The sequence below is a fragment of the Polychytrium aggregatum genome, assembly GCF_025602895.1.
Source record: "Polychytrium aggregatum strain JEL109 chromosome Unknown BJ171scaffold_21, whole genome shotgun sequence".
Lineage (NCBI taxonomy): Eukaryota > Fungi > Chytridiomycota > Chytridiomycetes > Polychytriales > Polychytrium > Polychytrium aggregatum.
The window spans coordinates 257,776-738,034 of record NW_026516223.1 but is presented as its reverse complement, the minus strand read 5'-3'; the positions used below and the strand labels follow the sequence as shown (position 1 = coordinate 738,034).

General features: G+C 58.2%; 129 protein-coding genes across 129 annotated transcripts; 64 read left to right on the top strand and 65 right to left on the bottom strand.

Annotated features, from left to right (window-relative positions):
* Window positions 1-28,869: 28,869 nt before the first annotated feature.
* On the bottom strand, window positions 28,870-30,476 carry BJ171DRAFT_507723 (uncharacterized protein; the record flags this gene model as incomplete). The annotated part of the gene is made up of 2 exons (XM_053111247.1): window positions 28,870-30,361; window positions 30,397-30,476. The coding sequence occupies 2 exons, from the start codon at window positions 30,474-30,476 to the stop codon at window positions 28,870-28,872; spliced, it is 1,572 nt and encodes a 523-aa protein (XP_052966209.1).
* A 7,641-nt stretch (window positions 30,477-38,117) lies between these two features.
* Window positions 38,118-42,386, top strand: BJ171DRAFT_582504 (male sterility protein-domain-containing protein; the record flags this gene model as incomplete). The annotated part of the gene is made up of 11 exons (XM_053114193.1): window positions 38,118-38,389; window positions 38,547-38,606; window positions 38,688-38,860; window positions 39,015-39,027; window positions 39,202-39,280; window positions 39,354-39,503; window positions 39,572-39,748; window positions 39,819-40,147; window positions 40,245-41,593; window positions 41,694-41,886; window positions 42,038-42,386. The coding sequence occupies 11 exons, from the start codon at window positions 38,118-38,120 to the stop codon at window positions 42,384-42,386; spliced, it is 3,144 nt and encodes a 1,047-aa protein (XP_052966208.1).
* A 441-nt stretch (window positions 42,387-42,827) lies between these two features.
* BJ171DRAFT_582503 (uncharacterized protein) lies at window positions 42,828-44,897 on the top strand (the record flags this gene model as incomplete). The annotated part of the gene is made up of 1 exon (XM_053114192.1): window positions 42,828-44,897. One exon carries the CDS (start codon window positions 42,828-42,830, stop codon window positions 44,895-44,897), a length of 2,070 nt encoding a protein of 689 aa, XP_052966207.1.
* Window positions 44,898-44,999: 102 nt separating this feature from the next.
* BJ171DRAFT_129184 (uncharacterized protein) lies at window positions 45,000-46,704 on the bottom strand. The gene is made up of 5 exons (XM_053105631.1): window positions 46,094-46,704; window positions 45,908-45,995; window positions 45,673-45,773; window positions 45,442-45,522; window positions 45,000-45,369 (listed from the first exon to the last, which is right to left on the bottom strand). The coding sequence occupies exons 1-5, from the start codon at window positions 46,475-46,477 to the stop codon at window positions 45,103-45,105; spliced, it is 921 nt and encodes a 306-aa protein (XP_052966206.1). The 5' UTR covers window positions 46,478-46,704; the 3' UTR covers window positions 45,000-45,102.
* Window positions 46,705-48,946: 2,242 nt separating this feature from the next.
* BJ171DRAFT_622178 (uncharacterized protein) lies at window positions 48,947-51,450 on the top strand (the record flags this gene model as incomplete). Its single annotated transcript, XM_053115445.1, has 2 exons — window positions 48,947-49,635; window positions 49,767-51,450. The coding sequence occupies 2 exons, from the start codon at window positions 48,947-48,949 to the stop codon at window positions 51,262-51,264; spliced, it is 2,187 nt and encodes a 728-aa protein (XP_052966205.1). The 3' UTR covers window positions 51,265-51,450.
* A 158-nt stretch (window positions 51,451-51,608) lies between these two features.
* On the bottom strand, window positions 51,609-56,432 carry BJ171DRAFT_568567 (uncharacterized protein; the record flags this gene model as incomplete). Its single annotated transcript, XM_053113524.1, has 8 exons — window positions 51,609-52,038; window positions 52,172-52,972; window positions 53,066-53,161; window positions 53,392-53,600; window positions 53,829-53,919; window positions 54,157-55,594; window positions 55,790-55,868; window positions 56,024-56,432. 8 exons carry the CDS (start codon window positions 56,430-56,432, stop codon window positions 51,895-51,897), a joined length of 3,267 nt encoding a protein of 1,088 aa, XP_052966204.1. The 3' UTR covers window positions 51,609-51,894.
* Window positions 56,433-57,149: 717 nt separating this feature from the next.
* Window positions 57,150-61,746, top strand: BJ171DRAFT_599650 (RNA12 protein-domain-containing protein). The gene is made up of 11 exons (XM_053114947.1): window positions 57,150-57,852; window positions 58,034-58,117; window positions 58,268-58,456; window positions 58,627-58,680; window positions 58,852-59,134; window positions 59,313-59,388; window positions 59,502-59,665; window positions 59,772-60,185; window positions 60,319-60,513; window positions 60,725-60,970; window positions 61,141-61,746. The coding sequence occupies exons 1-11, from the start codon at window positions 57,247-57,249 to the stop codon at window positions 61,494-61,496; spliced, it is 2,667 nt and encodes an 888-aa protein (XP_052966203.1). The 5' UTR covers window positions 57,150-57,246; the 3' UTR covers window positions 61,497-61,746.
* A 789-nt stretch (window positions 61,747-62,535) lies between these two features.
* On the top strand, window positions 62,536-64,667 carry BJ171DRAFT_129044 (uncharacterized protein). Its single transcript, XM_053105630.1, has 3 exons — window positions 62,536-62,549; window positions 62,792-64,136; window positions 64,430-64,667. The coding sequence occupies exons 2-3, from the start codon at window positions 62,907-62,909 to the stop codon at window positions 64,538-64,540; spliced, it is 1,341 nt and encodes a 446-aa protein (XP_052966202.1). The 5' UTR covers window positions 62,536-62,549; window positions 62,792-62,906; the 3' UTR covers window positions 64,541-64,667.
* A 439-nt stretch (window positions 64,668-65,106) lies between these two features.
* On the bottom strand, window positions 65,107-66,960 carry BJ171DRAFT_507682 (uncharacterized protein). The gene has a single exon (XM_053111246.1). The coding sequence runs from the start codon at window positions 66,689-66,691 to the stop codon at window positions 65,171-65,173; it is 1,521 nt and encodes a 506-aa protein (XP_052966201.1). The 5' UTR covers window positions 66,692-66,960; the 3' UTR covers window positions 65,107-65,170.
* A 1,401-nt stretch (window positions 66,961-68,361) lies between these two features.
* Window positions 68,362-73,614, top strand: BJ171DRAFT_129012 (uncharacterized protein). The gene is made up of 6 exons (XM_053105629.1): window positions 68,362-68,878; window positions 69,562-70,390; window positions 70,546-70,873; window positions 71,192-71,276; window positions 71,360-71,413; window positions 71,557-73,614. Exons 1-6 carry the CDS (start codon window positions 68,545-68,547, stop codon window positions 73,524-73,526), a joined length of 3,600 nt encoding a protein of 1,199 aa, XP_052966200.1. The 5' UTR covers window positions 68,362-68,544; the 3' UTR covers window positions 73,527-73,614.
* Window positions 73,615-79,717: 6,103 nt separating this feature from the next.
* On the top strand, window positions 79,718-81,517 carry BJ171DRAFT_582495 (uncharacterized protein; the record flags this gene model as incomplete). Its single annotated transcript, XM_053114191.1, has 2 exons — window positions 79,718-80,047; window positions 80,786-81,517. 2 exons carry the CDS (start codon window positions 79,718-79,720, stop codon window positions 81,515-81,517), a joined length of 1,062 nt encoding a protein of 353 aa, XP_052966199.1.
* BJ171DRAFT_128994 (uncharacterized protein) lies at window positions 81,454-82,395 on the top strand. The gene has a single exon (XM_053105628.1). It carries the CDS (start codon window positions 81,583-81,585, stop codon window positions 82,228-82,230), a length of 648 nt encoding a protein of 215 aa, XP_052966198.1. The 5' UTR covers window positions 81,454-81,582; the 3' UTR covers window positions 82,231-82,395.
* Window positions 82,396-83,753: 1,358 nt separating this feature from the next.
* BJ171DRAFT_507670 (uncharacterized protein) lies at window positions 83,754-84,945 on the bottom strand (the record flags this gene model as incomplete). Its single annotated transcript, XM_053111245.1, is given in 2 exon segments — window positions 83,754-83,874; window positions 83,890-84,945. A coding segment is annotated over 1 exon segment (696 nt), but the record flags the coding sequence as incomplete, so codon positions are not given.
* On the bottom strand, window positions 84,647-86,602 carry BJ171DRAFT_582494 (uncharacterized protein; the record flags this gene model as incomplete). The annotated part of the gene is made up of 2 exons (XM_053114190.1): window positions 84,647-85,965; window positions 86,290-86,602. 2 exons carry the CDS (start codon window positions 86,600-86,602, stop codon window positions 84,647-84,649), a joined length of 1,632 nt encoding a protein of 543 aa, XP_052966196.1.
* A 3,004-nt stretch (window positions 86,603-89,606) lies between these two features.
* Window positions 89,607-92,380, bottom strand: BJ171DRAFT_582493 (uncharacterized protein; the record flags this gene model as incomplete). Its single annotated transcript, XM_053114189.1, has 5 exons — window positions 89,607-89,896; window positions 90,043-90,265; window positions 90,545-90,673; window positions 91,232-91,416; window positions 92,248-92,380. The coding sequence occupies 5 exons, from the start codon at window positions 92,378-92,380 to the stop codon at window positions 89,607-89,609; spliced, it is 960 nt and encodes a 319-aa protein (XP_052966195.1).
* A 5,121-nt stretch (window positions 92,381-97,501) lies between these two features.
* On the top strand, window positions 97,502-99,447 carry BJ171DRAFT_622145 (uncharacterized protein; the record flags this gene model as incomplete). The annotated part of the gene is made up of 2 exons (XM_053115444.1): window positions 97,502-99,205; window positions 99,244-99,447. 2 exons carry the CDS (start codon window positions 97,502-97,504, stop codon window positions 99,445-99,447), a joined length of 1,908 nt encoding a protein of 635 aa, XP_052966194.1.
* A 9,627-nt stretch (window positions 99,448-109,074) lies between these two features.
* On the top strand, window positions 109,075-111,056 carry BJ171DRAFT_128938 (uncharacterized protein). The gene is made up of 4 exons (XM_053105627.1): window positions 109,075-109,256; window positions 109,538-109,936; window positions 110,044-110,478; window positions 110,635-111,056. Exons 1-4 carry the CDS (start codon window positions 109,208-109,210, stop codon window positions 110,838-110,840), a joined length of 1,089 nt encoding a protein of 362 aa, XP_052966193.1. The 5' UTR covers window positions 109,075-109,207; the 3' UTR covers window positions 110,841-111,056.
* Window positions 111,057-111,715: 659 nt separating this feature from the next.
* On the bottom strand, window positions 111,716-116,870 carry BJ171DRAFT_507656 (PLC-like phosphodiesterase). Its single transcript, XM_053111244.1, has 13 exons — window positions 116,531-116,870; window positions 115,955-116,098; window positions 115,623-115,864; window positions 115,199-115,369; window positions 114,624-114,921; window positions 114,337-114,391; window positions 113,926-114,160; window positions 113,285-113,744; window positions 112,770-113,128; window positions 112,526-112,661; window positions 112,320-112,386; window positions 112,052-112,134; window positions 111,716-111,955 (listed from the first exon to the last, which is right to left on the bottom strand). Exons 1-13 carry the CDS (start codon window positions 116,829-116,831, stop codon window positions 111,843-111,845), a joined length of 2,664 nt encoding a protein of 887 aa, XP_052966192.1. The 5' UTR covers window positions 116,832-116,870; the 3' UTR covers window positions 111,716-111,842.
* Window positions 116,871-117,193: 323 nt separating this feature from the next.
* BJ171DRAFT_507655 (uncharacterized protein) lies at window positions 117,194-119,499 on the bottom strand. The gene is made up of 7 exons (XM_053111243.1): window positions 119,418-119,499; window positions 118,955-119,302; window positions 118,594-118,761; window positions 118,226-118,521; window positions 117,721-118,120; window positions 117,555-117,631; window positions 117,194-117,428 (listed from the first exon to the last, which is right to left on the bottom strand). The coding sequence occupies exons 1-7, from the start codon at window positions 119,488-119,490 to the stop codon at window positions 117,261-117,263; spliced, it is 1,530 nt and encodes a 509-aa protein (XP_052966191.1). The 5' UTR covers window positions 119,491-119,499; the 3' UTR covers window positions 117,194-117,260.
* A 3,801-nt stretch (window positions 119,500-123,300) lies between these two features.
* BJ171DRAFT_424691 (transmembrane amino acid transporter protein-domain-containing protein) lies at window positions 123,301-125,806 on the bottom strand (the record flags this gene model as incomplete). The annotated part of the gene is made up of 3 exons (XM_053107682.1): window positions 123,301-123,573; window positions 123,856-124,548; window positions 124,829-125,806. The coding sequence occupies 3 exons, from the start codon at window positions 125,804-125,806 to the stop codon at window positions 123,301-123,303; spliced, it is 1,944 nt and encodes a 647-aa protein (XP_052966190.1).
* A 1,036-nt stretch (window positions 125,807-126,842) lies between these two features.
* Window positions 126,843-138,827, top strand: BJ171DRAFT_128821 (armadillo-type protein). Its single transcript, XM_053105626.1, has 29 exons — window positions 126,843-126,982; window positions 127,173-127,218; window positions 127,496-127,625; window positions 127,880-128,002; window positions 128,166-128,246; window positions 128,365-128,693; window positions 128,836-129,040; window positions 129,176-129,278; window positions 129,436-129,635; window positions 129,746-129,846; window positions 129,992-130,061; window positions 130,175-130,375; window positions 130,490-130,727; window positions 130,901-131,348; window positions 131,578-131,811; window positions 132,220-132,837; window positions 132,967-133,073; window positions 133,354-133,426; window positions 133,636-134,579; window positions 134,715-135,018; window positions 135,204-135,539; window positions 135,728-136,742; window positions 136,888-137,135; window positions 137,246-137,368; window positions 137,472-137,702; window positions 137,895-138,171; window positions 138,265-138,345; window positions 138,501-138,592; window positions 138,713-138,827. The coding sequence occupies exons 1-29, from the start codon at window positions 126,915-126,917 to the stop codon at window positions 138,740-138,742; spliced, it is 7,056 nt and encodes a 2,351-aa protein (XP_052966189.1). The 5' UTR covers window positions 126,843-126,914; the 3' UTR covers window positions 138,743-138,827.
* Window positions 138,828-139,343: 516 nt separating this feature from the next.
* Window positions 139,344-141,724, bottom strand: BJ171DRAFT_424583 (pyridoxal phosphate-dependent transferase; the record flags this gene model as incomplete). Its single annotated transcript, XM_053107677.1, has 4 exons — window positions 139,344-140,606; window positions 140,718-140,879; window positions 140,928-141,045; window positions 141,228-141,724. 4 exons carry the CDS (start codon window positions 141,722-141,724, stop codon window positions 139,344-139,346), a joined length of 2,040 nt encoding a protein of 679 aa, XP_052966188.1.
* Window positions 141,725-143,040: 1,316 nt separating this feature from the next.
* BJ171DRAFT_507645 (uncharacterized protein) lies at window positions 143,041-145,609 on the bottom strand. The gene is made up of 7 exons (XM_053111242.1): window positions 145,222-145,609; window positions 144,908-144,960; window positions 144,728-144,798; window positions 144,494-144,566; window positions 144,002-144,236; window positions 143,638-143,646; window positions 143,041-143,333 (listed from the first exon to the last, which is right to left on the bottom strand). Exons 1-7 carry the CDS (start codon window positions 145,472-145,474, stop codon window positions 143,146-143,148), a joined length of 882 nt encoding a protein of 293 aa, XP_052966187.1. The 5' UTR covers window positions 145,475-145,609; the 3' UTR covers window positions 143,041-143,145.
* Window positions 145,580-146,796, top strand: BJ171DRAFT_599635 (mitochondrial large subunit ribosomal protein-domain-containing protein). Its single transcript, XM_053114946.1, has 2 exons — window positions 145,580-145,981; window positions 146,299-146,796. Exons 1-2 carry the CDS (start codon window positions 145,685-145,687, stop codon window positions 146,428-146,430), a joined length of 429 nt encoding a protein of 142 aa, XP_052966186.1. The 5' UTR covers window positions 145,580-145,684; the 3' UTR covers window positions 146,431-146,796.
* A 205-nt stretch (window positions 146,797-147,001) lies between these two features.
* On the top strand, window positions 147,002-153,850 carry BJ171DRAFT_622103 (Sec8 exocyst complex component-specific domain-containing protein; the record flags this gene model as incomplete). The annotated part of the gene is made up of 26 exons (XM_053115443.1): window positions 147,002-147,265; window positions 147,585-147,702; window positions 147,784-147,846; window positions 148,031-148,169; window positions 148,296-148,464; window positions 148,582-148,666; window positions 148,895-148,945; window positions 149,060-149,091; window positions 149,186-149,355; window positions 149,507-149,720; window positions 149,865-149,898; window positions 150,018-150,058; window positions 150,198-150,311; window positions 150,401-150,693; window positions 150,822-150,937; window positions 151,038-151,096; window positions 151,203-151,341; window positions 151,469-151,587; window positions 151,690-151,728; window positions 151,841-151,948; window positions 152,119-152,226; window positions 152,322-152,413; window positions 152,506-152,620; window positions 152,779-152,897; window positions 153,030-153,237; window positions 153,361-153,850. 26 exons carry the CDS (start codon window positions 147,002-147,004, stop codon window positions 153,526-153,528), a joined length of 3,177 nt encoding a protein of 1,058 aa, XP_052966185.1. The 3' UTR covers window positions 153,529-153,850.
* BJ171DRAFT_128753 (De-etiolated protein 1 Det1-domain-containing protein) lies at window positions 153,851-157,368 on the bottom strand. Its single transcript, XM_053105625.1, has 11 exons — window positions 157,126-157,368; window positions 156,720-156,908; window positions 156,373-156,501; window positions 156,090-156,218; window positions 155,660-156,013; window positions 155,474-155,553; window positions 155,101-155,224; window positions 154,727-154,986; window positions 154,492-154,617; window positions 154,260-154,385; window positions 153,851-154,147 (listed from the first exon to the last, which is right to left on the bottom strand). Exons 1-11 carry the CDS (start codon window positions 157,321-157,323, stop codon window positions 154,045-154,047), a joined length of 1,818 nt encoding a protein of 605 aa, XP_052966184.1. The 5' UTR covers window positions 157,324-157,368; the 3' UTR covers window positions 153,851-154,044.
* A 238-nt stretch (window positions 157,369-157,606) lies between these two features.
* Window positions 157,607-158,666, top strand: BJ171DRAFT_599632 (uncharacterized protein). Its single transcript, XM_053114945.1, has 5 exons — window positions 157,607-157,761; window positions 157,899-157,963; window positions 158,077-158,177; window positions 158,264-158,360; window positions 158,572-158,666. The coding sequence occupies exons 1-5, from the start codon at window positions 157,669-157,671 to the stop codon at window positions 158,636-158,638; spliced, it is 423 nt and encodes a 140-aa protein (XP_052966183.1). The 5' UTR covers window positions 157,607-157,668; the 3' UTR covers window positions 158,639-158,666.
* BJ171DRAFT_622089 (uncharacterized protein) lies at window positions 158,493-162,839 on the bottom strand (the record flags this gene model as incomplete). The annotated part of the gene is made up of 8 exons (XM_053115442.1): window positions 158,493-159,673; window positions 159,776-159,958; window positions 160,103-160,858; window positions 160,961-161,180; window positions 161,338-161,439; window positions 161,598-161,688; window positions 161,866-162,352; window positions 162,572-162,839. The coding sequence occupies 8 exons, from the start codon at window positions 162,837-162,839 to the stop codon at window positions 158,826-158,828; spliced, it is 2,955 nt and encodes a 984-aa protein (XP_052966182.1). The 3' UTR covers window positions 158,493-158,825.
* A 726-nt stretch (window positions 162,840-163,565) lies between these two features.
* On the top strand, window positions 163,566-166,034 carry BJ171DRAFT_128721 (uncharacterized protein). Its single transcript, XM_053105624.1, has 5 exons — window positions 163,566-163,688; window positions 163,923-164,069; window positions 164,291-164,404; window positions 164,525-164,590; window positions 164,751-166,034. The coding sequence occupies exons 1-5, from the start codon at window positions 163,670-163,672 to the stop codon at window positions 165,902-165,904; spliced, it is 1,500 nt and encodes a 499-aa protein (XP_052966181.1). The 5' UTR covers window positions 163,566-163,669; the 3' UTR covers window positions 165,905-166,034.
* Window positions 166,034-166,850, top strand: BJ171DRAFT_128713 (uncharacterized protein). The gene has a single exon (XM_053105623.1). It carries the CDS (start codon window positions 166,164-166,166, stop codon window positions 166,653-166,655), a length of 492 nt encoding a protein of 163 aa, XP_052966180.1. The 5' UTR covers window positions 166,034-166,163; the 3' UTR covers window positions 166,656-166,850.
* BJ171DRAFT_507633 (Rhodanese-like domain-containing protein) lies at window positions 166,478-168,788 on the bottom strand. Its single transcript, XM_053111241.1, has 5 exons — window positions 168,676-168,788; window positions 168,106-168,129; window positions 167,727-167,869; window positions 167,394-167,469; window positions 166,478-167,163 (listed from the first exon to the last, which is right to left on the bottom strand). Exons 1-5 carry the CDS (start codon window positions 168,724-168,726, stop codon window positions 166,960-166,962), a joined length of 498 nt encoding a protein of 165 aa, XP_052966179.1. The 5' UTR covers window positions 168,727-168,788; the 3' UTR covers window positions 166,478-166,959.
* Window positions 168,789-169,325: 537 nt separating this feature from the next.
* Window positions 169,326-171,964, bottom strand: BJ171DRAFT_475424 (Cupredoxin; the record flags this gene model as incomplete). Its single annotated transcript, XM_053108782.1, has 4 exons — window positions 169,326-169,394; window positions 169,965-171,052; window positions 171,220-171,502; window positions 171,710-171,964. 4 exons carry the CDS (start codon window positions 171,962-171,964, stop codon window positions 169,326-169,328), a joined length of 1,695 nt encoding a protein of 564 aa, XP_052966178.1.
* A 2,277-nt stretch (window positions 171,965-174,241) lies between these two features.
* Window positions 174,242-175,959, bottom strand: BJ171DRAFT_558784 (WD40-repeat-containing domain protein; the record flags this gene model as incomplete). Its single annotated transcript, XM_053113172.1, has 5 exons — window positions 174,242-174,587; window positions 174,761-175,031; window positions 175,273-175,424; window positions 175,739-175,854; window positions 175,954-175,959. 5 exons carry the CDS (start codon window positions 175,957-175,959, stop codon window positions 174,242-174,244), a joined length of 891 nt encoding a protein of 296 aa, XP_052966177.1.
* An 820-nt stretch (window positions 175,960-176,779) lies between these two features.
* BJ171DRAFT_599627 (uncharacterized protein) lies at window positions 176,780-178,037 on the top strand. The gene is made up of 2 exons (XM_053114944.1): window positions 176,780-177,518; window positions 177,699-178,037. The coding sequence occupies exons 1-2, from the start codon at window positions 176,855-176,857 to the stop codon at window positions 177,785-177,787; spliced, it is 753 nt and encodes a 250-aa protein (XP_052966176.1). The 5' UTR covers window positions 176,780-176,854; the 3' UTR covers window positions 177,788-178,037.
* A 94-nt stretch (window positions 178,038-178,131) lies between these two features.
* Window positions 178,132-179,754, bottom strand: BJ171DRAFT_424751 (pyridoxal-dependent decarboxylase; the record flags this gene model as incomplete). The annotated part of the gene is made up of 3 exons (XM_053107685.1): window positions 178,132-179,085; window positions 179,209-179,285; window positions 179,511-179,754. The coding sequence occupies 3 exons, from the start codon at window positions 179,752-179,754 to the stop codon at window positions 178,132-178,134; spliced, it is 1,275 nt and encodes a 424-aa protein (XP_052966175.1).
* Window positions 179,755-182,552: 2,798 nt separating this feature from the next.
* BJ171DRAFT_507625 (leucine-rich repeat-containing protein 51) lies at window positions 182,553-184,000 on the top strand. The gene is made up of 5 exons (XM_053111240.1): window positions 182,553-182,786; window positions 182,870-182,913; window positions 182,996-183,142; window positions 183,224-183,801; window positions 183,983-184,000. Exons 1-4 carry the CDS (start codon window positions 182,771-182,773, stop codon window positions 183,512-183,514), a joined length of 498 nt encoding a protein of 165 aa, XP_052966174.1. The 5' UTR covers window positions 182,553-182,770; the 3' UTR covers window positions 183,515-183,801; window positions 183,983-184,000.
* A 26-nt stretch (window positions 184,001-184,026) lies between these two features.
* Window positions 184,027-186,279, top strand: BJ171DRAFT_582472 (uncharacterized protein; the record flags this gene model as incomplete). The annotated part of the gene is made up of 9 exons (XM_053114188.1): window positions 184,027-184,047; window positions 184,262-184,384; window positions 184,519-184,732; window positions 184,968-185,099; window positions 185,316-185,339; window positions 185,457-185,524; window positions 185,640-185,748; window positions 185,890-185,944; window positions 186,129-186,279. The coding sequence occupies 9 exons, from the start codon at window positions 184,027-184,029 to the stop codon at window positions 186,277-186,279; spliced, it is 897 nt and encodes a 298-aa protein (XP_052966173.1).
* Window positions 186,280-186,486: 207 nt separating this feature from the next.
* Window positions 186,487-188,140, bottom strand: BJ171DRAFT_424633 (S-adenosyl-L-methionine-dependent methyltransferase; the record flags this gene model as incomplete). Its single annotated transcript, XM_053107679.1, has 5 exons — window positions 186,487-186,623; window positions 186,739-186,914; window positions 187,147-187,283; window positions 187,434-187,534; window positions 187,915-188,140. The coding sequence occupies 5 exons, from the start codon at window positions 188,138-188,140 to the stop codon at window positions 186,487-186,489; spliced, it is 777 nt and encodes a 258-aa protein (XP_052966172.1).
* A 1,411-nt stretch (window positions 188,141-189,551) lies between these two features.
* Window positions 189,552-190,648, top strand: BJ171DRAFT_128605 (ribosomal L18ae/LX protein domain-containing protein). Its single transcript, XM_053105622.1, has 2 exons — window positions 189,552-190,066; window positions 190,159-190,648. Exons 1-2 carry the CDS (start codon window positions 189,878-189,880, stop codon window positions 190,498-190,500), a joined length of 531 nt encoding a protein of 176 aa, XP_052966171.1. The 5' UTR covers window positions 189,552-189,877; the 3' UTR covers window positions 190,501-190,648.
* A 419-nt stretch (window positions 190,649-191,067) lies between these two features.
* On the bottom strand, window positions 191,068-193,856 carry BJ171DRAFT_599621 (uncharacterized protein; the record flags this gene model as incomplete). The annotated part of the gene is made up of 9 exons (XM_053114943.1): window positions 191,068-191,425; window positions 191,613-191,731; window positions 191,854-192,010; window positions 192,103-192,470; window positions 192,619-192,779; window positions 192,974-193,182; window positions 193,287-193,404; window positions 193,518-193,681; window positions 193,807-193,856. 9 exons carry the CDS (start codon window positions 193,854-193,856, stop codon window positions 191,110-191,112), a joined length of 1,662 nt encoding a protein of 553 aa, XP_052966170.1. The 3' UTR covers window positions 191,068-191,109.
* Window positions 193,857-199,858: 6,002 nt separating this feature from the next.
* BJ171DRAFT_582467 (uncharacterized protein) lies at window positions 199,859-200,376 on the bottom strand (the record flags this gene model as incomplete). The annotated part of the gene is made up of 3 exons (XM_053114187.1): window positions 199,859-199,889; window positions 199,984-200,110; window positions 200,307-200,376. The coding sequence occupies 3 exons, from the start codon at window positions 200,374-200,376 to the stop codon at window positions 199,859-199,861; spliced, it is 228 nt and encodes a 75-aa protein (XP_052966169.1).
* A 14-nt stretch (window positions 200,377-200,390) lies between these two features.
* Window positions 200,391-201,568, bottom strand: BJ171DRAFT_128586 (uncharacterized protein). The gene is made up of 2 exons (XM_053105621.1): window positions 201,197-201,568; window positions 200,391-201,109 (listed from the first exon to the last, which is right to left on the bottom strand). The coding sequence occupies exons 1-2, from the start codon at window positions 201,480-201,482 to the stop codon at window positions 200,763-200,765; spliced, it is 633 nt and encodes a 210-aa protein (XP_052966168.1). The 5' UTR covers window positions 201,483-201,568; the 3' UTR covers window positions 200,391-200,762.
* Window positions 201,494-203,975, top strand: BJ171DRAFT_558779 (S-adenosyl-L-methionine-dependent methyltransferase; the record flags this gene model as incomplete). Its single annotated transcript, XM_053113171.1, has 2 exons — window positions 201,494-201,511; window positions 202,944-203,975. 2 exons carry the CDS (start codon window positions 201,494-201,496, stop codon window positions 203,973-203,975), a joined length of 1,050 nt encoding a protein of 349 aa, XP_052966167.1.
* Window positions 203,976-204,851: 876 nt separating this feature from the next.
* BJ171DRAFT_507597 (S-adenosyl-L-methionine-dependent methyltransferase) lies at window positions 204,852-206,282 on the top strand. Its single transcript, XM_053111239.1, has 2 exons — window positions 204,852-204,936; window positions 205,135-206,282. The coding sequence occupies exon 2, from the start codon at window positions 205,183-205,185 to the stop codon at window positions 206,275-206,277; it is 1,095 nt and encodes a 364-aa protein (XP_052966166.1). The 5' UTR covers window positions 204,852-204,936; window positions 205,135-205,182; the 3' UTR covers window positions 206,278-206,282.
* Window positions 206,283-207,006: 724 nt separating this feature from the next.
* BJ171DRAFT_459820 (uncharacterized protein) lies at window positions 207,007-208,229 on the bottom strand (the record flags this gene model as incomplete). The annotated part of the gene is made up of 2 exons (XM_053108426.1): window positions 207,812-208,229; window positions 207,007-207,367 (listed from the first exon to the last, which is right to left on the bottom strand). The coding sequence occupies exons 1-2, from the start codon at window positions 208,072-208,074 to the stop codon at window positions 207,007-207,009; spliced, it is 624 nt and encodes a 207-aa protein (XP_052966165.1). The 5' UTR covers window positions 208,075-208,229.
* An 810-nt stretch (window positions 208,230-209,039) lies between these two features.
* On the bottom strand, window positions 209,040-211,457 carry BJ171DRAFT_507594 (uncharacterized protein). Its single transcript, XM_053111238.1, has 3 exons — window positions 210,404-211,457; window positions 209,795-210,098; window positions 209,040-209,555 (listed from the first exon to the last, which is right to left on the bottom strand). The coding sequence occupies exons 1-3, from the start codon at window positions 211,147-211,149 to the stop codon at window positions 209,451-209,453; spliced, it is 1,155 nt and encodes a 384-aa protein (XP_052966164.1). The 5' UTR covers window positions 211,150-211,457; the 3' UTR covers window positions 209,040-209,450.
* Window positions 211,458-211,661: 204 nt separating this feature from the next.
* On the bottom strand, window positions 211,662-213,044 carry BJ171DRAFT_507593 (uncharacterized protein; the record flags this gene model as incomplete). The annotated part of the gene is made up of 1 exon (XM_053111237.1): window positions 211,662-213,044. A coding segment is annotated over exon 1 (783 nt), but the record flags the coding sequence as incomplete, so codon positions are not given.
* A 229-nt stretch (window positions 213,045-213,273) lies between these two features.
* BJ171DRAFT_568533 (uncharacterized protein) lies at window positions 213,274-214,184 on the bottom strand (the record flags this gene model as incomplete). Its single annotated transcript, XM_053113523.1, has 1 exon — window positions 213,274-214,184. A coding segment is annotated over exon 1 (840 nt), but the record flags the coding sequence as incomplete, so codon positions are not given.
* A 1,411-nt stretch (window positions 214,185-215,595) lies between these two features.
* BJ171DRAFT_507591 (uncharacterized protein) lies at window positions 215,596-217,742 on the top strand. Its single transcript, XM_053111236.1, has 4 exons — window positions 215,596-216,081; window positions 216,321-216,453; window positions 216,649-217,242; window positions 217,447-217,742. The coding sequence occupies exons 1-4, from the start codon at window positions 215,863-215,865 to the stop codon at window positions 217,692-217,694; spliced, it is 1,194 nt and encodes a 397-aa protein (XP_052966161.1). The 5' UTR covers window positions 215,596-215,862; the 3' UTR covers window positions 217,695-217,742.
* Window positions 217,743-218,844: 1,102 nt separating this feature from the next.
* On the top strand, window positions 218,845-221,791 carry BJ171DRAFT_507585 (putative alanine racemase-domain-containing protein). The gene is made up of 10 exons (XM_053111235.1): window positions 218,845-218,970; window positions 219,099-219,172; window positions 219,257-219,445; window positions 219,592-219,780; window positions 219,882-219,976; window positions 220,093-220,208; window positions 220,309-220,429; window positions 220,549-220,969; window positions 221,171-221,314; window positions 221,471-221,791. Exons 1-10 carry the CDS (start codon window positions 218,904-218,906, stop codon window positions 221,684-221,686), a joined length of 1,632 nt encoding a protein of 543 aa, XP_052966160.1. The 5' UTR covers window positions 218,845-218,903; the 3' UTR covers window positions 221,687-221,791.
* Window positions 221,792-221,916: 125 nt separating this feature from the next.
* Window positions 221,917-224,685, top strand: BJ171DRAFT_507582 (P-loop containing nucleoside triphosphate hydrolase protein). The gene is made up of 8 exons (XM_053111234.1): window positions 221,917-222,328; window positions 222,491-222,551; window positions 222,739-222,868; window positions 223,155-223,372; window positions 223,580-223,750; window positions 223,855-224,061; window positions 224,185-224,271; window positions 224,423-224,685. The coding sequence occupies exons 1-8, from the start codon at window positions 222,123-222,125 to the stop codon at window positions 224,441-224,443; spliced, it is 1,101 nt and encodes a 366-aa protein (XP_052966159.1). The 5' UTR covers window positions 221,917-222,122; the 3' UTR covers window positions 224,444-224,685.
* On the bottom strand, window positions 224,686-228,580 carry BJ171DRAFT_507581 (uncharacterized protein). The gene is made up of 8 exons (XM_053111233.1): window positions 228,018-228,580; window positions 227,253-227,860; window positions 226,528-227,193; window positions 226,237-226,396; window positions 226,023-226,124; window positions 225,764-225,905; window positions 225,485-225,605; window positions 224,686-225,409 (listed from the first exon to the last, which is right to left on the bottom strand). Exons 1-8 carry the CDS (start codon window positions 228,504-228,506, stop codon window positions 224,752-224,754), a joined length of 2,946 nt encoding a protein of 981 aa, XP_052966158.1. The 5' UTR covers window positions 228,507-228,580; the 3' UTR covers window positions 224,686-224,751.
* A 115-nt stretch (window positions 228,581-228,695) lies between these two features.
* On the top strand, window positions 228,696-229,713 carry BJ171DRAFT_128455 (uncharacterized protein). The gene has a single exon (XM_053105620.1). The coding sequence runs from the start codon at window positions 228,762-228,764 to the stop codon at window positions 229,431-229,433; it is 672 nt and encodes a 223-aa protein (XP_052966157.1). The 5' UTR covers window positions 228,696-228,761; the 3' UTR covers window positions 229,434-229,713.
* A 336-nt stretch (window positions 229,714-230,049) lies between these two features.
* Window positions 230,050-234,189, bottom strand: BJ171DRAFT_128451 (uncharacterized protein). Its single transcript, XM_053105619.1, has 11 exons — window positions 233,716-234,189; window positions 233,360-233,566; window positions 233,204-233,223; window positions 233,023-233,089; window positions 232,336-232,925; window positions 232,113-232,163; window positions 231,516-231,971; window positions 231,138-231,357; window positions 230,906-230,995; window positions 230,665-230,775; window positions 230,050-230,476 (listed from the first exon to the last, which is right to left on the bottom strand). Exons 1-11 carry the CDS (start codon window positions 233,917-233,919, stop codon window positions 230,183-230,185), a joined length of 2,310 nt encoding a protein of 769 aa, XP_052966156.1. The 5' UTR covers window positions 233,920-234,189; the 3' UTR covers window positions 230,050-230,182.
* A 1,603-nt stretch (window positions 234,190-235,792) lies between these two features.
* On the top strand, window positions 235,793-239,085 carry BJ171DRAFT_582453 (uncharacterized protein; the record flags this gene model as incomplete). Its single annotated transcript, XM_053114186.1, has 8 exons — window positions 235,793-236,208; window positions 236,347-236,872; window positions 237,039-237,176; window positions 237,265-237,329; window positions 237,437-237,468; window positions 237,595-237,854; window positions 238,060-238,321; window positions 238,451-239,085. The coding sequence occupies 8 exons, from the start codon at window positions 235,793-235,795 to the stop codon at window positions 239,083-239,085; spliced, it is 2,334 nt and encodes a 777-aa protein (XP_052966155.1).
* Window positions 239,086-240,761: 1,676 nt separating this feature from the next.
* On the bottom strand, window positions 240,762-243,817 carry BJ171DRAFT_507573 (major facilitator superfamily domain-containing protein). Its single transcript, XM_053111232.1, has 7 exons — window positions 243,581-243,817; window positions 243,255-243,384; window positions 242,932-243,167; window positions 242,283-242,779; window positions 241,998-242,132; window positions 241,670-241,851; window positions 240,762-241,494 (listed from the first exon to the last, which is right to left on the bottom strand). Exons 1-7 carry the CDS (start codon window positions 243,721-243,723, stop codon window positions 241,168-241,170), a joined length of 1,650 nt encoding a protein of 549 aa, XP_052966154.1. The 5' UTR covers window positions 243,724-243,817; the 3' UTR covers window positions 240,762-241,167.
* A 673-nt stretch (window positions 243,818-244,490) lies between these two features.
* Window positions 244,491-248,343, bottom strand: BJ171DRAFT_507572 (uncharacterized protein). The gene is made up of 12 exons (XM_053111231.1): window positions 248,177-248,343; window positions 247,763-247,957; window positions 247,480-247,550; window positions 247,088-247,250; window positions 246,853-246,977; window positions 246,604-246,684; window positions 246,216-246,423; window positions 246,017-246,089; window positions 245,724-245,844; window positions 245,363-245,519; window positions 244,864-245,188; window positions 244,491-244,733 (listed from the first exon to the last, which is right to left on the bottom strand). Exons 1-12 carry the CDS (start codon window positions 248,225-248,227, stop codon window positions 244,657-244,659), a joined length of 1,647 nt encoding a protein of 548 aa, XP_052966153.1. The 5' UTR covers window positions 248,228-248,343; the 3' UTR covers window positions 244,491-244,656.
* Window positions 248,344-248,361: 18 nt separating this feature from the next.
* BJ171DRAFT_507570 (5, 10-methenyltetrahydrofolate synthetase-like protein) lies at window positions 248,362-250,193 on the bottom strand. Its single transcript, XM_053111230.1, has 8 exons — window positions 250,030-250,193; window positions 249,711-249,836; window positions 249,565-249,605; window positions 249,318-249,414; window positions 249,206-249,244; window positions 249,021-249,066; window positions 248,780-248,850; window positions 248,362-248,681 (listed from the first exon to the last, which is right to left on the bottom strand). The coding sequence occupies exons 1-8, from the start codon at window positions 250,118-250,120 to the stop codon at window positions 248,572-248,574; spliced, it is 621 nt and encodes a 206-aa protein (XP_052966152.1). The 5' UTR covers window positions 250,121-250,193; the 3' UTR covers window positions 248,362-248,571.
* A 175-nt stretch (window positions 250,194-250,368) lies between these two features.
* Window positions 250,369-252,574, bottom strand: BJ171DRAFT_599606 (Septin-domain-containing protein). The gene is made up of 2 exons (XM_053114942.1): window positions 251,806-252,574; window positions 250,369-251,556 (listed from the first exon to the last, which is right to left on the bottom strand). The coding sequence occupies exons 1-2, from the start codon at window positions 252,409-252,411 to the stop codon at window positions 250,819-250,821; spliced, it is 1,344 nt and encodes a 447-aa protein (XP_052966151.1). The 5' UTR covers window positions 252,412-252,574; the 3' UTR covers window positions 250,369-250,818.
* A 435-nt stretch (window positions 252,575-253,009) lies between these two features.
* BJ171DRAFT_507568 (DNA polymerase alpha/epsilon subunit B-domain-containing protein) lies at window positions 253,010-255,449 on the bottom strand. Its single transcript, XM_053111229.1, has one exon. It carries the CDS (start codon window positions 255,294-255,296, stop codon window positions 253,164-253,166), a length of 2,133 nt encoding a protein of 710 aa, XP_052966150.1. The 5' UTR covers window positions 255,297-255,449; the 3' UTR covers window positions 253,010-253,163.
* Window positions 255,450-257,124: 1,675 nt separating this feature from the next.
* Window positions 257,125-257,824, top strand: BJ171DRAFT_424725 (uncharacterized protein; the record flags this gene model as incomplete). Its single annotated transcript, XM_053107684.1, has 3 exons — window positions 257,125-257,313; window positions 257,447-257,541; window positions 257,674-257,824. The coding sequence occupies 3 exons, from the start codon at window positions 257,125-257,127 to the stop codon at window positions 257,822-257,824; spliced, it is 435 nt and encodes a 144-aa protein (XP_052966149.1).
* Window positions 257,825-258,123: 299 nt separating this feature from the next.
* On the bottom strand, window positions 258,124-260,624 carry BJ171DRAFT_128259 (uncharacterized protein). The gene is made up of 9 exons (XM_053105618.1): window positions 260,375-260,624; window positions 260,033-260,229; window positions 259,818-259,869; window positions 259,532-259,648; window positions 259,198-259,399; window positions 258,892-259,028; window positions 258,654-258,796; window positions 258,454-258,532; window positions 258,124-258,333 (listed from the first exon to the last, which is right to left on the bottom strand). Exons 1-9 carry the CDS (start codon window positions 260,523-260,525, stop codon window positions 258,230-258,232), a joined length of 1,182 nt encoding a protein of 393 aa, XP_052966148.1. The 5' UTR covers window positions 260,526-260,624; the 3' UTR covers window positions 258,124-258,229.
* A 44-nt stretch (window positions 260,625-260,668) lies between these two features.
* Window positions 260,669-262,174, top strand: BJ171DRAFT_568522 (Golgin subfamily A member 7/ERF4). The gene is made up of 4 exons (XM_053113522.1): window positions 260,669-261,142; window positions 261,398-261,472; window positions 261,630-261,656; window positions 261,840-262,174. Exons 1-4 carry the CDS (start codon window positions 260,900-260,902, stop codon window positions 261,861-261,863), a joined length of 369 nt encoding a protein of 122 aa, XP_052966147.1. The 5' UTR covers window positions 260,669-260,899; the 3' UTR covers window positions 261,864-262,174.
* Window positions 262,175-262,639: 465 nt separating this feature from the next.
* Window positions 262,640-263,847, top strand: BJ171DRAFT_507558 (mitochondrial ribosomal protein L31-domain-containing protein). The gene is made up of 3 exons (XM_053111228.1): window positions 262,640-262,820; window positions 263,304-263,418; window positions 263,637-263,847. Exons 1-3 carry the CDS (start codon window positions 262,771-262,773, stop codon window positions 263,817-263,819), a joined length of 348 nt encoding a protein of 115 aa, XP_052966146.1. The 5' UTR covers window positions 262,640-262,770; the 3' UTR covers window positions 263,820-263,847.
* A 39-nt stretch (window positions 263,848-263,886) lies between these two features.
* On the bottom strand, window positions 263,887-265,523 carry BJ171DRAFT_568521 (Ctr copper transporter family-domain-containing protein). The gene is made up of 2 exons (XM_053113521.1): window positions 264,926-265,523; window positions 263,887-264,656 (listed from the first exon to the last, which is right to left on the bottom strand). The coding sequence occupies exons 1-2, from the start codon at window positions 265,410-265,412 to the stop codon at window positions 263,944-263,946; spliced, it is 1,200 nt and encodes a 399-aa protein (XP_052966145.1). The 5' UTR covers window positions 265,413-265,523; the 3' UTR covers window positions 263,887-263,943.
* Window positions 265,524-266,032: 509 nt separating this feature from the next.
* BJ171DRAFT_507554 (uncharacterized protein) lies at window positions 266,033-267,412 on the top strand. The gene is made up of 2 exons (XM_053111227.1): window positions 266,033-266,636; window positions 266,969-267,412. The coding sequence occupies exons 1-2, from the start codon at window positions 266,139-266,141 to the stop codon at window positions 267,152-267,154; spliced, it is 684 nt and encodes a 227-aa protein (XP_052966144.1). The 5' UTR covers window positions 266,033-266,138; the 3' UTR covers window positions 267,155-267,412.
* A 229-nt stretch (window positions 267,413-267,641) lies between these two features.
* Window positions 267,642-270,484, top strand: BJ171DRAFT_442885 (Thiolase, N-terminal domain-containing protein). The gene is made up of 9 exons (XM_053108106.1): window positions 267,642-267,756; window positions 267,920-267,936; window positions 268,084-268,228; window positions 268,479-268,707; window positions 268,931-269,088; window positions 269,226-269,397; window positions 269,582-269,889; window positions 270,063-270,172; window positions 270,309-270,484. The coding sequence occupies exons 1-9, from the start codon at window positions 267,726-267,728 to the stop codon at window positions 270,336-270,338; spliced, it is 1,200 nt and encodes a 399-aa protein (XP_052966143.1). The 5' UTR covers window positions 267,642-267,725; the 3' UTR covers window positions 270,339-270,484.
* A 37-nt stretch (window positions 270,485-270,521) lies between these two features.
* BJ171DRAFT_128200 (uncharacterized protein) lies at window positions 270,522-272,578 on the bottom strand. Its single transcript, XM_053105617.1, has 2 exons — window positions 272,429-272,578; window positions 270,522-272,143 (listed from the first exon to the last, which is right to left on the bottom strand). Exons 1-2 carry the CDS (start codon window positions 272,480-272,482, stop codon window positions 270,854-270,856), a joined length of 1,344 nt encoding a protein of 447 aa, XP_052966142.1. The 5' UTR covers window positions 272,483-272,578; the 3' UTR covers window positions 270,522-270,853.
* Window positions 272,579-272,855: 277 nt separating this feature from the next.
* Window positions 272,856-273,458, bottom strand: BJ171DRAFT_582441 (uncharacterized protein; the record flags this gene model as incomplete). Its single annotated transcript, XM_053114185.1, has 3 exons — window positions 272,856-272,959; window positions 273,068-273,109; window positions 273,278-273,458. 3 exons carry the CDS (start codon window positions 273,456-273,458, stop codon window positions 272,856-272,858), a joined length of 327 nt encoding a protein of 108 aa, XP_052966141.1.
* A 678-nt stretch (window positions 273,459-274,136) lies between these two features.
* BJ171DRAFT_128176 (uncharacterized protein) lies at window positions 274,137-275,496 on the top strand. Its single transcript, XM_053105616.1, has 2 exons — window positions 274,137-274,773; window positions 275,034-275,496. Exons 1-2 carry the CDS (start codon window positions 274,242-274,244, stop codon window positions 275,444-275,446), a joined length of 945 nt encoding a protein of 314 aa, XP_052966140.1. The 5' UTR covers window positions 274,137-274,241; the 3' UTR covers window positions 275,447-275,496.
* Window positions 275,497-277,909: 2,413 nt separating this feature from the next.
* Window positions 277,910-281,664, top strand: BJ171DRAFT_507547 (uncharacterized protein). Its single transcript, XM_053111225.1, has 8 exons — window positions 277,910-278,283; window positions 278,370-278,413; window positions 278,668-279,183; window positions 279,515-279,804; window positions 279,954-280,023; window positions 280,200-280,329; window positions 280,543-280,685; window positions 280,776-281,664. Exons 1-8 carry the CDS (start codon window positions 278,055-278,057, stop codon window positions 281,592-281,594), a joined length of 2,241 nt encoding a protein of 746 aa, XP_052966139.1. The 5' UTR covers window positions 277,910-278,054; the 3' UTR covers window positions 281,595-281,664.
* Window positions 281,665-281,880: 216 nt separating this feature from the next.
* On the top strand, window positions 281,881-283,217 carry BJ171DRAFT_128144 (uncharacterized protein). Its single transcript, XM_053105615.1, has 5 exons — window positions 281,881-282,132; window positions 282,365-282,454; window positions 282,772-282,815; window positions 282,931-282,962; window positions 283,129-283,217. The coding sequence occupies exons 1-5, from the start codon at window positions 282,015-282,017 to the stop codon at window positions 283,178-283,180; spliced, it is 336 nt and encodes a 111-aa protein (XP_052966138.1). The 5' UTR covers window positions 281,881-282,014; the 3' UTR covers window positions 283,181-283,217.
* Window positions 283,218-284,767: 1,550 nt separating this feature from the next.
* On the bottom strand, window positions 284,768-286,878 carry BJ171DRAFT_507544 (cell cycle checkpoint protein rad1). The gene is made up of 7 exons (XM_053111224.1): window positions 286,743-286,878; window positions 286,269-286,606; window positions 285,974-286,091; window positions 285,640-285,827; window positions 285,447-285,543; window positions 285,233-285,280; window positions 284,768-285,116 (listed from the first exon to the last, which is right to left on the bottom strand). Exons 1-7 carry the CDS (start codon window positions 286,851-286,853, stop codon window positions 285,069-285,071), a joined length of 948 nt encoding a protein of 315 aa, XP_052966137.1. The 5' UTR covers window positions 286,854-286,878; the 3' UTR covers window positions 284,768-285,068.
* Window positions 286,879-287,344: 466 nt separating this feature from the next.
* BJ171DRAFT_507543 (uncharacterized protein) lies at window positions 287,345-291,201 on the bottom strand. The gene is made up of 10 exons (XM_053111223.1): window positions 291,105-291,201; window positions 290,757-290,972; window positions 290,511-290,636; window positions 290,137-290,316; window positions 289,795-289,861; window positions 289,487-289,713; window positions 289,305-289,386; window positions 289,011-289,196; window positions 288,622-288,825; window positions 287,345-288,518 (listed from the first exon to the last, which is right to left on the bottom strand). The coding sequence occupies exons 1-10, from the start codon at window positions 291,135-291,137 to the stop codon at window positions 287,428-287,430; spliced, it is 2,412 nt and encodes an 803-aa protein (XP_052966136.1). The 5' UTR covers window positions 291,138-291,201; the 3' UTR covers window positions 287,345-287,427.
* A 5,347-nt stretch (window positions 291,202-296,548) lies between these two features.
* BJ171DRAFT_128109 (uncharacterized protein) lies at window positions 296,549-299,044 on the bottom strand. The gene is made up of 8 exons (XM_053105614.1): window positions 298,939-299,044; window positions 298,401-298,742; window positions 298,104-298,241; window positions 297,871-297,937; window positions 297,575-297,771; window positions 297,397-297,478; window positions 297,023-297,217; window positions 296,549-296,898 (listed from the first exon to the last, which is right to left on the bottom strand). Exons 1-8 carry the CDS (start codon window positions 298,990-298,992, stop codon window positions 296,654-296,656), a joined length of 1,320 nt encoding a protein of 439 aa, XP_052966135.1. The 5' UTR covers window positions 298,993-299,044; the 3' UTR covers window positions 296,549-296,653.
* Window positions 299,045-299,625: 581 nt separating this feature from the next.
* BJ171DRAFT_128033 (uncharacterized protein) lies at window positions 299,626-304,807 on the top strand. The gene is made up of 11 exons (XM_053105612.1): window positions 299,626-299,807; window positions 300,015-301,108; window positions 301,224-301,335; window positions 301,434-301,488; window positions 301,563-301,787; window positions 301,950-301,978; window positions 302,129-302,145; window positions 302,243-302,286; window positions 302,406-302,479; window positions 302,585-302,713; window positions 302,908-304,807. The coding sequence occupies exons 1-11, from the start codon at window positions 299,772-299,774 to the stop codon at window positions 304,663-304,665; spliced, it is 3,573 nt and encodes a 1,190-aa protein (XP_052966134.1). The 5' UTR covers window positions 299,626-299,771; the 3' UTR covers window positions 304,666-304,807.
* On the top strand, window positions 304,808-306,640 carry BJ171DRAFT_128038 (cyclin-dependent kinase regulatory subunit-domain-containing protein). Its single transcript, XM_053105613.1, has 6 exons — window positions 304,808-305,428; window positions 305,635-305,696; window positions 305,843-305,859; window positions 306,059-306,076; window positions 306,258-306,335; window positions 306,458-306,640. Exons 1-6 carry the CDS (start codon window positions 304,949-304,951, stop codon window positions 306,511-306,513), a joined length of 711 nt encoding a protein of 236 aa, XP_052966133.1. The 5' UTR covers window positions 304,808-304,948; the 3' UTR covers window positions 306,514-306,640.
* Window positions 306,641-307,658: 1,018 nt separating this feature from the next.
* BJ171DRAFT_507489 (mps one binder kinase activator-like 1 protein) lies at window positions 307,659-309,498 on the bottom strand. The gene is made up of 2 exons (XM_053111222.1): window positions 309,401-309,498; window positions 307,659-308,773 (listed from the first exon to the last, which is right to left on the bottom strand). Exons 1-2 carry the CDS (start codon window positions 309,416-309,418, stop codon window positions 308,141-308,143), a joined length of 651 nt encoding a protein of 216 aa, XP_052966132.1. The 5' UTR covers window positions 309,419-309,498; the 3' UTR covers window positions 307,659-308,140.
* Window positions 309,499-309,606: 108 nt separating this feature from the next.
* Window positions 309,607-310,875, top strand: BJ171DRAFT_568510 (uncharacterized protein). The gene is made up of 2 exons (XM_053113520.1): window positions 309,607-310,246; window positions 310,456-310,875. Exons 1-2 carry the CDS (start codon window positions 309,794-309,796, stop codon window positions 310,762-310,764), a joined length of 762 nt encoding a protein of 253 aa, XP_052966131.1. The 5' UTR covers window positions 309,607-309,793; the 3' UTR covers window positions 310,765-310,875.
* Window positions 310,876-311,388: 513 nt separating this feature from the next.
* Window positions 311,389-315,331, top strand: BJ171DRAFT_507486 (uncharacterized protein). The gene is made up of 7 exons (XM_053111221.1): window positions 311,389-312,052; window positions 312,327-312,594; window positions 312,745-312,985; window positions 313,329-313,502; window positions 313,665-313,741; window positions 313,933-314,282; window positions 314,426-315,331. Exons 1-7 carry the CDS (start codon window positions 311,845-311,847, stop codon window positions 315,205-315,207), a joined length of 2,100 nt encoding a protein of 699 aa, XP_052966130.1. The 5' UTR covers window positions 311,389-311,844; the 3' UTR covers window positions 315,208-315,331.
* A 1,449-nt stretch (window positions 315,332-316,780) lies between these two features.
* BJ171DRAFT_128001 (uncharacterized protein) lies at window positions 316,781-320,022 on the top strand. Its single transcript, XM_053105611.1, has 9 exons — window positions 316,781-316,802; window positions 316,910-317,332; window positions 317,593-317,808; window positions 317,943-318,261; window positions 318,345-318,526; window positions 318,703-318,851; window positions 318,984-319,126; window positions 319,251-319,353; window positions 319,496-320,022. The coding sequence occupies exons 2-9, from the start codon at window positions 317,260-317,262 to the stop codon at window positions 319,886-319,888; spliced, it is 1,578 nt and encodes a 525-aa protein (XP_052966129.1). The 5' UTR covers window positions 316,781-316,802; window positions 316,910-317,259; the 3' UTR covers window positions 319,889-320,022.
* A 731-nt stretch (window positions 320,023-320,753) lies between these two features.
* Window positions 320,754-326,842, bottom strand: BJ171DRAFT_507479 (Metalloenzyme, LuxS/M16 peptidase-like protein). Its single transcript, XM_053111220.1, has 20 exons — window positions 326,545-326,842; window positions 326,405-326,412; window positions 326,244-326,255; window positions 326,034-326,060; window positions 325,796-325,899; window positions 325,577-325,650; window positions 325,238-325,456; window positions 325,011-325,123; window positions 324,816-324,905; window positions 324,637-324,709; window positions 324,461-324,553; window positions 324,036-324,312; window positions 323,645-323,846; window positions 323,414-323,523; window positions 323,169-323,313; window positions 322,800-323,031; window positions 322,509-322,600; window positions 322,313-322,415; window positions 321,790-322,091; window positions 320,754-321,544 (listed from the first exon to the last, which is right to left on the bottom strand). The coding sequence occupies exons 1-20, from the start codon at window positions 326,789-326,791 to the stop codon at window positions 321,113-321,115; spliced, it is 2,955 nt and encodes a 984-aa protein (XP_052966128.1). The 5' UTR covers window positions 326,792-326,842; the 3' UTR covers window positions 320,754-321,112.
* Window positions 326,843-329,311: 2,469 nt separating this feature from the next.
* Window positions 329,312-330,885, top strand: BJ171DRAFT_582424 (uncharacterized protein; the record flags this gene model as incomplete). Its single annotated transcript, XM_053114184.1, has 6 exons — window positions 329,312-329,462; window positions 329,618-329,655; window positions 329,807-329,872; window positions 329,981-330,091; window positions 330,235-330,476; window positions 330,579-330,885. 6 exons carry the CDS (start codon window positions 329,312-329,314, stop codon window positions 330,883-330,885), a joined length of 915 nt encoding a protein of 304 aa, XP_052966127.1.
* Window positions 330,886-332,815: 1,930 nt separating this feature from the next.
* BJ171DRAFT_475384 (uncharacterized protein) lies at window positions 332,816-337,032 on the bottom strand (the record flags this gene model as incomplete). Its single annotated transcript, XM_053108781.1, has 14 exons — window positions 332,816-333,215; window positions 333,321-333,583; window positions 333,657-333,865; window positions 334,136-334,224; window positions 334,286-334,373; window positions 334,415-334,732; window positions 334,932-335,160; window positions 335,200-335,227; window positions 335,418-335,638; window positions 335,713-335,781; window positions 335,872-335,930; window positions 336,146-336,388; window positions 336,507-336,670; window positions 336,785-337,032. The coding sequence occupies 14 exons, from the start codon at window positions 337,030-337,032 to the stop codon at window positions 332,816-332,818; spliced, it is 2,628 nt and encodes an 875-aa protein (XP_052966126.1).
* A 971-nt stretch (window positions 337,033-338,003) lies between these two features.
* On the top strand, window positions 338,004-346,568 carry BJ171DRAFT_507471 (golgi-body localization protein domain-containing protein). Its single transcript, XM_053111219.1, has 7 exons — window positions 338,004-341,152; window positions 341,350-343,235; window positions 343,349-343,482; window positions 343,604-343,694; window positions 343,812-345,826; window positions 345,959-346,073; window positions 346,241-346,568. The coding sequence occupies exons 1-7, from the start codon at window positions 338,103-338,105 to the stop codon at window positions 346,468-346,470; spliced, it is 7,521 nt and encodes a 2,506-aa protein (XP_052966125.1). The 5' UTR covers window positions 338,004-338,102; the 3' UTR covers window positions 346,471-346,568.
* BJ171DRAFT_507469 (ribosomal protein L22/L17) lies at window positions 346,569-347,519 on the bottom strand. The gene has a single exon (XM_053111218.1). It carries the CDS (start codon window positions 347,425-347,427, stop codon window positions 346,681-346,683), a length of 747 nt encoding a protein of 248 aa, XP_052966124.1. The 5' UTR covers window positions 347,428-347,519; the 3' UTR covers window positions 346,569-346,680.
* A 186-nt stretch (window positions 347,520-347,705) lies between these two features.
* Window positions 347,706-351,968, top strand: BJ171DRAFT_127792 (uncharacterized protein). Its single transcript, XM_053105610.1, has 6 exons — window positions 347,706-348,229; window positions 348,460-348,591; window positions 348,827-349,001; window positions 349,192-349,257; window positions 349,413-351,095; window positions 351,298-351,968. The coding sequence occupies exons 1-6, from the start codon at window positions 347,927-347,929 to the stop codon at window positions 351,756-351,758; spliced, it is 2,820 nt and encodes a 939-aa protein (XP_052966123.1). The 5' UTR covers window positions 347,706-347,926; the 3' UTR covers window positions 351,759-351,968.
* Window positions 351,969-352,400: 432 nt separating this feature from the next.
* BJ171DRAFT_424635 (uncharacterized protein) lies at window positions 352,401-355,921 on the bottom strand (the record flags this gene model as incomplete). Its single annotated transcript, XM_053107680.1, has 7 exons — window positions 352,401-352,582; window positions 352,808-352,939; window positions 353,120-353,403; window positions 353,644-354,449; window positions 354,534-354,804; window positions 354,883-355,109; window positions 355,460-355,921. The coding sequence occupies 7 exons, from the start codon at window positions 355,919-355,921 to the stop codon at window positions 352,401-352,403; spliced, it is 2,364 nt and encodes a 787-aa protein (XP_052966122.1).
* Window positions 355,922-356,870: 949 nt separating this feature from the next.
* Window positions 356,871-358,190, bottom strand: BJ171DRAFT_507465 (uncharacterized protein). Its single transcript, XM_053111217.1, has 3 exons — window positions 357,863-358,190; window positions 357,632-357,698; window positions 356,871-357,527 (listed from the first exon to the last, which is right to left on the bottom strand). Exons 1-3 carry the CDS (start codon window positions 358,058-358,060, stop codon window positions 357,070-357,072), a joined length of 723 nt encoding a protein of 240 aa, XP_052966121.1. The 5' UTR covers window positions 358,061-358,190; the 3' UTR covers window positions 356,871-357,069.
* A 979-nt stretch (window positions 358,191-359,169) lies between these two features.
* Window positions 359,170-363,239, bottom strand: BJ171DRAFT_127767 (uncharacterized protein). Its single transcript, XM_053105609.1, has 7 exons — window positions 362,379-363,239; window positions 362,130-362,210; window positions 361,867-361,988; window positions 361,491-361,717; window positions 360,776-361,315; window positions 360,227-360,652; window positions 359,170-360,078 (listed from the first exon to the last, which is right to left on the bottom strand). Exons 1-7 carry the CDS (start codon window positions 363,122-363,124, stop codon window positions 359,380-359,382), a joined length of 2,841 nt encoding a protein of 946 aa, XP_052966120.1. The 5' UTR covers window positions 363,125-363,239; the 3' UTR covers window positions 359,170-359,379.
* A 3,678-nt stretch (window positions 363,240-366,917) lies between these two features.
* BJ171DRAFT_582415 (uncharacterized protein) lies at window positions 366,918-370,021 on the top strand (the record flags this gene model as incomplete). Its single annotated transcript, XM_053114183.1, has 10 exons — window positions 366,918-366,956; window positions 367,126-367,132; window positions 367,399-367,428; window positions 367,533-367,634; window positions 367,767-367,874; window positions 368,047-368,108; window positions 368,266-368,612; window positions 368,901-369,121; window positions 369,296-369,373; window positions 369,516-370,021. The coding sequence occupies 10 exons, from the start codon at window positions 366,918-366,920 to the stop codon at window positions 370,019-370,021; spliced, it is 1,500 nt and encodes a 499-aa protein (XP_052966119.1).
* A 447-nt stretch (window positions 370,022-370,468) lies between these two features.
* BJ171DRAFT_582414 (uncharacterized protein) lies at window positions 370,469-379,573 on the bottom strand (the record flags this gene model as incomplete). Its single annotated transcript, XM_053114182.1, has 20 exons — window positions 370,469-370,610; window positions 370,762-371,544; window positions 371,768-372,638; window positions 372,770-372,935; window positions 373,084-373,242; window positions 373,360-374,663; window positions 374,736-374,895; window positions 375,017-375,578; window positions 375,794-375,991; window positions 376,101-376,209; window positions 376,324-376,403; window positions 376,487-376,586; window positions 376,659-377,016; window positions 377,106-377,225; window positions 377,313-377,323; window positions 377,459-377,796; window positions 377,914-378,098; window positions 378,217-378,277; window positions 378,375-378,706; window positions 378,812-379,573. 20 exons carry the CDS (start codon window positions 379,571-379,573, stop codon window positions 370,469-370,471), a joined length of 6,801 nt encoding a protein of 2,266 aa, XP_052966118.1.
* A 441-nt stretch (window positions 379,574-380,014) lies between these two features.
* Window positions 380,015-380,725, top strand: BJ171DRAFT_424568 (cyclin-dependent kinase regulatory subunit-domain-containing protein; the record flags this gene model as incomplete). The annotated part of the gene is made up of 2 exons (XM_053107676.1): window positions 380,015-380,253; window positions 380,497-380,725. The coding sequence occupies 2 exons, from the start codon at window positions 380,015-380,017 to the stop codon at window positions 380,723-380,725; spliced, it is 468 nt and encodes a 155-aa protein (XP_052966117.1).
* Window positions 380,638-382,946, top strand: BJ171DRAFT_127671 (uncharacterized protein). Its single transcript, XM_053105608.1, has 3 exons — window position 380,638; window positions 380,896-382,088; window positions 382,215-382,946. Exons 2-3 carry the CDS (start codon window positions 381,011-381,013, stop codon window positions 382,691-382,693), a joined length of 1,557 nt encoding a protein of 518 aa, XP_052966116.1. The 5' UTR covers window position 380,638; window positions 380,896-381,010; the 3' UTR covers window positions 382,694-382,946.
* Window positions 382,947-383,513: 567 nt separating this feature from the next.
* Window positions 383,514-384,385, top strand: BJ171DRAFT_558772 (uncharacterized protein; the record flags this gene model as incomplete). The annotated part of the gene is made up of 4 exons (XM_053113170.1): window positions 383,514-383,622; window positions 383,743-383,850; window positions 383,966-384,075; window positions 384,194-384,385. The coding sequence occupies 4 exons, from the start codon at window positions 383,514-383,516 to the stop codon at window positions 384,383-384,385; spliced, it is 519 nt and encodes a 172-aa protein (XP_052966115.1).
* A 1,001-nt stretch (window positions 384,386-385,386) lies between these two features.
* Window positions 385,387-387,182, top strand: BJ171DRAFT_599573 (uncharacterized protein). Its single transcript, XM_053114941.1, has 2 exons — window positions 385,387-385,558; window positions 385,680-387,182. The coding sequence occupies exons 1-2, from the start codon at window positions 385,519-385,521 to the stop codon at window positions 387,044-387,046; spliced, it is 1,407 nt and encodes a 468-aa protein (XP_052966114.1). The 5' UTR covers window positions 385,387-385,518; the 3' UTR covers window positions 387,047-387,182.
* A 1,128-nt stretch (window positions 387,183-388,310) lies between these two features.
* BJ171DRAFT_475372 (uncharacterized protein) lies at window positions 388,311-389,833 on the bottom strand (the record flags this gene model as incomplete). Its single annotated transcript, XM_053108780.1, has 4 exons — window positions 388,311-388,779; window positions 388,944-389,036; window positions 389,226-389,370; window positions 389,611-389,833. The coding sequence occupies 4 exons, from the start codon at window positions 389,831-389,833 to the stop codon at window positions 388,311-388,313; spliced, it is 930 nt and encodes a 309-aa protein (XP_052966113.1).
* Window positions 389,834-390,102: 269 nt separating this feature from the next.
* Window positions 390,103-392,261, top strand: BJ171DRAFT_507447 (Rhodanese domain protein). Its single transcript, XM_053111216.1, has 6 exons — window positions 390,103-390,447; window positions 390,616-390,709; window positions 390,924-391,108; window positions 391,258-391,382; window positions 391,566-391,753; window positions 391,904-392,261. Exons 1-6 carry the CDS (start codon window positions 390,109-390,111, stop codon window positions 392,032-392,034), a joined length of 1,062 nt encoding a protein of 353 aa, XP_052966112.1. The 5' UTR covers window positions 390,103-390,108; the 3' UTR covers window positions 392,035-392,261.
* A 3,841-nt stretch (window positions 392,262-396,102) lies between these two features.
* On the top strand, window positions 396,103-400,073 carry BJ171DRAFT_582407 (uncharacterized protein; the record flags this gene model as incomplete). The annotated part of the gene is made up of 6 exons (XM_053114181.1): window positions 396,103-396,169; window positions 396,335-396,639; window positions 396,909-397,859; window positions 398,063-398,151; window positions 398,290-398,923; window positions 399,069-400,073. 6 exons carry the CDS (start codon window positions 396,103-396,105, stop codon window positions 400,071-400,073), a joined length of 3,051 nt encoding a protein of 1,016 aa, XP_052966111.1.
* Window positions 400,074-400,969: 896 nt separating this feature from the next.
* Window positions 400,970-403,079, top strand: BJ171DRAFT_568492 (uncharacterized protein). The gene is made up of 2 exons (XM_053113519.1): window positions 400,970-401,600; window positions 401,846-403,079. The coding sequence occupies exons 1-2, from the start codon at window positions 401,149-401,151 to the stop codon at window positions 402,834-402,836; spliced, it is 1,443 nt and encodes a 480-aa protein (XP_052966110.1). The 5' UTR covers window positions 400,970-401,148; the 3' UTR covers window positions 402,837-403,079.
* A 1,046-nt stretch (window positions 403,080-404,125) lies between these two features.
* BJ171DRAFT_621974 (uncharacterized protein) lies at window positions 404,126-405,397 on the top strand (the record flags this gene model as incomplete). Its single annotated transcript, XM_053115441.1, has 3 exons — window positions 404,126-404,440; window positions 404,616-405,081; window positions 405,159-405,397. 3 exons carry the CDS (start codon window positions 404,126-404,128, stop codon window positions 405,395-405,397), a joined length of 1,020 nt encoding a protein of 339 aa, XP_052966109.1.
* A 1,589-nt stretch (window positions 405,398-406,986) lies between these two features.
* BJ171DRAFT_475367 (uncharacterized protein) lies at window positions 406,987-408,588 on the top strand (the record flags this gene model as incomplete). Its single annotated transcript, XM_053108779.1, has 1 exon — window positions 406,987-408,588. The coding sequence occupies one exon, from the start codon at window positions 406,987-406,989 to the stop codon at window positions 408,586-408,588; it is 1,602 nt and encodes a 533-aa protein (XP_052966108.1).
* A 1,592-nt stretch (window positions 408,589-410,180) lies between these two features.
* Window positions 410,181-413,053, top strand: BJ171DRAFT_127526 (uncharacterized protein). The gene is made up of 7 exons (XM_053105607.1): window positions 410,181-410,294; window positions 410,483-410,692; window positions 410,866-411,075; window positions 411,320-411,655; window positions 411,896-412,077; window positions 412,253-412,638; window positions 412,816-413,053. Exons 1-7 carry the CDS (start codon window positions 410,214-410,216, stop codon window positions 412,896-412,898), a joined length of 1,488 nt encoding a protein of 495 aa, XP_052966107.1. The 5' UTR covers window positions 410,181-410,213; the 3' UTR covers window positions 412,899-413,053.
* Window positions 413,054-413,649: 596 nt separating this feature from the next.
* BJ171DRAFT_127522 (S-adenosyl-L-methionine-dependent methyltransferase) lies at window positions 413,650-415,658 on the bottom strand. Its single transcript, XM_053105606.1, has 4 exons — window positions 415,079-415,658; window positions 414,902-414,932; window positions 414,694-414,750; window positions 413,650-414,477 (listed from the first exon to the last, which is right to left on the bottom strand). Exons 1-4 carry the CDS (start codon window positions 415,436-415,438, stop codon window positions 413,741-413,743), a joined length of 1,185 nt encoding a protein of 394 aa, XP_052966106.1. The 5' UTR covers window positions 415,439-415,658; the 3' UTR covers window positions 413,650-413,740.
* Window positions 415,659-416,547: 889 nt separating this feature from the next.
* Window positions 416,548-417,059, top strand: BJ171DRAFT_582401 (uncharacterized protein; the record flags this gene model as incomplete). Its single annotated transcript, XM_053114180.1, has 2 exons — window positions 416,548-416,821; window positions 416,923-417,059. 2 exons carry the CDS (start codon window positions 416,548-416,550, stop codon window positions 417,057-417,059), a joined length of 411 nt encoding a protein of 136 aa, XP_052966105.1.
* Window positions 417,060-417,175: 116 nt separating this feature from the next.
* Window positions 417,176-418,708, bottom strand: BJ171DRAFT_507405 (uncharacterized protein). The gene has a single exon (XM_053111215.1). It carries the CDS (start codon window positions 418,391-418,393, stop codon window positions 417,509-417,511), a length of 885 nt encoding a protein of 294 aa, XP_052966104.1. The 5' UTR covers window positions 418,394-418,708; the 3' UTR covers window positions 417,176-417,508.
* Window positions 418,709-420,266: 1,558 nt separating this feature from the next.
* BJ171DRAFT_507403 (uncharacterized protein) lies at window positions 420,267-422,427 on the bottom strand. The gene is made up of 3 exons (XM_053111214.1): window positions 421,830-422,427; window positions 421,197-421,534; window positions 420,267-421,090 (listed from the first exon to the last, which is right to left on the bottom strand). Exons 1-3 carry the CDS (start codon window positions 422,121-422,123, stop codon window positions 420,619-420,621), a joined length of 1,104 nt encoding a protein of 367 aa, XP_052966103.1. The 5' UTR covers window positions 422,124-422,427; the 3' UTR covers window positions 420,267-420,618.
* A 1,495-nt stretch (window positions 422,428-423,922) lies between these two features.
* Window positions 423,923-424,787, top strand: BJ171DRAFT_475362 (uncharacterized protein; the record flags this gene model as incomplete). Its single annotated transcript, XM_053108778.1, has 2 exons — window positions 423,923-424,297; window positions 424,416-424,787. 2 exons carry the CDS (start codon window positions 423,923-423,925, stop codon window positions 424,785-424,787), a joined length of 747 nt encoding a protein of 248 aa, XP_052966102.1.
* Window positions 424,788-426,285: 1,498 nt separating this feature from the next.
* On the top strand, window positions 426,286-428,479 carry BJ171DRAFT_442864 (ATP-NAD kinase-like domain-containing protein). The gene is made up of 3 exons (XM_053108105.1): window positions 426,286-426,614; window positions 426,832-427,879; window positions 428,057-428,479. Exons 1-3 carry the CDS (start codon window positions 426,430-426,432, stop codon window positions 428,423-428,425), a joined length of 1,602 nt encoding a protein of 533 aa, XP_052966101.1. The 5' UTR covers window positions 426,286-426,429; the 3' UTR covers window positions 428,426-428,479.
* A 119-nt stretch (window positions 428,480-428,598) lies between these two features.
* Window positions 428,599-431,364, top strand: BJ171DRAFT_127411 (cytochrome P450). The gene is made up of 7 exons (XM_053105605.1): window positions 428,599-429,038; window positions 429,214-429,256; window positions 429,377-429,519; window positions 429,678-430,139; window positions 430,269-430,376; window positions 430,528-430,614; window positions 430,843-431,364. Exons 1-7 carry the CDS (start codon window positions 428,685-428,687, stop codon window positions 431,197-431,199), a joined length of 1,554 nt encoding a protein of 517 aa, XP_052966100.1. The 5' UTR covers window positions 428,599-428,684; the 3' UTR covers window positions 431,200-431,364.
* A 38-nt stretch (window positions 431,365-431,402) lies between these two features.
* Window positions 431,403-431,947, bottom strand: BJ171DRAFT_558769 (peptidase S24/S26A/S26B/S26C; the record flags this gene model as incomplete). Its single annotated transcript, XM_053113169.1, has 2 exons — window positions 431,403-431,597; window positions 431,801-431,947. The coding sequence occupies 2 exons, from the start codon at window positions 431,945-431,947 to the stop codon at window positions 431,403-431,405; spliced, it is 342 nt and encodes a 113-aa protein (XP_052966099.1).
* A 913-nt stretch (window positions 431,948-432,860) lies between these two features.
* Window positions 432,861-434,654, bottom strand: BJ171DRAFT_568485 (uncharacterized protein). The gene is made up of 2 exons (XM_053113518.1): window positions 433,998-434,654; window positions 432,861-433,811 (listed from the first exon to the last, which is right to left on the bottom strand). The coding sequence occupies exons 1-2, from the start codon at window positions 434,591-434,593 to the stop codon at window positions 433,163-433,165; spliced, it is 1,245 nt and encodes a 414-aa protein (XP_052966098.1). The 5' UTR covers window positions 434,594-434,654; the 3' UTR covers window positions 432,861-433,162.
* Window positions 434,655-434,662: 8 nt separating this feature from the next.
* Window positions 434,663-435,915, bottom strand: BJ171DRAFT_507395 (uncharacterized protein). The gene has a single exon (XM_053111213.1). It carries the CDS (start codon window positions 435,774-435,776, stop codon window positions 435,105-435,107), a length of 672 nt encoding a protein of 223 aa, XP_052966097.1. The 5' UTR covers window positions 435,777-435,915; the 3' UTR covers window positions 434,663-435,104.
* A 60-nt stretch (window positions 435,916-435,975) lies between these two features.
* Window positions 435,976-438,772, bottom strand: BJ171DRAFT_507394 (uncharacterized protein). The gene is made up of 3 exons (XM_053111212.1): window positions 437,726-438,772; window positions 437,497-437,641; window positions 435,976-437,293 (listed from the first exon to the last, which is right to left on the bottom strand). The coding sequence occupies exons 1-3, from the start codon at window positions 438,627-438,629 to the stop codon at window positions 436,156-436,158; spliced, it is 2,187 nt and encodes a 728-aa protein (XP_052966096.1). The 5' UTR covers window positions 438,630-438,772; the 3' UTR covers window positions 435,976-436,155.
* Window positions 438,773-439,766: 994 nt separating this feature from the next.
* On the bottom strand, window positions 439,767-441,587 carry BJ171DRAFT_507392 (uncharacterized protein). The gene has a single exon (XM_053111211.1). It carries the CDS (start codon window positions 441,189-441,191, stop codon window positions 440,112-440,114), a length of 1,080 nt encoding a protein of 359 aa, XP_052966095.1. The 5' UTR covers window positions 441,192-441,587; the 3' UTR covers window positions 439,767-440,111.
* A 994-nt stretch (window positions 441,588-442,581) lies between these two features.
* On the bottom strand, window positions 442,582-443,714 carry BJ171DRAFT_507389 (gamma-secretase aspartyl protease complex, presenilin enhancer-2 subunit). The gene is made up of 2 exons (XM_053111210.1): window positions 443,454-443,714; window positions 442,582-443,137 (listed from the first exon to the last, which is right to left on the bottom strand). Exons 1-2 carry the CDS (start codon window positions 443,614-443,616, stop codon window positions 443,001-443,003), a joined length of 300 nt encoding a protein of 99 aa, XP_052966094.1. The 5' UTR covers window positions 443,617-443,714; the 3' UTR covers window positions 442,582-443,000.
* A 1,561-nt stretch (window positions 443,715-445,275) lies between these two features.
* On the top strand, window positions 445,276-447,398 carry BJ171DRAFT_127366 (uncharacterized protein). The gene is made up of 2 exons (XM_053105604.1): window positions 445,276-446,298; window positions 446,579-447,398. The coding sequence occupies exons 1-2, from the start codon at window positions 445,466-445,468 to the stop codon at window positions 447,306-447,308; spliced, it is 1,563 nt and encodes a 520-aa protein (XP_052966093.1). The 5' UTR covers window positions 445,276-445,465; the 3' UTR covers window positions 447,309-447,398.
* Window positions 447,399-448,107: 709 nt separating this feature from the next.
* BJ171DRAFT_582389 (putative methyltransferase-domain-containing protein) lies at window positions 448,108-449,350 on the bottom strand (the record flags this gene model as incomplete). The annotated part of the gene is made up of 2 exons (XM_053114179.1): window positions 448,108-448,849; window positions 449,103-449,350. 2 exons carry the CDS (start codon window positions 449,348-449,350, stop codon window positions 448,108-448,110), a joined length of 990 nt encoding a protein of 329 aa, XP_052966092.1.
* A 387-nt stretch (window positions 449,351-449,737) lies between these two features.
* Window positions 449,738-452,233, top strand: BJ171DRAFT_507386 (NADH-cytochrome b5 reductase 1). The gene is made up of 10 exons (XM_053111209.1): window positions 449,738-450,029; window positions 450,276-450,366; window positions 450,559-450,613; window positions 450,718-450,819; window positions 451,002-451,124; window positions 451,239-451,254; window positions 451,353-451,525; window positions 451,634-451,747; window positions 451,882-451,926; window positions 452,063-452,233. The coding sequence occupies exons 1-10, from the start codon at window positions 449,882-449,884 to the stop codon at window positions 452,105-452,107; spliced, it is 912 nt and encodes a 303-aa protein (XP_052966091.1). The 5' UTR covers window positions 449,738-449,881; the 3' UTR covers window positions 452,108-452,233.
* Window positions 452,234-452,492: 259 nt separating this feature from the next.
* BJ171DRAFT_582387 (ribosomal protein S2, flavodoxin-like domain-containing protein) lies at window positions 452,493-453,528 on the bottom strand (the record flags this gene model as incomplete). The annotated part of the gene is made up of 3 exons (XM_053114178.1): window positions 452,493-453,209; window positions 453,304-453,321; window positions 453,463-453,528. 3 exons carry the CDS (start codon window positions 453,526-453,528, stop codon window positions 452,493-452,495), a joined length of 801 nt encoding a protein of 266 aa, XP_052966090.1.
* An 853-nt stretch (window positions 453,529-454,381) lies between these two features.
* BJ171DRAFT_582386 (uncharacterized protein) lies at window positions 454,382-454,909 on the top strand (the record flags this gene model as incomplete). The annotated part of the gene is made up of 3 exons (XM_053114177.1): window positions 454,382-454,483; window positions 454,617-454,634; window positions 454,802-454,909. 3 exons carry the CDS (start codon window positions 454,382-454,384, stop codon window positions 454,907-454,909), a joined length of 228 nt encoding a protein of 75 aa, XP_052966089.1.
* Window positions 454,910-455,084: 175 nt separating this feature from the next.
* BJ171DRAFT_127337 (uncharacterized protein) lies at window positions 455,085-456,259 on the bottom strand. Its single transcript, XM_053105603.1, has 5 exons — window positions 456,097-456,259; window positions 455,864-455,976; window positions 455,664-455,783; window positions 455,464-455,579; window positions 455,085-455,278 (listed from the first exon to the last, which is right to left on the bottom strand). The coding sequence occupies exons 1-5, from the start codon at window positions 456,147-456,149 to the stop codon at window positions 455,213-455,215; spliced, it is 468 nt and encodes a 155-aa protein (XP_052966088.1). The 5' UTR covers window positions 456,150-456,259; the 3' UTR covers window positions 455,085-455,212.
* An 852-nt stretch (window positions 456,260-457,111) lies between these two features.
* On the top strand, window positions 457,112-458,564 carry BJ171DRAFT_442844 (uncharacterized protein). Its single transcript, XM_053108104.1, has 6 exons — window positions 457,112-457,319; window positions 457,632-457,659; window positions 457,852-457,933; window positions 458,032-458,072; window positions 458,189-458,213; window positions 458,394-458,564. Exons 1-6 carry the CDS (start codon window positions 457,156-457,158, stop codon window positions 458,435-458,437), a joined length of 384 nt encoding a protein of 127 aa, XP_052966087.1. The 5' UTR covers window positions 457,112-457,155; the 3' UTR covers window positions 458,438-458,564.
* A 129-nt stretch (window positions 458,565-458,693) lies between these two features.
* On the bottom strand, window positions 458,694-460,446 carry BJ171DRAFT_507378 (uncharacterized protein). The gene is made up of 6 exons (XM_053111208.1): window positions 460,010-460,446; window positions 459,776-459,908; window positions 459,626-459,694; window positions 459,271-459,525; window positions 458,992-459,198; window positions 458,694-458,919 (listed from the first exon to the last, which is right to left on the bottom strand). Exons 1-6 carry the CDS (start codon window positions 460,294-460,296, stop codon window positions 458,704-458,706), a joined length of 1,167 nt encoding a protein of 388 aa, XP_052966086.1. The 5' UTR covers window positions 460,297-460,446; the 3' UTR covers window positions 458,694-458,703.
* A 198-nt stretch (window positions 460,447-460,644) lies between these two features.
* BJ171DRAFT_507376 (uncharacterized protein) lies at window positions 460,645-461,788 on the top strand (the record flags this gene model as incomplete). The annotated part of the gene is made up of 1 exon (XM_053111207.1): window positions 460,645-461,788. A coding segment is annotated over exon 1 (743 nt), but the record flags the coding sequence as incomplete, so codon positions are not given.
* Window positions 461,789-462,906: 1,118 nt separating this feature from the next.
* On the top strand, window positions 462,907-465,444 carry BJ171DRAFT_424643 (transmembrane amino acid transporter protein-domain-containing protein; the record flags this gene model as incomplete). The annotated part of the gene is made up of 6 exons (XM_053107681.1): window positions 462,907-462,953; window positions 463,074-463,471; window positions 463,696-463,955; window positions 464,087-464,244; window positions 464,802-464,882; window positions 465,015-465,444. Coding segments are annotated over 6 exons (1,374 nt in total), but the record flags the coding sequence as incomplete, so codon positions are not given.
* A 419-nt stretch (window positions 465,445-465,863) lies between these two features.
* On the bottom strand, window positions 465,864-472,450 carry BJ171DRAFT_621913 (uncharacterized protein; the record flags this gene model as incomplete). Its single annotated transcript, XM_053115440.1, has 10 exons — window positions 465,864-467,986; window positions 468,134-468,411; window positions 468,534-469,034; window positions 469,190-469,873; window positions 469,962-470,166; window positions 470,313-470,504; window positions 470,616-471,036; window positions 471,213-471,398; window positions 471,506-471,637; window positions 471,905-472,450. The coding sequence occupies 10 exons, from the start codon at window positions 472,448-472,450 to the stop codon at window positions 465,993-465,995; spliced, it is 5,139 nt and encodes a 1,712-aa protein (XP_052966083.1). The 3' UTR covers window positions 465,864-465,992.
* A 1,977-nt stretch (window positions 472,451-474,427) lies between these two features.
* Window positions 474,428-475,334, bottom strand: BJ171DRAFT_127278 (uncharacterized protein). The gene has a single exon (XM_053105602.1). The coding sequence runs from the start codon at window positions 475,134-475,136 to the stop codon at window positions 474,633-474,635; it is 504 nt and encodes a 167-aa protein (XP_052966082.1). The 5' UTR covers window positions 475,137-475,334; the 3' UTR covers window positions 474,428-474,632.
* Window positions 475,335-475,532: 198 nt separating this feature from the next.
* On the bottom strand, window positions 475,533-477,637 carry BJ171DRAFT_558765 (uncharacterized protein; the record flags this gene model as incomplete). Its single annotated transcript, XM_053113168.1, has 6 exons — window positions 475,533-475,579; window positions 475,649-476,433; window positions 476,621-476,816; window positions 476,975-477,163; window positions 477,317-477,452; window positions 477,542-477,637. 6 exons carry the CDS (start codon window positions 477,635-477,637, stop codon window positions 475,533-475,535), a joined length of 1,449 nt encoding a protein of 482 aa, XP_052966081.1.
* Window positions 477,638-480,259: the final 2,622 nt, after the last annotated feature.

Here is a 480,259-nt window from a genome sequence, read left to right as displayed (position 1 = left end):
GGATTTGGGGCAGACAGTGCATCCACGATGACGCATGCATGACTGGTGCATTGGCAATCGACTTGTCATGAACGGTGGATGAACCAATGGTCTTCGCCAGGGTTGAGACTCGGCGATGGATCATGGCATCTCATGCACTTGTCTCATGGATGATGAGTCTGATGGGGCATCCCACATGCCATTCCGACCTCACACTCGATCATCGGGTTCGTATCTCCCCAAACCGACTCAGATTGGGGTATCCGAGGGCGTATCTGCCGTGGGAAAGCTGCGTCTGGGGTGTCATGGGATGTGAATTGCATCATCCATGCATCGTGGATGCGTAAGGTTTGGCCATGGATGGGGAGGGTATTGGTCATCGTCGATGCTGATTCGTGCGATATCGGTGCGCAGACTGTGACGTTGATCACGATGGTCGATCACGATGGCAGATAAGTCTGGTTGGGGCGATTCCCACGATCGTTGACGCTGGCGGCGATGCAGACTGGGAAACGATAAATACGGCAGCGAGGAAGACCAGCTTGACTGACATCGCCAATGCGAGTTTCGGATCGCCAACGCGGGATCGGATCGTGAAACACAGGTTCATCGCACATCGAGTTCTCTGCTCCTGCCGCACCTATCCTGCTCCTGCTGCACCTGTCCTGCTCTTGCTGCACCTGTCCTGCTCTTGCTGCACCTGTCCTGCTCTTGCTGCACCTGTCCTGCTCCTGCTGCACCTGTATTGCTCTTGCTGCACCGTGTGGCCTGCACCACACTGCTTTCACCTCTGTGTTTGTTCCAGCTCTGCCCCTCCAGTTCCCCGCCCTCGCTCCCACACTCCCTGTCCCCTTCCCCACTGCTGAGCGATGTCCAAGGACAGACCCCAGCAGTCCCTTCTCCCGGCCTCGACCATCGCTGTCGGCAGCTTGATCTTCAAGCGCAAGGAGCGACCCGTGGCCACCCCTTCCTCCCCCGCCAAGCGTCGCCTGTCCTTGCCCGACGCAATGACCATGCTCCCCAGGCCGGAGCATGACGAGCGTCTCCCCGAGTCCGAGTTCCCGTCCGTGTCCGTGCCCGAGTCCAGGCTCCCGGCCCCGCCCGAGTTCAGGTTCCCGGCCGAACCCGACTTTTCGTTCCCGCCCTTGGACCGCGCTGCCGCCCGTGCCGCCGTCGACATTGATGAACTGGAGGACATCAATGTCGAAGAAGACCTCAGCCCGGACCAAGAGCCTGACGCTGAGCCCTCGTCCTCCTGTGCCGACCAAGACCACCCTGCCGAGTCCCTGGCTCCCGTGTCCTCCTCCGCCGCTCCCCACCAAGACCACTGTGCCATGGACATTGTTGTCCAGCCCAGTGCCGACGTCGTCTCGGTTCCTTGGCGCGACGAGTTCTGGCGCAAGTGGCACGCCTCGTCCGACGTCGATGATCAGAAGGCTGCAACCCAGATCATCGACGTCACCAAGATGAACAACCAGCTGTGGATGGCCGTGACCGCCAAGCTGCAGTGCACTGTCCTGTGCCGCAAGTGCAAGCTCGCCTCGGCCGATCCCTGGATCGTCGTCAAGCACGGCAAGGACGAGCTCCAGCTCAAGTGTCCCCAGGCCCTCGAGGACGGACCCTGCCCCGGCCAGATGTCGGCCTTCCAGTTCTGGGCCCACATGAGCCGCACCACCAAGGAGTCCCGCAAGCTGTTTGTGGATGCGTTCTCGGACAAGTTCAAGGAGAACTTCCACACCAAGTGCGGCCTCAAGACCATGGACAAGCAGCGCGCCGTCCCCCGTGGTGCCTCTGAAGGCGCCCCTCGAGCAGCCCCTGCTTCCACTGCTGACCCCGTCGATCCAGCTCGTCGAGCTGTTGATGCTGTTGGCACTGCGTCCCCTGTCCCCAAGGCCAGGCCCGTCCTTCCGCCCCGACCCGTCGTCAAGGCCAAGACCCCTCCTCCGTCCCAGGCTCCCGTCCCTGCGATGAAACCCGAGGAGGCCCTCGCTATCCTCAAGCGAGAGGCTGACCGGGTGCAGTCCATCCTGTTCGAGGCACTCGTGGCCGACAACATGGATGCTGCCACCAAGGCCATGGTCCAGAAGATCGCCAAGTCCAATGTGGCAATCAGCCGTGCCACGGAGCAGCTCCGCAAGTCTGTTGCCAACAAGACTGCCACCCCCAAGACCCAGTCCCCCGGTTCCAAGACCCAGTCCTCCGGCTCCCTCCCTGGCTCTGCCCCTGTTTCCGCCCCGTCTCCCTCGTACAAGGCCGCTCTCTTGAAGAACGTTCGGGAGGCCGAGAGCCGTGTCGGCCGCATGTCCGAGGCCAGCCAGCTCGACGAATGGAAGAGGATGCTGACCACCGGCCGAATGCCAGGCTCCTCCAAGCCGATCCAGCCCAACCAGCACCGCCAGCCAGTCCTTGTCCCCGGGACGGTCGCCAACTCTGAGCTCCGGAACGACAAGTTCAGGGAGGCCGTCACCAACATGGACTGGCTGTACGTCGAGGGCATCCGCTGTGGCGACCTCGGCAGTGTCCGCCGCAACCTCAAGCGATGCGGCATCGACACCAGGGAGTTGGCCGAGATCAACTTCCCTGAGGCCACGGTCATGGAGGTCCTTGTCCGCGACAAATCCAACAAGGCCGACCTTGGTGCCCGTCTGGAGTCGCTGTCGTCCACACATGGCAGGGTCAGGGTCGTACCGGCCTACGACGTCATCCATGGTCTCAAGCACCATGGACTGGCCCTGTCCCGATCCGATGCCATCAAGAACTTTATGGCAAAGTCCCTCCGCCAGGCAGCCAAGGCCAAGACCGCCCCTGTCCGCCGCTGCATCCAGATGCGCATCCCCGAGGAGTACCGCGACGAGTACGACTCGCTCCTCAAGAAGGCCCTATCCGGCAAGGAGGTCAAGCGGGCGGACATCACCGCCGTCCCCAAGGTCCCTGGTTCTGCCGCTGCCGCTGCCTCGTCGTCTGCCTCTGCCTGCCGCTACCGCTGCCCCTGCCGTTGTCGTTGCTGTCGCTGCTGCTGCTGCCCCCGCCGCTGGTGCCTCGTCAAAGCCCAGCAAGCCTCACCCCGCCTACAGAGTCCCGCTGTCCGTCATGGACACTGACTCTGAAGGAGAGGGCCCCCGGGCCAGCAGCAGCGCTGCACGACTCCAATGAATCCACACCCCTCGCAGGGAGGCGGCAGGGCCCAGACATCCCTGACCGTCGCTTCCTTCAATGTCTGTGGCATCAACGTCAACGACGTTGAACTCAAGAACCTCATCGACACCAACGACATCGACTTTGTCGGTCCAAGAAACCCTCGCCGACCTCGAACCCCGCAGCCCTCTCTGTGGGCTATGCCGTCAAGGTCCCTGGTCCCCGTTGCCGCGCCGGTGAGGCATCGCCATCCTCTACAACCCGGCCAGGATCGACCCCGCACGACTTCACCAACATTGAAGTCACGACAAGGGCGACGCCATGTGGGTGACATACAAACACGTTATCCACATCGGCAACTTCTACCTGTCCCCGAGCCTCAAGCTGGACGACTACCGCGAGGCCCTCCAGTCGATCCACACCAAGGCCGCCCTCCCCGACGCCCAGGTCATTGTGGTGGGTGACTTCAATGCCCACCTCAGTGCCCTGAGCGGACTGCCCACGCCGCTCCGTGGCAGGAGAAGATCCTCGAGGACACTGTCTCCCGCGCCGGTCTCCGCGTTGTGCCTCCAGCTGTGATCCCGACCCACACCCGGCAGCGGGGTCCCAGCTGGACAACGATCGACTACATCTTTGTGTCGCATCGCCAGGCCAACAACGACCCGCTGCTGCAGGTCGACACTGCCGGTGCCTTCCGTGGCCAGTCCGACCACTTCCCCATCTGGGCGACTCTGCGGGTACAGCCAAAGTACTACCCAAAGGTCGACCAATGGCAGTGGAAGATCGCCCAGCTCGAGGATCCCTGCCGTCCGCGCCCAGTACTCTTGGCGCTGCTGGACGAGCGCGAACGCGGTCTGCAGCGCATCATGGCTGCACTCCGGCCAATCTCAAGGGGATCGGTCATTCCGATCTCGGAGAGTGCGGCCCAGGACTGCATCGACGCGCTGGTCCATCCTGATCGCCCTGATCACCACCGCTGCCGACTCCTACCATCGGCAAGGCCTTCCATCAAGACCGTCTGGAAGGACCCGGCCCTGATTCCCGAGATGCGGCAGCTTCGCGAGAGGCGCCGCGATCTCATCTACCAGCTCAAGTTGCCCGGGCTCTCCCTCCGCGTCGCCGAGGACAAGCGCGCCGAACTCGCGCTGTCCGCAAACAAGAAAAGAACCTCATCGTCCAGTCCCGCCGAGCAGCCGATGACCCTGGCCATGAACAAGCTGCACTCCCTCAACGCTTCCGAGGTCGCCAAGTCCCTGGCCGCCATGAAGAAGCGCAAGGAGCTCGACGACGCCTTCCACTTTGACAACTCGGACGACGGCCCTCGAGCGACTTGTGGTCCACTACGGCAAGGTCTCCTCGCACTCCCAGGACACCCCGGTGCCGCCTTTGACCGGACCGTCGGCCCAAGACCCCTGGACACTGTTCCGCGCCTGCTCCCCGAGGACCGCTCCATTCCCCGATTGTCGTCGGACGAGGTGGCCGATGCCATCGTCAAGTCCCCCAAGCGCAAGTCTTCCGGCCCGGACAAGATCAAGGCCGAGATGCTGCACCCTGTCGCTCCCGTGGTCGCTCCCCTGGCTCCGGGCCATCCTGCTGGCCGCCCTCAAGGCCTCCGTCGTCCCGACCGAGTGGAACACTGTCCTGATCCACCGGTCTACAAGAACAAGGGTTCGATCCTCGATCCGGCCATGTACCGGCCCATCGGGTTGACCCAGGTCCTCCGCAAGATCGCCGAGCGAGTCCTGCTGCCGTTCCTCACCCGCGAGATCGGCATCATGGACATTGCCCAGGGAGGCTTCCGCCCGGACCGAGGCACCCTCGACAGGTGTACTCGCTCGACGCTCTTGTCCGCATGAACAAGATCCGCGAACGACGAGTACAGCCTGGTCTTCCTCGACATCAAGGCCGCCTACGACACTGTCTGGCGGGAGCGCCTCTGGGACAAGATCGCCACCCGAGGTGCTGGTCCGGTCGCCGTCGGGGTCCTCAGGGCCATGTTCGACCGCACTCTTGTCCGCGTCGCCAGCAAGGCCGCACGTCGCAGCCTGTGTGGCTGCAGAAGGGTCTCATCCAAGGCTCGGTCCTGAGTCCCCTTCTGTTCAGTGCCCACATTGACGACCTGCCTGGACTGCTCCGAGCCGAGGACGGACTTGTGCTTGCCTCGAGTCGCCACCACCGTCTCCGGTCAACTCGCTCTGGTTTGCCGATGACGGTGTCCTCATCTGTCCGGCTGGCCGCACCCAGGCCATGCTGGATATCTGCGAACGCCACAGCATCGACAACCGGTACCGCTTCTCGCCTCCCAAGTGCGAGGTGCTGTACTCGGCCTGCAACGTCGACCAGCTCCATCCCGCCAAGCTGTACGGCACCGAGCTGCCCAAGGTCCTCCAGTTCCGCTACCTCGGTGTCATGGTCGACATTGACGGATTCCGCCCGGACCTCCAGTTCGACAAGCTCCTCCGCAAGGTCCACATGGTCACCGACACCGTGGTTGGACTCGGCATCACCCTCGGCAAGGTCTCGGCCAAGACCATCACCCAGGTCTACAAGACCTTTGTGCGGCCGACCCTCGAATACGGGATGGCCATGGACATCCCCGACCCAGCTCTGCGCGACCGCCTCGACGACGCCCAGATGACGGCCCTCCGCACCATGTTCCGCGTCGGCCCCGGCACTCCCGTCGGTGCCATGCACCTCAACTGCGGCCTTCCCAAGATGTCGGTCCGTGTCAAGATGCTGGCCCTGCAGAACTGGGCCCGCTGGGACGACCAAGTCTCTGACGGCGACAAGATGCTGTCGATGATCCTGCGCAACAAGATCATTGCGCCCTACCACCCCGACCAGTTCCTCGGCCAAGGAGTCCGAGCCGATCCGCACTGGGCCATGGTGGTCCGCCGACAAGAGGCCGACCACTCCCTCACGGCCACGGAGATCTACCGAGGCAAGACCCGACACCAGCCGCCGCCGCCCGGACCGCCCCGACCCCAGCCCGTCCCGATCAAGACCCTCATCTTCGAGGACCACATGAAGAACGGCTTCGACCGCTCCAAGCAGCTCACCGCCGCCTGCACCCCGTCGACCAAGATGTCGGGACTCTGGGAGGCTCGCGGGTACCAAGGATCCATGATCATGCTCATGTTCATGGTCCGATGGCGACTCGGTTGCTCTCCCAGGCCACTTCAGATTTGGCTACCGCAAGTGCAAGAACCTGGCTCGACACGGATCCGGGATCGACTTGACCAGGACCCACGCACAGCAGTGTGTGGATCCGCATCAAGTCCTGGTCCGCAAGGTCGCAGCCCTCAAGACGGCCCACCCGACTTGGGTGGAAAGTGGTATAGCCGGAGTGGGACCAGTGGACAAGCTGCTGGACCTGCTCAGTTTCGATCGCACTCCCCCTCGCAGTCGCACCCCTCCCGCACTTGGATCACTTGCTGCTCATGTACCCGCTCCCCGCACTGCCTTCCGAGCATTCGCACTTGGTGCACACCCAGCACCACCACCCACTCCCACACCCAGTGTAGTCCCACCCTTGCAGTCTCTCCCTGCACCCTCATCACAGCGTAGTATAGTGTCAGCACTTGTCATTCCTCCACCCCGACCCCCCCTCGATCCTGCTGTTCCCTTGTGGGAACTGCTCGAAAATGTGTTCACCCGCTTGGTCTCAGACCTTGTGGGCAGCTGAGGCAGCACTAGGCTGCAACAGGAGTAAATAGGCTTGCCTGTGTACTCAACGTGCCGGGGTACCAACCTGTTGGACCTGATGGCTTGTCTTCTTGAATAAAGTTGACTATAGTAACAAAAAAAAAAAAACGCCGAGTTCACCTACAACAACACCTCTCAAGCAACCCTCGGCTGCTCTCCCTTCTTCGCCTACACCGGCTACCACCCTCGTTTTTCCGTCGCCCTTCCCCGCACCACCAAGAATGCCTCCGTCGCCGACGATCAAGCCCGAGCCATTCACTCCCTCCACGATGAACTCAAGTTCAACATCGCCCTTGCCCAGGACTCCCAAGCCAAGTTCTACGACCCCGGCCACTCCCCTTCCCCTCCGTTCAAGGTTGGAGACCGAGTCTGGCTCTCCGCCAAGAACATCAAGACCCAGCGACCCACGGCCAAGCTCGACCACACCAAGCTTGGGCCGTTCAAGATCGTCGCTCAAGTCGGTTCCCGCGCTTTCAAGTTGGACTTGCCCTCGTCCATGCGCATTCATCCTGTCTTCCACGTCTCCCTGCTCGAGCCCGCCGCCGACGACAAGATCCCAGGTCGAACGATCCCGCCCCCTCCACCCATCCAAGTCGACGGCCACGACGAATGGGAAGTCGAACAGATCCTGGACTCCAGGCTGTTCCGAGGTAAGCTCCAGTATCTTGTGCACTGGCGTGGCTACACGGTGATGGACTGCACCTGGGAGCCCGCCAGCAATCTTGCACATTGTCCGGAGCCTGTCACTGCCTACCACTCCTCTCATCCCTCGAAGCCTGGCCCTCTCGGAGCTCGGGCCTTGAGAGGGGGGTAGTGTCATGAACACCCTCTGCCTTGGCCCTCTTCCTTCCTTTACCCTTGCCCTTTCCTTTCTGTTTGCCTGCCTTAGTGCTTTCCCTTCCTTCTGTTTGTTTGTTTCCCGCGCTGTGCTGCCTTGTTGTCTTACTGCCAGCACGCGCGCTGTCTGTGTTCCGTTCCCGCTTCCTTGCTGTTGGTCATGGGTTACGCCCACGACGCCGCCTCGACGCCGCCTGACGCCTTGGCGCCGCCATGCCGCCGCCACTGACGCCCGCTGACTCACGGATCCCGAGTCACGGCCGCCACCTGCTTCGCTCGCTGCTTCGCCCTCCCCGCCGCTGCTTCGCTCCTGCCCCCTCGCTCTGCAGCGTCGATCCTTGGCGCTCGCATAAATAGCCCTCCGACCAGCCTCTGTCTTTTGCCTTCGTCTTGCCACTTTGTATTTTTAGTATCCTAAGCCTTGGATCTAGAATAAAACTTTGGCTTCACACTTGACACTCTGTGTCCCAGTCCAGTCCCCGCTCCTCTCCCTACGTTCGAGTCTTGCATTAGGACTCTTGCGCACTTCCCTGCTTGCCCCGTTGTCCAGTCTTGACACATCCGCACCTTCCGCAGCCACGCCCGCCGACCGCAGGCACCAGCTCACCGCCTGCGGACCGCGAGAGGAGGGTCGATAAATAGGATGCCCTTGAGCTTAACAAATAAACTCCAGGCAGACAACGCCAGTAAAACCAGTCCCAGCCCGATCCCAGTTCAGTCCCAGCCCAGGTCCAGTCCCAGCCCAGTTCCCATCCCCGTTACAGTTTGTCTGCCTCCTCTCATCATGAACCCCGAAGGCCACCCCGATGGAAACGCCGACAACATGAATCAAGTCCTCGCGGCATACAACCACCTTCGCGATCAATTCACCCAGCTGCAGGCCCACATGGCCGCTCTGCAACAGGCCCAAGCTGCAGCCAATAACCTTGCCCAGTTCCAGGCGCATGCCGTCCACAACGACCGAGAACCTAGAGTCGCTGACCCCGCCTTCTTTTCGGGCCGCCGTTCGGAATCTAGAAGCTTCGTCAATCAACTCCGACTTGTGTTTTCCATGCAAGCCCAACGATACAATACCGACCGAATTCAGGTCATGTATGCCGCCAGCTTCCTTAGGGAGACTGCCGCCGCATGGTTTGCTCCGATCCTGGAGAGAAACGACCCAACTGTCCTCGAGAACTTTGAAGAGTTCATTAGGAGATTCAACGCCTCCTTCGGAGACCCGGACCGTACCAAATCCGCGGAGAGGGCGATCGATGCCCTCGTCCAAAGGGGACGCTCCGCTGCAGCATATATTGCGGAGTTTCGCCGCCTCGCCGTAGACACCAACTGGAACGAGGCCGCCCTGCGTCACGCCCTCCGTCGTGGACTCAACTCAGAAGTTAAGGACGAGTTGGCCAAGTCCAGGGAGCCCGACGAGTTCGAGGAATGGGTAAACCATATTATCAGCATTGATGCCCGACTCTTTGAACGCCGAAGGGAGCAACGCACCGAACGTCGCCCCTCGCACCCCGAACCCAGACAGCTTCACAGGGCCGCCCCCACCTCACACCATGCGTCTCAGATAACACCGATGGAGGTGGATGCCCTCCGAGGACAAGAACCATCGGGTCATGCCAGCCAAGTTAAGCTTACGCAAGAAGAGCGCGACAGGCGCCGTAAGCTTGGCCTCTGTATGTATTGCTCTGCAAAGGGGCACTATGCCAAGAACTGCCCCGAGAAGCAGGGTTTTCGCTGAGTCCGACGGTTGCTACAGGAGTACCGTCGGACCCACCTCACCTAGAACCTCCTGACCCTCCGTGTCTCTCAAGCGGACACATTAGTAGTCTTACCAATAACGGGGCACCACTCAGCCTCGAAACCCAAGCCTTGTGTTGCTATGGGAGCACTAGCTTCCAAATGGTTGCTTTCATCGACTCCGGGTCACAATTGAATTGTATAGACATTGACGTAGCTGCCAAACACCGACTTCCCCTTCGTCGCCTCGAGCATCCAATCCAAGGTTACGCCGTGGATGGGAAGCTCCTCGCTTCAGGCCACATCACAGATGAGACCGAGCCGCTCGCAATGACCATCAATGGTCACCGTGAGGTGATCAGCTTCAAGTTGATTCAATCCCCGTATCACGAACTCATCCTGGGATACCCCTGGCTGAAAACCCACGAGCCTAATATCAGCTGGGCTACGCGGGATATACGCTTTGACTCCCCTCACTGCCAATCCCATTGCGGTGGACAGCGGAGCACGATACCTGATCTGCACCTGTCCGATAACCAACCAGCGGTGAGAGCTGTCAGCGCTCGGACCTTCAAGAGAGATATGTCCCAAGGAGAAACATACATCATCAGTTCCTTGGATGTCACCACCCCCCATGAAACGATTGTATTACCAGACAAGTACAGCGAGTACCAAGACGTGTTCAGCCCAACCCAAGCCAAGATACTTCCCTCACATCGGTCATGGGATCACAAACTGGAGCTCGCTGACCCAAACACGTTACCAGCACGAGGTACGCCGTACCCACTGACAGAGACCGAGATGAGCGCACTACGTAACTATATCAAGGAAAATCTCGAATGCGGTTTCATCCAACGCAGCACCTCCCCCGTCGTGGCCCCGATTCTATTTGTCAAGAAGAAGTCAGGAGAACTGAGGTTGTGCGTTGATTATCGCCGGCTGAATAAGCTCTGCAAGAAGCAGCACTACCCCTTGCCGAACATCAAGGAAATGTTCCGCAAAGTACGACGAGCCCGTGTCTTCACCAAGTTGGATCTAAGAGGCGCATATAACCTCATCAGGATCCATGAAGGCCATGAGTGGCTCACAAGCTTTGCGTGCCCTCTGGGTCAGTTTGAGTATAAAGTCATGCCCTTCGGGTTGCAAGGCGCACCCGCAACATTCCAATCGTTCATGGACCATGTCATGAGGGATCTGGATCACTGCGTGGCAGTATATCTCGATGACATCCTCGTCTTTTCAGAAGACCCAGCTGAGCATGACCACCATGTGCGACTTGTCCTCGAGCAGCTGAGAAGCCACAATCTCTTTTGTAAATTGGAAAAGTGCCAATTCAGCGCCGAAGAGATCGAGTTCCTTGGCCACATAATCGGCACACAAGGAGTGAAGATGGACCCTCGAAAGGTCCAGGCAGTCCTCGATTGGGAGCCACCCCGATCCGTCAAACAGTTGCAGATGTTCCTTGGCCTGGCCAACTATTACAGAACATTCATATCCGACTTCAGTAAGATCACCGTGCCTCTCCATGCCCTGACCGGCAAGCAGGAGCAGTTTCAATGGACCGAGGTGGCCCATCAAGCCTTTGACAAACTCAAGCAGGCCTTCACCTCCGCTCCGGTTCTTCAACATCCAGATCCGCAAAAACCCTTCATTGTTGAAACGGACGCCAGTGACTTCGCAATCGGTGCGGTACTTTGCCAAACCGATTCCGACGGGGTTCATCACCCTACATGTTTCATGTCACGCAAGCTAACGGCCCCTGAAATCAACTATGAGGTGTATGACAAGGAATTGCTTTCTATCGTCTCGGCCCTCAAGGAATGGCGCCAGTATTTAGCCGGCTCCAAGGACAAGGTCATCATCCACAGCGATCACAAGAACTTAACCTACTTCTCAACGAGCCGTGTACTGAACCGCAGACAAGCACGTTGGGCAATGTTCTTGTCCGAATTTGACTTTGAGATCGTCTACAAGCCAGGACGAGATATGGTCGTACCAGACGCCCTTTCCAGAAAACCCCAACACGAGCTCACGCCTGAGGATCCAGCCTCGATCCAACAGCGGCAAATACTCCTCCAACCCGAACAGTTTCGAATTGCAGCAATTGCAGACACTCCATTGACACCGTTCGAAGAAAGAGTTAAGTCCGCCCTCAAGGATGACTCCTATGCCCAGGAAGTAATGTCGGGGATGGACAAGCCCCAGTACCGGGTGTACGATATCGAAAGAGGTTTACTCTACCGCGAGGGCCTCCTCTACGTCCCCACGCTGCAGCTCCAGCTCGAGATATTGAAAGAGGCACACGACTCAAAGACAGCCGGGCATTTTGGGAGGGAGAAAACAATTGAGCTCATCGGAAGGAACTACTGGTTCCCGAAACTTTTCAAGATCACCAGCAACTACATAAAGTCGTGCGAGGTCTGTTGCCGCGCCAAGCCGACACGACACCTCCCATACGGCACCTTGAGACCATTGCCCATTCCAGACAGGCCCTGGGAGTCCGTCTCCATGGACTTTATTGTTGAGCTGCCCAAGTCAGAAGGCTTTGACGCCATTGCAGTATTTGTAGACAGACTAACCAAGATGGCGCACTTCCGACCATGCCACACAACGATAACGGCAGAACAAACAGCAAAGCTCTTTGTCGACACTATATTCCGGCTCCACGGAACTCCAAAGACGATCATATCGGACCGCGGTCCACAATTCAAGTCCACATTCTGGAAGCGATTCCATGAACTCTTGGACACTTCAATCAGCCTGTCCAGCGCATATCATCCAGAATCCGATGGACAGACCGAACGGATCAACGCAGTTCTCGAGACGTTCTTACGATGTTACTGTGGGTATCAACAAGACGATTGGGTGCAACTCCTGCCACTAGCCGAATTTGCATACAACAACTCGATTCATGCTAGCACGAAGATGACGCCGTTTTACGCCAATTACGGGCTCCACCCCATCTGCGACTTCAAGACGTCAACACAAGCAACTGTCCCCGCCGCCGAGGAACGAGTTCAGAACATGAAGCAGCAATTGGATACATTGAAACACGAACTCAAGAAGGCACAAGCACGACAAAAGGAATACGCTGATCAGCATCGCAAGGCCATTACAATTGCAATCGGTTCCAAGGTCTGGCTCTCTCGGAAGAACATCAAGACCCAACGACCATGCGATAAGCTTGACTGGAAGCGACTCGGGCCTTTCGAGATTGAAGCCAAAATCAACGATGTCGCATTCAAGCTTAAGCTCCCCAAGAGCATGAGCAAGATACATCCAGTATTCCACACGTCCTTGTTGGAACCCGTAACTGACAACGAAATTCCAGGCCGACATACACCACCTCCTCCGCCAATCAACGTCGAAGGACATGAGGAATTTGAGGTCGAGGAGATACTCGATTCACGCAAGCGAGGCAAAGGTATCGAGTACTTGGTACGCTGGAAAGGTTACGGCCACGAAGAGGATTCATGGGAACCTGAACGAAACTGCATAAGCGCACCGCTAATCGTACATCAGTTCCACAAGAAGTACCCGAACAAACCCCGAGGCAGCAACGAGAGCCAGAGAACCAACAAGGCCGCTAAGAGGTGACTTTAAAGAAGGGGTGATGTGACAGAGCGCAGCAAGGCCGCCGATGACTCTGCCAACTCCGCTCCGCAGCCTCGTCCGCAGGCATCCGCACCTTCCGCAGCCACGCCCGCCGACCGCAGGCACCAGCTCACCGCCTGCGGACCGCGAGAGGAGGGTCGATAAATAGGATGCCCTTGAGCTTAACAAATAAACTCCAGGCAGACAACGCCAGTAAAACCAGTCCCAGCCCGATCCCAGTTCAGTCCCAGCCCAGGTCCATGTTAGGGATAGCTCCTGCTTGTTCTCCACTTTGACTGCACACTTGGCTATTCTTTTGCCTTTCTGTTTGTTTGTGTGTAGCCTTGCAGTTCCCCTCCGATTTTCCGCCTTTTGCCTGTCTTTTCCGCTCCTTCCGCACTTCCGTTTTCCCGCGCTGCTCCGCTTCCTTTGTCTTCTTCGCACGCGCCGGTTTGTTTGTGCACGCGCCTTGCTGCGATTGGTTGCAATTCGGCTGCCGGTCATGTGTCCCCCCACCGGTGACTCATGACCTGCCTGACCGCCCCGATCTCTTGTTCATCTCGCATGCATTTGCCCCAACCTTATACTTGACCAATCCGCTTCTTGGACGTTGAGTCACATTGCTTCGCCTTTGCACGTTTCTCCTGCCAGGTGCTTCGCTTTTGCTTGCGCCTCTCTCGCTTTGGTTCTCTGCCTGTCTCGGTGGTCCTTCTCGGCCCTCGTTCGTGCATCGCCCCCTTCGCCCTGCTCGATCGCCCACTTTTCCCTCCCTTGGCCGCCCTTCGCTGCCAAGTCCGGACTTGTCTATAAATAGCCTGACCCCCGCGATGTGTAGTCGAACCTTAGCGTTCAAAATAGGACTAAATAAAGTGCCTTCTACTTTATTCTCTGAGTGTTCCTCACGTCTCATTTCGAGACAAGTCTTATCTTGAACGGATCTTTGCTTCCCTCGCTCCCTCTCCGAGTCCACTTCGGACTCTACCCTTGCTTTCCCTGAGCTCACTTCGAGCTCACTTCTTCTTTTGCCGTTGAGTCCCCTTTGGACTCTAACATCATTTTGAACGCTCCCTCTTGGCTTCCCGGCCTTTCTTCTTCTTTCGCCTCTCTTTCCCTCGTCGATCCGATGGCTGAGCCTGCTGCACCCCCGGCAGATCTCAATGCGTACCTGGCGCGCATGGAGGAGCGTATGAACGCCCTCATGACCCAGAACGCTGCTCTCCATCGTCAGATCCAAGATCTGCAAGCTCCCGCCGCCGCTCCCCGCCAGGTCTACCAGGTGAACAAGCCCAAGGAGTTCCTAGGTTCCCGCGACGAGACGACGGCCTTCCTCGCCCAGTGCCACCTCGTCTTCCTCGCCGATCCTGCCTTCTTTGCGCCCGAGCGCCAGAAGGTCCTTTATGCCACCTCCTTCCTCCGCGGCGAAGCTTTCAAATGGTACGAGGCCGCCTTTTATATGGCCAACCGCTTCCCGGCTTCCTTCGCGGATTTTGAAGTTGCCCTCAAGTCGACCTTCGGTGAGGACACGGCCTCCTCGCAAGATAAGGCCTTGAACGACCTCAAACGCTTGGTCCAGCTCAAGTCCTGCCAAGCCTTCGCCACCCGCTTCGTCCAGCTCGCCGCCCGCGTCCAGACTGACGAACCCACCAAGATGCACTTCTTCAAGGAGGGTTTGAAGTCTGAGGTCAAGTTCCACCTCATCGGTCTCCGCCCCGCTCCCGCTTCCTTGCCCGAGTTGATCAAGGCAGCGGTCGAGTACGACGATGCCCTCCATCGTCTCAAGGTCTCCTCCCGTTCCCAACCTCCTCCTCCTTCTTCTCGCTCTGCTCCCCATCACCACCATTCTCCCGCGCATGTTTCTTCTTCCTCCTCTTCTGCACCCACTCCCATGGACCTTGACTCTGTCTCGGTCCGCCCTGCTAAGCTCTCCGACGTCGAGAAAAAGCGACGTCGTGAGCAGGGTCTCTGCTTGTACTGCGGGGAAAAGTCTTGTCCCGGCAGTCGCGATGTTCAGCAGTGCCCGGTTCTGGTCAAACGGAACTCGGGAAATGCTCACAGCCGAGCAGCACCTCGCAAGTAAGCGAGGTGGTCTGTTCGGCGATACGAACATCTTCCCCCTCTGACTCGTCACTATCGGACGATAAGCTTCTCCTTCCGGCCACTCTTATCGTCATGAGTCTTTCTGGCCCGGTCTCCATCTCCCTTTCTGTTTTTATTGATGATGGATGTTCCGCTCTTGCCCTCATTGATCCTGCCTTTGCCGATCTCCATAAACTCTCTCTTATCCCTCTTTCTACTCCTTACTCCGTTTCCCTTGCTGATGGTTCTTCGGCCGGTTTCATTCGTTTCCAAACCGCGCCTTTGACTCTGACCATTGGTTCCCACACCGAGTCGATTTCTTTTCTTGTGACTCGACTCTCCACCACTCCCATCACTCTTGGTCTTCCCTGGATGCGCTTGCATAATCCAGTTGTTAATTGGAAGTCCCTCTCCCTTTCATTCTCCGATCCCTCTTGCCTTGCTGATGGACACATCCTCGCGGATGTCTCTGCTTCTTCCTTGGACACTCCGTCCGCTTCCGGCTCCTCGCCTCCCCCTTCGGGCACTTCGCCTTTGACTCCTCCTCCCTCCGGTCCTTCCCTTACACCGGTTCCCTCCTTTGGCACTTCGCCTTCCCTTTCTTCCCGCCTTGACTCTGCTTCGCTTTCTGAAGAGCCAACGGCTTTATCTTCACCCGACATTGAGCTCGTTAATGCGGCGAGTCTTCTCCGTCTTGCACGGGAAGACAAGCTCGACATTTTCGCTGCCCAAATGGATATCCGTCCTCCTTCGCCGGAGACGTATCCTACGGTGTCGATAAGGTCCGTGCTCACGACGAAGGTGTATGCCGAGTCTGGCACCCCTGTTGACTCTCGAGGCGTCCCACTCAAATACAATGAGTTTGGCGACGTTTTCAGCCTCAAGTCTGACCCTCCTTCTTCCTTGCCTCCTCATCGTCCGTATGACTTGTCCATTGAGTTTGTACGGACCGAGGATGGAAAGGAACCTCGTTTGCCAAAGCCGGGGAAAGTCTATCCTTTGTCCCCGGCCGAGGAATCTGCTCTTTCGGAGTATCTGACCAACGCCCTCGCACGTGGTTGGATCTCCAAATCCTCTTCTCCCGTTGGTGCTCCCTGCTTCTTCGTGAAGAAGCCCAATGGTGGTCTTCGCCTTTGCGTCGACTACCGAGGCCTCAATGCCATCACGAAGAAGAACCGTCACCCACTTCCCCTCTTCCAGGATCTTCTGGATAAACTTTCTTCTGCCCGCGTCTTCTCACACCTCGACCTTCCTGATGCTTACCACTTGGTTCGTGTCAAGAAGGGCGATGAGTGGAAGACTGCTTTTGTTTGCAAATCTGGCTCATTTGAGTACAATGTTATCCCCTTTGGTCTTTCGAATGCCCCCGCTGCTTTTCAGTTTTTTATGAACGACATCTTCTCGGACCTCCTTGGTGTCTGTGTTGTCATTTATCTTGACGACATCCTGATCTTCTCAAAAGATCCCCAGGAGCATGAGGAGCATGTTAAGCTTGTTCTCTCTCGCCTTCGTGAACACTCCCTTAAGGTCAATCCGGCCAAGTGTTCTTTTGACCTTTCTGAAGTTGACTTTCTCGGCATGATCATTTCTGCCGATGGCATCAAAATGGACCCTGCCAAGGTCGAGGCCGTTTCCCTTTGGCCTGTTCCCTCTTCTGCTCGCGATATCCAAGTCTTTATTGGTTTCGCAAACTTTTACCGCCGCTTCGTCAAGGACTTTTCCGCACTTGCTCGTCCTTTGACTTCCCTCACTACCAAATCCTCCACCTTCTCTTGGTCTCCCGAGGCCCAAGAGGCTTTTGATTCTCTTAAACTTTCCTTCACTTCCGCACCTATTCTTCGATACTTTGATTTCTCTAAACCCGCTGTCATCGAGCCCGATGCTTCTGACTTTGCTTTGGGTGCCGTCCTTTCTCAGTTTGACCCTGACGGCGCTCTTCACCCCGTTGCTTTTCACTCTCGGCAATTCCGTCCCGCCGAGGTGAATTATGACACTCACGACAAAGAGCTCCTCGCCATTGTCGATTCCTTTACCGCCTGGCGTCATTACTTGATGGCTGCCGACCCTGATATTCCCACTCTTGTTTTCTCTGATCATCAGAACCTTACCCGGTTCACTGCCGCTTCTCAACTTTCTCGCCGCCAGTTCCGGTGGGCCCAATTCCTTTCTGACTTTGCTTTTCGCATTTACCACCGCCCTGGTCGTCTCAACACCAAAGCCGATGCTCTCAGTCGCCGTTCTGACTTTGAGATAAAGCCTGGTGACTCCCTCCACTCCACCAACTTCCTTCAGCTGTTCGAGTCTATTTCTCTCGACAGCATCACTGTTATCGGCTCGAATCCCGACTTTCTTTCCGAGATTCGAGCTGCCACCCTTTCTTGTTCCCTCCTTTCTGACTTTAACGCCAAACGTCTTGATGGCGATTACTCCTTCCGTGACGGTCTCCTTTACTTTAAAGACCTGATCGTTGTCCCTTCCCCCGAGCTCCAGCTCAAAGTGTTTGAGCAACGTCACTGCTCCGCTGCCGCTGGTCACTTTGGTCTTGCCAAGACCGTTGAGCTCGTCTCCCGGGACTTTCACTGGCCCCGGCTTCGTAAGTCTGTGCGTCGCTTCATTGCTAATTGTGAAGCGTGCCAGCGAGCCAAGCCGTCCCGTCACTCCCCTTATGGTTTACTTCATCCTCTCCCCGTTCCTTCCGAACGTTGGTGGGACCTGTCGATGGACTTCATCACGGATCTCCCACCTTCGAACGGTTTTGACTCGATCTTCGTGGTTAAGGACCGCCTGTCCAAACAAGCACACTTTGTGCCCACCACGAAGACGGTTACAGGCGAGCAAACCGCCGAACTCTTCCTCTCCCACATCTTCCGCTTGCATGGTTGTCCCCGGTCTATTGTTTCGGACCGAGGAACTCAGTTTACTTCGGCCTTCTGGAGGCGCTTCAATGAGCTTCTGAAGACGAAGATTTCCCTTTCTTCTGCCTTCCACCCCGAGACCGACGGTTCGACCGAGGTTCTCAACCAGGTCATCGAGCAGTATTTGCGTATCCATTGCAATTACCTGCAAGACGACTGGACCCTTCACCTTCCCCTTGCCGAGTTCACTTACAACAACTCGGAAAACACCTCCACTGGCATGACTCCCTTCTTTGCAGTCCATGGCCATCACCCCATTTTCGATCCCTCTATCATTCGTGATCCCTCTGTTGTGCCCTCTGCCGAAGAACGTGTCGACCGACTTCAGACCGTTCTCGAGGATCTCAAGGCCAACCTCCGGGTTGCCCAAGAGTCCTACACTGTGCAGGCCAACAAATCCCGTCTCCCCACTCCCGACATCTCCGTTGGCGACCTCGTTTTTCTGGATCGTCGCCACATTCGCACCCTTCGTCCCTCCAACAAGCTTGACCAGAAAAAGCTTGGCCCCTTTAAAGTTCTTCGCCGCATCAACCCCGTTGCCTTTGAGCTTAAACTCCCTTCCACACTTAAAGTTCACCCCGTTTTCCATGTATCCCTCCTTGAACCCCGAACGAAGGACATTGTTCCCGAGTTCACCCAACCAGAACCACCTCCCATTCTTGTTAACTCCCAGGAAGAGTTTGAGGTCGAGACTGTTCTCGATTCTCGGCTCTTCCGTGGTCGCTTACAGTACTTGGTTCAGTGGAAGGGCTATTCCGAGACTGACCGGTCTTGGGAGCCCGCTGCCAATGTTTCCCACGCCACTGATCTTGTTGCTGACTTCCACCTTCGCTATCCCTCAAAGCCGAAGGCGACGTCCGGAGTTCGTCGCTAAGGAAGGGGATGATGTTAGGGATAGCTCCTGCTTGTTCTCCACTTTGACTGCACACTTGGCTATTCTTTTGCCTTTCTGTTTGTTTGTGTGTAGCCTTGCAGTTCCCCTCCGATTTTCCGCCTTTTGCCTGTCTTTTCCGCTCCTTCCGCACTTCCGTTTTCCCGCGCTGCTCCGCTTCCTTTGTCTTCTTCGCACGCGCCGGTTTGTTTGTGCACGCGCCTTGCTGCGATTGGTTGCAATTCGGCTGCCGGTCATGTGTCCCCCCACCGGTGACTCATGACCTGCCTGACCGCCCCGATCTCTTGTTCATCTCGCATGCATTTGCCCCAACCTTATACTTGACCAATCCGCTTCTTGGACGTTGAGTCACATTGCTTCGCCTTTGCACGTTTCTCCTGCCAGGTGCTTCGCTTTTGCTTGCGCCTCTCTCGCTTTGGTTCTCTGCCTGTCTCGGTGGTCCTTCTCGGCCCTCGTTCGTGCATCGCCCCCTTCGCCCTGCTCGATCGCCCACTTTTCCCTCCCTTGGCCGCCCTTCGCTGCCAAGTCCGGACTTGTCTATAAATAGCCTGACCCCCGCGATGTGTAGTCGAACCTTAGCGTTCAAAATAGGACTAAATAAAGTGCCTTCTACTTTATTCTCTGAGTGTTCCTCACGTCTCATTTCGAGACAAGTCTTATCTTGAACGGATCTTTGCTTCCCTCGCTCCCTCTCCGAGTCCACTTCGGACTCTACCCTTGCTTTCCCTGAGCTCACTTCGAGCTCACTTCTTCTTTTGCCGTTGAGTCCCCTTTGGACTCTAACAGTCCAGTCCCAGCCCAGTTCCCATCCCCGTTACACTCCCGAACCGAGACCGAAACCGGGCCAGGGAGACGAATAGACATCCGGTCCCCGGCCCTGAACCGAGAGTGGTTCCCACGCCCTCCCAAGGACGAAGTACTGACCCGATCCCAGAGTCCGACGATGACTTGGGTCTGGGTCAGACCCCAGGATACGAGATAAATCCCGAGTACCCCTCCCACAGACAAACTCACACTCCTTTGAGGGCAAGTCAAGACCCAACACCGCACAGCAAACCCTGAAGTGGGTTCGAGTTGATACTAGAGAGGGACTTGGAGAAACCAGCCCCTGACATCCCGGAGCGGGACTTGGAGACATGCGACTCCCTCTGGGAGTTATTAGAAGAAGTGTTCACCCGCATGGCTCGCCGTGTGGGCTGGAGAGTCGGCGAAGGCCGCAACAGGGGTGTATGAGCGAGCTTGGCCACCCACTGCCGGGTATCCTGCGATACTGATGACATGTTGAATATTCCTGAATATACAACTATCAAAACAAAAAAAAAAAAAAAAAACGACCCTAACCACCACCCGAGGACGAGCCGTCCAGGTCAACTCACTGTGGTTTGCCGACGATGGGGTGCTCATCTGCCGCCCCAACCAGACCCAGCGCCTCCTCGACATCTGCGAGGCCCACAGCATCGAGAATCGATACCAGTTCTCGCCCCCGAAGTGCGAGGTGATGTTCACCGAACAGCACCCAGAGAAGGATGCCAAGGTGCACCTATACGGCAAGGAGCTGCCAGTCGCCAAGGAGTTCCGGTATCTCGGAGCCATCGTCGACATCAACGGCTTCAGGATGGACCGCCAGATCCAGAACCTCACCCACAAGGCTAGAGGTGCCGCCGACAAGCTGGTGAAGCACGGAATGAGTCTGGGCCGATACTCGGCCAAGACAGTGACGAGGGTGTTCAAGACCTTCGTTCGGCCCATGCTCGAGTATGGACTGACCCTCGAAGTGCTCACGAAGCAGCAAGCCGTGATACTCAGACGAGCACAGATGCACTGTCTGACCCGACTCTTCAGACTGGTGCGGAACACATCCTATGGAACGATGCACCTTGGATGCGGTCTCATCACCCTGCCCAACCGCCTCAAGCAGCTGGCCCTCCAGAACCGAGCCGTCTGGGAAGACCGTCTGGACCACAACGACAAGATGGTCTCGATGGTGTTGAGATATTCCCGCATCCAGCCCAACCTGATGGATGCATCCCTCGGCTCCCAGTTCTACCTCGACGAGTACTGGCGGCAGCTGATCGTGCTGAAAGAGCAGTGCCAGCCGGACTACCCGATGAAGGAGCTGTTCAGGAATGGCTACTACCAGCTCCCAGGGCCACCAGTCAAGCTGCAGATTCACATCGAGGACGCGCAAGGCTTCGACAGGTCAAAGGAACTGACCTCGGCCCGCACCGTGACGACGACCATATCGGGACTGTGGGCCGAGCGAGGGCCCAAGAGAGATCGATACTATCACAACATGATGGTAAGATGGACCCTCGGTGCCTTCCCCGGACACCCGTATGGCCACTATCGGCTGTGCATCTCCTGCACGAAGAGCCGAGGAGAGTTTGTCGCGATGTGCCGGACCCACACCCAGAGCTGCGTCGGAAGAGGCGGCTCGTGGCAACGGATAGTGGACGAGCTCAAGCTGCGGCACCCCGAGTGGCAAGAAAGCGGCCACGAAAAGGTCGGTCCGATCGATAAGCTCCTGGACCTGACGAACGTAGTGGGTTACTACGAGCTGGATGGCATGAGAAGGTTCAACTGGCAAGACCCGGATGTCCATCTCCTGTGGCGAACACTCCGAAGAGTGTTCAAGACGCTGATCATCGCCAAGGCGGGGTGGAAACCCCCCAGGCGATAGGCGGCATGGTCGAAGCAGAGCGAGAGATGAGGGCATATAGCTTTCATCGAACGCAAACTGCCCATTAGGCCAATTTGGACTCGATTTTTCAATCTCTCTTTTTCTTTTTCTTTTTCTTTCCCCCATGTACTGCTAGGGCCGACCAGGTCTTGATAGCTTTTAAGTGAAATATAAAAAAAAAAAAAAACCAACTACACCAAAAACACCGAATATACCGAATACACAAAATACACCAACTACACCGAATACACCGAATACACCCCACCCCTCGTCTACCCCCTCTTCCCTTAGGTAAGCCAACTATACCGTTTTCCACATATCCGTCATCTCTCAAAAACGGTATAGTTACCGATATACCCCTATACTCGGTGGTATACCCCGTCTTCTGTTAGGTTACGCCAACCCTACCGTCCTCTGCGCCCCCTCCCCTCGTCTACCCCCCCTTCCGCTAGGTTAACCAGCTATACCGTTTCCGTCGTCTACCCCTTCCTCAAAAACGGTATAGTTACCGATATACCCCTATACTACTAAATCACACCGTTGCTGCGATACAGCGTCGCCCACTGGATCACACACTTTGTGTGGTGTGTGGATGGAGTGGCCGAGTCGAGTCCGGTGTGGCAGTCGACCGAGATGGTCGATGTGGCAGCGGTGCTCACTCGGTTCGTCAAGACGCATGTGTTCTTCTGGCTCGAGTGTGGGTCGCTCACACATGTGGTCAAGCCGATCATCGAGCAACTGGCTGTGCTGCGAGGAGTGATCGCCAAGGCACCCAGCACCATCGTCGACGACACCACGAAGGAACTGGTCAAGGACACGTATCGATTCATCCGCGAGTTTGCCGATCCGATCATCAAGAGTGCACCACAGGTGTACAACTCGGGGTATGCATTCACACCGAAGGAGACGGCGATCTACAAGACATATGCCGACCAACTCGAGGACAAGATCCCGTTCCTGGTCACTTGCGGTCCAGCACCGACCTGGGATCCGTGTGTGATGACACTCACTGGTCACTCGAGCCATGTGAACTCTGGCAATCTCACCCGATGGCAAGTTGATTGTCTCTGGTTCATGGGACAAGACCATCAAGTTATGGGATTCCACTACTGGGCAAATGATGCACACCCTCGAAGGACACACGGGCAGCGTGAACTCCGTGGCAATCTCATCCGATAGCAAGTGGATTGTCTCTGGCTCCATGGACTACACCATCAAGGTGTGGGATGCCGCCACAGGCCAGGTGAAGTATACTTATAACGCGCAATTCGGAGTGACTTCCGTGGCGATCTCACCGAATTGTCAATGGATTGTCTCTGCCTCTCACGATGTATCGATCAAAGTATGGGATACCATTTCGGGACAACTGAAGCACTCCATTGAAGGTCTCCAACGAGAAGTTCGCTCGATATCCATCTCGTCCGATGGCAAGTGGATTGTCTCTGGCTCTAATGATCTGACCATCAGAATATGGGATATCCTCACTGGCGAGCTCATGCGCAGTATCACGGAGCACCAAGATTTTGTGAACTCCGTTGCAATCTCGTCCGATGGCAAGTGGATTGCCTCTGGCTCTTGGGACAAAACCATCAGAGTGTGCGATGCCACCACTGGCGAATTATGCCACACTCTCGAGGGTCACAAAGATGCTGTACGCTCGGTTGTGTTCTCGCCTGATGGCAAGTGGATCGTCTCTGGCTCGAGCGACAAGACCATCAAGGTATGGAATTTCATCATGGAGCGAGTCAATCGCCCCCTCAAAGGGCACACAGATGATGTGAACTCCGTGGCGATCTCACACGATGGCCAGTGGATTATCTCTGGTTCATGGGACAAGACCATCAAGGTTTGGGATACCATTACGGGCCAGCTGAAACACACCCTCGAAGGGCACAAAGGGACAGTAAACTCCGTTGCAATCTCATCCGATGGAAGGTTGATTGCTTCTGGCTCAATCGACAAGACCATCAAGGTGTGGGATGCGACCACGGGCGAAGAACATTACACACTCAAGGGACACAAAAGGATCGTCGTATCTGTGGAAATACCGCCTGAGGGTAATTCAATTTTGTCTCGGGATGAGAAGGGTATTCGATATCTCTGGATTTATCGTGAAGGGCAGTATATTCGGACCGACGATATCCCAGCCAAATGCTCGGCGGTATCAAGCCCCCTGTTTTCAGTCGGCTGGATCCAAATTGATATTGGAAGCGAATCCCAGTGGATCCGCCATGGCATTCATCCTGTCAAAATTCCATTCTCCCTATTCCGTAATTTGAACAAAACTTTATTCACCAAAGCTGAAGGAGCCATTATGATCAACTCTTGGCCATGTATAATTCTGGTGGGTCTAACTATCAATCGAAATCCCTTTATTCGGCTCATCTAACCCACCTACTTGAACAGCCAATTCACCTCAACACTCCAAAGATTGGAACCGAAGTCACGCCTGTTTGAATTCATGATAACAACATCCATACCCGCATCCCCAGCGCACTGGTTATAGAGACAAAGTCAGGCAGCTCACCGATACGCATCACAACAATGGAAATAGGCTTCAAAGGGGTGTTTGCGAGGCTACACCATGCCCTCGCCAAGGATGTCCTCTGTGCTCGCATTCTTCAACAGAATGTTACGAGCCCCATTGATGTCGCGATCTATCAACAACCCACACTCCCTGCAATGATACACCTTGGCTGCTCCCAAGTCCCGGTTGATGTACCCGTACCGAGTGCATGTCTTGCTCGTGTACTCGTCCCGTGTCCTGGGCTTGGCTTTCGCCCGGACGGACAAGTGGCTCCGAGACCACGATGTAGAACTTGCCGGTCCTGGTCCGCATGATGCGAGTCTCGCAGAGGAAGGGAAGCTGCAGTCGGCGATCCTCGATGGTCCCGTCGGCACGGAGGCGGGGAAGGAAGCTCCTCTCCATCCGACTGTGCTTGAGTGGCCTCGTGACACTCTTCATGCTTCTGGACAGCATGGGGTCGCCATCAGCATCCACAGGCTGTGGAAGGGGCGGACGCAGAAGCTGCACAGGAGTGTCTTGTGCACCAGGAGGAGCGACACCGAGGAACTCACGGATGTTGACTCGGTTCCAGAAGCTGGAGGTGGACTGAGTGGGGCCCAGAGTCGCTTCCTCATGTGGCAGGACTCGGAGGTGGATCGCTTCTTGCTGAGATAGCGGAGGCGGAAATGCTTGACCTTCTCACCACGGGCCTTCATAGCCGCACACTTGGCGAGATTGGAAGCCAGGCTCTCGACAAACTCGTTGATGATTCCGTCGAGGAAGTCGTAGGCGTACTTCTCGGTGGTGATCCAGTGCTTGTCGGAGAAGACCCGGGTGCCGGCATTGACATAGCGCTGACGGAGCTGGGTCAGGACCATGTGGCAGAAGGAGAGGCACTTGCCAGGATGCGGGACCGGAATGGCGTCGACCAAGGCTTTCCACTGGTCCTTGTCAGACTTGGATAGACCGGGATGGGCCAGCTTGAGAGCGTCCAGGTAGGGAGTGTACGCCTCGGTCATCTGGGACCATAGTGTCTGTCGAAGAGTAAGCACCGAGGAGATGCTTGGTAGGAACATGGTGTACCCTGGTAAACACCCATTTGGAGACGATTACAATCCTTGTGATGCAATACGATTGCCTGTGCTACTTTTGTTGCTGATACCAGTCCGCTGAAGCGGCAGGTATGCGGAAGCAATGGGTGGGAAGTGACATTCGTTTGTTTTTTTTTTCTTTCTTTATTGTGCGCCGCCGTGGCGGCGCACTAGCCATCAGGACCCCGTGGTCCCCGGCATCTCGCTCTTCATGGAGTACATCGAGTGTTTAAATGTCCCACTCAGGAATGTCGCCGGGCCTGGCTTGCCATCCAGCGAGTCTCCACATCAGGGTATGGAAGATCTGTTCCAGATCAGTCCACAGACCGTTGAAGGCCTGTCCCACGATGGGTTCTTCGTTTTCCAGCTTGCCAACCTCTCCCAGCATATCCAGCAATTTATCAATAGGCCCGACACCTTCGGTCTCGGGCTCGGTCCATCCAGTGAAAATATCCTTATAGCCCTGTACCAGGGCGTCCAAGGCGTCTTCCTCATCCACACACGTCTGTGCGTGGGATCTGCTCAGTTCGATTCGGCCTTCGCCGTTGCGTTTGCACTTTTTGCAGAGGCGGTACTTGCCGTGTGGGTGCCCGGGGAATGCCCCCAGTCTCCACCACACCATTACTACGTGTAGTCTTCGTGGGATGCTTGGTCCAAGTTGGGTCCAGACTCCCGACATCTTTGTTCTTGGTGTGCACGCAGCCGTCAGCTGCTGTCCTCGCTTGAACGATGTGTGGGCATCGTGGGTCAGCATGAGTGTTTTGACCGACAGAATCTGTGTGCGATCCGTGGTCGAGTCGTCGTCCTTGGCAAAGGCCATGGACATCGAGAACGTGGCGTTCTTCTCCTTGCGGGTGCAGGTCAGGTTCCATTGGATGCTTTCGTAGAAGGGCTTGCCAAGGTATGGCTGGTCCTTCATCGCCGTGGATCGGATAAAGCGGGTGATGAGGGCGATCATCTTGTCGTCGTGTGTGGCGACGTCTTCCCATCGTGCTCGGCATTGGATGCCGAGGACCTTTGCTCTTGTCGCCATCGTGGGTAATCCGCAATTGAGGTGCAGTGCTCCGTGTGAAGTCGTGCGAGCGGTGCGGAACAGTAAGTTCAGGCAGAAGGTTTGTGTCCGGTGGAGCCGCTTCTGTTCGTTCTTTGGGATGGCGTCGAGGGCGAGGCCGTATTCCATCATCGGCCGCAGGAACGTGCGGTATGCAATCGTTAGGGTCTTAGCCGTGAGGTTCCCAAGGGTCAGGCCCATCTTGGCCATGTTGGATGCTGCTTCTCTTGTCCTGGTCACCATTCGGTCGACTTGTTTGTCGATGCGGAATCCATTGACGTCGATCATGGCGCCGAGGTACTTGAAGATCTTGGTCTCAGGGAGGTTTTGGTCATAGAGGCGCAAACCCGTTTGTTTGTCGGTGCAGTGGTCTGAGAAGATGACCTCGCACTTTGGGGGTGAGAACCTGTATCGGTTTCTCCGGCTGTGGGCCTCGCACAGATTGAGGAGTGGTTGTGCTTGTCCAGGTTTGCAGATCAGGACACCGTCATCGGCGAACCACAGTGAGTTCACTTTGATGGTGGCCCCGTTGCGTCCCTGGAGGGGAGTGCCTCCCATATCTCGGAGACGTCTTGGTAGATCGTCGATGAAGGCGCTGAACATGAGTGGGCTCAGCACCGATCCTTGGATCAGTCCTTTCTGGAGCCATACTGGCTTGGATCTTCTGCCCTTGCTGACCATTTGGATGGATACCCGGTCAAACATGGCTTTGAGGAAGCCGAGGGCGATGCCGTTCATTCTTCGCTGCTTGAACTTGGTCCAAAGTCTCTCGCGCCATACTGTGTCATAGGCGGCTTTGATGTCGAGGAAGATCAGAGAGTACTCCTCACCGTTCATCTTGTGGTGCTTGATCAGGGTGTCCAGGGCGACGATCTGATCAAGGGATCCTCGTCTGGCTCGGAATCCGCCTTGGGCGACGTCCATGTCTCCTGCCTGTTCTGCCAGGAAGGGGAGCATGATCCTTTCCACGATCTTCCTGCAGGTCTGAGTGAGGCCGATAGGGCGATACATGGCCGGGTCCAGGGTCGATCCCTTCTGCTTGTACACTGGGTGGATCAGCACGCTGTTCCATTCGCTTGGCACCACACTGGCCTTGAGCGCCGCCATGATGATCAGGCGGAGCCACTCGGCTATCACTGGTGCGACTGGTATGAGCATTTCGCTCTTGATCTTGTCGGACCCCGCTGCCTTGCGACATGGTGCCTTCTCGATGGTCTCTTGGATGTGCTCCAGCGATACTTCTGGGAGCCGGTTGTCGGGCGGCAGGAGGGTCGCCTCCGTGCTCAGGGGTGGCGGGGTTATACTTCTGTGGTACTCCGTCCCGCTGTCCTGCGAGGCAGAGGATACCTTGCCAAAGTGCACCACGAGTTTCTCGAGAGTCGGATCCGAGTTGTCAAAGAGATGTGATCCCTCTCTCCCCTTCCTCGTGCGCATCGCTCCGATGGTCTTGGTCATCTCGGAGCACTTCTGGGTGTCCATGGTGGCCATGGATTCCTTCCATGACCGTATGCCGTTCTTGCGCTTGAGCTGGGTGATGGCCTTTCTCGTGGACCGGAGCTGACGACGCAGGTCGTCCAGCTCTTCCGTGTCGTACTCGGGGGTCTGGGCGAGCATTCTGCTCAGGCATCGCCGTTCTCGTTCCAGGCGTCGGATTTCGGGCCCCTGTGTGCCCTCGATCCGACCAGGGCTGATGCTGGCGCTTCCGATGGTCTCGCTGGCGATCAGGTCGATCGTGGTCTTGAAGATGCTCCACGCGTCGTCCATGGACTTCTGGGCTGCGGCTTCGCTGATGGCAATCTGGCTGCCCTGTTGAATGGGCGTGAGAGCCTGTTCCATCAGCTCGGTGCATCCGAGTTTGGCGGCGTTGAATGCGCGTATGTACTTTCCCTTGACTTTGGGGTATCGAATCATGCCGATCCGCCATCTCCAACAGTCCGTTTTGGTATATCGCTCGGGTTCAATGTTGATCTTGGTCCAGATCGGTTTGTGGTCTGATTCACCGTATCCTCGCTTCGAGTCCACCTGGAGGACGGGCGGGGGTCGGGCCAGGTTCCTGGATACCAGGATGTAGTCTATTGTGGAGACTTGGTTGCCGTTCGTCCATGTGTGCGTTGGGACGGCTATGGGGGCGACGACTCGCATGTTGGCTGTTCGTATTGTGTCTTCCATAATGATAGCTGGTCTCTTCCGCCGTTTCTGCTGAGGGTTCAGCATGCTGAGGCGGGTGTTAAAGTCGCCCATGACAATGACCTGGGCGTGGGGTTTGCGACATTGTTCCTTGATGGACTGCATCGCTCGCTTGAACTTGACTGTGTCCAGTCCCGGAGGCAGGTAGAAGCATCCGATGTATGTTCGGCTGCCGTACCTGATCCAGGTGAACAGGCCGTCCGGGTCTATCCCTTCGACGTTTAGATCGTTGGGATCGATGGTTTTGCTGTTGTATAGGATGGCGATGCCGCCACCCTTTCGGTCTGTTCGACGGTGTTCGACGACCGTCAGCTGCTTCCACGGGTTGGTCGCTCCGGGGTAGAGGAGCGTTTCCTGGGTGGCCAGGATGTCGACCTTGAGGTCTTCTATGAGGTTCTTGACAGCGGTTTGCCTCGCATGGAGGCCACGGACGTTGAAGGATGCGACGGTCAGCTCTGTCCGTAGAGCGCCGCCTCCTGTTGGGTTCTCACTTATCATTGGGGGTGATGGTTTCTGCGTCGCTGACGTCACCATTCTCGTTGTTTTCGTCTGCACCACTCAGATCCATGAGTTCCGCGCAGTCGTTTGGGGTTTGGGGCCTATCCAGTTGGGTGGCCTCGATGCGGATGTCGCGGCGGTTGACCGTCTCTCCGTCAAGGATGGATCTGGCCAAGCGGTCAAACTCCTGGCGGTATGCCAGTGGGATCTGCATCTGGAGGCTCCTCTTGACCGTGAAGTCTTTGGTCCTCTTAACGCGGTTGAGGGACTGCAGCATGTGTGTCTTGAGCTGCTCTTTCTCATTCTCCTTAGTTTGGGACTTTTGGAGCTTCTTCTTGATGGGATCGTAGCCGGTCAGGAGACTCAGCTTCTTTCCCTTGTCGGTGGGGAGGTTGAGGATTTTGGAGAGGATCTCCTCCTTCTTTGCAGCGTCACGGATCAGGATCTCGATGACGTTATTCTCCGGGAACGAGATATCGGCGATCTCGCGGCTGGGGATGCCGATGCTCTGGAACGTCTTTCTGACGAGTCCGTAGGGGAGTCGCTGGATCCCTTTGACGTAGACCCACTCCATTCGGTTCACCTTCTCGCGGAGGGGCTCGTTGGTGATGCTGCTGTTGTTGATGTGGCCCGAGATCCAGGCCGGTCGCTTGGTGGCGCTGGGGACGATCTTCAACTCTCTGTTGGGGACTCGTCCGGTGGTGAGGATACGGCCACACTCGGCCATCTTCTCGTTTCCAGAGAGGCTCTGGACGTGCTCTGTGGCCTTGGCGATGTTGGCCTTGAGAGCCTCGCTGTAGCTCATCATGGGCGGTTTGGACGCCGAGTCCTTCTTCTGGGTAGCCCTTTGGGGGGCTTTTTGTGCCTGTTCGGCTTTGATCTTCTCGATGACGTCTTCAACCGATTTGAGGGTGTCTTGGATGATCTCGATAGCGCCGGTAGACAGCTTGGCTTTGTCGGCGCTCCTGGCGAGCTTGGTTTGGAGGGCCTTGAGGGTTTCAAGGGCCGACAGATCTTCGTCGTCGCTTTCGCCGCAGCTGTCGCTCATGCTGCTGGTAAGGTCAATCTCGGGAGCGCCTGGTGTCAAGTCAGGCCTGATCCGTGCATAGGCAGCGGCGCACTTTCTGTTGAACCCCTCGATGATGGCTTGATCTGTGCTGTGGAGGAGCTCTTCCGCCCTGGCGGCGGTGCCTCTGGACATAGCGGCCCAGGCGTGGAAGCGGGTCATCTTGAAGTGTCCGTACTTCTCTTCGCATCCTCTGCTGCAGATGCGGTGGCCTTTCTCGTCGATTGTTGACGGTGCACCGCAGTACACGCACTCGGGGGTGACGAGGAGGTGTCGGGTGGCCCAGAAGAAGAGCTCTGCAGGGACTTGTTCGAGGGGGATCTGCTCGAGCACCTCTCTCTGTTCTTCTTCATTTCTGCTTGTCCAAAGAGCAGCAGCGATGGTTCCTATGTCGATCTGGCCTTGGGGAGGGGGGCTGGAGGGGGAGAGGGAGATTGGGGGGGCCGGAACTTGACAGAGGTGTTCGCTATGCGTCCTCGTTTGAGCTGGATTACAGTTGGCTTGGTGTTCTTGGAGGTCCTGCCTGCCATCTCTGGCTTTGAGCTTAGCGGTGTGGTTTATCTGTTGGTGTGTGTATTCTCTCTCGCTCAGAATCCCGCAAAATCGAGATCAGGTGAGAGTAGTGACATTCGTTGAGAAAGGCAGATATCTTTGCTGAAGGCCTGCTTGATACCCTCGGTCAGCATGTTGCGATGAGGAAATGAAGGCTTGGAGGCGAACTGGTGGTGCTCGGTGCAACAAGCTGGAGCCAGGGTGTCGCAGTCGATGTGGAACTGGATGGAATGGCTGTTACATCTTGCCTTGGCGAGAATGCAGGACTCGACACGATGTTCGATTCCATGATCGATTTCATGTATGTGGCAGTGTATGTGGCAGTACTTATACAACAACGACTCCAGCCAGCAAACCATCGGATCGAGCCAGGTTTGTGTGTGTGTTCGATGGCCAGTGTTTGGTTTGCTTCGACACAAATTCCCTCACTGTCTCCTGTCCAGCTCCGTCACCACTTGTCTCCATCCAGTCTCCGTCAACATGGCCAGCATGAACGAGCCTGCTTCAACTACAGCATCTGCCACCCACCAAACCCAAGCTGTGGCCAGATCGACCTCGTCAATGCCCAATATCAACCAGCTCTCACTCGAACACAACCCAGATATCTTCACCATCATCTGCTGCAACGACAGCTTCCAACTTGCCCTCGATCACAACACCATCAAGACCCTCCTTCGAGTGTGCAAGCGAGCCCGTCCTCTCCTGAGCTCCAAGCTGCCTCGATTCAACACCTGGTGCCAGAAGGCAGGACTGTGTCATCCAGACGGACAGCTGAAGTTCGGGCTCACACCGATCGACAAGATTACCCTCTCGCTACATTGCAAGGATGCAGTCACAACCGACCGATCTTGGCTCAAAGATCAAGCCGAGCAGGGCAATGCTGCGGCCTCGTATTTTTCGGCACGAATCCTTCAAGTCGACCTCGCTATCGATCAGTCTGCAGACAAATCAGAGGCCATCCGCCAGCAGATCTTCCATCTTTTGGAGAGTGCCGCCGAAGCCCAACATCCGATGGCACAGTTTCGCCTGGCCGAGTGCTATCGCAACCAAGTCGGAATCGGCCAAGACCACACCAAGGCCGTCGAGCTGTATCGCAGTCTTGCAGATGGCGGAATGCCTCAGGCTCAAATCGCCCTCGGAAGTTGCTACGAGAGCGGCGAAGGTGTCGAACAAGACTACGACACAGCCATCGAGTGGTATACCAAAGCTGAAAACCAGGGCAGCGAAGATGGCCGGCTCCATGTCGTGTTCCTCCGTGGCTGGCTTTCGCTCATCGGCCACGGTGTCGAACAGAACGACGAAGTTGCCTTTAACCACTGGCAGGAGGTCAGCACCCAATCCACCGATCCAGTCATCAAACCCATCGCCACCCACATGATCGGATGGATGCACTACCTTGGCCGGGGTATCCAGCAGGACATGCTGAAGGGTGTCAAGGTCATTCGCGATAATCGATCAAATGCATTCCCGCTTGGGGAAGCCGAGTGTCTGGCATCCTCCCACTGGGGTGCCACATCCGACTCACCCGTAGCCTGCAAGTTCTTCCAGCTGTGCCAGCTGGGATCGGATCGTGACTGGCTATGCAGACATCTGATGGCCGTGTGCCTGTTTTGTGGATTCGGAGCCACACTAGACAGAACAAAGGCAGCAGGAATCCTCGAGCAGCTCGCCAACGAACGCCACAGCGACAGCCAGTTCTGGATCGGAGATTGCTACTATAACGGCGGGGGAGTGTCAGAAGACGAGCCGAAGGGATTCGAGTGGTTCAGCAAGTCGGCCAACCAAGATAACTCGTATGGACAGTTGATGGTTGGTCGCTGCTACTTCGGGGGATACGGAGTGCCCCAGGACCACACCAATGCAGCAGAGTGGTGGCGCAAGTCGGCCGAACAGGGCAATCGATACGCACAATATTGGCTCGGCAACCGCTACAAGAATGGCGAAGGTGTCCCCGAGAACATCGACACCGCCGTCTTCTGGTATCGCAAGTCCGCCGAACAGGATTACCAACTTGCCATCGACAGTCTCAAGTATCTCGGCAAGTGGCCCTGATTCCCGAGTTCCTCCGAGCCCCACTCCCAAACAACCAAGCTGCAGCGCTGAACATTGAAGCAGAACAGCCAAGCAAACCGCACTGCCATCATCCGTCCCAGCCACCAGTGTCCCACAGTATATTCGACAGTAAATACATCTATTACATCGACTAAACAAAGCAGTGCTGTCCCATATCCATCACTGATGTTGATCGACTGAGAACAATATAGAATGACTCGACAACAGCAACTCGACCACCACACTCGATCCTCGTTCTGGAACTGCAACTGTTGGAAAGAACGAGAACAATCCAGACCACCCCGTCGCTACATAATACCAGAGAAAGCGGGCAGAAAACCACCAGCTCTCCACTCCTCCAAGAGCTTCCATTTCTGACTCCAGGCGTCTCCAACGGGCTCTGGCACTGGGTGTGGGCTTTGCCAACCAGGACATTTTACAATCGTCATTGCGGCGATGTCAAGTTTTGTCGAACTCATCCATCCAGTGACAGTTTGGAATCTGCAGCTCCGACTTCCATGTCCAGACTTGTGCTGATGTATGCCTGTGGCATTACTTCCTCAGGCTCCTACTGTCGTTCGTGGCGTATCCGAGGGATTGGCGTCCACGACAGACATTCAGTTGCGATGTCATCCAACACCGCCACGACATCCAGCCAGATCGCTGGTCTGTTGTTGAGGATTCGTTCGCGTTTGGCTCGCCATTTGCTCAGTTTTTCCTGGTCGATGGTGGCTGGTCTTGCGGGCACTCGAGCCAGCTTGGGGAGTGCGTCGATTGCAAGGTCGATGTACGTGATGCCTTCGGGGATCCTCGCAGGGTGTACATACTGCTCGAGGCGGTTCTTGGCTCGGACACATTCCGACGCATGTTTCCTGTTCACGGGGACTTTGGGACCATTGGGTCCGGGCTTTCTGCACGCTCCGTCAGGTTTGGGAGGGAAGCCTCCGGCCCGCCAGAGGAACATTCTTCGGGCTTGAGCGACTGATATCGCTGGTATCCTTGCGGTCAGGATAGGGTCTCCATCCCATTTGTAGGTGCCTGCGATCGACATCACCTTGCTTGGGTTTCTTTCCTTTTCGTATAAGCGCATAATCATGGCCTTCTTGATGGGAACGCCTGTCCCTGTCCCCTTCTCGAATAGGGCCGGTCTTGAATGCTCTGGGGAGGTTCTGTGCTGCTGTTCCAGCTCTTTTCAGGTGGCGTTTCCGGTCAGCTTGGAGAGGATCCTTTTGTTTGCATCCCTTGCTGGGAGCTCCGCAATGTGTCTGAGCACCTGCGACGTGAGGAAGCCTGGGTCGCCCCTGCGATCGTACCAGCGGCCGAAGCATTTGATCGTCAGTACTTGTTTCCGAGTTGACATGGAGTATATCCCCGTGACCGCCTGTATCGCCGGCCCGGATATGTTGTGGCGGATGTTGAGGGCGGATCGAAGTGTCTCCATCATGCATCGTTGCAGATCGTTCATCGTGGGTCCGCTCAGATTGATGATGGCAAGGCCGTATTCCAGACGCGGTCGGACAAAGGTCTTGTATATCTTGACTATCAGTCCGGGGTAGATGGATTTGCTGAATATCCCGTGCTTTCTGAGCTCCTTGGTTTGAAGCTGGGCCTTGTGTTTGAGCTTGCTTGCATGGGCTTCCACGTCAATGCCTTCGGGGCCGAATTGCACCCCAAGGTATTTGAAGGTGGAGCGGACAAACTCGAGCGGTGTGTTGTTGAGGATGACAGGTGCCGGGTTGGCCTCTGCCGTTGTGACTTCGCATTTGGCTGGTGCGAACATGTAATGATGTTCCGCCGCATGCGCTTCGGATATCCTGATGAGGCTCTGCAGGTCTGCGTGATCTTTTGCAATCAACGCCATATCATCGGCGTACATGACGTTGTTGATGATAAGATCTCCTATTCGTGGCGAGGCGATCGCCCGGAGACGTTGTGAGAGGTCGTCCATGAAGAGGCTGTAAAGGGTGGGAGAGAGGACCGATCCTTGCAGCAGTCCAGTCTCAAGCCAGTATGGCTTGGAGCTGGTGCCGCTCACCAGGACGGTGGTGCTCACGTCGTCAAAGAGAGCACGGAGGATGCGGACCGTGTGCGCGGGGACGTTCCGGTTCTCGAGCTTGGGCCAAAGCAGCTGACGATCGACCGAGTCGTAAGCGGCCTTGATGTCCATAAAGGCAATCCACGGAGTGTTTCCGTCGTTCATCATCATTTTAACAATGGTGTCGAGTGCAAAGACCTGGTCCAGGGTCCCTCTGTTGTTGCGGAAGCCTCCTTGGGAGATGTCGATGGCGCCCATCTCCTGCTGCAGTCGGCTGTGAATGATTCGTTCAAAGACCTTTCGGACGACCTGCAGAAGCGATATTGGCCTGTAGGTCTTGATGTCGGCTTCTTCGCCCTTCTTCTTCCAGATCGGGTGGTTGGTGGCGACATTCCACTCTCGAGGAACGACGCCGGTCCATAGGCACCAGCTGAAAAGCTGACACAGCCATTCGGAGACGTGATCTGTGACCGGGTGCAGGAGCTCGGCGCTGATCCCGTCCGAGCCGGGTGCCTTGCGCTTGCCCGTGTGCTTTATGGCAGACCGTACTTCATTTGCGGTGATTTCGTGGGCACTGGTTCGGCTGAGCAACACCTCTCGTGGTAACGGGGTGTTGTTTTTCTCTTGGACACCGTGGCGACTGGAGACATTACCAAAGTGCGTTCGGTATCGCTCCATGCTCTCCTGATCGTTTGGGAGGATCGACTGGTTGAAATAGCCACTCCTGATCTTGTTCCTCTTGCTGATTTCTTTGAGCAGATCGGTGTCTGATTTGGTCGAGAGGGACTGCGCCCAGGAGTTGTAAAAGTCTTGCTTTTGTATCCGGATCCGTTGTTTCAGGACGCTGTTCCAGTGCCTGTAGTCGGCCATGGCCCGCAGCTGCAGCCTTGAGGCTTGCGGCAGCTGGTTGATCAGTCGATATGCCGCGTTCCGTCTTCTCTTGGCATCCGCCATTTCCGGGGTCCAGAAGCCGTTTTGTGGGACCGGGCCGTTTTTCTTGCGTTTGCAATCACGATGCTGGCAACCGTTGTGATGTGGTTTTGGATGATATTCCACCCTGACTCGACGAGGGCCACGGCTGCTTCGTACGCCATTGGTCCATCTTCTTGCGGCAGCCGGTTTCCCAGCCGAGTGATCTGCTCGACGACTGTCGGGTGGTGTTCTTGTATGGCCTCCGTGTACTGCTCGAGCACTTCCGGGTCCTCGAGCTTTTTTGTCCGCCACACGAGGATTGGTGGCCGTTTGGGCTGCTTCGCAACATCCCACTCGAGCTCCATTGCAACCACACGGTGGTCGGAGTTGCACGTATCGTTGAAGTGGACCAATGCCGACTTGATCTGGTTGATAAGGGCCGTGGACGCAAAGAACAAGTCGAGGACCGAGTTTTGCGTGTTTCGTCCCCTTGCGACGTGGGTCCAGTGTTGGCCATAGGGATTGGATGAGTCGACAAACTTCAAATGGCCTTCGTTGATGGCGCTCAAGAGTGGTCTGAGTCGGCCGTTGTATATTTCTGTATCCCTGGTCATTCTTCCCATGTGGGTGTTGAAGTCGCCCACGATCACCAAAGGGATGGGGGCGTCCGTCTTGGTGGTGTTGTTTTTGATCACCGAGACTGCTTCTCTGAACTTTCGCAGTTCAGTGGCGTTGGCCGAGAGTGCAGGTCTGAGGTAGAAGGAGCCAAAGACAATGCCTCTGAAACTGAACCAGATGCTCGTGTGATGAGGTCCAACGCGGAAGTTGCTAAAGTCTTCGAGGTTGGTGGTTTTCGGGTTCCGAATGAGGGCGATTCCGCCTTTGCCTCTTGCGAGGCCGTCGACAGAGACATACGGCTCTCGGGTTTCGAAAACTATGAGGTTCTTGTAAGGTCTGATGGATTGCTGTGGTTTGAGCCACGTTTCTTGCACCGTTATAAAATCGAGGTCTTTGGTTTTAACAATGTCCATAACCTCCTGAATGGAGGTTTCAAGTCCGCAGACATTCAGAGTCGCGAACCTAATAGTAGGCGTAGGTTGGGGCTGCATCATTTGCGCAGGGGGGTGTTCCCTTCGCGTCCGCCTTTTTCTTGGCGGCCTGACTTGTTATGGGCAAGCCCTCTTGCCTTGGCGGTGATCTGCTCAGCGATGGCTGGATCGTCAATCTTCCGCTGGTACAAGGTCGCCGTGAGGAGGTCGTTGGATTCCGCACAGATCCTGGCGGCGCGTTCGACAAAGCTCTTGATTTGGAGCTTCTTGGACTCCTTCTCGGCCTCGGTGAAGTTTGCTACGTCCATGTGTGCGACTTCAGAGAACTTCATGTCCGTAATGTGCTTTAGGAATTCGTCCCTAATGCTCTTGTCCCTGAGAACGAACTCACAGACGCTGTTGTTCACAAAGCTGATATTGCAGAATCTGGTTGGTGGCGAATCCCTTCTCCTTGAAGGCTTGTCTGATCGGTGCGGTAACTTCCTCGAGGAATGCCTTTGACATAGACCCAGGCGGCGCTGTCCATTCGGTCTTTCATGGGCCCTTCCTCGACAGGGACCGCAGCTCTGATCATTCGGAACGGAGTGGCGGTCTTGGGCACCAGCCACTTGCCGTCGGTGGAGTCACGGCCACGGAGGATGGCGCCGATCGCCTCGTTCTTCTTGGCTGCATCGGTCTGCTGATGGACCTTTTCGAGGGCCGCCAGCTTGCGCGCATCAATGGTCTTGTTGTCGGGCTGCTTCTTGGCACCCCGCTGGGCAGCTGCCGCATAGGACATGGGGGCTGGGCGTTCCAGGATGGCCCGGGATGCATGGTCCCAGGCCTGGTCGATATTGGTGTGGGTAGGAGTGGAGCAGGCAAAAGGGAGAGAGATGGAGGGAGGACCAGATGGTGTCTTGGATCGCTGCCTCGGGCGACTTTGTTCGTTGGTCAACAGGCATCTTGGTAGGTTTCTGTTGTTCTGGGCTTTGCCGACCATCGCTGGCAGTGGGCCCAGTCGGCAGGGTGCAGCTTATTCTCTGGTGTGCTCTCTCCCTGATGATCCCGCGGATATCGAGATCAGGCTGGAGCTTCAATGTCGCCGAGATATCTAACTTCATGCCTCCAGGTAGCTCCTTGCTGGACAGACACACACAGATATCTCGCTTAAAGTTGCTTCGTCAGCCTGAATCATCCATGGTGACCCCAGGGTGTTGGTTGTCTCCCCAGCGCCCCCGACGAACAAACCGTACAGCACCGGGTGTTTCGATTGTGAGGGGAGGCGTCCTTGTGTCGTGAGGCAAGGGTTGACAGTCCGCCCCATGGGCTCTTTGAGCGACAACGGTGGATGAGGCCTGTCCCCTTTCCCCTCGCCGTCCTCTTCCCCTCGCCTCTTCAAATTCAAGACTCGACCCTTTCCCCCATTCCATCCTCCCCTTCCCTCGCTGATATGCTTGGAGCGTTCTCCTGCTGCCTCGGAGGGCTTGGAGCTTCATCGCGTGACCAAGTTGAGTCGCAATCCCCTATCTCCCATCCACCTGTCTCGGCAATCTCCCCGCCCGGAACTTGCCCAGCCAAAGTTCACCGCTTCGATGGATCCTCTTGGTCCTTGGCTCCACCCCATCGAGTTCCTCGTCAACACTGCTCGCGACGAGCCCAATGCTCTTCTCATCAACACATATGAGAGCTGGCGTGTCCGGTTCGACTACAGCTACCTCGATGTGTGGAAGCGAGCGTGCTCGATTGCACAGGGGCTCAAGACCCTCCCTGACTGGAATCAAGTGGACCCCGAAGTCATCGGGATCTACTGCGAGGCCGAGGCCAACTGGGTGTTCTGTTCGCTTGCAGTGTGGATCCTCGGAAAGTGAGCGCTGTGTCTGTTGTTCTCCAGCGTCATGACCTGCTTGTGTTCTTGGTTCGGTCAATCGAGCATTGTTCGTTGTTAGGCTGTATCCCCTGCGATCCATCGTCTGTCAGCTGCGATACTGATACAACCCTAACTCACCCCTCGCATCGTTCAGGAAGACGCTTTGCTTTGGTTTGAATCTCCCTCCGGCTGCTCGCAAAGCCCTCTGCGAGAGGTAGGTTACCACCAACCCGGCCCCAATCGCAAACGGAATGCCGCTCCAATATCACAACCAGCGCTAATTCTGTCCGTACAGACATTCAATCAAATACATCCTGCACCACCACACCAAGCCTGGACGCACAGAGGGTGCGATCCTAATCGATGCTGCCACGTTCCCAGTCCTCAGCGACGCTCCAGCCCCTTCCCTCGAGAGCTGCGTCCAGCTTGATGAGTTTGTGACCTATGCGTGCACGTCCGGAACCACAGGTACGATGGCCGCTCTTGAAAGCGCAACGTACCCGTGAGGTTGGGGATCAGGAAGAATGGATAGACCGTTTGAGTTGTGGTTGGTGCTCGTCATCATGGCTGCAAATCGAGGATCCAGGTTTGACTTGATCCTGATACTCTGTTTCGCTTGCAGGAGTTCCAAAGTCGTAAGTACTGCCACCGTTGCCACGAACCTGGTTGGGATGCACAAAGTCCATGCCCATGTATCATTCGCTCTCGGTGTCTGACTCTGCTCTCGGTGTCTGACTCTGCTCTCGGTGTCTGACTCTGCTCTCGGTGTCTGACTCTGCTCTCGGTGTCTGACTCTGCTCTCGATCCAGCTTCAAATATTCCCACAAGGCCGTCACCGTCGTGCGAGCCGCTCTTGGTATCGCTTACATCGAGACCGGGCTTTGTCAGGTGCGATACCCCTGGCACGATGCGGAACACAGCACAACTCGCCACGATATACTAATTCACGCCCATACCCCAGCTACCATCGTTTGTCGCTACCTTGGCCACCTTTCTCGCAACCTTGAGTTTGAAGGGCTCGGTTTGGATTCCAGAGCCCACACCCAATACCGTAGACAAGGCCAAGAGCATCATCAAGATGCTGGACGACGGGTTGAAGAATATCTACTTGGTAAGTGGACAACTGGAAGGGCCAAGCCACCGCTCGACAGCAACTAATGGCGGCTTTGTGATGATCAGACTCCCTCTTTCATGAAAACAGTCATCGGGGTCGCACTTTCTGTGACTTCGGACGCCAGGTGGGAGGAGGCAAAGAAGATCGGACTTGGCTCCGAGCTCATCCCGCCCAGCGTGCTCAAGATGACTCGGCGTGCATTCCCAAATGCCGAGATCGTGTCGAGTTATGGATCTAGCGAGGTACTGTGGCTTCGGTGCGCTAATCGCGATGCGCGATGCCACAGACACTGACGTGCTGATTGCCTCCCAGACCGGTATCCTCCAGGCATTTTGCTACACCTCACTCCAGCCACACGACGAGGTTCCAGAGAAACTCATCTACAAGCTGCCGCATCCCCAAGTCCGATGCCTCCTCTTTGACGAGGAGGGCAACGCCGTCGACCCAGGCGTCTCAAAGAGTGGTATCCTTGTCTTTGCCGTCCACAAGGACCACCCTGTCAAGAACCACTTCAACTTTGTCACGGCCAACACCAATGACAAGATCGCTTCGTTTGGTTTCCTCGACGATGGCTCGCCTCGTGTCTGCACCATGGACTGGGTCGAGATGGTGAGCGAGAAGACCTTCACTGTCGTCGGAAGGTGAGGTCGACGGCGTTCTGCAGGCTTGATCCCAGAGTAAACGTCGCCTCGTCTCTCGAGTCCCCATCACTCACTCCGCACCCTTCGTGCCAACCAGATTCGATCAAAAGATCAAGGTCAACGGCGTCTACGTCGACCTCAACGCCATCGAGGAGCTTGTCTACGAACACCTCGGAAAGCAGTTCAAAGACTGTGTCTTCATCCAAACCTCCGAGAAGAAGGTCGTGATGCTCTACGTCCGCCAGAAGGATGCGCCCCTCCAACAGTCATCCGCATTGGTGATCCAATGGGTTGAGGACCTCCTCACCGTCAAAAACATGTCCAAGTTCCCGATCCACAACTGCTTTGAAGTTCAAGAGTTCCCCTTCAACGACTCGGGCAAGCGCGACCTCAAGAAGCTCAAGCACATCGCAGAGAATGTCGATCAGTACAGCCATGCCGTCGAGTACCCCTTGGTCCCTCGCGACGACTCTATCCAGTCACGAATCGCCCTCAAAATCTCGCAGCTCGGCAGCGAGATTCTCGACAATCCTGCTCTCGACGGCCGGGACTACTACATAGCTGGTGTCGGATTCGACTCGCTGAGCGTCACCCGTCTGGCCTTGGCGATAAAGGATGAAATCCATGTTGAGATTTCGCCCATGATTCTGTTCTCTAATGGCATGACCCCCAGCGACATCTCGCACATCGCCTTAGACATCATCCACAACAAGCCGTTCCTGCCCCCGACCGTCGACCTGGCTCAGGAGGCCGCCAAGCTCGATGATGCGAGCGTGACAGCCGATGGTCTGGATCCATTCATTTTCCGAGAGCCCCGAGATGTCCGTGGAGTGGTCGTCACCGGCGCCACGGGGTTTCTCGGAACATTCCTAAAGTTCAACGTAGCCAACAGGTTCCCCAATGCCACGATCTACTGTGTCATCAGAGCCGACGATGAGCAGCACGCCCACCGCCGCAACTTTGAAAAGTCAAGCATGTTCGTGATTGCCTCCAGGAACAATGGCAACCCGTGGTACGATATCGAGGATCGATTTGTATCCATTTGTGGTGACCTGTCGCTGGATAAATGGGGGCTTACCGACGAGCGATGGAGCGACATTTGCGAAAAGTCAGATGTCATCATCCACTGCGGCGCAGAGGTTCATTGGATGTTCGACTACGAGCGACTCAAGGGCCCGAACGTCCTCGGCACGGCCACAGCGTTGCGACTTGCCACCACCCACCATTTGAAAGCACTGCACTACATCTCGACCATCGGCACGGTCCCGATGGCCAAGAATGCCGACGAACCACTCGTCGAGAAGATCCACTCCACATGGAACATCCCGGGCGGCTACGCACAGACCAAGTGGGTCGCCGAGCAGCTGATCAACAAGGCTCGATCGAGGGGAGTGCCTGCAACGATCATCCGACCAGCCATCATTGCTGGCGATAGCACATTCGGAGGTGAGCAGCGCACCAACCCAATGATGTCGGAACACTCCTTGCATTCTCAGTCTGTCTCACCCGCATCTGCATTTGCTCACACTCACTTTGACATCTGCAGTGTGCAACGCCGACGACTACCTCTGGCGATATGTCAAAACTTGCATCCATATCGGCATCGCTCCCGTGCACGGGTCGCCGATAACCATCGCCATGGATCCAGTCGATCGCGTGGCTGCAATCATTGCCGAGATTGCCGGCTCGGAGAAGGCTCTGTCCAAGTTTGTGTTCCATGTCAGCGATCCGGAGCACAGGTACATAGCGATGGATGAGCTGCAGGCTATGGCTGGGCGAAGGCATACGCCGAGAATGCCAACACATGAGTCGAATGGCAGAGGTCAGAGGCAGGGGCAGCACGCACATGTCGTCATGACACTGATACCATTCACCCGTCTCGTACCTCAGCGTCATCGGCGAAAAGCGGCTCTTTGACATGGTCAATGCATACGGCTGGCCGATCCTGTTCGAGTCTCGTGAGCAGTTCCGAAATCTCCTCAGCGCCGAGCCCCTGCTCAAGACCAGCGTGGTGTTCCCGCTCATGCACTTGATGATGAGCATGGCCATCAAGATCGACAACACAAACACCAAATCGATCTATCCTGCCGCGCCTCCCCCTGTCGAGCTCATCGTTGGCAAGTGTCTGCTCAACCTCCATCGCTGCCACTATTTCCCAGAGCCCAAGCACCCCGCCGTCGAGCTCGAGGATGAGTATCCCGAAGTGAGCATTTTCACTCGCACGGGTCGCACGGCCTGACCCACTTCCACGGCTCCAGCGGGATCCCTGTTGGCCGGTGCATCCGATAACGCCTCGCCTGACATTCAACTGCATGGATGCATGCTTCTCGAGAAGCACACACACAGCAGAGTCTGAATACATCCACTGCACGAGGCTCATCCACTGCACGCGACCAGTGTGCTCTGTATGCGCAGCATGGGCTCGTGCGCCAGGACCGCGATTTTTGCTGCATGGGGACTGGTCCACAGGGTTCCGGTGACCCGAAGAACAAGCTGCGTTGCCTTCCATCGGGCGCCATCGCGGCGGCTTCCTCGATCCCGCCCTGCCTGCGCTATTCCCTCGCTTCTCCTGCTTCCGTCGCTTCTCCTCTGCTCGATCTCATTCCTCTGGCCGGGCTCAACAACGGCGGCACCAACCCCAGGCATATTCCTTCGATTCCAATCCGCAAGTACAAACGCCATGATCAATCCAAGTATCCCTCCACAGGAGATGGGCCTGCATCCCTCCCTGGATTTTGTCGAGGCCGTCCAGCAGATCCCCGACTTTCCCGCCATTCGCACCACCGAGAACGACACGCCCGAAATCATGTCCTTCAAGCAGCTCTGGGACCTCTGCTGGGCCGTCGCCAAATACCTGAAGGACCAGCCCGGCTGGCACCAGTCCGGCGACAACGTCGGCATCTACGTCGACACCGATAGCAACTGGCCCGTCGCCGCGTACTCACTCTGGCTCCTTGGCAAGGTTCCAGTCACCTTTGGCCCGGGCTGGACCCGCTCCGTCCGCGAAACCGTCTGCGAGCGCCTCGGTATCAATTTTGTCCTCCACGGAGCCGTCCACCCTGGAGATATCACTGGGGTAGCCCTCGTCGACCTGCCCAGCGTCCGAGCGGCCATCTCGGTGGTCCCTGTCCCAGCCGATCGATCGCTCTGCCCCGAGCATATTCCCGAGGTCACCGCCGTTTGCCACACCTCCGGCTCGACGGGTGTCCCAAAGTCCGTTAATATCTCCACCACTCGCGCCCCGCGCCGCATGTCTTTGCTGAATGGCAACGAGCTCAAGTCCTGTGCCATAGTGGCCTCGCCCTCGTTCGGAACGAGCACCGCAATGGTTGTCGCCATGACGCGAAATCTCTCCACCATTTGGCTCTCCAAGCCAACTGCTGACAGCTCGACCCGAACGGCCCGCGTTGCCGAGATGCTCAGAAACGGCGCGGCTCTGACGTTGAGCTCGCCGTCATACCTCCGCCTCCTCCTATCGTACGCTCAAGCGCACGGAGAGGTCTGGTCCAGCGTCGAGACGTACTACATTGCCGGCGAGCTCATTACGCCTGCGCTCATCACAGCTGCCAAGAACGTCATGCCCAACGCCGAGTTTCGCTGCCTGTACTCCTCCACCGAGTGCGCCACGCTCGGTGCCTTCAATACCATGATCATCCCGTCCTCCGCACCGGCCCCAGAGTCGATTGTGTATCATGTCGACAATCCGCTCTGCAAGCTTGCGCTCCTCGACGAAGACGGCAACGAACTTCCGGCGGATGCCAAGAAGGGCATCCTGTGCTTTGCGGTCTCGCCGGATCATCGCTGCCGCAACACCGCCGAGTTCAAGGCAGTGACTGCCGACACTTCCAAGTTGGCGTCGTTCAACTTTCTGCAGGACGGCAGGCCGAGGGTCTGCACTTCCGACGTGGCGGAGATCATCGACGACCGTCATTTTACCGTCATCGGCAGAACCGGCCGCACGCTCAAGATCAACCTGTACTTTGCTGATCTCGATGTGCTTGAGGAGAAGATCTTACTGGGCATGAATGCGTTTTTCAAGGACAGCTTCGTGACCTCGACTTCAAGCACCCACATCGTCCTTCTGTATGCGCTCAAGCCCGAATATGTCGGGCAAATGACGGGCAAGCAAGTTCTCGACGAGACCTTCAAGGTGCTGGCTGCAAACGAATTTTCTAATGTCACTATCCACAACGTCATTGAGCTTCCCGAGATGCCTTACAACGATGCTGGCAAGAAGGACCGCAAGACTCTCAACAAAGTCGCTGCCCAAGCCGAGAGCGAGGGCCGGTTTGTGGAATATCCGTTGCTTGATATGGAGAGTGAGCCGGTTGCCTGGAAGGTTTCGATCGTCGCGGCTGAGCTTCTGGACGCACCCCGTCTCAGTGGCCGCGATTTTTACTTTGCCAGCTGCGGCTTCAATCTCGTTCAGGTGGACCAGCTTTCCGAGCACATCCAGTCTGAGTTTGGCGTGCATTTCCAGCCTGGCTTGCTCCTGTCGAACGGCATGTCGCCGAGACAGATTGCCGAGGCCGTTGCTGCCGAGAAACCGGCCGTTGCCAACGGGGATGGGCCCGCTTCTGCCGCCAATGTGACCAACTCGACCCTGACCGCTGCGACCAATGGCCCATCCGCCGACATTGAAGTCTCCGCCGCCTCCGCTCCTGTCAGCAAGGCCACGCACGTTGCATTTGCTCCTCGAACAGCGCCTGCTGGAAGGGGTGCCGACGGCATCAAGTGCACGATTCAATGATCGATCCGAGACTGGAAGCACTTGCCATCGGCGTATGGATACCGGGTCTAAGTTGATGATGTTCATGGCCGCACCATGACTTTGTTTGAAGCCATTTTCCAGCCTGTTTACTCCGGTTGTCTGTGTGATCCGGTTGCATGTATCGTCTCCGGCCCATTGCTCGAGCAGACCTCATTGGCAATAAAGCGCACCGCCACTCAGGGCTTTATCCTCTGGCACCGCTCCAGGGAAGCATCAATATTGCCCCGACAAAGACCCCACCACCGGCATAACCAAACGATGAAAAGTGTCTCCAGAATGCGACCGACGGTGGAGAGTAGATATAGAGGTATCCCGGGCACCCGTTCAGCCGGTTCCCGATGGTGTCGGTCAACACCGTGGCCACGGCGTTCATCAGGATGAGCCCAGCCCACTGCCAGGGCTCGGGTTTGAAAAACTCACACACATTGTGCTCGACATTGCACTCGAATGCCTGTTGCAGAGTCGCCTCGCAGTCAGCGAATGTGGTGGTTGTCGCTGTCGATCTCGGCCATGCTGCACTCACCGTATAGTATATTGAATAGTTGGTCACATTCATAAAGACCAGATGCATGATGCAGTAGTAATCCGAGACGATCTTGGTTCCCTGTCGAGAAGCGTGTGAGCTCTACCAGGCACGGCGATCCCGGTTTGGTGATGCTGCTGGAGTTTGGTCGTCTGGATACCCAGATAGTCAACGGCACCAGATCCTCATCGCCCACACCCTCCTCGCCATCCACACTACACCACGCCATACCATATACATGGCGCGCATGACAGACTCCTCGCCGATAGAGCGCGGGAGAAACCGTTTGAACGGGCGCATCAGGACCAGATTGACGTTTGTTCTTGCGAGCACTACATGACACAATCGACGACATGCGCTCTTAGTACTAGCATTCACTGCCTGTCGCCGGCGAGAGCCAGTGCCGCAATTTGCTCCGCTGCCGCGAGTGCCCGTTCATGGCCCCGAATCGCTGCGAGGGGCTTACCGTCGAGGATGACGGTCAGCGTCATGTTCATGACAAATGCGAACGGCGAGTCGTTCATCGAGGCAATCAGCAAAATGAACGACAGCCCCTGCACAGTGATGATTGCAAATCAATGTCAGTTCGCCATCGGCCGTTTACTCGCCATGCGGTAGCAGATAAACCACTGCAGAGGACAACCTACACCACCTGTGTTTGGGCAGCCATGAAGGCATACAGAACGGCAATGTTGTGTGGCTTCCAAAAGTACCGATGGTCGAGGACGACATGCTTGTGCTCTCGCAGCTGATCGACAGTCGGATCGCAGCCGTGCAAGAGCTGGAACTGCAGGCGCGGATCGGTCACTTTGCTGAGATGGGCATCGAGAGCCTCCCAAGTCTTTTCGTAGGCAACAAAGATGATGGCCTCACACAGGGCCACAATCACAGGAGCACCGATGAGGCCAAGCGACGCCAGAGTGTCGGAATCAGAGCTGTGCGCATAGCTCATAAAGTTGCCGTATCCGAGCCCATAGACCAGAACGATAATGATAAAACACATAAAGTATCCGGTAAAGAGCGGCTGGAGTATCATGAAGCCAGTGTAGAAGGGAACGCGATGCAGATAGACGTTCAAAACCAGGAGAAACTGCACGATGAACGAAAACAGAAACAGAGTAAAGAACGACTGGAGGAGGGATGTTCGAAAAGGAATCCACAGGGTCACAACGACGACAACGGCGATCGAGGGGATGGCGAATAGCAAAGGTGTTCCGAGCTTGTGGTAGACGGCCTTGAACGAGCTCAATGTGAAGGCGTTGCTGTGCGAGAGCCGGTGTCAGTGGATTCGGATGCAACTCGGTACCTTTGACGACTGTCACGATCATTGAAGCCATGGTGCCGAAGCCACGGACTCATCTATATATGACCTACCCCGTCAGGCCGATGTAAACGGGTATGAGGCTGAGGATGTAGATCATGCTCTCGCTGAGCGAACACGCTTGGTCCAGGGTGCACTTGGGTATGCCATTGCGAAAGAAGCTCGGGACCACGGCAAAGAGCGCAAAGAACATGAGAGCGGCCAGGAAGGGCAAAAGGCATCTCCAGATCTGTCGCAGATCCGATCGACGAAAGCGAATCTCGGTCAGGGTCTTCCAACGCGGACCAGATCCCATGTGGACTTGCTCTCCCTTGCCGGCCAGGTCCTGCAGCGAGTAGGCTGATTTGAGGTCGGCCAGCTGTTTGATGCCATCAAGGGTCATCGCGCTCGACGACGCCGACAGTTTGTGGTTGGTTTGTACAGGCGGCTTCATTCAGGGCAGTCGATGCTTTGGCAGGATGAATCGTCCACTGTAAGTTGGGTAGCAGCAGAAGCGATGCTGGTGAGCACGTTTCAGTTGAGCTGGAGCAGAGACGACTACAGGCCCACGCGGAGAGTGGATGGTGCAGAGTCCACCTCGAAGCTTGATGCTGCCGACGGGCTGCGGCCGGAAAACGACAGCGGCTATAAGCGCCCGATATCTGCGGGTCTTGCCATGGTCGACATATATGATGGTGTATCGTCACCAGTGCGCTGTCGCATTCGACGCAATCCTGACATCGCCCTGCCTGTGATTGTGTCGACACGTTTCCAGGGGTCTATAGTGGAGCCGGGTCCATATGGGTGCCGAGACAGAACTATCCATCGACTCGTGTGAAATCATCAGTGCACCCTGACAAAGGCGAGACCCCGCTTTGAGGGCCGGAACCTGCGTTTTGTGCTGCAACTCTATCTTTCCCCCAATCACGCCACAAACAGGATGTCGTCAGCATGCGTGGTTGCGTGAGGGGCTTCAGCCGCAATAGTCCTATTGATTTCGTCTGGTGCTTGGGACGTCGTGAGCTGAGCTAATGTCGCGATATCGCCGAATATTGCGTTTGGAGATGCAAATCGATCGACGACGGTACCCTTCGCTTCGTACGGACCGGAATCGGTGCACATGTCTCCATGTCTGAGAGACGCTTCGTCCTCGCAGCAACCACGTACATGGCAACGGCAGGGTGTGGTACTTGGAACGTGCGTGATACTTTGCTGCGTCGTGGGATCCAGTGGCGGCTCGCATGGCCCCAGCGACTCGATGGAGTGGCCGGCATAACTTGTGGCAATATGTGATGGAGGCGTTTCCGCGACATCTCGAATCCGAGAGGGATGCAGCGATTGGGAGGGCGTTGGTCGCAACATGCCCGGCTTCATCGAGGGGGGGGGCAACCATTCATTGTTGGCGAGCTTCGGGTTCATGATCGCTGCCGTGGGATCACAGTTCCGCTCATTTCCGCACGATGTGGATTTCTCCTGGCCTGGCGTGACGCGACGTTTCGCTCTGCGATGCACAGAGGGCAGCGTGACTCGCTCGGCGGGAATCAGCCACAAGAAGAAAAGCAAGGCGTCGCGCAACAGGGCACCAGCCAACCAAAACAGAAGCCAGGCCGGACCGATGTAAGCAGCCATGTTCCGGCGACGAAGATGTGCCGATGGGGCACGGCAGCCACGAACACGGCAGCCAAGGGCAAGCAGAGGGCATTGCGGACAGACGGCGCTCCGACCGCCACTGCAACACACCAGCCCGCGGTCGCTGCAATCCCTCGGCACTCAGAGAGCACGGCCAACTGGGCAGCCGAGCCAATGTTACATGCCGTTGCACAGTGTTGCACAGCCGCGAGCAGACGCGCACCGACGCGCGCGCAATATCCCTGCCGCGCGGCGCGCCCCTTCCTTGGGCCGTCCCCTCCGCCACCACCGCCGGCGGCCCTGACGTCCATTCCCGTCGTGGTGCCCTGAAAGCCGTCGTTGTCTTGTCTTGTCTTGTTCAGCCTGTGCTGGTCTTGTTTTGGTCTGGTTTGGTCTGGTTTGGTCTGGTCTGGACTGGTCTGGTTTTGTTTCATCTGTCGCAACTCCCGATCCATCCACTCCTGCTCCGAGTTTGCTGCACTTTTCCAGCGTCTTTCCCGTCTGTTCCAGCTCCGATCTGCTCGTCTCCTCCATCTCGCCTCCATCTGCCCACAGCCAGCACTCCTGCAAGCAGCCATGTCCTCGCAAGCCGATCAGTCGTCGGTTCCTCCCTCTGCCTCCGCAACTGAACCTCCTACGCAGCCGACCGCCGGTCCTCCTCCCCCTCCTCCTCCTCCTCCGCCGCCGCCTCCACCTCCATCCGAAACCACTTCGCAGCAGCCACAGCCTCCTGCTCCAACCGACTCGTCTGCCTCCACGACCGACCCTGCCAGCTCCTCGACAGACCAGTCCTCCGCAACCGGCAGTTTGCCTCTTCTGAGCTCGTCCATCACTGCCCTCACGCAGCAGACTGCCTCTGCAACATCGTCGCTGCCCGCCATTGCGGGAGCCTCGGCTGCGACATCGGCCCCTGCGCCCGCCCCTGCTGCAGCTTCCGGCCCGTTACCCATTCCTGTCATCATCGGTGCAGGCGTTGGCGGCCTTGCTGCTCTCATCCTGGCCATCGCCGGTGTGGTCTTCCTCATTCGCCGAAGACGGCAGTCCAAGCGCACCATCGACTATGAAATGAAAGTGTCCTCTCCTGGCGCCCCCGGCACCTCCACTTTCTACCAAAACCTGCAGGACAGCGACAGCCCCTTCGCTGCCGAGTCCTCGAAAATGCCGGGACCCGCCATCGGCCAGGACAGAGATGGCGGCTACGACCACACAAAGTCCATGATCATCGACAACTATGCGTCTTATGAGAACCCGAACGACTCGCCCAGGTGCGTTGTCTCGCTCGGCCAGAGACAATGCGTCCTCCCCCATCTCATACCACGTCACTTGCTTGCTCTTTGTCTGCAGAGTTGTTCTCGTTCGCCAATCTCACTGCTCTGCTTCTCTCCTTCGACACCAGCGCCCCGAACCCCATCGGCCCGACTGTCAACAGGGCTGGAAAGTCCACCGAGCGGTCCGGGCCCCAGGGCGGCAGCACGGACATGAAGACACGATTCCACCGTCCCATGAATGCCGCCGAGTCGGCTGCACCAGAGCTCTCTCCAGTCCGATCGCAGCAACAGCAACAGCAACAGCAACAGCAACAGCAACAGCAACAGCAACAGCAACAGCAACAGCAACAGCAACAGCAACAGCAACAGCAACAGCAACAGCAACAGCAACAGCAACAGCAGCAGCAACAGCAACAGCAACAGCAACAGCAACAGCAGCAGCAGTCCCAACGCACTGACCAGTCTTACACTGGCGCCTCTCTCACAGGCGGCATCCAGCACGAGAGCATGTATGCCCAACCCCAGGCCCAGGGCTCGTATCCCGGGCGCCTTGGGGTCGAGTCTCTGTACAGCCTCTACTCGGACCCGTTTGTGGGTTCAGAGCCTGCTGCCGGCTATGGCCAAGATCTGGCTCGCGACTCGTTTGCACCTCGGGGTACTCCAGCCCAGAACCAGCAGCAGCAATTCCAGCAACAGCAACAATTCCAGCAACAACAACAATTCCAGCAACAACAATTCCAGCAACAACAACAATTCCAGCAGCAGCAACAGTTGCATGAACAACATCAGTACGGTATTTCACCCACCGCACCAAACATGCCTGGCAGCGCTTTAGGTCGCAACCCTACCGCCAAGATTCTCCGGGCCGGACCTGCCCAGCCCGCCGCTGAAGCCCGAGACTCGTATAATCCGCTCCAGTACCGCAGCGGCCGCTCTACGGGCTCGCCTGCCCTCCAAGGCCTCGCCGACATGCAGCCCCGGACGCCAACGAGCCCCATTCGCCCTTCGCCGTCCCATGGCTCGCATGCCGATTCCGAGCATTTCGAAGCCTTTGGGGTTCCCAATCGACCACAGGCCCTCTTCCGACAGCAGAGCTCTGGCGGCGCTGCTGTCAACTCCCGTGTCAGAGACCATTTGCCAGAAACCTCGCAGGACGGACAGCGCGGCCAGAACATGTCTCCCTCGAGCCCGATGCGCACACGTTCGCGATCGGAGACGCTTTCGGAGGCAAGTGCCCCTGGCGTCGTAGCTGGAGACTACTCGCATGAAGCCTTGCCCTCGCCGGCATTGTTCGGACCGCGTGCGCCGCTGCAGAGCAGTGCCTCAACCTCGGTGTCGCCGCCTTCGCCCTATGTCGGCTCGGCGAGCTCCAAGGCCCGCAAGCAAGCAATCGGAAGCCCTCGTCCATCGCTGCGCCCAGCCCCGCCCCCGCCCCCAGCTCCGAGCATCAACCGCGAGCAGCAGCAGCTCCAGCAAGCCGTCGAGTCGCGCCAGCGAGCCCTGAGTCACCAATTCCCCTCCAGCATCCGCTCCGCTGATCAACAGCAATCCAGCGACCCTCCCAACATCTATGTGGCCCAGAATCGCAACCGCTTCCAAGCCGAGTGGGCCGACGATGATGCCTAATCCGATGAAGGGATCAAATGCCCCCGCCTTTCTCGGACTGCAAATCTGCGACCGGCCTCTGAATCTCATGACTCCTATGCCTGGCCACCTTAACTAGAGCGCCCAGAGCAAACTCCCTCCAGGCCTGTCTAGAGCAGGCACAGTCCAAGTGCCTTGTGTCCTTTGCCACTACAAGTTTCACTCTTCTTCGCTGTCCATCTTCCTGTTGTGCCTGCGTTCTATTTCCTTCCGCCTCGCTGCCTCGTTGTCCACGCTCTGTACGATCGTTCCGCTTTGCTATATCATGGGGCATTCGCAATCCTATGCAATCGCCCACGGCCTTGCCTCAATATAGCAAGATGTCAGTCCCATTCCGTTTACTCTCTCCGATCCCATGCTACATCTTCAGCGTTCATTGCCAGCATCCGCATTCTGCCAGCACAGGAACAGCGCAAGCATCGCTATTCATCAAACAGGGTGGCTTTCACCACGATCGACCACACGTGTTCATGAGAAGGACAGCGTCAGCCCATCGCCACTCAAATATGCACGGCTTCCTGAGCCTTTCGGGCGCCTCTTCCCACCTCCTTGAAAGAAAGTCGCATCACGACCAGCCCTCCATCTCGTCCATCTGGACCGATTGCCGCACGTCTATCCAAATGTGCTTTTGATCTTGCGCTTGAGGCTCTGGATCTCCTTCTCGACCGTGTCCAGCCGATTCTCGATCTCTTCGCGCTTCCGTCGCATCGCACCCGATCCGCCGGTTGGCGGGATTTTGCTGAGATCTTGGGTCAGCTGCAAGAATGAAATCGCGTTGCATCCTCGGTCAGTGTAAATCCTTTGCCGGAGGTAGATTCCTCAGCAACTCGATGAGCTCGCTCGTATTCCATTCGTCCTCCCGCAGTGCAATGCAGGCGAGCATGCGTACCTTTTGCTGTTGTGTGGTCATCGCCGTACAGGCCAGGTGGATCCAACCAGCACAGAGTCGGATTGTATCATCGCCATCATCGCCATCGTCATTAGTGGATGTGCTCCATGTGATTGCCCTTGTTCCTGCTACTGCCCTTGGAATAGCGGATCCAGGTGCCGCCGCCATCGACACAGACACCTCGAGCACAGCAAATGCTCCTTCCCATAATCGTCTCACCTTCTCGAGCACAAGCTCTTCATAGTGTCGCTGCATGTCTGCCTTGGACCGGGTGAGCTCGTCGGCATTGCCTGAGCCTGTCGAGTGTTGGCTCTCGTTTTGACCCGTCGCCACACCGTCAACCGAACCGACGGTATGATACTGCCCGTTGGTGGTGTATCCTCGCTGGCTTTTGTATCCTTCGCCGCTTGGGCCGCCGGCATGTCGCACCTGTGATTGATACACCGCCGGTGGCTCCACAGACGCCGACCACGCCGATCGCATCGCAGGCAGACCCGCATGGTCGTCCACCAGAAATCGACGTGCACTCAAAGACATGGGCTCGTACGGCTCCATTGTCTCCAGCTCGTATCGGCTCATCTTTTGATCAAAGGCGGCACGGTCGTTTTGCGATATCGCCACGCTGCTCCCAATCGAATTGGAGAAGGACGGAGCCGCTGCCGACGACGGGGCAAAGTCGCCTTGTCGCAAGCGGTCGGTGCTCAGCGAGGGTCGGTGCTTGCCGCTGAATCCGGACGAAGTCCCCGGGTCGGACGATATGCCTTCTTGGTCAAGTCTGCGCTTGTATTCTTCGCACAGTGCCTGCACATTTGAGACGGACCAGTCGAGATCGGGCGACGCGGGTGAACACCATGACGGCGGTGCGTGCTCTGCATCCAACTGCACCGGACTTACCTTGAGGCTCTCGTTGTCAAAGAGCAGCTGCTCCGCCCGCATGCGGTAATACCCATTCGTATCGGAGTTGTCTGTTGCCACCTCGTATTGGTAGCGCTACAAAGGAGAATGGGATGCGTTCTGCTGTGAGTCGGGGCAGCAACTCGCTTGATTCAGCCGTCAGCCTCATGCAAATCAATCGAGCGACAAGCAGTCATTCAACGGTCGAAGCTTGACCGCCAAGAGCAACTCCCGATTGAGCGCAAGTCGCAGCAAAGCTGCATCTTTGGTGCGGACACTTGCTGCCCCACATATCCACGGCATTGCTGCAGTATCAGTGGCCCTACCCTGAGCTCGACCCTCAGGTGCTCGTTTTCTTCCTTCAGCTGCTGGTTCGAGTCGCTCAGCAGTTTAAACTTGCGATTGAAGGCTGCAAAGTCCGATTCGTTCCGAGTTGTCTTGGACTTTTCTGCTTGCAGCAGAGAGAATAGTTCCAGGCGCTCCTGCTTTAGTTTTGTGATAGCCTCCATGAGTCGCTGGCAGTGCATGTTGGCATCTGGCGTTTCCGGGCAATAGATGTTTAGTGCGTGTGAGTGCGTGTGAGTGAGCGAGGTGGGCATCGACAGCACTTCCCGGAGGTACACTTGATATCCGCTACCAGCGGCAGTCGCTTACGCCAGTACCCGTGCTATCCAAGATTCTGACGATTGCACCGCTCGTCCCCAAGCAAGTGCAGCAAACCACAATGGATCTCGGTAGGCATGCCCGAGACCAAGGAACTAACCTTGCTCGCGGAACTGAGCTTCGGATAGCTGGCCCTTAAAGTCCTCGATCTCTTGCTGGGAAAGCTGATAGAGCGTCTCCAGGTTGCTCAGCTGCATAGGGATCGAGGCAGCCATGTTAGCACCGACTGCGGCAGAAGCACCTTGCCACCAGTCAAGGACGGGGCCGCTGTGGCAGAATGGAGTCGCTCCACCCCGCCTGTCGCCACCACATTCCCCTGGCCGTCATCCACATCGTCACTCTTCCACCACGACGCAGGAGATCCGATAGAATCGCTTGCCAAACAACGCCCCTGTGCGTCCGTCGATACTTTTGGTGCGATCGCTTACATCTTTTCGCAGTGTTCCGATTGTCGTTCGGTGCGCTTCGTCAATCTCAATCTTCACGATCTCAATGTGCTGGGCCACTCGTTCGTCCACGTCCATGCGCGAGCGGTCATGCAGCATGCCAATCTCGCTGGAGAGGCCCGCCTGGACGCTCTGGGCTTCTTCCAGCCGGCGATTCAGCTGCTCGATGGTATCGTGGCTCCGCTCGAGCTTATTCCTCAGCTCATCTGCCTCGCGCACGGCGTAGTCGGCCTTGTCGGAGGCAGCCTCGTATGATCCTCGCGCAGCAGCCAGGTCAGAGCTTAGCTGAAGGACCTTGCCCTCGAGCTCCAGGATGGTTGAGCGGAGCTGCTCGACTGCTTCGGGGTCGTCTGAAGGCACCAGAGGCGGCGACAGCGCAGCTACCGGGGGCGGCTGGCTCAAATCGGTCTCGCGAGACAGGATCGACTGTTGAGAATGCCCATGCTCCAGCTCCATGACATCCATGGAGCGGTCTCGGTGTGTCGGCATCGACGCAGGCGGCGACGGGATGGACTGATCCAGAGGCCGGAGTGGACCCGAGTTGGACACCTTGCTGCGGACCGAGCGCTGTGTCGGCGGGGGAGGTGCATCGACGCCAGAGACAGAGCTTGCAGCGACACTGGCTGCATCGTGTGCCTTGTGCTGATACAAATGTCCGTACGGTGGCTCGAACGAGTGTGAGCTCGATGACGGGTTTAAGGGTGCTGGGTCTGTGCCAGCGAGCGTCACCGAGACAGCGCTGGGGCTCTGAGCAATCGTGGGTGCTTGCGTTTTCGGCCGGCTGAGCGACGTGCGAGTTCCAAAGAGCGAAAAGGGCTTGTGGTCTGATGGAGCCGGGTCGGGGCCCTGGTTGCTGGGCTGGGAAAGATGGGCTTCGGGCTTGAGATGCAGAGAGAGACGTTTCCGGCCCGTGCTCTGACGGCGGTTGAGGGCTTCGCCTGCCGAGCGAAGAGGCTCGCGGGACCGAACGAGATCGTCTTGCCGAGGAGCATTCTGCGCCGATGCAGATGCAGCATCAGCAGACGTCTCTGCAAGATCCACGCTGGGTCGCTGGAGCGGCAGCCTCGAGCCCAACGGTGGGTTGTGGGAGCGGGGAGACTCGCGAGCGGCCTCGCTCTCGGCCGAAGATGCCTTTGGAGACGCAGACTTGTTTGTCCGGGCCGAGTTGAGCACCCGGGCAAATGTCTTGGAGAGCTTGCTGATCTTGGGGTTTGGAGTTACTGGTGCCGGTGCTGGTGCCGGTGCTGGCTCAGGCATTGGTGCTGGTTTCTTCTCGGGCGAAAAGACGGAGCGCTTTGGGATGATGGGCGATGACTCGGAGGAGCTGGCGGGCACATCGCCGGGGATCGATGAGAGGATGGTCATGTTGCTGGAGGACTTGAGACATGACGGAGCCGACTCGGGCGACAGCGACACATGGCTGCGAGCCGAGTTGCAGGGACGGCAGAACGCAGATCCAGAGAAGGTGCATGGCGGTGAGCTCTGTGCGGGGGGCAAGCGACAGGAGAGAGACCGCCGATGTGACAGCAGAGGATCGACAAGTGGCCTCCCAAAGCGATCCCGAGGCCGACGCTGATGTCTCCATGGGTCGAGGCCACCGAGCAAAAGAACCTACCTCCGTGGAAGGTCGTCGTCGTCGTCGCTGCTCAAGCGAGCCTCGCCAAACCTCCGTGTCAGCGCTTGGATGCCCCGATCTGGTCGTGGTGTTGGAAGAGACAGCATGGCAGCCGGAAGCCGGCAAAGGACGGATGGATCGGAACCAGTGTCGACATTGCAGAGACGATGCACATATCAGAAGGACGGAGCCGACCCATTGCCGAAACAAGACCCACAATGAAGATGCACCCACAGAGACCCCCCAGCATCCGGGGAATGAAAGGTGCACTCGCCATGCGTCGGTGGCGGCAGCAGCAACGGTAGCAATTTGAGGCATCGATATGCGGGTGGATGTGGCAGCCGGCCAGGTGGCCGATGCCCAGAGCGGCAGTGCCCGTACCAGGGTCCAGGCCTTCGTCGTCGTCGTCGTCGCTGAAGAGCTTTGGATGGTCTCGAGAGTGGTCCTCCGACTTGCGGTGGGCCGAGAGGAAGACCAGCGGCGAGGCCTTGGCAGTCCTGAGGAACGAGGCCGAGGTCTTTGACTTGAGCACCGGCGGGTTCGGCTTCTGGCCCCGCTGCTGCATCGGCTGCATCTGCTGCTGCGAAGCTGCAGGATGCGAGTGGCTGTGGACTGATGCCGATGACTTTTTCTTTCGCAGCATCACTGGGGGGGGGAGGCGAGGAGTCGAGACAGAGGGACCGGCAAAGGGTAGTGTCGGTGGGTTGAAGAGGACGAAGGTGCCGGGAGAGCCAACGGGCAAAGGACTCGCCGTTGCGGGACAGGCGACGAGCGGGGATCAGACAGGCGATCCCAGCCTTTGAATGGGGGCCGGCGCGCAACCGAGGTGCTGGACGGACGGCCGCGGGGCGGACGAGGGACCCGCCGCTGGAGGCCGAAGGGGCCGGATGGGATTGGACCGGGCAGCGGCCTGGACGATTGGGGCGGCAGAGCTGGACAGCAATGCTTGGGCGACCATGGGCGGATTAGAACAGGTGGGTGGATCATCATGAGTGGATTAGAATAGTCGTAAGTTGATTGATATGCTCGGACTCATCATATTCGGATTGTCGTTACGAGCTGGATTAAAGAGCTGCGACAGTCCAAAGAACACATCGCCCGAGCAACGACATCGGTGCATTCATCGCCCCGTTCGTCCCCCTTGCCCGACTGCCCGCATCGCTGCACTGCGATGCATCCGTCGGAATGCCCACTCCCATGCTTGCGATGTCGTCGATTCATGTTCGGCCACGAGTCCACAGCCGTCTCGCTCGCGCCGAGACCGCCTCTCGCCGCCTCTCGCCGCTTCTCGTCCTCGCGCTGTCGCCATCCGCTTTCTGCGCCCAAAAATCGCAGGCCCTTTTTCTGCACCCTCCCTGGCCTTCTGTCCATCTACTCGCTCGCCGCCCCGCCTGCAGACATCCCCGGCGAGAGCAGCCCGCTCGCGATCTTGTTCTGCCCTTTCTCGCTGCCACATCATGGCCTCAAAGGCGAGTGCCCTGGCCCGAATGGTCTGGGGGCGACCGCTGCTCCATGCGCCCCGTCCTCCCGCCTTCCCTCGCGCTGTTCCTCCAGCCTTTCCTCAGCCTCGCCTGCTCCTGAGAGCCTTGGCGACCTCTGCCGCCGAACCCCTGGCTCCTGAACCGGCTGCCGAAACCACTACAAAGAGGGAGGAGCTCAAGGTCCTCGACATCGAGACCCTGGCGCACTCGTCCGTCCCTCCCACGGTCCCCGAGAGCCCAGACGCCCCCACCACGGTCTCGGGCCGGGTGTGGTTCGAGAACGTCTTTCCCATCAAGGTCTCGATCTGGGACCCCCGATACTTCTTTGTCCAGCAGTACGCCAACGACCTCCGTCTCCGCGCCAAGGCCCAGCTGCTGCCCCCCTTGGACCAGTTCCCTCATGAGTTCATCTACAAAAAGACCATTCCCAACGTCAAGGAGGGCGGCTTGTATCTGCTGTTTGACTACAAGGGTCAAGGCGCAAAGGTCGAAGATGCCTACGAGGTCATCAAGGCGCACGCAAGCAAGGTCGGCTACCGCACCTGGTACAACTGGACTCCCGTCAAATCTTTCCGTGTCAAGGTATGGCCTTCTTAGCCACATCGACTGGATCGTCCGTGGCGACTGGAGGGGGCATCGAGCAGCGATCTCTGGATCCATGTCGCCGCTGCATGACCCTGTCAGCCCCAGTACAGAGCATTCTCAGTCTCATCCAATCGCTGCCTTGTCCATTCTGACACTCCGTTATTGCCTGACAACGCAGGGTGAGCCCTTTATGGAGGATATGGTCGGACACCTGCCCACCAGCACCTTGAAAGTCGAATTCCTCGGAAACAATCTCACCGCGGTAATATCCTGAACAATTATATTCTGCCCCCCCTCCCTCTCTCTCTGCACTTCGGACTGCGGCGAACAATGAGAAGAGCCCAGTATTGGCACACAAATCTGACTCTCGTCCACCCGCTCCGCTCCTCTGTCATCCGGCTCGCGGCCACAGGAAACCCTTTACCGCGAGTTCAGACCGTACGGAAAAATCAACTCGATCGAGCTCCAGCCCTCGACGGACAAGGAGCTTCCTCGATATGCCCTGGTCAACTTTGCACGAACCCGCTCGGCCACCAGCGCTCGCAACTGCATCCATGGAGAAGTCATCGATGGCACTCGTCTGCAGATTAACTACGAAACGGTACGTCTGACGACCGAGGGTCTTGCCAAGGGTCCTTGCTGATAGCCGCGAATCGCAATCGTCAATGACGATGCGATCACCTGTGGCACTCCTTCAACCAGTGGCCGTCAATGGCATATCGCCGACCTCGCGAGAACTGACCACTGTGTGCTGTATCGTGTCCCCTTCAGCCTCGAAGTCGTCGTGCCTTTTGGAGCTGGCTGACTGGCAACTATCGTGTCTCGGTATGTGTCGCTGGAACTCCCATCAAGCACACTGCGGCTGTAGAATAGATCCCACGCGTAGCAGGCGCACTGTGGATCACTCGAAAACATGCCATGCCATGCCATGCCGCGACTGCCCGGCCAAGGCCAAGGCCGATTCGGCGATACTTACCCCACTGCACTTTTGCCCAGATTCCCGTCATTCTCGCCAGTGTCATTGCTCTCTCCTACCTGATTTTCGACCCCATCCGGATCTTCTGCATCACCAACAAGCTCACCAACCGCTTCAACATTCAAGGCTATCTCATCGAGGTTGCTGAGTGGTGGAAGGTCACCGGCAGCGCGCTGCTCTCGAAGCTGACCTTCCTGGGTTTTGTCATGAAGTCCAAGCTGGCCGCGTCCGAGTCGGCAGAGTCATGGAAAGAGCGCCAGGCCGAGGAGAAGCGACTCAAGAGCTTTTTGAAGGAGGAGCCCGGTAAGCAAGCCATTTGAGCTGTCAAGGCAGCATGCCGCCCAACGTCGAGAACGTGTCGACGGCTTTGCCGTGACCACGATCGGCTGTGTTGTGCACCGGATACCGAACCTCGGTCGCTAGATTGCGAGTCCGGAATCTGACGACAGAGTTTCCGTTGTGGCTCCGCTTAATGTATCAGACAACTTTATCCTGCTCACTGGACCTCGTGGCAGCGGCAAATCCGAGCTCGCCCTCAAGGTGGTCAAGGACGCCAAGTCAGTATCCTCGCCGTGCCGCTTGAAGTGCGAGCGGGTGGATGGATGCGTGAGTGAGTGCCTGCTGGCTGCACAGCGGTAGCTCAATCTCACCACTTACTGCCCTCTCCCAGGCACAAGATTGTAATCAAGTGCGAGGACTTTATGGGAAAGCCCGAACATGTGCTGCTCAATGAGCTTGCCAGCCAGATGGGCTACTTCCCTGTCTTTGGTTTCATGAGCACCATCTCTTCTTTGATCGACACCGTCATGACCGCCGGCTTTGGATCCAAGACAGGTTCGGCTCAGTGCTCCATCCCAGTCAGCCACAACGGACAAACCCTGGCATGACCGGCAGAGCTCTGACTTTGTGTGTTCCACTGCCATCACCCAATCTCCTCCAGGCATCTCTGGCACCTCGATCGAGTCCCAGGTCCGCAACATCTTCGACACCGCCACCATGGCCATCACCGCCCTCACCCACCGGCAGCTCCATCTGCACTCTCAGTCGATGGAGCAGGAGCAGAAGCGCCGCGACTCTCTATTGCTTGCCGAAGAATCCAAGAAGAATGAAACCGGCGAGAAGCCCGTCGACGTTCGCGAGCCCGAGTCTCGTCCCGATGGAGTGTACAAGGCCCCCCACCACGAGATGGAGTATCCCGTCATCGTCATTGACGGGTTCTTGCACAAGGACCAGGCCAAGCAGCACTACGTGAGCGAGCTCATCATTGAGTGGGCCACCTTCTTGATCGAGTATCGCCTGGCGCATGTTATCTTTGTGACCAACAACGTCGAGGTCCAGAAGAAGCTCACCAAAGGCAAGGATGGGGCGGGCGCGGGCGAGATTCCTCGCTTCGATGCACTCGGCTCTGGGTTGCGAGCGTGCAAGCGTGCAAGCGTGCAGTGCTGTCTTCACGCAGTTCTGACACCGACTTTGGTTCTGCAACTTAGCCCTGCCCCAGCGCTCCCTCGATGTCGTCCGTCTCGTCGATGCCTCGAGCGAGAGCGCCATGGCCTTTGTCAAGAAGCGCCTTGGCCTGATTTTCACGCCCACAGACTTGCAGACCTGCGTCGAATCGCTGGGCGGCCGCCTCAAGGACCTTGAGCTGTTCATCCAAAAGATCCACGCTGGCGCTACGCCAACTGGTACGGTGCTGGCCCGAGATACGGGAGGAGCTTTGTGGTTCGCTTGGTGCATGAGGGCGGTGATGGACCAACAGACGGCTTGTGTCGGGCTCCGTGTATCTTTCACACCCGGCACTCACTCCATGTTTGATTGTTTTCTTCTCTCCGTGCCGGGTCTCTCCGTGCCGGGCCTGCCACGCAATCCCTGAAACGGCGACATCCCCATCGACAGCGGCCTTCAACGACATTGTCATGAAATCTGTCGCTGAGGTCCGCCGAATCGGCACTGGCGAGGAAGACGAAAACCGATCGCTGCTGCCCTGGACCCCTGTGCAGTTCTGGAAGATCGTCCAGGTTCTGAGCAAGGTCGAGGAGGCGCCGTTCGACGACCTGCGATTCCATCCTCTGTTCAAGGGAGATGATCGCGCGCTGCGCGGAATGGAGCGTGCCGGCCTGATTTCAATCGGCCTGCAGAACGGTGAGTGCTGCTGGCAGCGATTGCGATCGCGGATGTGTGCGGGGCAGTATGCGTGTTCAAGGTCTGCAGACCTGCGACGAGATTCAATAGCCCGGTCAGTCATTGAGGCACAGTGTGCAAACTGGCGAGAAACGAATCCCTGACCCCGCCGGCTTGACTCTCGCATGCAGGACGGCCATTCGTCCTCAAGCCCGGCAAGCCCGTCTACCGCAACGCTTTCAGCCACCTGCTCAACGACACCAAGTTTGCTGCCACGATGGGCATCCTGACCCACAAGGCCCTGCAGGCTGACGAAGAAGCCAAGATCAACAAGTATCTGGCCGAGATGAACACCATCACCAACATCATCACCGGCGGAGGAGCCAACCCCGATGGCCGGGGCCTTGTGAGCCGAGAGGCCAAGGGCGATCTGACCAAGCGACTCGAGTTCCTGGCGACGCTGGTGGCCGAGTCGCAGGCCAAGATTGCCGAGTGGTACTTGGAGGAGCAGCGCTGCAAGAAGGTCGTCAAGCTGAAAGAGCAGTAAGGCACTCGCCCGACTCGAGTGATCGCCGACTGACTCGACTGCCGACCCGATGCAATTGCCGACCGCTGTGGTCCGTTCTACTGCCGGCCCAGCCAATCTCGCCTTTTGCTTTTTGTCATGGCGGTATGGGGCGCTGTCCCGCATCCTCGAGCAGCACCCAGCGCCGCCTTTGACCTTTCGTTTGTCTTGCCCCGTGCAGACCAGACAGACCAGACCGCCCCTGGCAATAAAAATGATTTCTCTGTGTGAATGACTGGTGGAACACATGTATGCTCGAGTCGTTGTCGATCAAGCTTGATTGATTGTCCCGCCGTGGAACAAACAGACCCAAGCCCGAACCAACTTTCCCCCGACTTCCTGGCCCAGCCGCTCCACGCCACGGATTTCGGCAATCCGGGCTCATGTCTCATGTCCCGGTGCAGCCAAGTCAATACCTCTGCTCGCTGGAACAATACTCCCTCATGCCCCCGCCGCACCTCCTGCAGCATTCCATCGGCTCGCCCCGCAGCCTTGCCCTCATCCCCAACCACCGCTTCCATCTCAGCCGTCTCCGTTCCTGCAGGCCGCTGGCGCTGGGCACCGAGTCGCTCTGGCGCTGTCGGCCCTTGTTGCTCTGCCCGCCATTTCGCCCTCCCATCCCCAGACGGCTCGCCCATCGCCCATCGCCCATCGCCCATCGCCCATCGCCCATCGCCCATCGCCCATCGCCCATCGCCCATCGCTCGAGCCCATCGCTCGAGCCCTCTTCTCCTCGCATCGCCAAGACACTTTCCTTCCCTCCGTCGTCCTCCCGAAATCCCTCGCTCTCCGCGACCCGATCCGTGCTGCTCGAATCTGTCCAGCGCTGCAAGACACCCGCACGACCAGCCCAACGCACGCTCCAATCCCGCTGCCCGCCTGCCCGTCCCATCCACCGCCATTCCACAGCGAGCCTCTGGATCCTTCTTCGGCCGCCCCGTTTCTCCTCGGCCGTTCCCGACCGGCCTTTCCGCTCTTGTTCTCAACCCGCCATCGCATCTCCCCTCCGTCGACGTCTCTGCACATCGCGAGCAGGTAGGCTGCTTTCTTTTGCACCAGCACCATCAGCGTTGTTCGCACCAACACCACTGGCGTTGCCTCTCGAAGTCCCCCATCTTCGCGATAGAGAAGCGAGCCCGGCCCGAATAGCTGCATGCATTGCGTTCCCGGATCAAGCCGAGTCATGCATCCGAGTGGGCTGCACTCGCCACCTTTCGCAACTGACACCGATGCTCGCTCTCTTTCGTATTGCTGGCCCTGCGCTGCTCGCCCGACAGAATACACCAAACTCTGCAGATACGACCCTCTTTCCCCATCCCGGCTTTCGTCTGTCGTCGAGCAACCACGACCCGTCGCGGCCATTAATTTCATCGACATCTCCTATCCACAACCATGATACCCGCATCTGCTGCCGAACCAGAGGCTCCCGCGATGGCCGCCCACCCCCAGCCTATCTCAGAATCAGAATCGCCTGAGTCCTCCTCCTCCGCAGCCGCGAACCCTGAATCGTCCGGCGCCAAGGACCCATCAGCACCAGCGCAATGCCGATCAACCTCGAATGCGCCTCCGCCTCCGCCGTTGCCACCAAAGGATCTGGTGGAATCATCGACGAATGCTCAAACCGCAGCGCCCGTATGGCCACCGGCACCAGCAGCATCGGTGCCGGCAACGCAGGCCACCCTGCCTGCTCTCGACAATGAGCCCGTGGCTGCAAGTCTGTTCCCCGAGGTCCCCTCGGCCTCGCTTGTGCCGGGCGCATCTTCTACCATCTCTGTGCCGGCAGCGACATTGCCATCCTCGGGACTGGCGACGTCGCCGTGGATGGCGGCCTCTGCGTCGGGATCGACGGTGACGCCGGCAACCGTTGCCCCTGGTGCCGGCGGGCCCGAGCCAAGACACCACCCGTCGCTATTCTTCAGCCCGACAACCAGGCTCGCAAGCGACTCTCATCGCGAGACGGCGTCGGTGGCAGCCTCGTCCGAGAGCCGATATCCAGTGCCGCCGCCGCGCTTGACCCACACCCAGCTCCCTCCAGGCTACGTCCAGCCGGTCATGTCCCGCCGGGCCTCGACTTGGTCGTCCATCTCGTCGGTTGGACAAAAGTTCATCACCACCATTCCCCCGGGGAGCCCCGTCACGCCCGGGCCGGTGCTCGACAACACCGTCGACCGCGAGTCATCCAATGTCCCGTTCCTCTTTCCCGCCCTCGGCCAGCCCATGGTGTACTCGCAGCTCCCGCGTGAGGTCATGCCCCAGTCGCAAGGCGCGGGCATCACCGGCCGCAAGGCGTCGACAGCCTCGAGGGTCTCCAAGCTTGAGGCGCACCACTTTTCGCTGCTCGAGCAGCCGGATCCGGCCAACTCGTCGACCTCAACCATCCTCCACACCCACGACGACTCGTGTGGGTCGCTCAAGATTGATCCATCGTCGCTGGCACCCGGCAATCTGATCATCTATCCGCTGGTCGCGTGCGATGACACTGTCATGATCATCGAGAAGCCCGACGATCGACTCTTCCAGAGGAACATCCCGATGCTGCTCTTTCTGTTTGGCTTCTTTGCGCCGCCGCTGCTGTGGGCAATTGGCTCCTTCTGGGTCCGCTACAAGGAAAGACATCTGAAGGCACGTATTCCTGGCTGTCGCGATTGGATTGAATTGGATCGGGTTGGATCGGATGCGATTCGATTAGATTCGATTGCACCTGATGAGATTGGTGGCAAGGCGGGCAGTGCAGGCATGGCGAATAGTTGCGTGCACCAGCTACAGTCGGCGCGACCTTCTCGAGTCGGATGGGCCGTCCTGCTCTGGATGCCTCGGCTAATCGACGGAGGCAGCAGACGGACTCGAAGACGAGCGATTCCCGCTAATGTGCCGCTGCCGGAACCACACGGCATCATTTCGCTCCCTCTCGACAGGTCTGGGGCTATGCCAACATGACCATGTTCACCTTCACAGCGGTCTTGTCCTTGTCGATCATTATCTGGGGAATTGCGGGCAACTGGACCTTCCAAACCAATATTCACTAGCAACTTCGCCTCACCGGCCCGCCATCCCCTCGCTCCTCATGAGCCCAAGCTGCTCCCCTGCTCGACCATGTCCTTTCCAATCCGGGCCTTCCTCATCCATCCCATCTCATCTCTCCCATCCCATCTCATCTCTCCCATCCCATCTCATCTCTCCCACCACATCCCCTTGCTTGATCTGCACGAGCGACTCTGACTGCTGCGATCCACCGACGACGACGTTGTTCTGTAGAGCTAGACTCATAGCGCCGGCCGGATGCCGCCCATCCCGCTGCCGTCTCCCCGTCCTTTGCCTCCTTGCTATCCTGTCGATAAATCATCGATACACCATTTTGTCCTGCATTGGTGTGCGTATATCGCAATCATCGTCACCATCACCGCTATCATCTGTGGTGTGTGCTTGCTGTTCAGGTGGCCAAGCGCACTCGGAGCGTGCCAGTTGTGCAAGAGCCGCATTCTGGGCGGGAGTACTCTCCCTCAACACCTCACCCGATGGATATCCAGAGGACTTGCAAGTTAACCCTGGCAATGTCCCGCTTCGTTTCGGACGTGCTATAAGACACATATATTTGACAGATTTGAACATAGAAAGTGAAGAGAGGGGGGGGGAATCCAATGTTGACTCAAGCGGTATTACTTGGGAGAAGGGTACAGGGCGTATGATGGAGGCCGGTACGCCGGCAGATCATCGACGGGATTGGGCTGACTCTGGACAAAGTTTGGCTGGCTGGTATTTGGGCTCATTTGGTGCGAGTAGACAGCAAAGGGCTGCGGTGCTCCGGCTGGGGAGTCTGCCATGCGAGAAGTGCTTGATCCGGCAGAACCGTCGGGGCGGTAGATGGTCAGCGCGGCCTTCTCAGAGCGGGGCCCGAGAGGTTGTTGTGCATGACCAGGGTGGACGGGCGAGGGGCCGTAGCCAGCAGGTCCGGCCGGAGTCTCGGCAGCGACCGGCGGTGGAATGTATCGCACCGAAGCCGGGTTACCGCTCGGGGACTGAGTCGGTGCTGACTGAGTCGGGACCGGTCCACTCGTAAAGGCATAGGACATGCTGTGGGAGCTAGCCAGCGCTGCCGGATCGTAGTTTGACCCAAAGGCGCTGTCCTTGGCGATGCGACCCATCTGCAATGGCTGCGGCTGGGGCGGCTGTCTCTCGAATGCGCCGGCGGGGGCGTTGGACGCAGGCGGATAGGCCGTCGATTGCGGTGGATAGGTTGTCGACTGAGGTGGATAGGTTTTCGATTGCGGTGGATAGGCTGCAGGACGAGCGGCACCTGCAGCAGCGCCGGGGCCAGCAGCAGTGGTTGACAGTGGGTAATCGGCAATGTGGTATGCAGACGAATCGGGTACAGATCGGATGGGCGAGGACTTTGCCAGGTCGTTCATAGCAATCTTGTTGTGGGGCAGATCCCCTGCGGCGGCCGCGGAGCCACCAGGCTGGTCGACTTGGACTCGGTATCCCGAGCCTCGGATGCCCCGTTGCGTCGTAAACGGGTTGCGAGCTTGTGGATTCGGCACTCGGTACCGAAACCACCACAGCCCAAAGAGGGCAAAGAACACAACGGCCGCGCCGATGGAGCCGACGATGGCGATGATGAGGGTCATATTGGACGACGAGCCCGGCTGTGTCAGCGGATCGTCGGCGCCCGGCGAGGGGGTGGGTGCAATCGGGCCAGGAGTGGCCGAGGACCAGCTGGTGGGAACCGAGGTCAGGCCGTTGATGGGATCGAGGATGGTGACCGTCATTGGCGCGAACATCGAGCCACCACCGACGCATCCTATGCCACTGTTCCCTATGACTTGACAGGGATTGTGTATGATGGTGAGATTGGCAGTCCCGGCTGTCGGCGGAAGGGGAAAGCAGCTGACGGTGTAGTTGCAGCTCGTGCTCGTTTGATTGCAAGGGGCATTGAGGGTGATGAGTGGCTTTGTGTTCGTTAGACTTGTGCAGTTCAGCACGATATTATTCGAAGCGCCTTGCATTGTGACCTCAAAGAGAAACATATCCACAAGCGAGCCGATGACATTCTCCACGATAATCGAGGTATTGGTGCCGACGATCCAATAGTCCGGGGTGTGGGCGATGACTGCAGCGTCGGTCTGCGGGGAGCACACGAGGGCATAGAAGGCGACGAGAAGCCAAGACGAGAGCTTCATGGTGGGCAAACAGCGGCGCTGGACTGGGAGAGCAGGCGGAAGCGGTGGGTCTCCAAGAAGGACGAGACGACCAAGACAACAGGGGCCAGACAGGCAGTCGCAAGCAGGTGAAATCAGCCGCCGCGAAAGGGGCAAGAAAAAATGTAAAACTCGGGGCGGACGGCCAGGCCGAGCTGGGCCGAGCCGAGGCGGCGGGCTCTATTTGAAGCAGGAGCGAGGGTGGAGGGAGGGGATATCTCCTGTCTCGCAGCGGCGAGCATGGTCCAAGGAGACGCGAACTTCATTTGAGCCGGGGTACGGCCAGGGTTGGGTGCGCGACCAGAGGCGGTGCTGAGCCTGACGGGGCGTGGATGGTATCAGCAGGACGAACGGCATTCAGACAGCAGCGCAAATGCGCCGCCTCGGTGGCTGAAGGAAAGCGCTCCTTGAATCGCATCTGGCGGTGCGCCGCTCGGGTTGAGCAAATGCACAGGCCGGGGGCAGCAAGCAGTTCCGGCTGTGGCCGAGAGCGGCCATGGCCAGGGGGAGGGGGCGAGTGGGTAACTGTTGATGTAAGGGTGGTGCTGTTGTTGTCTGGGTGCTGTTGTTGTTGTCTGGGTGGTGCTGTTGTTATTGTCAGGGTGATGCTGGTGTGCTGGTGCAGCGGCGACATTGCACAAGCAGCCAGAGTCAAATGGGCGCACGAAGGGCCTCTCCTGCCCACAGCAGGGATATCAGGCGAAAGCAGCGAGTCGCCTCCGGGCCAAGTCGGGCCAGCATGTCGGCAGATAAGGGGGTATTGAGATTGATGGGGAGGATTGCAGAACGATATGGAGGAGGAGCAGAGACTTGCGGGCGACTTGACACTGTGCAACAGAGCGCCGATGCCGATTGGCTGTGCCTCGAGTCGCGCTGTCGGACCACTCAGCACGCAGTCCGCGACGCGCCTGGCTGCCTTGTGGCCATCGCACACAGTGCGCAGCGAGCACGTGTTTGTCATTGTCTGCCACACACACACACACACACACACACACACACACAGCCCCAGCCCCAGCCCCAGCCCTGCGAGCAGCACGTGGGCACGCCGGGCCAAAAGTGCTTCCGTCCGCAACCAAAAGTACTTCTTCTGCCGGCCGCTCCGAAACCACTTCTCTTTCGCCCTTCCCTTGGCCCTTTTGCCGACCTCTGCAACGGCGTTCTGTCCTGCACACTTGCACTCGCATTCTACCCCGAGTCTCCGCTTCTGCTTCTGCTCCTGTTCCGGTGCTCTCTCTTGCTCCTTCAGTTGCCCGTCTTTGCCGATCGGCGCTTCCCGGCCCCACAGCCACATTCCCGTCCACCATCAGACTCTCTTGCGTCTCTGCCCATCACCACAACTTGCGGATCGTCCTCTGTGTGCACCCCCCCCCACCCTTGGTCTGCAAGCCCACGTCGTCGCTGTACTCCCAGCCTGTCGAGAGCCGCATCTTGACCGTCCGTCTCTGCTCGCCTCGGCAACTTGCCTTCTGGCTCCTCTGGTTCGTAGTCGCTTGAGCTGCACACCTTTTGCTCAGTGGTCGCCAAGCTCCACGAAATACACTGCCCAGGTGCCACTGCCTCAAGTCAGTCGCTCCGCTCGCCCTCTACTTTGGTGTCCCCTGGCGGTTCCTTTCGGCGTCGCCTCATCCGTCCTTCTTTCCGTCCGTTTTGCATGCGATCTTCTCGTGTCCCCTCCATCCGATCCACTGCCTGTTCTTTGCCATCCCATCTGCTTCCTCTTTCCTGGCTGCCCCTCGTACCCCGCCGCCGCCGCCGCCGTCTCCAACTCTCTCGCCATCCGATCTCCGCTTTTGGGCTACATCTCCCCTTCTAACACTATCCGCCCTCTTGCAGTCATGTCGGAGGCCCCTCCGCTTCGCAAAGAGCACTTTGAGGCTCCCTCTGCCCACGGCGAACCCTCTTCCCTGCACCCAAGCCCCAACCCAAAGGCCGCCTCAGGCACCTCCACAAAGTCGCCTCCGCCGTCCAGATCCGGCTCCAGCGCCTCTCTGCCGTCGCTGAAATCCATGATGGGCCACTCCGGAACCCACTCGCAGTTTTCCCAGTCCAACAAGCTGCCCCCTATCCACCACGGCTCTCCACACCCGCCGTCGGCGCCACAGCCAGCCAGTCTGCCTGCGAACGGCGATGGTCCAGATCGCAGCATCCATCTGGATCGTCGGCATCGAGGTGAGTTTCGAGCTGTATCCGGCTCTGGGAGGACTAGCTGTCTTTCTTCAATCGCTCGCCCTTCAGACCCTCTTTCACACCCCTCCCGGGATGAGGCCATGCCTTGGGTGGTTCGGCCTGAAGCTCTGCATCCCGGTCTGCTCTCTATCGTCATGGACCGGCCTTGGCCTCGGTGTTTGGCCTGGCTTTGTCCTCGGGGCAGCCGGCCCTCGCCCGTTCTCGACCCCCCCCCTGTTCGACAGCGACCAGCGGGTGTGGGCGGCCGACCAAAGCTGCGGCCATGGGTTGTCGGAGGGAACGCAGCAGAACGCTCCTGGCGAGGCCGCTTGGCCAGACTCGTTCGCCTGCTCGCTGGCCCGTCCAGGCCCGCCCATCCCGGGCATTTTCCCCTGCACTCCCAAACCAATTCTTCTCCTCCCAAACCAATTCTTCTCCTCCCGAACCGATTCTGGCCCGTTAAACCGACTCCCCAACCCGATCGTTCTGTTTGCCGCCCTGATTCCCAAACGACTCGTCCTCGCGCACCTACCCTCCCTTTTGCACCCGTATTCTTGCCCGACACTCTGATATTCCTCGCCCACCCTGCACATCTCTCGCATCCATTCCGTCGCGCTCCCCGCCTCCTGCAGGCTTCCATTCACTCGCACTCACATTTGCGTCCTGCTGCTTTCTTATCTATCCAGACGATCCCAGTTCAAATCCCAACCAACCCCCAACACTGGCTCCCCGGATATCGCCCTCGACTTCTCCCCCATATCCCGTCCCGCTACCGTCTAGCGGCCGAAATTCCTCGGAAGAGTCTACGGCCACCATCCCCGACACCTCAAAGCCGTCCTCCCAGCCTATCGCGCTCTATTCACCCGTGCCGAGTCCGGCAATGTCCTCGCATCCGCCGCCAAAGCCCACCCACGCCCAAGCACCCCACTATTCGCCGTACGGCTACTCGCATCTGCAGCCAAAGTCGCCCCACATCGCCCCCGACAAGGCCGTATCGAGCCCTCAGCCTTTCTACGGCGGGCACCCCGAGCCTTACTCGCACGCCCTCCCTCCTCCGCACCACCAGGATCCATCCAAGACTCCCGGCTATCCCACCCCGACGCACGCGGCTCCGTCAGAGTCTTCATCACGATTACCGTCCGATCCAAATCAACGGCATCATTCCAAACACCACCATCACCATCATCCATCGCATCGTCGTGATCCAAACTACCCCTCCACCTCCAATTCAAACCAGATCCCGATCGCCCCGCAGCATCCCGTCACGCCTCAGCATTTGATCAACTCATGGGCTCGCCCGCCGCAATCGCCACATCCGCACCCGCACCCGCACCCACCACCGATCGCTCCTTCACCCACGATCGGCCCCTCCAAGGCCGCCGTCACAAAGACACCGATTCTGGGGCCTTCGCCTGGCAACTCGACTCCAACTAACTACAACGGAAGGTGGTCGATCGTCGAGTGCCCGCAAATCGTCAAGGGTACTGAATGCTCGCTCGCCAAGCAGGAGATTGAGTAAGCGATTGTCGCATGATCATTTTTATACCACCTCGACTGCACGCATCTGGCGGCTCGTATCTATCCAATGGCATGTACTAATCTATTCCCCGTCTTTTTCATCTCTCCCGATGTCGTCTCGACTGCTGTGCGCTCTCTCCCGCACAACCCAGACACGAGCACGTCGAATTCAAATGTCCGCTCTGCGACATCACCATCATTTGCATGTCCATCACCGTGTCGTCCGAAGATTGCCGCAGCAAGCTCATCGACCTGGACCAGTGCCAGCAGACCGATCTGAACTATCGCTGCGAGGTCATTCACCATCTGCTCAAGGATCACACCGAGCGCGATCGCTTCGTCTGTCCCATCCCAGAGCCAGGCAGCAAAAAGTGTACCGAGCGACTCAGTGGCGAGAACGGCGTGCGCGAGCACCTGAGAAGTCGGATACACAAGAGTCTGTGCGCCCCGCTGTTCAAGTGCAATATCGGAGGATGCAGAGTAAGCAATGCCTGCGTCTCGCTCGGTGTAGCCCACCATCGCACGCGTGGATCTGCGATCGTTGCCCGAGAGGATGCTATCAGTTGGCGTGACAGCGCCGTCGCTCTTTGCTCGGTGGCTGGTTCTCCGCTGTTGGATCAAGCAGTTTCCATGCCGTCGCCTGGTCGTATGCTTATGATCGAGTGATACATGGCAACCCATCTGTGCCGGTCTACTCTGCCGATGCACCCTCATTCACGCCCTAACTTTTTTTTTTTCCAATTTGGTCGCCTCCGCCCCCCTCGTATCAATTCGTCGGTCGGTGCTGCCACGGAGTAGTCGCAAAATTCCTCCACAGGTTACTCGGGGCATCGTTGGGACAACTTTCGCGACCACCTCAAGAACAAACACAAGATCGAGTTTCGTAAGTCCCTGATCGAGCACCCGGTCGAGCGAGTAGCCTGGTCCCTTGTCAGAAGCTGATATGTGTCTGTTGGAAATGTGCAGCTCGCAAACGCTCCCTGGACAACGACGATGCCGTGTTCTCGCGGCCCGGTGAAGGTGAGTGATCATGCTACTCGAGAGCAAGCAAAGCATGCAGTGTAAGGCATGGTAGAACGAGACACGGTGTATGATGGGACAGCGAGATATAGTGAGACATAGTGAGACATAGCGAGACACAGCTGACCTGCTTTCGAATGCAGTCTATGGCCGCAAGCGAATCAACATGGGCGATGGCACGGGGCAACCCAGTGAATGGGAGGACTCCCCCCTTACCCTGCGCCCAGGTCTTGAGTCGCCCATGTATTCGCGCACACCGAACAACCCGAACGTGCGCGACATGGGCAACCCGCAGGATCTTCTTGGCTCGCCGTACGTCGGCGCCCGTTCGATCAAGTCGCCCTATGTCCACTCAATGCCGCCCACATCTCACGGCCGATCCTTCCCCACTGTCGAGCTCCCGCCCTCGATCTTGCAGACCACCAGTCCCGGTATGAGACCCAAGTCCACGCCAACGAGCGGGATGATGCCCAGTACACCCAGTGGCCTGCAGCCCTACAGCCCCAGTCTCTATCCCACACGGCCTCCAAGCGTTGCAAGCCCCAAGGTGAATGGCATTGGTGCACAGCACCTGGGCCTCGTCTACTCCCCCGTTGTGCAGCCCGAGTTTGAGAGCTACCACTCACCCGGGCTGCGCCCCGCCAACATCCCACAACCCGCTGCCCACCACCTCTCGCACATGCCGAGTGGCGGACCCGACGGAATGACAAGCATGCCGCTTCGAACCACCGCGATGAGCATTTCTACCAGCTCTGTATCCCTGCCGCTGTATGGGCCCGGGGTCGTGGCGACTGGACCGGTCTATGCGGCCGCACCCAGAGCCAAGTGCGCGGCTTGCAGCCGTAGCGTTGATCCGTTTCAGCGCGACCAGTGCACGTTTGTGGACTCGCTTGTGTACTGCATACCTTGTTTTCAGCAACGGCATGGCCGCTGGAAAACGAGCCAGGATCTTCCGTGCTACCGCTGCCGAATCTGCCGCGAAGTTGCCGAGCTCCCTGCCGATGGAGAGCTTTCTGTGTCGCAGCCCAAGACCCTGTCGCAACCGCGCCCACAATCCCAGAGCGAATTTCAGCCACAGTCTCAGTCACAGTCTCAGTCACAGTCTCAGTCACAATCTCAGTCACAATCTCAGTCGCAGCCCGATCCGCCGTTGCAGTCACAGGCTGATGCCCCGGCACAGTCCCAGTCGTCGACCAGGCCTCTCGAGCCCACACCGGAACAGGATGGCAAAGCACTGCGGGAAGTCTCAATCAAAGCAGAAAAAGAGTCCGAGCCAGCACACCGCTCTGCAGCGCCGAGTCGCTCCTCAACCCCCGAAACGCCCCTTGATTCTGCTCCAGCAACGTCATCGCGCTCGCCAAACACTCTGCCCTCGCCCATTCTGCCCACCAACGGTCGCCCGGCCCCAGCCACGCAGTTTTTGTGCGTGACCTGCAACGACGTGACCGAGTTTGAGTACGTGGGGCTGCGTTCACAGGTGGCCCCGGATCTGCTCAAGCGCCTGGGTCGCTACAATCCGTTTGTTTATCGATGCGAAGGATGCCGCGACCTTTGGATCTGGAGGCAACTCGATCCGCTGCTCCTCTCTGCTCTCGGCGAGGACAGGCAAGCGGGTGCGGCTCGCAGCGCCTTGACCCATGCGACCGATCGCAAGCTCGCAGACTTTGAGGCCTGGGCCAAATCGATAGGACAAGCCATGGTGATGGAGCAATGGTGTCAGCGCTGCAGCCGCATTCAGTCCTGGGAAAAGGTTGGCCGGCGCGGACAGGAAGACGGCGAAATCTGTGGCGATGTCGAAACCCGAGTGACACGCAACGGCTCGGGCAATACTGCCAAAGCATCGAGGAGTACGCCTGCGCCGTCGTCAGCTGCCTTTGCGTCCCGCTCGCCTTCTGAAGCCGCAGCGGCGCCGGACGACCAGGGCCGCATGGATTGCGACCCGGCAGCCGCGTCGCCTCCAGTCACCGTCCACTTTGAGAATGGATCTAGCGATGTCTCGCTGCCGAGTCAAGAGCCCCGGCCGGAACAGCCCCGAACGACGCAATGGCTCATCTGGAACTACGACCGCTCGGATGGCCTGCAAGTGGGCTTTACGAGCGTGACCAAGTTATAGGACCGGTGTGCGGGTGGAAGTACTCTCCCCCTCTCCTCCCCAACTCGAAATTGTGGCCGCTGACCCTCCCCACGTTTGGTCCAGCCAAGGATTCTCCGCGATGGCGCCTGCTTCTGTCCGCGCCCCGTCCTTGGGAGGCATGGAAGCAGCTCTTGCAACATAGCTCGACCAGTTGATGCCTTGCCGTGCACACCTGACAGCGCACCCTCGTCGCCCATCGCCAAACAGCCGCACTCAGCCCGTGAACGCATCCGCCGCATCGCATTGCATCGCATCGCATCGCATTGCAACCCGCAAATCCCTCAAACAACACCAGTGTCAGCACCAGTACTCGCGCCTCAAACGACCTTGCAATAATCAACTACTTTCCGCCCCCCCCCCTCCCGACTTTGGTTTCCGATCGAGCAGAGTACAGCGGGAGGATCTCCTGGTCCAGCCTGGGCTGCCGTCTGTTGGGCTCTTTGCACTGGGAGGAAATCCGCCACCACCGCCGATCAGAAAGTCTGCATCCAACTATTACGATCACTCTTGTTCTTGCCTGCGCTTCGTTCAGATATGCAACTCCTGGGCGGTTCGCTCGCTTGCTTGGCGCCATTCAGAACTAAACGCGTGAGCGACGCCTTGAGATTTTAAGCAATACAGAAAGAAAACCGGGTCACCCTGGTTTTGTGACCATTGATCAAATATTTTGCCTCAAAACATCGCGCGCTGGCCATGACCATTCTGCAGTGTGGTGCTTCGCCCTCATCCATAGCCTGAGAAAGGTTGGCTCCATATTCAGCGTGTCCAAGTGTGCATGTCGATTGTGGAGACCGGAGAGCGACCGGCGGTCTTCGCTCGGAGGTGATCTGTTGAATTGCATGCGCCTCCATTGGACGTAAGCCGTCACATACTACGCTGACAAATGGGATCGTGAGGATTTCTCGTTTTTTTCTCAATAAAATGTAGCAATACAACTCGTCGCCGATGCAACCGACCCACGTTTCCTTTCACCATTGAGGCCTGCCAGGCCAGGCTCGGCTGAGTCAGGCACGAGGAGAAAGAAAAAAAGGCATCGTGGCAGGGGAAGAGGAGGCAGAGCAGGACTGTTCCGGCGACCGGCGTCGCTGGTTGATCCCGATCCGCTGTCTCTCTCCGTGGTTTTCCCGGCGAGCCGAAAGGAAATGAACGCAAGCAGAGCAGGCATGGGGGGCTTGGCGAAAGATGCCTGGTCGTCGCTGGGGCCATGGGGTCGCACGAGATTGCACAGCGGGAGGGAAGGAAATGAAGGGGGACCACAATCCGCTCCCCCCCCTCCTCCCTTGTCCTTGCGGCCTGGACAGGGGGCTGGTCGGGATGATCCGGGCTGGCCGGGGCTGTGTCGGACTGGCTGGCTGAGGAGGATGAATGCTCTCGTCGTGCAGGACAGGAGACAGGCCGCCCAAAGGGGTGAGACGGCCTGGCTGAGCTGGATGCGACCGGAAACAGGCGCACAGCCAAGCAGAGACCTCGACAGGACTGAGCCAGAGGACAGCAGAGGCACGCGGATGCCCTTTGCTTTGCCTCCATCGCCCCCTGGCCCACGCACCGCTTCGTCCTCCGGTTTTTGCACGAGCCTTGGCACCTGCGGGCAGGGCCTGAGGTCGCTTGTGACTTGCGCTGCCTCCCAGGCGGATTGCTGGCCTGTGCTCGTCTGCAGACCCGCTGGAAGTGTGGATTGCCGTCTCATGCTTGGATGGCGTGGCTGCGGCGGTGGCCTCATGACGAGCCAGGTGCCGACGGCTCATGAACCTTGCCTGCGAGCGACACCAGCGCGATATGCGACGGGGATACCCGGACGGCCGAGCCGAAGGCGCAACATGGGAAATCGCTCCGCTGCTGGCCGATCGGTCTGGCGAGCAGGCGACGAGCGGCAAGGAGCCAACCCGGTCGAGAGTGCGGCAGAGCGAGATCCGCCCCCAGCACTGAGCACCTCGATGCAAGAAGCATCGCCCCGATTGGTGTCGTGCCAGAGACAAGAGGCAAGCCAGGGGGGGGACGGGTGCGCATTCGCAGGAAGCTGGACAGGGACAGGCGGGCGACCACGAAACAGACGCCGCAACCGTCCAAGCACCCGAGCGAGGACATTAGTGAGTTGGGCTGGTGAAAAGTGCAGGATCGCAGCAAGCACAGCGGCCGGGACAGATCCCGCCTTGGGCTTGCCAGCAAGGGCTGTGGAGACAATGCCTTGAAGCAACCGAGCAAATTTGACGACCGCATCGGTGCATGATCGTGTCTGGTTGGTCCATATGCCCAGGAGACGGCGTGTCGGGCCAGGGCCACACTCTCCTCACAGCGCCTGGCACAGCGATATGGGTCCGCGGACACGGCGTTCTGCACAGACCCGAGATTTCTCCAGCTGTGTGGGTGTGGGATGGGCTGTGGGTGGTGAATCGCAGATGGTGGATCATGAGTGGATGTAAGGCAATCTGGCAAGAGAGGAGCCACCTCGGGTCATAGACTTCCCCCGAGGCCGGCATCACCCGCCACAACAAGACGCACCAGTCCGTGGCAGGCACAACGAGGCAGAGCGAGGCACAACGAGGTAGAGCGAGGCAAAGAGAGGCAACCCCAATCGGTACCGACAACGTGGAGCCAGTGGAGCACAGCTGACCGGCGTGGTGTTCATTTGAATTGGTTCAGCGACAAGGGCACCTCAAATGCAACCGCCTCTGAGGAAGCACAGAACCGATTGGGTTTGGCCCATGGGTGCGGTTGGCACGGCAGACAAGAGGCCGCGTGCAGCGGCTGGGGAGGGAGTGGGAAGATTTGCGAGGATGGGACCGATGGGACGGAGATGTGATGGGATGGGATGGGCATTGGATGGGGATGCGGGAACAGGACGAGAATGCGGGATTTGCGGTTGTGCAATTACGGACGGCTGTGATGTTGCAATGCTGTGATGTTGTGATATTGTTTGGTGGAGCCTTCCTGGCGATGCCAGACAGACAAGCAGGCACTTCCTCCATGGCCATACTCTCGCGGGTGATACCCACCGCCACGACCGCAATGCCACCACTGCCAACCGTCACGACACCGTCACGACACCACCACACCTCCCATGCCGCCCAACTCTATCGCCAGGCCGCATCGCCGATCCAATCGAGATGCCAAAGCGCGACGGCAATTAGCAGCGCAGGCCGCCCCCCCCCCAACCCGGAGAAACTATGACCCACGGATTGGATCCACACACACACCCCCCGGCCCAGCCAATAAACCTCGCGCACCGCATGTGCATCGCCCACGCAGCCGCACCACACAAGCTCCCTGCGGGCCGTGTGTGGGGATACCCGCCCTGCCACGTCATTATGACTGGGCAACCGCGGCTGTGGCCGGGCGACGGACAAGGCCCGGTCCGTAAACGAGCGTCATGGCCAGGCGACAGATCCACGGGCAACGGGGCCAGCGCTATGTTGCAATGCCGGAGGCAGATGACTCGCCGTCGACAGAAATTACCCGTTTCCAGCCAGCGACACCGCGAGGGATCGCCGTTGGCCGCTGGCGATTTGCAGCATCGTCGTGGTCGGCAGCCGGACGATTGTCATGCCGTCGGCAGGCCGTCGGCTCGGCACCGGGACAAGGGCGGAGCATTGCTCCGGCCAATAATTGCCTCGAGCGTGTGTGGATCGACAGCCAAATGAACCGACGCGGGCCAGCACCAGAGCAGCGATTGCGGTGGTGGGGGAGAGACTCGCGGACAGCGGCTGATGCACCGACAGGCCGCCCAGCCAGGGCTCGCGGACGGGTCTGCGGGTCTGTGGGTCTGCGCTTGGGCCGATGGTGCCTCAGCAGCCAAGGAGAGACGACGACGGGCTTGCCTGCCCTTGAGCAAGCCGCAATCTGCGTGTCGGGGCTCTGCCTAATCTCGCCAGACATTTGCAAGGTTCGATTTCGGATTCACCCACGTCTGACGCACCAATGTCCAATGTATCCGCTCCAGGCGCGCTGGCATGGGCCAGACTCGGCGGAACACTGTCGCGAGCGGTTGCGTGCAGACACTGTCACGATGCAGGCCACAGCGAGCCACCACAGCCAAGCGCTCCACCCGATTCCATGGCCGATGCAACAACGGAGGTCGCAACACGCGAGATGGTCTCGAACAGGATGTGGCAGGGGGGGGGAATAATGACAGGAGGATGCCGCCATGACCAACAGCGGTCGTGGTGGGGAACGACGACGGTCCTGTTATGGGTCTTTGCCATGATCCTCCTGCCACAGCGGCACCGAGGCGACTCAACTGCAATCACTGGCCGGAAGAACGCAGACGCAATGATTGCTGGGGGGGGGAGGAGAGCAGCAGCACACCACAATCACCACCATGACAAATGGGCTGCAACGCGGCGGGCCAGTCACCGCGGCTCTCCGCCTCAGCTCACGGCCACGGGGCCGGAGGCGGCCGTGGCGATCCGCACGCGATTGGTGGGGGGTGGCTCGCAGCGGGACAAGGCAAATACCGTCGGCAAGCCGCGGAGCGAGGGTGGCTGGGCGCGCCGGGGACGCAATGTAACGCGAACAAGGGGCACACAAGGCGGGGCCTCGCCACTGGACCAGCGTGGCCGCTGCTGACTTTTTGGCTGCAGCCCGCGGCGCTGATTGGCCAGCCCGGCGAACCACTCGCCGGGGTCCGTGAATCTGAAGGCCTTGTCGGCGCGGCGGCCTTGCGTCGGCGTGGGACACAGGCGGCCCGCCTCCCGCTCGGCAGGAGAGCCGAGGACAGCCGTGTTTGGGCGTCGGGCAGCCTGGTCCAGCCACTGGACCGCTCTGCTGGGTGCTGGTTCGAGCACTGGCCCAGGCACTGGCTCAAGCACTGGCTCGAGCACTGGCCCGAGCGGTCGAAGCACTGGTCTGGGCAGAGGCGTCAGCATCGCTGCTGGTCTGGGGACAGCGCCGATACCCCGCGATAGGATGTCGTGTTGGGAAAGTGCAATCTCTGGGCAGAGACAGAGGGACACCGTGGGAAGCCAGCCCGCACATCCCCCGCATGCTTCGCTCGCTCGTTCGCGGCGTGGGAGATGTCGCGGAGGACGTCGGCAGCAAGACCAGCCGACCGACTCTGGAGGGTGGCTCAGACGAGGCCCACCGACCTGTTTGCGGTCTCGCTGCCCACGGGGCATTGACTGCGATTACTCGGGACTGCTCGGGGGGGTGTTTGCAGAGCAGGCCATTGCTGAGCATGCATCTGCGTCGCGGGCCGGATAACACTTTCATGACCGACCGGACTGACAGCCGATGCAAGGACGTTTGTCTGCCATGTCCATGCCCCGAGACAGGTCCGATCGACACTTGGCGATGTGGACTGCCGGGCGATGCCCGAGATGTGCATTCTCAAAGTTCAAAGGCCGCGAGTCGACTGAGGTCGATAGTGTGATTGCATCTACGGACAGCAGCACCACCTGATGATGGCAATATCACAACCCGACACCACCACCACCACCACCCATCCACCGTCCAGCTCGCTGCCCATGTCCAAGAGCGAGCCGCATCGACCGCCGCCCCGCCAGCGTCCTCTGCAAACAAACCGCCTTCTTGCCCGCACGCCTGGCCGACAAAGGGGCCAATGCCCGTTTGTGCGTGTGTCTGGCAGTGGACTGCCGACGCCCCTCGGCAGACAGGTCGCTGAGCACACGGCCCCATTCGCTCGGCCGGCCCTGCCCTGAAACCGGCTCTGGGACGCCTGTCGCTGCTTTTGCTGCCGCTGCTTTTGCTGTCGCTGCTTTTGCTGTCGCTGCTTTTGCTGTCGCTGTCGCAGCTGTCAATGTCCGCCCCAGGCCTTTAAATATCCGCCCATCGCCCGCGTCGCCGGTCGTCTCCCGCCTGCTGCTCTGCTTCTCCTCCCCGATTCTCATCCGATTCTCATCCGATTCCCATCCGGTCTCCTCCCGCCTCCGTCGCCGGCCTCCGTCCCTTGCCTCCCGTCTGCATCCTCGTCTTTCCCTCTGGCTTGTTGCCGCCCCACGTCGCTCTCGCTTTCCTCGCCCTTTGGCTTCCCTCTCGCCCGGTTGCTTCTTTCGCGCCTCCCGGGCCCTTCTCTCCCTTGTCCAGCCTTTTCTTCGCCCCCCCCGGTCGAAACCTCCCCAACTCCAACTGCCGCTGCTGCTCTATCCGAGCTCTCTACTCCTTCCGGCCCCTCCTCTGCCTTTCCTCATCCACACACACCCCCTCCATCCCCTGTCATGGCCCGTATCCCTTGGGAACGCAAAATCCAAATCGTCCAGGAGGCGTACAGCATTCTCCGTAATGTAAAGCCCACCGCCCGCAAGTTCAAGGTGCAGCCCCAGCATATCCGCCGCTGGAAGCATCAGATCGAGACCCGAGATATTCTGGGTCGCCCTGTTTCCTCGGCCCCTCGCAAGTCGTCGTCGTCGTTGTCTCGCTCCAGACGCTCCGTCGCTGCCACCACAAAGACTACCCTGGTCGCCAACATCCCTGGCTTGTCCATGGGCGGTGCCTCCAGCATCACGACCACGGAATCGCCTCATCTGCCCATGTACGAGCTCGCCCAGGTATGAATACGCCCCACGCAGACATCTGCCTTGCCTCCTGTCGTTGGAACCCCTCCCCCCCCAGTCCTCTCTTCCATCGGCCATGGTCCACATCTCCCTTCCATCTCGCCTTTCATCGGCCATGGTCCCACATTCCTGTTTCCTCGACCGCATCCATATCCCCACACCTTCTGTCCATGCCCTCGTGTCTGCTCCTGCCCACATTGCCCCGTCTACCACTTCGGCCCCCTCGGGTGCATCTCGGGTCCACCTGCTCGCATGCCTTGCCTTGCCTTGCCTTGCTTGCTTTGCTTTGCTTGCTTTGCCAGTCTCCGGTTGCCGCCTGCGAATGTATGGCCTCCCGGCGTGATTCGCAAGGATGGAGATCCTGGCAAGGATGGAGCATTCCAGCGTGCCCCATCATTCTTGTCCCCATGAACACACACATCCCTTGTCTCTGGCCCCCATGTTTGTCATGCCCCTTTCCAGCTGCTCGCGTGCGACATCTGATGACTCTTGCCGGCTGCTGATGCATCGGCTGCCTGTCACTTGTCGGCTTCGCCTGCTGCGGGTTGTTGGATCCCCCCTCCTCATGCAACCCCATCCATCCATTTATTCATCCATCCATTCTCCACTTGCGCCGTCGTTTTGGATGCTCCCTGGCTGTGGTATCCGCCCTCGTTGCTGGCCATCCCGAACTCGCCCGCTCGGCTGTGCGTGATTCTCATCATCCCGTTGCTTTCTTTCGCCTCGCTCCAGCCCGCCTTCACACAGCACTCGTTGCTCTCGGGCCAGGCCTTCCTTCCCTCCCAGTTCAACCCGGTGACCCTCAACATTGCCATCCCGTCGCCCGAACTCAGTCCCATCCACACGCCCATGTCGCTCATCGGCGATGCCAGCCAAGAGTTTTTCCATCCCCAGGCTCACCATCCGGCTTCGCGCGAACAGTCTCGGTTCCTTCCCGCCTGGTCGCCCTCGTCCGTCGGCTCCGTCCCCGCCTTCATCACCAACCCCGCCGCCTCGGTCTTGTCTTCGATCCCACAGCCCGGAACCACCCCCGTTGTCCCTTACCATGCCATGCCCTTTGCCAGAGCCACCTCGGTCTCGTACGTCTCGTCGCCATCCTTCCAGCTCACCCTGCCCATCGACGATCCCCAAGGCTTTGATTCCTCCGTGCCGTCCCTTGGCCCCGGCTACGACCAAATGTCTCCCTACGACCCAATCCAAACCTTCCCGTCTCCCGCTGCCTCCCGCGAACTGTACGACCAGCCTCCCGCCCTCATGCCGCTCAACAACCATGTCATCTGCCGTGGACCCATACCCTCGCGCTTCTACACTGCTGCCTTACAAGCCCAATCCTCCCAGGACTACCGCATGATGCCCCAGTACCCCAACGCCAGCGTTTCTCCAACCATCCAATATGCCCCAGCGGGCGGCTACCCGGCCGAGCTGCACGACGATGGTGTCTCGACGTTCCGCCCAAGCCAGTAACGGTCAATTGGCACTCGACGCCGGTCGATCCGTTCTGATGTCCCTTCTGTCTCTTGGTTTTGATAATGTCACCTTGGTATCTCCCACGCGATGCAGCTATCCCATACCTCTACTCTGCTTACACCAGGACTCGTTTCCTTTTACCCTTTACCAATCGGGCTTTTGCCATCGTTTGTGCTATCCCCCTCCCTTTTGTGCCCATTTATATCCGCCGCCTAGCTCATGGTCCCTTCCTCCTTGCTTTTCCTCTGGTCTCCAAAACGCTTTCCTTGCCCTGTTTCTCTCAATCAACCACACCCTGTCTCACTGCTTCTTCTCTTTCCCCGCGCCTAATCAACCCACCAAGCTACCGAATCCACGACGCTCTTTCTTTGCCGCTCTCCTGCTTCCTCCTCCTCTGCTTCCTCCTCCTCTGCTCCCCCTTGTATCCTCCGTACCGCTCTTGTACATACCCATGCGTACATCCTCACAACTGCAACCGCAACTGCAGCTGCAACAGCCATCACCACTCTCCCTCTATCTCCCTCAACGAGGATGGCAAGAAAGCGAAAACAAAACGACGCAAAGCCGTCTGGAATGTTAATAGTACTTTTTTTTTATTTTTTTTGGAACTGGGGACAGTAGCACCAATTATTACTCGAGCTCTCCCCTCCCCCACCCATTATTGGCACTCCTCACATCTCTCTCCCCACCCAAATGTATATTTGCAGTGAAACGCCTGTGATTTTTCCTCGATTTTGTTGGGACGTGTCTTCCTCTTCACGCACCCTCCCCCCCCTGCATCTATCGTTACTCATTCTGACCCGATAACACCCTCGGGCTGTACACTACTGACATCCCTTTTGCTCGTCATCGGGTCGCCCGAAGCAATGTCTCTCGGGCAGGGAAGTGCTTTCCCGGTCTCGGCGCTGGGTGCGTTGACTTCTCCCTATATCTCTCTCCCAGGCCTCCAGGCTCTCTCTCTCTCTCTCTCTACTTTCTGGTGGTACTGGGAAGACGGTCCCACCGACATCTCGTCGCAGGGCTGCTGTCTGTCTGTCTGTCTATCTGACTTTCAGTTCTTCTTCGTTGTCTCTCTTCCTATTTTTGCTGGACTCTCGTGCACCAGCGATATCAATACATGCTTTATTTCGTTTTTTACTTTTCCTTCCTCGTCCCGGATGGCCCGGGGGGAGGGCAACATCTGTCCCATCACAAGGAGAGAGTGGGCAGAAGATGATGACACTGGCTGGCTGCATCCTCCTCGGCCCGTGCAGCCAGCAGAGTTGTTGGATGACATGCGTCCCAGTCTCCTCCACATCTGCATCTGCATGCTGTATCATCTGCATCATCTGCATCATCTGCATCATCTGCATTCGCTCCACTGCCGCTGGCCCCCGCCCCGATCCTGCCGCACTCACCAGCCCCGATCTGCTCGCGGCCTGTTGGTTTGCCCCGGCCCCGATTTGTCTTGTCCGCGCCGGTGGCAATATTCACCCTTCCACGCTGCCATGGTCAGTCCCGTCGGCGTCAGCGCCTGCGATGACGATGACAAAAACGGACGACGACGACGACGACGACGACGACGACGACGGGAAAGAGAGCCGGGTGCGAAAGGATGATGGGCGAGGGCAGGGACCACGACACCAGTGCGCTGAAACCATGACACCAGTACGCTGAAACCAGTCTCTCCTCTCTCCCCGGATAAACTCTGGCTGGGTGCCAGACGAATCGCAAGGCGAGCCGGTCGGGTGACGAAATGCAATTTGACCGAAACAAGGCCAGGCAACACCATCGACTGCGGAATCGATCCAGCCGATCCAGCCGATAGAGCCGATCCAGCCGATAGAGCCGATCCAGCCGATAGAGCCGATCCAGCCGACGCATTGGGCGGTGGCATTGGAGGGAAGGAGACCGGATGAGAGACGAGGATGGGAAATCAGGGTGGGGCCGCTTCCCCATCGGTGTCCACTGGAAACGAAGCAAAGGAGAGGAGAAAGGCCAGCCCAGATGAGCAATCGCTTGGACACCTGCCCGAGCCGGCCGGTGGCTGCGAGGCAGTGAGCGAGACAACGAGCCCTGCACCACACCAGGCCGAGCCGGATCAGGCCAGGCCAGGCCGAGTTGAGCCGAGCCGGATGAATGGCATATCTGCGATTCGAAGACGGTCCGGCGACTTCACGCGGCAGCACACGCATGTGGCCGGTGGTGAGTCCCTCTGGATGAGCACATTGTCATTCGTTGGCCTCGGCTGGACTGTTCTGGATGCCCCACTTTTATTTGATTGACATCTCGGGGACTCAACTGAATGTCCCCAGTTCAATTTTACAGAATGTATGACGAATCGAGCGACGAGATCAGGCAGGTCGGATCGGATCGGATCGGATTGGGTTAGGTTGGGTTGGGTTGGGTTGGGTTGGGTTGGGTTGGGTTAGGTTGGATCAGGGATGGTGAGGCAAGGCGAGTCAATGGAGAAGCAGCGCTGGGTGGGTTGCTGCTTTGCTGGGCTTTGAAAGCTGCCATCGAGCGGCAGATGGAATCAAGCCAGAATCGGAGGGAGATGCGAGCGTGAGGGTGAGAAACAGGCGGTGCATGATGGCACGTCTGGATACGATGGGTTGCGGACAAAAGGACGGAAAAGTACATGGCAATAATGCAGGCTTCAAATAGTGCAGAATGAAATGTGCTGACAGAGAAAACGATGCAAGGTACAATAGTGCAGACAGATGCAATAGTGTGAAAGTAATGTGAAAATGCAATGATACGAAATAACAATAGTACACAGCGATATCTGCACAGGAGGCAGAGGAGGCGAGCGGCAAGAGAGCCAGTAAAAATACACGGATGCGTATGTGGATAAGGCAAGGAGGGAAGCGTATTGGCAGGACACGATGCCCTAGGCACAGAAAATATGCGGTACTTGATGCAATGGGCGGACGGATGGATAGATAGATGGATGGATGGACCCTGGTAGAGGGCGTCGTGAATATGGAGGTACTGCTCCAGTGCAGAGCGGGGGGGGGATGAAGCGAAGGAGTGAAATGCAAGGGACTGGGTCAGGGAGAGACCGGCCAAAGCGGAGACTCTGCGGGTCGAAAAGTTCATGGTAACCGAGCCCGAGCGCACGAGTTGCACCTTGCGGTTGTCATCTCAAATGCGCTCGACCAAGCCGGTGGAATAGCAGCCAGAGCCCTGGATGATGGTCTCGGCAAAGCCTCGGCCGTTTGTGTTGTCGAGCGGCATGGAGTAGGTAGGAATCAGGCCTCCGGGGAGACCGATGGCCATCGGCGTGTAGATAGCACCGATCGACATGGGTCCAGGAACCACCCCCGGGAAGATCCGATGCTCGAGTCCGTCGGCGGGGCTGAGGATGGCCAAGTCGCTGTATCGAGCACTCATCGAGATGGGCACCGCGCGGTTGTGGATGGCTGTCGGAGGAGGCATGGCAGCGTCGACTTGGACGGGACCGAGCACAGACCGTCTGCGGAGCTGCGACATGGGCTTGGGCTCGACACAAGTCGGCGGGCAGAGTTGGATCGCCGGGCTGATGGGGCTCGGAGCCCAGGGCGAGGAAGGGCAGCCATAGGCGTTTGGGTACACTGACTCGGTCGAGCTGATGGGAGACACCATGCTGGCCATCAGCCGGGGCTGGAACATGCCCGAAGCCGACACCAGTTCGGTGCCTCGGGCAATAAAGTCTTCGCAGACGCTGGGCGGGTACGGGCTGCAGCCATCGACGAAAGCCGCTCGGCCAGCCGCCAGACCAGTATCGACCCGGGGTCTTCGTGTGGGAGTTACCAAAACGTCACCGTGGTGCTCGCTGGAAGTGGACTGAGCAAAATCTTCGACGGCAGAGTCCAAGCCAACATAGAACGAGTGGTTTGTATCTGAGATGTAACCGCAGCCAGAGTCGGCAGGTCCACCCCGAGACTCGTAGTCAGGCGGAATGGCGGGATCGTACGCACACACCAGCGATGAAGGGAAGGTAATGTAGCCGGACGAGGGATCCTGCAGCGCTCCATGGCTGAGCGCATCAATGGAATGGATGGCTTGGTCCATATCGAGGTAGTAGGCTCGGGTGGGATCTTGATCGGCGCCAAGGTTCATTAAGGGGTCTGGCGTCATGGCAATCAAGTCGTTTTTGACGCCGACGAAGAGGTTCGAGCAAACGAACTGGTCGCTGTCCTGCGAAGACACAGCCTCCATGTCGAACAGCGGAGACGGCGAGAGTGTTGACGAGGACGACAATACGGACGAGCTTGTCTGACTGCGTCGCAGGGCAGCTCGCTTGCTCTGGGATGCTTGGCAGGACTGGCCTTCCTTGCGAGCACGGCGGTTGGAGAGCGTGATGATTTCACGGTCGGCCAGCATGTACAGATGCCGCAGGATCTTCTCCTTGAGGCCGCCGCGGAAATGGGGATGGCACTCCTGCACATACAGCACAATGTCGGCGGTTTGGGGTGGTTGGTCTGTGGGCCGCAAGAGTCAGGGCAGAGCTGGATGAGACAGGGTACGGACACTCATGCTGTCGAATGTGCGGACATGCACTGAAAAACAAGGACGATTATGCTGATCGGCCGGTGGATTGGATTGGATTGGATTGGATTGCAGGGGGGCGTTGCTTCGGATAAATGGGGACAGGGGGAGGGAAGGGGCGGCGCCATGGGCCGTGCGGATTGCAAGGGATATGCAGTTGCACCCTGCGGAGGGTATGATTGACCCAAGTGCTGTGATCTTCTGACCAAGACCAAGGCCAAGGACCCTGATTCTGATCCTCGGCCAAGCTTACTCACCGGCATGGCTGGCCTTGAAGCTGTCGATAAAGTCTTGGATCCCCTTGTCGACTTCGGGGTACTTGGGTCGCCGGCCACGGTGGATGGTCAGGTTCTCCTCCTTGTTTTCCTCAAGGCGCTTGATAATGTCTTGGCGCTGCTCATGCCATCGGCGGATGTGTGGAGCCGGGATGCCGAACCGGCGGGCGGTAGGCTTGATGTTTCGAGGCTTGCTGTAGGCCTCGGTGACGATCTTGAGCTTTTCTCTGAGGTTGTAGCGCACGACACTGAAGCGCTTGGCGCGGGGCTTTGCGGGTTCTGAGGGAACGGGCATGATGGCAGCGATGGTGGTAGTGATGGTGGTAGTGATGGTGGTAGTGATGGTGGTAGTGGTGGTGGTGGTGGTGGTGGAATACAAGGATGAGATTGGACAATTAAGGAAGATTACAACAGAAGTTGACGATAAGTCGATGAGGGGGGGGTGTCTCGGTGAATGAGATCACGGTTCAGGCTGAAACAGGGTCAAGCGTTAAAGGACCCACAGGGCTGGAGATGTTGCGACTCGAAGAGTAGAGGAGCGCGGGAGAAGGAAGGAGCCGGTGCTGTTTTGTTGAACCGACTGGGGTCTGGAAACCGCTTGGCGAAGAATGCTGCCAGAGAACAAAAACACGGCTTGGACGATGCAAGTACCGCAGGGTGGGAGGCAGCGGCAAAACCGGGGGGTTAAGGACGAACACTCGACAACTACTCGGCAAATACTCGACAAATACTCGTAAACACTCGTTAAACACTCGTTAAACCCCCGAGGGAAGAGAGAAGACGACGGACAGAGCAGATGGCGGAAGGGGGAGGGGATGGGAAGAGAGCCAAAGGCCGCCTTTGAGATCAGCGGGTTTTGGAGCCGAGACAGACGGGTGGGAGACGGAGCGTCTTGAGCACCGAGACCGGCGAGGGACCGGGAGGGGGGAATAAAAAGGCAGCGGGGGCCGTTGGGGCCGTTGGGGCCGCTCGATAGGGCGGAGGACGGAGGGGAGTCAGCCGGCGGAACCTCCGCCCTGATCTCGGGATTGCAGCTCGATGGCAACGAGTGGTGAGCCTGCAACCCCGCCCAGCGGGGCGGCGGATGGGCCGTTGGAGATCCAACCACGGCCGGCGGAGGCAGTCGGAGATGGGGGCGGCGAGGGCGGTCCGACAATGGAGCCGAGCGTTGCTGAGTGCGGTTGAGTGCGGTTGAGCGTTGCTGAGTCTGGTTGAGTGCGATGGAGTGTGGTTCAGTTCAATTGGACCTCCACAGTTCTGCTGGAATCCACACAGAGTGCTCTATCGATGCGATCGCACTCGACTGTGGCAGTATGCCTTCCCGCATCCTCGGGCTGTTTCGGTCGGGTGCTTGTGGATCGACCGGCCATTGTTGTGTCGGGTGATTCTGCCAAGCACAATCACAAGCCCAGGCAGGATCGGTTGGCAGGAACCAGCGCAGCTCATGACCGGCCAGCATGACCAGCGAGCGGACAGCCTGCAGGAGTGGTTCGAGACGGGTTTCATGGAGCAATGCCCACCGTCCGTCCTTCGGCTCTGCCGCCATGTCGCCCACTCCATTCAGACACCCGCATCCTTTGTCGTTGGAAACAGGCATGGCCCGGTCGGATCAGCACGCTGGCCAAGCTCTCTGGCCTCGGCTGGTCCAGATCGCCGCGCTGCGATCGGGTTGAGCGGATTTCGGACAGCCGGACGAAACAGCCTCTTCCTGCGCATCGATACTCCAGCCCGGCTGGCCAGCCAAGCAAAACACTCCCAGATCGCCTGCCTCCCCTCCTCCCACTTTGCCCGATCGTGGGATAGGACAATGAAGGCCCAGCGACTCAGCCTGGCACACTGCTTCGGACGAGGCCGGACGGAAACAGCACCCGGCTGGAGCGAGCTGAGCAGAGTGAGTGCTGCAAAGGCGGTGCTGTTTGGCAAGTCCGGCAAGCCTGGCAAGGCGATCTGCCACGATGCACTGTCCGGACCGGACATCGGCATCGGCGAGTGCAGCGGGCTCGTCTGCATGCCGCCTCGCCAGCAGCTCCGGAGTTGCATATGAGGATTGCTTGCCAGCCAAGGACACACCGCAAGACTCAACCCGCAGGACTCAACATGCAAACCAATCGGATACTGCAGGACGCAGTCGGATACCACAAAAGTCAATCGGGTGTGCTCGATGTGTGTGCAGGGGGGGGGGTCAGATGTCCGATACCGCATCCGATACGGCATCCAATACGGCATCCGTTGCAACTTTCCCGCGCTTCCGCTCCAGGAAGTCGGTGACAGCTGTGGATGGTGCGATGGGCAGAGACCCCCTTCCCCGAGGCCATATTGCCGCGGCTTGCCTGGCGTCCACGAATCTCCCAGAGGGAGAGGGCTGGGCCATGAGAAAGTGTGGGGTTGCGCAGAGGAGGGAGACGGGTGTGACCTTGACTACTCCCCACACACTGCAATGTCTGATATCCTGTCTCCCTTTCATAGCGTGCCTCGCAAGCAAGTTCACAGGCACGGTATGTTGCTACCTGGGTATCTGGTCCGATCCGACTGATCCGACTGGTCGGGCTGGTCGGGCTGGTCGGGCTGCTCTGGTTCCCATGGCTGTCGTCCGGCTCTTGAGCACATGGCCCATCCTGCCTCGGCTGGTCGTCGATGTTAGTCTTGCATACCCCCCCCCAGTATATCGAGCGCTCCGCCGCGCAGGGCATCACATGGGTGTCCACGAGGTCTATTCGGTCATATTTCGATGTGGATCGGAAGCTGGGAAAGAGCAGCAAGACCAGGTTCCCACGCGGTCCGCCATCGCACCACAGTCCCGCAATCTCGCTCGCGATCAGGATGATGCTTGGAGGCGGAAGCGGGTGGGTGGACAGGTACCCATTTGCTGTGGAATGGACCTCGTGGTGTCCGATATGGCGCTAGCGGCTCCGGACTCGACCGCTTGCGGAGCAATACTGTCCGAACGCCATTCCAACGAGATTGAGGAGTCGGAAACGCAAGCGGGCTGGCGAGCATGAGCTGGTTCATCCGCGAGTCGGGCAGACACGCCTGTCGACAAGATTAGGCTGTGGACCCGACAGAGCTGGAGGGTGATGTCAGGAGTGATGTGCGATGAATCAAGACCACAGCCCGCCCAGCCTCCGGACGACAGCATTGTGCTCGTCCGAAGAGTGGATTGCGGGCGAGCACGAGAGAGGGACTTGGGAGTCGTCGCAGAGGGAAGCAGAGATGGATGTCTGCCGGACTGCTCCTCCAGAGGCGGAGCTCGGCAAAGATGAAAATACAAAGCCGAGCGGGATCTTGGGTATTGTCTTGTATCAGAAGGAATGCGTTTTGAAACCTCGGCTCGCGGGTACCCGGTCGGGCTGAACGTAGGTGCGAATGATTTGATGTCGGAAGATGAAGCTGTAGACCCAGCTGCTGACCGCCCAGAACAAGACCAGAAACGATATGTACTGGATCCAGCCACTCTTGAGGGTTTCGGCCAGCTTGGGCCGGTAGGTGACTGCTTGCTCCGGGAAGTGGATGCGGGTGTGGATTTGAAAATTGGATGATTGAGCGCGAGGAGCCTGCCACAGCTCAGTCAAAGGCGCAAGCGTTGTCCGCACTAGAAATGGGCAGCACAAGAGCGGTAAGCACACCTGTGATCTTGGCCGTGGTGGTTGTCACTCTCATGGAGTCGAGCCAGATTCACAGCACCGTTCTCAGAGCCCCCACGCCGTTCCCAAGCCCATCGACTGTCGTCCAACCCACCATCGCGCTGGTTGTATCGCTCCAGGACTGCACGCCATTCCCAAGTCGAGCGTGAGTCTGTAAAGTTCCAGATCGGGTCGGCATTCATGTCCCAGAGGCGCCCGTCGCGCACTCGGTCTCGTTGCACCAGTTGCAGATCGGCCTCGACATCCACAGACGAGCCCGGTGTGGTCGTCATGAGATCGTGCAGAGCCAGCGCGCTCATCTTGAAGCGAATGACATCCTGGGTATTCAAAGTTGGGTCGAGTGCGATGGGCAAGGGTGGTATCGATCGAGTTAGTTCTGTAATGCGATATGAGCAGCCAGTGGCTTGTCTCTTGCCGGAATTGGGTTTGGTTATCTTGTCCGAGGCCGCGGAGACTTGCAACTATCGCTCTCACATCTCACAGTCCTGCCAGGAGCCACAACGTCCCGGTTTACATCCTCGAAAGCATAGCCCACATCTACGTCGTGACTGGGGACGCAGGCCTCTTCCAGGAGACTACTTCACACAGCAACTTACGTAAAGGACATACTGCATCTCCAAGCCCAGTCGTACGTGGTAAATGTCCTCGTTGTCACGCAGCGGAATGGTCAACCACAGGTCAAAGTAGTCCACGATGCCGTCCCGATTGACATCCGTATCTCGGAACTAGATTGCGAGCCGATACGACGAGGGAGGATGGACCGTGAGATTAGCACGGGCATGGGAGTGTGTCCATCGTTGCGCAGAAAGCGTAGGCATGGGGGAAGAGCAAAGAGGCGCGAAAGTCTTTCGCTGGCACTCTTTTCTCTTGCACTTTGGCTCAATGGACCAGCATTCAACCTTCTGGGGGTGGGCTGGACACGGGTGTGCGAGTCGTTACTGCCACTGGTAGTCTGCCATCCCCCCCCATCCGGCCAAAGCGCCTGGCAGATCGGACCTTTGTGTCGATCGTGACTCAGGAAGCCAAAAATGATGAACACGGCCATCTCGGTGGCGTGAGCCCGAGAAGGGGGAGTGTCAGGCTTGGGCCGGGCTGGAGAGCCCACGAAGGACAAGCCGACCGGCAGGCCGGCGAGCAGGCAGACAGGCGAGCAGGCAGACCAATCAGCCGCACAGCTATCATGCGCATGGCTGGCAACGAAGCAAATATCCGGGCGGACAAGGAGGCCAGCCGAGCAGCATGCTCGGTGGAGGAGAGAGACGAAAGAGATGGTGCAATGTTACCTTGATGGTGGGCACGCGGGTGTGGTCGTTGTAATGGACGTTGTAGGCCTCGCTGGATGCCCAATAGATCGAGAGCGGCAGGATGCTTGAGGCAGCGCGCACGTTGCCCTCCAGTAACAGGACCATGTTGCCCGTGAATCCGACCTTGGGCTGCTCAAAGGAGGTCGCCAGCTTGAGCCAGAAGGCTGGTGAAAGAGCTCCGTTGAGTTTGGATTGGATTGGATTGGATTGGATTGGATTGGATTGGATTGGATTGGATTGGGTTGGAGTGGGTTGGAGTGCATCGGAGTGGATTACATGGCATTGAGTGGCATTGAGTGGCATTGAGTGGCATTGAGTGGCATTGAGTGGCATTGAGTGGCATTGAGTGGCATTGAGTGGCATTGAGTGGCATTGCATGATCCCGGGGCGTTGTTGGGCGCCACGACGAGTGCCAAAGCAGGCGCGGCGTGCATGGGCGTTCGGCGCCATGGCCATACAGACGAGCGGGGTGCCATAGAGGAGCCAGTTTGTGCCGGTGTGTGTTGCGGTGCCATCGTCATTGGAGGCGAGCAGGGTGGTATTGAGTTGGCCCGTTCATAGAATGACCGCCAGCGCCATCCAGTTGTGTCGGCCGGGGGATGCGCCAAACCACACGGGCACCGATCCGGCCCCAAATGTAGGTCCCCGACGCCGGTCGCAGATGCAAGCCCCAATTCAGATACGAGCCGGGGATGGCCCGACGAGACCAATGGGGAGGGTTGACCGCAGAGGAACAGCCGTTATCGACGGCGAGGATCAGTCGGGCACGCGGCAGGGCGGCATGGGAAGACCCCGAGACCGGAGAGACAAGAGAGCGGAAAGGGGTGAGCACGATGCACGAGGCCGACGCGAGCGGCAAGGGAGAAAGGACAGCCGTCGCAAGGATGTCGAATCGCGAGCACACCGCAGCCGAGCGACGACAACGCCGCTGTCGATGTCATTGGTTAATCGCTCTCCCCACGAATACTCGGTGCTTGTGTTGAGACAGGACGTACATCCCGAGGCATAGGCGAGGACAAACGGCAGAACGAGCCCGGCGGCGGCCGTGAGCGCGAGCGAGAGCGAGGCCCACGAGAACAGCGGGGCATAGTGCCGCTTGAGGAACGGCTCGGCGTAGAGCGTGAGCATGCGATGGTGGTGGTGGTGGTGGTGGTGGTGGAGATACGAGACTGCGACGCCAATCGACCAAGAGTCAGGATCGCGGCAGCAGCAGAAGGCCGACGACAGCAGAAGTGAGAACGACGAGTCGGCCGGGAGGAGCGGGGCCTGCGAGCGGGAATGGGAGGATGGGGGAGGAGGAAAGACCAAAGGCGATAAGGGGTAACCAATGGCAGACCAGGCGAGGGGAGCGCGGGCAAGGGTCGAGCGGCTCACGGCCATGGGCCCGCGGGTGGCTGGCGGGACGCGGCGAGCACGGGAGCGCGCGCGGCGTGTGGCGGGGCGTGACCGCACGGCTGTCTGCGGCCAGGTCTGTGCTGCGATTGCTGCCAGTGTCGCCGACGAAGCCACGGGGCCATCCACCAGCATCGCACACCTTGGCGAGGCAGTTGCAACAAGCGCAATCCTGCTGAGACGAAAGAGCCTGGTTCGGGAGAGACAAGCGATGCGGGATCGATGGAGCAGAGTCGACAGGACAGCCAGGCGGACTGCGATGGACCGCGATGGACTGCGATGGACTGCGATGGACTGCAATGGATCCGACAGCGTTCGACACTACTCGCTTCTGCCACTCTGCACTGGCCAACAGCACTCGCTGCACACCGCTTACACTGCTTACACCGCTTACACTGGGAATGCCCTGGCAGTCGTGACTCTCCAGCGGCACCCAGGACAAGCCCTCGCCCACGGGTCTGTCCGCCTGTTTTGTTTATCGGGCCCACGGGGCTGGGCGTGGTCTGGTGCGAACGCCTTGCTGTCCTCGGGTGCACGAACCGCCGCTGGGTCAGCAGCAAAGCCTTTGTGCCCTGCTCATGCTGACCCTGGCTCCGTGCCCGGCCCCACCAGACGCGCCGGCCCTGGTCGCCAGAGCCCGTGGCCCGGGGTCTGGGCAGCCCCCACGCCAGCCGGACAAATTGGCCGCAGTGGACCGAGCGACCACCCTCACACACGCTTGGCTCGGCCCTGTCCTGCGTCGTCTTGCCCTGCGTCGTCTTGCGTGGATGCAAGTCCCTGGTCTTGTCGTCGCAGCATGTTGCCGTGTCCTGTCCTTGCGCTGGATCGCGCAACCAAAATACTGCAGATCAAAATTTGCCTCGTCTGCCTCTCCTCGCATCGTCCCGGGCACTTGAATGTCTGTCGCCCCCTCTCCCGCGTCCGCCGAGCCAAATGGATCGCCTGGCGCAGACCGGCGACAGTACCCTTCCTTCCAAGTAACCCACCCTCCGCGTTCGCACGCCCGCCGAGCACCACGGCCTCCTCGGCACTGCTCCAGGTCCACCGCAGATCGGCCCACCGTCGCCTTCTGGATCTGGCCTTGGTTGACCCCGCCGAATCGGACTTTGAGCCGCCACCAGGACACCAGTACTATTGGAAGTGCGAAACCCCCACCCTGACCGTGCCCGCTCGTGCGCTACCAGATCTTTTTTTTTTTCGTCTTTGACAAGCCAAACTTCCTCCCATCATCCGCTCGCTCGCTCCCCATTCTGTTGCCCACCTCCTTTGCTTCCGTGCCCTTTCTCCCCCGCCGCCGCCGCCGCCGCAATGGCAGTCATCGGGCTCATTGTCACCATCCTCGCCGCTGGCCGAGGCAGGAAGGTACTCTCTCCACCCCTCCCGATGGAGTCCACCAACGTGCTACCCTGTCACCGGCAACTGCGCGGTCCTTTCTGTCCACCTCGACAGAGCCGCTGCCGGACGCTGGTCGGATGATCTGATAAACCACTCAAAGCCATCCCGAGCCGACTCTGGCGGTGGCATCATGAGGTCGATGGTGGAGACATTAGTCGCACCGACGTGTCCATGTGTCGCTCTTGTCTCTGCCATCCACCACAGACGGGTCGCTTGCTTTGCCCGTGCGCTCTGTGCCGGTTCCCCCTCTATGGTGGCCTGAACTCGCCGTCTCTGTCCATCTCGCGGTTGTCGCCGTCGAATACACCACTTGCCTGCCTCGAGCTGCGTCTTCATGGACGTGGCTGTCCAAGTGTCGCCATTGCCGCTTGATCTATCGGCCACTTCATCCACCCCATTCGAGCATTCCTCACATTCATCCATTCCTCCTCATACTCCCTCGTCATCTCTGTCTACCCATCGGGATGCGTGCCGATATCGATGGATATCGATGGATACCGATGGATACCGATTCGGGTATCGCTCTCTGTTGTCCGTTGTCTGCCTATCCGTTCCTTTCGTTTCCTTTCCTTTCCTTTCTTCCCAGCTGCCTGTCCCATCGATGTCGGCGTTGGTGCTGTCACCATGGCAGCCATGTCCTCTGAAAGCCACTCATTCGAGAGGCCTCTGTCTCCGCTCCCCTATTACAAACCCAACTCCACCTTCATTCCTGTCTCCGCTCTCCGCTTTCCGCCCTCCGAACTTGCAATCTTGTCTTTGACTCTAGTGTCGTCCCTGCTGCGGCTTGCGTTTCCATTTCCATGCTAAACTCCCATGCAGCCCCGCGACCGTGTCCGCCTGCAATTGACTTTGACCAGTGTCCATGGCATTGGCTGCTCAGTGCTTTGCCCGGCTACTGTTGGCCCGGCTGCGATTCGCTCGGCTGCCGTTCGCCGACTTGGATGGCAGGGCGTGCAAACCATGGCCAAAGCCGGCATGTCCCCGCCTCATCTCAGCGGCAACGTTCGCCACAAGATGCAGTCAGATTGCACCATATCCAAATCTCGCCGCGCTGTCCTTTCGCCCCACCCTACTTCGGGCCTTATCGCAAACTGAGGGCGGAGCCTGCTTTCCCACAGATTTTCCCGCCCACGGCGCGAAAGGCGAGGGGGGGGGGAGGCCATCGATCCCACCCGCCATCAGTAACATCACGGCTGAACTTTGGCGCTCGGTCAGATTGGTATCGATCCTCTGGCCGAGCTGCTTGCCATAGACAACCCGTGCGACGACAGGACACACCGTGACCATCTTGTCGGCCTCCACCACCACCGTCTGCTCGCTCAAGTGATCTGCTTGTGCCGAGACATTTGGACACCACTCTTGGACACCACTCTTGGACACCACTCCGCCCCTATGGTATCCGCTGGGCAGATTGTCGTGGGCGACTAAGCGGCTGTCGGGAGGAGTTTTCCCATGAAATTGCAACCAAGTTGCTGGCGTGGTTTTCGGATCTGGAGAGTGCGGTGTGGTGCCTGGGCTGCCCGCTCTCCCTCCATCGGCCACCTGTGCCCAGCCAGGCTCGACCACCGAGTGGCTTTCCTCATCGACACAAGGGTGACACCGGCTCAGTTGCTCGACCTGTCAAGACGGACAGGGCCGCACAAGTCGAAAGAAAAAGAGCCGCGTGCTGGACAAACAGGGCTGCAGTCCCGAGCCTGCCGCAGAGCCACCACAACTACTCCCGCCACTACTACTTTCTCCGTCCTTCTCCCCACCCCTCTCTTTCTTGCTTCCTCCTCCCCCCCCCAAAACCTCTTTAGTGGATCAGAAATTACACGTTGCTGTCGGACCAGCGAGTGTATCGGCCGCTGAAGCTCGTCGAGACTGGGATGAGGGATGGATAAGTCCGGGATACTCGGTCGGCACCTGGAGGAGGAGGAAGAGGAGGAAGGATGGGCTGCCCTTGTGACTTTGGCTCTTGGGCAGTGCAATCGTTGCAATGGGCCATCTGGCTCTGACAGAGTGTGCGCTGGTCGCCTGGTTGCGGACAAGGACCTCGGCGAGCCTCCGGGTGCGGACAGAGCGGGATTCTACCTTCTTTCTCGGGGCAGATTTGGAGGCGGGTGCGTGGGATGCCAATGCAAGCGCGAGCGGGGAGTGCCGGCAAGCAGTACAGCGACCACGAAGGACAGCGGCCGCAAAGGATGGCGAGCCCACGAAGGACGAGATTCAAGCCCGACACCAATCTCAAAGGAGCAAAAGCGCGACGGCTGGCAATGCACATTGGGCGGCGGATGATGCATGCTCTTGGGCTCCTTCGACGAGCCGAGCATGGGTTGGGTTAGCCAGCCTCGTCTGAAGGGCGAATCACTTAAAGCTGAGTGAGGGTGGTGGGCATATGCCCATCGCAGGGCAAGCCTCGACACACGGCCGCCGCAGGGACTCGAGACCCTGTCTGCCCGCCTGTCCAAGGCCTGTCCAAGGCCTGTCCAAGGGCCTGCACGGCGAAAATGCGCGGCGCCCCAGCGAGATGTCGTGGGGAAGCACCATGGCGAATGCCCACCATCGTTGTTGTTACCGCCGCCGTCGCCGTTACCGATTTCACCTGCTTGGCCATCAACACTGGCCTTTGCCTTCGGAATCGGGAGGCGCAAAGGATCAGAGTTTGTTTGCGTCTCGGGATCGATTGCAAGGTGAGACGACGGTGGTCGCGGCATCGGCTGAGTGGTGGGCCGGTTGGAGACCAATCGGATATCCAAGGTGCCTGCTGGGAAGTGGCATTGCTGGTGCGAGGCCAACGGCACCGAAGCCGACCATGGCAAACTGGCTCCCCAGGCGAGATGGGCACGGTCGCCGATGCAAGCTTTGTCGCTGCCTGATCGTCTGGACAGCACAGGCTTTGTCCCAAGATCCGTTGATCTTGTCAAGTGAGGGCAGCGGCCTCGCCCATTGAGCCGCGCCCTTGTGCAGGGCCTGCTCGCTTGCCCTGGTCTGCAACCCCCCCCCCCGCCGATATTGGGCCTTGATGCCCTGGGCAGCACTCAATTCACTTCGTGGTGGAGCGCACTTCTCGCGGGCTGCTATGGCACTGGGCTTCGGCTGCATCCGCCTCCTGACCCCCTCCGCGGGCACTGTTGCAGTGCACGGTCTCCGGCTGGCTCCCAGGCCCGGCGGGTCCCTTCGCTCCCCCCCCCGTCTGTTCGCTACGATGTCGATCGCACGGCCGCCCCAGCCACTGGATGTGCCCTGTACACAGATATAAACCCGCCCTCCCGCTCGCCTCACCCCCACCGGCTATTGGATGTTCCAGGCTTTGGCTCGACTTTTCTGGGAGGCGCCCTCGTAATTGGCATCCTCCGTAATTAACGTGTCTCCTGAATATCACATCATACTCCTCCCCCTTCTCCTCCCTCGCCTCCCACTCGCCTCCTGTCCCGCCGCTCCACCCTCGACCGCTCCATCCGCAAGCCCGCGTCGTTCGCCATGCCAAAGACCTTTGCAGAGAAGCGTGTGATTGTGAACGAGGCCTATGCCGTCCCTCGCAATATCAAGGCCACGGCAAGAAAGTATAGTGTCCAGCCTCAGCACATCCGGCGCTGGGCCAAACAGCTCCAACGCCGCCAGCTCGATCATCTGGCTGCCTTCTCGTCGCCCGCCGGACTGGCCCGCACGGCCTCGCCCTCGACCCTGTCCGAGTTGTCGTTTGCCAATCTCGCAAGCGCCCCGGGTCTGTCGGCCTCCGAACCACTCCACCGTCGCCCGAGTCTCCTTGCCTCTGCAGCCGAACCCGACACTCGGGTCGCTGCGGCTGGCATCCCTGGCATCCCTGGCATCCCTGGCATTGCCGTCATCTCAGGCATCGCGGCCATCTCAGGCTCCACAGGCTCCACAGGCTCCACAGGCATCCCGAGTGTTGCTGGTATCGCAGATGTCGCTGGTGTCGCTCGCATCCAAGACACCACAGGCATCCCGGCGATTGCTGCAGACATTCCTGGTCCTGGCCCTGGTCACTTTGCCCACCTCCCCGAGACCTCCCGGCTCTCGCTCCACACCCATCTCACTGGCCATGTCTCCTCATCCGACCACCCCCAGCACTACTCATCCGACCACACCCAACACTACTCGGCCAGCCATACCCAACACTACCCGAGCCACACTCCCAGCCTCCCGAGCTACTCGAGCTACTCTGGCTACTCGAGCTACTCCGGCCATTCCTCCATCCATCTGCCTGACGACATTGTGACCCACTCCCCCGCTCACGCTCCAGACTACTCCACCACCCACACCCCACACCATTCAATGGCCCATGTCTCGAGTTACTCTGTCGCCCATGTCGCCACCCATGCTGCCACCCATGTCGCCGACCACCCTCCCTCGCACATACCCCATCACGTTGCCGGCTCCCACCACTTCCCCGAGTCCTACATCCTCGACCACTGTCGCCCCCACGACGCCGTGCGCATTCCAAATGTCCACCGCATCATCCAAGCCGGATGTGCCTCGCCGATGCGCAACTCGTCGCGATACGATGCCTCGATCGAGCACCCGGTGTCGCTGCTGTCAGATGCAAGACCACACGGCCAACCGGGACCACCCGAACTGCCCGAGCCACCCGGCCAACTGGCACCTCCGAGTCTCCCGCACCTGTCGGTCTCGCCTGTGTATGAAACCAAGCTGGCGATCGAGGACCTGCAAGCATTTGGCGGATCGCTCTCGACGACCATCCCGGATCCGCTTGCAGGAACACTGCCGACAGCAGTCTCGACGACACTCTCGACGACATTCTCGGGGACTCACCCGCTCTACTACAAGGGCCAGGGTCACGGCAGTGTGGTGAAAGACGAAACAGTGACAAGCGGACCAATGGGCTCGTCAGTGCCGTTCCTCCCAGGTACTTCATCGGCCACTCGCCCGATTCCCATGTCTCAGGTCAGCACCTTCCCCATTCACCTCGATCAATCCGAGAGCTGGCTCCGTTCGCAACCGCACAACCCATCCGAGTCGTCCTTCCCTGCCGAGCTCTGCGCGCCACCCTCGCGCCCGTCAGGATCTGTGCGATCGTCACCGTACCCTCAAGCATCAGCCTTCCCACCAAGTGCCCGACGCGAGTCGCGATCGATCAACTCGCTCATGATCGAATCCCATGCCCCAAGACGACGCTGCAGTCACTATGAGATCCTGAACTCGGTGTGTGATGGTCCCCTCGCACTGGACAGCTCCTCCAGCCTCCCGGCTTCCTCGAGACAGCCCTCAATGTCCGCCCAGTCCAGCTTTACCTCGCCCGATGCCTCGGTCGTTTCCGCCGTCACCAGTCTCCCGGCCCCGATGTCACTCCCAAGTCTGGCGAGTCTGCGCGGCCCATCAGGCTCCCAGACCCTCGGCTACTTCATCCCGATGAGCTCCGTCCGGTTAAACACCCACGATTTTGAAGCCACGCGACCGTCGTCATGCGATCCATCCCTCTATTCGCTTGCCCATTCTGTCCAGCCCAGCCCCGGCATCCTGGCCGATTCCCGTTCTCTCTCCGTGGCCTCGCCACACTATTCGTTCTCGACCCCGGCGATGGCAACCGCCCCAGTCGATGGAACATCGCCACCCATCGAGGTCTGTCCGACAGACATTACCTTTGCAGCCCCTCTGGATGTCTCCCCTCTCTACCCGTATCCTCAGAGCACTGCGTCTCCTCCAAAGTACTATCGTCCATCCCCATCGCGTTCCCCCAGTTTCCCAACGACCTCTTCTGGAATGAATGCAATCTCGATGCACCCACAGGGAGACCAGCAAAACCCTTACATCCCTTATCTTCCTTGATCGTTTCAATGGAACAGTCCGATGAGGGGTGGCATTCTCCCTTGCCCTCGCCCTGACGGAAGCCTTCTTTGAACTTCCATCGTTGCTTCGTTCCCGGTCCACCCAACCCTTGGACTCGCATTGCCCTTCGCTCAAGATTAGTACGCTTCTTCCTCCACCTCAGCCTCCGCCTCCGTGATTGACAGACCGACGACGGTTTTCACCAGTTGCCCCTCGCATTGACCCATCCTGTGACAAACCTCTGTTTCTGCATATTTTGCATCTAGCTCTTGCACATCACCAACCCTCCATCGTACCCGCAGCTCCCCTCTGCTGATTCCAGGCAGCGGTCTTTTCGCCCTTCTTTTGTTCTCGCCTTCCTTTCTTTTGACTTGGTCCCATCAATCCATGCCCTTGCCTGTTGTTTCATCAATCTTCCTTTTGATATCTCCATCCACATGTTTCATTTCTTTCTCTTGCGACTGTTCTTCGCACCCCCCCCTCTCATATCGTTATCCCCACACCTTCCCCCCAAAATCTTTTACATCTTGTTCAAATCTCAATGCCTTTCATTTCTTCTTTGAAAATTTGCATTTCTCGCACGTTGCGCTGCTTTCACAGACTCGATTCGGCTTCTGACATCCCCACTCTAACGCTCCTCTCGATATCCTCGTCCCTCCCTCACTGCCTCGATTTCCTAACGATCGAGCGACCTTGCTCTCTCTCCTCAATACCAAGGAATGTTTGCCCTTGCCGTTTTTTTTTCCATTGTTTCTTCCTTTATTGAAACTTCCTCCTTTCCCCCCGTGCCCTCCATATACCTTCGTCGTCGTGCTTGTGGATATTGGTGACTGTTATATCAATTTCACTACTGTGGTCATTTTTTCTGCTATTTTCATTTGGGTTTCTGTGTTCTGCTTGGATATAGCTTACTCTGGCTCGACTGCCCGGCTTTCTCTTGCTCCGTTGCGCCGCAGGTAGTCCCCCAGCCTCTTCGATCTGATCCTTGCCCTCGCCCTTACTTTCAACTTCGCCCTCACCTCCATTTTACCCTCACACTCCACCTTCGACTCTACTGTCACCAGCCCAGAAGGTTGTCGGCCTGCATTACGCTGGCGCTCCCCGTTGGTCAATCCCACCAGCACCGACCGTTTTCGTCCTCCACCATTGCTACTTCAACCAACGTGTTCAATATACCAGCGACTTCGACCCCCAATATCGGTGGCCTTGGCGTGTGTCGTGGAGGGTGCGGGAGCAGAATCGCTTCTTTCCTCTTCTCCCTCCCTCCCTAGTTTCCGCCATCCACCCAGTTTCCCCCGAAATCCCCATCCGACATCCACCCGGCCTCTCTGGGTCCTAGCGAATCAGGCGACTTGGCTTGTCTCCCATGACGGGGTCCCATTCTGGATCCCCTCGTAGTCGGCAGCATGACCAGCCGGGCAAATCCATGTCGGAATCATGTCGTGGAGTTCGCGCGGGCAACAACAACAACAACAACAAAAACGTCTGCAGTCGGATGGGTTCCCATGGCATAGCACGGCATAGCATGGCAAAGCAGCGAGTTCGACTGAAACACTAGTGTGTGGCCTGGAGGGAAGCTGGAATGAGACAGGGAGGACTGGGTACAGGTCGGAGCCAGCGCCAGCAGGGACGAGTAGGCGGTGGAGCGATGGTCAAGAGCTCAAGTCATCGTCCTCCAGCTTAGCCCGCTGGCCAAGATCAGGGACGAGCGGAGCAGCGATGCCGGATGGTCAGTTGGACTGAGCCGGTGTCAGGGCCTGGATCGACGGCGGGAAAATTTGAGAGTCGACGATGGCGGGCTCGAGGTTGGAGGAGATGAAGACAGCGATGACCTTGGCCGGGTGGGGGCGGGTGGGATTTTGGGCAACTGGGTGGGCAAAGCGGCTCGACCGCAGGGAACCAGGCCCAAGCCCGATCCCGAGTCTGATCCTCTGATCATCTGATCCTCTGATCCTCTGATCCGCCAATCCTGCTCCGAATCTGGTCTCCCTCCTTTGCCCCGGCCTGGTCTCCTTCGCTGCTCTGGTCCACAACGGCCGGCTCTTTCTCCCCCCCCTCCACCTCGCTGGTTTTTGCCGCTCTTATCTTGCCACGATGCACATCTTTGCTGGAGGACGGAGGGGGGCAGTGTCCTGGTCATGGCGCAAATGCTGCTGGTCAGGAGGGGAAAACAGAGGGAGATGGACGGCCCATTCCCCCCGGGGACTGCCAGGTTGGTCTCCAGCGTCAATAACGGCAACGACGTCGTCCGCTAGCCGAGTCGCTCAGCCGAGCAAGGACCATAGAGGGGGGCCAGCTTTGATCCGATCCCGCCCGATAGAGGATGCCGATAGCAGGCTGGACGAGACTGAGGAAGCGGTCGATGGCCCTGGGCCGCAGACTTGCCCACGACGAAGGGGGCATCGCCTCAGGAGCGATCTGCGCCGAGACCAAGTTTCCGAGAGAGCCAATGCAGTTGCTCCAGGCTCGTCCTCCCTTTGACCTCTACCATGCTCGCTGCGTCTCACGAGTCTACATGAGTCTTCGCGTGCTGTTGATTATCGCCGCGGCGGCCAGGGACTGTTGTTGGAGGAAGGCAGCAATGCGGCCTGGTCTTTGCTGGCCGGAGTCGACGACCCGTCAAGATGATGCTGCACACTGGCTCGGGCCGCTATCGCTCGGTTAGCTGTGGCATTGCCGCGAAGCCGACAGTCATTGATGTTCAGAGCAGCTCAATCCAAGTTGGACAATGTCGCCGCCGTGGCATTCGGATGCAACAGAGGACCAACATGAATCAAGTTTCGCCCCGATGCCTGCTCAGCACCCAACTTGCCCGATCGCTGCCGGCCGCCTGCAACTTGATCATCTGTATTTCCGGCTGTCTGGATCCAGTTGTCCAAGATCCGGTGTCCAGGGCCAGCCCGATCGCATGTCCTGCCCTGGAGGACCTGAGGGATGCCTCTTCCGTCGAGGACATTGGCCATGTTGGCGCCGCCGCTGTTGCAGCCAGCCTCGTTCATCCAGCGGCAATCAAATCGGGTCCTGTTGCAAGCAGGTGCGACATTGTCCCTCATGAACTCGAAAGATGACCCCTCCACCGAGTTGTATCCGCGCAGGTACGTTCCAGAACAGGCAATGAGATGCCACCGCAGCGCCTGATCAATCGCCGGAAGGGATCTATCAGAGGGGGGGGGTCAGAGAGCATCGAGGATAGATCTCGATGCATGGCGGCTGCTTTCGAGGAGCAGTCTCCAGGAGCAACGGGATCATTCGTGAGATCGCTTCGTGAGATCGCTTCGTGAGATCAGGCGACAGTGGCGGTGGAACGAGACAGAGCAAGCTCCATTCTTCGCAGGGTGCCCCATTGCCAACGCCGGACCAAGGAGTCTCCTGGACTCGGCTGCGATCCATCTCCGGGTTCGATCTTTGGATTCGATCTTTGGATTCCATCTTCGGATCCCATCGAACGTTTGATTGCTGAGGGGCGACATGTGAGTCTGGATCAGCTAAGGGATCTCGCATATCCAAAGCCCGATCGATTTGCTCACAGGACCAGTAGCATCGATATCGCCGGCAACAAAGGGCCGCACAAGATCAAGAGCAGAAGCAGCCAGCCGGCAATCACAGCGATGGGAGCATCTTTCATTTGGCGCATCGGACGGGCTGGCATCGCTGTTCGCAGGAGGAAGGGGCTAGTGGCAAGACAACCCACTCGCAGCCGACCAGAGAGGCGAGTCGCCGGTAGCTTGTGCTTGATGGATGACTGCCGACTACTGACGACCAAGCCCGATGCGGGAGATGCTCTGGGGATACCGACGGGCTGCCCTGGACCCACCTGGCGGGAGATGCTGAGATCGGCCGACTGTCAGCGACAGATGCGACATGACGAGAACGACCCCCCCCCAACGCGGACGCACGGGCAGCCACATTCTTGAGAGTCAACCCAGCATATACAAGAACAACAGTCGAGATAAGCTCCGCCATGGGACCAGCATCCGTCGATACCGAGCGCCCACGGCGGAGGACAGAAGCACCGGGATGTACCAGCGACCGCCATTTGGCCAAGCCAAGGTGGGTTCTGCGGCAGCGGGCACAGACGAGCGGCAGCAGATTGAGCTGAGCAGAAGGAGCTGAGCAGAAGGAGCTGAGCTCCAAACACTGGCCGCGGAGGTTGTCCTCCGCCACTCGCAAAAGGCACATTCGGAGATCGATGGCGGGCGGTGCTGAGTCGGATCGAGGGACAATCCCAGCCAGGGTATGAACAAAGCGTTGCGGAGGCAAGCCGGCGGCGCTGTCGATCCTGGCAAATGGCCAGAGAGAGCAGAGGAGTTGAGGGTCGTTCCGGCACTGTGCATCCGTGGGAGGCGACGACAGCATCGATGCCGCAGACCTCCAAGGAGAGTGGCGGGGCGACACCAGTCGGATCTGTGCGGAAATGCATTCCTATGCAGACGTTTGGGACGCACTCGCCGACGGTCCCGGGAACAGAGCAATGCCCCCGATGCAATTCAACCCCCAGGTCGCTGTGGACGCCAGAACAACCGCAGTCCCAGCAGCGATCCGATCCGATCCGATCCAGTCGAGATCCGATGTCTGCAGCGATCACTTTCTCCGGGCAGCGCTGGCGTCATTGCTGATCGGTCATCACTCTGGTCGCGTTGAACGATCGCTCTGAACAATCGCTCTGAACAGTCGCTCTGAACAATCGTTCGCCTCGCATTCGCACCTTGCGTTGCCCGCCTCGATGCTCGATGCTCCGTCTGGTCGTTCTCGTTTCGTGCCTCCACTTCCCCCGCCCTTGTGCTGCCCTGTGCGGCCCTGTGCGGCCCTGTGCTTGTGCTCGCATCAAAAGACGGCCTCGACAATTGGTTTGCGCTTGCCAACGTGAGTGGATCCTCTTGGACAGAAGGCTCGCCATTGCCTGCTCGGCTGCCATCTCCAACGGAGCAGGCTGTTCGGGCCCACCAGCGTCCCCAGACCACGCCCCTTCTCCGCTCGCAGTGCCTCGCAGTGCCTCGCAATGCCTCGCAACAACAAATGCTGCCCCATGATACTCGCGAGCGCTCTGTGGTGGTGCCCTTGAGTGCTATCGGAGTAATTGCGAGCTTGGACCGGACTGAGACCGGCCTGGTCGCAATCGCAGACCTCGTTGGGGACCTCGTCGCAGACCAGTCCGACTCCATCCGCTCGCCCATCCATCTGGACAAAGAACCTGCTGTGCGGGCCTGCCGCCGGCTGGGACACTGTGGCACACCTCCGGACCAACGACATCCTCCGTCCGTGGCTCGCCTCCTGCGTTCCCGCCAGGCACCTCTTGCTCCGCCCTGTGGTCGCACCTGTGGCGACTTGCCTCGACTCCTGGTGCTCGTCGTTCCCGCGCGCCCCTGGCCGCCGATCTCGTTATAAACCCTGGCCTGGTCACTCATGCCTCCCCTGCTCCCCAGCGACTCTGAGGGTCTTCCGCCTCTTTGGTCTCGTCTTCCGCCCTGTCTCTGCTTCCCGTTATTGCAAGTCCTCCGCCCACGATCGCCAGAGCAAATTTGAATGACTCCATATTTGAGTGATATCTGCACAGCGTTTCGATTATCAGTATGCCCAAATCCCTCGCCGAGAAGCGTGTGATTGTGAACGAGGCCTATGCCGTCCCTCGCAATATCAAGGCCACGGCAAGAAAGTATAGTGTCCAGCCTCAGCACATCCGGCGCTGGGCCAAACAGCTCCAACGCCGCCAGCTCGATCATCTGGCTGCCTTCTCGTCGCCCGCCGGACTGGCCCGCACGGCCTCGCCCTCGACCCTGTCCGAGTTGTCGTTTGCCAATCTCGCAAGCGCCCCGGGTCTGTCGGCCTCCGAACCACTCCACCGTCGCCCGAGTCTCCTTGCCTCTGCAGCCGAACCCGACACTCGGGTCGCTGCGGCTGGCATCCCTGGCATCCCTGGCATCCCTGGCATTGCCGTCATCTCAGGCATCGCGGCCATCTCAGGCTCCACAGGCTCCACAGGCTCCACAGGCATCCCGAGTGTTGCTGGTATCGCAGATGTCGCTGGTGTCGCTCGCATCCAAGACACCACAGGCATCCCGGCGATTGCTGCAGACATTCCTGGTCCTGGCCCTGGTCACTTTGCCCACCTCCCCGAGACCTCCCGGCTCTCGCTCCACACCCATCTCACTGGCCATGTCTCCTCATCCGACCACCCCCAGCACTACTCATCCGACCACACCCAACACTACTCGGCCAGCCATACCCAACACTACCCGAGCCACACTCCCAGCCTCCCGAGCTACTCGAGCTACTCTGGCTACTCGAGCTACTCCGGCCATTCCTCCATCCATCTGCCTGACGACATTGTGACCCACTCCCCCGCTCACGCTCCAGACTACTCCACCACCCACACCCCACACCATTCAATGGCCCATGTCTCGAGTTACTCTGTCGCCCATGTCGCCACCCATGCTGCCACCCATGTCGCCGACCACCCTCCCTCGCACATACCCCATCACGTTGCCGGCTCCCACCACTTCCCCGAGTCCTACATCCTCGACCACTGTCGCCCCCACGACGCCGTGCGCATTCCAAATGTCCACCGCATCATCCAAGCCGGATGTGCCTCGCCGATGCGCAACTCGTCGCGATACGATGCCTCGATCGAGCACCCGGTGTCGCTGCTGTCAGATGCAAGACCACACGGCCAACCGGGACCACCCGAACTGCCCGAGCCACCCGGCCAACTGGCACCTCCGAGTCTCCCGCACCTGTCGGTCTCGCCTGTGTATGAAACCAAGCTGGCGATCGAGGACCTGCAAGCATTTGGCGGATCGCTCTCGACGACCATCCCGGATCCGCTTGCAGGAACACTGCCGACAGCAGTCTCGACGACACTCTCGACGACATTCTCGGGGACTCACCCGCTCTACTACAAGGGCCAGGGTCACGGCAGTGTGGTGAAAGACGAAACAGTGACAAGCGGACCAATGGGCTCATCAGCGCCGTTCCTCCCAGGTACTTCATCGGTCACTCGCCCGATTCCCACCGCCGGCAGCCCAGATCCACCGCCAATGAGTCCTCTCAGCTTCGGAGCCACTCATGGGTATTCACATGATACCACGGCCGGTTACCCTCGACAACTCTTTGTAAAACATCAGTCCATAACCCATCAGGGCTTTGAACCAATCTTGAATGTTGCAGGCAATGGCACGATCGTTGATCTGAGATCGCGCACTCATCCCACCAGAATCCACTCGCCATTGCCGGTTGGGCCTCTGCACGATCCACGTCGCCCCATCATGCCGGGCCCAGCCAGCTCCTGCAGCTCCTGTTCAAATCTCCAGTTGCCACGATACTTCGTCCTTGACCAACGCGGCTACCCTAGCCTTGAACCTCGTCCAGCCTCGCAACCACCGAGTCGATATCCCAGCCCAAATGCAGCATGGTCGATGAGGTACTCGCCGGTGCACCAGTTGGATTCTTCAGAGTCAACCCCGACGCTTTCCCCAGAATCGCAGACGCTGTCGGCACCCTTGAGCAGCTTCAGACCAAGATTTGGACCCTTTCTCAGCCCCGACGACATCTCCATCCATCGGCTTGTTCCCGACGCTAGCCAAGATAAACCGATCTAGTCGCCTCGACCAATCTATGGACTGGGCAGATCTATCGCCTGGATCTATCGCCTGGATCTATCGCCTGGATCTATCGCCTGGATCTATCGCCTGGATTGACCCACTGACTGCATTTCTTTGACCCATCGCTGCCTCCCTCCTGCAAATAGCAGGATTCAAGTTTGTTCGCGGCCGCTCGGCCTGCTGCTGTATCGCCGATACCTTGTCGCTATCTCTTTCCCCAGGCGATCCTCTCCTGTGATCGCCTGTCTGACCCCTCTCGTAATACCCACTCGCTGCTCTTCAGAGCTCCCACGAGTGCACGAGCGGGACATCACATGTGGCTGTTGCAACTGACTGAACTCTACCCCCCTGTGATTGTGATGATCCAACACTGCGTCATTGGCCTGGTTATTCTGTCTCCTGTAATTTCGTTATGAAATAGCGGGCCCTGTTGATTGATCTGACTCCTCGGCGCGATTTGGCCGGGGAGAAGCTGCGATCAGTGTTGATCAATGCGGTCTCATTGAAATGCGGTCTTGGTGGATAGCCTCAGTCCCGCATGTCCGTGAGTGATGATCGGCTGCGATGGTGTCGGTGTGGGGTATCGCTTCAAAATGGAGATGGTGCCCGAAACGACGGGGCCTGGGGCTCATCGAGTCACAGTCGCATTTCACCGCCGTGCTTGCGTGCTATCCCTGCGTTCGTCCGCTGTTGCCCTCCCCATGTGTCCGGACTGGGCCCAGGGAGAAGCCCCGCCCGTGGCTTCGTCGCAATCTCCGCCATACACCCACATGCCTGGCCCAGTCACCAGATGTCGTGCGAGCCCGGCGGGGGCGTTGTGCACTGCACCCAGCGGACAGGCCGCTGCCTCACCTTGCGCAAGGGCGGTCCTGTGGCTGGGCTGGCTGATCAGCGGCCGGCTTGTGGGAGCAGCTCCACCGTCCTCTGGAGGGTGACCAGGGACTGCAGCCAGGCTGAGGCGTGGGAACGGAGGCGACCGCCTGATCGCAACGGGAGAGCAAAACAGCAGACGACCCCCCCCAGACAAGCGGAGCAAGCCTCTGCCGGTCAGTTCCTTCAGGCCCTGGCTCGGATCGGAGGAAAGAAGACGCTCGACCGTCGGCGATAGGCGGGGTCGGGGTTGGCGATACACAGGTCGACCACCCGCCTCGAGCAACCATCTGGGATCCGGACTCGCTTTCAGCAATGCGGCTTCCGCCGGCCGTCGACATGACCAGTGCTGATGCTGATGCTGATGCTGATGCTCGTCGGCCAGGCAAACCGTCAAGGACAGTGAGCCCCTTGAGTCTTTGGGCCCAGGGGCTGGTGTTTGCGCCTGCTGCGCACGCTTGTGCGCCACAGCCAGCCACAAGAACCGGCACGGCGGGTGACGCATCACTGCGGACTGTTGCGCTTTGCTGGCAACTGCCCCAAAGCTGTTCCAGACAACTGCCCTGTGTCGACAGAAAGCTGCAGGAAACTGCACAGCGCCGCGACACCGCGATGCGCGCCGAGCCGCGTCTGTGTCGTGTACAGCATTTCCATCGGCGCCCTTGTTGTCAAGCGCCGTGTGACCCTGAGCGCGCTCGGTTTTCGCGTCGCGCCACCGGGCTTTCGTTGCAGCGCGGCCTGCCCATCGGCCTTCCCCTTTTCTCCTCGGTCTTCCAGCCCGATGGGTTGTCGTCTCCCTGCTTGCCATCGCCTCGAAAGCAAGAGCCAAGGCTGGCCTCGTACCGTTTGCGTCTACTCCTTTTTCTTCTTCTGCTTCTGCTTCTCGACCCTGCATCGATAGATAGAACCCATGTCCTGCATCGACCTGGGCGTCTCCACATACTGCGCGGCTTTTGCTGGTAAGGCTGGCGGTTGGCATCGGGTGCTGTCGCTCGCTTCTGCCTCGGCACCAGCATCCGTCTGTCTCGAGCCCGTGTCTGCTCATGCCCGACTGCCTCTGCGGCGTATCGCGCAGGCTGCACAGCGGGCATCGTCGGCCCCGGTTGGCACATCCGAGGCGTAAACTCCCCCCCCCTTGTGCTTGGCTTGTGTTGTTGGATATTCGACCACCCTTCGGCTGGTCCACTTCTCTGAGGCTCTGTCACAAGCGCTCACCGCCCTCGCTCCTTCTGCGTATTAGGCAACTATGTCCTGTTCAACACGCCAACAGGCCAGTACATCGATAGCCTCATCAACAGCAGCATCAGTGGCGGATACGCTGCTCAGATGCAGCAGGGCTGTCCTGGCTTCAACCCCAATGCCGTGCGATACCACATCACCCAGCTCTGCGGATACATGGTCTTCAACAACGGCGCAAGCTGCACGGAAAATGCCAACAAGCCGGCGACGGCACATCAGATGTGCTCTTCCACCGAAGCAGCTTACCTGAGCTCCTTCCTCGCCCAGACCCAGACCACCGGCTGCAACGCCAACAGCACCAACATCCAAACCGAGCTGGCATCCAACAACCAGCTGCAGGCCGCCCTTGCTGATTCGGCGGGCTGCATCACCAGCACCAGCTTTGACTCGGCCAACTGCGGTAGGCTGTCGTCGTCACGCCTTTCAGCCATCGCCGATCTGCTTGACTCTGCTTTCAGGCGTGTCCTTGGGCAATTGGCTCACCAGCAGACTCTGTTCATCGACTAGGCTTTGGCGATCAGACCAGTGCTACGGCGTTTTGCCTTTCCAACCCGACACAGTCCTGCTGTGCTTCTCTCCAGGCCAATACTACTGCTACAGTCACAAAAACTAGTGCGTCGGCTCCCATTGCCACCAGATCGACCGGCCCATTGACTCTATTGCCCCAACCCACCACCTCCGCACCCTCTGATGGCAACTCGTCGTCAAGCGTACCTCTGCCCGTAATCATCGGAGCTGCGGCCGGAGGTGTTGTGCTGCTGGTTGCCCTGATCATCGGAGTGATCTTGGTCCGCCGACGAAAGACCCGCAACCTCGAGAGCGAGCCCCATCAGTTTGCCACCGCAGCAGCGTTCAGCGAAAACGGCACAGGCATCACCGTGAATGAAACCATGGAGTCTGTGTACAACTACGTCCCCAACCTCTCGGACGAAATCTACATTTGTAAGTTGAATGGCCAGGCGATTCACCGGTTGCATTCTGGGCTATGGGTGCTCGTATTCGGCAGTGCACCCGCGACCATCGACTGTGCTTCGTCTTAGCTGATGCACTTGTTTCCAAAATAACCAACACTCTCTTACCCCTCCCCCGTTCTCTCAGATGTTGGCGACTCTGTGCTCGTCAAGAACAAGTTCGACGACGGCTGGGCCTTTGGCTACAACCTCTCAACCAAGCAAGAGGGCACCTTCCCGCTTGCTTGCTTGGCTCCTTTGAATGACCAGGGACGAATCAGCACGCAGCAGGAGATCAGACAACCCATCCGTCAGCGTGGCTCCTCGCTGTATGCCCCCAGCAGTGGTGTCTAGTCACTATGCCTGCTGCTAAGTATCCGAGCGCGGCTATCAACCCCATGATGTTTTCCTGTCATCATGAACATTGACATCGACATGGATTCCTGGATCCTATGGCTTCTTTTTTTTTTTCCTTTCCTTCTCTTTCGTACATCTGGGTTTCGTGGTGCTTCTTCTTTTCGTCTGTATATGCTCCTGCTTCGGATGTCTCCCTTTCCATTCCTTGCTGATCTGTGCGTGCGGTCAGGGTGTGCCACTGCCCACACGACCCGCACCCTCGACCCGTTGCCTTCGTTCTTTGATTGTTCCTCCCTTTCCCCGACTCCATTGCTCTGCCGTCGTCCCCTTTCGTCCGATTAGGGTGGCTCCTGTTCCTGCTCACAACAGCGTTTGGCTGGCCGACGTACTGTTCGCGCTGCTCATACCGACAAGTGAGCGCCACCAGATCATGGCACTGTTGTATCTTGACCCCTCCCCTTCACAGCGTGTCCACCAAATGAATGGGATACCTTGTTGGCATATCCCCTGGCCTGGTTCGTGTGACTGGTGACGGTGGCGGCGATGGCGAGTCGACGGAGAGAACCCGACGAAGGCGTCCGTCTCGTCCGCGGGTCATGCAGATGGCTCCGAGCGAAGCTCGACTCCCTGGATTCTGGAGTTACCACGGTCGCATTTGCCTCAGCATGCGATGTTTCGCGCACACAACCAGCGCCTCGCCCTTGATGACGCTTATGCGGATCCCCCTGAATAAAGTGTATGTTGCGCAGAGGCGTCCTCGATTCAGATCCAGAAACGCATCACGCAAGTGATCCACAAGTGGGTCATCTGGTCACTGAATGCCAGCGATGGCTCTCAGTGCAGCGCTGTGGAAATCGAGGGTGTTGTGTTTGGCCATGATTGCGATGAGTGGGTGTGTATTCAGGTTACAGAAAAAGCCCTGTCATGGCTCAAAACGGGAGTGTCCCATTTCATTTTGGAAACGCTGTATCACGCGATCGCATCTCGAAGTGACGGTTGCTACGGTGCCTGCGACGGGTTTGCTGGCGCCGATTCAAATGCCACCCGGACGAATAGGGTCGAGAACGGCACCAGCTCCCCTTTCCAGTCGTAAAGCGGGACATGGCGGTAGCCTGGTGGGCGATAATGCGGGCTGTTAGCGCGATCGACATCCCCCCACCAGCAGCAGTGTGCGATTGTGCAAGAGCTGATTGTTCCGGACAGCATACCGAGGGCATGGTTGGGCAGATGGATCACATATGAGCCAACCAAATCCGTTGACAGCTTGGCATCCCCGTGGACAACTTGGTATCTGCAGGATAGAGCAATACCATCAGCAAAGGCCAATCCGGGCGAGACTTCCGAAATACAATGCAAAAATGATGGTATCGTCCTCATGGGGCTCCGGCGATCGATCTGCAATATATAGCCTCGCGAAACGGACTGCAGGGCATCCGCCGGCCAGCATCTGCACATCCAGAAGTCAACATGGCCTACTTTAGAAACACCATTGCTGGATCGTCTATGTAGAACTGGAATTTTTCGTTCCAGAAGGGATTGAAACCTAGAGAGTGCAGTTGACAAGCATGTGCGTCGATGAGCTCTGGAGAGTCCAGGTCGACAAGAGATGGAGAGTCCCACTTTGTGACAGCATGCTGGGAGGTGCAGTGTGCGCTTGCAGGGATTGACGGTGCCAGGCTCACCGTTACGAGCTATGCGGCTGGTTCGATGCTTCAGCGTAAGGTGGTCGCCGCCAATGACCTCGACTTCAACAAATGGATCGATAACCAGATCCGGAATGTCGCCTTTCGGCTTGGGCAGCTGCTGTGCACTGATTACCTGGCGGTGCAGAGTCGGGTGTCAGAATCCAGTAGCGCATTGCGTGCTATCACGGCTGGATATGCACAGATAGCTATAACAACTCAGCGACTGGCCGCGGCCGCTCACCCTGATTGTCCATAAGCCTGGTCCGGGACTGCTTCGAGCCCTGCCAGATTCGGCTTCCGCAGGTGGCCGTCGCAGGGCTTCCGGCTTGAGCACATAGCCACATCGCCCGTTCCCCAGAAACAGGGCTGTGTTGAGCTGCAGTGCGCGATCCAGGGTTTGAAAGTTCAGGGCCACCATGGAACAGCCACACGCCCAGTGTGGCATTGGGTCGTGATTTGACGACGTCACTCGGATGGCTGAGGGGTATACGCGGGTAATGAACTGCTTATTGTGCTCGATGTACTCTGCCCGCTGCTTGTTGACGAGCGCAAGCGACCTCCGCTCCGAGAACGAGCATACATAGTCACACCGCATGACGGCTTTTGGTCGAGAACAATGTTTCAGCCCAGGCGTTAGATTCCATCGGGGAGGGCCGCCTCCCAGCTCAACAAACAGATCACCTGCAAATGTGTATGTATGTGGTGTCGCCAATGTGAACTGCAGGCCGGGTCTCGCTACAGCCGCGCGCTGCTTACCCTGCGCATGGCTAAAGCTCGAGAAGCCAACCTTTTTGCAAAACGTGATGCGCTCGAGCTCCTTGGCAAGAATGACCTTTTTCCACAGCTTGGGACTACTCTTGCGCTTGGTCACCGTCATTTCGTCGCCGCCGCTCGCCGTTCTCCGGGGTCGTGCCGCAAAATCCGAAAACACAGAATCATCTTGTGGACGCTCGTGGTCCCCAGAGCGATGGGCCGATAGAGCATCTTCTACGCTTGGCGGCGGTAGCGGCGGTGGCGGCGGCAGATTGCCATAGGACGGAATACTGCCCAGGCTGATTTTTCTCAGTATCGACGGACGCCGCGAGGGCGACATGGGCAAGGCGTCACTCAGGGGAGAGGTGGATAGAGCACCAGGCTCGACTTCACCACTGCCGCCACCGCCATCGTCATCGTCAGTTCCTTCGATCGCGTCTTCTGTGATCTGTGTGATCTTGCACTGATAAAAGGTAGCCGCCACCCCCCCCCCGTGTTCGAGATCAGAAGCATACTCTGTCAGTGGAGTTCCTTGATGCATCGGTGGTGACAATCTTGTCAAGTGTGACGGGATGACACCTGCACCATCCGATGGCCTGATTCCTTGTCGCTCCGAGTATCCTCCGTCGTCCGCCCGGACATACCTTCACAAGCACTCGTCCCGTGAGATCCATTGGAGACGGCAGACGTTCGCATTCGTCGCCAGCCATGGCCGGAAGCAGAGTGGATCCAAACGACTCGTTCATGATCAGCGCCATGACACGTTGTTGCTCGAGTCCGCAGTGGTTTTCGATCGAGAGAACAAGCGGGTATGGCGAGAAGCGGAATGCATATTTAGCTATCGCTTCGATAGCATCTTTGAACAGGATCCGGGTTGTGCTGCAACCAAAACCAGGGAGCGATGCCAAAGTGGGAAAGATAAGTGAGCGTTCGAGTGAGATGCTTCCGCGACGGAAATGAGCTCCGCTGTCTGTTGGCCATACGGCCAGCCAGCGCATTCGCTCCAAGGATGTCGCTCGATTGGCCCGATCGAATCATGCGTGATGGGTACTCACAGGGTCCGTCCGTGGTAAACCAAAGGAGCGCCATTTGGTCCGTCCCAGCAGTCCACTTGAATCGAGAGATAATCAGGGTCAGCTGCAAAGTAGCTGCTTGACTGCAACTTTCAAGCCACCAGCTAGGAATTTGCTCTGCAGGCGCATGGCTTGCATCCCCATACGGTTCGATGCTGTGAGCCATCAAGTCCGGCGCCGGTACATCCCAGAATGCGCCGACAGGTAAGTGTGGTGGCACCCGACAGCGAAATAGTCACATCCGTGACTTTCAATTTGTGTTCTCTTACGTTCGACGCAACGACACCCGCTTTGCAGTGCGCGGATGTACCCCTCAACCGAGCTTTCACCGGCGAACTGGTCGCCAAGCAAATATGTGTTGTGTGAGGTGTTGATGAAGTAGTCGTTCAGCGGAAGGGACATATCCTGGTAGACGGACATGTGCGGTTTCTTGAATATTGAATTGTTTGCAGACATCAAAAAGGTGGTGAAGTGGTTGAGATCCATCAAGCGCTGTCCGTTCGAGAGGATCGGCTCTGGCGTGTACTTCTCAAAGTAGTCCAAGCACTGCTCCTCGGACCACAGGCACTGGAGATGAGTCCCGATCGCATGGTGGTATTTGAGGAGCAATGCCGATGTGCGAGGTCAGCAATCTGTTTTCAGAACTGAGTGCCTCGAGTAGATCTGTGCTAAGATTCCAGCCAAGCCCACATCAGACCCCGCACACTAGAACTAGGATGCTCGGCCATCGAGTCGACTGAGCTCAACGCAGAGTGCATGCGCCCATGTCCATGCGGGAGCGTTGTCGGTGCAGACAACGGTGCTGGGTAGAGAAAGAGAGGGAGAGGGAGGCTGCAATACTTACATGCTGAATCTCCAATACAAACTTCTGGAATTCACTCAAAGTGATCCCATATGGGCATTCCTTGCTGAGCGACGCAAACAGCTCCGCGATTTCGGGGCGAAAGCGCAAAACCTGATAGAGTCGCGAAAAGACACTAAAGTCTATATATCCTTCTTTTCGGATGTCTGCGTTCTATGAAGTTTGGGTATTCGGCAGGAGTGATGAGCATGTAAGCTGAAAGCGCCAAGAGTGTGCCGAGATCACTTCAAACTGCACACCATACGGCGCCGGGCTAACGTCGAGCTGCCTCGCAGGTAGGTGCGGCTGAGAGTCGTTAACATCACTCAGATGTGCCGAGGGATGCAACAGGCCATGCATCAAGCTGGACTTGCTCACAGCCTTCCTGCCCGACATGTGCTTTCTCAACGCATCGATATCCAGCTACCTTGAATATACTCTTCAGCTCTGACTTGGAGAGATAAATATTCAGGCGCTTCATTAACGACATCACTTCGTCCAAGTTCAGCTTCTGCTGGTTCTTGATGTCGATTTCTTTCCAAATCTTGCCCAGCCAGAGAGCAATGTTGGTATGGATCATGGCTGGATCGCCTTCGGATAGATCGGTTTGTGCCTGCAACATATGCAGCCCCGAGACCCAACAGGAGCACAGCTCCTTCGAAGGAGCCACTGGCCATTTGAGGGTTAGTGACAAGGGCACTCCGTGGATCCTTCGCTGGCTCGGCACTCGAGGCTATTTCGTTCACAGACTCAACTCACCCAGATTGAGCATCTTGTACTCGCCCGAAGGGGCGACGTAGATGATACTGAATGCCCGCTCCTCAAATTCAGGCCGTTTGCCTCGCAGTTCAAATGCTTTTGTGTTCTGACCAAGCCGAATTTCGCGAATAGAGTGCAGGTCCACTGAGGGCAAAACGGGGTGGTTAGAGCACTGTTGCGACGGAGCAATCGGCGGAAACTTGCGGTCGAAAACCACCCAAACGAACACCGCCTCGGCGGGACAACACCGAGTGGAGAGGGGCCAGGTTCCTTCCAACCCATTCGCTCGGGCCGGAGGATCCCAGGCAGACAGACATGCAGCTTGGCCACGAAACATCGTGAGCGAGTCCCGGGCTCACTGACTGGGTAGACCGTGAGCAGCACAATCGCCTTCCGCATCGGCATCGCCAAGGGGTACGAATGGATCCACTGTCATACAGCTCTATCCATATCTGCAAAGGCGTCTCGGCAATCCAAGCGTAGATGCAATGGCCAAGTCGGCGGTTCCATTGCCAGAGCAACAGGTGGATCGGGCACAACACAGCCCAGCTCAGCAACGTCGGTAGCCGGACCCACCAGTCGAAAGCTGGAGCTTCTTTTTCTTGGACTCCCACGAGATCTGCAGCGGCATCAAATCCAGCTTGATCATGCGCTCCTCCGGCTTGGACTTGAGCTTGTTGGGGTATTTCATCATCCGAGTCCCCTCGGTCAGGCTTTTGAGGCTCGAAGCATCCCGCAGAGCAGCCGAGCGGTCACCTGGACCCAGAATGTCGCCAGCTGGATACTCATCTCGAGCAGGAGACGTCATCATCACGGCATGCGCTGCAGGGAGGGTACGACAGTCAACAGGGTGGTCGAGGGAAGGCTCGATCGGCATCCGCGGGCTGGTCGGCTCGCGGCGGGGCTCTGGTTTCCGGGAGGGACCGCACGTGCTGGCGGCGGTTGGCTGGCCACGGAGCGGCTGCTCTCCTGCTCGCCAACCACACAACAACCACTCAAGCAAATCGAAGCACTGACTCGATCGCATGAGCCCACGATCAAATCTGGCCCGGCGAATGAGCCCACAGAGACTATGCCGTGCATGCAATGAAATAGGTCACCTCCGAGTGAAGACCACTGGTCGCTCTCCGGTCTCCACAATCGACCTGCACACTGGTCTCGGAGTGCCAGCGGTGAGTGGTGCTCTTGGACACACTGGCGAATGACCATGGCCAGCGCGCGATGGTATTGGGAAACAAATTCTTCGGTCAATGACCAAAAACCAAGGTGTCCCATTTTTTATTGGATTGACTGTAACAGGTTAAATCTACCACGCCGCGGTTGTGATCATGTTGGATACTCGCGGCCACAACTCGGGGACGAGGGCGCAAGACGACCCATCGCCAATTATCTCACTCCATTCCTCCAAAAGCCTTTCACTCTCCAGCCGACGATGGTCCCTCTGTCGGATGGCCGCTGAGATGTCCATCAGGAACTGTTGCAGCCCAGCGGCGTCAAGTCCAACCAATCGGGGTTGCTTGGTCAGTATCAACTCATCCAGATTGTGCTGATACTCACTGGCAGCTCAGTCAGCGCAGTGCATTCGTATCCCGCCACTTGCCTGAACGTCTGCCGGTCTATTCGAGCTTGACGTGTCGCAGATGAGCTTCTCGATGCGCAGACCTCGGATAGGATCATCTAGAGACAGTCATCGGGGTCAGTCGCCTTTACATCCTCGCATGCGTTCTCATGCAGTCAGCCGAGGCATCGATATAGAGCCACTTTACCGCATTCAAGTGAGACCAAAATGGCTTCACCAAGCAAGCGCATGGCTCGGCAGCCAGCTTGATCGCCTCGGACATCGCGCTTCAGCTGCTTGTCGTACTCGGCTGCCTCAAGCAATACGTCGGCTGCCAGCCACTTGGATTCGCCTGACAGATGCAGCTTCGCAAGAGCATCAAATGCGTCCTGAGCGTCACGGCTCTGGGACCCTTCAAGCTTGGAGCACAGAACCCAGCGATATAATGATGCTGCCAGCTCGATCCGGCCCGTGAGGCTGCAATACTCTGCTGCCTCTGTGGCCACCATTTCAAACTTCTGCACAAGTTTGGTCGATCCGGATGCCAGCGCAGGGGCAATGTGCTGCTCAAACGTGGTTCCGAGATCCTGCGCGTTGATTGCCAGTGTCTGGGAGCCCACATACGGTTAGCGGAAGTACCCTGTCTGCTCTGAAAATCCCGAGCAACAATTCGCCCACGAAGGTCATAGCCTTCCAGGTGGTGTGCTACCTACATCCAACTTGGTGTACGGCAAGCCAAATCGCGCTAGGGCATCCATGTAAAATTGTGTCGATGCCTTCTCCAGTTCTTTTGAAGCTGAGGCAAATCGAGCTATTCTGGCTAACGCCAGCCGAGCCAGGAAGAGCGTCTCGCAGACTTGTGCTTTTGTCAGAGACGCTGCCCCGCCTGTCGGCTTCGATGCTGTTGGCGATGATGGCTCGGGGCTTTGGTCGAGGTCTTCAAGGACGGGAATGATCTTCACCAAACACTCGGACACCAGTACCAGATCGAACCCGTTCTTGAACAATTCTGCGTGGGGACCGAGAACGTCTCAGCAACTTTCCATCTCGACGAGCCGCGGATATATGCCGGTGCCCGTACCATAGCATGTAGCCCAGAGGACAGTTGCCGCCATCGATGGATTGGAGGCCTGTATTTTTTCGAGCTGCTTCATTCGCGCGGCGTACTCGGGTGGAAATTCGATCCGCGGCGAGGATGCGGGAGCAATGGTGGCCGACTTTTGCGAGCTTCCGGTCAAGAACTGTAAGGCTGTGGGTACGAATGGCAATGCATGAGCCTGGCCTGGCCGAGGTTCTACTGCGGGCAAGAGCGACGCCGCTCCAAAGGCAAATGGTGCGTGTAAAGAGTGCAAATGCGATTGCCGACATCTTTAAAAAATTCTCTCTCGGAGAGCTTGCACCCGAGTGCCTCTGCTGATCGTATTTGCAGCGCATGTCCGCACCTTCGCTGTTGCTCGCCACAGTTCGCTCGGCATTGGCTCGCTCAGCGCTTGTGTGCTGCTCGCTTGTCAAATGCGCCGACCACGACGAAGATGTGGCCAGCGTCTTTTTGCAGAGCGAGCAAAAGAATGGGGGGCCTTTGACAAGGCTGGGATCGAAAGTCTTCTTTGGAGATGGTTGCGCTGGTGTCGTCGGTGACAAATCGATCGTACTGGAGTATGCCTGAGCGGATTTGATCGCTCGGCGAGATGGGCTGTCGGCCGGTGTTGCAACTCCTACGCTGCTCCGAGGCGCAGCGGGGGCCCGACCGCCGGGAAACCTCATAGCGTCTATATGCACCGGCGAAAAAACTGGTTGTCGTCGAGTCATCAGGGACTGGCAGAGTCAACGGCATCGAGGCTGAGCGCAATCTGGACAGCATAGCTCAGGCCCGCACCAAGAATAATTGGCGGCTGCATTACTCACGTTCCAGAGGAAACGGCAGCACGCCGTCACGACGACAGCCAGCGACAGACGCCGGAGCAAACCCGTTGATCATGGTTCTGGTCTGATCATTCCACAAGAGAGACCAGAGGCCACGAGCAAGCAATGGACAGCGGTTGCAGAAGGAGGCGATCACGGGCGCGCACGTGCCCTACTGGAACACTGGGTCGTGGTTTGTGAAAACTGTATTCGTATGAATAGAAACGAAGAGACATTTGCATAGATTCGACAGTATGGGAGGAGTACAGGCCGATGGGTGACAACAGTCTATCTAGTGCGAGCTATGACGGTTGTAAGGGTTGTAGGGGTTGTAGGGACCAGCAGAAGGAGAGCTGGAGGCGGAGCAAGCAGCGGTGACTGTAGTGGTCTGGGTCACGGTGATGGTGATGGGGACAAAAGTTGCCGAGGGGCAAGAGCTGAGGGAGGTGGCGGAGGTGGCGGTAGGAGTGACGGTGGGAGTGTCGGTGGGAGTAGTGTAAGCACTGGTGGTGGGAGTCACAGAAGGAGTCACAGTGGGAGTGTTGTAAGCGCTGGTGGTGGGAGTCACAGAAGGAGTGACAGTGGGAGTGACGGTGCCAGTGGGAAGCTGAGACGAGACAGCGCTGGTGGTGGAAGTGACGGTAGGAGTGACGGTGGGAGTGTCGGTGGGAGTAGTGTAAGCACTGGTGGTGGGAGTCACAGAAGGAGTGACAGTGGGAGTGTTGTAAGCGCTGGTGGTGGGAGTGACGGAGGGAGTGACAGTGGGAGTGATGGTGCCAGTGGGAAGCTGAGACGAGACAGCGCTGGTGGTGGAAGTGACGGTAGGAGTGACGGTGGGAGTGTCGGTGGGAGTGTTGTAAGCGCTGGTGGTGGGAGTCACAGAAGGAGTGACAGTGGGAGTGTTGTAAGCGCTGGTGGTGGGAGTCACAGAAGGAGTCACAGTGGGAGTGACGGTGCCAGTGGGAAGCTGAGACGAGACAGCGCTGGTGGTGGAAGTGACGGTAGGAGTGACGGTGGGAGTGTCGGTGGGAGTAGTGTAAGCAATGGTGGTGGGAGTGACGGAGGGAGTGACAGTGGGAGTGACGGTGCCAGTGGGGAGCTGAGACGAGACAGCGCTGGTGGTGGAAGTGACGGTAGGAGTGACGGTGGGAGTGTCGGTGGGAGTAGTGTAAGCGCTGGTGGTGGGAGTCACAGAAGGAGTGACAGTGGGAGTGACGGTGCCAGTGGGAAGCTGGGACGAGACAGCGCTGGTGGTGGAAGTGACGGTAGGAGTGACGGTGGGAGTGTCGGTGGGAGTGTTGTAAGCGCTGGTGGTGGGAGTCACGGAAGGAGTGACAGTGGGAGTGACGGTGCCAGTGGGAAGCTGGGACGAGACAGCGCTGGTGGTGGAGGTGATAGGGAAGGCAGAGGGAAGGGTGTAAACGTTGGAGGCCGTTGTCGCTGGCAAAGACGTGGAGTAAATCACGGTAGAAGTATATGAGGGAAACGCGGAGGAAGCCGGAGTGCTGTATACGGTCGGCTTAGCCGATGAATAGACCGGCGGAGAGTTGGTCACAGTGTGTGGGTGTCTGGACTCATGCTTGGTGGAGTACGGGTTGGGTTGATGCTTGGTGGTGTATGGGTTGGGTTCGTGCTTGGTGGTGTATGGGTTGGGTTGATGCTTGGTGGTGTAAGGGTTGGGTTCGTGCTTGGTGGTGTATGGGTTGGGTTCGTGCTTGGTGGTGTACGGGTTGGGTTGATGCTTGGTGGTGTAAGGGTTGGGTTCGTGCTTGGTGGTGTATGGGTTGGGTTCGTGCTTGGTGGTGTAAGGGTTGGGTTGATGCTTGGTGGTGTAAGGGTTGGGTTCGTGCTTGGTGGTGTACGGGTTGGGTTGATGCTTGGTGGTGTAAGGGTTGGGTTCGTGCTTGGTGGTGTATGGGTTGCCATGGATGCTGACGTCGGCACTGTATTTCATTTCAATGTATCAGCGAGTTTCATGCGTCAAGATTGCATCTGCACATCGACCAAAGCAGTGCTAGAGTTTGGTCTTACCAGCTAGTGTAGCATTCATCCTTGCCTTGTCCAGTGGTCCAGCTCCAGCGGATGACAGCATCAGTGGTGTCGACATCAGGGATATTGACCTCAAGGGATGCATCGGCCATGCTGCTTTCACCGCAATTGTCCCTGGATCCAATGAGCTAAAGCAGCAATCTAGTCAGCAACAGCCTTTAAGGACAACTCCAGTTCCATCGACCAAGTGGTGGTGGAAAAGATGGTCGAGCGAGTGAACTTCCGGACTTTAACGAACCTGCCAGTTGTTTTGGCCAGCGTGAAGATCGATATAGACCTCGCAGCGACCAGACTTGGGGGCTGTGACGGTATAATGGATGTTTTGCTTGCCTGGCTTCAGCGAAGTTCGGGGAGGGCCATAGCGGGTGGTGCTGCAAATGTCCGGGTTCGTGGAGTATCCAGAGCCGTGACCGCTATAACCACTGCCGCCGCTGTTACCGTTTCCACCTGAAACAGGGGCGAGTCGCAGATGTCAGGAGCTGTGCAGGGGCTGGTGAGGCGCTACCCGCGCCACGCTTGAAGGCAAGAGGGGGCGATACAAACCAGGAAGAGTGCGGGTGTAGGGGTAGTTCAAGTATCCAGTGGCTGACACAGGCTCGAGGAGAGCTGCGGAAAGAACCGAAAGGAAGAGGGCGGCGGCGGAGAGCTTCATGATGGAGTGCAATGCTGGGGAAAGTTGGTGTGGAGAGCCTGAGATGCAAGACAAGATCGAGTGCGCTGCTGGTGGGTTGGAGAGGAGGAGGCACTGGCCGCCCCTTTTTATCCATGCGTCGTTCGCGTGTCTCTGGCATGTCTCTGGTCCGCAGCACAGCACCTATGGCTATGTTTGTTTGTTTGTCCAGCATCGCTTGCACTGCTTGCACTGCTCCGCGGCATTCATGGCTCATGGGTAGGGATCGCGCCTTGTCCTGGCCCGAGGGAGCACCACTCAACCTATTCCTGACGCACCCAGAGGGTTTTGTTTGAGGGCCGACAGCCGTATGTATGCGTGCGCTGCCGGATATAGGCTCGGTGCTTTTGTTCTGAGTCTTTGCCGCAACGGTCATCGGATGTCGGTCGGAAGCTTGTGGAGGGGGCACTTGCCTTTCGAGAAAAAAAAGGACACACAAAGGGCCTCGCCACCACAATCTGTGGCCGCCGCGAGCGGTGCAAGGCATGTCTGCGGCGCAACTGGGAGACTGGCACACATGGCGCCCCCCAGCTCGGGCTGGATAAACAATACGCTGGCGCCAGCGCCATAAGGCAAGTCACCGGTGGATGCCCTCGACACGAGCGGTACCGTTTGTCGACATGGCCGTGGTGTTTGGTTTGGACAGGGTTGTGTCGCAAAGAGAACCCTCGCCCTTCTTGCTTGTCCAGCACAGCACCCGGCCCACAGGCAACCACAGCCAGCCCTAGTGGCAATCAAAATCAAGGCGCAACCAACAAACAAACGCCGCGTCCTGAAGGGAGGGGCACCGCAGCAATTCAGTGCGTGTGACAAATGAAGGGACGGGGCAAAATATTGCCCGACCGCGCGTGTCCCCGGCAGGACAATGAGGGCATTGTCGGGGCCAGGTCTGCTCAGGCATTCACGCGCCGCATCTCCCGCGCTGGCTTGTCGGCCGTCTGCCGCACCACTCACCCAGGTTCATCTTCCGCCACATGTTTGCCCCGTCTGGCAGCCTCGCGCAGTGACTGCACATTGCCCGCTACCCTGTCGTCCTGAGGAGCTGGCTCCCTCGGCATTTGAAGCCTACCCAGGCGTGAGCCTACCTGTGCTGGGCAGCCAGACACTTTGCAGATTGCTTGAATATATCGAGTGTATTGGTGGATTAGTGGGACGTTGATGATCCCCTCAAAGCAGACCATACGATCCTCCACTGGGACTGCATCGGTCGATTGGAACATCGGGCTCCTCAGCCACCCATTGCTGCAGAGTCACAAAGGTGGTGTAGACCATTGCCACAAGTCCCATGATCGCAATCAGGTAGTCCTTGAGCTTGACGAGCGGGTGACGAGCGATGTGCGCATGGAAGAGCGCCGGGTAAATGAACGACAGGGGGATACAGGTGAAGTTGCCGACGAGGGACACGACGCGATCGAGTTGATTGCTGCCGAGCCAAGCGACCTGTCGAGAGCAAGGCAAAAGAAAGGCGGTGGATGAGCGCGAGCGACAAGCGAGTCGGCTGTGGGGAAACATCATATGACACCGTCGCGGGTCCTGGCGTGTCGGCAATTGCCTCGCCTCAGTGGGCGCCGGTGCACAGCTGCCTCATCAGTTGAGGTGTCAATTTTCAGATCAGCACCAGCAGCATCGGCAAAGTGCATGCGATGAAGAAGAGGGAGCCATTGTCCACCAAACAGAGCAGTCGTCTGCCGCACAAAAATCGACTCAGGGACCATCGCTTACCAGACCAAGCAGGGACACCATTGCGGCACGATACCAGTTTTTCATCCACTTGACCGATGGGTCGAGTTTGCCATCAAGCTCACCGAAAATCCCGTGCTCGGAGATGCGGATTGCGGGATAGACAGTCAGCGGGAACGACAGACATATAGCCAGGGCGTAGAAGAGCTGGAGGGACTCGACTACGACCGAGCCTTTGGGGAGGTTCAAAAAGACCACCGTCTCGACCTTTTCGCCGAACGTCAGGTATCCAGTGGCTCCGACGGAAATGAAGATTGCACCAATGGTGACGATGCATGCAGTCATGACCCAGCTAAAGCGCTCCGGCCGCTTCATGCTGTCGGCAATTGGCAGAATCAGGCAGATGCCCTCGAAGGCAAACATTGCCGTTCCAATGAACAGTGAGAAGGAGTTGAGGTTGAACCAGACCAAGTCGCGAGCGGGGCCGCGAGTGCTGAGCACGGTGACGTCGTAGTAGAGAATGTAGGCCAGGCCCAGCAAGATAAAGACATCGGCCACGATGGAGGTGTACGAGAAGTGCTTGATGCGACGGACCCACGACAACGGGATGTAGATCAAGATTTGGAGTACAATAAAAACCCAGTCCGGGAGAATCCAGCGGCAGTCGGTGATGTTCATGGTGAAATCCCGGAGGTTCTTGGCGACAAAGATGTAGTAGGCACAGCAGAATCCCATCTGGATGCACGGCGAGGTAATGCAGACTGTCAGCACACCGATTGCGGCTCGCGTGCGATGCACTGGGAGTGACTACAAGATCCAACAGCCTGGGCGATTGCATTTTCTACTCGCCAAAGGCATTCGCGCAACATGCATCATATCAAAACAGAGCGGCTCGTGCATAGACAGGGTCGATATCATGCGGTGTCGCTTATTTAGCACGCACAACAACAGAATGTGGTCGCTCGGAAGCTGGAATCGTAACAAACTATTGCATACAGATCGGCTGGAGCCATACCTGGGCGACGGCGATAGATGCCAGAACAGTTCGCTTCATGTGGATGCCGTAGACGGCCTCACCAATGTCGCCAAAGGAGCCGCCAAGCGTTTTGCTGCATTCAACGAGAAGGAGCATGCAGTGGAGGGTCAGCCAGCCCATCACAACCATCAGGATGATCGAAAATCCCATGCCTCCGTTCGAAAATGCCTTGGGCAAGAAGAGAACTCCGGTTCCAACAAAGGCTTTCATCAGCAAGAAAAACGCCTTCTTTGCGCTGGTGCCCTGCATTGTCTTGAGGGATGGAGTCGACCGGCGCACCAGTGGCGTGGCTTCATCCGGCTCTTGCGATGACGTTTCGGGATCGCTTCCACGCTCGTACGGGAGTCCTTCGGCGGCGCTAGAAAAGGCGTCGGGTTGAGCAGCGCCCGCCAGCCGATCGCGACTCTCCTGCTGGATGGCGTGCTGCTCTTCGGCATCGGGGTGCACGTCGCCGCCATAGTACGTGAAGATGGCAAGGAAGTCGAAAAAGTTGTGGGTGATGATGGGCTGGCTTGTGCCGGCGTTGCTAGCTTGCTGTCGAATAAAGAACCGTCTAAAGCCGCCGGGTCCGGAGAGATCCGATGCCCTGAGGTTGCTGATCTCGGACGGGTCGACCGACGACGATTCCTGGTGGGTTATCTGGCGGAAATCGGGCTCAGAGTTTCGACGTCTCGGTTGCTGAGCCTGCTGTTCCTGTCGCTCATGCCACTGGTAGATGTCGCGGGTGGTGTCGCCTGTGGATGAAATATCGACGCCAAGATTGGCATTAATGGTTATGATATACAACGACACAGGTGCAGGTTGAGTGAGCGGGGGATTCAGAAGTTGGGAGGTCCTTGAGCACGCATTGGAGGCTCGTGGATAGGCAGCGCCAGACGGTGAGCGAATAATACAAGGGTAGCTGGCATTGCCGTACCGAGTATCCAGAGTATTCCGGAGAGGGAAATGGAATCTCATGGGACTTACCTCCGAGGAGTGAATGAGAGACCGAGCCGAATGAGGCCTTCTTGGAGACCGAATGGGTAGCATTACGGGATGAGGGTCGGATGAGCGATCCTTGGGATGAGGAGTACGAAGCGCCAGCCTCCGACGGGTCGGGAATGCTGTCTCTGTCCGGCTCATCATCGCCAGGCTCGCGAATAAGGTATTCTCGCACGACACGAGAGAGCTGCTCCTGGTTGGAAGCCGATGTGCCCAGGAGCGCCGATGAGGCATTGCCGCCAAAGGAGCGAGGCGTAGAGAAAGCAGGGTCGGCCGCCGAAGCCGAGCGCGCAGACGACGATATCGGACGGGACGAGCCCGGAAGGGTGGAGATAACCAACGGAGAGCTCGCTCTGGGTGGATTTTCTTTCTTTGAACTCATGTTGGAGGCGGACCAAGAGCAGATTGCGGGCTGGACAGCGGAAAGCGAGCTGACGACAGAAGGTCAAACGGAAAGCGCTGGTTGATGGGTGGATAGAAAGGCGGCGGGCGAGAATATGAAGGACAGATGGACTGGGTTGGGCTGGGTTGGACTGGGTTGGGTTGGGCTGGACTGGCTTGGCTTGGAGATGCGAGCCGAGCCGATCGGGATGCGGGTCAAGCCGGATGGCTGTGCTGCGCCGACCGGAAACCCAGGGCGCCTTGACCGGGTGGCTGGACTGGCTGGACTGGCTGGACTGGCTGGACTGGCTGGACTGGCTGGACTGGCTGGACTGGCTGGACTGGCTGGACTGGCTGGACTGGCTGGACTGGCTCGACTGGCTGGACTGGCTCGACTGGCTGGACTGGCTGGACTGGCTGGACTGGCTGGACTGGCTCGACTGGCTGGACTGGCTCGACTGGCTGGACTGGCTGGACTGGCTGGACTGGCTCGACTGGCTGGACTGGCTGGACTGGCTGGACTGGCTGGACTGGCTGGACTGGCTGGACTGGCTGGACTGGCTGGACTGGCTCGACTGGCTCGAGTCGCCCGCCACCCCTGCTTCCTTTTCGCTTGCGTCCTCTTTGGCTTCCTGGATCCCAAGCTGCCTTTGTCCACCAGCCACCACCAGCATCGAATACTGCCAGCGCAACAGCCCTTTCCATGAGTACGACGCCCTTGCTCTCTTCAGAGCCTGTTCTCCAGCGCATCTTTTCCGATCTCAGGATCAGGTACCGTGCGCACCCCGCCCTGCTCATACCCTCGCCGGCGCTCTGCTGTCTGGCGGCTCTGGGATGCTGATGAGCACCGCCGACGACGGTGTCTGGAGCCGGCATCCTCACACCAAGCATCTCCTCCGAGAACCGAAACGTCGACCCACATCAGTACATTGAACCTTTGCCCTCGTTCGCGCCCATCCAGAAATGATGATCAGCAGGAAAAGGCCGCTCTGGAGCTCCGTGAACATGTAGGCGTCTCCGCAGCCCGTTCCGGCTTGCCAAGCTGCAGGATGTCCCCATGGTTGCAGGATCCCATGATTCCTTGATTACTTGGCTCCGAGGCGCTCTCGGACTCTTGGGCCCTCGGATCGTTGGCCTCGATACCTTGCCTCCGCGAGTCCACAGGCTCCGCGACAGATGCAGTTGCAGGGGCAGGACCTGCGTGCCGAGTTCGCTTTGCTGTGCCGTCGGGGTTGCTGACGCTTCCGTCCGTCTGATGCGGACGCTGCCTTCCTTGCGCTGTAGGTTATTACGGTCTCGAGGGAGTTTTCTGGCGAGCCGTTCACAAAGTTCCTGATCGATGTGAACAAACGCATTTGGGAGCTCATCCATAGCTCCGACGTCAACGACAAACTTGGAGGCATCCTTGCCATCGGTATGTACGAACGGGTACCGGCTCATCTCATCGTTGTGACTGAGCCGATGAGCGTCGCCTGTGGCAGCGCACATTGAATCTGGGTGCTCAATCCAGGAGAGATTGGCAAACTGCACCTGTTGGGCCGTCCGACGGGTGTGGATCGAAGGCTCTCAGTCAGTCGAGCTGAATGCACTGACGCTTGATTGCCCTGCGCCATCTGACAACACTCGCCGGTCGACTCATTTGCCTGCCAAAATGATACCTGTGCAAAGACCTCCTCATCGACGTCGATGTCGAGGAGAACACAAAGAAGATTACTCGCTTCGCCAACTACATCCGCGCCGTACTTCCCGGCACCGAGAAGAAAGTGACCTACCGCGCCGCCCAAGCCTTGGGTATGTGCTCTCCTGTGGGCCTCCGGGTTGACAGTTACCCTTGGTCCACTCGCTGGATCTTGATGGTCAGCTCGACTTTGTTGCCTGTGTTGTGATATGGGTTGCACCACTCCGCGCGTTTATGCACATGCTCACAAGCACACCCGTTCTCCAAAACACTTAGGCAAGCTGGTCCTTCTTGGGGGAGGTTTGATTGCCGACTTGGTCGAGTTTGAAGTCAAGCGTGCGCTCGAATGGCTGCAGGGTATGCTGACGCTCTGGCCTTGTCCGAGCTGTGTCTGCCCAAACAACGCACCGCTGTCTTTTTGCACAGCCATATTCGTATTCACCCATTGACTGTCGTTGTTCTCTGTCGTCGACAGCTGATCGCAACGAGCAGCGCCGCCATGCAGCTGCTGTCGTGCTCAAAGAGCTCGCCATCAATGTGCCGACACTGCTCTACGCCTATGTGCCGCAGATCTTGGATCTTGTGTGGATCGTACTGCGAGACCCCAAGGTGGCGCTACGAGAGGCTGGCATTGAGACCCTGAATGCCTGTCTGAAAATGGTCGAATATCGCGAGAGCCAACTTCGTCGTCAGTGGTACCGCAAGATTTTTGACGAGGCCCAGAAGGGGATGAAGCACAACACTACTGAGGCCATCCACGGCTCGCTTCTGACCTTCAAGGAGCTCCTTATTCATACTGGGAAGGTGCGCGTCTACCCTACTGGCACGAGCGCCGGTGACAAATGCAGTAGCACTGCCTATCTCGACTATGATGCTCTACTCATACCCCTCTTCATTCTACTCTTATGTCGTTGTCTCGGTTACCGATGCTTGTGCTGCGCCTTAGTCGATGGATAGTAGCTACGATGAAATGTGTGAAACCATTCTCAAGTACAAGACCCATCGAGATATCTTGATCCGGAAAACCGTCATCCAGCTGATTCCCGCCATGGCCGCCTTTGACCCTAAGGGCTTTAGCACAAAGTATCTCAAGGAATCCATGGGATTTCTGGTCAGCCGAACCAAAAGAGACAAGGACAACTATGCTTTTGGTGGGGTTCTTGTCTCAACTGATGCCCTGAGCTAGCACAGATGCCGCTGTTGCAGCAGCGACCTGGAGGAAGGGGGGCCTGTGGAAGCCAGCTCGATTGCATGCACTTATCCCTGCACCCGGATGTGTCGTTCAGCCTTCGTCGCCATCGGGCAGGTTTCGATCGAGGTCAAGTCCGAGATCACTCCGTATCTTGGCGTGATTTTCGCCGACATTATGGATGGTCTTCCTGCGAAGGGGTAAGGCTCGACGCACTCCGACACTATGCAAAGCTTAAGCAAAGCCGACTCCTGCGCATACCTCGCGTATTTTATGCTCTATGCGACAACGCTGCCTGCACTGTGGTCGGCAGAGAAAAATAACCCGACTGCTTGTCAATCTCGATCATCTTCCAAGACGACCGTCCTCGCCAGCCAACGAAGCTGCTGTGTTTGACTGTATCGGCATGCTGGCTCGGGGAGTCGGTCCGGCTATGGAGCCGTTTTACAGCCAGAATCTGCTTGATATGATGTTTGGCGCGGGCCTGAGCGAGCCTTTGCGAGGCGCCTTGGTCGAGGTTTCGGAGGCCGTCCCCAGTCTGAACCGAATCATCCAAGGTATGCCGTATATTCTGGCAGCACCACGGTTGTAGCTTCGGCACCGTGATGCAGACACCCTCCACGGCCTCGTCTCTACTAACGCCGTGGGTTTGTCGGCTGCTCTCCAGAGAAACTCCTCAGCGCCATCTCGATTATCTTGTGCGAGAAGACATACCAGCATCCGGGCGCACCCTTCAAGAGATCCCTGAATGCTGGCATATCCGCCTTGGTATGCGATGTGCATCAGCCTTTACGCATCCTTTATTTGCAGCGTCGACATCAAAGCAGGATCACTGCGCTGCATCCCTCTTGCCCTTGTCCTGGATCGCGTTATGCTGGCTGACTCATCTCTGTGTTCCCGGCCAAATATCCAGCACATGGAAGTTCCAGACAACGAAAGCCTGCTCTTGGCGCTGAGCACCCTCAGCAACTTCCAATTCACTGGTATGCCCTACTCTATTGATCCTCTGTTTGTGTACCTGTTCTCAATCTGCACTGCGCCCGATGGCGCCGCATCACCCATTGTCCTTGCAATCTCATCCCGCCTGGCACTTTAGACTATCTACTGAAGGATATGATCAAGACCATTGCCGAAACCTACCTTGATCACGAGAACCCCGATATCCGTCGATCTGCCGCTGTGACGTGCATCTATCTGCTCGTGCGAGATCCTTGCTGTTACCAAACCAGCAATGCCTCAATGCAGATTGTCAACGATGTGCTCGCCCGGCTCTTGGTCGTGGGCATCACCGATCCGGGTGAGTCACCGTTCCAGCAGCCAAGTGGGATGTCTCACCCTACCTTCACCTCGATTGATCCCGCCCTTGCCGGATGGATGGGTGTACTGACTCTGCTTATTTGGCGCGATACAGAGCCAACCATCCGACTGGCGGTGCTCTCAAACCTGAACGAACAGGTTGACCTCCATCTCGCTCAGGCTGCCCACATCCGCGCCTTGTTCATCGCCTTCAATGATGAGACTTTCGAGATTCGTAACATTGCCATCAGCATCATCGGCCGGCTGTCCGTCATCAACCCGGCGCATGTGATGCCATCGCTGCGCAAGTCGCTTATCCACCTTCTCACCGAACTGGAGTTTTCGAATGTGCCGTAAGTTGAATCGACGCTGCCAACTGAATCTCAGTGTGTGGCCTGGGAGCATCAACGGGTGTCCGCCTGTCTAGATTCTGCCGATGATCCCTCATGTTTTCGCGTGTCTGGATGGCCCAATATCTGACTCGTATTGTTTGTTATCATGGACTCTTTACTCGCCTCCTGCATAGCCGTCACAAGGAGGAAAGCGCCCGCTTGCTCAGCCAGTTGATCTCGGTCGCCAGACATTTGATCAAGCCTTATGTGGAGCCTATTCTGAAGGTTCTGCTGTTACGCGCCAGAGACCCCAATCCTGGTGTGGTCTCGCATGTGCTTTTGGCGATCGGAGAGTTGTCGCAAGTGGGTTGTGAGGCGCTCATCTCCCACATGGATGAGTTGATCCCCGTCATCATCGAGACGCTGCAGGATCAGAGCAGCCCCGCCAAGCGCGAGGCTGCGCTGCTGACCCTCGGCCAGCTCGCCAGCAGCACTGGTTTCGTTGTTGATCCCTACCTCAAGTACCCGTCGCTGCTCGACATTATGATCTCCATTCTCAAATCCGAGCAGAACCCAGCGATTCGCCGCGAGGCTGTTAAAGCTATGGGCGTCATCGGCGCATTAGATCCCTATCGCCACAAGGTCTGCATTGGGTTGTCGCAGGTGGTCCTCCGGGGCTCCATTCGCGCCTAAGGGGGATATGTATATGTATATGTATATGTATATGTATATGTATATGTATATGTATATGTATATGTATATGTATATGTATATGTATATGTATATGTATATGTATATGAGATCGGGGAGTCGTGTCATTTTACACACTGCGACACCAGAAAATGCTTACCGCTCTCTATCGTCCCTGTAGATAACGTCCTCTGGCACTGGCGATGCCTCAAGCAGCAACACCGCTGGCGCCGACATTCTCTTGCCTCCGGGCTTGGGTCAGACCTCGGAGGAATACTATCCTGTTGTTGTCATTAATTCGCTCATGAAGATCCTCCGCGACTCGTCACTAGCGACTTATCACACGGCTGTGATTCAAGCAGTCATGTACATGTTCAAGACCCTTGGGCTCAAATGCGTGCCATTCCTTCCTCAGGTGAGAGCAACATGCCGTAATTCAGGCAGAATTGCATGCTTGGTCAACGCCAGCACCGTCTTTCGAATGGATGTGCCACGGGCAAGCTGCGTATGCGAGTTGCTCAGTGACCGTGATGCCGAGCCTCTACCCCCCCCCTCCCACCTAAATCGCTGCACGAGCATCTCAGATTGCGCATTTGGTGCTCGTCAGCGGTCTCGCTCATTCCTCACGCAGCACACGGTTTACCTTGACTTTCTCTTTGAACCTACGTGCTTCGTGTCACTTTTTTTGGGGGGGAGGGGACGAAGAGCTGCCTGCCTTGTGCTGTCGATGTCGTGTCGGATCGTTGCCCCTCGATGCTCAACCCTGTGGATCGCTCTCATACCGACGATATCTGTTCTCATTCCCCACTGCCGAATCGCACAGATTATTCCCACTTTCCTGGCGATGATGAAGAGCAGCCCAACGGCCATGCTGGACTTCCATTTCCAGCAGCTCGGTCTGTTGGTGACAATCGTCAAGCAGCATATACGCAGCTATCTCCCGGATATATTTGCTGTCATTCAAGAGTTCTGGAACCCAAAGTCGACTATCCAAATCACCATCATCTCGGTGATCGAGGCTGTGGCCCTGGCCATGGATGCCGAGTTCAAGGTTTACTTGCGCATGTTCCTGCCTCGGATCCTGGACATATTTGAGTCGGATGAAACAGAGCGCAAGCAGCCCACTCAGAAGGCACTGCACGCCTTGATTGTCTTTGGCTCGCACCTCGAAGAGTATCTGCACTTGGTGGCACCTGTGATGGTCAAGCTGATCGAGCGCCGCGAAACGATTCTGTCCGTCCGCAAGGCTGCTATCCAGACCGTTGGGCAGCTCTGCAAGCAGACTGGATTTGCAGAGCAGGCCAGTCGGCTCATGCACGCCCTGATCCGTGTCCTGGCCAGCCAGAACGCTGAGCTGCGAGGTGCGGTAATGGATACTCTTGCGAACATGGTCTGCGCGCTCAAGAGCGGATTCGTCATTTTTGTGCCAATGGTTGACCGGGTATGTCATCTCTGGCGGCTGTCGCGCAAGTCGGCTTCTCTGAGACCCATAGGCAGCTCAAGCAATGTTACATCGATGCCACGGGGTGCCTCGGGGATCTAACCACATGGGCTTGCATTTTGGTATCAGGCGCTTGCGCGATACGGCATCCAGCATCAGCGATATGTTCTTCTTGTCGACAAAATCACTGCCAACGAACCCATCCCCGAAGAGCTGCTGAAGGAAAGCAATCCAATGTGAGTATCGCTGTCGCCTTTGTCCCAGCACGATCGAACATGTCTAGATGGATGGCACCTGGTGCGCAGCTTACGGCCGCAGAAGTCGTAATCTGGGTAGCATTTCCTGTCGCAATTGTCGCAATTGTCGCAATTGTCGCATTTGTCGCATTTGTCGCATTTGTCGCATTTGTCGCATTTGTCGCATTTGTCGCATTTGTCGCATTTGTCGCACTTCCTGTCGCCCTTCCTGTCGCCCTTACCCGGCCATCTCGACAACCCCTCTAATGCCTCCCGACAGCTACATCTCGGATGACTCACCTCAGGAATCGATCGCCAAGAAGCTTCCTCTGAACCAAGAGAATCTCCGCAAGGTAATTGGGCTCCTGGCTACGTTTGAGGGGGCACTATCGGTCTATGGGCCCGGGATCAGCGCCTGTACCTGCGACATTCGGCATATTGGCAGTCGCCGGCGGCGTCGGCAGAGCAGTCTGAGCCGGAGACGGGATCCGTCCGCACAGCATGCCACCGTTCCAAGTGGCCGCCAACCGCATCTGACTGGACTGTTACATCGTTAATCTAGGCATGGGAGGCGTCGCAGCGCTCCTCCAAAGATGACTGGATCGAGTGGACGCGCCGCTTCAGTGTGGAGCTCTTGCGAGAGTCGCCCTCGCACTCTCTGCGATCATGTGCCGATCTTGCTGGCCAGTACTACCCGCTGGCTCGCGAGCTCTTCAATGCGGCATTTGTCTCCTGTTGGAACGAGCTGGAGGACACGGTCCAAGATGAGCTGGTGCGCGCGCTGGAAACGGCCCTGACGTCCTCGACAATTCCGCCCGAAATTCTTCAGTCCCTGCTCAATCTGGCCGAGTTCATGGAGCACGATGACAAGGCCCTCCCGATCGACGTGCGCACCCTCGGTGGCTATGCAGCCAAGTGCCACGCCTATGCCAAGGCTCTGCATTACAAGGAGCTCGAATACGTTTCAGAGCACTATCCAAACACCATCGAGGCGCTCATCAGCATCAACAACCAGCTTCAGCTGCCCGACTCGGCCACAGGCATGCTGGTAGTGGCCCGATCGACCCATACCAATCTCAAGGAGTCATGGTATGAAAAGCTCCAGAGATGGGAGGACGGCTTGCAAGCATACAACAGCAAGCTCGCCTCCGACCCGCACAACGCGGACTATCTCCTGGGTCGCATGCGCTGTCTGCACAACCTCGGCGAGTGGGAAACGCTTGCACAAGCTGCCCAGCAGAGCTGGGAATCCAGCTCAGTCGAAAGCCAGAAAGCCATCGCCCCTCTCGGTGCCGCAGCCGCATGGGGTATGCAGCAGTGGGACTCTATGGGCGTCTACATCAATGCCATGAAGGATGACTCTCCCGACAAGACCTTCTTCATGGCCATCCTGGCGCTCCACCGAGATAACTACGTCGTGGCTGTCGAATTCATCAACAAGACGCGCGAGCTTCTCGACACTGAGCTGACTGCGCTCGTTGCCGAAAGCTACAATCGAGCATATCCGTACGTATGGAGATCGGCTGCTTGATGCGGCGTGTATTATTGGAAGCCGTCTTGTGCTCAGCACTGTCCTTGGGCCGATGCACTTTGGGGCCCGGAGACCCATCGATTGGTGATTAACGCGCATAGTGGCTTTAGGGTGGTAGTCCGGAACCAAATGCTCGTTGAGCTCGAGGAAATCATCCAGTATAAGCAGACACAGGACATCAATCGCAAGACGACCATCCGCCAGATGTGGCGCGATCGCCTCAAGGGATGCCAGAGGAACGTGGATGTCTGGCAGCGGATCCTCAAGGTGCGCGCCTTGGTCGTTTCGCCCAAGACTGACATGGAAATGTGGATCAAGTTTGCCAACCTTTGCCGCAAGAACGGCAAGTTCAACCTGGCCCAGAAAACCCTCTATAGTCTCTTTGAGGTCGAGCCGACCGAACTCAGCAAGCTGGTAAGCCACTCTGACATCGCGGCTGGCTGTTGCTCACGGATAGTCAAAGCAGGGGCGTCTGCGCTGACTTTGCCAAGCCACTCCATTGGGACGACTGCACACCCTACATTGGATCGACCCTTGTCTGCACCAGCGCTGGTTGGTCCCTTCGCTAACCTGTGGCGGTCTCATGCTCATTCTGCCAGGATACGCTGCGCAATCCGTCACCAGTCGTCTATGCGGCCCTCAAGCTCATGTGGGCCAAAGGCCAGCGCGAGCATGCGCATGGAACCATGAAGATCTTTGTGAAAGGCATTCTGGACCGCCTCGGCGTGTCTACCCTTCCGGAGATCCTCTCGCACGTCGAGTCCAGCAAGAACGACCCGCACAAGGCTGCGGTGACCAAGTTGCTTGCGCGCTGCTATCTCAAACTCGGTACATGGCAGGCTGCGCTGAACGAAGACCGTCTGTCTGAGGCCATCATCCCCGACATCCTCAAGTCGCACATGGCCGCAACGTCGTTCGACAAGAACTCGTACAAGGTAAGACGACGCTAAGGCTCGACCATATGCCGCCGAGCACCACAGATTGTGCCGGATTGTGCCGGATTGTGCCAGATTGTACCAGATTGTGCCAGCGTAGCGAACGGCACTGCTTTCTGCTCTAACAGGCCCTGCTCTCCTCGTCCCTCCGCCTTTCCTGGCCCATGTCTTCCGGATGACTGTCATAGGCTTGGCACGCTTGGGCTTTGGCCAACTTTGACGTGCTCTCGTACTACGAGAAGCTCTCGGAAAACACCAACACTCAGTATCTGGTTGCTTGTGTGCTGCCCGCCATCCAAGGCTTTGTTCGCTCGATTGCGCTCTCCAAGTCAAACTCGCTCCAGGACATTTTGCGTCTCCTGACTCTGTGGTTCAAATACGGATACGTCCAGGACGTCAACATGGCCATTGCCGATGGCTTCAATGATGTCGGCATCGACACGTGGCTCCAAGTCATTCCCCAGCTGATCGCTCGCATCCACTTTCCGTTTGCCAATGTCCGCAAGCTTGTCCACCAGCTGCTGACCGAGATCGGGCGAGTCCATCCACAGGCACTGGTTTATTCGCTCACAGTTGCCTCCAAGTCTATGGTCTCTGCACGGACCCAAGCGGCTACGACCATCATGGACAAGATGCGAACGCACAGCCCCGGCATTGTCGACCACGCGCTCCTTGTTAGCAAGGAGCTGATCCGAGTCGCCATTCTCTGGCACGAGCTATGGCACGAAGGCCTTGAGGACGCCTCGCGACAGTGGTTCGGGGAGCGCAACGTCGAGGCCATGTTCCAGACCCTCGAACCGCTCCACCAGATGCTCGAGGCCGGCCCAGAGACCCTGCGCGAGATCTCCTTCATCCAGGCCTTTGGGCGAGATCTGCAAGAGGCCCATGACTGGTGCCGACGCTTCCGACGCAGCAACAACCCCAACGATCTCAACCAAGCCTGGGAGGTGTATTCGCACGTCTTCCGCCGTATCAACAAGCAGCTTCCTCAGTTGACCAACCTGGAGTTGCAGTATGTGGCTCCGAAGTTGCTGGCAGCCCGGGACCTCGAGCTGGCGGTTCCCGGCACATACAAGAGTGGCGAGCCGGTGGTCAAGATTGGGTCGTTCTCGCCGACCCTCACTGTGATCATGTCCAAGCAGCGACCTCGCCGCTTGACGATCCGTGGCAGCGACGGAAAAGACTACCAGTTCCTGCTGAAAGGTGAGCCCTTGTCATCGACTCGATAAACACTCTCGCTCGCGCGAATGCAGTTTTGTATGTCCACAGCTGCCTGCCACGCCCGCCAGATGCAGGCCAGGTCCTTCAAGAGCGGCCGCAATGACCAACGAGCCTTTGCTCTCTTTAGGACACGAGGATCTGCGCCAGGACGAGCGTGTGATGCAGCTGTTTGGCCTCGTCAACAACCTGCTGACGGCCGATGCCGAAACCATGAAGCGACACCTCAACATCCAGGGCTTCTCTGTTGTCCCACTCTCGCCCAACTCGGGCCTCATTGGCTGGGTACCCTTCTGCGATACTCTCCACTCGCTCATCCGCGACTATCGCGAAAGCCGCAAGATCCTGCTCAACATTGAGCATCGACTAATTCTTCAGGTACGTTGCATGGACTGCATGCGATCACCATTGGGCAGAGGCATCGCCGACGGACGAGCTGGCCCGTCGGTCGGAGAGCGCTAACCATGGCTGTGGCACATTCATGCCAGATGGCTCCCGAGTTCGATCACCTCACGAAACTGCAGAAAGTCGAGGTGTTCGACTACGCCCTTGAAAACACCACTGGCCAGGATCTAGCAAAGGTGTTGTGGCTTAAGAGCAAGACCTCTGAGGTGAGAACACAACCAGAGGCTTAGGGTCGAGTAAACGACTGGCAGCGCAGCTCGGAGCGGATTATGCCGCGTGGCTGACAACGATACCGCTGCTCAATCTCAGATCTGGCTCGATCGCCGAACGACATACACCCGCTCGCTTGCGGTCATGTCCATGGTCGGATACATCCTTGGCTTGGGCGACCGACATCCCTCCAACCTTATGCTGGATCGATTCACTGGCAAAGTGATTCACATCGACTTTGGCGACTGCTTCGAGGTCGCGATGCAGCGCGACAAGTTCCCTGAGAAGATTCCCTTCCGACTGACTCGAATGCTGATCCAGGCCATGGAGGTAAGCATCGGCAGCGATGAGGGAGACGCAAATCGCAAGTGGTCGAGTTGGACCGGAGCGCGTGAGCCACGGGCCGCAACACGACAGAAGCGAGGTAGAGGAGACTTTTCTATGCCGACACTCACATCCATTCGACATGTAAGTGTGTACTCACAACGACCGCTTCACGAACCCGCCTCCTCCATATGGCAGGTTTGCGGAATCGAGGGCAACTTCCGAATTACTTGCGAAAACGTTATGCGCGTGCTCCGCGAGCACAAGGACTCGCTAATGGCTGTGCTGGAGGCCTTTGTGTACGATCCCCTCATCAACTGGAGATTGAACAACAACGCCAGTCCCCGAGTAGACAGCACCCGAGGCATTGTTGGCCCGGGTGAGGGCGAAGAACAGAGTGACGATCTGCGCCGCAATATCCCCGCTCGTCGGCCCCGATCCCACACTGATGGGGACCAGCAGCAGCCGCCGCAAGGTAAGAGTCTCGTCCGGGTCTGCCATCCACCGAGAGATGCTCCGAGTAGATCTGGAAGGCGCACGCGGCTGACGTTTGCATCTCACACGACAGCAACCGACGACAACCCGCAACGCGAGCCCGTCAATGCCAAAGCCATGGCGGTTATCAACCGCGTGACCGACAAGCTCACCGGTAAGTTGGCGGCGATGAGCGAGCGATGGAAGGATAGATGTCGTGTATTGGGTGCCAGCCGCTGCGGACGGATGGGAGAGGGGGCCGGATCCTGCCAGGGTTTTGACTCTCGAACTGACCCCGCGCATATGATACCTTTATTTCAACAACAACAGGCCGAGATTTCAAGCCTACGCAAACCCTTGATGTTCGCGACCAGGTCCAGCAACTGATCGAGGAGGCCACCTCCTCCGAGAACCTGTGCCAGGTACGGACGCGAAGCTGGGCCTGGAATGGGTGTCTGAAGGGGAACAATGTGCAAATGTGCTCTGGTGTCAACGTTGGTGGCTCTGTTCGTCGGCTGACATATATGCTCTCTCGTCACCAGTGCTTCATCGGCTGGTGCGCCTTCTGGTGAAGGAAAGAAAGCATGGATGGATCGATGGGTGGATGGATTGAAATCGGGAAGCCACAAAGGAAGGGAGGAGGGTGCGCTCCTTGAATAGCCATCCCCACGAGAAAGGAGCACTAAAACATGCCGAGAAGAACGATGGCACATCCAGTGGAGCGAGCTGCGTGAGGCAGGGTCAATGAATGCCCAAGACCAAAGATATGCGGCGGACAGTTCTCAGGAATACACACAGCACCCATTTTGACGGGACGCCCAGTCCTGAGCCCAGTTGGTGACTTTCTGGACGTGAATACACACCCATCCACCGCCCGTCATGACCGGAAACACTCGCGCGGTTGGAATCGAGCGACGCCCGCATATCCACTGGGCTTCAGACTCGTGGCGGTCGCAGTGACAATGAGTGCTGCTCTGTTCTTGTTTTGGAGAAACGGGCCGTATACACATGAGACACGATCGAATGTACATAACGAAGCGGGTTGAGATGGAAATGGAAACTGCGTGATAAATGATGGGCGGGTGGTGGTGCAGAGTTGAGGGGGAAGTGAGGAAGCCTGAAAGGAGAGAGGGAGGGGGCCAGTTACTGCGACCCTCGTCCCTTGCGTCCGTCTCATATGAACGGCACCAGGCGTCCGTCGGCCGAACGGCCGAGTGACGCAATGTATGCGGCGGCGTCTTTGCCATCGGCATACCATAGATTCTGTGATGAGGCCCGCTTGTTCATAGGAACTGGCTGCAAGCGCTCACTTTGTTTGAGACCCTCAGCGTCGACGACGCCTCGCTCGAACCAGAACGACAGCATCTCGATCGTGGCCTCGCGGGTGAACATGTCGTGGCTCATGGGAATGGTGGCGGATGAGGCCTTTTGCAGCAGCAGAGCCTTGTTGACAATGGTGGCCTCCATGGGCGAAGGGTCCTTGAGGCGGGGCGTCCAGTTGCCGGACGAAGGATCGTGGTCATAGAGCGGGAGCAGCTTGTAGCCATGGGTGGCAATCCAATCGATGCCTCGGAGGATGTAATCGATCTCCTCTTCGGTGTGGGTGTGGCTCAAGTTGAAGCGCACGAATCCGGGCTTGATGGATTCGAGGTGGTCCGTGAGGAAGGTGCGGCGGAGGAACTCTTCTTCGGATCTGGTCATGTTGGTTAGCTCGATGTAATATGGCGCCGCGCAGCTGCATCCGCTGCGAGTCTGAATGCCAAAGAGATCCGTCAGCAGTCGGCTGACGAAGTGGTGGTGGAGCATCTTGTCGCCGTCCGCGATGGGCGACCGGACCAGGAGCGAGAAGATTGGCAGACGGTTCTCGGACGAGTCCTGTGGACCCAGGATCAGGATGTTTGGGTTGCTTTGCAGGGACTTGAGGCCACGCCTGCAGAGCTCAAACTGCCGCTCCAGGATGAACTGGGGAGTGAGCATGGACTTGATGAAGAAGGTGAAGCCAGCTCGAATGGCGCCGATGATGTCGGGGGTGCCGGCCTCTTCTCGGGTCTCGAGGTCACGGACATAGGTCTGGGTCGAGGCGTTGACCCAGAGGACCGAACCGCCGCCCGGAATGCTCGGGGGAGCATTGTCCTCATATCCACGGCACAGGGAGCGACGCACCAGCAGGACACCGGGGGTGTTGGGCCCGCCGATGAACTTGTGGGGACTGATCATGACACCATCGAGGAACTTGGAAGCGGGAACGTCGGGTGGACAGAGCTGGATGTTGGCATAGGGACCGGCGCAGGCGTAGTCGAAAAAGACATGGCCATGGTAGTCGTGGACGATATGGGCGATTTCGTGAACAGGCTGGACGACACCGACGATGTTGGAGGCAGCCGAGAAGGAGCCAATGATGAGCCTGGAGGCCGAGGATGTGCCGCTGGTGTGTACCTACGGAGCGAGCAGAGCAAACGAAGGGATGAGCGGGCTGGTCAGTCAGAGAGTGTGCATTCGTATGAGGCAGTGAGCACCTTGCAACCCCCAGGGAAACAGTCAACGTACCTTGAGTGTGGCCTCGAGGGCGTCGAGAGAAATGAAGCCCGTGGCGATATCGGTGGGGATGGCAACGACCTGGGCGCCCATCTCTCTCCACACGAGGATGTTGGAGTGGTGCTCGGCAGTCGAGATGAGCACCAAGGGCCTGAGCGGGTCGGAGGCTCTTCCCTCCAGATTCCCAACGGCACAGGTCGAAACGGGTTTCAGGCGGTTGACAGCCTCAGGGACACCGATCAGTTGGGCGAGGCGGTGGATCGAGCCGGTTGCTCCCGAGCCCACAAAGATGCATGCAAACTTGGCCGAGTCTGCCCAGCAGGACTCCTTGATGATGGTCCTGCGGAAACGCGATGGAATGGATATGAGCACGGCAACACGGATGCGGCACCATGCTCGCCATCGTGGCGCTGGACGACCAGCGGCATCGCCGAACCAGAGGCACCACTTATACTCGAGCGTGCCAACGGAGATGGCATAGACGCAGGTCAGGCCCCGATGCAGTGGCGAAAAGAAACCCACCTTGCGTCCTCGCGCAGCTCGGTCATGAGCCGGCCCAGCAGTCCAGTCTCGGTGTGGGTGTTGGCATAGTAGGGCATGATGTGGTCACGGATGACGCTCTCGATGCAGCCCAGGGGGCGGCCCGAGGCAATGAAATCGGCATAGACAAGCGGGCGGTGACCAAAGGGAGTGATCACGGACTTTGCGAGAATCATGTCCGAGTGGATGAAGGCCGCGAGTTTGTGGGGATCAGCCTTGACGTTCTCCGGAAGAGCCAGCAAGGTGTCGAAGGTGGCGGCGGCATTCGAGGTCAGGTGCGAACAGCCAAGCCTGCGATTCTGCCGAGAGCCCGTGGCGGACGTGTCCTTGACAGTGGCATCGGGCACTGGGCAGCTGGACGAGGTTGAGCCCGAGAAGCTCACAGACTTGAAGATGCGTGGAGCGAGGAGTTCGCTGTGCTTCGGGGCTGGCACGGCGAGGTGGTCGCCATCAACCGCCTCTTTCTGCTGGCGGGCCATGGCCTGGACCACGCGCTTGAAGTGGTCGCCGGAATGGGCCGAGGCAAGGGAAGTCGTGCTGATGGACTGGGCGGGAGGTGCGGCGCTATAAACCGACGCCGATGAGGCGCCGCTGGTCTTGGGAACAATCTTGCGGTAGAGCTTCTTGCAGCTCTCGGTGAAACTTGGCTTGTCGTGCGAGGGGTGCATGGGTGCGAACGAACGCAAGTAAACTTGGGGGGATAGGAGCCAGAGAGGAAGGAATGCCGGGCGGCTGGCAGCAGAGACGGGCGTGGGAAGGAAGGCAGATGGGAGACGAGAGAGGACGAGCAGGCGGGCGGGGCTAAATAGTCCTGCGATACCCCACCCTCGCTGCGGATTGGCCGGCCGACCCCACACTCTGAGTCACACAGGCGGTCGCACAGGATCGGACGCGGCGCGTTTTGGGGCAACGGACAAGCGCAAGCAAGGGGCGGTGACATGTGGGGCGGATCAGTGGGACGACACACGAGCGCCGCCGGGCTGTGGACGAGCGATGCAGCAAAAGGATTGCAGTGGAGAAGGACAGCGACTTGGAGATGCCGAGGGGGGCATTGAGCAGCAGGACCGAGAGAGAGAGATCGCCGTCGAGCGATCGCCTCCTGGAGGCCAAAGAGCGCACCGGTCCAGCAGGCCACAACCAATCTCGACCAACGGCTGCTTGGCTGTTGGGCGAAATGGACTCGACGGCGACAAGACAAGGGCCCCGTGATGCGCACTTGGGCCCACGCTGCTCCTGAAGGCCGGCACTCGCTTCCGCAAGGCGGCTGGCAGCGGCCCATATCGGGATTCCATGGGCCACCCTGCGCAGGATCGCACCAGGACGCAAACAAACGCACCGTCGCAAGGAAGTGGAGGCCGAGTCGGCGGCGATGGTCGGCCTCGTCTCCGTTGCTTCGGATGCAAGACATGTCCCGATCGAGAGGGGCAGGGCATTTGCTGGGCCAGCCGCGCCGGTCTGGCCATCATGACCGGAACGACAGCCGCACCCGACGGTGGCATCGTGAACGTGCGTGCGGTCGACGGCGCTGTGCTGCTTTTGTCTGCGTGGTCGTCCTGCGGCTTGATCCGATCACCCCTCAAACTCACGCGCCCGTCTTTCCCTCCACCGACCGCCATCCATCCACTATCCACCGACCACCATCCACCGCCTTGCCATACTCGTACGCCGCGCCGTCCTGGCCGATCCAATTCACAAACCCTATCCGACCGCCGTTGCTTCGCCATCGCCCATTTCACACACATCACTGACCCATTCCAGACGACACATATATATATCTATACACCCGTATCCGCGCTTCCAGAGTCGCCGCCTCGATGCAGCCCAAAAGTATATTTACATCAACAGCAGCGTGGCTTGGTCAAGCAGGTGGATACCCACATCCGCCGCGCTGTCCCATGGCTCAATGGTCGGGCTGCTCCTCGCTGGATCCCTCGATTGGCAAGTTGAGGGGGATGCTCAGGGGATCCGCCGCCGACTTCTCCGGCCGGGCATTCGTGCGCTTCAGCGGCTTGGTCTCCACCCGTCCGCCGGCCATCTGGTAGTCCGAGATCTTCTGGGTGTAGATTGCCAGCTCGTTGTTGTAGGTGTCTGCGATTCCGACGCCGTCGCGGACAGATCGATTCGATCGGACCGTTGAGTTGTTTGGGCACATTCAGTTGATTGAACAGATTGAGTTGATTCGACCAAGTGGATCAGCAGAATAGGAGCGCGAGTTGGACCGCCGATTAGTGAGGCTGCACGGTTGGACATTGATGACACCAAACGACTCCATCGGGTTGACACCACCGGCCCGGTACGCAGGCTAGCACCGTTGTCGGTGGATATTCTCAGCGACTGCGATTCTGGCCCATCTGTTCTCCTGCTCCTCTATCCACAGCTCGAATCAACCTACCGATGTACTCTGAGCGCAGGCATTCCAAGTCAGTCCCGGATGATGTAGTTGCGGACATGATGTTGAATGGTATGCAAAATCAAGTCGAGACCACGGCCCGAGCAAGGGACATTGGGATGAGTCGCTGCCGCATGTCCTGCATTCGCATATCCACCAACCATCGCCTCGATCCTCGGTGGGGCGAGCCGAAGCTGCAACTTGGATATGGCAACGACCCGTGCAAACATTGCATCCTGCCCTTCACTCAGCATCAACGTCCTCAATATCAATCTCCTGTGGCGGTCCCTCCAAAAGCAGTCATTCTTATGCAGTGCATGCGGATGGGCATCCGAGCGGTGCGGTGCTTGCCAAGGGATGCACTTACTCTGACGTTCGTGATCGCTGAGAGTCTTCCACCGAGGCGAGAGCATCTTGGTTGTCTCGGGCCACGATACTTCACGCTGGAGCTCCTCGCGAAGTCTTGGTCGCTGGGCCTGGCACCACATCAGAAAAGCGTTTGCCGGACGCTTAGGCGCCTTAGGATCGGGCTTGACCTTCTTGGGCGCTGGGCCGCTCTTCTTGCGAGCCGGAGTGGCCGCCTGCTTTTGCTGAGCCTCGCGCTGTGTATCGATGTGCTGCAAGTCAGTGACTGCTCCCACCTATCCATCAGCACACTCTAGCATCAGTGCTGTCTGGTTTGTCCGCTTGGTCGCTGACAGCAGGTTTATCAATGGTCGGCTCGACAATTGCCCGGCTCATTGTATTCCGGCTGATCAATATTCGGCGGATCGCTGTCGACAGCAACTTGGACGTCTCTGCAGCCTTCTACACCGGACACTGTCTGCCACGACACATCCAGTATCGACGGCTTGCTCACCTCCGAGTCCGAGTTCGAGGTGCCGTCTGACCGCGATGCACCTTTGTTCCGATCCAGCTTATCGTACAGGTATCTATCGTTGGTTCATATGCCATAAGCGACCGCCGTCATCTGGTATGTTTCGAGTCCAGTGGCCAAGACACCAGGACAACTGCCCCATGTCGGACCCAAGTGCCATGCGGAGCGGCTCCTGATGACACGGCATGTCGGCTGGCTCAGCCGTTTCGACGATACCTTTTCTCAAACCGAAGCTTCTGGATGTTCTGCTTGGCCTTTTCCAGTCTCAGCAGCATGTGCTCGTTCCGCTTTCGATCGAGAGGGCGCGAGTTGCAGTCGTCAGCTCATACGATGGATCCTGTACTCGAGTGGCCTGCTGGATCGATGGACACTGGAGTACTTGATAGGCGCACATACCTCCTCAAGTTCGCCGACTTTCCGCTTCAGCATCTTGTACTTGCGTAACTTGTCTGCAGCAACAGAGACTCGAATGAGTGGCGAACGACCAGCTACAAGTGCAGTGCGATCGAGCCGGGTGCGGATACGACATCATCGCCCTTCCGATTCAGCAATCTTCATCGAGCCAGCCGGTCTGCCGTGCATCCTGATGCATTGTCGGGCATGTCGCCGCCGCCGCCGCCGCCGTCTCTCCGGCTCGATGGTCAGCCAGCACAGAGCCTTCACGGCGAGAGACATGGCCCGGCGGCAGGGCTGGTGGATGTGAGGCCCACCTTCGTCCATCAGGCCGGTGTTGACGCCCTCGAATGCGAGCTCGTTCTTGGGGTCGCTCATCATTGCTGCTCCAGATGGGGTCTGCGCCGGGCTCGGCCTCCGCTTTGCGTTTTTTTGGAATCCAGCCTCCCCCTCTCCCGCCGCCCTGTCTGGTCGATCCTCTTGTCGGGCTGTTGGCTGCTGTTTGCTGGCTCGGGAGCAACGCGGCCGATCGCAGCGGCTGGTTCGGCCGCGAATTCGAACCGCATTCATTGCGCACCGCTTTTTTTCTGCGTTTTCTCTGGTCCTTCGCCGTTGCGCATCTGCCCCAGACCCCGATCGACCGATCGACAGAGCCCCCCAACCCGGCCGACCGACCGACCGACCGACCGACCGACCGACTGTCCGATCGAGCCGAACACACATCCCGCCTCCCGACGATCCTGCTCTCGCCCAGCCCATATTCGTCCAGCCTCCAGCACCATGTCCTTTGCTCAGATTGCCCGCTCGTCACGACTGCCATCGGCATTCGCAGCCAAGTCAAATCCAGTCTCGATCCAGCAGCGGTTCATCACCCTGATCGACAAGCGAAAGAAGCCCAACGTCACCAAGACTATCGACGTCGTCCTGCCGAGCACCACCGAAGCGATCCCGAAGGAACAGCTGGCCTACAATGTCAAGCGCACCACCGTGGCCGGATGGCTGCCGGTCTATTCGGACTTTCGCAACAACCGCTCGCGGCACCTGACGCTGATCCGCAGAATCGAAGGCGATATTGAGGTACGGGCCGCATCCACCGTGCAAATCCAACCTGCATCCTGCGATCGAGCAGTCGGAACCCAGGACAGACAGACTCGGCGCCTGGCTCGGCGGACATGTATATGGCGATCGGGCTTGAGGCTACCATGCGGAACAAACCACAGGCTTGCTCCGCTGCGTATGCGCCCTCCGTCTGCTTGCCTGTCCTTCGCACAAGCCGTGCCCAGTCCTGCAAGCGGTTCAATTGAGCGATTGGTCAGTCTATTCCCGCGATTGAGGCCCTCTCGCTGACTCTCCCGCGGTCTCTCTCCTCTCCGACTCTGCCCGTGCTTCTGCAGCGGCTTGCAAAGGATCTGGAACAGATCATCCCTCCCCAGAACATTGTCGTCAACCCGCTCACCCATAGCATTCGGCTGAAAGGCAACTATGTCAACCAAATCCGGGACTGGCTGACTGCTCGGGGCTTTTGAATATCCTTCGAAAGCATCACTGGCATCGCGAAAGAGTCCTCCATCGCGGCAGTGCGAACGGCTGCGGTCTGTTCTTGGAGAAGCATCTTGTCTGATGTCCTCGACGTCCCCTCCCCCATCTTCACAGTGCTTGGCGCCCCGTCGCCCCAACAGAGAGAGTGCTTGATTGGGTTGACCACGATGAAATTGTCGGGCCTCTTGGCCTTCTCGCCCGGAGCTGGCGTGCAGAGGAGTGTCTCCTCATCGACACCCGGCTTGGCTTGCCTTGGCTTGGGTTGACTCGGCCCCCCCCCCTCCATTCCTTCCATTCGCATATTCGCTCGCACTTCCTCCAAACCAATATATAGCAATTGTTCACGCTCCCGGCTCTTCGCGCTTTCAAGTACTGCCCGGTTTACCTGCAATTTGATTTGCGCTTTGCCTGCCTCCTCTCGGAACCGTCTGGCACTCACCGTCCACCACCATCGCACCCATAATCATTTGTGCCTCCATCCGCACCACTCAAACTTCTTCATCTCCTTCAGCCAGCAAAACCTCCGCAACCGTCGAAACAGACCCAACACCCACACCCATGTTCGGCGGCAATCGACCTAGTGGAAAGATCGCAAACTCTCGCAGCCCAAACCTCGACGTGCGAGGCTCGCAGGGCGTCAGGGGAGAGCGATTCCGAAGCAACTCGAGCGGGCCGGCGAGTGCGATCGCGTTGTCCTATGGCAGCGACTTGATGGATCGCGAGTCCGACGGTGACGATGAGCAAAACAACACCCTACCGCCCATCGTTAAAGGCGTCATGAGTGAAATCGAAATGTCGTGGAGCTTCATGACGGAAGACGACGTGGGTATCATCTCGGCAGCGACAGGAAGGGGATTGTCTCTGGGCAGGGCACAGGCGCCATGAAGCACATCCTGCTCTTGCAGGCCGCCAACTGCATCGCGTCGGCCGTGCTGCATGCTGTTTTGGCAGGGCGATGATCGCATCGTGTGCGGTAAATCGCGACGGGTTCCGAGGCCAATTTCACCATTCCTTTCATCGCCCATCCTTGTGTCTGCAACCCGATCCGTGTGCTGAGGCAGGAGGCGGAAGGGCTGCTTTATAACTGCCATCCATGTTCATTGCTGACCGTTTCTCACGACATCTTGCTGGGCGTCGTCAGTTCAACCCAGTGCCCCACTCACTGTCGCTGCTGGACTCGAGCACCCTGGGCAAGAACTACAAGGCCTTCACCGAGATCTACGGCAAGCTAGAGTCAGCCATGGACGTGCTCGTGAACGGTAAGTCCAGCCCTGGCCATCGGCTACCCAGCCAACCCAGTGATGCTCACGGCCGTTTATCTGACCAACGGGCTCTGACAGACTATCACCAAGCCTTCAACTCGGCCATCCAGGCCTTCAGCGGAGTTGTAGACCATATCTCAGGTGGGTGCCACATTGTCGACGGGTCAATGGTGCCTCGTATCGTCTGTTCGCCATAACTTGAGCAAGCGACACAGACTGCCGTGCCGATACTCTGGCCGTTATCGCAGCGATCCCGTCTCGGACCTTCTCGATTTCAATACAAATGGTATCTTGTATCTCCTCCCCTTCACTGCCACAACCACAGACTCGCAGCGACGAACCAGGCTTGTCCGACAGAATCTGGAGCAGTGTCGCGAGCTACTCCAGTGCAAGCGCTTCGATCTGCTCCACCTCTTTTTGAAGAGCCTCCAATACAAGGAGATGTCCCGGCTCCTGGATGTCATGTACGAATCCTCTTCTTGATAGCCCAAATAAGCTGTAAACAGCACGTTTACTTGTCCTGCCTCCCAAGCCCAACACACACCAAGTTCATCATGACTCTAACTGCGTGCTCCCGCGCTTGACCACAGCGACGACCTCCAAAAGACGCCATCGGTGATCGAGAGTCTCATATCGCGCAAGTTATACCTCGCCGCCGTCCGCACGCTCATGGCGGCCCTCAAGACCGCCAACGGAACTGAGTGTCGGGAGATTGGTGGCTTGGAACAAACCCGAGAGAACCTCATCGAAATCCAAAGCGTGCGTATCACCATGCGACAGTAACCGCCGGCTCCATTGTTCCAGCCTTGCGGTGAGACTCGTGCGTCCTTACTCATCACCCACGTGTCGTACCATCAAACGATCAATCCTCTTCAGAAAATCCACGAAACACTCATCGAGGAGCTGCATAACCATCTCTATCTCAAGAGTCCCTTCAGCCTCGAGCGCTTGGGGAAACAGGGTCTGTATCTACTGCATCGCCGAGCGATATCCACGAAGATCGATGGCGGAAAGTATGAAGCGTCATCAACTGACAGATTTCCCCGTCTCCTGACACTTGCTACGATGATACAAATGTCATTTATCCATTCGACACTCGACACTCGACACTCGACACTCGACACTCGACACTCGACACTCGACACTCGACACTCGACACTCGGCACTGGTGCTTGGGTCTGAATGAAAGGTTCCAACGATAACCTGGCTGTCAAGGAGAGCAGAAAATTTGCCAGCAAAGGTACAGAGAGAATGTACTTCAGCCTGGACACTTGGATAAGCACTTGTTGCACAGAGCTAGATCTACCAGATGCTTATTTCATACGACCACCATCCAAAACTCTGGGAAACCCAGCCTCGGATGACCAAGGGGATGAAACGTCTGCGGTGAGCATACCAAACCGAAATCGAAGGGGCTCCGGTAATAAGGGAATGGTGCACTGGGACAGCAGCTAACATCCACTGATGCTCTCGGTGGCAGGATGACGATTCGGTTGATCCAGAAACCGATTCAAACATTTACATGGCGTCCTTGATCGAGGGACTCTTCCATCTCGGGAAGCTTGCAGATTCGAGTGACATGATCAAGGAGCGTATGTCCATCGAGTTGTACTATCTGGTCGAGAGGACCTTGCAAGAAACGAGTCAGCAGTAAGTCGCCGTGGGCTCTGCAGCACACCTTTTCCAGTCCTCTGTTTGAAAGGACAGTGTTTTCTGTGACGTCGGCGTTTGGAATGCACCATTGGGCTGAACCAGGATTTAGTCCGGCCGCCGATACTCATCTGATTGTGTCATTCGGCAGGGCCACCCAGACAGCCTTCAAGTCAGGCTCGTCCAGAGCTGCCCCTGGCCTCGAAACCACCACTTCCTCGCTGATGCTGCCCGATTTGTTCGGCAGTCCGTCCAAGGAGGAGTCTGGGCTGTTGGTTGAGTTTTTGAGCGACCTGTACAAGAAACTGCAGTGTGTCCTCGAGGGTCACGCCTTTGTGGTTTCGGTGGTGCAGCAGATCTCAAAGGTGATGATCAAGCCTTGACCATGCTTCCTTGCTCAAGTTGTTGTGAGTGGATGACGTCTTGGAAGAACGGATCGGCGAGAGGCTATACACTCGTTCGCGATGCTGACTTTTTGCTTGACCCGCCTCTCTCGGCTGCAATTGCAGGAGAACCCACAGTCAGGGAATCTGAGCGACCAGTGTAAGTGACGAGGCCAGAGGACCATCACCACAGGGTGCTTCTTCGGCCATTGTTGCGATGGGTTCCAACAAACTGAGCCACCATTGGCGATGTGATTTTTGTGCTCGGGTCAAATGTAGGGTACATGATGAAGGATGTTGTGGTAGCCGTCGAGAGCGAGGTAGGCAACATGAGACGGCTCAAGTACCTCGGCGACACTTTCAGATTGAACTACTTGAGCAGCCCAGTCGCATGAGCCTTGGCCTCTCGCTGCATGGTCTGGCATCGTCGGCCATGCCTAACTGACTGCTGCTTCTTAGGTCAAGACCCTTATCTCGGACTACATCACCACGTCCAAGCGTGTGGCTGTCGAGAGCAACGATCTCAACCAAATCCTGCGAGAGCGGCGCCCGAAGAAGCAGGGAGTGAGCAAGGTATTGTTCCAGCCAAGTGCCTTTGTGCTCCACTCGAGTGCGCGACGTGCCTAACAACCCATCATCCTGCCATTTGCTATGGTCGCCAGAATCTATACCATCTTGCTGGCCTGGTTCCGTCAGATGATATCTTGGCGCTATATCACAAAATGGAGGCCCAGTCCCAAAACACCTCTGGCGGTCTCGATACAAACTTTGGCGTCGACACCAGCGAGCACGACCAGATGACGGCCCTTGGCATTGGCATAGTCGACAAATACGCCCATGTCATTGCCACAGGTCATCGGATGCTCGTCCACCAGCCGGATGCATACAACATCCTGGCCGTATTTGGACCCACGTGCGAGTTCATCATCAACGTCGAGGGCTCGCCCAAGCTCAGGTGCATATGCCTGTTTGCCTTGAAATGACAGCGCGCTCTGCTACGTGTTTTGCACTTCTCTGTGTGCGTCATGCGCACGCTCACACAACAACTGATTGCCATTCCCTCACATCTTGGATCGGCGAAAGCGTGTTCAAATGCAAGTTTTCGGGATTCATACCGTTTATGGACGACTTTATCATGGAAGACTTTATGCCGCAGATCGAACAGCGTGTGTTGGACTATTACAATCAATACGTCAACGGTAGGCAGATCCTCTGAGTTCCTGTGTCATCAAGATAGTCTCCTCATTGATCCAGCCAGGCAGCACTCGCCATTGACTCGCCAGATCACTGCGGCCACAGGATCGGATGCCTTCCAGACAGAGTATTGTTGCGAGCTCTCCGGCTACCCGTTGCTCAAGGTGAGTCCCTGTAGCCCAACATTCTTATGACTTGAATGAGCCAACGCTGTTGAATCGCGAGAGCCTAATCCATCAATGCGGCTGCTGCTGCTGGCACTGCTACCAGAGCGGAATCGCCTTGGTGGTGCTGATCCACGAGATGTGTCGCAGTCTCCTTGAGCTGCCAGTACACCAGGACGAGTTTGTGAAGATGATAGAGATTTTGATTATTCGATATTACGAAAAGTGCTGCGGGCGCTTCCGTGGTAGGCACTACTTCGCCATATCTGAGCTTGGCTGGAGCCGTTAGCTCGCACGTGCGGTTGCAAGTGCAGATGCGGCAATCATCTCTGTCGCTGCTGGTGGTTTGCTGACACTCTGTGCGCATCGCAGGAATCATGTCGCAGGACGGCGTCGCCTTGGACCGCCCAACCGAGATTCTGACTGCCAACTGGGCACAGCATGAGGACCTGGTGCATATTCTCATTCAAAACACATATTTCTTGAAAGGGGTACGTATCTCTCTCAATCACCAGCACGCTTTCGCCTGCCGCGTGCCGAATTATGAGAGCCCATCCGGACCTGACCAGCCCACCCGCACCATATCGACTCAGCCCGTCAACAAAGATGTCAACGAAAAGCTTGGACAAATGGTACGATGTCACGGCCCAAGGCTCCAGTCTCGGTGTCATCCTGGCCACCGCGATCGAGCAGAATATTTGCACCCTTCGTTCACTAACAGTCACTTGACGAATGATACAACAGGAAATCATCCTGGAGCAGCAGCTCAAGTCCGAACGGTCGCTGTACCAACCAGAGCTGATCTTTGATCTCAGAAAGATTCAGTCGATCGCCCATCTTCATCACAGCACGGTATGGGGCGGTGGACCATGCACAACTCAGCCGCGAGGGTTGCGATGATTGGTCATCGACTCGACTCTGCAGCGCCTTTCTATTGTGTGATCGCGCTCCTTCCTAGCCACGGCATCGATCGTGCCCTCGCGTGAGTCGCCTGCGATCGACTAACCAATCGTCATATCCAGGAATGGCTTCTGTCACAGATCATTCAACTGCGTATCCGAAGCGAGGCTGTCCCCCAGCCATCGCCTCTCGCGAAGGATAGTTTGGCCAGTCAAGAGGATTTGGGAGAGGTACCTGTGGCAATATGAAATGAGCGGGCTTCATAAAGGGCACGACTAACGATACATGCTGTGCGCTTGTTTGTTTGCTTCGTCGGCCCCATCAGGATTCCATCAACTGGTCGCTCGACAGTCTCCCTGCTATGATCGTGGAGGAAGAGAGATCAACCATCTTGCCTCTGACGCCCGACATGATCACGTTAGTGGTGCCCCATTGCCCTTTCTTTGCATGCTCCACGACCACGCACGGGTGCACATTAAAACTCACCTGCATTGACTCGGCCGCCCCAGTCGCACAAACGATATACTCGATAGCTTCCAGAACCTCTCGGAGGTGTCTCTGTTCTCGCTGAGGATCGAAGTGCGGCTCCACTGCATGTACTATCTCGACCTTGCCTTCCGAGAGGTGAGCACCGCAGCCGATACAGTTAACGGCGCATTTACTGGGTGCTGGTCGAGCCAGGCATTTGTCACCTGGAGAGAGACAGTATCTAAGGCAGCTGAGATGAGGTAATTCACCTCCGTGCTCATCCGTCATGACAACGAATACCACACACTCTCTAGGGAAGCTATGTGCTGGACAGCCCACCAGCCGGACCTGACGGCTACATCGGAATGCTAAACAACGACATGGCCCTGATGGAGGAGTGCCTCCTCTCGACGTTGATGCCCCGACGGATGAAGTATGCCTGTCCGCAGCCGTGCACTCGTTGCAGTATCGAGCACTGGTTGCGCAGAGCGCAGGATCTCCTACTCACAGCCTCCCTCCCTCCCTCCTTCCCTTCCTTCGCTCGATCGCAACCTGTGTGGGCCAGATTCGTCTTTGACGGCATTGCTGCCTTGATCACGCACTTGCTCTGCAACAGCGTTCGTTACATCCGCCGCATCAACGACTATGGCGCCGACAAGTTGATCAAAAATTATCGATCGCTCCAGCAAAACATCAACAACATAAGCTCGGTCGAGGAGAAGAGCCTTGACCGTGCCGGCCACTACTTCAAGCTTCTCCAGATGAGCCCAGAGGTATGTGGCCTATGCGCAATGTCTGCTGGACGAGAGACTGCACTCATGCTGGTTGATCACGGGCACGTCCGTTGGGCACTGTTCATGTCGGTTGACTCGGTACATTGCCCTTGACGCTATCAGGAGCTTATCGAGTCACTCAAGGATGCTCCGTTCAAATTCTCGTTCGACGAATACCGAGTGATCATCGATCTCAAGTATGCCGATGGCTTGGTGGACGAGACCTTGCCCGAGAGGAAAACGTACAACGAAGTGCTCGCCAAGCTCAAGGCCTGGTTTGTCAAGCACTGATGCGCGCAGACCATGAACTGCAGCGACCTCAGACTTAGGCTCTGATCTCAGGCTTTGGCTCGGAGCTGTAGCAAAGGCACGGCGTTGATAGATGGACATTCCGCAAGGCATCAAGCGCGGCGGCGCCATGAACCGATTTCCATCGGGGAAGTCTGATCTGAGCAGGAACGATCGCGCTGGCGCTGACCTAGATTGAGCCAGCGGCCGGTAATCGCGGCACAGATTCGAGAACGGCACAAGAAAGAGGTGTCTGATTTTGATTTCAAAAAGAAGCGCATTACATGCAGAGTCTATCGGATGCGCAATGCGCCATTTGTTTTGTTGTCAGTTTTGTTTTTTGTCGCCGTGGCTGTTTCGACGCGATTTGGGGATGCGGTGCAGGTGAGGGACGTGATGTGTGCAGTGGAGACGTGATTTTGCAGGCAGCCATTGACTTGAGCAGGACGCTGCCCGATGTGGCTCGATTCGGCGGCCAGGAAGCTCGGCAAGTACAGCGACAGCTGGCTTGCCCTGCGCTCAGGCACGCAGATGCACACTAACAACCGGTGGCTGTCCGGCGCACTGAACGATAGCGAAAAACAGCGGATCTGTAGGATGGAACACATAGGATACATATCGTCTGCGCAACAACGAGACGCCAGTGAGTTGCAATCGCAGCCGAGCAGCACGGACACCAAGCCATATCACTCTGTGGAACCATGCAGAGCGGTGGACGGGCCATGGACACCCACTTTGAGTTGCGCGGCGGAGGAGCATATCCATGCGGATTGGATTGGATGTCGAGATCAAACTTGTACTTGAGCGACCCCGTTTCCCGATCGTAAAACTTGATTGGAATGTCCACACACTGGCGTATCCTATCAGCAACGAGACGAGTAAATACACCCAGCGCTAGTCCGTGAGACCTCAGTAGGGCAGCAGCTTCGCTTCAGCACAGCTGGCGAGGGGCGTGCAAATGCTCACTTTTCGGTGTTGGTGATGGCCTTCTCATCGTAGCTGAAAATGGAGTGGTCAAAGTACGGACTCGGCGTAGTGCACTGTGCAGTAACAGGAAGCGCCTGGAGGACCCGTCGATTTGCTTGGATCATTCTGGCGGGCACAGATGTGGGTTAGCAGACAGATCGTCTCCGTGGATGCTCCAGCGGTACGGCACCACAATCATCATGGGAGTGCCGCCCAACGGCGCTGCGATACTTACCCGCCGTTGCGCGCCTTGCGGATCGAGTGGATTTGCTTCCGCAGCGCATCGCGTGCGTACTCGTTGTTGGAGGGGTTGGTTATGAACGAGTGGGGAGTGGTCCGCAGCGGCAGCGCCGACGATGACGATTGAAGGCAGTTCCATTTCTCATACATCGAGAGCAGCTCCTCCGAGTTGCTTTCATACACGCCGATGATATGGGTCGTCTCGAGGGAGTAGATGGCAAAAAAAGAGGTATGGAATGACGCCGAGTCTGAACTCTATCGTCAGCCAAGCCGATAGCGATTCCATCGTGGTGAATTGGCGAGGTCCGAGTCTGAAGGAGTGCTGGCGAGGGCGGCGCAATCGTGTAGCATCATGCGATCTGGCCTTACCCGACCGGTGACGTGCTCCAGGCTTCCAAACTTGATCAAAATGTGTCTGTCATCGAGGAACTGCATCCTCCACATGGCGAGAGATGCAAAGTGCTGGAAGGACATGTAGTAGTGGCGCATTATGCTGCGTCCACAATGATACACACAGCCACGGAGATTCAGCACGATTTGCGATTATGTTCTGGTCGCGTCGCACTCATTGCTCCCGCTGCTATCATTGCTATCATTGCTATCATTGCTATCATTGCTATCATTGGCATGATCGCTCGTGAGCTACTCTTTCGACCAACTTGCGCCACAGTCGCTAGGTGGCCGGCGGCGCACCACCGTTTGTCCCAGCATGACCCATGTCAGCACAGCAATCGACACCCACCGAGGGCTCTTGGAGGACACGGCCCGCCGGAACAAATACGCCATCAGTCGGTGCTTGATTCCGCTCAAAGGCATATGGCTCTGTTCACGAACGAGGTCAGTCAAGTTACAGCATTCCATGTTCCCACAGGGCACGAGCACTTTCCCCGCATTTGTTTCTCGCTAGCCGCCAATACGTATGACTCACCGACTCGCCGTCCGAGATCTGCGGATCCATGGCTGCAAAAGTCTGGCTCCAAATGCGACTGAGGATATTGAAGCGAGACGGATCTGAAGCCGACGATACAGGGACTTGATGCAGGTTGGGGTCAAATGCATCGCCGTGATAGCGTCCTCCCCGCGAGAACTGGACCGGAGGCGGCTGCGTCACGGGCGAGGAGCCACCCGAATCCAGCAGGTAGTCCAGGCTATGTGCGCTCTCGCTCTCGTACTGCTTGCGCTGGAATTTTTCCTCGGCATCCCAGTGTTTTTGGAGATGCAGCTCGTCGTCCTCGGAGTTCAGCCAGCCAATCGTCCGGACATCGATGAACTTGCCCGATGGCTGGAGGGAGAGACGTCAGCGACGGCTAAGGCTGCATGGATATGCTGTCAACCAAACGATATCACCGGACGCCTACCGTTATGTGCACGATATAAATGGACTGATGTGGGACCGATACAATGCCCAAGAGATTCCCGTTGAGATGTACACCCGAATGGTTCTGCAGATAGATGTGGTCATCCTTATAGATACGGCGATCGGTAATCTGGAGTGCAAGCAAAAGCAGGCAAGTCAGCGACCGACAGATAAAGCATCGAGGCGTGCTTTCAGGTTGCTTTGGTGATGCTGGGAGCCCAAAGGAACACAGCCATCCGCCATCGATATCCACGATTCAGTCCTGCATCGGCACGATCTACTACCTCGCCTGTTTTGATGCAGATGATCCAGAAGGTGACATTGTCAAGGGCTTGCATTCCGCGCATGGAGTTTGGGAATCGCCGCTGGCGGTCGTGGATGGTATTGCTCGACACCGTTGAGGCGACAATCATCTGCAGCCCGGCCCAGGCCAGACCGAACCAACCCAGCCCAGCCCGGCGCCGTCCCAAAAGGCCGGACCCCAGTTGCCAGATGCAATCAGACAAGGGCCGTTAGTTTGAGGGATCGCAGGCCTCCTCGGCTGGATAAGTGGACGAGGCCCAGCCCAGCCCCAGTTTGGGATACTCGTCGTATATCGTGCACTGAATGAATCTGGAAGCAGGAGTCTTACGTATTTGTGATCTGCAGAGAACAGACAGAACTCCTTGCAGATCGACTCGGGCCCGTTGGTGAGATGCACTTCGTATTCGAGCGAAAAGAGGGTGTCGAAGACGTTGCGGGCATCGACGGTGAGGCTGTTGACGCTCGGGCCGAGGTATTTGTATACCTGTACAGAGCACCGGGTATAGAAAACGAGATGCTTGTGGGCGGAAACGGTCGACCCGGCGATTGCGCATTGGTGTTAAAGGCACTGGTGATGGTGATGGTGCCCGGCATCGTCCGGACGTGGGATGCAGCGCCATCCTGACAGGGACAGGGCTGCCCGGAGCGATTGCATTCGGGCACGCAGAGAACGACAAGCAGATCGACAGGGACGCAGGGCGAGTCAGCGCAGCATCGAGGCTGGGTCAGCCCACCTGTCCGTCGGGTGTGAATTTCCGAAAGTGGCCCTGGGGATAGACGATGTTGTGCAGGGTGTGGTTCGGCACGATCGACAGATAGGCCTTGCGCTCCCGATGCAGATGGGTACCGGGGCGCTGCCCACCAAGCTCTCGCTCTCGCAGCAGCCGGGAGATGTTGGGGCTCGGCGAGTCCATCCGAGTAGTCCGTTCCATGTCTGCTCGATGCTGGGCAAGTTGGGTTTGTGCCGCACCTGGCTGGCCGGCCGACAGAAAGGGAGCGGTGGAACTTGCGAGCGCTGCATTGGCCAGCCACAGCGCGGCCTGCGGATCGAGTGCGCACTCGAATGCACGGCGCCCCGGCTTGATCCGGAAAGCGCGCCGCAGCCGCACGTGCCGGTCCATGAGCGCCTTGTGCTGTGCTGCCCATGGACCTGCGGGTGTCGCCTTGCTGGATCGCCCTGCCCTCCCCCGGTGCGTCCCCTTCGCCCCGTTCCCTCTGGCTTTTACCGCCTCTGAAACCCAGACACCTGAACGCTCTCCCGCTGCGGTTGTGCGGAAATGGGATACACCACATCGGACATCATCATCCCGGCGCGATTTCTGACACTCGCCACCAATCTGATGACCTCCATCGTCGTCTTCCAGACCAAGGTGCGACTGAAACGACGAGGCTCGCGTTGTTCGTATCGCTCGCCCCCAGTGTCGCCCTTGAGCTGCCATGCATTTGGTTGCGCTGGCTCGCCTGTGCACTGCAACTCAAGTCCATTCGACGCGTGCTCTCTCGGCAGGACGGAAATATCCTGTCGGCACTTCCGCTCAACGACAGCTCGCTCTATGGCAGCTTTAACCAGTCGTGAGTGCATTCGGTTGCTTCGCACTATGGGTGTAGTGCTTCCCATCATCGAACGCATGTGCTTCATACCAGCAATGTTGCCACCATTCCACCCTGACCGGCTCTCCTGGCAGTTTGACGACGGCAATTGTGCTGTCGTGGATCTGTTTCGCCATCCAGCTCGGGGGGCTCTTTTCAGGACTCACCATGTTTCGACGGCGATCCAACCTTGTCCGTGAGTTTCTCTGCACCGATTTGCTCACAGCCGCGAGCCTCTCGAGTCACTTCGCGGGATCGCTGACCAGTGCCATGGCCATATAGATGTGCTGGCGAGCACCTTTTGCACTGTCTTTCTGTCCTATTTTGTCACCGAAGCTTGGCACTACATGGTGTACTGGTACATTTTTGCCATTTTTATGTGAGTATACGCTTGCCTGAGCTGGCTGCCCGACCGCGGCATATCCTCTTGATATGGCGGCTCGCTGCTGCTGGACTCTCTCCAGTTCGAGAACCGAACGGCATCGTACGCTGAGGCTACGCTCGGTCCTATCTCTGACACCCGTTTTCATCCCATGTCGTCCCAAACGGTTGACAATTCCCGGACTCGGGATCTTGACCACCGCTCCCAGGTTATTTCCGACCCTGATGGAGCTGGCACTCATAGGACGGATTCTGCTCCTGAAACTCGACAACTAATCTGTAAATGCGACAGTATGAGAAACACGAGGCTTATAATTCTTGACGCAGCTGATGCGGCGGCTCTTGTGGCAGCTTTTGATCTATGTGGTACTCGAAGACAGGGCTAGCGGCGGCTCAAAACCGTGCGCTAGAGCGAGAAATCTGTGTTGTATGGCGTCTGAATCAAACTCCTTCCCAGAAACCTTCAAAATCCATCCTCGTCCTCGCCAAACGATATTTCATCGTTTGAGTAATCGAGATCGTCGCTTTGATTGCTGTTGTTCTCGTCATCAGTATTGCCAGCACCAAAGTTCTCAGAGTAGTCTGACTCTGGCTCGGCTTTGGGCGACTTCTTGGGTTGTTCAACCCAGCTAGAGACAGTCTCCGGAGCGGCAACGGATCGATGAGCCGCGGGATCATGTGAATCAATCTTCGGAATACTGTCCTTGTGGATTTCGTCGACAGCGGTGAGGAAGGTGGGCTTGGGCAAGGATGGAGCCGTCTTCGAATTGGCTTCCTGATGCTGTTGTCCGTCTGTACCGCCACTGTCGGCTGCCTTGACAGCACCTCGGCCAGCGACGAGCAGATCTGGGGTGCATGTTACCTTGCGCGGTGTGGATGTGGGTCCCTCATCCAGCGGCAGATCCTCCACGTCCTCCTCGGCAAAGTCGTCGTCCTCAACGCTCGCGTCATCATCGTAAATGAGCGAGCTCAGCGTGGATTGAACATGGGATTTGTCGGATATGCTGCTTTCAGTGGCACCAGTGGTCTTGGTTGGATCCAGGAGACTGCCGGGACGAAGCTGAGGAAGCTGGTGAGGGAGTGCCTGAGGAAGCTGGTGAGGGAGTGCCTGAGGAAGTGCCTGAGGGAGTGCTTGTGGAAGCCCGTGCCGAGAAACAGGCAGAAGATCCTTGACGTGCTTATCGATTGGATCAGACTCAGCCCCACTTCTTTCTTCTCGAACATTCAGGGCGCCGGAATCTTTCAATGCCGCAGCATTGACGAACGTATCTATCTCGGCCCCAGTTTTGGCTTGGCTCCGACCCTCGGGAGCTGTGGTAGATGTGGCAACGGGAGGAACGTTGTCGACGGGATTCCTATCCACAGAAGCACTGCTCGTTTGTGGAGCGGAACGATGACCATCGCCACGCTCACGGTCGTCGTCACTGCCATCATGGTACCGCATGTCGGAGATGGAATCCGAGATCAACTCGTCGATCTCATCGTGTATACCAACAACCGAGTCGTGGTCTACTTTTGCATCTGAATTGTGGGCCGATGCGAGGGATATTGGCTTGAGCGAAGGGAGTGCACCAAGAAGCGAAGACTTTGCTCCACCTAGCGATGGAAGCACCCCCAAAAGCGGCTTTGCGGGATTCTTCGCAGGGGACGCTTCTACTGGCGCAATGGAGTCATTTATGTTGCTGGATTCAGCTTGCCCTTGCTTTGATGTGGTCTCCAGTCCCGTTTGCCCCTCTCTACTGTGGGATTTCGTCTGTGGATTGGTTGTTCGCTCAGCCTGCGCAGACATTAGAGACACTCCGTCAGGCATCGAGGGCATCGAGGGCATCGGGATTTCACCGAGTTTTGGTGATATCGAAGGAGCCTTGGCAAGTGTGGCGTGCGATACCACATCTCTGGAATCTGGAGTGGCAGTCGTCTTTGCTGGCTCGGGCGACGCGCTGATGTTCAGGGTTTGCAGAGTGGTGTTTGGACTGGGGTCATTTGTGTGCAAGTGCTCGGGGCGGACGGAGCCAAGCGTTGTCTCGGATACATGAGTCTTGATGGACTCGACTTTGGTGCTGAAGAACTCATCCTCGTCCTCGTCACCGCCGAGGCCATTTTCAAAATCCTCGTCGATATCCTCCTCGATCAGTTCACCAGCTTGCTCCTTGACTGGCTGCTGAACGGACTGCGCCTGGATGGATGTCATTGCTTTTGGAGCTGGCTGTACTGCCACGAACGAGGGAATCACTCTTTCCGAGGGATGGGAAAGATCAGTCAGAGTGCGCTGCGGCTCAACGGAAGACCCGGGCACCTGCGACGCTGTCTGTGACGACTCAGGTATCCGGCGCGATGGCTCGGGTGCTCTGTGCGATGACTCGGAGGTTGTATGAGAGAGGTCGGATGATCGACCGATGGGATGCGAGTCCAGCTCCTCGTCGTCGAGCATGCCCAAAACAGCGTCCAGGTCTGCCGAGAACTCGTCGTCGGGCTTGTCGGCCTTTCCCGGCAACACTGAGTCTCGCGGCTGAGAAACAGAATGCATCGGTGAGCTCGAGCTCGTTGGTGAGCTGGATATTGAGGACGTGGCTAACTCGCTGGTTCTTGAGGACCGACCAGAAAGCGCCGGCATGGTGAGAGGTGGTAGATCTCGCAGAGTCGAAAACTTCTCTGATACTATCGGAGCGAACGCTGGGTGATCGCCAGACTTTTCAACTTTGGACGGCAATTGTGCGGTCACGATGCCGGTCAGAGCTGTGTGAGAGCCATCGTCATGCTGGAGTGATTGGAGTTTTGGGGAGTTTGTCTCGAGTCCTGTTATAACCGGACTGGCAGGCTGAGGTAAAACAAGGTGGCAACGATGCAATCAGAGCACAGGTGCCCATCGGCCAGAGCGGACGGGGCACATATGTCAGGAAGTTAGTCACTGTTTTCTGACGGCGGTGGATCACTACACAATCAATTGAAAGAGCCTCTCCGCTGCATTAGCATACTTTGGCAATATCCTGTGGTGACTTTTGTGTATCACCATCTATCTCGCTGTCAGCTTGGTCCGAATCCCAGTCGTTATCTTCCTCTGGCGTGCCGAAATCCACCTGGTCAAAACAATCACAATCACAGTTAAAATCGCAATCAAAAGCACAGCCAACGATCAATCGGCAGCCGAACTATAACTCTCGATCGAATGCAAACACACGTCGCGCAAGCGCATTATGCAAGCAATGGTTTTCGTCGCTGATTCCCTTGCCTTGACTTCGTACTTGAAGCCAGGGTCGCCTGGACGGATGGCGTTTTTGTTGAAGTCGACATCCATGGTAGCCTTGTACTGTGAGAGAGTGTCATTACTTTGAAGGGGGGGGGACGTTCCATCAAAGGCAGTTTGGTGTCAAACAGTTGCTTTGTGTCGGATGGAGCGACACAAAGCAGTGTTGGAGGTGCCCGGAGTGGTGTTCAGCGAGCGAGTGCTAGTGCTCGAGCAGATGCATGCTGGACTGCAATTAGGATTAGCACAAATGCCATACTCAAGTTTGTTCAAATCCAGATGATCATCGACGAATCTCATGTAAGTCTCCGCGGGAGTGCCACCGGAGCCACTGTGGTCATTCGAGTCTGGTGGGAACGAGCCAAGATGTTCGGTTGCTACTGTTATCCTGGTCTCGGGCGGTTCTCCAAGATCAGAAACTGGCGTCTTGGATCGCGAATCCGAGAGGATAGACTCGAAATCGTCGTCGGAGTATTCACCGCGATCGCCTTTAACCGATAGTTCTTTGTGCTGGCTCAGGCCCCCAGATGCTGTCGGCGGCTGAAGCAGCGACTTTGAGCTGGGCTGCATGGATCTCTCCTTCAGTCCCGGAAGCGATCCAATCGATGTCTTGTCGAAGGCTGAGGGCACATTCGGAATCTGTGACGGAAAGACGGTGGGGGTGCTGTAGAGCTGGCTGTCATCTTCGTATTTGAAGAGATGGATTTGAGTCTGCAAGGGAGCAGGAAGCTTCATATTGGCGCGTACTGATTCGATGGTGGGTTCGTGGGTCTCTGGAAATGATTTCAGCTTCCTGAGGAGACGCTCGATCTGAATGACGAGGAGGCTCCGTCAGGGATGTGTTGGGGGGACTCACTACCACTATCCTCGTGATATGAAATGGCAGGGGGGGGGGCGCTTCGCCAGATGGACCATGAGCGGCTGCTGGGGAGGGGTAGTCATGGGAGAACGAGTCTCCGTTTTACATGCCTGAGTATCCTTGACCCGTCCCAGGAAGAGGGCGTGCCGCGATTTGAGTCTGGAGATAATGCTGTCGATACCGACATCGGCCTGGCTGAGATCGCGCAGCGGCATCTTCCGGAGACGCGACTTGTTGGTTCGGATATCGTCGTAGATGAGGAACAGGGCTGGATGCCGCAGATCGCGCCCAACCGCGATTCGGCGAGGAAGAACGGAACCTCCGCCGGAGCCGATGCGAATCGATCCCTGTGGAGATGGCGATGCAGAGGCCATGGCGCGAGTCGATACGGCTCGAAGGACGACGTGATGGAGGAAGGGCGCATTAGAGCAGGCCTCCATCCGTCGAGGGGTTGCCGCACAGCACAGCACCCAATCACGCCGCGGATGCGAATGGCCGTCTGCATCCGTTTCCGGGCAGTCTCAGCTGCGGGCCTGCAGCAGGCCGTGCATTGAATCGAGCAGTGCATCGAGCAGTGCCTCGAGCAGTGCATCGAGCAGTGCATCGAGCCATGCGCTGCCTGGGTCTGATCCTGAGCCAGGTGTCCCAGGCAAGGTCCCCTGCGCCACGCATCCCACGCTCGCGCAGTCATGCGACCGGCAGCGTGTGGCAGGTGCGACGCTGACACGTCCGCGGACGACACCGCTTGCCAGAAAATTTGACTCCTGCCTCAGGAACTGTGTCGCGACCTGTGCGCGTCTGTGCGAGTCTGTGCGCGTCGGTAGCTTGTCTGGCTGCATTGCCACTGCGAGCAGCGGCTCGGTTGTATCCGCACACAAACACCACGCCGCCCCGTTCTGGCTGCTGTGGCTGCTGTCCCTGCGCTGTGCCGCGTCCTTGTTTCCGCGTTCTCCTTGGTGGGTGTGGTGGGACAGGCGTCCAAATCCGTCGCAGCTTGTTGTCTCCACAGTGCCTGTCGATAGCGACTTGGTCCTTGCTGAGGCTGTGTTTGCGTTGTGTCTGCCGTCGCCCCTCGCCTCGGCCCTCCTTCGGTTCGCTCTTGGGTCTTCTGTTCTGGCCCGGTGCCGGCGCAAGTGCCTCTCCCCCCTCATCCAGCTTCCAAACCTTGGAATCGCCTGGGCCACCCCCCCGCAGAGCCGTCGCCATGTCCGCCCTCACCTCAGGTTGGTCTCGTCGCCATGCGCTGTCTGCTGCCCATCGTCTTTCTTCTTGATCCAGCGCCGCGGCATCCCATCACTGGCTCGCCTGCCGATCCGGTTGCGTTGGGACTTTAGGCCTCAGGTCCCGGTCGGGGCCTGCTTCCTTGCTTCGTCCATGTTCCCGATGGGCTTGCCCATGGTCCCATGTCTCTCCGTAGCGACGAATCTGACACGCTGGATATGCTTCTCTCGACACAGCATGCTCGGCGATCCCCTCAAAATCGCCAGACACTTGCATGGCCAACGGGAGCTGCAAGTTCTGTCTGGCTCCCCTGACCAGCGCCAACACCTTCCAGGCCGGCTGTGTAGATCAGACCCAGGGCGCTTGCTCCGGCCTGTCGTCACGTACGTATCCACCAGCGTCGTCTGTTGCCAGTGTGGTGGTTCTGGAGGCGCTGCCTTCCAAATTAGCACGACTACCGCATGCTGATTCGCCCTCTCCCACGATCGATCCAATCAACATGCCAACGCCTCCTGGCCGGACCATGCGATATACCTTCTATCCGAACCAACCTCTCAATCGACAACGACAAACTCGAACTCTGTGGTGGTCGCCGGCCGTGCAGCCCTCGGCTCGAATAACGCTCTCGTTGTCAGCCAGTGCGGCGCCGATGGCAGCTCGTGCATCCAGTTCTCCAACTCGTCGTCGTCGTGCTCGTTCGCGGTTGGATGCACCCCCTGTGAGTACGACTTTCATGAAGTCTGTTCGCCCTTGAGCAGGTCGCATCTGCTGGCCGGGTCTCCTCATCGCTGGATCAAGGAACTTACTCTTTGCTGGCTTCATGCACATTTCCTTCCAGCCTCCGGTCCTGTGTGCTACCTCTGCAACCTCGACTGTCAAAACTCGCTGATCCAGTACTGCGCCAGTAAGTACCATCGAGCTCCACTTTCAGGGGCCGCATACGGTGCAGTCACTCTGGATAGGGTCGCGATCGGGGCGGCTAAGCTTGCCGTCGCCGGATTCTCGGCCCTGGCGCTGCTTTTGATATGACCGCTCATACGCCGCCCATCCCCGTCCCGATCCAGCCTCAAGCACAATCCAGAAAAGCGGAGGCTCGTCCAACAGCATGCAGTCCACCTCGGTTCTGCTGACAATCGTGCTGCCGGCCTGCCTCGGTGTCCTGGTGATTGTCGGCGCCGTCGTGGGCTGGATGTTGACCAGAAAGACGCGACAGACCAACCTCCAAAAGAACCGCCGCAAATCGGTCATTTCGATGCTCTCCCAGAAGGCCGCCGCCTTCCGCCGGCAAAGCACCTTCAATGCCCACCATCAAAGCTCCCGACAGAGCGGTGTGCGCTTGTCCAACTTCCCACAGCCACCGGCGGCACGCCAAGGCGGCTCGGTTCAGCGACCCGATAGCGAGCGGATGCGTGGCCCCGAAGACAACGCCTTCCGATCCTATGCCAGCATAGCCGGCGATGCCAACGCGCAGGCCAAGGCGCCTACGGCCAAGCGCTACAACCCCGAAGCCAACCCAAACAGACCCATGTCACAGCTCTTTGGCAAGAAGGAGGGCCGGATGTCGACCAACACCTTCCTGAGCAATCTGCGCAAGCACACGCACGAAGGCGACGACGAAGAGCGTGCCATCGATGCCGATATCGAACCCGTCCCCCGTATCCCAACCCTGCACCGCCAGCAGCCGCCCATGTCCACGATCCGAGAAGGCCCTGGACCCAGCAAGGCTTCTGTGACGGAAATGTCGATGCTCTCCAGTTCGCCGCGCGGAGAGAATGTCTTTTCGGACCGCAACGCCGTTTCGGTCCGGCGCGAGCCCTCCGTGGTCTCGAACAGCAGCAGCTCGTCGCGGTCGGGTCTCGTTGCTGGCGCCGGGGCACCACAGCCCTCGAGCACCTTCCCTCGCCAGCTGCCCGGTGCCGTTGTCAATGCACAGCCAGCGACTCGGCAAAACTCGGCGCCGGCGCCCGCGTATCGGGGTGGCAACAACGTGCGGCCCATCAACACGGCAGCGGGCGGATCACAGTCCCCAGCTCAGTCCCCAGCACAACAGCGACGCCCCGCTCCGGGTACAAGCCCATCCAGCCCGCAGATCCAGCAGTCGCCACAGCAGCGACCCTTGGCCCGCAACCCGAGCAATGGCGGCCTGCGGAAACCGGTGCAAGTCGCCAAGGTCGTCCACACCGCCAGGATCGAAAATGCCAGCGGCGGTCCAAAGTAGAGTTCAAATGACTCCCACGCGCATAGCTTTGTGCCCTCGACCACCCCGAATCGAGCTTTGCTCCCGCTTTGCCCGTACATATCCGCCAGATTGATACATGTCCTCGCGTTATCGATCCCCAACCATCCGTGCGATTCTCCGCGCTGTCCTGCCACCTCGCCCGGTCGCTGATTGACACCACCTTTATCTTCGTTGGCCTGGTTCACCCTCACCTTTCTCCCTCTGCCTTCTTCTCTGCTCACTCTTTCGCTCTCCATCGATGTCGTTATCGTTTCTCTATGCTTTGTCTATGGATTTATGTGTCTCTCTTTGTCCTTCATTCGCCATTCGAGCGGAAACTGTATCCCGATGTCTGACAACCTGTATCTGTGGCTGCCCAGGCCGGGTCCAGTTCTCCGACATTTTCAGCTGCGTCCTCGTCAATCACACATCCAGCCCAAGCGTGCCCCGTCGCGAATCATACGAGCCAGACGACGGGCATGTGTGGGAAGGCAAATGCAAAGCGGTGTCGAGGCAGCGGATCAGGTCATGTCTATGCCGGCAAGACTGTGCCCATTGTTTCCTTTGCCACACAAAAAAAAAAAGCGCTCATAAACTGAAAATACATGTACACTTCTCGTGGCTCATCAATACCGAAACCCCCGACCAGCCGGGCAGGTCTGTGCAGACCATGGGAGGGCTCGGGTCATGCAGCTACACGGGCCTGGAGACTCTGCCAGCTATCGCTCATACCCATTCCGAGGGAAGATGATCTGGCAAAGGCCGTAATCGCGTTTGTTAAGCTTCCACCATATCGCAGGCCATCCTCTCGCCCGGAAGGAGGGGCAAGCTTCTCGTGTGTGCTATTAGGCTAGGCCGATCAAGAAGATTGGCCAGAGATATGCAGCAACATCAACAATAAAAAAAAAAAGGGCAGGGAGTTGGGAGGAGAACGAGACGAGAAAGGGGAGGCGATGGGATGGTCCCGATGGATGGAAGTAACGCTGGCTAGAGCGTGGATGGCGTGGGGATAAGGCAGCGAGCGAGGGGCGGGAAAGATTGAGGTGGATGGCCGTCTAGTACTTCTCAACACGGTCGGCAAAGGTCGAGGCGTTGATGCGGACCCGGTTGCCAGCCTTCTTCCACTCGGCGATGCCACCCTTCAGGCTGCGAACGTTCTTGTAGCCCAAGTTCTGCAGAGACTCGGCGGCCAGGAGGGATCGGTTGCCACTGGCGCAGTACACGACGATGGGCTCCTGCTGGTCGGGGACAATGGACTCCTGTGACGGCATGAACGGCAGCCCGGAATATTGGATCCGAGGCAATGCCCACTGGGTGAGTAGCTGCTCATACTTATACGTCCGATCGAGTTTGCAGAGCAGAAGGGTGTAGAGGAGCCTCGCAAACTGAGCCGGAAAGAGATCAAGCCAACACATAATCACGCAAATCTATGCAGCCCAGTTGCAGCAACGAACATTGCATCACAGCCCGTGACGGCATAAGAACCTACAATGTCTCTCTCCAGGCAGCCACGTCCGGTGTAGATGGCGTTGGGAATGTGCTCGACGTTCCACTCGTAAGGCTCACTAGCAATGGTGTTGGTCGGGCGAAAGTAGAAAAAAGCAGGGACGTCAAGAGAGATTGGGTGAAAGGGTCAACATGCCGTTGAAGCACATGGATTTCGGCGCGGTTGCAGGCTGACGAAAGAGCCATCATCGGCATTGGCCAGGCGTAGCATGATGAGGAGCGAATTGCGCATCGATTGGAGATGCTGCAGTTCAAGTCAACCCGAACGTCGACTGGGAAGCAGTACAGCGCTCGCGATTGCGGTGGTTGTGCGTACCGGACATCAAGAAGGTGAACCGAGACGCCGTGGTGAGGATCGGCCTTCTTGAGCTCGGCGTTGACCTCGCTGACAGAGACCTCCTTGACATTCACGCGGACACGCTCAAGGTAATCCTTGAAGTAGCCAGCTGAGATAGCAGACTGGGTTGACGAAAGATATATCGAGGTCGGACCGAGGGTAGCATAACCAGAGCGAGATACGAGGCCATAGTCATAAACCAAAGAGCAACAACGGTTAACATCAATCTCCGGATAAAGGGGCAGCACCCCGATCGGAGCTGAGTAGATCCACTGCGAGGCAACGATGCAGATCACCGTTCGTTTGGATAAGTCGGTTCGGGATTCGCCAGCAAAACCAGCATTAGATAGACACATACGCTGGAGAACGCGTGGCGCTGGACCTAGGTGCCGATGCCACGGATACGATCGCCAGTTCAAGGTTCGGTGCAAGACCGGATGCGGTCCCAGGTGTCGAACGGTGTCGATGATTCGATTCGATTCGATTCGATTCGATTCGATTCGATTATTGATTCACAGTTTGCCGATATAAGCATTGGAGAGCACATGATGTGATCCAGACGAGATGAGGGACAGGACGAAGGGGTTTGGGAAGGACAACAAGAAATAAGCATCAGCATTGCGAACGGTGAGCAATGTGCACATCCGCATCGCCAGTAGGGATGGCGAGGATTGCCAAAGGTTCCTTCGGAGGTGATCCGATGGTCTGGAACAGCATCCCGAACGGCTCCGATGGCTTCGATCTTTATCGGAGAGACTACCCGAGGTTCGGGATATGCGATATTGGCACCAGCGCGATTCTACAGTCCCATTCATCCATCAATCCTTTCGTCCCTTCCCCTCGCGTTGCTTCATGGGCACATCGTCGCTCGGGCCTTCCAAGACACTGCGAACAAGCACGAGAAGAAGCATTCGCTGTATCCATTTACATTATTGACAGCGCAGCGACGGGCCAGGGAAGATCGGGCGAGGGCGAACATGGTGTCGGTGTCGGTGTCGATGCGGGAGGGAGCGGGCCTGGCGATTCGAGACGAGAGGAAGCGAGGACAGGACGAGGGGGCGTGTGCGGGCGCACCAAAATGGTGCTGGCAAATTTTCGCTGGGCAGCGGCAGGACGAAATGAAATTCATTAGCACTGCGACACGTGATGTGCGTAGTGGGGCTGGGGCTGGGGCTGGGGCTGGGGTGCGTGTGTGGTACAGACTCGGCAAGGCAGCCGCACAGAACGACAGGAACAGCACAACGACGAGCTCTCGAGATTGGTTCTGGTTGATGCGATGCGATGCTTAGATGTGCGCGAAGGACAAGTTTATGATCTTATTGGTGGCACTGGGGAACAGCAAGTGAGCAAGACGAAGAGGGGGGGGGTAACTCAATTCACGTTGGAGATGGGGTGGAAAGGCACAAACGTTATCCAAACGAGCGAGTGCCATTCGAGGAGTGCGCCAGGCAGTTTTGGGGGATCGAGCAGCTGTCCAGTCAACCCACAATTAAGGGAGGATCAAAGAAGTCGGAGACACAAAGCTACATAAAGAAAAGGCCTTGTTTTGGGCCTTGAAGGAGAGATATGTTCATCATCTTAGGCGGCAACAGCGGCACTACGGTGCTTCTTGGTAGCTTTGGTCTTCTTGGTCTTGGTCTTCTTGGTCTTGGTAGGGACAGTGGTAGTGGTTTTATGCTGATCACCCGTTGTGACGGGGATACAATCGAAGGAAATAGGATCACATTGATATCCGCTGCTGCAAGTTGCAATGCTGATCCAGTAGTCGACACAAATGAGAACATCGTTGGCAGATCCACAGGCATATTGGCCGTAGTTGTTGCACGAGTCACCAGCGGTAGGGGAGGGACTAACCGAAGGGGTGGTCGTGGTAGTCTTGGAAGTGGTGGTCTTCTTTTTGGTGGTAGTAGTAGTAGTAGTAGTAGTGGTGGTGGTGGTGGTGGTCGGCTTAGTGGTAGTGGTGGGCTTGGTGGTGGTGGTTGTAGTAGTAGTGGTGGTAGTAGGCTTGGTAGTAGTAGTGGTAGTAGTGGTGGGCTTGGTAGTAGTGGTGGTGGGCTTGGTAGTAGTAGTAGTAGTGGTGGTGGTGGGCTTGGTGGTGGTGGTGGTGGGTTTGGTGGTAGGCTTGGTAGTAGTGGTGGTAGTAGTTGTGGTGGTAGTAGTTGTGGTGGTAGTAGTTGTGGTGGTGGGGATAACAGCGGTAGTGGTGGTGGTGGTGACAGGGGCGTTGCACTGGTCGTAGAAGCCGCTAGGGAAGTCGACACTGGAGAGACCAGCATTGTTGACAAAGGTCACGACGAGACCGGCGGCCATGTGCCATTCCATGTGGCAGTGCATGAGCCAAGTACCGGGGTTGTTGAAGTTGACGAGGATGCCGAGGAAACCCTTCAAACAGCCCTGCTCACCGGTGCCACCGTGGCCACCGACACAAGAAGGAACCTGGATACTGTCACGACGAGCCAGGGTGGCGGTGGCGGTCGGGGCGTGGAGAAGGCGGCCATGGCTAACGACATAGAAGGTGTGGCCGTGGAGATGGAAGACGTGTTCCATGGCGTCGTCGTTGTGGATCTCGATGTAGACCCAGGAGCCATCGTCGACGGGGATGGGGGCGGAGCTGTTGGGCAGGGCCTGGTTCTGCTGGGCAGTGTAGAGACTGGGAACGCTGGGCATCAAATACTGAACCGAAGTCCAGTCCGGGGGGCCGGAGAGAGTGGTGGTGGCGGTGGTGATGTTCTGATCACCGAGAGGGCCGATGAAAAAGTCCAGGTAGATGGACGAGTTCCACGAAGGGTTGTTGCCGACGGCAATGCCGTTGAGCTCGCCGAGGGAGTAGACGTCAAAGCCAAGGTCGGTGGCGATCTGGGTGGTGGGGTCGACGACAGGAGCGTTCTGGTATCGCCAGATGGCGCGGACCTGGGGGTTGAGACCGCCAGCGAGCCAGGGAGCGGGATCCCACAGGTTGTTGATGTCGGCGCGCATCCAAAAGTTGCCGATGGCCGTGGGAGCGTTGGCGGTGACAATGACCGAGTAGCGCTGGCCGGTGTGGATAGGGAGGATGTTGACGACGGTGGGGTTGGTGTAGACACCGTCAGCCTCGATGATGGTCATGTTGTGACCGTCGATGGTGAAGTTGAACTTTGCCATGGCGCTGGTGTTGATCAAGCGGAGACGGTAGCGCTTGCCGGGGACAACGTTGTAGACGGTAAGAGGGTTGCTGTCCTTGCAGGTCGAACCAGCGGGGGCAAAGCTGCAGTTGAAGCGGCCGGCGCCACCGATCAGGCCAGAGTCGGGAACGGGCTCAAAGGCGCCTGCAATGACGAAAGTACACAGCGTCAGCAAGTCGTAACGATACAGACAACATTGAGGTGCATCAAGGGTATAATAAGCAGCAACTGAACACCACGCAACACGAAGGATACCGAGGCAGAGGATGGCGATGCAAAAGTCCAGCGAGTGCACTCGTGGCGCTGCTTACCCTCGTTGGGAGTGAAGTAGTAGTTGAGCAGCTCCTGCGAGGGCTTGTGATGAAAGTCCGAGAGAGTGACAGTGAGATCGGTGTCATACTGAGACTTGTAGGGGTCACTGGGGTCGTTGATGATGAAGGGGCCGCGCAGGCCATCGACATACTGCGACTTGTAGTGGGCGTGCCACCAGTAAGTGCCGGTCTGGTCGCCAACGTTGAACTTGTAGACAAAGGTGGCTCCGGGCTGGATGGGGCACTGGGTGACTCCACCAGCACCGTCCATGAAGGGAGTGCCCTGTGGGAATGCGAGAAGTGCGATGAAGCAGGACGACAAAGGCAAATGTGAGCGACAGATCGATCGGGTATATCCACTGGGCATCCATCAGGGTCGGAATCATCTCGGTGATTGGTTGACAGAACCTGGCCATGTACCGATCGCACACTTGCGTTGAGAACGCGGCTGGCGGTGCTGTCGCGAATGGCACCGATTCTGGCGACCTACCTTCTGGAAGATGCCGTGCCAGTGGATGGTCGTGGCAACGTCGAGGTTGTTGACGACGGTAATCTCGACATCGTCACCCTTGTTGACAGAGATCGGGTAGTCGATCTGGCCGTTGGCCAGCATCATACGGCCCGAGAAGCCATCGGGGGCGACAGTGCTGTAGGCCAGATTCAGGGTGAAGGTTTTTGTGGCGGCATAGCAGAGCGGCAGCACGGCCAGGAGGAAGGAGAGGAGCGAAAACAGGGCTCGGGCCATGGCGGGGTGGGATGAGGGGATTGAGCAGCAGTCCAGGGATGAGGGTGGCTCCAACAGTGGTGGGGAGAAGCGAAAAGGAAGCCCTCTTTCCGGCGACGGTGATCGGTCTTTCGCTCGGTCGATATTTCCATGAGTGCGGGCGTTGGATTGGGTTTTATGTTTGCTTCTGCTCTGGGGCATGGGCAGCCGGGCCGTTGCTGAGAGCCGCATGCCACGGGGGCTGGAGTCGCGCAACGAGGTGCCTCCACAAAGGGCCGGCAGCTGACTCGGCTGGGGCGTGGATCAGCGGGCTTGTTCGCCACAAGCCGAGCAGGCGACAGGCCGGCGCACAGAGAAGGCAAGAACAGCAGCAGCGAAAGCGGCTGGTGGCCGGCATCACTGTCAAGGAGAGGTGGGCTGGAAAGACAGGCCGAACACCAATGTGGACGGACTCGACCGGATGGGTTATTATCAAGTAGGCGTATCATCAAGCGAGCGCATCATTCAGCGAGCGTATCGTTAATCGGACGGTATCATCAAGCGAATGGAATTGTCTGAATACTCGCCTGTTCGCTCAGCAGAATAGAGCGAGGCGGGAGGAGCGCCAGAGACAACCGACCGAAAAAAAACAGAAAGAACGAGACACACGCAACAGGACAGAACTGCCCACAGTCAATGGGACGACCGCCCACAGACACAGTGCAGACACAGCAGACACTGCAGACACAGCAGACAGCTCGCTTTCCCACACCGGCACTGTGCAGGCAAGGGTGGAGCCGCCTCAGAGCAAGGTCGCAAAAGAAAGAACGGGCGCCGCCGCGCGCCTGCTCTGCTCCACCGCGCGGTCACACAGGATCTGTGGCCGTGTCCGAACCAGCCGCAAAAATCGATCAGATCCAGCGTGACCCAGCAACGTGGACAGTCGATGCCGCTCAGCGTCGCACCCGCCCATGCCCGCGAGCCGGATCCGCGGCTGCGTCAACTTTGGTTCTGGTCGCTGCGAGCCGCGAGCCGCGGTACTATCAGGCACGCACGCTGAGGCGGGTGCTGTCGCTTCTGCCTGCATCGCTCGCCAGATCTGTCTTGGCAGCGGCCCCGTTCGCCAGCGGCATCCAGAGCAACACCCACAAGGATCGTGCAGCCACAGGACTTGCTTCTTGCGCTACTGGGTGGATGACCCTGGGCGCTGAGCCCCACACTGACCCCGTAGCAGCAGCGCCGCAAAAATCACTCGTGCAGGGGGCACAATCGGCGGCACCGGCCACAGCCGCCTGCATGTGTTCCCCACATCGCGTCGCCGGGCACACCAGGCCCAGACACCACGGCCAGATGACGCCTTTCTGCATTAGCGCCTTCAAGCCACCTGGCTGTTGTTCTTGGGGTGGACAGACCCCCCCCCAAGGTTGTCTTGCGCAGGTCGGTCAGGCGGGTTGCATCAGCGCCCCCGCTGCTCAATGGGTCCGGCTCACCCATTCGGCCCGCGCCTTCAACCGACCACCAACCGCCTGCGCTCGAGGCTCTGCAGCCAGATGATGCCGCATCACACGGGGCTGGCCCAGTCGGAATATTCCCTCAGATCGCACAGCCCATGTCCTGCCCAGCCGCCCGAGATTGCTCAAGGGTGCCGCGTGGCCCGATCGCGTCGGGCGGCGTTGGGGGTGCTCATCGACCCTGTCGGTGGTAACCGTGGGAACGGTCGCGGCAGCTGACGAGGGGTCTGCGATGTGACCACCTGAAGAGAAAACATGAAAAATAACCAAGCCACGGAGACAATATATGCCGCGGAGACTACATATGACACAGCGACGGCCTGGCGACCACCGTGCCCTGCCACCGGATGCACACTGCGTCAGCTCTCGCTGCATCAAATTCTTGCTGCATCCTCCAACTGCCCCCCGTCTCAGACACACGAGCCACCAGTCCGTTTGCATCCGCCCATTCGATCCTGATGATGTGCCGGCTACCCAAGGCAGGGGCGATCAAACTTATTGACCCATTCTTGCGATCGGTGTGTGTATTGAGAACAGAGAAGCATGCCAACAAAAGCCCACATCAATCCAGGTCGCGCCAACTTGATTTGGACAGGTCATTCATCTCGCACGCAAGACCCACGGCTTGTGATCAACACCAACGGGCAAGCTGATCCATGAGGCTGTCGGGCACAAGTCGTCCAGGCGCACCCACCCAACGAGATGCACGAGGACTTTTGTCGTGGTTGTGGACAGCTGCAGCCCAAGCTTGCTCGCGGCACGACATCCAATGCATCACATCCGCATCGGGTCCTTGCCGCAGACATTTCTAGTTGGACGCGGCCTGGTCCTTGAGCTCGCCGATCTGGCTGTAGACGCCATCGAGGTTCTCCTTCCACAGGGTCACGGTGTTGTCGCCGCAGGTAACGGCAAGGATGTTGCCCGACACCGACCAGCTGACTCGCCAGACGACATCGGGGAATCCATCGCTTCGGAGGGGAGTCGAGGTCCATTGCTGCGGGCTCGTCTCGGTCCAGATCAGGACGGTCTTGTCCTGGGAAGCCGTGGCGATCGTGTTTGGCCCGATGCCGAGGTTCGGGGCCCAGCTGACGTCGCGAACCCAGTCGCTGTGCTTTTCCAGAGTCTCGTAGTTTTCCCACTTGTCTCCTTCCTCTCTGTGGCAATGGGCAGCAGCACGTTGTCAGTATGTGGTGGGTTGTGTCAAGACTCTAGTCCAAGGGAAGGTACCGGCGTGTATCATGGCGAACTTGAGAGCGCCATCCCGGCTCCGGTGCAGAGTGCCTCGGCGGTCTTTGCCAGCGCCAAATCGCATTGACTCGATACCAACCTCCAGAGTCTAACGTGGGTATCGCAGCCACCCGTGACGAAGCGGCGGCCAGGCGCAGTCGAGTTGGCAGGCGCCGAGTTGATGATCGAGCCAGAGATGGACGAAGGCGCCCACGAGACAGCGTTGATGCCGGCACCCGACTTGGTGCTGAAGGGGCCAGAGGGGTACCAGCCCATCTCGTCGCTGAAGCTCAGGAGCGAGACCGTGCCATCGGCCGAACCACAGAGCAGAGTCAGGCCATATTCATGGGGACCCCAGGCAATCGAGTTGACTGGTGAGTGAGTGAGTGAGTGAGTGAGTGAGTGAGTGAGCGAGTGAGTGAGTGAGTGAGCAAGTCGAAAGATAGCCTCCGCGCTCGCAGCAACATGACAAAGCATTCTAAGCGACGAAGCTTGTCCACACAGTTTCAGCACTTTGTGCATCCCGATGTTCAGTACGCACAGTCTGCTGAGAGAGTCGTAACGTGCGCACGTTCCCCAAAGCTCAACCATAGCCTCCTCCCCCAGTCTCACCTGACGCGGTGTGCTTGGTATGATCGTAGAATCGAGCCCATGTGCCGTTGGTTTCTTTCCAAATGATAACGGTGGCATCGTATGAGCATGAGGCCAGCAGGTTGCCAAATTTCGGGTGGGCCCAAGCGACCTGCCAGACAGGGCCTTGGTGACTGTGCAGTGCATCGAGCACAGCACATCAAGTGCAGCACATCGTGTACAGCGCATTCATCGACCAAAGCAAAGGTGAATCGAACTGATCAGCGACTGCATCGTGTCTCATCGGCTTTCCCAACCATACCACGTCCGTTGACGGGTTTGACCAGTCAACCAAACCGTTCCTGGCAGTGTCAATCCAGAACGGCGTGCCGCATGACCAAGCCCACCAATACCAGAACCATTCCGCTCCAGCAGCGTCAATGCATCGTATCGACACTAATGACGCCGGCGGTATGTAGAAACCGCTGCTCGCTATCTCGAGGCTTACCCAGGCAAAGTAGCAACGAGGCGCTGGTTCTCCTCCTCGACCTCGAAGATGCGGATGCTGCGGTCCGAGGAGCACGTAGCGAGTTTCTTTCCGTAGTAGTCGAGCTGGGCATCGTGCTGTCGGAGATGGCCGAGGGGGAGGGAGCTCAAGTCAACGCGGCAGGTCGATGCCAATGGGGTCAAATGCAGAGCAAACGGCATTGTGGATATACTGACGATCATGTCCTCGTGCTGGGTGTCGAATGTGGATGCGGCAGTGGTGGCCTAGCGACAAGAGGAACGAGACGACACATTGCCGAGTCGGCGCGCATGGGGGTCAGTTGGGCCTGACGACATATCGGGGACTAGCCGCTCCGATAAAGCCTGCGCCCATATGTCGTGCGTGATGCCGCCGAGATCACTGCTGCTTTCGAGATCATGTCTTGGGAGCCGAGGGGCTGAACAGATATGGCGATTGCTCGACCGTTGCTTGCGGCTCGATCTTGATTCTCGCATTGTTCAAAGTGCAGTCGGCTTGGTTCTTGTCCCGAGATCGTAAGCAGCCACTCTCATCCCAGTGCCGTCGAATCTTGGAGAGCTAGATCCGGCTGCTGGCCTCGGTTCGCGCCAGATCCAAGAGTTGAGATGGAGGGGGGCTGCCGCTGAGTGCCAGCGGGTCGCAGCACTCACCATGGTGTCGGGTTAGGTCTCTCACACGGCAGGGACAGCGTGGGCTTCGGATGGCGAGGCGGGTAGGTCGGCGGGCCAGCGATGGCAGCAGGTGCGCGGCAGATGATGCAGCAACAGCGGAGGACGTTGCCGGTCGGGATGGCATCAGGCAGAGACGACCCGCCGCCGCCCCTTTTCTCGGCTGGGGGGGGGTGTGCGGGCTGGCTGTTTGCTGGCCGGCCACGCAGGATCAACTTCCACGTCGGAAATGAAGATTTCATAAGCAGCCGCATCCCCAAAAAGGAAACCGCGCGACGCCGAAACCGGGACGGGTGGCGGTGTGTGTGTGTGTGTGGCTGTCAGATCGCGTTGAGATCGAACAAGATCCAAGACAGCCATCGGTCTGCTTGCCATCGGTCTGCTTGCCATCGGTCTGCTTGTCTATCAACCTGTTTAGCGGCCCGCCACCATGTCTGCCCCCACCATCTACGTCGGCCCGTCCAACGCCGCCATCTCAGATGCCCTGAACGACTTTGTCCAAGGCCTTTCTGCCCAGGCTATCGCCCGATCCGGCCGCTTCACCGTTGCGCTCTCGGGTGGCTCGCTGCCCTCGATCCTGTCGCAGACCCTCAAGCACAACAAGAGCATCGACTTTTCCAAGTGGCACGTCTTCTTTGCCGACGAGCGCTGCGTTCCCTTGGACCACGCCGACTCCAACTTCCTGCTCGCCAAGCAGACCCTGCTCGACTTTGTGCCCATCCCCGCCAGCCAAGTCTACAGCATCGACCCCGAGCTGGCTACCCACCACATTAAGGCCGCGCAGGCATACGACCAGGTCTTGCGGCAGGTCTTTGGCACGGCCGATGAGTTCCCTGTCTTTGACCTGATCCTGCTGGGCATGGGACCCGACGGCCACACGGCCTCGTTGTTCCCCGGCCATGCGCTGCTCAGCGACCACCAGTCCTGGGTCGCCTCGCTCGCCGACTCGCCCAAGCCGCCTCCGGCCCGCATCACCCTGACCTTCCCCGTCATCAACCGAGCCCAGACGGTTGCCTTTGTGGCCACAGGTGGCTCCAAGGCCGACATTCTGCACGAGATCTTTGACCTCAACGTGCCCTATCCCTCTGGTCTGGGTGAGTGCCCGCTGTTGGTGTGGTGATGCCGTTTGTGCCGCGGACCCGAAGGACCCGAAGGATCGCGGCGAATGTTGCCATCAAAGGAGCCGAGCCATCTGCACTGCCCTTGACTCGCATTCGCATGGACTTGACTGACTTTGCTGGCATCCGCTCCCAAACTGCATCCTCTCTCTCCAGTCCGCCCTGTTTCCGGCAACCTCGTTTGGTTCATTGATGAGGCTGCCGCTGCCAAGCTCGCCGCTCCCACAGCATCCTACAAGCTGTAATTCATGCACCTGCCGCCGACCGAACCAGCCAGCCAGTCCAAGGGTGGCGGTGGAACACCATCGTCTCGCATGTCTGGAGAAACACGGTCGAATCCATGCACTTTACCCCAATTGTGCCCGACCGACAACAACCCCACTCGAGCAGCAATGAGGACTGGGGCCGGCGTGAGTTTGTCTATGTTACAGGTGCTCCAGCCACACATGATCTATTGAAAGTATCGCTTACTATACATGGCAACACAAACAAACATGGTTTGGCTGGAAAAGAATGCGAGGGCAATCTGGCTACCACCGTGGTCCCACCGTGGAGGGAGGGGCGGCGGCGGCGGCAGTGGGCTCGTGGTTTATTGCTCGGTGTTGGTGTAGAGGATGGTGCTCTTCTTGAAGCCGTTGAACTGGGAGGCAGCGGCAAGGGTGTAGGCACCCATGTTGTCAAAATAGAGCCAGTCGCCGACGTCGAGCTTGGGGAGCACAGCGGTGCGGGTGATGCAGTCGATCGAGTCACAGGTGGGACCCCAGATGCTGCAGTCGTACTCGACTTCGTTGAGCTCGGCGCCGTAGAGGTAGGAGCCGTTCTTGATGAGAATGTTGGGCTCGCACTGAACGTGATCAAAGGTGATGCAGTTGAAGCTGCCGTACATGCCGTCGTTGATATAGTACATGAACGAGGGCTTCTCGTCGTCGCTCTTCTGCACGACGCGGCGGGCAACGACGCTGACGACCAGGGTGAACGCGGCCGAGACAAAGTAGCGGCCAGGCTCGGCAATGATGCGGATATCTTCGGGGAAAAGCTCGTCGAGGACGGGGCGCAGGACGGCGGCGACATCGTTGAACTGGATGCCCTTGTTCTTGTTGCCGGGGAAGCCGCCACCAATGTCGAGGAGGCTGAACTTGAAGCCCATGGAAGCGCCAATGTCAAAGGCCTTGCGGGCAAGGACAACGGCGTCGCCAAAGGCCTGAGCATCGTAGCAGCCGCTGCCGACGTGGAAGCTGATGCCAACGACATCAACGCCCAGGTCCTTGGCGGTCTGCAGGAGGTGGGGGACGACGGCGAGGGAAGCGCCAAACTTGACGCCGAAGCGGCAGACGGAGCGCGAGTCGTCGGTCAAGATGCGCAGCACCATCTTGGCATTGGGGTTGATGGCCTTGACCTTGTGCAGCTCGTCGGCGTTGTCAAAGGTCATCATGTCGACGCCCTTGCCGGCGGCATAGCGGATGTGGGTGGGGCCCTTGCAGGGGTTGGCGTAGATCACACGGGAGGGATCGACGCCGTAGTCGAGGACGGTCTGAATCTCGACCTAGAGCACGCAAGGACAGCCCCGAGTCAGTCTCGGGGGTGATTGACCCAGGATGCCCAAAAGGCAGTACATGATCGAGGACACAATGGAAAACCTCTTCGCCCAGATCAGAGCCCGGCATACCTTGCTGGCGCAGTCAAAGCCGATGCCGAGATCAACCAGGGTCTTGATCACGACAGGGTCAGGGCAGCACTTGACGGCTAAGGTTGGAGGGAGGCAAGGGCACACGTCGGATGATTAGATCGTGGCGCATTGAGGCGGAGGTCGTCCGTCGGCGTAGCGGGCTTCTTCGGGTAGGTCGCGACAGGTGTCAGGCGGACGGCAGGACATGTCCAGGGAGCCAGATTCATTTCCTCTTAGAATTCCAGGGCGAGCGGGCGCGAGGCAACTCCCTCCTGCGGGGTGCGGCGGCTGTGTCTGCTCACCATAAAAGGGCTCGACACGGGGGAGGAGAGACTTCCACTGGCTGTGCTGGCGGACAACGTCGCCCATGTCGGCGACAAAGAACGAGTCCTCGGCCTCGGCCTCGGTCAGGGAGGGCGACAGGAGGCGGCTGCGGATGAGGGCATCGACGGATCGGGGGTCGTACTCGAACGACTCGGTGTCGGACTCGTAGGCCGGGAAGGCCTCGTGGCAGAGTGGATCAACGGGGATGGAGACGTCAAGCATGGCTACGGATGTAGTGTGCTGGGGTGGCTTAAATAGTTATGGGCTTTTGTAAACCGGATTAATTATACGTAGATCTTGTCAACGAAGACCCTCCGCCCACGGTGGTTCTGGATGCAGATGAGGGGGGGGGAGCCTGAGTCAGTACAAGAGCGGACGACCCCGACATCGCACCGGCTATCAACGCACCGGTAGTGTCCGGTATGTGGTATCAACCGCGCACTGCCCTGCCAGATCCAACAACATACCGGGCAGAAACCCCAAAAGGAGTCCGAACTTAATTCTTGGATTAGTGAAGGCCGTGATAGGCAATGCACAATCGGGACCACCTGCGAGAGGAAAGACGCGGAGGACAGACACAGGGGGGGGGTCACAGTCAGCAAGTGGAGCGGAGGCCCGGACCAGCCCGGACGGCAGCAACAGAACAGATACCCTCCCTCGGCCGCCGAGTGCATTGCAAGCTACCAGGCGTGTTGCCGCCCTCACCCCTAGCCTCGCTCGCAGGCAGAGCAGGATGATAGTTACCCAAAAGTGCAAAAGTCGAAAAAGTGGGCGAATACCCAGAGAATAATGAAGGATAAGAAGCGCTCTGGATGAGAGTGACGAGGCTTCTGCGAGAATAACAAATAGAACCGGCGAAAGGAACAGGTTCTTCGGACAGTACGCAGAGGTCGGGTAGACGAGAGAGGGCTGGGGTGGAATACAAGAGGGAGGAGAGCAGGCTCGGGCAGAGAACTAGGCGCAGATGTCGGCGTCGAGCTCAGATGGCGGGAGAAGCAAGAATTCGGGGTTGGCAGAGAAAAGAGGCGGCGGCGGAAGCTGGATCAGCAGAGACAGGCCCGGGTGGCGATCGTATGAAGAGGAGGACCGAGGCGACGGAAAGCAGTCGGGATGGAGGGGATGGGAGGGCCGGTCGCGAGGGCAAGTATTTATACGGCGATGGGCGACTGAGTTGGCCGATGGTGTTTGTGGGGCTCCACTGTTTTCGCACCGAGTTATTTGTTATTGAGAGAGTGAGGAAAAAAAAAAGCCACTCGCCGAAAAAGCTGTACCACCGAGAGCGACCAGCAGCGAGGAGCAGCGAGGGCCGCCACAAAGGGCAGCGAGGACGGCGAGCGAGACGCGGCGAGACCGGGGAGGTGCACACAAGGGCGGTCGGCGAGCCTGGCAGCGAGAGAGGCACGAGGTCGCGAGGGCGGGCGAGAGCACACGGCGAGGACGGCGAGGGGACAGCGAGGGGACAGCGAGGCGCCAGCGAGAGACCGGCGGCAGGGGGGACGGCCAGCCAGGCCAGGCGTCCCGGATTGCCGCTTTTGGAGGCTGTGTCGCACCCAGAAGGCCTTGTCCGCCGCAAGCACGGCGAGCCAGCGCCGCCCGGGCCAGCAGACACGCGAGCAAGGGCGGTCCGGTGGCCGGCAAGCCTGATTGGGCTGCGTCTCGCCGAATCAGGATGAGCGTGGCGGCGTCCCAGTGACCGCAAGCGAGATGGCGGGCGAGACCAGCCTCGTGTGGTCCTCGCTTGCACAGAGCAGCAGCGAGGGGCCTGCCGAGACCAGACGAGAACCGACGAGACAAGGCGGCAGGGCGAGTGCTGCCGAACAGCCTCCGGAGTGCTGCGACGCTCCTGCGGCGCTCCTGCGACGACAGAGGCGGGCAGCAGCAACATGTCGCGCCCAGGCCAGCTGGTCCGGCAGGTGCGCTGCGGGGTCATCTCGAAATTTGCCCAGTCGCACCCCCTCGCCCGGCTGCCTCGTCTGAGGCCGTTCGGTCGATCTCGCCATCCCAGTCCAGCATGATCGCAATCGCTGCTGGCACACACACTCCATTGTGCGTGCCAGACACAAGCCGCCTCTGTGCTGCCGCTGTGTTGCCGCTGTGGACCCTCGCTCTCGCTCTCGCCAGGCTCTCGCCGGGCTCTCGCTCCTCGGGTCTGGCGCGCCGAGCCCCCGTCCCATTGGCCGAATGCCAAAAGTACTTCTGTCCTATCACCGAGCGCCCCGCCTGAGGCTGTGCACCGATTGCTCCCGTCTTGAAGTACTTCCGTCAGCGTGACACACCGCTGCCGCTGCCACTCGCGCAATGGCGACATCGGCTGGCAAGCCCTTGGTCTGCTGTCCATCTCCACCCCCCGCCTCTGCGTCGAGATGACCTCGTCGACGCGTACACATTGTCGATCCTTTCGTCGGATCGGCCAAGGTTCGCAGTCGAGGCCTGTGGCAGCGAGCCTCCGTTGGGACCCGCTGATCCTGGCTGCACCACCAATCGACCGTGCCCCTGGCGACGCCCCACGGCCTTCGAGAGCCAGCCCCGCTCTGCCAAGAGACAGTGCCGCACTGCCCAGAGACAGGAGCCTCGACGAGAGGAGTCCGTCGTCAGGGTGTCTGGGGCAGCACGGCATGGAGGCGAGGGACGGTGGCGGGACCAAGAAGAGGGTGATAGATGGAACGCCAGCGTTGATACCCGAGACACCCAGGCAGATCAAAGCATCATCGCAGACGGGAGAGCGACCAGTTGCCCAGACCAGCCGGCTCCGCCGATATCGTCTGCGGATTTACCCAGCCGCTTGCGACAGCGGCGCGCATCGACATACTGGTGGTTCCTGCCCATGTCTGATTGAGGGAGCCGCCAGGCGGAGCAACACAATATGTCTGTGGGAAAGGGACTACCTTTTGCCAAAGTATCGCCGCACCATCATCGACGCTCTCTGCCGGCGCGTGAGACTCGCCACGCCACCACTTCCAATTCCCAACATGAAAAAAGCCGACTCCAAGTACGCAGAGGCAAGTCAGGGGCCCTTGGCGCACGCCCGCTCCCTCTTGATGCTGGCTCGATCGCACTCGCCGTGCTGACGCTCCCTGAACCGCGTTCGGGTATCAACCCTGGGTGTGGTATCAATTCCTCGCTCTGGCGCACACGCCTGGACCTCGCGCGGTGATACCGATGCAATTAGATCAAGAGCAAAATCGCGCAGCAGTGGGAGCTTGTGCCTGCCCTGCCGCTGGACTTTTCGTTCAAGGACATGACGGCGATGCAAGGTACAACTCTCGACGGGACCGCCGAATACCTTCGAGACTGGCACCCTTTCCCATTCGTAACCCTTCGACAACCACTCCCACAGATACCGAAACCGAAGAGCCTCGTCCTCACACTCACAAGGAAACGGTATGTCGGGCTGCTGCTTGTCGCTCCTCTTTCGGGCATCCGGCTCCTCACAATCATCGCCTTCGCCTGGCTGTATCGCCAGGGCAACCAGCTGCAGTCCATTCGCTTCTCGAACAATAAGATTTCTACCTTGGAGGGACTGCTGCCAGCAATCCAAAAGGTCAGCATGGCCTGCGACAACATAACCTGGATTGACTTGTCATTCAACCAGCTCAAAACTATCGATCCGGTATGGCTGCGAGAGCGAGTGGTCGTCGGAGCTTTGAATCTTGGTATTCCTCGCCGTAACACATCGATATCTACTTCTCAGGTATTTCTGAGCTTTCCAAATCTGAGTGGACTGTATCTGCACGCCAACCAAATCTCGGCCGTGCAAGATGTCGACAAACTCGCGCCGCTGACCCGTCTCCGGACGCTGACTTTGCACGGCAATCCGGTCGAGAGCGCCAAGGGCTATCGCCAGTGCGTCCTGGCCAGGCTGCCGCAGCTCAAGCATCTGGACTTTTGCACCATCACCAAGATGGACCGAGCCGTGGCCATCACACTGCAGCAGCGAGGATGTGGCCGCGCCAAGAGAGAAAAGGCCGAGCCAGCCATCTAGACTGTGCATGGCTCGACCGTCGCCCATCTAGGTCGAGAATAGCGGGCTCGGTGCACCGCTGCTATCCAGTTCGTTCGCTGTCTCGATTTCCTCTTCGTCGTATATCTCTCGTTATTCATATCACAGCGACCCACACCGCCAACTGTCCGTCCAGCGTCCGAGCAAATACAAATATCACCGAATGCTGCGCCAGGACCCGGCAGTAGCCGCTTTCGCCTTCCACCGTCGTATCATCGCAATACCGAGTCGTTCGCACGGTCATGCGGAGGCAATCCAGCGTTGCGGCCGTGAGTGGACAGGAGAGTCGGCCATGGGTTGACCAGGAGAGCCGGCCGATTTGCTGCTCGGAGCTTTGGTGCGGACTTGTCGTCGTTTGGTGGCAGCCTTGTGCCCCTTCTGCGCAGCCTCCCAATGACGCAGCCGCACTTTTTTTTTTGCTCCCCATCCGCCGCTTGCCTCCCCATCCAGCATCCTGCCCGATCCCACACCGCCAAGCCAGCTCCGAAACAACCATGGCCGCCCTGACCAAGACCGTATGTCCTCCGCCGTCTCATCGTTGTCGCCAGAGGCAGCGCTCGGCTGCTCGCGACGACTGGCTTTTCGGTTGCAGCGACACCTTCATCGCCCACTTCAGCTCGGGCGGGATTGTCGTTTTGACATCCTGGCAAGGATATGGACGCCCTGGAACGCTGCCGCCATGGCAAGCCCTTACTGATCTCCTCCGGCCTGGCTCTTCCGCTTTTGAAGGAGTTTCCCGACCTCAAGCTTATCGCCCGAGGCAAGGTCCGCGATCTCTACGATGTCGACGAGAACTCTCTGCTCTTTGTCGCCACGGACCGCATCAGTGCCTTTGACGTCATTATGGAGAACGTGAGTAGACTCGCTTTTTCGCCGGGTTCTCAAACTCGTCCTTGGCCGCTCGCGCTTGCCTCAGTCAACGCGTGACCCAAAGCCCAGCGAAGCGCTGAACCGACACCATCGCCGCACCCTTGCGTCATCGACAGGGTATTCCCAACAAAGGCAAGATCCTGACCGAAATCAGCGGCTTCTGGTTCGAGCTCCTGAAGGATGTCGTCCCCAACCACCTGATCACCACCAACGTCGACGAGATGCCCGAGCCTATCCGCAAGTACAAGGCGCAACTTCAGCACCGCTCGATGCTCGTCAAAAAGCTCAAGATCCTGCCCGTTGAGGCCATTGTTCGTGGCTACATCACCGGTAAGCAGCCGGACCAGAGGGAGGATAATGGCTCCAGCGCCTTGCACCGCCGTCATGGGAATATGATTTTGGCAGCTTCAGTCGTTGCAGTGCAACGGTGCTTGAGTCACAAATCATGATCACATCAATGTGTCGAGATGCTGAGATTGGCCCGCCAGGCGTGTGTTGGGCTGGCAGGATCTCGCAATTGGGTTGGATTCTCACGATGTGCTGTGTTGTGCTGTGTCGGCTCAAGGATCTGGCTGGAAGGAGTACAAGAAGCAGGGCACCGTCTGCGACATCAAGCTGCCTGTTGGCCTTCGAGAGTGCGAAAAGCTCCCCGAGCCTCTGTTCACCCCGAGCACCAAGGCCGAGATCGGAGACCATGGTGAGGATCGTAGTAACGGCTACAAGACCGTGGAGGAGGGGCTCGGTGGAGCATAAGCTGCATTGCGGCGTCAATGATCGGCCTGGCGTCGAGAATGTCGAGCAACGACTCGACGGGCCGGACTCGCTCATGCAGCTTTCATATCACGAACGCCCTGGTTCTGAGAGCCGCCGTTGCTGCCTCGCTCATGAATGCTGCACTTTACCACTTTGCCAGACGAAAACATCCATCCCAGCAAGCGTGAGTATTGCGCGCTAAACCACATCTCCGATATGAACAAGCTCTGAACTGTGCAGGTTCAACACAACGTCACCGCCTCTGACACTTTCGCACCTGTGTTGGCTAATCCCCTTTTAGTTGTCGATATTATTGGCGAAAAGTACTCTAATCTGGTCGCCGAAACTGCACTGAAGGTCTACTCCAAGGTGGGCGGGTGTTACTGTCTTGCCGGCGCAGCCGACAGTAGATGCATCCATATCTGCTGCCGTCCGCTAGATCCTCGCATGCCGCTCATGTCCGTCACATCACCGTACTCTACAGGCCCGCGACTATGCCCTGAGCAAGGGCATCATTATCGCCGACACCAAGTTTGAGTTCGGCGTTGATTCCGAGGGCAATCTCGTCCTTGCTGACGAAGTTCTGACACCCGGTACGTCTAGAACTGCTGCCCGCTGCGGCCATCGATCTCACTGTGTCTGTGAGGCAGCTCAGGTGCCCTGTTTATTGACGTCCCTTTCCTTGCGTCCCGTCTCTCCGTCATACTCGGTCGCTTTGCTTCTCGTGTGGCCAGACTCCTCTCGTTTCTGGCCTGCCGACCTGTACACCGTCGGCCAGAATCAGCCCAGGTGAGTTCGAGAGGCGAGAGATTCCTTTCCCCCGACTGTGCTCTCCTCCGCTGCCGATCCTGGTGTCCCTTGCCGCCGGTCTTGGCAGAAACAGCAACGATCACAATCGCAGTTGCCCTGTGGAGGGATGACGATCAATGTTGACGCAATCCTCCACATCGTCGCCTCAACACCTGCTCCATAGCTTCGACAAGCAGTACTTGCGCGACTACCTCGAGTCGATCAACTTTGACAAAAAGACCAGCGTCACCCTGCCCGTCCACGTCATCGACAACACCATGGCCAAATACGTCGAAGTCTACACCATCCTCACCGGCAAGGCTCCCCAGTTTTAATGTCCTGCCATCCGATCCAATAAACCTTGTGCACTATACAGAACCCTGCAACAACGAGGCGGCGCTCGCCGGGAGTCATGGTTGGGCCTGCAGCAGCACCACGAAAGTATCGCCCTTGACTCAGACAATCCACCGTGAGTTGGATGTGTATTGGAGCCGATGGAGGCGCGGGCTCTGGACAACCAACATGCCGCCCAACAGAACGCCTCACAGCTTGCGGAACTTGGCCTGGATCCACCGACGCTGCATCGACAGCTCTCGTTTCCGGTTCACAATCTCCTTCTCGACATAGTCGATCGCAATCGCCTCGAAGCCAGCATTTTCGAAGAGCTCTTTGAGCTGCTCTGTTTCCGACAACGCCAAAAGAGTCCGCCCCCCCCCCGAAGCGGATCGAGACAATGTTAGACACGGATCTGCGAACACAGCATCAGCGACTGCCACCAGGAGCACGCCGCCTACCGATGCTAAAGTAGACCGAGAACGTGCCATCCTGGCGGACGTAGAAGTTGTCGTCGATCTTGTGGCCCGGCTTAAACCGCAGCTGGGCAGCATCGTAGAGCCCGTAGTCGCGGAACATGACCAGGCCGCCCGGCTTCATCACCGCGCCGATGTTGTTAACGGCGTCTTGCAGCTTCCTGCTCGGTTGTATCACGCGCACCGATGCGAATCAGTGTCGGATGCAGCAGGTCCATATGACTCAGCAAGATGAAATAGTCTGGGTGGTCCCGACAACTGTTGGCAGACCCAACCAGCACAATGCCGTGTCGCTCGATATTCCCTTCCCCAAGTGTCCGCATCCGTACTTGCAGACTGAGAGCCAGCCATGTCGTAAGCACAGTGTTCAGGTGGATGGAGAAGGTCGCTTACTGAGGAGGAACCGCGCTCAGGCAGAATATCGACGAGAGCAGATCCAGCGATGCGGCTGGAATCGTGTTTGTGAGAGGATCTTGGGTGATGTCGCAAACAAAGGCCAGGCATCGCGACTCGTCGTAGTTTTCGTTAGCCTGGGGGGGGGGAGGAAGCACGGGATTCTCAATACAACACAGCTCAAGGGCACACAGTCGTCGTTGCAAGACGATATCGCCGCCCTGCACGAGTAAATACATGTCGTGCCCCCGTGGCTGGGCACCGACCAAGCGCTGCTCGATACTTACTTTTACAAACTCAATTGCTCGGCTGGAAAAGTCGCAGCAGTATATGAACATGTCCGGGTTGGCCTCCAGTACCGGAAAGACAAAGTTGCCGACACCACATCCTGCGACAGTCCCACACAATGCCCACATCAGCATTCATTCGGCGCAACGGTCCCACAGGTTCACGTGCCAGACTCCAGTGTCGCCACGAATCGATTCGTGGCGATAAACAACTATTACCTACCGACTTCTGATGTTCCCGAGTGTTGGGTATTGAACGCGAGAACACTGTCGTTGAGCAAGCAAGTCGTCCATCGATCGAATGTGCCACTGCAAGTGGTGTCGATGCAAGGCTTCCAAGATCTAGGTTGATACCACACTTACCGAGGAGTGTCTGCAAAGGCGCACAGAATGGCGGACAAGCGTTAGGTCGGGAGCACATGCCATGAGCACCCCTCGACCGTTCGTCGCCATTACCACATCCCCATCCGCTGCAACGGACTCCAATTGATTCTGCAATCGACTTTGCCGTTGGTGCTTGCTGGCCCGCTTACCTTCTTCTCGCCGGTGGACTGCAGCTCGGGGAACTCTCTCTCTGTCCAGTGGCGATCCTTGAAGAATTTGACGGTGTTTCGCTGTGGCAGACATCGCGGGTCAGCATCGTCGTCGTCATGTAATGTCGCTCCGAGCTGCGTGGTGCTGGAAGCCAGATCGATGCATCTGGCCATATTGAATCATGCACCCCTGCATCCGATGTATCCCGTGGTCCCTGTTCATCCGGCTTGTCCGGATGTCGCTGCTAGTCTTGCGTGGTTGGTCTGGGGTGTCGGTTCGCCATCACAGATGATTCCTCCAAGCAACTCGGCGCTGCTCTGCTGAGCTGTGTATGCATTGCTGTATTCACCCCAATCGCTGGCAGATCGCCGTCGCAACCCAAAAATGGCCATGCTGGTCAAGATACTGACCTTATAGAACCTGCAGAGACCGTGAATGGCAACAGTTAGCCCACGAACTTCACGCGGGGAGGGTTTGCTCTTGCCATCAACCCCGCGCTGCAGAGCCCCCCCTCGATGCCGGAACTTGGTTCCTGGCGATGCTTCCGTCAAACGTACTTGTCCCAGCTCTTGGATGCCTCGCGGATATACTTTTGAGCAAAGAAGGGCTGCACCGGCTTCTGGTCCTTCTCGAGAATGGCAAGGGCGCTGGCTCGGGCTTCGTCGTCGATGGCCTGGGCAAGCCGGATCTGGCCGCCTCCGGGCTCGTCCAGCGACAGATCCGAGGCAGACGACTGCAGCGACGGCGCTTCCGACATGGCTGTGGGGATCGGTGGGTGAGCAGATCGGCGAGTCGACGGAGGATCGGATGGGCGGCTCGGCGGCTCGACGGATTGATGGGTTGATGGATTGATGGCCAGCAGGACCGATGCTGGGTGCATCCAGCCCAGATCGCGGCCGCCTGGTTTTCCGCGACGGGAATGTCGCACAGCCGCCGGCTCGATCCGGCTCGGATAGCTGCGCCACGGCCGCACAAGCCACACGTGGCGCATTTTTCTGTCGCCTCGCCGGGCCGCCTCGCTGTGTCCTCGCCGCGCTCTCGGCGCTCTCGCTCCGGTGTTGCCGAGACCAGAGTAAAAGAGTTGGCTCTTGTGAACATCCTTTTCTTTCCCTTCCTCTTCTCCCGTCAGGACCAAATCGTTGCCCGTCTCGGTTAGCGTGGTTAAATTATCAATTAAGGTAGAGCATCGCCCCTTGCCCGCTCCGACCAGCTTGCGGCCGTGTTCTGCCTGCTGCGTATTGGCAGCGCCCGGATTGTGGCAGCGCCGGACACAGGCGTATATCGCCTTCGACTCGGAGGATGTGCGACTCGCTATCAGTGGATCGCTGGGCAGTCTGGATCCGACGACGGTCTCGGAAACAATCCAAGCGGACGACGAGCTACAATATCTGGAGCGTCTCTGTTGGCCTTATAGGCTGTGGGTCACATCGACAGGCCCATGCCGACACCCGTTCGCCCGCATATCAGACGGAGCACCGGCGTCCGCGGACTCGGCCAGTGTGCTCTCGTGATCAGCTCAGCCGGATGCATCCTGGAAGCCCAAACGCAGACGCAGTCTGTGTGCCACGTCGGGATCGAGGAAGAACCGGATACTGTGCAGCTTGGCTGGCTGACGAGGCGGCGCCGGGGCCCGCGAATAATGGCTTGGAGCATCGCAAGGCAGTCGGAGCGCCTGCGACGTGCGACTGGGTTGGAGTGGCTACATTTCCCGGATTGAGGCAATCGGCAACACTGCTCCGACACGAATGCAAGTTGGCCGCATTTCGGGCAAGCAAGATCGATGCCGAATGTTGCCCTCGATCAAGACGTGCGCCGATCATATCCCCTCGGCGCTGTGATAGACTGGCACTCGTGGCACACTCCGTCGCTAACGACTCGTCTCCTGTGTCTTTGTTGCTCGCAGAATCAAAATGGGCAGACTTCACGAGTACCAGGTTGTTGGACGCAGACTCCCCAAGGAGGGTGCCGAGGCCCCCAAGCTCTGGCGCATGCGCCTCTTTGCCCCCAACGAGGTTGTTGCCAAGTCTCGTTTCTGGTACTTCATCAAGCAGGCCCACAAGGTCAAGCCCTCTTCTGGCGAGATCGTCTCGGTCAACGAGGTGAGTGTTGCGGGCTGTATCGCATCGCTGCGTCGCTCGGTGTCCCCTTATGCTGCATCGCTGACTTTGCCCCCCCCCCCTTGTTTCGGCAGATCTTCGACCGATCTCCCCTGAAGGTCAAGAACTTTGGCATCTGGCTCCGCTACAACTCTCGCTCCGGCACCCACAACATGTACAAGGAGTACCGTGAGCTGACCCGCAGCGATGCCGTCGAGGCCTGCTACCAGGATATGGCTGCTCGCCACCGTGCCCGCTTCCACTCGATCCACATCATCAAGGTCGCCCACGTCAAGGATGCCGATGTCCGCCGTGCCAACATCAAGCAGGTTGCTGACCCCAAGGTCCGCTTCCCTCTTCCCCACCGCGTCCTCCGCCCCTCGAGCAAGCGCTTCGTCAAGACCTTCATTGCCAACCGCCCCTCTACTTTCGCTTGAAGAGTGTGCGCTGACAATAAACATTGGTTTCGATAATTTCAACCCACGATTTGATGTGTTTTGCTATTCCGATGATGTGAGCTTCTTGCCCATCTGTAAGCAACACGGTTTTCCTGTGGAAAGACACTTGTCCTCTGTCCCAGCGCGAAGGGAAACTAAGCGAGACGGCGCTTCCACAGCGCTTTCCGAGTGAAACGGGGATACCCTGCTTCTTGTTCAGATGGGAGTGGAAGCACGTACATTGTTCATGATGGTTGTCTGTAGCTTTGTTTTACAGCGTTTCCAAAATGAAATGGGACACCCCGTTGAGCCATGACAGGGTTTCTTTCTGTGACCTGAATACACCCATCCACTCATCGCAATCATGGCCAAGCATAGCACCTCGATCTCCGCATCGCTGCACTGCGACCGGTGGTCTTCGCTCGGAGGTGATCTGTTGAATTGCATGCGCCTCCATTGGACGCATGCCATCGCATACTACCCTGACAAATGGGTTGTGGGCAGGTGTCTCATTTCCCCCTGAATACAGTGTACATTGACTCATGCATTCCCATGCACATCGACTTGGCACTGACCTTCCCCTCACCCCACCCCTCGTTCCGATTGATATCAGACACACACATAGACACCCGACATGCACTTTTGTGTGGGCGAGCACACCCCAAGTTGCAGCCACACGCTGCTGCAAATCAAGATGTCATTTGCCGAGCCACAAGCATAGGCACCGAACTGGGTGCATGGCTTGCCAGCAGTGGGCTGGCTCGGGTTCGACGTCGGTACAGCCGTAGTTGATGTCGCTGTGGTTGTTGTTGTCGTGACTTGGGCGGGGATCGTTGTTGTTACGACAATAGCCGTTGTGGTTACTATGGGGCTTGGGTTTGGGCTCGGGCTCGGATTGAAGGTGGGAACGGGGCAGAATGGCCGGCTAAGGCATCAGCCCGTGCAGGAGGGTGTCGAGAAATTGTGGTCAGATGCAGTACTCTTGGATCACGAACGAGCCACCAGCAACCACCAGCAACCACCAGCAACCACCAGCAGCCATCAGCAACCACCAGCAACCACCAGCAACCACCAGTAGCCACCACGCTCTTCCCTGTCGGCTTGTGTCTTACCTGACGCTCGAAGACGTCGATGAGGAAGGCTGCGGGCTGCTGGGAGCGGGAATTACCCCAGCACAGCGACTGTTCTGCGACCCGAGCACTGCCTTACAGATTTGCTGTGATGTTGTCGTCTGGGATTGCCGCCAATTGAGGTTAGGATGTGTCCGTGGCGAGCAGTGCATTCGAGGCAGCGACATCCGCCAAAAGCCGCCACCTCACAGAGGAGCTTGATCGTGCGGAGCGAGCTACTCACAGGGTTAACGCTAGTTGGCTGATTGCCGGGGCCCTTGTAGAGCTCCCAGAAGAAGCCACCCTGATACTGGGGCTGTGTAGACTGGATGATCTGCTGGAGCGCCGAAGACGTGAGGGGCAGCTGGTGCGTTGGGTCCTGGGTGTAGTCGGGATAGGCCCTGCGATCCAGCAGCGGAACAACATTGGGGGGCGTCAATGCTCGGCTCCAACAACGGCCCGTGCCAAAGCGAGGGTTTCAGCAGCGACTTACGGCTGACCGACTTCGTAGCCAACATAGACACCACCGGGACTGATCTGCTGATATGTGTTAAGGTAAAAGTTGACCTGGCCAGGCAGGTCGCATATATTGTCCGTCGGGCATTCGTGGAATGTCGGGTTACTTGAGAGATCGTAGCTCATGATGTTGAGCCCGCCGGCGTTGCTTCCTTGTGTCATGAAAGCAAAGGTGTCTGGGTAGAGTTGCTTCATGATGGCCCACAGCCCATGCAGGTTGCCGCCCCACCAACTGGTCGTCTGGGCTCCGGTCGCCGCCGCTGCCGTCGATAGCTTGCACGTGGGATAGAACTTTTGAATGTTGAGCATAATATCCCGAGCAATGGCCGTATACTTGTAGACCGTCTGGAAGGCAGTGATGGGCGACACCGACACTTAGTTGGCACAGCCTTTCCTTGTTAAGCATCAGGTTGCTTTGGACCGTCTCGGTTGCGGCTTGGAGCTGCTCCTGGTGGTGCCGACTCCCCTGGGCCAATGGATAGAGATGGCTCACCTGGTGGATGCTGAACGGGCCTTGTGGTGACGAGGCCGAGGTGCTGACCTTGAAGGTGTCGGCGTGCCAGGTCTCTTCGTAGTCAATGTCGATGCCATCAAGTCCCAGGTCCTTTGCCAAGAACACCAGATCTTGATATGGATCTCGGTTCTGACTCTTCCCTGATGAACAGCAGCAGGAGGAGTTAGCCAGGCATGTGTGCATGGACGCTGTGTGAGTCGAAGCGGCGGGCTTTGCCGCTCTGGGACTTGTCGGGAACTGTGAATCACTGCATTCAACGGCACTGCCCCCCTGGCAGCTCGCATCTAGCCTCTGTTAATCACTCAGCAGTCCCGCGTTGTTGTGCTGCACTCACAATCCGAGTTGCCCGGGACAATGGTTGTGACGCCGTTCGAGTCGGTGTACTGGGCCCCGCCATAGAGCTGCGGATGCCATGTTGGAGCGTATCCCGAGGCCGCACCAGCTTGAATGTAGGACTGGGCCGCTGTCCAAGAAGCGCTGTTACTGGGTTCTGGGAATATCGTGAAGCTCGACAAGGTTGTGTTTTCACTCTGGGGCTCGCAGCTGAGAGCAAGGAAGGCAGATTGGGCAGGTAAGACGCTGTCTGCAGTCTGCAGTGTGATGATGGGCAATCGGATTCGACCTACACACCCCATACTGGCACTTACACATAGCACCACATGTTGGACTCGGTGCATCCGCTGGCTTGGCCGTTGGCATACTGGGTAATCTTCCAGAAATTGGGGCCGTTCCCAGGATTGTAGATGCTGAAACGCATATACAAATCTGCAATGGCACAGTTTCAGCAACGCGGATGCAGGACACAATTGATCGCTGCCCTTCCTATGTGCGTGTTACTCATTGTGAGACACTGCTGCTGCGGGGCGATTTCGTCTTACATGGATAGCAGTTGTAGTTCCATCCGCCGACAGAGATGAAGACTTCTACCCCGGCAGCCCGCAGCACTGAAACATATTTCTTGATCTCAGCAAAGCCATAGTCGCCCGAGGTTGCATAGCCCAGTCCAGTTTTGGCCAGGGTGTTGGAGCCCGAGACATAGATCCTGCAAGTAGAGTGAGAGGATCAGCCGCGAACTTTGAGGATCGACGGCGAGTTATTCGGCTCGCCGCACTCGGGAAACGACCCCCTCGCAGCTTGCGGGTCTGTTGCTGTGATGACCAGCATCACAACGGACCAATGAGATTGTCCCGCATGCTCTCGCCCTCCGCACCAATCATGAGTCCCCACGTGTTTGTTTGCCCCCATGCATGAGCACGCGCCGTTGCCACCCGCGTCTACTGGTTTCCTGCCTCCCCCACCGCTCGGCACATGTCCCCGGGCTGTGCCAAGCCTCTCTCGCTTGCACACCAGCCACTCTCGCACCCCCTTCTCGCTTCTCTGTGATGCTCCACCCTTCTCGCCCACTTTTGCCCCTCGACCTTCTCCCGGTCTATAAATAGCCCTGCATGTCTGAGCCTATGTTGAACACCAGTTCGAACAAAACTTGTTCTTTGGTGTTCGGGGCTAAAAGCTAATAAAGCTCATACCAAGCACTTGGTCTTCGTCCTTGCGCTTGTTCACTCCTTACACTTTGTTCGAACTCTCTTCTACTGATACCACCTGCTTGGTATCTTCCGCTCCTAGCCCCGCCCCTTTCCTAGTCCTGTCCGAACCTCAAGCACACTTGTGTCTGAGCCCTCTTCGCTCTCCTGTTCTTGAACCTCCTCGCTTTTTTTTTTTTTCCCAGTCCCAGTCCCAGTCCCGCCATGGATCCTGCCCTCGTGGACCGCCTCCGTGCCTTGGAGGCCGAGCTCGCCGAGCTCCGGACAGCTCGCGATGCTCCTGCCGCTGGGTACAGCGTGCAGATGCCGGACCGTTACGACGGTAACCGGCAAGGGTTCCGGGCATTCGTAAATCAGTGCAAACTGTATATACGAATGCAGCCCCACCGGTTCCCTGCTGACCCGATTAAGGTCGGATTCGTCATTAGTCTGCTCACTGGACCGGCTCTCCAGTGGGCGACTCCGATGCTTGAGATGGGTGATCCCCGACTCAACTCTTTTGGCGATTTCCTAGAACGCTTTTCCAAAGTGTTTGACGACCCTGATCGGGCCAGGACTGCCGAGTCAGTGATCACCACACTGTCTCAGGGCAACCGCCCGTGCGCAGTCTATGCATCCGAGTTCCTTCGTATTGCCGCCGATACGACTTGGAACGACGGTGCAAAGATCTCGTTCTTCCGACTTGGCTTGTCGGATGATGTCAGAGACGAACTTTCGCGAGTTCGCCCTCTGCCACGAGATCTGGAGGAGTACATCGAGCTTTGTAACGAGCTCGATGCACGAATCCGCGAGCGCCGTCAAGAGCGCCGAAGCACGCCTGCCCGCTACCGGTCTTCCCAGTTCGCCTTTGGTTCCGCCTCCGCTGCCGTTCCCGCCATCGCTCCCGCGCCCGTCCTCGCTCCGCCGCACCCCTCCTACATTGTTTCCGAGCCCATGCAAGTGGACTCTGCCGTCTCTGGACCCCTGACCGCCGAGGAGAAACAACGCCGCCGCCGCTTTGGACTCTGCCTGTACTGTGGCAAGAAGGGCCACTTGGTACGAAACTGCCCCGTCAAGTTTGGATCTACCAGAGCTACCGGACCGCCCCCTGGACCTCCCGGCCCGAGGATCATCCGCACCATCGTTTACGAAGATGGAGAAGTGCAAGACTTCAGTTCGGGAAACGACCAGGCCCGGTTCTAAGTGAAGGCCTTGAACCGGAGCCGTGCCCACCGCCTTCCGAAAGTGAAGACATTGGTAAGGTGCCTTTGGTAAGTACTGGGGAAGCAGTGATGTGCGGACAGCTTCGCCTTGCCTCTGGACCGGCGGACACTCTCAGCTCTGGCATAGTACCCGTGGCACCTCTGGTGTCACTGGGAACTGCACCTCATCCACAGGTGCAAATACCTGAGCTGTCCTGCCAACCCTCGGCAAAGTTAACTGTCTGTGCTAGCCGCAACCCTGGTGCCGAAGCTGGTACCGAACCAAAGTCTTGTGTTTCGTCTGTTCGTCGTTGCTCGTTGGTTGTTCCCGTCGCTGTTCGTCTTCCTTCTGGTGATTCTCTGTCGTGCGAAGGACTTGTCGATTCTGGTGCCTCTGGCAACTTTATCGACGAGGACTTTGTTGCTCGACACTCTGTCCCCACCTGCTCCAAGGCTTCGCCCTTGGCAGTGGAAGGCGTGGATGGTAAGCCGCTGTCGTCTGGCCCCATCCTCCGCGAGACTGCTCCACTCGAGGTGATTCTCGGGGACGTCTCGCAACGCCTTCGGTTCGATGTGATCAGGTCTCCACATCAACCACTTATCCTTGGCTTTCCTTGGTTGCGCACCGCCGAGCCCAAGATTGTCTGGTCTCGCGGTCTTCTTTGTCTCCCTCCTTCTGTTGATTCCGACCCCTCTCCATGCACTACTTCTCTTTCGTCTTGCTCCACTTCCTCCAATGTCACTCCCCTTCTTGATGATTCCACTCCTTTGATTGATCTAAGCTCCTCTCCTACGCTCCCACCTTCGTCTTCCCCTTCTTGTCTTGTTCCTCCCGAACCCCTTCGCTCTTCCCAAACCCCTTCTTCTGTTGTCAGTTCTCTTTCCCTCCTTGATGTACCTCCTCCTGTTGTTTGTTCTTCGGACATTGTTCAGAATAAAGTAACCGTCGAACATTATTCTGACCTTGTCCACGCCCCTCCTCTCAGCTCGGACGCTCCTCTCCGCGTCTGCAGCATTGATTACCGCTCGATGCGCGAGTCTTTGGATGCATGCAGGCATGGAACGCAACCCCTGACCATCTTTCAGGTCCATGTCCTGCCCACTGACGAGCCGAGCACTGCGACTGTCGAAGTGCCTGCGGAGTACAAGGACTTCCTGTCTGTTTTCTCTAAACAGGAAGCTGACTCCTTGCCTCCGCATCGCCCTTATGACTGCCCCATTGACTTGGAGCCGGGCAAGTCGCCAAAGTTCGGGCCTCTGTACTCACTGTCCGAGCCCGAACTTCACGCTCTGCGTGACTATCTCGACGAGAATCTTGCCAAGGGATTCGTTCGTCCTTCGTCGTCCCCAGCAGGCTCACCAATCCTCTTCGTCAAGAAGAAGGACGGCTCACTTCGTCTTTGCGTTGACTACCGCGCACTGAACGGTATCACGGTAAAGAACCGTTACCCTTTACCGCTGATCGGCGAGCTGCTGGACCGACTTCGAGGCGCGAAGGTGTTCACTAAGCTGGACCTTCGTGGAGCCTACAATCTGCTGCGCATCCGCTCCGGGGACGAGTGGAAGACAGCTTTCCGTACTCGATATGGGCACTTCGAGTACTTGGTGATGCCCTTTGGGCTCACCAACGCGCCAGCGACGTTCCAGCACTTCATCAACGACGTCCTGCGCACCGAGTTGGACCAGTTCGCAATTGCGTATCTTGACGATATCTTGATCTACAGTGCTGATCCGTCGCAGCATGTAGAGCACGTCAAGCAGGTCCTCTCGAAGCTCCGAGCTGCAAAGCTGTATTGCAAGCTGGAGAAGTGCGAGTTCTCCAAAACCTCGGTCTCGTTCCTTGGTTTCATGGTCTCGCCCGAGGGCATCGGTATGGAGCGATCCAAGCTCTCTGCGATCTTGGATTGGCCCATACCGCGCAACATCTCGGATCTTCGATCCTTTGTCGGGTTTGCGAACTTCTATCGACGCTTCATCGATGGATACGCAAAGATCGCGGGGCCCATGACTCGGCTCTTCCGGAAGACGCATGGCTTCCAGTGGTCCCGCGAAGCCGATAAAGCATTCAGATCCTTGAAGGATGCCTTCGTTTCGGAGCCCGTTCTGGTGCATCCGGACCCATCCAAGCCGTTCGTCGTAGAGTCAGATGCGTCGGACTTTGCGCTTGGATGCGTGCTCTCCCAGCGGGGTGCTGATGATCGCCTTCATCCTTGCTCGTTCCATTCGCGGACACTCTCGAATGCTGAACGTAACTACAGCATATACGAGAAAGAGCTGTTGGCGATCAAGGAGGCTTTCGAGGCGTGGCGACACTACCTCGAAGGCGCCCAGCATCCCGTTGCCGTTCTGACCGATCACAAGAACTTGGAGTACCTGGCAACGGCTCGCATCCTAAACCAGCGTCATGCACGGTGGTCCCAGTTCTTGTCTCGGTTCGACATCCGCATCCAGTACCGTCCTGGTGCGAGGAACGGCAAGGCCGATGCCCTGTCTCGTCGCTCGGACTACATCCCTTCGTCGGCCTCCGTGTCGAGGGATCCGCCTCTGCTTCTCGATCCTGCCGCGGTGATACGCGTGCTCCGAAGCAGAGACGCCCGCTCTTCGGTTGCAAGTCGCAGTGACCCTGTGGATTTGCTGCAGCTCATAGCCGAAGAGCAGGCTCGGGATCCCGGTCTAGACAAATACCGTCGTGACCCGAAGTTCGTCTGGAATGGCCAGTACCTCACCTTCCAGAACAGGATTGTGGTCCCAGAGTCGTGCCGAGTTCCGGCGCTCAAGTCGTGCCATGACCCAGTCGCTGTGGGTCATCCAGGCATCCGACGGACTCTGGCTCTGGTATCGCGACAGTTTTGGTGGCAAACCTATCGGAAAGATGTCAAAGAGTACGTCTCGACGTGCGACACCTGTGCACGCTCGAAAGCTCCGCGACACAAGCCGTTTGGGTTCCTGTTGCCACTCCAGACAGCCGATCGACCCTGGGGGACACTGACCATGGACTTTATCACTGATCTGCCAAAGTCCAAGGGTCACACCTGCATCTTTGTGGTGGTATGCAGCCTCACAAAGATGGCACACTTTATGTCCTGGCGTTCACTGCCGTCGGCGGAGGAGACTGCGTCACTGTTCCTCGACAATGTCTTTCGTCTCCATGGCCTCCCCGACACAGTGGTTTCAGACCGAGGAAGTCAGTTCACCTCTCGGTTCTGGAAGGCACTCTGCACGCAGCTCGGGATCCAAACCAGTCTGTCCACGGCCTTCCATCCCCAGACCGATGGACAGACTGAGAGGGTCAACCAGGTCATCAACCAATACCTGCGCTGTTACACGTCGTATCAGCAAGATGACTGGGCCGAGCTGCTGCCGTTGGCCGAGTTCTCTTACAATAACCTCGAGAACTCGTCAACACATGCCTCGCCATTCTTGGCAACCTATGGGTTCCACCCAAGGTTCGAAGTCCCCGTTGTCGCTGGCGGCCCTGATGTTCCCTCTGCCACGGAGAGGGTTGAACATCTCCAGCGGAACCTGGCACTGTTGAAGGAGAATCTTGAGAAGGCAAAGTCTGACTACAAGCACTTCTCAGATCTCCGGAGGTCCCAGGCTCCCGACTTGCGTCCGGGCGATCAAGTCTGGGTGCTGACTCGTAACATCAGCACCACTCGCCCAAGCAAGAAGCTGGATTACCAGAGGATTGGACCATTCACCATCCTCGAGGCCGTCGGGACATTGGCTTTCCGCCTGGACTTGCCAAAGGACATAAAGGTGCACCCGGTGTTCCATGTGTCTCTTCTTGAGCCCTACAAGAAGAACTCGCTTCCGGGTCGGGTGCAAGCGCCGCCCCCTGCGGTGGTCATCGATGGGAACTTGGAGTGGGAGGTCGAAGAGATCTTAGACTCCAAGTTCGTGCGCGGAAAGCTGCACTATCTCATCGATTGGAAAGGCTACCCGGTCACCGATCGAAGTTGGGAGCCCGCCGACATTGTCTTTGCCCCAACGGTGGCCGCGGAGTACCACCGACGCTACCCAGACAAGCCTGGCCCCAGGAGAACTCAAGATGGAACACGCCGTAGTTTAAGGAGGAGATAGTGTGATGACCAGCATCACAACGGACCAATGAGATTGTCCCGCATGCTCTCGCCCTCCGCACCAATCATGAGTCCCCACGTGTTTGTTTGCCCCCATGCATGAGCACGCGCCGTTGCCACCCGCGTCTACTGGTTTCCTGCCTCCCCCACCGCTCGGCACATGTCCCCGGGCTGTGCCAAGCCTCTCTCGCTTGCACACCAGCCACTCTCGCACCCCCTTCTCGCTTCTCTGTGATGCTCCACCCTTCTCGCCCACTTTTGCCCCTCGACCTTCTCCCGGTCTATAAATAGCCCTGCATGTCTGAGCCTATGTTGAACACCAGTTCGAACAAAACTTGTTCTTTGGTGTTCGGGGCTAAAAGCTAATAAAGCTCATACCAAGCACTTGGTCTTCGTCCTTGCGCTTGTTCACTCCTTACAGTTGCTTGAATGACTTGCTCGAATGGCTTGCGTAGATACGAGATGTGAGCGAGGGATGTCTGCAGCCCAAAAGTACAAACTACAACCCAAAAGAACGGGCCGCAGCTATTAGGAACATACAGGTCTGGTCTCACAAACGATATGAAGATGCGGTTGAGAGGCAGGGTGGCAGCGTTGTCTGCCAGAGCCTTGAGCTTGAGGGGGCCTTCGACATTGTCGATGAGGAGGTAGCCTCCGACAACGCTCTCTGCGAGCACAGTGCAATGCGCGATAAACAAGAACAGCGCTAGCACCAGAACACAGCGACGAGGCCAGTTCGATAGAGTAGTCGATGGTCGAGCGTTCATTGACATATGGCGAGTGCTTCTGCGCTTGCGTGGATACTGAAGGTCGATACAGTCAACTCGACCAGCAGGCAGCTGCGAGGGCCTTCCGCTTTATACTCGCTCGCCGGGCCCTGACATCGGGTCGTTCCGTCTCGGCGGCGTCGGGGGAGCCAGGAAGCGACTTCATGCGCAGTGTCGCATGGGGTCATGGCATGTTGGGTTTGCCGCTCTCATGGCTACTGGCTCCTCCGCCAAAAAAGCAGCCCGCCCATTTGCACCGCTGCTTCTCGCGGGCGCCAAAACAAGCACAAGCCCGCTCGATGGCTCTGCTACAGAGAGACTGCGTGGAAGCAGTCACTCGGACCGGTATATTGGGCAGCCTGAGCCCAGCCTTGGCAACAGCGACCCGATGCTCCCGCCGCGGCAGAAGCTCCTCGGGCATCGCGGGTAGTTTGCAGGCTTCTCGAAGGCGGGCAAATCGAATGGCAGTGGAAGCCCAAAAGGAGGCGATGCCCACAGAACCATGTTGCCAATACACCGCAGGTAGCGATTCGCTACCCGCCGACAGCGTCGCTACGGGTAGTAACTCTCGGGGAGTTCATATCCCTGGGTCTGTGAGCTGGGAAACACAAGATCGCTCCAGTCCTGGGCCGGGGCCGCGCAATAATTCTGGCCGATGCCGTCACGACTCATGGTGTAGACAAAGTAGCTCTTTTGAGAGTCAACCGGGGTGCCGGTGGTGCAGAGGCCAAATAGGAATTGTTGGTTGATCGAAAGATGTGCGCTCGCCAGACTGGGACTTGCAGCGGAACAGATGAGCGGCGTGGATCGCTCTCGGCTCGTGGGAACACCCTGGCCGACATCAAATTCGACACCATGGAGCGTCGTCGTCTTTGTCGAGTCAGAGGGCTCTTCGGTGTCTAGGCCATACGGAGGGAAGAATGTCATGAGGAATCAGGATCGATGCAAGTGCTGGGACAGGAGCATGGCAAGCTGCATCCGCTTACAATACAGCATCGACCCATCGTTCCAGAAAAAGGGCTGGCCCAGGAGGTTATCGAGCGTCAGATTCAGCATGCCGTGCTGTGTCGACCACACTGCTCCTGCCCGGTTGATAGCATAGAGAATCGGCAGCACCGGGTGGGGCACGATCTCCACAACGGACTGGTACAAGTTTGGTGCAAACCCGGGTGGGACTTGCACCAGCTCGGATTGCTGCAAGACACTGCTGGGGTAGTCGTAGCTGAGCTTGACGACAGCGCCGTTGAGCTTGCTGAAGCCATACAGATTCATGGATCTGCGGAATGCCGAGTTTGGGTGCCGTCACGTTGAGACATGGTCCCGGAGCAGCTGCGATTCCCCCATGCGCTCTCTCCGGACAACTCACCCATCGAGAACCATCCATGAATATGCAAACTCGGCCGTCAGAAGCAGCTGTCTCGACTCGGCCAGCGGATGCTTGGTGCTCTGTCCAGATCCCAATGAGCCTGTGGTGAGTCTGGGGGTGCGTGTGCCAGAATCCATTGGGCTTTCTCCAGGATCGATTCCAATGCGATGCGCTGCGAACCATACCCTATCGACGCGAAAGGCAGCGATACCATACTCCGGGCTGGTGAGATTTTGGAAGCTGACGAAGAGAACGTCGTATGCCGGCACAGCGATGACGCTAACCACCCTGGCATCTGGGCCCAGCGGTGCAGACTCTTCCAGGAGCGTCCAGTTGCCGTCGGCGGATGCAATCTGAAAAGTCGACAAGAGAGGCAGCTGCGAGCGCTGGTCGTCGGTACTTTGGTACCGCCAGCAATGGATGTGTTGGCCGTCTGGATGCGCGTAGAAGAAGAAGCATGTAGAGACGATCTGGAACTGGACCGGCTCGGACAGCCTCAGGTTCGAGTTGGCCGATACAGCGGCAAGGACATTGACGCCCACGCTTCCAACCGGAACAGACTTGGAGATGGCGAAGAAGCGTGTGGCCGAGGCGGCCTCGGCTCTGTGAACCAGCGCTGCGAACGCAACGGCGATGACAACGGACCAAAGGACAGCAAACTGGCGCTGTCCTGCACAGCTGAACGAGGCTCGGCGCATGGCTGATGGAGCGTGGAGTGGCATCCTCGAAGGCGGCGGTGCTATTCGAGAGCGTGCAGGGGAACGGGGAGCAAAACTGCCCCCTGGCCGCGAAGGCATATTGGGTTGCGTACACGAGGCCGAGCGCTCGCTTTGCCGCCGATGCGATAGGATCCAAGCAGCACTCGGAGCTCGTATGGCGACCGCATTGTTGCTGGCCGCCTGGCCATGAACAGCCGGCCGGCCTGCCCTCTGCCACCACCACAACACATCTCCCCGATCTGCACACGCCCGATGCGATTTGCCCCCACGCTGGCTCGTTGCCATCCCGGCCTTGCGCGTTGGTGGCGTCCGGCTGGGGGCGGAAAAAGCGCCTCGTCCGGAGAATTGGGCGGAGAAAGGGCAAAGCCCGCCAGCCCATGGCGGCAGGATTGTTGCTCTCCGTCATCGTCTCCCCTGGCGAGCCTGGCGGGTACATAAGCCCCTTGCATCTGCCCGTCTGCCGACGAGATCTCCACAGAGCATCCTCCATCGTGCCGCTGTGTCTGCCCTGCGTCGCTGTGCCCCCCAGTCCGCCTGCCTTCTCGTACCGTCCGTCGCCTTCAAACCGCTTCCCAAACTCGTCCGACTTCCATGAGTGCCACCGAGTCGACTCCTCTTTCTCCCAAGCCCGCCGCCCCTTCCTATGAGGCCTGGCTCGACGGCGGCTGGGTTCCAGACTGGCTCCTGCGGTACGCCATCCGTCGCTTCTGCGGCAGCTACAAGCGTGAGGTCGACGGCCGCAACCGCACGGCCAGCAACCAAGTCAAGATGGATTACATCCACGCCCTCAAGAACCAAAAGGTCATTGCCCTCAACACAAAGGAGGCCAATGAGCAGCACTACGAGGTCCCCACCTCCTTCTTCCGTCTCCATCTCGGCGACAGAATGAAGTACTCGTGCAGCTACTACGAGTCGGGTGCTAAGACCCTCGAAGAGGCCGAGATCGCCATGCTCGAGCTCTATGTCGAGCGCGCCGACATCAAGGACGGAATGTCGATCCTCGAGCTCGGCTGTGGCTGGGGAAGCTTGTGTCTGTATCTGGCCGAGCGATTCCCCAACTCCCAGGTCACGGCCGTTTCCAACTCGAACACCCAGCGCGAGTACATCACTGGCGTCGCGGCCAGCAAGGGGTTCAACAACATCAAGGTGATCACTGCAGACATGAACTACTTCAACTTTGACCACCCTGTCGAGTTTGACCGCATCCTCAGCATCGAGATGTTCGAGCACATGAAGAACTACTCGCTCCTGTTCCAGAAGGTGTCGACGTGGCTCAAACCCGAAACCGGTCGTCTCTTCATCCACGTTTTCTGTCACCGTGTGATGCCCTACGACTTCAAAACCGAGGACGACGACTCCTGGATGGCCCGCAACTTCTTCACCGGCGGCACGATGCCATCCGAGGACCTCTTCTTGTTCTTCCAGGAACATATCACCCTTGTTAACCGCTGGACCATCGATGGAACAAACTACTACACCACCTGTAACCAGTGGCTTGAGCGCCTGGATGCACACAAGAAGGAGGCGATTGAGATCCTCACCAAGGCATACGGCGACCCCAAGCTTGGTTTTGCCTGGTTCAACCGATGGAGGATGTTCTACATGATGTGCGGCGAGACTATGGGTTTCAACAAAGGCCAGGAATGGGTCGTAGCCCACTTCCTGTTCAAGCGCAAGTGAGCCAGCTCGGTTTCTGCGTTCTGAGCAGTCGCATCCGATAACGAGTGAGCGACCGCGTGCCTGCCACCGTATACGTACATCATGCTCCGAACCCTGCCTCTATTTCATTGCTTTATATCGTTCACCGAATGAACGGGACTCTCCTGATTTGTATAAGCCTTCATGCGAACGCAATACACGCATATACGTATAGTCAATCCAGAAAATGGCGGGGCAGTATTCGTTTTCTCTGGCATCAGAGGCCTGAAGTCTGCTAAACTTTTCCGTCAGCCCCAGTGAGCAAGCCGCCCGATTGTTTCCAGTCCCGGTTGACAATCTCTTTGTTTTCCTTGGCTTGGGAGGCGTAGTCTTGGACACACTCGGTCGATCTCCTGTGTCGACGAATCGACTGGCACTGGTGCCTCGAATGGGAGTGTGATGCACTCAACCATCTGTATACCTCCGTGATTTCTTGGCATCATGATAGTCGTCATCTCGAATCGCTTGACTTTTCGACATTGTGAGCACGCTGCTTAGTCATGGTTGCGAGTGTGTATCAGGCCGAGGAAGAAGCGAGGAATACGCATGCAAACGACTTGCATGCGATGTGCCAGGCTGCTCGTCCTGGATAGTGTTGCGTTTGTTTTTGAACATCATGTACGCAATTGCTCTCCACTGCATTCGCTTCTCCAGCATCGAGTCCAGACCCCCGGTCGGCCGCCAGCAATTGGCAGCGAGATCGACAATCTAAACCATCGTGTTCGTCTCGCTCCACGTTTCCAGGTTGCGGGGGCGAAGCGGCTCAACCGGCGGATGATTTCGCTGGCTCGATGTGCGGAAAAATGAATCGCCAGGCCATATCTATCGCTGCTCCGTCCCCTCAACCCAAGACCCACCAAGACCGTCTCTGGTTCTGAGCCCCAGCTCCTCTGCCCAGGATCTCTGCCCACGTCCTTTGCCCAGCAATCCTGGAGCTCCGCCTGTGAGTGTCTGGCGCATTCCGCTCTTCTCTTCCGCCGCCGCCGCCGCCGCCGCTCTATTTCAGCTCAGCTCCCAGCACTCCCCAGCCCTCCTCGTCAGTTTCGGTCTATAAGTACCGTTCTCGTCTGCGTTCACTGCGTGGAAGGGGCGCTCGATCCACTGACGATTAATCCCCGCACCTGCCTTTTCTTCCACCCAGGACCTCCAAAGCCAGCACTTCCTCAGACCCTCGATCCAAATCGCATCCATGAGTTCCGCTGATTCCTCCGTCGCACTCACTCCAGAGAGCAGCTCGATTCCGTTCTACGAAGCATACCTAGATGCCGGCCGAGTACCGGACGTGCTGACTCGATTTGTTGCTCGGCAGTTCTTTCATCGCCAGAAGCGCCAGTACGACAGCGCCTCCAAGACAGCCAGCAATCAAGTCAAGCTGGATTACATCCACGCCCTCAAGAACCAAAAGGTCATTGCCCTCAACACAAAGGAGGCCAATGAGCAGCACTACGAGGTCCCCACCTCCTTCTTCCGTCTCCATCTCGGCGACAGAATGAAGTACTCGTGCAGCTACTACGAGTCGGGTGCCAAGACCCTCGAAGAGGCCGAGATCGCCATGCTCGAGCTCTATGTCGAGCGCGCCGACATCAAGGACGGAATGTCGATCCTCGAGCTCGGCTGTGGCTGGGGAAGCTTGTGTCTGTATCTGGCCGAGCGATTCCCCAACTCCCAGGTCACGGCCGTTTCCAACTCGAACACCCAGCGCGAGTACATCACTGGCGTCGCGGCCAGCAAGGGGTTCAACAACATCAAGGTGATCACTGCAGACATGAACTACTTCAACTTTGACCACCCTGTCGAGTTTGACCGCATCCTCAGCATCGAGATGTTCGAGCACATGAAGAACTACTCGCTCCTGTTCCAGAAGGTGTCGACGTGGCTCAAACCCGAAACCGGTCGTCTCTTCATCCACGTTTTCTGTCACCGTGTGATGCCCTACGACTTCAAAACCGAGGACGACGACTCCTGGATGGCCCGCAACTTCTTCACCGGCGGCACGATGCCATCCGAGGACCTCTTCTTGTTCTTCCAGGAACACGTCTCTGTCGTCAACCGATGGATCGTCAACGGGACCAACTATGGCAAGACTGCAGCGCACTGGCTGCAGCGCCTGGATGCGCACAAGAAGGAGGCGGTTGAGATCCTCACCAAGGCATACGGCGACCCCAAGCTTGGTTTTGCCTGGTTCAACCGATGGAGAACCTTCTACGTCCTTGTCGAAGAGACCTGGAACTACAACAAAGGTCAGGAGTTCGAGGTCATCCACTATCTGTTCAAGCGCCAGTGAGGCAGTTGTCCTCGGTTCTGATATGACCGGCATCGCTGGCATGTCCTTGGACAACCCCTGGCCTGTCCGTCTGCGCACTCATCCTATTCACTGAATGCATCGATCATGCGACTTGATACATCGTACCTATTTTGAAACGGAACACCCGAGTTTGGGTCAGAGTTGGGAGGTTTCTGGGATCGGAATATACACCCATCCATCGCTACCTTGGCCAAAGCAGTACTTTTGAGGGAGATTGACCAAGTGTCTGTAGAGACATGTGAAGTCCTGCGACAGGGAGAAGATGACTTCAGCACGGTGGTTTACTTTGTCCACTGCAGAGGGCATCCTTGCATACTCATGAGCCGATGAAGGTGGGCACTGTGCTGGCTATGTTGGTGGGTGGACAGAGGTTTGGCAGAGATCGAGTGGGGAGCGGGGTGGTCCCTGAATGATGGTGAATTGGGGAGAGAAGATCCATCGGGCTCGGCTGGCAATGTGATACCCCGCACCATGGATATCAATAGATGAAAGTGGGACAGCACTGTTTGTATATTGGATATATTGGGTGGATTGAATATCAAATACAACACCACTGGACCGCTGCTGCTTCATCGGAATCACTTTGCAAGTCCACTATGGTGTCATGGTGTCTGGGATGTGTGTGGGCGGTGTGGTTGCTTGGTTACTCTGATAGTTCATTGTTGCGACATGGTTGTTCGGGGAGTGCAACTCGGGAGGACTCGAGGATCAGGGCCACTGGTCGAGTTCCTTGAGTCTGTCGATGGCAAATTTGTAACCCTGGTCGGCGGACTTGCGGAACCAGAGGATGGCGGTGTCGATGTCCTTGGGGACACCCCAACCATTTTGGAAACAGTGACCGCAGTAGTATTGTCCATATCGATTGCCCTGCTCAGTCGATTTGCGATACCACTCCAATGCCTTGGACTGGTCCTGCGTAGCTCCGGTTCCAAAATAGTAGCAATGACCAACCATCCACTGCCCGAACGAGCTGCCTTGATTGGCCGACTTGCTATACCACTCGAATGCCTTCTTGTGGTCCTGCGATACTCCCGCGCCCCAGTAGTAGCACATTCCGATCCAAAACTGGCTGTCGCTGTGGCCTTCCTCGGCGAGTTGCTCAAAGATGGCCGCTGATTTCTCTTGGTCTCGGATGGTTCCGAATCCACGCATCAGACACACAGCCATGAGATGTCTGCATAACCAGTCTCGGTCCGATCCGAGCTGACACAGGTCGAAGAACTTGCGAGCTGTGCGTTGGTTGGACTTGATGTTGTTCCAGTACGATGCCAGACAGTCGTCCTCTCCGAAAGGGAACTCATCCGATCTGTTCTCTCGGATGATTCTGACGCCTTTCTGTTCGTTTCGCTCGGTTCCTCGGCCGAGGTAGTGCATCCAACCAAGCATGTGGGTGGCGATGGGCTTGAGGACTGGATCGGTGGACTTGGTACTGACCTCCTGCCAGTGGTTGAAGGCAACGACATCACTCTGTTCGACACCATGACCAATGAACGAGAACCATCCACGGAGGAACGCCATTCTGTCTCGAGCATCGTCGTTTCCTTGATTGGCGGACTTGGAATACCACTCGATCGCGGTGGTGAAGCTCTGATTGACACCTTCGCCATTCTCAAAGTATTGGCCGAGGGCAACTTGAGCCTGAGGCATCCCACGTTCGGCCAGACTGCGGTACAGCTCGATAGCCTTGGCGTGGTCTTGGTCGACTCCATATCCTACGCGATAGCATCCCGCCAAGTAGAACTGTGCCATCGCATGATCGGCTTTGGCTGCACTCATCAGATTGAGGATAATTTGCTGCTTTAGGCCTTTCTGCTGGGACCGTTTCAAATAACCGATAATGACTTGGAGGGTGTATGCCAGGAGATACGAGGCAGAAGCGTTTCCTTGGTCGGCTTGATCTTCGAGCCAGGATCGGTCGGCTGTGATTTGATCGTCGAAGTGCAAGGAGAGGGAAATCTGGTCGTTCGGTGTGAGGCCGATTCGCAGCTGTCCTTCTGGATTGCACAGGCCTGCATTCTGGCACCAGGTGTTGAAGCGAGGCACCTTGGAGCTCAGGAAGGGTCGGGCTCGTTTGCACACTCGGAGCAGGGTCTTGATGGTGCTGTGGTCGAGAGCGAGCTGGAAGCTGTCGTTGCAGCAGACGATTTTGAAGATGTCTTGGTCGTAATCGAGGGAGAGCTGGGTGATATCGGGCATCGAAGAGGCTGTGCTGGTTTCAGCTTGAATTTGCTGAGTGGCAAAGGATGCGGTGTTTGAAGCAGGTTTGTTCATGTTGGCCATGCTGAATGTGTGAGGGAGACAAGTGGGTGATGGCGATGAATAGGAAACAGAGAGGGAAGTTGTGAGAAGCAAGCCAGACCTGGGCGAGGCGAGAATATATAATGCGGTTGATACCGACGGTATCATTGCACTGCCACAGGGGATCAATCGGGTGACACGCTCACCCACATACAAGCCTGGCTCGATACCGTTGGGTCCTCCCTCCCCGCCAGCGACCTCAACAACCGCATGAGCCCTGATTACTCAGGAATATCGATACCGTCAGAAACCTCGTCTTGGATTTGGCTTCCCCGACCCTACCATATGTCCAACCCCACCGTCTCTGCAGCCCCTGCTATATGCCATTACATCTAATCTTATCGGCCATCCCGTTCCTGTGCCATACCACGACTCCGGAAATGGTATGGTCTCCAACACAGCCCCAATATTACCCCGAGGAAAGAGTGGAGGCTGGACTGAACTGAGGTGAGCTGGGCTGTTATTGACGATGACCAGCTTCGTGCTGTATATGCTCCGCTTCTGTCATTCACAGCCACAACTGCATTTATCAAGATTGACACGGCAAGGCAAGCACTGAAGAATCCAACGGGAGTGGAGAAGCACAAAAACAACAACTCAAAATTGACTGGAGCAAAGGCACAGAGAAAGGGCCAAGTACTGATCGAGAACAAACAAAGAACAGAAGCTGAGCGGGAGGGCATTCCCAAAGCGACCAACAAAACTTTATAACAGATCCAGGCGCGCCGCGGCGAGAAAACATGGCAGTGGCGGTGGTGGTGGTGGTGTCCGATCGGCTACTGGCAGAATTGGATCTTGGTGGGGACAGGCCGGCGGCGGGCCAGAGAAGGGTAAAGTAGATCTCATGAGGTGGCTTACTGCTGCTTGCCGAGGATCTTGCGTCCGTACTTGGCGCAGTCTTGCTCAGCAAAGAAGTTCCAGAAAATTTGAATGACATTGAGCAGGGGCAGAGCCAAGCCCTGGAGTGTGAGGAGATTGCAGTGCCGACCCCGGATGTGGAGCGGAATGCAGATATGTGCGCGTAGATGAGTTGAAGAGATCGCAGAGGATGTCAGTCTCTTGTTGACAGCAGCGGTGAAGCAGACACGAAATGCAGATGCAAATCGCACGCAGAGATCAGCCCTGGGCTTCTCCACGGCGAACCAATCCATCTACCAAGCCCGCTCGACAGAATAACGCAGCAGCCGTCAATACTTGCCTCGGTAACGGGGCTGGGACGAACGCACATCGACTGGGCGTAGATACGGAGGATTTCGCCAAGCAGGTCCGAGGCGATCAGGGGGCGGTCATGGAGGATCAGCGCCAGCATGACCTCGGCGCAGTGTTCGGGGGACAGCAGTCCGGCGACACCCTCGATGGTCTTGGTGAGCTCAGGCTTGGTCTTCATCTCCTCGGCGTAGCCAGGGGTGTCGATGTTGTTGGGGATGAAGAGCTGGACATTGGTGCCGAAGGGGATGAATTCGTTGCGGAGGCCGTCAACGAGACCCTTGAGAGCGTACTTGCTGTTGCCGGCGACAGTGATGGCATTGGGGCGTGTCCGACAATGTCGGTCGGTCAGAAAACGGATGCAGCGAGATGGCAAGAGCATACGAGATCAGTATGATGGAGGACCGGTGAGCGCAGATACGGTGCAGGATCGGTTTGTGGGCGACGCTTGTTCTTTAGCGACCCGAATCAGCGAGGCTGCCCCAAGGCGAACCAGCTCTGCCTTCCGATCCACCCGCATGTGCCAGCTGGCCGCGGGCTGCAGCCTCAACTCGCAACTCTTTACATGCCGCTCGCTCAGCCACCTTGGTATCGGACTCACCTGGCCGAGTAGGATGAATAGCCGGCAAAGCTCAAGATCGAGAGCATCGAGCCAACAAAGACGAAGCGCTTGGGCAGGGTCTGGGCGTCCTGGATCGGGATGCCCACGCAGAGATCGCGGCCCTCGACACCCTCGTCCAAGTTGCCAGCCAGACCTCCATGCTTGGAGTTGTGGATGACGGCACCAACGACGTTGGCGGCCGTGAGGTAGTTGGATTGGATCTCGCGCTCGAAGCGGGCCAACTTGGTCGGGTCTGAGGGGACGCTGTCGGCAAAGAAGCTGGGGACGGAGCCTCCGGCACAGCCAAGGACCCAGTAGAACGGGCCGCGGGCCTGGATGGCAGCGCGGACCATCTGCACGGTCGAGCTCAAGCTCATGAGATCGGTGGGGATTCCGGCAATGTGGGCGGGCTCGACATGGGCGGGGGCGAGTCGGCGGCACTCCTCGACGATCAGGTCCAGGGACGACTTGCCATCCTCGTTGCGGTCGTTGCCGCGGGCGACGAGGGTGAGATGGGCGCCGTGCTTGGCCAGGATCAAGGCGACCGAGCGGCCCAGGCCCTTGGAGGCGCCCGTCAGGAGGATGTGTCGACCCGAGACGGCCTTCTCGAGCTTCTTGGGGTTCAGTCTCGAGAGCACCAGGAACTTGACGATCAAAAACGACAGCGACAGGACCGGGACGCCAATGACGAAGACGAGGAAGGCGACCAGAAACTCGGCCGGGTTGCTGAGGAAAGAATAGACCATACTGGGCGCGGCGGGGGTGGTTGGTGCGGGTCGGTGCGGGTCGGTGCGGGTCGGTGCAGATCGACGCAAGTCGGGGCGAGGACGATGCTGGCTTGGGGGCAGGCGACCGAGACTGGAGATGGCCAAGAACAGAGCCGAAATCGAGTGGGCACGGTGGCTGCCACCTGTGTTCCACGAGCGGCGGTTGCCGAGCACAAGAGGCCAAATGCAGAACTCACTCTGGATGAGCCCGACCAGCAAGGCAGATCTTCGAAGGCCCCGCCTCCGAGTGAAGACCACCAGTCGCTCCCCGGTCTCCGCAATCGACCTGCCCACTGGTCTCGGAGTGCCAGCGGGGAATGGTGCTTTTGGACACACTGAAGATGGTGGCGACCTTGCGCAGGCTATGGATGAGGGTGTAGCAACGCAATGCAGCGATGCGGAAATCGAGGGGGCCGCGTTTGGCCATGAATGCGATGAGTGGGCGGGTGTATTCACGTCACAGAAAAAACTCTGTCCTGGTTAAAAACGGGGGTGTTCCATTTCATTTTGGAAACGCTGTAAGAAACGAAAGCAAGAACGAAAGCAAGAACGAAAGCGACGGCATAAGCGGACGATCAAAGATGCATCCGAAGTAGGGGGGGGGCATCCGCGACAGGGCTGAGGGTGGGGAGCCTTGGAAGGAAAGCCGGCCCGGGATGGAAGGACAAGTCAAGAAATCAGCAATCGACAGCATCCATCATCGTTTTCAAGAACGCAAAGGAAGCACCAAAAACACCCACACCCACGCCTACACCCACACCCACACCCACAAGCACGACATCCATACAAGACAGCAGAGCAGGTCGGAACAACAAAAAGCAGGCCCCAAAGAGCCGGATACAAGACGGGAGAAGTGAAACGGGATGGAGACGGAAAAAGGAGTGGCAGTCCGGAGGCACTCGTAAGGCTGCGTACTTGCGGCTGATCAGCATCGTGCATTATTGGCTCGAGATACAGGTAGATGGTGGCTATTCAGCAAGTTCAGCCAATGTGGCGGGGGGCAGGCGAGCAGATGCGCTTGTGAAAAGAAGCAGATCCATTGACGGCTCCGGTGGCGCCAAACACGCAGGATTCATCGATGGAGGCTCCGAGGCTGACAGAGTCGTTACTGATTGACCCAGCACACCCCGTCGGCCACAATGGCCAGGATGTCGAGGGGGTTGATCTTGCCGACGGAAACGGCGTTCCCGCTGCTGTTGGCCGAGTTTGCTTTCTGAATCGTATCGTCTGCCAAGGGGCTGGACATGGCGCTCGCTGCCGAGCTGGCGCCGTGCAAATGGCCACCATGACTGCCGACACTGGCGCTCTGCGGGCCACGAAAGTTGCGGACATCGCGGACATCGGTTGCGTACTGATAGGCTTGCAGATACTGCGGATGGATCGCCGACGCCGCCGAGGACGGGAAGGGCAGCGAGGCGCCATCCTGGTGCTCTCGGCCGAGTTGGTGGTGCAGGAATCCAGGGTTATCCTGCAGAATGCGGTGGGATAATAGGAGCGAGTCGCTGGTCTCTGTGTGCTGGCTCCGGGGAGCGGAATGGGCGTCAGATGCATGTGGGGAGGTGAAATGCACATCAGGATCAGACTCGGGTGTCGCGCGGGTGGAGCTCGGGGCCTTTGGTTTGTAGGGGCCGCGAGGGACACCTGGATAGGTTTCGCGTAGATTGAGTTGGAGGGAAGAGAGAGGAAGGCGCACAGGAGTGCAAGCCGAGTAGGGTCGTGGATCGAGGGCCGTTGTCCATGTTGAGCAGAGCGGTGACCACGTTGGTCCATAATAGATCCGCCATGATTGAGGCCGTGGGATCAGAGGCGAGGAACAGAAGGGAAGAGTTGCGCCAGGACATTGAGTACACGCGAGGTGAGATATACGACCCGAGCTTTGCCGACTCAGCGACAACCACGGGAATGCGGCAGGCAGAGTGGAGCACCGTGTTCAGCCCAGCCCAGCCCAGCCCAGCCCAGCCCAGCCCAGCCCAGCCCAGCCCAGCCCAGGGTGCAGATCTGCTGGCAGAGTCGCAACGGCGTCGGTGGTTGGATGAGGACGTACCCTTTTTGCGAACCTTGCGTTCCGAATCCACACAGGTCGCATCGTATCCCAGCTTGACACACCGCGAGCACGGTCGCTGGTCATCGCACTTTTTGCATGCTTTTTTGCAGTGCACTGGAGCGAGGCCGGCGATCGCGGTGTTGGGAACAGAGATGTGCAAGAACAGGTCAGCTCAGATAACAGCTTTGGAGGAGCCACTGTCCACGGATCGAGCCAGGAAGGCAGCGCTTGTCGATACAACGGTATCGGCCCATTGCCTACGGCTGATCTGGACGACGGTGACATTGCTGCCGCACCGATACACACCACAAGCGTGCTTGACTTGCTCGCGCTTGATGACCAAACCGGTTTCTGGATCGATGCGTGCCCGGTGCTTTCGCGACGAATTTGGAGTGGTTGGGTACGAGGGAGGGGTAGTAGGCGTCGAACCGGACGACTCCGAGGCAGGCGATTTGATCGATCCAGCAGCCGGAAGCGGCGACGAAAAGGGCTGTGAGGCCACGAAGCCACCGGCGGCAACTTGGGAAGCAAAGGTGCTGGACTCGGCAAGGTTGGCAAGCTGGATGCGGGCGGCGGCGATGATGGCAGGATCGATGGGGACACCGGACTGAAAAGCCGTAACGGCCTCGGCAGCACGCATGATGGAGTCAGCGCCAAAGAAGGGCAGTGACAGCGCCGCGGCGGGTTGTTGCTGTAGCTGCTGTTGCGGTAGTGCCGGCTGCTGCTGCTGCTGTTGCTGTTGCTCATGCAGTGGCTCTTGGGCAGTTGGGGAGGGTGCCGACGGGGGAGCGTCCGAAACAGAAGCGGTGGCGGCCGAGACATCCACCATCGAGGCTGGCGGAGGCGATGGAGGGAGCGGATCTGGAGCAGGAGCCGAAGGGGTAGGCGGCAAGAGGTCATCCAAGGAGTTTGAGGTCTGCATTTCAGTCTTGACGATGGTCGGAGAGGCAGGGTGCTGGATGGAAGGCATACTCGGACGCGAGCGGTGATGGGCGTTCTGGGAGGGCGACGAGGCGGCGAAAATGGACGAAGCAACAAGGCAGAGGGACGATTGGTGTTAGCGACGGCGCATGGGAGTATGGACAGGCCAGCGGGTTGCTTGGGGAGGGGGCGAGTATATGCTTGGGCGGATGGGGACGGGGGTGGGTGGGTGTGGTGGGTCGGCGTGTCTGGGGAAGGTGAGAGCGGGTTATGGGAACTCCGATCGAAAGTCAGAAGTGTGTCGGGCGGCTGAGGTCGCTGGTGCGAATTTGATTCTCCGATGGCAGAGACCCAAGGCCCCGCCGACACCGAGGGCACTGCCGCGAGCAGACCCAGCAGGATGCCGGGGAGTAATCCGGTGCAGGACAGAGGGGCCGCGGGCATCCACTTCTCGGCAGCAGAACATGCCAGAAGATAGATTGGGAGTGGAGTGGAGGCCAAGCCAATGTCTGTCTCGGATAGCTCTCCAGACAAGCGTCGGAGCCACCCGGACAGAGCCCGAGGGCGAGTGGGCAGAGCCAAGGGACGGGGCAGCTCGCCGGGTACTCAACGACAGCACGGCACGAGCAGCAAGGAGCCCAGGATGCGGGAATAGTACTGGGCGATCACTGGTGTGCGAATAGAAGGGGGATTGGTGGTGTCTGATCAAAGACCAGGAGAGGCCGGGCATGGCGATGGCGCTGGTTACCTGAATTCAGAGGACGACGAGATCGGACGACGAGGCGGTCACGGTAGGCGAGGACAGCAGTCGGCACGGCAGTCGGCACAGCAGGCAGGCAGGCGAGGGAGAGTACCGGTGCGGGATGCAGAGGTCGCAGATGGACAACAGGGAGGCCGCCTGGGCAAGCGCTGGGTTGGCTCGATGCCCATCTGGCCGGCAGGCTCTGCAAAAAAAAGCGCTGCAAAAAAAGAGCGAAACAGCGTGCGGGGCGGGTGCCGTGTGTGTGTGCGCGCGCGCATCGGCGCCGTTGTTCTGTGTGCTGCCCCAGCTGGCAGCGCGGGGGGGGTGCCGGCTGCAGTGTCGATGTGGAAGGCGAGTGGCCAGACATCGAGGGGTTGCCAAGTGGAGACGGCCCTGTCGAGTGCATGTCGAGTGCATGTCGAGGGCAGCATCCACCCTCTTCGATGCGATATGTGTCCTGCCCACGGCATCGGCGACCCGCATCGCTCCAATGCCCGTCTGTCTGTTGGCACTTTCTCAGGTCGGAGAAAGGCGGTCGGACCTTGCGTGGCGGCGGCGGGTCGCGGCGCTGACGTAAGCGCCGTGTCGCCTGGTGTCACACCGCGCCGGCGCCGTCACACCCTGCTGGTGTCGGATCGAGCCGCGGGCGACGCCGGCTCGAGCCGGGCGCTTCATTTCCGCCTGATTGCCCTTTCATTTTTGATTTTTCTTGGATTTTCTTGGATTTTCTTGGGGTTTCCCTGAGGTTTCGCTGTGGTTTCGCTGTGGTTTCGCTGTGGCTTCCTCGGATCCTCGTTGGCTGTTCCTGGGGTCTATCGATACGCCGGCCCTGTTGTTTGCATCTCGTTTGCCCGGCTGAAGCTCTCGACTGAGGACTCGATCGTACCGAATCCGACTTGATCGCTCTGATATCCGTCCCGATCGCATCCGGTCGTCAACTGCACAACACTGCAACGAAATCGCGGTCTGCCCCAACGCATCCATCATGAAAGATACTCAAAAACGCACCCGTTCGGCCGAGGCCGCCGATCAGCCTGCCAAGAAGCAGAAGCACCTGGATGCCAGCTCAAAGCCTACCAACACCAATGCCAAATCAGCCGACGCCAAAAAGTACAAAAAGATCGTCAAGGGCCCGCAGCAAGAATCGCACTCAAGCGCAGCTGTCAGGAAACGGATCCGCGACACCGAGCGGCTGCTCAAACGGGTGGGTTGTCGCCGCTATCAAGCCAGATCACGGACCTCGCCTCTGTCGAGCCAGATTACGGACCTCGCCTCTGTCGAGCCAGATCAGGGACCTCGCCTCTGTCGAGCCAGATCAGGGACCTCGCCGACCCTGCTATCAATCTCCGCCAGATGGCTATGGATGCACCGGACTGGTGAGCTCCGGCAGCCGTCGTGCTGAGTACTGACATGGAAGCCATCGTCTGTCCCCCGTGCATCTAGCCCAATCTCGCAGCAGACGTTCGGGTCGAACTCGAACGACGCCTCCAATCGCTCAAATTCGAGGTCAGCGAGAACACCCAGGAGCAGAAGGAGAAGACCCTGTACGAGAAGTACAAGTACCTTCGATTCGTGGGTGAGTGCGCGCTCGGGTCGATTGAAACACTCCCGGTGGCATCACCATGTTTCTTTCCTTTGATCAGGGCCAGCGACAACAGTGTCTGCTCCAGGCGCTGTGTCGTCCTGAGCCACTCGACTTAAACTCGTGTTTCACTGCAACACCACCCCCTCGACACCATGCTGCTGTCGCCACAACCCATCTATTCAACAGAACAGAAAAAGGTCTCTCGGAAGCTCCGCCAGGCCGAGAAGCTTGTCGCCGATAGCACCGAGCCGGACGAGGCACTACTACGCCAGCTGCACTACTACAAGGTGCTGATGAACTACATCCAGCATTATCCGCGGGACATGAAATACATTGCTCTCTTTCCAAAGAACGAGCCCGATGAGTCAACCGATCCCTCTGAACTGGACGCCGAGACTGCAGGCTTTGATGTCGAGGCGGATACCAACAAGGAGCGACGAGCAATCAAGATGAAGATATCCGAGCTTGTTACCGATGGCTTGATCCATGACGGACTGGTCCTGCGGCAAGCCGATGTGTTCGGATCGTCTGCAAAGGCCCCCGGAACCGGCCCCGATGAGGGGCAGCTGCCAGCCAAAACGAAAACCAAGAAGGCGGCCGTCCCTCCTCCAGTCCTGAAGAGCAAACCAGCAACTTCCCCCGCCCCAGTTGACAATGCGACAGACTCGAAAAAGAGCCGAAAGACCAAGAAGGCCTCCAAGTCCGCATCGACAGATAAAGCCGAGCAAGTCACGGCCACTCCGGTCGAAGAAAATGAGAGCGACCAGCCGGCACTCGAAGGTACGTTGCTCCATCTCCCACTTGCGCTCATAGCCTGGGTGGTGCTCGCTCCCGCACATCCGCTGACGCAGCTTGCAGCAGCTTCCGTCGCCTGGCAGTCATTTATCCATGGATGTTGGTGTGCTTGCCACAGCATGCCACTCCCTGACTTACCCTGGCTGCTTTTCTGTTTATTTGCATCCCATCGCCAACTGCCGTGACCAGATACCGACGACTTTTTCTTGGGCGGCGATGGCGGCGATGGCGGCGAAGGAGATGCGCCGTTGGTTATCCCGGATGTTGAGGACCACGAGATCCTCGGTCTCCGTGAGAACGAGGACCATCGGTACGGCAAGCAGAGCTCCCTGCTCGACCGGAAAAAGAAGAAGCACGGCCCTGACGGGCAGGACTGGCAGAGCGACCGCACCCGCGGCAGAACCTCGGGCCGGGGCGGGAAGAAGCAGCGGCGATAGACACAGCCCTGTTGTGCTCTAGATCACGAATATACATGGTTATGTCGCCATATGTAGAGTGGTGGGGCTGCTCAGCGTAGAAAAGGGATGCCAGGCGACGGCGACGGGGGCTGGAGACTCATCGTCTGCCCTGCGTCCAAGGGACGGGCAGTCCCTACGAATGGCGGATGTGCGAATATCCGATCCGTCATCTACAGTAGGTCCAGAAAGAAACGGGACAGTTCCTTTCTGGCTTCAGATATCTGAACCCCGCTGACTGACTTGTAGGCCCAGCGGGCAGGCCGTGAGATTGTTTCCCGTCCTGGTTGGCAATCGAGTGGTTTTGGTTGGTTTGGGAAGCATGGTCTTGAATACACCCGGTCGATCTCCTGTGGCGATGATCGACCGGCATACCGAGATCATGTTCCTTGAGGCATTGATGTCTCGATCCCACAGTGTATGGCAGCTTGCACAGCTCCGGACAAAGTGTGGTTTCTCGATATCAAGATACTCGGGTGACTCAAGTCGCTTGAATTCCCGGCAGTGTGAGCACACCTGGGATGTGTTGAACTCGTTCACCGAGCACACATGGATCTTGGAGACGGATCGGTCTGGTGGTCGTCTCTGGTGGTGGTGGAACTGCTCAAAGTACTTGGCGAACCTGAGTCTCCGTGGGCTGGATGCATATCCCTTCCCCTGTTTCCAGGAAGCATTCCCAAAGGCAATCACCACTTCGGTCTCCCTTGGTGCCTGGTCGATGACTTGCTTGCACATCTCGTGGACGGTGCGCTGTCGCTTGCTGTAGAGATCGAGTCGCTTGAACCGCCGTCGCCGGGTCAGGCTGAAGTACAGCTGTTTCTCCAGCATGTCTCCATCGAACACATGGCGAATATATTGCAGGAAGGGAGCCAACCCGGGGATCTTGGGACTTGGTGTGGTGCTCATCCAGCACGTCTTGAGCTGGAAGCGATTCCCACAATGGCGTCCTTGATTCAAATCACAGAATGGTCATGGCCAGCGCGCGATTGTATTGGGTAGCAAAATAGTTGATCAATCGTCAAAATCACGGGTGTCCCGTTTTTCATTGGATAGACTCTATCCTTTTTGGGCGTTGTGCGACGCGGTTTTCTGCTGCACCCACATCGGTCGCTCATTCTCCGCTGGCCCGTTGGCCATCCTTCCGATCCTGATCGCCAACCCCCATTCAGCTTCGCCCACCGCAGCCGCAGCATGACCGTTGCCAAAGTACCCGTATTCCAGTCGAGCCCTGCGGCACTCCATGATGTTCTGTTGCAAGGTGCCTCATCCGAATCCTGCTCTTCAGCGACGACGCATCTGGCCGAGTCGCTCGCACTCTCCTGGTCCCTAAGCTGCTGGCTTCAGCATCCGTAGCCGTGCGCCTGACCAAAACCCCTCGGTTCACAGACGCCAACGGCTCTCTTGCCGAGTTCAAGCAGATCATCGATCGTCGGCTCGAATCACCCGATGTGCTCAGTCAGGTGAGCAGCGAGTTTCGAAAACCTCATCCCTCTGACCGCTTGGCGATCGCTACCAAGCGTTCCTGCTGACCAGCTGCCCAACAGATCGCTGTGCTCAGCTCGGCCTCGGTCTCCGAGCTGCCAAGCTATTCGTTTGTGCGCTTCCGAGCCATGATCCAGGACAATGGCCTCTCCCCGCAAATGTTCTTGAAGTCTGTGCGTTTGCAGAGCACCAACGACGGCTCCGAGCGAGTTGTCCCAAACTACTTTATTGACGACGTCCAGGTGCCCGAGGTACGTCCGCTGGTTCGCTACACGGAACTGGCGCTTTGATTGCCAGTGCATCCTCGCTGACTCCGTGCGAGCCCAGATTTGCCATCCGTAGCCTGTCAGGGTTGGTGTTGATTGTCTCCGACTCATCAATGGCTTGCCACCGACAGGGCTTCACGGTCGTCCAGCCAAGCTTCAGTCACTCGGAACTCGACACCAAGCAATGTTACTTTTGCGTCAACGTCCCTGCCGAGAGCTCCTGGCTGGCGCCGCCTGGCACAACCACGCCGCCGCCCGCGGCCTCCGCTTCTGAGCGAATGCCCATTTCAGATAGCCACTCCATTGCCGTGGTGGTCAAGGTACCGAGCCTGCGTCTGGACGCACTCGGCATCCCAGAGAGTCGCTGTTCCAGATCCCGTGGATCTGCTCACACACAACTCCTTTGCTGGCTCCCTTTCAGGTCCCTGGTGAGGATCCTCAGTTCAAACTGAATGAAACGGTCGACTTTTATGGGATACTCGAGCACCCGGCGACAGCCTGCTCCGACAGCGACAAGTGAGTGTGTTTGTCTGGGTGGTCGCATCCAACCGCTGTACCATCTGACGCGGCAGCAGCGCTGGAGACTGAGTAGCGCCGATGACACTCATCACTCTTCTGCTTGTCCACACCAGCTGCTGCGAGGACGATTTTGACGATTTTGACTATCAGGGCAAGCTCCTCAAGCAGCATCCATGTTTGACGGTCGTCACATACAAGCGTAATATCTCGGTTCTCGACTCGATTCGAGGTGAGCCAGACAGCGACTTGGCGATTCCTCACAAAGAGGACGACAGGACCCCCAATGCTCCTCCAGCGAAGCAGCTCACACTCGTGTTGTCTGATACCAGAACAAGCCGAAGATGTCGATGCCGAGGCAACTTGCAGCAGAATCCGGGCGTACCTGACCGATGTTCTGCAGGGCGACGAACTCGCTGCCGACTATCTCCTGCTTCACACGCTCTCCAAAATGTAAGCTGTGGAGCCATGGATGAATATGCCATCGCGAGTGCCCGGGCCTCGTTCATGTGCTTTACGATCGATGCGAGGTCACGATCAAGCCCAACTAACGTCATCGTTGGTTGCTCCAGCCGCAACCGCTCGCAGGATAACCTCGGCTATTTCCCCATCAACCTCACCAACGTCTCTCCCTCATCGCTTGGAGAGGAGTTTGCCAGCACGCTCACTGCTGCCCTGGGGGCACTACTGCCAAAGCACCACTATCTCCCTTTGACTCTGGACAAGCTCGAAAAGGGACGAGTGGTACCCCGGCTCGAGAACGACCGAGGCCTTCTCTCGGGCGAGCTGCAACTCACCGATGGAACGCTCCTGATCGTGGACGAGACCCGCATGAACGAAGGTACCCTCAAGGAACGGGGCCTTCTCAACCTGAAGGCTATTCACGGCCTCATCCACAACGCCGCGCTGTTTTACGAGTCAGAATACACTGAGCTGGAACAGCACGCCGACCTGGGGATTGTTGTGTTGAGCCAGGGCAAGTCTCTGTTCCCGGTAAGAGAGAGAGTGTGTTGTTTGTGCTTCCCAATGAGTGAAGCGGATGCTGTCCGATTCGTACATGCGTAAGCCAACCGCATCGCTACTGTCCCTGCCCATTTGATCTGTTCTAATCAACCACCACTTCCCTATCACTACCCTCGGACTGGACTGGCTGACTGACTGGTTCACTGGATGTGGCTCTGTCGACTTGACCAGATCGACTGCGTTATCCCCGTTAACCCCTCGGGTATCGCACCGGACGCCAGGACACAGCTTTCGGAGGAGGAGCTGGCTCAAGCGAGAGCAACGCTGCTCAAGCTGAGAGAATCGGAGTACTCTGTGCCCGAGGACATGCTTTCGGTGAGTCTTGCACATCCACATACTTGCTTCCATCCATGATGCTACGCGATATTGAATCAGTGCCTGTTAACCGATGTGCGGACGACCGCTATGTCCCGTGCTCCATCGGCGATTTCTCATCCACTCGCTCATCGATCCCGTGATTCTACCCTGCAGCATGTTCAATCCTCCATTGCCGAGTTTCGCAAGCTGGATCGCGAGTCTGGGCGAGGAGCCAAGACGTCGCAGGACTTTTTGCGGATGCTGGAAATCGCTCGGCTGCTCAGCAAGGTCTCTGGTGAAGTTGTGCTGACCCCCCAGACCTGGGAACGGGCCGTCGAGATGGAGAAGCAGCGACTTGGCAGGATTGAGCAGCTCACCCGGCGGGCATGATGGCGCCTTGCCATGCCCCTCCGTTCATGACGGCAGCTGGCCCCGATGCGTTTATGTTTTGGGGAGTGGACGTGCTTTGAATACATATCCAGCGACTGCAATCTGTGCCTGGAGGTGCGTGCCGGTCGGTCATCGGTCGGTCATCGGTCGGTCGCCGGTCGGGGGTGATGGGACTTGGTCAGAGAAAGGCAGGCTTGCGTCCTTGGAATCGTGTCTTCTCGTGGCTTTTTTCTTTCTGTCCTGCATCTCCCTGATCGCACATTTGCCACCGCGCCCACAGAGGCCAGCACCATCATCCGTTCTGCCCGCCTGCCCGACTGGAATCTGTCCTCCACCGGGCCTCGGTTATTTGCACTGTTGCCCGACTCTATCCTCTGCATCCTCGTAGCCATCTGCACCACCTCTCTCGCTCGTCCCCTCGTTCGTTTGTGCCATCATGGGTATCCTCGAAAAGATTGCCGAGATCCAGGCGGAAATCAGCCGCACCCAGAAAAACAAGGCCACCGAGTACCATCTGGGTCTACTCAAGGCTAAGTTGGCCAAGTACCGAGTGATGCTCCTGGAGCCCACCACCAAGGCCGGCCCCAAGGGCCAGGGATTCGAAGTCGTGCGGTCGGGCGATGCTCGTGTGTCGCTTATCGGGTGAGCAGCGCATACGATCGGCAGACCACATCCGATCGGCCGGCAAGCAGACCAGTGGGCCGTCAAAGTTAACAACGTCTGCAAAACCAAATCCACTTGCCTTGCTGGTCAATGTCCATCCGACGGCGACCGCCCCCCCCCGCCTCCAACTCTACGGCGTAGATTCCCTTCCGTCGGCAAGTCAACGTTCCTGAGCAAGGTCACCGGCACTACATCCGAGGCAGTAAAGTATCCCGATCCACAGGCAACGGCATACGATCCTCCCAGGCGAATGTTGGCGACCGTCGTTTCGCACTTGTGGGCTCGTTTCGGATCTGGCTCACTCGCTCGCTCGGTCCCTGCCCACTCCACTCGACACCACTCATATGACGTCTCACATCTCGCTCTCCTCCCCTCTTGCATTTTGGTAGGCGTCATACGAGTTCACCACGCTCACCTGTATCCCGGGCAAAATCCATTACAACGGCGCGGCGATTCAGCTGCTCGATTTGCCCGGTATCATCGAAGGCGCCTCGCAGGGCAAAGGAAGAGGTCGACAGGGTAAGCAACACTGGCAACAGCAGAAACCACCACCACGACTGCAGCAACAGCGGAAGCCACAGCCCCCCGCCCCGAGGAGATCATCCCTCCACCTGATGCTGGTGGTGAAGGTGGCCGGATGAATCGACTCGAGTGACAATGAGGCGATCGTCTTGATACAACGCCATCTCTTGGATGATCTGTCTCGACAGATGGGCACTGCGACCGCACCTCGCGCTGGCCCGTCTGCTATGCTCTAATATCGCAATGTCTCCTCACCGTTACATGGCGCACGATCTCGCGACAGTCATCGCCGTCGCCAAGACCTCGGATCTCATCCTGATGATGCTCGATGCAACCAAGGGCCCTCGTCAGCGCGAGCTATTGGAAGCTGAGCTGGAGGCTGTCGGCATCCGAGTCAACAAGAACAAACCCAACATTTACTTCAAGATCAAGAAGGGCGGCGGTATTTCGTTCAATGCCACCCTTAAACTCACCCAGCTCAACGAAAAGCTGGTCGTCCAGGTGCGCATGTCCATCAGGCAATACCCCTCCCGAGAGACTTGGTCAAGTGCAGCCCGACCTGAAGTGCTGATGGCTCACGCACACATGGCCACCTGGATATAGCCATTCCGCACTCGCGCTGATTCCGATGCATGGACATTTCCCTCTCCCTCCCGAATATGCGCCTCTGCAATCTCGCTACATGTCGGCGACTGAAACCCGCACCAGATCCTCCACGACTACAAGATCCACAACGCCGATGTGCTGATCCGCGAAGATGCGAGCGTCGACGAGTTCATTGATGTCGTCCTGGGCAACCGCAAGTATCTCACCTGCGTGTACTGCTACAACAAGATCGATCAGGTCTCGATCGAGGAAGTCGACCGCCTGGCTCGACAGGTATGGGCCATCGCGCGACCGGCGGGCCTGCTCGCCAACCTGCGACCCATCCATCCGTCCCTGCCGTTGGCCGACAACTAACCCTTGTGTCGAACACCCACTAGTCACACACTGTTGTCATTTCATGTGAATCCGATCTCAACATCAACTATCTTATCGAGCAAATCTGGAAGCACCTGAGTCTCATTCGCGTCTATACCAAAAAGCGCGGAGAATTCCCCGACTTTGATGGCGGCCTGGTCGTCAAGGCCCAGTCTACGGTCCAGGACGTCGTCCGCAGCATCCACAAGTCGCTTCTGGACGAGTTCAACGTAGGCTTTGAGGCGACATCTCGGGCGCTGTGCGTGTGCGGAATCCTGGATCTTGAGTGGTTGGACGTCGTTCGCTCGCTAACACGATGGTTCTGCACCACAAACCTTGCTCTCTGGACGCAGTACGCTCTCGTTTGGGGCACGTCGACCAAGCACAGCCCGCAGAGAGTGGGCATGAACCACGTCATGGACGATGAAGATGTCATCCAGGTGAGTGTCCATCTGTGGCTTGTCGCCGCGGAGGAGCCTTATCGGCTGCAATGGATCTATTATGATCGCTGGTGATCGAGGAGGATATGCGCGATCGAAGTGGCGCGCACCGCTTCTCACCAACCTGGGTTGGAATGCTTTGCCTCGCTAGGTCGTCAAGAAGAAGGCCTAGGCGCTTGAGGACATTGATGGTCGTTGCCCGGACCCGATATGTGTACAATACATTCAACACATGCAGCTCGAGAGGCGTCCGCGCCCTTGGCATGACCAAAGCAACAGGAGGAGATGAGTGCGGTCGGATATCGGTTGAAGCACCCAATCGATCACAGCTCTGTTCGATTTCACTTTCGTCTCCGAATGCAGTTTGTCCAGGACAACAATGACAGTCTCCTTGGCCGCACTGCTGGATCGAGCTGGGCGATGGACGGATGGGCGTGTATTCAGCACCCAGAGAAGAGTGACACACATGACACACATGACTCAAGAACGGGGTGTCCCGCTTCGCTTTGGTTGCGTTGTGAACTCCCCTGGCTTGGAGGCGGCCTTTTTGATTTGCGGCGCGCTGGCTGCAGCTACGGCCGCAGCCACGGCCGCTCCAAGCTCCAGATCTGCACCAAGCTCTCCAGATATAACGATGCGCGGGGATGCAGAGCGTGGGGGCAGGGCTCCTGGGGGTCGAGCGCGAGATGACGCGGCTGATGACGACGATGACGGTGATGGCGATGGCGGAGGAAGTTGGGCCGATACATCCACCAGAACAGCAGGACTCTCGATGGAGGCCCCGGGCCCGTTCACAGCAGCGGTCTCGCCCTTGGGCGCAGTCACGGACGGCGTATTTCCTCCGCAGATGATGCCGACAAGATGAGCAACTTGGCTGCGAAGCTGGTCGAGGTCGCTCTGCCAACGCAACTCGCACTCGGCATGGTGGCTGATATGGTTCTGTAGCTGGCGCTGGTGTTCGAGGCGCTGCTGCTGCAGTTGCTGCTCAAAGGCATGCTGTTTCAGCCGGGCACGGTCTCCTTGAGCCTGTATCTGGTCCTGGAGTTTGCGGATTGCGTGGTGCTGCGAGTTCACGATGCCCTTCATGATCTTGAAGGGCAGATCAGGGTGCTCAAAGGTCCGCACGGAATAGCCCCGCCTGTTTCGTCGATGCTGGTAAGCATGTTGCTTGCATGGCGAACATGCACGAACATGATGTGCGCATTGGACTTACCAGGCTGCTTGAATCCTTGTGGCTGCATAATGGCCCTGGATGTATGTCTGGACTCGGCGGCGCACCATATGGCCGCGATAGCACGCTTGGATCTTGATGCAGCTCTTCAGCGCGCGAGCGTCTTTGGTTGAATTCAGTGCGATGTTGGCGCAGATCCGATGGGAGATGGGAGCAGTGTTCAGAACGCGGAAACCAGCAGCGACCCAATCTTCCAAATCGAACCACGCAGGCATGCTCCAGCGCGCTCTGGGGGCACTCAGGGGTACTCTGGGTGCTCACCTGTACTGTGGATTTTGTATGGTGGGCCTCTAATCCCTTCACACGTCGTCCACAGAGACTCGAGAGACATATATCGCACCCGGTCGGGTCGTGACGGGTCTCGCATCCACGAATAGAGATTCGGGCCCAGGAGTTTGCGGGTCTGCCACAGCGGTAAATGAGCAAGTGTGTGCCTGCCCCACTCATTTCCATGCACACCCATCCGACAGAGCTGAGAGCACGCGAAATTGGCTGGCGATTCAGGAGGCATCCAACTTACCCGGTAGCCGCGGTAGACGGCTTGGATTTTGACCACCGCGGGATAGCATTTGGCCTCTTCCTCCAACAGCAATGCCTTGAAGTATCTCCGCATCTCTTTGACCTGCGATTGACCAGTGTTGAGAATCCAGATGAGAACAGGAGCTTATAGGTTCGTCGATGGGTCACCACCGCCAATGACTCGACCAATTAATCCATAGAACGCAGTGCCGTACCTGTTTTTGCATCCGATCTACCTTGGAGTCCAATCGAGCCATCACAACCAGTGACTCGTTGAGTTGCTCCATCTCCTCTTCGTCGATTGGATGCATTTCTGAGGTCGAGTGAAGGAGACGCTCGCTCGGCTGGGAAGTATCTCGGACAGAGCGGACATCCCTATACTCGACCGAGTATCCGCGAAAGTAAAGCCGTTAGTGCCGAGGCGGCACGAAAGATGTACTGGTTCAAGAGCCCCTGACCACGGGCTTGAGTGGTACCATCGCTCTCTAATCAGCGTCAGCACTCACGAATTGACCGATACGCCTAATCCGTTGATGAGGATCGGGCCGGAAGTGGCATGTGGATCTTCTGGGCTTGGGATACTGTGATTGACGCCCAACCGAATCGAATCGATTTTGGTGGCAAGCTCAGAACCCACCCGGCGGGATGGAATGGCCTGCGCTAGTTGGTCGAGACGGTCGGAGAGCTCGATGGCCTCTTTTGCAGTTTCGGTTGTGCGCACGATTTCGTTCCTGCTGGATGCAGCGTCGCGCTGGTTGCGATCCTTTCGCCGCGACTCCAGATTGCGGAAGAACTGCAGCAGTGCTGATGAGTCGGATGACGAGGACTCTTCCGCAGTCGGGGATAGCGTCGAGGCAGGAGGGGCTTTTGGGGGATCTTGTCGAAGTGTGAGAGTGTCGACGCCTCGTGTAATGTCGGCAGCGCTACTGATGCCATTCAACTTGGCGGGACGGGCTGACGCTGCGTTGTCCAGGACAACCGATCCATCTCTTGTGGGATGCGCAAAAGTGGCCCTAGCGCTCGGTAGATCGGACTGGGATCGCGCCGATGCTGCAGACACCGGCTCGGGCTGCCGTGGCGACGTAGGCGCAAGTTCGGGAACAGGGAGCTTGGGCGAACCCGCCGGCAAGACATATCCACCTGGAAGCGCCCGGTGGTCGCCAGCGGCAGCGCTCTTGCCGGATAGGAGGGAAGAGGGCAATAAATGGCTGGGCTGATAGCCGAGCGCGACTGAGGCGAATGCGACTGTGGTGAGGGCGACCGAGAGCGCTCGATAGGCGCCGTGCGTTGGTTGGCGGCTGCATCGGTCGCAGGACGATGGGCGAGCTCCCAAGCTGCCGATGGGTCTTGGTAGCTCTGCGGCGCGTAGTTCTGACTGGGTCTCTCAAAGTACAACTGGGCCGCTGTTCGATCCACCTGCTGCTGTTGCTGCTGTTTCTGGCTGGGTAGAGAGTTCTGATGGTGGTAACTTGACATCTGCTGCAGCTGCTCCGCCAACGGCTCGCGACGGCTCCGAAACGGGAACACCTGCTGAGGTTGCTGATAGCGTTGGTCCTGTTGATGTTGACTCTGAGGAGTATGTGGTCGACTACCATATGAGATTGGCTCAGCAGCGGCGTCGGGTCGACGATGATGTGCCAGTTGAGATTGCTGCTGTTGTTGCAGGGGCTGCGGCTGCGGCTGAGGACGATCTTGATGATAATGAGATGGCAGAGTAGTGCGGGTGACGGTGCTGATGGAAGCCTCTACAGCGGGTACCGAAGGAGGAGGTGTCTGGATAATGCGGCGATCGTCGACAACTTTGGGACGAGGCTTGAATATAGCATCGTAGTCGTCGAGCTGGGTCGGTTGATCCGATGTGCCAGGCGCGGCAAAGGAGAAGAAAATAACCAAGATGGATCAGGCACAGACGATGGCATCTAATGAGATCAGCCATGCGTGTTCCAGACAGCCACTGCAAAGTCGCCGAGGCGCTGAGGCTTCGACTTTTGCTTACATTATCGGGAAGTGAGGCTTCAGGGGACCGGGGCACTTTGCCAGGCTGGAGAGGCTCGTGCGAGGGAGAAGATGAGCGCGGGGGAGTTGGATTTGGCTTGCGTGGAGAGCCTGGACCGGCCGACGACACAACGACAGGCTGGTGGTCTTCGAGATCGTCTGTCTCGAACGATTCGGAAAGCCCACTGCCCGACTCGTGGGCACGAGGATGATTCGATAAGCTGTGCAGGCTCCGGGCAGCGACGGACTGCGACTGCTTCGATGGAGACAGGATCGAGCGCGGCACTTGCGGAGAGGCCGGCTTGGCATGCTTTGGCGGTGCCCGTGGATGTGTTCTGCCCTGCGACGACGACGAAGCCAGCGATGCCGACGAGGAAGACGACGATAGCGGCGGACGATTGGAGGCCGACGGGTTCGCTGTGCGTCGAGCCGACGATGCGGGAGCAGACGCCCTGGCGGCGCTGTTGGTGCGCACCGTCGACCGGCTCATGTCCTCGGGGAGTCGACGGGTGGGATGCGGATGGGGGGGGGGAGCGGAGCCAAGAGCAGCTTGATGCAGGGCAGAGCCGACTGCGATGTCGCCGGGCTGTCTGCGACGGATCGATGGAACACGAGCCAAAGCCCGGACCGAGAACGAAAGTCCCTCTCGGCGAGACCGTGATGATCAAGGTGCCGTTGCATCTCCATCAAACCACCGCATCGATACCCACCACAACATCCACCACAACATCCACCAAGCATCCACATGGACCGATTCATATCGCTCTGGAATCGGTGGTCCGGCAGCCCGCCCCCATCGGCCGCGCTCGATGCCAACTGGGACAGCCTCTCGCGGCGGTATTCCGAGCCGCACCGAGCATATCACAACTTGGACCACATCCACGACTGCCTCGCCCGCTTCGATGAATATGCCGCATATGCCGTCCGTCCTGAAGCCGCGTCGCATCCGGCACTCGACGGGCAGGCCTGGGACGATGTCGAGATGGCCATTTGGTACCACGACGTCGTCTACGATCCAAGGCACCCGGACAACGAGCATCAGAGCTGCGTGCTCTTCAGAGAGCATGCCGCCGGCCTTGCTGCCCAGGAACGAATCGACCGAGTTGCCGCCACGATCATGGCAACTCAAGCCCATGTCTCCTCAAGCACAGCTGAGGCTCTGATGCTCGACATTGATCTATCGATTCTGGGACAGCCCGAGGACCGCTTTGCGGAGTACGACGATGCCATCCGCAAAGAATATGGACATGTGTCCGAGAGCGACTACCGAGCCGGTCGATCCAAGGTCCTCCGGTCGTTTCTGGCCCGGCCCAGGATCTTTGTCCTGGGCTATTTCCAGGACCGATACGAGCAAACTGCACGCTCGAATCTGCAGGCAGCACTAGATTGCTTGGATACCGCGACCGAGAGCTCGTGATTGTGTGCCAAATGCAAGCCGATACTTTGCGCATCTTGGCCAGCACAGGATGCAAGAGCAGGACGACGAGAACGATTCGAGAGTCCAGGCCGCCTCGGCCATCCGCGTTCCTGCCAATGGATGATACCGACTGAAGATGCTCCTCAACGAGCCCTGCCAGTCATTCATGATTCCGTGGTGGTGAACCAAAGACTGGCTTCCGCTGCTTCTCCCTCCCAATGTCGCCTTGTTACATTCCAAATACGAGCCATATGAGGAAGAGCCTGCATGTCAGCAGCCCCCCCCCACATGGTCGATGGTCGTGTTGGTTTCGGGAGGGAATGCGGACTTGTCCGCTGTCGAGTACACAACACGCTCTACAACGCCGAGACAGAGAGGAAGCACAGTGCCAATACAAACGGATAGGATAAAAGGAAGACAGGGGGGAATCTGAGACTATTACTGATGAGAAGAAGAGGAAAGGAGTGTGTGTGGCTTGCTGCATGCAGCAAGAGGATAGGAGGAGTAACTGATATGGGAGGGGGTTGCGCACAAGTCGAATTAGAAGAGGTCCCAGAGTTATGGATCAGGAGAGCAGCGGAATCGATAAGCAATGGATGAGAGTAACGAGAAACAAAGGAAGGATCCAAGAGAGTCCTATTGTCTCTCCTTCGCTGCGTCACGATCGACACTCGTTACATTTTGCAGCTCGAGTCCGGCCTGCTCGGGTTTTGAGAGGCAGGTGTGCCAAGACGACAGTGGCTGTCCCCTTATACCGCAGAGGAAATAGCGGGATCGACATAGGCCAGACCGGCGTGCTCGATCTTGTTGATGTCCATCTTGGTGTAGAAGCGCTCGGCGGCACTGGCCTCGGTGACGTTGTCGGCCCAGGCGTGGCGGTGGCCGCACTCGACGCAGTTCTTGAGCTGGTAGATGCCATAGGTGCGGCAGTTGGCGCAGCGCACAGCCCACCACAGGTTGGCGGCCTTGTCTCTCTGGGTCTTTCCAGGGACCTTTTGGAGCTTGTCATCGTACCAGCGAATATGAGATCCAAACTTGTTGTTCTGCAAAGCCAGGCCACGCGCAAAGAATGATTCAAAACCAGGTTAGAGCAGCAGCCGAGTACATCTGTGATGGGCAGTCACAATACAGCACACATTGCTTGCTTGGCCTTGGAGCCACATCCAAAATTAAGCTCACGGAGCGTCCACACTATCAGCGGTGCCACGGCGGATGTGGTCATGGTACTCACGGGGTAGCGCTTAAGGGCGTCGGCAATGTAATCCTCGCAGATCTCGCTGAGCTTCTCGTATGTCTCGTCGTCAACATCTTGGAAAACAGGCAGGTTGATGTAGGGAGTCAACTGCAGCAGCAAAGGAATGGTCAGGGGTGTCAGGGGCGGATCTCAGACTCTGTTGCAGCCGTCAGCTTGGCAACGATTCTCTTGCAAAGCGGCTGCAACCACCAAAGTGCATGTGCGGACCGTGGCTTACCCTGTCGATCATCTCTCCACATCGACCAACACCGTAGCCGATAAACCACTTGAGATCACGGAAGAGATACTTCTCAGCCACCCAGGGTTCCTGTCATACACACCCAAACAGCTGCGTTAGCCATCGCTTTCTGACAGGTCACCAACAAACTTCGCAGCGACCATGGTCCGATGTCGATGTCCCCTGTCCAGAAGCAAGTAGTGCTGCAGGCCCACCACCGCTCACGACTTACATCACCGCCAGTTCCAACACAAATGTAGGCACGCCACAGCAGAGCAAAGAGGCGGTGGTCGCGGAAGGTATTGTAGAGGAAGAGGTTGACCTTGAAGAGGCTGGGAACCTGCTCGTCCTTGACAAAGCGGTTGAAGGCGTGGTAGTCGAGCATCCTGTCTTCGCCGTTGAGATATCGGACGGTCAGGAAGGCACCAAGGTTGGCCTGGGGAAGGGCGATGCTGTGATTGCCAAAGCGAGGGCGCAGAGGGACGAGTGAGTTATCGAATCGAATCAAAGACGGGCGCCGACGCCGCTGCAACAGACGAGCAGGATCCCCTCTTATCGCCGCAATCCGTCCTTGGGATGGCAGCAGCGTGAGCGAGGCGCAACAACCTACCAGTTGATGCCAGGCGAGATGAGCGGGTTGGTAAAGCCCGAGGCATTGCCAAGGGCGAGCCAACCAGGACCGGCGACCGGGCCAGAGTGCATGTAGGCAAGACGCTTCTTGACCCAGAAGGTGGTGTTGTCGTAGACGTTCTCGAGAAGGGTGTAGTGCTCCTTGAACAGCTTCGAGACCAGAGGCTGGCCCTCGACAATGGCCCAGAACATGCGTTCGGCCTCGGTCTTGCCAAGATGGGCGATTCTGCTGGCGGGATAGGAGATGGGAATGGCGTCTTCGCGGATGGCCCATCCAATGGAAACAATGCGGTCGTAGGTGGCATCGAACATGGTTGCGAGCTCGCGGAGCGAGGGCAGGTCATCATAGTCCTTCTTCTGGACATGGAAATCAATCAGCCAGGCAATAATGTCCATCATGTTGGCAAGCGGGGTCTTCTCCCAGCAGATGATGCGGCTGTATGGGGCATCCGGCCAGAAGGACAGTAGCATGTGAGTCGATAGAGTTCATTCAAAGCGGCCCGATAGACACAGCACCAGTGACAGAAGGTGCAGCGAGTTTGATGCAGTCGGGAAACCAGAACCATCGACAGCTTACATGAACCAACTCCAGCCTTCGTCAAACATGATGTGCTTGGTGGCAGGGTAGCTATTGGTGGGGGGGCAGGGCGAAAGCGCTGGATCAGTATCGACTGACGAAGGAAAGGCGACTGCGACTGCGACTGCGACTGCGACTGCGACTGCGACTGCGACTGCGACTGCGACTGCACTCCGATACGGCGAGTCCAGAGAGCCGAGAGAAAAAGGCGGGGCCAACTTACTTCCACTCGGCGAACTGCTCGGGCTCGTGGGCCGTATTCTCCTTGAAATAGGCCCAGTAGGCATTGCAGTTGAAGGTGTTGGGGAAGGGGACGGCCTTGCTCTTCTGAGAAACCAGGGCACGAGTGACGCCAGAGGCATCAGCAACGATTCGGGCCTTGATCGAATGGCCAGTCTTGACGTTGACAGGCGCGGGCTCGGGCTGTTCGGCAGCAGGAGTCACGGCGCCGCTGGAACGGCTGGCAATGCCACGGAACAAGGTCGAAAAGAAGCTGGAGGAGCGCTTCATGCTGACAGGGGTGGGGAAGTCAAAGGTGCTGGGCGACGTGGGCGACGTGGGCGAGGAGGGAGTGGGGCTCATGGCAGCAGAAGATCGGCCTCGGAATGAGAAGGCACGGCTGAGACTGGGAAAGCCGCGGCTCAGGATGGGGCTCTGAGGGATGGGGCTTTGGGGGATGGGGCTCTGGAGCATGGGCGACTGGGCACGAGCAAAGGTCGTGAGGGTTTCGCCATGGGACTTGATCGCAACCATCTTGTAGTTCTCGTTGGTGAAGTCGCAAGTCCTGGAGTCGACCTGGGCGCCGTAGTAAACCTGCAGTCACGAGGAGGGGGATAGCGGGTCAGTTAGCCAACGATGAGGGCCTTGGGTGGGACCGAGGGTCGAGCTGGGGGCATGGGCAGATACCAACCTTGACACCAATGTGTTGGGCCCACATGGTGAGCATGAGCTCGGAGACACGACGGTCAAGCTGGTACCTGTGGGGCAATCACGGTTAGACCAAAGTGTGATGAGCGGCAGCAGCGACCGACCAGGGGCCAGACTTGCACCAGGGACGGCAGGCCGAGGGGTTGGGTGCAGTGGCAACTTACGAGACATCAAGACCGCCAATCTATGAGCGATCGCGAGGGGTTCAGGAAGGGACAGAGTCAGCAACAGTGGTGGGTAGCATGAAGGGGGATGATCACATCCCGAGGAATTGGAGGCAGCACCACATCAATAACAGGGGCAGCACTGCATCAACTCACGTCCATCTCCTCGTGGGTCATCTTGTCTCGGCCAATGCAAAGAAAGTCGAGTCCTTCCTTGACGGCAAAGAGGCGAAGCATGATCTCCATAGGCAGGACACGCGAGCGAGTGAAGCGACCAAAGGGCGAGAGAGTCGACTCTCCGATGCGGTAGATGGGCGACTTTGCTCGCTCGAGCATGACAATGGAGCAGTCGGGCTTGAGAGACTGTGGATGGGTGTGTTGGTTGGTGGCGAGGGGACGGGATGGTGAGCAAACGGATAGACGACGGGCAGTGTTGCAGAAGCAGGATCGAGTCGAGGGCAGATGCACCATAGTGGGCAAGGGCCGCGGCGAAGTGATGGAGGGGGCGTTACCTTGGTCTCGATGGCGTACAACAGACCGGCGATACCGGCGCCGATGACAACCACATCGGCGCTCTCGGGGATCTCGACCGGGGTGGTGAAAGCAGTCGCGGGAGCAGCACCCTGGGCCAGGTAGTTGTTGGCGTTCAGGAGCTGGTCCTCGGACAGATTTGGGTTGTTCTTGACAGCGTCAGCGAAAGGGGTTGGGGCCTTCATGGTATCTGAGACAGGAAGGGGGATATAGTGGGCCAGGGCCGATGCGGTCTATTTCGATCAGAAAGGGGGGAAGGGGCAGCAGCTTATATACTCGGGGACGGCGTTGCGACATGAGTCAACGACACCCGCACAGTCGCCCCATGCGGCGGTTTAAGGGGGATCGCCTCGCCAGGGCTGGTGCGGTGGCCAGGAACCACTTGGGCTCTTGTGGAGGGTTGGAGGAGATCAAACAAATCGTGCAGACGATCGCAGCAGACATCCACGCGGACACAGCGGCTCGTGCGCATGCCTGTGGGGCATAAGAGGCAAGATGGTTGCGGCCTCCTCCGGGTCACAGCCGGAGCAGCGCCTTGCATGCAAAACGAGTGACCATGGCCCCCACCCAGGACCCAGCCGCATTTGGCAGGATGCTCCGTGGGTCGCCCGCTCAGTCGTATCGGCATCACACCACTCGTCTGTCGCCGGGACGATGGTGCAACCATGCAGGAGACGGAGCGGGCGGGCATCAGACACCGCTGAACACCCTGCGGCGTGGCAGAGAGTGCATAGCAAGCCCAGCTGCTCCTTGCCCGCACTGCCCAAGGCAGCAAAAACAGTATACGACTCCCGTATCGTAACGCCGGCTGCCATGGGCTCTAAGTACGCGCGGACTCAGCAAATCGGCACACAGGGATCTACAGGGACAAATGGGGACACACTGTGGCGCAAGGTCGGCACACAGCCCGCTGGCAGCAAGGCGCGACAGCCGTGCGACGCCGGATGTTCCTCTGTTGGTGCACTCTTTTCTCTATCGCGGTCACACAGACACTGGCGTGCCATGGGTGCTGCGCAGTACAGCGCCAGCGATTGGTGGCAGGTCGCAACGCGCTGGACCCTTGTTGCCACAGACATCCACACAGTCTCTGTGCATTAGAGTTGTGCTGCGGCTCCCCCTTGCTCGGCGCCATCCTCCACCACCGCACTTGCTGGCCGCTGGGTGGGGGGCTGTGGGTGTGATCGATTCGCGATGGACTCGGCCGTGGGTGCGATCGATTCGCAATGGACTCGGCTGGGCGACACGGAGCAATGCACACCGGTGTGCATGGCGATGACCAGGCGCAGGCACGGATCGGAGGAGGAGGAAGGGGCAGGATGCGACGGGTGTGGAGGAAAGATGGCTGGCGAAGGATGGCTTGCGAATATCGGGTGGGTGTTGGTGGACGGCGGGGTGGGTGGACGTGGGGCGACCGGGATTGCTCATCGGAGCCACCAGCAACCCACCGCAAGGCGTGCTGCCAGGCAGCGCAACGACATCGACCCTTGCTCCTTCGCCAAAGGTGTGCTCTTCTCTCTCGCTCTACCCAGCCTTACAATTGTGCTGGGCCCTGTCTGAGGCCTCAACTCTATCAAGCCACGCCGCGCTTGCAGAATACGGGGCGGTCGTTTGCGGCGCTCCCGATGCACAGCGCGGACCTTGTGCTGCTTTTGTTGTTCGCCGGGAATTGCCATCGCTCCTGGCGCAGGTGCTGAGGCAGCGGCGGGTGGGTCCGATGGCTTCCACTAACCACAAGCAGCAAGGATGGCTGCGAGCCACCGGGTCTGGCAAGACCAATCGGCGGAAGACTTGGCCGCCACAAGGCGTCTCACCAGATGGGCCTTTCTGGTTTGTCCCTGGCCGGAAACGCGTGCCGTCGCGCTGATGGGGATTATTCGGCTGAGGTGGAGGCTGTCGAGCGAGGCGGCTGTCCTGCGTCTTAACCCGCTCGACCAGCCATCCTCGGAAGCCGATACAGAGCCAGGCCCGCTCTGTCGCCGATCCTCATCCGCCGTCACCCCCCTCAGTCCCGGCCGCCAGACACTTCCGTTCGGATCTGCAAGTGCGGTCACAGCAACCATGAGCTCATCTCCCAGCCCCACCTACCAGCACGAGCAACAGCAGCTCTACCAACAGCAGCAACAACAACAACAAACGCAGCCGCAACAACAAACGCAGCAGCCGGTCTACCAGCAACATCCGGTCTATCAGCAGCAATTCTACCAGCCGCATCACCCCTACCAGTACCAGCAGCCGGAGGGCTACCAGTCGCCGCATCAGCCCCCTTACCCAGAGTCCTACCAGCCGTCTCCCCAGCTTGGTTACGGACCCGCCCCGTATCACCCGCCTCGCAATGCCTCGCTCATCGCCGAGACCAAGGCCATGAAGGCACCGGGCGGAGTGGCCATGTACCGAGCAAGCACGCTCCAGAGCCCCAAGCCATCCACCTACGAGAAGAAGGAGGTTGCGCTGCCGACGCACAAGTACTTTCCCAGGTACAAGCGGTGAGGAATCATCAACCATTGCTCTGCATCCCACAGCGGCGCCAATTCAATCGAATGCATCGTGCTATCTGCTTGGCTTGGTCTTGGTGAGCGTATCCCCGCTGACCTTGCTGTCGCTGTCGTTCCCAGAGCCCCCAACCCCATCAAAATGCACAGAGCCCTGTCGGTCCCGTACCACGATCGGCCTGGTCCTCCGCAGATGCCCCTTCCTCAAGCGCCATTTGAAGCACCCCCGGCGTACTCGTGTCTCTCGCCCGTCTCCCCGGCCTACTCCAACAGCTACTCCAACAGCTACGACGGACGACCGAGCTGGGAGCAGAACGACGAGCAGCGATTTGCTTGGAGCCCCGCGCCCACCGTCGAGTCGGACACCCAGAGCAACTACAACTACCAGTATGCCCACAGCGATGACTGCTCCATGTACCCTCCCAGCGCCGAATCCCAGGAGAGCATCGGCACCATCCTCGAGTCGTTCAGTCCCTGCGGCCCCAATGGATGCGAGCGCCCGCAGCTGATCCAAAAGATGTACTTCCCCAAGCCCGTGGAGGTCCCCGAATATGTCAAGGAAAGCACGACCAAGCAGGAGCGACCCTTGCTGAGCGAGCTTCTCAGCCGCAGCTGCGAACGCCCGGAACAGGTCGAACAGGAATACTGGGTGAGAGCCGCTGCGTCGAGTCGCACCCTGATGTGGCTCTGCACGGTCGTCGACCTTGATCGCATGCCGTCTGGAAGCTATTGTCCTCTGGGACGCCTGGATGGAGCGCCCCCCCCCCCAGACTGCTCACTGACCCACTGTCCTCTGCCGGAACATGGATCGTCAGCACTTTTCCGCCATATCCAAGTGGTTCAACGGCTCGCCTGAGAAGGGTCTTCCGCTCTTTGCGCTGTGGCCGCCCTGTGTCCGTGTGTACCAGTATATGGCCCCAAGAATGCTTGGCATCCCAAACGTCGACCTCAGGGTATGCTCACGCCACCTCGATGACGACTGCCTTGTGTGTGCTGGTCTGTGGACCCCCCGCTCACGAATGTGCCTCCTCTGGCCTCCAGGTGTCCAAAGTAACTCCACGTCTGAGAAGGGCAGTCCTCCTGATCAGCAGTCTCCAGTACCGATGGTAGCGTCCCCGGCACCTCGTTGGTCTGCACGTGGATGCCAGCTGCCGAGCACACTGCGAGTCGTATACTGACACCCAGAAATCGTCTTGCAATCGACCCTGCACAGCTTCTACTGCGCTGCCCACTCGGCCGCCTCCGGTGAGTGCTCGCTTATATCTACATGACTGCCATGGCCGTCACCAGAGCCACAGAGCCAGTTCTTCGACAGCCGGTGCTCTTCCCAAGGCCACCGCTTACATTCTGCGTTTGGCAATCGTCCAACAGGAAGCGCCCTTCACGGCTCGTGGAGAGCGCAGGTCAAGCGGTCCAAGGATCCGAACGACCTGGACCCCATCGTCGATCCGTTCGATAGCCGCCTTGGCCAGGGCGAAAGCGATGCGCTCTTCCTGGTTACCGCTGCCAGTGTGATTCCGTCCAAGGTCAACCCGAGCCTGAAGCAGCAAGTCCGTGCCCACTATAAGGAAGACGAATATCAGCAGATCGCCTGCATGTCTGCATACATTGGCTGGACGAACGCCATCACGGTAAGGGTATCGGTCCATGGCTGGGTTTGGTCCTGGTCCTGGTCCTGGTCCTGGTCCTGGTCCTGGTCTTGGTCGCGGTCAAGCCCTGAGGCGATATAGCTTGCTACTGACATATCCATATCCATATCCATATCCATATCCATATCCATATCCATATCCATATCCATATCCATATCCATATCCATATCCATATACTTGCTTTCAGGACTCGCTCGGCATGGAGCTGGAAGCCGGTGCCATCCTGTGGGCCGAGGAGCAACTTCGCGACGCCGGATGGGAGAGCAATCGCCATGCCCCCGAGACATACGATCCCCATGCCCCAAATGTCCATCTCAAGCTGCAGGCCCAAGCCGAAGAGTCTGTCCCCAACAAGGGTCTTGGTCGGATCGGCGATTTGATGCGACTCATGAAGGTCATGCAAGGCAGCAACTCTGCCGAGTCCCGCTGGACGCGTGGCTTCCCGTCGAGTAAGTGATCCCTGTGGATGCGTGGTGACTGCCAGCAGCAATGTGGACACGGGTCGGCTCGCTTGGAATGCACATATGCACTGTGATGTGTGCCCAGACCATCGCTGACCGCTCACAATATCGGTCTAGACCACAGCCAGCTCGACAAGTGGCTCAAGTACACGCACGGATTCGTTCCCGAATACATCCGATGCATGGTGAACAAGGAAGCCAAGCGAGCCGTCTGCTTTGCCCTGTGGCAGTTCCTGCTTCGTCCCAAGGGCTTTGCCGATCCTTGCTTGAACGGCGACACCCCCGCCGAGTGGTCGCATGGCGGCAAGGTGCTGCTGTGGTATGTCTACACAGCCAACACCGGCAACCAGCTCCTCCAGGGCCACGCCGCCTTCCTGGCGCATCAGATGAAGGTGCCCCAGCACATTCTTTCCGTTGCTGCTGCAGGAGGATGTGTCGGCGACCGGCGCCTGGACTGTGCCCTCGACTTTATCCGCCGATCGGCCACGCTCAAGCGAGAGTACACCGCCAAGTCCAACCAAGAGCTCTACGCAGCCATGAACTCGCCCGTGGGAGTCATGGAGCTGGTCAGCTCCCTGGGTCTGTTCAACATGCTCCACCGCCTGTCCGCCATGCTTGCACCCGAGCCTCCTCGCTTTGAGCACGAGGTCAAGGCCTTCCTGTCGACCCTCGGCGCCGGACTGGGGCTGGATCCCAACAAGGCTGGCCCTCAACGGGATACCGATGCCTCACCTCTGGAGTTTTTGTTGTAATCCAAGATTCAGAAGGGAACGCCGCTGTCGTTCTCACTTCCCTACCCCCCTCCCCCCGTCACTGGCTCGCCTTGGCTGTTGTCTCCCGCTTCGAAGACGCAGCAAGGCATGCCTCCACCCCCTCCGAACCTCATACTTCCTTGGTAACTGCGCTCTATCCACAAGCAGCCATGTTCCACCCTCCTCCCAGAGCCAGTTGATGGTTCTCGACGACGATCGATCAGCGATCGATGATTGGTGATCGATGTTCAATGATTGATGATCCCCGTTACAGCGTTCCCACCCATCCCCACTAGCCAGTCGCGGCATGTTGAGCCTCCGCTTCCGCCTCTCGCCTCCCAAGCTCTTGCCTCCTCCTCCTCTAACCTGTTTTTGTGCTCTGTGATCTCCTCCCAGCTATTACGAGACCGACCAATCCAACGTCGGAATCCCAAACCAAGTTCTCCTTTCTATGATTTTCTTATTTTCTTATTTTCCATTGCTATTGTGTTCGTACATCGTGCGTCCCCTGTTTGATTTTAGATCCCCCCCCCAGACGATTCCCAATCATCGCAGCTCCCGTCGATCTTTTGCCCCACCTTCATTCCCTCTCGGTATAACCGCTAGTTACACCACCGCTACCAACTAACTGCGATGTCTGTATATCGCTGAATATGAATGCGAATGATCTCTCCTTAGATCCATCTCGGTACTTTTACCTTTCGAATGCTTGTTTCGTTTCGGTCCGTTTGCTTTTTTTGTTCCTTCATTTGGTCGTACCGTGACTGACCTATGATTCTCGTTTTCTCCTATTGTGTGTGAGTGGGGTTGTCTTGTGTGCGTTGAACTAAACGCTACTTCCTCTGGCTTTGGCCAGTCGCCTCAGAATACATATGTATCCGTTCAAGTGACAATGCGCTTCTGCGCACCCCAAGCCGACAGCTAATTTTTTGAGCAGGCACGCTCTCACTCTAGTTTCTGGGCCCTGATATACGCTTCCACTCCTTCCGTCCACCGTCCCCCGCCTCGACTGTACTGTGCCAGTTCTTTCACTGAGATGGGAGTGTATCCGGCCCAACCAAGCAAATAATAGTTGAATACCAAGGAAGAAACAGGGAGTAGATTTCGCTGTGCACGCAACATGTACAGCCGGTCCAGAAAGAAACGGGACAGTTCCTTTCTGGCTTCAGATATCTGAACCCTGCTGGCTGACTGTAGGCCCCAGTGAACAAGCCGTGCGATTGTTTCCCGTCCTGGTTGGCAATCGAGTGGTTTTGGTTGGTTTGGGAAGCATGGTCTTGAATACACCCGGTCGATCTCCTGTGGCGATGATCGACTGGCATACCGAGATCATGTTCCTGGCTGCATTGATGTCTCGATCCCACAGCGTATGGCAGCTTGTACAGCTCCGGACAAAGTGTGGTTTCTCGACATCAAGATACTCGGGTGACTCAAGTCGCTTGAATTCCCGGCAATGTGAGCACACCTGGGACGTGTTGAACTCGTTCACCGAGCACACATGGATCTTGGAGACGGATCGGTCTGGTGGTCGTCTCTGGTGGTGGTGGAACTGCTCAAAGTACTTGGCAAACCTGAGTCTCCTGGGACTGGATGCATATCCCTTCCCCTGTTTCCAGGAAGCATTCCCAAAGGCAATCACCACTTCGGTCTCCTTGGACATACTGAATAGCTATGAATGCGATGATATGGTGGGTGTATTCAGGTTCCAGAAAAATCACTATCCTGGTTAAAAACGGGGGGGGGTGTCCCATTTCATTCTGGAAACGCTGTAAACAACACAGGATTTGGGCCATAACAGATGCCCTGGTGCAAGTAAAAGGGTTGTGGCTTTTGTTGAAGGATATTAAAGCATAGACAAGGCGGGCAGACAAAGAAGGTAACTCCCGCCCTGGTGAATATAAATGAGCAATCAGAAATATCATCCGAGGGATGCCATGATAGGAGGATAGAAGTGGAAATAATAATGTTCCGGCTGGGCAGCACCAGCAAGCTGCATCGAGGGAGATTTGACGGATCCAAGACAACGAGCTGGAGCCAAGGAGTGCGAAAGGCACCAACGACGAGGAGGTCGTGGGTACTCGCTTAAGCCATAGCGGGGGCGGCGTTGCGTGCCTCCTTGGGCAGCGGCGTCTTCTTGATGAACCACGAGGCAATGAACAGGCAGGCGGCAAAGGGGATGACGCAGATGAACATCAGCGACAAGCTCTTGACAAAAGCGTGGATGACGGGGCCCTGGAGAGCAGGAGGCAGCGAGTGGATGCTGCTGGGGTCGCCGCCGAGGAGAGCCGGGTTGAAGTTGGGAGGGAAGTCAGCCGGAGGGATCTGTTGGAGGGCCTCGGCGAGGTTGGTAGAGAGCTTGTTGTTGAAGACCGAGGAAACGACTAAGGGGCGGAAGAAGATGTCGATGGTCAGCCATGCAACACCAGAACGACACGCCATTCGCGACCAATGTCCGAAGAGTGTGATCCAACCGACACAACCAGATTGCAAAATACGCCCCGGGGGAGGAAAGAGCAACGGCGACGAGCAGAGTTGATGCCACGGAGGGACACTCACTGGCGAGGCCGAGGACGGTGCCGATGGTTTGCCAGAAGTTGGTGTTGGCGGTGACGACAGAGACATCTTCGGCATCAACTGCGCTCTGTGCACCGATGAGGAGGGTCTGGACGACCAGACCGCTGCCGGCGCCGGCCAGGAAGAGGTATCCGATCTGCATAGCACGAGTCGAGTTCTCGTCAAGGGTTGAGATCAGTCCAGAGGCAGTCACTGAAAGAAAGACAGGATCCGTTAGGTCCCTATGCTGGCACTGTGGAGGCTTGCAAGCCATCGATGTTGAGGAAAGTCCATGGAGCAAGCCAAGCTAAGGCAAGCCATGCTAAGGCAAGCCAAACACACCAGCGAAAGAGACTTACTGATCAGGATGGAGCCAACAGTCACCAGGGGCATGTAGTGGCCAGTCACGGTGATGAAAACACCACTCAGGACGGCGAGGACAGAGATGCCGAGGACGAGAGGGATGGTGCTGACACCGGATTGGGTGGCGGTTTCTGAAGGCACGGAGACGCAGAGAGACGGTCGGGGTCAGCGCAAATGGCAGGATCGACGCATGTCCTGCATAGACACCAAGCCCAGTCTAGACTACCACTACCACTACCACTACCACTACCACAGCCAGCACGGGTAGTCTGGATACTTACCACCATTGACGACTTGGAAGTACAGAGGCGAGTAGAAGAGCACGATGAAGAACGACATGCCAAAGAAGAAGGCGTTCGCGAAGATGGCGAGCACCCAGCGGTTCTTGAAGAGCGAAAACGGGATGACGGGGTCGCGAGCATACTTGGCTTCCCAGATCACAAAGAGCACGACAAAGATGGCGCCGACGACAAACAGCGAGATGACCAAGGCGCTGTTCCAGGGGAAGTCGGCGGTGCCGCCGTTCTGGATGGGAACCAGGAGGGTGGTGACAGCGCCGATCAGGAGGATGGTTCCGACAAGGTCGAGGTGCTTCAGCTGCTCCTTGATTGAGACGTCGCGGCGGGGGTACTTGAGGAAGAAGGTCACGACGACGATAGTGACGGCGCCGATGGGGAGGTTGATCCAGAAGCACCATCTCCAGCTCAGGTGATCGACAAAGACACCACCCAGGAGCGGACCGGCGACGGAGGCGAGGCCAAAGACAGCACCGATAACGCTGTGACGGCAGAAACGCAGACATGATGAGCGATCGGATTAGGGAGGAAGGCGAGACACTGCCAAGCGGCGTGGGACATACATGCAGGCAAGCGCGCACGCACTGGCGGTGCAAAGGGCGGGAGCAGCATGCAGGCAGACAGTTGAACATACCCTTGATAGGTAGGGCGCTCGCGAACGGTGGTAAGGTCACTGATGATGACAATCACAAGCGAGAAGATACCGGCAGCACCGAGACCGGCGACGGCGCGACTGATAATGAGCATGATCATGCTGTTACTCAGCGCACAGAGCAGCGAGCCGATTTCGAAGGTGACGATGGCGACCAGGAAGACAGACTTGCGGCCAAAGATATCCGCGAGTTTGCCGTAACTGGGAATGAACGCGGTCTGGGGGACAATCACAGAGCAACGATGAGCCAGGAGTGAATTGAATTGCGGCTGATTGGGCCTGCCGTCCGCAACATGGAGACTTACCGCCGTGAGCAGGAAGGCCGTTCCAATCCAGGAGACCTTGTCGAGAGCAGAGAATTCCTTGACGACCTGGCCGAGAGCGACGGCAATGATGGTCTGATCGAGGGCGGCGAGGAAGACAGCAAAGGCCAAGCTGCAGAGGACAACGAAAGGCCAGCGGGGGATGAGTGGATGCCAGTGGTGGTGGTTGAGGGTGGAGAGTGGAAGGGCATGCCGGGCTGGACGGAGGCGAACTGCAGGCGAATTGCAGGCGAATTGCAGGCGAATTGCAGGTGCAGCGTTGGTGCAGTGCAGCCAATGCAAGGGAGTCGTCACGAGCGAGACATTACCTCACGAAAACAAGCAGGAACTCGAGCCGGGTGAGCCGGGAGGCATGGGGCAGTTCATCGCCCTTCTTCTCGTGGTGCTCTTCGTGGTTGTCCAGGTCCTTTTCGGTCACCTCGACGGCGGTGGCTTGTTCGCTGGCCGACATGGCGGTGGTTGGTTCAGGGGGCGGGAGCGGGAGCGGCGATGGCAGGATGGCGGGGAGAGCCGAATAGTAACCCAGGCGATGTCGGATCGACGACAGGGCGGTGCTGATCAAGTCAGAGCAGACCGATGCCCGGGCTCAAATACCCCGCCGGGGACTGTATCGCTGCCAAGCCCGCCGGAAAAGTTTTCCCGGAGAGCCGCCCTCGCACCGCGCGGCACAAGGACAGGCCCTTGGGGCGTGGGACCGCGGGTGTGTGTGTGTCGGTGCCGTGGCTGCGATTGAGCCGGCGGTCTCGGTGCGGCCTCGGTGCGGTCTCGGTGCTGATTTGGTGCTGATTTGGTGCGGTCTCGGTGCCCCCTCTCCTCGCTTGCTGCTCTTGCTCGCTTGATGTCCTTCAGCACCTTATTTCCCCTTCGAACAACAACAACAACAACAACAACTGCAGCCGCAGCCATTTCAAATCGCAGTCGCTGCTGCGGCTGCGCCCGCAGTCTCCGACGTGGCTCGCCGCCATTCCCCAGCGTGCCCGGGCAGTCTCTTCCGCGTCGCTGGGCATGGATGCGGACGCGACCAGCAGAGCGGTTCCCACGGCCGGCCATCACCCCTCAATGTCGCAGCAAGCTGGCCCAGAGCTGTGGCCAGGCGTTAGGACTGCGGCCGAATCGGTGCTATCCCTGGTCCCTGCTGCGACCTGTGACCTGCGACCTGCGACCTGCAACCTGCGCTCGTTGCCTCGCAAGGCCGCTGGCTGTCCTGGGACTCGCCCTGTCCGTCTCTCGTCGTCGCCGTCGTCGTTGCGGCCTCGCTTCGGCACATCTGATCCTCAATGTGTTGCGCCACTGGGCAAGCGGCGATTTGGGGAGAGATCTCTGTTGGCCGCCCGCCCGCTCCGGCAGGGGCAGCGTGGGCGATGGCGCATGGCGTCCGGCCGGCTCACACAAGCATCTTGGACATGTACGGCCCATCCAGTTCGTAGCCAAGCTTCCTGTAGTAATGTCTAGTGCCGACGCCTGGCGCACCATCTGGGTCAGTCTCGGCATATTCAGCAGCGCGGGCCCAATCACGCGCCGTTCATGAGCTTCGGCAGCGCTTCCGCTCCACCCCCACCCCCCCCAAAGGCTGGAAGCCTCCAGAACGCACCTGAAATCACAGAGATCTTGACGCTGCCGTGCTCCTCGCGCGCGATCCGCTCGGCCTCTTCCATCAGCAGCGTTCCAAAACCTTGATGCTGGAATTTGGTCGGGTCGCGGTTGTGGATCGGCACAACCGATCCATAGACATGCAGCTCGCGCACGACAGAGCACTGGCCGCCGTTTGCTCCCTCCTTGAACTCTGGCCGGAACACAGCCTCGCTGCACTTTCGCAGCCGGAGCAGCCCGATCAGGATGTCCTGGTGTGGATCCTCGTATGACAGGAACGTCTCCCAACCTCCGTTGGCCACGTAGTCGCGACGGATCAGCTCGACCTGATCATTTTTTGGGGGGGAGGGGAGGATTTGTTAGGGAACCGGCAATCGATTGCAACCAGTAGAACACATCGTGTGCAATCACGGGGGACGGTGATGATGCCATGTCTTGGCGCACCCATTCATTTGTCATCTGCAGCCGATTATCCCCTCTGTGCGCCCGACTCGACAAACCTGATCGGGCTTGACTTTGTTGTGGATGTCTTGGATGCCCACCTCGCGGGTGCGGACATCGCGGCAATCGGTGCCAAGATCCTTCATCCGCTGCAGAGCCAGCTCGCGAAGATTGCCGTGCTCGATTCCACTCGTAACCAGAGGCATTGGGATATCGCTGGCGGCGGCGGGTGCTCGTTAGCGATCCGCATGGCGGTTTGTGCATGCTTGGCTGACGCATGTTGGCTTGTGCAGGGAGGTATGATTGCCTCCTCCTGGGCCGAAGCCTCGCACCCTTGACATTGATGCTTTCCCCCATGAGAATGCCCACAACGTCCTGCCCCTGTCGCCCACCCCGTCTCCAGCAAGAAGTGCACCTTACCGCTGCACTCGATAGACTCGTGTCCAGGGAGGAACCAGCGCAAGAATGCGCGCCACGAGGTCGACCAAGGCTTCAGGTGCATAGCTCTTGTATCGGCCTGTTCTCCACAGCTCATACAAGCCTGTCGAGGGCACATGGATGTGGCGGGCGAGAATCAATCCGGACCATGACGAGTTAGCCACGTGGCCACAGAAGGCTGGACCGAGCGCCCAGCAGAAGCTCAGCGCAGCTCTGCAGAGCAAATCAGCGCCGACCGATCGCCGTGATATCCGGCAGATGCCAGAGCAACGCACCAGTGCCGCGGATAACCAGCGTGGGATAGAGCTTGAGTCCGTCCGACCGGAAAGCAGGATTTTCGAAATATTCCTGTGTGCAGCGCCGCCCCAACCGTGGAAACGTTTAGCAGCGCAGCACGGCCATAGTCACCCGGCCATCTCGAGCGGTACCGGTCCGGCCAACTTGTCGCAAACTCCCCCCCTATGCGCTGCATACCTTGAATTGCTCAATGTCTCGTTCCATGCCAACATTCGGCAGGTCTGGCATCATGTGGGCCACGACTTTGTATCCAGCGTCCTTAGCGAGCTGGAAGGACTCACAGACAGCCTTGACGGTGTGACCGCGGTTGGTATCTCGGGCCACGTCTTCGTAGACACTTTGGACGCCGACTTCGAGCCGCGTGCAGCCATATCGAAGCATTTGACTATAGCAAATCCAACACCGCCCCAGTCAGCAACAACGCCTAGCGAGGCATCGACTCCGATACTCGAACTCCTCGTCCGATTGGTGTGCCCATGAAACAACATCACCAGCAGCATCGACAGGGACATCGGTCACAACTTTGAATCTTTGTTTGTCCAGGGTGCGCTCATTCTATACTTGCCTCAGATGCGGCTTCAGACAATAGTCCGGCCGAGTCTCGATGGTGATGCCGATGCACTTTGTCTCACTCTGCTCAGAGTATCTGTTCGACCACGGCCAAGTTGGATGTGTCAGTGAGGGAAGACCAGACGTTCCAGTGCTCAGCGCTTCTGGGTGGATGTTGTCGAATCGCACCAAACAGAGCATCGGTTTCAAGCTCGGCTGCGCCCCTCGTCCAGGTTGGGGTTCAAGATGTGAAAGGCACACTCACTTGACGGCCTCGTCGACGTCGCGGCTGGTGTGGCCCGAGAGGGCATCGTGCAGGTTTGCAATAAACCAGTTGCGGTATTCTTCGCTGAGCGACATGAACGTTCCGCCCATGATGATATACTCGACCTGTTGAGCCACCCAGAATCCAAGGAGGATACGCTCGGCGTCAGTCGCCGGACAGGACATCGAGACAGACAAGCACTGGCTTAAAGAGCGTCCCGCAATCGACTGCAGACCTTGTCGACGCTGTGTCCCAGCTGCTTGAGCTGGTCCATCCGGCCCTTGGCCTGCTCGAACGGGTCGTAACGCGCGCGAATCGCTCGCATCGAAGTGGGCTCGTATCCCGTGTAGGACTGCGTCGAATACTCAAAGTCCGAGTCTGGTCCACCAGGACAGTAGCTAGTGGGCCAAAAAGCCACAGTTTGGTGTCGATTTGGTATTGATTCGGTGTCGATACGGCGTCGATTTGGCGTCGATCCAGATCCAGCGTCGATTTGGCATTCATATGAGGTGAGGCGGGTTGCGTTAGCGCCATCCCGAGATTGAGCTTGTCGACACCCTCCAACGCTGCAGTTCAGTGCAGAGCACGGTCGGTTCGTCCTGCGGCAAATCTCGGTGCAAAACATACACGCAAATATTGCCCGTCATGGCGATATGCGGACATCGATGGGGCTTGCACATGACGGCAACGACGGCAATCTGGAGGATGGTCAAAGGAAAGCGAGGAAGCGATGATGATGATGATGATGATCATGCGTCAGGATCTCGACTTGCAAACCGCAGCCAACACCCAGCCCTTGATGATAGCCATATGCAGCCGCAGCTGCAGCCGAGCACGGAGCAGGAAACAAAAATGCATGCAGGACCCTGGTCTGGATGGATGCTACTGGGTCTGGATGGATGCTACATACACCCGAGGCCGTCCGCACAGGCTTGGCCCGGAGCTTTGGGAGCAGCGCTGCCTTGTACTGCTCTGGAATGGCCGCAATGATGTCCACGAGCTTGGGCTGGGACTCGAGCCGGTATTTGCGGGCCACTTTGGCCTTGAGGCCGTTCAGATTGACGTCCTTGCCTGCCTTGTGGGCAGCAATGAGCTCATTGACGATCTGGCGGATTTACCGCAGACGTATCATGACGAAAACAGTGCGTGCGGGCGAGAAGGCAATTTTAGCCGAGATCAATGCGGAGACAGGCAGGACGAATGCTGGTTCAGCCAAAGGAGCCACCCCCCCCCCTCCGCGATTTGACGGACGCTCCCGGATGGCTGAATGCTCTTGGATCGAGAGCCTGCCAGCCCGGTCGACAGGCAGCGATGGAGGATTTACATCAGTGCAGGTCTGCAGCAGAGCAGCGCTCAGATCGGATGTTGCTCCCATGGCGTCGACAGGTATCTCAGGGAGGTGTGGTGGCGGGCGGTAGCGACGGCAGCAGCAATGGCGATGAAGATAGCGATGGCTGTGTCGGTGTCGGATATGGCGTCGGTGATGATGGCAGCGGAGACGGTGTTTCGTCTGGGGCGATCGGCGGTGTATTTCAGTGCCAGGGCAGAAAGAAAAACGCTCACGTGCGACACACCCCACGCCGACCAAGACCAGAACAGCCGAGAGAGTGGGCGGATGGAAGCAGCTCTCCCACGAACGCAGGCAGCAACACTCAGCGGCGCCTGGATCAGCAGATCGCAGCGGACAGGTGAGGCGGGCTCAGATCCTGCTTCGTCTGCTCACTGCCCAAGCTCGACATCAGGAGCGAGAACCAGGTCGGGCTTGCGGTCGTGCGTGTCGCGGGGCACAGTTCCTGTCGCCAGGATCTGGGCCGAGAGCGCAAGGGCCACTGGGAAGACGGATGCAGGAGTGAGACGCTGCGACGGGGGTGGGTAGTGCATACGGGAGTGCGGGAGTGCGGGAGTGCGGGAGTGCGGGAGTGCTCACCGGTGAATGGCTTTTCGATGCTGCGACTGCGGGCAAACGCCTCGCAGGTGTCGAGATAGCGGTCGTAGTAACTGGGTGTGGGAAAGACACAGGCATCGACGATCAATCCACAGACCAAGAAGGACAAGTGCACAGGAATCGGCATGGCTGTGGACGAGCCGGCGCTGAAAGCAGGTCGGAGAGGTCACGGATGATACTGGAAGCATGGTGGAGGTATAAGGGGGGGGGCAGATGCACTTACCCTTTGCCATGACCCAGTCGCCATCCCTCCTTGTCAAAGTAAACCCCTGCAATGTCGACCCAGAGCAGTCCAGCAGTCCAGCAATCCAGCAAGTAGATACTATTAATGCAAGTCGTCCTTCGCAAGAGCACTGGCCAAGCGCTTGGCTCGGCACTCGCCGCAAGCATCCCGGTGACAGCACCTACCCGGCATGATGATCAGATCAAGGCCGTTGGCTTCCAGAGCTACATGATTCCGAGCATGCATTCAGTCAGAGCCGGGTGGGGATTGCTGGAATTCAAGGGCAGATGTGCCTACCGTTCTCCCGAACTTCGCTGTGGTCGGGCTCGGGAATATTCCATCGGTTGAGTGGGAGGCTGCGATAGTCCTCGAGGGATTTGAGCTTGACCATGTCCTGGGTGCCAGAGGGTGAGTGTTGGTCATCTTGTTGCTCGCCGTGCCGATTGCCACCGCATATCGCCAACAGACCGTCCAGTCGCAAATCCGATTCCGCCTAGACAGGCAGACAGGCAGGCTGGCATAGAGCAGCGAGTGTCGATTTTACCATGACGTCGCCGTGCCATCTCGGAATGTAGCAGTTCTTGCCTGCGGTCAGTTCAAAGCCCACATCGCCGGTGAGCATCGTCGCCGTGGTCGGTGCGGGTATTGCCAGCCGAATACATCGACTGAACGCCCGGGCTCGCCTCTCACCTTCAGCAAAGAGCGCCTCGATGATTCCCTGGGTCGAGATCTCGCCCTTCATGCTGATATAGACACACACGTTCTGCGCCCGGCGATACTGCGGGAGCATCCATAGTCGGGCAGCGACCTTGGCGGCTTCACAGACGCCCATTTGCGATCAAGCCCATCCAAAGGACAGGACGACATCGGAGGGTGATATGGTGCGAATGCGGTTAGTCTCCGTTTCTGTCGCCGGAGAGTTGTCTCCAAGCAGCAGCCCGCTCAGCCAGGAGCCAGGGCAACACAATAACGAATCGCCGCTTGCAGATCCAGAGCGGAAGACTCTTACATTCCTCCGCAACGACGGCATCGGAGAGGGTCGGCACGACGTTCTTCCACTCCTTTCTGAGAGCGACCTTCATCTGCTTGAGGGCGGACATGGTGTCGGCGGAACTGGAGCCTAGGTCTGGGTCTGGGTCTGGGCGGAGCGATCGCAGCAAGAGCGGACACAAGTCTCCGTCGCTCGTTGGCCCGGAACATGGCAGCGGCTCCCTTTCTGCCTTGCGCCCCTCGACCTTCCATCCTCCATCCTCCATCTTCCATCCTCCATCTTCCATCCTCCATCTTCCATCTCCCAGCGCCCATCTCCCCCGGCTGCCGTCGACCCACAAGACCACGCGTCCTGCTATTGAACCAGGATTATCTCGATTTTATTGATCGTGAACCCCTGTTCAGAGTTCAGAAACCAGCATGAGGACAAAGACCCCGGGTCGCTACGCAGGCGGTCGGGCAAGGAAAAGATTCAACAGCGTCAACGGCGTCAACAGCAGATGACTGTGGCATGAGGATGCAATGGAAGGAGAAGAGGAGGCGCTTGAGAGAACCGGGTTAAAAGAAAATGGAAAGGAAGAGGAGCGAATGCGCCTATAGCATCCATGCACAGAGTATCCGTATACAGAGCATCCGTGCATATAGCGTATGCACACATTCTAGTCAGCCCCACAAGTGATAGCATCAAACTCCAGGCGACCACTACTGCTGCCGGCCAGGACGAGCAAGAGACCCCAGACCGAACCAAACTAAACCGAGCCGCGCCGAACTAAACCGAACCGGAAGCAGCCGTGCGCACTCACTCGCTCTAGGCTTTGGACGTGGCCTCGCGCCACTGGGCAAACTTGGCGGCGGCTTCGTATCGAAGGGTGTCGATGTGGATGTGGAGAATGTGGCGATAGAGCGTATCGAACTCGTTCTCGGATCCCAGCTGCGGGCCATCCTCGACATCGGACGACACCGCAAACGGAGGCACATGGCTGATGTGGTTCTCTGCACAGAACTGCAGCTCGTCGTCGGTAAAGCCAAAGTTGTACATCTTGATACCCTCCTTCTTCAGCGCGGCCAGGATCGACTTTTTGAGATCAAAGACGGCCTTGCTTGTCAGCGAGTCGGACTTGATCAGCACGGGGACCAGGTTGCAGAGGTGCGCAATGTTCCTCATATAGACCAGGTCGACGTTGGTCAGGCGGTGCAGAATGGCATAGACGGTCACGACAATGTGGCTATGGGCCCCGGTGTTGCCACGAACAAAGCGGATGAGGTTGACTGGAGGGATGTTGTTGGAGAAGATGGCGTCGGTCTTTTTGAACTGGCCAATGTAGTAGTCGTTGATGGCCCGGATGACATGCATGGCATCGGTTTGAACGCCAAAGCCAGGGGTGTCCACGAAGGTGAGGTTCATGGGCAGCTCGTTCAGCAGCAGGTTGTCGGTTGCGACGGTAGATGCCCGGATCTCGCAGATTGACATGGAGGCGTCTGCAGGAGGCAGGGGGTCGCGGATCTTGATGTCCTCTTGAGCCAAGAACTTGGTCATCAGCGAGGTCTGGCGCAAGCAGCGGCAACGGATTAGAGTCGGCCCGAAACGAGCCGAGAGTCAACAAAGATCAGCGAGCAGGCGATGGAGGAGATCGGCTCGGAGCGATGGGTATGGAAGAGATGCGTATGGCAGCGACGCTGTGGTTGTGGCGGCAAGCCATTGACCATCCTCCCAGTGTCCGTGGCTGCTCGCCCTTATCCCTCCCTCTTGCTCAATACGCTTCGACAGCGAGCCGACCCAGCCGGACAGGCTCACCTTGCCAATGCCCGAGTCGCCGACAAAGGCAACCCGGAGCGATCCAATGTTTTCGGGGACCCGCTTGGAGACTGCGTTCTTGAACTCGTCGGCTTTCTGAGCCAGAGCCTCTCGGTTTGGACCGGGCTCTGATACGACTTCAGGGGTGGGCAGAGGCAGGTTGGGGGGCAGCTTGCTGATGCGCTTATCTGCAGCAGAGGTGGCCTCGGCGGAGACGCCTGTCGCTGTGACATCAGGCTTGGAGGAGACATCCGGGGGAGGGGGCGGAGCGGCGCTGCTGGACTGGCCCGAGGGATAGTTCAGCGACGGCGAGGGCTTGGAGGGGGCATCGGGAATCTCCTTGCGCTCGCTCAGGCTGCCTTCGGCCTCGACCGGGACAGGAACACTTTTCTCCTCGACGCCCGGAGGCAGGTTCAGAGACAGGAAAATGCGGGGAAAGAGCCCGACATTTCCTGTGCTGCAGTTGTTTGAAAAGGCCCACCCGTCACCGTAGTCGTGGAGAATGGTGATGCGGTCGCCGACCGATGCAGCGAGCTCGTCGTTGGCTGCCGGGACGTACGGAGCCACGACATAGTACAGGTTTGTGTCCCGGGTGGAGCTGGCCATGATGAAGATGGGAGATCGATTGGATACAGAGGCAAGGGGATGGGAGGGAGGCAGGGCCGGCAGCAGGGCAGAGGAAGGAGGCTCGGGCGAGTCTCGAGGAGAGGGCGAGATGCAGGCGCAAGAACGCAGAGCAGAGCGGCAGTGCACAGCAAGAGCTCCTGCCAAAGACGGCGATCGGCGCGATCGCCAGTGGGGGGGGGGACAGGAGAAAGGGGCGACCGCGACCGAGACGGCCCTGGCTGGCACTGCGAGAGCGAGAGCGATCCGATGCGGGAGAGGCCGATGACCGCCTTGGACGAGACTGGTGTGCCGACGACGTACGTGCGGCGAGCCGATCGAGACAGCCGTCGCGATGGACATTGATGTCCCGCAGCTGACAGCACTGGGAGCGGGTGCCTGAGCCAAATGCAAGCCTGGGCACAACGGACGACAAGACCAAGCCGGGATGGTCTGGTGGGGGCAGGTGACAAAGCACATCCATCGGCCACGAAGAACAAGCAGCGAGTGCACCCTTCGGCCGAGCGGCGGGCCGGGCATGAAACCAAGGCGGAAACTGCCCATCGGTGCTGCTCGGTCGCCCGTGGACAAGGGAAGGGACGGTGTGGGCGCATTGGGATCGTCCAAGTAGATTTGCTGCATTTCGTCAGGGACAACAACAGATCTCTGGCCGAAGCACTCAACACTCTTGCCCGCGTCGATCGCACCGGCCGGCCCAGTGGCCCAGTCTCCATTGCGGCCAGTCCTCGTCGGGCCTAGATCCGGATAACCTCTGCTCGAGCTCGCATGGCGACGCTGCTCTCCACAAATACATCCTCGCCAGCTCCGGCACTGTCGAGCTCCAGGGGATAGATCGTGAGCCGTGTGAACGTTCCTCCCTGCTGGCCGCGACAGGCGAGCGAGGGGTTGATGCACAGGCAGCCGTCGACGACTCTCTGTGTGTGTGTCAGGAAGCTTGACAGAATCATCACGTCCGGTCGGGCCTGCAGTTCCAGCTCCGAGCTTCGAGCATAGTTGATGCCTTCGTTGTGCGAGGGCGGCAGGAGAGGGTACAGGCTTCGCTGCGTCAGCACATGGCCAAAGAGCCGGCTCATACGGTCCGAGATCTGTCCCCTGGCCACCCGCGAGACTTCCTCGGAGGACAAGTGCAAAAGGATGTCGCAGGTCGAGATCGCAAAGGTGATTTCGTTGATCGAGAATTGCACCGGGTTTGGGAAGAGCAGGACCGACTCGGGCAGATCGAGTGCCGCGCGGCGGTAGTGAATCTCGGCTGCACTGACTCCCGAGCCGAGAGGCGGCTGGGGAAACACGCACCACTCGATGTAGGCGTCGTGCGTCGAGGGCACCATCACAACACGAATGCCCTTGCGCGGGGCCTCGACGATGCGGCGAATACGGGTCGACACTTGCGAGGCAAAGATCTCGTCCGGGGTCAGGTCAGTGTTCCCGTTCTCGATCATGGGATGTCGGTCGTCGACAAACGGACCCAGCAGCAGGACCACATCCGGCATCTGCTCCTCGATGGCTTGCACGAGATCCTCCAGGGGCTCGAATTCGAGCGAGTCGTTGAGCGTGTACGGCCCGCTGGCGATCACAATGTTCAGCGGGTACTTGGATGTGGGCTTGTCGGCGGGGTACATGCGCGCCAGATTGGCCAGCGAGCAGGTCGTGGCCGGCAGCGCGGGTGGATTGTGGATTTGGGTGATCGTCAGCTTGCGGCCCGATACGTTCATGCCTTCCAGACCAACGATCTGACCAGGGAAGAACTCATAACCCTTGCCTGTCTTGAGCAGCTCGCTGAAATCAAGCGGGACACGGGCGCCGTTGCCGAGCTCCCGCGAAGCCTCAATGACGATCCCACCGTCCTTGAATCGGGTTTCAATCTGGGAGGCTTCCGAGTCGGGTGCCGACAGCGTGCCCTGGGTCACGACGCCGGCTGCATTCTCGGAACAGATCCGGCCGATGATAAAGACGGGCTCCTGCGAAGGCTGCGTGGGGTGGCTGACCTGGAAGTTCTCCCTGTCGTCGGCACTGAGCTGCTCGAGCCTGCGCTCCTTGATGCGATCGGCCATGTCGTTGATGCGGTCGTTGATGATTCCGCCCTGGTCGACGAGCTTGGAAAACATGAACCGGTACCCGTCTGTTTGTTGGTTGGGTGCAAGTGTGATGCTGCAGAGGACCGGCTGGTCGGGAATGCTGGCTTTGAAGGGGATGTGATCGTTGAATACAGCGCCGTCTCGCTGACCCCGGTTGGTGCGAGTGGCGAAGCGCTGAGCATGGGTCGAAGGCGTGAGCGGGGTCGGGGTCGGGGTCGGGGAACGGGCCCGGTTCAAGTTGCGGGACGGCGAGTGGAGGGATGTGCTGGTGGGAGAGGTGATGCGGATGGGCTTGGTTGGGGAGGTGAAGGAGCCAGAGTATTGCGAAGTGGGCGAGCCGATGGAGGTGGCTCTGCCAGAGTGGTCCCTGAGGGTGATCTTGGCCTTCTTGGGAGTCATCAGCCTATCTGGGCTGATGATGCTGTCAAGATCGTCGCTCATGATGAGCTTGGGGTGGCCAGTGCCGGCTGGAGCCTCAGCCCTGCGGGCAGACATAAAGCTACTGGAGTTGATACTCATTCGCTCGTTCTGCTTGCGTGTCTGGTCTCGCGAGAGGGTGTCTCGGAGCCGATCGAGCAGCTCGATTGTGGGTGATTCAGGAGTATATTGCTCGCCGATCGAGTCGACAAAGGTTCCGTTGATGACAAAGGCCTCCCACTTTGTCCACAGGGTGTCGGCATCCAGATCGTATATGCGGCAGTAGTGGAGCAGACGATCGATCGTCTCGCGGCCTCCGGGGCTGTGGGCCGAGAGGCCGAATTTCTTGGCAATTGTGCCCTCGTCCAAGGTCATGGCGGGTGTCGGGAGGAGCTTGAGCGGATTGTGGCGAGCTGTGACGGCGCTGTGAAGACACGCAGGTCAGTAGAAGCACCCGGCTCGTCAAGGATTGACAACAGATCAAACAGATGGGCCCCAGACGAAGCGACGATCGATCCTGAACTGGGCAAAGCAGCAACGGGCGGGACAGAGGCGGCGATGGGGCAAGTCGATCAAACGGCTTGGATCGGCGCCAGCCAATCGCCGCAGAGCACAGAATTGCCAATTATGGACAAATTGGAAGCCAAGCCGGGGCGGATAGATGTCGCAGCCTTGCCGAGGTCAGCATCCCAGCATCTCCATCAGCATCTCCATCAGCATCTCCATCAGCATCCCCAGCATCTCCATCAGCACCATCCACAGCAACTGCATTGCTGGCCCTCCCGGTGACCGAGACATGTCGCAGTTTGTGCTGCCGACCCTGACCGAGAAGCGGGATATCGACCGGGTCATCCGCGAGACCCGCGATCGGCTCGTCGTTCTGCGGTTTGGCAAGAGCAACGACCCCGAGTGTCTGGCGCAGGATCATATCGTAAGGCCCAAAGCCGCTAGATGGCCCGCACGGTCTGCACGGCCCTGAATGACAGCGAGAAGCACCAGAGTCATCCCAGACAAGTTGGTAGTGCATGTTCAGCGCACTTGCTGACGAGATCCGTATCTGCATCGGCGGGGCAGCTCGAGAAGGCGCACATGGAGCTCCGGAAAATGGCATCGATCTACTTGGTCGAGGCCGAGCGGGTGCCCGACTATGTGCGTTACTTTGATATCACCTGGATCCCGGCAACGCTATTCTTTTTCAACGCACAACACATGAAGGTGGATTATGGGTAAGAGCTGGTCCAACACCGTCGCCTGCGCGGGCATTGATGCTGCGTTGCTCTCTGCCGGCTGTCGGATCTCACCATTGCAACCGCCTCATCGACCAGCACGCCCGATCACACCAAGTGGATCGGGGCTTTTGCCGACAAGCAAGATTTTATCGATCTCGTCGAGACCATTGTCCGAGGCGCCATGCGAGGCAAGCTGATCGTCAGCTGTCCGATCGAAAAGTCGCGGATCCCGAAGTACGACCTGCTCTACAAAGACTTTTGAGTCCACCGAGCAACGAGATTCGGCCGGGCGACGAGATTTGGCCGAGACCAGGGATCTCTCGCCGGTCGATTGGAGTACGGGGAGGATATGAGCCGAGTCGTATGGGGCAGCGGCCACGGAGCCGAGCCATTGCCATCGACTGCATCCGTGTGCGGACTGAGGAAACAGCAACAGTCCATAGGCGACCGAACCGCTCTTGGCTGGCCCTGGGATGGCTGTGGATGTGGTCAATTGTCTTTCTCTGCCATCGCGGCGTCGCATTGCATCATCGCCCGCCCATGTCGGAGCATGCAGCCAATGCTGTTTCGGCTGGTGGGTTTGGCCAACAAAGATCGCTGTTGCTTTCGGATTCCAGTGCTGTTTGGCACCGCACGGCCAGCCGCCTTGGCCCAATATCCGCCCGTCCCCTTCCATCTCGCCGCCTGGTTTCGGTTGTCCCCGATCGCCAAATCCCCCGCTGGGCACTCGTCCATCGTGATATCATGCATGTCCTTGGCCTGATCCGACGAAGCCTCCTGCTGCCACCGACGATGGGTCTGGCTGGTCGAATCGCCGCGGGCTGCCGACCAAGACTGGCTTCTGCATCTGCCCGCCGTCTGCCGGCTGTCGTGCTTGGCCCATCGCACAGCCAGATCCGATCGCTCCATGCCTCAAGGTAGACAATGTGGCTGCTGTGGCCCAACGACGCCATCGCATGTGGGAAGCATGATACATGGCGGAAAGAGAAACCTGCACGTATTCAGCTCTCTTGAATCCCACCCCCCTCGCTGACGACAGGCCGCTGCAGTTGGATGATCGCACCTATCATCGCCACGCCGACGAGTATCTCGATTCGGTTGCGCACCACCTCGAAGAGCTTGGCGACGAGATTGAGCTCGAGGGATTCGATGTGCTGTTCGCGGTAAGATGGACTGTGGATGTCCCAGACTCGCTGGACCATCCATCTATCCATCCAGTGCATCTCGGTCATCAGCGGTGATGCTCTCCGCCTAACACTCTCCTGACAACGCATCTGTCGGCATCATCCCCGCCAGAACGGTGTCATTACCCTCAAGCTTGGATCCAAGGGCACATTCGTCCTCAATAAGCAACCTCCCAACAAGCAGATCTGGCTCTCGTCACCCATCAGGTACGAAGCGCCATCGTCAAAGTGCTATCGGCATTCAAATCCTCTGGCAGCGATCTTGGGTGACCCCTCCACTAGACTCCGCATGCTGTATCCCTCGTCTGACCACACGCACTCACGAATCGATTCCGGTAGCGGCCCGATGCGCTTTGACCTGATCGAAGATAATGGTCGGACCCAATGGATCTATCATCGTGGAAATGTGAAGCTGACAGAGCTGCTGAACAAAGAGCTGACCCAGCTGCTCGACAGGGATGTGGATGTCGAGTCGAATATGGACGACTGATCGCGCAAGCAACCAGCTCCCTTGGGGCGTCCCGACTTCCACACGGCTTCATCGAAAGCGCACAGGGCAGACCGAAGCCAGCCCTTGGAAATCCGGTGGTGAAACATGAGTCCAGGGCTTGGCCTGCTCAGCTATTGTCTTGGATAGAGACAGACTATTTCGTGTATCCAACTGGCTCGGCATTGTCGCGATAGTAAAACGACTCACAGTGCGAGTCCAATACCGGGCGACACCGAATTTGGCCAATTAGTGGTGAGACGGTTGTGCGTAATCTCTTGTATCGCGGCTGTGTGGTGTGTGGAGACAACAGCCGTTTGGTGGAAGTGTAATGCTCGTGAAAGGGCTCTTTCGTCACTCTGGGAGTCAGCACGCCAGTCTCCAGAGCGATTCGACTGCGGGCTGTCCTCAAAGCTGTGGGGCGAGGTCGTATCGGTCGAATCGAGCCGGATCAAAGAATATGGCTTTGACTGTGCGGCCTCCAAAGTATCGCCCGTTCAGATTATTGAGCGCTGAAACGAGGCAGTGGAGCAGAGGGTCAGGGCTTGCCGAGGAAGGTCCGAAGCAACGACACTCGATTTGTGTCGACCCACACCATCCAGCAGCAGTGCAGCTTGGCGCACTTGACTTACCCTGGACAGCAGATGCGACTTGCTTGAACTTGACAAAGATACGCACAGCCTTGTCATCGGGAACTTGCTTATCAGGAACCTGGTGCGCAAGGGCAGTGTCGCCATAGAGACGAGCGGGTATGTGTTGGCGGACTCATGGTCGAAAAAGATAGGCCCAGTACACACGGAGGGCAGAGTGCCTTTCCTCGGCTGCCGCTTACCTCAAAGATCAGACAGCGCTCCACTTGGCCGTACTTGGAACACTCTTCTGCTGTTTCATCCTGCAGCGTGTCATCGACTTCTCCAGGACCGACCATGTTGGTGAGCAGCAGCACTGTAGTTGGCCCGGCAGCTCCTTCTGGCTCTGTTGGCGGTTGAGACGCAGCTCGATGTCAGTCTCGAGCTGGCTGATCAGCGAGGCAGGCGGACTTGCCATCCTGTCGTGGTCCTGTCGTTTACCTTGCTGGGGAATCTGCGGTGCGCCCATCACTTGTGCAGTTGAAGAGGCCAGTGCTGACTCAAACACACCCAGGGATCTTCCGCTGGTGTCCACGTCGTTTTGCTCAGGTGGGGCCGCGGTGCGAATTGACTCGGGCCTAACCAGCGACACGAGCTTGAGTCAGCGATGCGACAGAGGCACGGGCTCCAAGTACATTTTGGCATGCGGAGCATCCATAGGCAGTCGATCCGTTCGAGCTGGCCGAGAGTCCGCAATCGGGTTGCCATGGCGCCCATTCCCGGTTCTCTGTATTTGCATCATCCCACCTTGCCAGCGAGACCGGCTCTGTCGGGGCCGAGTTGCTCATCCTCATTCGGCGCAGATAGGCATCCTCGCCCGAGAGATCCATGTCCATCGGACGCGTGGCTGCTGATGTCGCCACAGGTGTCGGGACTGTGGGCATCGGCCGAGGGGGGATATCCCGCAGAGGCTCGGCTCGAGCTGAATACGGAAACGTTCTGTCGGGACCTGTGTTGATGACCGCCGATATTCAGCATGCGAGCGATGCAGCAAAGCAGGGCTGATCGAACGATGCGCCGAGGCAGCAGCGCCGAGGCAGCAGCGCCAGCCCGAATGGGAGTGCATCCGTGCACGACATACTCGGTGATCGGCGACTGTTCCTTCGCTGATCCTCCTGGAACTTTTTGAATTTCTCTTCCTCCTTCCGCTGCTTGAGTTGCTGCTTAAATGCGTCGTACTCGTTTGGCCGGCTCGGATCTGTGATGCGAGGAAAAGTTGCGTGGCAAATGCCGTTCATGAGCCCGTCGACTTCAGCAGATCACAAGGGTTGGAGTCACTGAGAGAGAGAGAGAGAAAGGGCAAGCCACTGCATTTTTTCATCTGCCAGATGAGCCCAGCGCACTCTGAGGCGGAGTGGATCGAGTACCGTATTCGTCGTCCAGGGACATTGGTGCAGGTCGCTTGCCCTGAGCTTTTTTCTGGGTTCCGTCGGTCAAGAGCGGCGGCGAGAGCAATAGAGGCGAGCGGGTGAGTCTCCATCGCGCCTGGATTGCATTCGAGGTCGTGCTGCTGATTCCAGGAGCCTTGATGGCTTCAGCAGCTGCCGATCATGGCAGCCACACAGACGAATACGATCGATACCTTGGAGTGCCAGTCGCCGACGACGGGTTTGGCCGCTGTTGTCGAGTTGGACAGCGGCTGCGATTTGGGCTCGCCGGCAAGCGACGCTGCTTGAGCAGCGGCCGAGATGGTGGGTCGAAAGACAGGGACCTTGGGCTTGGGAAGGCCGGCCTTTTTGTTGAGAGTTGGCTGCAGCGAACGATCGAGGGCGAGCCAGCCTGACGCAGCCGCCGGCATCCATAGAAGCATAACGGCGTTGGCACGGATTCGGGTGAGGTGCTCGAATATCAGCCCTGCTTCGCCTGCAGGACAATGCGCTGGGTGCAGCTGGGTGCGTTGTTTGATCTCGGACGGAGCTGATACCTGGCATTGCGCTCTTTTTCTTGTCGTCGGCTGCTGTCGACGAAGATGATGCAGACTTTGCGGGCGTGAAGGCATCGTAGAGCCCGGCGGACGAGCCCGACGAGGCCGAGGGGCCGCCGGTTGGCGGAGGCAGATCGCCATAGAGCGACATTGTGGGAGTGAGCGGGAGAGACGGTGCAGGGCGATGGACGATGGACGATGGACGATGGGTGGCAGGAGCGATGGGCGGTGGAAGCCGTGATGAGCGACCGCCATTTGTCCAAGCCTGGCGGCGCGGAGCCAGCAGCCCTCCTCCCCTCATCTCGACTGCCGTCGCCTTCTGCCTGGGTCCGCCTGCATCCCGGCCGCCCGCCTCGGCCCACAGCTGTCTTGGCTCCGACTGATCCAGCCTGCATTCCGTCTGGCTTCCCCGATTCACCGCCAGCCTCTGTCGTTGCCAACAGCCGACCGGCCACGCCAGCCACGAAAAGCCCAGCCTCCCTTCGCCATCAGCGCCCCACAACCCACAACCCACACCCCGCATTCATGATCATCCGAGTCGACCGAGACTACTCTGGCGGCGAAAGCACCATCAAGTTTGTCACAGACATGCCCGCCGCACTCAAGCCGCTTGGAGTCCCGCCGGAGGTGTACCACGGCACCATCAGGTCCATCAACGACATGCTGCAAGAGTCCGGAAGGGTCTCGGGGCATTCGGTGCTCGAGTGCTGCTTCTCGGTCTGGACCTGCTTTATGTTTGACTACTGCATCAAGACCCATTTCGACAAGGTGAGCATCGTATCTGCAGCAGGCGATGGCGGATGGGACGCAGAGACCTGCTCATGGCCGCTGCCGACAAAGGCTGTGCGAATCAGGCGACCCCTCTCGACAACAGAGCTGCCCGCCCTCAGCGCACATTGAAGGAGCAATCGCTATTTCTGAATCTGGGCATTGGGGGATTAGCGGAGTGACAACGACGGCTTTGGCTTTGCTGACTTTGACTTTGCTGACTTTGGATACTCGCTGGTTGCACATTGGCCTCAGACTCGCAAGCGGCTCACCGAGTTCCTCGAGAGAGAGAACAGCGAGAAATACAAAGCCTTCGGCATCAAGTTTGTGGTGCGTACGAGCGATATTGCTGGATGAGTGCGCTGAGACGAATTGCTGGGCAGCTGCCGCAACAAGCCGGCACGGTAGTTGCCTTGGCCGAGTCACCTCAGTGAAGTGCCGGGTCTGTGTATTCGGATGCTAACGCCTTACTCCCCCCCCCCGACAGGATCCCGAGAAGACGGCGTTTCTCGATGTAAGATTATCTATGAGCAAGAGACCGAGCACGGAATATGGGATCTCAGCCCGTTGCAGGGAATTGCTGCATCGCTGAGATAGTGCTGCTGCATCGTTGGGGAGGAGAGGGAGATTTCTCTGTTGACTCTCGCCCTCTCCGCGTCTAACCAGCCATTATTGATACTCTGTTTTGGGCATATAGTTGGTGATCATCGTCGAGTCGTAGTACCTGCCGCCTAAAAATGCTCGGATGGGGAGATCTCTGAAGCACCACTCCGAGCACACACGTTCGCTGCAACGTCGGCCGATCGGTTGGTCATTCCCTATGTACCGCCTGCCCATCTACTGCGTGCACTTGCGCTCGCTTGATTCCCCCCCCATCCCAAAACCACCGGCTGTCTGCCCCATCTCCTGAGCTCTGTTCTGCCCGTGTCTGATTCTCTGTCGACCCACGGATTTGCCCTGCCTGCATCCTCTGTCACATTCAGCTCGCCTTTTCCCCCTTTTGTCCGCTTCCGCCAATATACAGCGTACCCATTTTGAAAACGGACCACCCTGTTGTAGTTACTTTCTGGATCCCGTCCTGGTGGGATTCACTGCCGGGCTCCTTGAGCAACAGCATGCTGCAGTCGATGTGAAGGGATTTCACGGCCACGGCAGGCGGCATATGGCGTTAGGCAATGGAATTCGGTCGAATGGCTCCTGTTTTTGGAGTCTCCTTCGCATCTAACAGCGTTTCCAAAATGAAATGGGACACCCCCCGTTTTGAGCCATGACAGCGGTTTTTTCTGTGGCCTGAATACACCCACCCACTCATCGCATTCATGGCCAAGCACAGCACCCTCGATTTCCGCAGCTTGCGCAAGGTCGCCACCCTGCGATAGCTTCTTCGCAGCCGTCCCCTGGGTTCCAGTCATGCATGTTTTCCATGTCCAATCGACACGTGATTTGCGTTTTTTTCTCAGGCCAGCACAGACACGAGCGATCCGGCTTTCTCTTGCGGTTTCCAAGATCAGCCCGCGCATCGATCAGCAGCACCGACGACAGCCAACCAGCCAGCCCTTCCCGTTGCTGCTGTCCTGCCTGCCACCCATCCTCCCCTTGCACGCGAGCCCTGACACACTGCCTGAGCCATGTTTGGTCCCTTCAAGTCATCGCTGGTCTCTCTTGGAGGCCTCGTCTGGTAATCGTCAGACTCTATTCATCCATCTATCCACCCACCCATCCATCCATCCCTCTCTCGCACCTCTGGACTCGACACGGCACGATGGAATTCGGTGGAGATACGATCTTCAAGGTTGTTGGGGCCGTGGATGATGTGGGTCCGATAAAGCAGCCACACAGACAGGATGGACGCTGCGATTGTGGATGCACTGGACCAAGACATAGGATGCAATCGATTGGAACGCAAGGCAATATTATTGGTGCTGCCGACAAGAGGATGATGCAATCGCTGCAGGAGACTCGATCGACAACAAGCCAGACGAAGGCGACTCGGTTGGATCGGCGGCCGTAGCGACATTGATATGCCCGTTGGCATGCTGTGTTCAAGCGCCCCCTCAGTGATGGTCGTCTGTGGAAGTGGCTCTCCGCGACCGGCGCTTGCTCACCCATATCCTTCCGTACATCCATATATTTATATATATATCCGCCTCGGACTCTGCAGGAAGCGACGATTCCGTCTGACGGACACCCAAAAGTATCGCCAGCGTCTGCGCCTGCGTGCCGTCGATGATGTTGTTGACAAGATTATCGAGTCGGGAGTCCGGCTCCGAGCACTGGTAGGGTTGATCATTGAGCAGGCCTCGAGTGTCTGTGCACACCCGCAAGGGTGCATGTGCATCACGGCCGTTTGCTGCCCATTCTTTCGATGCTCCCGATCAAGGCACACGACGGATACGCTCATACGACTGACATACTCTCTTGGATGCTGCTGCTGCTGCTGCTGCTGCTTCTACTACTACTTCTGCTGCTGCTGCTGCTACTTCTGCTGCTGCAGGATCAAGCCCGTTTGATTCCGCGAGAGTCGGAGCTGACCCCGCAGGAAAAGTACTGGATCTTCTCGAAGCGGTTCCGCGGCGGCCTGAAGCCTGCCCACTGGGTTCCCAAGTGGACCAAGGTGCCCCACGGACGCAAATGGACCAGCGACGTCCTCCACCAGCCCGAGAGCAATCAAAAGTAATAAACCTGCAGGACATGTCTCACCCACATCCAGCGGGCGAGGAGCAGACTCTCACTTGGCCAAGCTATTGTGGTGATCGCGCATCGATTTTATTCGAAACAGCAGCACAAATCAGCGGCACAAATCAGCAGCACAGATCAGCGGCGGCGGTGGTCGTCTCGGGCTCTTCAGGGCGATCGCTGCTGTTGATGGCGATGAGAACAATCTCCTTGACCTTTTGGGCAACCAGGAAGGTCCCGACGGCCAGGCCGGCGACGACAGAGAAGAAGAGGGCCACGTTGTAGGTCATGGTGATGAGCATGAGGATGTAGGCAATCGTGGCGGTGACGAAGCGATAGACGGCCCGGATGAACGACACATGCACACGCCGCCGGTTCGAGAGGGGCGATGGAGTCTTGAACAGGCCCCAGATGGTCTTGAGACCACCCGAGGTGCCCGGGGCCATGGGCGTATAGGCCGTATCGGCAGCCGAGTGCGCCGTTGAAGTGGCCTCGGCGTTGTTGGCTCTCGATGCCGAAGCCTTGGCGCTGACCTTCCTGGCGATTCGCATCTGCTCGGTCCACTGAGCCTCGAGGATCTGGTGGTAGCCCTGCAGGAACTCGAACAAGACGCCGAGGAGGAAGCCAAAGAACCAGTAGCCGACAAACTGGGCGGTGGTGCGGGGCACCCAGGACTCGAAGAGGACATAGTCGAGCAGGCCGGTGTGGAAATACATCTTCATGACCGGGGCGCTGGTCTGTGGAGAAGCGGGACAGTAGGGCGAGGCGCTCAGGGGCGAAGAGTCAGCGCAGTAGGCGGCATAGGTCGAGCATTGGGCCATGTTGGGCATGGCTTGGCCTGGAAACGGCGCATTGATTCGAGTAGCATGTGCGAAGAGAGACAATCACGGCAAACAAAGAGAGACGGTGTCAGAACGGAGAGGCCTCGCAGAAAACGCTCACACGCAGCAGGCGGACGATAGCTCATGCTTGATCGGGTTGATCAAGACTGGAAGCTGGAAGGGGAAGGGGAAGGGGAAGATGGGCGGAACAGGCAGCAGTGCGGGGACCGCTGAGGTCGCAGAGACGAGCTGCTGAAGGAGCCACAGCGGCGATCGGTCAACGTACAGAGCATCGAGTAGACGCTGAGCATGTCGCAGTCGTCGTAGACAGGCTTGGTGGCCGGATTCTGAAGCTTCGGGCATTTTTCGCAGCCGTCCATGGTCATCTGGGTGCAGATGGACTGGATCTGGGTGGCCAGGGTCTTGGAGGTGGGGATGCCAGGCAGCTGGGCACAGTTGCCGGTCTGCGAGGGGCAAATGGAGCTGTATCCCGAGCACGAGGTCATGCCGCTCATGCCATCGACAACGCAAATGTCGGTGAGGAGGGATTGGGGTGTGCAGTACGGCGACGGGATGGTGGCTGACGCCGACTGGCAGGTGGACCGCAGAGAGCAGCCGGGCATGCCGGGCATTTGGGTGCATAGGTCCTGGAGGGCGGCGGTCACATTGGAGTTGGAGTTGGTGGTTTGCTGGTGGGTGAGGATGAAGAGCGAGGCCAGGACGATGGCGAGAAGGAAGATGCGGCGGAGCATGGTTGAGAGACGCACGGGCATATAGCGACGGAGGACAGCGAGGGGCGATGGGCCCAAGGGCAGCGACAAGCGTGGAAGCGCCAGCGGGGGCAGCAGAGGGATGGGATGGTGGGATGGGACAGATGGGACGGATGGATGGGAGTTGAAGTATTCCTTGGCGCAACGGCGAAACGGCGAAACAGCGAAACGACAAACGACGACGGCCACGTGTTTGCCGTTGTGCTGTGGTGCCGCTGTGCTGTGGTGCCGCTGTGGACAGTGGCGGATCTGTGTGTCGAGACGCGCGCCGCGGTCGCTCCTCCGTGACACCCCGTGCGACACCATCCCGCGGTGGCGCATGTCACAAGACTCGCCGCAGCGCTGTCTCTGTGCCTGGCGCCGCCAACGCGTCTGCAGCCACGGTACAGACACTGCACACTCTCTGCACAGTCCCACACACACTGCACACACTGCACACACTGCACACACTGCACACACTGCACACACGCTGCACAGCCGCCCCCACGCGCCCGCCGGTCCGCAGCACAAATAGCGCGCCCGTGTTGCCCATTGCCCCCACAAGGCCCACGCTCTCCCTCCAACTTTTTTCCTCCCGGGTTCTTCTTCCGCACCCGCACGCCTTCCATCCTTCGTTGTCCGCGCTCCGTCTTGCCTCTCTTGCCTCGATCTTCCTTCGTCCATCCTCCGTCGTCGCTTTCCCCCATCGCTCCTTCCTCCATCTCCCATCCCCGTCGCTCTCCCGTCGCCATGGCCAAGTTCTCGTTTGCCGCCCTTGCCCTTGTTGCCCTCTCGGCCCTCTCGGCCAGCGCCCAGAGCTATCCTGCCTCGCAGGCCTCGACCGACCTCACCAGCCTGTGCTCCTCCCTCTCGTACCTCCCCGTCTGCTCCATCCAAAAGCTGACCTGCACCACCATGAGCTCCACCTACCCCAGCCAGTGCAACCCCATCGCTCTCATGCACACCGGCTGCGCCGATCCCGCTGCCTCGTCCAATGCCGCCTGCTCCACCATCAACAAGCTCTGCACCTCGACCCCCACCGCGACCGAGTGCTCGGCCAACATCACTGGTCTGCCCACCGCCAAGGCCGTCTCTATGAATGACTACTCCATTTGCTACCAGATGCCCATGATGAATTCCTGCACCATCTGCCCCGGCTCCCCCTCCAACACCACACTCATCTACCAGTCGTGCGACCCCCTCAACGCCTACGGCCAGCTCTGCCTCGAGATGCCCGGTATGAGCCAGGTAAGACCATCCAGCGTGATATGTTCAATCTCTTGCCCCTCCGTGTGTTGTCTGCTGCACTCTGTCTGCACTCTCTGTCTGCTCCACTCTCTGTCTGCTCCCCCATGGCACACCCACCGGCTCGTCCATGTCTGTACGCACTGATCCCGTCTTGCGCAGAGTCCGTCTTTCTGTCCGAGGCACAAACCCCTCATCCTGGCACTCATGATCTCTTTCCTATCTTTTCGGTACTCGGCTCATGGCCCATGTCCCTGCCGCCTCCCGGTTGCGTTCCGCTCTTCTCCCGGCGGCGTGTCGCATTTGCGTCTTTTGTGCTGGTCCGCCCGACCCAGTGCGCCAACTGGCAGACTTTCTGCAGCGCCAACTCCAAGATCGCTCCCTACTGCTCGGCTGCTGCTGCCGCCGCCTCGCCCTCCTCCTCTCCCTCGCCCAGTGCCAAGAGCGATGCCTCGTTCAACGGCGTGGGCGTCATCCCCGCCGCTGCCGTTGCTATCATGGTGGCTGCCCTCGGCTTTTAAATCACTGCTGTGGCTCGCTGCTTGTCTGCAGTGCACTCCCCTTTTTTTATTTGTATGAGCACGCAGGCTTCTCGCTGGTTCGGGTGGAAGGCACGGCGATCCCGCTCGATCTTGACTGGGATTGCATTCCTCTGTAAAAACGTCACGCTTCGCCCCTGTCTTTCCTCATTCAGTTTACCCCTCCCCTTCAAACAATATAAGCATCTTTCGTCAAAGACAACGACGCTCTCCACGGCCTGTGCATATGCATCAAACCCGGGTGCCTCTGGGCCAGGGGGCTGTCTGCATGCCGCCTGCTCCTCTCGCTGCCTGCCGGCCTGGGGGCCAGATCCCGCCCGCCGATCCGCAGCCACACGGCGGCGAGAGGCACCCGGCGCGAGAGCAGGCCGAGACGCGCCTCGCCTCTCGCCACGTGAGCGCCGCCAGCCACATGCTTGCACATGTGAATCCTGACGGACTTTCCTCCAGGACAAACCCACCACCACCACGAACACCACGAACACCACGAGCATCCGCCCTCTCCCATCTCCCATCTCCCATCTCGCCGCCATCCAACCCGATCCTGCCTCCAATGACCCGTCTGACCAAGCCCGTGTACATTGGTAACATACCCATCCGCTCTCAGCTGCATCGTCTGTATGATACCACCCAGATCATCGCAGCAGCGCCTGCTCGCATCGTGATGAAACTCATGGCCGTCCCGTCGTCGAGCTGACCGATATTCCCACACACGCCCTCTCCGGATATGCGCGAACCAATGCCCAGTTGCTGCCAAGAGAACAGTGAGTTTCAATCACTCGCTTGTCCAGACCGATTCTGCCTCGAGTCACAATCCAGGCAATTCGCGATCCTCTGCGCGTCTCCGTTTCTCATAATGTCGGTCGTCGCTCCCTGACATGGCCCTGCAATCTGCTTCTCCGACAATACAGCCCTTTGGTGCCTTTGGCGGAAAGCTCGCCCATCTGACGGCCACTGAGCTGGGAGGAATCGCCTCTACTGCGGCCCTCAAGCAGCTGCCCGAGGGCGTCCCGATCGACTCAGTCATCTATGGAAACGTCTGCCAAACCTCTCTAGGTACGGTTTCTTGTTGAGCCTCTCGCCAAATTGCTCGCACGTCTGCCTGTTCCGCCGTGTCCGCGTGTTCGACTGTTCTCTCTCGCATAATCCGGCCTCCCGGCCGCGCTATCATGCAACTGTTCGAGGCAATGCCATGCCAGATCCGCGCGTTGCTGGCACGATAAGACTCAAGTCTGGCCATTCTTCGTCGAGCATTCCCGTTGGTACTTGAGCTGACCCGCACGAGCATATCCGACCTATTCCACAGACGGTGCCTATCTTTCCCGCCACGTTGGCCATCGTGCCGGGCTCTCGATCCAGACCCCAGCCCTGACGGTGAACCGCCTCTGTGGCTCCGGGTTCCAGTCGATCATCAATGGCGCTCAGGAGATTCTGCTGGGAGAAGCCAACGTTGTGTTGACGGGCGGCACCGAGAACATGAGCCAAGCTCCCTATGTTCTGCGAAATGCCCGCAACGGAACCCGATATGGTGTTGAGTACGTGTTCGGCCTGTTCAGCATTGGTTTCCATGTTCAACCTGCTCGGCATTGGTCTCCATGTTCGGCATGACCTCCTCAAAGGACCCGCAAAGTATCGGACATTTCCCGTCTGGTGCTGTTTCCTGACTCGCTGTCGCTTTGCCGTCCTATCGGCCCGCCACATTCTCGCACCACTGGGGAATACCATCGCCAACATCGTACTTCGCTGACAACCGCCCAGTCTCAAGATGGAGGACTCTCTGGCGCATGCCCTCGTCGACTCGTATCCCACCAAAGTGCCCATGATGGTCACAGCCGAGAACCTGGCCAAACAGTACCACATCACCCGCAAGGATGCAGACGAGTACAGCTTGCTGACCCAGCAGCGGTGGGCCGCAGGTGCGTCTTTCCTTCGCTTGATGTTCTACAGCTCGAACGGCCACGCCCGATGCACACATATCCTCAGAGGATACTCATGTTCACACGACTGTGGGCTCTTCTGCCACACCACCCGCCGATTCCATCACCATCTCTAGCTCAAGCTGCCGATCGATTTGGCGAAGAGATTGTCAAGATTCAGGTCCCAGGCAAGAAGAGAGGAACCTTTGAAGAGTTTGCCGTGGATGAGCACGCCCGGCCCAACACCACCATCGAGAGCCTCGCTAAGCTGAAGGCCGTCACCACTGACACCGATGTGGTAACTGCTGGGTACGTTTGCGCTGTGCTGGAACAGAATCCGGTGCCTTCCAGTCGCATCTGGCCACTAGTGACTTGATTCACGCGACTTGATATTCCGATCGGACATCTTTTCTGCGTCGGCGAGTGACGGGCGGTGCGTGCAATCACTGCTGACACGGCTCTCCCTGTGCTTGCTCGCGTGGCTCCAAAACAGCAATGCCTCGGGTATCTCGGATGGCGCTGCAAGCTTGGTTGTTGCCAGCGAGGAGGCTGTCAAGAACTACAACCTCAAACCCCTCGCTCGCATCCTGGGATGGCAATACGTCGGTGTTGATCCCACCGTCATGGGCATCGGCCCGGTTCCTGCCATTCGGGGTGCACTCAAGAGGACCGGCCTGGGTCTCAAGGACATGTCTCTGATCGAAGTCAACGAGGCCTTTGCCGTCCAGTACCTTGCCGTCGAGAAGGAGCTGGGTCTCGACCGAACGATCACCAACACCAACGGTGGAGCCATTGCTCTCGGTAAGCAGCGGATTCCGAACAGGGGCGCTGACTGACTTTGATGGTGTCTCAGCCAGTCTGTTTGCTGGGACTGAGGTTCCACTCAGGTTGAGGGGGTACGCTGCCGATCGACTGTCCCTGGTTGGCGGGCTGAACGCTGGGCTGACTTGCTTGATGCGCCTCCGTATCCACAGGTCATCCCCTCGGTGCCAGTGGCGCCCGTATCATGACCCATCTCAGCTACGAGCTTGCTCGGGTCCAGGGCAAGTACGCCGTGGGCGCGGCCTGTATCGGCGGCGGACAGGTGAGTGCAGCGCAATGCAGCCCTCGTTGCGGTTTGTTCTGCAGAATGGGAAGCCAGTCTCACCAGGTCGTATTCTGTCCCTGTTCTGCCCCTGTACTGCCCCTGTTCTGTTCCTATTCTGCCCGTCCTGCTTCAGGGTATCGCCATCGTTATCGAGCGAGCTTAACTCTGTCCTATCTGCGCACGGGGACTGTCGTAACACTGCCTCGGTGCCTGTCACTCATGGTGCATGGGCATCGCTCATCACCGGTGATTGCGATCCACCATCGGATGGCACTGCTTTCCAAATACAACTTTGCATTACCACCAGCATCTCTGTGAATTGTATTCGACCAGCACTGGTGCAAAGTGCTGGAGATATATCGCATGGAGCTGACAGATGCCTGCACTTGTGACTTGACCAACTAGATCCAGCACCCAACCTCACCACCCCAGCACCCCCCCCGGGCTGCAAGGGGCAAGATCGTATATTGCGTTGATGACGAGCGGGCTATGCTCATGAAACTTGTGGCCAAAAGTCGGCCAGCTCCCGAATCGCCCAAGCCCAATCCACCGATGGGAGTGATGGCTGTAAGCGCATGCTGCAATGTGGGATACCGAATCGTCCAGCGCAGCACAGCCATGCGGGTATCCGTGTCCGTGCGGGATCATCCCATTCAACACACCGCAGCTGCTGCGGCACTACTCGCTTCGCTTCAGCTTCTTCTTTGGCGTTGTTGCAATCGGGATGTCACTCGAGTCGCTGTCGAGCTCTTCCGCAATCCGTCGGATTTTTGGATCCTTGGCGACCGATGTCGTCGGTGCTGCCGTCAAAGCTTCCAGCCGCTGTTTGGCCGGCTCGAAATCCTGCGCTGCACTGGAGCGATACCACCGAAGCGCCTCCTTGCGACTCTGGGCGATGCCGATGCCCAGTTCGAGACAGGCACCGAGGTTGAACTGACCCGTGCGACTGCCGTGTTCGGCGCTGCGGCGATACCACTTCAGGGCATTGGCTTGGTTCTTGTCGACTCCGATTCCAAATTCATAGCAGTGCCCCAGCCGACATTCACCATCGGCGTACTTGCCCTTGGCGCTGCGCCGGAGCCACTCAAAGGCAATCGTGTCGTCGGTGTTGACTCCGTGGCCGGAGCGGTAGCAGTCCGCGACGTTGTAGGCTGCCTCGGCGTTCCCGTTGTGGGCACTCTTGCCGTACCAGTGGACGGCCCGCTTGGGCTCGGGCTCGGTGCCGACGCCCTTGTCGAAACAGTAGCCCAGGGCCAGCTGGGCTTCGTCATGGTTGAGCTTGGCGCCCTCGTAGTAGGCCTGCTTGGCTGCCTCGAGGTTGACCTTGCATCCGATCCCGAGCTCGTAGCACTGTCCGAGGTAGTATTGTGAGCCAGGGAGCTTGCCGCGGGCACCCTTTTTGAAGCATTCAAAAGCCTCGCGCTCCTGCTTCTCGACGCCGGTGCCGTTGAGGTAGCAGAGCCCGAGATACTCCTGGCCCAGCGGGTTGCCCAGCTCAGCGCTCTGGCGGTAGTATCGAACGGCCATTTTGAGGTCGGGCGGGCCCATGCGGCCTGTCTGGGCGATGACACCGAGCTCGCAGCAGGCATCCGAGTTGCCCTTGTGGGCACACTTTTCGTAAAGCTTCAGGGCCTGCTCTCGGTTCTGTGGGACGCCATAGCCGCTCTCGAGATACCGGGCGACGACCAGGAGGGCGTCGATGTCGCCGAGGTTGCTGCATTGCTTGAACCATTGGTACGCCTCCTTGGGGTTTGGCTCGACCCCGAGGCCGTCCTGGTAGCATCGCCCCAGCTCGTACATGGCGCTGCGATGGCCCAGCTTGGCTGCCTGCGAGTACATCTCAAAGGCCTGCTTCTCGTCTTTGGGGGACTGCGCGGTCTCTTCGTAGTAGATGGCGATTTGATAGAGAGATTCGGGATCGGACCGCTGGGCAGCACGTTTGTGAGCCGCAAGGAGGGCCTCCCGGGTCTGGTTGAGGGAGGGAAAGGAGACGAGCCACCGACGTCAATGCGATCGAGGGGCGTCGTAATTGGGGACAGGCATCACCATTTGTCGATGCGTTTGTCGATGCGGATGCCGCAATCGCAGGCGCGCAGGGGGAAGGAGACACAGGAGCATCAGTTCTGTCCCTTTGGCTTGGGGAGATATACTTCTCTATCGGCTATGGACCATAGCCGTCAGCAAACAGCGCAACAGAGCAAAGAAGGGTCGAGTCCGTGACTCTTGCAAGCCTGCAATTCGAGGCAGGCTCACCTCCTTGTTGTTGTCGGCATTGGCCGGCTTGCGCTTCTCGGCCTTGAAGCTCATGACAACGGGTGGTGGGCGGCTGATGCAATCGTCGCCAGCGAATGCGTTGGGTGCGTTGGATGCGTTGGATGCGTTGGTGAGATCGCGGCAGAGGGGAAAGAAAGCGCGACTCTGGGGTGTGCTGCCGCATCATCAGCCCAGCGGCTGCCTCTCAACTATTGGGAAGCTCGGCCCCAAAACGCATCTGACCAAGACACATGAGGACGCAGGGCTGGCACTCTCGCTGGACTGTCGTGGTAGTGGTATCGCTGTATTGTTCCGTGGCATAGACGAAGGCGTCGCCAACCAAAGCCCCGACGATTGATGATGGTGAGGAAACCCGCCAGCGCTCGCTCCAACATTCAGGACAGCGCTTCGAGCGCCGTTCCAGCATTCACAGCTGGAATCCCTTCTGCCCCGGCTGGATGGCGATCAGCTCCAAATCGTCGACTCCCGGAGCGTATTCGCAGCTTCGGGTGCCCCAGTTGAAGGCATAATCTGTCACGTTCAGAGCCAAAGCAGAACGAGCCCAGCGGTATGTGAGTTGGCTGGACGCAAATGCACCGTGAGATCGACGCTGGCAGGCAAAATGCATCTGCGACTTACCTTGATTGCACTCGCAGCGACCCAGCGAGCATATCCAGAGAGCTGCAAGAGGGGCACATCCCGTCAAGGCATACAAGCCGAGGAGAAGGAGCAAGACCGACGCCGCGATCAATTGATGAACAACGAGACCTCAGAGTGGACTGCCAGGAACGCCTGGAGTGCGCGGGCACCCTGGACAGACCGTGGCCATCTCGACCGCCAGAGACTCACCATTCTCTTTGCATTCGTACGTCTGGCTGGTTTCGTTTGGCGCACATTGAACCCAGCCAGAGTCGCTTCCGCTCGTTGTCCAATCTGGAATGACATCGCGGGCGACTTTGGTGCCGCTGCTCGGAGAGAGGATGGCGAGGACGCTCAGTGCGACGAATCCGACGCTCCGTTCCGGCCGCATGATGTTGGTTGCGATGTTGGTTGCGATGTTGGTTGCGATGTTGGTTGCGATGTTGGTTGCGATGTTGGTTGTGGTGTCGATTTGGCTGACTGCCTGGCCAGCCACAATGCAGCTGGCCATCCACCATGACTCACGTGACTTCGCCTGGCTCGAGTGCGGATGCAGCCAGTTCGTGTGGCGCAGCGCCTATATCGGGGGCTGTGGCGCAACGCGGGGTGACACAGGCAGCCCCTTGTGTCGCGTCCCTTGTCTGCGCAGCCATTGTGGCACAGGGCGGTGGCGGTTCGCTCACGGCCTTGTGGCTGGATCCCACCCGAGCCGCCGATCGGGGCCTGCCCTGCGATTGGGCAGATCGCCAGCCCGGCACACGGCACGCGTCGCACGGACAGTCTCTGTGCGGCGGACAAAGCGCAAAGCACTCGGCGCTGCACCCGCGGCTTGTTCCTGTGACTCAAAGCGCGTCCGCGTCCCCTTGCTCGGCGCTCCATACAGCGCGCGGCTGTCGCGGGCCATAACGCGCGGCCCAATCGCCAACCGGCCCCGGCCCACGCCCCGCCCCCCTTGACCGCCTTGCTCGGCCTTGCTCGGCCCCATTTGCGACATCCAGCCGCGGTCTGTCCCACCAACGCTGCACCAACGCTGCACCAACTCAACCTGAATCCAAACTCCAGCCCGTCTCCGAAATCCGTCCCATAACCCATCTTGCCGGCCCGTCGCTCGGTTTGCCTTCTTCTCCGTCGTCCTCCCACCGCCGTGGTCCTGCTCGTTCTCCCGCATCCCGACATGGTCTCGTCTCACCCCGCCGTCTGGACACTGGCATCGCTGCTCTCCGTCGCGGCCTCGGCGAATGCCCAGTGGGTCTCTGGCCAGGCCACGCACTACGGCCCTTTCCCGCAGTATCCTGCCTGGTCCGAGCCTGGCTTCCAGCCCGGCGCCGTTGGTGTCGGGTGCGCCAGCTCCAGCGACGATCCCCACTGGAATGCCATCCTGAGCGACGGCGTCCGGGCCAACCCCAACTTGCCCGCCAACAAGAACACGGTCTGGCCGGTCGACTACGTCGTTGCTGTCTCCGAGGCCGTCTACGGCGGTGCCAAGAAGAGCCAGTATTGCTTCCAGAAGATCACCGTCCGCAACAGCAACGACCACAGCAAGCAGATCTCCGCCACGATTGTTGACTTTTGTCCTGCCGGGAGCTGTCTGTGGCAAGGCAATGCCCTCGCCCACAACATCGATGTCTATGGTGGCGCTGCCTGGCAAGCTCTCGGCGGCGCTCCCCTTGATGGCTCCATCAACGTCGACATCATCTGGCCCGGAGGTAACGTTGCGATGCGCTTCGGCGACCTGCTGCCATCCGTGTGTGTGATTTCAGGGACACTGCGGAACTTTTGAAGCCGGCAATCATGGACGGACGGAATCTAGCACTACGAAGCGACACCGCTCGGCGTCATGGCGTCCCGTCTTGCTGTCGTTTGCTCGTTGCCGATCCAGTGCAGTCCTTGAGCCTGCGTCCTCCATGGCCGCTGTCGGCTGTATCCCGCGGACTGCTCAACCAAGACTCTGTCTCCTCGCATCCAGGCGACCAGCCGGCTCCTCCTCCTCCTCCCCCAGTCTCCACGCCCACCTCGACCCCGGAACCCGCCCCGCAACCCCCGGTCAACAGGCCATCGAGCGCCCACACCGTTGCCTCCCATCCCGCTCAAGCCTCGACCACCCAGCGCCCACTGCCAGCTTCGTCCTCGACAACCACAACCACAACCACAACAACGAAAACCACCACGTCGCCGCTGTCGGTCTCAGCCAATGTCGCCGGCGCTTCTGTCTACGCCACACCCTCCACCACCGACCCCGCTCCTGTTCCAACGGCATCTGCGACATCCACTCCGGACGCTAACTGGAAGCAGTGCTCCACTGGCCAGACCAGCCAGACCTACGACTGCAAGCCCAACAGTGAGTATCGCTGCGACAGTGACTCGGACGCTGTCGAATAGCCTCGAGCCAGTCGACCGGCGCATTCTTTCCGAGCAGCTCATGTGGAACCTCGATCGTGTCGGCCCAGCCTGACAGCTCACGACTCTACCGTTTGAGAGCCTACTCGAGGCATCTGTGCCGTTCAGAATACCCTAACCACTGCCTCCTGGGGCAATGTCTCCCGTTGCTCAACCACCAGGCTCCTGGATCTGCGTTCTTGGCCGCTGCGAGTGTACCAAGGGTGAGTACGCTTGGCTCTTTGCCCCTGCAGTTGAGCCGATCTGCAATCTGTCCTGGCTGAGCGATACAGAGTCGCCGAATCTCGACCGCCGGCGTCGCCAACCAAGTTGCAGCGATCTCACCGCGCTGTCTTGTCCAATGCACAGGCTACAAGTTCAATACAGAAACGGGCGAGTGTGTGTCGGCCCCTGGAGTTGATTGTCTGCGCCGGTATCAAGTCCTCGCCGGCCAACGAGGCGGCAACCTCCCCTGTTAAGGAGACCGCCCGCTGCTGCCATGTCCCTGTTCTTCTCACTCGCCCTGTGAACCTGGAACCGCCTCTGCTCGTGCTCATCGCACAAGCCACTCTTGCCGCACATTCTCTCCCGCCAAGCGCATCGCTCTTGGACCTTGCTCCTAATACCTCGGACAACCTTGCCCGTTTGCGGCTGTGCTCAGCCACCGGTTCCCGCGGGGTGTGGCTGCAATCCTCCCCCTCCCCACGACGGACTGAGCACTCTTGATGTTTCCCCTTTCTTCCCACAAATGCATCTCTCCGTGTTTTCCTCATGGTTTCTTACAGCCCCCCCCCGGCGGCAATCAATTATTGTTTTCTCCTTCCCTTGTGCCCACTGAGCCCCCTCTTCGGATGGAAATCGGTGGCTGCCATCTCATTGCTCTCCCAAAGTTCAAGACGCAAATCAAGTCCCAGTGTGTGTGGGTAGACCGGCTCTATCGCCAACAAAAAGACAAATACAAAGCTGCTGTCGATCGAAATCGAAGTGCGCCGTTGATCTGGCCGATGCATCCGTGTCGATCGCCCAAATGCGTTGGCAAAGGGCAATCACTGGGTGGTTGACCATACACTTGGCGATTGGATAGACACGCCTGACACATTGACGGGCCGACGACGGACCAACCGACGGACTGACCGACGAATGCTCGGTCAATGGCGAAAGGCAAAGGCGCCGCCTCGCACGAGCATGAGCAAGCATGATCTCCATCGGGCTTGAGCGTGGACGCGGGGGTGGCATGGGCAGCCGAGCACGCACCAGCCCCATGAACTCGAGCCACTCGGCGTGCTGACTGTGTCCATTCGATGGTGCTGTGTTTGGCTGCTCGTGCGGATCAACCCAACGGAGCAGACCGGGACCACGGCGGCGGCCGGCAGATGGAGACCAGAGAGGCACCTGGTGAGAGGGTGGGTGCAGCGGACAAAGAAGGTTCGCAAGCGAGGTCGATGCGGCTCTGAAGATCATGCTGGCTGGCGGTGATCACCGGTCCCATTTGCATTCTGGTCAGCAGCAGCCATAACAGCAGCCACAGCACCAGCGATGATAATGGTAATGCATGTACGCATGCAGAAAAGAGCGCCGAGCTTGCCATTGCTGCCAAGTGACATCTGCGTGCGATGGATGCCGTCTGCATGGCCTGGATGGTTCTTGGCCCCACGAATCGGACCGGTGCAGGACCAGTGCAGGCCGGTGCAGGGCCAGCAAGTAGCATATTCCACACGGAGGCGGCGGACATGTCTCCTGGGTCGCTTGATCCATCCGGCCGTTTCTTCCTCCGTCGTTGCCATGATCCAGATCGGCGCGGTTGGCTCCACCTCGGCAGATTTCTGTAACGACTGTGGGGCCAGCCCCTGAAACACCGATATGGCTCGGCACCGCCTTGCTCCAACCACGAGCACGGATCATGGACATGCATGGTCGATGGCGCCGCATCAACAACCGACGCAGCCCGGCCGCCACAACCCGAGACGCACAGCAACAATGCTCCTGCAGAACGAGCGAACAGAACAGGCCATCTCGCTTGCTGGGCGAGCATCCCATTCGGCGCTGTGTTGGGCGAGACTGTCTTTCCTTTTCGCTCTTCCCTTTCCCTCTCGGCCCGAGCAAGGGGGCGTCGTCCATCACAGCGCTGCTCTTTCTTTTGACCGCGTCGCCGATGGGGGCGGAGCAAAAGGCAAGAGAAACATGGGCTTGCCGGCACATGATGGCCACACTGCGTTCCCATGCGGGTACTCTTTGCGGCCGGCCTTGGACTCGCTGATCTCGGTGACCGACCATGCCGTCCTGCCAAACTGGCTGCTCCACAGCCCAAGAGCAACGGCTCCAGTGGGGCGGCCTGGGTGCGGCCGCCGCCCGGCCCAGCGCCTCCTCGGCCTGATCGCCGAGAGTGCTCTTTTGGCCTGCACTTGACCCTGAATTGCCTCGGCCTATTCAGTTACCTCCTTCCCCTCCCCACGGCGCCGCTCGTTCCACTCCTGCTTTCCAAGAACCCAGTGCCTTGCCATCCGCTGTATCGCTGTCACCGGTCGCTGCTCGCGCTCTTAAAGCCCAGGAGCACCCTCCTCTGGCCCGGCCTCCGACCTCTTCCCCTTTGCCCTGCCGTGCACTCGTGCCCATGCCAGACTCGCTCTCTATCTGCCCTGCCGAGTCGATGGAGCCCGATCTTCTTCTTCTCTCCAAATCTAACCCGCGCCCGCGAGGCTCCCTGTCGATCATCATCCCGCAGCCGCCCCAGGTCTCCGCCCTTGGCAGCTTTCCCTCTGGTGCGGCCACGGCGTCATCGTCGTCGCAGCGACTCAGTTTGAGCCCAAGCCCTGGATCGAGAACGCAGAGCTCGGCTTCAGGTACATTCCGGTGCAAAAACTGTCGACTGTGCCTGGTGCAAAAAGTGTCGACTGACCGGGCGTAACATTGTCTTGCGATTGTCCAGGGCCGCGCGGATCGCCGGCGTCGTCTCGAGAACTCGCTGCCGAGGTAATCGCCAGCCTTTCTTTGCTGCAGTCCGGGGGTTCAATCTGTGCAGCACCACACCCGTTCGACATTCCCAGCTTCTTCCCATCTTGCTTGGTGCTCGTCCTTGCCGTCGTCCCCCACCCCCACCTGGCTCCATCTTAGTACGCTGATGACCTGCGCTCCCGAGCACCACTAATTTTGCCATAGTGCTGGCGGCGATACCGCCCGACCACTGACCCCCGTTTTGCCATCCTCCTCGGCGCCTCCATGCCCAGGCTGCCTTCCACTTACAGACCGGCATCCAGCTCGGTGATCTTGTGCTGCTCGAAAACAACCCTCCATTCGACGACAGCACCCAGGGCACCATGCAGCCCGGTCTAGTCTCGATGCCCCTCGCGCTCCCAGACCCTGCTGCCTCCAATCTACTCCAGGGCCCATGGACAGCGTCCTTTCCTTCATCCAACTACGATTTTACGCCCTCATCATTGTCAAGCCAGCTCTCATTGTCGCTGGCACCGCCAACCAGTCGTCCGTCCGAGCCGCATACCAGAGAACTGTTCGGTGGTCCCCCAGCCACTCCACAAACCTTCCATGGCTCTGGACTGTTATCCGACGACGACCATAGCGACCGCTTCTTGAGAGACCTGGTCGCCCAAAAGCCCACAGAACCACCAACCATGTCACCCGAGATGGTGCTGCCCTCATCCTTGAACTATGCCGTCCTGAAAATCAGCAACATTCCGTGGGATCTGACCCTCAACGACCTTACCAATCTATTTTCGCCAGTGATGGTCCGTTGTGGGTCTGTCCGGGCAATTTGCCGGGTCATGTGAAATTGTCGAAACGGGTGCAGGATCCAGGGGAGGAGCGGATGTCGAATGGGCACCCTGGGAACTGCTGCATTGTACTGGGAGCTGCTGCGTTGTCCTGGAAACTGCGGCATTGGGAAGTGCTGCCCTGTGTCTCATTGCATATCGCACCACATTTCATCATCCCCATATCACACACCATATCACCATATCACCACACCACACCACACCACACCACACCACACCACACCACACCACACCACACCACACCATATCACACCATATCACCATATCACATCGTACCCTGCCACAGATCCCTGTCGGGCATCATCCACCAACCTACACCCACTGCATCCACATCCTGATGAACCGGGTCACTGGAAAAACACTCTCGGACGCATTTGTCGAGTTCCCCTCTATCGCTGAGGCTCAAGCTGCGATGGAGCTGCACCGCGGCCAGCGCATCGTCGTCAAGGGCCGGTGTCTCGCCCTTCAGCCCAGCTGCCAGGAAGAGTTACTCACCACGCTCTTCCCGACTCGATACGGCATCCCTCTAAGCGCCCGCGCCTCGGTTTATACACCGACGCATGGCGAATCTCCAGAGTAAGCACATCCTGAGGACTGACCGATTGCACTCCCTCGAGCTCGATGCTTCATGGCAGTCGCGTTATTGCTTCATGACAAGGCAGCATGCAGCGTTCAAATCGCACTTGGCCGGGACGGCGTGCTCACCGCTTACAACATCAATTCAGCATCGCGCCGCGCCCGTTCCTGCATCGGGACGAAATCAACGGCATACTGCTGATATGCAGAAATCTCAAGGTAGTTGCATCACTGTCGTCTGCCCTTGTTTGTACTGCACTTGGTCGCTGCGTTGCCGATTGCGAGGATCGACACCAGAATCGCGTCGGCTCCAGCATGGATTCTAACCCCGAATCATGCCGCTCAATGGCTCGATGATCACTCACTTGTTTGCTTCGGACATGCCAATCTACCAGGTTCATTTTGCCCGTCGGTGCAGCGAGCGGCCGTTCGAGAACATCATATCAATCCTTGCAAAGCTGCCCTGGAACGACCCCGAGAGCATCACTGTGATGCAGAGGGACCATATCTTTGAGATGCTCAAATGTAGTGTCGACCAGTGTCCTTCACTATGTGTGCTTGAGACATCGCAGAGTCTGCTGCCGCTCCTGGTCTGATTTGGGCCACACCGCTCGGCCCACGCTCGGCCTACTCCTGACTCATCGACGCTTAGGGGCGCCTGTCGAGGAGCTTGGCAGCATACCCGGCTCACCACTGACATCATACTGCTCCGGTTCTGCCTGTTGCTTGCTTACTCAGTGGCCATGGAGTCTCTCGTCGGATACATTCAAAAGGAAAAGAACCCCAGCCTCAGTGTGTCGCTCAGCACCAGGCTTCTCCGAGCGGGGTTGTGCGTGCCGCTCTTTACGGAGCGACAAAAGTCCGCTCTGTTACATGTCTCGGTAAGCACGCTTCGCTGACTACGGCGCTCTCCATAGCAGTCCGCTGCTCTCGCTCGGATTACTTACAATCGGCTCCGTCCACCGGTCCAGCAACTCGAGTGTCCGGATGATCTGAGGCCGCTCCTTAACGACCCAACTACCAAGCGTAGCCTCAAAGCGAGGACTTCACCTGGAAGCACAAGCCCAGAATCGGCTGGACCACACCTCGATAATGATAACCGCGATGCCGACGCAAGCGACGGCTCGCCCAATGAGCCCCGGGACGATTCCCAGGCTCCCCGCAGCTCTCTCACGCAGCGCGACAACCGAGAGCGCACACACGGCGATGCTGTCGATCGGCTCGCCGAGCGCGGCCCCGCACCGACGACCGGCTTTGACAGCCGGCTCCTCCAGATCGGCGGCCTCGTTGATCGAATCCAAGCCCTGGAGATGCAGCTGCACAAAACGCAGCACGAGTACGACAAGCTCCGGAGGCAGTACGACTACCAGATGCTCCGGCACCAGACCGAGGTCCGCGAGCTGGAGACCCAAAACAGAAGCTACCAGCACCAACTTGCCCGGATGCATGCCTGGATGCGGTCCATGGAGCTTTCGGCCGATCCGTTCAGCTCATCGCCGAGCCCAATTGATCCAAAAGCTCATCAGCAGCAGCACCCCCACCCCCAGCATCAGCCCCAGCTGTCGCATCACCGGCGCCAGAACACCTCCCAAGTGCTTTCCCCCGGGCTTGGCTCGTCGCCGTATGCCTCCTCCAGGGCGCGAGATTCGCCCGTGGGCGTTAATCCGGGGTACGGATTCCCAGTGAGGCCGTTGGTGGGTGGCCAGGACGAGACCCGCATGGGGCTGCTTCGGCCCTCGTTACTCGAGCATCAGCAGCAACAGCAGCAGCAGCGTCGGATGGATCTATGAGGCCTCGAGCGGGCGAGAGGGGCTGCGGTGCGTGATGAATACAGGTCCTCAGTTCGTGCTGGCTCGGCAATGGAGTTGTTCCGGATGGAGGGGGATGCAGCGACCAGGGGGTGCCACGCGAATGGCCTGTCACGATCCAGACGCGTCCGTCGATTTCGAGAACCCGAAAAGGAAGGCTGCACAAGCCACGGCACGCGATTGGCCCGCGCTGGCGTGGCCAGCCACAGCCTGGCCAGCCAGACAATGGGACTGGCCAGCAGCGATCCGTCGACTTCCGGTTCTTGCTCTCGAGCCCCTCTGCGTCAACGCAGGGCTCTCTCTGCGTCTGCGTCTGCACCTGCCCTGCTGCTGCTGCTGCTGCCCGCTGGTATCTCGCCCGCCGGGTCCGATAGAACCGTCTCGTGATTCTCTCCTGGCACCATGTCGACCCGCGAAGAACGGCTCGCCGATAAGGCTCAGAACGAGCGCAATATCAAGATCCTCAAGCAGCTGATGCAGCGCGCCGACAACCGCATCTGCTCCGAGTGCAGGCGAAAGGGTGCGTTGTCTTGCCCGTCGACGGCCGCCATGGCTGCCATGCTCCCAGCCAACTCGCCGTATTGCTCTGTGCGATGCAGTGCAGTGCTGGGCTGATGCCCTGCACTCTTGTCATCATGAGTCGGCGGCTACCTGGATCCATTTGCCACCGACTTGAACTTTCTCCTCGCCAGACCTCTCCGCTTCCGATTCTAACCCATGTGTCCCTCTGGGTGGAATTTTGCATCGCATAGATCCTCGATGGGCCTCCTGGAACCTCGGTGTCTTCTTCTGTCTCCGCTGCAGCGGCATCCATCGGTCCTTGGGAACCCACATCTCGAAAGGTGGGATGATGGCCGATAAGCTCGGATGCGGAGCCGCACAGCCCTGTTGCTCGCTCATGTTGGCAAGACTTTGACTCTGCAAGCGCTGGCTGCATTGCGGCAGGGTCGACTGCCGTCTGCTGGATGGTGCCCGGTCTTTGAGCGCTGCTCTTCTTGGTTCAACCTGGCCCGTCGTCTTGCCTGATCCGTTGTGCACCACTGACCCGTTTCGCTCTGCCCTTTTCATCGGCTCGTCTTTCCCGCCATCTGCTGGACCGCCAACCACATAACCGATACCGCGGCGACTCAATACCCCTCCGATCGCCGACATGCTGCAGTCAAATCCGCCGATCTCGACACCTGGACCGTTCCTCAGATCCAGGTAGCCGCAATCTCCGTCGTGAACCTCCTTGCACCGGCATCCACGCTGTGTCGAGTACAAGTGATGCTGCCCTCTCTCCCAGATCCTGACGCTGTGTTTTCCCACTCGTACCTAGAATATGCAACGATGGGGAAATGGCAAGGCCAGGTTTGTTGCATTCCAAGAAGGGCTGAGGCCTCCGTCCAGCTTTCCTCCGGCGCCCGTCGTGGTCGTCGTGGTCGTCGTCCCTGGTTCTCACCTGCTTTCCATACATCCACCCGTCTCCGCTCTTATTGCTACCGACATGATGCGATGGAACCCCATCGAATTCCAGCCAATATTGGGAAAACGAACTCCCCAGTGGATTTATGCCCGCCGAGAAGTAAGCAGCGCTCTCGCTGCGATGCACAGGATCGTCCCTCGGTGTTCTTGGCGGCCTCTGGTCGCCCCTGGTTGCAGAACTGACGGTATTACGGTATGGAGCACCGTTACTGTCCATGTCTGACCGAGTCTGTCTTCTGTCTCGACAGCAACCTCGAGAACTGGATCCGCGCCAAGTATGAGCGCAAGCAGTTTGCCATGAGCGGGCCGATCCCCGATCCTGATACCCTGCCTCTTCCAAAGGGTGTCGAGCCTGTTGCGGTATGTGCGCCTGAAGCGGTCCAGCAACTGTAGCTGATACTGGGCTGTTCAATCGCGGGAGCTTTGCAGATCCCTGGTTTCAGAGCGGCCGCTTGGACCACGGACGCCATTCATGTCGACGGCATCTGCGGCGTCGACGGATTTCCACAGCTTCTCAATCGGCTCGGCTCAAGTGAGCACGCTGGCAGTACCTCTCACGAGCCTCCAATTCTTATGCCATCCGTCTTTCCTGCCTCCAGGCTTCGTCGCTCGATCCGAACGTCGGCAAGCGATCTGCCACCGCCTCGCCGGCCCCGTCCTTCCAGTCTTCCAAGTCGGCTGTTGCATCCAAACCCCCAACGCCTCCAAACGGATCCAAGCCGTCAACCCCAGCCCCAGAAACACCCCAGCCTGCTCCATCGGCCGCTCAGGATCTCTTTGATATCTTCTCGACCCCTGCAGCCGGATCGGCGGCGTCCCAACCCACTGCATCCTCCCACCAGCAGCAGAAGAGCGATATCCTCTCGCTCTACAACGCTCCCAAGCCCACCCAGCCCTCGCAGCAGGCCTTTGCCAGCTTCGCCAACTTTGCGACCTTTGGCCCCACATCTGTGCAGACAACAAACGCAGCGGCCGTTGCCTCCACCCAGCCTGCGCTTGCCGCAGCTCCATTCTCGCCCACATCGGCATCAGGATTTACTGCGTTCGCAGCCCCGACGCCGATTGCCGTGAATACCACACCGAGCTTTGTGGCCCCTGCCAATGGCCTGGCCAAGGGCAACTCCTTGGATGACGGCTTTGGGGACTTTGTCTCGTCGACCCCGCCTGCATCCACAAACCTCTTGGGCGGCCCGAGCGGCAGCTTTGGCCCCATCATCACCCCCATTCAGCTCACCCAGCCCCTCATGCCGACAAAGCCCCCAACCCCGCCGTCGGCCACCAGCAACCCGTCCTCGGCCGGCACTATCGGCGGCATTCCCAACTTTGCCAGCTTCGGTCCTGGCGGGTTTGGTCAGAACAACAGTGCGACCAACAGTGTTCCGCTGGCTTCTTCGGCTGCTGTTGCGTTTTCACCTACAGCCGCTACTGCTGGATCCGCTCCAGCCCCAGCCAAGAGCGACTCCTGGGAGGACTTTGTGGCGTTTACCAAATGAGCCGGGACACGCTGTGTCCTCACAATGACCATCCAACCCGCGGAGACAGTCCAAAGGCTGTGTATCCGAGCAGTTCGTTCGCTCCCCACTCCCGAGAGGGTCCATGATGACGGATGAAAGTGCACAGGAGACCGATGCCAAAGTCACCGCGAATGCGGTCAGAGTCTATCGTGGGCATAATAAAGCGGCAGTCAAAGGTCGTAATTGCAGCTCTATGTATTTCCGACTGGAGCGGGCGCGACGAAGCGAGTCGCAATTTGGCTTTGCATTTGGTGCTGACGGCGCTGAGCATGAGGGCGCATACTGGTGGCGTGCTTGGTCCGTGCTTGGTCTGCATAGTGCGGCATAGTGCCGATGATGTGTCCGATATATGTCTGGCAACGCAGTGGGTCGTCGATCCAATACGATGCGATCCGGGGGCGTTGATGTCGCTACGGCCGTCCAGCAGCGCCCGTTTCCAAAGTCGCTATATCGCTTGGACAGAAACTATGCACTCAATCTAATCCTCATCTGTGTCTTGGTCCGAGTCGTCGACTGTTGGGCACGACTGCAAATCCAACGGCATCAATGTGAGCCGACGAGCGATGCGACCTCTTGGCGGGGGACTAGGATGCTACTATGCGACACCGCACCGGACACTATCCGCTCTGGGTCAGGACGTACCAGGAAGTCGACAAAGCAGTTGGCCTTCTCTCCGACTGGAATGAGAAACTAGAGGAACGGCCAGGAGATTGCGGCCATCCGGTAAGAAAATGGTGGAAATCACAGCGCTAGGGAGTAGCAACGGTTCCCAGCACCGTATCAATCTGGGCATGCAGTGTAACGTCTTGAACTTGGTACTGGTCCATGGATGCAATCCACCCATCCGCTTGCCCACCTGCAGGAACAAAAATCCCTCCAAGTTGATCTTGACTGATGTCTTTGTCGACAGCGCCAAGGCCTTGAGACAGGGCACAAACAACTTTTGGTTGTAGCTGTCAGAATAGCAGGCAGTTAGCTCAAGCACTCGTAAATGCTCTGAGCACAGAGCCGGACAGAGTCAGTTGAAGCAAGATCCATCGCGAACCGACCTGTATGTCTGCGTCGCCTGCGATGTGAATCCCTCAAGCACATCGGTGTCGTTGGGATAGTCAATGTTGGTTTGGCCAGACAGCCCTGAGGCCGATATCCGAAAGTACGGTGGTCGGGGAGAGATCAAGAGCCGGATCGAAGTGCTTGTTTCGTCCAGCTCGCTGAAGGCGCCCTTGAGCCACTCGGACTGAGGGATGGAGGAGAGGGAGGCAAAGTGGTTTGTCGAGCAAGTTGACGCATTTGACGCCCAGGAGGGTCAGCGAGCCATCAGACATGAGCTGAGCTATAGAATCGATAGTGTGCTGCTGCGTTCAGATGTTTCGAGTTGCTTACGTTGATGATGAGCTTGCTGGTCGTTGGAGAGGCATTGAAGTTGGCTCGAAGCTCTACTGTCGGATCGGCAACGTATGTGCGGAGCTTGCAGACTGTAACGACGCCCTGGTCCTCGAGGCTAGAGCCATCGGACACAGTAGTATTCCGTCAGTCACGGGCTGCAGTATCATAGCCTCGCTCAGGCTCATAGCTCCATGCTCATGCCCGCCAAACCCACCGCGACGTCATCCGATCGACGGCTGCCACTGGGGCTGTCCACCAAGAGCCTCGATCGCCGTTGTTTGCCAATACTCACATCAGCTTTAGGGTCCCTTCGGCCTTGGCGTAGTGCATGCGAAGCGTCGTCTGGACACCCGACTTGAGATCGTGCTGGTTTGAGGTCGTATACGAGGATGATGCCGAGCCGTAAGGCACACTCGACATGCCTCCAAAGATCGACAGACACTCAATCAACTTCTGGAGGTTGACGGAAAACGAGATTTCGGGGCTCGCTTCCTCGCCCGCCTGGTAATCGAGCGAGGGGAAAGCGTATTCACGAAACAGCTCGTGCCGCATATATGCGATCGACTGGGCGCTCTGCGAGTCTTGGACTATGAAGGTGAGGCCGATTCGGGTGATGAAGCAGATCACATGCTGTTATCCGCAGACGAGTTGCCCAGGGTCAGTGCGATGGGCGAGGCGGATGATGCCGACGAGAGCTGCAACGAAGCAACAGCATGCAGCCCTGGTTGGTGTTGGTGCGCAACCTGGCCGTCACAACCGAACTTGCCTCCTTGTAAGAGATGGCTTTGAGCACCGTTACGATTGCCCGGACATTGTCGAGGGCCGCGACAAAGTCGAGAAGGTTAGGCTGCGAACTGATGGTGGGCTGGGAATCCATGGACGGCGGCGGCTGCGGTCGAGATGGCGGGGAAGATTGGGAGCGGATCTGGAGCGGACTGACGGGCACGACTTGGTTTGGCGCGACTTTGCAGCTGCGGAATGGAAACATGTGGCTTGCCTTGGTCGGAAGCTGTCGATTGGCGATCGCACTGTTGCGACGATGTGTTCGACTGTCCATCCGGCACGCTGTGCCCTGCTTCGCACTGAACTGCCACTATCCGGGCTGTTTGCTGCCAACGCTGCCCAGCGTCCGGTCAATCGTCCCGTCCCAGGGACCATTTCCAACAGAAGCTCGGAACGACGGGTCACCTGGGTCGGTATTCGTGGATCTCACACGGTCATGAATCTCCCGAGGTTATGTATCTCATTGGTCCATGGATCTCGTTGATTCATAGATCTCGCGTGGTTATGGAACTCGCCTGCCCATCCCATTAGCCAATCCGCACCAGATAACGACCGGAGGTGTTTTCCTCGCCCTGCTTCCAGAGGTGGCTGCTCATTGCATGTATTCGCACCCGAAAATGAAATCAAGGAAGCTCAGTTCATGTGAATGCTGGAATAAGGTGGCTTCTTCAGTTTGATGGAGGCGAGACCGTCTGAATGATCACGGCAATCAGGTTGATGATCCACATGATGATGCAAAACACAAGGAAAAGGATCGCTGTGATGTGCGGACTCAGCGGCCACCAGTGCGGCAGTGTGCGGAAGAATGCCGATCGGTATCCGACATCACGAGGCAGTGTCGTACGTCGGATGTAGCTGTTTGTGAGCGCAGTGGGTTCTTTGCCTCTCAACGGGGACAGGAAACTTCGACCAATACGCTTGCCAGCTCCCTCGGAGATATCCTGCAGCGTGTCCGGTTCTGGGGCTGTTTCCTGGGGGTCGATCTGGACCATCTCGTGGGCTTCGCTCGGCTCTTCATCCGCTTTCAGCAAGGGCTGACCGTCGTCTTTTGAAGGCTCGGGCGACTTGGGGCCGGTGCTTGACATTTTGCTCTGGCGTTTGGGCCCGGTAAGAGTAAAGTTCCGAGGAATATTCAGGGTTTTGCGCCTGACGTGGGCTTGGAGAGTGGCGGTGGAGGGATCCTCGTTGGCATCCAGGAATGATTCGACGGAAAGGAATTCCATGCTCGCAGGCTTCTTCAAGTCGTCAGGAAGGCCTCGTTGGGGGCGTAGAATCGAGGGAGGTGTTCCCAGCGGCGACGGGGCTCGTCCGGGAGAGGGAGTTCGTGCGGGGGAGGGAGTCCGCATGGGAGATGGTGTTCTGAGGGGAGAGGGCGCTCGCATAGCCGAAGGAGAGTGCAGAGGAGACGGTGTCTTCGCAACCGAATCCACCGGAGAGGCGGGTGCGATTGAGATCGGCGGGATGGCGAGATGCTCATGCTCATGCTGCATGGTTGAGAACTGAGAATCGGACTCAGTGAAGGGTGGCATAAGCCGGTCAGTGGCCTCGGCATTCGACACTCTGGGGCTGTGGTCCGAGAATGTGATCCCTCTTTCGAAGGACTTGAGCATTTCGTCGTCACCCTCAGGTATTTGTTCGGGACCAAAGTCACCGGGCTGGATCATATGGAGCGCCTTTTCGCTATCGTCGAGGTACTTCTGGATCTTGGACGAATGCTGGTGGATCTTGCGCAGAAGCTTGTACTGCGTGGGAGTCAGGCCTGCGCGAGCACGATTGCAGATCCAAGTTGTCAGTGTACGATGAAGGGACTTGTCTGGGTAGGGCTCGATCCTGCATAATATCCCCCAGACAGGCCGGCTTACGCTGCTTATCCGTGGCATCCCTCTGGGAGTCATATTGCTCTCGGAACTTGAGGCATTGCAAGTACACGACGAAGGGCAGGATAAAGTTGGCGGAGCTGACAAACAAGGCCGATGTCCACAGCTGCAGTGTCATGAGCACCGCGCCCGTTTGGAAGGGAATGACCATGAGCCATGGCAGCACAAAGCAAAGGAAGACGGCAATAGCTATGCGAGTGCCAAAGTGGATCGCGCGTTAGCTTCGGAGCAACCAGGATGCCAGCAGTCGGTCGAAATTGACTGTTGATGTACAAATGAAATTGGATCCGGGTCGGTTGGATCACTGCAGATATCCACCTCGCCTCGCATTTGCAATAAGTGAGCTATAAAGAGCGAGCGAAGGGCGTGCCTACCGTTGGAGCAGACTTCGTTTTGGGTCAGGTTCTCGTATGCAACCATGAAGAGCACGGGGATGCCGGGCAGAAGCATCACCAGCGTGTAGGCATACGAAGAAATCTTGCCGAGGATGGGAATGGGTCCAGCAGTGAAACTAGGAAGAATCGTGGCAGCATTCGAGTTTGGGGCATAAGCCAGTGCAGCTGCAGGAGGCAAAATGTTGCGTCAACAGGTAGTACCACGACGAGTTCCGTGCAAGCACGCTTTGCAAGCACCCCTCCTGCGAACGAGCGGGATACGCTAGCACTTACGGAGGATGCCAGAGAGGAGATAGAGCACCACGGCAACGGCCACCGATATCATAACAGTATTTTGAGGAGATACGTTGGCTTTCTGCTCGGGTCGATGCAGTGGCGATGGGTGTTAGCCTCGGCTCCGTCAGCAAGTGCTCAAAGTCGTGCATGAGACACCCGGGGACGGATTGTGCGCTCACCTTCAGGTTGACCCATGAAGGTACCACCTGGGTAAATGCGAGATTGAGCAGAACGGTGCCCATGACGGTGCTGATGGCACTGAAGCGGTTCAAGACTGAGTCTGCCGATTTTGAGGGAGGGAGGTTTTGGGCGAGGACGCTCGGAATGTCCCCTTGAATCCGAGTGATGTTCAAAATACTCAGGCCAACCCACAGAAAGACTATCGCGACTGTGAGGATAAAAAACACTGGAGGACGGATAATGTGCTAGGAGTTAACAATGCAAGGCCTAACATCAACGTATATGGGGCGGGGCGCCGGTACGGTACCAATCTGGGCCTTGATGTTGTTATCGAGATCCACGAACAGGAAGGGGATCATCACAAGGAAGGTCATCTGCGATGTTTGTATAGTTGACAGAATCAGCGACATAGCCTTGCCGACGCCCCCCTCCTAATCGTTCGCCTCCTCCATTCATCCATTCATCCAATCGTGCGATCTCGACTCGATATACCGAATCACACCACGCGGAAGCGTCGTGCCGAAGGGTCGAGCCGAAACGCCCCATCCGGCATCAAGTTTGAGACAGCGTGTCGACTGGCGACGCTGGGTCTCGGCCGAAGCCAGAGAGAAGCACGGACACAGCTGGCGGTGGGTCTGCTTCAACGTACCAACAAGCCAGCGGTGAGAAGCATGGTACCGTCAAAGGGAGAGGCAGCGCCTACGTCGGCGATATGCGTGGTTGCGGACGTCATGACATTGGTGCCGTTGAGGACTCTCAGGTCCGACTGGAAGCCGATCGTCAAGCCCCAGGTCGAGTGGAAAATATCCACAAACATCTGGTCGAACGACTACATGGTGAAGCAAGGACAAGAGAGCGGCCATTCCGACATGAGCAGGGAGGTATTGTCGACAGCTTGCTGCGGATGCATATCTCGTGGCTCTCAGCTGCTTGTGGGCCCACTGCGGCAATGGTGATCACAGGCGGAGCCACTTGTATCCGAACGCCTGCGATCGACATGCTCGCCGAGGTTCTGACGCCTACCTGCGCAACGAGCACAATGGACTGCACGGCGTTTGAAATCAGAGCTCCGTAGAGAAGGAACTGACTGAAAATGTGCATCTTTGGGTCGAAATAAAAGTTGAACAGCGTGGCATATTCGACGCATCCCTGGATGCATGCAAGGTCTGTCAGCCATAGCGATGGATGCAAGGGTGCCCGGTACAGCGGATATCGAATTCTTGCCCCATCCAGGTGATTACAAGTGCACGGCACACATGTGCTGCTCACCTGGAAGTGCTTGTTGCCAGGGATTTTCTGCATTGCCTCCATGATGAACAGCACCGAGAGGCCCGAAACAATCGAAAAGATGCCAAAGCAGATCATCGGGAGGATCCAGCCAGCGACCTGGAAAGTCAGCGGAATCTGCGGGAGACCGGGGCCGGTCATACCGTTGATCAGAAAACATATTCCAGCCGCAAAGCCGATGTTTTTGGTGGTTTGAAGCTGCGGTGGGAGGGATCGTTCAACGGGTTAGTTCGACTTGGCTGGTCGACAGTCTTCGGCTGCAGCCGTGGCGGCGGCCTGCGTATCCCGGGGTGCGCCGTGCGATGGACCGAGAGCGAGGGAAGGGCATACGATTTTGAGCGTCTGCGTCCTGTTGACCGTCATGGCTGGAGGTCGAGGAGGAGGGGGAGGCGAGCTGGAGGATGGGCGAGATCAGGCTAGAGCTGGCCGGGTCCGACAAACGCCGGAGGGCGGCCGGTGGAGCGGGGCTGGCTGTCACAGGCCTGGTGGCGATGCACAGGACTTTCGATGGGGCGCGATGGGACATGCACATTCAACTACACTTTATTCAGAAAAAAACGGGACAATATAGCCGTTTCCATGAACATGTAGTATGTGCTGTGCTTGCATCTAGCAAAGCCACAAGAAATAGATCAGATCACTTTGGCAGCCTCCGAGTGAAGACCGCCGGTCGCTCTCCGGTCTCCACAATCGACTTGCACACTGTGATCATGTTGCGCGCCGCATTGACGTCGCGATTCCACACTGTCCGGCAGCTGGGATTCTTGCAGCTCCTGACAAAGTGGGAATTCGCAACACTGGGCGCATCGAGTCCTTCCAACCGAACTGGCTCCAGGCACTTGGAGCACACTTGCGAGGTGTTGAACTCGTTCGTCGAGGCCACCTTGACGCTTCCATGAGGGTGATTGGGACGGCGGCGGTGGTGCTCGAATTGCTCAAAGTACCGAGCAAACCGCTGCCTCTGAGGGCTGGATGCATAGCCCTTGCCTTGACGCCATGATGCATTGCCAAAGGCGATCACCACATCGGTCCGTATCGGGGCGTGCTTCAGGACGGCCTTGCACATCTTGTCGACGGCCACTTGGCGTCTCCTGTGGCCCGTGAAGCGATGGTGACGGGCCTTCTTGCCAAGGTGGAAGTCGAGCTGCACTCGCAGCTCCGGTCGCAGGACATGGGTGAGATGGACCTTGAAAGCCTCCGAGGACGACACCTTGGGCGAGGGAGTGGTCGACATCCAGGTCTCGATATCGAGTCGATACTTCATGGTGTTGTGCCACTCAGTATTGGACTTGTGGCCACACATGTGCTGATAGTGACCATTGGAGAACGAGACCACCTCGTCTTGGTGACCCGGTGCTTGGATGACCGCCGTGAAGATGGAGCCGACTCCAGGATCGATGCCAATCCAAGTGGTGCGATCGGGGTCTGGGTCGCCGATGTGGGCCTGGATACGCTGCTCGGCAGTCGGAGGAGGCTCGATGGTCTCGGAGCGATCGGTTCGACGCACAAACTTGACGAGACCGATGGTGCATCCAATGCCATCGGTGCTGATCTCGTAGTTGAACAGCTTCTTGTTCACGTCTCGCTCTTGGAAGAGGGAACTACGCAGCTTGAAGCAACTGCGCCAGAGACGATCCTGGTTGTTGACACCGTCCTCACCTTCTTCCTTGAGCTTGTCCCAGGTGAGTCCAAGGCGCTTCTTTGGACCCAGGAGTTGCCAAAGAGTGACCGTGTCAATCTTGACATACTTGGCCTTGGCTGTGCATAGAGGAACTATCGTGCACACGGCCGGAGGAGTGTCGACGGCGAGCTACTTGAGAGCCCACTTGAGCCTGGATGCCAGCTTGTTGATCTTGGCCTTGGTGGTGCCGAGCTCAGACTTGGCCGTGGTGAACCTCTTGTCGTCGGAGGGAATGCCTTGGGTAGTGAGCTCGTCCAGCTTGGCCTGGCGCTGCAGCTCGGTGACTCGGAGGGCGGGCATGTCACAGTCGATCCACTTGTGGACATTGTCGACCATCTTGTCTCGGGCGAGGATTCTCACATGGTGTGAGAGGCGATGGAGGGCCCGGAAGCGGTCCTGGTCGTTGCTGTACCGAAACTCGTCCAGGATGTGGCCAAAGTCTGGATAGAGGAACTCGAGATCGGCCTTGGGTGGTGTTTGCCCTGGTTTCTCGAAGAGCTCGAGACAGGCCTCGATGGCTTCGTGCTTGTGCTTGTTGGCTGGGAAGACAGCAGCACAGAAGCGGCGAAGGAGTCGCCAGTAGGCCAGGTTGAGGTGGGTGGTGCAGTTGGTAGCATAGGCATTGACAGCCAGGGTGAGAAGCTGACTGTGAGCACCATCAGGCAGACGAGGGGCCGGAGGCAGGTCTGCGTGCCGAGTGGTCTGGTAGATGCCAAAGGAAGCGACCAGATGCTCGTTGTATTTCTCATTGTCCCCGGTCGGGGAGAGGGCACCGGCCTGGACGATCTTAAAGCACTGGCGGATGAAAGCAGGGGTGGACTTGGAGATGACGGGGACGGGAAGATCCTGCTCGATGCACCGGAGGATGTGCAGGTTGAGCAGCCTGGATGCCTCGAACTGGATCTGGGTCATGGCCTCGACGGTGGCCTGGATCTTGTCGCGGAGAGCGGGATTGAGACAACAGCCATCTATCGTCTGCTTGAAGCAGCTGAACTGAGGGGCGGATGACCTTCCATCCACGAGTGGGACGACAGAACTCTTGAGGGGCCGGTATTTGGGACACTTGCTAGTGTTGCAGCGTTCGTGATCGGTGCCATCGCACTGGCGACATCGCTTGCCGGTACTCGAGGAAGTAGATGGACCAGGCTCGGTGGGATCGACATCCATTGGATCTGCAGAAGCAGTGGTGGTGAGCGACGGAGCAACAGATGAACAAGCATGCGTGAGATCAGAATACGAACCAGAGACAGGCTCCGACTGTGACTTGGCTTTCTTGGGCCTGGGTGGCCGAGGCTGGCCATCACCGGCACCCTTGCGCTTCGGAGGCATGGGGGCAGAGAATGCTGGGTGCCTGCCAGTGGTACTGGTCAGAGCAGAGACTTTTTTATCGTACAATGGCGCGAATGATCAGATCAAGGCGAGATGAGGGAAGAAAGCAGCAGGACGAAGGTGGGACATTTATACCCGAGAGCAGGAGCCCGTCTGCGCGGGCTGGTTGGGGAAGCGACCTGTTCAAAAATCGCCGAGAGGTTCAAGCCAGGGATGTGAACGCGAAAATGGCGGCTTGATTGGGGGACTAAACCCCAAAATGATGGGGACTCAACCCCAAATCGGTGGGGACTCAACCCCAAAGAAGTTCTCGATGGGATTGAAGTCGGGCGAGGCAGGTGGGGTGAAGATCACTGACCATCCTCGGCGCTCGATGCAGTCCAGGACAGCCCTTGTCTTATGCATGCTGACATTGTCCATCACAATCACAGAGTCGTCTGGGAAGCTCGCTCGCTCAAAGAACTCGACCATCGAGTGTGTCTTGAATGATGTGGGGATGTACATGCGATGCAGCACACCAGAGTGGTTGATGGCAAATGCAGCCGAGACAGACTTGTGCTTCATGTGATTGCGCTGGCGAAGCGGAGCACCCCTCGGTGAGTATCCGTAGAGAGGGAAAATGGATCTCCTGATCCCTGTCTCGTCGACAAAAACGAATCGCCGCGGGTCAATGGAGCGGACCTGGTCCCTGAACTGTGCCACTCGCTCATCCAGTCGCTTGGACTTGTAGAGGTGTGTTGCCCTCTTGTGTGAGAGACCTGCTCGGTGGATGGCAGTGTGGCAGAGTGAGAGTGAAACTTTCCTCTGGAGGATGGACTCGAGCTTGCATCGCAGCACAGGACCAGTCTGGAACGGGTCCTGTTCAATCAGGGTGCGAATGACTGGACATGCCTGCTCGAAGAAAGTGGATCTGCGAGCTGGGACTCGGGATGGGTCATCCAGCTTGCATCCTCGGTGCCATCGATGGATGGTGCTCTTGGATACACTGAATATGGAGGCGACCTTACGCAGGCTATGGATGAGGGCGTAGCATCGCAATGCGGCGGTGCGAAAGTCGGATGTGTGGCGAATGGTCATGGCCAGCGCGCGATAACATTGGGTAACAAAATATTCGATCAATGGTCAAAACCTGGGTGTCCCGTTTTTTATTGGATCGCCCGTAATGGATACGCACCGCTTTGTTCGTGTCGTTATGCAGAACGATGCAACGTTGGAACAGAACGGACATGCAGCCCGACGCAGCAACACCGGCCTCATAGCACGACGGACTGAGCAAATATACGAAAGGACGGCGACCAGGCTGTACTTGAGGAATGAAACAACCGAGGCACAACAAGTGAACGCTTCGAAAACAGGACCAAATGAGACGGGCACGACGACGACAAGTGGCAACAAGCAACAAACCAAAGACGGGTTCTAGATATGACAGAGCAATAGACAGAGGGAAAGAGAAAGAGAGAAAGAGCAGTATAGCCAGTGACAACATCAGGGACAAGTAACAGGTGCGGGCAATCACCCTCGCAGGGCCGAGTGAATCAATTGGACGGCCGAGGCGAGGTAAAAGTCTGGATGGTCTGCTGAATGACAAAGCAGAGATTGGCGAGCGAAACCAGGATCGAAAAGACCATGAACCCGATCGCAACACGGTCGGACTGTATGTACTTGTGTTCGGGAACAGCGCGGAAGAATGGGGAGCGGAACTCTGGGTGGCGGCCCAGGGTAATGTTCTTGATATCTTGTGGTCTTGAACTATTGAGGGCAGACTGACCCTGGGCAGTTATCTCCGGACGGAACAGCGACTTTCCGCCGCTGGTTTCGTTGAGGGCTTCGCCGTCTTCGAACTGAATCTTGTCCGTCTCAACAGCGTTGGCGGTCAATGTGGCATCGGTGTTGCCTGCCTCCGCGGGCTGCTGCTCGATGGACTCGACGGACACGAGCGCGACAGGTTCCGGCTCGTCAGGCTGTTCCTCGTCACGGCCCCTGCCAGTCGATCGTCTGGCCGGGTTTTTGCTGGAGCGCTTCACCGTGAGACGTTTTCGGGTCACATAAGTGGTGTTGACGTTGCCGGCCACCTCGTCGAGATTGAGGTCAAGGAGGCTGCGCAGAGTGCCGGCATCAACAGAGTAGGATTGCTGTGGGCGCTTGTAGGACGAGGCGATAGCAAGCGACGACGAAAGATTTCGAGCGGGGACGTCGGTGCTGCTTGTTGCAGCATCGCGAACAGGCTCACTGAAGCGCAGGGATGTCAACACGGGGCTCTCCGACGCACTGGCATTGGACCGAGTATCGGTATGCTCGAAGCGAGGTCCAGGACTGGGTGTGCGACTCAGGATCGACCGAGGCGCCGTCAGGGCAGCAGAGGGGCCCAGGGTCGACGGGAGGTGAGGATCTGAGCCGTGGGCATGGCCCCACTCTTTGAATGGGATCGCAGGCGCATGGCTATCGTCGGCTCGCTGGTATGTGCCTTGAATGGAGCTGTCGTCGCCAAAGGTCATTGTTCGTTCCACAAACCTGGGCAAGCCAGGGACCGAGGGCTTGTGTGGCGAGGTCTCAACAGGCTTGGGCTCCTCGGACTCAACTTGAGTCTTATCATCGTCGGGGTGGTCACCTCGCGGGGCTGTGCCAAACTGGCCGGGTTGGAGCAAATGATCGATTTGGTCAAGACGGTCGGTAATGACCTTTGAGTTTTGATGAACGACTCGGAGCAATGCCCTCTGGTTCGGGGTCAGCTCTAGGTTGCAGAGAAGCAACGCCATTGGTATACCAGAAAGTTAGATCGATTCGCATTCAAGTCAGTGTTTTCTCTCCAAGGCTGGTGGGTATCAACCGATTCGGAGGACGCGCGCAGATAACATCCCAGTCAGATGCTTCAGATGATCGTTCGCGCCAGATGACCCCACGCATCACGGCTAAAACTACCTCGAGACTCTTCGTATTTCTTGCGGAACTGATGGCATCGGAGATACACAAGAAACGGAAGGATAAAGTTTGCTGCACTGACGAAAATGGCCGAAGTCCAGTTCAGGAACAGCCCGAAGATCACGCCGCTTGTCTGGAGCGGGATTGCAGCGACAGCGATCCACGGAAGCACAAAGCACATGAATCCAGAGAGTGCTGCATGAGTCAAGGTGGGTGTTAGTCCAAGGATGAGATCGGACTGAAATAGGACTGCGTCGGGCTGCGCTGATCTGGATCGGATGCTGTGCACGGCAGGTATCTGTGCCCACGAGCTACTTACTCTTTCCCATGATTTGATTCTGGCAAAAATTATCGTACTGCACAACCATGAACACGGGGATACCCGGCAAGAGCATAATCAAGGTGTATGCATATGCGCTGATCTTGGCGATCACAGCCGAGGCCGGAAATCCAGGCTGAGGAGTCGTCAGCGGCGGGATAATCGAGTCGGAGACATTGCTGAAGGCGACCGCGGCTGCGGGATACGGAGAAAAAAGAGCACCGATGTTAGCTCCGACTGATATGTAGGATCGGCGGCCAGCTGCCGCAGATCGCTTGATAGCGTGGGTAGGTCGAGCGTGTGGTTCGCGCGTGGCTGTAGGGGATATGATATCAGGCTGCCAAACAAGCGAGGCGCGATCTTGACTAGCTTACGGAAAAATCCAACCAAGATATACAGGGCCGTGGCGATGTACAGTGACGTGGTGATGGTCGTGTGGGGCTTGACATCGGCGCGCTGTGTGGCAGTCCGAGAATTGGTCGTCAGAACAAATCAAGGAACCGAGCAGTAATCGATTGGATTGCCCCACTTTGCTACAGAGGCCATGCATACCTTCAGATTCACCCAGGAGGGCACGACTTGCGTGAAAGCCAGATTGAGCAGCACAGGACCCATCACATTTCCGACGCCAGACAAGCTGAAGAGAGGCACGTTTTGCTCGAGTTGCTGCTCGAAGCCCCGGAGTACAATCATCCTGGCACTGAGTCCAAGCCAGACCAGGACGATCACGCCACTGAGGATGGCAAAGACTGACACACGTGGATACGGATGGTGGTTAGCGGCGGGCTGCGATGGGATCAGCCCGGACAAGGCTCTAGGATAGATGCATCGCGTGTCCCAGGCCGTACCAAATTGCAGATTGATGTTGTCTCCGAGGGACAAGAAAAGAAAGGGAATCGTGAATGCCAAGACAACCTGCGGACGAGTTCAAAGTAAGCGGGTGTCGTCCGGCCGGCTCGGCCCTAGGAGGTGACCTTGGTTGGGCATACTCCCCGCAAACCGTCCACAGCACCTCATGCTGCATCGCATGGCAAGGCATTCAGTCCGCTGCTCGTGGGATAGCGACCGTGAGGACACCCACCAGCAACCCCAGAGTAAGGATCATATAGTCATTGAACGGAGATGGGCCCTGTCCGCTCTGGTGAACCACGATGGACTTGAGGGACCAAGAGACGCCCCAAGAAAACTTGAAAATGTCGACGAGCATGTTGTCGATGCTCTGCCAAGAGGATGTCGGAAACCAGAGGATCCAACAACTCATGATTAGATCTGGCTATTCGAACCAAATGGCAGGTACATGTCATACAGCATGGCTCTGCCGCTGCAGCAAACTGAACCGGTGGGCCAATGGGGCCGCAGCGCCGTGGACTGGCTTTACCTGAGCAACAAGGACAATACATTGGACGGCGTTCGACATGAGGGCGCCGTAGAGCAGGAACTGGCTCGTTATGTGTAGAGGTTTGTCAAAGTAGAAGTTGAAGAGCGTGGCGTACTCGACAACGCCCTGGAAGTGCTTGTTGCCGGGGATTTTCTGCATCGCCTCCATGATGAACAGCACCGACATGCCCGAGACAACAGCAAACAGGATGTAGCAGAACGTGGGCAGGATCCACCCGGCGCTCTGGTACATGGCTGTGGTCTGAACCAAGCCGGGGCCAGTCATTCCGTTGATGAGAAAGCATATTCCAGCTGCAAAGCCGATATTTTTGGTCGATTGGAGCTGTGTCGGCAAGCAGGATCAGCGGATCAGCGGATCAGCGGATCGGTAGGGGCAAGCGGGAGGGAAGCAGAGCGACGTCAAAGAGCCAGAGAGCCAGATGGCAGGGCGAAAGCCCCTGGCTTCCAGCAAATGCACGGCCGAACGAGCCGAGAGCCGGCGCACCCAGGCGGGCTCATCCAGGGGCCGACGCACTCACGATTTTGAGTGTGGTGTTTCGCCTGACGGGGCCGCTGCTGGCGTTGGTGGCCATCTCGGCGACAGCGGTGGGCGCAGACGACGATGGCCTTGGGCGAGATGCAGGCAGAGGCCGCCGTGGGTGCAACCAGCGCAGAAGACCAGGATGCGCCCGTGGGCTCGCGCGCCTGGAAGACACGTTGCGCGGGGTGTGCAGACACAGCGTCGCACGGTACCACGGTGCCGCGTCGCAGCAAAACACGGCGCCGGTCCGTGGGAACAGGCGGAACTGGCAGTACTGGGCGAGACCACCAGCAACGATATCGAGCGGGGCTGAGTGCATGACACAGCGCTGCTTGGGCGGGCCAAAGGCAAGTGATGTCTGCAACCGCCGCCAGCCGAATACCGGAGTACCGGCGTGGGAATATACCAGAAGCGCGGGCGACATTCGCGGGACATACCGAGGGTATCAGCTCCAATCGCTGCCGGGCACTGTTGCGTGTGCCATGCTTGGTCCGCACCATTTGCACCATTTGCACCACTCGCATACCCTGGTGGTGCGGTATCATCGCTGTCGTGCAGGCCGTCCTTGGTGGCGCGGTCGTTGTCCGGGACGAATGGCGGGGCCGTCCACGTGACCGGCTTCTTTCGTGCGCCAAGCGTCTTCTGGCCGGGTTGGGCTGGGCTGGGCTGGGCGGCTGCTCTTTCGATCAGCCCGATTCAAGCAGACGCCCGATCCGAGCAGACATCCATCCTCAGCAGCGCCGCTTGTCTTTCGCCGAGCCCCAAACCCAGAACACAGAAATCCACTGCTCACTCAGGCCCGTGCCCGGGTGTGCTTGACTGTACCCAGCAATGAATCCTCTGGTGGCCAGCATCCTCCTCGGCCAGGTGGGGAATCTGTCGCCGTCCGCTCCCCCCCTACGGCAACCCTGCGAGCCTCTCTTTTCCTCGAGCCTGGTGCTCTTGCCGAATGCCGACGCTGTCGTGTCCACTGCAGACACAGCTCTGTTCGGAGAGTCCCCTGTAGATATGCGATCATTCAGGACGTGTTATTCACAATTGCTCGCTGCCTTGACCTTTGGTTCCTCGTCACAGTTGCAACAGCAGCAGCAACAGCAGCAGCAACAGCAACAGCAGCAGCAGCAGCAACAGCAGCAGCAGCAACAGCAGCAACAAAACTCGCCTCTCCAGCTAGGGCTGCAGGGCCAGGCCACAAATGGCTCGGTTTTGTCCCAACTTACCAGCCAGCAGCTGGCGCAGCTCAGCTCTAGTGTTATGCTCGGCTCACTGCCTATCGCACAGCAAGGCCATCAGATCATCGGCCAAGCTCCAGCAAATCAGGCGCTTGGACAATTCAACTCGCCTGTTGCTAATTCAAATGAAAATATCATGAGAGTCTTGCAACGCCAGCAGCAGCAACAACAGCAACAGCAACAGCAACAGCAACAGCAGCAGCAACAGCAGCAGCAACAACAACAACAGCAGCAGCAGCTCACCAAAGCCCATATTGAGACCCTTCTCCGCCTGCAAGCCCAACAGAGCCAAACCCAGCAGAATCAGCAGAATCAGCAGATCCAGCTTGCCCTGCAGCAGCAGCAGCTGCAACTGACCCAAGCGCAGCAAACGCAACAGACATTGCAACTCCTTCAGCAACAACAACAACAACAACAGCAGCAGCAGCAGCAGCAGCAGCAGCAGCAGCAGCAACAGCAACAGCAACAGCAGCAGCAGCAGCAACAACTCTCCAGCCAGTCCAAGAAACTGGATCCTCAGCGCGCCTTTCCCCAGATTTCGCCTCAGCAGTCATCGCAAGCATTTGCTCAGTTGCAGAAGCTCCAGCAAATTCAAAAAATCCAGCAACAACAGCAGCAACAACAGCAGCAACAACAGCAGCAACAACAGCAGCAGCAACAGCAACAACAGCAGCTACAGATTCAGCAAAGCGCACAGAAATTGCAACATCAACAACAACAAGCGCTGCAGCTCCTCCAGCAGCAGCAGCAGCAGCAACTTCAGCAGCATCAACAACAGCAGCAACAAAAGCAACAGTTGCAGCCTCAGCAGCTCCAACAACAAGCGCTGCAGCTGCTTCAGCAGCAACAGCAGCAACTTCAGCAACAGCAGCAGCTCAACAAGGCCAATCCGACCCAAATAACAGATGACGATCGTCGTCAAGCAGTAATGTTGCTGTGAGTCGCATGCCACCACTCTCGAATGGATTTGCGATTTCATGAATTGTGTACGCTTCCGAGACTGACCCGCCAACTGTTTCTTTCGTTCTCTTTTTGCTTTCTTGCTCAACAGCATGGAAGTCCTCAAATCACTGAGCAACGACCCCAAAAACACTCAGGAGCGACTCCAGGACGCTGCAAAGGTCTACGAAGCCGATATCTTTTCCAACGCCAAGCAGCAAAAGGTAAATTTACCAACAACATCTCGTAGATGCAAAAGGGAATGGGCTTCAACTCGATATGGTGTTGATCCGCAACTGACTGTGCCTCCCCCCCTCCGAAGAATCTATACCACGACGCACTTGTCGAGAGAGTCAATAAGCTGAAGGAAGCGATTTGTGAGTATCTTGCCGCTTACGTGCTATGTCCGATGGCCACTTCATGCTAAAGCTCGTATTTATGCGTAAAACAGTAGTCCCGAAGCAGGAAATCTCACCGGGTCTCAGAGCATTACAACTTCCGAAGCAATTATCGGCCGATATTCTGTCCCAACAGCCGTCGCAGCAGTCACAAGGCTTGACCCATGTCCCGAGTTCGAATACCGCAGGGCCTGCGCTGGGGCTGAACTGGTCGTCCCAAAGCATCCCAGTAGTACAGCCGGCAAAGTCAGTTCCGTCTCCTGCCCCGTCCCTAGCACGTAAGTAGCCGCCTTGATACCTAGAGTCTCGTCTCCCTCCGTCTATTATCCAGTGTACGCCTCGTCCCGAGCCCCCACCTGGCACAGGTGTATTGGATTGCAGTACAATTACCGAGGGCGGATAACCGTTTCAAGCGCTAACAGAGTTGCCTGTTTGTGCAGAGAATCAAACCCCTCCTAATGCATTGAAGGTAAATGTTCCTGCAGATACTCGCGCCTTTTAAGCGTGTCAAATCCAACCTGAGAGCCGATGACCGCATGCCAGTCTCCAGATCGGCTTGATTACCCAATTTCTGGCTCATTATGACTAAAGCATCACCTTCCTCTCACTCCGCGAATAGCTCGCCATAACTCCGCAGTAAGTCCAGCGTGTTGGGACCCAAAGCCGCTGCCAGACACACTCCAGTCGCATGCTCCAGCTAACCTCCTTGGGCTTTGTCCTTCTTTGGGTGCAGATTGAAGTACATTCTGACTCAATCGCCAAACTTCACCGCGTCGTGTAAGATCTTCTGCGCGCGATTCGGCGGGATTTGCAGCGACCAACAGTGCCGCGACTAATCCTTCCAGCTGACCTCCCTCGATCTACACTTGCTGACGGGCGTCCTTTTGCTTTGCTAGTGTCCGCCGTCCAGCAGCAGCTTTCGACCCCTCTTAACTTGAGTGCAGCAGACCAGGCTACCGTCCGAGGAATGGTAATGTGATGGCCATGTCTCGTGCTGCTTTGTGGACCAAAGTGTTTCGATCGAACCGGCGTCGCCACGTATCTGACGATGATATATATATTCACGGTGCTCCAGTGGCAGGAGATGCAGAAGATGTATGATCGCTTGGATACCCTGTTTGAGGCCTTCCGGACATTTGGCACGTCGACACGAACCGATGAGCCCAATCGCGAAATTGCGCAGATCGAGAAGGTTTACATCTGCGTAAGTGGTTCTAGGGTCTATTTGAAAGCAGCGCCACCGTAACTTCCTGCCGGCTGGCTGGCTGGCTGGCTGGCTGCAGGAGGCTCCGTAGTCGTCCTCTTTGTACAACTTCTCGGTTGTTCGGCTCCTTCAGCCATGAGTAACCAAGTGCATTCATCGTTTTTCTGAACCCTGCCGCAACACTCGCCTCCCAGCGGATCATGTACGAGATGCAAAAGCGTGCTCTCGATGCGGGCATCTTCATCGTTGACGTTGAAAGAGCCAAGCAGCTGCGAAGCCTGTTGATGACGCTGTTTCAGATGGCGCACCAGCATAACACTGAGCGCAAAAGGCAGCAGGAGCACCTTCTCCAGCAACAGCAACAGCAACAGCAACAGCAGCAACAGCAACAGCAGCAACAGCAGCAACTGCAACAGCAACTTCAACAGCAATTGCTTCTCCAACAACAGCAACAAAAACAGCAGCAACAGCAGCAACAGAAACAGCAGCAGCAACAACAACAACAACAACAACAACAACAACAACAACAACAACAGCAGCAGCAGCAGCAGCAGCAGCAGCAGCAGCAGCAGCAGCAGCAGCAGCAACAGCAACAGCCGCCACAGCAAAAGCAACAAATCCCGATACCAGCCTTGGATACTCCAACGAAGCTGACCGCTTCGAATCGTCAACTGCCGGGAACAATCAAAGCAGTAGCAAAGCAACTCAAATTAAATCCTCCTGTTCCAGGCAAGACCGAGGACCCTCTGCCCAATGTGAACCGAACAGAGGATTCTTCCACACTCACGGCTTCAAAGCTTACAAGTGCCCTACCGCACGCAAAAAACCTGGGTCAGCTGATACAGAGACAATATCCATCCAAGCAAGCTAAGGTTAAAAAGGTGGAGGAGCCCAAGCCTCTACCCCGCCTCCCAAAACCTTTGTCCGACCTAAAGCATGAAAAACCAAGCGATCATTGCTCGCCAATCGCTCCCAAGGAACAAAGCCAGACGACCGCATCCGCAGTGCTGCCCTCGTCCACCCCTTCGCCAGTCAACTTCAATGACACCACATCTGGACAGCCTGCGCCCTCTCCCAAGCCCGCCCTTTTGATACATCCTCAGCCGAACAACGGGTCCAGTCGAACACTCGAGCAGTTTGTGAACGTCATACTCGATTCGTTGATTGACGACAAGAGCATCCGGACAACAGCCGTGATCTCTGAGTTTGCGCACCTGCTCTCTCCGCCGCCTGATCCAGAGGTGGAGATACCCCTCGTGGCGAAGCCTCGCGACGAGGATCAGGAGCTCTTTGAAATGTTTGGGCTGGACTACCGTCCGCTAGACTACCACGAGCGGTTCAAGGCAATGTTGGAAGAACGGCCCGGCGCTCTCGCTGTGGAGACCGCGGCGGCAGCACTGCCACGCAACAAGCGCAAACGCGAGGACTCGGACGATGACGACGAGATGCCCAATGATGATGTGGCCTTTGGCGGCCTTGACACCAAGGCCCGCAAACTCACACACCACGAGCCCCAGCCCAAGTCCGTGGCTGGGGGCGAACGACTGCAGCATCGGGACAACGGCAGTCTTGGAGGCGACCCGGACCTGTCGTTTGTACGTGAGCTGTCGATTCTACAACAGCGGCCGGACGTCGAAGTCCAGGTGATTGAGATGGACGACCAGGATCTGCAGGACCCGACCCTGGTTTACGGCAAAAACGATCTCGACAGCTCACCCATCGTGAGCTGCAAGTTCAAGGAGCTGGGCGCCATGGCAGTGTTCCGCATCTCAAGTCTGCGCGACTATGATGGCGGCAAGGTTGGCGCCGATGATTTTGATATGGTCTGGCTGCACGGAGCCGAGGCCGCCAGCACGGCGCTCAGCCGGAAATCGATCCTGGCCAGGCTTAACAACAGCACCCCCGTACGCATTGGCGATGTCGTCGATGCCGTTTTGACAGTCCAGCCGTAATGTCCGACCAGCTGTAGTGGCTGGCCAGCGAACCCCTCCCCCATACTTGCCTTTGCATCCTTCTATCCCTTCTCTTTTGCAGAGACGGATACCTGAGATCGCTCTCGGCGACAACGATGACGATGACAACAATGGCGATAACGGCGCGAATGGGGCACTGATTGCGGTGCAAATCGTGGAAGGGCTTGGCCACCAAGACGACGCTGTTTCTTATCTTTCGTGGTGCGAATGGAGGGAATCTGGAACACGCTTCTATTCGCATGACCGATGGGCAGCATCGACCATGGTTTTCGCAAGGACATGGCGCGGGCCGGCTTGGCACCAACAGCGGCGCACTGGAACCGTGTCCGCTTGGCTCGAATGGCCGCCGCCCTCTCATTTGTCCTTTTCGGTCTCCGTAGCGGTTTTTCGATCGGCAATCTCGCTCTTGTTCCTTCCTGTCGCCAGAGACTGCCTTTCGGCTCCCACTCCCGCCTCCTCCTCCTCCTCCTCCTCCTCCTCCAAAGGCCCGCGCCTGCATCCTTCCGAATCTCTCCGCCTCGAACCGCATCGGATTTACCCCCCCCAGCCGGATCCCCTGCATCTTACATCCCGCCCTCAGCAACCAGACAGAACACACAAATCATCACGCTTTGGCATCATGACGATTCCGGGAGGAGCAGGCCAGCACCAATCACAAGGCGATCAGGCCAAAGCCCGGCAAGAACAGCAAAAGAAGCTGCTAAAATACCAGCGACAGAAGGAAGCCGATGTGAACGAATATGTAAGCCCTTGCGCGGATCGCTGTGTCCCTTGGGACTGTTGGCTCCCCGCCTTCTCTCCCTCTCCTCGCTATCTGCGATGCAGATCCAGCAGCATCCAGCAAGCGGCGATCGGGGCGGCGTCATCTCTTCGTTGTGACGGACATGTGCAGGATATTGGAGTCGCAGGTGCACTGACTGACACCCAACTTCTGGCTTCTGGCTGCAGGAGAAGGAGATCATCTACAGCGACAAATATAGCGACGACATCTACGAGTATCGCCACGTAATGTATGACTCGCTCCAGCTCAAGTATTCTTGACCTCCCCCCCCCACTTGCGCGAAACATCTGCGGAGTGCAGCAGCAGAGTCGCGATGGCAGGCGATCTGGGGATCATCGTCGGCGATGACTGACGCCTCTCTGCTTGATCCGACAGGCTCCCTCAAAAGCTCGGTGTGTATTTGACTCCACACGACTGGCAGCACCGATCCACTCTGCTGAGTGAGCTCGAGACAACGCTTGCTGAGCCGATAACTGGTGGATGTGCACGGCGTTCGATGGAAGGAGATGTGGGAATCGCTGGATAGTTAACTGATCGAATGGCGTCACTGGCTCTGGATCCGATTGTATTGGTCTGATTTGAATGACTCAGCTCAATATGTTCCCCAAGGTAAGACGCCGAGACAACCGCAAGAGACGGCATGCACTGTTGTGACCGACTCCGAGACCGCACTGTTGTGACCGACTCCGAGACCGCACTGACATGGTCTCCAAACTTATGTCCTCGTCTCTCTTCACTGCACGCCGACGCCTCTGCTTTTGAACCGCGGCCGGGTTATGCTGGAAATCAGGACGTCTGATGCCGGAGGATGAATGGCGATCACTTGGAGTAATGCAAAGCCGCGGATGGATCCACTACATGGTTCACAGTGAGTCGACGTCGCCGCTGCATATATTGCCACATCTGCGCGATAGAGGATGCAGCCATCCTGCAATATGGCCCAATGATCCGACCCAATCTCGGGCTGTTTGTCCTTCTACCTGTGTCCAGACCCAGAGCCACATATCCTGCTGTTCCGAAGAGAGCTGAATTACGGCCAAAACTGATCCAGAGAAAAGAGTTGGTGTCGACCGAAGGGCGAAATGGGACTCGTGTGATGATAAAAGCAGCATGATGCAACCAAACCGGAAGGAATCGTTCTCGTCACGATCTGCCACGCTGACGAAGCTTGCTGCAGATCGGCAGTGGCCCAGTCCCTGAGAGAGGGGAAGAAGACAAAAGAAACAAAGAAAGAGATATTCGGAGGACTATTTGCGGCAGATTGTGGATCTCTTCTCCCTTTGTACCCTTTGATCAATTCATGGCACATGCACATGGTGACTGCGATGGCCTGAGTGTGGCTGATCACTGCCGGACTCGGAACCTCGCTCCTCTCTCCTCTCGATTCCTTTACACAGTCTTATTTCTCTGCATACTTGCAATCTGTGCGCCAGACCGAAAACCGAAAACCGGAAGCCAAAGCTGGGGAGTTGTTGCATTAGAGCACTCATTTGTGAATGGAGGGCGCCTCAGCTTTGCGGTGGCCTCTCTGTTTTGAATACATGCGAGTTTACCCAGGATTCAAAATGGCCATCTGCAATAGCGACTTCGACTGGGGAGGGCGGAGCTCCGCAACATCCATCCGACAATGCCGTTCACACCCGCCCGTTCTCACGTCCATGCTCTCGCATGGGTTGAGATTGAAGCTCCGGCATGCCCCAAGCCATGATCTCACCACCAATCCATTCGAGCAACAAACGCGGCGATATCCAGAGTCCTGGTATCGTTGGTATTTTTTTTGTTGGAGGGGAGGTCGAATTCCCCTCCGAGATGTATTCAACTTAGTATGAGTTCTTCGTCAATCGTTTTTTCTTTTTTTGGGGTTTGCGTTTTTCTGAAGGGGGTTTCGATTTTCCGTTTTCCTCACAGGTGAAACAGTCGGAAACAGAAGCGAACATGATGCGGGGTTAGTTTCCCTTTCTCCTTCCTTCCTTTCTTCCTCCACCACTTCTAAATATCAGCAATGGATACACCCCTGTGCCCTATCTTCCCCAGGTCAGCTGTTGGCATCGTTCATGAAGTAATAGATGGAATGAGAAGAAGAGGAGGAAAAAAGGGGGGGTAGAAGAGGCTGGCGTGCATACGTGTGGATAACATAAAGAAAGAAAATCAGCGAACAAATAGAGTATTTAACCAGTGGGGGAAGGTTTTAAGAGAGAGAGAGAGAGAGAGAGAGAGAGAGAAAAGGGGGGGATGAGTGGCAAGAAGGCACAACAAAAGCGGAACGAGAGCGAGCCAACAACGATCAGAGCCAAGAATCCATCGGAGGAGCGGTGGTGCGCTTCCGAGAAAGTCAGGTTGAATAAAGGTCGTGCCCACAGCCAGTGCCGATCGGCTGGGAGGTGGGATCCCGTCGAAGGAAGCGCTCCGGTGATGGGCTTGTGCAGTCAAGCGTCAGGGCAGAGGGTGGAGGAGCGGAAGGGTGGGCCGGGTGGAGGAGAGCGATGGACGGGAAGAACCAGGGCGGGCGGGCGAGCAGGCAATGGAGCAGCAAACAGGGCGTGGGCGATTGAGATGCAAGCAGCCGACAGAGACGCCGGCAAGACGGTTGGATGGATGGATGGATCGGCAGTTCGCAGCGGTCCTCCGACAAGATATGCCGGTGGGCCGGGTACCCCACAGGGGTCGTCATTGTCAGTGCTGAGCAGGCTTCTCCATCGTCAGCGTCTGGATCAGCTCGTCCAGTGGGGCCAGCTCCTTCTTGTCGATCAGCTGGAACTCTTGAACAAAGAAGATAAAGTGCTTGAAGGAGGTGTTGAGATGGGCCTCCTCTCCGAGAGCGACGATTCGCGGGAAGTGGGCGTGGTAGATGTGGGCATACACGCGGAAGAGCCGCTTGAAGATGGTCTTGACGATCGACTGGAACGTCTTTGGAAACGGGACGCCGATCTTGGACGGGAAGATGGCCTCGTCATCGAGCTGCGACTGCACCCAGGTCATCAGATAGTCGACGTACTCGGGCGCCGAGACCTTGACGGGCTTCTTGAACTGCACGCCATCACACCAGTGGTATTCGTACTTTGGGCCGGCCGACATGACAACGCAGTCCTGGGCGGTGCAAAAGTCGGTGATGGTGCCGTACAGCATGTTGATCTGGTTGAAAAAGTCGACGGTGTTGACGGCCAGCCATTCGTTCAAGTCTTCGCCCTCGGGCAGCAGCACGGCGGCCTTGAGGTTCCCTGATCCCAGCGTCGCTTCGGCATATTTCTTGAGCTGGTACTGCTTTGTGCCCTCGGGTAAGTTCTTTTTGGGCTTGAAGGTCTTGTTCTGCCGGACGCAAGCGGCCACGACGGCAGCAGATAGACATGCAGCGGTGGCAAGGGACGCCGAATCGGCCGCGGTGCATCGGCGCGATGACGATACGCCGGCAGTCGTTGGCCAAACGGGTGGATGGACGAGCAAAACATATACGGGTCAGCCGGTATTCCGCACCTCGAGGACCACCAAGGTCATCCGCGAGGCTCGTCCTCCCCCCCAGGCGGTAGCCACAGACGCAGCCATGGTCAGGACCCCTGCAAGGGCTCCGAACAGAGTCTGCACAGATCCGCCCAAGAAATCGACGCCATAAGGGATGCAGATGGAGGCAGGCTCGAAGGAGCGAGGCCGGATGCGACGGCGAGGCCAGGGCAGCATCGAGGGCACTGGCCGGCAGCGAGCCCAGGCGGGATATTATCCAACCCCAGATGGCGTATCTGCAGCACTTTCAACAGACGAGGCCACGGACAAAAGACGGTGGCCGCATCCGAGAGCAGCAGCAAAGGACAGCCGGCGCCAGACGACATGGAAGGAAGCAGCTCGCAGAGCTGGGAGCGCGAAAGCCCGCAGCGACGGGCACTGGCCGACGACGGCATCCGGGCTCGACGGGCTGAGCGATCGCGCTGCAGCGGCGCTTACCGCTTTGAAGAAACTCATGGCGGGAGGCAAGATGGGTGGATGCGAGAGCCTGTCTGTGCAGGTGGGGACGGTATGAGGCCCGATCGTTGCAAAGGAGCGTCGGGTCGGTTCTCGGGCGCGGCTGGTCTTTGAGCGGTTTGAGTCCGGCGGGGGGGAGGAGGAGAAGCGCGCAAAACCCGCCGTCCCAGGGTGCTCATGGCCGCCCGCCTGTCTGTCGATCGACCAGTCGACTGATCAAGCGATCGGCCCAGCGACCGTTCGTCGGTTATATCTGTCGAGTGCCAAGCGCATACTTGTCGACTCTGTACAGGCTCGGGTTGATCTCTCGTCACATCCCCCGACCTGCTTCGGCGACCACCGTCCGTCTAACTACTCTGTCGCAATCTGCCATCAATGCTGTCGTTTACTCGCCGTCCCGCTGCCGCTGGGCTCAAGCTCGATCCGCCGTCGTCGAATATCCATACAGGGTCGGCTCACTCCCGCTCGTCGTCCGTATCGATGGCGCCGTGTGCTCCTCTCAGTCCAGGTTATCTTCCACCCTGGGTCGGTGATCCAGCCGCTCTTGGCCACGAGGCTGTGGCTCAACGACGACCAGCTCTGCGGGTCAGGGTGGCCACCAGCTTTGGAACGGCAGTGATCCCCTGCCCCGAGGGCGCCACTATCGCCTGGGCACTGGCCGAGGTCTACAGCCGCATCATGAAGATCGACGAGAGCATGGGACGGGGCGACGCAACGGACCGACTCGACAATGAGCGGACGATGCCGCCGCTGACGTTTGCCCGGACCCTCCATGGCGACATTCTCGACATTGACGATCTCGTATCCGACGTTTGCGATCCTGGCGAGGTATGTGCGTGTGGGTGCGCTGTGTCGGTGTCTGTGGATGTTGAATCTATGTAACTATGGCAATCGGCATCTCGCGATGTCGGATGGCCCAAACGCTGCCGGTGGGAATCAGAGGGGAACGCTGAACCTGGACCGGGGTGCGGCGTCCTCAGCAGCGATGCCACCACGGCCGTCCAACTCGAACTCTCTCTTCTCCGACTGCAATCCAGACGATCATTGCCCTGTCATTGGCCGAGGCCGCGCGGCTGCCGCTGGCCCTACACCCGATCTTCCATTCCAGCCCGCTTCAACCCGAAACCGACAGTTCCCGAGTCGCTGCTCGCTCCGAGATGCCAAGCCCGACTTCCCATGCAGCCTCGCGCGCACCCGATAGAGGCTCCGCTCCATCGGCCAGGGATGCGTCTGGAAGAGCTCGATCCGAACCCGCTCAAACGGGCGGCTCCAAGCACCAGGGCCCTGTCGACGGTCGCTGGCTATCGTCGATCCCCGAAGGCTCTTCGCCCACCCGAGGGTGTTGAGCTGGATCTTGGCATCGTTCAGCAGATCGCTTCCTACGCTCTCTCTCTTGGCCATTTCTGTGTAAGCGTATGGAATACATGACCTTGCCTCTGTGAGTGCCGATCAACGGATACAGCGAGATGCCATGATGCCCTATCAATGTCAGGATCAGCAAATAGCTTGATCCTCTTGTTGAGTTTGCCGGGAAGGAGCAAGACTCACTGCGTGCGATGGATATTGCTGGCTGTTGCTATGGAGTGGATGGTTGTCATGATTTCCATGAGTGCCATGCGGGAATCCAAGGTCGAATGCAGCAGCGACAGACTCTATTGACTGGGTGTTTGCTTGACGCCGTGAGCAGAACTACGACAGATGCACTGGACTGACTGGACTGGTGCTCACCCGCTGAAGCAGACACAAAAGATGCTTGCCAAGCAGCCCTGCCTTGCTCATGACTCATTCCCTTGGACCGGCTGTCTCGGACCGGCTGTCTTGGACCGGCTGTCTTGGATCGATGGTCTCGGATCGGCTGTCTTGAGCTATTCTCTTTCCCCCCCCCCAACCACAGTCACAGTGTCGCTGTCGCTATCCCACCGCCATTCCTTCCCATAACAACAGCACTGACTCGCTCATGTCTCCCAGGCCGTCTCCGCACCCGCAGACCACCACTCTCCTCTCCCCCCGCCAGCGATCCCCGAATGACCCCCAGCTCCGTCTTGCGTTCCCACGGCACCAAAGCCTGCCGGCGGAGATGCTGCTCCGCTGCCTCGCCGCGCCGACGCCGGCCAGCGCTGCCCAAAGCCATCCCCTCCAGGGTTGCTAATGATGCATCGGCGGACCGCCGACTCGGGGCGAGTCGGGACATGGATACCCAACCGCAGCCTAGAATATCCTCGGATCATGTTTGATCTTGTCCTTGATCAACTCCAGGCTGCGGGATCACGCCGAACCTCGGTCCTTGCTCAGCTCTCGTTTATCGCCTCCCCCTGATCTTGGTCGCGCCTACATCTCACACCTCTTACAACCGCTGAAGCCTCGATCGTTTCTATCCAGCGCCTCTCCAAAAGCCGCATACTCACCTCTCCCCATCGTCGTGCCGCATGTCATTCTCCATGGAGCTTAAGCCGCCGCCCTCCAAATCACGCTGCTCCAAGCTTCCGCCCGTCCTCGACGTCAAAGTCTCGCTCGGACAGACGGTCTTTGTCGCCGGCGACGTTATCAACGGCCAGCTGGAGATTTCCGTCAAACACTGTTCCCAGAGCGATCTCCTGCTCGGAGAGATATCCGTGAGCCTCGGAGGACTGGAAGGTATCCTTGCCCTTGTCTTGTCTCGCTCCGTTCCGCCGTTTCTTCATCGTTATCGCCCCCCCTCCCTCTCCCTTCCTAGCTACTACGCCGTCCCTGGGCAACTAGCTACAGCTCCAACTGCCCAGCTTGTCTCTTGGTTTTCCACCCGCACTCGTCAGTCGCTTCAACTGACCTTGCCGTTCTTGCTCTTCCGGTCTGCTACCTGCATGCTCCGGTCTGCTCCTTGAACCTGACGCCCACGGACTCATCGTACCCATTGACCATGCCACCCCAGAGCTCAACCACAGAGCATATGTCGGCTCCCAGACGTTCCTGAGCTCGATCATCATCTTTCAGGATAGAAACCGGTGTCCCTCTCATGCCGTCGGCTTCCGGGCTGGTGACGGCATGTGGTTTGCCAAGACCGGCACAACCATCTTTACATTTGCCTTCCAACTGCCGGTGGATGCGCCTTCATCCTTTGGGTTCCCGTATCCGTCCAACAATTTGCTTCACATCATGGAGTCTAACTTCCTGGCGAGCCTGCAATATGTCGTCGAGGCGTGAGTGTGCTTGTTCTTGAGCGAGGGTGCCTAATTCCCACGCACTCGCTGTTTTACTCGCCTGCTCTTCTGCGCTTGGAGCTACATATCTCTGGATCGACTGGGAGATTGACACACCCGGTCCTGGGCCCAATCTCTCTCCTGCACTAGGCACGTTGAATACTGTTGGAATGGTCATACCGAGTCCTTTTACCAGTCCAAGCCCGCTGCCGTTGTACAGTGCAGCCCAAGGCTCTATCCACAGCTCGCATGCCCGCCTGACCCGACTCCAAGAACCGCCATGGTTGAGGAGCAAGGGATTGTCTTTGAGGCATCCATCCACGACGAAATCGTATCCTCGGGCAAATCTGTGAACATCCATGTCACTGTCCACAACAAATCCAGCAGAGTTGTACGTTTCGTTGAGCGATCTGATATATCGAGTTGCAGCAGCGACGTGCAGCAGCGAGTTACAGCGGGCTGCGGCGGGGTGGCGTGCATAGCAATTTGCCTTGTCATGATCATCTGTAGCTGCCAGTTTGTCCTGGTCCGGGTGTCCCAGCAAACTCTTCCGTTGATCGTATGGCCATCCTATGGCTCGATTGCCCCTGTTCGACCCGTGTTGATCTCCACAATCAGATGCCCATACCTGGCAACACATGTGTGCATCAGAGCAGCCGGATGCATTCGGTAGAGTCTGTGCGTCAGCTCCCTGAAATAACCAAGCAAACTTCTCCCCCTGTCTTTACATCCAGATCTCTGATTTGCATGTCTGTCTGAAGCGCACCCTGACCATATCGAAGCCCCTGATTGACACCGATAAGCCGACGCGCATCACTGATCTGGTTTGTTCTCGAGCACCTGCTGTGAACGAGTTCACGGTCGTGCCGGGAGAGATCCGCAGTCGAATTATCAGTCTCGAGATACCGGTGAGTACGGGTGTGTTCGACGCAAATGCGGGGGCAAGTACAGACGTGCTACGGCGGATGGGTTGGGAAAGCAGCCCAGTCAGGTGCTAGTCGTTGGCCACGATGACGACAACATAGACTCACTGCATGAGCTCGCGGTTTGCTGCTGTCAATAATCGGTAGGTGCATATCCATACGGTCGAACATCGCGATCTGGCCAATGTTACTTGCCATCTGGAGCTGTCGATCAAGGTCCAGAAGTAGGTGAACTGCAGCTGGGTGGATGATCCACTCGAGGAGGAGGGAGATGGCAGCGCTATCGATCGCTGGTGCGGGTATTGCACAGGTATTGCACAGGTACTGGACAGGTATTGCACAGGTACTGGACAGTCTGGCCACGGGTATTTGACCCACAACTAATCCGTGGCCGTTTGCTGTCTCCTGACCCAAGGGGATATTGGATGATGGGCCGCAAGATCATGCTTTCTCTTCCTTTGCGCATCGTCCACCGCGAGTCGGTGCATCCCCCTCCGCCCTGCAATGTCGAGTCGCTCTTTCACGAGGCCTCTCACTTTCGAACGATCCAAGCACCTCGACACCTCCGCCTCGTGCCTAAGGACAACGAGACCCGCAAGCGACTCGGCTGCCTCCGGCCGGCCGAACAAGACCGTGGCCGAGAGCGCCTTGTGCCCTGGCAAAACGACAATCCCGGCGTTGTCATGGAAGACGAAGCCATCGATCTGTTTGGACAATTGACGGACCTTTGTGGGCAGCTCGAGAAAATGAAGTTCCGCATCGAAGGTGAGCGAGCGACAGCCAGACCGGTCGGGAGACGGGTCGATGGGTAGATGGATTTGGAGTACCCGCTTGGGCAGATTGTGATGGCGTGGGAATTCAGCGGGACGAGCGCTGATCTGGGCCGTTCCTCCATCTCCATTCATCAGGAGTGACGGCGCCACAGTGTTATCGGGGCCCGGTCGGGATCGGCATCCGGGGCCACCCTAATGCAAACCCGGGTGCTCCAGCAGCGGCCACGGCGCCCAGCACAACTCCCGAGCCGCTGAGCGACCAACCAGCGAGCCCCACTCATACAACTCCTCATGGGCAGCCGCCTGAGACCCGTGCGGCAAGTGCTCCACGCAAGACGCCAGGCCGGCGCCACAACCCCCATCGTTTTGTCGGAACGGGCCACCTGAACGGGCCACGGAGTTCTGCGATCGCCACTTGCATCCGGCAAGATCGCCATGACGTCAGCGAGGCTGTTGAGGGAGCATTGGCGGAGCGTCGACTGCCATCGCTGCCTGGCAGCAGGGCAGCGGCAGCGGCAGCAGAGGATCCGGGCAAGGAGAGGCAGCCGACCAGCGACCAGACAGGCGCCGGTTCAGCAAGCCAGGTCGTGGCGGCCCTGTCGGCCAGTCTCAGCCATCTGTGCATCCCCGGCGCCAGGGGAGTCAAGTCCAAGCAGCGACTCTTTGGCCTGGGATTCCGTCGGTCGCCATCGGTTGCCTCGACAGCCTCACGCAACGGAGGCAGTCCCGCGCGAGTCGAGCCCAACTGCAACAGCGGCAGCAGCGGTGGCGGCGAGCGGCTGTCACTTTACGTCCCAAGCACGAACTACTCCCGCACCGAGTCGAGCGAAGATCAGGATGAAGTCCAAGAAGGTGAATGGGCGGAGACTGTGAGGGCACGCCAGGGCCGCAGTCGCCGATCCATTCCCTTCTTTTGAGAAATGGCGGCGCGAGATGGAGGCATGGGATTGTTGTCAGAGGACGGACGAGGGAAATGGGCTCTCTCCATGAATTGGGGAACGTGTGCTTCCCAGCATCAGAAAGAAAGAAATATAGTCAATGCCGTGAGGAGGAAAGCAAGGCAAGTGGATGAGCAAGTCGTGGGGAGATGCTGTCCGACAGGTAAGCGGCAAAGAAAGATATGGAAGGGACAAGACGGGCACACCCAGGAACGGCGCAGCGAGAAGGGACAAGTCCAAAGGCGAAAGGATAGTGGGAGCGTGGGGAACTGGAAAGTCGTGCGAGGGCCAAAGGACCAACGCGCAAGACGAAAGACCATGCAAGGTGACGGCCGAGCGCGGGTGCGGCTCAGGGAGCCAGCAAACACTGAGCGAGATACCGCCTGAGACAGACAAGGGCGCAGGTCATGGAGAGCAGAAAACGAGGGAGCCACCCGGCGGCCCCAGCACTCACAGACCGAGTGGACAGCAACGCACTTGCTCCTCCCAATACCCCGTAGCAGAGTTGAGCAGCGGAGCTCAACGGTGGGTGATGGACGCTGGGTCGCTATGACAGATGCGGTGGTGTGCGCACAGCCGTGGGGAGGAACCGCGGGATTGCTTGGACAGTGGGTTGCAGGGGGGGGTTGTGATGCTGTGGAGTTGTCATTGGCGGCGTCCATGATGCCGTTTGTGTTGTTACCGAGCATATCTCTGCTGTCCATGCGAGCTGCTTGTCGATATCGATGTGAACTGGTTCAATCACCCCTTGCGCTGGCGTGGGCCGCCCGCCCCCCTTGTTGCCCAGATAGAGCGTGCCCGAGAAGGTTGTGCGCCGGGGGCCTTTGCTGACAGCCATGCGGCCGTGCGCGCACAATCGCGCAACAGCCGGTGCAACCGCGCCGCCCTTGTGACCATCTGGGCTGCCGGGTGCGGTGGGTGGCTGTGGCCCGTGGGCGGGGGCCGTCCCTTGCGCCGATTGGCGAGAGACGTCGCGCAGCAGTGCGGTGCGACACTCGTGCGACCACAGCCCACAAGGCCCCTGGCGCCAGCCAGCCGGTGCCTGCAAGGGAATGCGGGAAGGCAAGAAGAAAGAGGCGAGGCAATGGGCCAGGATGCGATGCAACTTTTGGAGAGCGAACCGGGGGAATGCGAAACATACCGCGCGAATAACACCGTGCGAATAACACCGTGCGAATAACACCGTGCGAATAGCGTGATATTGATTCCGTGGTATGCCACTCCGCGCCGTGATGTGCATTTCCGCGTCCGCATGTGCGATTCTCATCCCCGCCATGCGATTGCAGATCCCGATGCGCCAGAGGTCGCCGGTCAGATGCCCCTCGATGCAGCGCCGGCGTCGCGACAGCATGGCAAGCACATGCAGAGACAGCAGGGGGACCTCGCCACGCATGTCGCCGGGGCTGCCCGCACTGGCCCTCCCGGATGCCTCCGCATGCTCCTCGTCGCTCCGAATGTTTTCCGCAGAATCGCCTCGCTGCTGCCTCATCAACGCCCACACGCTCCGGCCCACAGCAGCCACCTGCCTGCACCACACGGGGCGGTCAGCCGGCCGGCCCCGGCCACCAGACCAGGTTGGTGCGCCCGGCTGCCCCTCGGTGCTGTGTTTATGGTTGCGCGCGTCGGCCTTGGATTTGTGCCGGCCGACAAGGCCCGCCGCCTAATTATAGTCCCACAACAGCAGCAGCAGAACGAGTGCTTTCGAGGCTTCAGGCCACCCACCCCCGCTCGCCGAGACCTATATCATCGGTGCTGCGGCCTTTGCCGCCGAGCTTTTTCATCCGCGGACCCGTTTCTGTCCTGCGTCGCAAGCGTATCTCCCGGACTTCGCCATCTCCCCGCCTTGTGGGTGGAATCCGCACAGTCTTCTCACCAGGACCGATCGAGCACGGCATCACTCCCACAGCTCCTTCCGGATCCACTACTCGATCCTATCCAGAGATCGATATCCAAGCCTCCAGTGCTTTGCCTCTCCCCCCCCTGTTCTTTTCCTCTCCCTGAACCAGATACCTCTTCGTCTGCATCGTCGCTATGGCTCTGTCCAAGTTGCATCTCGCCGCCGTGGCATCACTGGCACTTTTCGCCCTCGAGGCACAGGCCCAAGGTTGGTGTCGGTCCTGGGTGGTGTCACTTTCCTCTCGATCGGCCGATCGTGTCCACCGTCTCGATCGGCCAACCATGACTCGCAGTGCATGGCTTCGTCCTCATGCTGGCACCAGATACTGGAGCATCTCGGAAGCGTCCCCCCGTCTCGGCGTGCTCCTATCTACCGGACCCGGCCCATCAAGGCATGCCATCAAGGCACACCGGCCTGCTCTCACGTTCTCACATGCATCTCCGCACCTTCCTCCCCCCACCTTCCAGCGTGCAGCCCTTACAACGGCACTGTATGCGCAAGCGTCCTCGCTCCCAATGCCACATACGCTACCCTGGCTCCCGTCCCCGCCGTCGAGGCTGCCCTCAGCCAGAACTTTACCTCACCGTTGGCCACGACGCTCCAGACTCTGAATCCCACCTGCGCCAAAACCATCCTTGCCAGCACTTGCCACCAGGCTTTCCTCACCTGCGGCACCACCCAAGGTCCGCCATCTGCTCGTGTTCTCGGTCTCGTTCGTGTCCTTGGCGCTGCTCCGATTCTTCCCCCGATGCCGATGCTTTACCGCCTTGATGCTGCCCTGTGGTTGCTGATCGTGCTTTCCTCCGCCTCGATCCAGTTTACCTGCCATGCAAGAGCTCCTGCGATGCTGTCGTGGGCGCCTGCCAGTCCACCTTCAGCTCGGCCGGCATGCTACAGATGCTGCCCAACTGCTCGTCATCCGACTACGGCACCACCAATTGCATCAGTCTGCAGGGCAATCTTTTGGCTGTCGATGTTCCTGCTACCAGCCCGCCGTCCACACCTTCAGCAGGAACCACCCTTCCGATCTGTCCTCCGCCGCTGATCGCTGACCCGAATCCCTCCAGCAACAACTCCAACTGCATGAGCGGATGCTGTCTGCCCTGCCCCAAGGAGCGCTTCTTTTATCAGCCTGGGTCAGTTGCATTGCTTCTTCCGGCAGGGTCCTCGAAATGCGGCATTCGAAGCACCACTGACCTTGCTTACGTTGGTCCCACAGCCTGATCGACAAGCTCGAGCTGGGCTTCAAGGTCATCTTCCTGATCTCGTTCGTGTGCTTCCTGCTTGTGGCTGTGTCGACCTTTTCCACACGCCGGGGCCGCGCCTTCCCACGCATCTTCACGGGCTTCTTCTCGGCCTGCGGTGCAGCCATGATGCTGGTCACCTTTGGAACCTACCCATGTAAGCTGCCTCATATACTATCACGGCCGCCTCAGCTTGTTTCAGCCAACACTATCCGATCACATCCAGCTCCATTCACCCGAGCTGGCTGCTTACCACCGTCTGGCTACTCCCTAAAACCCACGGACTCTTGCATCTCCCGTTCCTTCGTGGTCCCTGCGATCACATACCTCCAGCTTACTCGACGATGCAATGTGCAAGCGATGGTATCTCCGATGCCACCCAAGCAAACAACATCGTGTGTCTGGCAACTGGCATTGTCTTTGTCTACATGCTCTGGACCCTGATTTTCTGGGTCATGGCCATCATCTTTGCTATGCACATGGTATGTGCCATCTGCCACTCCCTTTCGCTCGAGGATGCAGCATCTCGGTCGGATGACAGCCACATGGATTGTTTGTCGCAGCGCTAATCAAGTGCGATGCTTCTTCTCCGTGCGCCGCTGCTTTGGCTCCAGATGATTGTCTGGGGAGTCGAGGGGCGTGTGCTCGTGCCCTACTCCAAGTACTTCCACATCGTTGCCTGGATCGTCCCGGTCGCTATGACTGTCGCCGTAGTGCTCAAGAACGAGCTCCGTGCCTATCCCGGCAACATTTGTCTGTACGTATGCGATATGGCATCGTTTGGCCGACCTCGAAAGAAGCCCGGCCAGAGCCGTGTACGCAGTCTCTCTGCCGCCTGCATCCACAATCCTAACTCTGCCTCGACCTGGTTGCTTCAACAGCCCCGGCAACAGCCTTGCGATCCCGCTGTTTTATGGCCCCCAGGTCATCATCGCCGGCCTCTGCGTTCTCCTCCATCTTGGAACGGCCATCAAGATTCTATGGGTAAGCGCAGGCTCCTTTGTCTTTGTCCTGATGGGGCCACTCCTCTCGCAGTGCCCTCTGCCGATTTGCCTTGCTCATCGACACAACCGCATTGGTCTTTGCGGCTGACCTCTCTGGCTTACGGTGGCTGTCGCAATCACAGGTCGGCATCAAGGCCTCCAGGAGTAGCTCCGAAAGCTGGCTCCGCAAGCAGATCCGTCTGCAGTGGCGCTCGGGCATGCTGGTCGTCGTTTTTTCCATCTCGTACATTGGCTTCATCCTCACCAACGTCGTCTATCTGATGCCGATGCTGTCGCTGACTGCCCAGGAGCCCTGGATCCAGAAGTGGGTCCTGTGTCTGATCCAAAACTCGCCTAACGGCGTCCAGACCTGTCTCCCGCTCGTGGTCGACCACGTCCCGCCCATCATTCCTCTGGCAACGTGGCTCGTCGTCACTCTGGCGATCGGTGTCTGGGTGGCTCTGGTGATGCTTCCTGGCCAGCCGCTTTTCAAGGACCAGTCCAAGAACAGTGTCTCGGACATTTCGCAAAAGTGAGCCGACGGAAGGCGATCTCGCTGATCGAGCCTTGGCGATGGCAGCTCGGCACGAACTGACCCTCCTTGACGCACCACGCTGTCTATAATGTGTTTTCCTCGCTCCCGATCCGATCCGATCCCATCCCATCCGATCCCATCCCATCCCATCCGATCCCATCCCATCCCATCCGATCCCATCCCTCAGTTCCCGTCTATCCCCGTACTTTGGTTTTGGCTCTTGTTGCTCGTTACTCTCGACACCTCGCCGCCCTTCCTTCTCTTGTTGCTACTTGTCTTGTCGCTCCTCCCCCACCCGTCTATGTGCCTCTCCTCTTCCCTTCTGGCTACCGGATGATGTGCCTGCCCCCCTCCTCCTCCATCGGTTTTGCTTTGTCTTGTCTTTTCTCGAGGACACTTTCCTCCGTCTTTGTCTTGGCTGGGGGTGGACGGCTCTCGCTCGTTCCTCAGTCCCACGTGAAAAATAGTAATCCATTTCTCCCTGCAAGCCCTCGCCGACCAGCCATGTCCGCAATGCTGTCCTCTCCTCTTCTCATGGTCGCCGATGGGGTGGTGCGGACGACCACCAGTCCCGCCTTTGACATGATCGAGGGAAATCAAAGCTGAAACCTCCCACACGAGACCATGCGATCCGTGAGGGACACAGATCCCGCGAAGCCCCACAGCCCTCGTCTGTCCACATATCCCGCTCACTTGCTGTCGAGGACACCGAAACACCCTCGATGCTGGTCCGTCGATCTGCATCGGGTCGTCTGAGCAAGGTTGGGTGGCTCTGGGCCGTTGTGCATCCCGTGGCGGGAGGCAGAGGAGCTGGGATCCTGGCCTCTTGTGGTGTGGGAATATTGATTTGCACATGGCTCCGGTAACGGCGCTTGATCCGTTTCCTCATCCTTCGTCCTACCCCCCCCCTTCCTCCTTGGCATCCGCCAATCTTCCAGGCCCAGCGGTTCGTCGCCCGAGTCCATGGCGGCCGCGGCTTGACTCCATGAGTGCCACCGGCTTCCGTGGCGAGCTGCAGCCACCGGCAGACCCGCTGAAGAGATGAGATCTCGCCGCATACAGGGCCGCCACCCCGTCCGCGTGAGCACCAGGCCAGACCGACTGAGCAAAAACCCCTGGGCGAGCATGTGAAGACTGAGCCATGGCCGCGAGCGAGACCATCGCTCCGGGCTGGCGCCCGTTTGATTCATTGCTTCAATCGCTTTCATTCACTCATCAGTCCATTTTATCCATCAAGATCGAAAAACGAGGCCACGGGGGCCACGGGCGCAGGGCTCCTGGAGAGCTCGAGCGAGCCCTTGAACATCGCAACGTCTTCGGGCTGCAGAATCACGTTCTTGGCCAAGATGCTCTCAGCCTCGGCCTCGAGGACCGCCTTGGCTGCCTTCTTGCTGGTGACGTGGACGCTGAGCTTGCGTCGGCAGGGCGAGTCGGGATGCACGTATTGGTCGTAGAAGGCAAGCAGGTCGTCCTTCTGGATGGCCTTGACCTGCTCGGCGTCGAGCTCGCTCTGTCGGAAGTTGTAGTAATGCGAAGACACATGTGTCCACACACGGCTGGATTCTTGGCCCAGGTTCTTGTCCTTCTCAAGCAGGCGGGATACCACCGCCTGGACATGGGTTGCATACGCCGTCTCCGAGAGGTCGCTTAGGATAGTCTGGGTATCACGATAGGCAAGCCGACGAGTCAGCGCGCGAGTTAGACGCATCGTTCGTGCATTGCAGAGGGTGATATGCGGCGGATCGATACACACACTTCGCCATGACAAAGGAAGGTGGATCGAGCCGCTGCCAAGTCGCTTCAAAGCACAGACTCCAGAGAGCCAGGCTCATACAGGCCGGGAACATTGCGGCCACCTCTGCTCATCCGCACGCCCACCCCACCCCATCCCCGCGGACTCACCCTCATCTTGGTCAAAAAGTCCTCGATGCGCGACTCGAGGTAGGCGGGGTGCTTTTCGCTCTGGATGATGAGTCGCAGTCCTGTCATGCTCGTCTGGTTGCGCAGGCCGCTGAAGACCATGTATCCCAGCTGCTCCTTGGTTCGCAGCTGGTCAAAGCACGGCTCGTTGATGATGTGCGAGAGCAGCGTGGCCTTGGTCCGCGTGGCGGTGTTGGCGTAGTCTCCAAACTGCAGGTAGTACTCGATGGCCGAGTTTGGGTTATCGGCATTGGGTACCTCGCGCACTTGGATGTGGAGAGTGCCTTGTGGGTTCAGAGACGGCGGCGGCGTTCAAAGCGTGTGATCGGGAGAGAGGAAGCTGTCAGATTTAGAACGGATCGGGAGCGAACTGCAGGTGGCCAAGCATTCGTCGCTCGCAATCTTGATTCTGATCGTGGTCCCAGATGACCGTTGCTAGGCTCGAGTCGCTGTCGTACATGTACATCGCCCGCCATATGATGAATCCACACTCCGTGAGACCCACCTTCGGGAAGGATGTGCGTGCGCATAGCCTTCATTTGGTACGCCACGGGCAGAGGCTTTGGCTGGAAAGCCTGCAGCACTGTGTCCACAAACCTCAAGGCATCCTGTCCAGCACAGTGCAGCGATCACGGTCAGCCCAAGATGCCACCAAAGGAGAAGTAGATGATATCGACAGCTTCGTGCGACCCCGTCCTCACCTGGCGCTTGATATTGCCGTGCGAGAGGCCCTCGATAAACACTTCGCTCAGCAGGTTGGGGAAGAAGCTCTGAACGTCGTCAGGGGTGACATCTGCATATCGGAGAGAGAGTGGTGGAGTCGGATGCAATGGTGCGAGGCAAGACTTTAGCAATCGTTCACTAGCAGCCCAGCGATGGACGGTGTGAACCAACCGGCCAGAGATATCACCGGCGATAGCAATGAACGTGATTGAGACCCTGGGGCACGTTGGAGCCACGAGCGCCTCTCGTCAAACAGTATCCGTCGTTACCTTCAAGCGCCGCGAGCTTCTCGGCGCTGGTCCACAGGCATTCCTGGGTGACGTACGACAAATAGTAGACCGAGTGCTGATAGGGAGCCTCGAGGTCCCAGTTTTTGTACTGCCGAGTCAGCTGCTCCTTCACCGACTTGAATCGAGTCGGGTTGATCTTCAAATTGGACATCTTCTCGACGATCTTTTCAAGGAGCTTGCCGATTTTGTCGTTATAACCACCAATGACGAGCTAGATGAAGCGATCGTGTCGTCAGCGACCGGGCGGACAGAAATGACGGACACACTCGAACACTTTGCCAGCTCTCGACCACGCTCCACCCACTCACGTACCCACTCACGCACTCACTCGCGCACTCACGCACTCACCACCAAGCCGTCGGTGTTGTTGTCCAGATCGTAGCTGAGTCCGGCCACCTCCGCGTAGTACGACAGCTCGTTCAGCGAATCCCGCAGCATGTCCGTATACAGTCGGGTGAGCACGCACATTCGCGGAGTGACATAGCTCAGCGGACTGGTGCATTGGCAGCGTCGAGGCAGACGAAGTCAGTGCGCTTGTTACGGATATAGATTTCGGGCGTGCAATCAAACGGATGCATGCCTTGGAGACTTACGCGCGCAGGTGAAACCACACGTTGCCCTTGGGCACCCAGAAGGTGTCATCCTTTTTGTGCCAGAATCGGATCAATGGGGTTTCCAGGATGATCTGGGCACCTTTGAGGACCTGTGGGGTTGTTGGTTAAAGGAAACCAATGGTTGAGCAGCGAGTCCAATGGTATCAGCATCGTCGGCAGTGAGGCCCCGGGACCAGCCCCAGCAGACTTGACCGCTGGGGTCAATCTTACCGTTACATTTTCGAGCTTGTCGACATCGAAGGATTCAGGAATAAACTCGTTCATCCTCGGCAGATGCAGATCGGGGTTGGGCTCCAGCTTTGTCAGATCGGTCCTCAGCTTCTCGCTCAGGGGCTCGACAAGGTACTCAGTGCCGTACCACTTGGCCTTCGCGAATGTCGTAGTGTCGAAATCGGGAGAAACCAGCGTGACTCTGTCGGCAAGAACGTGGAGCATGAGATTGGACCTGACAGCGCCGGTCGGCTTGATCGGACGCTGTGGAGTTGGAAGGCCGAGCGCTGGCTTCCAGTGTCGCAGTCCGGTTGAGTCCGATCGAGTCCGACCTCGTCCTTCCGTCGATAGCAACAGTTGACATATCTCGCCGAACACGGGAATACTCTACCGAAAGTTGTCAGGCCGCAAGTGCGACAGACATTGCTGCATCATCTCTGGCTCGTATCTCGTCAGCAGGTACGGTCCCGACAGAATGTCTTCTTTGGCATACTGATGCATCTGTTGAGCAACATTCGAAGCGTAGCTGGCAGGCGACTTTTTCTCCTTGAAGCGGAAGTGCATCATGTACAGCGACTTGCACTCGTTGAAGATCCACTTCTGGATGCCGGCCTTCTTGATCATGTCGATATACTGGAATATGATCACGATCACTTCGTTGTAGTGGGCTGGATGGAGACGGCAGTACGTGCAACGCCATAACCAGAGGGGCGAGCAAATGGAAGGGTGAGTAGAACCGGTCGACAGGCTCATTGGCCGGATGTCCTCTTTGGGTTGTTAGTTTGCGTGTGGCATTGAATCGTCAGTCGCGCTAACCTTGCCCCTCGGCAGTCAGATCCACAGTGATCTTGAAGAAGCCAAAGTTGATGCCACCTGAAGAGTACCCGGCCGACAGCGCGTTCGCCCAACCTGTACAGACGTCAGGCACGTTGGTGAGGAAGAGCCTGAACAAGAGCATTGCGATGCACGGATAGGGCATTCGGTCGACATACCTTTCTGTTTCAGCAGAGACAGAATCGACCCCTCGGCCTCGTGTCCAATCAAATGAGATCCGTAGCCACTCGGCTGTGATTCGGCATGATAAATAGGTGTGGTTGGCAGCCAGTGTTAGCGAGAGCTGGCTCAGTCGAGGGCACCTGTGTGTTGAACGGAGGGACGCTCGGACATCTACCTGCGACTCGTAGTGGGCCGATAGATCCGGGAAGGGGAAGACGAGCTCCAGGTGACGGATCTCCTTCACGGGCTTGATGAGCACTTGTTTCTGGAATCGCACCAGGAGGAATGCTTAGCAAAGGCGACGACGATTTCAGATGCCTCGATGTCCAGCCTCCACGATGGCGGCTTGCGTGGCCATAGCAAGTCTCACCATGAGCTCGTTTTCGGTCAGGGGATGTCCCTGGAACGCGGGCGGCTTGATGCCCAGACTCGGGACGTCCGAGAACATGCGAACAACCCACTCGGTAAGCGTGTCAAGGGGCTCTGCGTGTGGCAACAGGGTCAGGATCGTTATGGTTTCGATTTTGATTTCGATACAGTGCTGTCAGCAGTCGGCTCAGCTCAGCAGCAGCGGTGCTGGTCCAGCGAGACACCTGCCTTTGCCCAGCACAACGAGCTTCATAATGTTTGCCGAGTAGTATTTGCTGTGAAAGTCAAGCAGCAGCTTTCGGACATCCAGGCCCTTGTTCTCGGGGATATCCTTGAGAGTCTCCAGGCTGCCGGTTCCAAACTTGCAGTACGGGTGATTGGGGTTGGACAGGTCCTTCTCGAGCTGGTACGTGCGCCAGGTATCGCTCTGCAAGTTCTTCTTGTGTTCTAGGAAGAGCAAGATCAACATATCGAGCGGGTCAAGAGGAATCGAAGATGCCAAGAGCCAAAGCGAGGGCATCATGGCGCTGCTTCCGAAGCCGACTGCTTCCGAGGCCGGCTGCTTACCCGAGTCGACGGCCTTGAGCTCGCGGTCTGTGCATGACTCTGTGAAAAGCGGGCAGATGAAGAACTGGGCAAAGCTGTGTCCAGCCATGACGGCCCAGTCGCAGTGAGTCTCTGAATCATATGCTCCGTTTCCTGGTGGTCTTTGCTCGCGTGGCCTCGCCTGACTGGCTCGCCTGACCGGCCTGCATCAGGGACATCATCGGCCGCCGGCCCACATACCGATCGAGGGCGCCCTCGAGATGGTCCGAGGCGACCTCAAAGTAGTAATTGGTGTTCTCGACGCCGGTGAAGGCATTGGAATAGCCCCCGTGCTCGGAAAGGTACTGCAGCAGGCGCAGGGGTTAGGAAGGCAGCAGGAGCAGCAGCAGCAGCAGCAGCAGCGAGGCAACCGGAATAGCTCCAAACCCAGGATATGGGGCGCTCGGCTCAGCCGATTGAATGGCGCTCTTTGCCGCACCTGGCTGTAATCATTCTCAGAGGGATACTGTGGTGTACATGCCAGGTTCTGTCGGTTAGTGCAAGAAGATCGGGGACTTCAAGCCGACCAGCGCCGGCCTCGACAGATGCACCAGCCAACAGCCCACAGGGACACCGACACAGCGAGCACCAGACTTTGCTAATCGCACTCGAGTGTATATCCTCGGATTTCAGCCCAAGTATGCCCTACCTTTGTGGTGCCCTTCAGATCCAGATCCAGATCCAGACGACCGATTTCAATCGCGGTTGCCGACCGACATTGATAGCAGATCTGCGTCAGACTTGGCCCGAGCAGCCTCGACATGCATCGGACACAACAAAACACTTGCTCCGCTGCACCTACGGGCTTACCATAAACACTACAGACGGCATGGACGGGATGGCAGTGTGAGTAATCGCATGTCGGCAAGGGAGTCAAGCCTTGATAGCGATCCCAAGCACAGAGAGCCGCACAGCCGAGCGGGGACATGCTGCCGCAGACAGCCACATACACAAATGCTCGCAAAAATGGGCCAGTCCGGCGGCCTCGTCGGGATCGCAGAGGTGCCCGACGTGAACGTCGAGTGCTGCCGACGACTTGTCCGTCGACGGGTCCGAGATCACCAGACAGTCCATCGAGTTGTCCTCGAGGGTGATCAGGCGGTAGCCGCGATCATCTTGGTCAGGCTTGCGGACGGCAGTGAACGCGGCATGGTGGCCGCCTATGGTTGTGTCCGAGACAGCGGTCTCTCTATTCATCGGTAGAGAGGGGGGGGGCAGGTGTTGGAGGGTTGGTGCGGTGGATGGGGTTGCAGGACAGGAAGCCAACGACAGTCGACCAAAGGGCGCCTCGCTTTGGGGCTGGGCGAGAGCGGTGGCGAGGGCGGCAGCGACCTGAAACGGCCACCGGCTCTGCGAGAACGGTGGGACCAGCCCCGATTGGGGTGCCGTCTGGACCCGCGCAGATTGCCGTGGACTGCCCAGCACGCAAGCAGCAGCGGCAGAGCCATGTATTCGCCTGGAAGAGATATGAGAATACCCGTCGATACGGGATTAGTCGATTCTCAGATCCCCGCGTTGATTTCGTCCAATAAATCAGACGATGTGTTCATCCGAGCATAGGAGCAAACTCGGAGGTGCCAGGCCACAGAGGCGGGTCTGCAAAACGCAGACCACACCCCACTTCTCGTCGAGCCTCAGAGGCTCTTGAGAAGAATGTTGCGTGCTCCATTCACGTCTCGATCGATGACGGTGGAGCACTGGTTGCAGTTGAATGTCTTGGCTGCCCCAAGGTCTCTCTTGATGAACCCGCAGTGGGTGCAGGTCTTGCTGGTGTACTCTTCGCCGACCACCCTGACAATGGTGCCATACTCCTGTGCCTTGCATTGCACTCTGTCCACGAATCGACAGTGGGACAGCTGGACCATGCGCTCTCGGTTGCGCTTGCTGATGTGTCTGAAACCATGGTAGTTGAGCTTCGGGATGAAGATGATGTCGTAGTTGGAACAGAGCCACTTGGCTGCCTTGCGATGGAGATCGTCCACCAGGTCTCGGATCCGCTCGTTCAGCCGGGCAATGGCCCGTCGCATCAACTTCTTCTTTCTCCGCTGCTTCTTGGTCAACTTGGCCATCTTGGACTGGACCTTGCCAACACTTCGCTTGAGGTCATTGATCTTGGAGTATCCACTGACATTGGGACTCCAGGCTGTGACCAGCCCAGAGGGGTCGAAGGTGGTGATGAAATCGCGCACACCAGGATCGACAGAGACAACCCTGAGATCACCCTGAGGAGCTTGGCTTTCGCTCCTCTTGGGTAGTGGCTCGGCGATGACAATGTAGACCTTGTTGGTGCGTGTCTTGATCAGGCGGGTGTCATGGGCCAGGGGGAGAGTGAGTTGCTTGCCTCGCTCGACTCGGTCCTCGGCATTGAGCTTGAAGGGATTGAGTCTGTTCCAGAAGCTGTCACCCTTGACGATCTTGCCCCAGTGCTTCTTGAGCAGGACACAGGACTCTTGGCTGACCCGTTTCTTGCTCGAGAAGTGCATGTCGAATGGACTGGGGTTGTTGCCTTGGGCTTGCTGGGACAGGTATCGCTGCTGGTTCGAGAACCAGTTCTTGACAAAGTCTCGGACCGAATCGTCGATGAAATCGGCAGCGACACCCGTCTGGCGGATCCAGTGGTCCTTGTCGTAGCAAGACAGGACACCGACTCGCTGTCTCAGGTGTTCCAGGAGGACTGTCTTCTTCTTCTTGGGTGGATGGGGCTTGGGTGGCTCTGGAATCAAGATCTCACCAAGGCGATTCTTCCACTGTTTGTTGGGATACTGCTTCTGGAGAGCCTTGCGGGCAGCCATGTATGGCTCTCGCTCTCGTTTCCAGACTTGGAGTCGCTCGAGGTCTGCTTGCTGGTGGGATGAACTGACTCTGGCGTAACAAACTATGGACCTGGTTGTGATGGGCTGGGTGAGGCAGAAGACTCGCTCAATGTCCCGCACATTGTAGAGTCTGTGTCCGTTCTCGTTGGGGCGGATGTATCGCACTTTCCCAGCATCGGCCCATTTGGACAGAGTGGATGGGACGAGGCCGAATTGCTTGGGTGAGTTTATGGATGGAGATGTATTTTTCATCGCTCATGGCAGACAGGGATGTTTTTGATTCTGGCCCGTTCTTACCCTTGCCCAAGAAACAATATCAGCCAGAATCGACGCACGTTTTGAACGGACACCGACCTGGACGACGAGGATACTCTGCCCCAATTCAGGCTGGGCTCATCCTCATCGTTTCGTAGTTAGCGGCATTCCCGCAAAATAACCCGGGACAATGGTCAATCATAACGGACGCAGCCTTGCCTCTCCGTGCTCAATCAATGTATGTGGCTGATTGGTCAACAAGTATGACACGTATCCTGGTGAGACTGCCCGAGCAAGGGTGGACCAAAAGCGACAGCGACGTCGTCCAAAAGAATACGGCTCAAGCCTTATGCATCGTGTCCGGCGTCGGTCCTGTGGGTGTAGTTACGATGAGCCAAGCGAAATGGAACAGATAGTGTGTGCGAGTTGCCACGGTGCCACCTCCTGGTGTGGAGAAACGATTTTTTGAAGCAGCCCTGCGACATTTGGCCCTCGATACGACCAACTTGGCCCGCCGCTGAGCCTGTGATTGAAGAGGTACTCGGTGAACCACAACTTTCTGGCGAGCCCGCAGACCAAAAACGCCAGCCGAAGCAAGCCTTGAGCCCGACAATCTCTGCTTAGCAGCACAGACTCCTATCCAGAGACCATGAGCTTCTGCGACAACACCACTATAGCTCAGTTGAACCAGTCCTGCATCGCCTCGACAGCTGCTGCTGTCGCTGCCTTGCGAGAAGCTGGAACGCAATACAACACCGACGAAACAGCCCGAGTCAGCTACTGCGTGTACGCGGCATTCGGTGGGTATCGCATTTGTGGATGGCGGCAAGCTGATGTCGCCAGAGTGGCGACAGGCTTTGACTTGCAGATCTGACGGTATGCCCTCATGAAAATCAGTGCGACGGTTTAACTCTCTGGCCCCATTGCTCTGCATTTCGGTGATTGTTCCGCATAGCGCTCGGTAACCTGCTTCTCATCCTGGTGATGTTTGACGTACGTGCCACGAATATCTGCTCGCACTGAACTGTGGGGATGCAGCTGCGATTGCTGCATCGATCCTGTTGAATTGTCTGCGGCCATGTTCACACACCTCTCTCTCGCCGATACGTCCGCTGGGACGACCCGCCGATTGCTCCCACATCAGAAACTCGTCACCGGGCACGATCGACGCATTCTCACCATACTCTACGGCGCGATCGGGTTCTTCACGGTGAGCGATTTCTCACAGCAATCGCGGCTCGTTGTTCTCATCGACTAACGCAGCCTGAACATGGCATCTGCTCTGTCTGCTCTGTCTGCTCTGTCTGCTATCCAATAGGTGTTTTGCGTGTCCAAGGCTGCCAGCTTCGCGCCGAGCCTGTATGCAAGCCCATACTATGGCCTCCAGATTCTCGGTGTCATTCAGGCGGCTGCTTTCTCATCTGCCAAGGTTGGTTTCTCCATGTTATGCGTCCTCCTCACTTGTCGAAGACGCACCCAATACCACAGCGCTATATTTGCTACACGATCGAAAGCACAGGGCCGAGTTATTGGTTGTCTCTGCCGCTTACCCGTCGCGATTACTACCGATAGATCCTGGCAACGTTCTTCATTTATCTTCCCCTCAAGCAGCGCACCATCGCAAGCAAGGCAGCCGACGGCGTCTTCAAGGCGCTGATCTTGTTGCAAGGCCTTTACTCCATGGTTATTGATATCTACTGGGTGCTGGTCGAGACTCCGGTACTTTCCTTCCTGGATCCTACCTATGCCTGGGCAGGCTACTTTGTTATCCATGCCGGGCTTGATGTTGGCTTGCTGCTCTGGCAGACGACTCTGTAAGTGCTCCACGCAAGCGATCCCGTCGCGCCTCCTCATGCATTTGTATCGACTCGGCGGGTGCTTGGTTCATTTGCTGATTGAGTTGCTTGCATTGATAGGGTGCTGGGCCGAGAACAGCAGCGCAATACGATCACCCCAGCCAGGGCACTGAAATCCAGGGCGCGACTGGCATACTACGCCGGTGTCTTGATGCTCTTCGGCATCGCAGACTGCATGGCGGCCACCTATGCCATGAGGCCGTCTAAAGGCATCGGCATCTTGCGAGACATTCTCTACTTGGTCAAGCCCTTCCTTGCGCTGCCTGCAGTGCTTGATTCTCACGCGGCGTCCAGAGGCGAGCATCCAAAGTCCTTCAAGGGCTCGTCGGACCATCAACGGTCCGTGGTTGCCACGGGACAGGCATAGTCGACAAACGAGTCGGTCGTATGCATCTCCGTTCCCCTGTCGCCACGAGGTGGATGGCGGCTATGCCGCTAACTACGAAACGATGAGGATGAGCCCAGCCTGAATTGGGGCAGAGTATCCTCGTCGTCCAGGTCGGTGTCCGTTCAAAACGTGCGTCGATTCTGGCTGATATTGTTTCTTGGGCAAGGGTAAGAACGGGCCAGAATCAAAAACATCCCTGTCTGCCATGAGCGATGAAAAATACATCTCCATCCATAAACTCACCCAAGCAATTCGGCCTCGTCCCATCCACTCTGTCCAAATGGGCCGATGCTGGGAAAGTGCGATACATCCGCCCCAACGAGAACGGACACAGACTCTACAATGTGCGGGACATTGAGCGAGTCTTCTGCCTCACCCAGCCCATCACAACCAGGTCCATAGTTTGTTACGCCAGAGTCAGTTCATCCCACCAGCAAGCAGACCTCGAGCGACTCCAAGTCTGGAAACGAGAGCGAGAGCCATACATGGCTGCCCGCAAGGCTCTCCAGAAGCAGTATCCCAACAAACAGTGGAAGAATCGCCTTGGTGAGATCTTGATTCCAGAGCCACCCAAGCCCCATCCACCCAAGAAGAAGAAGACAGTCCTCCTGGAACACCTGAGACAGCGAGTCGGTGTCCTGTCTTGCTACGACAAGGACCACTGGATCCGCCAGACGGGTGTCGCTGCCGATTTCATCGACGATTCGGTCCGAGACTTTGTCAAGAACTGGTTCTCGAACCAGCAGCGATACCTGTCCCAGCAAGCCCAAGGCAACAACCCCAGTCCATTCGACATGCACTTCTCGAGCAAGAAACGGGTCAGCCAAGAGTCCTGTGTCCTGCTCAAGAAGCACTGGGGCAAGATCGTCAAGGGTGACAGCTTCTGGAACAGACTCAATCCCTTCAAGCTCAATGCCGAGGACCGAGTCGAGCGAGGCAAGCAACTCACTCTCCCCCTGGCCCATGACACCCGCCTGATCAAGACACGCACCAACAAGGTCTACATTGTCATCGCCGAGCCACTACCCAAGAGGAGCGAAAGCCAAGCTCCTCAGGGTGATCTCAGGGTTGTCTCTGTCGATCCTGGTGTGCGCGATTTCATCACCACCTTCGACCCCTCTGGGCTGGTCACAGCCTGGAGTCCCAATGTCAGTGGATACTCCAAGATCAATGACCTCAAGCGAAGTGTTGGCAAGGTCCAGTCCAAGATGGCCAAGTTGACCAAGAAGCAGCGGAGAAAGAAGAAGTTGATGCGACGGGCCATTGCCCGGCTGAACGAGCGGATCCGAGACCTGGTGGACGATCTCCATCGCAAGGCAGCCAAGTGGCTCTGTTCCAACTACGACATCATCTTCATCCCGAAGCTCAACTACCATGGTTTCAGACACATCAGCAAGCGCAACCGAGAGCGCATGGTCCAGCTGTCCCACTGTCGATTCGTGGACAGAGTGCAATGCAAGGCACAGGAGTATGGCACCATTGTCAGGGTGGTCGGCGAAGAGTACACCAGCAAGACCTGCACCCACTGCGGGTTCATCAAGAGAGACCTTGGGGCAGCCAAGACATTCAACTGCAACCAGTGCTCCACCGTCATCGATCGAGACGTGAATGGAGCACGCAACATTCTTCTCAAGAGCCTCTGAGGCTCGACGAGAAGTGGGGTGTGGTCTGCGTTTTGCAGACCCGCCTCTGTGGCCTGGCACCTCCGAGTTTGCTCCTATGCTCGGATGAACACATCGTCTGATTTATTGGACGAAATCAACGCGGGGATCTGAGAATCGACTAATCCCGTATCGACGGGTATTCTCATATCTCTTCCAGGCGTCTATCGCAACGAGTGAACGCACATGTCTATTTATGTTCGGAATAGTTTCATTCACCTGGTCCTTGGCCAGTACAGTCTGAGTTACTAAACTTGCACATTTGTTTGGCTTCGTTGATCAGCGCCAGTAGTTCGGTCTCCAAATGGTGCAAGAATGGTTGCCCCCGACACTGCCTTCGGTGTCATCGTCGAGATGTTTCGGTCCGTGCGCACACTGGCCGAGTCCCCGTCTTTACTGCCTAGGACTTCAATACCCCGGGCCACTCGAGACACCTCGGTGATGATCAAAAACGGCTTGATGATCAGGATAAAGTCTCTGATAACACTGACGCCCAGTTCGTTGTTGAGTAGGCTGTAGACCCCGAGAATATCTGCGGTCATGAAAATTGCAAGTCTCATGACGCCCGAGATGAAGTGCAGGAATATCATGCGCTGTCGCTTCTGCCTTTCCACTTCCGATTGGGCGACTTTATCGGCATCCTTTAGGCTAGCAGAGTGGCAATGCAAAGTTAGATTGTGTGCTTATCCACCAGAGTGTTTGTCACCAACCGCAACCCTGGGAGCTGCTTGCTGAGTGGAAGCACTGACGTACATGTAGATAGTATAAGATAAGATGCCAAAATCCAGCACCATCTGAAGGATCAAGCCCGTCCAGCTGACGGGCGGGATTGTGGCATATGGGACGTTGCTGAGGTGCAGAGTGAACAAGAGCGAGTTCGTGATGGTGTACTGGCCCCCGATCGCAGACAGCAGTCCTTGAACAAATATCATGACTTGGATGGCAACGTTGAAGGGGTTGCTCGCTTGCTTCACCAGCGGTTGGACGCGAATGTAGATCAAGTAGGTCGATGCCACCTGGAAAGACCACCGAGCTCAGAGCAGGATTGGAGAGTGATGCTCTGGAAACTCTCGGCTGCGATCAACTTACCTTGGCCAAGGAAATTGACACATTCGCCAACGTTTGCCACATCTGAAGAGCCCCCCAGGCTGCCACATCCACCGAAATGTTCGACAACAGGAACTTGGGAACGAACGTCGAGCCCTTGGCGACGCAGTATATCTTGAGAGCGGGATGTCTCTGTGAGCGACCAAATGCTGCAACGACGACGAGGTCCAGACAGTCGCCGGTCCCCCAGCCTGCCATCGGTTGGCTCGTACCGTGTTGAATCCGACGCATGTCCACAGCGACACAACCGCTGGTCGGTGAGTGAGTTGAACAATTCTCTGTTCAGAGTCAGGGCCGTTAGTCACCACTCTCGTTGCCCAGACGCAGTTTTGCTCGGAGCCGCAAAGCTGGCGAGAGTGTCATGGAGCTCCCAAGCGGAGCACACCGCAAAGATTGCAGCATGGGCCAAGTGGCGAAAGTCAAGCAGAGAGGATCAAGTGGCAGGGTCAACTGCCACACACCGGGAAGCATCGCTGCCTGAGATGAGCTTTGTGAAAGGGCAAGGGCCGCAGGAATCACGGTATCCACAGGGATATCGGATGAACCATACCTCCAGGAAAATAACAACCAGCGACAGGTTCAGAATAGCTGCGCGAACGAAATGCATTCACAGTTGCGCGATGGGAGACGATGCAGGGTGGTCAGCGACCGGACGGCCAACGCGAATTACAACGACAAATGTGCCGATGGCGCCGCTAACTACGAAACGACGAGTATTCTCATATCTCTTCCAGGCGTACCGATCCCATAAAGGCTGAAGGTTATGGGCTCATTGTACATCTGGTAGAGCATATACGTGTTGTAGTTTCCCTGCATGGTCAGGGCTGCCGCCGCCGACCGCTGGCACGTCGCATTGAACTGCGCGATGAAGCTCTGGCTGCAATTCATCGTTTGCGAGGACAGGGTAGATGATGGAGATACCTCTCGGAACCCCAGATGGACACGCACAAATATATGAAGGAAATTGCCATTCTCACGGTGAAGCAAGGAATCCGGGCTGAGCCCCAATCCGGCGGTGGTGGTCGGCCGAGGCAACGTCAGCTTCACAACTCCAGCGCCTTGTACAAGCCCGTCACCCCGCATCTATAGCAAAGCAAAAGCAGATTCGCCTGGCCAGGTCCGGTGTGTCAACGGCATGTAAACATATGGAGCTGGCGCCACAGGGCCATCTGACTGCGACAGACATGATTGATGGGGCTGGCCCATTTCGGCGCCAATTGCGCAGATTTCGGATGCCAACAGAGAGGGTTTGCTCACCTTTGTCGAGAAACATATGGACGAGCTCCAGACAGGCCCGTGCGTCTTCGTACGAATCATGACCGCCAACACCGTTTTGGATGACCTGACCCAACAGTTTGTCACTGAGGTATCGGAGCGAGTACTTTCGCTGCGGATCGCGGTGGCGAAAGAGGACCGATGTGTCGACTACCTTTGTGTGGACGAGCTGTGGAGGCCATTGATGAGGGTGCTTGTTCGCGAGCAATGCCTGCACCGAAAAGAGGCACTCTAGCTGATCACGCCTTACCCTCAAAGCATTGAGGTCATTTTCGAGTCTATGCCACCAGAGAATCACGACAGCGTCAGCGCAGAGGACAGATGAGGTGACATTCGTGGCCCTCATTTGATGCAACCAACGTGTTCGAACAAAGGGCAGGCTAAACCCAATGGTCTCTCCGGCGTTGGCCGCACCAGACAAATGCAGATTGCCAGCTCGAATTGAGCTGGCGGCGGAGTCTAACTGACCCATGTCCAATAATGATCGTGTCCTTGCCGATGAAGCCTTCCAACAACTCGTGGAGTTGACCCAGATTGTACTTTGCGTCATCGAGACTCTTGATTCCTGAGAAGCGTGTGTTGAGATCCACAACTGGAAACTGTGTCTTGCACAACTCGTCCACCAACACCTTGCCGTCCTTGTCGACCACCGTCAACCGTGTCAGTTCCATTCCGGCTTCTGTGTAGGACTGGGAGACTTCAATGTGAACCAGCTATCGATTCCGGCGATACAATGCGTGGCTGCTGTTTGCATGCTCCATACCATTTCGCAGTCCAGGGCGACGAGCTGGTGTTGGGTCTGCGTGTCGTTACCGATAGATCGGAAGGGAATCTAGACACCGGCTGGTAGCCATCAGTATCCATGGCGCCTCTTCGGCGGGCATTTCAGACGCATTCCCCTTCCTGACAATCAGCGGCTTACGTATGCATCGAGGTCGCGGAAGCCCTCCAGCTTGTAGACGTGGTGCCCAGTTGAGCAACCTGTTTTGACCAAGATACACACAAGCAACGATCACTATCGACCGTAGCGGAGTCGAAAATAACGACGTTGAGGAAGTTGTGTCGTACCTGCAGAGCTTGATGGCATCGAGCAGCAGCTGTACACTCGTTCTCGACTGCCTGCAATGGCCAACGGCGAGCACAGGTTGGGTAGAGTTCCTTGAATCGGAGCGGGACACCGTCGCTCAGCCACTCACCATGTGTCCGCTCGGTTTGTATCCGCCCTGTGTGATACTGGCAGCTCTGCGCTTGGCGTGCGTCGCTGGTATCGAAGTCGATTCCACATCTCTCGCACTTTTGTACTCGTGAATTGGGTTGTCCCAGGGTCTCGGTACTGTTCTCGGTCTCGTTGTCTTCTGGAAAGAGCGGGTAGCCATGTTGCTTCATATCCTCAGTGCTCAGCACAATGGCGTTGACAGCCGCGATGTTCCAGGATTTAGCTGATATTCGAGAGCATCAGTCATCGCCAGAAGGACGAATTGGCGCTCTTGACCTTGCCCCCCCCCAAAGCAGAACACAAGTTGCGATCTTGAGTTCCACCTGAAGCTCATGACTCACCCTGCTTTTTCTTGGGGTCGTACTCTCCGTCGGTGCCGATGTCGGTTTCCGAGCTGGCCGCTGGCCGCTTCTTGAGTCGCGAAAGGATGCCGCCGGCGTAAGTAATGTAGATGTCCTTGGCCTTGGAGGTGTTGGGGCACTTTGAGAGACACTCCAGCTCCTGTCTTTGCTCACACAAAGATGACACTGAGTGAGCTATTGGGCCGCTGGAAAAGGGCCAAGATCGCCTATCGGCATTTCTCTCCACATCCGGACTGAGTGATGCTCCCACTACTGACTTGAGAGCATGCTCCTGGGCAAGCTGGGGCAGCTTCGTCGAAATCGGCTGATATATTCGCTGGAACTGCTCCAGAAACTTTTCTGCGATCTTTTGGCGGCTTGCGTGTGGGACTTTGAAGTGCATGTTCATTGGAACCTGGAATCTCTGTGCTGCTACCAGGCTTCTTGGTCCTGACGACGCCTGCTGGTGGACGGATCGGTTACCGACGAGGCTCAGCCGCGGGATAGCGCTATGTCGCATCAACATATCTGAAGCCGGCGATGCCGCCGCTCTGTCGCTATACCTGGGCGGTTAGACGGCTGTGGTCGACCTTGGGTACAATATCTTTGATAACTCGAGTTCCGGGCTGCTTAGCGTCGTGTTTAGCGGTGCTCGTCTTCTCTGTCGCCGGGGTAAGGCTCGGCCGAGGATGGGATATGGGTTGGGACGGCACTTCCTTGGTCAAACTGATGCTCATACTTGCATCAGATCGGGCTGCACGCTTGGTGGGAGGATCGACATTCCGCGAGCTGCGATCGCCCTCGGCACGGCTGGGGGCTGGTCGTTTGCTCGCTGTTGTATTTTTGCACTCATGATGAGAGCCTGGCCCGGCAGCGTCTACGCACCCAAACATCATCACAATGCCTGCATCGGGTCATGGGCCATGGGGTCAGCCAGCGGCACTCACGGACTCGGGTCGATGGGGCCGAGGAAGCGGACTGGGATTTGTGGGTGAACAGGCAGAGGCCCGGGAACGCAGCGTAGATGCAGGCGCTGCCGTTGGGGCAGGGGACTTCTTTGAATCGAGTTGTCGGGAACATGGGTCCAGATACGACGGCGTAAGCGAGGCAGATCGGGACAAACCACGGCCCTGGGGTTCGGCTTCTCAGGAGCCAAGACGGTTCAGGCCAGAGCCAGATCCGTTGCTTGGATGCAAACGAGCGAGCCCGGCTGTGAGCGGCAGCAGCGGGGATGATGAACAGGCGGGACGGCGATGGAGCCGGTCGCAGGGTGGTGCTGGTCTCGTTCCGTCTTGGGCCTCACCCTTGTCGTTGGCCGTTGATCACCAAGCATCTCCCCGCCGACGACTCCCTCTCTGGTTGTTGCGCTCGGCCAAGGCGGAACAAGCCCTGATCAAATCTGTTCCAGCAGCAGCCCTCCCATCTGCCCTCGCTGCGCCTATCCATCCGTTTTGCCAAGAAACGTCGCCGTCTGCACCTTTCTGCCTGTTCTTGGCTCGCCCTATCGTCCATTCCGGCACTCGCAGACCTTCCTGGCGACCCTCGGCTGCCTCGCTGCCTTGCGCCGAGCCAAGGCATCTCGTAGCAAGCCGTATCATGACCGCCTCGCTGGTGCACAGCGCCGCCATTGTTCTCTCAACCTTTGCCGTCTCGCTGCTCTTTCTCTGGCTGCTGGCTCGCTATGTTGCCGACAGCTACGGCTTCCGAATCGGCCTGAGCCCAACTTCGATTCAGGTCTCCAACCTCCGCTTCGCTGCGTCCAGCATCCAGGTCTCGCTTGGCTCCATCCGCATCGAATGGTTTCGGTGCTCCGATGCACTCATCCGCATAGTATTGGAATCGCCACACATCGTCTCGACTCTGCCCGCAGCAACCCACCAGCGCCAGGAGCGGCCTCCCACAAAGTCTATCGAGGCTGTCGCTCGACTCCTGAAGACGGCTGCTCTGGTTGCGCGCAATGCATACATCCTCAAGTTTATTCTTGGTTGCTGGTGGACGAGCATCCTCATCCATGATCTGCAGCTCGAGCTCCACACTCACGCGGGCATCGGGCCCTTGCGCTTTGAACAGTCTCTGATATCGTTTGGATCGCTGCGGAAACAGAGTCAAGATAGCAGCCTCGACGACTGGCTGCATGTCTTTGGCTATGTCATTGAGTTCTCGACCTTCAGACTCGCAAGCGGCTCGCAAGACAAATCGGTCACCTTGGTCTCGACTGGTGCCGATCGGACCCAGAGGCTAGTTCTCCGAATCGGCGAAAAGAGGACTGCCCCCGGCGAAATGGTCGACGTTCAAGTCATCTCTGACGGCCTGGGCATCTCTGTAACCGGGCTACGAGAGCTCATTGCAGGCCCCAGCGCCTGCGACATACCAACGACCCCATATCCCCCGGGCACGGCTTCCGAGCTGCCGGCAAGCAGTCTCCATCATGGACCCAATTCCGGCAGCATTCTTGCACAAATCAACAAGCTTCTGGGCTCTCTCGAGAATCTGAATGTCGCCGTCGGTGTGGTCCTCAAGGACCTCTGCATCACAGCGTCAGAGAGCGCCAGCACAACAGACGAAGCCGGCGTCCCACCGGCAGTCGTCAGCCTCAAACTCAACGAGATGCAGCTCACAGTTACGGCCATATGCTCCAAAGACAGGCCAGCCATCCAGGCCTCTGCCTCAGTGAAGCTCAAGGGCGCTCATGCCGAAACGTCCGGCGCATACGCTGCAAGCTATCGAAAGAGCACTCTGGTAGACCTGGATGAACTCGGAGTGGTGCTCGACATGACGGTCGAAAACACAGAGGCTTATCTCGTGAGCTCCAGCCTCGATGTCTCTGTCGTCCGCCCGACGCTGCATGTGTCGAACGTTGCTCTTGAGCACATCCTTGCGATTGTGTCCAAATCTCTTCCGCCGCGGGCGTCACCGCCGAGCAACCCGCCGCCATCCACTCCGGTCCCTGGGCCAACCGAATTGCCGGGCTTGCGAGACCTCGTGCCGCTCCTGCGATTCAAGTCAAATATCAAGATCAGCCACGTCGTGCTTGGCGCCAGCTGTGTCTCGAATCGGCCGGGTGGACTGGAGTCCCTCGTCACCTTTGGCATTCGAAACATCGTCGTAAAGGCGGAGAAGCTGGTGGGGGATGCCTCCAGCAACTCCAGCACCGAGATCAACACCATCGATCAATTCTCAGTGATAGTGAGCGTGAGCCAAGCCGAGCTTGCATACGGTCTCGCGCGACCATCATATCACGAGGCTGTTGTCGCCCAGCGCATCGCAACGGTGCCGTCATTGAACGTGGGATCGGTTCTGTCGCTGGATGCCAACTTTGGCATTGACGTCAAGACTGGGATCGAGATCCCCGAGGTCTGTCTCGCTGTGTCAAGACTGGACTCGTCGGACACATTCGAGCGACACCACATGGGCGCCTTTGACCCATGGGAGAGACTCGAGGCCCACGAGCTGTTCGTTTCGAATCTGGATGCTGCAGTGACCGCCCTACTTCCCAAGTTGCGCGACGTGATGGGCAGCTCTGCGAACAGGCCCGCTCGTCCGTCCAGCGACGCCGATGGGAGCGCATATCCGGCTTTCTTCCAGACCCAGGCGATGATATCCAAGCTCAGCATCACCGCCACAACAGGCCGGAAAGACTTTGGAGTGGTATTGCAAGTGACTGACTGTGTTGCCGAGTCGACGAGCGACTGTATCCTCCATTGCTCGCTCGAGACGTGCTCGGTACAGTCTCTGTTTATGACTGACGACAAATCGCTGACACAAGATGTACTCGGCAATCCCCTGACGATCGCCAAGCTGGACGCAACTGTTTCACGTTCGAGTCCCGGGGACGTGATTGTTGACGTTGAAGTGAACAGCGTCGACATTGATTTCAACATCGGCATTGCCTACACCATCCTGCATACGTTTGCAGATCTCCGGGTGATGGCAAAGTCTTTCCAAGCTGTTGCGGCACGGATGCCTCTTAAAGGCACCAAAGGAAACCACTCTCCATCAGGTCCATTGATTTTGATCCAAAGCACACTGTCGCATCTGCGCATACATGCAGAGCTTCCAGGAAAACTGGAGGCGCGAATCCAGGCCAGCCCCGTCAGCATCCACGCTGTCAATCAAGGCAAAGTCAAGGTGCTGGTCGAGCGCATTGGAGTCCATATCGATGATCCTTCGGACGAAAAAGTGTCTTTTGACCTAGTGACCGGCACAGAGCTTGAGGTGAACCTTTCGAAGCAGCAAAGCACGTCCGAGGCACGCCGCTCAACCGTCAAGATCGAGGTTCGGGGAGGGGAGTACGAGCTGGTCGTGCCCCACAACTTTGAGTTCTCCAACCTGCTGGAAGACACGGTAAACACTGGAAAGGCGCTCAAGATTCTCGCCAAGCGCCTGTTCAGCGATAGCGAGGAAGAGCTAGGTGAGGCGGCCAGCTACCCGACCCGAATCCAAAACGACCGACTTCCTATCATTGTGGTAGAGGTCCGTCGATTGCATCTCAAGCTCATGGACGATCCATTCGAAGTGCAGCTGCGCCAGAGCTATATCGCCGGCATGCAGGAGCAAATTGGACGGATTGCTCGTGACGCAGCGTTCCGAAAGAAGGCAAATGCGATGCGAAGCAAACGAGAGACCGATGCGGAAGCAGGCGGACCGTAAGTGGAGTGGCAGTCGGGGCGGCTGTAGTGTCGTGGTGGTCGTGGCGGCGGGTGACTTGAATGGCGCTCGACACATCCGCACCAGTCATCTATCGCTGTGTACGAGAGGCTCATACGGTTTCCTTCCAAAAGTCGGGTCCGTATCGACAAAAGCACTCATCTGGTTGCCCGTGTTTCTCCATCGCCCACGGTAGATCGACGCTCGAAGAGATCGAGAAGGCATGGTGGCTGTTACAGACATTCAATTCTGACTCGTGGATCAGCCGCATCAAGGCCTTCAAGTCCAAGGAAGGCCCCGGTCAATGTCCGCTTGTCTGGTGTACCATTGAGGGGATTTCCATCTTGGTTGAGCCGCCAACGTTGCCGGCCGAGACTGTTGAGGAGTCTCTACACATCCTGGACGCACAAACGCCTGCCGATCTTGTCTACGACGAAGTGATTCCTCGAAACGTAACGCTGACGCTGGCATCGCTGACGCTCCGGCTACGAGACTACCCGTTCCCACTCGTGAATGTCCCGGCTGAAGGTCTGCGCATGTTCAAAACCCAGGGGCTTCTGATCATCTCAGAGCAATGCGCCTCGATCGAGTCCAAGCGCATCGTCAGTCTGCCTGTCCATCCACTCCTCCATGTCGATCCCCTGGTGGTTACACGCACGATCAACCCAACCAAGGTCTACGCCCGAATGCAGACCAACGTGATCACATCGTCGACAATCTTCTTCTGCTGGGGAGCGTGCTTTGAAGCGCCGCTGGCAGATATGGTCCGTGTACTCGATACCTTCACCAAGGCTAATGTCGATCCGAGTCCCCCGGTTGGCTGGTGGGACAAGCTCCGCCTGATTATGCATGGTAGCCATATCCTCAAGTTCTCTGGCGGCGGCGACTTGCGTCTCCGGGTTCCTAGCACCGCGTCGCCCTATCTCGACTCCAAAAAGTTCTCAGATCATGCTGGCGTGGAGCTGGTCATGTCCAAGGGCATCACGATCCTCAGTGGTGGAGCAACCCATGCAGCCACCGGTATGACCGAAGACACAGTCATTGAGTGTGGCGAGTTCTGCTGCGTCGCCCCAAAGGTTCTGGTTGAAGGACGGCGGGGCCATGGATGCGATGTCGTCGTCGCCAGGCTCCGCGGTGGCATCCGAGTCGGCGTAGGTGTCGACTACTTCACATCCTCCAACCCAGAGATGGGTCAACACAGCGAGGCGCCGGTGTATCGCGACCACAGCCAAATTGTGCTGAGGCATCCGATGTACGCCCTCGCCGACTCTGGGGATAATTTGGCGCCGCTACCGAACTCGACAGACTCCCAGATCTCCCCACCTGAATACGACGCCTTCCGGGGATTCCGGGCCACGAGTCTGCAAATCACCATCAACATCCAGTCTCCAAGACCCCTATATTACTCAATCAACACGCCACTCAATGGCCTGTATCTGAATCCAGAGATCCTATTCCGACTGAAGAAACTGTCGGAAGTGTACCAGTCGCCCCTAACCAATCTGCCGATCCGAAGTGGATCGCTGTGGTCCAAAGTCAGCCTTCAGCCGCGCAAACCCAAGTTCAGCCGAGCCATCGGCTCTGTGCGCATTGCAGCAACTCTCCACCCACTCGTAGCCAGCTTGATCAACCAGACGGAGGATGCCAAGGGAGGAGTCGGTATCCGCTGCCGCACCGCAGAGATGGCCGTAGACATGACTCTGTACCAGCAGTTTGTGACCCAGAGAAGTCGCGATGATCTGCGCATCCGCAAGGATGTTTCAAAGTGGAAGCTCGAAGACTCGGAGATTATCTTCACGGACTTTGAAGCGCGCACTCTCAGCTTTGGTAGCTGTGTCGGCGATCTTGAGAACGAGGGTCTACCGTCAGCGCCCTCTCAGACAAACTGCAACTTCAACAACAATATGGACGCTGATATGGACGAGTCGCTCGAGTGGTCCATGAAGGAAGACCTGATTTACGTCGATCGCATTGAGGATATCACGATGAACTCGTTCCTGTGGACGCCAAAGCTGTTCTACTATCGACGGAGCAAGAAAAAGCGACACATCGCCAAGCGGGACAAGGTTCTTCCGGAGCAAGGTGGGTGCTGTCAAGCGCTTGCGCACAAACGCATGAATCCACTCTGGATGCCATGGGTGATACAGCGACATGCAGCTGATTGTCGTTCAACGTGTGGGCCATGCCGCCAACAGAGACATGGAGCACGCAGATCGTCCTGTTCAAGCAACGGCTGCAGGAGATCGAGGCATCGATCCACCGCTATCTCTCTGAGCAGAGCGACCTTGAGCAGCGCGGAGAATTCTATGACAACTCACTGTACCAGCAGGTCAGTCGCCGCACCTTACCCAGCCACAGCCTCGTACGATGCCCAAGCGGTTTTGCCCAAGTCCACTGACACACACTCTACTTCATGTCTGGATGATAACACGGTTGCGTGATCCCCGCAGAAAAGCAACATTATCCGCGAGAAACTCGCGGTACTGGGAGAAAAGAAGACAGTCGTCGAGAAGTACATGAAAAAGTGCACCGAGAATCTCAGTACGTTGCCGATGAAAACAGCAGTCGCGGTTGCGGCAGATGATATGTGGGTGGACGATATGTGGACGAACAGAGGGGGCAGAGTTCGTGCGCTAACTACGCGAGGGATTGCAACAGAGCGGTCCAAGAACGCAGCCCTCTCGGGCCTGCTCCAGCAGCAGCACACACACTTTTCGCACTACTATATCCTGCACAACATCAATCTGTACTGGAAGAAGAGCATCCGCAATACCCTGCTCCGGCTCATCGATCTGCAACAAAAGAGAATTGCCATCCACTACTTTCTGTCAATGACAAGTCTCAAGAATGTACAGGACTGGCTGACGTCGGTGTACGAGCGAGCACCCAGCAACGCCGGGGCAGATTCGGTGCCGCCCGTGCCGGGAGTGCTTGCCAAGACCGCCAAGGCTGTGCCGTCGGAAAGCCTGTCGGTCAAGATGCTCGACGACAAGGACGCCCTTGAGCTTCTGCAAACACTCTTGGATGAACGCAGCACCCGGTTCGTTGTCCACGACCAAGCCGGCGACGAGGGCGTGTCATGGAGCTCGACACAGGGATACCAAGAGGACGACGAGTACGCCTCTCGGGCCGGCGTCAACGACAAGTACATCCGCTCGGACAACGTTGACTCGCCCGACTATGTTTCCGAAATGCATCGCCCATCGGAAAACTACATCATCCACTTCATCAACCCACAAATCAACTTTGAGTCGTATCCGAAGAACGCCCCTGGCCAACTCGAGGCGGTCGTGGTTGCGGCTCAGACAATGCAGCTGCGGCAAATTGACATCATCGACGCCTCGATCAATATTGACGAAGAGCTGGACTTGCAGGAGAACATTGTGAAGAAGCGGACGATTCTCAACGTCCACAACGCTCAGCTGTTTGCCCTTCGCAAGTTCGACATCGAGGGCGCAGCCGAGACGGATCTCGAAAACATATCCATGACTCGCCAGAGCTGGCCGGCATGGGTGCCCCTCGAATGCCTCATCGACCACTCGTCGCACACAGGCCATCTCAACCGGATCGTCGAACAGACTTCGGCCAGCTTCCACCGCGACCAACTCAACCCTTTGTATCTCAAGAAGGTGGGCTCGCAGCAAGACCATCCTCTGGACCTGTGCGATACCGTGCATGTCAACTTCCCCAACTTTGCTCTCACGGCCAACGCGAGCCACTACCTCGTGCTGTTCAACGTCATCACCGAGCTGCTGGTCTACGATGATCCGCATGTACGTGAGCGGAGCCAGCAGGTCCGCAAAATGATGCTGGCGATCGATCAGATGGAGGACGTCCAGAAGATGATGGCCACGGTGGTCTCCCTCAGCCAAAAGATCGAGAGTGCATCGACAATGCTGCGATCTGTTGTTGGCACCCTGAATTTGGGCGTGCCCGATCTCGAATATTCGGGAAACAGCAGGGCCGAGATTTACAAGCACCTGAGTCGCTACAGGGACGAGCTCTACGTTGTTATGCAAGCCATCAGCAAGTTCCACAGCACCGAAAGCAAGCGGAGAGACATCACGCCATCCAACAAACTCTTTGTGCACATTGGCACGGTCGCCTGGATCATGCTGCTCGATTCGGGCGACCGGCTGTGCGAATGGAAGCTGACACATGCCAGTTTTGGCTGGACACACAACCAAGATCAGTCCAACGTCTTTCAGTTCGACATCGATCACGTCCTCGTCGAAAATCTCAGCAAAGCGCCCGGTGGCTTCCGAGAGGTCGTCTCGCCGTACTGTTCGGACAAGAAGAAGATAGATTTTCGGCGGCAGAAGATGCTCCGCGTCTACTGGAGCGAGATGGCGCCGGTCGGCGGCATCGCCGTGATCGATCACCTGGAGATCAACTTTTTCCCACTCCTGATCCAGATGACCTATGATCTGGGCAAGCAGCTGCAGCTCTACATCTTTCCGGAGAAGAAGCTGCGATCCGCTGAGAAGGATGCGCGGACTGGTGGGATGCGAACGGCTGTTGCCACCGTCACTGGAGGTGAGGCGACGCAGAGGCCAAAGAAGGGCACTGGCTCGGGTCTGAGCGAGTTCAAAGTGATGCAGGCCAGGGCATCGGAGAACCGATCCTTTATCTACATCAAGGTACCGGGTGTGCAACACTGCTTGAGCTACAAGGTAAGTGAATGTGCCATGTGACATGTGCGATGGGTGCCATGGATGCCATGTGCGAATATACAAGTTGCGCTGTTGCTATGATCCACAGTTTCGGGTCGCAATCGGACCCTGGCTGACCGCTGTCGTCGACAGGGTCCACGGGAGAAGAATCTGGAGGACTTGAATCTATTCGCCTTCCGCATGCCGACCCTGGAGTACCGGAACAAGACCTGGTCCTGGCTTGATATTCTGGATTCGATCAAGCGAGGTGAGTATCGGCCATCGTGGCTGATGCCGAGCATGGATGCTGCTATCCCAGTACCGCCATCCCAGTGCTGCCATCCCAGTGCCGCCATCCCAATGCTGTCCGCTCAACCATGTCTTCTCGGTTGCGTCCTCGGCGATCGCTTCTTTCACTCAAACTTTGCTGCCCAGACGCTGCCCGAGCTGTATTCAACAACACCGCATCCCTCATCAAGGAGAAGCTCATGAAGTCGCGGAAGCCCGTCGACGGCGAGGGCAACACCACAGACTCGTCCGTGCAGACCAAGCCTGCCTCAATCCCATCCGAGGACGACGCCATTGGCGCCGTGAGCGGGACAGAGTCCGGGGTCAAGAAGAAAGCGGCGATCCTCAAGGCACTTCTGAACCGAAATACAAGTTAGAATCCCGTCGTGAACGAGAGCGGGTCGACGGCGCCCACAGATGAGATGATCCAGGCCAGCGTTGGCCAACTGAGCGTGTGCTCGCTGGCTCGGATGATAATGCATTACGACAGCATATATTGCCGGTTGCTCATACGACCGTCGCATGGCGTCAGCCTCAGGCCCAGATCAACGACCAGGCGAGTCCAGCCCGTATCTGCCAAAGACTATCTAGCCCCGAGTGTTTAGCAGGGCGTTATCGGGCGACACCCACTTGGGGGAGGTCAGATACTTCCAGTTGTGCCTGTACCAAGGCGGGCGGGTGATGGCGGCAGCCTTGCGCTGCGACAGCGGCGTCCACAGTTTGTTCTTCTTGAAGATGTACGCAAGCTTCTCGAGATGGCCAGGCTTCTTGTGAACATTGGCCTTTTCGGTAACAAGGATGCGCAAATGCGCCGTCGGGTGGTGCATGATGCCAAAGCGGCCTCGGCCGTGGATTTTGATGCGCTTCATGTACGGGCCCTTTCCGACCCAGGCGCGCCGGATATAGAGCAAGTCCTTGTTTCCGCCATAGTTATGCTCCCAGGAGGCAGCGGCACGTCGCAGCAGTCCCTCGACTCGCACAGAGGGCTTTTTCAGACACATCTGCATCTGCTTCAAGCCCTCCTGCAGCGAGATGCCGTTGAGGATGCGGGCGAGATGGTTGAGCTTCTGGGGACTGACGCGGAAGTGGCCCGTCGAAAAGGTCTTTTCGAATCCGGCCGACGCCGACGACGCCGATGTGCCTTTGATGATCTCGGCCTTTTGGGTGTTCTGTGCCTCGGTCAGGGCAGCGTCGATCAGGGACGTGCGATTCAGGGCCGACGAGGCAAACCATCGCGATGCCGGCGAGGCGAGGCGAGATGGCCATGCCGATACACAGGCCGATGGCTGTGCAGCAGGCCGGAAGAGCAGTCTCTGAGGAAGCTTGAACAGCATCGTGGGGTGCAACTGCTGGATTGTATCGGAGTCAGATCGTGCTGGGTGATCGGGAGATGCGTCGCAGCCGGCAGATGGGCTGTGGTTTCCTGGGCGGCCGATCAAAAAATGCAAATGGCGCCAGGCAGCCGGAAGAAAAAGCGGTTCCAGCCGGCGGCCGCGGTCACGCGCCGTCCCCGTGCGCACGGCACAGACACGTGGACGCATGGCTCCACGCGTCCCGGTTTCGGCAGCCCGCCCTTTTCGCGGGTCTGCTCCTGACGGCTCTTCGCCACCATCTCGACAACCCACTGGCCACCCGGCATCCACCCGACATCCACCAGGATCTGCAGCACCGACAAGCACTCTGGACAGCGTCGCTCCCTGCTACCAAGACCCAGACTGACTGCACGTTGCTTCTGGCCTGTTTCGCACGTCTGGAGCCTGACCGTCAAACAAACAAACATCCATCCAACACATTCATCCGCCCGCTCCGTGGCCGTCGCCATCGCCGCAAGTGATGCTGTCGATGACGCACAATCAGTTCGACGAGTCTGGCTCAGCCCGCCGGCGATCAACACGTCTGCGATCGATCAACGAGCTGTCCGCCAAAGTCAAGGACGCCGAGCAGCCCCGCCGGGCTTCCCCTTCGTCGCCGTCGGCGTATCCTGCCGTCGCCGGCATGGGCGTGACATCGTCCAACATTGGCGATGCCATACGGGCCTACTCCCAAGCCGCCAACTCACCGGCAGCACTGCTCTCTGGTCCCAAAACCCGATCCCGCCGCACCAAAGCTGTGGCTGAGGATCGGCCTCTCCACAAGGTAACGGCGATGCCGGGCGCTGCTCTTTCCTCAGTGCGAGCACGCATTCCTTGAAACAGCGCAAGATCACGCCGGCATTTGCCAGCGACTTCTCGTTGACTCTGGTGGCCCACCGCACCATTCGTATGCTACACAATCGGGAAGTCAACTCCACCGCCCTCGTGGTGATCGACACGTTTGGTTTGATACATGCTGTGGGACTAATGCTCGCCTCTGCTTGCCACCTCCAGACCCACCAAATCGATCCGACGACGGGGCAGAGGAGAGCGAACGGCGATCTCCACCCAGGTGTGCAGCCAGACCAAGCTCCACGAGCGGCCGAATTCGATCCCTCGCCGTGGGGATACGCTTCGAAGCGCCAGGTAGGTGTCTGGTCTGTCCAATACGATGGCGTTGCGGTCGCTGCCGGCGGCCTCTGTGTGCGGTGGCTAGCACCGATCTTTTCTCGTTGCATTGCGGTCACTCGATCGCTGTGATGGACCATCTCCAGCGGACCAAGCACTGATCGCTTTCTGTGCCTCCTTTGCTTATCCTGTCGCCTGTCGCCTGTGGTCTGTCGCCTGTCACCCGTTGCCTGTCGCCTGTCGACAATCCCAGGATCCAAACTCAAGTGAGCGGCCTCGATATCAGATGGTCGAGGATGCACACGAAAACCCTTTCATTGCCACCCACGAAGAGACGCGCCGTGTTCTGGGATCTGCCTATTCGCTTCCAAAGTCCTCTCCATCCAACTTTGTCTCGGACATCATCGAGCAGGAAGACGAGTATTACGGTGCGTGATTACATCATCGTCTCTCTTTGGCCGCTGCACACCAGGAAGTGAATGGGACACGCAAGTCATGCGACTGTCTCTCCCATTGCCCGAGCTATACCGAGGATTGTTCCAAACTCACACTGACTGTCAATATTTGCCGCACATTGGGATTCATGGGGCCTCTGCGCATGGCATTCCTACTGCTCAGATGAGGCCGAAGAAACATATGAAGCCGATGACGTTGGAGACTATGTCGAGGAGGAGGCTGACGAAGGCAAGTATTCAGAGATCGGCGCATCGGTCAGGACTATCTTCGGCGACCTCGACTTCTGGATCTCGGTGGCAGAGACTGACTTGCGCCGCCCTTGCACGATGACTTCGTGTCTGCTCGAAACCATCGGCGCCCATATCTCGATCGTCTTTGCGCAGGCTTCATCAACCTAGACCACCCGTTCTGGTCCAATCCAATTGTCGCCACAGTCCGGCCCGCCATTTTGGTGGTGCTGTCGTGCGTTGTCCTGATATGGCGATACGCCTCACTGCCGGCTTGGGCCGTCTTTGAGTTCGGGGTGGTGCGGCCCAGCATCATCCTGGGCAGCTTGGCTCGGCTGGCTCAGCACCAGACTCGAGCAGTGCTGAGGAAAATCCTCACGTCTCAGAACTGGATTGTGGGGCTGCTTGCCTTTTTTGTGGCTTTTGCCTTCCTCGTCGTCAAGCCGCCCACTACCTGGGACTCGGGACTCGAACGCAATATCCTCCAGCCCGCGCTTTATCGCCTGAGCCAAAGCTTCCATGTGACTGACGTCCTCTTTCGGAGCGAACCCTCTACTTCCGGTGACGCAGATGCCGTAGAGCCAGCGATTGACCAACGAGTAGTGTCCGCCACCGAGGCGCATCCAGAATCTGACGAGGAATCTCAAGCACCTGGCATCCAAGAGCCTGATCCTGCCGTGTCCCCAACTCCTTCCCCATCGTCCATCGACGTGCCCGAGACCGTCGCTGCTGTGGATCGATCCGAGTTTGTCCCAGATACAAGCGCGTCCAAGGATAGCGCTGAGCTCCCCACCCACGACAGTCCGCGCGACGGTGCCGCCGCCATGGCGTCGGATACGGTGATTCAAGTACTTCCTGCCGCCTACCAAGGCATTGTCACTCGCGTGTCTGAGCTCGAAGTCAAGCTCAAGGACCACCAGTCTGCCACTGCAGGCAGCTCAGAACGTATTCAAGCCCTGAGCCAGACGCTGGAGAAGCTCAGGCAGGATATCGTCGACGCAGTTAATGCTGACAGGGATCATCTCTCGTGGATCACAAAGCTCCAGGAGCGGCTTGACGCCCTGCCTGCCGATCTTGAGAATAGGCTCAAGGCCGTAGAGAAGCAACTCGAATCGCAAATCGCACAGGCGCTCACGGACGTCGTGAGCGACATGCGCAATCTAAAGGCCATCGTCAGCCACATCGAGTCCGAGAGCCGCGAAAAGAAACACGGCACCATCACCGGCAGCCTTCAAGAACTTGTCAAGGCTGCAGCTGAGAATGAGGAGCCGCATCTTGTCTCAAAAGCTGTCGAGCTGCTGCTGCAGGATCCAAGACTGGAGGAACATGTAAAGCAGCAGATCCTCAGCGCTTCTGCCCCAGCTCACGATGCTGCCAAGGCCTTTGGTGGCTATCCCGATGATCTGGATACGCTGTTGGATGAGCTGAGGCAAGCCCGCGATAGACCTGCGTCCTCGGGGATTCAGCGCGACGAGCTTATGCAGCTGGTTCAAGAAGTCGTCGCCCAGCATATGGATCGATATGAGCGCAGCTCACCCCCCGGGCGCGAGCCCCTGGTCGCCAACCTGGGTGCCTTGGACCACGATCTCGAGGCTCTTGTTGTTCAAACAGTCGAGAAGCTCTCCGCGGACCGTCTTGGCCAGCCCGACTATGCCCTCAGCAGCGGCGGCGGACGAGTCATGGCGCTCCTGACCTCGCCTACCTTCGACCTTGGCATTGCTCCTGCATTCGTTCAGAATGCGCTCGCCAAGCTCTTCCACCGCGACCCCATTGAGCGACACCCGCCTTCGATGGCTCTCAACCCGGATGTGAACGTCGGTAACTGCTGGCCCATGAGTGGTAAGGAATCGTGTGCCAACGAGGGCTCGTCAGGGGAGCTGCATGGCGAAAGCACGCACGGCTGGATCTGCGAACGCTGTGAGGGTGTGTGTGGGCATGGCAGGCGCAGGGGCAATTTGCTGCTGTTCTCCATCTGGGCTGTCGCGCGCGCTGTACTTAAACTTCATACGACTTGTTGGTGCGGGTTGTATGCATGCCACAGGCGACAAAGGTACCCTCGGCATCAGACTGGCCAAGCCGATTGTGCCAAAGTCCTTCACTATCGAGCACGCAAACCCGGCAAATCTGCCAGAGGCAGCGAAGAGCCTGCGATCGGCTCCGCGCCAGATCGAAGCCTGGGCTGTTTTTGATCCAGAGCTGTTTGCGGTGCGAATCATCCCGCAGATGTGGTCAAGCAGTGCTCCAGCCGACGATCTTCTCGACCAAGAGCCCGAGATCGCAGAGGCCGGCATCCTTCTGGCTGAGGCCGTCTTTGTTCCGGAAACCCAGCACGTTCACACGTTTGCGGTGTCTCCTCAAGCACAACAGGCGCTGCGGAAACGAAAGCTGGCGCACGGCAGCGAAGAGTCGCTGGTGTCCAAGGTTGTGCTTCGGGTTCGCGGCAACTGGGGCGCCGACGGATTTACTTGCATCTACCGATTCCGTGTTCATGCCGACGAGTGAGCCTTTCGGCGCCTGGAGCTAGTCTTGCTTTATGGCCATTTTTGCAGCTGCTGTGTTTGAATGGTTGCATGCTTGACATCCCAGCGTCACTTTTGTTGGTTTTGTTGTTGTTGGCGTTGACGTTGTTGAAATGCATATCGTCGCAATATGATCCCTCCCACTCAGCGAGTTAGGGCGACTTGAGGAGCCCCTGTGTATCCGGGACTCGTCATTAAGGACTCGCGGAATCACAGAGTGGCATGAAACGTGCTGACTTTGCTATATTCAAGGATGCTGGAAGTTCGGGGTGGCTGGAAAGACACACCCCCACGGCCAAATGAACGAATTGACACTGTTTGCAAAGTGAAACGGGCAGACTCCGCTCTTCGAACGGAATGCATCCACATTTGCCATTCACAAGTGACCCGTTTACTTTTGGAAGATAGTCGTGGAGAAAGAGTAGAGGGAAAGAGGAAGGCGAGAGCAGAGCCAGAGCAGCGCAGGGCTGTACTTCGAGGCTCGCCGATGTGCTTGGCGACTGGCCGAGCCCGTCTCGGACAAGCTGGCCGATGGTTGGATGATCTATGGACTATGGACTATGGACTATGGACGGGGGAGGAGCAGCGTGTCGCTTCGAACGAGCGCACGATGACCATTGGCCTCTCAGCTAGCAACGTCATTGGTCGGAACGTACCAGAAGGCAGCGATCATGACCACATAAGCCAAGCTAAGCATGGTCCCCTTGAAGTAGTTGCTCTTGCCCTCGATGTAGATGTACGTCAGCATAAAGACACTCAGGACAACAGAGATGACATCCCAGCGCGGGAAGATGAGCGTAAACGTCTCTCCGGGAGTCGTCGTGTCGCTGGAGCTTGGCGAGGCCGCGCCGACCGCTGCCGCAGCGCTGATCCCCGTCGAGCTGACTGCTGCTGCAACATCCCCGATCCAGACCATGGTGCGATAGAAAGCGATGGCAAGCAGCCGAAGCGAGGAGAGCGCCGCAGTCTGGGTGGAAGGTGTCGAAGTTGCGGAAGTCGACGCGGTTGCGGCCAGCGAAAGCGTGCCGGAACCAAAGTTTCTCCACCATGTGCTGAAGACAATCAGGGCAGGAAGCTGAACCAGGGCGATTTGGATGGCATACGCCGAGCCAACCTCGAAGGAAAGCGCCAAGTTGCCCTGCTGGGCGAAGGCAATGCCATTGTCTGTCCAACAAGCGATACACTGAGTTAGTCTAACCAACGCCTTGTAGAGCCACAGCAGCACACACCGATGATCGCAGTGGGATAGGCATCTGTGCGTTCGGCTGACCGGGGAATCAAGACGCACATCCGGGAGTACAGATGCATGGTGGCGATGCCAGTTGCGGCGGCGATGTCACCTACATATCTCGGTCATGCTCGGAACGATGGCAAAGAGGGTGATGCCCAGGAACTTCTCGTCGATGGACTTGTTGTTCTCCAGCACCACCGACACACACGACACCAGCACCTCGGCAATCATCGAGAAGAGCACCGTCGCGGTCAGCAGCAGCATGACGCTCTTGAAGGGGCCCCAGTTGGAGGAGCCGTGTCCGCCGGCCATCTCGTCGTCTGACTCGTCGTCCGAGTCCAGGCCCGAGCCAACAGAAGAAGCAACATCGGCGATTTCCTGGACCACCTCCGATAATCTCGGACGGAGCCTCGGGCTCTGGTACGTGTGGAAGGTGGCGCTGGGCGGAAGCGGCGAGAAGGTAGTCGGGGTGGCAGCGTCGCTTGCGCTGCCTTCGCCCGTGGTCATGCCCAAGTTGCCAGAACGCTCATGGGGCTTCAGTGAGGTTCCCGTGTGACTTGCCGAGCTCCTGAGTTCGTTCTTCACTTGCTTCTTCAGCCAGGCGTTTATGGCCTTTTTGGTTGCCCGGCCAGACGACTTTTTCTTGGGATAGATGCGCGAGGAGTGTGTTCGGAGGGTAAACCACAGGCCGATGACGTACGTCAGAAACAGCACGCTGGCACAAATATACGTCAAAGGACGGGTTGCCGTGGCGTAGATCGGCTCCAGGGTCGGATGTGGCTGGAAGTATCGGCATTCGCGACACTTGAGCGGCGAGGTGTGATCCGAGGAGGGCGGACAGACGCCACACTTGAGCTCGAATGTGCCATAGAGCTCCTGGAAGAAAGTCGGCGCAAAAGCAGCAACGAGCATCATGATGAGCATGGTCGAAGTGACGCCGGCCGATTTGGCGTTGAAGCGCTGCTCCTTTCGTTTGATGCCGGCCGCGATCATGGAGAAGCCCGGCAGCATCAGCAGAGCGCACAGAATCGAGCCGATGACCGAGCCCTCGACAAGTCGGCCTTTGCCCTGGATCAGCGCCATGACGTAGAGGATGATTTCGATGACACTGCCAAAGGTGGCGTTGATGACGGCACCCAGGGCGAGACCGGTTTGCGCTGTGATCGAGGAGACGCCCATGCCGACATAGTAGGCCAGGGGCACGGTCGAGATGAGAGCGCTGAACAGGATGGTCGTGTGGCTGGCAAACCCAGTGTATCCGAAGCGCGGGCCGGTGAAATAGTACTGCAGAAGCGAGAACAGCACAAAGCCGAGCAGATCGACAATGATGATGTTGACGCCGTCAAAGGTGTACTTGTAGTACTTGAGTCCGACCGCATGTCGGGTGCACAGGATGAGGGTGTCATCGTCACCGGCATGCCGACCGCCGAGGGTGATGGAGGACTCGAGTCGACTCGATCCGCCAAGCAAGGGGGCAGCGCCTTCGGCCAAATCGGTCTCTGGAGTCTTGAACTTGGCCGTTAGTACAAGTGGGTGTCGCAGCAGATGCTTGAGTAGCGAGTAGTTGAGCCGGGCCATGGGAATGGGGAAGACCAAGAGGAAGCCAGTGAGTGAGACCACCAGGTGGATCGGGGCGAGCACCAGCAGCGTGATGAAGTGGAACACAATGCCGGTGAGACCCGAGTCAAAGAGGAAGGTTAGCCATCGCTTGAGGTTGGCCCACAGGCCAGTGGGACGGCGCGAGACGCTGGTGCGGCGGTGGTTTGCGGCATCTTCGTGGGATTCGGCCTCTGGGGAGCTGACGCTCTTCTTTCTCAGGGACGATGGTCGGCGCAGGCTGGCATGGGAGCTGGGAAGTAGCATCTGCGACGAGCACGAGGCAGCGAGGTGCTGCTGCTGCTGCTGCTGCTGCTGCTGCGAGGAGCGATTTGAGAGCGGCGCCGAGGATGGGACAACAAAGATCTCGGGAGTAGAGTCGAGCTGATCAAAGTCGGAGAGCAGGCCAGTGGACTCGCCCGTGGGTGCGCGGACCGGCTTGAGCCGCTTCTTGGCGATGTACTTGCCAAAGGGCCACAGGATATAGCCAGAGAGGTTTGCAAGGACCTGGGTGCGTGGGCAAGGACAGAGATCATGGAAAACGGGACGCCCGAGTCAGTGCTGGATCGGGACCAGGTGCGCCAAGAGCAAGGGTGTGGCTCACCAGCACATCCCCAGCACATCCCCAGCACATCCCCAGCACATCCCCAGCACATCCCAGCCCAAACGCCATTGATGTCGATCCATGCGAATGAGCCGGCGCGTCGAAGGCAATAGTGAAAGGGTGCATCGCCCTTGCTCGAGCGGTTCGGATATGGACTTGCCTTTGCATAGGACCATGCTCGAGCGAGCTCGTCAAAGAGCCAGTACCACACGCCTCCGAGACCGTGCTGGCGGAAGGCGTCCGGGAGACTGACAGACTTCCAGCTGGACCCGAAGGAGAGCAGAAGGACGAGCTTGCCAAGGAGGCCCACCGGGAAGAAGACAGCCAGGGCCAGGGCCAGATACACCAGCGCGATCCACCAGCCAAAGAGAATCGTCCAGAGCCAGTTGAAGGGGGACAGGAACAGCTCGAGCTCGTAGGAAGCGCCGGGGAGCGAATGCAGAGCAGAGTAGCTGACGTGATCGATGCTTCGATGTTTCTTGTAGAGAGCGGGCTTCCAGATCTTGATACCAAAGGGGTGCTCGTAGTTGATGGCCTGTGAGCAGATGCGGTGCGAGAAGCAGCATAGTTGAAGCAAGCGATCTGATCGAGACCGAGGAAGCCGCGGCAGCAGCAGGGGCAGTAACAGGGGCAGGGGGCTGTAGCGATCGAAATGGAGGTGCAACCGGAAGCCACCCGCTGCACTGCATTCGTTCAACAGTGACAAGCACCACATCTGCCGAGCCAGCAGCACATACCTCCTGGACCTGCTGGACAGTGACTTCCTCGGCCTCTTGCGGCAGGTCGAAATTCCCCGGGGCTGTGAGCTCGTCCTCGGTCGCATCGCACACGCTGGAGCCGGCCTCGGGTCCCTCGACAGAGGGCCGATTTTCCTGCAGCTCGTCGGTGTCGACAGCGATAATGTCGCCATCGGTGTTCTGGTAGACCATAGGACGCTTGCCCTCGCGCTTGGCGTGGCGGTGGCTGCGGCTCGGACGCTCATCATGATCATTGTTCGGATCGGAATCCTCCGAGTCCAGGTCGGCATCGACATCCTGGGCGACGATGGACTGCCGCAAGAGACTGGATGCACGGGGATATGCCGAAGGCGAGGCGGAGCGCGAGCGCGAGCGAGACCCATTGGTGCGGGAGAGCGATCTGCGAGACATGCTGATGGAAGCGCAGAGCTCGGAGGAATCACGGGGCAAAGGCGGGTGTTGGGAGGATGCGAGTGTTCTGGAGATGAAAGACAGGGAAGCTGGCGAGGGATGCGAGATGCAGGAGGGCGGATGGAGGAAAGAGCAGACCGCCGGCTGGATCCCAGAAGGCAGGTGGATGGCAGAAGCGAGCGCAGGGCCGAATGACAGACAATGAGAGTTGACCGACGGCGCCCGGCAGAACCACAGGCGCTCTTGTCCGGAAGCAGGGCGTCTCTGAGCAAGAGCCGAAACAGGCAGAGACAGAAGCAGAAACAGAGGCCGGGCCAGAAGAAGCAAGAGGCCAGGCCCGAGCCAGTGCGGGATTGGGTCGGCGCAGTGCGCGTGGCGATCGGCAGCATCGATCCGGGATTGCTGAGAAGTGTTATGGTGGGTGCACCGGAAGCAAGCGGCTTGGTCCAGCGACGGGGATGGTCATCCGGGGCAGCAGACGTCTCGGGTGGTGCCGACGGACAACCGGACAGCGGCGCAGGACGGGTAATCTGGTGTATTGTATAGCTCGACAAGCGGAACAAAAAAAAAGAAAATAGGATAGCACAGAATAGGACAACCGAATCGCAGCGGATGCAGGGCCGAGCGAGCAAGAGAGCGAGAGAACAAGAGAGCAAGAAAGTGAGGAGCCGACCACTCCATCGGGGGGGGGTCGTTCTTGCGCACTCCCCGGCACTCAGGGATACCGATTTCCGTATCGATCCTGATCCTTGATGATATGCTTGATGCGGTGAGCGCGGATCAGGAGAACGGCGGTGATGAGCCCAAAGAAGCTCGCCACAATCATGAGATAGAAGGCGGTGCCGAAGCGCCATGAGACGCCAGGCAGCGAGCCCGACAGCGAGTTGGCAATAGTCCGGTACGACAGAATGATGATGATCAGGCTCGAGAGCGAGGTGCCAAAGGTGAGGAAGCCAAAGAGCGACCCCAGGGTCGAGCCGCAGATCCACAGCGAGATGCTGACGATGCCGCCCAAGACGACAATGACGGCGAGGAGCAGCAGACCGGCGGTGATGATGAGCAGCAGGAAGAGCAGCGGGGACGGGACCGAGGCCGACTTTAGAATCTCGTCCAGGCCAAGAGTCTTCATGGTGTCGACCACAGCGACGCCATCGGGCAAGGAAAAGCTGAGGTCTGGACATCAACAGCAGACCGAGAACCAGCATGAGTTTCATGACGAAAACAGCCGCTGCCATCGACAGGTGTGTGGAGGATGATTGCGAGACATCCACACTTACGGAAGATGCCGCTGGGATCGACGCCGTTGCAGAGCAGCAAACGGCCGCTCGAGAACGCACAAAAGCCCTGCGGCAGACAAATGCGGGAGTGGAAGTGGTGGGAGAGGGATTACTATCGATCCAAGCGACAAGATGCAGAACGATCAAATGGGTGGATGGCCAAGCCAGGACAGCGGGACATGTCGACCACGGCTGCAGCGATTATGAGCCTGAGCCGGCAACGACGGTTACCCAGATGCCCAAGGTCGCGGTATCGGTCTGGAGGGCCCCCTGCGGCGAGCTATCGAAGATGGTGACGAGCGACAGGGTGCTGAAGAAGCCCTGCAACCACGGAGCCGAGGCGAGAAGGACAAAGACATGCAGGACCAGGGCGATGGTGGCCGCAACGGCACCGAGCGCGGCCGAGGACGTTGAGTTTAGAGAGGGCATGCGGGCACAGATGTGGTTACAGAGTGGATACGGCGGTGGTAGGTATTGATCGACGGCGATGTCGATGGAGGTGTCGATGTCGATGTCGATGTCGATGGAGGTGTCGATGGGTGGTGATGATGGATGATGGATGACGGAGGTTTGGGACGGCCCAGCAAGAGAGCCAAGGACCAAAGGCTGGGCGGAGAGGCGCGCACACGCAACGCGTTCTGGGGCGCGTCGGGGCGGGTGGGCTGTGCCGCCACACACACAAGACCGCTTACTGTCGACAGCACAAGGCAACGCACAGCACAGCGACCCTTATCGTGGGGCGGACAAGCACGCACACACACGCACACGCACAGCACACGCACAGCCCTCCGCGCTGTTGCTGTCGGCGTCCGTCCCGGCAAGCACCAAACTCCGACCAGGTGCACACACACACGGGGCGGAGGATTTGCCCGATTCGGCAACATCAGACAAATTTCATCGTTCACCCGCCGCATGCTGCCGACCCCGCAGCACAGCGCAACACAGCACGGAGGGAACCGGCGATGGTCGTCTCCATCGCTTCACGGGCCCCAGGAGGCAGCGGCTTGCTCGGTACTTTGAGCAGTGCGGGTCGATTGTGGAGACCAGAGAGCGACCCAGTGTCTTCTCGGAGGCTGCCAAAGTGATCTGTGTTTTATTGTATATGGCTGAGTTGGACGCAAGCCATCGAATACTACGCTGACATACGGGATAGGGAGGGTTGTCCCGAGAATATAGTGTAGCGGGCGCGATTAGATGACAATAAAATAATGTCATGGGAAGCTGTTTGGTTGGTTGTTGTTTGGTTGGTTGGTTGGCTTGACGGGCCGCACTAGGCCAGACGGGCCACAATTGGTTGGATGAGCCAGGAGGGAGGCGGCGCCTATGCATCAATGGCTGTCAAGTGGAGCAGAGGCACGGATCGGCCGACAACCAAAAGCTGCAACCGAGTGGAGACGAGAAAGGGGCAAGTGTAGCCGCATCGGTGGGGTGATCCCGGGGCTCGTCAACATACACCAGACAGATGAGAGTACAGGACAGAGGAGCAAGAGCAGATAGTTTAAGCAAAGCAAAGCGAAGCGAAGCAAGGGAGGAGGGAGGGGAGAATGCAGTGTGCTTTTTTTTACATTACAGGAGGGGTTTTCTCCATCGCAGTGCAGCGGGACGGGAAAGGAGGGAATGTAAGGAGGGAAGAGGGAGGGGGGGCAGCAGAAACCTAACGTAGCTTGAGGCGGCAGAGAGCATGAGGATGCGCACCACCTGGTCTGTCGATGCGGTGCAGCGCATTGTCCGGACCACGCAGAGGCTGTCTAGTCGACCACAACCTCGCCTTCGACTTCGCGTTCGTAGCCGGTGCTGGACTGCACATCGACATCCTCTTCCCAGTAGGCGACGCCCGAGGAGGTCGGGGTCTGTGCCGGAAGGGCCTTGGGCTCGCCCTCGACGGGTGTAACAGCTTCATCGTTATGGTACATAAGCGTGCGGCCTTCAGGGGTAAGGATCAGCCCATGCTCGACAATCAGCGACAGCCGGGCGTAGCGCATGGCGTTGCGGGACATAATGCCCCTCTGGCTGCGGTCATCGCTTTCGTCGCCATCGGTCGGGTCATCGTGTCTGGATTGTTCGGTGGAGGACTTGGACTTGCTGCCTCCCTCGTTGCTGGACTGGGTTCCCTCGAAGGCACTATCGTTGCTGTCGACGCTGGGCCGGGTATCGATGCTGGCATGAGTGACAGGCTCGATGGCGCTGGAGTTGTCGATAAGACTGGACGCTCCGGCGTCGGCCGAGGACTGCGTCAGGAACTCTTCGAGGATACTGGCGTATCGCGAGAACTTGGTGTACTCGTTCTGCAGATAGGCAGCCTTGCGTTCCCAATTGGCGATGGCCTTTTGGCGCTGCATCTGGAAATTAGAGAACAGTACAGAGATGGCATCGCGGTATTGCATGTGTTCTCCGAGCTCGCGGCTGAGGCTCTCGGCATGCTTGCGCATGGCTTCGAGTTGCCGCTCCTGAAGGAGAAGACAGGCGCGGGACGAGGTACGGGATCAGAGGAGCTGTTAGAATGGCGTAGGATTCCGGGGGGGGAAATAGGCCGTCACCTGGATCGCACAATCTGCCGGCAGCACCGTGTCCCGCAAGCGCTTGAGCACAACATACCTCGGACAGAGAGCTGGACATCAGACCAAGGGCACTCGGCACGGTCCATTCGGTCACCCGGATTCTGCGCGCGGCATCCTCGGCCACGAGGCCCTCGACAATCGCTTGGAGCTGCTTCGGGTTGGACTGATACGGCGCGCTATGCGAGTTGAGTCGGCGCTGCTCGTTCTGGATTGCAGACCAGCCAAAATCCATACTGCCGACGCCTCCCAACAACGGCTCCTTGGACTTGCGCGCGGCCCAGGTGTTGATGTGGCCGACCCAGCGCTGCTTTTGCTCCGCAGAGGGGCACTGGAAGACCCACTCCGAATAGTCGGCAAGGGTCAGCATGAAGATATCGCCATGCCGCGCGCCATGGATGTTGGGCACAGAGATCACGGACGACAGCGATCGGAGCATGTTCAGCTCTTCAAAGTTGGTGGTGAGCTGTGAATCGATACAAGCAAAGATCCGGTCAGCCGTAGGATAGCGCAAGGGCCGAGCCAGTTAGTGCGGATGGCCAGAGCGGCACACAACGCCGCCGACGACCCAACTGGAGGCCACACATACCTTGAGCGACCTTTTCTGCAGCTCGGCGTTGTTTCCAAAGTCTTGCAGCTCGCGCTGCTCAAACACGTCGTCCTTGAGGATGTTCTCCACCCGGAACATGCCGAGGGTCATGCCCTTCTCGTCATCAAACGTCAAGACTGCCCAGACCTTGCCCCACTTGCGGTACTTGAGCTTGCTGGAGACCTCGCTGTTGCTGCGAACCTGCTTGCGGATCAGCAGACCTTGATATACGAGGACCTCGTTGGGATTGCTCTGGCTGTTGCTTCCAGACGCGGCGCCGAACCACGGGGACTCGATGGCGTCATTGCCGCTGTTGTTGTTCTTCTTGCGGAAAAAGCTCAGACCCTTGCCACCAAAGACACTTCCACCCGTCGAGGCGCCAAGAGATGGCGGGATCAGTGGCTCGATAGGTGGGCGCTGGTCCATGACGGGTGAGCCCGCCGAGGTCTCAAGGTTCCGGGGCCGCGGGCTCTCCAGGCTTGGACGATCATTGTCGTAGCGCTGAATGATACGCTTGCGGTGCACGGACGTGTAGAGATCCTGTTGATCAAAGAGGACGCATTAGAGCCAGAGACCACCATGGGCCACGATAGGTCGACTGCAGAGGATGCTAGTCGTGGAATAGCAGCCGAGGAGATGCACGATCTACAGCGCCATGAAATACAAGGCGATGCGGCAGGTACGGGTCCACGCAACATGACATCCAGTGACGCACCTTGAGCAGGCTATCCATGTTCTGCTTCCAGTGACGGTAGCTCTCACTGGCGGTGTCGACGACAGGTTCGTGGCCATCGTTGTCAAGGACCATGCGCTCCACAAGGGCCATGGTTGTCTTGCGGTAGTCGTCCCTCTTCATCTTGCGGTTGCTGTACTGGCCAACGTTGGCAATGTGCAAGTCGGTGTTGAGCAGCACCAGCGAGAAGATTATGCCATAGATGGTATCTGAGGCAACGACAATAGGAGAAGCACAGTCAGTCGCAGGGAATGTGGCAAGGTACAGTCGCAGCTACTTCGGTGGACGCATGGCGGGTGGCAAAGACCACGAAAATGCCGCCAGGACAGGACGGCCAGTGGCATGGGGCGACACACACCGATTTTCCTGAACAGAGGCTGCTTGTCGGGGTTGCAGTCCCAGTATCGTCTGGAGAACTGATAGAGAATACGATCAACGAGCTGAGTCTCGCCCGTGAGGAAGTGGTGGGAGCAGAAACGTCTGCAAGGGCAAGAATGGGATGTGTGTGCTTGTGGTGAGTTCCAAGATCGTTGCAAACAGAGCGCTGCATCCAAACAAGACACCAGGCTCCGACTATCGAGCCAGCTTGCTCGGGTAGCGTAGCGTACTCGAGGGGCTCACCTAAAGGCCTCATCCAGAGGAGTGCCATAAAAGTCAAAGGAGTTCATGTACGCCACAAGGATGCTGGAGTGGAATTCGTCGCTGAGGGTAGGCAAGGTGAATATGTGGGTGAGTCCGGATGCACGGATGTGCTGAGTGATACAGGAGATGAGCACTCGGGGGGCGCTCTTGGGTGGCGACGGACGAATCCGTGAACAAACCCGAGAACGAGTCCCAAGGGCCGCAGCAGCGGGACGGCGCTTCGCATACCTTTTGCCAATGATGCCAGAGATCTCCTTGTGTGAGACGCCGGGCAGGGTCTCATGGAAGAGCAACTTGCCGACAGTGATCGGATCCATCTCGGTGTAGTTGGTGTCCTTTTCACTCTCGGTGAGGGACCGCAAGGAGGGCGACGAGCCCGAAGACGGGCTGTGGATCATGATGGGGGCCGGCGGCAGGGGGACCAGCAGGCTGGTGGACCGGGCCTCGGTCGCCAGACCACCGGAGATGGCGTAGCTCGAGCTGGTGCCTCTAGGCGGGAGCTCAGGTTTCTGGTTGCTGCTGGTGCGAGGAGGCAGGTCGTCCGCGCCAGCCGCGGTGGTCGGCAGACTGTTGAGGTTGGGGCTGACCATGTTGGCCAGGGCCAGGTTTCGTAGCAGGTCGATCTCACGCTGGCTGACGTAGGAGGAGGAGCGGCTGGGGATCTGAAGCGAGCCACGCAGCATCTCGACTTCCTTACTCTCACGGATGAGCTGGGCCATGCGTTCTATGTGGTGGTTGTTGGTGTAGATGGAGGTCTGGCGATCGGCGAGTGGAATGGACGAGCCTGAGGGCACCCGGAGGGCTTCGGGCGACTGCGTCAGCTGCGGCGAATGCTGGCCATCTTGAGGATACGGCGAGGGCACGGAGGAGTGGCGAGGCAGGAAGCTGCTAGTGCCTCGCGGGGGTGGAATGATGGCTTGGGCATCCAGGGGCGAGGCAGACTGAGGCGAGCGATAGTCACGAGCGCCGTTCATGTTGAGAGACTCGAGCTTTGGGAAAGATCCCTGCAAGGGAGCAGGAATGGGGTTTGAGAAGAGGGGTTTTGGGGAGGGTCGCAGGGTTTTTGGGAGAGAGGGAGGGAGGAAGGAGGAAGATCAGCAGACCGGCGAGACGACCACGATGGGAGAATGGTCGGCGAAACGGGGATAAGCGGGGCCGAGCGGGGACGAACGGGCGAGCACACCAGGCAAACAGACTGTGTGGGATGAATGCCAGCAGCGTGACCACCGAGGCGACATCCCAGCCATCGGGCCGCAGGAGGAGTGCGACCACAGCGGGTTCAGTCGGAGCCAGCCCGTCTCGAGCACGGGGTATTGGGAAGGACGCAGAGGAAGGACGGAGGGACGGAGGGACGGAGGGACGGAGGGATGGTGCGGGAGACGGCGCCGAGGACGAGTGTGAGCGACAGGAGAGACCAGCCGAGTCGCCTTACCGGCTTTCCTAAAGACTTTCTTCGATTGCTGAGGAGAGAGTGTTGGCGCACCAAAGGGATCTGAGGGCCGAGTGATCGCAGATGGAATTGGAGGCGGCGTTGCCAAGGTTTCGGGAGAGCAGAGCAGCCGGGGAGGAGAGTTGGATGAGGGGACAAGCCGGTGGAGCGGCGGATGGGCGGACGGGTGGCCGAGAAACGGAGAGGCGGGCGGCAGGCCAATGGAGACGGGAGGGCTGGTTAGTGGACTTTGAGCGGGCGGGTCCAAGGAGAACGACAGACGCCGATGCAGGACGACGGGGACCCAGAGCGAGCTGGGGGGATGCAGGCTGGTGCAGGCTGGTGCAGGCTGGTGCAGACTGGTGCAGACTGGTGCAGGCTGGTGCCGATAGATGCAGACAGGTGTTGGAGCGACCGAAACCTTGTCGAGTCCGGACGCAAAGTAAAGCGGTGTGGAGTCGCTGCGAGAGCCGTCGAAGGAGGACCGCGAGGAGGAGCCCGAAGAGCTTTGCAGGAACGACAGCGGCGGAGACGATCCAGAGGAGGACGACCGCTGGGTCAAGGTCTTCCGGCGTACGGGGACGTCGTGGGAGACAGCGCTTGGGGGAGGAGGAGCGTCGGCCATCGGTCCAGGATGTATGAGCCGTTTATTTGGCGAGGGGACAAAAGCCAAATGGAGGGGTCGCAGCAGACGAGGCCGAAATCAGGCGAGTGCCCACACCCACTCGAGTGGTAAAGAGCGGGCTGCGGAGGAGCGACGACGGGAGCGCAAGCCAAATGGGCCGCGCGAGCGACTGGGGAGCGACGTGGCGGCGATCAAGGCGCAATAAACGCCGCGGGCGATCGGGCGAGCACCAACGCGGGCCTTTGTGGGTGCGCTTGTGGTTGTGGCGGGGTGTGGTTGTGGGTGTAGGTGTGGGTGTGGGTGCAGGTGTGGTTGTGATGTCTTTGGATGTGTCGACAATCTGCCTGCATCTGCAAAGTGTCTGGCGTCGTATCTGATGTCGGCGACACACTGCTCGAGCATCGCTGCTGTCTGGCTGTTCAGCCACACTGCACGCATCACTGCCCATCGCACGGATCAGAGCACACTGCACGCATCACTGCCTATCGCAGTGTGCAGTCCCGGCTGTCTGTGTTCCTGTCGCCCTTGGCCTCTCACGCGACGCTGGCGACACTGTGCTGTGCTGTTTGCCCCAGTGCTCCAAAGGACCTTATGCGAGCACCCACACCGCCGCCGCCGCCACCCGTGCGCAACTCTGTTGCGCACCCGCCACCACAGTGACGCCGCTCGCACAGACACTGCTCCTCCCTTGCACCAACCGTCGCCCTTGCGCCGCGCAGCACCGCGCTCTCGGCTGCACAGCCGCTGTTTCCCCGCCCACAAGAGGCGCGTGGCCACGCGTCCGCCGCCTTCCTGCTGCGTCACACACCGTCAAAAATAGCCCGGCGCCGTGACACACGCAAGCTCCGCGCCTTGCCACCACACCCACGTGTCGCTTGTGCGACATTGGCGGCGCACTGGGCCAATGCACCCCGCACCGTGGCAGACAGCACACCGCCATGCTGTTGGCAACTTGGAGCCGCATTGTTGGTTGGACGGGCTTCGGCCTGTCGGGACTGGGACGGTGTCGCTGCCGATGGCCATGCCGTCGCCGATGATCGCGTCATTGCCTGCATCGGCATCAGCGGCATCGCTGCCAGTGTCCCTTTGCCCGACAGCTTGCTTTTGGCAGCAGACGCTCCGCCGTGCAACATGGCTGCTGTCGGCTCCCCCTCTGTGTGCCAGCCACCTTGCTGGCCTCTTGGGCGTGGCGCCGTTTCCGTTGCCGGCCCTGGGGAGGCTGTGCGCTCAGCTGTCCTCCTTGTGCCCTCGCCATTCTCGGCTCTGTGCTGCGCGGCCCAATCTGCTGACCGATCTGTCCCGGACCCTGCACGGCCCACGTCGCACAGCGCCCCACGCGGCTGCGCTGGCTCCTTGGCCTTGTCCGGCCCTGGCATTTGTTGGGCTGAGATCTGGCCGATCTGCATTCACCGCGAACCTTGGTCTGTCCTGCGCAAGACGACCCTGCATGCTGGCTGTGGGCTCGGTCGCATGTTCGTGCGGTGCTGAGGTTGACGGTGCAGTTGGCATCGCCGTCCCTGTCCAGGCAGGGATCAGTAAGCCGTCTTTCCCGCCTGTCCGTCCGTCCGTTGTGGCCCGCTCCGTCCTTTCTGCTGCTCGGCCCTCCTTTGCCATCTTTCCCGTCTATCCTGTCGCAGCACAGACGTCTGCATCTGCAGTTCCGCAAGACAGCCCGCCCAGCCGCTGTCCGGGCTCCCGGATCATGTGGACTGCTGGCGCCATCCGACTGCTCCGGCCTGGATCCCTTTGCCCAACCGGGCCTGGTCATGGGTCCCCGTCCCGGCCACGCGTGCCTGCTCGTCGTCCATCCCAGAATGCACCATGTCCGCCGCGAGTGCTGGTCAATCTGCACCAGCAGAGCGGCAACGCTGGCGTGGGTCGGGTCTGGATGCTCGCTCGTCCGCGCCTGGACCACCCGACCATGTCTCTCCATGGAGAGACACTGCGTCACCCGGTCTCCATCATCTGCGTCGCTGGCGCAAACAGCATCTGCGTATGTCGTCGCATCAACCCAGCCACCCGACCGACTGGTGATCGATCCGTTGCAGCAGCAGCCTGGCCCACTCCCGACCAGACCAGCATCGTTAATGGGTGGGAAGACCGGCGCTGCCGCATGATAGCCGGCCTTCCCACCCAACTCTGACGTCGATCCTGACGGCGTGAACCCCATCCAGCACCGCTTTCTCCATGAATACGTCGTCAACCGTAATCCTGGTGCTGGCCAGTGCTGGCCGGTGCTGATCAGTGCGGACCAGTGCTGCCGACGATTGCATTCGTCTTCAATGCGGCATCTGCCGCTGCCCAAGCGACGCCCAACCAGGCTCCGAATCCGACCAAACGACACTGCGCCCGCTCGTCCTGCCTTGGTGTCTCCCGCTGCCGTGCTCCGGCCTATCCTTGCATCGCCCTTCCCATCTTGCGTCTCTTGCGTCTCTCCTTTGCTCTTCCCGTCGTCTCTCATCGTCCTTCGTCCTTCGCCCTTCGCTCCTTGCCTTTCGGGCCAGCCGCCACCCCCGCTGCGCCCAATCAGATTTCGGCGTGTCTTTTCCTCGAATTGGCAATCCCCTCTGCTTTCCCTGCCCCTTCGCTCTCCGCCTTCCTCGTTGGACCACGTTCTGCCGGCTGTCTCGGCGTCCTTTCCTTCACCCAACCACCCCCCCGGCATCCTGCCTTCGTCCAACCACCCTGCCCTTCGCATCCGCGCATCGCCCAGATGGCTTCTCTCACCAAAAAGCTTGGTCAACTCCGCCAGGTGCGTCTCGCTCGGCGCTCGCTTATCCCTGCATCGATACTCGCGCTCGTTGTCTCGGTTACGCCCTTCCAACATCGAGAAGAGCTCTGCGTCCCGCTGCAGCGACGCCGGGATACCCTGTCCATCCTCCAGCGCTCACGCCATTTCTTTTGCCTGACTCTGAATCCAGTGGACAGGTACACCACGATGCATTCTCGATACGAGCTCGGCTCAGCATCGGCGTCTCTGCCATCGCTGTGCCGGGAGACTCTGCCATCTCAGCGGCTGTGTGTCCCTCTGCTGCCTGTCCCTCTGCTGTCTGCTGAGGGCCCTTTGCCGATGCACCACAGCGGATCGACGGCAACTGGCTGCATGCATCCACTGTTGTCGTTCCAGAGTGGTTCCGCACAAGAAGCGCAAACTCACATCACCTCGGGTCCTGCTGCATTCCTTACCAAACCAGGCGAAAAGATATGGCGTGCCCAGAAGACAGGTAAGCCTGTATCTGGTCCAACCAAGCGAGGCATGGGCACTATTCCAGGCAACCGGAACGGCCGCTCATCATATCGGCCATCCACGGCAACCCCCTACTTTCAGATACCGGTGACGATTTCAAGCGCCTCGAGCAGGAGACCGAGGTCCGACGAGAATGCATCGAGAAAATAGCCGACTCATACCACCTGTACTGGACGACCCTGGGTGAGTTACTTACCGATCCTGAGCAGGGCCTGTTCTCCCTGGCCTCTCTCAACGCCGATGTCTCCAGAGCCCCGGAGCAGTGACTGTCGCTCACTCTGCCCCCCCCCCACTCGCCGCCGCTTTCGCATGCAGAGAAGCGAAAGGAATCACCTTTGGACAAGCAAAAGCGGCTTCCGATCGAGAGCGTGGCTGGATCGATGATCTCGTTTGGCTCCATGCTGCACGAAGAATCGAGCTACGGTGAGTCAGTGAACCTTGTCGGGGGCTGGATTTGTTTTCGTATGACTGCCATCGACGCACTTTCATCGGTCGGGCTTTTGAATCTCTGCCGTCGATATCCCCTGCTAACCCTGCGGCATACTTTGGCTTCTGTGCGGCTCCGAAACCAATATCATATGGTGTGCTCTCTCAGGCAATGTCCTCATCCGTGTTGGCGAGGCGTACGAGCAGCTTGCTGGAACCCAGATGGACTTTGTGCGTATCGTTGCCTGGCTCCTGGAGTGACCCATATCGAGATGCAGCATATTGCCGCATCGGGGAGGAGCAGGCCGTGCTTTCGTGTATCGGGGCATCCCCACGGGATTCCCCCAAACCTAACCGATGCGATGCTCCTGCACGACGGCGATTGCAGATGAACCGGGTGCACGAGTCCTACCGCTATCACCTCCAAAATGTGCTCGAGGACATCAAAGAATACCAGAACCAGAAGCGCAAGCTGGAGAATCGGCGGCTCGACTTTGATGCCAAGCTCAACAAGCTGCAGCGCAGCAAAAAGGACATCCCGCACCTTGAGGAGGAAGTTCGCCTGGCCCAGGCCAAGTACGAGGAGTCGCTGGAGAATACCAGCGAGCGCATGATTTCGCTCAACTCGAACGAAGACGAGCACATGCAACAGCTTTTGAACTACGTCGACATCGAAGTGGGCTATTACAAGAAGAGTCTGCAGATCATGGAGGATCTCCAGCGATCCCTCCAATCGTGAGTACTGCCTGTGTGGTAGTGCGCCTGTGGCTCCACAAAATCTGATCGTCCGTGGTTGGCTGGTCGCACTCCGTGTGTTGCTGTATCGGAGCGGGCTGTCGCTGGGACGCGGGCAGTCGGTAGACTTGAATCTCAGCCGACGGTGCTCGGGCCTCGCTGCGGATGCCGTGCGCATGGACAACTGGAACCGAGCCTCCCGAGAGAGCTTGTCTCCAATGTAGGACCTCGATGACCATTGTTTATTTCGCCTGGTTGTTCATCATGCTTGGGTTGTTTGCTCTCCAGCGTCCCTCGGTCTGCAAACCCATCTCAAGGAACAGACTCGGCACGCTACCGTCGCCACTCAACCCAGTCCGACCTCTCCACACACGGCCAAGATAGCTACAGTCGCAAGCAGAACCAGACCGGCTCGAGCTTGGCGGACACACGCAAGTTCGGGTCTTCGGGCTCGCGTCTCATGCAAGATTCCCGACAGGGCTCGCAGGCTGGCAGCCCGCGCGGCAGTGGTAAGCCCGCCAAGACTCATTCTGCACATCTCGCAGTCACTGCCTCACTACAGGAGCTCAGTGCGGCGTCGCATCGTTCGACAGCCAGCTCGAGTTTGGCAGCACGTCCTCGTTGCTGATGGATACGGGTTGCTAAAATCATGTTTGTCTCTTTGGCGGCGCTTTGATCAGTAGTGGCGTCAGCCCCCAAGGTCTTGAAGCGCGTCAAGTGCCTGTATTCGTTTGAGGGAGAAAACTCGAACGAGCTGACAAGTGAGTATCCGGTGCTGGAAGCCCTCGTGGCGCTCTGGGTTGTGTGCCATGTCCGGCGCGGCGCTGAGAATACACCGACAGTGCGCTTCGGTGCCGCTCTCTGTTGGTTGGTTCTGCCTTGCCTAATGACTCTGTCAACTAGTGAAAAAGGGAGACCTGATCGACGTGACGGGCGAGATCGACGAGGGTTGGTGGGAGGGCAACATCCAGGACGGCTCAGGTCGCTTTGGCATGTTCCCATCCAACTACGTCGAGGTCGTCGAGGACGCACCCTCTGATCGCCGACTGCCTCCCCGGCCAAGTACGACCGTCTCGGTTGCCGAGAGTGACTCTGGATCCAAGAGCGGATACCAGGCCGAGCCAAGGACGCCCACCCGCTTGCCCCACCAAGATTCAGAGATTGCGGCACCGACAGCAAGCCAGAATGGCCCCAACATGCAACGGCTCTATTCATCAACCTCCATCAACAACGCCAGCACATCGAGCCTCGGCAAGGCCTCGGTCGCATCCGAGCGCCCCTTCCAGCTCCCAAGGTCAACGTCCAATGTCGATGTCACCAAGGGCGCCTGCGCGACCTGTGGCTGCGATGAGTTCGTGCCCCACGCTTTCAAGACAGGGCAATGCACCAACTGCTTCCATGGCCACTGAGGCTGCCGCCGGGGATCTGTCCCACCCTCCACGCCGTCCTTTCTTCCCCTGTCTCGCCTCCAGGCCTTCCCACTTGCGCCTGTGTCCAGCCCTTCCAGCTATTCCAGTCCTCTTGTCCCCGTCGACTTGTGCACCGCCCTCTACTCTGTGTTCTCCTTTCCCACAAAGCCGCAAAGCCGGCCATCGAGCAAACAGAGTGCGTCTTAAAGGAGAGACCAGACAACTCGATCCATTCAGTTTTGAAAGCCAGAGGGGCGGAATACAGCGCGACGCTTCTCATTTCTCGGTACATTCCTGTGGAAGATCGTCTTCCCGCATTCTCACCGCACACCCCCCGGCCGTCCATGTCCATATCTGGCTTTGCCACACACAGCGACCCTCGGAACTCCAACAACAGCCATCTACACACTTGCCCTTCGCCAAGGGACACGCAGACCGCCAAGGCGCTCAGAGCTTGGGAGGACGTGCGTAGCGGACAACAGCACCAAACTCGCCGCCATCGACCAAGATGGCAAACTGGCTGGCGCTCTTGGTCAGTTCTGTGTCGCTCAGGCTCGTGTAGTCGAAGCGGCCGAGAATGTCGGTGTATCTGTACATGTCATGACGTGACGACAGTCAGTCAAAGTTGCGACCGGCACGCACCGCCTGCTTGCTTCAATCAGCTGGATCAATCGCCCGGCTTCGAGCCATCACCAGTGCCAGCACCCGCGTCGCTGCAAAATCGTCGCTCTGGAACTTACCCGTCCTTGTAGTATTTTTCAGTGCCATCGGTGGTCTGCACATAGACCTTGACATAGGCCGAGGGAATGGGCACATACTCGTTGACCTCGACCTCGGCCGAATCGTCGTTCTGTGCATCAACCAGCCCCCAGGACTTGTTGCTGCTCTCAGACACAGGGTTTCTCGGCATCAGTGCTTGCAGAATGCCAACGTTCTCCATAAGGTTGATCGTCATCCGGTCGTCGCGGACAGTGCTTTGTCTCAGGATCTCGCCTCCGTTGGCGATAACGACCACATAGACATTGCCGCTGATCTCGGGCACGGGAACAAGAATGTCGCCCTTGTTTCCCGGCAGCTGCACCGTCTTGGAGATCTTGGGGCTCACCACAGTGCCTACGCTGTTCCTTTGACCGCCATAGCTGGCCGTCGCCCTGGCATCGTTTTCGAAGGGGGCGAACGAAAAGGCAACCTCCGAGTTGATGGGCCGCACCGTTATGGTGCAGCTCGAGACACCCGAGTACTGTATGGCGACTGCCCCGCGTCGAGCCTTGAACTCAAGCTGCACCTGGCCGCGGGCCTTCTTGAGAATGCGCACTTCGCGTCCGTCGGCGTCGGTGCCTTCTGGATCGTTGTCGATGGGGCGCTTCATAAAGCCGTGTGATTGAATCTCGTCGTACTCGCTGATGGTTTGGTCGACGGCCGTGAACAGGTCGCGCCAGAACTTGATCGCGTAGTTTGTGTACTTTTTGGCAAGGACTCTTGCTTGGGCAAAGTTGCTGGACGAGGTCGAGCAGTCCAGCCATCTGGGGGAGGCCACATATCCGCCGCAGGAACAGGATATAGTTGTGGAATGTCAGTAGCAAATCGATCGCTAATCGGCCACCCTGCGTGCTCTGGCTGGCTGACTGTTGGTGCCGTCCCGATCACCCCCGTGGATAGATCATGCCAATATGATGACTGGGGGGGGGGTTTGCGCGGACGGCCGGGGGGGGGGCAAATGCGACTGCCACTCCAACATTAACTTACGCCTTGCAGTAGTCAAACTGAATCTGCGACTCGAGCTTGATCTTGCCGAGCTGGATGCCACTTTCCAGATACGCAAGTCTCTGAGCAAACTCAGAAACACGGTCCTGGGCAGCAAGCATGCTCAGCAGATTGAGATGGTCGGTGGCCGAGCAAATCTCCACGGGCTTCCGGGCAAGGTAGAGCAAAAACTGGTGGTACGTCTTGGTGAAATCGACGTTGTCGACTCGTGGCCCCTTCCCAAGGGCCTGGACGCGAGCGTTGATCAAAGGCCAGTACTCGACCACAGGGAGCGTAGAGCGCAGCCGATCGCTCTCCTTGCCGTACCAAATCCACTGATCGGGGCTGGCCTGGGATATGGTGGCCTCGAGATACTCGGCCGCATCTTGCCAAACGCCATGCTTGATGCCGTAGCCCCAGACCGGGAGATGGAACTCGCCTCGCGATCGAAGCGTATCGACGATCGCCGTGTACTCGTCCTTGCGTCGCAGTCGCCACAAGATCCAGTCGAGATCGGATTCTTCGATCGCATTGCGTGTGTTGGCCAAGTAGTCGATTGCCTGCTTGAGAGTGCCCTCGGTGGCGATCCATTTCCACGGCTTGCCTGCGGCCGACTGGGACTCAACCGACTCAATCACAGAAACAGAGACCGGAGCCCCGTGAGCGATGATCTGGTTGCGCTGGTTGGCGGCCTCGATCGGGAACTGTGTGAACTGGCCGGGTCGTGGGAAGTAAAATTGAGTTTGGATGATCTCGGTCTTGTACGGCTGGATGGAGATCTGGTGGGTCTTTGAGCGGCTCGACCCTCCAACAGCCAAGGCGCCGTTGGGAATCTGGACGAGAACCGACAGCAAGAGTGAGGTGGAGGATGTGTCTGTTGATCAAAACGAAAGGTCGGCCCGTCAGTCAGAGGCTTCGATGCTTAGCAATCTGTTTCTCGCTCGAATACATGCAGCATCAATATCATGCCGCGCTGTAGAGAGTCAGCAGAGGCGCGATACGCACTTGTGATGGTGGCCTGGAGAGTATAGATGCGGCGTGTCACAAAAGCGCTGGCATCAACAAATTTGTCCATCAGTTCGCCTGTCTCTTCGTTCAGGACCTGGGTGTCATTGGGATCGACATAGTTCTGGGAGACGAGAACCGATGGGTTGATGTGCACAACGCCGCTCTGGATAAAGCCAGGTCGAGAGAGTGGTATGTGTCAGCCAAGAACACGGCCCTCGAAGCTCAAGCTAGCCAAGGAGTCATGTCTGAGGCGGTGGTTGCAGGCGATGGTTACACATGTGCAGTTAAACATGAGAGTGAGGGCCAAGTACCTTTAGTTCTTTGTGGAAGACCAATGCCGGCTGGGAGGTTCGGATCTTTAGATTGTTCTCCACACGAGCTACGGACGAGGTCGATTCAAATGGAATGCCAATCAAAGACAGTGCCAGGATTGCCTCTGTGAAGGAGCCTCTCAGGGCAGTGTCAAAGTTCTGCGGCGGAGCGGAGCGGGCCCAGGAGATCAACGGCTATCGGGTTAGTGCACAGTTGCAGGGACTCTTGCAGGCGATCTCCATTCAAAGACGAATCCAACTGCTGGCGTAGCGTACCGCGCTTGTGAAATCGGCAAAGCCGCTGCCGGTCCAATCCAGAACATCCTTCCAGAATTCGGACATGTCTTGGACCGTTTCGTGGCTGTTCTGCGGCTCGACATTCCAGTAGTTCTGCTCGACAAACTGCTGCGTCTTGGGTGTGGGCTCGTGCATCATTTTGCTCTTGAGGATCGCTAGTTGACGTGTGGCTTTGAGCTTCTTTTTATTTTCGTTGAGTCTCGTATCAGGCTGGGACATTTCAGGAGCAGAGCGGAAGGCTGAGAATCCCATGCTCTGGGCGACAGGCTGGCCGAAGCTGATCGCATCGGACTCGGCGCTATATCCTGGGGAGTCGGACAGGGAGTTGGACGATGTGGGAGAATACGACGGCGACGTAGGTGAATACGATGGCGATGTGGGCGAATACGACGGCGACGTAGGTGAATACGATGGCGATGTGGGCGAATACGACGGCGATGTGGGCGAGTGCGAGTGCTGACCAGTGGGCGGCGGCGGTGGTGGCAGAACAGATTCATCCACGGGAGATTCACCGATGCCCAATATCATGTCGAAGAGCTCGTCTCGTTGTCGAGCACGGCTTGCACCGCTGCCTTTCTGCATCGTCAGCTTGTAGTACTCGGACTCAAGTCGAGCTCTGGAGCGAGGATCGTTGGCGAGCTTGGAGAAGAGCACCCTCTCGGCAACGCTGGCGGGAGCGCCTATCAGCCAGCTCTGTCCAAGCAAAGCACATCCCTCGCAATCATCAAGGACCCAATAGTCTATGAATGTTTTGACAGCCTTATTGCGGACAAACGGGCGAACGACAGCTTCAAAGAATGCGGGATCCTTCAACTTGATGAAGACGTTGAGCTCGTGGCAAGCAAACTCGGTGTATTTGCCGATCTTGTCGCCTTGCGAAAGTCGATGCCATGTCTTCAGGAACGAAAACTGGCTGAACAGCTTGGTGTGTCGGCGACCAAGGGACTCTGCCAAGCGGTACAAATCGGCCCAGCTGTCAACGAGCGCAAACGACGACGACACGCTGATCGCAATGTCTTGATCCTTGCCCAGGTTGGTGGCGGTCTTGTGCTCGATAAGGTGATCGAGGACATTGTGTTTGGGCTGGTGTCGGACATCGGCGACTTTGAGGGCTCGGGACAGAGGCCAGGATGGCGATCTTCGGCTGACTGACGACAGGGTCGTGTCCTGCGCAATGATGGTGATTTCGTATCCCTCAAGATCGACCGGGAAGGATACCTGGAACGAGCCATCGACGCCAACGGGGTTGTTGAAGGACACCTGTCCAGGAAGGTCGAGAAAGTCTGGCGTGTTTCACTGCGTCAGTATCCATCCCAATCTCGGCTATGCCGATGCCAAGCATCGCTAGCACTTACCCAGGCATCTGTCGGCGACGCCACCAGCAAAGCCGGGAGCGGAGCCGTAGGTATAACCGCTTCCAATTTTTGCACATCGGGCAAAGCAGTGTGAACTCATCGGTGCTGGACATCCTGCCATCACAGATTCTAGGCCAAAGTCATGCGACTGTAGTTCATCCTATAAACCAACGAAAGAGAACGATCAGTTGTTGGCAGGCTCGAATCGACAATGCTGTTTGGATTTTGGCCAACGACGAGCCCCAATCGATTCACATTCAGCAGTGACCCGCTGGTCCTACCGCAGTTTTGGCAGCGCGAGGATTGAGCAGGACTCCGGGCTTGCGGAAGAGCGATCCGATCCCACGAGGGGCAGCCTGTCGCGCCAGAATGTACCCGAGCTCGGTGGGAAGATTGTGAGGCGAGCCGTACGAATTTGCCTTATCGGTCCAGGTAAGGAAGGCCGATGGAGAACCCGGTAAGACAGACTCAGTCTGTGAGGTGGGACTGAAGTACTGCAGCAACACATGAATCCGGGTCGTAGGGCTGTGATTGGACACTTTCCCAACAAGCGTGCCATTCTGGACATCAACATCCGAGAAGCGGAGGGCAGCCTTCTTTGGGAGCTCGCAAATGGAGTGATCCAGAAGCACGGCCCCATTTTTGTCCCAGTGCTCGGCGGCTGCACTGTTGCTGGAGGCCCCGAGGACCGAGATTCGAGCACGGAGCACGTTTCCCGAGGCAACCAAGGACAGGGAATATTCACCCTTGGGCAGGCCTTGGATGCGGGCAAAGTTGGTTCCAGTTTCGGAGGTGACAATATGGACCTTGTCAGACAAATCGCGAGTGTTCCATGAGGAGACGCTAAAGGGAGATTAAGCAGTTTGTACAAGTATTTGTCAGCACGCTATACCTTGAGTCATTCACGATGACTGAAATGCCCGAGCGGCGGCCATCGTACACACGACGAGAAGGACGCAAACCCCAGCTCAAATCAGGCGTGCGGAGGGCCTGTAGTGGTGTGGCACCGCAGCATCATATTCTATAGGAGGGCGATCAAACTAACAGATGATACTTACTCGCTTGCCCCGAGTTCCATCAAAGACCAATGGTAGGGAACGTCCGTGACATTCTTGGGGATCGGCAGATCAGTTATCTCCATTTCTTTAGCGATGATGTCGGGAATGAACACATTGGCGGCGTCGAACGACCAGCTGCCGAGCAGATTGTTGCTTTCAACCTCAACTACAGAGACCAGGCGCACACCCTGAATCTCTCTGAGCGGCGCAAGTTGGTTGCATCAGCATGTTAGCAAAGTGTCGCTGCGGGTTTACATACTCTGGTACAAGCCCACGATCGACACGATGCAGAGCAGTGTTAATTTACCCAAGAACAACTTTTCCTTCACTGTCGGTCTTTAGATGAGTCTCTATGGGCTCGCTATCGTAAATCGATTGGATGGCGACCTCCAGCGCACGATTGGGGACGGGCTCGCCTGCAAGGGGGGAGGTTCAAGTCCAATCAGGGCCGATTCACCGCGCGGCATTAGTACCTGTAGCAGTGTCCGAAAGCCGCCAAGCGCTGACAGCCCTGGGCACTGTGCCATTACCCGCGATCCCCAGAACGTAGACGACAAGCTTGTTTTCTTCGCGGCGCAGGAACGCGCACGCCAGATTCTGTGACATGACTCTGTGGATGGATGCAGGGATGTATGAGAATCGGTATACCCAGGGCTGCTTGCAGTGTGAGCCGTCTGCTGCATCAGCACTGACCCAGCAAAGTCCTCGCTATGAGTCAACTCGATCTTCTGGGCCGACTGAGACGGATCGATTTTCGTGATCTTGCCGCTGAATCGAAACTCGACATTGATCACTGAGGAGCAGTGCTATGTCAGTATTCACGGGAAGCATTGCCGCAAGAAAGGCAGCCCGATGCGGCACTTACAATCTTCGGGCACGACAAATTCGATGACGGGATCGCTTCCTTCGGAGAGCTGCAGGTCGAAGCTCTTGGTCCGCTTGACACCCAGAAGATCGAGAAGAGTGACCTCGACTTTGGCATCGCTGATAAGCTCCAAACTAGCAGGCTCATTGTGGAGCAGGTTGGTGATGTTGAGCGCAACCTTGGCTGTGGCCCCGCGCACAAAAGACTCCTTGTTGAGGATATAGGTGACATTCACATCGTATGTCTCAGTGACGCGACTGAGAGTACACTTCCTGGTAAGACCTTTGTGGGTTACGAGTGCACTGACGGTCTCGGCGGATGCCGCGAACGGAACCACAATCTCGCCGTTGGCTTCGGGCTGGTACAGCAGCAGCACAGAGTCGGATGTTAGTGGAGACGCGGCAGAGGTATCAGGTGGCTGAGAAATGCACGGTGCAGCCAACGTACAGCAAAACTTCGTCCTGATATCCATAGAGTCGACTCGCTCGTAACATCGTTGCCATCGTGATCAACCACGAGAATCTGCTGGCCAGCCACACCGACGGTAGCCTTGATGTTGAGGTCGCCCTGAGCTCAAGCCAATGGGAGAGTGTTGATTTAGGTTTGTAGAGCCCAGCACGAGTATTGAACCCCAAGAACGCCCACGCCATCTACGAGGGTGTGCTCTGTGCTTATCGACAAAGGCAGCGGCGAGAGCAGCGGCAAGAGCCGTCGGGATCCAGAGCTCTCCGAACATGAGACTAACCTTGTTGAGGACCGCTCTGCATCGCTGGCCGCTGCCAATGACCTCCACCATCCACGTGCCGTTGCCGTCGAGCCCTTAAGCTCGATCTGGCGCGCCTCGGCTCTGAGGGGATTCTGAATCGAGTATTCGAAAGTCAAGGACTGGGTCGGCACGATGACCGATAGGTCTCTGTTCAAGAGATTGCTTTCGTCTTCGTTTTGGTTGGCAACAAAATAGTCAAAGGTGCTGATTGAGTAAACGTTGACATGGATACTTGGGATATTCTTCACGGTCAAGCTCAAGTGGGCAGTGCTTTCGTGACTCTGGAGGACGCGGGGATTGGCGTTATGGGTAAACTCGAGCTGAGCGCGTTCAATTAGGGCATTCAGCTTGTTGGCGGGGAGCATTGCCGACCTAGCGGGAAGAAGAAACCCAAACTGAATATCAGATGATGGAAAGTGTGGGCCCTCGTGAGACAGAAGACACCAAAGGGCAACTCAAGAAGACTCAGGCCGCGAACATGGCGCCAACCATTTTTTGGTTTCGTCGGTGTAGAGAAGCTTGGTTTCGACGAGAAGATCGGTGAGGAACTCCTTGTCAAAGTAGGCTTCAAAGTCGCTGAGCGAAGCCTTTGGGTCCAAGAAGAGCTTGCGGAGATACGCGGGGACGACAAAGGCCTCCTCCTGCGGGGCGACCACGGGGAAGTAGCCCGAGTCCTTTGGCACATCAAAGACCACACACCGCAAGTAAGCGCACTGCCGACGCAAACCGATCGTGGACGATATTGGTGCGCTCAAGAGGCTCCTCTCATTCGGCCTTAGCACATAAACCTACCAGAAAATTCTGAGCGGACTGGTGGCTCAACTGATTGTACTTGCCGACCAAGTCCAAATACCTACAGCAGTGCCGTAGAATGGATTAGAGAAGGTAAGGCACAAGAGTGTATCGACTGTCGGTGGGATACGACTGGCTGCAGTGGGTCGGGGACTTACTTGAGAAGAATCTCCTTGTTATAATGCCCCTCAAGCAGTGAGGCATTGAGGTGAGCAAAGGCGACTCGAATTTTGAAGGAATCAAAGTTCTTGGGCAGAGTGCTGAGCCACTCCTGGATCTTGTCAAAATGGCTTTGGCCAAGCGGCTTGCGGCGGAGAAGAATCGGATCGACATGCTTGAGCGGCAGGGCCGTCGCGACTTTCTTGGGCAGGAGCTGCTGGATGTATGCAGCGGCGTACTCGTACTTGAAGTCGCTTTCGGTGGCCAAGATGTCTGGGTACTCCTGCTTGAGCTCAGCGAGTTGATCTTTGGTGAAACTTCCCAGAAGGTTCTGGGTTTGCATGTGCGGCAAATTTCTCCGTTAAATGCAATCCAAGCTCTCAGAACAGCGCCCTCTCTATCGCCACCAGCACCCTACGCCAGGTAACACGCGCACCTTGAAAAAGGAGATGTAGTATGCCCTCCCATCCTGCTCAGGCTCCTGCTCGACGAGACGAATGACATTGGCTAGGAGCTTGGGGGCGTGATCGTGCTTCCCATCGTAAAAGCTCCTGGAGTGCAGATCGAACGCTGGGCGCAAGCTGGAGAGGAGCTGGGGAAACTGCTCCGGATCTCGGATGTAGAGCTTAAAGATCGTCTCGGGCTGCAAAGACCGCGCTTCGGGGCGCTCAATAGACTCCTCGACGATCTTATCAATAATAGTCTCGACAGAGACGAGCGATGGATCAAGGACAGAGGGGATGGTCGCGGCCGTGGTGTCGCCGACCTGATCGGCGACGGTGCCGGTGCCCGGATGTGGGTGGTCAAGAACGAGACCAAAGAACTGCTTACAGTCCGCGACGAGTGACTCGGGGATCTCTGGCTTGCCGGCGACAAGCTGGGCGGCAATGAGTTGGTTGCGCAGAGCTTCGATTTTCGAGGACTGGCCTGTGCCAGAGTCAAGCTGCTTGAGGCGCCCGATGGCTTCGGTTGCGAGCGCAAGTTGGTGATGAAACTCGCTGGAAGGGTCGACGACATTGTCACCCGGGCGCCTTTGGGACTCGTAGGCGACGATGGCCTCTCTGAGATGGTGGAGGGCGGTCAAGAGAGCATGGTTTGGGGTATGGTCGGGCCAATGGGCGGCAATGGCCGCAAGGCGGTCCTGGCTGGAGACGGCCAAGACGTACTGCTCCAAGAAGGGAACAGACACAGAGTCCATGCTGGTGGTGCTGGTGGTGCTGGTGGTGCTGGTGGTGCTGGTGGTGCTGGTGGTGCTGGTGGTGCTGGTGGTGCTGGTGTGCTGGTGGTGCTGGAAGAGGATGGGTGGAGATGGTGGTGCTGGTGCTGCTGGAAGAGGATGGGTCCTTTTATATCCCTGTCGGGATCGCCTCCGAGGTGGCCATGCCACCATCTCGCTCCCCATCTCGCTCTGCGTCTCGCTCCGCATCTCGCTGTGCGTCTCGCTCTGCGTCTCGCTCCGCATCTCGCTGTGCGTCTCGCTGTCGCCCGAAACTCCGACAAATATGGCCAAAAGCGGAAGGAGCGTCAGGCTTTGTCGTTGCCATCGGTTGTGGCCGAGGCGGTGCGAACGGCTCCCTCGCCCTTCCTCCCGACTCTTCTTTTGCTGGTTGAGACAGACACCACACTGCTGCCGCACAACATGGGGCCGCTTGGACACTCGCTGCACGCATCACACGACGCTCATGCCGCCAGCTCATCTCCGGATAGACTGGACGACCAGCACTCCGAGTCCAACTGGAGCCGGAAGCGGCTGGCGCGCGAGCATCAAGAACGCTGCCCGCTGCTCAAGGTCGCCCACCAGAACATCGAGACCGTCCTGGGCTGGCTGCAAGACATTTACTACTCGGACCGCTATACCGCTGGCGAATACGAGTACCGGTAAGCCATGTCTCTGCCCCCGTACCTGTTGGGCTTGCCATTTGGCTAGAGCATCGATCAGCGGCAAAACGACGTCCCTGCTTCTGGGGCTCCGGCTGACCATCCCGAGGAACGGCATCTTGCTTTGCTGACCCAGCAACGTTCCAAGGGCCTGTCATGCGGCTCGTATCCATCGCAATGCTGGCAAGCACCGCACCTCCGCACACCGCACTAACCCCCTCGTGGCGTCACGATGACCATCAGACATGTTATAATCACAAAGGCGCATCTAGCCGCTGTTCCAAAGGAGTTTGTCGGCAAGATGCTCGCCGAAGAGCAGTGGCGAGGTATTGGTATCCAGCAATCGCCAGGATGGGAGCATTACATGGTGCATTTGCCCGAGCCAGTAAGTAGCCATGCCCGCGCAATCGCCGATCTGCGGCTGGTGGCTCGCAACGACACAGTGGTTGATGCCCCTGCGGTGTGGGCTTGACATGGCTCTTGGATTCGAGCAGATCCAGTGGCTGTGGGCACCATTTGATGCACTGACAGCATGTTGGGCTGGATATTAGAAGCGCGCGGGGCCGTTAACTTGTATTTGGTGCTCAAAACTTACTCAATTGTTACTACCCTGGGGTAACGCCAGTGGGTATTTGCTTTCAGACGCAAGCTCCCAGGCGCAAAGGAAAACTCCCCGGATGGCGGCACGGCCAAACATCCGATTTCCTACCAGCCATCCAAGATTGGACAGAACCAGCTGCCTCAGCCGGACTTTGGCATGGTCAAGGCACGCCAGGAGCAGCGCAAGCAACGTCAGCGCGACGTCCAGCAAGCAAATGATGAGCCCGAAAGCACCGGCCCTATCAGCAAGGGCTCAGACAAGGGCTCGAGCAAGCGCGAGCGACCAGCTCCGGCCGAAACTCTCCAGAGCAGCTTGGACTCTGAAGAGCCCATAGATCTCGACGATGATAGCGGGGTGTCCGTCCAGGATGAAACTCCCCAAGACCAAATCCAGGACATCAGAGATGGTCATAGCATTCTCGATGACGTGCAGGATGACCGGAAGACAGGCGAGGACTCAAGACATGCCGTCCTGGACAGCAGGGCCTCTAATGACCTTGCGCTCAGCGTCCAAGATAACAGCTTCCAGAGCAGTAGTGCCCAAGTGATCAACATTGATGGCGATGATGAGGATGATATCAGCGACAACAACGGTCCAGCCGATCCTCAGGCTCTCGACGCGCAAGGCGATCTGATCCTGCAAAACGATGCGCCGGCAGACGTCCAGAACGAGGGTACCCACGAATACAGAGTCACAAACTCTGTCGAGGAAGATAGTATCCTGGAAGACAGACCGAGCACGTGCGAAACCCAAGACGACGGCATCCAAGCCGACATTCAGGAGCACAGTGCACCAGAGGAAGGCGGTGCGGTCATTGATTGCGATGGTCCAGTTGCCATCGACTGTGACGATGCCGACATCCGGGATGGGGCCGAGTCCGATCGCATGGTCGTTCAGTACACTGTCGAAGCCAAGAACACCGAGCCTTTCGATGCCGACAACACAGACGATCCGTCTGAGGATGTGCAGGTTCTTGACGTGGAGGATGTATACAATCACAAGAGCGAGCAAGTACTTCGAGACCGCTCATCCGAGGAGCATGCTCGTCCATCGAGGGACTCTGCCTCGTCACCATCGGCCAACTCAGCAAATGGACACAACCAGCAGTACGGATCGGCCCAAATATCCCCCCGGAGCGTCAGTGACCTATCCGACGCTGTGATCGAGATACCAAGCATGAGCGAAACTGGCCTGGCATCGATGGCCCAGCCACACCAGACCACAAAGTCATCACGTAAGCGAGCTGCAGACACAGAGAGCCCACACGTTGGAAATCGGAGCCACACCTCGAGGCCAAAGCTGTCGCACGAATCACCCAGTCCTGCAAAGAGCGGAGTACTCAGGGATGCTCCAAAGCCAGGCAGCGACAAAAACAGTCGGAGGATCGCGCAACCAAAGTCTAAAATCCACCTGCCGCAACTGAGCATCCAAGCACTGGAAGATCGATCGACGGCCGTGCTGCGTCCCGGTCTTGGTGAGCGCGACCTGGCCGTTGTCGACGACGACATCGATCCGAATCTCCATTTGCGAAAGCGAGAACGTGACAAGCCCAGCAGCGGTCCCGAGGCCAGAGACGACGAGTTTCCGGACTCGACAGAGAGCAGCGAGCACGAGGCTCGGCGAATCAAGTCCAAGGTGACGGTCGATCTGGTCAGCCCGCTCAAGCTCGGCCACTCGCCCGAGCTGCTGTACTCCCCCTTCGTCGCCGGCTGTGCCCAATCGGCCGCGGCACCGAAGCCCACAGTGGTACATGCGAGCCGAATGTCCTTGCCGCCGGTGATTTCGGATGCCGCAGACCAGGCCGTCGAAGATCATCGGCCCGGTAGCCTCTCGGACTGAAATACCCGAATGCAGAACGCGAGAAAGGCTGTCCGTCCTCCTGCTTCCCAGCCGCACGGGTGGATCTCGACCGCGCGCAACTCTTGTCCGTCCTGTTTTTGGTCGCCTGGTGAGAAGAATCGCCGTTTGTGGACGCACGATTCCGAATACAATCCGATCCGGAGACCGCGAGGGGCCGCAGATGCTGTCGGGGGGGGGTGTTTCGAACTCGGCTCCTGCATGGCTGCTTGGGCAGCGGCTCTGGGGTCGCCCCGACACAGATTCCCCGTTCAGCATGATCTCGAACAAGGCCCTCCAGCCTCCGCGTGGGGGCGCCTTCAGGGGAGGGCAGGCAGACCCGCCATTTGCAGCCTTGCGCCCCGGGTGGTGCTGATCCCCGTCGTCGACCGGCGCTCAGCCCACGCATCCGCACGCAGGACAGACGAGGCCGTGCCGAGGCTGCTTCTTCAGCCCGCAACCACGGCCCTCACGGTCCGGGCAGCATGTCGCCGCGATCCAGGACAGGACAGAGACCGCGCTCGACCCATCCGTCATCCACGGTTGCCATTTGCCATTCGCCATTTGCCATTCGCCATCCGTTCGCCATCCGTTCGCTCGTCGTCCATATGCCAGGCGACCCACGCCACCCAATTTCAAATGGCATCCGCAAGCCGTTGTGACGCGTCCGCCTTGCTGGCATCATCGGAACGTTCCGTCCACGTGACACGGGGGTATATCACGGCATCGCTGCCCACCGCCATCCTGCCCACCTCCATCCTGTCCGCAAGTCGTTCCTGTCCGCAAGTCGTTCCTCCACCATCACCACCGCCGCCGTTTCAGCATGTCTGCCACCACTGCCGTTGCTCCCTCTGTCCACGAAGAGCTCCTCGACCACTCCGCCGACGAGCACGCCTCCCGCCGCGTCGTTGTTGTCGCTATCGATGGCTCTGGTAAGTTTGGAACTGAACTCGAAATCTAGTGCTGTTTGGCAGTCCGGTTGCCGTTCCATCACCGGCCTGTCGCCTAACAGCTCCGTGCGCTGCTTCCCCCCACAAATCTTGCGTCGATAGACCGGTCGCAGCAGGCCGTCGACTGGGCCATTGACAACATCCTCCGCGCCGCCCAAGACTCTGTCGTTCTGATCAACGTCCGCCCCTTGGCCGTCCAGCTCGGATATCGTAAGTTTGTTGGCGCCTCGATCTGGCTACACCCAACCGTGCCGAGGCATGGAGCATAGGCAGCAAGTCAAATGCGCCCACGCAGCACCACTAACGCCGTCATTGGTATCCGCAGCCACTGCCCTTGGAGACTTTGGTGCCGAGTACCAGAGCATCGAGGACGCCAATCGCGAGGCCTCGCACGAGTTGATCCGCAAGACCGCCAAGAAGTTTGTCGAGAAGGACGTATGTACACGCTTGATGCATGTAGCTGATGGTGGATCGCTTGCGAGCCGGGACAGTCGTTGGCAGCCCAAAAGTCGCCCGGGACCCGTCTGACCGTGCATCCATTTGCGACTCGCAGATTCCCATCCGAGGCATTGCCCTGCGCGGCGACGCCCGCGAAGAACTCGTCGCCAAGATCGATGAGCTCAAGGCCCAGCTGGTCATCATCGGCTCGCGGGGACTGAACACCGTCTCCCGGGCGCTCATCGGCTCTGTCTCGGACTACGTCGTCCACCACTCCTCCGCCCCTGTCATCGTCACCAAGTTCTAATGCATATGGTAGCTAACACGCTCCTGTGCTGCAGCTCAGATCCCGATTCGGCAATGAGCCGAGCAAACCACCGTCAGACGAGTGCGAACGAGTCGAGCATGTGTATGAGCGAAACGCAAGCACCCTTGCCAGCGGCATTGTGCTGACGGCTGTATGATAACCACCCGCGTCTAATGAAGTTGCATAAGCGGACAGTCGCTGGCCCTGCAGGTGGCTGCGGTCTGGTGGAGACGGTGTTTCATGGACGAGCGATATCCGTTGATAGGCGTGGATCATATCCAGGTTGATACTTGTGGATTTGGGTACGCAGTGGCAATTTCCCACCGCCAGAATTCTTCTATTCAGGGTGGCATCGCCGCACTGGATCTCTGGAGAGGGCACAGCTTGCGAACTCGGGCACCTCGAGGTTCCTGGACAAACGCCCAGTCAGCCACGATGCTCCATGGCGGTCCCAGGAGCCAAGACTTGGCTGTCTAGGCGTTTGTCCAGGAACCTCTGGCCGTGGATACACTTTATTCAGAAAAAAACGGGACAATATAGCCGTTTCCATGAACATGTAGTATGTGCTGTGCTTGCGTCAAGCAAAGCCACAAGAAATAGATCAGATCACTTTGGCAGCCTCCGAGTGAAGACCGCCGGTCGCTCTCCGGTCTCCACAATCGACTTGCACACTGTGATCATGTTGCGCGCCGCATTGACGTCGCGATTCCACACTGTCCGGCGAATGGTCATGGCCAGCGCGCGATAACATTGGGTAACAAAATATTCGATGAATGGTCAAAATCCCGGGTGTCCCGTTTTTTATTGGATCGCCTGTAACCCCTCCCCTCGTCGCTGCGATGCCCGGGTGTCATGTTGCATCCGCTTCCATCCGTACCGCCACACACTGCCACCGGCAATCCCGACACGGGCCGGCCCGTGATTGCATCCCGCTCGGCGACAATGCATGCAGCCGGAATGACATCCGCTCCCACAGCCCGGCTGCGTCGCATCGGCGTCGCATCGACGTCCGTCATCGCACCGCCAGCAGCCTTTGTCTCATCTCGTCCATCTCGTCCACCTCGTCCTCCTCGTCCACCTCGTCCATTGCCTTCGACACAACTTTGTCATCCCCAGGCCACTCCTCCTCTCACATGCCGCCTTTGCCCGAGACGCCCATATCGGACGCGGCCCGTACGTATCTGCACCCGTTCTGCGGGTGCTTTGAAGCTATGGTGTCTCGCCTGGAATCGAAGCATCTGGACCAAAGCGTCTGACTCGCTCTCATCCCGTCATGCACCCTCATCTCTGGCAGCGCGGGCCAGCATCCAGGACCTGCCGAACGAGGTGCTCCAGTCCATCTTTGTGTTGTGTCCCCCATACCAATTCTATCGCCAGCTACCGACGGTGTGCCGACTATGGAGATGCCTCGTCAGCAACCGCAGGCCTGTGGGTGCTCTGGCGCTTCGCATCCTCGTCGATGAGCTCGAAACAACGGTGCAATCTCAGCAAGGGCAGCTGATCCAGGTCCAGCGAATGCATTCGGGTGCCTCGCACTCGCCAATTGTCTTTACCTCGATCCTGCACGAGTTCATGGCCTCGCCCAACATCGACCTCAAGGGTTTAGTCTGCTCAACACCGAGCCTGTCCTCGAGCGACAGATTCGTCGCTCTCCGCTGCTCAATCACGGTCCCGTCGTCTTGGATACGCAAATGTGGTCCCGACCTGCTGGCCTGTCTCCACGAGGAGATCACCGTCAAGGCGCAAATTCCAAACCTGCGACTGATTCCGCATACGATATATCTGCCGCCGGTCTCGCCGCTGTCAACTTGCAGCTATGCTCCGCTGCTCTTTGAGGCTCTGCCGCCCGCGACGCTGTTTGCTACATTCATGCCATCCGATCCGCTTCCGTCCGTCCAGTCGCTTGTCCTCGTTACTTCCGGAGCAACCTTCAGCACGCAGCTCCAGCAGCTATCGCACATATTCCCCAACATGACGATGCTCTCGATCGAGACCCAGCACACCAGCCAGACTGTTCTTCCAGCCGCCGAGTTGTCGCACCTCGGATGCTCAGGGCTCGTCGCTCTCCAGATCGAGGAGCGCATCGAGTTCTCTGATCTCTCTGTGGTGCTTGCCCATCTCAAGTCGCACTGTTCGCGGCTCCGGCTGCTCAAGTACCCATTCCCACGGCTTGATGGCCAGCCGCCGCGGGTGCAATGCGAGATCGCAGCGCTCATCTCCGAGACGGCTCTGGTTTCGCTCTCAGCCCTCAGCAACCCGACTGCGTTTTTCTGGACGGCCCTGGCGAGCTTGGACAGGCCATGTCTGGCGATGCGCAACCTGACCCTGTCGTACACATGCCCCTCTGTCGAAGATCTCCGTGCCCTGGTTGAATACTTTGTGGTGTGCTTTCCCAAGCTGACCCATCTCAAGCTCATCATCACCAACCTCTTGAACAAGGAGCACGAAATCCAGACCCGCAAGGTCCTCAAGGGTCTTCGAGCTTTTGGAGCCAAGCGCAGATCGGCGGCTGGTCTGCAGAATTCCCCTGCGTCGTTGCAGGGCAGCCTGCGAGTCTTGGATCTGCGACTGGACTGGCGGAGTCTGGCCATGGGCGAGAAGCTCGAGTGGAGCCGCGAGTTTTTGGGCTCGAGTATGAAGGTCACCGTCGGTATGATATGACCGAACGGCATTGGATGCACCGCAGGCGAGCTGTCTGTCTGTCTGTCTGGAGGGGTCACCCACATCGCCGCCAGACAAAACGAAGCAAAGCCCGCTGTTTCAAGACAAGTAGCATTGTTTTCTGGATCACGAATACACATGAGCTGTATCGAGAGTGTTGCACTGGTTCTATTCTGCCAACAGATACACCGCCATTGCTTTATCCCGTCTGAGGAGCCACCAAGTCGTCTGCTGTCTTGCACTTGACGCAGGTACGGGTTCACCGCCTCATGGCGATCCTGGAGCCAGGGCCGCCTCATCCAGGGAGGAATCCCATGTCGCAGAGGATGCAGGGCAGTCCGCAGCAAACAGAGTCCGGTTAGTCGAGACGGGAGCCTCGATCCTCGATCTGGACGTTGCCAAGAGCCGGTGTCGGGCGTGGTTCGGTCGAAAGGCCGCGCAGCCCGACAACGTGGTTTAGATCTCCTTTCTATTCTCATGGCCGCATTCTGTTGATGCGCTTGGAATTTCGTTACAACACTGGCGGAGCCTGTCTCCAGTCGTCCGGTGAAGCCCCTTCCATTCCAAGTACTTCCAGAAATGCACATTGCGCTCCCAACACTGAAATCCCACAACTGTAGTCCAGCGAATGTGCATCTGCAATGACCCGATGCAGCATAGCACACAAGACTTCGTGCATGCATTTGAACGAATTTCCCAGCGCCATACAGCCACGGCTCGACTCCGCAGATAGTCCATCGGGTGGGCAACTGCCTATCCTCAAGGAGCAGCAATACAAAGAGGAACGAAACGAAATGAAACGAGCGAAATAAAGCAAAAGAGCACGGACGAGGGCAAACAAAGGACTGCAGTCCCGCGAGCGTCCCCAATCCAGGAGCTGAGGAGATAATCCCGATCCTTGGCCGTGAGTTGAAAGGCAGTCCAGTCCAGTCCAGAGTCTGACGCCGAACAAAGCCACCGACGCCACCAGCTTGTCTTTACCATTGTCCAGGAGGTCCCGGAGGCATTGCGCCCATGGGTGCTCTGTTGCGAGGGAGGTCGAGCGTTACAATCCGTTGTCATCCAATCCAATCCAAGTCAATCCAAGTCAATTCAATCCAATCTAGTCCAATCTCATCGAAGCTAATTGAATCTAATCGAGGCTAACTGAATCTCGTCCGATTCAATCCACGGCTCGCGTCGTCCGAGCCAGCCACATCCGGGACATCCAGCTGAGGCGCATTGGTGATGTCGAGCCAGGTCGTATCCGATGCAGTCCACGAACTCACCTGGAGCCGTAGGGCTCAGGCATACCGCGGTAGTCATCCCGTCGAGGGGAACGGCTCCGATCCCGGTACATCGGCGGGGCCGAGGGAGGGGGCGGGGGCGGGGGACCTTGATCGTATCCACGGTATGGGCTTCGGGGGGCGCCACCCATCCTCCTGGCATCATAGTCCAGGTAGTCGCCACGGCGGTCATCCGGGGGAGGGGGAGGGGGAGGGTAGTCCCTTCGGTAGTCGTCTCTTCGGTCACGGTCGTATCCCGGGAAGCCGCGATCCTCATAGCGCCGGGGCGGCGATCGGTAGTCATCATACTCTCGTCGGTCTCTGCGGTCGCGGAACTCATCGTACTCGGGCCGAGCTCGATAGTCGTATCTGCGGTCGTCATAACTACGCGCGCGCTCTCGATACTCATATTCACCGCCTCGTCGGTAGCGATCGTCAACTCCGCTACGAGGACGCTCCTTTGCTTGTCTAGGTAGCGATGCAGCCGGGCCACACGGATACAACGCAGTTGCATCATCGGAAAGAGAGGAGCATGGTCGTCAGGCACTGCTGCAGAGGATGGCGAGGGCCGCGCCTGTTCCGAATACGCCCGCCTCACTCAGGGCAGCCGAACAACACGGCATGGCACTCACTTGCAATAGCGGGCAATGTGGCCATATTCGCCACATCGGAAGCACATTCCGGACTTGACATCAGCACCCTTATGGTGGTTATCGGGGCATTCCCTGGACACAGTAGCGACGGAGATCCAGACGATCAATCACAAACGACCACCAAATCCAAGCGATCACCCAAGTGGCCAGCTCCCGCCCCGGGATTGCCCTTTGCCAGATCGGCATGCCAAGTCCGGGCAGCTGGACGCAGACAACCCTGCAGGATGCCGGAAAGGGGAGGATTGGCCGATCGATGCTTACCTCGCCCAGTGTCCCGGCTCTTTGCAAATATAGCAAGTCGACTCCCGGGCTCCCGATCTCCGGGACCACTGCACCGAAATGCGGTTTCCGTTGAAGATGTAGCCATCCAAGGTCGCCACAGCCTCATCGGCACCTCGTTGGTCCTCTGACGATGTGTATGGCAGGTTCGTGGGTTCATCCACAGGTCAGCCCAGCGAGGGATCGTTATCGTCACCGGCGCCCCGCTCGAGACATTCAATCGGCCCCCGTCCCATCGAGCACTCTCCTTGCCGCGCCTCGCTTCGCCGCTATCGGCATAAGCGGCTCCGGCCCCCATCAACGGCCAAAGTACGGCATGCTCGAGCTTCAGCTGATCGGCACCCACAAGCTGCGGGAAAACACCTACCGAACTCGATAAAGGCAAAGCCGCCGGGCTTGACCTGGCACAGAGTGACCTTGCCGTACTTTGCGAACAGCTCCTCGAGCTCCCTCGAATGGGTTTGATCGGAGAGGCCGCCGACGTACAGTTTGCCAACGGCATTGTATGGTGCCTGAGGAGCCGGCGGAGGAGGAACCATGGCCGAGGCGGCCTGTGGCGGCAGCGACGCAGACTCGGGCAGCTGGCTCATGGCGACAGGTGCAGATCCAGACAGAGCCTCCTCGATGTGCAGCCGAGGCCACAACGGCAAAAGGGGCGGCGCCGCGGACAAGACGGCGGCGCAAACACAGGGGCGCACGACGGCAGCCCCAGCCCTTGCCCCAGCCCCAGCCCTTGCCCCAGCCACGACAAATGAATTTCATCAGCCAGCAATCCAGTCACGTGCTCTGTGTGCGACGGCGGCGCACGGGCTGCCCATCCGGCCGCGTCGCCACACATCTGCGTGCTCTTGCGCTCTGATCTGCCATGCCATTCCTTCGACCAGCGCAAGCGAGGACGGCGCTCTTCGTGCGGGGACCCAGGCACGCAGCTCTCCCGCGGCTGCCACTGCATGCCCCGTCGGGAGTTGGTGCCACTCCGCTGTCGCTTTTTTCTGGCTGCGCAACTCGCCTGTTCAGCAGCACTCCAGTGCCATGCTCTGCGCCCTCGATCGTGTCGACTCAGTGGCTCAAGGACAATCTCTCGAACGTGGTGGTTGTTGACGGATCGTGGTATCCGAAAAGGAGACTTGTCGACGCCCTCGCCGAAGATGCGCTTGTCAAGACCCGGGATCCGCTGAGCGAGTATCTCTCCATTCACATCCAGGCAAGCAGTCGGCAGTCTCGTGTATCTCCGAAGCCATGTCGCTAAAGATTGGCTTCGACAGTTGCGTTCTTGGGCAGAGAGGCCAGAATCAAGACCCGGCGCTCCGTTTTTCGTCTTCGCACCCATCGGCTCCTCTGACCAGCCCACCGACTCCTTCAATATCCTCAGGACGCTCGGTTCTTCGACATTGACACCATCGCCGATCCGCTGGCATCCAGGCCCCGTCAGCTGCCCAGCGCCTCGGAGTTCGCCGCCAAGATAGGTGTGTGGTTTTGCGTAGCTCAATATCGCTTTTTCGGCCGATATTGTCTATCGATCTTGTCGATGAATCTCCCCGAGCATCGCTTTTGGACATGCAGCCGGCAAATACTTCGCGATTGTGCTTTCGGAATCGCATGTGCACAGACGATGGTCCTCCAGCCGCACCAGCCCTTCGATCGCCTTTTGACGCCCTTTGTGCCGAAACTCGACCATAGGTGAGCTTGGAATCAAACCCACCGACCACGTCGTTGTCTACGATACGCATGGCATCTACTCGTCTCCAAGGGTATGGTGGACATTCAAGGTCTTTGGCCACGAAAATGTCTCCGTCCTGGACGGTGGTCTGTTCAAGTGGGTCAGCGAAGGCAACAGTGTGACCCATGGCCATGAAACTTTTGAGGTGCGTCCGGGCCAGTCCCGATTGTGTCCTCACACTTGTGGTGGTTGTTTGTACAAGGCTGACAAGAGTCCCGCCAGTAGTACTCTGAAAGCCAAGACATTGTGATGCATCATCGGTGGGCTCGTGGCACTGACTTTTGTTGCTTCCAGCCAGCGACCTACAAAGCAACGTACAACCCCGAAATGGTCATCGACCACCAAATGCTGCTGATGTACATCACCGATTTCATGTTCCATAATCAATCGACGATCCTGGATGCACGATTGCCCACAGAGTAAGCCCCCTGGACCAGAGGCGCTCGGTCATATCCACACAGCTGATGGAGTGAATGCAACCGGTGGAGCAAATGCCAGGCGGCCGCGGCTGTTCGAACAAACTGTCGCTGGTGAAGCAGTTGTCAGCACAGATCTTGGTCCCAGCTTATGATAATCGTGCATTTGCTGCCTCCATCTGTCAGGTTCTCGGGCCGCCCGTACCACATCCCAGGCACCAACATACGGAACGGCCATGTGCCATCCGCCGTTAATTTGCCGTACGGTAGCCTGGTTCAGCGCGAATCTCGGACTCTCATATCCCGCGAGCAGCTTCAAGATCTGTTCACGGCCAAGGGCATCGACACTCGACGTCCGTTCGTCGCGATGTGTGGTAAGTGCGGCACGGTGTTCACAGGCCAAGATTCAGTGGATAGCACTCTCATGGGTCCTGCTCCAGAAGCGGTGCTTGTCTGCCATCGCTCTCCAGTGTGTTGACATTGTCGCTTGCTTGGCTGTACTCTGTGCGGGCAATCATGGACAGGCAACGGCATCGTGGGAGCGACGCTGATGCTGGTGCTGGATATCCTGGGAGCCAAAGATGCTCGATTCTACCCTGGCGGTTGGGAGGAGTGGGCATCCAACAAGTCCAGCCCTATCAAGACGTACGCATAGAGGGACAAGGCCGATATCTAGACGGCGGTCCCAGACGCAGGACGGTCCAGGCTCTGTAGTTACGGCGGCATGTGCTACACTTTATTCAGAAAAAAACGGGACAATATAGCCGTTTCCATGAACATGTAGTATGTGCTGTGCTTGCATCTAGCAAAGCCACAAGAAATAAAACAGATCACTTTGGCAGCCTCCGAGTGAAGACCGCCGGTCGCTCTCCGGTCTCCACAATCGACCTGCATACTGTGATCATGTTGCGCGCCGCATTGACGTCGCGATTCCACACTGTCCGGCAGCTGGGATTCTTGCAGCTCCTGACAAAGTGGGAATTCGCAACACTGGGCGCATCGAGTCCTTCCAACCGAACTGGCTCCAGGCACTTGGAGCACACTTGCGAGGTGTTGAACTCGTTCGTCGAGACTACCTTGACGCTTCCATGATGGTGATTGGGACGGCGGCGGTGGTGCTCGAATTGCTCAAAGTACCGAGCAAACCGCTGCCTCCGAGGGCTGGATGCATAGCCCTTGCCTTGTCGCCATGATGCATTGCCAAAGGCGATCACCACATCATTCTCCCTCGGGGCGTGCTTCAGGACGGCCTTGCACATCCTGTCGACGGCCACTTGGCGTCTCCTGTGGCCTGTGAATCGATGGTGACGGGCCTTCTTGCCAAGGTGGAAGTCGAGCTGCACTCGCAGCTCCGGTCGCAGGACATGGGTGAGATGGACCTTGAAAGCCTCCGAGGACGACACCTTGGGCGAGGGGGTGGTCGACATCCAGGTCTCGATGCTGAGTCGATACTTCATGATATTGTGCCACTTGGTGTTGGACGTATGGCCACACATGTGCTGGTAGTGGCCATTGGAGAACGAGACCACCTCGTCTTGGTGGCCCGGTGCTTGGATGACCGCCGTGAAGATGGAGCCGACTCCAGGATCGATGCCAATCCAAGTGGTGCGTTCGGGGTCTGAGCTGCCGATGTGGGCCTGGATACGCTGCTCGGCAGTCGGAGGAGGCTCGATGGTCTCGGAGCGATCGGTTCGACGCACAAACTTGACGAGACCGATGGTGCATCCAATGCCATCGGTGCTGATCTCGTAGTTGAACAGCTTCTTGTCCCTGACCCGCTCTTGGAAGAGGGAACTACGCAGCTTGAAGCAACTGCGCCAGAGACGATCCTGGTTGTTGATGCCGTCCTCACCTTCTTCCTTGAGCTTGTCCCAGGTGAGTCCAGGCGCTTCTTTGGACCAAGGAGTTCCCAGAGAGTGACGGTGTCGATCTTGACATACTTGGCCTTGGCTGTGCACAGAGGGACCATCGTGCACACGGACGGAGGAGTGTCGAGAGCGAGCTGCTTGAGTGCCCAGTTGATCCTGGCGGCCAGCTTGTTGATCTTGGCCTTGGTGGTGCCGAGCTCAGACTTGGCCGTGGTGAACCTCTTGTCGTCGGAGGGAATGCCTTGGGTAGTGAGCCTGTCCAGCTTGGCCTGGCGCTGCAGCTCGGTGACTCGGAGGGCGGGCATGTCACAGTCGATCCACTTGTGGACATCGTCGACCATCTTGTCTCGGGCGAGGATTCCCACATGGTGTGAGAGGCGGTGGAGGGCCCGGAAGCGGTCCTGGTCGTTGCTGTACCGAAACTCGTCCAGGATGTGGCCAAAGTCGGGATATAGGAACTCGAGATCGGCCTTGGGTGGAGTCTGCCCTGGTTTCTCGAAGAGCTCGAGACAGGCCTCGATGGCTTCGTGCTTATGCTTGTTGGCTGGGAAGACGGCAGCGCAGAAGCGGCGAAGGAGTCGCCAGTAGGCCAGGTCGAGGTGGGTGGTGCAGTTGGTGGCATAGGCATTGACAGCCAGTGTGAGAAGCTGACTGTGAGCACCATCAGGCAGACGAGGGGCCGGAGGCAGGTCTGCGTGTCGAGTGGTCTGATAGTCGCGAAAGGAAGCGACCAGATGCTCGTTGTATTTCTCATTGTCCCCGGTCGGCGAGAGGGCACCGTCCTGGACGATCTTGAAGCATTGGCGGATGAAAGCAGGGGTGGACTTGGAGATGACGGGGACGGGAAGATCCTGCTCGATGCACCGGAGGATGTGCAGGTTGAGCAGCCTGGATGCCTCGAACTGGATCTGGGTCATGGCCTCGACGGTGGCCTGGATCTTGTCGCGGAGAGCGGGATTGAGACAACAGCCATCCATGGTCTGCTTGAAGCAGCTGAACTGAGGGGCGGATGACCTTCCATCCACGAGTGGGACGACAGAACTCTTGAGGGGCCGGTATTTGGGACACTTGTTGGTGTTGCAGCGTTCGTGATCGGTGCCATCGCACTTGGGACATCGCTTGCCGGTACTCGAGGAAGTAGATGGACCAGGCTCGGTGGGATCGACATCCATTGGATCTGCAGAAGCAGTGGTGGTGAGCGACGGAGCAACAGACGAACAAGCATGCGTGGGATCAGAATACGAACCAGAGACAGGCTCCGACTGTGACTTGGCTTTCTTGGGCCTGGGTGGCCGAGGCTGGCCATCACCGGTACCCTTGCGCTTCGGAGGCATGGGGACAGAGGATGCTGGATGCCTGCCAGTGGTACTGGTCAGAGCAGAGACGTTTCTTTATCGTACAATGGCGCGATGATCCGATCAAGGCGAGATGAGGGAAGAAAGCAGCAGGACGAAGATGGGACATTTATACCCGAGAGCAGGAACCCGTCTGCGCGGGCTGGTTGGGAAGTGACCCTGTTCAAAAATCGCCGAGAGGTTCAAGCCAGGGATGTGAACGTGAGAACGGCGGCTTGATTGGAGGGACAACCCCAAATTGGAGGAACTCAACCCCAAATCGGTGGGGACTCAACCCCAAAGAAGTTCTCGATGGGATTGAAGTCGGGCGAGGCAGGTGGGGTGAAGATCACTGACCATCCTCGGCGCTCGATGCAGTCCAGGACAGCCCTTGTCTTGTGCATGCTGACATTGTCCATCACAACCACAGAGTCGTCTGGGAAGGTCGCTCGCTCAAAGAACTCGACCATCGAGTGTGTCTTGAATGATGTGGGGATGTACATGCGATGCAGCACACCAGAGTGGTTGATGGCAAATGCAGCCGAGACAGACTTGTGTTTCATGTGATTGCGCTGGCGAAGCGGAGCACCCTTCGGTGAGTATCCGTAGAGAGGGAAAATGGATCTCCTGATCCCCGTCTCATCGACAAAAACGAATCGTCGTGGGTCGATGGAGCGGACCTGGTTCCTGAACTGTGCCACTCGCTCATCCAGTCGCTTGGACTTGTAGAGGTGTGTTGCCCTCTTGTGTGAGAGACCTGCTCGGTGGATGGCAGTGTGGCAGAGTGAGAGTGAAACTTTCCTCTGGAGAGTGGTTGTGTGGCGAATGGTCATGGCCAGCGCGCGATGGTTTTGGGTAACAAAATATTCGATCAATGGTCAAAACCTGGGTGTCCCGTTTTTTATTGGATCGCCCGTAATCCGACAAGAATATCTGGGCCTCTCCTGCACCGACCAGGCCGATCGTCGCTCTCATCAATAGAATCCATGCTTTGACTTGTGGTCGCCTTGGATATCCATGACCACGGGTGCGTCTGCCTCGGCTGCTGCTGCCCTGTTGAGTCCGCGGCATCTGGGCAGCGGCCCTCGTTCTGGGAATGTTGAGACCCGGGAGGTGGCCGGCCATCCTGGCCATCCCGATTGGACCATCGCCAGCAACGGCCTCTTTGGGTCTTGTGCTTTCGAGCCCATCGCGCTGGTCTGCCCTCGTCACCCCGGCATTGGACCCAGCATCAGTCTTGCCTCGACCCTCCGTCGCTGATTTGGGTGCGTGCACACCGATTCCTCCTTATCCGCTGTCGCAGCTCTTCCAGACAGCAGTGCCATCGATCAGCTCTCTTTCCCAAGGTGAATCTCTGATATCTCGTTTGTCGCCTGCAAGCCGGCGCTGACCCTGGCTGAAACTCTCCCCCCCCCCAAGCACTCTCCCTTCGGCCTCCCTCTCTCGGGCACCCTATCCTTGACCCTCTCTGCATCTGCATCGGACCGAGCAACATCGACGCCTGGCACCGATCGCATCGCCATGGACTCACCAGGTGCCGCTGCGTCCGCCGACAATATCCGCAGCCGCCTGTGCCACAACCATGCTGGTAAGCCGCTGCATCGTCCAGTAAACCAGAGCCCCAGCGCGGATATCTGTGGTGATGCGAGCCCGACGCCGAGAGAGACAGCGGCAGCCAGATTCACGCCCGCATTTACCTCTGCAATCCTCAAATACGCTGGCTGACTGGCGGCTTGCTGTCGCTCGACCATAGTTTTCTGCGCCTATCTGGCCCAGGCAGCCATCGCCAACGAGTTTCGCAAAGGTCTCCATGATGCCCGATACTCCTCCAAGCTCTCGACCCACCAGCCGCTGCCTTACCTGGCGATCAATCCCTCGACCCAGGGCCCTGCTCTGCTGCCGCCCATCATCCGGTCCATGTACTGGCGATTCATACGCGGCATGCCCATGTTCTCCCAACGCGGAGAGGAGTATCTGGAGCAGCTGGATCTGTTTGTCGGCACGCACTTGCTGCCGCTCGGTATTCAGTGGATGGTCGCAACAAAGTTCGATATGCTAGTAAGTCGATCGGCATGACTGCTTCTCTGTGGGCCTTGGGGCAGCTCCTGGGTCCTTTCCAGTTGGCGTGGCTCCGTTTACCGGCCGTGTTGGCCCTGCTCCCGCCCGATGCAGCAGCCTTGCTTGGCTTGGACGGCTTGGACGACTTGGACGACTGGGCCATCAAACGATGTCATCACCATGGCCTTGCCAACAAACTGGATTCAAAGGCGGACAGCAGATGCACGAGTTTCGCTCACGCCCTCACTCTCCTGCCGCTCGGTACCCAGGCATTCTTGCAGCACTACCTGGCCCTGTTCGGCCATCTCAAATCCCAGAGCTGGACACGATGCCAGCTCCCCAAGAGCGAGATTGTCCCGATCGCAGGCATCTTTGCCGAGTATGACTACAAGCTCGAGCGGTTCTTCATTGAGCAGCGAGTTCTTCGCCCGCACCAGACTGGCTTCCGAGTGGCGCCCCAGCTTGATTATCACAACGACAGCGATACCGATGATGAAGAGGATGATCAAGAAGATGATGATGAAGCCGAAGCCTTACCTTGCGAACCGATGCATCCGACTCGAGATAGCGACAAGTTTGTGCCGAACGACGAGACAAACAGCGTCCGGTGCAATTATGACAACGAGAAAGCCGATCCGTCCACCTCAGGCTCTGCTGCCCCAGACGAAGACAGCGAAATCCATGGCAACCACCTACTCACTTTATCGATCCCAAGCACACAAGCGACCGAAGAGCCTCGCGCTCTCGGAAACAAACTGCTCGTGAACTTGTCGGCCCAAAGCATCGAGGTATTCGAGCGCGAGCTAAGCAAAGCAGATGAGCGCTCAAAGGACGATCCCAGCGCCGTCGACGATGAGGGGCCCACAGCCCAGTCCGCCAATGCAGACCAGCCCAAGACCCGTACCAAGCGCCGAAGGGACACTGTACAATTGAGCCCAGAGGCCTTGGCGGAGATCCACCGGGACCGCCGCGCTAAGGTAACCGAGTTTGTCCAAGTCTGGGATGAGTTCTTCGGAGCGACGGCTGTGTGCTGCCTTGCACTTCGGAAGGATTCGGCCGAATGGCGAGATGGTGCCGGGAAAGGGGCCTCCAAGAGCTATGGCGACGCACTCTTTGAAAAATTCGAGACGGCCGAAACCATCGAGGATCTTGACGAGATATACAAGACATGGGTAGACTGCGCCGTCAAGGCCTTTGCTCACACCCTGGACAATATGCTGGTAAGACAGCACAACAGCACCATTTACAGCATGCATGATATGCTGTTTCGGGCTATCACGACTATCGCCAATCACACCGCATTGCATTGTCTATGGACACTGCCGCATTTTATCGTGCGGGGCGATGAGCTTGACTCCTGAGGCACCGTCGCCTGCCGTCGCTTCTGATTCCCATGCCATTTCTTTGTCCCAACTCGTTCCAGGATAATGGCGACTGGCGGCGGATGATCACCACCATCTTTGAGAAGATGCCGTGGTCATTCGTGCTGACTTCCCTCAAGCTATTCAATCCGTAAGCAGCCTCTCTCGCGAGCATGTCCACCCACATTGGCTCTATGCGCACCATACCGCCCGGGTCCAGAAACATATCCCGGGCTAGTAGAGCCTTGAGCTGATATCGATTATACCTCTGTGTCCTGATTTCCGTCAGGATCCCGTTTGTCGAGCGGATCCTGCGCTTCTTTCTGTGGCGTCCAGCCGGTTTCTATTCGCTGTTCATGAAGTTTGGTGCGATCGTGTGCGCCCTCGAGAGAACAAATGTGCTGATTCGAAAGGTCAAGCGAGAGCTCCAGATGACCGTGCCCGATCACCACAAGCGGCTGGTGTCGATCGAAAAGGTTGCCCAGGCAGCCCACAAAGCGAGCATCGTGTCCTTTGAGGGCGCCGATGTCTTGATTCAACTCCTCCGCAAGCAGTATGAGGACGACAGCAAGTCAACGACGACCTTCCAGGCAGTGCGGAACTGGCTATTTGGCGCGCCCGCCGACGAACCCAAGGATGGCTTGCACCTCAAAGTCAACGGCAGCGAGGTCTCCCTCAAACCCTCGACCAACATCTCCAATATTTCGGTCGCGTCCTTCCACACCTCCGCTTCCGCAAGCAAGCCCGGCATTGAAGTGCCTGAGTTGGATGTCGTGTATTGCCGATTGCTCATCCGCAAGCTGGAGAAAGAGTCCTTCGTCAGAGCTCTCGGCAGTGCAGAAGTTACCAAGTTTATCATCCACTTTTCGCACATCATTCCCCCTATTCTGTCGGAACTGTATGAGGCAAGGATTGCTCAGCATGTCAGCAACGCGATGATCGATCGATGTGTGCGCACGACGTATGCATTCGTGCGGTTGGCTCAATCGAGTCGCGCCGTGGTTCGGATCTGGCCGTTGAGCCAATCCAATATCTGGAACTAACCTGTCGGGCTGTGCTGCATTGCAGTGCTGCAATTTCCACGACCTGTTTGCCGAGTTTATTGCCGTGATGGGCAAAATCTTGGATGCGCTCAAGAGGTACGACAGCGATCCCAGCAGCTCTGACAGTCCCAGCGAACCGTACAATCAGGCAGGCCCGGATGGTCCTGAAGTCGCTGCCGACGGAGACGAGGAATCAAGCAACGCAAGCAAGACACGAATTGCCGATCCAACCAAAGCCCCGATTTATCAGCAGTGCATCGGGGATATCAAGATCGCCGCGCGACTGTTTGTCGATTCGATCTTTGGTGTCTTGAAGAACCTGGCGAAGCGCCCCGCGACCGACCTCGGACAAATCCGCATCTTCGTCGCCTGGCTCATCCAGCAGTGGGCCGGCGATGCTCAGGAAGACCTTGGTGGAAACACCAACGTGTTTGAGCTGATGAATGCGCGCAGCACGAACGAAATTATAGAGTTTTTCGACCACAACGAGCAGCAAGTGATCAGCCAGCAGCTTGACAAGATCATCGAGTTGATGAGCCGCGGGGCCGAGTTCCAGCCCTGGGCTGGGAGTAATGCCGTGCCAACCTCAGCCAAATGCAGCCCGAGCCCCGATAGCGCCAAGGCAGAGGAGATTGACGAGCAAACTCGGATCCTGTTTGATATTGCCCTCGGCCAGTTTTACGAGCGCTGCTGTAAGGAGGTGTCCGGGTGGGATGCGATCCACTATGGATACGACGAAAACGACGCTCCGGAGGAGGAAGATACTGTGACACTCGAAGCCCCGTCACTCGCCAAGCTGCTGATACGCAAGAAGAGCATGACAACATCGTCGTATGCATCGTCTCTGGCAAGCACCAGCAAAGGCGACTCTCGCGCTCGGCCAAAGAAGCCCATCAGCTTGCGGAGTCTGAAGAGCGAACGGCTCGGCAAGCTCGGAGACAAGCAGCATGCGCCCGAACCGGCGGAGACCGAGCCGACGGATGCTGCAGAGCCAAAGCCAGAGAAGCCCAGCACATGGGGTTGGTGGTAGCCGCGGTAGATGCGAAGAAAGTGCAGCAGCCAGAGCCAGAGCCAGAGCCAGAGCCAGAGCCAGAGCCAGAGCCAGAGCCAGAGCCAGAGCCAGAGCCAGAGCCAGAGCCAGAGCCAGAGCCAAGCAAACATCCCGAATAGACGCGGAATCGATGAAGACTGCGGGAGTTTGATGCGATGAACATGGATTGTGCTGCATGATGCCGTGCGGTGCTATGGCGTGAGAATACAGCGACAGCCAGACCTATCCAAACAACCGGTCGACTGCGCTGCACTGGATGGGGGACCGGTCTCATTGTCGAGCCCCGAACAGCCAACCGGGCGCAGGCAAGTGCAGTTCCGGCGTGCAGGGCACAGTCGGTGGCGGTCCAAGACACTGGACAGCCATCATGATGACAGCACGCCCCAGACACGGAGCCAGTCAATGTCCAGGGGGCGAAGCGGGATGTCCGGTCGGTCACAACACGGATGGTGTCGAGACCCTTGCCGAAATGCCCATGCAGCTCCCGATGACATTTGCGAGCCGGCGATCGCTCCCCCGTCGCTGTGGATACCTGGGCAGCGCAACCGAATCCCCGTCGCTCCGGCAGATACGACGAGGCTTTGTCGATGGAGGTGAATGTCTGTGGCTAGCGAGCAAGTACTCAACGAGCCGGTGCAGACAAGAGGTGCATCATGCGGGGATCTGCTGCAAGCGGGAACATGCTGCAGGTCGCTCAGCCCAAAGGGTCAAGGCGCAGGGTGTCGCTGAGAATCGCAAGGAGACTCGGCTGGGGGACAAAGAGGCCCAACAAAGACGGGGTGCGGCTCTGCCATCGCCGCAACACCGCCCTGCGGCTTGGGTTTGGCCGTCGTTCGTCCATCGCTCTGGTCGTCGCCATCGCCCAGGCCATCACCCACTGCTCTTGCCATCGTTCGCCGTCGTCGCCCACTCCGAGCTATCGCTGATTGCCGCATCAACCGCTCACCCGTGTCATTGCAGCGGTCGTCTCAGCATCCACACCTCGGCGTCCTTTGCTCCACCCCATCTCCGCATCCCACTCCTCGCCCTCTTCTCCCCATCGACCGATAACGATATGGCACCCACCCTCGACCCTGTCACAGCATGCATCCATAACCCGCATCTCTTGCTGCTCATCTGCTCGTCCCTCGACGCCAGCGATGCCGCTACGCTGCTTCGCTGCACCTCCGGGACCCGGGCAGTCTCCAAGACATCGAGCTTTCGCAGTCGCTGCCTCCAGATCCTCACCAAGCAACTCTATCGATTCAGCTGGCCGAAGCGGTTGTCGGTGTCCAGCACCAAGGGAAGCGCCGCTTTGCCTCCGATTCAGCTGATGTTATTACTGCGGGGTCTCCAGCTGAGGGTTCTGGATATGGACGTCGTGCTGGAGCTGGAGCAGCAGGGCAGCATCTTCCCGGCCAGATCATTTGTTCCCGACCCAGTGAATTCCAAGCACGGCTCGCTCTACATGGATATCCAGCTCGCACTGACCCTCTGGGATCGAGCGCCACTTGAACTGATCGACTGGTAAGCTGTCGTGTCGCCCATGCGGTTGCTGTGTCCGGCAATCGGATATGGGGGGGGGACAGCCGATGCTTGTGAAGCCATCGCTTCTCACGCCAATCCAGAGGTCCAGCGCAGATAATCCAGTGAATACCCGTGCGGGCATCCCGACCACAGCCAAAGCGACTGGCTCGACCGGCGTCTCTGGCTCGATATCGACACCATCGCTAATCGCTCGCTGCCTCGGTTGGTTTTGTCTCCCGCTCCAGGTTTGTTGCCCGGAATCTGCTCCCTCAAGTCGGCCTGTTTGTCCGACAAACCTATATCAAGGGACGCAAGGAAGCCGCTCTACTCGCATTGCAGCGATCCCAGACCGCCAACCCGGCGCATCGCCGCCTTTCGGTCGGAGATGTTGTTTACGGAGATCCACATCTGAACCAATGGCTGTTTGATGAAGTACTTCCCAGCGACGATCTAACTGCGCTGACCTTTCTGTCGGGAGCGCTCGGCATGCGCAACTTGGATCCGATCCTACCCCATGTCGTGCTCTGCAACGCTCGTCAGTGCCTACACTGGCTTCTGGAGACCAACAAATGGAGCCTCAAGTACGGCGTTAGCGGCGTGATCGTCGAGGCTCTGGTGGACGCGCCAAATGGGCTCTCGATTCTCCAGGAGCTGGTCGCCTGGGGCCTTGATATCCATGCCAATGCCGAGCACCTGCTACGAGAGGCCAGTCGATGTGGCCGGGTTCATATGGTCGAGCTGCTTATCAATCTGGGGTGCAATCCCGAAGCCGCTCCAGCCGATGCCGGCGATACCGACAGCGCCGACCTACTCGATGCGGACGACGACAGCCTCGATGGCATCACGACTGACGACGAAAGTCACTGGGACGAGCATGACTGCCCAGTGCTGCATATCGAAACAACGGACTCGGACTGCGAAACAGAAATATCCGATACTCTCGGTAGCCCGCCAACGCCAAGGTTCCTTGGCTCTCGCAGAGCCTCTCGATCGCTCTCGGCAAAGACAAGTCACTCGTCGATGCCCTCGGACGCCATATCGCAGATGGCCGCAACCTTTGGGCTCGCTTTCCAGTTCTCGTATCTGGGGCCGCGGTGGCCACGCGGCTGTGCCCTGGACATTGCGGCAACCGACGAGATCAGACTGGTGTTAGAGGCCTCTCGCCGCAACCACTCCCGCCGCCGGAGCTCGATTACCTCCGTCGCAAGCTGGGGAGAAGTCTTTGGATTTTCGTGAGCGACGGGGCAGTTTGGCGACGGGGCAGCAACTATGCGAACCGAGCGTCGCCGAGTTAGAGTGTCTCCCAGCGACACTCGAGCGTGCCGGGGAAGCATGAAGACCCGCACTCTCGCATCCTATCTATTTGCAATGCTTGCACGGCCAGTTTTGTCCGCGTGAAATCCCGGTCCACAGTGGGTCGCTGCCGAGCGAGTCTTCAAGCAGCTTGGCCCATGCTCCACTTCCCCACCCCATCCGCCCTCGCACCTAATCTTGTTATTTATTTTTGAATCAATACGAATCGCCGTAGCACCGCATATGAGCAGCTCATCGAGAGCGCATTTCTCCTCCTCACGAAAGGAAAGAGGCCATGTGAACTGGTCGGGGGCGGTCTTCCCACGGCGGCATCTCACCTCTTCGCTGCCGATATGGGCGCTGAGGTGGCTGGCTCGGGTCTGTTTCTCCGTGCGGCACCAGATCATGCGTTTGTCCTCAGCGGATATGGGGCTTGGTCAGCTCAAAGCCACCATGCTACTGGGCCCGAGCACACGATGGGGTGGATAGGCAAATGGGATGTGCTGGATGGACAGGTGATGAGGATCACGATGGTGGCTTGGCCAGAGCATGACCTCAATGACCCGACTCTTGCCTCCGCCAGTACAGCTTCTACCGGCCTGGTGCTGGCCGATACACGCCTTTCCCCACCCGAGTCCACCGGAGATTCCGCCAACCGAATGCGAGACGAAAAAGCAAGGCGCGATCAGAAAAGGAAGACGTGATCACCTGGCAAGAATATCGCATGGAATGGGCCGCCAGGCTCATGGATGTGTTCTCACGTCGCTTCCCCGACGACCCGGAACACGGTCTGTTGTGCTGCCGCCCATCCTCAGCCGCAATATACCCCGATTCCCAGAAGTGTACGCGTTCAATACACGGCATGCTCTCTGAGCAACATGGAACATGCGATCAGCGGACAGGTCATTCGCTCCCGCTGGTTGATCTCTCAATGGCTCATGTCTCCGTTCTCTGCAATGGAACCTGTCAGCAGCACACTTCCACCCCATTTCGCCCACTCCCACGCACGGCATCCCCACACTTGCTCTGGCTGTCTCTCACTTCCGGCTCGGAAGCATCGCCAACCTGCTGATGCCATCCGACCGATCTCTGGAATATAAAAGGGCCTCGTATCTCGCTACTTCTGGGCCTCACCACCGGCACACCCGACTCCCGCTCAGAACCAGCCTTCTAGCCTCCGACCTCTTCTCCCTCCTCTCCTTCTCTCGCTCATCTTGTTCAGTTCTACCACCATGCTCTTCAACGCTGGCTTTGCTCTCACCGCCCTCCTCGCCCTCTCTGGAGCCATCGAGGCTGCTTCCGTCTCCAAGGGCGGCAAGTGGGACAAGTACCGCAAGTCGCTCGACAAGGTCATCGGCTCTGCCGAGAACACGGCCAGCATGTCCAAGGACGCCAAGACCATGGTCCAGGCCCATGTCACCCAGCGCAAGGACCCCGCCTTCAAGAAGCTCGTCAAGAAGGTCAAGAACCATCCCAAGGCCAAGAAGAACAAGGCCGGCTTCACCATGACCGATGACAACATCGAGTCCCTGGCCACCGATGTCTTTGTGAGTGTCAAACAGTGTGCTGATCCGATCTGTCTGCATCCGGCAGCCGATGGCAGCTTGTAGTCGTTGCGGCTGGATTGCAGATCGTGCATCAAGGTACTCTGCACAAACGCCATCCATGTTCATCACACTCTGGTCATTGCCGGCACTGACTCTGATGCTTCTTGGCATACAGGGCAGCAACGCCTCTGATGTCCACACCGCTGCCGTCCGAGCTGCCATGCTCCCCGACTCGTGGGATTCCCGCGACAAGAACTGGGTCTCCTCAGTCAAGGACCAGGGCCAGTGCGGCAGCTGCGTTGCCTTCTCCTCGGCTGCCACCGTCGAGAGCACCTTCCTCAGCCAGACCGGCAACAGCATCGAGGTCTCGACCGCCGATCTCTTCTTCTGTCTTGGCTCCAAGGATGGTGCCTCCTGCAGCACTGGCTGGCAGACCGGCCAGGCGGCCAGCGACATTGCCCAGAACGGCGTCGTTGGAGCCGACTGCTTCCCTTACACCGCCGGCGACGGTCAGGATCAGCAGTGCGACGACAGCAGCTGCCAGCGCACCAGCGGGCTCTCGGTGGCCTCGTTCGGCAGCGTCGACGAGATCAAACAGCACATCATGACCTACGGCGCCGTGGTGACTGCCTTCACTGTCTGTAAGTACCTGCACATGCAACAGTGCATCTGGGTGGACATGGCACCGACTCACCACACTCTCCCTTGCTCCCAACAGACCAAGACTTTATGAACTGCTGCACCAACAACCAGATCTACATGCAGCAGTCCGACCAGCAGGAGGGCGGCCACGCCGTCTCGATTGTTGGCTGGGATGAGAGCAAGCAGGCCTGGCTCTGCAAGAACTCCTGGACCACCACCTGGGGCACTGACGGCTTCTTCTGGATCGGCTACGGCCAGGCCGGCATTGGCTCGACCGACCAGACCTATGGCTTCACCACCTCTGGCGGCAACTAAGCATCTTTGCGAGATCCGCCTTGCCCTCCCCTCCCCGATCCGTATGCTCTCTTCCACCCTTCCCCCCGCCAACGGTCGGTCTGTCGCCGGTCACTCGACAACTTGACTCGTACAGCCCTTGATCCCTTCGACCACACTAAATTTCCGATCCCTTCCTCACCGCCATAACTTCCCCACTCCCGATCCCGCCCAAACGACCCTTATCTTGAGCTCTACTTTCCAATGAACTTTGGTGCCTTTCTAATCTGCTATGAACGAATTTAAGTAGAATAAAGCTATACTATACCGTTGACTCGCCAGGTGCAGTTTACCTATAGTCGTGTACAGAGGTCAAGCATCGCGACTCATGACAGCGCAGAATCGATGTGGCAAGCTCGCGATCCTTTGGGCGATTGCCATGACAGCCACGCGCGAATCCGTGGAGAGCAAGATACGACAGTCTTTCGTATGTCCGGGATGTCATGGTTTTGGTGCTTGTGTGTTGCTGATCCATTTCCTTTCGAGACAGTTCCTGTATTGCTTTGGTGTCGCCCCAGCCAATCACTGGATGCGAGCATATGTTTCGCTCGGGGGAGGAATGGCACAATGCTGCTTTGGAGCCTGGCGCACTCATTCTCCCGCAGACTCGCAAGGCAGTCAGATCGCTGACTGTTGGCTTGGCTGAGGGCTGTAGACTGCAAACTGTGACCCGCACACTGTGGGCTGTGATCTGCGATAGAGAGCTGTGACTTGATGCTTCGGCTGCACAGCCGTGATTGTGTCGCTGGGGTCGCTGACATCATCTCGATGGCGAAAACAACGATCCCCAGAGACAACACAAGCGCACAGCCAAGGGGGCTGCGGGCTGCATCTCGATCGCTGCTCTTCTGCCTTCGACCTACCAAGCCGCCGAATGCGATTTCTTTCGTGCGGAAGCGAGTGCAGGCATCAAATCCATATTTCGCCAACCCTCCTCCTCCTCCTCCTCCCCCCCCCGCATAATCGGGGTACTCCTGCAAGTTAGTTTCACGACGACCAAGAGCAGTTTTCCCGAACTGACCCTTTGACAGGACCGCCAAGCCATCCTGTCTGTCACGGAAACAACAGGTACAAAGCCCTGGTGCGCAGATCTCCCTTTCGCAAGTTCCCACGTCCTGATGTCGCCCATTTTCAAGAGGCCTGTGTCGCCTGGGACCTTGCATCCGAGTTCGATCTCGCCCATATTCTGGCCATGGCACGCCTGCAACGATCGGCTTTCTCACGATGCGCCATTCATTCAGCAACTAGGCTCGCACCCATCCAGCTCGCCTGTGGACTGAAGCCAATCGAACAACATATCACAGAGTGTCGACCCGAGCTTTATATCGGATATAGATCACTAGAGGCAGTCCAAACCGATTCCAAAACCCAGCCGTCCAACGATTCAGGCCATCCAAGCGAACCATTCAACTTGGTTACAACGACAGTGGCGGCAGAGTAGTAGAGACAACGCAAACAACCGCAGCGAAAGACTGCTAGCACCCACAGACCACCACGCCGCCTCGTTTCTCGGTAGCCGTCGCTGCTAGAGAAGGAGTGCACACCACTACACAGCTGTTCCCACCGACAGGATGAAGGATAAGCCTGCATCGTCTGCATCTCCAGCACCTTCAGCGCCTCAGCCGCCTGCGTCTCCGTCTGGGTGTGCACGCAAGAGTAACCAGGCCTTGGCGGCACCGGAAAGCTCTGGCTCGACTGGAAGCCTTCAGCTGACGTCGCCATACTCTGTGGTGCAAGAAATCCTTGCCCAAACACCGACTCAAGAGCCTCTGCCTGAGCTTAGCTCAGCCACACGGTCACCCGGCACATCGCCCCACCAACAGCGGAAGCAGCCCTCGCTGACGCTGGACACAAAGTCAAACCGAGCCTCAGGGTCGTCAAACACAAACCTCGCCCACCCAAACCTCACCGGACCAACTTCAGCTCCTCCAGGCGCAGCCCCGGCGATGCAGAACCGGTTTCCGCTTCCTCCGAGTGCGCCAGGACCCCAGCCAATGTCGCGACAGGGGCCGGCGCCTGGGACGGTGTCGAGCACAAAGAGCTCGGTGGCAAGTAACCAGCAGCGACTGCCCAATACAGGGATCACCAGCCAAGGGAGGCTGTCTCCATTCTCGAGCCTGGGAACGGGAAGTGTCTCCGCACCAAACCCAAGTGTGAGCTCGCGAGTATACGGCGCCACGAACCTGCTCCAGGCGCAGTACCAGCACTCCTTCCGGAGCACCCTGATGATGGCGACCGAGGCGGATGAGCGCCGTCGACTGATCCGGCGACGGAGCGCCCTCAACATTGTGGTGATGTTGATCTTGAGCCTCGTGGCGTTAGTTGCGCAAATCACCGTGCGAGTGATGATGATCAACAACGACAACCAACTGGGCCTCAAAGATATGATCTGGAGTCAGCAAGTGCTCGTCCAGAGTGCTCTCTCGCAAGCGTTAGCGATAGCGCTTGGATTGAACTCGACAGCAATCTATCCGACGGCGGACTATCAGCGACAGATGAACCAGTCTGTCTCGGCGCTAAACGGGACGCTTCTGCAATGGAGCAGCAGCTACGTTGTCATGGTCGAGTTCATCCAGCTCAAGACTGGCAACACCACCGTCAACTCTCTCCAGTCCACATTTGCTCTCGGCTACCAGTCACTTCAGAATACCACCGCGGGCTGCCAGAGCCTGATGGCTCTAGTGCTCCCCCAGACCAACTCAACGACCAACCTTACTGCCATCGTCTACAATCACAGCTACAACAACACCCCGTTCTCGACGATCGACAGCCGGATCTACACTTCGGTCGCCACAATCCAAAGCGGTGCCGCCAACTTCAGCGCCCAGATCGGGGCGATCGATGCAACGCTCGGGATTAGCATCCAGAGCAACACCTCAGAGTTGGAGACGGTGCAGACGGCATTCATGGCGGTATGCGCGGCCCTCTTCCTGTTCTCGGTGGTGTACTTTTTGATCCCGAGGATCTCGCTACTATTCTCGGGCGAGCTTGACGAGGAGGCCGAGCCTGCCGTCAGCGAGTCCGCGAGTAGTAGCGACAAACCCAAGGTGGAGCGCGGAATGTCGGAACTTACGACGGCGTACCGGGTCGACGACCGGCTGGGATCGATAGCGAACGCATACTACCACGGCCAGAATCCGTCGCTTGTGGCGAACCAGCCCGGCGATGCGTGACGGAACGGAGAGATAGCCCGAACAACCCCATCCGCGAGGAGAGCAGTCGGGCTGCGCTGGACTGCGCCAGATTGGGCTGGACTCGGCGATGAGACAGCCTGGATATCCTACTGATGCCGCGAGGTGTCGGGAAGGGGGCAGTTCCGGATACTCTTGGAATACAACGCCTCGATTACAGCGTTTCCACAATGAAATGGGACATCCCCGTTTTGAGCCATGACAGTGGTTTTTTCTGTAACCTGAATACACGCACCCACCCACTCATCGCATTCATGGCCAAACACAGCACCATCGATTTCCGCATCGCTGCAGTGCGACCGGTGGTCTTCACTCGGAGGGTGGTCTTCACTCGGAGGGTGGTCTTCACTCGGAGGGTGGTCTTCACTCGGAGGCTGCCAAAGTGATCTGTTATATTTCTTATGGCATAGTTAGACGCATGCCATCGCATACTCCGCTGACAAATGAGTTGTGGGCAGGTGTCCCATTTCCCCCTGAGTACAATATACAAACAGATATCTCTGTCTGAGCCAGGCATGCCACTCTCTTCTGGATCCTGAATACTGGACGAAATCACACGGCGTGCCCACCGAAGCCCACGGATCAATGCGCTGAATGCAGCGGCTGATGCGAGGAACACTCACGGAGGCCGCTGTCCGATTTATTATGAGCATTCTGCACAAAACGGATGCGGTCGATTTCAGCACACACCCGGGGGATCTGGGGTTGGGGAAGCCGGGGGGGTTGGAGAAAACAGCGCCGAGACGGGGAACCTGGAAGATGGGTGGGTGTTTCAGCGGCCCACTCCAGCACCAGGATCGATCGGGGTAGATCGATGGATGGGATTCGCTGACGAACGCGGCGCAGAGCAATCCCCCTGAAGGGAGCCACAGCCGCGGCAAAGGGGTTGCGGGGGGGAAGTTGCCAAAACGGGGGAGACGATGGACACTGGACGCGCCAAGCCGCGCCTGGTTGCAGAGGCGCACACGAGGCACAGCGCTGCACAAGACGAGCGCTCTCGGAAACAGATTCCTCCAGGAAAGCGCGCGGGAGAGCAAGGAGGGTGGAAGAAGATGCAAGTGGCGAAGACAGTGCAAACACAGTGCGAAACAGCGCCAGCACAAACACGATCCAGCGCGTCGCGTCCAGGATCGTGCGACAGAGCCGAATGCGCGTGTTTTTGTTGCTTGTGTGGAGCTCGGGCGTATCACCAATGCGCATCTGTATCACAGCACACATCAGTCACACACCCACAAGCAGCAAAAGCAACACCAGTAACACCCGCACCGCGCACAGGACCCCGCAGGCGACCCACAGGCGGATCCACAAGGCGGTGCGACGGCGCTCCGCCATACACAGTCCTTGCTCGTCCCACAACAGGCGCTCTCTGCCCGCCTCGCCGCAGACGCTGTCGACACAGACAGTGTAGTGCCCGCGCTTGCCTCCTGCCCCCGGCAACAAACACGCGCGCGACTGTCTCCCGCGGCGCCGCCCATTTCCATGGCCCGCATTTCCCCCGCTTGTCGGCCGCGGCTCGCTCGGAATTCCAGACCTGCAATGCCGGCCGCCGTCTGCATTTCCAAGCTCTCGCCCGTCGGTCTGTCTGTCGTCCACCCTTCCCCCACGCCATGTCGTTCCACTCCACCTGGAGCGACGCTACCTCGGCCTATGCCGAAGGCGAGTACGCCGAGGCGCTGCATCTCTTCCAGGTGAGCCTGCCGTCTGCGCCGCCGCAGCTCCGTCGTCGTCGTGCCCGTTGTTCCAGTTCCTCTGGCTCCGCTGGTGCTGCTGGCGTTTCTGGCTCCTGGCTCCTCTTGCCTTGGTCTCGTCGGGACTGGATTTTGGAGGGGGCGCTCTGGCGGTTACTGACGCCCTTGGATCTCCATGCCGCCGCTAGAACGTCCATGAGCCCAAAAACAAGTTCCTGCTCTTCAACATGGGCGTCGTCGAGCTCAAGCTGCAGCACTACGACGCCTCGATCAACTATTTCACCCGTGCCTTGGCCATCGATCCCATGCTGGCCGTGGCTCGCTTTATGCTCGGCGAAGCTTACTTCCGCCAAGCCTACTATTCCTACGCCGAGGAGGGATTCTCCCGCATCCTGATGGTTCGTCTGGTTGCATCTGGATGCATCTTCCCTCCTGAGTCGGCCGAGCGCCGTTGGTTGCCCCCCCCCATGTCATCCGTCGTTCGACCATCCTGCATGCGTTCTCCCCCGCCGCAGCTTGTCTGGCCCCCACTCTTATTCCCTCATCGGCCCCCCAATGCTACACCACACAGGATATGAAGGACAAGGAATATGTTCCCTACGCCGACTACGGGATGAACTGGAATCTCTATCGATGCGAGGTCCACTTCAACCGGGCTGTCTGTCACTGGAGAATGAATCTATACGAGTCGGCATACTTTCAGCTGGAGCTCGCCCGGAAGTTTGTCGTCACGGCTGTCCATCGCGCCGTGATCATCCGGGCCGGCAAGCGAGGCCTCGAGGTACGAGCGCCGTCCTCCGCTCCGGCAGATCGGACATGGCGGGATTGTTGCATCAGCCAGATCCTGCCACTCTGCAGCTCGACCGGCTTGCCAAGCTGAATATGCGTCTTTGCAACCGCATACCGGCGTTCATTAGCTAAGCCACCGCTCTGCTCATCTCTATCACCACTGACTCGCTTTTTCTACCACCTGCGCTTCGTCTCTTTCGCCACCGCCGCCGCGCATTTGCGATCTGTCCCTCCAGGGCACGGCGCTGTTCAATATTCCGCAAGAGATGCTCTTTTCCCCCGGCGACTACGATCAGGTTTCCTTCGAAATGGCTCTCAATCGATCTCCGTCGATCCTCGATCGGTTCCAGCTCAATGGCGTTAGCTTACCCAAGCGGCTATCCGACGAGGCGTCGGTGTCTCCTGGGGATTCTGCCAGTACCCCCAGTCCACCTCAGAATCCTGCTCAGGTGCCGGCTGCCACCCGCACCCTCTCGGAGAAGCTTGCCGGTATGTCGCTGCAGAATACCCCGATAGTGCCCCGGCCGCGCTCCCCGGAAATGGGCATCAGCCCCAGGCCCCAGCAATTCCAGGTAAGCACATAGATCCGTGCACACCCCCGCGCTCGTTCTCACTCTCCGTGGATCGACAACGGGACCCAAGTTCGTCATATAAGCTGGGCTGCACCCGATGGGTCTGGTTTCTCGCCGGCATTCTCGACGGAAACAGCCATGCGCCCCTGTTTCGATTCGTAAAGCGAGTATAGCGACCCGTTCTCGCACGCCATTCACCTCTGACCTGGACGACCGGATCCCCCTCCATCCCCGCCCCAGACACCCAAATTCAAATACGGCTCCTTCTTCGATGCACTTGAACAGTCGCTGGACTCGCCCGTGACCGACGACTCCGAGTCCACAGAGCAACGAAATTCGTTCGAAGCCTCTCCAAAAGTTACCGACGACATGCCCTCTCCGCTCCCGAGTGCCCCGCAATCTCCAATCGTCAATGTGTGGCCGTAAGTAGCATCGCTTCTTGGTGTCATTGCGCAGCCGATATGTCGCAAGCGCCATCTCGCTCCTGCCCCATGTCAAGTGTCCCGTATCAGGATCGTTGTCCTCCCTCTTATCCACGGTGGCGGCGGCGACCCCTTCCTTCGGCCCGGCCTTATCTGACATTGGCTCTGCACTCAGGTCACCCGACAAGCCCTCAAAGTTCAGCACAATCCTGAGGAGTATCAAGAGAACGCGAAGCGCAAAAGAGCTGCCAGACTATGTCGACTGCCACAGAGCCATCCTGGTCGGCACCCTGCAGGTCCGGTACAGCCACAGCGGTGGCTGGAGCAGTCGATATTGTGCTCTGATCGACAACACCCTCTATATCCTCAAGTCAAAGAGCGACCCCTTTGTGCTGAGCGCCATGCCCGTCAACTCGTCGCTCGAACTCACGCCTGGAACAAATCGTCCGAACTCGTGGAAGGCGCGGCTGGGCGATGAATGGTGGCAGTTCTCGGCCATGGATCAGATTGCGTTCATGAACTGGATCGGCACGCTGATAAAGGAGATCAGTGGCCAGAAATGTGAGTACACGCCTGTGTTTTAGCCCGTCAGTGACGGCAATCCGCTCGCGATCTGGGTGCTGCTGTCCAAGCTATTGAGAGCCTTTGCTGGCTGCCATTCGTGCCCCTGCTCACCATCCCTTCTTTCAAAACGGACCGACGACTGCTCTGCTTGGACCCGGTACTCAAATCACACAGCGGTGCCAACAAGGACGCTCGTTCCTATTCGTAATCCAGAACCCAACCAAGGCCGTGGTCCAATCGTTCTGAGGAACGCCTAACCCAACACTCGCGCATCCTTCGCTTGGCCAAGCCATCGAATACCTGGATCCTAGCTCCTCTGTCACGATCGAGTCCTTCATTCGAAGAACTTCGTCGCCTTCTCCCCCTCCCTCTTTTCTTCTCCCTCCCCCCCCCCAAAAAAAAAGGCAAACCCCCCAGTCGCACAACGAGCATTTCCAACCGCCTCGTATTTGTACCGTTTACGCTCATACCATTCGCTGCTCTTTGATGGCGTCTCTGTGGAAGCAGAGCAACTTCAAACGACGGCCCTCACTTCCTTTGTCGCTCCTGGCATTTCTTTCTTGGCCATGTCTCGCCTCGCTTCGCCTCACTTTCCAATACTGCCATTCATCACCGTCACTCTTGGCACTATTCTTTCAACTTGTTTCGCTCTTGGCTCTGACTCCCCGTCTCTCAACTGCATTGTGACCTCCATCAGCTGCTTGTTCCCTGTACCCGCCCCTTCGTCTTTCCCTCTCCTCCCTCTCCTCCCTTCGCGTCGGAAGGAAAAATACGAGCCCACCGATCCGGCTTGCCGGAAGATTGGTATCGCTTCATCCTTAACTGCGTTTCTTTTGTTAGTCCGTTGTATTGCTGCACGAAATTTGACCATTCAACATTTGCTGCCTCATCCATTCAGCCGCTTCCATAGTCAATAAAGCGTATTCCCGAGTCACGCAAGTGAATGCCAGCAACGGCTTTGCGCATACAGACTCTAGATTCACAAGGCGGGGGGCTGCTCTCGATGTTGATCGTATCTTTGAACGGGCTGCCGATGCCATCGTAGTTGGTGTTGCTGCTCCTCTGGGTGCGGGTGTGAGAGCGGGTGCAGGTCCGCAGTTCACGTTGACGAACCAGACTTGCGTGCCGTTATGGCAATAAACTTGAGCATCTCGTCGCGGGAGACCCATCGCAGCAGCCACGAGACAATGCGATAGGGCCGCCACTTCATCGGCCGCATAAAGGTGCCGAAGCGGTTCTCCTGGCAGTCAAAGAACCGAGCCAGACCCGGGAACACATGCTCGCTAACGTCCAAGACATCGATATCCACGAAGCCCGCGTCCTCGAGCATCGCAACAACATCCGAGGCCGATGCCTGGCGATTGCTCTCAGGCACCGAGCTGCCAACATAGAACATATTCAGCAACAATCGCTCGATGAACGAGCGTGGTCGATGAGCTGCTCGCACAATGTCTGTGCAAGAGAATGCCCCTCCTGGCTTGAGAAGAGAGTGAACGAGACTGAAGAACCGCTTGCGATCATCAAAGTGATACTGGGCATCCAGCGACAGAGCCACGTCGAAGGCTTCGCGAGCAATGTCCGCTTGGGCAGACCGGGGCCGCATCGACTTGACAGGAAAGAACAGCGAGTCGACTGCCTGCCACGACTGTGGATCGGTGGCATCGCCTACCAGCACCTGAACCCGGGTCTTGATCTCGGCCGACCGAGCCAGGAACTCATGAATGCGGTTCTTGGCAAAGCGGCCCTGTGTGGCCTCCAGCGTCACGGTCGTCATTGCAAGGATGTCGTACTGCTTGAGAAAAAAGAGCGTCTGGTCGCCGCACCCAGCACCAAAATCTAGAGCGAGGCGAACGACAGAATAGCGGCCATCGCCAGACATCAATAGCAAGATCAAAGGACGCCTGCTTCATGGCGTGGCACGTCACTGAACAGAGAGTGAAAGGATATAAGAGCGGTCCGCCACCGTCTGATGCAATAAGCGACACCGCGGTGCACCGATTGCAAAGAAGGAGAAAGGCAGCGTCCGTGAGATCAAATGATATGCAGACATACCGATGACAGACGCATTTGCGGGGATCTGGGCCCGTTCGGCAACGAGCTTGGCAAGTGCTGCTCAACCAGACCGAAATAATGAACCATATTTACGGTGAGCCAAGATACTGCCCTTCTCTTGAGTCCCAGCCCCCAGCATCAGATTCAAGAGGGCTGTGGGCGACGCCCAGTGGCCGCATCGCAAAGCTGTATCAGGGTCAGGCCGTACCTTCGCAGGCCTTGACAAAGTCGACGGTGTCCTGTCGATCGAATGCAAAGATAGCGGGTGTGAGGTGCTGCCCGAGAGAACTTCATGGTCTGATTTTGGCTGGAGAGCCGCTGCATCGGATACGAGCATTCGCCAAAACAAAAGGCGCTTGCGATCGAGGGGCCGGGATCTGCGAACCTTCCAATAGCCCATGTTGAGCCAGAACTCGTCGCAATGCATGTTGAGCATGATATGGTCCATCTTGTAGTCGCGGATGCCGCTTTGGAGCGTCAGGACATATCGCAGACCGTCCCACAGGAAGCTGTCGGTCAGGTAGGCGGAAACCACGATACCCAGCAGGAAGCTTGAGATCTGGATCGGAATGACCCTGAGCAGCCATAGGACAGCCACAGCAAGCGGAACGGTCACTGGAAGGATATTTCGAAGCAGAGATCCGATCGAACGTGTCTGCGTCTGCGTCTGCGTCTGCATTTGTGGCTGGAGTTGTGGCTGGAGTTGTGGTTGTGGTTGTGGTTGTGGTTGTGAATACGAATCCATTTCCGGCGAGAAAGCTTGCAGAATATGCGTTGGCAGGGCCGCCCCCAGATCGAGATCGACAATCCCCTGTTCCGAAACCGGAGGAAGGCGGCTCAGCCTGAAAACCGGGCATGCATGATTGAGTGATCGGAGCAAGCGCAAGACATCAAGGCCAGCGACTCCCTTGGAGGACGTAGCCGGCACCAAGGCTCGTCGAATGCCCGGCCCAAGCAAACCTACCCAGCAGCGACGGAGAACGCGAAGGCAATCGACATGGACGCTTGGGCGGGGCTGGTCTTTTCCGTCATGTGAGCGTCGGTGTACTGCGCCACAGTCAATCCAACCAGAAGCGGTGATGGCGATGGTGATGGTGATGGTGATGGTGATGGTGATGGTGATGGTGATGGTGATGGTGATGGTGATGGTGATGGTGATGGTGATGGTGATGGTGATGGTGATGGTGATGGTGATGGTGATGGTGACGGTGACGGTGATGGTGATGGTGATGGTGATGGTGATGGTGATGGTGATGGTGACGGTGACGGTGATGGTGATGGTGATGGTGATGGTGATGGTGATGGTGATGGTGATGGTGATGGTGATGGTGATGGTGATGGTGATGGTGATTCGCTGCAGGACTCCCGCTCTCATCCGTTGGACATCGACACAGCCTGCAGTCGCTCTCGTGCGCGTGGATGGTACTTCCGTTTGCCTCTTCCTTTTGACCCCTTGCGTCCTGGCCAAGGTGTAGCGGTCACTGTTCTACCAGACCCCAATCAGTGCCAGGCCCGGCCTGACCAGACCAGTCCGCCAATCGCCCCCTCCCTCGCTCCCGACCGCAGCGGGCCAATGGTAATTTTCCCCTAAACGGCATGAAACTCCGCATCCAACAAACTCAACTTTGATTTTACATCCTCTGCCAGCCACTTTTCCCAAAGTACATCGAGCGACACCCACTGACTCATCCGCCTGACTACGAACACTGCTGCCAATCGCAGGTCAACAATACTGATGGGAAAGTGTCCACCTGCGCCTCGCCCCATCGCACTCTGTCCGCAATCGCCCCAGCCGCCGTCCCGACCGGCCTCTATTCCGTATTCATCCATCACCCCGCTTCCATTCAGGCCCAAATGCGCGTCCCCCACGACCAGCTCGAGCCTCCCCTGGCGAACCCCTGCCTTGTTCATGGCCACTGCCACGACTACTTCTTGGTTCATTGGGCCGACTCCGATTCCGAGACGGCCGCCGACCTCAGGCGGCTCTTGTCTGAGATCTCGCTGCGGCGGTCTCAAGAGTCTCTTTCGATTTTTAACGACGCAATTTGTCTCGAGGGTGCCCGCTTCCCCGAGGAGCTGGTGCTGAATGCCTTGGCCACTAGTCAAGTTCTTGTCCTATTGATCAGCAGTGCCTCCATCGATGCATTTCGCCGGAGATTCAGATGCAAGTCTACCCAGCTCGCGACAACCCGAATGTGGCCCGAGTGCTGGGTTGCATCGGCATTGCAGCCTGCGGCCAAGAGCTCTACACCGAAGCCCTCACGGCCCTCAAGGGAGCCCTTCATATCTACGCCAGCGCCTACCACACCATCCAGCACCCAGACATTGTCTGTGTACTCGGAAACATTGGCGCGACGCTGCGCTGAAGCACTCAAGTACCTGAATCGGTCGCTGGAGATCAGCCAGCAGCTGGTTCCTGTTCCGCATGCACACATTAGCCAGGTCGATGCGAGAGCTGCCAGAACTTAGTGCGATGGACGAGTGCAGAGACCGCAAGCATTCCCAGAAGCAGCGTTGTGCGGTTCTGTGAGCCGCATCGGTGGACAGGCATCGGCAGATCATCATGCACGCAGCTGTGTATTTCTCCAGAGGATACAGGGTGCTCCGTTTCAAAATGAGAATGCTGTATGCCACATCAACCCAGGAGGACCATAATCTGTCGAGGAGATGAACTTCTTCGCACACCAGGGACGGATACTCGAGCGCCGTCAAGATATCGTCGAGTCGAGTCGAGTCGGATGCAGAGCCTAGAGTCCAGAGTCCGATGCTCGGGTTTGTCGCCCACGGGGACATTGGTGCTCGTATCGATCTCGGGTCAAACCGTGCCCCACCACGAACTGCATTCGATCCTCTCGGGATTCCATCGTGACCCCGGTTGGCTCACGGCCAACGAAGCTTCGGAGAACGCAGAGTATGCGGTTGCCACTGATGACCGCGGGCTGTAGGCCGACGAACCCGATCGTGCGTCGATGCACACATCCGAGCAATCAGGCTCGGTCGTGCCGGCAGATGTATCCACGAGAAGAAGGGTGCTGCGGCGTGGCATTATTTCGAAGCCGGCCTGGTCGTTCAGCGAACCAAAGGATTCGCTGCGGATGCCGCTAGTGTAGAGCTTGGGTGAGAACGGACTTGTGGGAGAAGCCAGATCGCCTCCAGCCGAGACTGGGGCGCTGGGATGCAGACCCATCCGACTCGTCATCAGCGACCCGGAGGCACACCAGATGTCTGTGATCTGGAGGAAAATCGGGCTGCAGCCGTTCACCGACGGCGATGAAGCCAATGTGGTGGTGGTGGCGACGGGCTTTGATGTCAGGCGGTAGCCGATGGTGATGCCGTTGGCCGAAATCTCGGCTGGCCGATTGCTCGCATAGACCTTGCCGAGCGGCAGCCAGAAGAGCTTGGCCTGGACGGCAGGATCGATGACGGCGACGGAGCCCTCGTTGTGAGTGGGATAGTGCGTCAGGCAAGTCGAGGTGGCCGAGTTTCGACAGCGGTCCAGAGCAGTCCAGTCGACAGAGCCAACCCGGACGGCCAGGATGTTATCCGAGTGTGGTTCGATCGACAAACCCATGGGCTCGGGTGCGGCGATGGGCCGGAGATAGGTGACCCGTTGTCGGCGGTGTTGTTGAGGCCGGCGGGGCGAACTGGCTGGGCCGGCATCGTGGTCGTCAGGTTGAGAGACGGGGACGAACCGAACCATCTCCTCCAAGACGGGCTCGAATCTCCAGCGCTGGCGGCGATCGTCCCATCCCTTGAACACGCACTGGATTCTCTTGATGGGCGAGCCGAGGTTCGAGAGCAGGCCCTCGAGCAGGCTCTGGCCGTGCGGCGAGGCGAGCTTTTGGGACGAATAGGAGTCGGACTGGCCAAGGCGGGCAACCAGCGAGGCGGTCGAAGGATGGAGCAGCTCGATCTGAGAGCGCTTCAGTTTGGCAGAGAGGAAGAGCAAAGCCAGTCGGCGAATACGTCGGCAGCTGGCCAGCAGCGGGAGGAAGTGCGGCGGCAGCGGCAGAAACCCAAAGATGTAGAGCCACAGATCATTTGGGAGATCGTGACTGTGGCTGTGGCTGTGGTTGTGGTGGTTGTGGTGGTGCTGCGAGACGACAGAATCCTGGGACAACATCGATGGCGACTGGGACGGGGGGTGGTGCAGCAGCGCGCAGACGATGACGGCGGTGGAGGGGATCGGACGATGGGGTGATGAGGTGATGGGGTGATGGGGTGATGGGGTGATGGGGTGATGGGGTGATGGGGTGATGGGGTGATGAAGCGTTGGTTGTCAGGATGCGACGCTATTTCGGGTCATGTGCGCAGCAGGTTGGAGGGGTCATGCGACAAACCAGACTCACTCGACAGTTGCTCGGGCGGATGATGCGGTGGGCTGTCCGCGTTGTGCTGGGGGGGGGCCAGTGGGAGTGGGTGGGCAAAGGGAAGTGACCAGTGTCAGCCATCAGCGCTGGTTGTCGGCGCTGGTTATGGTCGGAAACAGACAGCGAAAGCAAAGTGTGCAAGTTGCCAACGATAACTACCACGGATGGCGGTGGCCAATGTTCTCTGGCCAGACTGGCGTCACTGGGCCGGACGGGAAGCCAGGTTCGCATCTCCAGGCGGGCTGCATGTGATTGCGGGCCGATTGCCACTGGCTGACTGGATTTGTCGCATGTGCAGCCGGGTGACCACCAGGATGTGGAGTGGTTTCAGAGCATCCACCCGAGCGGACATTGACTTGCCTGTCCCGCCAGACAGGCAGAACGATGGACAGGGTGGCGGATAGATTGGATCGGCCAATGGCGATATCGCCTGTCTGCACATACACCCAGACACCGGGAGAGCCACCAAGGGGCCACCGTGTCGGGCGTGTCTGTCCGGGAGCCTTGTCCGAAAGGAGAGGGGTCCGTCCGGCTGTCATTTGAGTGGTGCTCGGCGCTGGTTGGTGTGCGCAAAGGACAATGGATCAGGCTGCGTCAGGCACGGGAAGTGGTGGCCCGCGGACATGGATCGCCGGTGGACACTGTGCGAGTGTGGCCAGTCTCTGTCGGCCACAGCAAGTCGGGAGCACAGGCAGGAGGACAGCAGAAGGCGGGCAGGCAAGCAGCGCTGGGCGGAACGGTGTCTGAGCCGGCCGAATCTCTCTGACCGATATCCCCCCGGCCGGACACCCCGACTGGACCACTGCACACCCCGGAAATGGCCACCCGAAGCAAAGGCACTGCCAAGCACAAGGCCCGGCTCGCCTTGAAGCCAAAGCGGAAAGAGATCGTGTGCTCATTACGTATATTCGGTGTCGCATGGGTGCGAGGGGGGCGGGGAGGGGCAGAGGAAAAGCGGAAAGATATGACGAAAGCGGAAGGAGGGGGGGGCAGGCAGGAGAGGCCCGGGACCGAATGAGCAGCGGACCCGAGCCAACGCGGAAGTGGGTCGGGGGATTGGATCGGATTGGATCGGATTGGAATGGAATGGATCGGATTGGAGTGGATTCGACGATCGAGAGAGATGGTTATTATTAGGTGATATGGGTGGAGTGCAGTGTAGATGCAACAATACAGAAATTAGAAGCCAAAATGAAAGCAGATAGAGCGAATAGAGAGCAACAAGAGCGAATAGAGAGCAACAAGAGCAAAATACAAATGACGATCATGGCAGAGCAGATGAGGGACGCAAGCGCGGGACGACTGCCGTTCAGCAGTGCCAGCGATAAGAAGTGCAAGCATGAACACGAAGGAAAAGCAGAGTTTGACGACGACAACAAGAACGAGATTGAACAGGAGGAACGCAACGCAGTGCAGAGCAGATTGGGTTCGTGCCATGGCAGTACGTGAGGGGGGGGGTAAAGTGTTGTACTGGCCAGAGACGATGGCCAGCGTGCAAATGTGCATGAGAATAAAGAGTACAAACGGCAGGGGAGCCGGGAGGGGAAAATCACAATCACAGACGGACTTCGCGAGGCCCAGGCATATTGTTGTTCAGCGAGCTGGTTCGCAAACGGCTGACCATGACAGGACGGTTGCCGCTCTTGGGGCCCGTCACTTGCTTGATGAGGACGCTGACCCAGTGCATGAACGAGCTGTTGTTCGGGGCAATGAGCTCCCACTGGCGCTTGCCGAGCTTGGCCACAAAGGCATCCTTCTTGCCCTGCAGAGGCAGCAGCTCCAGAATCGAGATCACGGGAATGACATCGATCAGGACCGGGTCGCTCTCAGACTTGAGGATGTACAGGGTCGAGCCCCGCAGGAGACAGAATCGCGAGCGGAAGTGGCTGGAGGTATCCGAGCGGACTTCCAGAGGGCCGCGGGCGGCGTACTCGCCGCTAATGTCGATGACCTCGCCGTCTTCTTGGCCAAGGTGGAGGGTCTCCTGGAAGTTGCGAAGGAAGGTGGAGAACTTTTCGGCGACAGGCCTGGAGCCGAGCAGCAACGAGACAAGAGAAAGATATCAGTACCAGTTCGGCGGAAGTGTCAAAAGAACGCAACCGCAGTGGCGGGGAATGGCGCCCGATTACTTACGACGACTTTGACGGGATCACAGGCTCGTGGTGCTGGAGGAGGCTTGTCTCGGGTGTGAATGGGCGGATGGTTTCGGGAGACCAGATGGGGGCAGCCGAGATCTGGGGCGCCTGCGACGGGGTAGCAGTGGAGGGGGTTGAGCAGCGGCTTGAGGATGATGTGCCGAAGACGCTGCTTTCCTCGGGCAGGCCGATGATGCTGGAAGGAGCCGAGGTGGTGGTAGCCGAGCAAGCACTGCTGACAACAGAGGCAGCGGACGAGGCGACGGAGCGCGCCGGGTTGTTGCTTTGGCCCAGCAGCGAGTAGATGAAGTCGAATTCTGCACTCAGGCAAGATTCCTGCGGAGCAACACGTGGGAATGCCGGGGGATTAGTTGATCTGGCGGAGTGGAGCAAGCACGACAAAGATGGCGGGGTGGCTGGCACAGCATTGGAGGAGGCAGGAGGAATGACTAATCGCTGGACGAAGGATGACATGACGGAGAGATGACATGGCAGAGACCCAGACTGCGGAGACGCCGAGTAAAGTGGTCGTGGGGGTTGGGTTGGGCCAGGCAGGCCCACCATGGCAGTGGCCAAAACAAGCACGGCGTTGTTGGACAGAGAGAACGGAAGCATCATCATCGAGACTCACATCACGGGGGACGCTGGCAGAGTACAGGGCGCTCGAGCTTGCCGAAGGCAGGGCACTGGAGGGAGGAGACTGGGCAGAGCACGGCGTATCGGGGCTGAGAGGCTGCTTGGTGACCAGGTCGTCCTCCTCGGCCGCGAGCTCGCGAAGGTACTGTTCCCAGGCGGCCTGCTCGATTGCCTTGGAGATGCTGCTGCGGCTGGTGGGAGAAGGCGGCGGGGAGTTTGATGGGCTGGTGCCTGTGGACTTGACAGAGTTCAGGTAGCTGAGATAGGCAGAGTAGTGGGTCGACGACATGGCGGCTGGAGAAGCTTGGGCAGCGGTGCAGTTGTAAGATGGAGCGAGCGACGAGATGCGCGAGAGCAGCGGGATATGGAAGTTGGAGACAAAGTTGAAGACAAAGACTGCTGGACGGGGGTATGCGCGGCAGACAAGAGCGCTGATGGTCGATGCACACCAGAGACGAGAGCAAGACGGACTTGCAGGCCAACCGGGGGGGGGAAGCAGACCGGGGTTTATATCGCAGGTTCGCGGGGCTGGGCTCGCCATGCCAGCAGCCAACACCCGAAAAAAAGCGCTCACCCACCCAGGAGCACAACAAGAGCCCCATCGGGCCCTGTCCGCGACTGGGTCGGTCCGCGTCGGCAGCACGGGCTTGTTGCGCGCGAGCACGGCCTTGCGTCATGCACGGGCGGGATGTCTCGCTGCTGATTGGGCAGCGGGGGCCGGCCCGTGATTGGACAGCGCACCGAGGCAGACACGGACATGCCGATGTCGGGCGAGTGGATTGCGTTATTTTGGATGGACCGACCAGTCCCGGACGAGGACAGGATTGCATCACCCGCGCCGGCGTGGGTTACCTGGGCCTCGTCGATGCTGATACTCGCGGATGTAATGCGCCATCGATAGTGCGCGGGGTACCGGAGAGCAGTGCCGTTGCAGCATCGGCTTTTGCAGCATCGGCTTTGCGGTATCGGCTTTGCAGGACCAATCTTCTTGGACTGCTGCAGCACCGGATACACCCGCCAAAGTCCATCGGCCGGATGTGCTCGTCTCGCTGTGGCTGTTTCGCAGCGCAGTGGCCGGTCGGTGGCGAATGACCCCCACACTCCCCGCGCTTATCAATTTGATTGAAGGGGTCGCAGCATCCACCCAAAACGGGACTGGCACCCGCCTCTCCCTGCAGCAAGGCTGCTCCTCCCTGCATCCGTGCCTCCACCAGAGCAACAACACGAGCCGGGGACCAAGAGAGGGGAATGTCCCGACACCAAGGCGGGCCACCACTGGCCACCACTGGCCACCACTGGCCACCACTGGCCACCACTGGCCAGCAGCTGCCACTCTCCATCCCTCCCCCGACAGCCGCGATGGCATTGCTCTCGGACGCCTCCCCGGCTGCCCTGTGAAAGTTGCTTCCGTCGGGCAGGTGGCCACCCGCACGAGAGGAGGCGAGCTATGCCCGTGCTGCCTTGGACGGAACTGGGCCTGGCCACGCCTGGTCGCCGCGTTTCGCACTATCGTCGTCGTCGCCCTGGTGCGAGACCTGGCCACTCCTCGCCAGCAGTTGGATGGACCAAGGCGCCGGCCAAGAAAGATGCCCTTGCTTGTGGCCTTGCCTGTGGCCCGGCCAATGCCCATGCGCGACCGGACCCACGTTTTTTCTGGCCAACGAAGGCGGGAGCCGACGAGCCAGCTGCCTGCCCATTGGGCGGATTGGCCACATTGCCCAGCCATCGCGAACAGGATGTGGGCTGAATTCGGTATCGCGGCGCTGCGGGGCGACTGGAAAGTCTTTCAAAGGCGGGTGGGCTGGCGCTATCTGCCAGAATGCACGGCCGGAGCCGGATTGCGGGCTGCTGAGATATCCGGGGCTGCCAAGGTTGCATGTGGGTGCCAAAGGCGAGTCGGTGCAGTGGCCCCATCGACGAGCTCTTTGCGACGGAGGTGGAGCATCCGCCATGTTGATGGACCTGCCGGCATGGCAGCCGGCCAGCTGAAAGCAACGTCCCCATCCGCGCATCTGCCAGTCCCATCTGCCCGTCCCTCTGCACAACCACATGGACCCATCCTCTCACCCGCATCTCGCCGGCCCAGACATGGCCAGCCCAGACATGACCGGCCCAGCCCAGCACAGAGTCGCAAAGGCCGCCATCTCGTTCACGGGCGGAAAGGACAGCGTCCTCGCCCTTCATCTCGTCCATGCACATCCCGAGCAGCACGACAGCGCCGCGGCTCTCAGTGTTGTCGGCCTGGTGACCTTCTCCCCCGCCGAATCGACCAAGCCGTTCCTATCGCACCCGATCCCATTCATCCAGCTGCAAGCCGACTCCTTGGCCCTCCCCCACTCGGTCTCGCTGATCTCGGACCCGTTCCTGGAATCGTACTCGGAGCAGATCAGGGCCCTCAACACCCGGCTCTCGATCGAGCACCTCGTCACCGGCGATATCGAAGATGTCTGCAACGGATTCATGGTGAGCCAGCGACCAAGCAGAGCCACGAACTGCGCTGCGACTGCTGTAATCACATCGCGGCAGTGTTAGATCAGATTGCCCCCTCTGACCAAAGCCCCCGTCGTCATTGGTTTCGCAGACCCGGGCCGTCGAGCCCACGCCGGTCAAGCTCGTTACTCCGCTGTGGCAACGGCCCCGATCGGCCCTCATCCAGCAATTCCGAGACTTTGATATGCGCATCCTCGTCACCTGTGCCAACCTCCGGTTGATGCGCGAGCCCTTGGCCCGCCGTCTGGTCGGCGCCGTGCTCACCGACGATCTGTGGGACGAACTGCTCCGCGAAGAAGGCGTGGATGCCTGTGGCGAGGGTGGTGAGTACCATACCATGGTCTTGGATGCGACGCTCTTCCGCAAGCGCCTGGAGATTGCCGATGGTGAGCAGTGTGTGTCGGATTGCGGGAACTATCTGTACTTCCAACCGGGAACCATCACTGCCGTCGAGAAGACTTAGTAGCAAGCAATATATCGGACAGACGCCCTCGGGATTATATGGCATGTCGTGGATCCACCAGGCGGTCGAGCGAGGCGACATTGCTCATGCGAACGAGACACGGACCTCGACGACATGCTCATGGGTGTGGCTCCAGCCGGGACAGCACCTTGGACACGTGGGATGGCGCGTGTGGCGTGGGCGGTTCGAGCCGCGATCAGCATGTGGCGTTTTCTCGCCTATTTGTTCGGGCGATCCTTCGGCCGTCATCTTTCTCCACAACTCCACAACTCCACAACCTGTCCTCGCCGCCGTCGCCTCTTGCTGCGTCGCTTCCCAGAGGGCCGCTGCATCCCGCAGCAACAGGTAACACTAGAAACCGAGCACACCGTGCGTTCCAGACCCACAGCTGGTCATCCTGCCAACACTCCTGCCAGCACTCTTTGCTAGCCGCATTCGGCCAGCAAACGGCGGCACGGCAGTGTCGGCCTCCACACGCTCGTTGGTTCTCTGGCTGCCGGAAATCCCCCTTGAGGGGTACCCCTTGGTTCTGTGCTATGGCTACGACCTCTGAGCAAAAACAATCCAACCATCATCTCCACGCTTACTCAAACATGCGGCGCCTCGCTTTGCCCCTCGCGGGTTTGAGGCGCCCAGTTCCACTTTGAGGACGAGCACTAGTTGTTGATGTGACAGATTTCACTCCCTCTTTCCCCTCCCTCCTCTGGGGCAATGTGCAAACCTTGAGCTGAAACGAGCAAAGGCAAGAGAGGTCTCGGCGGGGAGTGGCCAGAGATGGCGCCGGTTCAGGGATGGGATGGATGGCCAGAGAGAGGCAGAGGCGAACCCTGCGGATATCCGATCCGACGATTCATCGGCTCCAACAACCTCGCCGTGTCGATCCTGTGCGGCTCCGAGGCTGGTCTTGGGTGGATGGAGTTGAGATGAGTTTCGAGATGATTGTGTGGGCGCATGGTTGCCTCGACCTATCGCTCTCGGGACTGATGCGCCAGCAGTCACCACCACACCGAGAGACCCACCATCAGATATCCACCGCATTCAGATACACCATCACAGATACACCATCACAGATACACCATCACAGATATGTCATCACGCCGAGTCTGCTCAGGCGCCTGCCCCATGTCCATGCGCGACCGCGGCTGCGCCGTGTTCTGCTTGGTTCTCGCTCCCTCCCCTGGCTGCGATCACATCCCCATCGTCCTCCACGCCGCTTTCATCCTCCCGCATCGCTCGATCGCATCCCCGGCGCAATGGACTACCCTGGCCCTCCCCCGGGACTGTCCGCGGCCTCTATCGGCCATGAGGCTAACGGCTCCCTCAAGCATATGACCCACACGACTCAACTTGCCGAAGACATTGTCAACGTCAGGGACCAAGCCAAGTCAATCGGTATCCATTCTCCTGCGCAAACACCCCCCCGCCTGGCTGTTGGGCATTTCTCGTCCACTATTTCCCTGCATTTCTCGTCCACTATTTCCCTGCATTTCTCGTCCAGTATTTCCCTGCATTTCTCGTCCAGTGTTCCCCTGCATCAATCCTTTGCTCATCTCGCAGTCCCGCCCCCTTCCATCCTCTCCCTTTTTGCTCACACACGTGCATCCACAGAAGCAGGGCCATCTCTGCTATCGCCAACGTCGCCATGACTAACAGCCCATGCCTCCTTGCCGTTCGGTCGCCAGGTCGGGTTTTGTTCAAGTTGGAGAAGCCCAAGGCCATCATGATCGTGGCCAAGGCAACTGAGCCGCGTATCGTCGAATTCACTCGAAACCTCACGACATTTCTGATCGATACGCCGCGACAATGTTCCTCGACGGGGCTCACCCTGTAGGTCCAACCCATACGCCATCGCGGCGTGTGCCTGCCCTGGGCATGAGCTTGGGACGTCGATTTGGCATGTGAAGTCGAGGCATCTGGTTCCCTCCCGTCCCGCCCAGGGCGGCAGAGGACGTCTGTTGCCGGCTCGTGTCCAGCTTGGAATCGGGAGCCCAGTATGCTGCATCCCGGTCGACTCACAGTTCTCTCTGCCGACCCTCCATCGCAGATACGTGGACCAGCAGCTTCGCAACCATCCCTCCTTTGACTACGACGACCTGATTCGCCGATATCCCCACTACGAGTCCAAGTTGTACTTTTGGACGCCCGAGTTCTGCGCCTCTCCCAAGACCCACGAGATCATCGACGTCATCATCACTCTCGGCGGCGACGGAACGGTTCTGTATGCCTCGTGGCTCTTCCAGCACAGCCAGGTTCCGCCGGTGATCCCCTTCCATCTCGGCAGCCTAGGATTCCTCACAAACTTCCACATCTCAAACATCAAGGGGGTGCTCGAGCGCATGATTGGCGCCTCCGGTGACGGCGTGCGGGTCAATATGAGGATGCGACTGACATGCACGCTCTGGCGAGCCAAGGGCCGATCAAAGTACACCAATACCCTGCAGTTCCGTGACTACGGCCAAGCGCCGCCGAGGATGGACGGACAAGACTCGGATGTCGTCGTGACGCTCGAGCCTGCCTTGGATGATCCGGAAACAAGTGTGCCGGCGCGGCTGTCCAAGAGCAGTGCCTACACCTCCAGCTCGCCGTCGCTCTTTCCCGAGACCTGCAAGACCAAGCCCGAGCTGTTTCTCGGCACCCAACTCAAAGAAAAATGCCCCATCCGGCCTCCGCCGGGGGGTGACTCGACTCCAGCTCTGACCCGAGTTCGCGCTCAGGGCCATGCTCTGCATCCAGCCCAAGCTCCAACCCGGGATCGCCCGCCTGTCTTGGACTCGGCGGGCCTATCCGATACCGCTGCCCAAGGATCGACAGCCCTAGCGCCGGCTCTGCTCTCTAATGCTCGGCTTACTGACTCGAGTCTCTCTGTGGGCTCCGCCGACGGCCCGGGTCGCAAGTACTCGGGTCGGCACCCTGTGTCGAGTGCCAAACCAGTCCCCACCGAGACCTTCCACATCCTCAACGACCTGGTCGTCGACCGAGGACCCAGCGCCTATATGAGTCAGCTCGAGCTCTACGTGGACGAACGACACTTGACGACAGTGCAAGCCGACGGACTCGTGATCTCGACGCCCACAGGCAGCACGGCCTATTCGGTGAGCATCGCCCTGGTTTGATGCGGCTGCAGGTCGGGAGTGAGCGATGCGGCAAGTAGTGCGGCAAGTGGTGCGGCAAGTGGTGCGGCAAGTGATGTGGCAAGTGATGCGGCAAGTGATGTGGCAAGCAGCCATGCCCTGGCTTCTAACAACTGCCATTCCATGCTCCTCTGCCAGCTGAGCGCCGGTGGATCGTTGGTTCACCCAGAAGTGCCGTCGATTTTGGTTTCACCCATCTGTCCGCACACACTATCGTTCCGGCCGATGCTCCTGCCCGACAGCATCGATCTCAAAATCCAGGTCCCTCAAGACTCTCGGAACACGGCTTGGGCTTCCTTTGACGGCCGACATCGGATCGAGCTGCGCCAGGGCGACTTTATCCGGGTGACGATGAGCCGGTGGCCGATGCCCACCATCTGCTCGGCGGACCAGACCACCGACTGGTTCGAGAGTCTGCGACGGTGTCTGCATTGGAACGAGCGTACGCGGCAGAAGCCCTTTGGCGACCCCAATGACGGCCCACCCATGCCTGATCTGTCGCCATAGCAATACAGGACTCGTAATGATGAACCGGGGCACTGGAGGCAGACGGATGGGGCCTGGGTCGATAGTGCGATACTGAGGATGATTAGCCCCTCGCCCTTGGTTTCAGGGTTGTGAATCAGACGGCCTGCGCTGGGAAAACGGGTCTTTGGCTTGGTGGTGCGCTTGGGGCCAGTGTCCCATCGGCTCTCCCCAGCCCTTGGCCGCCGTCTCGACCTCACCAAAGCAGGCACCAAACATCAAGCACCAAGCATACACCGGCATGGCCCTTCCCAGCGCCGAGTCGCTCGCCCCATACCGATTCGTCGTCGTTCCCGCAGCGGTTTTGGTCGTCTCGGCCTTGCTCCTGTTCACTCGCAGTAGCAGACGCCGCCGCCGCCGCTCGCAGCCTTACCCTCCGTCGCCCGCATCGCTGCCCATCATTGGCCATGCCCATCTCCTCATGAGTGCCGAGAGTCCATACGTAGGGCTCACGGAGATAGGCGAGCAGCTGCAAGGGGACATCTTCAGGATCGTTCTTGGAGCGACGACGAACGTTGTAGTCAGCGATCCCTTGTGGGTGCAGAAGGCCTTTCTGGGCGAGGGTCTCAACTACGCATGTCGACCAGAGGACCAGGTATGTTGGCCACGGCAGTCGGGGAGAAGATGAGACAGCTGCACATGAGTGGATGTGCCGTGCTGCATTTGAGCGAGAGGTTGGTGCGCTTTGACGGCCGTGCTATTTGACTCCTGGCCGGCCGTTTGTGTGGGATGCGACTGCAGCCGCAGTATCTAACCAACCGCATATCCAGACACTCGATATCTTCCCAGAGTCCTTGATCTTTTCAAAGTTTGGTGGGTTGTGTGCATTGACGACAGCGGCGCTGGCGCATCGGGCAGATCGGTCGTTGCTCCCCCCCCCCGGATGCCTGACATATCTACATCGGTGGCTTCCTCATGTCCCGGTGATAATAGGACCTCGAGTCATCAGAACCAGAAAGATGCTGCACAACTTCGTCAGCGCCCCCGTTGCCCTCAAGGCTCTCGAAGACAGCATCATACGGCAAGAACGCCTGGAGACGCTTCGGGCGCTCCTGAGCTGGCCCTCTTCACAGCAGGTTCGGCAATTCGGTGGCCTCTCGACACCCCTGGTAGCAGCGGCCGCCTGCTGGCCCTTTGACTGCAGCTGAAATGGCCCATTCCAATGCCTCATTGCAATGCCTCGTTCCGATGCTCTCGTCTCTCTTCCATGCGATACGAATCTTAAATGCGCCAGTGCATCGCCAAGGAGCTCATGACCCGGTGTACGCTGAATGTGATTGCACAACTGACTCTGGGCCGCCGATGGGACGATCCTAGCGACCCAGAGCTGCTGCGGCTCCGCAATCTCCTCGACAGCGACTACAAGACATTTGCCGAGTTCAATCTGGCCAATATGTATCCGATGCTCAAGCCGCTTCCCCTCCAGGCCAAGCGCAACTTGCAGAAGCTGCGACAAAAGGCCATTCCGATCTTCAGCGATCTCATTGGCAAAGTTCGCCAGCAGAGAGCCGAGGGCAATGCAGCGGCAGAGGAAAGCTTTGTGGGATCGCTCTTGAAGATACAGGAAGCAGGCGGGGACGACAGCATGACTGACACCGAGATGGTGATGCTCCTCTCGGACATGCTCACAGCTGGCTCGGATACTACCGCCATCACGCTGACCTGCCTCATCGGAGCCGTCATCTGCGACCCCGAGGTAATGAGTGCGGTTTGTCGTGCCATGGACCCATGTCTCCTTCGGATCGGTCGAAATGGGCGATCCAGCGCAATGTGCCGGTGGCTAACGCTGTGCCGGGCCGGCCTTGCGGATTGCACTGGTCATTAGATCCAAAGGAAGGCCCAAGAGGAGCTCGACGCTGTCCTCGGGAACTCACGACTGCCGTCCATGGAGGACTTGCCGAACCTGCCATATCTGAACGCACTGGTGTTGGAGGTGAGATGCTCTGATCCACACGATGACATGGCTGGCTGGGAGTGAGTGCTCTGGAAATACCCTGGCGGTGTCCTCGGTTTGCATCAGCTTCCCGGGGTTGTCCATGATGCCGACCGCTGAAACTGACCCTCTCACATCTCTTCCCACACAGACACTGCGCAAATACCCTGTGATCCCGCTTGTTGCCAGAAGATCAGCCAAAGACACCGAGATTGCTGGTTATGCGATCGACGAAGGAGTAAGTTGCCATTGATCATCATCCATTTGCTCATCTGGACGCGTCCTTTGTGATGGTGTCGGGATACTGTTGCGCTCGGACCATACTAATCGACAAGGGAATGTCTCCTGGTCCTGGTGCCGATTTCGATTTCGATTTCGATTTCGATTTCGATTTCGATTTCGATTTCGATTTCGATTTCGATTTCGATTTCGCGCACGCTCTCACCATGACCGCAATTCGACTCAGGATGTCGTCATTGCCAACATCTGGTCCATCCACCACAACCCCAAGCTCTGGACGAGCCCCAACACCTATGATCCATCTCGCTTCCTGCATTCGGATGAGTCGTCGCGGATCAACCAGCCGTCCAATATGTTTGCTTTTGGTGAAGGCCGCAGGGTGTGTCCTGGAATGAAGCTCGCAAAGCAGGAGGTATTCCTGGTCGCTGGGGCGTTGCTCCAGTGCTTTGAATTTTCTTCTGGAAGGGAAGATGGCGCACTGCCAGATCTGAAGTTGCATTTTGGCATTTCATGCTGCCCAAGTCCGTTTCCGATCGCCTTCAAGCTCCGGCCCGACAGAGAGCACCTGATCCGGGAAGAATGAGCAGCGGCACTGCATGGATCATGGACGGTTGGCGTGCCCGGCCGTGTTGAGAGCCACCGGCAATCGATCGAGATAACACAATCGATCGAGATAATACAATCGGTCGAGACGAGCTCAGTAACGCAGGGTGTGATACAGAGTATTCGAGGGGGGGGGATTGGTGGCCGGACGACCGCAGTGCTGAACAGGTTGAGCTAGGGTCGTCAGCGCATCCACTCAAAGTTGGGCCAGACCTTGCAAAGGACTTTGCCGGTGAGCAGCCCCATCGGAACTGGGCCGTAGCACCTCGAGTCGGTCGAGTTGGTAAAGTTGTCACCCTGGAGCCAGACATGGCCCTGGGGGACCTGGATGTACTCGCGGTAAGGATGCGTCGGATCAACACAGACAATGTCGCCGGGCTGGGAGATGCCAACGGCCACGATCGGATCATGACAGACGAAAGATATCACGGTTAGTGGCGAACCAATGCGAAAGATACAGGGAGGGAAGGAGGCAGATCTACACAGATGTTGTGGATGGGCGGAACGACCCATCAAAAGCATCGGGATCGGTCGATGAGCAAACGCCTTGCACAGCGACTAGGGAGAGTGTGTGCACTTACGAGGCCGAGGATCCGCTTGCACACGGCTCGCTTAGGGTCTAGCGGCGAAACGGCAACGACGACATCGCCAAACTTGTAGTCTCGCTTCAGCGACGATAGGAATTCGACAACGACCCAGTCGCCGACAAAGTTGAATGTGGGCAGCATGCTGGGGCCGATGCACTGGGATCACAGAAACAGGGACGCCAGCGGCTGGAAGCGTGAGCTGCGGGCAGGTTTGTCGTTGGCTTTGCCTATTCCGAGTCCACGAGGAGAGGGAATCCTGGGCCCAGCCAGTTGCAGTGGCGACGACAGCGGAATCGAGACGGGCTTACCATTGTGACGGTGCCGACATAGTTGCCAAAGAGGAGGGCGACAACGGCCCCGCGGACGGCGAAAGAGCTGAAGCGGTAAGCCGAGGCCAGACGCTCGGGCGAGAGGCGAGCCGAGAGCCGCGCGAACATGGCCGACAGGGTGGCCTGGTGGACATGGACATGGTGCAGGGGGACCGAGCAGGACCGGCGCTGAGGCAAGGGCCGGGCAGGCGGGGGCGGCGCAGGCATGTGGCGGAGTGGCTGCGCACAGTGATCGGCTGCGCAGTGGCGCCGGCTGCGCGCTGATCGGTGTGGCTTGGGCGCGCCAGGGGTATAAATACGGGGCCGTGCCCTGCTCCCTCCTCTTTTCCTCATACTTACCTGGGCGGAGGTCGCCGTGATCAAGAAGGCGGTGGCCTGGGTCGGGGCTCTCTCCATTGCACAACCGCGAGGGAGGCCCGGCTTTGCACATCCTTCGGGGTGTCGCAACGTCACAATTTTTTGATAGTGAGGTTGAGCGCACGTCGCCGCCTCGCCCCTAAAGAACACGATCAAAACGAAATGTGCGCGTGCGATAGATGTGGTTGAGAGCGACCTTTCGATATTGGGATGACGATTGAGCGACGATCCAAACGTCTTTTGGCCATCGAAGAGAGGGTGATGATTCTCCCTTCGTTCACACTGCGTTGTCATTGCGTCGTCTCGCTTGGCCTTGGTCTCTCTTGGTCTCTGAAGGGCTGCACACACCATCATCATCCCACTGCCGCTGTGGCGATCATTGCCGGCCAGATCCTTCGCTCGGCAAAGTGTATTTGTCAACGCTGCCAACAGAGAATAGACACGGATGAGACCAGTTGGGATTGGGGACGGGACGGCCGTTGTCCACACAGACAGACTCTATTGCACCGTCGGCTGAGTGTGGGTGGCCCGAAGGGAGAGAGGAGTGAAACGAAAGGCTTTTTATCGCTTTGACGAGCATGTTGTCTAGGCAGTTGGGCATCTGCTCTGCGGGTGGCAGGGTGCGATTGCAGCAATCGGGGAGAACATTCGCCTCGTTCTGGTCTGGTCTTCACAGATTGAGATTGCTGGGGCCAGCGCCCATGCGGATGCGATCGTCAGCCGCCGCCCGGGATGATGAGGACGAGGCCGAGGCCGAGGCTGAGGATGCGGCGGCTGCGTCGTTCGCGAGGCTCGTCAGATATGTGTTGACCAGCTGGGTCGAGATGGTCTGGGTGAGCTGCGGCAGCATCGAGCTGAGGTCAAAGCCCATAACCGAGCCTTGACCATCGCTGCCGCCCGCTCCCTCGGTGACAATCTCATCGTCAACGTCGTCGTTTGCCGAGGCTCGCTGCTTGCCCTTGCCCTTGCGATCGGGCTTGCTGTTCAATGAGGCCTTGCGTCGCTGCTGAATCCAGTCGTACCAGGAATGGCCAAACTTCCACACCCAGTCCAGAATCGGCTCGCCGTCGGATCGTCGCATATCCATGATCTTGGTGACGATCAGAGCCGCCGCGAATCCTTTGACCAGAGGCTTGATGCCGGAGAATCCCCCCATGGCGCACAACAGGATCGGCAGGTAGATCGGCTTGATGGGCAGAACGCCAAACAAGAGGATGTTCTGGTCCTGCTCCGTGAATGCCCAAATCCATCGCATCGAGTACTCGAGTTGGGGGAACAGCGCAACCGGGAAGATGATCACGGGCGTGCGGCCATCGAACCTGCAACGACACAAGCTTTAGCCATTCGTCCCAGCGTCCATCTGCGGTGCCATCGAGGCATTGGTCCGATTCGCCTGAACCCACTGCCTGCTCGGCAGCTCGACAAACAAGCTCGAATGCATAGGCGACCGGATTCTCCACCTGCCCACCGCGGCTGCTCAGCACAGGCCCTGCTCTATTCCTCACCTTGGTTGTCGGTAGAGTATGCACTCGATGCCAACGATGACCGCCGCCGACGCCAGCTGCACATGCAGGAAGCGGTTATCCAGAATCAGCCACTGAAATAGCCCCTTTCGCTTGCCGCTGCGAGCCTTTCGCTGCAGGCCCTCGGTCCGGACGACGCCGTTTTCATCAACGACGTCGCCCGCCCCGTTGAAGCGCTTCTCCAAGGCGGCGCCCCAATAGACCATGCCTGCAGACTTGTTGACGACGTCCATGATGGAGTGGCCCGTGATCAGGAACGAGGTCGCCACTCGGTAGGTCTGCCAGTGCGGGGCAAAGGCAAAGTACGGATGGAAGCCCAGCGTCCGATACGGCAGAATGTGGAACAAGTCCAGGACCGACAGCACCGAGCCTGTCGCGATCTGGAAGGTGGTTATCGGCGAGGTGTGCGCAAAGTTGAGGGCCTGCGTCTTGATGGTGGTGCCGGACGACGGGTCGCTGAGCGACAGAAACGGGTTGCCGCCTTTCAGCGGCAGGGCCTGGCGAGACGGCCCGTGGCTCCACAACGGATCGTCGCAGGCAACCAGCAGGCCGACCCGAGACGAGGACAGGGAGGCCATTGTGTCTGCCTTGCGCTTGGGGCAGGCGGGGTTGGGGGTTGAGATGGGGGCAGAGATGGACGGCCAAGAGGCGTGCGGTTTTCTTGGCGTGCAGCTGGTTTTGAGCCCATCCACGAACGCCGGGAATCGCTGATCGTGCTGGGTGTAACCTGCTGCTGCTGCTGCCACCGGGCCAGGGCCTAAATAGAATCATCGATGTATTTCATATCTGGATCGCATCGGGCCGTGGGGAGGTCAAGGCCAACGGGCCAGCCTATCGACATTGCCCTGCGTTCTATTTGGACCCATGCCCAGATCAGCAATAGGCAGAGGCGCTCCAGTCACCGCCGGCCTGCATTTGCTCATTGGGCGAACTTGACGTTGTCTTCGATCCCGAAGGACTGTGTGTTTTGTCCGGGCTTGTTGAACTTGGAGCCGCCGAATCCACAAAACCGACTGAGACCGGGGATCTGGAGTCGCCCACGAACTCGGCGATCCTTGCGGTATTGTCACAGCGACTACGGCGACGATCCTAGCCCTGGTTGGCTTGGCGCTCGTATCGTCGCAGGGCTTTGACCCGCTCGCGCACGATGGCTTCAAAGTCGAGATCCAGGAGGCTCAGTGCATTCCATCGACCGAGGGTTCGTGCCAGTGCATCGCTTTGCTCGTCGTTCGACAGGATATCGAGTCCGCTTGGGCCGACGCTCTGCTTTAGCGCAAACGACTCGCGGTCATACGACGAAGCCATCGTCTGGATCCAGTCGGCCATCTCCACCAGGCTGATCTGCAGTGGACCGGCCGCCGAGTCTTCGGGCCCCAAGAGCGGGGTCGACGATCGAATCCGGTCCAGTGCGCCCTGCTTGAGCCTGTTCATTTCTCGAACGACCTGGCCGATCTCCTCGAGGTCGGCTTGCAACGTCTTGACAGACCTTTCGATCGCGGCCGTTTGCTTCAGTCCAAGCCGCTGGACCAGATCCGGGATCTGGGACAGTATCAATGGGGTATCGGCTCCGAATATTGGGTGGGCGGCGTTCCGGTGAGGATCGTTGAGTTCCGGGAGATACGACAGCGTCATCTGGCGCTGCTCCACGAGGTTCTGGATATTCTGGAGAACCGAGACCGAGTGCGAATGTGCCTGATGCCACTGGAGCGACAGCTTGTCGAAGCGATCATGCCACTGCAGGACCAGCGCCGACGCACTCATCTCCACTGGGTCAGAGAAAACAGAGCGGCAACTGCGGAGCGGGGTGTTGAGAGCGGTTGGGTGCTCTTGACGGCGACGATGCCGTGCAGATCGAGCGAGAAGTGCGGTCGCCTGTGGGTCCGTTCACACGAGTGTCTTGATTGTGGATGTGCTGGCCGCGCCGAGGATTGAGGCAGAAATCGAGGATGTGATGGATATGTGCATGTTCCCACGCATATCAAGCAATGGAAGCAGGGTATACTGTTTCATTTTGCAAACTCTGCAGACTCTCTGACCGCTTGGTCGGTACACTCGACCCTGCTTGCCTGCCGCCGACCCACAGGCCGATGTCGCCCCCACCCTCTTCCCATCTCCCGGGCTCGTGGGTGAATCGAGACAATCAAGACACCACCCTGAGCTCCTCCAAGTACTGCCGCGCCTTGTGGAAGGTCTTGTCGACCTTGGTTTTTTGGCCCCCTGCTCGCCAGATCGCTGCCTTGGAGGACTTCACACGGATGCCTGGCGCCGTTTCGGTAACGAGGTTAAAGGGCGTCGGCGAAGCCACCACCGGCATCTGGATCTTGAACCGACCCTTTTTGCGGCTGAGGTGCAGGCCATCGAGACTGTCGAGCACCTGCTGGGGAAGCACAGCCTGCGGAAGCTCATCCGGTCTCTCGGCAGAGGCTGCAGGACTCGGCACCGCCTTTAGATCTGATGCCACGAGTCCGACAGGCGAGATGCCAAAGAGTGTCGGTGGGGCCGTCGATGCTCTCGGTGCTTGGTGAGAAACGTCTTTCCACTCGTCGATCTCATCCGTGTGGTCGTTTGCAGGTGTCGACGAGCGCAAGGACACACTCACTCGCTTCGGGCGATGCTTGGTGGTCGGGGCCGATGCTGAAACATGCGACATTGCGACAGAGAATCCGCTGACAGCATCTGGAGCGTTGTCTGAGACCCGAATGGCGATCGGGGGCACGCTGGGAGGCGGTGGGCACTGTGGGAACGGATCCGGTGATAGTGGGGGCTGCAACGAAGACAGTGCGATTGGAACTGTCATGGGCCGAGCCGCAATGTTGGGTGGGGGTGATGGCGAAGTTGGAGGCGGCTGCCGGGCCGAGGTGCTTCTGGCCCGACGCTTCTGCGTGATGGGAGCCAGAGCATTGAGAAGGTACTGTCGTTTGTAGGACTCCAGTCCACGCTCCCTTTGATCCTCCAGCCGCTTTCGTTCGATCCGCTCGATCTTGTGGAGGATCTTTTCAAACTTCCATCGCCACCGCTCCGATGCGCGCTGCTCCTCGGCCAGAACATCCAGGCATTCGTAGAAGGCGCTGGTCATCTCGGTGAACTGATTGTGGATCACCCGGATGTACTCCTCCGTCGTGGTTGTCGCCAGGAGCTCCTGCGTTTGCTTGGCAATGACCAAAGCAAGATGGTGTGTCTGGTCCGAGGTGCTCTGGATGAGCTGCAGGAACCTTGTAGACCGATAGCCCGGGGCCTCTTGCTGGTATGGCGACCTCGAGACGCCGTGATAGGGGTTGCTGCAGATGGATGATGGAGGCGATGGCGGTGAGCGCATTGTGACAAGCGACCTCGATCAGGCCTCCAAGACCTTGGAACAGCGCTCTGCCGACGGCATCTACACACTCAATGGTCATGTTTGCACTGGCAGGGGAGCACCTCCCGCATTCCAACCGATGACGAGCTTCGGCAAGCTTGGCCGACCCGCTCCTGTCGGGCTTACCCCATCTGGCTTATATCCTTCGCCACTTGATGAACAAAGCCGACGCCCAGAGTCGTCGGGTGGTCGTACTGCTTCTTGGTCGAGATCATCCGGGCTGCCTCGACGAGCATCTCGCGGGTTATCTTTGTGGGCGTCTCGCCGTCATCTGCGCAAGAGTACCCGTGGTATTTGTGACGATAGCTCGATCAGTAAACCGGATATCGCCCTGAATCACCAGGCTCAGGCATACCTGTTCGCGCAAATGGATCTGGCACAGAGATCTCGGGCTCTGTGGAATCGGCCGCCTGTTTCTCTTTCTCGATCTTTTGCTGCAGTCTTGCGGTATGCTCCTGCTTCTGTGCCAGGGCTCGTTGCTTGAGCTCCAGCTCCAGCTCCTCCTTGGTGACGTCGAGCTCCAGCTCATCCAGGAGGCCCGAGAGTCCAGTTTCCTGGTCGTTGCCTTTGCCCTCGAGCGCTGCCGCCGATGGTGTCGACAGCCGGCCTGGTCGCCGCAGACCAAGCAGTCCGTTTGTGACGTCGCCCAGAACCGCACTGACTCCAACGGGGCCGTTCTTGCGCAGGTTCTCACATTCGCTGGCCAGCTGCTCCTTCTCCTTCGAGAGCTGGCCAACCTTGCCGGTGAGGTCCTCGATTGACTTTTTAAATCGGTCGATGCGACGGCCCAGCTCCGTGATGATGTGGTTCTGGGTCCGGATCTTGACCTGGAGGATCTTGAAATCGGCCGCCGTCGGGCTGCTGCCGTCGGTCGGCACAAAGTCGGTCTCGGGCGAGAGCGGCGTGTGCGAGGTCGGAAAGACTTCGAGCTTCTCCAGGACTCGGTCCAGCAGGTCAACTAGATCTAGCATCTCGAAGCTCGGCAGTGCCTCTGCCGATGCCCTCTGCGGGATGACGTTTCGCTCGGCCATGGCGCTGAGGGTACGCTGGACGACCTCCTTGACTGGAGGTTTGTTTTCGTCTTTGCGCTGGTCCGCCATGGACCGAAACGACGACTGGTCGGAATTCGATGGGAGTCGGCCGAATGCATTGTTGCGGGAGGGCCGTGAGATCACCGCAGGCGAAACAGGCCGCTCCTCCTTGGGCGGGGCTGGCTCTGTCGGCGACGGCGTCTCTTTCCTTTCCGCATAGGGAGTCATGGTCAGGAAGGTCTCCGTAGGCCGCCTCCGGTACCGCCCGGGAGCAGATGCCGGTGTGCCCAGGCGTGGGACGCCGCTGGGCTCCTCGACAATAGGCTCGTTGTCGGAGCGAATGTGCTCAAGATCTCCTGGGCCTTCGCTTTGCCGCCGGGCCGCTATCGAGGAGCGAGAGCCCTCCTTGGAGTCGTTCCGGTGGACGCCCCACTCGGAGCCTGACTCGCTGTCGTCGTCATCGAAATCGAGAATGTCCTTGACAGATTCGGCCATGGGAGAAATACGAGCCACACCTGAGTGATGCTAAGCAGGGCTTGAAAGAATGACACCGACAGGTGTGTGTGTGCTGCTATGTAATGTCGACGAGATGCTGTTGGCACTTGGAGATATATTCGTGGCCAAGGACAGGAAGGCTGCGCCGAAGGGATGTCAGGTTGCGACGCCTAACGCAGATACGGTTCTGTTTGTGCGCCATCGTAAGTACAATTGATCACTCCGAGTGCATGGTTGTGCATGGGTGTGTGTCGGCATGCATCGCTGTGCGTTGCGATGAGTGCCACTGTCTCGTTCGAAGCCATCACACATCGCACGGCGTTGCACTCACCGTGGGAACAGAGTGCGGGTGAGCGAGCAGAGCCGGGCGGCTGAGAAATGAGGGTTGTGCTCCGCTGGCCTTGATGTATGTGTGTGTTTGTGACGAGCGGCGCTGTTCGCTCCTGGGTTGCCCAAGACAATGCCGGTATTTGGTTTGTTTACGGACGGAGGGGGCTGGCCGGGTGGTTGCTATCGACTAGGGCTGGGTGGAGAGGGAGGGAAGGGATGGGGAGGTGGGAACGGCAATGACGAACTCGCCTCGCTGCAACGCCGGTGTGGATGTCATATCTGGGTGCCACAGCCGAATCAGCGAAGTTTCCTGTGTCCCGTGCTTGCTTGCGGCCCTGTCGACGGCTTCCAGAGAGAGACTCTGATTCACATGGCTGGCTTCCGGCAACGAAGATGGATTTCCGTCGGCTGCAACAGCAACGTGTCGCTGTCTGCGAGATGAGTGCGGGGGAGTGTATGTTCCATTGATTTGTCGAGCGCCGATACAGCGCATTGAACTGACAATGGGACACATCATCTCGTGTGCAAGGGGGGAGGTACTCTGTGCAGCCAGCGTATCATATTTCAAAGTAGCAGGCCAAAGCCCAAAGCAGGATACAGGGGAGGAATGATCGATGTCGATGAGACCGCCGACCGCAGACAGGCCCACGCGGTTGTCAGTAGCCAGGGTAATGCAGCAGCGGCCACAGCTCCGAGATAGATGCAGGCAGATTGGCAAAGGACGCCGGATCCGATGTCTGGGTGGCCCGTTGGGCTACGCAAAGGTTTCGACTACAATTGTGCTGGAATGGTCAGACATCACGCGGCGGTGGCTCGCCGGGAGTGCCTTGGGTCTCGATCAGACAACAGCGGGAGGTTGCGACTTGATGGTCCGGCCGACTGAATCTATGACAGCGGCTGGGGACGCGGAGACGGCGTACGGGGAACCGAGATGTCGACGGGTTGATCGCCTTGGGGGCGTGAGAGCTGGGCAAAGATCTCGTCGAGATCGACATCCTTGCCTTCGTGAGCGTCCTCTCGCTTGAGGGTGTTCTTTGCCGACTGGCGCTTTCCGCGCGGCCGAGCCGGCACCGGGGCATCGCTCGAAGGGGCACTGGCCTCAGAGCTGACGAGATCCTGGTCCTTTTGGCTCGGGTCTTGTGTCTTTTGGACTTTGCCCCGCCAGTTCTGTCTCTGGTTCTGGAACCACACCTGCACCGCCTTGGGCTCCATATCGAGCTTGGCCGCCAGTGCCTCACGAGTAGCCGCGCTTGGATAGAAGGCCCTCTCGAAGACCATGTTGAGGACGTCCAGCTGAAACTTGTTGAGCCGGTGACGCTTGGGTTTGCTATCGTGATGGTGCGAGTGGAACACAATGTTCTGGAGGGCACGGGAAGCAGGCCCCCGCTGCGACGTCGGGTTGGCGTTCTTGTCTGGAGAGAATTTCGGCGAGATGGACTCGTTGACAAACTTGAAGGACTCTCGCTGGAAGGGCTCGCGCATCGGCCGTGGCAGCGGCAGGGGCATGCCGAGGCCTTCGTGCCGGATAGATGGGCTTACCAACGATCCAGGGTCGGCACTCGTGGGCTGAGGCGAGACGGAAAGGGCGGCAGGAGCTTGATGGGTATGGTGCGTTTCGTGGTGAGGGCGGCTCGGCGGCTCGCTCGCTTGGGACGAGACCTGGCGCACATGGCCGGGGGAGACAGGCGTAAGCATCAGCATCGGATTCTGTTGCCGCTTCCGGGTAGGCGTGTGGAAAGGGTCGGGAACTTGGCTCTGGTTATGGTTTGGGCTGGAGCGAAGGTGATGGTTCGGCGAGATGGCTTGGCTTGCTGACCGTCTGGGCGACACATCGCCCGACGAGCGAGGTGTCAGCGGCCGCTGAGCGCATTGCGGGGGCGGGAGAGTGGCTATTTGAATGAGTGCGGTTGCTGCGATGGCCTCGGAGGCCGAGTGTTTTGTATTTGGCGCATCCGTAGCGTTCATGACCGGCTTGACAAGGGTGTGGGTCTCTGGAAAGTTGCGGATGGTCGGGGTCGATGAGAGTCAGCAGCCGCGGGTACAAGTCGAGATGCGCAAAATGACATCAGATAAGGAGCAGCAATCTGGAAATGTGTTGGTTCGGCGACGACGAATGCTTCAGAGCACAGAGCATTATCGAGCCGTTGCCGAGCGCAATTCCAAGACATCGAGAGATGGGGACGGTGCCGCAGCGGCGAATTGCGGAGGAAACCAAACTCGTTGGGCAAGCCCTCCCGACCACCAGCCGCCAGGACCTGTGGCATTGATTCCATTCCAGCTGTTGTCGCCGGCTCCCACGGTCTGCACAGACGGCATCGGGTGCGAATCCCTGCCGCTCTCCTCCCGCCTCGCATTCGTGCCTGCTGGACTACACATTACCATGGCCGAGGTCAGTCTTTTGTTTCTTTGGGATCCTCGACAGGTCGGATGCCGGTGCAGCCAGAGGCGGCGATGAATGCGAAGCCCAGCTCCGTTCGTCGTGGTCTGATATGATGGTGTGCTTCAGGACGGGGCTGCTGTGACGCATATTGGAATGCCTTTTGGAATCCTGCTCGTCTCGAGAGCGACACAGCGTGTCATAGAACGGATTCACAGACCGCTCGTGCCGATGATGCCGAGCCGAGGAGCCGTCCAGGAAGGGATTTGTGTTGTCCATCGCTGGGAAGGGGCAAAGAAGTCGCAGGACCTTGCCTCAGAGAATCTGGGGAGGCAGGGAGCAACGCAGACACAGACCCAAGGTGGGCGAGGAGCGGCACGACAGGATTGGGGTTAGCCTCGGACCACTGTTTTGCTGCATGTACGTTGGGGGAAATGCGTCTGCGACTGCTATCTTGGACGAACGGAATAGCGGATGGGTGATTTGGGTTCGGGCTTTCGCAAAGCGGCTGCTGAGTGGGGCCACACCCCGCCAGCGACACCAAGCCCGCACCAGAACCCAGTGCAAGCAGGTGTGTGATGCTTACCGAGCCTGCGTCGATGCAGCCAACAGAGCGGTTTCGCTGCCTCGCTTGCCTGCCCGGTGTTGATAAGTTTTGCGCTGAGCAGATGGAAAGCGGTGCTTGGAAATCAATCGGCAGCGCGGCGAATCGATTTGGGAGCGTGCGTCTCGTGATTTTTTTTTTTTGGGCGAATGCCAGCCTGGGAGTGGCCAATCGCCGGCCCAGTCCGGTGCGACGGATGCATCGCTGGGATTCGATTGATTCTTGACTGTCGATGCCATCGGTTGATGTGGCAAGCCTGGCTCTCGAAGACGGGCCGCCGCAAGGGCAGAGGAGGTTGGCCAGGCTCAGTGCTGCTGCCGCAGACTCGCAGGTCGCTGAGGGACACTCGGGGGCACACACCATCTCGCTTCGTTCCGAACAAGCTGTACAGTATATGTATGTGTCTATCAGATACATGCAGGCGGACCACGGAGACGCAGCGACAAAATTGGCATAACGACAGACGGCTCGTTTTGTGGATGGTGCCTCGATGATCGAATGTGCCGCCTGGCCCTCGGACGACAATGGCCGGTGCGTTGCAGCGGCATGTGGGCCAAGCGGCGACATCAAGGGATCCATCGCTGAGATGGTGGGCGGTAGGGACGACAAGAATGATGGTGGGAATATAGACAGAGTACTGTCTCGGAGCCAAAAAAAAAAGGAAATACAAAGCAGTCCAATCCGGTCCAGTCCAGTCCAGTCTACAACCCCGCGAGCAAGGGTTCGCTGTTGGTCCCGATACTCGAAGCTACGCACGGGCTGTTGGTGAACACGGCTGTATCGTTTGGTTTGGCTACCAGCCTATTGGGATGTTGATGGCGATTGCATCGGCGATTGTGCCGTATCGGTTGCGCTGGGTCAGGTACAGCGTTATCCAGACCAGGAGAATGACCAGCCAGACGATCGAGCCCGCGAGCGACATCCATACATCTGACAGCAGACAGCAGGGAGGAGAATGGTGGGGGTTGGTCGGTCAGCGCCGGAGCATGCATCTCGATCCACTCTGGGTGGGAGAGAGGGCAAGGACAAGACGGTCGACAATGGAGGGAATTGCGTCGCAGGCAAGCAGCCAGGCAAGCAGCCTGACCAGGCAAGAAATCAGGCAACGAGCGACACAGCCAGGACGAGGCGTCTGGATAGAGTGAAATGCCGCCCTTCTGCGACGAATGCCGGGTCTGCCAGAGGACACCGATTCGCCGACGATGAGTATGGGTGGTCGCTGCTCAGTCCCGTTCCTTCGACTTACATCGGACGATTTGCCGATCGAGCGAGGGCCGCTTTCGGATGATGGGAAAGATGTACAGGAAGTTGATCAGCCAGAGCCACGGCAGAAAGGCCAGGCCGACAAAGAAATAGGTCCGGGCGATCTTGAGGATCTCGGGATCCTTCATTTTGTCGATTTTGACCATGGCCGCTTGAACGGAACTGGGCTGGATTGCGGGATTGGCAGTGGATTGGGCTGGATTGGTGGTGGGCGTGAGGGGCGACGAGACAGCAGGAGCGGCTGGAAAGAGCGGGCAAAGGAGAGCAGGCCGGGCAGCCAGAGTGCGGCAGCAGACGAGGGCCAGAGTGTGGGTGTGCGGTGGCCGGCCACAGACAGCCAGAGCGCGGCTGGCCACTGCGCATTGGGCTTGGACGACTGTGCGCGGCGACAGGCGCCACCGGACTCGGTCGCAAGGCCGGCTGTGTCCTTTGGGCCAAAGTACATCCGGCCAGTTCATTACTGCCAAATGAGCCGCCCCACTCTGGAAATCGAACGCTCCAGCACCTTGCTGCCGAGTGCGGCACGCAGTGACTGTTGCGGACGTGGTATGAGCGTTGTGGGTATGTTTGCTGACGAGAGCAGCGCTGCAAAGCGACGCCAAACAACGAAGCGATAATGGCCAAGCTCCAACAACAACGACAACAACAACTCCAACAACAACAACAACTCCAACAACAACATCAACAACGACAACAACATCAACAACGACAACAACATCAACATCATCATCAACAACGATAGAGTTCGCACGCACCCCCGGTGTGCCTGCCGGGCAATCTGCGGCCCGGCAGGGCGACGGCCATGCCATCCCATGCGCTCTGCATCGTGGTTGTTCTTGCGTTGTTGCTCTCGCCTGTCCCAGCCAGCCCGTCTCCCTGTCCCTGTCCCATCGCCGTCCCATCGCCGTCCCATCGCCATCGCCCACTAACCACCGCAACCGGGGCAAGTGCGGCCACAGCACCGGTCTTGTGAGCAGATGTTGCAATCGCCCGGCGCAAATGGCCCCCCGCCAGGCGCACAAAAGCCCCTTTCGTGCCGGCCACAAGACCACTTTCCTCTCCACCAACAAGGCCGATGGTCTCTCCACCCACCGCCTGGCCCTTCAGCGCCGTTGCTCTCCTGCTGCCATCAAATTTGTAACCACTTGGATCGGCTCGGACAGCCGCCTCGCTCCAACTGCGACCGCCCCCCCGAGTCTTCTTTGCCTGCTCGATCTCGACCCCCGACCTTCCTCGCGCCCGCATCCCGACGCAGGCCGTCCTGCTCCTCGTCCCGTCGCTGTTGTGTAAACATTGTGCCTGTGCCGGGGCCCTCGATCGCCAGCACCAGCATCAGCTCCAGCCACAGCCCAGTGCTCCTTGCACACCAATCATAACCTTGTCGGGCGTCGCTGCTCCTCGCCTCCCCGAAACGTCCTTGCCTTTCCTTCTGCCAGCTACAGCCCAGCTCCAGCTCCAGCTCCAGCACCGACATCGCCCTCAAGCATCGCCTTTGGCATTATCCGCTCGCCGGAGGTCGCTCCGCTGCCTCGGCCCTGATTCCTTGCCCTCTCCTTTTGCCCATTCAGGACTTTCCCTCGACGGCTCCATCAAGGTCGCCTGCACAGGCTCCTGATTCCGATCCCGTCCCCGAACCCGCACTCCCGAGCCGAAATAGCACCGGTCGGCTGCTCGCTCCCGGCCTGTTCGGCACCGCCCTGTCCGCTCTCGACGCTGTTCTGCTGTTCTTTCGGCATCCGCAACGCTAGTTCACTGGCTGCTCCTATCCGGCTGCTTCTCTCCAGCCTCTGACCAACTCGGCCGTCGTTCCCGCCACCTGCTCCAGCGACCTGGTCCTGCATCGACCACCCGTCTCCACAATCTGGACAGACAGCGAAACCAACTGCCGATCTCGCGAGTAATCCCGAGTGTCCCTCGCCTCCCCAGCTTCGGCTCTTGTGCCTTCAGTCCCCGGCCCTCCCCCTCTCCTCCCCGACGCCAGCGGCGATCCTCATCATGGGCTCCCGCGCACGACTGCCGTCCTTTGCCGACCTCGACTCGAGCATCTCCTTTCACCGTCGCCAGCGACTGCACAGCGCATCGGCTTCTGAATCCTCGTCGCCCTACCACTATCCCCTTGTCAGCTCAGCGCCACGGCTATCGAGTGCACCTCGCTCCTATGATCGCTCCTACGACATTGCCTCGAGGCGTCCGCTCGTCATGACCGCCCCGCTGTATCCGCATTCAGCCTCGGATCGATCCTCGCAATCGCTGGGTGGCCGGCTCTCGACCCCGGGCACCAGCGAAGGCCGATACAACCCATCACCACCCGGCTCGATCCGAAACTTTGAATACGCCTCTGGGGCTTCTCACCAACCGCTTGCACCATCTATGCCGGTTGAACCTCCCCGTGCTCCTGCATCCTCGTTGTCGGCCTACGGCGAGGCAGCTACGCCGTCCAAAAAGTCTCATCCCTCAGATCCAGCATCGTACCCGCCGTCGCTGTCGGCGCCATCGCCTGCTCCGCAACCGCAACCACAATCCTATCCAACGCCTTCGCCTGTATCGCAACCAGGCCGCCCGGGCTACCACATCTCGTCCCAGTCCAACCCACGCACCGAGGCTGGCCCTGCGTCTGCTTGGTCTCACGGCGACCTACTGCCCTCGGGCCGACCGCTCTCGGACCCGGGGGTTGGGCCATCGTCGCTGAGCCAAGCCATGTCGATCCGCCAACAGCCCGAACTGCTGCCGCATCAGGCTTACTCCTTGGATCGCTCTGTGTCCAGCCACAGCCGCCAACCGAATATACATTCCGCAGACCCAAAAGACTTGTCTTGGACTGATGCTCGGTATGTTGTCACTGAACCCGTGCCGCAAGAGTATGCAGCAGCGTTGTGCAGCATGCGTGGGCTGTGCAGATCCTTCCCGCGGATGCGCACGCCGAGCTGATTAGGACGAGCGGATTCGGCCGAGTACTGCATGTCTGAGCGCTCTCGACGGTCTTGCACCAATGCAGTCTTGCTCGTGTATGGGCCGCATATAAGCTAATTTCCCTTTTCTTGTTACCCCTGTTCACCAAACTCGCCGCTGGTGCATCGATTCGCACGGCAATCTGGACCTGACCGACAGGCTCCATCCAAATCGACATCAGGCGGACGACCATCGGCCAATGATGGGCCAGCCCGCTCACCACTCCGGCGCTCCCGATCAACCCATGGCTCACCACCATCCGATTCACCATCCGGTTCACCATCCGCTTCCGCACCACCTTGCACCGCAGCACCACCCACATCATCACCCACAGCAGCCGCAGCAACTGCAGCAACCGCAGCCATCCTATCCTCCTCCGCAGCAACATTCTCTGGTGCATCACCGAGCGGCGCTGCACTATCCACAGCACAACCCCCAGTTGAGCTCAGCCGCACCATCCCATCCAGACGTCTACCCCGGTGGCTACGATGCCCACTTGGCATATCCACCGCTGGTGGCCGACGAACCGAGCCAGCACGCTGCTGACTATCCCAGCCTGGACAATCGCAAGAAGCGGCGTCGTGTCAATCCCGAGCAACTCGCTATTCTGAGTGCCACCTTCGAGCGGACACACTTCCCATCCACCAACGAGCGGCTCGAGCTTGCTCGGCGATGCGACATGACCCCACGGGCTGTCCAGATTTGGTTCCAGAACCGGCGCCAGGGATGGAAGGCCCGCAACCGCAATGCCGCACAGGAGAATGCGTCCAAACCCACCGACAGCAAGGATCCGGCGGCCAGTACTACGATCTATCCGGAAACATCGTCGCCTCATTCGACAGACTGCATCAATTCGAACGCCTCGGACTCACCACAGCCGGTGCCGTAGAAGTGCACCTAGTGCAACCTGTGCCGATGAGACTGACGAGCGACACACACTGGTGTGCCTCGACCAAGCTTGCCTCGGCGTGGCCGACGATGGCTTCACACCAAGAGTTACCCTCCTCCCTCAGCTACTCACAGTGACTCCTGCACACGTATCCCGCCCACAGCTGTGATTTAGCCCAGCATGGCGTCTCTGCTCTCTGATTCTTTGCTCCTTGCTATTCCCCGCAGCCCCCGTCTGCTCAGCTCAGCTCAGCTCTGGCTTAGCTCTGCTGCTTGCGTGCTGCATTATTCGTCCTGCCGCGATTCCCGAGTCCCCGTCTCGTGCGATGTCCAAGTTTTCCTGCCCAGCTTCATCGCCTCCCCCCCTCTCGCACAACTTTTACTTCTTTTTTCTTTTTTTTTTCTTTTTTGTCTGTTTGACTGATTGCGGACCGCCGACCCTGCTCGGAAAGGACCGACTATTTATCCGCGCTCTATGACCGATCCTGCCCAATGGCCCCTGGCTCGGCTTCGATCGACCGGAATGACCTTACTTTATAGTTCCCGCTCAAGAAAAGAAACATTTGCTACTAATGAACAGATTACTAATATATCGTCTATGAATAGAGTACTTTGAAAGCAAAGACCGAAAGGTGGAAAAGAAAAGGAAAGAGAAAAGACAATAACCCAGAACAAAAAATGAAGGATGGATCCAAGTTTTACGGTCCGAGCTGGTTCGGCACGACTGTTTCCGAATCGAGGCGTCGGACTGCTGGACATGAGCACGGTTTCCTGGGATTGCCGTGGTGCCGGCGGATATATTACGGCAACCAGAGCAAGTACATGCAGATCGCAGATGTGAGCGAGGCTGGGTGATCCGGAGGTCCAGGAGAGGACGAGGCGCCGCCGGCTTGGTTTCTGTTACTGGCGATCTCGCCTGGATCAGCGCCGTCGTCGTCGTCGTCGTTGTCGATAAAGTCGTGGACCAGCAGCGGATGGACCAGCCGGACCATCCGAAACCCAATCTCCAGAATGGACTTGACAAAGAGCTGGTGGACCAGGTCCGATCGCAGCTCCTGCGCGACTATGGCGATTGTTCTCGAGCGGTCGGTGGGCGGAAAGCTCGAGTCTGGAGCCGGGGCAGATGTCGACGCCGGGTTGAGGTTCGCCTTCGAGTCCGGGCTGCGACGACCAAGAGTGTCCCGGATCCGGTCCGATAGCATGCAGGCCTGATGCAGCGTGAACACCAACTTGGGGACAACGAATTCGTTGTAGACGCAGTCGGTCGCAATGATGTAGTCGAGACCAAAGATACTCTCGGATTCGGTGTGTCGGGGCGGGTTCAGGGCCGAAATCGATCTGAATCCATCGGGCTCGCCCCAAGCCCACTCCACAATCTCGAGACGGCTGCTCTCCGCGGACACGATGGAGGGATGGTTCATGGCGACGTTCTTTTGGAGGAGGCGGAGCAGATGGGACTGGTCGGTCAGGGTCAGATGCCCGATGGGCTGGTGCAGTAGGAAGGATCCGAGCAGCCCGGCCCCGGAGCCGAGTTCGAGGATCCTGGCAGGCGAGGCCGCATTGCGGGAACGAGTGCGTAAACGAATAAACGCATGAATGACGAGATGGATGGTGGAAAGAGCATAGAACGAGACAAAGTGAGCGATGGATGCCAATGCGAAGTGTGCAATCGCACGTTGATCCAGTCGATGCTCTGGCAGCGAGGGTGGTCAGGACGAATCGATCGTCGATTGCAGCCGGGGATACGATCGAGCTAAAGTACCCAAGCAATAGTACCCAAGCCCGCAACCCTTACCTCGCGCCCGACAGCGAGATGGCGGGGACTTGCTTGCTCTGAAGCAGCTCAACCAGCACCACCGAGGCATCCCACACCACCGACCCAGTCACGCCCTTGGTCGAGAGCAGCGACAGGTCCTGACGGACCGAGATCGAGCCGAGATCAAAGACCGAGCTGCGCTGGTCGACGTGCGCATTGTGGGACCAGCTGTTCATGTGCGTGTAGAGACAAAATATTTCTTCGTCTGGATCGGTGACGGCGACCATCTGGGCCGTGCACGGCCGCTGGTGTGCTGTGGCAGCCAGCGACGACGACAGCGATGCAGACAGGGGCGGAGACGATGGGTGGGCCAGAGCGTTGCGGGCGGCTCTGTCGTCGTGAGAGGTGTCTGATGGCCCATCTCGCTTGCGATGCGAGCCCGTCTTTTTCTTCCCTGTCATGGTACGGTTGCTGCGATGAAGTGGTGGGGTCTCATGGGCGAGGGAGTGTGGTGGCAAGCAGAGGAACAAGTCGCCGTGAGAACCGGTGGCTTGCTTGTGCTTTCTTCGTTTCGCTTTCTTCGTTTCGCCTTCCTCTTTCCCCTTGCCTCTGTTCTCTTGCCTCTGTTCTCTTGCCACCTGCCTTTTCGGGCTTCCGCCCCTTTGGCTTTGTCGCCCTGACTCACCCAAAAGCGCTGCTGTCTCCTGTCGCCAGGCTTTTGCGTGCATCTCTCTGGTCGCCCAGTCCAGCTCAGCTCAGCCCGGCCCAGCCCAGCCCCTGCTCGCCTTCTGCAGTCCAATCTCGTACCCTCGCTCACCATGTCTGACCTTATCAGGATCGCTGGAGTCGTCGCTGTTGCTACCGCCGTCTGCATCGGCGTACAGGCCCGAACTGAGGTGACCTTCACCGTCGCTGGTGTTGCCCTCGGTCTCGGCGTCCTGATCTCGATGCTCAAGGACATTGGCGGTAAGGATCGTTCGACGGTATCGCCTGTGGCGACTGCAATTCGAGTCCGCTGTCGCTCGTGTCGATCGCACGATACCGCAGTGGCCGGTCTCGCCCTCGGGAGCTGTGTATGGTTGGATCTTGCCCTGCCCGCCTCGACCATCGAATCGGATACGGGTCTCCCAGTGCATTGATCCGAATCCCATGCCAAACTCGTCCCTCCTCCCTCATGCCCGATTGCCTCGACCTGGTCGCTGCTTTCACCAGATGTCCCTGTTAAGAAGGCGCTGACCTCTATCAAGGAATTCAAGAAGTTCCCCTTGATCGAGCGGCTCGATGTCTCGCCCAACACCGCCATGTAAGGAGCAGCATTTGCGATTGACGGCGCTGCCCATGCGGCGGTCGCTTGATCGCCACCCAAAGGAGGTTGCGCCGTGTCCTGTCGATGCTCTGGTCATGGTAGCATCTCTAGCCATCTCGGCCAACTCGCTAATATCAGTGATCCTGCTTTCGGCATCCCTCCTCTGGAATGAATCTGGTGCGCTCCCAGCTACCGCTTCAAACTGCCCACCCCTACCCACTGCCTGGGTCTGCCCATTGGCCAGGTATGCCGGGTACCAACCCGTTCGCTCTCGGTCTGCAGAGAATTGTTAATCATCAAATCGCAGCCGTGCAAGTGCTGATTCGATTGTCCACCGTCGTCCCGCAGCACATCTCCATCCGTGCCGATATCGATGGCAAGACGGTCACCCGCAGCTACACCCCCATTTCTTCTGACAGCGATCTCGGCCACTTTGACCTGCTCATCAAGGTATGTGCCTCCCTCTGTGTCCGCCGTCACGATTGACGTCACTGCTTGGGCAAATGTCAGAGGCAATACTCGTCCGCATTGGACTCTCCCTATCTCAAAGCCGAGCTGAGAGCCACCCCGCTCGCGATCTTGGCCACATTGACGACCACTCACACGAGCCTCGCACGCCCTCCTATCTCCAGACCTACCCCAACGGCAATATCTCCAAGTACGTCTCCGAGCTCGAGATTGGCGACTCGATCGAGGTTGCTGGCCCCAAGGGTTTCTTCAACTACACCCCCAACATGGTCAAGTCCTTTGGCATGGTAAGCTTCCACCATGGATTGGCGTCATTGTCCTGTTTGTCGCTGCATTGATCAATAACTAACACAACCCTTCTTCGGGGCTGCTTTGTCGCTCCCCGCCTTGCCTCCGTCCAGATCGCTGGTGGAACCGGTTAGTTGAGCAGATCTTGCCCCGTCCTTGAGCGGCTCCATTTTGTCCGGGATCGGCACATCCTCGAACGCTGGCTTATCGTTTTCGTCTCTATCAAGGCATCACTCCCATGTACCAGATCATCAAGGCCATCTTCGCCAACCCCAAGGACAAGACCGACGTCTATCTGATCTACGCCAACGTCAGCGTCGAGGACATCCTTCTCAAGCAGGAGCTTGATGAGCTGGCCGAGAAGCACGCAAACTTCCATCTCCACTATGTCCTCAACAACGTGAGTGGTGTACTGTTGACGACTCACACCCTGTCAATGTCTGCAGCGCTGCGTGCCCAGCGGGCGTACTGATGGGGGTATGTATTTCTGCTCTCGCTTCGATTCCAGCCTCCTGCCAACTGGACTGGCTCGACTGGATTCGTGACCAAGGATATCATCGCCAAGCACTGCCCCAAGTACGCCGACGACGTGAAGGTTCTCCTCTGCGGCCCTCCTCCCATGGTAAGAATCACTGGATCGGCTTTGGCTCTGCGCTTGCACGGCTGGCCGGTGTTGTCCATCGCGGCACACGTTGGCGATGCGTGCTGGCAAAGACCTGCTGGTCATGATACCATGTTCGCTCCTTTTGTTTTCAGATCAAGGCTCTGCAGACTGCCACCGAGGAGTTGGGCTTCCCCGCCGTGAGTAAACTTGCTATGCAGACCGATGGATGTCGAGAGCCCTCGCCGATGCAGCTGGGGAGCAATGCCGGCAGCTCTATGATGCCCGCGCCGACCGCTTATCTATATGACGTCTTGTCCGTCCCGTCAATGACAGGCCAACGCCATCTCCAAGACCCCGGATGCCGTCTTCAAGTTCTAAGGCCCCGTCGTGAATTGTGCCTCATTGTGCATTCGCACTCACTACCTCCCCTCGCTCCCTTGGGAGCCAATTGTTCACTCGATATTTGTCGAGTCGCGCGGTAATGCCAATACAGTCATTCCAAAGATTAAAATCCCGGGACGGCGACTCTTTTCTCTAGCATCAGAGGCCCCCCGGTGGGCAGGCCGTGCGATGGTTTCCAGCGCTTGGAAGGTTGTGTCATCCTCCAGTCGACGACACAGCCGCTCCCACGACGGATCCGAGCATCCGTTCTCTCACAAACCATGCATTGCACCCATCAGTCGTGCCCCACAAACACAGCCAGGCTTCCAGGCGTCTCTTATGTATTGACAGGAGAGTTCACAGGGAGTGCGGATGAAATAACTTAAGCCTCCCATCCAGAGTTGGCGGGAGCAGAGGCACCCCACTCAGCGGGCTCATCGGCAGCCCACTCACCCTCAACGGCGCCGTAGGCGGGCTCGGTGGCGGTGGCCTCGAGCTCAGGGGCAGCCTCAGTAGCCTCCTTGAGCTCCTTGGCAGCCTCGGCCTCCTTCTCGGCCTCATCAGCCTCGCGGAAGAAGAACATATCGACCATGACAGACCAGGCCGAGTCGCGGGGGAGGGCACCGCGGATGCGGAGGACCTCACGGGCGAGGAGCCAGTAGGCAAGACCGATGGCGTGCTTGCCCTTGTTGTTGGTGGGGATGGCAACGTCGACGTGCTTGAGGGGAGAGTCAGAGTCGCAGAGGGCAATGACGGGGATGTTGACGTAGGAGGCTTCCTTGACGGCTTGCTGATCGGTGCGGGGGTCGGTGACGATGATCAGGCGAGGCTCACGGAAGGAGCGGGTGATGTAGTTGGTGAAGGTACCGGGGGTGAAGCGGCCGGCGATGGCCTGGGCACCAGTGTACTGGGCGAACTTCAGAGCGGCACGCTGACCGTAGGGACGAGCAGAGATGACACAAACATCGGCGGGGTTCTCGATGGCGGCGATGATGCGGGCGGCGAAGACAATCTTCTCCCAGGTCTTGCCGATGTTGAGGATGTGGATGCCATCATCACGGCGCTTGAAGACGTAGGGGAGCATGCGCTTCTCGACGTTCTGCGAGTGGGACGATGCGAGTCAGCCACAACAGCTGGCAGGGTTCCTCTGACTGTAGCCAATCGCAGCACAACTGCAGCACAACACTACACACCTTGGTGCCCAGGTGGGACTGTCACGAGCATCGATTCGATTCGATCGGGGTGGGATGTGGTGTCCAAGGGTTAGTTGCGATCGTGTTGGCTCTGACGGAGCTGAGTCGTTCTGACGGGATCTATTCATAGCCACGGCCAGGTCGGTGGGGACTGCGTACCTGAGCGGCAAGGAGCGAGGTGATGTCCTCCTCGGTGGGGGCGAGAGCAGCGGGAACCTTGGACATTTTTATGGAGTGTGTCTCAGACGAATGACCTGTCGGAAGTAAAGGTGACAAACTGGAGTGCCGCCATAATCGAGACCCATGTCAGTGGATCGGGCCAGTGATCGCCATCCGGTCGCCGCCAAGCCCAAGCCCAAGCCCAAGCCCAAGCTCCGATCCGATCGAAGCCGACATCGTGTCCAGCATCCGTCCGTTTCATCCGTTTCATCCGTTTCATCCGTGAACCAGGTCGGATTGCGGCATTGTCGAAACGATCGTGAATGCGGAGCTGCCATTGAAGTGTGCCTCTGGACTGCCGAAGTCGCGAGGTTCGATCGTCAGATGCTCGTACAAAGCAGACGAGATGCATGGAGCTTCCTGGTCGCTGTCTTGGTCGCGGTCTTGGGGGTGCATCGGGCTGGCTCTGTTGAAATCCTCCTGGAATCGCCGTGGTTGGCTCCGCGACACCGTCGATAACAGCTGCCAAGATTATGGAGCTGCGTCGCATGGATGGATAGTCGCATGGATGGACGGACGGACGGACGGATGGACGGATGGATGGATGGATGGATGGATGGACGCATCGGCCGACGCCCCCCTCGATCGCCCAGGCCCTGCCAGTCATGTCGATATTTACTCTGCGGTGTCCAAATTGACAAGAGGAAGGCCAAAGAAGCGCCCAGCCCGCCAGACCCAAATCGACCAGCAAACGCGGGCTGCTAGGGCTAGGGCTGGCCCCGATCGCGTAGGGCTGCGGCGCCCTTGTGTCTGTGAGGCACCGTGAATCAGGAAACCGGGCGGGCTGCCTCTGAAAAATCAAAACCCCCCCACTCGGCAGCCAGCACTCAATCCGCAACTGCATCAAGCACACGCAGACATGGATGCCTCGAAAGCAGACTCTCGGCTGCCAGAGTACTTCCCGCTCAAGCTGAAAAAGTGCACCGAAGTGTCGGAGCAGTTCTTCAGCTGCTACGAAAAGGTGCGGATCTATCTGCGGCAGATGCATCGCCGATCCGATTCGATTGCACACCGCCGATCCGAGTGCGCATGGTCTGATCTCCATACGCCGCAGGCATGCTCACCCGCCGCACCGTCTCCATGCCAACCCGCAGGAGTCCTTCCCGAATGGCGTATGTGTCGCTGTGGATTTGCATTGGCGGCTGTTGATCACATCTTGAGCGCAGCGCCGATTCACGATTGCACTTGAGCCAGGCCATCCACGATCTGCAGGCCGCACATACCCTGACAGCTTGCTCTGCATTTGGCCAACGCTCCTCGCTGTCTCTCCATCCGACAGGATCCTTCTGTGGCCAAGGCGGCGCTGCTCACCTGCCACGAGCAGCTTATTGCCTACAAAGCGTGCATGGACAAGTTCGTCGGACCCAAAGCCCAGTTCAAGCGCTGAGGGCCTGCATACTACCGATAGCCGAATATACGAGGGTTGAAAGCACATCACGCCTCAAGACGTCGCTTGGGGCTCGAGGCTTAGCGTAAAGCTGGCCCCACTTGCTCGGCCAGAGCCGGGTCGCCCAGCCAGTGTGTGATTTGAGATTTGAGCCAGAGCCCTTGACAGCATCGACGCAGCTATTACACCGACATTCGACTCGCAGGACCGGGGTCACAGGCTTGGTCTGGGTATCCTTCGTTGTATTTGGGCTGCTGTAGTCCAAGCGCCAATGCAACACCGGCCACCATCGTGATGCATTTGCTATGATGGCTGGCCGTCGCCAATGTCGATTGTGGTGTTCTGGTTGTCAGGATGCACGGGCGTGCGCTGGGATGGTGTGCATGTCCAATGGATGATACGATCCGTGGTGAGTCGCAATCATCCATCTCCTCGTGTGCGAGTGCCGCTTGGGTCTTCTGCAGTTCGCCGCCCGTGGCGAATGGAGAATGCGTCCGGGAACGACCGCAGATAATCGGCACCATGTCATCGGTTGGTGGTAGGCAGCTCCTCACCTTCTTTCGGTACATGTAGCTAAACGGCCTGCACCTCTCGCGGGCTTCCCTGGAGGGCTCGTTTGGAGCTTCTTGAAGCCACCGAGCGTACTCGAGCGTTGTCATGCCCTTGTAGTCTGCAGAGCGACAGAGTCGGATCATTATGTTCCGGCTCGCCCATCTCATCTGTCGAGTGCGGATTTGTTCCCAGGAACACATACACAAGACACAGTGCAGTCCAAGAAGATTGAGCCCATATCCACCAACAAGGAATCCAACGAGGGCAACGACTCCGTTGAATGTCTGGACTGCTATCTCGGAGGTTGTTTGAAGGACGGTTTCTGTCCGGGCATGAGAGCGATTTGCAGGGCGTCAACTTCCCGGATCGCTGCGAGTGCACTGGATCAAGCGATGCCCTTACCTTCTGCACGTCGATAGTCAGGGTCGCTGTACCAGGAAGCGATGGATATGATCGCAACGATAAAGTTGGATACAAATAGAAGGGATATGGTCGCCAGCGACGCGATGTAGAGCCTGCGAACGAGTCACTCGGCATTAATGCATCATCTCGTTCGGTGGACAAAGGGGCCAGACTTCCCACGCACACCTGGAGCCTGCTGTGTTCGATCCGAGTCGAGGCTGGTAAGGGCGTACCTGTAATTTTTCTTCCCGACGCAGTTGTTGACATAGAAGCAATGGTGGTCCATCCGCAGCACGCATTTATCGCAGTACCGGCAATGTAGCGATGATTCGTTCCTGGAAAGTCGCTTCGGGGTCAAGCCGCCGCTGGATCGAGCACGAAAGCGGGCGACGCGTGGATGACTTGTGAACTTACACTGAGCACTGGCACCGTTGGCAATATTTGAGTTGGGCCGCCTCATCTTCTGGTATATCGCCCAGGGTTCGTGGATCAGCCGGATTGCTGAGCATCAGTCTTGCTCCAAGAATCGTCCCTACGACGCCGACAAGCGATATCCAGTACAGCCAGCGCGCGATCCAGAGTCAAGGAAAAAACAATCATCTTTGCACCGAATACACAGCACTCAAAAACAGAGTCACTGCTGATGAGCGGGGCATCGACAGGGACCCGTCGATTGACGATGCTTCACATCTGTTTGCTGCGTCTCGTACAGCAGCACCACGGACCCTAGATGTGCGCCGTGTGCCCAACCGTGCTACTTCGGTATATGACGCAATCTGTCCGGTCTCCAGGATTCCCACCGGGCCTGTTCTCCAAAGGATATGGCCAAGAAGGCAGCTTGGGCGTATGGCTCGCTCAGGAGCCGAGAGTACACTGCGTAGTCGCACACAATGCAGCCGAGCGAGACGGCGCAGAGCACCAGCTGTCGGGGATGAAGCGGGCACGTGCAGCCATGCACTCTGGGTGGCATCGGGTGGGTCGGATAGGATTGTTGGGCGAGATCAGAGCACCCCCCCCCTGATAGCGCTGTCCTCCTCGCTGGCATCGACGCAGCCCACAGGCCCCGGCATCTGGTCATGGCGGCGCGTGGATCTCCGCTTTCGTGGCCAGCCTGGCTGTGGCTCGCGGCTGTGTCGCGAAATTAAGGCCAAATGAAATTCATCTATCCAGGGCCTGGTTCGATCCACCCGCTCGTCGCCGCCGCCAATTTTCGCCCCAGACAGATTTCGTCGGCCACCCGTGCTGTCTCCAGAGCAAGACCCGCCTGTCGCCTCAAACACAGCTCCACCAAAATGATCTCCGTCCGCAAGACTGCCCTGTCGGCCGGCGCGGCTGCCAAGCGCATCAACCTGAGATTCATCTCCTCGGTTCCGGAGGTCCCCGCCCAGTCCTCCAACCGAACCACCACCTGGAGCAAGACCCAGCAGCCCAAGAAGGTTGCTGCTGTCGGCCCTCGGTACGTCTGAGGCAGGATATCACCGGCGGAATAGGTGGCATATCGCCGCGGCTGCTGGTGCCCGGCGAGCATCGAAAGCATTGAGCATATATCGAAAAATAGTCGATGGCCAATATCACCATGCGGCCACAGACCAAAGCGCACTATCGGGCTCGTTGGCCGATTTGATACCTCGAAGCTGACCATCCCATCACTTTCGCCGTGGATGCCTGCTGGCGATACCATGCTGATTCTCCTTGGGAAATTTCGGCGACGCCCGTGCGAACTCAACTCTCATGCACGCACTGTGCAAATCGGTGAATCGGCAACCAGATTCGAGCAGACCCACTGGGACTACCAGGTATGTTGGCCGACGAGTAATGCAGCTCGCCCTGATTATATTTTTTGAGCAGCCTGCGTCGATCCAGAGTGCTGGTCTCGTTCAAAATGGTGTGGCCTGGACTCGCGTCTTGTGCATGGGGTGAAGCGCTCTCGATTCAAGAGCTCTGCCAAGCCCATGAGAATGCGCATCTAATGGTCGTTCCTGCTCCAGCCCAACCCCCCATCAGCCATGGAACTCATTCACGAAGAGCCCATCCGATTTGTTGAGGGCCGTGTCACTCACTGCGATGGAGGTCAGTCAAATGCAGCTGCCCGTCCCTTGTCTATAGCCGGGCGGCTCGGACGCAACATCAGGTGTTCTAACCCGCCTCGCTTACTCACGGCGATCAAGACGGAGGCGCCCTGGGACATCCCCGCGTCTACATCAACCTGGTTCGTAACTTCGCCGACAGCTTGCATGGTCGGAGTATCTCGCATGTCCTATCCGTGTCCGCGCATATGTGTTTCTGGTTCCCCTCTGACCTCGTCATTCGACCTCTGCGCTGCAGGATAAGGGTGTTCCCGTTGGCTGTGGTAAGAGACGTTCCAATACGACGACCTCAATTTAGGTCCAGAGGCCTTGGGCCATCACCCCTTTGCGCCCTCAGGCCGACGAACGGGCGCTCACCCTCGGGCCCACGGATGCAATTGGCCACTGCTGGCCGTGTCGCTGTCGATGCTGCTTCTTACATTTCTGTTTTTCTTCGCATTCAGGATACTGCGGTATCAAGTACCAGCAAAAGCCTCATCACCACTGAGTTACCCCCAGATCGATACAAGCCGACAAGCGTGGATCTAGATGTGGCATTGGCGGCATTGCATCCAAACATGGGCTCGACATGAATAAATAAGCATCGCTGGATTCAGCCCAGCTCCTCGAACGCAAGCTGCTGGTGATTCTGGCTCACTTTGCTTTGGGCTGACTTGTCTCGGAAGTGCGATGCGGGATCCGATTCACTCTGCCACAATTCGGGACTGCCTCCGTCGATCGATCACTGGCTAGGATACAAGTATCAGACCGACGCTATATTTCAGATGGCCGCCGCAACTCGCGCACAGGCTGGCTGTACTTGTTCCATGCTGGAGAGGCAGTCGATGGCTGCGTAACTCCGCAGCACGACAGCAGCTCGGGCTTGGAGCGGAGCATGAATGCCACCAGCGCCTGCTCTGTGATTGAAGCCAGTACCATTTTGAGTCTCGCTCGAAGTTTTTGGCTCTTCAAAATGACCCTCGAGTCGACCTGGATCATGGAATGCTCGTCAGGATACAAGAGCCATGCGCACGGACTGAAGCCCGAGTCGACCAATCTTACCTTGGCAAGGATCTTCAGGGCACTCCTTTCATACCCGCCTCTGCTCAGCGCCATGGCCTCCATCAAGTCCAGCTCGGTTTCGCGCCGTTTGTCGACGAGAGCGGCAATGTGTGGCATCGCCAGGGTTTGTTTGCGGCGTATCTCACTGACAATCCGCCGGGCTTGGCCAAAGTCGCCGATTTCCATGTGGTATTGCCAAGTCATATCCTGCGGAACGAAGCAACTCAGAGTCAGGCTGCGCTGAGTCGATGCCGCCTTGTGGTAACAGGGCCAAGTTACCTTGACAAACCGCCAGGACACGTTGGCATCATGGCCTTGAGTCAGATGTTCGTCCAAGAAGGCTGCCAGCTTGAGCGCCGGGGCCATGCCGAACTGTAGCGCCCCCTTTTGCAAGCAGGCCTGGGCAATGTCGAGCTCGAGCCGATGCGTTGCGTCGCTCTCCGGGCCAAAGCGGCTGCTGGTCAGCGCCAGCGCCGTCTGGAAATGCGTCTCTGCCGCCGCTCGGCCCTCGACATCGGTCCTATCGAGGTAGATCTGGCGGCGCAAACGGTTCGGACGGCACAGACGACTCAGGCCCTGACCAGCATTCCGACAGCAGCACACTACCACAGGTGGCTCGCAAGCTTGTATTTACCACGCCGAGCATCTTGTGGATGCGTATTTCCTCCCGGATGTTTCCATCTCGACTTTCTTTCTCGAGAACCTGGCGTTGGGGAGTAATCGAGTCAGGGAATGCATAAACCGGTCTGCCCCCACACGGTTTCGCCGCCGAGACAAGGACTACCTTGGTATACCAGCGTATGGACTCCCACGGATCGCCCGAGGATGTGCAGAACGATCGGGCATAGAGCTCCCATGACCTTGGACTTGGATAAAGCTGCTCTGCTCGATCCAGACATTTGCGGGCTGCCTCGATACTGTGATGGGAAACCAGCCGGCAGCCGATTGGATCAGAAGCGATTCGTCACTGGACGACAGGCGACCCAAGATCTCGCCGGCACTGCCGCGATGGACTCACTTGCGCTTCGAGAGTTCCAGCTCGGCCTCTATCCGCAGTAGTGTTGCAGTCAGGGACACAGAGGGACAACTTCCCGATGACGTGCCGTCCTGCCATCCGTGGGCATATCTGAATCGGATCTGTCGCCAGGTCCCCTTGATCTGAGACAGGTGGCTGGCGGCTTGCTCGACAAGCCCCTGGTCCAAATAGAGCTGGGCAAGCGCAAGACCCTCCTTGGTTGTCTGGGTAGCATCGATTCCATAGAGTAGCTTGCAAAGCGCACAGCACTTGACCTGGTTATGAATCATACGGGCCTTGATGGGCCCCACCGCCCGCTCGTATGCTGCAGGATAGGCGAGCTCCAGGACCCGGCTCGACAGCGTCTGGGTCTGGGTATCGAGGAGCTCGCTGTCATCCTGCAGCTGCTCCTTGATGCTCGAGATCTGGGCAAAGATATCTTGCTCGACGCGGTCCATGCTTCTCGCATCCGAACGCATATCCGAGCTGTGACAAGGAAGGGTAAGAATGTTGGGCAACGACCGAAACAAGTCCAATCTGCAAACCACAAGCTGAAGCCATCTCACGGAGAGCCGAGTTTGCAGTCGCCGCCGCCAGGGTGCCGCTAATACCCTACCCTTCTTCATCTGACGCAGCTGTCGGAGCACCATTGATTTGCGCCACGATGGGCTTGTTTGGGACGATGGAGGTTTGCAGTGTGCTGGTTGATGGTGCGATTCCATCCTCCGAGTCATCCAAGCGATCCTCGCAGGACACCGCCGATGGCTCTGGACAACCTTGCTCGGTCCATTTCCAAGTGCCGACGGCGAGCTCCGCTCGACTTGGAGGAGCACTAGCGCTGGTCTTGATGCATATGTCTTCGCCGCTGCCATCGGAATGCTCTGGTGGCTTTTGGTCTGGCGATTGTTCGGTCGTGGGAACGGATGGCTCGTGGCGCTCGCTCCCGACTCTCGAGAGTTGACTTTGTCGCAGCACAATATCGCCCGAATACTCCGAGAGGCGGTCGGGCACGTAGGATATATCTCCGTTGTCGGTTGGCTCTGGGTCTTCATCATGGCAAGCCATCGCTACAGCGGTGTTGAGTTGGGCACGAGTCAACACGTAATCTCCAGCACCATCCCAGCCAGCCGGAACCGCTGGCGTAGCGGTGGCCGGGGGCTGCCCATCTCCGGCATCGACATCGACTCCAAGACCATGGAGTATTGTCATGTGGGTACTCTCGATGACAGATGTTTGCAGGTTGGCCTCGCATGGCGCTCCGGATTCAATGCCGAGGCCTTGCAGAATTGTCAGCTGCTCGTGGGTGGGCTGGAGCAGCTCGGATGGCTGGCGGGTGTGGCCGCCACCAACTTCATCCTCGGTATCGCTCATCGGGACCGGCGGTGGCGAGCCATGCGCTATCGGTGTGAGATGGGACATTTGGCCCGAGGCCGAAGCCATGATTTGGTCGATCTCGGCAAACAGGTCATCGGTAAACATGGCGGCGAGGGGATGGGTGCAATCTGCGCGATAGGTATGCCGTCAGGTCCCGGCCGATCGTTCAAGCTGCCGCCCAACGCCCCAAGACGAGATGGGAGCAGATTGCCGGTCTTGTTCCTGTGTGAGAGACGGTGGCTTGATTGATTGCTGGCCGAGGATGCCATCTTGCTCTGATTGCGTGCTGCTCTCATCCAGAGTATGCGTTCCTGCTTTCGACCCAGGCCGCCGGCGTTTGCAACGACTCGGTGCTGTTTGTCATGTCCGTGCCCTCCGGATCCTGAGCGGCGATCGGCAGGCTCGCTATGGCCATGCTCCAGCCGGATCTGCAGTCGACGGCTGGTGGTCTGCATTGTCCGTGGGCACATTGACGCGGCGAGTCGAGCCGCCGGCTGCGCAGGGTCCCTTCTGTTGTTCCCCCCACAATCCGGTGTCGAGCACAAGCCGTCGCAAACCAATCCGGCCGCGAGTTTGGTCTCGGCTCTCATCTGCCATCGACCGCTGCCGACCAGCGACGTCCCGCATTCCGCCATCCAAGCGCAATTCGGTCTCGAGCATCTGCCCCGTATCGACCTCCAAAGCCTCGCTTTCCCCTCTGTCGAACCCCGTAGTCAAGGCCACCGAAGCACTGCCAACCCATGGTCCGGGAGGAGCGACCATCTCACATCCGTCCCCCGATCGACAACCAGCCCTCTGAATCCACCTTTGCGTCGTCGCACACCCTCAACCAAGAAGAGCACGATGACGTCTTAGGCTGCAAACGAGGTACCGTACCGTCGCGGGTTGGTGTGCACGGACGTCGGTCCTCCGCTTCCGCTCGCTTCTCCACGGTCGCTGTTCAATCCCCGTGCATCGGCCATCGTCGCCAACGGTACTCGCCGAGCGCTGATACAACGTCTGACCGGACCTCAATCGTCTACACCAGCCGAATTGTCTCCGACTCGGAAAGAGTCGACTCGATCCGTCGCCGACGACGGCGTCGCCCACATCTTCATCACCGATGAAGGCGAGACAATCCCAGCCGAAGCGGCCCTGCGCAAGGGACGAGACCGACAGTCGTCTTTCTTTTCGGAGCCGCTGGAGGAGTCGGCCGCAGATCTCATGCACCTCTCTGAAGATAGCCTGGGCTTGTCGGTCGAATCGGAGAGCGGGTACAGCGAAAGCCGGACGTCGTTCTTTGAGGATCTGGAGAGGCAAAACGAGCTGGAGCGTGAGCGGCTGCTCGAAGCAGAGCGATCCCGAGATTCGAGCGACAGCCAGCCCATTGCTTTCCACGCCGAGAGCATCTTCGACCCCGAAAACTTCTCTGGTACGCACTGCTGCGGTGTGGAGCCCGTCGGCGTCGAGAAGCAGCCATCAGGAGCTCAATTCTGGTCCTCTGTTCTGCACACCCACATGCTCCACAAACAACAGCGGTCGTGGGATCCGTCATCAACCTGATCAACACGATCATGGGCACAGGCATGCTGAGGTGAGTCTGGTGATGCGGCGGGCCGGGGATCATGGCGTCGGTGATCCGTGCGCTTCCGCTGGCTGCTGCCTTGATCAACCACTCACTGGCCATTCGTTTGACATCGCGGCGCCATCCCAGTATGGCCTATGCCTTTGCCGCCGTCGGATTGCTCGGCGGAACTCTGCTGGTAGTGATATCGGCAGCGGCAACCTGGTTCTCTCTCCGTCTGCTCATCTCGTCAGCACGCCTTGCGCACGGACCGCATCCTCTCCAGGAGCCCAGCTACGGCTCCCTCGCCGCGCTCACCATCCGATCCAAGTTTGGTCGCATCGTCGTCGATCTGATTGTGGCTGTCAGCTGCATGGGCATGGCGAGTAGTTACATTGTTGCCATCGGCGATGTCATGCCTCGATTTATCGCCGATATCCTGGGGATTGACTCTGTCGACCCGAGCATGGGCATGCTGTCTCTGTCCATGGGCGAGCCCCATGCGTTCTGGATCCGGATTCTGCTGAGCCGTCAATTCTGGATGATTGGTAGGTGTCCGCATGCCGAACGAGCGTCTTCGTCAAAAGTATTGCTGCGTCGGCTGTGGCCAAACAGACTTGGGGGGGGGGATTCTGCCCAGACACCAAAGATTCTTCTGAGCCGGACAGCAATACCGACTGTGGCATCGAAGCTCACTCGTTCTTTTCCTTTCCTGTATTCAACTGCGGCCTGCCGATTCAACGACGTCGGCGATGTTGAAAATCATTCATAGCATTCCTGTTTGTCCTCGTTCCGCTCTCGATGCAATTCACAATCGACGATATCTCCTGGTTCTCGACAACTTGTCTGGGCTTTGCCCTGTACCTCGCCGCGGTGGTGCTATGGGCCTCGTTCACGATAGGAAGAAAGCCCGACGACGACACACCCACGTCCGACCATACAGCCCGCGAGCCCCTGCCGCTGTTTCTGTTTTCAGAACGGTGGCTCGAGGTTCTGCCCATCTTTGTTTTTGCCTTTACTTGCCAGCAAAACGTAAGTAGCCGTGGGCGGCGGCCGGCACAAACGAATCGTCCGCGTCTCTGGTGTTTTCTGCGACTCAGCAGAGGTGGGTCCTTGACAGCAGCATGCCCGTGTGTCTGCTAACGCCTTCCGGCGATGATCAGCTGTTTTCGATCTTTGGCGAGCTCAAAGAGTCCAAAGCAAAGTACATTGGTCGTGTTATCGACTCGGCCGTTATCGCCACAGCCGCAATTTATCTGATTGTCGGTCTGGCGGGGTACTATACCTTTGGCGCGGCTTGTGACGGCAACATCATCAACAAGTGAGTGTCGCAGTGTGCGCGAACATGTCTTGCTGCAATCTGACAAGTGGTCGCGCGGCAAGAGGCCGCTCCCTCTGATAGCCTTGGTGCAGTGATATTGTCCACTTATGCTCTGTCCATTGATCCGTGTTTGCGTCGCACACTATTTGGAATCCATGGCAGTTGTAAGTACGGTTCCAGCTGCCGCCGCGGTCGCCTAAAGTCACGGAGATTCCACGGATCGATCGGTCCGAGTCGGGTCTTGGGTCCTTCCATGTGCGAGGCGAGTGGGTAGACAGTCTATTCTGGCTGTATTCTCCATGGTGCTTACTCGCTTCTCTGACGCTGCTTTGCTTCTCATGCCTCCATTGGGCTCTGCAAATCGAACCACAACACTCGGTCGTCTGGAACCGGGACGGCAACCACTAAAAACTAACACATGCGATCCGGGCATCGGCTTCCCGATTGATCCTCGCACTGATTTGAATCATCTGGTGCCGAAATGGCGGCATCCTTTGATGCTCTGCATTCCATTTCAACTTCCTCCTGCCTCCGTCCAACCATCAAGTCCCGCCAAGCTGGCCGATGTCCGTGGCACGCTTGGCGTTTGCCGGATTGGCTGCCCTGTCATACCCGATTCAGGTGCATCCATGCCGTCTGTCGCTCCTGAACATCTACAAGATCGTGTGCCGCTACTACATCGGGCCGGGCGACTTTCTGCGACGCGAGCCCTCCATCTCGGAGGGATACACGCAGTCGCTCCTGATTGCGCCGCAGTTGGTGAGCTCGAGGACCAGCATCGACTCACCGGCACCATCCATGACCCCAGTCGCTGTGGCTCCACCCACCCTGGCCGCGGCTCTACTTGAAGTCGACCCGTACACGCGCACATATCTGACCGTGCGTTGGTACCTGCGCTACATGATCGGCCTGGGCCCCTGGAACCGCAGTGACGACCGGTCCGTGGTCCTGACGACGATCATTGTCTGCACGACCTACATCATGGTCATGTCGGTGATTTACCTGGACGAAGTCCTCGCCTTTGTTGGCGCCACGGGCGGAACGCTGGTCTGCTACATCATTCCCGCGCTATTCTATCACCGCATCATCTTCCAAAGCTCGCGCAACAAGATTGGCGCATGGAAGCATGTCGGTGCCCTCACCATGGCCACAACGGGGTGCGTCTGTGGCATCCTGGGCCTCCTCTACAGCTGGCTCTAGGCGACGTGAGTCCTCGGGCCTCGCCTTGCCCTGCGAGCGTTTCGACGATACAACCCCTTGCCGCCCGCCTTTGCTTTGCTACTGCTGCCCTGTTCTCATTTTGTGCCTTCAAGAAAAGAATGGACGACTGTGTGGATTTTGAATCAATCCAGTGTGCGTTGTGCGGCCGTTGCGTCGGGCATCAGCGGTGCTGCATATTCAAACCGGGTCGCGAGCAGCAGAATCAGACACGGGGTTTCACTATGGATGCTATGCAAGTACTGCGCTGCACTTTTTATATTGAGAAATGAAGGGTTGTTGTGTGGAGATGATGGTCAGGAGCATCCTTCAAGAGTGCTCTCTTTGGGTCAAGCACAAGAAAATAGAACGACCTTCTATAAGAATAAGTGGCAATGGGGATGATGGCGCTGATGTTGCCGGTGGTGCCGATGGCGATGATGCGCTGCTGATGGTGAGTGGTGCTAAATATGATGATGGTGATAATGGTATGGGCGTTGTGAGCGAACATGGATGTGGGATGAGGGGAGCAGAGAAGGGCCCAGCTACGTTTACTCGCGGACAGGCGGCTCGTAGTATGAAATGATCCGCGAGCGTCGACTGCAGACCGAGCGACGGTGATCGGCATATCGTCGGAACGAAGTGCTATCGACGCGGAAGTCGCCCTCGGCAAAGGCCGAGACGCGGGAGCCGGGTGTTCTCCAGGCTTGCGAGGGAGGAGCCAGATGGTGGCGGCCGCCTTCGACACTGGTTTCGACATCAGTCTCGACATCGGTCTCGACATCGATCTCGACGCTGACATCGCTTTCGACCTTGATCGTCACGGTGGGCTCCTTGTCGCTCGGCTGGGTCGGCTCGACATAGGGCGAAGCCGGCCATCCCTGCCACAGGGTGTGCTCTTCGACAATCTCGCCGCTCACAACAAGTGTGTGCTCCAGCAGCGTCACATCGTTTTCCATCTCGGCGCCGGAGAGCAGACGGGTCTCGGTTCGCAGGACGCTACCGCTTCCGATCACCAGTGGGTTGAGGGAGAACCGTCCGCGGCTGTTGATGTGGCAGACGACACTGGCAATGTCGATACAGACGTCGTCGCCGATGCGCACCAGGTCGGGCTCGGTCATCATGGGATCGCCGCCGGTGGGGTACAGGCATACCCGTCGACCAATCTTGCATCCCATGGCCCGGAAGTAGGCAACAATGTACCAAGAGCCGCGGATGTACTCGACAATGTCGTCGCCGATGGCGTGGACTGCGATGGCCACTTGCCACCGCTGGCAGTAGGATGAGGTGTCCCAGTCGTATCGTCCGGGCTTGCGGCGGCCAAAGACGATCCATTTGGCTGCCACTTCGATGCACAGAGCCCCAAAGGACAGGACGCTGAAGATGCCAAGGACAAGCGCGGCCACGAGCAGGATTGCATAGGCATCGCTGTAGTATCCGAGTTGCTCGGCAGCCAGCGTACTGATCCAGCTCGACAGCACGATGGAGCCGGTAACCACACATGCCCAATACGTTGTGGCGATGGCCTTGAAGACGAAAATGTACAGCACGCAGAACCAGAGCGGGAGGACATTGAACTCGGCTTCCTTGTAGTAAAAGGCCTTGCCGAAGGGGGTCAGGGTGCTCGAGTCGGGGTTGTAGCTCTGCGAGCTGCTGTCCCACAGAACAGCTCGGCCGCCCTGCGAGCCGATCCACACTGAGCCGGGGGGATACTCAAAGCCGGCCTCGGTGAGTGCGCCCGAGCCGAGCACGCACTCACGGCCGACTTGGGTGCCAGGCAGCAGCACGCAGCGGTCTGCCACCATGGCACCATCGTCGATCGAGATGGGCTGCGACTCGTGCGCATTGGTGATCAAGATGTGGCTTCTGGATCCAAAGACGACATCATGCCCGACATGGAAGAGGTCAAACTCGTACAGCAGGAGCGGCGTTCCGGGCCAGTAGATGCGATAGCCGATTTTGGCGCCGAGTGCACGATAGATCATGCTGGTGAGCTCGTAGTGGCGTCCGATGAGCTGGTAGACGCCGCAGAGCGATCCGTCGCCAAAGACCTTCTTCATAAACCAGTGGCGGAAGAGATTGTAGGACGTGCTGTCGATGCGGCCGGGGCGGAACTTGCCGATGATGAGCCTCTTGACCAATATGCTCATAAAGAGCCGCACAAACGGCGAGATCTGATTCCGGGTGATCAAAACCAAGAAATGGTAGCCGATCCGGACGGGGTTCGAAAAGTAGTGCAGCAGCTGGCTCAGGCGCGTGGTGTTGGGCCCGCTCTGGGCAAAGAAGGGCTGCTGGATCAGCAAGTAGAGCACACAGAGCCACGGAACCATCGAGATCAGCTCGATGATTAGCAGTAGAGGCCAGCCGAGGAGCATCTTCCACAGGATGTCGGGCGTGTGGTTGGAGCGGGTCCGGCAGAGCCCTTCGTAGGAGGCGGATGCGTCGCCGAGCTCGTATGAGGAGCTGAGCGGGGGCATGACGTGGTTCTTGGGGATAATGTGTCCAGGGGCAACCACGGTTTTGATGTTGATGACGCAATCGCTCCCTAATCGACGGAGCGGATTCGTTAGCATAATCTCACCAGCCATGATAATGCGCTCTTGTATCGCATGGCATCCCAAACACAATGGTTGGCAACAACGGCAGTCCCCACCCCAAGAACAAGGCAGACGACGACAAACTGAGCACCTACCAATCTTGATCGAGTTGAGAACCATTCTTCCCGTCTCCATGGTGAAGGGGCGAACGATGGAATGGTCAAAGGCGCAGTTGTTGCCGATCTCAATCAAGTCGAACTCGCCCAGGCGCGTGGCCGGGTCGATGCAAACGTTCTGGCCAATCTTGGCTCCCATCCAACGGTAGTAGCGCACAAGTCCGGCCGAGCTCGCTCCAAAGAAACCACGGCCACAGATGCGGGTGAATTGGTCGACAAGCCACCAGCGGAGATAGTATGAGCTCCAGAGAGGATATCTGTGGGAGAGACAGACAGAGACAGAGAGAGAGAATGGTGAGAAAGCCGCGGATGGCTGGAAGCGGCGGGAAGCCCAATGCGGCTAAGCCAAGGATTGAAGTGGCGGCGAGAGCATACTTACTTTCCAGGCTGGTACTTTCCAATGACAATCCACTTGAATGCAATGGCCGCAAAGGGAGAAATGATCCACCAAACAGCGTGGGAAGTGGCTACCGCTATGACCAAGATGGTCATCCGCGAGTAGGGTTTCCATGCGGGCTCGCTGACAAACAGCTGGCCAGATGGATCCGTCATCACACTTGACTGAGTATTGACGCCGTACTGGCCCAGGACCGTATCGAGGATCAGGTCCAGCAGCATCAGGAAGTATGCAAAGGTGATCCAGATGGAAGCCTTCTGCAAGGGCCGGAAGACAGTGAGGGGAAGGAGCTGGAGAGCCAGTGCTGCGAAGGAGGTCGAGGGCCGGCCTTGAGGACGCTTTTCTTCGCCGCCCTTGCGCTTCTTCTTGCCGCCAGGCTGATCCGCTTGGCCAGAGGACTTTTGGCGCACGACTTCGGCAAGACTTGCGATGGTTCGATGCTGGAAGAGCAGCATCGCCGGGATGCTGACATCAAAGTGTTTCCTGCAAAAGGAGTCATACAACAAGCGTCAGACATCAGTCACTGATCAGCCCGAGATCAGAGAATACCGAGGTTCGCCGATAGTAGGGCGGTGCAAAGTATGGTGCAGTCCCTGTCCATACCACGGGGCTAAGGCACAGAGTCAGCGAGCACTAACCTGATCAGTCCGACGACTCGGCCAGCCTTCAGAGACGACCCGCCCAGCTCGAAAAAGTCGTCGTCGACGCTCGAGATGGCGTCAATCTCCAACACCTCCTTGAAGATCTCGCAAACCTCTCTCTGGAAGCGATCGAGCGAGTCCATATCGATGCCTTCGAGCTTTTCCTGGGAGACCAAAATGTCCGTGTCGATCTCCCATCCTCTCTCGGTCCGCCGCTTCTGGAACTCTGCAACCTCACGAATCTTCTTGGGGACATCGTAGGCGTGGACGCGCGGATGCGACTTGAGGTACGACTGGAGCTCGTCGAGCAGGGCCAGCTTTTGCGGATCTCCATCGCGCAGAGTGTAGTGGTACTTGACATAGCTGACGAGATCGCCACGGGCGTTGACGATTGTGGTTGCCTCGGCAACAAACGGGTGGGCAAGCAGCTCGCGCACGGAGGTATCAGGAGACGAATGAACCGCGGTGCACTCGATCGGATCCTTGATGGACGACGATGTGGGCGGTGCGATGGCAGAAAACAGTCGCTGAGAGGGAGGAATTGAGTCACTAATCTCCTTGAGATCAAAGCGGGTGGCGAGGTTGATGCGGAGCGGCTTGTTGTTTTGGTTTTTGGGTAGCTGATTCATATACACAAGTAGCTGCGGCCATTTGGATGGATGCAGAGACTTGGAGACAAAGCTGTGAGCAGGACGGAGTGTGTCAGTCTGGTGGCCACTTCATGGCAAAGTTGTACCCGTGCACTGCAGAAACCCGATCCCAATCTTACTTCTGTAGCTCGGGAAGGTCGACTCTCGAGTTGGGGTTGGCAGAAACAATGACCATGCCGATGGTTTCCTGGAGAGTGTCATGCGGCACTGAAAATGCGATGGTCTCGGCGATCTTGGGGTGCTTGATGACGGCGTCCTCGACTTCGGCAGGAGAGACAATTTCGCCTCCACGGTTGATGACCTCTTTGGAGCGTCCGGTCACGTCTGCAGACGAGGCAAAGCACACCGGCGTGAGCCAACCGCGAGAAACACAGTTCCTGATACAATCCGCAACTCTGTCCAGAGTACACTCCAATGCAATAAGGGGCAGCCGAACAAGCCAAAGAGAAAGGGCTCTAGAGGATACTTACAAAGGTATCCGTCGGCATCAAGATAACCGAGGTCGCCCGTGTTGAAGAAACCGTCTTTTGTGAACGACGACGAATTGGCCTTTTCATCTCCCTCGTAGCCTTTGAACAGCGGAGGGCCACGGACCATGATATTTCCGATGACTCCGGTCAGACAGGCTCGGTGGCTGTCGTCCATGATGCAAATCTCGGGACCTGCAGGAGCGGGAGAGGACAGAGGATTGGATCGGCGACGTGAACATCAAGACCTGGATGGTCATGCAGACGTCGGACGTGGAGTCATCGAGCCAAGTCGCAGGCACTTACCCACGGATATGCCGGAGGTACCGGGTCTGTTCAGGGTGTAGTCTTGCGGTGGAGTGGCAATCGGCATGCACTCGGTCATGCCGTATGAGGGAAGAACGATTGCACCTTTGAAAAAGTCACGCAGCTCCACAGCAAGAGACGGCAGTAAGCCACCACCAGCATTGGCGATCATGCGGATGCCAATGGCCTCCTGATCGACGCCGCGGCTGCGTCCTTCTTGCAGGATGGCCTGGTGCATCGTCGGCACGGCATAGTACCAAGTCGGGTGGACGCTGCTCGTCTGGATCAGATCCCAGAACACGACAGTGTCGAAGCCCTTGGTCAACACAACTGCTCCGCCGCTGAGGACCGGAGCGAGGAGGTTGCGGACGATGCCACCGACATGGTAGAGAGGCATCATGTTGAGGTTGACATCGAATTTCTATTGCGGGGGAATGTGCAGCAGTCGGATTAGTCGCTAGAAACACCGCCGCCATCAGAACAATGAGGGGCAACAGCCGCAGCCGGAGAGAATGTGCATGGGTGGTGCATTGCTGGGGGGAGGAGCCGATGGGGCGATAAACCTCGTCCGGTAAATGAAGACGGAGGAGCACATACCGTCAAGCCCCAGGATTTCGCCACGCAAATGGCGCCGATTACGAGGGTCTTGAGGGTGTACGGGACCGTCTTTTTCTTGCCGCTGGTACCAGATGTGGCCAGAATCATGGCACAGTCGTTGGGATGGGTGCGGTGGACTTTGCGCTTGGGAGCAGACTGGGGGTAGTGTTCAGAAATGTCGATGCGCTGCGGATGCCGAGATCGAGCGCCAGGCGTTAGCAGGAGCGATGAATTTGTGGTAGCCGAAAGACACATTCGATGCGCAGGATGGTGGTGACCAAACAGGCACTTACTACGGGGGTTTCCGCTTCGTCTGAACTATCGGCATCGAATTTGGCCAGAGAGAACAGCCCGCAGCGCACACGGTCTGGTCGGAGGATGAGGATGCTGATTCTGTTCCAGTAGAGCTGGTCTGTGAATTTTGTCTGGGAGCGGAACAAGCCGTAGCCAGAAGGGGGGGCTGTTAGTGCATGGCTACGAGCAAGTGGGATCCGTGCAAGCCAGTCCGAAAGGACGGCAAGCGATCACACAGAGGGGGCGCCATCGACATCAATGTCGCTGCCAATATCGATGCCAATGTCGATGCTGATATCTGAAGAACTGCCCACCCCCGCGCAGCCAGGCGATGATGGGGATCGGGCTTGAGCCGGATTGGATTGGATTGGATTGGACTGGATTGAACAGATACGTACATCTTCTGCGCGTGCGGCAGTCATGATCACAGATTTGGCGCCGAGACGCACCAGCTCGGCGCAGATCTCCTCGTTGGTCAGATGGAAGTTGATGGGCACCACGGCGCAGCTGGCCATGACGGTAACAAGACAGACACCCAGAGTGGGGCCGTCCGGCAGGATGACGGCAACCCGATCGTTGGGATGCAGGCCAAATGACTCGGCAAAGTCCCACGACTCGACAAAGGCTTTGAGGGACGCATGGGATAGCGTGGAGACAGTACTCTCGTTCAGCGTTTCGTCCGAGTCGGCACCAGGCGACGGCGAGACAAAGACCGGGGTGGGATCGTCGGAGAGTAGATCGAGCATGGTGTGAAAGCTTAGATCACCAAGAGAGGCTTCGACAAACTCGCCGAGGGACTTGGAGTTGGGAGGCGGAGGGGTGGTGAGAATGGTTTGAAGGGTGGTGAAGCCAGGGACTGCAAAGCTGCTGAAGACAGAGAAGCGCTTGCGATGGACCGATGGTGCCATCGACCTGCGCTTGGCAGCCAAAGTAGACTCGGGCATCGTCAAACAAGGTCAGGACAGGTGGAGAGGGGACGCTGGACGGACAAAATAGATCCAGCAGAGTGGTAGGTGCCAGCAGGCAACCAGGGGAGGGGGGTGAGAACGGGAGTGACAAAGTACTCTGCGGCAAAGCCGGAGGGAAGTCAGGACGAAGACAATGGGGCCGAGCTTGGGGGAGAGGATAGGATGGGCCGCAAGGTCGAGGCAAGAATGAGCCGGGGTGAAGACGACGGCTGGGAACCGGAGAAGATATATGGCAGGGAGGGGAGGGGCGGGACAGGAAGGAGCAAGACCGAGCGGGGAGGAACAAGTGGAGCGGGTGGTATCGCGGTTGCGGACGAGACGATCGGTGCAATGAGTGGTTTGATCAGTGATATGAACCGGTGCTGCGGTTGACATTGCAAGAGCGGGGCGTTTGGCCGCGAGGAATGGCAGAGCTATTGAAAGAGCAGCGCAATGTAAGAGTTATTGAAAGAGCGGCGCAGTGGCAGAGTGTCGATCGTCTGGACCGGCAGCTCCGAAAGGTTCGCACCCTGGCGGCAGGCGGACGAACGGACTGACCGCAATCGCCGGCGGCAACGCCCGCAGGGACGGGGCAGACGGCGCACCGTCCGTCAGCGGAGTGCTGAAGGCCGGCGGCCGATGTGGTTGCGGGTGCATGGCAGAGCACGGCAGGGCATGCGAGTGCACGACAGAGCACAGCATGGTATGGGATGCGATATCGACGTTTGGAGCCATTGGAGGGGGTCTGGTGCATGGGATATCCGCGCTGGGAGACGGTTTGTGGTCCCGTCGGCACCGCGGGCGCAGGGCAGAGCGATTTCGAGAGGGGCCTGGGTCGTCCGAGAGGGACCGGATCGTTGCAGCGGAAACGGGCGTGGCAGATAGGCAATGTGATAAGGGCGAGGCGGTGTGATCAGTACGAAGCGGTGTGATCAGTACGAAGCGATACTACCACCAGACGCTTGCAGAAACCGAACCAATCCACAAGAATACAGCCCCGGCCGACGGGTCCGCGAGGGCGATGCGGGATCAGATCCCGGTGCAGGGGGATTGGGCAGAGAGCCAAGTATATGCTGAGATATCAAGTGTAGAGGATATATTGAGATATCAAGTGTAGAGTATATATTGAGATATCAAGCAAGTACATACCAATCAACCATCAAGCAAGTACATACCAATCAACCATCAAGCAAGTACATACCAATGATCCATCAAGTCGTCATCATGGAATCGAACGTGCTTGTCCGGCCATGCACAATCCCGTCCGGCGATGCCATTCCCGACCGCACATCGTCTCCAACAACCGCTGCCCATCGCATTTCGTCTGCAACGGCTGTGCCGCAGTCCGATAGTGCTCTTGATTGTGCTCTTGATTGTGCCCTTGCTGCTCAGCCGGGCCTCGCTCGGCGCAAACCTCTCGGCCGGTGATCCCTCTGTCGTCCTGGTCCAGCCTTGCCGCTGCATCCGAACCGCATCAGCGCCGATCCCGTATTGAACCCCCCCCCACTCTTCAGCCAGCCCCGCTTCCTCATCTCCAGCCGGCGCCTTTCCTCGCCCAATCTCCCTCGTTGCGCTGGACTCTCCGGTGGCCATCCAAATACCATCGTCCCTTCGTATCCATCATAAAGGAGCCCCGCTCAAACCCACACCTTCCCTCTTTCGCCTGTCTCTGGTCAGTCCATATTCTCCTCTGCACGTCCCTCTGCCATCCAAAGACTCGGAGACATCCGCTGAGCGGACCTCGCGGCGGGACATGCTGACAGATCAGTCTCAACCCGATCGGGTTCATGGATACCGACGACCTGATCCTCCAGAGCAGTCCCTGCTGCCCTGGAAATCCCTCGAGAGCACAGCAATCCTCATCCAGCGTGTCTCCACCATCGCCTCACACTCACACCGATATCCAAGACCGAGTCATATTGGCGTGCTGGACAGAGACGCATGTTTTATTTGACCATTCTGCGTGTCCGACTTTCCAGTCTACTCCTGCGACTCGTCAAAATACGCCAAATCCATGATCGGAGGCCGGCCGCCCAAGGCTGTCACGGCGGCAGAGATCTGGCCCCGATGGTGGGTCGCATGGTTGACGACGTGCAGCAGGGTTTTGCCCAGGGGGCGCTGTCGAAGAATCCCATGCGAGTCGTGGTGACTGAAGGTGTCCGAAAAGTCGGTCGAGGCATCAAGAGCGGCAATGAACTCGTCGTACTCCTTGGCCTGTATCGGCACCATGGGCGGCACATGCGTCAGTACCGGTTGCTGCTTGTCGCAAGGCGAGCCCTCCCAGTCTCGCCCCCATGATCGTCCAGGAAATGGCCCTGCCGCTCGAACGGCCAGGACAAGATTGCACTCCTACCTGGGTCAAGATCGACGCTGCCAACACCTTGCGGTCGGTGATATACTTTTCCCAGTAGCACTCAGCATCGCCCGGCTTGGAGTAGACCTCGGCCTCGGTCCAGAAGCTCGAGATGGACGCGATGCCGTTGGTGTCGTTTTTGAAGCGCTTGATCCAGAGCTGATCGCCCAGATACAAATGGTTGAGTGTGCCGTGGATGGACCGGAAGGCCAGGCCCGTATTGGAGTGGTATGCCTGGTCAGAGAGCTGCTCGACGGCCACCAGCAGGCGGCGATACGCCCAGACGTTGTACTTGCTGTAGATACGCAGTAAATCCTTGGTCGACGACATGGCGGCGCGGGAGGCGGTCCTGCAGCGAAGGGGGATGCCAATGGTGATGCCAATGGCGATGGCGATGGTGATGGCGATGGTGATGGTGATGGTGGCGACGATGACGGCAATGTTGCAGCTTTATATGGGCCGCCCTGGCCCCAAGCCACGCCCGCATCGGCTCTCCGGCTCCCATGGCCGCTCCATCGGAACAGGAGGCTCCCATGCCGAGCGCGACGGGATGTCAAACGAGGCCCCAGACGGAAGCTGGTCAGGCGGCGAGCAACCTCGCAGCCTGCGCCCTGCGCTATCGTCCGCACCATCGCACCAGACCGCTGGGCAGATCGCTCGATAACGGCTGCTATCGAGATTGTGTATTGCTGCGGCTGGGGGGAGGGTGGACAGAAATCCGATTTGTCAACATCCCACGAGGAACAGATGGCCCAGGACGGCCATCGCAATCGCTACCAGACCTGTTGGTATCTTGGCACCCCCGCTCTTGGCCGTCGTCGAAGCTCCCTTGGAGGACCCACTGCTGCTGCTGCTGCCCGATCCCGGGGCACTGCTGCTGTTGCCCGATCCCGGAGAGGTGCTGACGGCAGCCCGGACGATGATGGGCCGAGCGAGGCTGACGCACTGGCCCGCAACAGGATCCCAGGTTCCTGCGTTGGGACAGCCGGCATCGGGGATCGGGAAACGAGTGCTGCTGGTCGCAGGATTGGCGTCCGAGACGTTCGGGGCCTTTGACGGGCAGCCAAAGCACGACGAAAAGTATGCATTCTGATCCGGATACTGGCACGACTCGACCAGGCCTACGTCGATATTGCCGTCGCCTTTGTTGTCGATGCCATCACATATTTCGACATTGGAAGGGTCACGGGCCGGGAACAAGCAGCCAAGAGCGGGGTTCTTGAGCGACCCCGCAATGTCGGATGGGCTCTGCATCCAGGCCAGAAGCTGCTGGTTGTTGATCCAGTAGACATCTGGGTAGTTCTGGAGCGTCCACTGGATGAAGGCGACGTAGGCAACCAGCCGCTGGGGCTCGATCGCAGGCAGGGCTGGAGTCGCATGGATGAACAGCCCCATCGGCGTGCGCTGGCCGTTGTAGTGGCTCAGGAAGTTGTACTGCAGCAGAGCCAGGATCTCGTCGCTGGTGAGCGGGGAGGTACTGTTGGCCATCGGGTCCATCGAGGTGTTGATGGAGCCGTCCTGGTTGTTCAGGTTGGCCATCGGAAGCGACCAGAGCCCCGGGAACTTGAAGTTGCCGCTGCAGTCGCCGGTGACGCACGAGATGGCCGGGCCGTTGTCGAGAGTGTACCTATCGAGGGCCAAGTGTGCGAGCAAGCAAACGAAGCCCCCCAGAATGGCGACAAGCAGGTGAGATGGGCGGACAATGGAGAGGCTGTTCCAAGTGGAGGGCGATGACGGCCGAATCGAAGCAGGATCCGCAATGAGAATAGGTCGATGCCGATCTCGCAAGACGCTCCCGAGCGATAGTCACTCACGGCCAGAGATTGATGCTTCCATCCATGGACATGGACGACTCGTAAAGGAAGGTCCCGGCCGAGGCCAGGTTCTGGAACGACTGCGTCGAATAGAGGAGATATGGATGGCGGAACCCCAGGAGCTTGGACTTTGGAACTCCCGCATATCGATTTAGAGCCGTCTGTGCCCCGACAATCTCCTCGATGGGCGGGCTGCCTGTTGTCGGCACGAAATGCCGTCGTCAGCATCCCATGCGGGTCGTGGACTGAGGCTCTGGCACTCTGGCACTCTGGCACTCTGGCACTCTGGCACTCTGGCACTCTGGCACTTGATGGTACAGCACAGGACAACTCAGAAACCGATCGCAGCCCTACCGATGTGGTTCATGGTGTGGGTGGCAATCTCATGTCCCTTGCTGTAGAGACGCTGAACGGCCCAGTAGTCGTTCCATTGGGTTGAAACAAAGAACGTGGAGGAGATTGGGCAGCCGTTGGGGTTGAGGGGGCCGTCGATCATGCTTTGGATTACAGGCTCCAAGACCGAGTCCACCGCATCGTCAAAGGCTTGTTGGACCACAAACCGGTTGGGTTGTGGATGCGGTACAGAGAGGCAAGTGTTGAAGAATGAGATACCCACGGTTGCTATAAACTGAGCAATACCCAAGAGCGATCAGCGCAAGCACACGCCGCCATCGGTGGCATCGTCGGCGACCTTACTCAGTGTTATGAACTGGGGGATTGACCTGGGACTGAGACCGCCTGGGGGGCTGCCGTTGGCACAATAGCACTTTGGTAGGACACAGACAGTCGGATCGCACGAATAGTTCGGGTTGGTGCCTGCGACAGCCGTGCCCTGGGGTGGACGTTTCAAGACCGTCAGTGTTCAGAATCGGTTGGCCCTGGGCGGATTAGCGTCATCTACATCGGCAGATGGTCACTTACTGTTCCTTCCTGGGCCAGGACAGACTCGAGCGCCAGTGCCCATGCTATGGCCAAGGAGACAGGGTACTTGCGCATCGAAGATGCAAATAGAACCATCGTGAGTGGATGTAAGCGTGGGAACCGAGACAGGCAGGCAAATCGATGTCGGGTATGTAGTGTGCAGGCGCTGGTGTCCTTGGCTGTGGGGTTGACGACGGTCGGTAGTGCCGGCTGGGTCTTTGCCGGCCTGCAATATGTACCCCAGCAATCGCCATCAACCTTGTGGGCTGCCGATTCCGTTACACCCGGAAGGTCGGCAGGACGAATCACCCTGTGCCAAACAACTAGGGCCTGGAACAAACACGCCGAGGGCTCCCTCTGCCGTATATTGGAGACACAGGCAGCAGTGTCCTGTGGTGGGCCATGGCCATCGAAGGAGCAGCAGAAGGCATCCGCAGAAAGGATCGGCGCATGTGTGGGGACGGCATAGATCTACTCTCCAGCATGGAACGGTGGTGTTTGCCGAAACCTTGTGAATGTTTATAGTCAATCCAATAAAAAACGGGACACCCGGGTTTTTGACCATTCATCGAATATTCTGTTACCCAATGTTATCGCGCGCTGGCCATGACCATTCGCCACACATCCGACTTTCGCACCGCCGCATTGCGATGCTACGCCCTCATCCATAGCCTGCGTAAGGTCGCCTCCATATTCAGTGTATCCAAGAGCACCATCCATCGATGGCACCGAGGATGCAAGCTGGATGACCCATCCCGGGTCCCAGCTCGCAGATCCACTTTCTTCGAGCAGGCATGTCCAGTCATTCGCACCCTGATTGAACAGGACCCGTTCCAGACTGGTCCTGTGTTGCGATGCAAGCTCGAGTCCATCCTCCAGAGGAAAGTATCACTCTCACTCTGCCACACTGCCATCCAGCGAGCAGGTCTCTCTCACAAGAGAGCAACACACCTCAACAAGTCCAAGCGACTGGATGAGCGAGTGGCACAGTTCAGGGACCAGGTCCGCTCCATCGACCCGCGGTGATTCGTTTTTGTCGATGAGACGGGGATCAGGAAATCCATTTTCCCTCTTTACGGGTACTCACCGAAGGGTGCTCCGCTTCGCCAGCGCAATCACATGAAACACAAGTCTGTCTCGGCTGCATTTGCCATCAACCACTCTGGTGTGCTGCATCGCATGTACATCCCCACATCATTCAAGACACACTCGATGGTCGAGTTCTTTGAGCGAGCGAGCTTCCCAGACGACTCTGTGATTGTGATGGACAATGTCAGCATGCACAAGACAATGCCTGTCCTGGACTGCATCGAGCGCCGAGGATGGTCAGTGATCTTCACCCCACCTGCCTCGCCCGACTTCAATCCCATCGAGAACTTCTTTGGGGTTGAGTCCCCACCGATTTGGGGTTTAGTCCCCCAATCAAGCCGCCATTTTCGCGTTCACATCCCTGGCTTGAACCTCTCGGCGATTTTTGAACAGGGTCACTTCCCCAACCAGCCCGCGCAGACGGGTTCCTGCTCTCGGGTATAAATGCCACACCTTCGTCCTGCTGCTTTCTTCCCTCATCTCGCCTTGATCTGATCATCGCGCTATTGTACGATAAAAAAAAGTCTCTGCTCTGACCAGTACCACTGGCAGGCATCCAGCATCCTCTGCCCCCATGCCTCCGAAGCGCAAGGGTGCCGGTGATGGCCAGCCTCGGCCACCCAGGCCCAAGAAAGCCAAGTCACAGTCGGAGCCTGTCTCTGGTTCGTATTCTGATCCCACGCATGCTTGTTCGTCTGTTGCTCCGTCGCTCACCACCACTGCTTCTGCAGATCCAATGGATGTCGATCCCACCGAGCCTGGTCCCTCATCTGGTCCTGTCAAGCGATGTCCCAAGTGCGACGGTACCGACCACGAGCGAAGCAACACCAACAGGTGTCCCGAATACCGGCCCCTCAAGAGTTCTGTCGTCCCTCTCGTGGATGGAAGGTCATCCGCCCCTCAGTTCAGCTGCTTCAAGCAGACGATGGATGGCTGTTGTCTCAATCCCGCTCTCCGCGACAAGATCCAGGCCACCGTCGAGGCCATGACCCAGATCCAGTTCGAGGCATCCAGGCTGCTCAACCTGCACATCCTCCGGTGCATCGAGCAGGATCTTCCCGTCCCCGTCATCTCCAGGGCCACCCCTGCATTCATCCGCCTATGCTTCAAGATTGTCGAGGCCGATGCCCTCTCGCCGACCGGGGACAATGAGAAATACAACAAGCATCTGGTCGCTTCCTTTCGCGACTACCAGACCACTCGGCACGCAGACCTGCCTCCGGCCCCTCGTCTGCCTGATGGCGCTCACAGTCAGCTTCTCACACTGGCTGTCAATGCCTATGCCACCAACTGCACCACCCACCTCGACCTGGCCTACTGGCGACTCCTTCGCCGCTTCTGTGCTGCCGTCTTCCCAGCCAACAAGCATAAGCACGAAGCCATCGAGGCCTGTCTCGAGCTCTTCGAGAAACCAGGGCAGACTCCACCCAAGGCCGATCTCGAGTTCCTCTACCCGGACTTTGGCCACGTCCTGGACGAGTTTCGGTACAGCAGCGACCAGGACCGCTTCCGGGCCCTCCATCGCCTCTCACACCATGTGGGAATCCTCGCCCGAGACAAGATGGTCGACAATGTCCACAAGTGGATCGACTGTGACATGCCCGCCCTCCGAGTCACCGAGCTGCAGCG

Excerpts from the sequence above, each read along its gene's own strand:
- BJ171DRAFT_129184 (XM_053105631.1), bottom strand. The coding sequence starts at position 46,477 with ATGATACTCCAGCCGCTCTTTACCGGATACTTTATGTGTTTTATCATT. Across the intron at positions 45,996-46,093 it reads TCATGGCTGCCCAAACACAG|GGGCTGTCGTTCATTTTGCT; the intron begins GTGGTGTAGGTT and ends ATCACTGTGCAG. Across the intron at positions 45,523-45,672 it reads TCATGCGCGCCATGTATATG|GGAACCAAGATCGTCTCGGA; the intron begins GTATGGCGTGGT and ends GCTTCTCGACAG.
- BJ171DRAFT_599650 (XM_053114947.1), top strand. The coding sequence starts at position 57,247 with ATGGCCTCAAAGGCGAGTGCCCTGGCCCGAATGGTCTGGGGGCGACCG. Across the intron at positions 58,681-58,851 it reads CTGGCAACTATCGTGTCTCG|ATTCCCGTCATTCTCGCCAG; the intron begins GTATGTGTCGCT and ends ACTTTTGCCCAG. Across the intron at positions 59,666-59,771 it reads CGGCTTTGGATCCAAGACAG|GCATCTCTGGCACCTCGATC; the intron begins GTTCGGCTCAGT and ends AATCTCCTCCAG.
- BJ171DRAFT_129044 (XM_053105630.1), top strand. The coding sequence starts at position 62,907 with ATGATACCCGCATCTGCTGCCGAACCAGAGGCTCCCGCGATGGCCGCC. Across the intron at positions 64,137-64,429 it reads ACAAGGAAAGACATCTGAAG|GTCTGGGGCTATGCCAACAT; the intron begins GCACGTATTCCT and ends CCCTCTCGACAG.
- BJ171DRAFT_507682 (XM_053111246.1), bottom strand. The coding sequence starts at position 66,691 with ATGAAGCTCTCGTCTTGGCTTCTCGTCGCCTTCTATGCCCTCGTGTGC.
- BJ171DRAFT_129012 (XM_053105629.1), top strand. The coding sequence starts at position 68,545 with ATGTCGGAGGCCCCTCCGCTTCGCAAAGAGCACTTTGAGGCTCCCTCT. Across the intron at positions 70,874-71,191 it reads GCAATATCGGAGGATGCAGA|TCGCAAAATTCCTCCACAGG; the intron begins GTAAGCAATGCC and ends GCCACGGAGTAG. Across the intron at positions 71,277-71,359 it reads CAAACACAAGATCGAGTTTC|CTCGCAAACGCTCCCTGGAC; the intron begins GTAAGTCCCTGA and ends GGAAATGTGCAG.
- BJ171DRAFT_128994 (XM_053105628.1), top strand. The coding sequence starts at position 81,583 with ATGTCACCTTGGTATCTCCCACGCGATGCAGCTATCCCATACCTCTAC.
- BJ171DRAFT_128938 (XM_053105627.1), top strand. The coding sequence starts at position 109,208 with ATGTCCTGCATCGACCTGGGCGTCTCCACATACTGCGCGGCTTTTGCT. Across the intron at positions 109,257-109,537 it reads ATACTGCGCGGCTTTTGCTG|GCAACTATGTCCTGTTCAAC; the intron begins GTAAGGCTGGCG and ends TCTGCGTATTAG. Across the intron at positions 109,937-110,043 it reads CTTTGACTCGGCCAACTGCG|GCTTTGGCGATCAGACCAGT; the intron begins GTAGGCTGTCGT and ends TTCATCGACTAG.
- BJ171DRAFT_507656 (XM_053111244.1), bottom strand. The coding sequence starts at position 116,831 with ATGCCGATCGAGCCTTCCCTCGACCACCCTGTTGACTGTCGTACCCTC. Across the intron at positions 114,161-114,336 it reads GTTTACCACGGACGGACCCT|CACAACCCGGATCCTGTTCA; the intron begins GTGAGTACCCAT and ends TTTTGGTTGCAG. Across the intron at positions 112,662-112,769 it reads CAGGCTTATGGACAATCAGG|GTAATCAGTGCACAGCAGCT; the intron begins GTGAGCGGCCGC and ends CTGCACCGCCAG.
- BJ171DRAFT_507655 (XM_053111243.1), bottom strand. The coding sequence starts at position 119,490 with ATGATCAACGGGTTTGCTCCGGCGTCTGTCGCTGGCTGTCGTCGTGAC. Across the intron at positions 119,303-119,417 it reads GCTGCCGTTTCCTCTGGAAC|TTTTTTCGCCGGTGCATATA; the intron begins GTGAGTAATGCA and ends GACGACAACCAG. Across the intron at positions 118,522-118,593 it reads CCTCTGGGCTACATGCTATG|AATTGTTCAAGAACGGGTTC; the intron begins GTACGGGCACCG and ends GTCCCCACGCAG.
- BJ171DRAFT_128821 (XM_053105626.1), top strand. The coding sequence starts at position 126,915 with ATGAGTACGACGCCCTTGCTCTCTTCAGAGCCTGTTCTCCAGCGCATC. Across the intron at positions 127,219-127,495 it reads CTCTGGAGCTCCGTGAACAT|GTTATTACGGTCTCGAGGGA; the intron begins GTAGGCGTCTCC and ends CTTGCGCTGTAG. Across the intron at positions 129,847-129,991 it reads ATGCTGGCATATCCGCCTTG|CACATGGAAGTTCCAGACAA; the intron begins GTATGCGATGTG and ends CCAAATATCCAG.
- BJ171DRAFT_507645 (XM_053111242.1), bottom strand. The coding sequence starts at position 145,474 with ATGAATGCGGTTCGAATTCGCGGCCGAACCAGCCGCTGCGATCGGCCG. Across the intron at positions 144,799-144,907 it reads AAGTCGGCGAACTTGAGGAG|CGGAACGAGCACATGCTGCT; the intron begins GTATGTGCGCCT and ends CTCGATCGAAAG. Across the intron at positions 144,237-144,493 it reads CCTCGAACTCGGACTCGGAG|CGCGAGGCTCAGCAAAAGCA; the intron begins GTGAGCAAGCCG and ends ATCGATACACAG.
- BJ171DRAFT_599635 (XM_053114946.1), top strand. The coding sequence starts at position 145,685 with ATGTCCTTTGCTCAGATTGCCCGCTCGTCACGACTGCCATCGGCATTC. Across the intron at positions 145,982-146,298 it reads GAATCGAAGGCGATATTGAG|CGGCTTGCAAAGGATCTGGA; the intron begins GTACGGGCCGCA and ends GTGCTTCTGCAG.
- BJ171DRAFT_128753 (XM_053105625.1), bottom strand. The coding sequence starts at position 157,323 with ATGGAACGGACTACTCGGATGGACTCGCCGAGCCCCAACATCTCCCGG. Across the intron at positions 156,502-156,719 it reads TCTCTGCAGATCACAAATAC|ATGATTGTCGCCTCAACGGT; the intron begins GTAAGACTCCTG and ends GCCGGGCTGCAG. Across the intron at positions 154,386-154,491 it reads GCCATCACCAACACCGAAAA|GATACGCCAGTGTGTGGACA; the intron begins GTGAGCATTTGC and ends CGTTGCTGATAG.
- BJ171DRAFT_599632 (XM_053114945.1), top strand. The coding sequence starts at position 157,669 with ATGGGATACACCACATCGGACATCATCATCCCGGCGCGATTTCTGACA. Across the intron at positions 158,178-158,263 it reads ACGGCGATCCAACCTTGTCC|ATGTGCTGGCGAGCACCTTT; the intron begins GTGAGTTTCTCT and ends ATGGCCATATAG. Across the intron at positions 158,361-158,571 it reads TACATTTTTGCCATTTTTAT|GTTATTTCCGACCCTGATGG; the intron begins GTGAGTATACGC and ends CACCGCTCCCAG.
- BJ171DRAFT_128721 (XM_053105624.1), top strand. Across the intron at positions 164,070-164,290 it reads TTGCTCCGGCCTGTCGTCAC|CCCTCGGCTCGAATAACGCT; the intron begins GTACGTATCCAC and ends CCGGCCGTGCAG. Across the intron at positions 164,591-164,750 it reads GCTGATCCAGTACTGCGCCA|CCTCAAGCACAATCCAGAAA; the intron begins GTAAGTACCATC and ends GTCCCGATCCAG.
- BJ171DRAFT_128713 (XM_053105623.1), top strand. The coding sequence starts at position 166,164 with ATGTCGTTATCGTTTCTCTATGCTTTGTCTATGGATTTATGTGTCTCT.
- BJ171DRAFT_507633 (XM_053111241.1), bottom strand. The coding sequence starts at position 168,726 with ATGTTCGCCCTCGCCCGATCTTCCCTGGCCCGTCGCTGCGCTGTCAAT. Across the intron at positions 168,130-168,675 it reads GTCGCTGCGCTGTCAATAAT|GTCCAGCGCCACGCGTTCTC; the intron begins GTAAATGGATAC and ends ATCGGCACCTAG. Across the intron at positions 167,470-167,726 it reads GTTCACCTTCTTGATGTCCG|TGAGCCTTACGAGTGGAACG; the intron begins GTACGCACAACC and ends CACCATTGCTAG.
- BJ171DRAFT_599627 (XM_053114944.1), top strand. The coding sequence starts at position 176,855 with ATGTCTGCCCCCACCATCTACGTCGGCCCGTCCAACGCCGCCATCTCA. Across the intron at positions 177,519-177,698 it reads GCCCTATCCCTCTGGTCTGG|TCCGCCCTGTTTCCGGCAAC; the intron begins GTGAGTGCCCGC and ends CTCTCTCTCCAG.
- BJ171DRAFT_507625 (XM_053111240.1), top strand. Across the intron at positions 182,914-182,995 it reads CTCACACTCACAAGGAAACG|GGCAACCAGCTGCAGTCCAT; the intron begins GTATGTCGGGCT and ends CTGTATCGCCAG. Across the intron at positions 183,143-183,223 it reads AGCTCAAAACTATCGATCCG|GTATTTCTGAGCTTTCCAAA; the intron begins GTATGGCTGCGA and ends TCTACTTCTCAG.
- BJ171DRAFT_128605 (XM_053105622.1), top strand. The coding sequence starts at position 189,878 with ATGGGCAGACTTCACGAGTACCAGGTTGTTGGACGCAGACTCCCCAAG. Across the intron at positions 190,067-190,158 it reads AGATCGTCTCGGTCAACGAG|ATCTTCGACCGATCTCCCCT; the intron begins GTGAGTGTTGCG and ends TTGTTTCGGCAG.
- BJ171DRAFT_128586 (XM_053105621.1), bottom strand. The coding sequence starts at position 201,482 with ATGAATCTGTATGGCTTCAGCAAGCTCAACGGCGCTGTCGTCAAGCTC. Across the intron at positions 201,110-201,196 it reads CGATGGGTCGATGCTGTATT|ACACCGAAGAGCCCTCTGAC; the intron begins GTAAGCGGATGC and ends CGTATGGCCTAG.
- BJ171DRAFT_507597 (XM_053111239.1), top strand. The coding sequence starts at position 205,183 with ATGAGTTCCGCTGATTCCTCCGTCGCACTCACTCCAGAGAGCAGCTCG.
- BJ171DRAFT_507594 (XM_053111238.1), bottom strand. The coding sequence starts at position 211,149 with ATGGTCTATTCTTTCCTCAGCAACCCGGCCGAGTTTCTGGTCGCCTTC. Across the intron at positions 210,099-210,403 it reads TATTCATCCTACTCGGCCAG|CAAGTACGCTCTCAAGGGTC; the intron begins GTGAGTCCGATA and ends CGCCGGCAACAG. Across the intron at positions 209,556-209,794 it reads GTCCCAGCCCCGTTACCGAG|GGCTTGGCTCTGCCCCTGCT; the intron begins GCAAGTATTGAC and ends CTCACACTCCAG.
- BJ171DRAFT_507591 (XM_053111236.1), top strand. The coding sequence starts at position 215,863 with ATGAAAGATACTCAAAAACGCACCCGTTCGGCCGAGGCCGCCGATCAG. Across the intron at positions 216,082-216,320 it reads CCGAGCGGCTGCTCAAACGG|CCCAATCTCGCAGCAGACGT; the intron begins GTGGGTTGTCGC and ends CCGTGCATCTAG. Across the intron at positions 217,243-217,446 it reads CGACCAGCCGGCACTCGAAG|ATACCGACGACTTTTTCTTG; the intron begins GTACGTTGCTCC and ends TGCCGTGACCAG.
- BJ171DRAFT_507585 (XM_053111235.1), top strand. The coding sequence starts at position 218,904 with ATGACCGTTGCCAAAGTACCCGTATTCCAGTCGAGCCCTGCGGCACTC. Across the intron at positions 219,781-219,881 it reads CCATTGCCGTGGTGGTCAAG|GTCCCTGGTGAGGATCCTCA; the intron begins GTACCGAGCCTG and ends GCTCCCTTTCAG. Across the intron at positions 220,209-220,308 it reads GGTTCTCGACTCGATTCGAG|AACAAGCCGAAGATGTCGAT; the intron begins GTGAGCCAGACA and ends GTCTGATACCAG.
- BJ171DRAFT_507582 (XM_053111234.1), top strand. The coding sequence starts at position 222,123 with ATGGGTATCCTCGAAAAGATTGCCGAGATCCAGGCGGAAATCAGCCGC. Across the intron at positions 222,552-222,738 it reads CCGGCACTACATCCGAGGCA|GCGTCATACGAGTTCACCAC; the intron begins GTAAAGTATCCC and ends GCATTTTGGTAG. Across the intron at positions 224,062-224,184 it reads CGCTTCTGGACGAGTTCAAC|TACGCTCTCGTTTGGGGCAC; the intron begins GTAGGCTTTGAG and ends CTCTGGACGCAG.
- BJ171DRAFT_507581 (XM_053111233.1), bottom strand. The coding sequence starts at position 228,506 with ATGAGCCGGTCGACGGTGCGCACCAACAGCGCCGCCAGGGCGTCTGCT. Across the intron at positions 227,194-227,252 it reads CCACAGTCGCATTCGCCTCA|CGCTGCCGCTGGCGACCACC; the intron begins GTCGCGCTCGGC and ends ATCCGGCAAGAG. Across the intron at positions 226,397-226,527 it reads TTAGGCGTATCGGTCAATTC|GGATGTCCGCTCTGTCCGAG; the intron begins GTGAGTGCTGAC and ends GGTCGAGTATAG.
- BJ171DRAFT_128455 (XM_053105620.1), top strand. The coding sequence starts at position 228,762 with ATGGACCGATTCATATCGCTCTGGAATCGGTGGTCCGGCAGCCCGCCC.
- BJ171DRAFT_128451 (XM_053105619.1), bottom strand. The coding sequence starts at position 233,919 with ATGAAGGCCCCAACCCCTTTCGCTGACGCTGTCAAGAACAACCCAAAT. Across the intron at positions 231,358-231,515 it reads ATCTCGCCTGGCATCAACTG|CATCGCCCTTCCCCAGGCCA; the intron begins GTAGGTTGTTGC and ends TGGCAATCACAG. Across the intron at positions 230,477-230,664 it reads ACGCCCTTAAGCGCTACCCC|AACAACAAGTTTGGATCTCA; the intron begins GTGAGTACCATG and ends CTGGCTTTGCAG.
- BJ171DRAFT_507573 (XM_053111232.1), bottom strand. The coding sequence starts at position 243,723 with ATGTCGGCCAGCGAACAAGCCACCGCCGTCGAGGTGACCGAAAAGGAC. Across the intron at positions 242,780-242,931 it reads GAGCGCCCTACCTATCAAGG|CGTTATCGGTGCTGTCTTTG; the intron begins GTATGTTCAACT and ends CTGCCGTCACAG. Across the intron at positions 242,133-242,282 it reads CTTCCAAGTCGTCAATGGTG|AAACCGCCACCCAATCCGGT; the intron begins GTAAGTATCCAG and ends CCGTGCCTTCAG.
- BJ171DRAFT_507572 (XM_053111231.1), bottom strand. The coding sequence starts at position 248,227 with ATGGGAGCAACATCCGATCTGAGCGCTGCTCTGCTGCAGACCTGCACT. Across the intron at positions 247,251-247,479 it reads ATGACGGGCAATATTTGCGT|CTACTGTCCTGGTGGACCAG; the intron begins GTATGTTTTGCA and ends TTGGCCCACTAG. Across the intron at positions 246,424-246,603 it reads TGTCTGAAGCCGCATCTGAG|TCAAATGCTTCGATATGGCT; the intron begins GCAAGTATAGAA and ends GATTTGCTATAG.
- BJ171DRAFT_507570 (XM_053111230.1), bottom strand. The coding sequence starts at position 250,120 with ATGTCCGCCCTCAAGCAGATGAAGGTCGCTCTCAGAAAGGAGTGGAAG. Across the intron at positions 249,245-249,317 it reads CAGCGAAGTTCGGGAGAACG|CTCTGGAAGCCAACGGCCTT; the intron begins GTAGGCACATCT and ends GGAATCATGTAG. Across the intron at positions 248,682-248,779 it reads CATCGAAAAGCCATTCACCG|TGGCCCTTGCGCTCTCGGCC; the intron begins GTGAGCACTCCC and ends CCGTCTTCCCAG.
- BJ171DRAFT_599606 (XM_053114942.1), bottom strand. The coding sequence starts at position 252,411 with ATGGCCAGCTCCACCCGGGACACAAACCTGTACTATGTCGTGGCTCCG. Across the intron at positions 251,557-251,805 it reads GCGACTCGGGCATTGGCAAG|ACCTCGCTGATGACCAAGTT; the intron begins GTGAGCCTGTCC and ends TGCTTGCGCCAG.
- BJ171DRAFT_507568 (XM_053111229.1), bottom strand. The coding sequence starts at position 255,296 with ATGACCTTGGACGAGGGCACAATTGCCAAGAAATTCGGCCTCTCGGCC.
- BJ171DRAFT_128259 (XM_053105618.1), bottom strand. The coding sequence starts at position 260,525 with ATGTCGCTCTATGGCGATCTGCCTCCGCCAACCGGCGGCCCCTCGGCC. Across the intron at positions 260,230-260,374 it reads GAAAAAGAGCGCAATGCCAG|GCTGGCTCGCCCTCGATCGT; the intron begins GTATCAGCTCCG and ends CGGCTGCGTCAG. Across the intron at positions 258,797-258,891 it reads ACCGCAGATTCCCCAGCAAG|AGCCAGAAGGAGCTGCCGGG; the intron begins GTAAACGACAGG and ends AACCGCCAACAG.
- BJ171DRAFT_568522 (XM_053113522.1), top strand. The coding sequence starts at position 260,900 with ATGATCATCCGAGTCGACCGAGACTACTCTGGCGGCGAAAGCACCATC. Across the intron at positions 261,473-261,629 it reads CCTTCGGCATCAAGTTTGTG|GATCCCGAGAAGACGGCGTT; the intron begins GTGCGTACGAGC and ends CCCCCCCGACAG. Across the intron at positions 261,657-261,839 it reads AGAAGACGGCGTTTCTCGAT|TTGGTGATCATCGTCGAGTC; the intron begins GTAAGATTATCT and ends TTGGGCATATAG.
- BJ171DRAFT_507558 (XM_053111228.1), top strand. The coding sequence starts at position 262,771 with ATGTTTGGTCCCTTCAAGTCATCGCTGGTCTCTCTTGGAGGCCTCGTC. Across the intron at positions 262,821-263,303 it reads TCTCTTGGAGGCCTCGTCTG|GAAGCGACGATTCCGTCTGA; the intron begins GTAATCGTCAGA and ends CGGACTCTGCAG. Across the intron at positions 263,419-263,636 it reads GAGTCCGGCTCCGAGCACTG|GATCAAGCCCGTTTGATTCC; the intron begins GTAGGGTTGATC and ends CTGCTGCTGCAG.
- BJ171DRAFT_568521 (XM_053113521.1), bottom strand. The coding sequence starts at position 265,412 with ATGCCCGTGCGTCTCTCAACCATGCTCCGCCGCATCTTCCTTCTCGCC. Across the intron at positions 264,657-264,925 it reads CAGCGTCTACTCGATGCTCT|GCCAAGCCATGCCCAACATG; the intron begins GTACGTTGACCG and ends CGCCGTTTCCAG.
- BJ171DRAFT_507554 (XM_053111227.1), top strand. The coding sequence starts at position 266,139 with ATGGCCAAGTTCTCGTTTGCCGCCCTTGCCCTTGTTGCCCTCTCGGCC. Across the intron at positions 266,637-266,968 it reads AGATGCCCGGTATGAGCCAG|TGCGCCAACTGGCAGACTTT; the intron begins GTAAGACCATCC and ends CGCCCGACCCAG.
- BJ171DRAFT_442885 (XM_053108106.1), top strand. The coding sequence starts at position 267,726 with ATGACCCGTCTGACCAAGCCCGTGTACATTG. Across the intron at positions 269,089-269,225 it reads CCAGCAGCGGTGGGCCGCAG|CTCAAGCTGCCGATCGATTT; the intron begins GTGCGTCTTTCC and ends CACCATCTCTAG. Across the intron at positions 269,398-269,581 it reads ACCGATGTGGTAACTGCTGG|CAATGCCTCGGGTATCTCGG; the intron begins GTACGTTTGCGC and ends GCTCCAAAACAG.
- BJ171DRAFT_128200 (XM_053105617.1), bottom strand. The coding sequence starts at position 272,482 with ATGAGCTTCAAGGCCGAGAAGCGCAAGCCGGCCAATGCCGACAACAAC. Across the intron at positions 272,144-272,428 it reads ATGCCGACAACAACAAGGAG|ACCCGGGAGGCCCTCCTTGC; the intron begins GTGAGCCTGCCT and ends TCCCTCAACCAG.
- BJ171DRAFT_128176 (XM_053105616.1), top strand. The coding sequence starts at position 274,242 with ATGGTCTCGTCTCACCCCGCCGTCTGGACACTGGCATCGCTGCTCTCC. Across the intron at positions 274,774-275,033 it reads CGACATCATCTGGCCCGGAG|GCGACCAGCCGGCTCCTCCT; the intron begins GTAACGTTGCGA and ends CCTCGCATCCAG.
- BJ171DRAFT_507547 (XM_053111225.1), top strand. The coding sequence starts at position 278,055 with ATGCCAGACTCGCTCTCTATCTGCCCTGCCGAGTCGATGGAGCCCGAT. Across the intron at positions 278,414-278,667 it reads CTCGAGAACTCGCTGCCGAG|GCTGCCTTCCACTTACAGAC; the intron begins GTAATCGCCAGC and ends CTCCATGCCCAG. Across the intron at positions 279,184-279,514 it reads ATCTATTTTCGCCAGTGATG|ATCCCTGTCGGGCATCATCC; the intron begins GTCCGTTGTGGG and ends ACCCTGCCACAG.
- BJ171DRAFT_128144 (XM_053105615.1), top strand. The coding sequence starts at position 282,015 with ATGTCGACCCGCGAAGAACGGCTCGCCGATAAGGCTCAGAACGAGCGC. Across the intron at positions 282,133-282,364 it reads CTCCGAGTGCAGGCGAAAGG|ATCCTCGATGGGCCTCCTGG; the intron begins GTGCGTTGTCTT and ends TGCATCGCATAG. Across the intron at positions 282,455-282,771 it reads GGGAACCCACATCTCGAAAG|TCAAATCCGCCGATCTCGAC; the intron begins GTGGGATGATGG and ends GACATGCTGCAG.
- BJ171DRAFT_507544 (XM_053111224.1), bottom strand. The coding sequence starts at position 286,853 with ATGGATTCCCAGCCCACCATCAGTTCGCAGCCTAACCTTCTCGACTTT. Across the intron at positions 285,828-285,973 it reads CCAGCAAGCTCATCATCAAC|TCCGAGTGGCTCAAGGGCGC; the intron begins GTAAGCAACTCG and ends TCCATCCCTCAG. Across the intron at positions 285,281-285,446 it reads AGGGATTTTTGTTCCTGCAG|TTTCTCATTCCAGTCGGAGA; the intron begins GTGGGCAAGCGG and ends CCGTTCCTCTAG.
- BJ171DRAFT_507543 (XM_053111223.1), bottom strand. The coding sequence starts at position 291,137 with ATGACGGTCAACAGGACGCAGACGCTCAAAATC. Across the intron at positions 289,714-289,794 it reads CAACATCAAGGCCCAGATTG|TGTTTTTTATCCTCACAGTC; the intron begins GTACCGTACCGG and ends TCCGTCCTCCAG. Across the intron at positions 288,826-289,010 it reads AAACGAAGTCTGCTCCAACG|CTATTGCCGTCTTCCTTTGC; the intron begins GTAGGCACGCCC and ends GCACTCGCATAG.
- BJ171DRAFT_128109 (XM_053105614.1), bottom strand. The coding sequence starts at position 298,992 with ATGGCCACCAACGCCAGCAGCGGCCCCGTCAGGCGAAACACCACACTC. Across the intron at positions 298,242-298,400 it reads GTATTGTCCTTGTTGCTCAG|AGCATCGACAACATGCTCGT; the intron begins GTAAAGCCAGTC and ends TCCTCTTGGCAG. Across the intron at positions 296,899-297,022 it reads GAATCAAATCATGGGAAAGA|CACTCTCTGGATTCATGTGC; the intron begins GTAAGTAGCTCG and ends TGACTCATGCAG.
- BJ171DRAFT_128033 (XM_053105612.1), top strand. The coding sequence starts at position 299,772 with ATGAATCCTCTGGTGGCCAGCATCCTCCTCGGCCAG. Across the intron at positions 301,109-301,223 it reads CGTCAAGCAGTAATGTTGCT|CATGGAAGTCCTCAAATCAC; the intron begins GTGAGTCGCATG and ends CTTGCTCAACAG. Across the intron at positions 301,336-301,433 it reads CCAACGCCAAGCAGCAAAAG|AATCTATACCACGACGCACT; the intron begins GTAAATTTACCA and ends CCCCCTCCGAAG.
- BJ171DRAFT_128038 (XM_053105613.1), top strand. The coding sequence starts at position 304,949 with ATGGTTTTCGCAAGGACATGGCGCGGGCCGGCTTGGCACCAACAGCGG. Across the intron at positions 305,429-305,634 it reads AAGCCGATGTGAACGAATAT|GAGAAGGAGATCATCTACAG; the intron begins GTAAGCCCTTGC and ends TTCTGGCTGCAG. Across the intron at positions 306,336-306,457 it reads GATCCACTACATGGTTCACA|ACCCAGAGCCACATATCCTG; the intron begins GTGAGTCGACGT and ends ACCTGTGTCCAG.
- BJ171DRAFT_568510 (XM_053113520.1), top strand. The coding sequence starts at position 309,794 with ATGCTGTCGTTTACTCGCCGTCCCGCTGCCGCTGGGCTCAAGCTCGAT. Across the intron at positions 310,247-310,455 it reads ACGTTTGCGATCCTGGCGAG|ACGATCATTGCCCTGTCATT; the intron begins GTATGTGCGTGT and ends ACTGCAATCCAG.
- BJ171DRAFT_507486 (XM_053111221.1), top strand. The coding sequence starts at position 311,845 with ATGTCATTCTCCATGGAGCTTAAGCCGCCGCCCTCCAAATCACGCTGC. Across the intron at positions 312,986-313,328 it reads ACAACAAATCCAGCAGAGTT|ATCTCTGATTTGCATGTCTG; the intron begins GTACGTTTCGTT and ends CTTTACATCCAG. Across the intron at positions 314,283-314,425 it reads AATGAAGTTCCGCATCGAAG|GAGTGACGGCGCCACAGTGT; the intron begins GTGAGCGAGCGA and ends TCCATTCATCAG.
- BJ171DRAFT_128001 (XM_053105611.1), top strand. The coding sequence starts at position 317,260 with ATGGCTCTGTCCAAGTTGCATCTCGCCGCCGTGGCATCACTGGCACTT. Across the intron at positions 317,333-317,592 it reads CCTCGAGGCACAGGCCCAAG|CGTGCAGCCCTTACAACGGC; the intron begins GTTGGTGTCGGT and ends CCCACCTTCCAG. Across the intron at positions 318,262-318,344 it reads CGCTTCTTTTATCAGCCTGG|CCTGATCGACAAGCTCGAGC; the intron begins GTCAGTTGCATT and ends TTGGTCCCACAG.
- BJ171DRAFT_507479 (XM_053111220.1), bottom strand. The coding sequence starts at position 326,791 with ATGAATAGAGAGACCGCTGTCTCGGACACAACCATAGGCGGCCACCAT. Across the intron at positions 322,601-322,799 it reads GAAGCTCGCGGCGCTTGAAG|ATGTCACCCCTGACGACGTT; the intron begins GTAACGACGGAT and ends TCCGATATGCAG. Across the intron at positions 321,545-321,789 it reads ACTTTTTGACCAAGATGAGG|ACTATCCTAAGCGACCTCTC; the intron begins GTGAGTCCGCGG and ends CGTGATACCCAG.
- BJ171DRAFT_507471 (XM_053111219.1), top strand. The coding sequence starts at position 338,103 with ATGACCGCCTCGCTGGTGCACAGCGCCGCCATTGTTCTCTCAACCTTT. Across the intron at positions 343,695-343,811 it reads AAAGTGCACCGAGAATCTCA|AGCGGTCCAAGAACGCAGCC; the intron begins GTACGTTGCCGA and ends GGATTGCAACAG. Across the intron at positions 345,827-345,958 it reads AACACTGCTTGAGCTACAAG|GGTCCACGGGAGAAGAATCT; the intron begins GTAAGTGAATGT and ends TGTCGTCGACAG.
- BJ171DRAFT_507469 (XM_053111218.1), bottom strand. The coding sequence starts at position 347,427 with ATGCTGTTCAAGCTTCCTCAGAGACTGCTCTTCCGGCCTGCTGCACAG.
- BJ171DRAFT_127792 (XM_053105610.1), top strand. The coding sequence starts at position 347,927 with ATGCTGTCGATGACGCACAATCAGTTCGACGAGTCTGGCTCAGCCCGC. Across the intron at positions 348,230-348,459 it reads AGGATCGGCCTCTCCACAAG|ACCCACCAAATCGATCCGAC; the intron begins GTAACGGCGATG and ends TGCCACCTCCAG. Across the intron at positions 348,592-348,826 it reads GATACGCTTCGAAGCGCCAG|GATCCAAACTCAAGTGAGCG; the intron begins GTAGGTGTCTGG and ends CGACAATCCCAG.
- BJ171DRAFT_507465 (XM_053111217.1), bottom strand. The coding sequence starts at position 358,060 with ATGCCCTCTCTAAACTCAACGTCCTCGGCCGCGCTCGGTGCCGTTGCG. Across the intron at positions 357,699-357,862 it reads CCGCGACCTTGGGCATCTGG|GGCTTTTGTGCGTTCTCGAG; the intron begins GTAACCGTCGTT and ends TGTCTGCCGCAG. Across the intron at positions 357,528-357,631 it reads CGATCCCAGCGGCATCTTCC|ACCTCAGCTTTTCCTTGCCC; the intron begins GTAAGTGTGGAT and ends GTTGATGTCCAG.
- BJ171DRAFT_127767 (XM_053105609.1), bottom strand. The coding sequence starts at position 363,124 with ATGAACGGCGCTCGTGACTATCGCTCGCCTCAGTCTGCCTCGCCCCTG. Across the intron at positions 362,211-362,378 it reads TCTGGCATCATTGGCAAAAG|CGACGAATTCCACTCCAGCA; the intron begins GTATGCGAAGCG and ends GCCTACCCTCAG. Across the intron at positions 360,079-360,226 it reads TGTCCAGCTCTCTGTCCGAG|GAGCGGCAACTCGAAGCCAT; the intron begins GTATGTTGTGCT and ends CTTCTCCTTCAG.
- BJ171DRAFT_127671 (XM_053105608.1), top strand. The coding sequence starts at position 381,011 with ATGGTCAAGGCACGCCAGGAGCAGCGCAAGCAACGTCAGCGCGACGTC. Across the intron at positions 382,089-382,214 it reads CCAGACCACAAAGTCATCAC|GCAGCGACAAAAACAGTCGG; the intron begins GTAAGCGAGCTG and ends CTCCAAAGCCAG.
- BJ171DRAFT_599573 (XM_053114941.1), top strand. The coding sequence starts at position 385,519 with ATGCCGCCTTTGCCCGAGACGCCCATATCGGACGCGGCCC. Across the intron at positions 385,559-385,679 it reads GCCCATATCGGACGCGGCCC|CGCGGGCCAGCATCCAGGAC; the intron begins GTACGTATCTGC and ends CATCTCTGGCAG.
- BJ171DRAFT_507447 (XM_053111216.1), top strand. The coding sequence starts at position 390,109 with ATGCCATTCCTTCGACCAGCGCAAGCGAGGACGGCGCTCTTCGTGCGG. Across the intron at positions 390,710-390,923 it reads GGAGTTCGCCGCCAAGATAG|GTGAGCTTGGAATCAAACCC; the intron begins GTGTGTGGTTTT and ends ACTCGACCATAG. Across the intron at positions 391,383-391,565 it reads GATGCACGATTGCCCACAGA|GTTCTCGGGCCGCCCGTACC; the intron begins GTAAGCCCCCTG and ends TCCATCTGTCAG.
- BJ171DRAFT_568492 (XM_053113519.1), top strand. The coding sequence starts at position 401,149 with ATGGCACCCACCCTCGACCCTGTCACAGCATGCATCCATAACCCGCAT. Across the intron at positions 401,601-401,845 it reads CCACTTGAACTGATCGACTG|GTTTGTTGCCCGGAATCTGC; the intron begins GTAAGCTGTCGT and ends CTCCCGCTCCAG.
- BJ171DRAFT_127526 (XM_053105607.1), top strand. The coding sequence starts at position 410,214 with ATGTCGTTCCACTCCACCTGGAGCGACGCTACCTCGGCCTATGCCGAA. Across the intron at positions 410,693-410,865 it reads GATTCTCCCGCATCCTGATG|GATATGAAGGACAAGGAATA; the intron begins GTTCGTCTGGTT and ends TACACCACACAG. Across the intron at positions 411,656-411,895 it reads CCAGGCCCCAGCAATTCCAG|ACACCCAAATTCAAATACGG; the intron begins GTAAGCACATAG and ends TCCCCGCCCCAG.
- BJ171DRAFT_127522 (XM_053105606.1), bottom strand. The coding sequence starts at position 415,438 with ATGGATTCGTATTCACAACCACAACCACAACCACAACCACAACTCCAG. Across the intron at positions 414,933-415,078 it reads TCAACATGGGCTATTGGAAG|GACACCGTCGACTTTGTCAA; the intron begins GTTCGCAGATCC and ends TTCGATCGACAG. Across the intron at positions 414,751-414,901 it reads CTTTGTCAAGGCCTGCGAAG|CACTTGCCAAGCTCGTTGCC; the intron begins GTACGGCCTGAC and ends CTGGTTGAGCAG.
- BJ171DRAFT_507405 (XM_053111215.1), bottom strand. The coding sequence starts at position 418,393 with ATGGTTCGGTTCGTCCCCGTCTCTCAACCTGACGACCACGATGCCGGC.
- BJ171DRAFT_507403 (XM_053111214.1), bottom strand. The coding sequence starts at position 422,123 with ATGTCGTCGACCCACTACTCTGCCTATCTCAGCTACCTGAACTCTGTC. Across the intron at positions 421,535-421,829 it reads CTGCCAGCGTCCCCCGTGAT|GAATCTTGCCTGAGTGCAGA; the intron begins GTGAGTCTCGAT and ends GTTGCTCCGCAG. Across the intron at positions 421,091-421,196 it reads GTGATCCCGTCAAAGTCGTC|GCCTGTCGCCGAAAAGTTCT; the intron begins GTAAGTAATCGG and ends GCTCGGCTCCAG.
- BJ171DRAFT_442864 (XM_053108105.1), top strand. The coding sequence starts at position 426,430 with ATGACTAACAGCCCATGCCTCCTTGCCGTTCGGTCGCCAGGTCGGGTT. Across the intron at positions 426,615-426,831 it reads TCCTCGACGGGGCTCACCCT|ATACGTGGACCAGCAGCTTC; the intron begins GTAGGTCCAACC and ends CCTCCATCGCAG. Across the intron at positions 427,880-428,056 it reads CAGGCAGCACGGCCTATTCG|CTGAGCGCCGGTGGATCGTT; the intron begins GTGAGCATCGCC and ends CTCCTCTGCCAG.
- BJ171DRAFT_127411 (XM_053105605.1), top strand. The coding sequence starts at position 428,685 with ATGGCCCTTCCCAGCGCCGAGTCGCTCGCCCCATACCGATTCGTCGTC. Across the intron at positions 429,257-429,376 it reads CTTGATCTTTTCAAAGTTTG|GACCTCGAGTCATCAGAACC; the intron begins GTGGGTTGTGTG and ends CGGTGATAATAG. Across the intron at positions 430,377-430,527 it reads TGAACGCACTGGTGTTGGAG|ACACTGCGCAAATACCCTGT; the intron begins GTGAGATGCTCT and ends CTTCCCACACAG.
- BJ171DRAFT_568485 (XM_053113518.1), bottom strand. The coding sequence starts at position 434,593 with ATGGCCTCCCTGTCCTCGTCTCGGGTCGGCCTGCTGGTTGCCTGCGAC. Across the intron at positions 433,812-433,997 it reads ATACTCTACCGACAACCAAG|GTTCGATGGCCGCACGCCCG; the intron begins GTGAGGAATAGA and ends GTGTCGTTGCAG.
- BJ171DRAFT_507395 (XM_053111213.1), bottom strand. The coding sequence starts at position 435,776 with ATGAGTGCGTCGGCGCTGGTCCTGCAGTGGCATGATCGCTTCGACAAG.
- BJ171DRAFT_507394 (XM_053111212.1), bottom strand. The coding sequence starts at position 438,629 with ATGACTCCCTATGCGGAAAGGAAAGAGACGCCGTCGCCGACAGAGCCA. Across the intron at positions 437,642-437,725 it reads AGATCCATTTGCGCGAACAG|ATGACGGCGAGACGCCCACA; the intron begins GTATGCCTGAGC and ends ACTCTTGCGCAG. Across the intron at positions 437,294-437,496 it reads AAGGATATAAGCCAGATGGG|CAACCCCTATCACGGCGTCT; the intron begins GTAAGCCCGACA and ends ATCCATCTGCAG.
- BJ171DRAFT_507392 (XM_053111211.1), bottom strand. The coding sequence starts at position 441,191 with ATGAACGCTACGGATGCGCCAAATACAAAACACTCGGCCTCCGAGGCC.
- BJ171DRAFT_507389 (XM_053111210.1), bottom strand. The coding sequence starts at position 443,616 with ATGGTCAAAATCGACAAAATGAAGGATCCCGAGATCCTCAAGATCGCC. Across the intron at positions 443,138-443,453 it reads CGATCGGCAAATCGTCCGAT|ATGTATGGATGTCGCTCGCG; the intron begins GTAAGTCGAAGG and ends GTCTGCTGTCAG.
- BJ171DRAFT_127366 (XM_053105604.1), top strand. The coding sequence starts at position 445,466 with ATGGGCTCCCGCGCACGACTGCCGTCCTTTGCCGACCTCGACTCGAGC. Across the intron at positions 446,299-446,578 it reads TTGTCTTGGACTGATGCTCG|GCTCCATCCAAATCGACATC; the intron begins GTATGTTGTCAC and ends CCTGACCGACAG.
- BJ171DRAFT_507386 (XM_053111209.1), top strand. The coding sequence starts at position 449,882 with ATGTCTGACCTTATCAGGATCGCTGGAGTCGTCGCTGTTGCTACCGCC. Across the intron at positions 450,030-450,275 it reads GATGCTCAAGGACATTGGCG|ATGTCCCTGTTAAGAAGGCG; the intron begins GTAAGGATCGTT and ends TGCTTTCACCAG. Across the intron at positions 450,367-450,558 it reads GTCTCGCCCAACACCGCCAT|CTACCGCTTCAAACTGCCCA; the intron begins GTAAGGAGCAGC and ends GTGCGCTCCCAG.
- BJ171DRAFT_127337 (XM_053105603.1), bottom strand. The coding sequence starts at position 456,149 with ATGGACCACCATTGCTTCTATGTCAACAACTGCGTCGGGAAGAAAAAT. Across the intron at positions 455,784-455,863 it reads TGACTATCGACGTGCAGAAG|AAACCGTCCTTCAAACAACC; the intron begins GTAAGGGCATCG and ends ATGCCCGGACAG. Across the intron at positions 455,279-455,463 it reads GCTACATGTACCGAAAGAAG|CGCACGCCCGTGCATCCTGA; the intron begins GTGAGGAGCTGC and ends ACACCATCCCAG.
- BJ171DRAFT_442844 (XM_053108104.1), top strand. The coding sequence starts at position 457,156 with ATGATCTCCGTCCGCAAGACTGCCCTGTCGGCCGGCGCGGCTGCCAAG. Across the intron at positions 458,073-458,188 it reads CCCGCGTCTACATCAACCTG|GATAAGGGTGTTCCCGTTGG; the intron begins GTTCGTAACTTC and ends TCTGCGCTGCAG. Across the intron at positions 458,214-458,393 it reads GGGTGTTCCCGTTGGCTGTG|GATACTGCGGTATCAAGTAC; the intron begins GTAAGAGACGTT and ends CTTCGCATTCAG.
- BJ171DRAFT_507378 (XM_053111208.1), bottom strand. The coding sequence starts at position 460,296 with ATGATTCATAACCAGGTCAAGTGCTGTGCGCTTTGCAAGCTACTCTAT. Across the intron at positions 459,526-459,625 it reads TCCACAAGATGCTCGGCGTG|ATCTACCTCGATAGGACCGA; the intron begins GTAAATACAAGC and ends TTGCGCCGCCAG. Across the intron at positions 458,920-458,991 it reads CCCTGAAGATCCTTGCCAAG|GTCGACTCGAGGGTCATTTT; the intron begins GTAAGATTGGTC and ends TCCATGATCCAG.
- BJ171DRAFT_127278 (XM_053105602.1), bottom strand. The coding sequence starts at position 475,136 with ATGTCGTCGACCAAGGATTTACTGCGTATCTACAGCAAGTACAACGTC.